A 563008-nucleotide genomic window follows, 5' to 3' on the forward strand; every position below is an offset into this window, starting at 1 on the left:
CTGGGGTGTGGGCAGCCAAAAATTTTTTTGCTTGGGGCAGCAAAAAACCTAGAGCCGGCCCTGCACAGAGACCACTTAAAGAGAAATTAATAAGCCTGTTCTATAGCCTTAGCTAAGTGCCATATGGCTTTTAGCTCCAAAGGTCCCCGGTTCGATCCTGCCCACCGACGACCAGGGTCTGTTGGTGAAAGTACTTTCATTGTAAGTAAACAGAATTGTACTAGAGATACCTGGCTATTATCAATTTCTTCTTCTAATGGAAACAATCCCAGCAGGGCACTGAATGTTGGCTAACCTTTTGGGTGAAGGGACAACACTATCATCGGTCATCCAGTGTTGACTGTATTATTTAGGGATTACTTGAAGTAGATCAGCTGAAAATGCATATCAAAACATTGCAGAAATGTTATTCCCTTTACTAGGCAGTTAAGTGGCAAATTTAAATATGGACATATTTATTGTTGTGCCATATTTGTTGTTAACTTTACAAAATAGCCTAACAAAATGAGAGCATGCTACAGAACAGTACAGAAGGGGGGATATTTACTTAGGGTGATGATTGCATTCCACCAAGGAGTCTACAAATATATTGCTAAATGTACAGCCAATTTATTGCTACATTTGCAGTTTATTATTAAGAATGTTTAACAGACCAATTAATCAAGCTTAGCCATATTTCTTGGCTGAAGACAAAGCAGCACAACACAGAAAGGAAAGTTTCAGAGTAACAGCCGTGTTAGTCTGTATCCGCAAAAAGAAGAACAGGAGTACTTGTGGCACCTTAGAGACTAACTAATTTATTAGAGCATAAGCTTTCATGGACTACAGCCCACAGTTATGCATCCGAAGAAGTGGGCTGTAGTCCACGAAAGCTTATGCTCTAATAAATTAGTTAGTCTCTAAGGTGCCACAAGTACTCCTGTTCTTCTTTTTACAGAAAGGAAAGAGTTAATACATTGTCAATCCTTCTGGAAAGCAGTTCTCTCAGCATTCAGTCCACCTAGCCCAGGAGGTGTGTTCACCAATATGCATTCAAACCCACCCATGTTTAAAGAAGTTTATGAGCTTAAAGCATTTTATATGTCACCCAAGATCAAAATTCACCAATCAGCTTTTTATCTTGTTTCGCTGGTACCATTGTGAACCTTTCTTTAGCTCTGTTTTGGATACTACATTCCAAACCAGTTGCCCATTAAGTTCTCCTTGTGGTGGGTATCCAGGGCTGTGGGGCACCTTGCTACCACCTGCCCTTAGCATGAGAGACCCTTGCCTGTGCCTGCCATGTGTCTACTCCCCAACTCCATCAGCCACGGGAAACACCAGCATTCCCCTCTAGACCTCACAGGCCCCACTCTCCCTCTGCAAGTTAGCAATTGGCACATTCCTACCCTGGAGCCTTCTAAGCATTTCCCTAGAGTGCCCAGCTCCTGCTCCACTGGACACTTGCCATATTCACAGATCCGCTGCTTCCAAAGAAATGGTACACCCAGTTTATCAGTTCCACCTCAGATCAATGCCCCACTTAACACACAGCACTTACATATGTTTATAGTGAAATCGAGTATAAATTTATGTAACAAACCCTAAGGATTCAAGTAGTAGCAAGTAGAAGTATTGGAACTAAATGGTTAAATAAAAAATAAAATCATAACATGCATTCTAGAGCCTAGACTTAATTAACAAGATATTCTCATGTCTTGTAGAGTAATGCTCACCCAAAATCCATGCAGCGCTTTACAGCCAGGCTGGCTGGGGCCCTCCTTTCATGATATAGGCACGCTGTCAGTTAGCCTCCTAGGTGAAGGATTCAGTGTCTCTCTTTGCACTCCAAGATATACCAGACCCATCATTTGTCTTTATTCATAAACAGGACAACCCCCCTCACTGGTTGTTTATTCCTGTAGATTTCCTCTCTTGTAGATATTGCAGTCTCTCAGTCCGCACCTAACTCTAGATGCAAATAGGATATATTGTGGGGTGTACAATACACACATAGCAAGATAGGGAGATAAGTATCAGTTATGTCCTGCCTGAAAGGAACATTTCTGAGGTTTGTCACCTGTTGACCTGCCCTAATTCCAAGACCTTAAGAACATAATTTTTAGTATCGATACATAGCTCCTTAAATATTATTTGTAAGTACATTTTGCAATGATTATGATGACCAGTGCTCTCGGTACTGGCTCTCACTACAAACTTCACATTCCATCCTTTGGTGACCTATTATGCAGCTCTTCGACACAGGAGATCCCTGTAGAACCCTATGTACCCTCTGTGTCCTCTGCCAGTTGGCCTCTAGGGTCCCTGGGTTGCAATACTTCCAAGCTTTACCAGGGCAGAACATTCATGTTTCTTGTCTGTAACTATAGCACCCTCATGGCCAAGATGGAATCCACTCTGCAGGCAGTTCCGACCAAGAAATGGCGCATGCAGGAACGCAGCAGGGAAACTCCCTTCAACCCTAGGGTCCCCTGTTCCAACTCCCCCACAGAGTAAACACACACACACATGGGAATAGTACAATGGATATAGAAGGACTGACAGGCCCAATAGTCCCACAATATGAAAGGGTCCACACTGAGCAATGCGTCTAGACCAGGGGTCGGCAACCTTTCAGAAGTGGTGTGCCGAGTCTTCATTTATTCACTCTAATTTAAGGTTTCATGTACCAGTAATACATTTTAATGTTTTTAGAAGGTCTCTTTCTATAAGTCTATAATATATAACTAAACTATTGTTGTATGTAAAGTAAATAAGGTTTTTAAAATGTTTAAGAAGCTTCATTTAAAATTAAATTAAAATGCAGAGCCCCCCGGACCGGTGGCCAGGACCTGGGCAGCGGGAGTGCCACTGAAAATCATTTTGTGTGCCTCCTTCGGCACGCGTGCCATAGGTTGCCTACCCCTGGTCTAGACTCAGAGTTCAGGAAACCTGGACAGAGTTCCACTTCGGCAGTGAGTCTTAGGTGCATCCTGGTCATCTTCGGCACCAGTGAATTTTCCCCAAAAAATGCCTCTGCTGCCCTCTTCTGCTGTTCTCTGCAAACCCACACAGAGTGAAACCTCCCCACTTAACTAGCTAACAGCTTCCCTCCATATTCCCAATGCAAATTCACAAGCCCCAGGATTCACAGTCCCAGACAGCTCTGGGTGACAGTGATACTGGGTCCAATGCCAGTTTGTCCTTCTCAGATAATTCCTCCCAGCAGGTGCTCCTCCTGGCTCCTGTCCTGGGATGTACCCGGTCGGCCACTCTGTCTAGGGTGACCATATTTCCCAAAGGGAAAATGGAACACTGGGTGTAGCTAGCCTGAGCCCCAACCCCCGTCCCCACCTGGGGCTGGCCCGAACTGCTCGCCTGAGCCTCCCTCCCCACGCGGGGCTGGCAGAGGGCCGCCCAGAGCGGGGGGGCAAGTGGGACAATTTGCCCCAGGCCCCACAGGGACCCCCATGAGAATGTCAGAGGCTCCCCCCCGCCTCCGCCTTTCCCCATCCCCTGGCACCTCAGCATGCCATGTCCAGAGGCGTGGCTCGGGCAGGGCCTGAGCTCCTCCCGCTCGGAGCCGCGTGGTAAGGGGGTGGGGCTACGAGCTCCGGCGGGCCGAGGGGCAGTTCCTGGACGTGGCTCACTGAGGCTCTGGGAGAGGGGGTAAGCAGCATGGTAAGCCCCTCTGAGCCGGGCACTCCCCGACCCCATTCCCCCCCAGCCCTGACCCCCAGCTCCGAGCCCAGCCCCTCTGAGCTGGGCGCCCCCCCCAGCCCTGACCCCCAGCTCTGAGCCCAGCCCCTCTGAGCTGGGCACCCTCGACCCCATCCCCCCCAGCCCTGACCCCCAGCTCCGAGCCCAGCCCCTCTGAAATGGGCACTCCCGACCCCATCCCCCCCAGCCCTGACCCCCACCCTGACCCCCAGCTCCGAGCCCAGCCCCTCTGAGCCGGACATCCCTGTCCCCATCCCCCCACCAGCCCTGACCCCCAGCTCCGAGCCCAGCCCCTCTGAGCTGGGCATCTCCCGACCCAGAGCCCAGCTCCCCACCCAGCCCTAGGCAACAGTAGCGCCACACTCAGGCAGCGACAGCCCATTGGCACCAACCATCACCATCACCCAGTGACAGCCCATTATGAAATGGCAAATGTAAATGTATACATACCATTAAAGCATTTAATGTTTTTAAATAATGTATTTCATGTATTTTCAAATTATTAAAAATTAGTTTTTGAATGTATTTCACTGGTTATTTTTTACATTTCCAAATACATGTTACGACAGTATTGTAACTTTTTTTTAATGGAAGGGGCCCCCGAAATTGTTTTGCCCCAGGCCCCCTGAATCTTCTGCGCGGCCCTGGGCTGGCATCGCTGCTCACCCAAGCCCTGCCTGCCACCACCCGTGCAAGGCTGGGGCTACTGTTGCTGCTTGCTTGAGCGCGGCCTGCCCCCTGCCAGAGCCCTGCCTCCTCCTGGTGAGGAGACACAGACTCCCTTTCACTTTCTCCTTCCCCTATCCTGGAACAATCAGCACTTCCTCTGCCTCAGGACAAGGTTTTAAAGGGGCCATGTTCTCTTAATCCCCAAGAGGGTTATATGTCTTTGACAGGTTTTGTATTTTCCCATGACTTCAGCTTTGCTGAGTGTTAAGGTTATTGGATACTTAGCATGGCTGAACAGAACTATGGGAAGAGCATAATACATTCAGTAAACATAACTTCCCAACATCTTGACATAATGTATTAATACTGCACACCTAATACTTATGAATGTAGGGGAGGGGGAAAGGGGTTGTGCGCACCATGTGTGTAGGCTAACATGTACCAGTAGGGGAAAATGGGCTAAAACAAAAGTCACATTAAAATTCCAAGAACTGGGAGAGCAAGAAATGTGTGCATGTTATACATCGTGGCCCACCTTCTAATTTCCACTACATGCACACAACTGTGGCTAAGTTATTTGCTTGCAGTTTTCTGGACAAATTTGAAAGCCTAGATCTTCAAGTAAAAATGTATTCAGCCGACTAAATCTAATTCAAATTCAGACCTGATGGAAACGTTGGTTAAGGTGGAGTGTGATTGACTGGAACTTATGTACTAAGGAGGCAGAAGGGAAAGCTGTAGCAGGAAAAGCGACCAACCGGAGAGTGTAAAATACACTGGATAGGTGCTGCTTTATCTTATTCTTCCTGTTACTTGCTTTTCGTTAGAGAAGGTAAAAAAAATGGGAACAATTTTTCACAAAGGAACTGTTAGTGGGTCATTAAACTTTCAAAATTTGAAATACTTTCCTGCTGTGACCCTGACTTCAGGCCTATTCAGTATGAAAAGGATTTTCAGCATAGAAAACCAGATGTTTGGCCCTTCTTGCTTTACACTGCTCAAGAGTCAGGCTACCAGGAAAGGAGAGCTCAGGAAACATTACAGAGGGCCAGGTGTTCTCTGGGGAGACACTAGGCTCACAAGACAAGAGCCCAATTTCCTAGTGAAGCTCAAGAATCTTTAGAACAAATCCAGTGGAGAAAATACTACAGCAATTCCACAACGTTCTTCTTGTGGGGTGTTTTGAGCAGTTCCCCCCCCCCCCCTCCCCCTGCAGCTCATTACCTGGTATGATGCAGTCATAACAAATGAACCATTAATTGCACAGTGTATCAAAGAATGCATCATTCTGCCATCTCCCCTTAAGTATTGGTCTGGAGAATATGAACAAGTCTTTCCTTATTTCCCACCATTATATATAGTCTTGTGTTTCTGGGGCTCAGTTCAGCTCTTAGATATGTGTATGCAAATCAGCAGTTATCCTGGGAATACAGCTACTTAGTTTGTGTATGCCTATGCAATAGCTGATTCTGGGAGATACATGGCAATGCATTTCCACATATTGGAGAGAGAGATGAGTTCAAAATGTCTCTCCATTCTCCCGATTAAAGTGTATTTTCTGCTTAGACATTATGAATCACATTCAGCTCTGATGAAACATGTGTACTTCCAGTAAAAAGTGGGAATTGTATCCACTTACACCAACCCTGAATTTGGCGTTAATGTCACTGACTTATTACACATTTCTAACTCACAATTGTCTCAAAGTCTGCCTTTCAGGAAATTTAGCAACGTTTTCTCCTTCTCCCCGATTTCCCTGTATGTTTCTCTATTTTTGGTCCCATTTTTGTGGCACTTCTCCCCTTTATTTCTAGTTTACAAAACACTGGTAGCTTCTTACAGAATGTATTCAGCTGACTACGTGAATTATTGTTTTGTGTGTTGCCAGTTCACTAATCCCTTAAAGGCAAACCAAGAACCACAGTCAAAGACGTTACATTGATTCTCCCACAGAACGGGAGTCCAGCAACGTATTGTTCATTATTGTACTTATTCAGCAGGAGCATACAGCCAGCACTTTGAGTCCTTTAGGAGGTTAATGTAGGATACCATGTGACCTGGCTCTGTTTGACAACTTGTCATCAAAACAAATTGCTGCAAATACCCCCAAACCATTTCCTATATAAAAGCGTTTGAACAGATTTGTATCCAGGCAACAATTGTAAGCTTCTAGATAAATTGCTCATTGCTCCTAAATTAGTTGCAGCTAATTTCCCTGAGCAAATGCAGCCTGCAAAGCCCTGATAAAGCAAACTGGTGAAAGCAAGTTTTAGGAAGACTGCCAATGTTGTCTGACTACATTTAGCCAGTTCTTTTTCCGTGGATTTCAAATCTGAGGAAGTCACTAACTGGATCATCGGCAATGCATAATACACACAAACTCTGACTATAACATAGCCATTGACTGAGCAAAGTATTTCTCTTTTCCTCTTGTGTGAATGTTGCCAATTTGCATTACTATAGCATTTTAATGATAACAAAACAAAATAGATAAAAGACAGCTGCAAGCACAATTTACCACAGTGTGTAACAGGATTAACTCAAGATCTCAGAGCTACCCTGACCACAATGGGACTGTCCCAGGTGACTTCAATTCATATAGCTGGCTACACACTGGATATTCCTTTTAGGCTGGGACTGGAGGTAAAGGGAAGGGATGGTGAAGTTTATGCTTTTGTCATAGATAGACCATTACTTTCTCTGTTTGAGGTCAGGACCTGGTTTGCTGGTGTGTGCTCTCAGAGGCTAATGGAACCCCCTGAGTTTCAGAGAGCTCTGAGGAAAGGTACTGTTTTGCTAACTGGGTCACTCTGTTAATGGCCTGGTGGTACTTTATAATGCTTTTGTTTTCTTCAGCCATTGACCCAGTGGTTCCTAAAGGCAGGCTTCCCAGTTTAATACTATCAGGTCAGCACAATATTCAAATGGCCTGTGACTGAGATAAAGAAGGTAAAAGGCTAAGGCACCTTTACCAAAAGTCCTGTTGTGAGTCTCACCACTTGTGATACAGAGTTTTGAAATCCTTGGCTGTAACTAACCAGGAGGCAGTGAAAGGTTCCCAGGCCAATTCATCAGAACTTTGCGAGTAGTAAACAACCTGGATAACCCAGGCTGTTTACATCAGGTGACAGTCAAATTTTCCTTCCGTGTGAAATTGTCAAAGTATTTTGCTGGTGAGATCACTGAGATACTGCACTGTTTCCATTGTAGCAGAGCTTTACCAAATTGGGAGAAATGCAGTCTCTTCCCTGGTCAAGCTTCAGACAGTGTCTGTCACTCACTGAGGTGCTGGCAGGTGCACAGGATATGATATGTGCATTAGACTCAGGGTCCCCTTGGTTGGCAAAGGCCAGTGGGAAGGTATTGGGCCCATTACTAGAGTTTGGAATAAAATAATTGTCTTATTGGATGAAACCAGTTGGTTCATGTAGATCAGTATCCTGTCTCTGGGAGTACCAGAGTGTTTAGAGGAAGGTGCAAGAAGCCACGCCATAAGCACCTACTTCCACTCAAAAGCCTTTTTGTCTTGATCTCACATATACGTGAGACTCTATTTTCATCACAAGGAGCACTTTAGTGTGCGTGTTTGTATATTGTATCTATTTATCCTTTTTTCCTTTTGTACTTAGATACTTTTACTTTTGAACTATAATCATGCTAGATGGCTGTATTTTTACATATAGGAAAGAAAGAAGACCTATTCATTAGACTTTGATAACAAATCTGATTCCATCCACATTGCCAGTTTCAGGGTAACTGCACCTGTATTCCCCCCTCTGCAGTCCACTCCACAATTACCTAATCAGGTCTCCAGCCATCACCTGTCTCTGGGCATGGATCCCCATCTCACTGCTTTCTGACTGGGGTTTTTTAAGGCTGTACAGCTCCATGCCTTACTCTGTGATATCCCCAGTTGCACTGGCCTCTTGGCAGACTCAGTGCATTGCTCACTTTGTCTCTGAGAGTTATATCTAGTATATTGCCAACAGTTGCATGTTATCACACAGCTCTTTCTAAGAAAGTACATTTATTCTTAAGGTAAAAGCATTACAGAACAAAACATATAAAAATAAAAGTACCCATACACATGCTAAAAGCTTACCAAAGATCACCCATCAGTCTTATGGGGCCCTAGTAGGTCAAAGTCTTTCTAATCTTTCTGTCCATTTGCTGGATCAGAACAAAGGCCCTGAGCCAGTTTAAACCCAGGCTTTTTATATCAAAAGTTATTTCTCTGTCTGTTGGTTTCTGGAAAACCCAGACCAGTATGTGCAGACATCCAAGGGGTGGTATTTCTCTGGAGGTGTTCACAATCTAAGTGATTCACTTTAACCTCATTCCAGTTTAGTTCCTGGTGGAGCTGTGGGAACCCCTCACATACAGTGAAACAAACCATTCACAAATTTAATACAATATGGTCCCCCAAAATATTGCATGCAGTTGCAATTTCTGTCACACATTACTATAGAAGTGTGATGAGTAATAAAAAATAATATAAGTATCAAGTATCAGGGGGTAGCCGTGTTAGTCTGTATCTACAAAAACAACAAGGAGTCTGGTGGTACCTTAAAGACTAAGAGATTTATTTGGGCATAAGCTTTCATAGGTAAAAACCTCATCCGAAGAAGTGAGGTTTTTACCCACGAAAGCTTATGCCCAAATAAATCTGTTAGTCTTTAAGGTGCCACCAGACTCCTTGTTATTTTAATATAAGTATGAAACTGTGAATCTTCTGTATTTTCATATTTTTCCCTTCTCTCAATTTCTCCCAGCATTTCTCCATTTCACTCATTCAGGCATAAATCATTATTAATGCAAATGAATCAATATATAAACCTAAACCAATATTCACAGCCAAAACATCTATGCTAAAAATGGAGTTACGGTTGAGAGTACATATTAATATTATACAGTGACGTACATAACATGGATGTTTAATTATCCCCAAACCAAGCTTTATAAACCAAGGAAATGCAGAGTTAAGGGTAAATTTAAAAGGAATCCAAACTCATTAAGGTATGTAAATGTACAATTAAGGTACCCAAAACAATCTTAGTTCTTCCCAGTACTGATGCCATGCAACGGATATGTGATTATGACATTTTAATGTTTGTTGTCCCAGTTTAAATTAACCGGATTTCTAAAGAGATTTGATTTTTTTCTTTCACTCTTCCTGTTTCTCTATCCACTGTTAGTACGTACAAGGTCATGTTATAGAAAATGTCTTCTTTCTATATAAAAGAGATAAGGTGGGTGATGCAATTTCTTTTATTGAACCAACTTCTGCTGGTGAAAGAGACAAGCTTTCAAGCTCCACAGGATCTGAAGAAGAGCGCTGTGTAGCTTGAAAGCTTGTCTCTTTCACCAGAAGATGTTGGTTCAATAACAGTTACCTCACCTACCTTGCCCCTCTCATATCCTGTGACCAACACAGCTACAACAACACATCTTTGTATACAGCATTATTGCCAGTTAAAACATACACAGGAGCTTATTCTTGAATATGGTAGGTATATATGATTTTACAGTATAATCTCATGAAGTTATGCAATAGGGGCCTGATCTAAAATCCATTGAAGTCAATGGGAATCTTTCCATTGACTTCAGTGGGTTTTGGATCAGGCTTAAAGTGAGAAAATAGTTTATACAGAATACCTAGTTCTACCTCATTTCTAGACATTTCTTGGCCTTTCATTCTGACTCAATGAATAAATGTGTAACAGGACCAAACCACATGTCTCTTAGCTTACTATTGTTTGTTAATAAGAACAAAGAACTCACTAGACTAATGCTGAAGTGGCATTAGATTTTGACTTAAATGGGGTCAGAATTCCTTCCATTGTGCCTCTGAGTTTGTATTGGGGCAGAGGCCACTACAGACTCCCGTTTTAAGGGTACAACTGAATATTTTGCCAAGTGGTTCTGAAAGACTAGAAATAACACCTTTAATGTTACTTGCTATATCATGAATAATCTTCTGCAACCAGCAAAATTCAGATTGCTGCTATGGACAATCAATACATAAATAGGGGCTATTTTACAAGTAAAATTGACTCTGGTTTACAGCTTATCAGCTGTTACCACTTGCCATGAAAGCATTTCACCCTGTTAGCGTATCAGCCTTGAAGGCTAGATTTGCCAAATGAGGTGGCCATGAAAAAATAGTCACTTTAAATAAGGCCCATTGTGCTTTGGGGAAAAATATACTTCTTGTGGTCACAGTAATAAATTCCATTCCTTTAGATCCTTTTCTATTAATCTAGTTTTCTTTCTTTGGTCTGGATTATTTCTGTTGATATTACTAGTTTGTCTTTAAGATCTATCATTATATTTGTAGGGCTTCAACCGCAGTTGTGAAGCCACTTTAGAAAATCCCCACTTGTAAGCCTTCTGCAGACGTGTGTGTCATTTCTGGAAATTCCACCCCTCTCCCATAATTTTGTTCTAGGACAGAGACAAACATTTTCAGCTTTATTCTGTGGTACAAATGTGTCAAGCAAACGGGTAGATTAAGTACCTCAATACTAAGCCAAAACTCTGTTTCCTATTAAGAGGCAGTTGTCCAAGTTAAGAAATATAGAGTTTGTAGTGGATTGTCTCTGGGAGTGGCCTGAGGAAAGCTGGAGAGGGAGGGAAAAAGCAATCAAAACCCCATACAGCATCCAACTAACTGTGCAAAGATATATGAGGGGTGGATTGGGAGAGAAGGGACCAGAGAGGGAGGTTACTTCTTGAACCTTGAGCTCACCTTAAGGCCCCGAAGAATGAGATTTAGACTGACTCAATGCTACAGATACTGTAGCTACAATCTAAAAGCTAGAGTGCATCCAGAAACAGCCTAGAATTTGTTTCTGCCTGTGAAAGTGATAGTTTTGCCCACCAGACACTCATATTTGACTATCAAGTGAGGAAGGCAGAGAGGAAGGAGTAGAGGAGGGATTACAGGTATGAGATATAGGTACCAAATTGCTTATCTGAATATTTAGAGGCAATTATTGGCTCTGGTTGCTCCAGAAATGAATTGGTAATAGATTCATTCCTACCCACTTCAAAAGAGACCAAAGAATGTGTTTGGGGAAGGAGACACAAGAAACATCAGGCAGTCTGAACTCAGATACTTGGGGGCTTCCACTAGCAAATGAATGAGACGAGCATCCAGTAATGTGCAAGAGGGGACTGTTAAAAATCTGTTATCAAACTGGAGGGAGGGTTGGGTGACTCTCAATCATTCTTTTCTGGATGCTGCTAGGTCTGGACCAAGAGGCTTTATCTCTGGGACACAAGAATTCCTCTGAGGAACAAACTGTTGGCTTCTGAAATGGGTCAAGTTGCACCAAATGGCAGTAATTAGAAAAAAAAATCCAAGGGCAGGATCCCCAGAAATCCCATTCCAAGGTTTACTCATACTCACACACACACACACACACTTTGGTTTTATGTAAGATGACTATTTTGATAGACTAGCCATGTTTCAGGAATAAATAAGCAGAAGCATTTTTTTGCAAAGGGCAGGTTGGTGTAAGTTTGTTTCCCAGATGGCATTGCTTCGTTCCTTGGCTGCGTTTAAGAGAAAGCATTTCTGTTAAATTGCTAAACTGTGCCCTGCCTTCCAAACATATACATGCTTACAATCAGCTGAATTTAATAAGAGTAACAGTCTTCCCAACTCTTACAATTTTATTGTGATGTTTGTTTGATGTTCTACATAAAAGCCCCAGCTTCTGGAATAAAGAGATTGCAAGAGAATCTCAGCTTTCAAGTAAGGTTCTCATCCTCATAGTGACAGAAAAAAGAAAAATGTGATCCAAGTGCACCCTGAAGGCTCAAAACAAAGGAGAAAAACAAAAATCAGCAGGTCCAGATAAACTGAATCCAAGAATTTTAGAGGAGCTGGCTGAGGAGGTTACTGAGCTATTAATGTTGATTTTCAATGTCTTGGAGCACTGGGGAAGTTCCAGAACAAAGCTAATGTTGTGCCAAAATTTTAAAAGGATAAAAGGTGATTTGAAGCTTGTCAATCTGACATCGATCCTGGGTCAATTAATGGAGCAGCTGATACAAGGCCTGATTAATAAGAATTAAAGGAGGGTTATATAATTAATGCCAATAAACATGGATTTATGGAAAATAGATCCTATCCAAGTAATTTGATTTTTAATGGCATTACAAGTTTAGATGATAAAGATAATAATGTTGTGTAATATACTTAGACTTCTGTAAGGAGTTTGAGTTAGTACCACACAACATTTTGATTAAAAAACTAGAATATTACACACATTAAATGAATTAGAAGCTGGCTAATTGATAGGTCTCAAGATGTAATTGTAAACAGGACCTCATCATCGGGCAGGTGTGTTTGTAGTGAAGTCCTGCAGGGACTGGTTCTTAGCCCTATGCAGTTTAACATTTTTATCAATGACCTGGAAGAACGCAAAATCACTCTCTGATGCTGAGCCAGTGAGGGTGAAGTGGTTGACCTGAAAGCAGCCCCTAGGGAAATATTAGAAGAGTATTGAATGGTAAACAGGGCCATTCCTTGTTAGTTATCAAAGCCATGTTAAGTACTAAAATCCTTGACATGTAGACCTGTATCATTAGGGGGTCAATAAAAGATACTAAGTGTATTTGTTTGTTTTTATTTATGTCTTGTATAAGTTAAACAATGTGATCTAATTAGTTTGTAGATGCTAAACTTCTGTTCCTGTCTATAAGGTGTCATTACTGTATTCTATTGATTCAGAGATCAAAAGGGGATATTACCATTTAGATAGGACTTGTGGTGTAATATTATTGTCTTCATTTCTCTTTGAAATTTGTGACTCCACATAGTAAAACTACCTGTGAAATGTCTGAAAGGTTGATTGCCCGATGCTAATGAATGCAACTAGTTACTGGTGTAAGTCTAGGAAATAGGGATTAGCTTCAAAGCAACAATGTACATTACCTGTTCTTCATCCAAGGAAGGCCTGCTGTGATCATTTGCTGTCAAGAGATTTATCTGCTGAGCTTTAAGCTATAAAGGAAGTTTCAGGTCTGATCCTTGCAGTGACTCTGAAAGAGATTTGGGTGTCATGGTGGCTAATCAGCTGAACATGAGCTCCCAGTATGATGCTGTGGCCAAGAGGGCTAATGGAATCTTTGGATGCATAAACGTGGGAATCTTGAGTAGGAGTAGAGAGGTTATTTTACCTCTGTTATTTGGCAGTGGTGTGACTGCTGCTGGAATATTGTCAGCAAATTAGTTAAGCATAACCTCCACTGACTGAATCTACACAGGCCACTGTTAATCAGCCTGCAGTTGTCCTCCCAAGCAGGGCAGTCCTGCAGTCAGAGCAATTGCCTTTCTTCAAGCCTAACAGTATTTTAAACTATTACATGTTTAATGATAACCAGAAAAGGGCAGAGACTGTTAACTCTAGTAGGATTTTGCTTAAATTATGCCTCTGATGCTTCTTTCCAGCCTTCAGGACTCTTCCAAACACACAAAACTCACATATTAATAAAGGTTCCAAGTTTTCCTGGCTTACTTCCTTGATAACAAATTATCTCATCAACTCTACACTACTTGCCATCTCTTTCTCTCCCTTGAGAAAATCGATATATTTCTGAATGGGGGCGGGGAGAGAAACCATCTTCAGATTCTCCCCCTATACTAAATATACAGGTAACTAACATTTTATATTGTATATTTATACAGGTAACTAACAGCAACAGGTGGTAGTTGTATTGGAAATGTCTCTCTCTTATCCATTGTAGCTATAATCAGCACACACACAGAGATGCACATTAGCAGATGCCCACTTGTGGAACCTTTAACCACAAGGGGTGAGCATTTTAGCAAGTAGTTCCACTGACTTCAGTGCAGCAGCTTGCATGAGTCAGTGCTCACCTGTTCTACATCAAGCCCTGTGTAATGATCAGGGCTTGCTTCTACAACTGTCAGTCACACATAGTACCACCTTATACTGGAAGTATTCTCATAATTTTCTTTTTACATTTAATTCTGCAGGACCTAGACCATTAGCCACAATGAGCCCCCTCTGCAAATATAGAGGGTGCATACAGCTGTCCTATGTAAGGAGCTGAAGATTGCCCTGGCATGAGAGTATCCACAGATGGCATAGAGCCAAGTATGACATTCTCTTCCACTCATTCCCCAGCGTGTGAGGTGTAATAGCCCATAGGGGGCTATTACAAACTGGCACAATTTAGAGATGATCTTGGGGATGCTTTAAATTGTGCCAGGGTCTGAACTGGCTTCCGGGGGACCATGGGAATCAGGGCAAGGAAAAATGGCTTTTACCCTCTAACTGGTAAGCTGTGTGCTGCTCTAGCCCACATTGCAGTAGCTTTATGCAGCTCGGAAAAACAAACTGGACAATGACATTTCAGTGATTCCTGCTGACACTCACAGAGTGCAGTAATAACTGTCAGATGGCAGGATTTTGATCCTCCTGTGACAGTTCACTAGATCATTTACTCCAGCCATCTTCCTATACATATCTCTCATGTTCTGTGATTTGTTTTATGTTGTCTGAATTGAAATGCATTTGCCATAGGAAAAATTAGTTCTATCTAGCCATTTCAAATGATGACAGCATTTTCAGATAATAGTATACATCAACTGTTGGACACTAACAGCCCTATTTGGGAGACAGTTACTGTCAGACTGTCACTAAAAGTTAGCAAGAATTGAAGCAAATGCAAGAGCAGAAATGTACATAGTTCCATTGTTCTGTTGGGGGTTGGGTGAAACCTCCTTGAAACTGGTAGGCATAACAATTGCTTTTTATATTTATTCTGAATGAAAGGCAATTAAGTTCCTGTGTGGAATCGATAGCTGAAACAAAAGAAACCACCAAGTAAAAGACACGGGCCACATGCAAGGCTGGTTAGGAATCTGAGCATGTGGGTAGAGGGATTTCACTGGGGGCTTCATAAAATGCAAAGGGATGGGTATTGTTTGATGAAATTGTGAGTGTGACAGAGAGAGAAGCAGAAGAAACACCAGAGGCAGCAAGGAAGCACAAGAGACTGCCAGAGAAGCACTTGTAGTGTGACCCTGAGGGGGGGAAAAAGCTAAGAGAAATAAATAGCCAGCAAGTTTAAAACAAATCAAAGGAAGTATTTCTTCACACAACAGTCAACCTGTGGAACTTGTTGCCAGAAGATGTTGTGAAGGCAAAAACTATACCTGGATTCAGATAAGAATTAGATAAATTCATGGACAGTAAGTCCATCAATGGCTATTAGCCAAGATGGTCAGGGATGCAACACCATGCTTTGGGTGTCCCTAACCTCTGACTGCCAGAAACTGGGACTGGACAGGGGACAGATCACCCGATAATTGCCCTGTTCTGTTAATTCCCTCTGAAACACCTAGCATTGGCCATTTACATTAAAGAGCACTTTGGGGCAGAGTGCTGGATAGAAAGGGGTTTGGAAATGTGAGCAAAGAAGCTGTCTCCTGTTTGATACCTACTGTGTTCAAGGAAATAGGACTTTGTGTACACACCGTATCAGAGAAATAGCTGACTCCATCATCAATTCCTCTTCCTAACAGAAACAACCTGAAAGACCTTGGATATTGGCTAACCACTCAGGTCAAAAATATTAGCAGCACGTTGGAAAACTCCTTTGGTCTCTGCATACAAAACAGCATCTCATTGATATAACCTAAAGGTGTTTCATCCCAAAGATAACTACTGACTGTAACATTTAGAGTATGTCTACACCAGAGCAGGAAAGTGTAATTTCCAGCTCTGGAAGATATACCCAAACTAGCTGTGATTGATCTAGCATGCTAAAAATACACGGGTAACCACAGCAGTAGAGGGGCTAGCCACCCAAGTACATACCTAGGGTCTTAGATGGAATTGTACTCAGGACAGCTAGCCCACACTGCAGCAGCTACCCTTCTATTTTCAGCACACGAGCTTAATCAGGTATGTCTACTTGATCTGGAAATTACCTTCCAGCTCCAGTGTAGACATGCCCTTACTTAGGCCCAGTCTAGACCTAAATATTAGGCTGACTTAACAACGTCACCCAGGGCTGTATAAAATTTTGCACCCTCTGCAACGTAGTTAGGTTGACATAATCCCCAATGCAGACACAGCTAGATTGACGGAAGAATCCTTCCATCAACCAATGGCAAAAACCATTCCATCATCACAGTAAGTGTCTGCTCTACGACACTACAGTGACGGAGCTACAGTGCTGCAGCTGGGCCACTGGAGCTTCGTAGTGTAGCTATGCCCTTAATATGTATATCAGGCTCCCACAATGTGAAAACAAAACGCTACAGAGCAGCTGTGGGCTGGTCTACTCACAGCTTTTGTTCTGCTTTCACTCTATGGGTTTCTAAACCAATAGATACTTAATGTAGTACAAACCACTAGTATGGATGCAGTTATATCAATGCTTATATGGGTATAGCAGGTCAGCCCTCTGAAGACACCATCACCTTAAGTGCCCCCACACAGGTATACAGAGACTCAGCAATTTCAATATAAACTCACTTTTACTGAGACAGCAACTGCTCAGCCTAGTATCCTTTCATTATCAGTGTTTGTCAGATGGGGAAGCAAAGGGAAAGATAGATTTCCGGTTTGCTGTGTTTTTCTAAGCCTGCCTCCATACCTGGCAAAGACCCTCTGGCCCTTTTATTTTATATCAGCTTCTGTGATCCAGAGCCCTTTAGGACAGCAACCAAATTGGCTTTGACAGCTAGTCCACAAAAGGCAGCAAAATACAGCATATGTGCATATGTCCCTCAATTAGAATGGTTTCAGCATTTGTTTCAGGTCAGCTTTAGAACTGGAAAGGAGGGTCTTGCCAATGACGGATCCCTGAAAAATCATTATCCAATAAAAATGTTGCTAACAAGACTGCCAGCTAACCAACTAATCAAGCTATGTTATTATACCTTGTTGTAGAGCGATGAGGGGGGTAAGAGATTACATTCCCTTTTTCTCAATGGTACAAAGCTCTCTTAAGAGCTGGGCAGCACTACAAAGGAGCTCACTACCAGTTCTTCCCACTGGCTATCTTATTTTTGTCTACCTTGTATGTCACATGCTGACTAGATACAGCCCAGTAACTAAACACAAGGCATATTTATTCCTCCCTTTACAGTTTGTGCGCATCCCTACTGACGGTGGGAAGGTTTTTCAGTCATCTGTGCTTTCTTATGGGTAATGACTAGCAGTTTAGCTGTATTCATCATTTAAGAGGCTATTTTGCATTTGTTACCAACAGCTCACACACTATGGCCTCACCTTTCCTAAAAATACTTCACATATTAGACATTTCCCCTCCTCTAGAGGGAAGGGCAAAGAAAAGTGGTATTCTGCTTCTCAATCCAGCTCCACTAGACACACCCTCTTTAAACCATATAGAAATCTCCCACACTTAAAGGGTGAAATTCACCCCTCTGCAGAGAGCCCTCCAAAGGCCTATAGATCACTTAATTCCTCAAAATAGACTCAACAGAAACGACGAAGAAATTGCACATTTCCTGTCAACAGATCTGCTCCCTCTTTGTATGTAGCTTTGGAGTTTAGTGACAAAAAAACCAAGCTTGCATTACTTTTACTCCTGTTAGCACTGCAAAGTAGACACAGCTATGGGAGAGTGATCTGGATTCTATTCTGGTTCATCCCTGCCCATCCTGGCTAATAGCTATTGATAGTTCCTGCTAGCCTCTGATACCTTATTAGCAATGTATTTTTAGTAGAGAGTTTGTAAGAAACCACCCACTTGCAAATAAAACTGCAGGAATTGTATGAGCAGTGGAAGAACTATCTCTTCCCATGCAGAGTCCAACATGATCCTTAGTCATTTCTTTTAAACATAAAATGTCTGAAACTTGTTAACTAATTTCCCTTCATACTGTGTTTTGGCCTTCATCTCTACTTGTGCTTTACCACAAAAGCTGAAACAAAACCTCAAAGAAAGTGATTACTAGAGCTGCCAGAAACAGGAACACTGGAAATAAATTGAATTTCATGGGTTTTTTTGAGTGCTTCCAAAGGTGCTACCATCAAAAACAACCTTCCAAAGCAGTCAGCATGATAATTAATCCAACAATAACCTCAGTAACTCTCCAGTGTAAGTTTACATTAAAAAACCTTCTGTTACTCAGGCTGTAGAACAAAAAAGACATAAAATATCAACTATCACCCTTACTGCATATCCCTTAACAGGTAATCATCACGTGATCCATTCCCTGTCACTCATTCCTATTCTGAATAACAGAGGCTAGGGGCACCATCCCTGCCCATCCTGGCTAATAGCTATTGATAGACCTATCCTCTATGAATTTATCTAGTTCTTTTTTTAACCCTGTTATACTCTTGGTCTTCACAACATCCTCTGGCAAAGAGTTCCACAGGTTAACTGTGCGTTGTGTGAAGAAATACTTCCTTTTGTTTGTTTTAAACCTGCTGCCTATTAATTTCATTTTGGTGACCCCTAGTTCTTATGTTATGAGAAGGAGTAAATAACACTTCCTTATTTACTTTCTTCTTGCCAGTCATGATTTTATAGACCGCAATCATATCCCCCCTTAGTCGTCTCTTTTCCAAGCTGAAAAGTCCCATTCTTATTAATCTCTCCTCATACAGAAGCCGTTCCATACCTAATAATTTTGGTTGCCCTTTTCTGAACCTTTTCCAATTCCAAGTCCAGTTGAGCTTCATCTCTAGTTAATCCTCCTTGCTCCCTGGTTGCTCCTCCTGGGTAACCCATCACAGCCCTTTTTTTTACTTCTTTACGATATACACAGAGGGCTGGAGAGGGACTTTTTTATGTGCCCAAAAAAGGTTTTTCTTGCCTGTTCTTTGAATTGGAAATATTGGGAATGTCGAGTCTGTTTTTCTGTACTTTTGCATGTTGGGAGTTTCAGGTGTTAAGGGGTTTGTTGATCAGTGGTTTGAGCATTGGCCTGCTAAACCCAGGGTTGTGAGTTCAGTCCTTGAGGGGGCCATTTAGGGAACTGGGGTAAAAATCTGTCTGGGGATTGGTCCTGCTTTGAGCAGGGGATTGGACTAGATGACCTCCTGAGGTCCCTTCCAATCTTGATATTCTATGATTCTATATATCAATAAAGCAGTAAAACAGAGCACATACACCTGATCTACATTAAGAGCTGCTCACTTAAACTTCAAGTTTACTTGTTTTTGCTTCTCGGATATTGTAGAACATAGATTTTAACTTTTGGGGGCAAGAATAACATATTTGCTATATTATACAGCACTAAGTAACACTCAGTAATAATGCACAATAATAATCTTAAAGCTTATTTCCAACAAACACAGAGAGCAAATCAGGAGGGCTGAATGAATTGCCTTTGAGCTCACATATTTTTAAAAAGTTGAAACTTTTTTTGTATAGACTGAAGATATGAATTACTTTAAAAATAGACATGACTGCCTTGATTTATTTAGATGCACAGAGCAGGTTGACAGATCCATAATTTAACAGCCCCCCCAAAAAATTACATTTTAACTTAGGTAGTGTAAATAAAATGTGCCCATGCACACAGCATAAGGTTCTCTGCCTTTCCAAAATGAAGGCAGCAGCTGTGATTAAAAGCCTGATTCTGCTCCCACTAAAGGCAATGGGAGTTTTTTCCACTGCCATCCTTGGAAGCAGTACTGGGCCCAAACCACTGCTGTTCAGAAAGAAGCAAATCAGCAGGATGGGTTTGTGAGCAAAAACATATGTGTGCACTTTGTGCTGTCACGCCATTCCCCTCCATGGCTCAGTTGACAATGTTACAAGCTGGCAGTGCATTGGAATTGACATTAAAGTTGCTTTGAGAGAAGGAATCTTGCCAATTTCAGTCTCCTGTTGTCTCTCATAGCTAGATCTATTAAAGAGAGTAAAGGGACAGCGTGAAAGTCACATGTGCATTTGCAGTAGCTTCAACATATTGTACTACAGTAGTTTGCAGCTGATGACTCAGTGATGCATGGAAAGGCTGGTCACTTTGACTGTAGGATATGTATAGACAGAGGAGCAAATTAAGAGAGGTGAAAATGTAGGTGCCTATTAACTTTGAGTGTCATTTTCACAAAAAAAGTTGTAACAGTAACTACCATGGTCAGAGGATACTGCCCAATATCATGCAACAGGGATATTTGCATTCAAAACCCTGACCCAGGTCACGTGACTGGGGCTAATAAAAGCCCAAATGAACAATCAGCATATTTAGCAATATCTATAAATATAGGGTTAATAAGCCAAAAGAGAATTTCTCTCTACCACTAAATCTTTGCAGCCGTCTTGGCTATCAGCAATAGCTTGCTGCATACCAGGCAAAAGTTCATCTTAAGATGAACTCACTAGTCCATTGTGTTTGCTCCCTTCCTGGGACATTTCCCCTCAGTGACTGATATGTTTTAAAAACCATTCCAAGTGATCATTATTTTTATTCCACGGTCACCAAAATGTCTGTAGGAGGTGTTTTAGCTTACAAAGCAAACATACTCTCCAAGAATAAGAGCACCATCTTAATGGAGAACATTCTACCCAGGCTGAGTAGTACTGTTAAATGCCCAGTAAGGTTTGTTAACACTTAACTTGATGTTTAAACATTGATTCCCAAGTGCTGGTGCTATTCCTTTTCCATTTGAAATGGTAAATTTCCTTTCCATTTCAATCCTTATCTAAATTGTACTATTATTTTAACAAAATTTTTAAGGAATCAAGGCAATATTTTATAATAAATGAATTTTTAAAGAAGGATAACTATAGAACAATAGAATCCAGTTCCTCAGAGCACCATTCAACTGACTTAGCAACCTAAGATTAGAAGGGACCTCCTCAGTCATGAATTCCAGTCCCCTGCTATCTCAGGTAACTCTGTCCTATAATCCCATTATAAATGTATAAAGTGCCATCTTAAAACAAGTTACATTACTTACTCCCATTACTCTTACTGGAAAGCTGTTCCTGAATGACAGAACAGGAAGTGCAGCTGCCCAAAGACTGTGAAAAAGGTCTGTATTGGTTTGTATGCACCACAGTTGCAAAATGGACTATTTCCTGCCAAACTGTTAGTGAGAGACAAATTACAAAGATGATTTCCTGGAATCACTAAAGAGTGGCCTGGTAGTGAGTTATATCTACAATAATGCTCAGACATTACATACAGCAGAAGCCTTACTTTTCATCTGATTGCCTATATCCTCATTTGACAATTAAATTAGTAATCCATATGGATTCAATATGCATGAAGCATATGTGGAAAACAGTCTGATTTGTTTCAATATATAGGCTGTGAGATATCTTCCTTGTTGATGTGAGATTCTACTGGAATTAACTCATGGCATTCTACTATCCTAAAATGACCGTTCCTGCTGCTATTAATGATTGATCATGGCATTCTGATTATGTTGTAATTATATATTTTGTTATTTCTCTACCTGTGATTCTTGATCATGGTATGTCATCAATACCTTCCTGCAGAATAATATAAATTGTGTACATGTAATAAACTGGGAGAGGCTTATTTTTTACTTGGGTTTAGAGACACTAAAACCTTTCTAAAAATGTTTTGGCTGACCCAGGGATTGGATGAACATCATAGCAGTTATCATCTGGTGATTATTCAGCAAATACCTGTTTTGTAAAAAGTGTTGATATTAACTGATGCTTTTAAAGAGCTACAAATGATCTACAGATTAAGTTATTTGGCATGTTGTACTAGTAATAGCTTTTAGTGTTGTACTACATTTTGTGCATTTCTAAACTTATATTTATTATGGTTTCATTACAAAAAATATGATTATTCTCTTCAACATCTATCCAACCGGAAATATTTTGAAGGTGTAACACTGAGTTGCCTTCTGATTAGCTTCTGACAAATTTGTTCTGTAAACATGTGTGTGTCCACTAAAAGTCAATTGTGCTATTATGAGTATTCAAAGACTGTCAGATATCTATGCAGAATACCTATCCACTCTGTGATCAAAATATTATACTAACTTTATGGATACATTAGAAGGTTTTGTGAATAACTAAGCAACTTGCAGTTGCAAACTAATGGTTTGCTAAATATTAATGTTATGATTATCGAGACCAACAATTTCCTAAGGAAAAGATAACATTAGAATTATTACTTTAGTCATTCTTACAAGTAGAGGTAGATGAAAATTGAAATGAAGTTTCATGAAAACTTTGTTCTGTTAATTACAATTTCAAGTTTTGATGGAAAAACTTCAAGTTTTTAAATATTTCTATCAACTTGATTTACAAATTTGTTTCTAATTTAAAAAAAAAATACATATGAGCAGTAACAGATACTATATAAGAACATGTTACTCCTTACTGAAGTCGTTCACAGCAGGAAAAGTCTTAGACAGCACAGTACTGCGAAAAGTTCCAAATTTGGATGCAGAATTATAATACATTATTCAGCAATGCATGTGGACATATTTTTGAAGAAACCTACTTGTTACAGATGTTTTAATGAAAAGTTCTAATAATTAAATGAATAGAGAATAAGTAGTTTGGTTGTGTTATCTAATAGATGAGGAAGTTTAGCCTCTGGCCTTCTCTGAGCGCTATGGCACAAGGTCATTAGTAGATTTATGGTCCCTCCTGTCTTGAGATACTAGTGGAATGGTCTGCATTCATGTTTATATAGCACACTGTATATGGCTACGCTGATGACATTACAAGAGACAAGGTGGATGAGATAATATCTTTTATTGGACCAATTTCTGCTGGTGAGAAAGACAAGCTTTCAAACTACACAGAGCTTTTCCTCAGATCTGGGGAAGGTAGTCAGTGTCACAGCTAAATACAAAGTAGAACAGATAGTTTAGCATAAGTAAAAAGAAGAACAGGAGTACTTGTGGCACCTTAGAGACTAACAAATTTATTAGAGCATAAGCTTTCGTGGACTACAGCCCACATAAGTAGTTAGCACATATTCTAAGGGACCCTCAAGGTGAAGTGGGTACCTTTCCCAGACCTGACAAAGAGCTCCGTGTAGTTTGAAAGCTTGTGTCTCTCATCAAGAGAAGTTGGTCCAATAAAATATATTACCTCACTCATCTTACCTCTCTAATATCCAGCACTGACATGGCAACAGTAACACTGCATTATGAGGGACTGTACTTTTGCATCCCTATTTCACAGATCCCAATTTGTTGAGCAAAGTCCCATTCAGTACTTTACTAAGAAAACCTTGCTCATAAGGGTTAGATCTGCTGATTTGCTGTAGCCCATGCCACACATCTCTGAGGCCCTGGGTTTAAAACACAACCAGCAATAACTATTTTTATTATTATTATTATTTGCATTTCAATAAAGCCTAATGCTCGACCTGAAATCAGGCCCCAATATACTAGACATTGTACTTACATACAGTAAGAGATGCTCCCCATCCCTAAATAGACAAGACAGATAAAGGCAGGGCAAAGGGAAGTTTTAGTCTCCCCATTTCACAAAGGGGGAACTGAGGCACAGAGAGATTAAAGCTAAAATTTTCAAAACCACCCAAGGGATCTGGATGCCCAGTTTCCCTAATTTTAAGAAAAGTTGGGTATCCAAAGCCATTAAACGGCTTTACAAATCTTAGCTGAAGTGGCTTGCCCAAAGTCTCAGATGAAGTTGGCAAACCTTTTGGTTTCTGGTGTTTCAACATGTGCAATTAAATTAGCACAGCTGTGTGTGTGCACACGCGCACTCTACCTTTTAAAATGCAGTCAACTCAGCTTATTATCTTTGTCTGAGCTGATTTTATTTGTACTGCCCCTTAGAACATCACACTATCCAGTTTGTGAGTCATTGTGTAAACGCTTTGAGGAAGATAAAGTGCTGAGCAATTTATTTGTACCCAGCCATCCATATCTCGACACCTCCGTAAGCTGCGCTGCTTGTTTCGCTACTTGGGTTTCTTTAACTTTTGAGGTCAGAGTTGTTTTATACAGTATTGCCAACCTCAAGAGATCAAAAATCATGAGACTAGCCCCCAAAAAAAATCCATGAGGTTTTTTTAAAAGGTTATATTGATTTTTCAGCCTGTCTCTTGATTTTTGAACTCCCCTGTCCACTCCCAGAGTGTGTGTGCGTGAGTGAGAGAGAGAGAGACACAGACAGACAGACAATTAGTGTTGCCCACTCTCCCAAATTTACTGGGTGAGGCAATTTTGGTTCCTGCTGCAGGAGCTCTCACCCCCATATCTTCCTGTTCCTTGCCCAGCAATTCTGTCCCCCAGTTTCTAAATTAATCCTGTGCCCACCCAGCCACATCAGTCCCCACCTCACAGTTCAGCCTCCAGCTTCACCTCTGCTCCTTCTGGGTTTTTCAACCCTCTCTCCTAGGGCTGGGGTGGCTACAGCAGGGTCCCCTTTCCCAGATGGGGTGGAGGCAACTCCAAGAACTCATCAGTACCTTCTTAGTCTGGGTGCTATAGGGGAAGGAACAGAGGTGTCATCCTCCCATATCACAGGAGGGGAGGAAACAGAGCAGAGTTCTGCTGGGCTGCTAGGCTCTTTGCTCCCTCTTCCCCACTCCCCCCACCTGTGAGAACAGCGAGCGGAGACAAGGGACTTTGCTGGCTACCAGCAGGGCTGAACTTTGCAAGGGGGCTGGAGCTGCTCACATCCGCAAAAGACAAGCTCCGGCATTCTCTGAAATCTTGTCACTCATTAAAAAAAAAATCACAAGACTTGGCAATACTGTCTATGTCATAGTGACACTGAGCCAGAAAGGGTTAAGCAACTAGCAGGCTAAATGACCCAAATTCTACCTTTAAAGACATATTAGAAAAGTATGTGAATGGTAATTAGGGCCATTCCTTATTAATAGCCAACAAAGCCATGTTAGATAGACTAGGACTTTGAAATGTAGACTTGTATTGTTAGAGAATTGGAAGAAGATAATGATTGTAGTGGTCTATGTTTACTTATATCTTGTTAGAGGTTAACAATGTAACCAAATGATTCCTGTCTGTTACTATATTCTATTGATTTAGAGATCAAAAAGAGGACATTAAAATTTAGATGAAACCTGAATGTAATAATATCATTGTCTATATTTCTCTTTGAAGTTTGTAGTAATCTGTCTATAAACTTCTTAATGTTATCTTATGCTGATGAATGCAACTAGTTACCTGCGTATACATAGGAAATAAGAGGTTTCACTTCAAAGCCACAATCATAGAATATCAGGGTTGGAAGGGACCTCAGGAGGTTATCTAGTCCAACCCCCTGCTCAAAGCAGGACCAATCCCCAACTAAATCATCCCAGTCAGGGCTTTGTCAAGCCTGACCTTAAAAACCTCTAAGGAAGGAGATTCCACCACCTCCCTAGGTAACCCATTCCAGTGCTTCACCACACTCCTAGTGAAAAAGATTTTCCTAATATCCAACCTAAACCTCCCCCACTGCAACTTGAGACCATTACTCCTTGTTATGTCATCTGGTACCACTGAGAACAGTCTAGATCCATCCTCTTTTGAACCCCCTTTCACGTAGTTGAAAGCAGCTATCAAATCCTCCCTCATTCTTCTCTTCTGCAGATTAAACAATCCCAGTTCCCTCAGCCTCTCCTCATAAATCATGTGCTCCGGCCCCCTAATAATTTTTGTTGCCCTCCGCTGGACTCTTTCCAATTTTTCCACATCCTTCTTATAGTGTGGGGCCCAAAACAGGACACAATACTCCAGATGAGGCCTCACCAATGTCGATTAGAGGGGAATGATCACGTCCCTCGATCTGCTGGCAATGCCCCTACTTATACAGCCCAAAATGCCATTAGTCTTCTTGGCAACAAGGGCCCACTGTCGACTCATAACCAGCTTCTCATCCACTGTAACCCCTAAGTCCTTTTCTGCAGAACTGCTGCCTAGCCATTCAGTCCCTAGTCTGTAGCAATGCATGGGATTCTTCCATCCTAAGTGCAGGGCTCTGCACTTGTCCTTGCTGAACCTCAATGCTTTACCCAAGGAATACTTGCTGTCAAGAGGCTATCGATGACTTGCCAAAGATCTATAAATGAACTCTAGTGCCCCAATTCTGTATTTCAGATCTGTTTAAGCTTCATCAGGGCAGGGCCGGCTCTAGCTTTTTTGCTGCCCCAAGCGGCAAAAAAAAGCGCTGCCCCCGAGCTCCCTCGCCGAGCGCCGCGCCACCCTCCCCCGCTGGAGCCCGCCCCCCCCCACGCCGAGTGCCACCGGACCCCCCCCGAGCGCCGAGCCCCACGCCGCCCCCCCCCAGCGCCGCACCGCACCGCCGGAGCCCGCCCCGCCCCCTGCCGAGCGCCGCCTGAACTCCACTCCAGTGCCGCGCCCGCGCCGCACCCCCACCGAGCGCCACGCGCCGGAACCCCCCCGAGCCCCACGCTGCCACCCCGCCAAGCGCCGCCGGAGCCCCCCTCCAGCGCTGCACCCGCGCCGCCCCCTCACCGAGCCCCGCGCAACCGGAGCCCGCCCCCCCAGTGCTGCGCCATGCCGCCGGAGCGCCCCCCCCGCGGAATGCCACGCCGTGCTCCCCCCGCTGCCCCTTACCAGGTGCCGCCCCAAGCATGTGCTTGGGTGCCTGATGCCTAGAGCCGGCCCTGCATCAGGGGAAGTTTGATTCACAAGACTAAGGTCTCCCGCTCCAGTCTGCATCACCCTGATATTGGGCCATAACCTCTGGAACTAATTCTGAAACAGCTCTTTGCAACTCTAAAGCTCACCATCTCTTCTATGAAACTGACCTAAAAACTCTATTCATGTCTCTGTGTATAATGACCTTTTAACCTATACTCTTTTCTTTTTAATAAATTTTAGTTTAGTTAATAACAGTTGGCTGTAAGCATGTATTTGGGTGAGATCTGGAATATTCATTGCTCTGGTGGGTAATGTGTCTGATCATTTGGGATTGGTAGAACTTTGTATATAATGAATAAGATTTTCAGTAATCTTCATCGTATTTGACATGGCTGTCTGGGTGGGAGCCCAAGGCTGGATTGTTTTAAGGGAGCTGTGTTTTTGGCTTTTGGGTAATTAGTAAGGTATTGTAGAAGTGGTTTTGTTGCTGGATTGGTTAATCTAAATATTAGAATAAACCACTAGTTGTGGGGACTGTCTGCCCCATTCTTCGCAGTTTGCCCTGATTGAGCAATCTCAATGTGGCCCCCCGGGACGCTGGTCAGTCATGACAGGGCATTGTGGGGAATTTTGCCATACTACTGTTTGTGACACAGATTAATAAAGAAGTTAATTCTTTAGGGCTGACAATACAGCTCAATACACATACCAGAATCAGACATCTAGCTTTCTTGATCATTTAGTTGTTTATTCCTAAAATATGAGAACAATGGTGACACTTTATTTCCATGGTTTTATTGTCAGCTCTTAGATATCATGGTGGCAAGCCCTTTAGAAATACCATAGATATGAAGAGAAGTAGAACAAATGATTGTTGCTGATTTAGTGTCAACAAATCTAAAAGACTCCAGAATGTTTTGTTAACTAAACACCCCATAAAGTTACAGCCTTTTTTTAATTTCTTCAGTGCTCTAGAAAAGAGGAACAGACTAAAAGGGTAGGTACCTTTTAGCATATAAATCACCAATCCTGTTAATATTTAATATTTTAATAAAAGAAAGGTTTAAAATATTTATCTCCCTTCCTTTGTTCACAAATCTACCTCAAAGGAACCCCGAGGACAAGAAACAATCTCTCAGTTCTGTCGTTAGCTGTTCAGCGGCTTCCTCCATTTGTAACCATCTAGTCTATGTGACAGATGTGCATCCAGTGAGAAATGATGCAACTTTTTAAAGCTGTCTTTCCCACCATTACAGACTTGTCCTAATCTCTCCTCTTCCATTGAAAATTTCAGGTTTACCCAAACAATAAGTTCCTGCTGTCTAAATAGAAGAGGGTTTTATTACCTAGCTAGGTGCCTCATTTCCTTATACCTGTTAGCCCCCACTCCACCATGCGGTAATGTTGATTCTTTTGCAGATTTTGGAGACAATACTTCTCTTTTGGAAATGATATCTGTGTGTGTGAGAGGGTAGGAGGTTCAGACATATAGGTAAAAGAGTTCCTGGCGGGGGGGAGGGGGGGGGGGGAGATGGTTGTAGGGGTTAATTTCTTTTTATTGACACAGCTCTCAATTTTAGTAATGTATTAAGTGACAACTTAATACTAAAGAATAACTAGATATTATAATGCATATTAAACAATCTACAAATCTTGCTTGAATCTAGCCTGTCAACTCCACCACCACCCCGCAAATCAAAACAAACCCCAAGTTCTGACTTCTGATTTTCACATCCACAGCAGCACAAGGTAAAATAACCAATGCGTCTGAGCAGTTCACAGTAGCTTTTGCACTAAACTGTTGGGGTATTGTGGCCTTCCTAAAATATATTTAAAATAATTATAGTTCAGATACACAAGTACAGCTTAAATTCACTAGAAGATTATATAAATGAAATATGAAAAACCCCAAATGTGGGAATCTTTAGCTTATTTCCTAGATATTTGTACATGCCTGTCTGAAAGTAGCATACCAGGAGCATATTTCATAAACACAATATACAAGTACTATATAACTGCTGGGATAAACAACACATCAGCCACCTCAGATGCATAGTCAACCAAACATGTGTTTTCATGTGACTTGGGGGGGTTTTTCCCCCCACCACACAAGACTTTGGGACATCACACTAATAATTATAATCTGTATAGCACACCAATAATTTAGATAGTCTTTTTCATGTAATTAATCCAAATATAATTCAATACAAATTATTACATTTGGTTTAAAATACTCCCAATGAGAGAACAAACCCAAATGCAACTCTCGGATACAAAATCGGAGAGAAAATAATTGCATTTAGTAGCACGTGACTTGCCTCTCGGTTCATTAAAATGCATATCACAGTCTGGTGTTTCAAATGAAGCATTCCAAATCCTAGGTGGCATTTCACATGTGAAAACTTGACGCGTGCTTTTTTTTTTTTTCCCCATTTCACTGAGAAGCACGCCATATGCTAGGAAATGCTATAACCCTAACAGCAAAATCCTGGGGGCTATTATGGTCAGCTATAGTAAGTGTTAAATTAGAGTCTAGATGTGGTATACAATGGAATAGTCAGGAACGGGAAGTGAAAATGGGTCAAATATATATCTTTCCTGCTCATTCATTCAGATGTGGGTCCAAGCAGTTTTAGCCAATGATTATGTTTCATATAATGCTGGTCTTGTCCGCTGTTCTGGTGTATACTGCACCTAGCAAAGATATGGCTCAGAAGCCCGTTCTGGGCTGATTCACAAAACGTATAAACACATTATAGGGGGCATAAGTTAACACAGACCATGTTTACCTGCAGCACAGACCTAGAACAACGGGTATATGGTGTGAGTTGTGTGCTGCTTAGAGGTAAGTACTGTACGGGTTCCAAGCACTAGGCTCTGGGCTTGGGTGGATTGCCATAAATTCTGATGAAGTAACAAAGGATTCCTTTACTAGGATTGCTAGAAATGGAAAGTGCAAATACCCTGGGCTCTAGGTCAGCCCTGAGAAGCAGCCCAGTACAGAAGTATGGAGGTAGGGTGTGCCCAGAATACTCACTCCACCCCACCCATCTCCCCAATGCAACCATGCACTGACTTACAGATCCCCCAGCCAGAGTGCAGTCCTTTTGTCCTGTTTGGTCCCATCTGCATGGTACCCATCTGCAGGCCACTCCTTACTATCAGCCTGTTGCAGCTATTGCTGGTGTCTTGCCAGCAGAAGACTATTTCTCAGCCCAGCTCTCGGCCTTTCAGTCCCTTTCAAGTTGCTTGCCCTTCTCTCCACAGCCAGCTCCCAGGCTGCCGCCCCCAGCCAACTGCTTCAGCTCCCACACCTCCTCTTGCTCACTCATGCCACCCTTTGATTTCTGGTTGTACTTCCCATTCCTGTTTGGAGCCCTCAGCTGGTTGGATGTTGAACTGGGGCTTAATATATTGCCTGGTAATAACAAGCAGGCTCACAACAGCTCCACTCTTCCCACTTGTTCACTTTTTGCAAACAAAGGTTAGAGTCAAGCCCTTAATATATAGTTGGATTCTTATTAGTCTGAGGAACCATTATTTATTTTTATTGACATTGAACAAGATGGCTATCACATATTTAACATTAATGAAAATACAGAACACATCAGCATTTAATTATTTAATGCCTAATTAGCTTGCTGTAGGCTAGTTTGTGAGGAAATGGAAATTAGAAATGGGAGAATCTTACAAGCTTATAGATTTTAAGATTATTAATTTTAGATTCTTAAAAGTTCTAATAGTTCCTGAAATATTTTGGAAGTCTTTAGGAAATAATTTGTATGGTTTCATTATGAGGAATTTCTCAGAATAACTCATAACATGCCTTTCTAAATAGAGCATGTTATAAGTATATCTTTTAAATGAAGTTAATTTGTAGAGGTCATATTCAGGGCTGCTAAGCGAGGTCAATCTCTTGCATAGGGTTCCTGTAATCAGGCATGGACTCACCCCTGCAGCACCTCCTGCTGGTTGTCTCAGGAATTAGCTCACCCAGCATCCAGAGCACCCTCTCCAGGCCAGGTGTCCCACCTGTCATTGGCCCCCATGTCCCTCCCAGACCACAGTGCCCTTGGCTTGGGTGCTGCCCCCTCAGGCAGTACCCCACTCTCTCTATATATCTCCCCACCCAGGGAAACTCCCATCCCTTATCCCAATGTCACCTCAGTCATGGCTACTGCCAGTCACCATCTAGCCCCCCACCCTGGGGCAGACTGCAGTCTATCAGCCAATCATCACAGGCAACAAGGGGTTTGGACTGGCTGCCTTTATCCACCCTCAGGCTGCCCCTCTGCAACCCCAATACCTATATGGGCCTACAACCAGGCCCTGCAGCCTGGGGAGTTGCTGACCTAGGGCTTTCCAGCCCCCAAGGCCTTTCCCCAGCCCTGCCTCCCTCTAGGACCCCAGTAAGCTCCCTGCAGCCAAGCCTGTTTCTTCCTCCAGTCAGAGTGAAACTCCTGAGTGTCTAGCTACCCTAGCCTTCTTATAAGGCCTAATTGCTCTGTTTGGGGCGTGGCCCTAGCTGCAGCCACTTCCCCAATCAGCCGGGGTTTTGCTCCTTTACACAGCCCCAGCCCTCTGCAGGGCTGGAGCGGGTGTTCACCCCGCAACAATTCCCCATCACTATTTTCTTTTCTTCCAGATCATTAAGTTCACTTCTTTCTTTCAAACTGCCCTTTAAGCCTTGCTTCCTCTCCTTCTCTATCCAACCTTACTCCTTACTCTCTCAGCCCCAACTATGGTTGCAATTCCACAAGGGAAAAGCACACGACCATAAGCACATGAGTAGTACCACTGACTTGTATTTAAAGTTATATATGTGCTTAACTACCTTGCTGAATCATGACTTACAGCAGCAGACAAAGAGACAGTGCAAAGTGGTTAGCCCTAGGGCTGGCATCACTCACATGTCCTGCTGGGGAACACCAGTGTGTCAGTTATTATCTTCCTCATCAGTTATCATCATTGTTGTCACCATCATCACCACTGGATATCTTCCTGCCATCGTCCCAGGCACACAAGCTGGGATACAGCTTTTATAATGTGTTACGCTGATGCCCACTGGGGATTATATATATTTATGAAGGTGGTTACAACCTACTTTTCCTTATCTGTATTTTCACACCACACTAAATTTTGGATGCCCCATTTTTCATAGGCCAGTTTGTCAGTTCCCCTAATATTCATTAACATTTACATCCCTCAGTCACCATAACAACTTGTGGTTAGCACATTCCTTACACCCTATGTCTGCAGAAATCCCCAAAATGTTACAACCAGCCTTAACTGGCATCTTTTAACTGGTATGTTACAATACATTTTTTTCCCAAACATCAGCACTTAATACATCCGTTTACTGTAACAGCACAATTTACAAGGTTATTTGTCGGTCAACTAATCATGTCAATGTAGTTCTCAGCCTGAGGCCTTGTTTAGCTACGCTAAATATCTTATAGACCAGTAGGTGCTATATTACAACATTAATGAATAAGTATATTTCACCTCTATATCCTAAATCAATCTGAGCTCTTATCCTTGGCTACAAATCATTTTGTAGGTGTTTTTAAATTCTTCATACCTGTTAGCATATTCAAAATCATGTGAACCAGCAAAATGGTCAGGTTACATTGTCAGTGAATTGTAACTCTCTTCCTGTCACCAGCAGTCCCAAGGCCCAACCTAAAGTATGTTCCTTCAGGGGCATGAAGTATTTAAGTCCAATCAGAGCAGAGGAAGAAGAGGGTAATTGTGATTAAGGAACAGGACTGGGACACAGAGGTCTATTCCGATTTCTGCCCCACATTCCCTGTCTGACCTTGTGCAAGTCACTCAACTTCTCTGTGCTTCATTTTTACCAGTTGTAAAATACTTCCCTGGCCCTCACCTGGAATAAATTCATTAATGTTGTAAGGCACTGAAATGCTAAGGTGATGAGCACTATACAAAAGTCTATAGATTAAAAACAGTAAGTGGCTGGTCATTCAGCTCCTGGGTAGTAGAGAATTTTTCCAGCCAGCTAAATGTTCCCAGAAAACAAGTAAACTGAGATTTTCAGTTTTCATTATAAGTAAAAGTATAGACATAGGAGGGGGAAAACAAATGCAGAAGCCTGTGTCACTGTGTCACACTGAGAAATTCTCTTTTATGACAGTTTGATGTTCCTCAAAATGTAAATGGTATCCTATAATTCTCTGCACATTCATGTATGCCACTTGTGTGTGCTAGTGTCCCTGCCATCTGCTCACCAGCATTAGCTCATGTCAGATCGCTCTCTTTTTGGAACTGAACAGACTGCAGCTTTCATAAATTTTATCTTGAAAGAAAAAAGATATCCTGTGCAAATAGCTACTTTTTGGTATACATGCGTCAGGAGTAAAATTCTAAGCTCCTGGGATATACAGTGAGTATATTTTTAGCATCCATGATTGCGTGTGTAAGCTGCATGCAAGCTATTTCTTTGTTAATAGGCCCAAGAGATGAAGTTTCTTTTCCACTTAAGCCTTTCATGCTGGGAGTGGGATTTTCCCAATGCTACACTTGAAAAGGGATAATACCACGCATCATTTGCAGGACCTCCTAAGGCCTGATACCAACTTACGACATGAAGCATTTGAAAATGACAATTGATTTTTTTAAACTTCAATTTCTTATCTTTTTCAGAATAGAATGAGTGCCTGAAATTCCTTAGAGATATCTCAGCTCCATAAGAACGACCCTACTGGGTCAGAACAATGGTCCATCTAGTCCAGTATCCCATCTTCCAACAGTGGCCTTCAGATGCTTCAGAAGGAGTGAACAGAATAGGGCAATTTGTCAAGTGTTCCATCCTCTGTCATCCAGTCCCAGCTTCTAGCAGTTAGACGTTTAGAGACACCTAGAGCATGGGTTTGTGACCCTGACCATCTTGGCTAATAGCCATTGTTGGACCTATCCTCCATGAACGTATTCAATTCTTTTTTTAACCCAATTATACTTTTTGGCCTTCACAACATCCCCTGGCAACAAATTTCACAGGTTGACTTTGAGCTTTGTCAAGAAATACTTCCTTACATTTGTTTTAAACCTGCAGTCTACTAATTTCATTGGGTGACCCGTCAATAGTGTGTTATATGAAGGGGTAGATAATATTTCCTTATTCACTTTCTCCATACTATTCATGATTTTATAGACCTCTATCAGATCCCCCCTTATTTGTCTCTTTTCTAAACTGAAAAGACCCAGTCTTTTTAATTTCTCCTCATATGGAAGCTGTTCCAGACGCCTAATTATTTTTGTTGCCCTTCTCTGAACCTTTTCCATTTCTAATATATCTTTTATGAGATGGATTACCAGAACTGTATGCAATATTCAAGGTGTGTGTGAACCATGGATTTAGATAGTGTTATTTTCTCTCTTATTATTTATCCCTTCTTAACGGTTCCTAACATTCTGTTAGCTTTTTTGACTGCTGCTGCACATTGAGCAGAGATGTTTTCAGAGAACTATCCACAGTGACTCCACAATCTCTTTCTGGAGTGGTAAGAGCTAATGTAGACCCCATAATTTTGTGTGTATAAATGGGATTATGTGTTCCAATGTGAATTACTTTGTATTTATCAACATTCCATTTCCTCTGCCATTTTGGTGCCTAGTTACCAGTTCAGTAAGCTCCCTTTGTAACTCTTCGCACTCAGCTTTAGATTTAACTATTTTGAGTAATTTTGCTTCGTCTGCAAACTTTGCCACCCCGCTGTTTACCCCTTTTTCCAGATCATTTATGAATATGTTTCTTCCATGTCAAAATGAACTGCATATGGAGGGCCAGATCCTGCACAAATCTGTGTGCTGTATAAGACAGTGCATAGTGGTTTTGCAACCTACATATCATATGTGAACAGGCTTTTGCAGGGTGTAGTGAGTCGGTGTGGCTCCCCTCCTGCCCAGAAGAGGGAGCCCACGTGCCGGCACCAGAGTGGGTGGGACCACCACCGCCTGTCCCCGCCCCCCGGAAGTCAAGGGGCGGGACAGGAAGTATAAAGGCCGGCCGCCAGAGCTCAGTTGGCGGCCAGCCACCACAGGGAGCAGACGTGCGGCCGGGAGCTCCCGGCCAGGAGACCGTCGGAGACCCTAGCTGGCCTGAGCTACCCCGGGCCCGCTACGAGGAGGAGCCGCCGGAGCCCGTTCATGCCCGCCACTGGGAGAACCCCTGGGAACCGAACCCCGCTAACCCTGAGGGTGAGACTGGACCCGAACCCCTCAGCCCCTGCTGCTATCCAGAGGAGCCGCCTGAGGACCATTGGCCGGACTTCCCGGCAGAGCTACCAGACTTGCCGCCGAGCCCGGGCAGAGAGGAGCCCATGCAGGTGGACTGGCCCGATCCCGGCGCAACGACCGAGGTAGGCTGTGAGGGGGATCACGGAAGTAGCCCGGGGGTAGCCGACCCCGGTCCGGCTGCAACTGAGTGTGAGCCTATGTCAGTGTGTTGCGGTCTGGATACCCCACTGACCAGCAGCGGCAGCAACCGCTGTTAGGGCCCCGGGCTGGAACGCAGTGGAGTGGGTGGGCCTGCGTTCCCCCCTGCCACCCTCCGTACGGGTGGCAGGCTTCCCCCTCACCCAACGCTCGGCTACAGAAGCCTGGGCCTTGAACTATTTGCCTGCTCAGCCCCTGCAACAAGGGCCTGAGCCTAACTGTGTTTGCCCCGCCCTGATCCAGGGCCTGGCCTCTGAACTATTTGCTCGCTCAGCCCCTGCAACAAGGGCCTGAGCTAACTGTGTTTGCCCCGCCCTGATCCAGGGCCTGGGCTCTGAACTATTTGCTCGCTCAGCTCCCTGCAACAAGGGCCTGAGCTAACTGTGTTTGCCCCGCCCTGATCCAGGGCCTGGGCTCTGAACTATTTGCTCGCTCAGCTCCCTGCAACAAGGGCCTGAGCTTAACTGTGTTTGCCCCGCCCTGATCCAGGGCCTGGCCTCTGAACTATTTGCTTGCTCAGCCCCTGCAAACAAGGGCCTGAGCTTAACTGTGTTTGCCCCGCCCTGATCCAGGGCCTGGGCTTTGAACTGTTTGCTCGCTCAGCCCCTGCAACAAGGGCCTGAGCCTAACAGTGTTTGCCCTGCCCTGATCCAGGGCCTGGGCTTGGAACTATTTGCTCGCTCAGCCCCTGCAACCAGGGCCTGAGCTAACTGTGTTTGCCCCGCCCTGATCCAGGGCCCGGGCTTTGAACTATTCACTCGCTCAGCTCCCTGCAAACAAGGGCCTGAGCTAACTGTGTTTGCCCCGCCCTGATCCAGGGCCTGGGCTCTGAACTGTCTGCTCGCTCAGCCCCTGCAACCAAGGGCCTGAGCCTAACTGTGTTTGCCCCGCCCTGATCCAGGGCCTGGGCTTTGAACTCTTTGCTCGCTCAGCCCCTGCAAACAAGGGCCTGAGCCTAACTGTGTTTGCCCCGCCCTGATCCAGGGCCTGGGCTCTGAACTATTTGCTCGCTCAGCCCCTGCAGTAAAGGGCCTGAACTTTAACTGTGGTTGCTCCGACTCTGCACTAAAGAGCCGGAGTTCCGGGACTAACTGACTACTTGTTCCCACAGTAGTGAGTCGGTGTGGCTCCCCTCCTGTCCGGAAGGGTCGAGCCCCGGCTAGGACCTACTACACAGGGACATAGCTTCTATCACAATATGCTCCAGCTTATCCCCTATATAACTTGCCATTGCTTCTCACCACATACAAACATAAAGAGAGAGTGTTGTGACCAGGTAACAGTGTTGGTGATTCACATCCTTGTCAACAATCTAAGTGGTGTGACAACCATTATCAAACAGAAGCAGTTAACAAAACTGCTGTCTTAGAGGCAGGAGAATGAGGAGCCAGAGCAGACATGTGGAGTAGACCAATGGACCCAGACAGCAGTGTGCCATTGCAAGCAATAAGGCTGCAGGAACCTAACTGTAAGACAGTTATTGCTCTGTTAGCAACAGATGTCATGTGTCTGAAAGACAAGGACCTATGTCATCAATGCAAGATGCCATGTGTCACCAGGCCAATGATGCATACAGTATGTGGGCACCAAACAGAAGCAGCCTCACCACACAGTCCCAGAAAGTCAGAGGGATGAACAGACATGGAAAATGGTCACGCCAACAGTCCCATTGAGGTAGGTCAAAGTGGTGGAAGAGAACAGAAGTTGCCAATAACCACCAGCCCCCCGACCTCCTCCACACACACATACACACACACACATGCACACTATCTACAAGCCATTAACATACAGGGAACATGGACCTTGACAGACAGACACAACCAACAACTCTTGTGCTTGCCTACTGCTTGGGAAGGATAATAGAGAGAATCATCCTCCCCCATCCCCTTCACACTCCCACACTTCTATGGCACAAAGCAGCTGGAAAATCAGAATAAACAGCTACATTGGGGTTTCCCTAGCATAAGAGCTGGCTGTATATCTCTCATTCCTCCTGACCTCCAACAGAGGGGCTGTGGCCAGCATGCTGCTCCAGTCTGGCAGTCCCAGCTCCTAGAACAGCCCCTTGGGAATAGTTGCAACTGGGTGCATCTCAGAGCAGCCCTGAGGCTGTTTTACATTGTCCTGGGGCCTGAACCAGCCACCAGCTTGTTGGGGTGAAAGGGCTCCCAAAAAGCAGAACAGAGACACCTTTGCATCATCTCACCCCTGTGTTGCACGGGGCACCTCATAAATGTGTTTGAGAATATGGACCTTTCCATACAATTTAATTTCAGAGCTGGAATTCACAAACTTGAGAAAAAGCAAGGCTGATAAACAAAATGTTGCCAAGCCCTTAGTTACAGCAGCACAGTCAAATACACACCAGACTAATTTTAAAAAAGCAAAAAAGTCCTTTTAGAGGTTTTAGAGCTGAATTCTCCCCACGCCAAGGAACAAATGAGAAACTCAGATGGTTGTTTAATAGTCTATTCATGCTCACAGCAGGGTAGAGCAAAGTTATTTAGCACAAGTGCTTCTCTAATTGTGCAATACAATTGGGGAAACATCAACCTTGTTCAATGGCCCTCAAACTGCTCGAAAACCATCCAAAGCAATGCGGACCGACGCATGTTCATTTTCACTATCTGAGTCAGATGCCACCAGCAGAAGGTTGATTTTCTTTTTTGGTGGTTCGGGTTCTGTAGTTTCCACATCAGAGTGTTGCTCCTTTAAGACTTCTGAAAGCATGCTCCACACCTCGTCCCTCTCAGATTTTGGAAGGCACTTCAGATGCTTAAATCTTGGGTCAAGTGCTGTAGCTATCTTTAGAAATCTCATATTGGTACTTTCTTTGCGTTTTGTCAAATCTGCAGTGAAAGTGTTCTTAAAATGAACAACATGTGCTGGGTTATCATCCAAGACTGCTATAACATGAAATATATGGCAGAATGTGGGTAAAACAGAGCAGAGGACATAAAATTCTCCCCCAAGGAGTTCAGTCACAAATGTAATTAATGCATTATTTTTTTAATGAGTGTCATCAAAGCATGAAGAACCATATGAATGTTTAGCATATCTGGCATGTAAATACCTGGCTACGAAAGTGCCATGCAAATGCCTGTTCTCACTTTCTGGTGACATTGTAAATAAGAAGAGGGCAACACTATCTCCTGTAAATGTAAACAAACTTGTTTGTCTTAGCAATTGGCTGAACAAGAAGTGGGACTGAGCAGAATTGTAGCCTCTGAAGTTTTACCTTGTTCTGGTTTTGAGTGCAGTTATGTAACAAAAAAAATCTACATTTGTAAATTGCACTTTCAGGACAAAAATTGCACTGCAGTACTTGTATAAGGTGAATTGAAAAATACTATTCCTTCTGTTTATCATTTTTACAGTGCAAATATTTGTAATCAAAATATACACTTTGATTTCAATTACAACACAGAATACAAGATATATATGAAAATGTAGAAAAACATCCAAAATATTTAATACATTTCAATTGGTAGTCTCTTATTTAACAATGCAATTAAAACTGTGATTAATCACAATTAAGTTTTTTAATTGAGATTAATTTTTTGAGTTAATTGTGTGATTTAACTGCGATTAATTGACAGCCCTGCCTGAAGCACATTTGTGCATGTGTTAAGGTGGTTGACAATAATAGTGTAAAAGCTACATAAACAGATATACTCCTATTCTCCACAAAGACTGTGAAGAGAATGAAAGATATCATGGGTTTTCAAGAGATACAGTAAGTATTGTGAATATTTGGGCTTGCAAGGGCTCCTTTCAAACAGGGGTGATATGAATTGATCTAATATTTATGGGAGTGTCATCTGATTGGCTAACAATTATTTTTTCACCATGCTTTGGGGCTAGAGACATGGAGTGTGGACTCCTCTAAACTGGCTTGTAGAAAAGGCACAAAAAACCTCATTTACCCAAAGTGCCTGTACAAACCCTGTGCTTTACTTTTCAAGAAAATAAATTATAACTATATGGGGGTTGATTCTGCCCACTTGGCTCAAGTAGGTAATCCCACTGATTCAGATTGGACTACTTGTGCGAGTACAGCAAACGGGATTAGCACCTTAGAGTAAATAATGTGATGAGCTGGGTAAAATCTTGTTATGAATCTAGTTAAAACCCCATTGAGATTGATGTGTAATTGAAGGGTGAGTTCACATCCAGTTGTGACCATAAGCCGTCTTCTAAGACTCCCCCCAAGTCTCAGAATGTAGCTGTGGGAGTTGAGGCTGGAAAAGTTGCTGCAGAGGTGAATCCCCCTGTTACAGATTCTCATCGCCGGGGTGCAGTCTGGGAGCCATGGGAACCACTGCACCCCTCTAAGACACACTGGGAGCTGCGGGCGACCGTGCCTGTGGACAGTCAATGTAAACAAACTGTCTCGCAGCCCACCAGCGGATTACCCTGACGGGCTGCGTGAAGCCAGCGGGCCACAGATTGCCCACCACTGGTTTGGAGACACAGCCAGCCTCACCAGGCCCTGTTATCACCCAACACAACAGCAGGTGGTGCCACACACCCAAACTGAACTACCTAAGTACTGTACCAAAGCCACTCAAGGACAAACAGCCAACTTCCCAACTCCCCCCGCCTTGCACCCCTGCGAGGCTATAAACCCAGAATTATACTGTTTTATACTGGACAGGGATCTGTACAAGGTATGCACATTAATAAAGTTTGCCATCCCCTCGATGTGGAAGGATATGCAAATTCTGTGTTATCCAAGCTGAGATTTTTCCTTAGGCACTTCATTCAAAGGCACACTGGTTTAGATAAAGCAAAAAAAAAAATGTCTTTAACTATAAGATAGATTTTAAGTGATTATAAGTGATAGCAAACAAATCAAAGCATATTACCTAGCAAATAAACAAAACACAAACTAAGCCTAACATACTAGATAGATTGGATATGAATTAGCAATTTCTCATCCTGGCTGGAGATACAAGCAGTCCACCAGGTTTCCATACACAGGCTTTTAGCCTGGGACCAGCACTTCCCCCAGTTCAGTCTTTGTTCCTCAGGTTTTTCCAGGAGTTCTCTTGTGTGGGGCGTGAGGCCCCCAGATGATGTCACACCCCTCCTTATATAGCTTTACCATATGGCGGGAACCCTTTGTTCCAAATCCAGACCAGGTTTGTGGAAAAATACAGGTATCAAAATGGAGTTCAGTGTCATGCGGTCTGGTCACATGCCCTTTCATGCCCTGCTGAGTCATAGCAACCATTACTTACAGGCTGGCTGGAGCATTCTCAGGAAGGCTAAGCTCTTCCATGGTCCATTGTCTTTGCTAATGGGCCATCAGCACTGTCTAGCTTCTTCATTGTTGTGGTGTTTTCCAGAGTAAGCTCATTTGAAATACAGGTACATAGTCAATATTCATACCTTCAGATACAAAAATGATACATGCATACAACTAGGATAATCATAATAAGCAAATCATAACTTTTCCAATGACACCTTACATGACCCATCTTCCACAAAATGCATCATAATTATGACATAATCATATCATAATAATACCACTATGATGAATATGGGGTGTAATGTCACACCCCCATTTGAACAGAATGGGCAGGGCCTGTTTAGGCATCAAATTCCACAGAAAGAATAGGCGTTCCTCAGGGGCCAACTGAAAGGGGCCCTTCGCTGATGGCTGAAAGGCAATCTAGAGAGAGAAACCCAAAAGAGATTTGGGAAGGAATAATGGTTCTACGTTGGCGATGTGAAACTATCTTGACAGAGACAATGTAAATAGTTATATTGTATCACTTGTAATTTGTTAAATTCTTCCTTTAGTTTTTGTTTGGGATGATTTGGGTTTCCACATTTTAGGTCTCATCAGGATGACCATTGAAACTGAAGTGGGGAGTATTATTAAGTATTAGGTGAAATATTGTGATGGGTTAAGTTAAACCCATTCCAATTGAGATTGGTAGGTGGGGGCTTATGCTTACAGTTATGTTAACTGAATGATGAGTTCACGCTTAATTTTTGTCAACAGCAGAAATTTGTGTCTCACAAGTCTTTAAACTTCCACATTCCCACTATCAAAAGCAAAAATTCTAAAGTGATGATAATACAGAAGCATATAATTCTAAAAACAAGCTTTAGAAAGTGGGGGTGGGGGAACAGTCCTATCCTATTACATTGTGATCTCTTATTATAGTCACTTAACATTTTTAATAAAAGACATTTTACTAAATAGAATATTTATTACATGTGATAACTTCAGAGCGCAATGTTAATTAATAGGGATGGTCAGAAGATTTTAAAATTTCTGGGAAAAAATGGGGAAGAGGCATTTGGGAAAACATTCTCAAATTTTGCTTTCAATTTTCAACCATTAGTGTTGATTGGAATAAAGGTGCCTCTTCCATTATTTCATTGTCAGAGTCAAGAACATGGTGAAACATTTGAAATTAGTTTAATAACCACTTTGACAGCTGCATCAACTACACCCTGATAATTATCTAAGTATTTTTGTAATTTCAGTGCATATCGCATCTATATATTTTCAGCTGGTTGCATACTTAACCCATGGAAAGTAGGTACTTCATCTCCAGAGATATCCATTAATTAACATACTCCAGTAGGCTAAAAAAGTGCAAGTTGTGCAAACTGTACCAACTCACAAAATTAAATTCAACAAAGAAACACAAAATCAACATTTATTCATGATAAATATGTAATGTTTCATTATAAAATGGACTTAAATACTGAGGAACAAATCAATTTGTAGTGTAACAGCATTCTTAGGGCAGCCTTTTTTGCCCCCTAATATTTTATAGAAAACACACAGCTAAAATACTGTTTTTTCTTTTGATCTACATCTCAAGTGAATTCCTTATTCACACCAGTGAATTCTTTTTTAATTAAGAGTGTCATCACAGTTTTGAGTTCAATAGAATTAGCCTAATTTTGCATTTATGATATTCCACTTGACTCCTTTGATTTAAAGAAAAAAACCTTTATTAACTGAGAAACTGAACCATATGAATTAAAATATAAATCAGCTATTCATTCTAATTGGCTTCTACTTTATTTTGCATTCTACTGAGTGATAAAGATTTGAGGAGAATAATGTAACTTTTATGGTATCCTAAATTAACTAAAAACAAAATTCAGCTTATAGTCAAATCTGGTTTAAGTTACAAGTGAAAGAGTTTATTTGTCTCACTCTTAACCTATCATAATCCTTAGCATATGTCCAACAGAATCATCAGATAATGTGGTCCAGGTCTCAGTCTCTACTAGAATGAAACCAACTCAAATGGTATACAGGTGTGGGAGGTCAGAAGTGAAGGTCATTTGCACAACTATGTTCCATGGATCTTAGGTCTGCACAAACTATTTCTAATTATTAACCTCTGACTTGTGTATGTATCAGAAGTCCCAAAAAGCTAGGAGTTGGTTTGGTGCCTTTGTGGCTGCCAACTCCCCCCACCAGTGATTCATCCCGTCCGCTGGCAGCCCCACCAATCAACTCCTACCCCTACCTCCCAGCGCCTCCCACCCATCACAATCAGCTGTTCCGCAGCGTACAGGAGGCGCTTGGGGGGAGGAACAAGAGCCAGGCATGCTCAGGGGAAGCGGTGGAACTGAGCAGGAAGAGGTGGGGCGGGGATGGAGTGGGGGCAGAAAGAGATAGTGCGGGGGTGTGGGCTTGGGAGGTGGGTGGGGGTGGAGCAGTGGTGGGAAGAGGCGGGTCGGGAGTGGGGATTTGGGGGAAAGGGGTGGGTGGGGGCGGGGCCTGGGGCGGAGCAGGGTGTTGACCACCCCTGGGACTCAAAGGAAGCCAGCGCCTCTGCCTGTAGTTCAGTATCCGGTACTGATATCCTTCTCTATTGGGCATGTCTAGGGAAGGAAGTGTTGCATATTACCTAAAAATGCTTCTATTTGATTAAAGACCAGAAGCATCAATGGGCTCTGAAAGGAGTAATATACAGGTGGAGCTGGTAGCACTGCCTGTACTTAAGGTTGCTATTTTAAGTGTAAAATTTCCCATTTCCTATTATAAGACCCTGTTGTCAGTTGCTTATAGCTTCACTAAGCTTTAATCATTTGGGCTGAAATTTTCCATGCTGAATAGCTGATTCAGGCTGAATTTTTTCTGGGAAAGTTTCAGCAAAAATGGTTCAGCCATTTCTGATAAAGAGATTGGAGAAAAAATACTTTGTTTTGCTATGTTAAATACATTGTTGCAGTTCCTTCAGCAAGAAGCTCTAGGGCCACCATGTTTTAAAAGAAAAACTTGAAATTTGGCAGGAGTACTGCCCGGGTCTCAGGGCCTTTGCTGTTCAAGTAAAAAAATTTGGCCAGGTTATAAATCTTTAAAAAAAATTGCAGTTCACATATGTTCAGTAGAGACTTGTTAGAATTTGGCAGATAAATTCTCCAAAGATTCCCTGTGAACGGCGCATGCTCCATCCTGAAGCTGCAGGGGCTGAATGGCACTTTCTCACCAATAGCTGATCCCAGTTGCCGTAGGCCACATATAATTAAAATCTGTATCCTAATGCATATGCATAAAGGTGCTGAATTAAGGTTGCACAGGAAATCTTAACTCTGGCATTTCCTAACTTTCGAGTGCTTGACTTTGTAACTGTAAATCTCTGTTACAAGTGATCTATGTGTAATTACTATATGAATCTATATAGTCTGTGTGTAAACATAAGAACCAAAATACCACAATGGAGTTTCTAATCCCCTTTTCTGCAGCAAATGCATCACGCCTCCAGCTACAGTGACACATGGAAGAAAATCAGGACTCCTTACTTTTTTTTGCTAGCATATTTTTGTAAAACAGATAGTTCAGCTTCATTATTGCTGAGCACATGCCAGCTCAAAAGCTGATGCTGAATCCTTCTTCTAAATAGAAGACCAAGAATCACATCACCACCAGATTGAAAGTTGGACAGAATGCATCAATAAGTCATGTGTCCAGATTATGACTGTACTCATGGGTGGTGGGTATAATAGGCCAAGAGAAGCTAAGCCTCCCCTAACCCAGCCCATGGCCCCACGCATGCTCCACCCCAAGGCTCCATCCTCATTCCCCCTCTCTCCCAAAGCCAGTGAGGGCTAAGCTCAGACAGGCAGCCTGGATCTCGGGGCTTAGCCGGATGGTGGCTCAAGCAAGTCTGGTGGCCTGGGGTGGCTCAGGCCAGCCCAGGGGTCAGGGCAGGCAATAGCCCAAGGGTCAGTCCTAGGGCCAGCCGTCTGGTGGACCGGGGCTCAGGGCAGCTGGGGCAGGCAGTTCAGTGCTCCAGGTGGTTCAGCCAGGGCTCCTTCGGCCATGAGGGGCGGGGGCTCAGGGCTCCAGCAGGCGAGGGGGATAGAAGGGGTGGGTTGGGGTGGGGCTTCAGGTGGAAGAGGTGGAGCTGGGGGTCTAGCCTCCCCAACGTGGGGGTTCATGCGCTGCCCATGACTATACTTGCCAGAAGATTTGTACTTCTCTGTGATAAAGTGCAGTTTTTGCCTAGGGTAAGGCCTTGTCACCACTACATAGTTTTGTTGACAAAAGTCAGCTTTTATTGACAAAACAATGTAGGTGTACATACTACAATGCTCCTCCTGCTGATTCAATGCTCCTGCTATGCCGACAAAATAAAACCACCTCAGTGAGAGGTGTAGAGCTTTTTGCGACAAAGTTTGATGCAGTGTCAGTGTAGACCCTGTGCTTGGTTATGTTGCTGTAAATGGCCTCCAGGAGGTGTCCCATAATGCCCATCATGAGTGCTCTGGTCAGCAGTTCAAACTCTGCTGCCCTGCACCCAAGTACACCAACATCCACCCCTTCCCCTTTAAAGCCCCGAGAATCTTTGAAATTCCACTTTCCATTTGCTCGGTGTGGAGAGCTCACATCATATCTTCCCAGCCGACCATGGTGGCTCCACCCGCTCTGAAGCCGCATGCATGCAGGAGATGCACCCTTGCATCCTTGTTTACACTCAGGAGTGAGATATTGGCTTCAATTACCCCTGCCTGTGGAAAATGGTGGCATAATTTATAATAGCATCCCTCATCATTTGCAGCGATCCCCTTAAAAAACTACCTAGACTCTTTGCCCCATCTTGGACCTTCCTCACCCACCACGTTTAGGGCGCTCACTGAGCTGTGTGCTTGTCAAGGGAGAGTGAGAAAGAGGTGTATTCAACTATGGTGATTCAATGCTGTGAGTGCTCTCACAATACTGCTTCTGTTTATTGTTTCTTGTGGTTCTGCAGAAGTGCCTTTGAGGGGAACCCCTACACACTAGTACAGTGCCTCTGTCAGATATGGAGGTGACACAGGAGGAGTAAGGAGGACATGTTTAGGGAGGTCTCTAATCATCTCGCACTGTAGATCATGATCACAGGGCCTGGAGAAAGATAATTAACAAAAAATTGAAAATAGCATGGAGAGGAAGAAGGGCCAGGAGCGTATTTTAGTGGGCCAGGAGTAAATGATAAAACAGATGGACAACCAAACAGAGATGCTGAAGACCCTGATTGTGCTGCAGTCAGAATACATGCATGCACGTGTCCCCCTGCAGCCTATACAGAACTGTGTGCCATGCCCTCCCCAAACTCCCACCAAACATTCATTGCATGTTCCCGGCCCGTAGCAGTACCCCTTTCACTCCACCCCTTCGGACAGTTTCCCTAATGACGGCTGGACTTACATACAGCTATGAGAGCCTCCATTAAGAGAGTACTCCTCAATGTCCTGCCCTTGCAATAAATGAATTCTGTGTATTGGTTACTGCTGTTTAATAAAAAATGTACTCATAAAATAAAATGAATCTTTATTTTTCTCCTACACACGATCATTGCTGCTGGAATTCATACACAGTGGGAACTGGCACATTTGCAGACTACAAATTACTCTCAGGAAGCAATCATCACAAGGGTCATTCCATGTGGCAAGTAAACAAAGCCTGGCTGAATGCATTACAGAAAGACATATTATTGGGACTCATTGTCAAAATGCTGCTTCAAAGCCTTCCTGATTCAAACTCCAAACTGATTCACGACTGACTTGTAGCAGTCTGGAGTTGCCAGCTTCTACACAATGATCACCGCACAATCTTCCACCAAGAGGGCAGCTCTCATTCTGGTGTCCTTTCACCACAGGGCAGGGACAAGCTCCGCACACAGTTCCAGGACGGTGGCTTTGTGCATCTGAAAGTTTCACAGCCACTGCTTGTCATTCCCTACCTGCATAACAATCAGGGCCGGCATTTCTGCCGCCCCAAGCAAAAACAAAAAAAGGCGCGATCGCCATCGGCAGCAGCAATTGGGGGTAAAAAAAAAAAAAGCCACGATCGGCGGCGGCGGCAGTTCAGCGGCAGGTCCTTCGCTCCTAGAGGGAGTGAGGGACCTGCCGCCCCCGAATTGCCGCAGGTGCCGCCCCTCTCCCTTGGCCGCCCCAAGCACCTGCTTGTTAAGCTGGTGCCTGGAGCCGGCCCTGATAACAATGCGATCCCACCACTCATTGCCTCATTACTCATATGTAGCTGCTCTATGAATGCCAGAAGTAATGTGGAATTGTTTCTTTCCATAGCAAACAGCAGGGCAGACACCATGGATTCACAGCTTCATGAAATACTGCATGATCAGCCACGTTCTGTTCAGTGATTTTCCTCTATTCAACACTTGCAAGACCATAAATCACTATATAGTTTGGGGCACCACAGTGCTATAAAAATACAATGACAAATTCAAGAGAATCAGAGGAGAGAAACCAAAATAGGAAAGTCTTGGAAATACAACCCATGAGGACAGGCTAAGAAAGTTTGAATAAAGATAAGGAAACTAGGTGGAATGAAATGAGTTTCAAACCTGGAATGTAAAGGGATGTTATAATTGGCTGGGGATCAGTTAGTCTCATTAACCAAGGGCAGAACAACAATTAAGTGGTTCAAATTGCAGTAGGGAATATCGATATACACTATTAGAAAACTTTGTACAGTAACTATGTAGTTACTTAGACAATCTAAACACAAAATAAAATGTAGTATTATAGTAAATGCAGGAGAATGGATTGAAATATAAACTTCCATTTTGAACTCGCAGAAAGCTTGTGACTTGTGATGTAATAGTGTTCAGCAAGATACAATAGAACTTGGAATTATTCTCATGACATCGCCAAGGCAACACAGGGTGGAAATTCCAGACACCTTTTGGGTGGAGTCTCATTCCTTCTGCAGTCTGGAGCTGGAAGCTGGATTAACATGGTGTTTTGTTTGCTGTGATTTACTGGAAGAAGAAAATATTTAGTTGCTTTGTTTTACTGAGTGGTGGTCAGAGAGAATGGGAAAGGAAAATGGTGATATCCTGCATAGCTTCATTCAGAGCTGGAGTCCACAGCAAATCCTCTCTTTCCTTCCTAAGGTGGGAAGCATTGGAAATCTGAGTCACATTCACAGAATTCTTGAAAAAATATCTGGAGGCTGTCTTCTGGGTCAACTGAGACATGGTAAGGCCTCTTGTAGCAATAGTTGAGCCAGCAGATAAAATTTAAGGTGGTTTGGGTTTAATATAATTTATGTTTTTTCCCCTATGAGACACAAAATGTTTTCAATCCTGTTTTACTGTGTGTATAGTTCATCTTTTTATAATAATATAAGTTTCTTGTACATACTGATGGCCAACTCCTAATCCTGGAGAAGAGAACAGAACAAGATTTTGGCTGTATCCCATGATACTTGTTAGACTTAGGAACTGGCTTGTTTATCATCATCCATCACCTTTGTCTGCTGCTCATAACTCTAAGGAATGGTAATGAAATTGGCAGGAAAGAACTTTAACCTTCAACATAATTTCAAAGAAACATTAGCAACGATCATTAGCACTGTGGAATTATGCACATAAAATAGAGGCTTAGAGGTGACAGCAGTGATCCACTTAAAATGTTCCCTTTAAAAATAAAACAAATTCCTATGTTATGATCAGCTTTAAGGTCTGTGGTTGCCAGCTAGGACAGTCCCTATCGACTGACAATCCTGATTTCAAAAGTGCTTAATTGTGTGTGTGTATGTGTGGAGAAGGGACCTGGCTGTAATATGCAGCAGCAGTGTGGAACTCTTGCTGCAGTCCTTGCATAGGCCAGGCAGCCATTGATTTTAAGGGAGTCTGTAACCAGGTTGCCTAGGTGGCATCCCTTTGGGGCCCTTCGGGGCACAATTCAGCCAGCTGCAATCTCAGTTGGTATGTCTCTGTCAGGTCCAAGGTAGCAGTGCTTCCCCCGGCCAGCCAGGGCACACTTCAATTCTACCTTTTCCAGGGTATTAAGGTCCAAAAGAAATCAGGAACAAACTCCCCCCCCCCAGCCTCCCCAATTAAAGCCAACAAACTTTTAGTGCAACCCCACCCTTCTGTTCAGGGTTTGTCTCCTAACAATCCCTACTTCCCCCAGGCTCTGGTTGTTCCTTCTAGCAGGGGCTTATCCAACTGGCAAGCTAGCTCAGGCTCTCTGCCATAAAGAAAAGAAAAGAAAAGAAAAGCTCTCCCTCCTAGTCAACACTCAACTAGCCTAGATCTCTTCCTTTTACCTCCCCTCTCCAGGCCTGACATTTGCTGCAGGTATAGTAGGGTGGGGTCAATTGGGCCCACAGGTTCTCCTTAGCGCTCTTACAGCCAGTGTGGGATCTGTCTGCCCCATCACAGAATTATTTTAGAGTAGGTCAGAAAATTGGGAATTTTTTCTGTGGAAAATTTATACTTTGGTGAAAAATCAAAAGCCAAACATTTTTTAGCTAAAAACTTCAATCTGAAAGCTAAAATTTTGGAACTGAATATGCTGCTGCCATGCCGCATGGGAGTTGTAGTTCAGGTATCTCGTACCCTACGAGAGAGGTACGTACACAAAGTGCAGCCTGGCTTTGGCTTCACTCCCGCCCCCACTCCTAGCCTCCGCCCCTGTCCACAGTCCCGCTCCCTGCGGTGATTTCCCATATTAACATTAATAATTTAAATTATTAATAATTCCAACAGGGGTGGAACAGTTTTTGAAGAAAAATGGACATTTTCTACCCAAAGCAGACACTTTTCATGAAAAAAAATGTTTTGGTGAAAATCCAAATTTCCATTGAAAAACAGTCTTAATTAAATATTTTCAACCAGCCTTAAATTGTTTACATATATGGGCTCATACATCTGATAAGTGTATCTGCCAGGATGGGAAACAAAGTATCAGAGGTGAGACAGCACCTGATCAGGTCTGAAGATGATTGAACAGTGCTTTCACACAGTTTTCCTCTGTATACATCCGAAGAAGTGGGCTGTAGTCCACGAAAGCTTATGCTCTAATAAATTTCTTAGTCTCTAAGGTGCCACAAGTACTCCTGTTCTTTTCACACAGTAGGTAGAGCTTTGAAGCAACAGTATACTAGGTTTGGCCCCACAAAATCAGAGGTACATCTTGAAGTCCAGGGGATTAGATGAGGGGTTATAGCAGGTTCCTGGTCAAAAATTAGGTGAGTGATCACATGAATAGTGAACGAATGGCATGGAGAAGTCCCTTCAGCATGAGGGTTCAGGGCCACAACCTTTTCATCAGCAAACAGAGTTAATGCCAGTACTTGAGGTAAGATAATGAGGCAGAATGGAGACTGCAGTCCAATCAGATTCCCTAGGAAAAGAGCAGACAACTCTATAAAGCAGCTGCTTAGGAAACAGAAGTGGGAGTAATTATAGTTGTAATCTTGACACTTCAGTACTGATGGAATAACCCAGCTTGTTGTTTTTTGTTTTGTTCATTTTGTTTTTTCTGGCAGTGGAAAAAATAGATTGTTGTTGGATTTTTTTCATTTTGTTTTTCTGTTATTTTAGAGATGACATTGATTCTCAGGAAATAAAAACATTGAGGAAAAACACTGATGGACTATTTTGTTGTACACATTACAAACACTGAATCTTTGTTACCTGCTGTAGCACTGGGCCAGCAAAGGTTATACAGTCAGCAAGCTGGTTGACCTGTAAGCAACCCTTAAGGACATATCAAAAGGGTATTGCAATGGTGAACAAGGCCATTCCTTGTGGATAGTTATCAAAGCCATGTTAAGTAGATTAGAATATTTAACTTGTTTGTCTGTATTGTTAGAGAATCAAAGAGTAAGTGCTAAATATGTCTATGTTTACCTGCATCCTATTAGAAATCTAACAATGTGATCTAATTAGCTTATAGATGCTAAATCCTGTTCCTGTCTTATAATGTTTCGTTACTCTATTGAGTGAGGGAACATTGGTGCACTCGTTATTCTATTGACTCGGAGATCAAAAGGGGATGTTATATTTAGGTGGGACTTGTGGTATAATAATAATATTGTCTTAATCTCTCCTGGAAGTTTGCAATTCCAAAGAGCAAACAACCTGTGAACTGCATTGATAATTTGAATAGCTATTGCTAAAGGCATTGTTTGAGAAAGTACCTATTGAATAGAGATCACAAACTGTTGGCTCACTTTCATCAAAGCCCACTGTGGTGGAGTTTCCTGTCAGCACCCACCCTACCTCAACTATAAAAGAAAGCTTCTGGCCTGATCCTTTTATCTCAGGTCTGCTCAAACTTTAACAGGGAAGGTTTAAGCCATAGGATTGAGGCCTCCAGGAGGATACCTGGATTATCCTGGAACTCTGATGGAGAAATTCTAACAGACTGTAAACCTGAACTGTCTATTGGACGATAACCCATTGAATTGATTCCAGAGAGACTTTTACACGCCAGCAGCTACAACATCACTGCTGTGATCCTGATCTATGAACATTGAAAGTCATTTGTATATATATTGATCTTTTAACCATTTTAACTCTCTTCTTTCTTTTTCCTTTTCTTAATAAATCTTAGATTTAGTTATTAAGGACTGGCTGTAAGCATATATTTGGGTATGATCTGAAATATTCATTGGCCTGGGGAGTAATGTGTTTGATATTTTGGGATTGGTGATTTATGGTGAATAGGATTTTAATAACCTTTCACTATATTAGAGTTGGTGGTCTAGACAGGAGCCAAGGCTGGAATGCATAAAGGGAACTGTTTAGCTTCTTGTAAAGCAGTGTGGCAACATAGGAACACAGTTTTGATACTGGTTGGTGAATCTAATTGTAGTATAATCTGCCAGTTTTGGGGAGCATCTGCCCTGATTGTTACATTCTCAGTGTGTCCCACCCAGGCACCGGGGTCACCTCTGCTCTTAATAAGTTGTGGCAAATTCATTGCCTTTGGGTGATCAGAACATCTGAAATATAAAAAGTTAATATTGCTCCCAAATGGAGGGATAAAAAGGAAGTTTCTTCGGCAGGACTCATTGAGTTACTGTAGCCTGGAAAATCTGGTTCCACAAGTTTATTTGTAAATCCGGTTAAGAATATATGAAATATATAGTAAAGCAGCCATTCTTTTAAATACTGCAGGCTAGGTCCTCAGCTGGTGCAAACTGGCATTGCTCCACTGAATGTAATATAACTTACAAAAGTTTTGTAATATAACTTACAAAAACAAAAACTTGAGACTTTCAAAGAGGTATGTAGCATTTTCAACATAGGTTCATAGATTCCAAGGACAGAAAGACCATTTTGATCATCTAATCTGACCTCCTGTATAACACAGGCCAGAGAACTCCCCCAAAACAATTCTTAGAGCAGATCTTTTAGAAAAATATCCAATTGTGATTTAAAAATTGTCAGTGATGGAGAATCCACCACAACTCTTGGTAAATTGTTCCAATGGTTAATTACTCTCACCATTGAAAATTATGCCTTATTTCCAGTTTGAAATTGTCTAGCTTCATCTTCTAGCCATTGGGTCATGTTATACCTTTCTCTGCTAGATTGAAAAGCCCATTATTAAATTTTTTTAAAGTGGAGATATCCTATCTCCTAGAACTGGAAGGGACCTTGAAAGGTCATTGAGTCCACCCTGCTGCCTTCACTAGCAGGACCAAGTACTGATTTTGCCCCAGATCCCTAGGTGGCCCCCTCAAGGATTGAACTCACAACCCTGGGTTTGGTAAGCCAATGCTCAAACCACTGAGCTATCCCTCGCCTCCCTTATTTGTTCCCCATGTGGATACGTATAGACCATAATCAAGTCACACCGTAAACTTCTCTTTGTTAAACTAAATAGACTCATGGAGTTCAATCAATCATGTTTTCTAATCCTTTAATCATTCTCATGGTTCTTCTCAGAACCCTCTCCAATTTATCAACCTCCTTCCTGTATTGTGGGCACCAGAAATGGACACAGTACTCTAGCAGCGATCACACCAGTGCCAAATATAGATGTAAAATAATCTCTCTACTCCTATTCAAGATTCCCCTGTTTATGCAGCCAAGGATCACATTATCCCAGTGGTGGGCAACCGGCCCACCAGGGTAATCTGATTGTAGGCCGTGAGACATTTTGCTGATGTTGACCGTCTGCAAGCACAGCCCCCCGCAGCTCCCAGTGGTCGCAGTTCACCATTCCTGCCAATGGGAGCTGTGGGAAGCAAATCATCTCGTGGTCCGCAATCAGATTGCCCTGATGTGCTGCATGTGGCCCGCAGGCCACAGGTTGCCCACCACTGCATTAGCCCTTTTGGCCACAGCATCACATTGGAAGCTCATGTTCAGCTGATTATCCATGACAATTCCCAAACCTTTTTCAGAGTCACTGCTTCCCATGATAGAGTCCCCCATCCTTTAAGTATGGCCTACACTCTTTGTCCCTAGATGTATACATTTCTATTTAACTATATTGAAATGCATAATGTTTCTTGTGCCCAATTTACCAGTTGATCCAAATTGCTCTATATCAGTGACCTGTCCTCTTCATTATGTACCACTCCCCCAATTTTTGTGTCATCTGCAAACTTTTTTAGTGCTATTTCTTCCTGGGCATTGATAAAAATGTTAAATATGATACAGCCAAGAACTGATTCCTGCGGAACCCCACTGGATACACACACTCACTTGATGATGGTACCCTGTTTACAGTTACATTTTGAGACCTATCAATTAGCTAGTTTTTAATCTATTTAATGTATACTAGGTTAATTTTATATTGTTCTCGTTTTTTAATCAAAATGTCATCCAGTACCAAGTCAAACGCCTTACAAAAATCTAAGTATATTACATTAACACTATTATCTTTATCAACCTGTAATCTCATAAAAAAAAATCAAGTTAGTTTGACAAGATCTCTTTTCCATGAACCCATGTTGATTTGCATTAATTACATTATCCTCCTTTCATTCTTTATTGAGTCCCATAATAGCTGCTCCATTATCTTGCTCAGAATTGATGTCAGGCTGACAGGCCTATAATTACCCAGGTCATCCCATTTATTCCATTTACCCTTTTAAAAATTGGCACAACAGTAGTTTTATTCCAGTCTTCTGGAACTTCGTCACTGCTCAAAGATGTATTGTAAAGCAACATTGATGCTCCCTCCAGTGATCTGCTAAGCCAGCTCTTATAAAACTCTTGGATACAAGTTATCTAGAACTTCTGATTGAAAAATGTCTAACTTTAGTACTTTTGTTTAACATCCTCCAGAGAAATGGAAAGAGTTTGATCATCACTATATGATGAGATTACATAATCTTTTTCCCCCAAATACAGAATGGAAACATTTATTTGACATGTCTGTCTTTTCTGCATTATTATTGATAATTCTATCATTTCCATCTAGTATTGGGCCAATACCATTGTCAGGATTATTTTGGTTCCTAATACTTTTAAAAAACTCCTTATTGTCTTTAACACTGTTGATCATAGATTGCTCTTTGTGTCCTTGTGCTTCCCTTATCAATTTTCTACAATTCCTAATTTCTGATTTATATTCATTACTGTCATCTTCCCCTTTCTTCCATTTGTTTTTGTTTTTTTTTAATTATTTGTATAGCTTCCTTCACTTCTCCTCTAAACCGGGTATTCTTTTAACCAGTACAATCTTCTTCCTTAATTGTGGGATTGTGGCTTTTGGGGCATCTAGTGAGGTGTTTTTTAAATGATTTCCAATTATCATTCCCATTTTTTCTTAATAAATTGTTTATCCTTGTCCCTGAGTTGCAAAAACAAACAAAAAGTCAACAAACAAATAAAAACAACCAAATGACATTTAGGAATAGATTTTTCAATATTAATATTTCAGATTATTATGTGCAGATTATCTATAGTTAATTTAAACTGACTGAATATGATACATGTTTTGCTGAAAATCCAATTGACAAAGCTAGTTACAGAAATATTTGTAATATATATTTTGAATATTTTGCTGTTATATGAAATTTAACAAGCTAAAATAAAACCAAATAGAAAGGACAGAAACATACAACCAAAGGGTTAAATCATCATGAGAGATCCTCACTGGGAGCTGATTTTATTGAGAGTTGTAGACATTCAGTGGCTGCATAGATAGAAACCCAGTCATCTGTGGGGTCTGAATCCTGGACCTTCACTGCAAAAGACTGGCATCTGCAATTTGAGATAAATGAGAACACCACTAATTATAAGTAGTACATTGCTATTGTCACTGAGGCCAGTCACTAATGGGAAATACAATCAATACCCCACACATCAATCCAGTGTACAACAGCTCACTGTATATCAGCACTTGTCAGGATTTGGTCCAAGTGTTTGGTACATTTTCTGCTTAAAATACCCACTAGCTCTTATGATGATTGTGTAATACAGAGTATTTCTCTCTTTATGTCTTAGAATATTAAAAGAGCAGATGTCAAGTACACTTTTATAGGCTTTTTTCCTGAACATTTAAGAATGTTAGCACTCATGAAAATGAAGAATAGCACTGATTTGGGCTAGACATAATATAGGCAGATGATGTGCAAACATCCCCAGAGATCCTTTGCCAATGCATCTCTGTCTTAGCCTGTGACAGACCTACTAATATTCCAGTCCACGCTCTCTTGAATAGACTGCAGACATTGAAAAAGGGAAGAAATACCTATCTGCATAGGGTATCCACATTTCAGCCAGCAAATAGCAATCTAGATAAAGATACTGCAGATCTTGGGTAAGTGACTACTTTCTACCATGAAGGTGAAATATTAATTTTTCTCTGCAACTAAGCCCATAGAGTGCTATATGGTTCAGAAATTACCTGTCAAGCTGCCTATCCTAGATGCACATTCAGTGCTAGCAGATGGGTGCTAGGAGACCAGACAGGTCTGAATGCACTCTGCACAAATATATGCAGAATTCAAAAATGGCTCAAAGTCACCCACTGTGTCTGTTTAGATAGGGTGCAAATTCACTGCAAACCTGTCTTTGCACCAGGCGACTTGATAGAGAATCTAGTCCTATGTGGTTCTTTTGTATTATATATAAATGGGAACTACAATGAGGCCACCATTCTCCTTATACTGGAACATTACCATAGTGCCTGAGCACTTGTGACCCAAGATGTCCAGAGTTGCAAGAGCAATGTATAAAGACTCTGTGACATTTAACTCCCCAGGGCAGACACATTTTTATAAAGTGTTTAATTAAAGCTGACAGAGGGTTTTAGTGACTTTCTGATGCCTTCTCAAGGTTTCTCAAATATTTCCCCCAAATTTTTCCTGAACTATTCATGCTTCTATTTCCACATCACACATTCAAATCTAATGATAGGATTCTCCTTTTCAACAATATCACAGTTTGTCATCACTCTTGTAGAAATCTTTTGGCAATCCAAAATTAGAGAACAGAAAGCAGTTTTTGTAGACAGAAATGAAGTATATAAAATAGCTCTACATATCTTTGCCAATAGTTATATGAATTCATTTGAATGTTATAGTGCAATGCAACTGTTAAAAGTCAGGCTTACACAACACTGGAATTCTTGCAATGCAGTGCATGCTACAATATTTAAGAAAAATATATTTATACAGTGAAGGACAATTTTTCAACTCACTCCATTCCTCAGATAACAAAAGATAGAGATAAAATATTCACATAAAAGTTGAATGTAATTAATGTATCAAAGCAACAAAAAGAAGTTTATATTTATACACAAGTTAGGTTTTCTTCTGGTTCCCTGTCTACCAAATTAATGCTTCCTGTGATCACAGATTCTTCCTGAGCTGAGATGTTTTTTGACTGCTTTTTGGCACAATATGGAATGTGGCCACAAAAATACATGTAAATCCACGGATTGGCACAACTATTCAAATTCCCCAGGAGCATGATGATGGTAAATGCTGCACCTGGAATGAAAGAATTGGAGAAATACCATGTAAATAAGACATGCCAGAAAGTGGTAATGTTCTTATGAATTGATGCTCTTTGATGTACATGTTCTTAAATTAATTAACGTAACTATTGTAGGATCAGTTTAGCATTTTGCAATAGAGAAAAAGTTAAAATAACATTAGGAGATTTCAGTTTATTCAATGGTTATAAAAAATGTAATTCTGTAGCTATCTACAGTATATAATACATTGTAGCTGCATATGCATAAGATGTATTTCAGAAATAGATATTTTTGCATAACTCTTCTTACCCCATATAAATCTAAATGTTAATGTGGTTGCTTGTTACCTTAATCTATGTAAATACTGTACCATCTCAGAAATGCATACCTCTAGAAAGAACTTTTAAAACAAAGATCATAACGTGAGATCTTTTCAGAAGACAAGATTATAGTCTAATTTTAAAAATTTATAGTATAATTTTGTCTGATTTATATCCGTATTTTATCTTTCAACAGCTAAACTTTAGAAATGAAGTTGATAGGGAGTCCGTTTTTAACAAAAGAGTAGCAATATAATTTTGAAAATATTAATATTGTGTACAGCATTTTATTCTTTTATATTTTAGCTTTGTTTTCATTACAAATATCAACCCTTACACAATTTGTAATTGTTCCATAGTTCACTGAAGATATTTCACAGCTAAGAACATTTCAATATTCAAAAACATTTCAGAGGTTTTATAGTGTTGCTGTTATAAATAGTAAACCAGAAATATTTATTTTATTAATTTGAATAATTATTTTATTAATTAGTTAAAGCTAAAATGCTATATTGCCTTTAATTTCCCTAATATACAAAAAAGTAATTCCATAATCTCTAAATGTATATATTGATCTCTTGCTAGTACAAATAAAACTTATAACATTTTCACTGTGTTGTTTACTAATAATTAAATGCTAATTAATCTTGGTTAGCCTTCCCAGCAGAAAAAAAGCCTTATTGAAAGCATATGTTTGTACATGTGTACACACACATTAAGTAACCCCCAAGATGATTTTTGATTATGCAGTGTAATATGTTACCAGCTATTGTACATCATTATTCATGGCCATGAAAAACGTCTCACGGACTGTGAAATTTGGTCTACCCCATGAAATCTGGTCTTGTGTGTGCTTTTACCCTATACTATACAGCTTTCATGAGGAGAGACCAGCGTTCTCAAACTGGGTGTCCTGACCCAAAAGGTGGTTGCGGGGGACAGGTTGTAAGCTTATTTTAGGGGGGCTGTGGTATTGCCACCCTTACTTCTGCACTGCCTTCAGAGCTGGGCGGCAGGAGAGCGGCAGCTGCTGTGAAGGCAGCAGCACAGAAATAAGGGTGGCAATACCATGCCGTCCTTACTTCTGTGCTGCTGCTGGCAGTGGTGCTACCTTCAGAGCTGGGCTCACGGCCAGCAGCCGCCGCTCTCCAGCCACCAAGCTCTGAAGGAAGCACTGCCACCAGCAGCAGCGCAGATGTAAGGGTAGCAGTACTGCAACCCCCCTTCAATAACCTTGTGACCCCCCCTCACACACACACACACAACTCCTTTTTCGGTCAGGACCTAAGTTCCCTGTAAGCTGCGTGGCTGTGCAGCAGCTTATTTAGTGCTGCACAGGCACTCAGGGAACCCATGCAGCCGACCTGCCACAGCCGGGGGAGGGGTGTGCCATAGGCGCCGACTTCCCCTCTAGCATGGGGCGGTGCTCGACCCTGCCCAGGCCCCGCCCCCACTCCATCCCTACCCCCAATCCCCGCCCATTCCTCCAGCCCAAATATTGCTACAAGGAGAGAGCTGGGGGGAGTCCTCTCTCTCCCCGTCATAGCCTCCTGCACCCCAAGCCCCTCATCCCCAGCCCCACCCCAGAGCCCACACCCCCAGATGGAGCTCTCACACCTCTGCACCACAACCCTCTGCCCCAGCCCTGATCTCCCTCCCACACTCCGAACCCCTCCACCCCACCCACACCACATGAATTTTGTTATGTGCACCAATATGGAGGTGATGTGTGACGCATCACCTCCATATTGGTGCACATAACAAAATTCATTCCGCACATCTGTGGAAAAAATTAGAGGGAACACTGGTCAGGACCCCTAAAATTACAAAACCATGAAATTTCAAATTTAAATATCTGAAACCATGAAATTTATTATTTTTAAAATCCTATGGCTGTGAAATTGACCAAAATGGACCCTGAATTTGGTAGAGCCCTATACATCATTAATACAGTATGCAAACAAACTAGTCCTTCAAATTTAATCATACATAAAATGATTACACATCGTTGAACCTAAATAATATGTATATATAAAGAGGAAATGTAGCAATGTGGTAGTCTACTATAGTTATTGATAAGAAAAAGGGGTATCTTACCTTCAGTAATGCCACTGGGGTACCATACAGACCACAACTGTACAATGAAGAAAGGTGCCCAACAAAGGACATATGCAATAACTGTCACCACTGTCATTTTTACAGTCTTGATCATAGCCTTTGAAATACAGTTAATACTGCTTGCTTGGAATGGCAGGACTTGCTTCTGATTTATTGCTTCAGATTCATTCCTTTTTTTCACATATATGTTCATTAGTATTATTTTGCAGATCTTAACCTGGCATATGGTAAGGATAGCTGTGGGAATGAAGAAAATAGCTACAAAAATCCAAGTCACATATGCCTTTAAGCCCCAAGGTTGGATGAACTCACCCCAGCATTCAAAAATATCTGGAGATATTTCAGTCTTGGAAAAGATAAATACTTGTGGAAGACTAAAAAGCAGTGATATAGACCAGCTGGTGCAAATGGCAGCATTCCAAAGAGCCCTTTTCTTTTGGAAAGTGACCATGGGATAGCATACTGCTTGATATCTGTCCACTGTCATGACCACTATCATATAAGTAGAGGCAAACATGCCCAACAACTGCAAATATTTGATAGTTCTGCATAATGCATCTGGCCCTATGAAAATGTCTGTAATATCCCATATTAGTTGGGGAAGTACTTGAAAAAATGCTACCACTAAGTCTGCTATGCTCAGGTGAAGCATGAATACATACATCCTAGATAACTTCTTTCTTCTCCTCCACAGTACCAATATGAGAATAAAATTGCCCACAGATGCTGTCATAAATATTACTCCCAACACAGCAATCTCTAACTGAGCTAATTGCTCATCTCTTTCTTGTCTTCCAACTGGATCTGACTTATTTGTCAGATTCAGGATAAGCTGAGGAAAAAGACTTTCAGACTGATATTCATTAGCTTGCACAGGAACTGAAAAATTCTTCATAGCGCACAGAAGCTACTTACAGTAGCTGTTACTCACGACTCAGGTTGATAGCTCTGAAGTATGGGCTAGTAAATATATCAGCACTGGTTCAGGTTTCAGTGTGTCTTGAAACAAATCTCCATGCATGAATGAACCTGAAACAGCAAACCTGCATCTTGATAGACTTCTCTCTCTTGCTAGAGTGAAAAAAAGGCTTTATATAGTCTTCAAATAGAGTCTTATGTAACTTCATAATCATTTGGTAGGCTGTAGTTGTCTTAGCCAATAGGAAAACAACTAATATAATTGGGATATATATATAAATAAAATGAGAACCACAGAGGCTTGAAATAATCAAATCACTTATTTCAGTGCGGCCAAAATCATACTTACATATTTTTACCCATGAGAGCTTTTCCAAATATAAATGTTATGTAAATCAAAACTGTATTCCTCAGTATAATAACTAGGACTTTAGTCATAAATATTTACATGTGGATGGAAAACTTAGGTCCCTGAGTCTGGCTGCATGGTCACTCTAACTCTCTTAGATCCCTGAGACAAAGACCATATCTTAAAAGCTGCGAACACAAAGAGAGAGAGAGATTTTTTCCATTGATTTTTCTGTTTTCAGATGTCAGTCAGCTGATCTAGAAAATAAGAGACTTAAATGGTTTAAAATAATCTTTTATTGCAAGAATTCTGGATTCTTTTCTAAGCAAAAAGAAAAATAACACATGGAATACATTACATCTATTGCGACTGCAAGCCTGCTGATGTTTTAATGACAGGGAGTGGGAGGGAGCGCAGGAACATTCTGTGGGAAATCCAACCACTGAAGAGACATGAATGATATAGCAGTCTATAAGACCACTTCTAAACACCAGTCCTACAACCTGTACAGTTGTTTAAAGGTTTTAAAATAAACTGTCTAATATTTTTCTTTTCTCTATGTGGAGTAAATTATTTTGATGATTTGAGGAATCTTGTCTAAGTATAGCTTATGAATTCTGTTTTATATGGGGGACTCTGTGTATCTGTATCAGATTGCAAACTCCATTTTGAAAGTGGGGCTTGCTGCCTTTTTTGTTGCCTTTATGCCTCTATCTTGGACTAAATTCTAAGGGGTGGTGGCACATGGCTAACAAAGGCTTAATCTACACTAGCAACTTATATTGGTATAACTATGTTGCTCAGGGGTATGGATTTTCTACACCCCTGAGTGACACAGTTATATCGACCTATCTCCTGGTGTTGCCAGTGCTATGTTGATGGGAGGGCTTCTCCCGTCGGCATAGTTACTATCTCTCAGCGAAGTGGAGTACCTACACCAATGGGAGAAGCCCTCCTGTCAGCGTAGCTAGCATCTGTGATGGGTTGGATCACAGAAACCCTCTTGGGAACTGCCAACTGATGTGCCAAGACCACCTCTGCCCCTGTTTTCCCTGCCAACCTGGGTCTCCAGCACCCTGTCTTGTTGAGCCAGACATGCCAGTCTGGTCCAACACCGACCCAGGGTCTGAACCATGTGCCGCAAAGCTGCAGACTTAACTGAAAGTAGCTTGCAGAATTGTTCCAGTCTTTAACACTCATATGCCCAACTCCCAATGGGGTCTAAACCCCAAATAAATCTGTTTTACTCATAAATTGTTCGCCCTCTATAACACTGATAGAGAGATATCACAGCTGTTTGCTCCCCCCCCCCCAAGGTATTAATACATTCTCTGGGTTAATTAATAAGTAAACAGTGATTTTATTAAATACAGAAAGTAGGATTTAAGTGGTTCCAAGTAATAGCAGACAGAACAAAGTGAATTACCAAGTAAAATAAAATAAAACACGCATGTCTGAGTCTAATACATAAGAAAACTGAGTACAGATAAAAACCTCACCCTTAGAGAAATTCCAGGAAGCTTCCTTTTACAGACTAGTCTCCTTCTAGTCTGGGTCCAGCAATCACTCACACCCCCTGTAGTTATTGTCCTTTGTTCCAGTTTCTTTCAGGTATCCTTGGGGGTGGAAAGGCTATGTCTTTAGCCAGCTGAAGACAAAATGGAGGGGTCTTCCACAGGCTTAAATAGACTTTCTCTTGTGGTTGGAGACCCCCTCCTCTCTCCTATGCAAAGTCCAGCTCCAAGATGGAGTTTTGGAGTCAAGTGGGCAAGTCACATGTCCATGCATGACTGAGTTTCTTACCAGCCAAGCCACATTCTTGGAAAAGCTCCGATGTGGATTGGCATATTCGAGTTCATTGTTGGCTTAAGTGGTTCTTGATTGGGCACTTAATTTGCACATTCCTTTCTCAAGAAGCTGACCAAATGCTTACTAAGGCTACTTAGAAATCAAGCACGTATACAGCCAATATTCCTAACTTCAAATACAAAAATGAAACATGCATAAAATAGGAGGAATGTATTCAGTAGATCATAACCTTTACATAGATATGTTACATGGCATATGTAGCATAAAACATATTTCAGTTATATCATATATACATTCATAAGCATATTCCCATGAAGCCCTATGGGGTACACCGTCACAGCATATACCAAAGTGCTACAGTAAGGCAGCTGCATCAGTGCAGCTGCTCCCGCTGCAACCCTTTTAAGTGTAGACAATCGGAATAGGGTGACCAGATGTCACCGATTTTATAGGGACAGTCTTGATATTTGGAGCTTTTTCTTACAATAGGCACCTATTACCCCCCCACCCCTCTCCTGATTTTTCACACTTGCTATCTGGTCACCTAAGCGCAAAGGCAAGTTGTTAAATGTTGATTGGTGATTTAAATGGAGCAGATGGACCTTGCACAAAGAGATGGATACTGCCCAGGGGAAACCAGTTTTTGAAGTATGAACTCTAGAGGGTTTGGCAACTAAGAGTTTGTTTTCACGTACAACTCTACAGCAGCACAATTGCACTGGGGTAGCTGTGCCCCTGTAGCATTTTAGTGAAGATGTTACTATGTTGACGAAAGAGCTTCTCCCACTGGTGTATTTAATCCACCTCCCCGAGAGATGGTAGCTATCTCTATGGGAAAAGCTCTCCCATGAATGTAGTGCTGTCTACACAGGGGGTTAGGTCGGTATCACTATGTCACTCAAGGGTGTAGAATTTTCACACCTCTGAGCAATGTAGATTACCTGTGACGGGATCCCCGGGGTACAACCTGGAACTGTGAAACCACTATGACCCCCTTAACTCTCCAGCCTGGGCTGCCTTTCACGATGGTTTGCTAGTGACAAGCAGCAAACCTTCTCTTGAACAATGTAAGCTCATTAATTAGTTCACCATTTCATCAAAGGATAGTGGACATGAACCAGCCTTTGTAAGCTGAGCAAATTCCCTAAGCTAGTCAAACTCACTGGTAAGGATAAAATATTAAAATAAGTTTATTAACTACAGAAAGATAGATTTTAAGTGATTATAAGTGGTAGGCATAAAGGTCAAAGATAGTTACCTTAAGAAGATAAAAAGTAAACACACATTCTAAATCCTAAACTTTTAGACTAAGCAAGAGCTGAATCAAACAGCTTTCCTCACCCTAATAGATGTTACAGGCAGCTTACAGTTCTTAATACACAGGATAAATTTCCTCCTCAGCCTGGGTCCAATCTCCTCAGTTTTCAAAGTCTTTGTCTTCCCAGCAATCTTGTTGCCTTCAGTGTAGGTGAAGGAGGAGAGAGGTGATCTCCTGGTGCCCCTGCCCCTTATTTTACACTCTTAATTCATGTCCCTGGAAAAGTACTGGCCCAGACATGCCCTGGTGGGCCTTGCTGAGTCACAGAGTTGAGCAATCCCCATTATGTGGTGCTTGCGCAACTGGGTCATACAGTTGAGCAATCCTCATTGTGGTGCTTGCGCAACTGTCTCTTACAGAATTGTAAATCTCTTGTTTACAGTTCTCCTGCTTGTCATTGGCTCATGATGGTTGCTTAATGCCCATTTGGTCATCACCTTTGTTGTCACTGGAGAGCTAACTGTGGGCATGTCCCAGACACACAACATATTTCAAAAACAACCATATAGCAAAATCTCATAATTTCATACACCATAATGATATACGTATTTTGACAGAACAATGAGTTTCAGCAGATCATGACCATTCATTTGGTACTTTACAAGGTATGCTTTGTATGAAACATCACAACCATCTACAAATGAGGAATGTGGGGTTTACAGGATGCTATTTTGAGATAAAGCATGTCACAATACCAATATAGGCCTGTAGTGTAGACCTGGTCTAACCAACAGATCACCTATTAAGGCTGATCAGTGAATCACCTGACAAAGTGGGGCTGAAAATTAAAAAAGAGAGTCTCTCACTGGCCACTTTGGAGAGAGCGGGAGAAGAGACCAGAGAGACTCCATGTTCTTGAGGAGAAGTCATAGGCAGGACGACAGGAAGTATCCTGAATTACTTAGTGACCTAAACCCAAAGAAAGCTCAGAGTGGTGCAGAAACAGAGGTAGAGAAATGCATACAGGTGTGTTTATTATTCTCTTTAGATGTTATATTTCTTGTGCTAGCTAATGTAAAGAGTGATTGGTTTTGAGACCCCTTAAAAAGTCTGTGTATTTATTTGCTTTCAACTATAATGTGTCTCTAAAGAAGTGAACTGTAAATCTAGAGTGCCTAAAAGGTTGGAGCTCTGAGAAAGGTCACGATTAAGTTCTGAGGGTGCCAGGAGGGTCAGTACTGCACCTGGAGGCCCAGGGCTGATATACTGTGGGGATCCATTTCTGTGAAGGAGTAACAGAGAGAGCCTGTGTCCAGGCAGTGCGCCAGAGAGGTAAATTAGAAAGAGTTTTGCAGTTTGTGGAGACCAAGGGAAGTTTAAGAGCATGCAGGCTCAGCTTGTGAGGCCCAAATGCAGCAGCCTGATGAGTCTCCAGCCATGGAGAGCTCTGCCAGGGCTTTGTGTGACAGCAGTAGTAAGACTGTGATATTTTCCCCCAGTTTCTCTATTTGGTATGAATTTTGCATATAGTTATTGACAAAAGGGGATAATAATAGATTTATTATCATCTCATCTTCCCCCTCAGTCCCAAAAGACATATGTGGATTTACAAGAAAACTAAACATGAATTGAAACATATATCTTGCCCTGGGGTTAGGGTATGCATGTTCTTGTGACTGGAGTATGGGACTGGGAGTCAGGAGTCCTTGTGGAGAAGTACCTGACAAGGGGACACAGGTGTGACTGAGCCCACCTCTCTTAAAGGCCCAGCTTATTATGTGACAGACAGACTCTGCTACCTTTGCCTGACTCTGAAAGTTGTCCTACTGATATAAAGTTTTACTTCACCTTAGGTATAATTTATTTCAGTACACTTTATTTGTATTTCCTTATGTGATGTGTGTCAATTAACCTCTGAAGTCTTTTACCCAATGCACAGGAGGAGTTAAGATGAATTAACTAAAGATGAGATGTTAAAGTACATTACATTTCTGTGTGGACTCGCTCAATCAGAAGTAAAGTGGTTTTACTTCATTTTAGCTTCTTCCTGTTTACTTCTGAATTAAAATGTCCACATAGGGGTTTTATGCACTTTAACTTATGTGTATTAACTTCACACCCTTAGTTAATTGGCCTTAACTTTCTTGAGTGACCTCATGTAGACAAATCTTCTCTCTATCCTGCTCCAATGGAATCTACATTCTTGTCATAACTGCATTGGGGTACTCTTCTGAAATTATAGGTTCAGTCTTTGGGGATAACTTTGAAAATTTCTCTCTCTTTGTCATTCCTTAGATGATTCTTATGAATAAACTTGAGCTTGGTTCTGGACCCTGACTGTATCATATGCACCACTTCATTTATTAAGCACAATACAGGGCCTGTCCAGTATTCAGTACAGGCTTTCTACCTTCATTATGCTGGGTTTGCAGTGTTAAAGCAGGTCATGGTTTTTAAAAGTCTTAGTCATATAGTTTCCTCAGTGTATAAGAAGACCTTTTCAAATGTTCCCTGGAGACATATCACACACCGGGGTGTAGGTGGTGCGACATAGTGGTCAGAACAGGAGTGGGAACAGGCGAAGGTTGGAGCAAGGGCTGGTACAGGAAGCAGGTCTGGCACAGTTGGGGGAGTAGAATGCATTGAGAAGCTACTGTGCTGCTGTTGCTACCAAGCTTAAATGATGATCTGCTGGCTCTTCTGTCCAGTCACTTAGTGAGAGCTTATTGGGCCCAGCCGAGCTCATTGGATTGCCAGGCCACTGTGCCCGGAGCCATCTCCTCTTAAAGGCCATTAGCACTGGCTTGTCAGTGTATCTTTGGTGAAATTCCTACAGGAAGTTGGGAGCATGAACATTTTCTTCTGGTTCCTGAAATCACTCCTCTGGCCCATACATCTTCCTGGCTACCAGATACTGCAGCTTCCCCCGAACCTGTTGGGAGTCAAGGACCTGATGGACTTTATGTTCCTCCTGCCTCTGGACTTTTATTGATGCTGGAGGAGAGTCAACCCCATCAGGGAAGGGGTTGTCAATGAACAGCTTGAGGAGGGAATCATACAAGATGGGGTAACTCTTAGAGATTCTAGGAGTTGAACCTTGAAGGACACTGAGTTTATTTGTTTGATGATCTGAAAAGGATTCAGGTATTGGTGGTTGAGCTTGGCAGTCTGTTCTCAAGTCCTACCAGACTTTATCTCCGACAGCAAGTCAGGAGTGGCTTGCTACATTTAGTTAGCATAATGCTTATAAATAAAAATTAAGAATAGTTTAAATTAGAACATACAATAATGGCAGCTATAGGGTTATGTAATGTAATGGGAAATTGTATAGGAATGTATGAGAGCCCATAAAAAATAATAGAGATGATGCAATCAAGGCAAGGTATTGATTCAGCAAAATCCCATAGAAATAGAAATTGTAGTCCAAGAGGGACTTCCAGTCAGGAAGTAGCTAGGGTTCATCTAAAGGTCAGCTGAAAAACTCCATAGGAATACATTGAGCCCATAGAAGTCTATGGGAGGAGGAGCTTTCTGTACACTTGACTAATTAGCATACGCTAATCTCTGAATGCTGATTGGCTAAACTTGAGTGTCACATTGGAACATGTGACATAAATTAGCATATGCAAATCCCCAAAAGCTGATTTGTTGAATTATGATAATAAATTAATGACTAATGAGCTGGAATCATATTTAAAGGCAACAACCAGCAGGCTAAAACCTTGTAGGAACAGGGACCTGAAGGAGAACGAAACGCTGCAGGACACCAGGAATGAATAAGACGTTCACAGAGCTGCAGCAACCACACCAACAGAACGCTGCTGGGTAAGAAAGCTAACTATTGCCTTACAGCAGCAGAAGGAGCTAGCTACCCATGATCACAAGCATCGATAGCGCTCACTAGCAGCCAGCACTCTCAAAGCAGATACTGTGGAAGCAACATCACAAGCCACAAGTAATGGTTTTCATAAGTAGCTAACGGCCCTTCTACCCTAGCAGCTTTAGCAGCACCGCAGCCCTCTCTCGCTATTATCGTTCTTAAGCAGCTCTTACAGCAACAGCAGCAATCCCCACAGGGTTCTGAGGTTGCCCTGGCAATGGCCGTTTCTGCCACTCCACCAGCAGGAAGCCACGACAGCAGCTACCACAGCAGCTACCAACGGCTTCCGTATCTGTCATCTGAGGAGAAACTTTACCTCAGCAGGAGCAAGCAGCCACCCAACGCAGCCACTATCACTTGCGATCCACCACCTATGAACTGTGATCTCTAGCTACTGACATAGCAGAAGGACTCTTGTAAGACGACTTGGAAGCACTTTTTAATAAGGCTTCTGTAAGTTTAATTGTCTTTTATCTTAACATGGCTTATGGGTGCGACGTGTAAATCAAGCTGGATGTTCGTGGTCTGAGTGACATCTTCCCTCTACCCATCTAATAATTGCCTGATCAGCATTTGTTGGATGGTTAGTGTTAAGTGTTAGTGTTAAGTCTTTAGTATCAAATGTTTAACTGATATAATGTCACATGTTTAATTGGTATATTGTCATAAGGCATAGAGTGTTAAGTAAATGATTATATTGTTATGTGCCATAGAATTAAACTGAAATTGTTAATGCAGGGTTGTTTTTATTTGCCGTGCCACTTCATTCCCTTTTAAACTGTAACCCTGTCTTATCTATCTCTACTCTTTGACTGTAACCACTCACTTCTAAATAAATACTATTTTTGTTTTTGAAAGATTTACTGCTTGACTGTCTATTCTTAAATCGGAAAGCTGTATCCATGTCCTTTCAAGGGAAAGTTAGCTAGTCGCGGCTTTCCCTGGAACCTCTTTTAGGACGGGCCACAACCTTAATTACCAGAATAAATACATTTAAAAATAAAGATTTTTAATTAAAAACAGCATTTGTAGGCAATATCACTGGCTTAGTACAACTGGTTTCAAATCTTCCGGTAGCAAGCTTTCTGGTAGGCCTGGATTAAACTAGGGGTGAAAATTGAAATGGAATCTTCTGAGTTGAAGTGTGGGTCAAGTTGTTTTACACAAACTTGGCCAACACACTTTTCAGTTGGGTTTTTTCTGCAGCTCTAAGCAAATTTTTTTGGAGGGAGGGGGCCCAGGGGGTTGCACTTATTTCTTAACATAGTACATTTTGCATATAATGCTGTACTCACTAAATACAGTCCTGGAATGATGGCTTCTTTTTACTTTGGAATTATACAAATATCAGACTAGTGCTTGCGAGTGGAGAACCAGTGTCTATCAAGGATACCCAGGGGAGGTAATTTAGTTTTCCCAGGTTTTTTGAGTGAGGGCTTGAGCCATGATATCTGTTAATTATTGAAGACCCTAGATGTTTCAGTCCAGGCCTTTTAGCTGCTAAATCATCCTGGCAGAAGGTTTACATATTCGCTCCAGCAACTGTACATCAGAGTCATTTTTGGACTTGATTCTGAACAACAGGGAGGAATTAGTTATGAATCTGAAGCTGGAAAGCAATTTGGGTGAAAGTGATCATGAAATGATAGATTTCATGATACTAAGGAAAGGCAGGGAGGGACAGCAACAGAATAAGGACAATGGATTTCAAAAAAGCAGACTTTAACAAACTCAGAACTCGTAGACAAGGTACCGTAGGAAGAAAATTGAAGGGATAAAGGAGTTCAGGAGAGCTGGCATTTTCTGAAGGAGACAATATTAAAGGCACAACTGCAAACTATCCCTATGCGAAGGAAAGATAGTAAGAGGCCAATATGCGCCATCAAGAGCTCTTTAATGACTGAAAATAAAAATCTTACAGATAGTGGAAACATGGATGAATTGCTAAGGAGGAGTACAAAAGACTTGCACAAGCATGTAGGCACAAAATCAGAAAGGCTAAGGCATAATATGAGTGTAAGCAGAGTCTGAATGAGCTCTCCCCTGACATCTAATGGTAAGCTGTGGAAAAGGACTTCAGGAGCTGATCTCGTTTGCATTGGCACACCTACCCTGCCTAGATGCTCATCATGATGGGATAGCTTGCCCAAATGATCACTTGTGGCTGGTGTTGGATCCCCAATCTCCTTGTTATTGGGGCAGGAGCAATAAAGGGTTGTTATCCTTGTTGTGTGAATCAAGGGCAGCAGAACTGTACCTGGCATACCCCAATGGAGGGACTCACCCTCAACTGAATGTCACTCGGAAGGCATGGGACATGGGTTCCGAATCCCAATGAGTTGAGAGGGTGGGAACAGGTACTTGTACCTGGTAGTGCAGGCCCCGTTTAAGGCTCCTAGACACTACTTGACCCTTCCTTTCTCCACAGTATAATAAAAAAGCTAATTTAGACTCAAATAAGAGTCTTGTTACATGCTGCAGAGCTGAAATCACTGATACCTAGGTCTAAGTATTAGACCTATTCTGGGATAACATCTCTCTTGCAAGAGACTGCTCAGTGTGCACCAACAGTGAGGCTTCCCCACTAACAGCTGAAATCACTGAGAGCTGTGTTAAGTGGTGGGCCCTGAAGACCTCTTGGTAAGTGGCTAGCCAGGTTGGCTGGCAGAGAGACACGGTGAGTGGGCAGCTGGTGGAGAAGTGCAGTGAGTGGCCAGCCATGCGGCTGGCGGAGAGGCGCAGCCAGCACAGCGGCTGGCAGAGAGGCACAGCGAGCGGCCAGCAGGGTGGCTGGTGGAGAGGGCCAGAGCAGAGCCCCACAGAGTGCGGCAATTGGCTGGCAGAGTGGCAAGTGGGTGCCCAAGCATCAGAGCATGTAAGGTGCTTCCTTACCCCTGCTTCCATCCAGGGTGGGAGGTGAACTCTGCGGATGACCCTCTGAACTCTTGTCATGTATAGCAACTGTGAGTGGGGTGCAAAGAAAGGACAGGCACGTTAAAGGACTTTTTTGGTTGCTGGACTTAAGAACTTGAGGGGAAAAGAACACTGCCCAACTTACTTGGGGTGGGTCTTTTGTTCATGGTTTAGGTTTATGAACCCTAGTTGCAGTGTTTTCCCAAATTAATGCTGAATTAATTCCCTTCTTTTATTAAAAGTTTTTGCTACACTCAGACTCTGGGCTTGCAAGAGGGGAAGTATTGCCTCTTAGAGGTGCCCAGAGGGTGGTGGGTAATTGTCCCAGGTCACTAGGTGGGGGCTCGAGACGGTTTTGTGTTGTATTGGTGAAAAAGGAACCCCTAGATCAGTGGTTCTCAAACTTTTTTACTGGTGACCCCTTTCACATAGCAAGCCTCTGAGTGTGACCACTCTCACAAACACTTATTTGTATATTTAACACCATTATAAATGCTGGAGTCAAAGCGGGGCTTGGGGTGGAGGCTGACAGCTCACGACCCCCCCATGTAATAACCTCACGACCCCCAGTTTGAGAACCCCTGTCCTAGATACTGAACCCACCCTTTGTTGTTTCTGGCTCCATCTGCCAGAAGAGTTACATGAGTTACACCTAGCAAGGGACATAAAGGCAATAAGAGGTTCTTTAAATACATTGGGAGCAAGAGAAAGACAAAGGCAAGTGTAGGTCCTTTCCTTAGCAGGGAAGGAGAGCTAATAACAGATGATATCTAGAAGGCTGAGGTGTTTAATGTTTATTTTGCTTCAGTCTTCGCTACAAAGGCCAATTGTGATCAAACACTCAACATAATATTAACAAGGGAGAAGGAATGCCAGACAAAATAGGGAAAGAAAAGGTTAAAGAATATTTAGATAAGGAGATGTATTAAAGTAAAATATTCAGGTAAAATTTACCATAGAATACTTACAGAACTAGTTGAAGCAATCGCAGAACCATTAGTGATTATCTTTGCGAACTCATGGAGGATGGGTGAGGTGCCAGAGGACTGAAAAAGGGAAAACATAGTACCTCTCTCTCAAAAAGGGCCGGGGGGAAGAACCAAGGAATTATAGAACTGTCAGCCTCACTTTGATACCTGGAAAGATACTGGAACAAATTGTCAAAAAATTAGTTTGTATCAGGGGGTAGCCATGTTAGTCTGTATCCACAAAAACAACAAGGAGTCTGGTGGCACCTTAAAAGACTAACAGATTTATTTGGGCATAAGCTTTCATGGGTAAACAACCACTTCTTCAGATGCATGGAGTGAAAATTACAGATGCAGGCATTATATAATGACACATAAAGAGACGGGAGCTACCTCACAAGTGGAGCACCAGTGTTGACAGGGCCAATTCAATCAGGGTGGATGTAGTCCACTCCCAATAATAGATGAGGAGGTGTCAATTCCAGGAGAGGCAAAGCTGCTTTTGTAATGAGCCAGCCACTCCCAGTCCCTAATCAAGCCCAAATTAATGGTGTTAAATTTGCAAATGAATTTTAGTTCTTCTGTTTCTCTTTGAAATCTGTTTCTGAAGTTTTTTTGTTCAAGTATAGCCACTTCTAAATCTGTTATAGAATGTCCAGGAAGATTGAAGTGTTCTTCTACTGGCTTTTGTATGTTACCATTCCTGATGTCCGATTTGTGTCCATTTATTCTTTTACGTAGGGACTGTCCGGTTTGGCCAATGTACATGGCAGAGGGGCATTGCTGGCACATGGCGGCATATATAACATTAGTAGATGTGCAGGTGAATGAGCCTTTGATGGCGTGGCTGATGTGGTTGGGTCCTCTGATGGTGTTGCTAGAGTAGATATGGGGACAGAGTAGGCAACGAGGTTTGCTACAGGGATTGGTGTTTCCATGGTGTGGTGTGTAGTTGCTGGTGAGTATTTGCTTCAGGTTGAGGAGTTGTCTGTAAGCGAGGATTGTCCTGCCTCCCAAGGTCTGTGAGAGTGAGGGATGGTTTTCCAAGATAGGTTGTAGATCGCTGATAATGTGCTGGAGAGGTTTTAGCTGGGGGCCGTACATGATAGCCAGTGGTGTTCTGTTATTTTCTTTGTTGGGCCTGTCCTGTAGTAGGTGATTTCTGGGTACCCGTCTCGCTCTGTCAATCTGTTTCTTCACTTCCCCAGGTGGGTATTGTAGTTTTAAGAATGCTTGATAAAGATCCTGGGTTAGTGTTTCTGTGGTGTGGTGTGGTGTGTAGTTGCTGGTGAGTATTTGCTTCAGGTTGGGGGTCTGTGAGACCTTGGGAGGCAGGCCAGTCCTCACTTACAGACAGCCCCCCAACCTGAAGCAAATAGAGAGAGGCAGAACACATGACATATCTTGACTTCAGTAAGGCTTTTGAACACAGTCCCACATGACATTCTCATAAGCAAACCAGGGAAATGTGGTCTAGATTATATTACTAAAAGGGGGGTGCACAACTGGTTGAAAGATAGCACTCAGAATAGTTATCATTGGTTTGCAGTCACTGGGAGGACATATCTAGTGGGGCCCTGCAAGGGTCAGTCCTGGGTCTCATACTAGTAAATATTTTTATATAATGGAGTGGAACATATGCTTATAAAATTTATGGATGACACCAATCTTGGAGGGGTTGCAAGCACATTGAAAGATAGGATTTGAATTCAAAATGACCTTGACAAATTGGAGAATTACACTTGTTTTTACCAAATTTCATCTGATTTCAGATTGAAGTCCTTCATTTGGGAAGGAAAAATCAAATACACAGCTACAAAATGGGGAATAACTTGTGAGGTGGTAGTACTGCTGAAAAGGATCTAGGAATTATAGTGGATCACAAATTGAATGAGAGTCAACAATGTAATGCTGCAAAACAGGCTAATATTCTGGTGTGTATTAACAAGAGTGTTGTATGTAAAGCATGGAAGATAATTGTCCCACTCCAGTAGGCACTGGTGAGGACACTGGTGTGTCCAATTCTGGGTGCCACATTTAGGAAAGATGTGGACAAACTAGAGAGAATCCAGAGGAAAACAACAAAAAATGATAAAAGCTTAACAAAGGTTAGCAAAACTGGGCATGTTTAGTCTTGAGAAAAGAAGACTGAGGGGGGACCTTAGAAAGAGGACTGTGATCAATTGTTCTCCATGTCCACTGAAGGTAGGACAAGAAGTCATATCCTTAATCTACAGTAAGGGACGTTTAGGTTAGATATTAGGAAAACCTTTCTAATTATAAGGGCAGTTAAATTCTGGAACAGGCTTCCAAGGGAGGTTGTGAAGTGCCCACCATTGGAGAGTTTAAAAGCAAGTTGAATGAACACCTGTCAGGGATGATCTAGGGTTACTTGGCCCGGCTCCAACACAGGGGGCTGGACTTGAGGGCCTCTCAAGGTCCCTGTCAGACCTACATTTCTATGATTCTATCATTAAGGGATGAATGTGTCCTTATGTTGTTATTGTTCCTTTAAGGCCTCTGACTTGTCTGATACAAGAATTCCTCAAAACCACTTTTTAAGTATGTGCAGTTGGATTTAGGACAGAGAGGGAAGTGTGTAACTGCTCAGAAAGTTTCTCCTGTCCCTTAAATGGATTGATTTCTGTAATGTCTACAACAAGTCCCAGTTTGTAACTTTCTATCAACTTGAACTGCCTTTTCTACAACTATGTCATTTTAGTCTTTTCTTCATGCAAATTGGGGTTCACTTATAAATTAATATCACATCAAGTCTCCATCTTGTAAGATGCTGAGCACCCTTTATTTTCCATTAAGCTAATGAGAGCTGAAGACACTCAGTGTATCACAGAATCAGGTTTTGCACTGTTTGTTTTCAGAAGCTACTAGGAACAAGCACAGCCATGGGGATCATTGTTAATAAAAGTCTTCTCAGTAGGCTTACTATGTATCTGGCTCAGTTGTTTAAGCCTAAAATTAAAATATTTTGATTATTCCCTAAAGAGGGTGGAAAATACTGTAGGGATGTGGCTGGTGGGGGGGAAAGCAATGAGAGAGCCTAACTATAACACAGAAAATGTTCTAGTCAATTAACAGCATCCATGCCAGAAACCACAGTATGACTGAAAGGAGCTCAAAGCATCTAATGTGATAAGATCATAACTTTTACACCCATCCAGTATTCTCCATTCTTAATATTCTGAGAACTTTCAGTGTATAAAATCAAATTGTCAATTAATCCTTACATGACAGTTTTGAAAGAAAGGGGCTTTTTGCCACTTTTGGCTGCCATCTAGTGTTAGGATGCAGAATATATCTATTCTGTATTTAATTTTTTTTTAATGAAGAATACTATAAAGCTTCTGACTACTGTTAAACTATGTTAATGTGAAAAACACAGTATTTTCCCCAAAGATGAATTTGAGACATTGGAGTCAAGCAGACTGGCAATATCTAGCAATATCCTGGACAAACCTTATGGAATGAAGATAAACTTTAATGAATTAAATTAAACCTTATTGAATTAGGTTAAATACTTTTGGGGTCCACTATATTAAAAATGCAATTGTGTGTGTGTTATTGTATGTACCTTTTCTACTACGAGGGTGAGATGATAATGTAATTCCTCTATCATCAGACCTTTGAAGCCACCCCCTGGAGTGGTATGCATATACTAGTTCAAACTAGATTCTCCAGGGATCAACAGACAAAAATGGATTTTTGGATAAATAGCCTGGTTTTAAACTGGCTCAGGGCAAACTGATCCAGCAAACAGACAGGACCTCTGGTCCACAGAGAGCCCCAATCCTTAGAGATGGATTGGAAGGACTTGGTCTATTGAGGCCCATAAGACTGGGTGCTAGCTCTGAGCAGAGACTGTTATGCATTTGTGACTGTAGAAGAGACTCCTTTGTGGGGTTTTGAAGGACTGTTCCTGCTAGAGCTTGTTATGGTTCGGGTGATCTCTTGCAAGCTTGTTAATGTGTATAGGTTCTTTTATTGTTTTTAATGTGTCCTCTGTAGCACTTTTACCTTAAGATTAAAACAAGTTTGCATAAAAAGAGCTGTGTGGTATCTGTAACTGTGGGCAGTCACTCTGCTAGCCATCTCTGAAGAGACAGCAAGCAGGTGTGCTTGGGCAGCCTGTCTCTGCTGGAAATAACATAGTGAAGGCAGCAAACTGTGCAGCCTGGAAATACCCTGGTCAGAAGAGAGGGAGACCCAGGTCTCCATCCCAAAAAGGCAACAGCTGGGGAACTGGAAGCCTAAGAGAAGGTGCCCTTACTGGACCATTGAAGGGAAATACAGATGCTGTTGCCCTGAACTGTGACAAATGTCAACCAACTTTCACCATTAACTTCATCTGGGAACAGACTCATGCTGTTAGGGACTGTCGGACACAGACTACTAGGTATAGAATCTAATAGGACTCTTCATGATGCTAAGCAGTATGGTCCAGACCACAAAAGACACTTGTGTTGTGCACTGAGTGTTGCGGCGCCTAACTTTTAGGTGCCTAGAAAATCATAGGAACAGCATTGTGATCCATAAATCCTGAGTTAGGTGCCTAGAAATTTGATATAATTGTTTCCGAGGATCCTTTAAGGGGAGATGGGGCCAGCCACACCTGTGCAATAATTATTTAGCTGCTTCCCAGTCTGAGGGGGCAGGACTAAGGAAGATCAGGTGATAGTTAATGGGCCCCTGTGACTTATAAAAGTGCTGAGTGAGCTCAGTCTGAGAGTTGTTAATGAGGGTTATTAGGAGGCTGGGATGGGAGGAGTACTGGAGCCAGGACTGGCTGTGGGCTGCCATGGAAGATTGTCTGACCCCCCACAAAAAAGGTAACTCCAGAAAATTAAGAAGAGCTTAGTAGAGAGGGTGAATGGATACAAAGTAGAAAAAACAGTAGCAGACTCAAATGATGGTGACATAGTTGAAAAAGCAAAGCTGAGAAAATAAATAAACCAAAATGTTATAACTAAGGCCACTACCAAAGAAAACAAGGGTACGTCTTCACTTACCGGAGAGTCCGGCGGCAGGCAATCGATGTTCTGGGATTGATTTATCGCGTCTGGTTAAGACGCGATAAATTGATCCTGGATCGATCCCAGAAGTGCTCGCCGTCGACGCCGGTACTCCAGCTCGCCGAGAGGAGTACGCGGCATCGACGGGGGAGCCTTCCTGCCGCGTCTGGACCCGCGGTAAGTTCGGACTAAGGTACTTCGAATTCAGCTACGTTATTAACGTAGCTGAATTTGCGTACCTTAGTCCGAAGTGGGGGCTTAGTGGGGACCAGGCCCAAGAATGGGTGATTTTAACACTGTGCAACTAGCTATGACTGGTTTTAAGAAAGCATAGGGGATATAGTAAAAGGCAGAAAAATGCAAATAGGGATTTTTTAGCTGCATGTAAATACAAAGAGTAGGCTGATAAATGCCTAACAAACTAAAACTGTAGGGAAAGTTAAAATAAGTTGCCATCTACCAAAATGTTTGACTGAAATGAAGGGGATAATATACGGGGTACCACTGGAACTGACCAATGAGATAACAAAAAGCCTAGAAGATAGTGTTAAAAGTAAGCAGCTAACTAGGCCAAGTCTACAATACAAACTTTGATTGATGCAAATTATGTCAGCATAAAGTTGTTGTAATTAGTATATGGCTTGTGTATTGTTCGCAGTGCAGGTACTCAACAGGATTATTTGTATAGATACAGTGCAGTGCTCCAGGGGTAGGCATCCCAGTGTGCAACCATTCAGCACTTTCTCCTTTGGGAAGTTTTGGCAATGCATGGTGGGGCAGAAACAAGTTGCACAGGGGTGACTGGGATCAAAGTGGGCAACTGTCTCCATCCCATAATTTTCATGTGTTGTTTTTTTTTCAAAATCCCACAAACCCACATGTCCCTCCTCACTGTCCACCATCTCTTATAAAAGCACGGAGTCTGGACAGCTCTGCACTACTGTCATGAGTTTTGGAAGCACAGGACACACAATCCTCCAGTATTTGTAGAGCTGCAAGAACTGAATCATTGGGAAACATGATGTTTTCTCTGCCAAGTATGGCATGTAGTTCTTTGTAAAAGCAGCAGGTCTGCAGCTTGGTACTGGATTGACTGTTGGCCTCTCTGGTATGCCTGCCACAGTTCCTTCGCTTTCACATGGCACTGCTGCTGGTCCCTGTTGTACTCCTTTTCCTGCATCTCCAGTTTGCTCGTAGATGTCTACAGTTCTATGGCTGGTCCATAGCTGTGCTTGCACAGACTCTTCTCCCCTTAGGCCAGAAGATCCAATATCTTCTGTCTACTCCAAGCTGGAGCACATTTGGAGTGAGTAGCTGGCATGGTCAGTGAGACAGTTGCACAATGGAGAGCTGTTAAGTATGCTCACCAACCTGGACAATCAGGAAAAGACACTTCAAAAATTTGTGGGGCTTTAAAGGGACCTGGGGCCTTCCAGTCTGCCTGACTTCTGGGCAGTGGAGGTCAAAATTATGACCAGAGCGGTCAGTGTTGGGCATTGTGGGACAGCTGTTGGAGGACTGTTAGGATCAGCATAGAGAACGCAGTGTCTATACTTGCACGACCTCAGTACATCAACCATGGCTCAATGCCGCTCAGGGAGGTGGTGGCAGCATAATGGGGAGCTTCTGTTGGTGGGAGACAAATTTAAGTGTAGACATATACACAACTAGGTCGATGCAAAGCGGCTTACTTCAGCCTAATTTTATAGCATAGATCAGGCCTTAGTAAAAGAGGAGAAAAAAAGCCATCAAAAGCTGTACTGATTACATTTAAGGAAGAGACTCTACCTGATAAAATAATACTAGGGCATCAGATCTTTAGAACCAAGCCTTATATCCTCCTCCCCTAAGGTAAGCAGGGCTTTGGAGCTGAGCTCCAGCTCTGTTCCAGCTCCAGGCAAAAACCTGCAGCTCCACTGCTCCGGAGCTGCTCAGCGCTCCAGCTCCAGGCTCCACTCCAAACCCCTGATTATAAGTGTCCCAATATGGACATGTGACATGTTTGGTAAAGGGAAAACAAGATGTGGTAAATGTGGGGATGAACACTCCTATGAAAATTGTGTAGATGGGGAGGTCAAGTGTAGTAATTGCATTGGGAATTACAGTCCAGCATATAGAGGATGTATTGTGGCAAAACAAACTAAAGAGATGCAAAAATTGTTAATAATATATCTTATGCAAAAGCTCTAAGGAGACTCTCAAAACATTCGGCGGAGAAGGAAGAGAAAATCATCACAGGAAAAGAGGAACTGAAGATACAGTCTCATTCTATAAAGAATATGATAAATTCTGAAGAAGGAATCAGCAATGATATATTGGTAGTGGAAAAAGAGGTTTATTGCATTTGTGATAAGTGAGAAATTGCACATTACAAATGGGAAAAATGAAAATTATACCAAGGGCTGTGGGAAAATACTTGTATGTTAGCAATATGTCAATGGATCATATTTGTGCAATCTTAAATGAGGGTGATGATGAAATATGACCAGTATAGGAATTATGATATTTTGTTGTGATGCACACAGTTTGATCGCACATGATCAAGAAGTAAAAGAAAATATACTTGAAATGAGAACTGAACCAGATATCACTTGTATCCAAGAAACATGGTTGGTTGAAAAGATTGCTTTTAAAATTCTAGGGTATATTGCCTTTAGGTAAGACTGAAAACTAGGTAGAGGAGGCATTTGTACTTTCATAAGGGAAAGATTAAACTACATAGAAGCATTACCGCCGTCCCTTGTGTTCGGTGGAAGAGAACATCCTGGCTTTGGGTGACCTCAAGCCCTTTGGAAGTGGTGTAATGCTGTGAAGGAAAACCTCAGAAACAACTTCACTGACCATTTGCTGCAGAGCTCTGCTGAGTACCCCATTAATGCACACTGCCTGCCCTCCTGCATGTGTGGATGCTTCCTTTCAGTCATTTCCCTTCCTCAGTCCATGAGGCTGCCCTGGGTTATGCCTTGGGTTATTAAACACACCACCCTGGGCATTAGCAGCCCCCGTACTTGTGAACCCCCCTTGCCCCTGCTGCAATACTGTCTGCCTTGGGTCCCCTTCTAGCCCTTGGTCTGCATTGGGACTGCCCTGCACTACCCCTGCTGCCTCTGCTTGCACCCTTTTAAGCAAAGGTACAAACACCTGAGCAGCAACCTGAGCCCGAAAGAATTGCAGCCTGATACATCCACTTGCAGCACGGCTGGTACATGAAACAATTAAATTTCCTTGCCTTCCTCTCCCTTCCCCTCTCCTACCCCCCAACCAAAGCACGTTGATTGTTTCAGACACTGACTAGCCTCCCTCACTTGCAAATTCACCCTCCCCGATTGCAGCTTCCAGCCTGCCTGTGGGTGGAAGTTCCTGGGGCAGGAGGATGCTAGTTCCCCTTCTTTCCACTGTCCCTTTTCTGTGTAATTTGCCTCTGCCTGCCCTTCCCTGTCTCTCGGGTTAGGGGGGTAACAGTCCCGTTTTCCCAAGCTCACCCTTCTCCGTGCCCCTGGAGCTATCAGGGCCGGCTCTACCATTTTTGCTGCCCCAAGCAAAAAAAAAAAAAAAAAAAAAGCTGCTCGGACTGCCACCCGAACTGCCAAAGCAAAAAAATAAAATAAAAAAGCCGTCCGTACTGTGCCGCCCCAAGAATGGACGGAATGCCGCCCCTTAGCATGTGCTGCCCCAGGCACGTGCTTCCTCCACTGGTGCCTGGGAGCCAGCTGTTTCATGCTGTTTCACATGCTGGCTTCCACGTGGTCCTGCAGCAAGCCATGCACGGGAGCCTCCTTGCCTGCTGCCCAGCCTGTTCTGAGTAAAGAAGCTGACCTTTTTAAGCCCCTCATTCCTAGGTGGTGAGTCATCCACCACACTGACTGCTCTTCCAGCAACTTTACATCTTTCCTCCTCCCCCAAGCCAGAAAGCATTGCCTTCTTCTCTCAGCCTGACAGACAAACTGCTCCCTGCTTGAATGCACAGTGGTGATTATCATGAAAGTTGAATTTACAAATGTAGGATTATGTACAAAAATACTGAATTCAAAAATAAAACAATGTAAAATTTTAAAGCCTGCAAGTCTACTTAGTCCTACTTCTTGTTCAGCCAATTGCTCAGACAAACAAGTTTATTTACATTTGCAGGAGATAATGCTGCCCGCTTCTTGTTTACAATGTCACCTGAAAGTAAGAACAGGTGTTCTCATGGCACTGTTGTAGATGGCATCGCAAGATATTTACGTACCAGATGCGCTAAAGATTAATATGTCCCTTCATGCTTCAACCAGCATTCCAGAGGACATGTGTCCATGCTGATAACGGGTTCTGCTCAATAACAGTCCAAAGCAATGTGGACCGACACATGTTCATTTTAATTATCTGAGTCACATGTCACCAACAGAAGGTTGATTTTCTTTTTTGGTGGTTTGGGTCCTGTAGTTTTCGCATCGGAGTGTTGCTCTTTTAAGACTTCTGAAAGCGTCTTCCACACCTCGTCCCTCTCAGATTTTGGGAGGAACTTAGATTCTTAAACCTTGGGTCAGGTACTATAGCTATCTTTAGAAATCTCACATTGGTACCTTCTTTGCGTTTTGTCAAATCTGCAGTGAAAGTGTTCTTAAAATGAACAACATGTGCTGGGTCATCATCCGAGACTGCTATAACATGATATATATGGCATAATGTGGGTAAAACAGAGTAGGGGACCTACAATTCTCCCCCAAGGAGCTCAGTCACAAATTTAATTACGCTTTTTTTTTAATGAGCATCATCAGCATGGAATCATGTCCTCTGGAATGGTAGCCAAAGCATGAAAGGATATACACATGTTTAGCATCTCTGGCACATAAATACCTTGCAATGCCATCTACAAAAGTGCCATGCAAATGCCTGTTCTCACTTTCAAGTGACATTGTAAATAAGAAGCAGGCAGCATTATCTCCTGAAATGTAAACAAACTTCTTTGAACGACTGGCTGAACAAGAAGCAGGACTCAGTGGACTTGTAGGCTCTGAAGTTTTACATTGTTTTGTTTTTGAGTGCAGTTATGTAACAAAAAAAAATCTACATCTGTAAATTGCACTTTCATGAGAAAGAGATTGCACTACAGTACTGTACTTGTATAAGGTGAATTAAAAATACTATTTCTTTTGTTTATCACTGTACAGTGCAAATATTTGTAATAAAAATACTATACACCGATTTCACCTAAATTTTATTTCAATAAATAAGACTTTGCTCTCCCGTCAACTTATTGCGTCTTCACCAGATCCGCTAAATTGATGCCACTGCATCAATAGGAACAACGCCAATTTAGCAGGCCAGTGTAGACAAGCCCTGGGTGAAATAGTCATTACAAATTTATTCAACAAATATATCCTTTTTTTGTTTTGTTTGAGAACTATTGGTGAAAAGACTTTGATTTTCCTTTCTCTTTAGTTTTAAATGCTAAAAAAGATCCAGATTTCTACAACAAATCTATGGGCTACCGAGAAAAAGAGGAACACTACCACCAACCACCATCACCTCCTTGGTATTTGTTGAGAAAGAGCTTAAGCGCCTGTCTCCAGAAGAAGGTTCATAGCTATGAATCTTACATTGAGATCTGCACCTCCCTCTGGTGTGGATTTAGGTACTTAAGTCCCTTTGAAGTACAGAGGTTTAGCCCTCATCATGCCTTCCCTCCATGCCACCCTTCAGCATTTGATATTGACTAGGTTAGGTGACTCTCTGCTTAACATGCTTGCTTTTGTAGAGTTCATTCAGAGGTGCTTAACTTTTCCCCACTGTAGGAGCCTGGGCACCTAAGTCAGTGCTATGAGTGCCTAACATTTAAGTCCCCTTTGAGTTCACAGCTGAAGGAGGCAGTGCCATCTGATCCATGAAAAAAATCATCCACATTTTCATCATGTGTAGATCAGGCCTGCGCAAGTCAATTTATCTATGACTGAGCACGATCATCATGTGGAAGCTGCATCTGGCACTACATGCAAAGTGGACCTAGATAAGAAAACCTGACACACACGGCTCTCACCTGCCCATATCCAGTGCCTCAATAGATCCACAGACTCCCCAATGGTCTCCAGCCTGAACTACAACCTTGGTTCTAATCTATAAAGCCTTTTCAGAGATGAGGCACCTCAGAGGCAAATTGGATGAAACTGTAGTAAAAACCAGTGTGACATTGCACTCTATATGATTTTATGAAAATATGCTAATAAGTGTGAATATAATGTAACTGGAATATGCTTCATGCAAAAGGTCTCTTGTAAGGTATCATTACAAAATTTATAATCTACTGTGTTCATCCTATTTGTATGAATGTATCATTCTTGTATCTGAAACTAGAAATATGAAATATAACTCTGAGGTCCTATTGTAATTATGCAAAGTGTGGGCCATTAATGGTGGTTTGGAATCTTGATGGCTCCCATTGACTGTAGGTGGCGCTGTTTACTTGCAAGCCATCTGGAATCCATCTTAAACCTGGGGCTTTTCCATTTAGAAGGAGTGGTGGGGACCCAGAGAGACAAAAGATTCCCGTCTTGTGCCAAAGCTATAGAAGGGGATGGAACAGAACAAAGGAGGCTGCAGTCATGAAAAATCCCCTAGCTACCACCTGAGCTGGAACAAGGACTGTACCGGGGAAAGGATTGGGCCCAGACTAGGAAGGGGTCTAGTCTTTGAAAGAAGCTTTCTGGAACATCTCTGAGGGTGAGATTTACCTGTATTCAGTTTCTTAATGTATTAGCCTTAGACCTAGGGGGAGGGATAGTTCAGTGGTTTGAGCATTGGCCTGCTAAACCCATGGTTGTAAGTTTAATCCTTGAGGGGACCACTTAGGGGTCTGGGGCAAAATCAGTACATGGTCCTGCTTGAGAAGGCAGGGGGCTGGACTCGATGATCTTTCAAGGTCCCTTTCAGTTCTAGGAGATAGAATATCTCCATTAATTTTTTTTATTTATTTACTTGCATGTTTTTGTTTTATTTTGCTTGGTAACTTACTTGATTCTGTCTGTTATTACTTGGAACCACTTAAATCCTACTTTTTATACTTAATAAAATCACTTTTTGCTTATTAATTGATCCAGAGCAAGTAATTAGTTCCTTGGAGAGCAAACAGCTGTGCATATCTCTCTATCAGTGTTAGAGAGGTTGGACAATTTATGAGTTTACCCTGTATCAGCTTTATATAGAGTAAAACAGATTTATTTTGGGTTTGGCTCCCATTGGGAACTGGGTGCTAGAGACAGAGCACTTGTTAAGCTGTTTTCAGTTAAGTCTGCAGCTTGTGGGGGATATGGTTCAGACCTGGGTCTGTGTTTGTAGCAGACTAGCATGACTGACTCAATAAGACAGGGTACTGAAGTCCCAAGCTGCCAGGGAAAACGGGCTCAAAGGTAGTCTCAGCACATCAGGTGGCAGTCCCAAGGGGGTCTCTGTGACCCAACCCATCACAGTGAATTATCAGACATACAGATGAACACGGTTTGTTGAAGAAGAGTCAACACGACTTTTGTAGAGGGAAAACATGCCTCACTAATCTATTAGAATTGTTTGAGGGTGTCAACAAACACATGGACAATGGTGATCCAGTGGATATAGTGTATTTAGACTTTCAGAAAGCCTTTGACAAGCTCCATCAGCAAAGGCTCTTAAGCATAATAAGAAGTCATGGGAGAAGAGGGAAGGTCCTCTCATGGATCACTAACTGGTTAGAAGACAGGAAACAAAGGGTAGGAATAAATGGTCAGTTTTCAGAATAGAGAGAAGTAAATAGTGATGTCCTCCAGGGATCAGTACTGGAACCAGTGCTGTTCAATATATTCATAAATGATGTGGTAAAAGGGCTAAGCAGCAAGGTGGTATAATTTGCAGATAATACAAAATTATTTCAGATAGTTAAGTCCAAAATTGACCACAAAGAGGTACACGGGGATCTTACTAAACTAGATGAGTGGCAACAAAATGACAGATGAAATTTAATGTTGATAAATGCAAAGTAATGAACACTGGAAAACATAATCTCAATTATACATACAAAATGATGGGATCTAAATTAGCTGTTACCGCTCAAGAAAGATCTTAGCGTCGTTGTGGATAGCTCTCTGAAAACATCTGCTCAATGTGCAGCAGCAGTCAAAAAAGCGAGCAAAATGTTAGGAACTATTAGAAAAGTGACAGATAAGACATCACAAAATATCATAATGCCACTATGTAAATCCATGGTACCTTGAATTCTGTGTGCAGTTTTAGTCACCCTATCACAAAAAAGATATATTAGAATTGGAAAAGGTACAGAGAAGGGCGACAAAAATTCATGGCTGGAAAAACATGTCACAGACCATGAAATCTGATCTATTCCATGGGAAGGGCAGGGCTGGGGGAGCCCCAGCCGGGAAGAAGTTCCATATGAGCGGGATTAATAAAACTGAAACTTTTCAGCTTGGAAAAGAGATGACTAAGGGGGGATAAGATAGAGGTCTATAGAAAGTGAATAAGGAAGTGTTATTTACTCCTTCACATAACACAACACCGAAGGATCACCCAACAAAATAAATAGGCACAGGTTTAAAACAAACCAAAGGAAGTACTTTTTCAGATAACGCACAGTCAACCATGGAACTTGTTGACACAGGATATTGTAAAAAGCAACAGAGGGTCCTGTGGCACCTTTGAGACTAACAGAAGTACTGGGAGCATAAGCTTTCGTGGGTAAGAACCTCACTTCTTCAGATGCAACTGAAGAAGTGAGGTTCTTACCCACGAAAGCTTATGCTCCCAGTACTTCTGTTAGTCTCAAAGGTGCCACAGGACCCTCTGTTGCTTTTTACAGATTCAGACTAACATGGCTACCCCTCTGATACTTGACAGGATATTGTGAAGACCAAAACTGTAGCTGGGTTAAAAAAACAATTGAGATAAGGTCCATCAATGGGTATTAGCCAAGATGGTCAGGGATACAACCCCACATTGTGAGTGCCAGAAGCTAGGGCTGGGGGTCAGGGAATAGGGCACCGGACAAATTGCCCTGGTCATTCCCTCTAAAACACCGGCCATTGGCCACTGTTAGCAGACAGGATACTGGACTAGATGTACCATCCGGCTGACCTAGCACAGCGAGTCTTGTGTAATAGAGCCACTCGGGGCTGCCAGGCGGGCCCAGCCTGCCCAGAGCCCCGGGCTTTGATCTGCGGGTAGCGAGGCTGGGGTGGTGCGCTGGGAGACAGGCTCAGCGGAGGGCAGGAGCGGGCGCAGAGCTGGGTGCGGGGCGGGTCTCTCACGCAGCTGGTTCCGGGGTCCGGCGCATGCGCGCTGGCGTGCCTCCGGTTCCTGCCTGTCGCTGTGTTGTTGTTTTGAGCCGGTCTCCAGGCCCCGCCGCTGTGAGGGACCCGCTGCGGCCCGCGCGCCAGGAGCGACGGGGATCGGCGCCGGCGCTGCCCCGTCTGAGAGGGGGGCGGCAGGTCGCGGGGCCTCCTCGGGGTCTTGCCATCGCCCAAGAGGTGCCACCCCGCGCCGGCCTGGGGCCGGGTCCCCCGGGGTAAGTGTCAGCGGGCTCCGCTCAGCGCGGCCGGGCCGGGCCGGGTCTGCGCCGCGCTCGGCACATGCCTGACCGGCTCCCCGGGCGTGTGTCCGGGCACTTGGGCTGTGCGCGTCTCGGGGCGGGCGAGAGACTGTGTCAGGCCCGTCTGGGGACGGGAGGGTGAACAAGCGAGACTGTGGCAAGCCTGTCTCGGGGTGAGTGTATCTACGTGTGTGACACTGGGTGTGTATCCCTGGGTGTGCCCTGTCCCCACCCCGCATGGTGTGTATCCCTGGGTGTGCCCTGCCCCCCAACCCCGCATGTCACACTGGGTGTGTATCCCTGGGTGTGTCCTCCCCTTGGCCCCATGTGTCACACTACTTGTTTATACTGTATATGGCACTGTGTCTATGTGCAGGTGTCCCGTGTCATTGGGTGCCTATCACTTTGTCCTGCCTTTGTGTGTATCACAGCCTTTGGACCATGTTTATCTTGTGTGTGTGATGTCACTGTGTTTATATTGCATATTTGTGTCCTGTATGTGCATATGCCATGTATCTTGTCTGCCGTATATCATGTATATATTTCTCTGTGCTTATACAGTGTGTGTGCCCTGTTTGTGTGTTATGGTGCTTATACCAGCAGTGAAAACAACGAGGAGTACTTGTGGTTAGAGATTAACACATTTATTTGGGCATAAGCTTTTGTGGGCTAAAACCCACTTCATTAGATGAATGGAGTGGAAAATGCAGTAGCAAAAATATATACACAGTACATGAAAATATAGGAGTTGCCTTACCAAGTGGGGGGTCAGTGCTAATGGGACAATTTAGTTCTTAACAGTAGAATATCAAGGGAGGAAAAATCACTTTTGTAGTGGTAATGAGGGTGGCCCATTTCAAACAGTTGACAAGAAGGTGTGAGTAACAGTAGGGAGAAATTAGTTTTTCTAATGATCCATCCACTCACAGTCTTTATTCAGATCTAATTTGATGGTGTCCAGTTTGCAAATTAATTCCAGTTCTGCAGTTGCTTATTGGAGTCTGTTTTTGAAGCTTTTTTGTTGAAGAATTGCCATTTTTAAGTCTGTTATTGAGTGTCCAGGGAGATTGAAGTGTTCTCTGACTAATTTTTGAATGTTATAATTCTTGACGTCTGATTTGTGTCCATTTATTCTTTTGCATAGAGATTGGTCAAACCAGATAATGTACATGGCAGAGGGGCATTGCTGGCACATGATGGCATATATCACATTGCTAGATATGCAGGTGAACAAGCCACTGATAGTGTGGCTGATATGGTTAGGTCCTATGATGATGTCCCTTGAATAGATATGCGGACAGAGTTGGCAACGAAGTTTGTTGCTGGGATAGGTTCCTGGGTTAATGTTTCTGTTGTGTGGTGTGTAGTTGCTGGTGAGTATTTGCTTCCGGTTGGGGGCTGACTGTAAGCGAGGACTGGCCTGTCTCCCAAGGTCTGTGAGAGTGAGGGATCATCCTTCAGGATAGGTTGTAGATCCTTGATGATGCGCTGGAGAGGTTTTAGTTGGGGGCTCTAGGTGTCGGCTAGTGGAGTTCTGTTACTTTCTTTGTTGGGCCTGTCCTGTAGTAGGTGATTTCTGGGTATCCTTCTGGCTCTGTCAATCTATTTCTTCACTTCACCAGGTGGGCATTGTAGTTTTAAGAACGCTTGATAGAGATCCTGTAAGTGTTTCTCTGTCTGAGGGGTTGGAGCAAATGCAGTTGTATCTTAGCACTAGTGAGTGTCTTGTGTTCTTTTCTGTGTTTGTAGAATGTATTGGGTATGTGATAGCTAAGTATCCTACCTATGTGTACCTGTCACTATGTTTATACTGTGTATGAATGTGTGTGCATGTATACCATATCTGTGTATTCTGTGTATACATAGTCTATGTATTTGTGCGCTGTGCATGTACATCACTTACCTGTCTGCAGCCATGCATCTCAAAATATGGCTTCCTCAGCTTTTGCAAACTGTGTCCTGACTACTTATGGCAGTACTCACAAGAACAGAGGTGTTAAATCTGATGTTTGGCCAAATTCTAGTTGGAGTAATAATCTGCTTGCCTGAATTCTTCCTACACTTTCAGCTGGTGCAGCAGCTATTGTATAGTATTTGCATTTCACTCCAGAAGTGGCGGTTCTTCAATGGCGTGTTAAATCTCGGTGTATAGGTTGTATGAGATTTATAAGATTCAGGATGAAAGGTATTCAAGATATTATTTTTATTGGTGGAATGTACTGGATTTGCAGTCCTAAAGTGTAAAGTCAACTATTTATTCACAGAACACATACAACGCCTTGACTGGAAAAATCATTTTTAGGGATGACATTTCCATGTTACCCTTGGTCTCTGCTCACCTGTCTATTAGAAACTGTATGGGGGCTACCTTCTGATTTCCCATGAGCAAACACATATTTTGAGTGACTTTGGTTGCTGCTTATTGCCTTGGGGTGCATTTAAACTAATAACTTAAAGTGGGAAGGTTCTGCATGTCATTACCAAATACTCTGGGCAATACAGTACCCCTGAGAATTTCTCATTTGAATATGTTTGTTCCCTATTTAAGTAGAAAGAGATCTAAATTGTATTCATTTGTAAACTACTTCTAATCTTTATTTTAACTAATGTTTTTCCATTTCAGATAACATCATGAAGTGTGACTTTTTTTGAGATAAGCTTTCTGGTGTGAAGTAAAGAAGCAACATATGAAAGACATAAATATTTATAAGTAATGTCAGTTAATTTGCCTTTAAATGAATATTTGTGTCTCCTGATTAACACAAGAAGCCTTTGGGGGAAGCAGAGAAACAAGCAGCTGTACTACTTGTGTAGACCTAAACTTTATTGGAGGATTAGTCATGGTATTCCACTTAGAGTTTTTCATACAAGCAAAACTCAATGTAAATGGACCAGAAGCAAAACACTAGAGTGTAGTAGTAAACACAATTATAGCCATGACTTTTTGTATTATAGAGTTTCTAAACATAGCACTTCTTCTCCTAAGGGACTAACAAAAGTGAATAATCGTATGTCACGAATTAAGAACACTTTTGAATCTGTTTCAAAGGCTGTTTCTGGCACCCACAGTGAACTGGTTGCACGAATAGCTCGATTCAAGCCCCACTCTGGCATATTGGGGAAAGCATTTGAAAATAATGTTCAGGAAAACAATCTCCAGGTAAACCTAGAAAATGATAAACGAACTACATGTGCTGGAGCTCAGGGAGATTACAACAGTAGTCAAATTGTAAAGAACTTTGTTCACACAGATGAAAACTCAGAGTCTACATTGATAAGTAGAAGTGGCACTAATCAAGATACTTTAAAAGATTCTGTAGATATTAAAAACAACCTTTTTCATGTAAGCTACTTCACTACAAATTTTGGAGAGACTTACAACTTTTTAGCAAATCATATCAACTGGTACTTTGGCATTAATACTGTTATGGATCAAGAGAAAAAAGGAAATGCTTTTATACAAGACTCTAAGAACGAACTCAGAAATAAACTCGATTCACCAGAAAGTGACATAATGAGTAATGAAAATAGGATGAGTTCAGCATCCACTTTAATTTCTGCTGCTGAGATTCAAGATGCTGAAAAGACAAATATTGCTCTTCCAACTTCCACTAAAAAGAGCATTGCAAGCTTCCTTTCATACCCTAGTAACAGTGTACAAGCTTTTGTAGACAGTTATGTAGGCAGTCTGGTCCCCAAGTTGAGATTTGAGACAAAAGCCGTCTCAGAAGATAAATCACAAGAACGCAAAGAGTCTTTGAAAGATGAAGAGGATGGCGGCAAAGAGATCAAAACTGCAGAAGGGAAAGAAAAGCGTTTGTCTCTTCAGAGAGAAAAGGCAAGTATTTGCTTAGTATTTACGAATACTGAGTTTTTTAGCTACTGTAGTTGTCAGAGGCATGTTATAATGTTATCATTTCAAAGCTACATTGAAATCTCATCTGCATAGGTGAAAAATTGAACCAAGTTATTTGAAGGACTGTCACTGTGAGCCAGATTTATAATAGGCTCTTCTAGCTTACGTAAATGAAGAACCAGAGATCAGTTCAGTAAAAAAAACCCAAACAAACAAACATAAAACCACCTTCCTTGAAGCCTATAGTAGTATTCCACTATAAGCCATTCATCTCTTCTTGGAGTAATCTAAGAAAACAAAAATTCTGAAAAAGTCTTGTCAAGTTTTGTATATATCTTCTCGGAGCAGTTTCATATTCTTAATATACATATCTGTTTATCTTTAGATTATTGCAAGAGTGAGTATTGATAACAGAACACGGGCTTTAGTTCAGGCCTTACGAAGATCTTCTAACCGAAGAGTCTCTATCAACAGGATTGAAGAATTGACTTACCACCTTCTGGAATTTCCAGAAACCAGAGGAGTTGCTATTAAGGTACAAATCACTTTCACGCTCAACCTATCAACTACAGATAGATAATAAGTTCTTATGTAATGACAGATGTTTTATCATAAAATAGATAAATGTGTAATCTATTGCTTTGTTTTTTCTTCTTAAACTGTTGTATCTTATACTTGTACTATGTGAGTATCTTCAAATTTTTTTATTGCTAATGTATTACCTCCAAGAGATTCATATGGAAGCCATCATCATTGACAGTTAATGTCTGCTTTGGAGAAAACCTTAGACTTTTAATTCTCCTATACGTTAATTGTTAAGGAATTCTTTAGTTCTCAAAGCAATACTGTGTACATTGCCATAACAGAACCCGTATCCTAATTGAGGTCCTTTGTGTGCTCCTGTAATACAAATAATGAATAGCAGTAATAAACCTAATAGACTGTTCAGTATGACAGAACAGAAACTTTTCTTCATACAACTAAAAGGATTTGAAGGCTTTTCCTGTCCGAGAGAGCTTTATTTTGTCTTAATAAACACCTTAGATTTTGGCATTGTAGTTCATAACAAACTATGAATACCATATCTGTTCAAAACAAAAGGAAGAATTTAGGCAGAATGGTCCAGATCCAGAAATGGCCCAGATCCCGGATTTAGGCATTACTGTGATGCACAAAACTCCTACTTACCCTTCCCCTAACCCTGTAGGCATCTAAATTCAGTAGGTACCTAAATTTCTTGTCTTTGGGCATGTGTACCACTGCATCAGGCAGGCTTCCAGATGCCTAATCTCACACCTAAACCCCAGCACAATTCTCAAACCAGGTGGAGACAGGTGTTCCGCTGCCTCTTGTCTGCAGGGGCCTGATCCAGAAGGTGTGCTCATAGCATCCTTAACGCCACACAAAATGGCATGGGGGAGAAGGAGGCTACCCTTATAACTAGGACCCTACAAAATTCATGGGCCATTTTGGTCAATTTCATGGTCATAGGACTTTTTAAATAGCCAGTTTCAGATGTTTACATCTGAAATTTCATGATGTTGTAACCATGGAAGTCCCGACCCAAAAGAGGGTTATGGGGGGGGTCACAGAGTAAGGGGGGGTTGCCACTTTTTTGGGGACAGGGCTTGCCTTATGGGTGGGTGACCGCTCAAGGTCAGTGGGACACCATGGTCCATCCCGCCTCCTCCCTACAGCCAACACAAGGCCCCTTGAACTCCTGAGCCCAGAGATGGGGAGGGGCAAGGCGGGGTCTCATACTGTGCGCCAGTCTTCAGCTGCTAATCCCGGCAGGGCTGTGGAGGGACAGGACTACCTCTTCCCTTGCATGGGCCGCTCTTGGAGAAGCCAGGCCGGTGCTTAGATCCACCTACAGGAACCTCCCCTGGCTGCACTAGGGGAAGGGCAGGGGCCCCTGCAGGGGAAGGGGAAGTCCCATTCTGCCATAGCCTGGCTGGGACTAGCAGCTGGAGCATGTTGCACATTAGGAGACCCCAAATGGGTCGTCCCCGGTCCTGCCCCTCCCCTACAAGAGCTCTGCGTCTGTGTTTCCTTCAGTGTCCAGCTCACCAGAGCCCAGAGGTGGGTCTGACCGGCCCCAGGAGCTGCCCTTCCAGGTAATGAGGAAGTCCTATCCCTCCCCAACCCAGCTGGGACTAGCAACTGGAGCCCAGCACATGGTGGGAGTCCCCAGCTGGGGTACCCCAGCCCTGCCCCTCCCATACAATAGCTAGGTATCATGGGGGGGATCAGATTTCACAGTCTGTTGTGCGTTATTCAAGGCCATGAATTTGGTAGGGTCATACTTATAACCCTTAGTACAATGTATAGGGTACTCACACCGGATGTGGGAAACCCCAGTTCACTTCCTCCCTCTGCTTGAAGAGAACGGGATTTAAACAGGGGATTCCTGCTTCTTAGACGAGTGCCTTAGCCACTGAACTACAGTCGTTCTGTCTCTCTAGCCTAATGCGTATTTAATTGTTTATCTAAGGTGGAACAGCTTCAACAGGAGACCCACATCAGAATAGCCCTGATAGATGAGAAACCCCTGTTCCAATCCCTTTTTTGATCCAGGCCAAGGTCTCCCACATCCTGCAATGAGTACCCTGACCACTGAGCTAAAGGTTCTAAGGGGGGACGACTCCTCTTTCACTTCCCACCCTGACCCACTGGCTGTTTTGTGTGGAGTTAGACAGGGGCCGCTGCTGTTCTTTCAAGAAATGGCTTATACACCTAAGATACCCGATTCTAGCAGAGGGTTCCCAGGTGTGCATTCCAAGCAGCTATAGGTATGTAGGCAGTGGGTATAATAGGTGTGTGTATGAAAAGCTCAGCGTTCTTCCGATGGGCAGCTGGGGGAGGTGCACTGCCTTTCCCATTCTCCAGCTGGTGTGGCTTGGGTCGGCCCTGAGTTTGGAGCTGCTGGGGCTGGCCTGTGGCTGATGCAGCTTGGGCTAATGCAGCAGGGGCTGGCCCAGGGCTCGTGTCAGTTGGCCAGCACACCTCAGGCCAGCCTGACGCTGCTTGGGGTGCTGGGGCTGCTCGGGTTGGCACAGCTGGAGCTGGCCTGGGACTTAGGTCAGTTTCCTGGTGTGGTTGGGGTTCGAGTCGGTCAGCCAGTGTGGCTCTGGATGGCTCAGGGGTGCTTGGGTTGCCGGCGTGGCTGGGCTGGGGCCGGCACAGCCAGGCCGGTGCTCAAGTAGGCCTGCTGGCACAGCTGGGACCGGTCCGGGGCTCCTCCAGTGGCGGGGGAAAAGGGGTTTGGGTTTCCGATGGGCCCGGGGCTTTTCTGGCTGTGGGAGGCAGGGCAGGGAGTGCCTGAGGGGTGGGGTGGGGTCTCGTGTGGATGGGGCAGAGCCAGGAGGCTAGCCTCCCTGAATGTGTCCACCCACTGCCCGGGGTAGGTACCTCCCTCCAGCCCAGAGATAGGCTCCTATGTCCCTGAGGGGGCAGGGCCTAGGGTGTTCCCCTCTCCTCAGTGTCTGATATGGGCTAGCTTACACATCTGCTCACTGAGCATGCTGGTTTTTGTGCATCCCATTTTCAGGCACCTCTCTCTCTCTCCATGCATTGTATAGGGAGCCTAGGCGCAGGGTTTGCCGATTCCAGTGTGTGGCTATGTGACTAGAATTCATTGCTATGCTTAAGTTCCTTTTTGGATCTGGGCTAATGTAATTACCTGAGTTGCTATTTGGCTAGTACGCCAAAATTAACATCCTTACTCTAAAACCCCCGTAGCTGTAGTTGTAATAGATATTAGACGTCTTTAACTGTTTCACCCTTGATTTTTGCATTATGATATAAAGTTTCTCGTGAATACACAAGACACATGATGTTAGACTTTTTCCTCCCCTTCCCGTCCTGAGATTGTAAATTTCCTAAAAAAAAAAAAAGCTATTTTTTATTTTAAGTTAAACTTTGCATTTAAATTTAAATTTTAAACTAGTAAATTAAAGGTCGAAGTTTTTTGGTATTAACACTTAGTCTAAATACAACTTTTTTCATTTCAACTATAGGAAAAAATAATTCCATGCTTACTACAGCTGAAACAAGGAACTGATGAAACTCTTCATGCTGCCGTTATGGAGGCTTTGGCTATAATTGGATATACAGATCCTGTGAAAGCCTGGGGAATTCGAATTCTCACTATTGATGGAGGAGGAACAAGGTATGACAGAAACTCTTTATCCCTTTGTAAACTGCAAATGTAGGTAAAATTGCAGTCAAACTCTAACCTCTAGAACCTGATCCTACAAACATTTGTGTGTGTGCTTAACTTTACATGCGTGCTTGGTCCTGTTGATCCCCTAAGATAACTCACCTGTGTGAAGTAAACTATGTACATAAGTGTTTGTGGGAATCGATCCCTAGTTTGTTTATGGAGGCAAGTAAAGGAAACAAATGTAAGATTCTTTTTGTAAAAAGTCTTTCTATTGTTAATTTATGATTGATCTTAATACTTCTGGTACCTGAGATTAGACATTCTAAAAAAATTAATTTAATTTTTTTAATCTTAAAGGGTTCCATTGTGCATTATGCTGGTTAGAGTGCAAAGTTGCTAATTGGTTGGAAGAATCAGCTTACAAAACTTCATAATTGGTATAAAAATGAAAAATAAATGTATTTGCTTACGGTAATAAACTCGCAGTAAGACAAACAAATACACATGTAGTTCCTGGAGCAAGGATAACACAAAAGCACACTACTCTCTCACATTGGGTATAGCAAGTAGCAGCTTTTCAGGTATTCTGTTTTAGCAGCTCCGCTGGTATTGTCATCTATAGAAGAATAAATGGTGTGGTGAAGAAAGCAATATTTAAAGGCCTACTGATTCATGCATCCTCTTCCACCGCCAGTCACTGATCCTTTTTTTTTTTTTTTTTTTTTTTTTCCCCTCCCTCTTCCTAACTTACTTGATGACTAGAGTTCCAATCCTGGAAACACTTATGCACATGCTTAACTTTGCATATGTGAGTGGTGTCATTGAACTCCGTGAAACTACTAATATGTATGAACTGAAGCATGTGCATAAGTGTTTGCAGGTTTGGGTCCTAAATTTTTCAAAAAGAACAAGTGCTTTCAAACATGTTCAAAAAATGTGGGTTACAGATAATCCCCAATGGAAAGTGAAATATTGGCCAGTAGCTTATAGGTATAGCTGCACAGTATTTCTTACTCTGGGGGGAATTCTGCGCCACTGCGCATGCACAGAATTTATGTCCCCCGCAGATTTCTTTGCTTCCCTGCAGAAAAATGACTTTGTGATGGGAAGTAAAGGGAAGCCACAAGAATGGTCATGTGACCGCCCGAGCAGTATGTTTCTGGTGTCCAGGGCAGCCGGCAGAGAAGTAAATCACTGTGGGGCATGGGCAGGACTTGGGGAAGACCCGGCCAATGGCTCCGACCCTGTGCTGGGCTGGGGAGGGCAGGACTTCCTCTTCCCCTGCACGGCATCCGGGGCCGTGTCAGATCCACCCCCAGATTTCTCCCCCGGCTGTAGGAAGCTCTGCAAACTCTTCCTATCCTCCTTCCCCTGCACTTCCTGCACCCATCGCTTCTCAGCTGCGCGGGGAGGGATCACTGTATAGGGAGCTGCTCCCCCATCTACCCAATCCTGTGTATCCAGACCCCCTCATACTCAGACCCTCCCACCGAGCCTCACTTCCCTCCCTCCCCTCCCCCCCCCCGCACCCAGAACCCTTCTGATGAGCCCCACTCCCCCTGCACCTGGACTATCCTGACGAGCCACCCAACCCAAATCCCCACCCTGCCGAGCCCCACTCCCCCTGCACCTGGACTATCCTGACGAGCCACCCACACCCAAATCCCCACCCTGCTGAGCCCCAGCCACCTGCACATGGATCCCCACCCCACTGAACCCCACTACCCCAGCATCTGGACCCCTCACTCATCCACCCCGACACCCAGACTCACCTGACGAGCTCTATCCCCTCATACCTAGACCCCCATGCTGAGCCCCAACCACCTTCACCTAGCCACCCCCTTCAGAGTCCCATTTCCATTGCACACACAACAAGCCCCTATGCATCCAAATCACCCTGCACCTGGATCCACCACTGAGCCACCCACACCCAGATTGCCCCACACAGAACCCTCTCAATGCACACCTGGATCCCTCCACACTAAGCCCCTTCACACTTGGATCCTGCCTTGCTGGGCCTGCCTGCTCACAGTGATCTCCCACCTCTGTGCAGCCTGTGGCCTGTGTTCCCCAATGCCATGCTGGAGCTTCCACATTTACACCTCTACCGCGATATAACGCTGTCCTTGGGAGCCAAAAAATCTTACTGCATTATAGGTGAAACCGCGTTATATCGAACTTGCTTTGATCCACTGGAGTGTGCAGCCCCGCCGCCCCCCCCCCCCCCCCCCCCCCGGAGCGCTGCTTTACTGTGTTATATTGGGTCGCGTTATATCGGGGTCGAGGTGTATTCGTCAAATAAAATTTGCAGACTTTTTCAGAATTTTAAAATGTGTGCAGATTTTTTTTTTTTTTTTGGCGCAGAATGCCCTCAGGAGTAAAATTTCTTCATTCACTTCAAAGGCAGTTATTTAGGACTAAGTCCATGACAAGTTTTAAGTTCCAAAACTATACTGTTTTGGTTACTTGAGTATGGAAATAATTTTTTTTTTCTTTTTTAATGGATATGCCTTGTCACCCCTTTAGCATAACTCCAAAGCTACTCAGCTGACTTTTGTTAATGTTTTCCTAAAGAAAATCACCATTCCACTTAGAGCATGAAAACTTCAACGCAAAAGGAAAAGCCTTGAGACAGTTGACATGGTGAAAATAGATTTATATAATGCAATGGCTCTTTTCAGTCCTATATTTAATTTATCTAGCACTGATAGTATGCTCTAAACTGGACAGACATGTTTGATGACAGGGTTCATTCTACAAGGAGATTACATTCTAAGGACTGTTACTTCAGCCCTTTCTAGCATGAATAAGACTTGCGGAGTCCAGCTTAATTCAGACAATTGTAGGTTGCTGTGATGCTTTGGCAGAGGATCCATGAAGCCTGCAGCTCGGGGTCTCAAGATCATAAAAAGTTAGCAATAGGCTCAGTCTTCATTAAAAATGTAAATACCAGTGTAGTTTTAATAAAAGGCACTCGCTTTTCTGCTTTGCAATTATACAAATATTTGAATATTTGCATGGTTTTATTATTTACAAAGAGGCCAGATTAACTACATTAGATACGGAAGTCTTTTATGTATCCATAGAATAGATATACATGCAGTGGGTGTGTGTATTTTTTCATGACATCGTGCCACGTTACTTTAATTCTGCTCTAGAGGGATAATCTTCAGGCTGAAAAGTTGTTTCTTCCTATTTATTCTTTAGACTCAGTGGTCAGAGTGCCAAGGGATGTGCCAGTTGCCTTTTTGGGGGAAATCTGGCTTCCTGGCCACTAGGACCTGAATTTATTTTGACAGCCAACAGCATAAAAATTATAAAGCTTCCTTCAAGGATTAGTTTCTTTTAATCACTATCATCTTGTCTGGTTTTGTAACAATGAGCTATAAAGGTGAATGACAACAGATTGTTTCCCATTTTATGAGACATTAATCCTACCCAAATAAAATATTCTAGTTTTTGTACTTGGTTTTAATTTTTCGACGGCTTTACGTTTTCACTATGCAGCCTTGACTTTTTTCCCATGAGTTAGATCTGTGCAGTAGAAACTAAGTTTATGAAAACAGGGGACTAAATTTCTATTGACTTCAGTATAAAATTATTTGTAAATCCTTTAATTTTCAAGGATTTAGATGCTAAAACTTATAGGTCTCTTCATATTGTAATTTTATTTTTTATGGCATGATTTCTAAAGCAAGGGAATAGAAAATTTGCAAACTTAATTTTTTTTGGTGTCTTAAGGCAAATCTGCAAAATTCTTCAACTTTTAAAGTAAAATTTAAATGCATTTTCTTATGTAATCAAAATGTAAAATCAGTTTTATGGTACCCATTTGTGTTTCATCCACTGATATCTTATTTCCTGTACTTTGGTTTCCAGATAATAAAAGTTAGAGATGGAGAAGTCATATTAGATTATCTGCAGGATTGCTTCCTACAGGACACTTTCTAGACAGGTTTTAAAAAGTGACTAGTCATTTTGAGTACCTTAATTTGGCTTGATTTTCAGAATGTACTGAGCACCATGGAGCACATGAGTCTCCTTCAAGGGCTCTTAAGTTAGGCACCCAAAATCATTAGTCACTGGTATTTAACGTATATCTTTCCCTTTCTGATTGCATCCTATTATTCCTCATTATAATTGTCAAACTACAAAATTCCTCTTCCTCCTTTGTATTAAAACCTTGTAGACTTATTATGTCCTGTCTTCGTTGTTGCTTATTCAAACTGTATACACGTTTAGCTCTGTGTAAGACGTAACCAAACTACCATTCTCTGTGATGTTGCTTTAATATGTTTCAGGGGTTTAGTAGCACTTCAGACTTTACGTAAACTAGAAGAACTTACTGGAAAGCCTGTTCATGAACTTTTTGACTACGTTTGTGGTGTAAGCACAGGTAATTAGTATTCACATTATGGATTTTTATATGATAAACTTAATAAAAGTAAAAATAAGAAAATCTTGTTTTTGAAAAATCGTTTTTTCCCCCAGGAAAACAACTCCATCTTTATAAATGCAAGCCAGTTCTTTTGTTAGGGAATATGTTATTTTTTGCTTCTGTATTTACAGCATAATTTAAGACCTAGGTTACTTGGCTATAATTTTTTGCCAAGTAGAATTGTAGGTGACAGAAAGAATGCTCATTTATTACCACGTGATTTCAATCTAATTTTATGTTGAGCCATCAAACTATGAAAGGAATTCATTTGTGAAGAAATTGCTCTTTAACACCTACCTATCAAGATGTTTGGTGTCCCATAAATACTGATGAGGAGTATTGCAGGTTTTGAGCAATACCACAAAGGGTCTACAAACAAATGTAACAGATGCAATAATAATATGTTATGTTAAGTACACCTTCTTTTCCTTGATATTTAGGAGGTTTCCTGGGTCTTGCTGTCTTGGGAGGGGGATTGAAATCCACTATCTCTTTGGCATCACATTCCAAGATGCTTAATAGACACACAATTTTATTGAGGTGGTTCATAATTGTTATAAGGTTTGAGTGACTAAAAATGTGCACCTCAGTATAGAAGACAGTGCTTGTTGATCTGATTCTACATAGTACACACTAAAAATATCTAGGAAACTCAATTATGCTTAATAGAAATTATAATTTTTTTAAATAAAGGGGATACTTTTTGCACACAAAAATTATAAAGGATCTGTAAGTTGTGCACAATAACTGAATGATTGTGAGAGAAGTGGTAAGGCTTGTCATGAATATATTAATATGTCAGCACTGTATGTATTATGATCGTGTGTACATATTATTACCATGGCTGGATGTTCTTTTTAAACATGCTATTTCTTTAAAAAGTGAGTGTCATGGTAAATATACTTGTAATCTTGGTCTTTTTTTAAAATAGTGTTTTAATTTGAGTCGTTTGCCTCCCCGTGTCCAGGGAAAAGCCTTGCTACTTGCTGAGATTCTTTCCTGTATATCAGCAGGAGTTGGACTCTAGGCAGCAGATGTCAATGTGCCTGAAGAGACAAGGCTGAAGATGTGCAGTGAATTTGGGGCCAGGGAAGAGGAAGCAGTTGTGCTCCTCTTCTGAGTTCTGGCAGCTTGTGGGAGGGGGCAGATAAGCAGTTTCCTCTGCAAAAGAGAGAACCATCACATGGTGAACAACAATTACAGAGAGGTGCTGAGCTCCTATTCTTCCTCTTGTCCCATGCCAATCTGCTATCCTGGCCTGCTTGTCGCTACTCTTCTGGCAACCATCTGATCTGCCACTCACTTGAAGAGGATACAGCACCTATGTCTCCCTCCACCCTTTGTCTTCTCTTCCCTCATAGAATTGGTTTTCTGTCAACCAGCCTTTTGATCTCCCCTTTAGTGTGGTCTCCACTCTAATCATCTCATTCTTGGGAGGTGATATTTCTCACCCAAGCTGCCATATTATGTTAGGGTGGGCACCAAAGCTTCTTTGCTCATCCATGCTGTACATCTTAAGCTACTGTTCAAACAGCGGTGTGTTATTTTCAGGAGCTCCTGCTACTACCCCATGTGTTGTTTTAGAAAACAACCTCAAGAGGGGGGCTGATGCTTCTCCCTAGAAAAGAAGAAAGGTTCCAAAACCATCTTAGTAGAACAGTTTTTTTTAAAGGTCAAAACTGACCAATTAATCACCCTGGTGTTCACTTTTCAAAAAGTGATGTCAAGTCAGTAACAATGTAATATTATTAAGGCTGATGTAAGTGGTATATGATAGGTTACAACACAATACAGCTTAGGTACAAAACAGTATACTTCACTTTAGAAATTTAAGTACCTCATTTCTCCTGTTCTATATATCTCATCCAGTGTAATCTGTTCCCAGAATATGTTAGCAGGCATCATGACTTGAAATATTGCAGTTTGATTTTCCATGAGGAAGTACTGAGTTGAATCATAAATATTAGAAAGAACTTCCAGATCTAATAGGCAGTTTCAAGTAAAGGCTATTTATTCATGTTTGAATACTAGTGACATCATAGCATAATTTTTGGAAGCCTTCTTAATCCATCCCTAATTTCACACTCAGCTCACCTCCCGTTTACAAAATGAGAGAGGAAGGCTCCAATCATTTAGTCATTATAAATACCATCTTCACCCAACATCCTAGACATTTTATATACATGGAGATCAGCTGACTGCACAACAAAGAACCAAACAGATATCAGGACATGGGAGATCGAGCGTCCAATGGACAAAGACTTTCCCGAGTGCACCAAAACTCTTATCTTCTTGTTTTTACATTATTTGATGCTAACAATTTGATGGTCTGACCTGCAGTCTGCACTTGGGAAAGTCTTTGTCCATGGGATACTCAATCTCCCAATATTATTTGATAGTCTGTTTGGTTCTTTGTTGTACCATCAGCTAACCTCCATGTATATAAATGTTTAGGATGTTGGGTGAAGATGGTGTTTGTAATGACCAGATGATTGGAGCCTTCCTCTCTCATTTTGTAAACAAAGACTATTGTTCCCATTACTTCTTTATGACCGCATATAGCTCCAGTTTTTGCTTTTAAGTTCCCAGTTACAAGGGTGATGTCTTTGCTTGGTGTTGAATGAGTGTCTCTTCAAACCATGTGTAGAATCTATGTATTGTGTCATCAGATGCTGCTGTTGGGTCGTAAACCTGTATGATCGACATATTAACTGGCTTAGTTCAAAGGCAAATTATAATGAGTCAATTGTTGATGGGTTCTATCAAAGCGCACACTTGGATATCTCCTTAGATAAGATAAATATAATTCCATATTCTGTTGCTTTCTTGGATCCTGAATAGTATGTGAAATGACCTCTACCATTTATCATCATGAAATGACCTCTACAATTCCATCATAGCTTTGAGATTCCACATACAGCTATCTTACATCTTTCCAATTCTTCGGTCACAATAGCGATCCTCTGGTCATATATACTTTACTCTGATGATTAGTTTATGAAAATCAGGTTATTCCTTACCTTCAAGCAAATATCAGGCACTGTATTTCCTGAAGCATTTGGTACAGCACCATAACTGCCATCAGTACTCTTATATGGTCAGAACCTCTTCCCCAGTGTAATTTATCATGCCTTCTGGCCTGTGTGGGGGGGAGGTATTCCTCACCATTCAGCACCACACATGGATCATGTTACCTTTGTTCTCCCATGTTAGTTCTTGTGAGAGAAAATATAAAAGGTGGTTTGCCATTACCTTACCTCAGGTTTGTGGCTGCATTGGTTAAATCATAATTGAATCCTCCAGCCTTTAGATGCCATTACCTCCATCGGCTGTCGCACTACACTCCCCACATGTTCGTCCGTCCAAAGCCATTGGTGCTTCCTGAGACTTTGGCCAGTCGCAGGTGGTACCATCTACTGCCATTATGATAGCAGGCTACGATACAGCCTAACCTGACCAGGCAGTATAGATAATATTAATGTGTGAATGCAGGATTTTTCCCTATTACATATTTTCTTTTATTCTGAGAAGTCTAGTTTTTAAATGACTCGAGCAATGGAGCTTTGGCTGCTTCCTTTGGGGAGATTATTCTACTAATTAGACATTTCCTAATAACTATCTCAGTTTTATATCTAGGACTCTCTTTTTTGGGGGGATATTGAGCCTAAATTTTCTTTTACCTAATTTAATCTAATTACTCCTAATTTATACCTTTTTGCCTCTCCTTAACAATTTTTCTCCCTCACCAGCATTGAAACTCTTCAGATATTACTAAATTCTCTCCCCACTATCTTAATTGTCTACTAGTCAAATTAAAATCTGTCTCATAATTTTTTTATAAAGGGAAATTATTAACACCCTTTCCCTGATACTATACCTCTACATATGAGCCCCCAATGGCCTTGTTGTGGGTTTTTGTGGAGGCATGGGAGGGGGGGAGAGGTTCAGTCATAATATCACATTGCCAGTCCATATCTAATCTGTGGTCCTGCTGTTCTTTATATGTATGTATGCATTTTTTGACATTACTTCTGTCCAAATATTCTCCCCCCCCCTTTTTAAAAAATCTGTAGTTCCTGAACTGCACTAATTTGAATCCAATTTTATTTTATACCCAGATTCCTAATGTCTATACAGTATATAGATTATTTGTGTCCTTGCCCACATTTGCAGTGTCGTCTGGTTTACTGTAGTATAAACTCTGCATCTGACTAGAGCTCAGGTTCACTTCAATACATCTATGCTTTTCTTTTGTGCTAGCTGCAGAGTGACTCTAGATTGCAGTGCAAGTAACATTTCTTAGTAATGATAAGGAATGCTCCCTCAGTGTATTTGTGTTAACACAGTAGAACAAAAATTCCATGCTGTCATAGATGCTGGCCCTCCCCTTAAAGCCACTGCTGTGATGCACTTGTCAGCATTGTCTCAAGTCCATTCTGTGGTATTCTGCAAGCATACTCTTCAAATATCATTGAACCTTTTTTCTCAGCAGTTCAGGGTCAGGCTATTTTGATACACGCTACATGGCACTATGAATGAATGGCTAACTACAAATCAGTTGCAAAGAAATACTGTGTATTACAAAGCACTCTAAGCTTTTAATTTTTCAGAGCTTTCCTGGAATCTTTATATCTTTATTTAATATCTTTACTGAACTGATGAGTTTGTTAGACATTCTGTATGTAAAGGGTGAAAAATAAACAGCATGATTTGATTTTAGGTTGTTACATATAGCCTAGACTTCACATACTAGGTTGCCGTCTCAAATAAAAAAAGAAACTTAACTTGATATTTATATCGTAACTTTTTGCAATAATAAATCAAAGTATATTTTATTGTTTCTTTGACAAAACTTTCTGTAATTTTATTGCTGAAAGTAAAAGCTGTTTCTATCAATTATGTCCCTCCAAACAGATTGATATAATCTTTGAACAAAAAAATGAGCCTGTGACACAAATGTCAATTGATCATACCTTTTAAAGGAAAATATTATAATATGTGAATTATCAATGCTTCTGAAACGTATTATATTAAAATAAATAATACAGCATCATAGTGTCATCCCAAGTTACATTTAAAATTTTATTTTATTTTTTTCAGGTGCTATATTAGCATTTATGTTGGGGTTATTCCATATCCCTCTGGATGAATGTGAGGAACTGTATCACAAATTAGGATCAGATGTGTTTAAGCAGAATGTCATTGTTGGGACAATGAAAATGGGTTGGAACCATGCATTTTATGACAGTGATATCTGGGAAAAGATGCTCAAGTAAGTTAAAATGGATTTTAAATCATTTCTGAAAATCTGTGATCTCGTTGCTGCTTTAATTGTAAGCAAAAGTTTAAAAACACAGTTCTAAAAGGGCAGGTACACTATACCAATATCTTTTGAAAAGCTGATTGTTTTCATTTAGCCAAAGTATCTGAAAGCCTTTAATGCAATCATTCTTCTGTTTCCAGGGAATAAAATGAGCTGTGATATACAGCTTTCTGATTTTATGCCCATATACTTTCCAACTTTGCTCATTCTGACTCATTACATGTCTGCTACAAATATTGCTTGCCACATGCTGTGCATTTTCCCTACAGGAAAAATGCTAAAAGTGAAATAATAGGCTGTGTCAAGCACCCTGCCTCCCATTTTAAATGCTACAGTATGAATCTTCCTACCCATTGCCTTTTTCTTTAAAAAGAAAATAAAAACCACAAAAATATATTGTGATGAAAAGATGTACCTGTTGCTGTGTAAAATCGGTCTATAAAGTGAGGAGCAGTTGGTTTTCTGTGTGTGTAATAACAGATAACAAATTAGGAAATCATTTGTTGAAGAAATGTATTTAGTGTTAATGTTGGGGTTTTTTGTTTTTGTTTTGTTTTTGTTTTTTTATTAAATTGCTTCACATTCATATTTAAAATAGTTTTAGTATTCATAATTCATTATATATTTAAAGTGGCTTGATTTTTGGAAATAGTAAAGTTAAGAAAACCATGTAAACATTATGGAGGAAAATTGTTTACATTTTAAACTTTTGGGCTCTTAAAAATGAGAGATAAATAACATTGATTATCTATCAAACAGTAATGACAAGCTTCCATATGTAGACTTGCCAATACATTTTAATACTGATTTTTCAGTACCCATTCTGTTTTGTTCCTTGCCTCTTTTGAGTAGCTTTTATGTCAGCACCCAAGATTGGGTATTACAATATTATCTTCAGGTATTTACTGGTGAAAGCAATGAGTATTTGTTTAGAGGACATTCTAAAGCTGAGATGGACTAGAACTCCCTATTCATTACCAGAAAGGATCACTTTAGCTGGGTGCTAACTCTCTCCCTCGATGATAACACTTCCTTGTAGAAAACACAGCATTACATCTGTGTTAAGACAGTTGAGTATTTGTGAGTCAAGTTTGTCTCAAGCAGCCATCTGTAGATGGTAGAGTAAGGTTGGCTGACACATTTGCTTACCTCAAAAAATTGATGTTCTGGACCATATCTGCGCTACCAAATAGTATCTACTGACGGCAAGTTTGCAACTGTACATAAAGTAGAAGCAACTTGTTACCCAAACAGTAGTATAATGAAGAACTTGCCATATCGTGCTATTCCGGGAAGTCTGTCTTCTGCACTGTTGCTTTGAAAGCCACACAATATTGAAGGTCGCGTCTATTGGTAGAAAATTATACCTGAATTGCTTCACTATCCGGAAGAAGATTGGGGACATAGTTTAATCCTTGAAAACAAATGCTGGTTTAACGCCACATTCAGTATTTTAAAGAGATGAAAATGTGGAGCAAACACTTTACAATAACTTCTTTCTTCTCCAGCCTCTGGCTGAAGTAGAAAATATATGCATCTTCAGGGTTGGCCTTGGATTGGCATAAAATGCCTATTTTGAGTGACAAAGTGTTACAGGTCCAGTCTCTCACCAGCTTGTGATTTTCTGTGGTTTTAGTGGTCCAACTCCTGCATATTTTCAGGTTTAGACAAGATGGAGTCAAGTGACTTGTCCCACCTTGGGTTGGGGTATAGGATCACTGCAAGAGCTGCATTGTGGCACATTCTGCATGGAAAGATATCACTTAAATAAGAGCTTTTAGTGATTGCCTATGTGCATTCCACTCTTAGTGTACACACACAGTTGCCGGAAGTTTTCCCTCGGTGGTACCCACTGGGGTGGCCTGAGCCCCCAGTGCTGCTACATACTGCTGACATTGGTATAAAGAGCCGAGCCAACCTTAATCCCTCTCAGTTCCTTCTTACCACCTGTGATGGTCACTGGAACTGTTCTTCTTGCATTTGCAAGTTCTCTCAGTGGACTTGCTCTCTTGTATTATAAATAGATAGTTATTAAGGTTATTAGTATTTAGTTAGATTTCTTTTTTTTACGATCTCAGGGTTTCCATCATGGTGGTATCTGCTGCCAATGAGAGGGAAAGGCAGGGACATCAGAGCACAACCCCCCAAAATCAGAAGACTCAAAGAAGTTAGATTTGTTTGATAGGAAAGTTCATTCTACTGGCCGGTTGCAGCTCAGGCTTGAAAACCGGCATGCACTTTTGGGCAGGTATGACTTTAATTTATGGGACTCCATGCTGAAATTTAAAGACATGCTCCCAGAAGATGCTAGGCAGGAGTTCTCCTTGCTAGTGGATGAGGGAAAATTGGTGGTAAGGGCCTCACTGCAAGCTGCTGTAGACATGGTTGACTTGGGCACCTGGTCCATGGCTTCAACAATGGCGTGCATTGGAGCTCCTGAGTGCAGTCCGTTGGGCTCCCATGGGAAGTCCAACAAGCTATGCAGGACCTGTCCTTCAAAGGATCCTCGCTCTTTTTGGAGCAAACTGATGTTAAGCTCCATGGATTAAAGGACTTGAGGGCAACTGTAAAGTCCCTTGGGTTATATACCCCAGCCCTTCCAGAAAGCACTTCAGGCCTTAGCAACTCCTCTGGTGTTCTATTCCAGTTGTCCGAAAGGACCTGCAGAGAAAGAAGATTATAGGCCTAGACCACCTTTTCCTCCGACCTCTGCTTCAATGCCTGTCCCACCTACACATCCAAGGGGTTCTAAGCAGGTGTTGGGATGGCATGCTTGAGGATGCCATACCAGTTCCCAGGATGCCAAACCCCATTTTTCCTTTGTTTCCCATTTTCTCAATGCTTGTTCCCATATCACCATGGGCTGTTGGATGTTCAGTGCTATAAAAGTGCTCCGGTTTGTTTCTTCTACTCCCTCCCTGTCCCTCTTTCTCTCACGAAGAACTTCTGGTCCAGGATGTTTAATCTTTCCTTCAGGTGGAAGCCATAGAGGAGATTCCTCAGAATTTAAGAGGGAAGGGTTTCTACTTCCATTATTTCTAATCCCAAAAGCCAAGGGAGATCTCAGGTCTGTTTTAGATCTGCATCATCTCAATAGCTATCTCAAAAAGATAAAGTTTTACATGGTCATCCTGGCATCCATTATTCCCTCTCTGGAGACTGGTACACTGACCTTGGTTTAAGAGATGCCTCCTTTCACAAAAAGTTCCTCAGAGTCATAGTGAAGCACTTGCATTACCTGATCACAATGCTTCAGTTTGGCTTACCTGCAGCTCCTCAGGTGTTGGCAGAATGTATGACCATTGTAGCATCGTTCCTCAAGAGACAAGGAGTGCCGATCTACTCTTACTTGGACAACTGACTAGTCAAGGGCTAGTCCAAAACTCAGATTATATCCAGTGATCGTTTTATTCAGTCAGCCTTCAAGGCCTTAGGACTACTGATCAATGGAGCTAAGTCTATCATTTGCTTGGTACAAAGGATAGAGTTTGTAGGGGCTATGTTGGACACTACCCAGGTTAGAGCTTTTCTGCCAGAGTCCATATTCCAAGCTATTTGATCTCTCATGACCAACCTCAAGACTCATCCAACCACAATAGTCTGAAACTGTGAGACTTGTAGGGCACATGGACTTGTGCACATATGTAGTACAACATACGAGGCTGCATGTTAGACCCCTTCAGACGTGGCTGGACTCGGTGTACTCACCAAGTCATCTACACTTGGACACTGGGCTGACGGTACCTTTGCAGGTTCTAATTTTGCCGAATTGGTGGTTGAATCCAGCAATGAATCAGCGTTTGTGTGGGTGTTCCCTTCCTCTGCCCTCAGCCATCAATTACTCTGGTTTTAGATATTTCGGCTCCAGCGTGGGAAGCTCACCTAGGGCCCCTCTGAACTCAGGATCTTTTGTCCTCAATAGAACTTGCTCTTCATGTCAATGTCAGAGAGCTCAGGGTGATTCATCTTTCCTGTCAGGGTTTCCTACCTCTCATTGCAGGGAGAAACCTGTTTGTCTTTATAGATAACATGGCAGCAATGTTTTACTCAACAGGAAGGGAGGAGCTCAATCATCCCTTCTGTGTCAGAAAGAAATTCACTTGTGGGAATTTTATCTAGCCCATTCTATCAACCTCGAGGCCTCATACCTTCCGGGGGCGCAGAACCAGGGTGGATAAAAATCAATGATTTAAAAAAAAAAAAATAAAAAAATCAGATTTTTTTTTTATTTAAATCGGATTATTTTGATAAAATGCTTTTTGAGGAAAAAATCTATCCAACGATAGTTTTAATTAAGATACATTATAGCTCAAAGATATCTCATCATGGATTATAAATTCTAATTCTATATTATGAGACAATATATTAATGATGTGTTTAAGAAAAGTTTTGTAAATGAGTTCCAATAGTTCATGGATTAGGGACCCAATCTTATAGGATTCCAGGGACTTCTGTATAGATTATTTAGGTTAATCTTTCTATCTACCCAGTGAGACTCAGTGCTCAGTCTAGAAGATGCCATCAGAGATGCTTAGTTTTGCAGTTCTCAAACTGTCATTTTGTGTCTCTGGAGATAACATGCTTGTTAACAGCAAAAATGTTTTTAAATAAATAATATATAGAGGTGATAAATAACAGACCTCAACCCTATTTGTGTACACAGAATCAATCCCTTACCTCTCTCTAAAAATGCAAAGATTCAAAAAGTTGAATGAATTGAGTTGAAAGATTGTTGGGGGCGGAATAGATCTGGACAAGGAGAAGAAGTCTGGAAAACAGTGTGAGAAGGGAGGGACAGGCAGTAGAAACAAAGGGGAAACTGTTTGAGCAGCATATTCCAGAAGTCTTGAGGTCTTTTTGAGTGTAGCCTTCATTGATTTGAGATCTACCACACCATTCTCTCACTAGAAGGGAAAACCAATAATGGCAGCAGGCCATAAAAGAGACTCAGTTTGGGAATATTTTAATGAAGTTCCTCTACCTATGGGCAAGACAGGCATGCATGCAAAATGCAAACAGAGCAACAAAGAAATGCAAGGCCTGGTTGCCCAAATGAAACAAATCACTGTTTAAAAATGTATAGTGTGTACCTTCTAAAAATGAAACCTATATCTATCTCTGAAGTTGTGAAGAATATGTATTAAGGTTATAACAACCAACAAGAATGCATTTATGTAGAAATCCATGATTAAATTGAGTCTTCCTGACTAGTGATTTAAATCCATTTGATTTAAATCAAATCCACCCTGCGCAGAACGAACTAGCAGATCACCTGAGCCAGTCTTTCTCCAGTCACCGTGAGTGGTCTCTTCATCCAGATGTAGCCAGATACATTTTCCAGCAGTGGGGTACTCCCCAAATTTACCTAATTACGAATAAGTACAACAAAAAATGTCACCAGTTCTGTTCCCTACCAGGCCACAGGACAGATTCCATCTCAGATGCCTTCCTGCTACCCTAGATGGGAAAGCTTTATTTTGCTTTTCCCCCAATCCTACTCCCACATAGAGCACTACTAAAAATCAAGTGGGACCACTCCTGGGTAGTAATAGCCACAGCATAACCCTGCTAACACTGGCTCTCTATTCTACTGGATCTCTCAGTGGAGACTCCAATCTCACTCCTGTTGCACCCAGATTTGATCTCTCAGGACCACTGTTGGCTGCTGCACGTGAACCTGCAATCCCTTCATTTGATGTCTTGGAAGTTCCATGGCTAAATCCCAAAGAGCAGGCTTGCTTGGAGCAAGTCCACCAGGTCTTCCTAGATATCAGAAATCCTTCCACCAGAGCCATCTACCTGTCAAAATGAAAGCAGTTCTACATCTGGACTTGTCAAACAAGTCCTCACTGGTACATTCATCCATCAAGGAAAAACTCAACTATCTGCTGCACCTGAAACAGTACAAACTTAGCAATTTTCCTGTATCAGTGTTCACGTGGCAGCAATATCAGCTTTCTGGATAACTGTTTTGTTTTTTTTCTAATGACATGACAATTAGACTCCTTAAAGGCAGGGAAAGATTGTACCCTCAACTAAGGGAGCCCATTTCCCCTTGGGATTTGAACTTAGTTTTGTCTAAACGTATGGGATCCTCTAACGGAGTGCTCCTTATTATACCTTTCCTGGAATGTGGTTTTCCTAATTGCTATCACTTCTGCCAGAAGGGTCTCCAAACTGCACATCCTCACATCCAAACCACTGTACACAGTCTTCTTTAAAGATAAGGTGTATTTACAGACTCTTTCGAGGTTTCTCTTTAAGGTAGTTTCAGATTTTCATATCAATAAATTTACTTGCCTGTATTTTACCCCAAACCATATGCAAATAGGGATGAGCAATGGCTCCGCACACTGGATGTTAAACAAACAGGATATTTGGATGCATAAGAACTAGATTGGATAATAAAGAAAATATTATGATTCCATTATGTGAATCAATGGTGCAGCCTTAGTGACGAAACTGTATGCAGTACAAGTCACCTCATTTCAGAAATGATAGAAGAGTTAGAGGAGGCTTAGAAAAGGGTGACCTATTATTTGTGTCATGGAAAAACTCTTAAAGGAAGAGAGATTGAAAAGATTGGGATTGTTTCCTTTTGAAAGGAGGCAAGGGGGCATGACAAAAGTATATAAAATAATGAATAGTATAGAGAAGGTAACCCAAAAACAAGAGGATACTCAATGAAATTTAAAAAATAGGCTAATTCAAAACTAGTAACAGACTATGACTTGTACCATTGGATGAAAATTAGACTGTGGAACTCATTGCCATGGGATGGTGTTGAGGCGGTATGCTTAGCAAGATTCAAAAATTAATTGGACACTTATGTGAATGTTAAGAATATCCAGAGTTATAATAAAAATGCTAACAAATTTGTAGTGGTTGCTGGTGCAACAGTAAACTTTCTCTGCCTGAGTTGGTCTTGAAAAATTACCCAACGTCTACTATCCCAAAGGCTAAGCCTACTTTTTGGGGTGAAATACACCAGTGGTCCAAGCCACACTTCCCAAGAGCAGTTCCATATCCCAAGTCTCACCCAAGCCATGCACCCCTTTTACTTGGTATTCCACTGGTCCTCTACTTCGATCCGCACAATCTAGTCTCTGTAAACAAATCAATGAATGCCAACCCCAATAAACAGTCAACTCCCCAGCTCCACTGCCCATGGGCAACACAAGCACTCCCCTCTAAGCATTGTGGTTTCTCTACAGGTTAGCAATTGGTACACTCCAGCCCTTGAGCATTTTCCTGGCATGTCCAGTTCCTGGTCCACTGGACACTCAAGGTATTCAGATCTGCTGCTTTCAAAAAATAGGACATCTAAGCTTACCAGTTCTATCTTAGATCAGTGCCCCACTTAACACACAGCACTTAGGTATGTTTATAGTGAAATCAAGTATTTAAAGAGTTTCAAGTAGTAGCAAGTACAAGTATTGGAAAAAAGTGGTTAAATATAAAATAAAATCATAACATTCATTCTAGAACATAGACTGAAATACTGTCATGTATAGTAGAGTAATGCTCCCCCAAAATCATTGCAGTGCTTTACAGCCAGGTTTGGCTGTGATCCATCTCTTCATGAGATACAAATGCTGTCCACTTCCCTCCTAGGTGAAGGACTCCAGTGTTTCTTTGCTTCCCAAACTATACTAGTCCCATACTGTGTCTTTTATTCATCCACATGACCACTCCCCATGGTGTTTTTTTTGTCTTGTAGATTTCCTTTCTTGTAGATTTTCACAATCTCTCATTGTATTCTTTCATGCAAATAGGCATACAGTACACAATGGCCAGATAGGGAGTTAGGTGTCTACTAGCTCTTGTATGAAAGGAACATGTCTGAATATGTCACCTCCTTGTGACCTGCTTTAATGTCAAGACCTTAAGAACATAATTTTTGGTATAGATATGTAACTCCTTCAATATTATCCGTACATATATTTCTCAATGATTATAACAATCAGTGGGATACCAGCTCTCAGTACAGACCTTACATGCCACCCTTTGATGAACTATTATGTGTATATCTGACCCAGAGGATCCCTGTAAATACCTATGCACTCCCTGTGCCCTCTGCCAGTTGGCACCAAGCGTTGGCTGGGTCACAGAACCACCTTAACTAGTGACTGTGGCAGCACTGGAACTGTCTTTGCAGACTTAGGAAGACAGCACCCAATTGGTTTAAACTTGGGCTGTGTTCAGAAAGTTTTTTTGATTATCAGGAGGGCTAGAATATTTTTATGTAAATGAAATCTTGTATTCTGCAGAAGCTGAGGGAATTTGGCTTGGGCAAGAGCCTACTGTCCGTAACGTGTAGATTTTTCAAGCTGTCCCACCAGAATGTCTATTTTAAGGTGTAAATGAATTTTGTTAGCTGAGACGGAAGATCAGAGGTATCTTCTGATACAAGGCCCTTGGCACAGTGCTGCTTCCATGCTTCTACCCAAACCAGTCTTGGATCATGTAATGAGGTCATCTTCTGACTCAGATGCTGCAGCACTAACCCTAAAGTTGTGATGATGGATTCAGCTTTGGATGATTCACATGGTTTCTCCTTAACAGTTGGAAGAGTTGTAAAGAATCTATGCAGAATGAAGAATAGATATTTTAACTTCTGTTTTCTTGCTGCATGCTTAAATTCTAAAAAAAATTGTAATAGTGATGGGTTTTTTCTTTTTTCAAGAAAGATGTTTTTATTTCTTGTTTGATAATGGTCAACACCTCAGCAAGAATGACTTTCATTAAAGTAAAACCACTACATTTAAGAATTTCCTTTTCAAGTCCCACGTTCCTAACTTTAATTACCAGTCCCATTGATTTAAAATTAAGTACATGCTTAAATACTTTGTTGTACTGAGGCCTCATTCATTCTTTTCAAATCATTTGAATAATGAATTCATCGTTTCCAACTGCTGAGAAAATACAGTGCATGAAATCTGGGGTCTGTTGAAGTCATGGCAAAACTCCCATATACTTCAGTGCAGCCAGGATTTCACCTTGTGTATTTTAAATAGAAAATACCAGAAGTAAAAGTGGGCATAAATGACTAGTTTTGATTATGCAGTGGTGGGGTAGCCGTGTCGGTCCCAAGATATTAGAGAGACATGGTGGGAGAGATAACAGGCCACTTCACCTTGAACGGTCCCTTGAAATATGTTTTAACTATTTATGCTACACAATCTGTTCCATCTTGTGTTTAGCTGTGACACACTGAGTAAGTTTCCCAAACCTGAAGAAGAGCTCTGTGTAAGCTCAAAAACTTCTCTCTCACCAACAGAAGTTAGTATAATAAAATATTACCTCACCCTACTTGTCTCTTTTGACTAATTTATTGTTCTGATGATGCCAAACTGGTGATGTGTTTTCATTTTTTTACCTGTTATATAGAGATAGAATGGGATCGGATCTCATGATTGAAACTGCAAGAAATCCCAGATGTCCTAAGGTAAGTGAAGATTTTTAAGAACTAATATTGTACTTAAAAAAAATGTATTAGGAACATATAGCTTTGGGTGACAGTGCCATCACTTGACAAATGTTATTTGTACAAATTGCATGATTTTTGTAACCTATACTCTGAAAAGTATCTATAAAAACAATCCCCATTTAAAAATTAAAATTCCACAAGATATCTTAAATATTTGCCAACCCTGCTGTAGTAGTCTTGTACTTCTTAGCTGATAGGTGTCCTGATTTTAGATACATTAATTCCCATGAGATGATGTTTGTGAACCGACTACTAATACATACTTCTCAACTACCCTCACTTTTATATCACATCTTGGATTCTACAGAGATTTGCTATTTTGTCCTAGAATCCTTTCAGTGTTTCCTTGCAGTCCTGTGATGTTGGCTGTTAACTTTCTTCCTGTGGGTGGTGTGAGAGAGCTAGTAGTCTCTCCCCATTTGATCATCAGGTTTCCTCTTGTCCCTTTGGTAGGTAGTGATCTGTTTGCCTATAGTATATGAAGGGCACTAATTAATTGAAGGAGTTATATATAGCACAGCACAAGAGAGAAAAATGAGAAAGGAGAGGGTATTTTGTTTTTGTTAGGAAGGAAAAGAAATAAAATAGTACATTTTAGTACAAATAGTAAAGGGAAATCGTGTCTTACTAATCTATTAGAGTTCTTTGAAGGGGTCAACAAACATGTAGACAAGGGGGATCCAGTGGACATAGTATACTTAGATTTCCAGAAAGCCTTTGACAAGGTCCCTCACCAAAGGCTTACATAAATTAAGTTATCATGGGATAAAAGGGAAGGTGCTTTCATGGATTGAGAACTGGTTAAAGGACAGGGAACAAAGGATAGGAATAAATGGTAAATTCTCAGAATGGAGAGGGGTAACTAGTGGTGTTCCCCAAGGGTCAGTCCTAGGACCAGTCCTATTAAACTTATTCATAAATGATCTGGAGAAAGGGGTAAAAAGTGAGGTGGCAAAGTTTACAGACGATACTAAACTGCTCAAGATAATTAAGACCAAAGCAGACTGTGAAGAACTTCAAAAAGATCTCAGAAAACTAAGTGATTGGGCAACAAAATGGCAAATGAAATTTAATGTGGATAAATGAAAAGAAATGGAAAAAATAACCCCAACTATACATACAATATGATGGGGGCTAATTTAGCTACAACGAATCAGAAAAAAGATCTTGGAGTCATCGTGGCTAGTTCTCTGAAGATGTCCACGCAGTGTGCAGAGGCGGTCAAAAAAGCAAGCAGGATGTTAGGAATCATTAAAAAGCGGATAGAGAATAAGACAGAGACTATATTATTGCCCTTATATAAATCGATGGCATGCCCACATCATGAATACCGGGCACAGATGTGGTCTCCTCATCTCAAAAAAGATATCCTGGCACTAGAAAAGGTTCAGAGAAGGGCAACTAAAATGATTAGGGGTTTGGAACGGGTCCCATATGAGGAGAGATTAAAGAGGCTAGGACTTTTCAGCTTGGAAGAGAGGAGACTAAGGGGGGATATGATAGAGGTATATAAAATCATGAGTGAGGTAGAGAAAGTAGATAAGGAAAAGTTATTTACTTATTCCCATAATACAAGAACTAAGGGCCACCAAATGAAATTAATGGGCAGTAGGTTTAAAACAAGTAAAAGGAAGTTCTTCTTCACACAGCGCACAGTCAACTTGTGGAGCTCCTTGCCTGGGGAGGTTGTGAAGGCTACGACTATAACAGCATTTAAAAGAGAACTGGATAAATTCATGGAGGTTAAGTCCATTAATGGCTATTAGCCAGGATGGGTAAGGAATGGTGTCCCTAGCCTCTGTGTGTCAGAGGGTGGAGATGGATGTCAGGAGAGAGATCACTTGATCATTACCTGTTAGGTTCACTCCCTGTGGGGCACCTGGCATTGGCCACTTACGGTAGACAGGATACTGGGCTAGATGGATCTTTGGTCTGGACCAGTACGGCCATTCTTACGTTCTTATGTACATGGTTAAGAACAATTTGGTAATTAAAGGTGCCTTAGTGTCATTATAGTACTATATTCAATGTTTTATAATTAAACGGTAAAGGTTCAGATTCTTCTGAAAATAGACATGAGCTCAACTGACTCTCCTTATGCTCTGTGTGTAAAAGGAGGACATGGAAAAAGCTGGAATGACATATTACTTTTTGAGGGAGATGTCCTGTACTGACTTAATTTGAAAGTTATCTTTGAACTGAGATCTTGCCTTTCTAAGTTCCTGAGTAATAAAATGAGTATATAAATAGATATGAAACTGTTAGTTATTCAAAGTAACCACTTTAGTGGTGACAGGGCTATAGTATTATCCAAATAAAACATGCAACCGTACAAGGTTGCTCTCAACTCCTATTGAATTCAGTAAGAGTTGGATGCTTAGTGCCTTGCAGGAAGCATTTAGTACTTCGCAGATTAGGATTATATCCTGAAGTGAAAAATGTGTAGGTGTTAAAAAACCAAATATGAGTTTTTCAGTGTGATCCTATTCCCATTGAAGACAATGAAAGTTTTGCCGTTGGCTTCAATGGGAGCAGAAGACGACCCTTTTGGGGTGAACAGAAAATTGTACTTCATCATTTGTACCTTAATCATTGTCATATAGAAGTTTTACACATATATTGTTTTTTTTCCTGGTGAAGCTATATTTTCTGTGAATATAGTGATTTACTTGTAATTGTGCAACTGAGAGATGGGAGTTAATACGCTGATATCATAACTTCAGCTTCAAGTGCTGATGAGTAATACTTTCACAAAAACAAAGACTACTTTGTAAACTAGTATGCAAATAGTATCACCCACCCACTAATTTGCCAAGAGGCATTGTTTTAGACAATGCCAGCCATGAGCTATGCATCATCAGTTAAAGATCTTGCAAATTCTTACCATCATATGGTAAGCATTTAGTAAATAGCGAATATAATTATGGGTAAGCATCTCCCTAAAACATTCTGATCATTGCTTCCAGACCTTTCTTTCTGGGAAGGACTACTTTCTCTCTCCCACTTGGAATGACATGCACAATTCTTTTGTCCATGATATTTTAGTATCTTTATGGAAAATTCCAGAACTATAAAATGTAGGAGAATTTCATACTACTTATGACCCTAGTTATTTTAGTTACATTGTAATTTGATTATTTTTTGTTGAAATATAGTGAATCTTTTGTTTTCCTGAGATAAGGAAGCATGCCACAAGTGTAATACAAAGGTGCACTTTATACATGAATTATTAAGATATGAGCCTCTGTGCTAGACTGGAGAATCTAGTTACTTCTGTTGAGGCTTGTAACATTAGGTACGTGTTGCGCATCATTTTTACTTGGATACTGCTATTTTCTGACTTTTTGAATGCTCCTCTTTGCAGCCTTGACCACCCTTTAATGTAGTTCTTTGTGTTGATTACAAATAACTATTTTATAGTTGCTCCAAGAAGCTGGAAATAACATCCACATAAGTTAAAAATAATAAAACACTTGTTAGACATAGAGACTTGTCTTTAAACAATATTTTTTTTCTCCAACATTTGCCTTTGCCTATAACTTACTAAAAAACAGCAACATCATTTTATGTCAGGCATGTGACTATTTTCTGTAAAATTTTAGTTGATAGAACTTGTGAAAAACAGAATAGCAAATAGTGATAATCTCATTATTTCTCACTGAAAATAACAAGGTCAAGAAAAGATATTTCACTGATTTACAAACTTTCTTAGTTAATACAGAGACCTATTTTCTCTTGACTGTTGTAGCATACGGTACTGGTAACTCATGATGCCTGTTTGGAAGAGGAATAGGGAATTAAAAGTCTGTATGTTCTTTCTACTACCACCTCCAATTCAAAAACAAACAAACAAAACTTTTCCCTCTGTGCTTTCTTTCCATTAAGTTCTGTCGTCTTCTTTTTAAAGATAAAAATAATACAGGATGCTGTCTTTACCTCAGAGTTTGAGTTTCTCTAGCTTTTACGGGTGAGCAGAATCTTGGGGATGAGGTATCTCAATTCTGCGGCTGTGACTCTGGTTGACATGGGAGAAGCGTTGGTGAGCTCCACGGGGAGCAATGTCCATATTTCACAACCAGAAGGGCAATAGAACATGACATAGGATAGAAACAAAGAAGAAAATTTCTTGACTATACCCAATAAAAAAAAAAATTGGTTTATGAGGGTTGTAAATTACAAGGGATTAATTTTTGTTCAAGCTAGTCATGTGAATTTTATTTTCCTGTTTTACTTTAATGGTTGTATTGTCAGGTGTACTTGTACCCACAGCATGATGTACAAAGCTAATGTTTAAATCTTGTAGCTGTGGGAGATATAGTGTAGGTATCTGAAATTATCTTTATTTTTCTAACCTACTAGGTAGCTGCAGTAAGCACTATTGTAAACAGAGGAACACCACTGAAAGCATTTGTGTTTAGAAACTATAACCACCTTCCAGGTGTCAAGTCTCACTACATTGGAGGTTGTCAGTATAAATTATGGCAAGCCATTAGAGCATCATCTGCTGCACCAGGTTACTTTCAGGAGTATGCGTTGGGTAATGATCTTCATCAGGTAAGTTGACATCTGCATAAATAAATATCCTGTTACATTATATTTGGAGATGAATATGTAAGAACTATTATCATGTTTAATTCTAATCTTAGTAATTATTAGGAAGTGGAAGCAGAGAGAAAATCCAGGAAGGTTAGGGGAAGGAAAGGAAACTCTTAGTTTCCTTATCAATTACAGAAGAGTTTAAAAAGCATGAAGAGAGAGAATGTCTGTGTCTCTCTCACTCACCAACCCTCTCCGCGCACACATACTCCACTCTCGCCTTCAAATTCTTCTGCTTCTGGGAGGAAACTATACAAGAGTTGCAAATTGCTTCTAAGTTCCTATTTACAACTGGTAATTCATTAAGCATTATTTCACTAAGCAGATGTTATAACTAATATTAAAGAATAGCATAAAGCGTGAAAAATATAAATTAGTACTATTCAGTGTTCCCTACACTAGTGAAGTTTATAATTTATTATTTCAATTCCCCTCATTGACAGTCATAACTCCTAAGAGAATTTCCCTTGCAGTCCAAGACCACATGGTATGTTATGAGAATAGGCCTGCTGTCACAGCATCTCTTTTGGCAGCACCCACTTTTAACTAGTTCAGCAGAAATGTATAGTTATTAAAACTTGAATAAGCAAATGTCTTATGTCAACAGCCTGTTCCATTTTAAGGTACTGTTACCTTTTAACTGATTTGTGAGAAAGTAGAAAGAGACGCATACATTTCTTTAATAGTTCTCTTCAGTCTTTCTGTGTTGTTTCCTTCCTCCAATGCGCTCTTTACTGCCAGTCCTGCAGGTCTTCTGATTTTCAAAGGTCTTTTTTATAGCATACAGTTACCTGATACAGGTAGAATGCACTTAAAACTTTTGTTGCAGACAGATATTTTTCTGGCTGTCAGAAAGAGTCATCAGTGGAGATTGAACCTGAGATATTCAGCGCCAAAAGCACAGGCTTCTACTGCATGAGTTAAAGGAGAAGTTCCATTATGTTGTAACTTTAGTACCCTCGATCACTGCATGAGGGTCACAGCACATTTTAGCCAACAAGTTGTCCTCTGAATTTCCTAGTGAGTCATATTTGTGTCTGTTCTTAGGGCCTGATCCTGAAAACTTCTGTGCATAGGCCCATCAGCTAATCTTCCTCACAGTGAGAGATCACTAAGGAATTTGGCAGTGGGAGTAGTCTTCCAAAGAAAGTGGTGGAAGACACTCTCTGGGCATATTTTAAAACTAAATTGAATGAAACACAAGACTTCAGTGGAGCTATGTCCAGAAATAAAGATGTGCCTGGTAACTGTTTGCAGGCTTGGCCTCTTAAAAATTATAAGCTCCTCAGAACACTGACTGCTTTTTTTTTTTTTTTTTTTTTAATTTGTGCCATTTGCAGCACCAAGCACATAATTAGCACTTACATAACATAACATAACATAGTAGGAATATTCTGGATGTCTAATTCAGAGAGTCAGCGCTATTGAAGGAATGGATCTTAGCCTGATGCTTAAGAGTAGCCCCATGGTACTCCGTAATATCTTGTTTTGTTTGGAATAAAATAGGAATTGAGGGTATCAAATTATGTCAATAGAGTTTTTGAAATGCTGACTTTCTGTTTTAAAAAATCATATTTGCATTAGTGTATCTGTTGTATGGAGTAAGTTTTTTAAGGTATATTCAGAGGAAAAACTTATTAGGTGACCCAGCACATCGTCCTACAAGAGAGGGATTATTCCTTACTGTGCACTTTGTGTTTTTTTTCAGTCTTTTAATTTTAAATGTGTCAGGTAACATGTCTTAGTTCATATGTTTCTAGCATGAAATGTGTCTAGTAGTTGGGAAAACAATATATTAAATCCTAATAAATTATGGAATGTTTAAAAATAGTGACTTTATAATTTAAGTAGTATTTGAGTATGAACATTTGCCACTTCAGTCAGATCCCGAGAATCCTTCCATTTTCTTAATATGTTTGTTTGTTTTGAGGCTGTTTCTTTTTGGGGGTGATATATGTGACTATAACCAGGTAAACACTTTTCACCAGTGCTGACTGAGGTTATTATTTTGTAATAGTTGTATTTTTAAAAGAAAAATGGACACATACATCACATTTATTATGAAGCTGAGCGCTGCTTGAGACCTAGCAGTATGTGCATCTCCCATCTGGTCAAGAAGGACTGGAAAGGGGGCTGCCTTTGCTTTTGGAGGCCTTCCAAGCTGCTCCATAACTGCTTGTTGGGTCACTGTTAAGCTATGTGAAGCACTTTTCTTCCTCTTCTCACCTTTCCTGCCCCTTTCCTTGGGCTGAGAGCACTGTTCACATCAAAGTCTATTTCTATATGAAAAATGGTTAAAAAAGTAGAATGATTTTTCTCTCAATAGAATATTTTGATGGTCATTGTTACAATATGATAGGGCACCATGGCCACTTTACACCACCCAGGCAGTGTAAAGGGCCTTAAAGATGATGTTATACTCACTGCATGCTTTTACTATGGTGTTGATATCATGGTGATATCTACCTTAGAAATCCCTCAGTTGTACACTGAAATCTGGAACATTAAGTACTCATATTTTCATTACCTACATCTCATTGACCAAAATACTGCAGAAAAGATTTTTTCCTTTTGATTTTTAATAGAGAGGAATCATTCCATTTTGTCACCTGGTATTACTTTTTTTACATTACATCTGTTCATTTATCAATTTGATGGGGAAAATTGTGGCTATATTTTAGGAGCTTTGAATACCGTGTACTCTTAAAGACTCGTCTGGAAATGAAATGCATACTAAAAAAATTTTGTTTTTTTTTTTACAGAAATTATATAGAATGCTTATATCAAATAAATGATATAGATATATGTTTGCAATGGGTCTCAGAACCAGGAGGCATTACTTCAATTGGAAGTAATGGCCTGCATCAAAGGCTTTAATATTTGTAGTGTTATGTCAGAATGATGACACTTTTCTTTTAAAAATGAGTTTTTCAAATGGCTTGGAAAATGTCCTCTCACCACTCAGAATAGCTCATCATTGTGTTGTCTTTTTTCAACAATACTAATTCTCTGTTCACATGAATAGTATATGGAGACATGGTTACAATTTTTACAGTTTAAAAAAAATTCTGTAGAGGTCCTTGGAGACCCAGTCAAGGTGTCAAAATGGTTGTTAAAATGTCAGTGAAAGTTGTATTATAACTGAAACATTATCATGTATGGCTTTTGGCCTTTCAGTTTTTGATAAGGGATTACTTAGGGACAAAATGTTGCATCAGTTTGTCGGTTGTTTGCATCCTTCAATTCTGCTTGCAAAAAAAGACCTGACTCTGGGGTATCAGGATGAATACCCCAGAAATATATTTATTCGGACATTCCAAATTTTTTTGTAGATTTTTATAGGTAGTCGGCCTTTCTGTTTCCCCCACTAATGTTGTCTGATATTTGTTGAAACTGGAGTCCTAGCTGGAACTGTATAAAGTAGTTGGATGACTGAAGCAAGGCCAGGATTGAGATGCATTGGCAGAGCGGCATAGGGAATGTTGAACAATGCATTCCTGAACTGTGTCTGAATCTAACCATGGCTATCGGTTTCTCATTAAAAAAAAATTTTTTTCTCTCTCTCTCTCTCTCTCACACACACACACACACACACACACACACACACACACACACACACACACACACACACACAAAATCTATTTCTAGGCAAACACGTACAACATGGCTCACTGAACTGGTTGCGGTCAAATTTTGGAAAGGCTCAGAAATTTATTATGCTCATTATTTCTTAAATTTAATTCTTTCATTACATATATCGACAGAGTATGGGATTGCTACATCTCACAGGCATCAGATGCCTACATATTTTTCCTATTTGTTGGATGGAGATCGGCTGCTATAAAGTTTATATAGTTTATATTGCCAAAAACAACTATCAATGTTTGTATTTGCCCAATTGTACAGTGCTATCATGTTACGCCCTAGCAAGTAGGAAAAACAGTGCAGCTGTTGGTAGATGAGAGGAGGATTAATGCTCTTTGTGGTTCAAAAGAGGAACACATTAAACATTCAAAGGGATTTTATCCCTCTAGCATGCTTCAGCAGTAACCATGAAAGTCTAGGGATACCCAGTCATGATGTCAAGATATGGAGTTATACTACTATCTATATATAAAAAGAAATCTGATATTAAACTGTAGACATAAAACACCCATGATCTGTTAGCATCTCTGTCTTCTTGCTACCATTGAAAGTTTTTTGTTTTTTTTTCCCCTTCACTTCCCCCCGAAGGGAAAGCAGTTTCTTATATCTTCTTTTTTCTTCAGTATGAAAAACATTCACTGTTTGGGATACTCAGTAATGTCATTTGAGTGGGCAGCATGGTATGTTAAGCAAATTGTCAGTTAAATAATAGAGCAGGCTAAGATTTAACCAGAATTATTATGTACATTTCACTTGTTTGATTTCACAGGAAAAATTAAACTTGTACCATAGAATAATTAAAAAATAAAGATTTAAAACAGAAATACGTCTTCTTTCTTAAGACAAAATATACTCATTAACACTAAGGGCTCCCCTTCACTAGCAAATTTCTTCAGACTTCCCATGATTGCTCTAATATATTACAACTCTGCTTGAGGGAGCACTAGTGTAGGCAAGCCACTAATGATTTAACCACCATGTCATCTAGACCTGTTCTGGGTAGGGTTAGATAATATGGTAGTTAAATTGCTGTCAACTAGTATACATTAGTACTGCAAATACTGGAATTTCACCTGTGAACATGGAATAATGGGAAATATGAAGAAGGCGGCTAGTAAAGATGCAACCTAAAAAATAATGGAAATATCTTCTGTAATATAGAAACATATTTTTAAATGTTAAAGTAATATACTGAAGTGCCTAGAACTTCAAGCAGGCTCTTGATAAAATGAAAGAGAAAACAATATAATTCCCAGTTATTTTCCAGACTTTTTTTCTCCTAGTAGCTAAAGGCAACAAACCTGCAGAGATACTCAACATTTGCACCAAATAAAGAGGCCCTCAAAAGTGACTTGCTCAGTGAATCCCTACCCCAACTGGTTTTAAACTTGCAGCTTTCAAAATTAAACTCCAGACTACCTCCCATCTTCTAAGGAGACGACTTAGAATGTAGGTCATCTCGGGATGTGGGGCTTCTGCCCTGACTTCCCCCCACCTCTCCCGCTGGGCTAAAGCCCATAGTCTTATCACCCCGTTGCAGGGCAAAAGCCCCTAGTCCTACCACCCCGTTAGAGAGCAGAAGCCCTGAGCTCCACCCTGCCCGGTCTTGTAGGCAGATTGGGGGAGGGGGGTAGATGGGGGACTCTCTGAGCCACACTTTAAGAGTAAAAGAGCCACATGTGGCTCACGAGCCACAGTTTGGCCATGCCTGGGATATACTATGGTGATGGATGTGCAATAAAGGGTTAGATAGGATGCAGCGTAATAGGTATGTCTTCTCACAATTTTATAAAATTAAACTAAATTAATTTTGAAACTAAGAACTCCAAATATTTATTTTTATCTCTTGTCTCAGTGCAGTTGTTGTCACATGCACTTTCCTCTAGTCCTACTAGAAATTTTCTTTACTGTTTAGGAGAGGAGGAATTTACCTTTATGCGCCAAGTATATGGACATGTGTAAATTTCTGTTTGTTAAGGCTTCTGGGGAGGTTTGAGAGTATAGGGTGTTTGGGCAAAGTGGAGAGGAAGTATGTCTTGCTGCTATGTTATTGGTGGTTTGTTAATTTTTATTTATTGTGCAGTTGGATGATACCTTTTGGAGTTGTGAATTTAATTATTGGAGCATTTATAGCTGGTTTATGGTAACTTTTTTGGTATTGTTAGATGAAAATATTTTGTTTAGATTTGTGAATTTGTAGAACTTTATTGATGCAGCTCATCCAGCTAGTTATTCAATACAACGCAAATCTACACAAAGCAGAAGAGGGTGGTATAATGAAGAACTAAATCTGAATCCATTCAGTTGCATCATAAGGGGTTTGTATGATATCCATGCCATTGCGGAACGGGAGAGTAAAGAGTCATGTTCCTTTTCCACCAGGACTTCCACAAAATATCAGCCTTCAGTACTGGTTCAGTTAGTGAGCCATCTAACCAGTCTAGACAACTGTACAGTTCCACACTTAAATGCTACATGCTATAAGAATGCTAAAAGAATGAAGTGTATCGGAGACAGTCTCTATCAAACCAGCTGGAGATAAAAGGTGAAAAACACTTCACCTTTCCAAACAGAATTTAAGCTAGTGTTTCTAACAGAGGTACTGGAAGCACAGAAGGAAGCATATGATGTGGACTTGTGGTTTTCATTGCTAGTAAAAGCCAGAGGAGAATACTTAGAGCCACTGTTGACAGCTGTTCCCTCAAGGAAGGTTTATTTCCATCATCTCTATAACATGCATCAATCTGTCTCATGGTCAAGAAACAATCATTTAATTCCACCAAGCATGTCAACTACTCTTCAGTCACTAATCTTTCTCCCTCTTGTGGTAAATTCATTTAAGTTGGTGGCTAGCAAACTCTAGCAGCTCATCACTACCACCAACATTCTAGACACCTTCTAGTCTGTTTCAGGTCTTCATTTAGCAAGGACAGCCCTAGTTGCACTGTCAAGTGATCTCAGTACTATGGACAGAGACTATTAGTGAATGGGAGAGTTTTCTAGTTGGGTTCTGTTGGGATTGATACTAGTCCCAACACTTTTCAACATTTTTATTAATGATCTGGAAGTAAATATAATATCGCTGCTGATAAAATTTGCAGATGACATAAAGATAGTAGTAAATAATGATAGGGCAGCCATACAGAGTAATCTGGACCCCTTGGTCAGTTGGACCAATTCAAACAAAATGTGTTTTGATACTGCCAAATTCAAAGTTATACATCTAGAAAGAAGGAATGCAGACCCTGCCTATAGAATGGGGTTTTGGATTCTGGAAAGCACTGATGCTGAAAAGGATCTTTCCTGTGTATACAGCATTTATTAGACTGATACTGGACTACTGTGACCAGTTCTGTTGTCCACATTTTAAAAAGTATGTTGAAAAATCCCCCAAAGAGCCACAAAATTTATTCAAGGGCTGGGAAAATGCCTTAATGCGAGACTTACAAAATTCAGTCTGATTACTTTATCAAAAAGAAGATTGAGAGGTGACTTGATCACAGTGTATAAGTATCTTTATGTGGAGAAAATATTGGGTACTAAATTGGTTGTTGAGTTTTAAATCTAGAGGAGAAAGGCTTACCAAGAACCAATGACTGGAAGCTGAAGCCAGACACATTCAAATTAGAAATTGGGCACAGATTTTTTAACAGAGAGGGTGATTAACCACTGAAACAAATTTCAAAAAGGAAGTGGTGGATTGACCATGTCTTGAAGTTTTTAAATCAAGACTGCATGCCTTTCTGAAAGATCTGTTTTAGCCAAACACAATTTATAGGGCTTTAAACAAATGAAAAGTAGGTGGAAATTTTATGTCCTGTGATATATAGGAGATTGCACCAGGTGATCTAGTAGTCCCATCTCTTCTTAAACTCTATAAATGTAAGGTCAAGCATTTTTATAAGAATTGAACCCTTACAACATCCCGATGAAGCAGGGAAGTTGTATGTTGTATATCATAGAACAGTAGAACTCCCCAATTCTGCGCACACTGATTTTATGAACAGCCAGTTACATGAACTATTTTTACCCAACAAGAAGAAAAACCCATATCCCTCATCTGTGTTCACATATATGTTCTTGGGCAGTGAGCAGAGGTCACCCACACTCTGTGTTGGGTATATTTACCTTCCCACGCTCGGGTGAAAGCACCTTGGTATCAGATGACTCCTGCTTTGAAAAGGTAGTGTGTGAGCATCACTGTGTTCTTCAGTGTTCTCTTTCATGATGGCTAAGAAACACTGTACATTTTGTTACCCTTTTTTATGTGCATTATCATTGAATGATTCATAAGTTAACTTATGCACAGTAGTAACTAATTTTGAGATATAACATTTTATAAACTTTTCATTTTAATGAACTCAATCTCCAATTAGTTCATAAAATAGGAGTTGTATTGTGTATTGTTTGGTGATGTGTGCTCCTGGTTCATTAAATGGTGTACAGACTTCAATTTATGATATATATACTATGTTTTATATGAAACAGCTAACAGTATATTTTATGATCAATCATTGTTCTTTAATATGCTAGTCAATATTTAGCAAATGTGCATCAGTAAGATATCTGAGTATTTTCTCAATATTTAGTATGCAGCCACTAATTCAGCAGTAACTACCAACCAGCTGACCATTTCTTGTTGATTAATGAGTGGCTGAGAGGAGTTGCTAGCTCAAGATAATCAGCCCATTAACCCCAGCATATCATTAATCCCAAAGAAATGCCCTGAACAAACATTGCTATTTGAAAAACTTTTTTTTAATGTTTAACTTCTAAAAGCAATAGCATTCATATGCCTAGTTAAGAATTTGTAGAGTGACATTTGTGAGTGACATCCATAGATGTTTGTTCATTTGTGTGTTACAGTATCAGCCAGTATTCATGAGAAAATGGTTTTCAAGACAGGATTTATTATATGGGACAGTATATCATTTTAGTAAGAGAACCAATTTTTATCTGAATAGAATTCTTTACATTTTTAATTTCAATATAACAGTTATCCTACGTATAAGTGTGTACATGAAAGGACTTTCAAGCTTTAGTTATATAGTGTTAATTCATATTCATAAGACCTCTTATTTGTATTTTTGAGTGCAATATTGATTAATCATACTTTCCTTAAATACACAGTATGTACTATGTGAAATTTCAAGAGTTTCAGAAATTCTGTTAATGCTATACTGTGAAACTTAGTCAGTTTACTTTTCTATACATTGTTACTGTCTGCCGAGTTTTCTTCTCAATCGAAGGCAAAATTAAGAGGAGACATTATCTAATCCAGCATAAAGTAATCCTGTCTTTGATCATAATGCAGCTTGTGTGCCATTTACATCCATTTTGTATGATATTTAAAAGTCAGACTAGATAGCAAAGGAGGCTTTTTATACCAGAATTATTTTTGCAATAAGATAAATACATGGAGAGGGAAAAAAATTCCTATTTACGTTTTATTTAATTTGTAATATGGTTTTACTTACCATATACAAAGAATTTTTTTTTAAATAGTTCCTTTAGCCAGTTCTAGTGGCACTAATGTGTTCCATTAAGCAGCCAGATTACAGCAATCACTTCTCAAAGCTCTATTTAGCATTTTTTTTCTGGTATTAAACTTTTAAAAATAATAAACTGAATGAAAATCATAGTTTGGTTAATATTATGATGAGTCTTTTACTTATCAATTTACACGGCTACATTTGAGAGCAATTTGAAGGAGGGTCTTTGTCTTTCTGGATGGTAAAAGAATAGGTTTATTCTTAAAATGATGGATGCATTTGGTCCGTGGAAGGAAAGTATGTGTTATCCATCATGAATTAATTCCCTATTTTAGAATACAGTAACACACAGCATACATTATAAATGAATCTGGTGACCTGAAGGCATCTCTATTGTTTAGCAAAAGTGTGTATTCTTTTCAAATAAACTGTGAATGAAATACTTTATTCATATGATAAGGGTTACCTTTAGGCCACTAGATCAATTTGCTATAAAACATACATTTTATTAAGATTAAAAACTACTTTTCCCCCTTCCCCTCTCCAACTGTAACTTTTAAAATGGAACAGTCCTAGCATTAAAATGAAACTATAAGTAGTTAGTTCCAGAGCCTCATGAAAATTTGTATGTCAAGTTTCTGGTTTTAAGATAAAAATATCACCACCCCTGGCCGCCCACCACCATCAAAGCAAAAGTGAGGCAATTCTAGCCATCCATTATTTAGTGTGTGTAATTTCCATTTTCCCTACTTTTGAAAATAGCTTATGGAGGGGACTGACAGTCCCTAAGGATTTCATGTGCCCGCTGGGGAGCTCATATTCAGTAGCACTTCCAAAGTGGTTAAGCTTTGCTATTTTTTTATTAAAGAAAACATTTTTAAAACTGATTTTTATTCTTCTAGAGCATAGTTCACCTAAAATTATACGCCACAAATTAGAAGTTCTTCACACACACATTCAGAAGGAATAGGTAAGAATAATCAGCCTGATGACAATTGGATTGTTTAATGCACTTACATCAGAAGTATGTCCCTATTGGGGGTAATTCAGGGATTAGTTTATGGTATTATTGGATTTGGTTTGTTAGACTCCTTTTATATGTAAAAGAAAAATCTTGAATTCGAGCATATCTTTGAAAAAAATAGGATTTAGCAGACCAGTAATAATTTCCTGAACAAATGTAAGGGCTAGATTGACAAAGAGATTTAAGCACCTAACTGGCTTTCTAGGTAACTCAATCCAACATTTAGGCACCACTGACATTCACAAATCCACACCCAGCTGCTGCCTAACTCTGTAGGCAGCTAAATTTCCCCTGGTGGGCATGTCAAAAATGCCTAAATCCCAATACCACTGAGATATTCAGCACACTACTTCACACCTCAGCCCTAGCAGCATTCTCAAACTGGGCATTTTCTCTGTCTGTGTCACCTGTGGGACCCAATCCATTAAACATGCTCAGATTATGCCTAATCTGCACAAAAGATAGCCAAGGGAGGCAAGTGTGTCCTAACCACAAGGCTATTGGGAGTTCAGGGGTTGGGTCTCTCTCTCAATCTCTTCTGTTGGAGCTGTTCCAATTTGTAAAAATAATATTTCTTGGAGTAGGGACATGAATCTGCCTCTCCCACCTGCGAGGTGAATGCTGTAACCTCTGGGCTGTAGAGTCGGTCTCTCACTTTCTCTGTCTCTCTCCCCAAACCAGAAATATTGCACATAGTAAAAGGTGCTGCATAAATTTGGTCTCTAGGCTTGGTCCTGTCTTCTGGTCTGAGGATGTCCACTGCCACTTACGCAAGCACATTAACTGAATTTACAATATACTTGGCAGTGCACACTCACTTATTGGAAACTAGGATAGAGTTTTTAATCTATTTAATTTTTTTAGAAAGTAGCCCTTTAACAATGTAGAAGCTTTTCATATGCCTCAACCCAAGAATAAGCCTTAACTTTAATCTCTGTTAATTATGTTGATTTTAGGTTTAGACTTGAAAAATACTTTTGAGAAGTCCTTTCAAAATCTTGCCTTTGCCTGCAATAGTCTTGTATTAGTTCTGTCTCCACGTTTTCACAAATATAATGAAGGAAAACAGAGCAAGTCTGTAAAAGTAAACTAGAAATTCAAAGCATGTCTGCACAAGCAGTGAAATGAAATGGTTACTATGGAGCCAACAGACTCAGCTCCCAAATATCAGACTTGGCTGTACCAAGACATATATAATGGTAAATTATTTTTTTCACAGAGCTTAATAGCATTATAGTGAATCTGTGCAGTATACAGGATGCCATAGAAAATTTCAAGGCACAAACTGAGTTTGACAAATTTAAGAAATATAATGACTGGCTATGAACATACAAACAAACAGCTGGCTGCCAACAGTGAAGTATGACACAATTAAACTGTAATTAAGTTTCTATTGTTTAGTACAATATGTAATATTGTAATGTATTTTGATTTGATCCTTACTGATTATTTATATACTCTAAGACCAGGATTATTCAAGTGCAGTTTGTGACCTGCAAGGGAAGAGAAGACCTCCCATGAGGTCAACAGTACTTGTTCTGTGCTCTTGAGTTTCTAATGGGGGGGCATAAGATTGCTGTGAATGGGGGGGGGTGGAAGGATAGGAGGGGGAGCAAGGGGATCTATGGGGGGGTTAGCAGAGAGAGCAGCCATCTCCACCCTGGAAAGGGGCATCCCAGCAATTCCTATTGCCATTCCTATGGCAGTTCCTTGGCAGCTGGTGCCCTGTGGTGGCTGGCATCCTGTGCTGTGATGCCCCACTGCCTGGGTGGCCTGTCCTCCACCCCAACAGCTGGCACATGTGCTTCTGCCCCTCCCCTGGGCTAGGTGCCTCTGCTGTGACTAGTGGTGGCTAGAAGGCAGAGAGCGGAGAGCTGTTCCTAGTGACCAGCCCAATCCTCGTGCACTGTGGTGGCTGCTCCAGTCTATCCTCTGTGAGATATTGTGGTGGTGGAAAACACTGGGGGGCAGGGAACATCCATCAGCTGCCACCCTCCAGTATTTCCATTGTGGGGACGCTAGCCTTCTTCCCACCTCATTCCTGTTCCACTGCTTCTGGTTTCTAGCATGTGTGAGATTTCCCTATGACTTTAGAAGTCTGTCTGCCTCCTTTATAATACTTACCCATCCTTGCCACAGTTGACTTTCATATCATAATTTTAATTCTTTACCTTTGAAACGGATAGTAGTTGGCTGGCTAGGGTTGTTTTTTTGGGGGGTGAGGGGGAAAATTGGTTTTCGTCAATTTGGTTTTGTTTGGTTTTTACCTTAATCCAAAGGATATGGCCACAAAAAATACCTATTCTTACTGCTGCAAACTAGGATCTTGCAGGCTGGTCACAAGAAATCATTTCCTAGGCTACTATGCAGTTACAAGAAAATCTGTTGGTTTTTTTTGTTTTGTTTTTTTAAAAAGCTCTGCAAGAGTCTGAGCCCCCTCAAATCTGCACCAGTAAAACTGAAGAGAGGAATGTCCCACAACTATTAGTGAATCTGTTTTGTAACATGGAGAGAAGGTGTGAATTTTTTGGGGAGGGGCAGAATGGGTTTAAGAGATTTGAGAACCACTGCTCTAAAGGCCTGGTCCTGAGAAAGACAGGGTGCATGCAAACCCCATCAACTTCAAATATTTAAATTTGACATGTACAAATCAACCAGAAATGCCTAAAATTACCCCTTGTGTGTTGGACTTCAATGGGACTCAGTATCTTTCAGGATCTGTATATGTTGAATTGTGTATATTTTCTTCTCACTTTATATAAAAGCTTGTACATTTATGTGTATACTGTAAATTTTGGAGGAGCTTTTAAAAACTTGACCATCTCCTTCCAAAAGAATAAATAGGGCAAAACTACAAATGGCTGCATTTAGAATCTCATCCATTTAATTTCCCACACCCTATTTATTGCATCGTATTTGCTTTTTCGTTGTAACTGGCACATACCAGTTCCTTTGGCAATATCAAGCTGTAACTGTGAGTTCTAGTGCTTTAGAAGTAAAATTCTTATCTTTCCCCCAGACTTGAAATTACTATTCTAATCAAGAGCACACATTCAAAACTTCAAGGAAAAAAATCATACATTGTAATGTTTGTTGTTGAATTTTCATGTCACACTAAATAACATTAGATCTATGAATATATTATTAAAAATTAAAAGATAATACTGAATTACTTTTGTAAAAGGCTCTGGTAAAATTTGTCACTGTATGAAAAATTGTATATTGTCCAGTATGAAACTAGTTGATTTGCTGTTGAGCAAGGGATGTTAACTGAACACCTATTGGAAAATCTTTGTCAGTGCTCATTTACATACTCTTTCCCTGCTGTACCACTTCATTATGCTCAGTGTTCTGGCAGCAAAGCTGACTTACATCTGGACAGGGGTTACAAAAATCATAATGTTAATAAGTCTGACTTATTCGCTATCTCACTGACTGCAGCAGCATGACAGGATAGAGCATGCTAAGAATGGAGAAGCACCAAAGGGCAGGGATGACTCCTATGTTTGGTTAAGAGAAGAGGGGGACTTGCAGCTGTTGTGAGTGTAAACAAAGGGAAGAGATGTCAAAATGTAGGGCAAGGAAAGACAACATAAGAACCAGAGAGAATAAAGGGAATGAGCCACTTGTCAGCTCTGGCCAATTGCCCAGTAGTCTGATAGAAACCTGGACATTTGCACATACTTTATATGGATGCTTGTTAACCAAATAGTCATTTGAAGAGTGGCAGTAAATTGTAGTCACCCTTTTCATCATGGATTCCAACGTACCAATCCCTATGGGTATGGTCATTTCATTTATATTAGGACATGTGATTTAGGCTGACACTAAAGTTCAGCTTCTGAAAATACAATTTTTTAAACAAATGTTCACTTTAAATCTAAACTAACTGATTATATATGCTTCCATGATGTACACAGTATTCTGTATAAATAAAAACATGAGGCTTTATACTGGAATGTGTTCTGTACATTCTGAAAGGAGCTGATCCACCCCTCACCTCCTGAATTTTACAGGAGTTGAGAAGGCTCAGGCCCACACATGAGGTGCTTGTGAGCTTGGACAATTATACCTTAAATTGGTAATTTTGTTTGGGATATAATTTAATCTTGATGAAAACATTTTCAGTCTGGTAAAGCAAGAACAGGTTTGTTTGAGTTGTTTCTTGATCTTTCCTTAGGATAAGCTGAAAGTTGAGGGAGGCTTTGAGACAGTAGAATGCATGTATGCACAGTGGGTCCATGAAATGTGTGTTATAAGTGTAGATCACTATTTTGAAAACATAAAGAGAGAAATGAATATTTGATCTTAAAGGTAGAGATGTCAGAATGCATGTTAAAGTCTACTGTACATGCTTCTTCTGATACATTCCATACTTCTTGTTGATGCCTTGCATTCACTAATTGTTATACCTGGGAGTATTCAAAAGTTCATCATGGTTTAAGTGCAGCTGATTATACATGTAGATGAAAAACAAGCTAGTCTATAGGTTAGAAAATGCAGCTTGTCACCACAGCTGCTAGACTCTTGTACATAGTTCCCACATTCTTTTCACTGATGGCCACTCCACTGTATAATTGTATTGTACTTACCAAGGTGTTTCATAGCCTCATTCCGTTACTTGATTTCACACAATCATGAACTTGTATTGCTCCATCTCTTCAAGCAAGAGTCAAACATCAATAGCTTGGGTAAGTCTTTTCACATACCAGTATACTACCTTTGGCCTGTCATTGGTGTTCTTTGCTGCAGAAGAATGCTGGGAATGGTGATAATTTCACCTCCAATATTCAAATAGATGAAATGCTTCAGAAAGGTGATTGATAAAGGGTTCAAAAAGGCAGAGACAGTGGAAACTGGGTCTTTAAATCAAACTGACAAACTTGACATAATTTCTTTTTAAAATAAAGGCAAGAAGTCAAGAGCAAATCTTCAGATTTTGGCCCACAAATATAATCCTTGCACCCAGGGATTGGTCAAGTTTATCCTATTTACTCATCAACTCCTCGTTAATGTAGAACTTTGGCATTTTTACTTGACATTGTTTTAGTACCTCTGCATTTTCTTTAATTTTAGTCTATCTGATATTCCATAGCACTGAAAGGACATGAGCCAAACTGAATGATTAGCCTACCTTTTGGTTTGTGTCTATTATACTAATGCCTGACTTTTAGAAGCTAAGAATGCTTACAACCATGGAAAAAAAGCACTTAAAATAGTAACCAATACGGAACATGCTCAGCAAATGAAGAAAGAAACTAAATGAATATTAGCAGATACCCAAATCAAATTGACAATAAAAATAGAAGGGTAGCCATGTTAGTCTGAATCTGTAAAAAGCAACAGAGGGTCCTGTGGCACATTTAAGACTAACAGAAGTATTGGAGCATAAGTTTTCGTGGGTGAATGCCCACTTCTTCAGACGCAAGTAATGGAAATTTCCAGAGGCAGGTATAAATCAGTATGGAGATAACGAGGTTAGTTCAATCAGGGAGGGTGAGGTGCTCTGCTAGCAGTTGAGGTGTGAACACCAAGGGAGGAGAAACTGCTTCTGTAGTTGGATAGCCATTCACAGTCTTTGTTTAATCCTGATCTGATGGTGTCAAATTTGCAAATGAACTGGAGCTCAACAGTTTCTCTTTGGAGTCTGGTCCTGAAGTTCTTTTGCTGTAAGATGGCTACCTTTAGATCTGCTATTGTGTGGCCAGGGAGGTTGAAGTGTTCTCCTGCAGGTTTTTGTATATTGTCATTCCTGATATCTGACTTGTGTCCATTTATCCTCTTGTGTAGTGACTGTCCAGTTTGGCCAATGTACATAGCAGAGGGGCATTGCTGGCACATGATGGCATATATAACATTGGTGGACATGCAGGTGAATGAGCCGGTGATGATGTAGCTGATCTGGTTAGGTCCTGTGATGGTGTTGCTGGTGTAGATATGTGGGCAGAGTTGGCATCGAGGTTTGTTGCATGGGTTGGTTCCTGAGTTAGAGTTGTTATGGTGCGGTGCGTGGTTGCTGGTGAGAATATGCTTAAGGTTGGCGGGTTGTCTGTGGGCGAGGACTGGCCTGCCTCCCAAGGTCTGTGAAAGTGAGGGATCATTGTCCAAGATGAGTTGTAGATCACTGATGCGTTGTAGAGGTTTAAGCTGAGGACTGTAGGTGATGGCCAGTGGAGTTCTGTTGGTTTCTTTTTTGGGCCTGTCTTGTAGCAGGAGGCTTCTGGGTACACGTCTGGCTCTGTTGATTTGTTTCTTTATTTCCTTGTGTGGGTATCGTAGTTTTGAGAATACTTGGTGAAGATCTTGTAGGTGTTGGTCTCTGTCTGAGGGGTTGGAGCAGATGCGGTTGTACCTCAGCGCTTGGCTGTAGATGATGGATCGTGTGGTGTGTCCGGGGTGGAAGCTGGAGGCATGAAGGTAGATGTAGCGGTCGGTGGGTTTTCGGTATAGGGTGGTGTTAACATGGCCATCGCTTATTTGTACTGTGGTGTCTAGAAAGTGGACCTCCCGTGTAGATTGGTCCAGGCTGAGGTTGATGGTGGGGTGGAAGCTGTTGAAATCGTGGTGGAATTCTTCCAGGGTCTCCTTCCCATGGGTCCACAGATGTCATCAGTGTAGCGTAGGTAGAGAAGGGGCGTGAGTGGACGAGAGCTGAGGAAGCATTGTTCCAGGTCAGCCATAAAAATGTTGGCATATTGTGGGGCCATGCAAGAGCCCATGGCGGTGCCACTGGTCTGGAGGTATATATTGTCACCAAATTTGGAATAATTGTGCGTGAGGATAAAGTCACAGAGCTCAGCAACAAGTTGTGCTGTGTCATCATCAGGGATACTGTTCCTGACAGCTTGTATTCCATCTGTGTGTGGGATGTTTGTGTAGAGAGACTCTACATCTATGGTGGCTAGCATGGTGTTTTCTGGGAGGTCACCAATGCATTGTAGTTTTCTCAGGAAATCTGTGGTGTCACGGAGATAGCTGGGAGTGCTGGTGGCTTAGGGTCTGAGTAGGGAGTCCACATATCCAGACAGTCCTTCGGTGAGAGTGCCAATGCCCAAGATGATGGGGCGTCCAGGATTTCCAGGTTTGTGGATATTGGGTAGTAGATAGAATAACCCCGGTTGGGGCTCTAAGGGTATGTTGATTTGTTCCTGTGTTAGTGTAGGGAGTGTCCTGAGTAGATGGTGCAGTTTCTTAGTGTATTCCTCAGTGGGATCTGAGGAAAGTGGCCTGTAGAATTTGGTATTGGAGAGTTGTCTGGCAGCCTCCTTCTGGTAGTCGGACCTGTTCATGATGACAACAGCACCTCCTTTATCAGTCTCTTTAATGATAATGTCAGGGTGTTTTCTGAGGCTGTGGATGGCATTGCGTTCTGCACGACTTAGGTTATGAGGCAAGCGATGTTGTTTCTCCACAATTTCTGCCTGTGCTCGTCGGCGGAAGCATTCTATGTATAGGTCCAGACTGTCATTTCGACCCTCAGGAGGAGTCCATGTGGAGTTCTTCTTCCTGTGTTGTTGGTGGGAGGGTATCTGTGTATCAGTGTGCTGTTCAGTATTATCTTGAAAGTATTCTTTGAGTCGGAGGCGGCGAAAGTAGGCTTCCAGATCACCGCAGAACTGTATCATGTTCGTGGGGGTGCTGGGGCAAAAAGAGAGTCCCTGAGATAGAACAGACACTTCTGCTGGATTTAGTGTGTAGCTGGGTAAATTGATGATATTGCTGGGTGAGTTAGGGGTACCCCTGTTTTGGCCCCATGTGGCAGGTAGGATTTTAGACAGCTTACGGTCCTTTTTCCTTTGTAGAGAGGTGAAGTGTGTAATGTAGGTCTCCTGTCTTATTTTAGTAAAGTCCATTTGTGTGGAGGTTTGGTTATTTATGAAAGTCTCCAGGTTGGAGAGCTCTTTCTTGATGTTTTTCTGTTTGCTGTATGGGATGCTGATCAGGTGGTTCCTCTGTTTCTTTGATAGTGTATGCCATAATCTCTCACTGTGGTCTGTGCAGTATGTAGATAGCAATGGATTTTTCAACTTCAGTCCATTTGGTATGATGTCCATCCGTTTGCATTTGGAAAGGAAGATATCTGTCTGTATTTGTGCAAGTTTCTTCATGAGGTTGATAGATTTCCATTCCATACTGCTAAAAGCAGGATTAAACAAAGACTATGAATGGCTATCCAACTACAGAAGCAGTTTCTCCTCCCTTGGTGTTCACACCTCAACTGCTAGCAGAGCACCTCACCCTCCCTGATTGAACCTCGTTATCTCCATACTAATTTATACTTGCCTCTGGAAATTTCTATTACTTGTATCTGATGAAGTGGGCATTCACCCACGAAAGCTTATGCTCCAATACTTCCGTTAGTCTTAAAGGTGCCATAGGATCCTCTGTTGCTTAATAAAAATAGATACTCTCAAACTCCAGCCAAGGATTAGTATGTTGTAAAGAAGATTGTGATAATCTCAGTGTTTTATGAATACAATTGAATGAGGAATTATTTTTGCAGTGTCGTGTAGAGTCTCAGACAAACATGAAAAGCTCATCATGATCCCATGAAGTGATCCACTTTATGCAATATTTAGGTCAGTCATTCAGGACTTATGTATTGACTATTTAAAGATGTTTTGTTTCAATGAAAACATTTTAGTTTCCAATCTTCACCAATATGAAGTGAGGAAACAAATTAAATGAACTTTCAGATTCTAAATACTTGATTTAAGTGTTTATTATATGAAGACATTTGGAAATCCTTCATTGTAACTGCATTGTCTATAGCTAATGCCCTGTATACAATGTATATACATGGCTGAAGATCATTGCAGATCATTATTTAAGTGCTGCATAACAGTGCTCCACAATCTAGGATTTGTTTTTTGTTTTTTAAGTATATAACCCTAACAGTTACAAAGAAAAGTCTCACAATGTGAACCAAATGTAAATTGATATGGTAATGTCTTCCTGAGTCTGCAGAAGGCCTGAAACAATAGCTATGGTAAGTCCGAACATACCTCACTAATGTCAATAAGATGTTGATTCTGAAGCCAAATGATGACATTAACTGTCAACATTTACTCTTTCACCAGTGTTCATTTTAACAGAAACAGCTTTCTATTATGTTTTTGTCTTTGTTTAAATTAGTAGCAGATTGGGAACAGGATGCAGTCATGTAACTAGTTCAAGGGGGGGAGAAAGAACCAAACCTTCATACACACACCCCCAATTTGTTTCCTCTGCCCTGGCCCAAAAGGGGGAGGGAAAGAGGAAATACATTGCTCTCCCCACTACCAACATCCATACTTGCTCCAAGATCTCCAAAACTTCCCGTGACTCACTCTCAACTGTCTGTATTCAGCGATTAACTTCCAGTTCCTCCTCCCCTTCCCCAACTTCTATAACTCATTTATTAATTGTCGATACAAAAATTCACAATTTAAAATCGGGGCAACATAAAATCATTGAATTTTTATTAGAATAAACAGCTAGTAGGAATAAGTCTCGTGCCACATAGGATGTGCAACCTTGTTGGTAGTCATGATTACTTTGCCAATTACTTTGATTAGACACAAATAAATGAAATGATTGTTTATAGAATTTCCCTGTTAGTTATTTCCTCTTCAAGTATTGTAACTCCCATTATTTTTAATAGACAATAATTTAGGCTGTTTTAAATCTTACCCTGTTATATAATCACTAGTATTTAAAAAGTATGCATTTTCAGATAAGGTGGCATTACATCCTACTTTTGATATCAGCGCCCTACCTTTCTTCACTATAGGAGGGATTTTAAAATTTATGTTGAAATCCCGGCCCCATTGAAGTAAACACCCATTGACTTCAATAGTGTCAAGATTTCATCTTTAATATCTCAAATATATATGAGGTAATTTGGGATCTTTGTGTGTGCTCTAATTTTAACTATTCTTTTGGGAAGAGACCCATCGACTAAGCTAAATTTTGGAGAGAATCTTTTTTTGTAAAACTCCCTTTTTCTTCCTTTAGAGCTGCTGGCACCCATATTTGGGCAGCACTTCTCTTGAACCTCAGTCCATAGCCCACTCATGCCTTCAACTTTAAAAATCTGAATTGGAAGCTGTGCACAATTTCTAACTTTGTTTGTATGCAGCTGAAATTGGCTTCCCCTTTTTATAGAATACAAATGTAATCTTTACTCTGTGTGTTCTCAATGCCAGGATCTTTGTAATACAAGTTTTTAGGGGGGGGAAAGTGGGTGGGGAAGGAAGGAGTGTGTAAGTATACATATATACACACACACACACACACACACTTTTAAAACTCTTTGCATAGGTCTGTTATCCCTGAAAGATACTTCAGGTGCATATTGTGCTGGGAACATTCCAGTGGTTGTGTACATTGCATACTCCTTTGGCCTTGGTCATGGCTACACACCCAGACTTAGTAATATCACAACATGAAGTTCACTTTAGCATTATTGCTTTAATGGATTTGCCTACTTTACAGGTGATTATAATTCCATTCAGTTTTTGGCAACAAGTCACATATTCTTCTCTACAGCACATGGGGGAGGGTTGTGTGTGTGTGAAAATCAGAACTGTAATGAAATGTAAATGAAATTCACTAGAATGAGTAGATGTGATTCAGTTAACATACTCTATTCTAAGATTAAGAAAATAAGCAGGGAAAATACAAATATTGAAGTTTTAGATTAAAGTCTGTGAAGTAGCTAATTATTCATAGGACAATACTATACTTTGGTTTTGGGTTGGGATTTTTTTGTATAGAACACAGATTAACAATAAATGAGGATAGGGTGTACCAAAACGAGACACTTCGCTTCAGCTGTGTTTTGAGCAAAATGTGCAAACCAGTCCAACAACAGTTCAAAGAGTTTTTGTAGATCCAAATGAAAGCTTAATAAAAAAAAACCTCATCAAGCCAATAATCCTGTTTTCACAGCACTTATTTATCCATTGCAGCTGTAGTTTAAAAAAAAAAAAAAGTTTCTGTTGAACGTGAATCTACTCTAAATTATTTATTATTCCAAACTACGCTAGAGTATGAATGCATCTTTGGTTATTCTTGTGATTTGATGGGCCAGTGTTAAGAGCTGATATGTTTTTATTTTACATTGTACTGTAACTATAATCTCTATTTACATTATTTAAATATTATTGGACATGATTTTGTTAGGTTTTATTATTGTAGTTTAAATCCAATCCCAGGCCCTAGACGGCTCTCTCATCAGTTAAAAGTGCAGTCCTTATCCACTAAAATCAACTCCAACAAAACACCAGCTAAACCTCATACAGACAAGCGCTAATATGCACAAATAAAATTTCTCCTCAGATTCCAAAAAAAAGCTCCATTTCCTTAATCTTTTCCAGTGCCTGCTCAGAACAATGGGCTTGTACCATGCCTAGAAGGAAAGCAGATTTGGGCTGTTTTGAACAAGGGGGAAGTGAATTCCAAATGTGAGGGGCTTTAGGAAAGCACTTGAGCACATTCCTGAGTTGGGAAAAAGGTCCCATAACTCATCACAGCAGCACATTGAAGAAAGATTGTAGATTCATAGCGGTGTAATGTTGACACACACGCATTATTGGACTGCATCTCTGCAGTAAGAAGAGGTTGTAAGCTACCCTCCTCTGGTATCTGTTTTCACTCTATTAATCAAGCGACTGAGGCTTTGTATACACTAGTCCTTTTGTCGGTAAAACTTTTGTTGGTCAGGGATGTGAAAAACACACACACACAACCGACAAAAGCATCGGTGTGGAGATGCTCTCCTGCTGACATAGCATAGAGTGGCTACACAGGAGACCTTACAGCAGAGCTGCTGCAGTGGTACAGCTGTGCCGCTGTAAGGTCTGTAGTTTAGACAAAGCTGTGGTATCTGATCCTGCCCCCACTATAGTCTAATTCATTTTAGTGGAAGCAGAATCAGGCCCTTAAACAGGTCACAATTTGACGGAGCTATTAACGTGCTTTGAGTAATGGTTAGTTGGGCCAGACACAAATAGAGCTACAATCACAGGAAAAAAAGACTACTTGCCTCGTATCAAAATTCAGCTTTCAGAACTAGGAGGTCCACTTTCATTAAAATAATCTGCCTTCCAACAGGAGAGTTTATTGGGGTTTTAAACCATTGGTGTGAGTCTTAGCTGTGATATAAATCCAACATTCACACCAGAGTAAAAGGTGTTATTCCAAGATGAGTGTCTATCACAGTTATAACATATCTCTGAGCTTCAAGGGTGAAATAAATGTACAATAATTGATATGTACTTGCAATAAGAAAATAACTGGTTGAAAAAAAGTATCAAAATTAGTGGCAAATTGGTCTGTTTTCTCCAGAGATAACTCAGTTTTACATAGCCAGTGAGAATGTTATTATTTGGAACTTTTAAATATATCATTAAATGCAGAAATATTAAAAAACATGCTTCTACCCAAAAGAAACCTAAAGGTGAAATTTTAAACTGTACATTTACAAGGAATTCAAATTCAACTGCTGCTTGTTGAACTTGATTATGTTTTCCATTTTGACTGGACTACTTCAGACTTTCACAGTATTTTTATTTTTGTGATGTTTTTCCCCATGTATGAAGTCCTTTTCAGCATTTGGATTTTATATCAAATTCTTTTGGTTGGTTTGAAAGATGAAAAATATGTTTGAGTATGTGTCACTGTTATTGTAAGGGCTAATTGCTTAGTAAAGGATAATGTGACATCAGCTCCAGTGAAGTAGTTTTCCAAGTGCATAAGTGTTTAGTGACTCACTAGTCTTGGTAAACTTTTAAAGGTCATTTTACAGTTAGTAGAACACATTTTGATTCCAGAAAATATTTAGTTCCTTTTTTAAAAAATATTGAAACATTTGAAATTGCATGTGAAGTAGCTTTGTAGAACAAGCCAATTTCAGGCAATCAGACTATTTTCTGCAAAAAATCTGATTTGATTGTATGAAATTGTAGCAAGGCTTTTATTTGACCACTATCTGGAAAAGGGCTTGCATTTTTGTATTGTTTCTTAAATGTTTTTGACATAAAATTTAATTATGTCACTGAAATATACATATTAACACACACAATCCTGTTAAGAAAAGCACCACTGTGGTTGCTGCAAAAATTGCATTGGTTATATGTGTAATCATATTAGCACTTGAAGAACAACCTTTGGGGCACCTGAAAGTGAAAGGTGTCTATATCTTGTCTGCTTTTTGAGGACTAAAATGGCTTCAGACATTTTCTGCAGTATATATATTTTATTATAGTATTTTTACAGACAGGACTTTGGTAGGACTCAAGTGAGTTAATCCTCTTCTCTGAATGCATAAAATATAATTGTCATAAGACATCAGCCATCATATTTTTCTCTATTTATAAATTTTTTTAGATCTCTACAGTCTATAAATGCATCTAGAAGTTATAGTGCCATAATAAATATTTATAGCCTTGTAACTACAGTCTATTAATACACCTTGTAGTTCTAGTGCCATTATATGTATTTATAGTCTTGTAATTCATTTTTCCAACTTTGATTTTGCATAATTTGATTTTTCTATTATTTAAATAAAAAGGAAAATGCCCCTTTTGCTTCTGCAGTTCTCCATACAGCTCCCCTTATCCCTTTGTTCTCCTTCAAACTTCCTCCCTTTCTCTCTCACTTCTTCCAGAGCTGCACAGCTTTTAACATTCGTCTTTTCTTTAACAAACAAAAACTTGGAAGACATATCATGATCCCTATTTAAAATGCAATGGTTAAGGGTTAGAGACTTGAACAGAATAATATTGGAAGCCAGAGCAGCAATGCATAATATGTGGTAAATCTTTATTACATCCTTTGGTGTTCATCGTAATAATGATCACAGTGAATTGTTCTGATTTTACTGTAACTGTAATAAGTAACTCTGTTGCTATTTAACATTATTTGATGTCCACTTATTAGAAAGTGGTGTGGGTCCTGAAATAGGAAAGCATCCCAACTCAGGACAGGCACTTAAGCACATGCTTAAATGCCATTAGAATCAATGGGATTTTTAAGTACATGCTTAAAATAATAATGTAATCTTTGAACAGGGTTATGTTAATGCAAAATAGGAGCCTTTTAGTTCATGCCTGCAGTGGCACAGTACTTAAACAGCTTAATTTGTATGTTACCAAATATCGTACATTTCACAGTATAGCCAATACAATTGTGCAATTACACAACATTACAACTTGTCAAAGCTGCAAGATCAAACAATATTACACAGGGATAAAATCATAGAACGAGAGTACCAATTTAAAAAACTCATATGGTACACCCACATCTTGAATACTGCGTGTGGATGTGGTCGCCCCATCTCAAAAAGATATATTGGAATTGGAAAAGGGCAACAAAAATTATTAGGGGTATCAGACAGCTTCCATATGAGGAGAGATTAATAAGACTGGGACTTTTCAGCTTGGAAAAGAGATGACTGGAGGTGATATGATTGAGAGCTATAAAATCATGACTGGTGTGGAGAAAGTAAATAAGGAAGTGTTATTTACTCCTTCTCAAAGCACAAGAACTAGGGGGTCACCAAATGAAATTAATAGGCAGCAGGTTTAAAACAAACAAAAGGAAGTATTTCTTCACACAACACAGTCAAACTGTGGAACTCTTTGCCAGAGGATGTTGTGAAGGCCAAGATTATAACAGTGTTCAAAAAAGAACTAGATAAATTCATGGGGGATAGGTCCATCAATGGCTATTAGCTAGGATGGGCAGGGATGGTTTCCCTAGCCTCTGTTTGCCAGAAGCTGGGAATGGGCGACACAGAATGGATCACTTGATGATTACCTGTTCTGTTCATTCCCTCTGGAGTTCCTGGCATTGGCCACTGTCGGAAGACAGAATACTGGGCTAGATGGACCTTTGGTCTGACCCAGTATGGCCACTCTTATGTAAATTGGCAAAAAAGGGAATGAGAAAGGTTGTCCCTTAGAAAATACAATCTTAATTTCTCAATTACTGAGGGACAGTTTTTGCTCAGTACTATATTTGCTTTCCACAACCAAATCTCTGTATAATTTTTCATGAGTGATATATCTGAATATTTGGATACTAATATCTAAACTGTATCTTTTAGATTTATTAATCTAAATTCGGGTTATTGCTGATTATGTACTATATGTATTGTATGACTTCTAAATGAACCGTTGTACTTTTGGATAATCTAAGCACCAGATGTACAGCACCAGATGTACAGACACTCTTTCTTTAACCTGTGTATTATATAATTTTAACAGTGGCTTTAATAGAATTCCCCTGTGGTGGATGCAACACTTCTTGAGTTAGGAACTTGTCATCTATAATTTTTAGAAATCCCAGGGATGTTTTAGTATAGGCAGCATGAGATCTCCATGGTGATCCAGTTTTTTCCCCCTACATGTTAAAGATACATGCTTAAGGAACCCGTCATCCTTCTTCTCTAGTGTGATTTTGGTGGTCTGTAGCAGGCCCCAATTGGTAACAACTCATCTTGTGTGTTATCTATTAGGACAATGATCCATAAGCATTCAGGAAAATTTTGTTTCAGAGTTGTCAGTGACTCAAACAGGTAATGCCATTTTTGACATAGAGTGCCAGTGCCTCTCCCTCTCCCTGGTTTCTGCTCTCTCTAATTCCTTTGTTACCACTTCCTTTTCTTTCCTTGAATCTGGGATGGTGATGCTTCCTGAATCTGGCTGTCCAAGCGCTCTTCAGCTTTGATCATGCTCTGCAGAGTCAGTATTTGTTCTTCCCAACCACAAATCTTGTCTTCCAGCACAGCCACCAACTTGCACTTCATACAGAGTGTCACAGTTAAAAGCTAACTGCACCTCTGTTCCCTTCCTGGTTTCTCTGAATATAACCCTTTATGTGTCGGGGCTCGGGCCTTTACCTATCCTGGGATGGAATTCCACTATTCTCCCACTCTTAGACTGTGTCCTGGACTATGGTACCCTATGTATAAATCATGCTTACCCAGTTCTCCCACTACAGAGTCTGTGACCAATAGTATATAGCATCTGTCATGATCAAATGACCTTATTAAAACCCAAGTATTGTTTATTTTAACAGTAGGGAAAAGGCATTTAGAGAAAGGGATTTTGAAACCATCTACAGATGTCTGTCTTACCTTAAAGGTTTTCCATCCCCTTAAGGTAAACTAGCAGGCCCAGTTTCTTCAGACACCACAGCAGGTGCCTATTTCTCATCCTGGTTTCCCCAAACAACTTCCCTCCCTCCCTCCCTCCCTCCCTCCCTCTAGTCCCCTTTTTTTAAACTGCTGGTCCTTTTGATCTTTTATGCTCCCCAGTTTTTTCCTGGCATTGTCTCTTAACAATCCTCAACTGTTTGCTGAGAAGTGGTTTAACTTGAGCCATTCTCTCATTTCCTGCTTGTTTTCATTACAGACCTCTATTAAGCTAAACCACTATATTCATACAGTAAACATCCCGATAATAGATTGATGTACAATATTTGTGAATTATTACACAATATCTCCAATTTCTTCACATGGAGGAAGTCCCTTTTGGCTTCAGGCGGGAAAGCAAGTATGGCATAGCCCTTGCAGGTCACTGTCTCCTCCTTGCCATTGCATTATTGAACTTAGACCTGTACCTAGAGCACCTCTTGCATTCCCTTCAAAACTGCCATTTGCCCTTCCTGTATGCCTGTTTAGCAACTGACTTCTGTACTAAGCCTCACTGCTTGAATCCACCCCCTCAAAAAGAGGGAGGGATTAACCACACAAAGACTTCAAACGCAGGGGGGCAGGGGCTGATCACAGATGCAAGGTTCCAGCCACATGGTCCTCGCAGAGATACAAATCAATCCTGTCTCACCTGTCCTATTCAAGTCCCAGAAGCCAAACCACAATGACCCTCATGGAGACCAAACCACAGACCAATCAGAACACTCACCAAGTTCCCATTTGTTTTGTTTCATTAATTTGTCATGTTTCAGTTTTGCAGTGTTAATTTATAATGAAAATGCAAGCAGCTTAATATAATATTAATTTGTAGGATGGAGGCCTGCTTCTGAATAATCCCACTGCTTTGGCTGTCCATGAGAGCAAATGCCTTTGGCCAAATGTCCCACTGCAGTGCGTAATATCGTTGGGCACTGGTAGATATGAAAGCGAGAGGAAGAACAGCATCACATACACAAGTTTGAAAACCAAACTTACAAATGTTATCAGCAGCGCAACTGACACAGAAGGTTAGTATCTAATGATTTGTTGTCTTGTCTCTAATTGTTTTTAACTATTTATGGTTCTCAGGATGTCACTTGTTATCATTAGAAATACAGTACATCAGAAAACATATAATACCATGAAAATATATGCAATAAAGAAAATGTAAATGTGTTTTGTGCACTTTTAGTCCAGGGAAAACTTCATAACCTTTTTTCAAATTGGGATTACATTGTTAATCTCTTTGCCTGCCATATGCAGTTGGATTTCAGGTTTAGTGTAGATGAACAGTTTAGACCAAAGCAGGAAAATGGAGATGTAAAGAATAATTTTTTTCAGTAATCTGTTTTCACCATACGTCATAAATATTTCCACTTTCTTGCTATATTTTAAATGTATCATTTTCCCTCTCTTTATTACCTCTGATATTGGCTTTTTATTTTTAGTTATTATTATGGATGTACTGGGTAATTATAGAGCTTGTGAAATATGCATTTAAATTATCTCTCTGAGTCTGCACCTTGAGTATGCTATTACTAAGCTGTCTTTAATTGATGAATACATCACATCTCAACAATGTAACCATAATGCTGATGAGGCATTAGGAATACAAAACTACATCAAGAAAGGTTACAAACCCTAGAAATCAGAATAAGAATTTGGCTGAGAATTATAGTAATCAAACAGTGTTTGTTTGTTTGTTTTAACTTGGCCTTCAGAAGAAGAGCAATCCTGGAAATCATTTCAGGAGTAAAGGAAATGGGGGACACTTTCTGTGTATATAGTTTCAGCTGTTCGCAGAGAAATATTAAAGCAATTGATCCAGAACATTCATTTGTCTTCTGAAACTTGTGACACTTTTAAAAACGCCCTCTTCACTCTAAGGACCAAGTTCTGTCTGTCAATGAGTGTGTCTTTGATGTCAATGGGAGCCATTCACACACATCTGAGGGCAAAATCTCACCCAGGCATGGGAGCACAATAGAATTACATAATTAGATGGTCGTACCTTTCTCCATTTTATAAGCTGCAGAAATGTGGATTCTGAAAGAATGTTTTGTCCGTATCAACACTTATTGGAAACCCAGGCTCAGAGTGAACTGATACACAGTGATTTAAAAAGTACCCACACGTCTTTATAGTTCTCCTGCTGCTTAGTTCCATGTATGAGCAGAGCAACAATGTGAGACTACTCAGTAAGGCAAGCCGGATTTGGTCTCTTATTAATTTTACTTTGCCTCTCATCAGTGTAAAATGGTGAAGTGGAGAGGTAGCTGAGTTGTTCTCCTAGTGTAGAAGTAGGAAGGAAGAGAAGCTTATCTAAGCAATTTGGTGATACCCTGTTTCCCCGAAAATAAGACATCCTCCGAAAATAAGGCCTACTTACAGTTTTGCCTCTCGTTGTAATATAAGGCATCCCCCCGATAATAAGACCTCCCCGATAATAAGGCATCCACCGATAATAAGGCATTTTTCATTTCTGAAAAATAAGACATCCCCTGAAAATAAGACCTAGCGCATCTTTGGGAGCAAAAATTAATATAAGACACTGTCTTATTTTCGGGGAAACAGGGTATGAGAGCTACTATGGCTAAGAAACAGTGGAGAGGGAGGAGAGATTGAAGGAGGTGATTGGTGGGGGTGAAGCTGCTGTGAAGTTAATTAGTCTGCAAAAGCAAGCCGAATTTGTAGGACTGCTTTTCCCTTGATTTGTCAGAAACTTAATTAGGATTTAACATTTTACTATCTTTGTTTTAAACCAGAAGTCCATACTATGCTGGATGGCCTGTTACCTCCAGACACCTATTTCAGATTTAATCCTCTGATGAATGAAGACATACCTCTGGATGAAAATCGGAAGGAAAAACTCAATCAGTTGCGGACAGATGGAATACGGTATTTAGAACGAAATGAAGAAAAAATTAAAAAAGCTGCCAAAATCCTAACACAAGAAAAAACAGTTTTGCAGAAATTGAATGAATGGATAAGGTTAAAAGCCTATATGTGTGAAGGACTTCCATTTTTTTCCAAACTGTGAATATATAATTAACGAAAACTCATATATACCGTTCCAGAGAATCCAGCCAATTCTATAAGGGATCTGTGCATACATCGTTACTGTATAATTCTGGATAGCTGTCAAAGTCCAGGGAATGCTGGAGAAAGCACTTCTCAGTCAAGCACTGGTATAGTGCTGCCTGCTTTGTACACACATCCTTGGAATAAGGTTTCGTGGTGTTCCTTTTTTGAGATTTAGAAACATTACTGTTGTACTGGTTAATTTTAGTGAAATACTGGTGGTTTTTTTGGCTGTTCATGCAGGCCTATTTTAGATTCATTACACCTAGCTCACTTTGTGCCACCTAAGATTAACAATTATGAAAAACAAATGTGCTATACATTTTTGTAAATATACCATAATCATGTTGACAGTAACACATTGTTTATTTACCTATTACTGAATTTAAAATAAAAACAAAAATCAAACTGATTTCTATAAGTATATTGTAGTCTCTGCAATATATACTACAAGCTGTTTTACTGCCAGTGAAGGTAATATCCTTTCAGTTTATGAAAACCTAAAGCTGGGCCCACGTAAATGCACTTTTCCATTTCAAAGATAATGTTAAAATAATTTGTTTTTAATATGCATTTTTTGTGTGTAACAGTTAACTTTGTCCAGTAAGATGTTTGCTGATTATAAAAAGGTATAAAATACTCAAAATCAACCAGTATTTTTTCTGTAATTTTAAGATGTGCTGTGCATTAACTTTTATAGGTTCAACTCCAGAATAAATTATTCGTTGTTTGAAAATAACTCTCAAACCTCATCCCAGCAAATATTCTTGTCACATAATAAAGGAAATAAACTCTTGAAATAATCCACTTCTCATGCTGCAGTAGTGACTTTCTTAACATATTGAAATCTCAGAATCGGATAGCACCAAACTTTAGAAATCAGTGTATATACTTTTCCTGTAAAGATGATGCATGTGTTAGGTAAAAAAGCAAGTCCTCACTCACCTCTCCAGCACCCGAGTTCGTGCGGAGTTGGTATGGGCTCACAATCTGTCAGAAACCAGACACCAATTCGTTGATCAACGGGCTCACACTATCCTTAGCTTGAAAGGCTTCAGAGTAAGTGTGGCAAATTTATTAGGGGTGAGCATCAATATTTATACACAGAAGTAAACAAAGTGATTAACAGATCATAATGGTCATGCATAATCAAACAAGATTTTACAGGATAAAACAGGTTAAAATGTATATTCAAAAAGATAAGGGGAGATGGCTACTTAAGGGGAGGGGGGGGGTGTCATGAGTAGTTCGCAGGTCAGAGCTTCAGTTAAAAGTTCAGACAGAGACATCAAGTCTGGGTTAAGTTTAAGCTCATCAAAAGTTCAGACTCAACATTCCTCCATTTGTAGCTTTGGGATAACTATTTACCAAAAGCTACACCCCATTTAAAGGAGCCAAGGGCCGCTTGGCAATTTCAGCCTGGGCCAACTCGAAGAGAGTAAGGCCCTTGGCTGAAGTAGGAAAAGAATAAACTGACCTACATGAGTTTGAGGGAGGGGACACACTGAATACAGCAACACAGTATTATAAGGATTACTATGGCCCCAACAATACCCACCAAGAGTTTTTTAACCCACCCAAATCCAGGCAGCCAATTCCATAAGGCTCCCCACCAATCATAAGGTGGCTGGCCAGAGGAGTAGTTCTTAGCTATTTCCCTTAGATGTTTGGTACGTTGAAAAGTGTCAGAGTAGGTGTCATTTACAAAAACACAGCATTCTTCATTTATGAGGGCGCAAGTTCCTCCCTGGGCTGCTAACATTATGTCTAAAGCCATTCGGTTTTGCAAAGCTAACTGGCGCAGCTGGGACATTTCCCCGGCCTGATTCTCAAATAGGGTCGCAGTTTCATTGGTTAAAGATTCTAGTAGTCCCTGTAGACGGATGACACCACCCCTCAAGCTAATGAGACCAGCCCACCGCTGCCACGACAAACCATCACGGATATTAATATCTCTGAAGGTTTCACGGATGTTACGAACGTGGGGAAAATGAGGGGGAGTGAGGGAGATGCGAGAAGGCGGTGTTAGCCATGCCAAATAACATGACCCTGCCCAATCAGGGGAGAGAAAGTAATAAGCTTTGGGCCCGCACACCCAGTATGTTCCATACAATGCGTTTCGGGTATTCCATTTCTCAAAGTAGGAGGTAACCCACCACCCGTTGGACCACTGTTCCCCTGGTAACGCAGAGGGGTCGTTGTGCGAACTGCAGAGGCACAATTTGGTAGTGGTGTTTTCAAAGGGCAGGGTAGTACTGCTTGAGCAGTTGTAGAAGGCAATCGTACGTCCCTTAGCAATTAGTTGGACACCCTTGTGATCTGAGCAGGGCTTCTTAAAAGCTGACTCTGAAGGCCTGCCCACCCATGAAAAAGTTGGATTGGGGTGAGGGAGCCACATGTCGGATAAGTGGGATGCGCAAGGCTTGAAGCCAAGATTTTTACTAAAAGCGGTGCCATTAAAATACATGTTGCATTTACTTGTTCCCACAAAAGTTCACCCCTTTTCTTTAACAAAACACAGTGATCCTGTCTGATTGGTTACCCTGAGATATCTGTTAATTGGCACTCCTGTTTTGTCCCATGTAAGATTGTGTTGGACTGGATCTTTTACTTTAGCCGGTGGCATCCAAGTCATATTAGCAGTGGTCAGGGGAATGGGTGTGAAGGGGAGTCCTTGTTCTACATTTACTGGAAATTGAGTACATACCCAGCAATTACTTCTATTTCCTAAAATACGAATTTTAACCTCGTGGGAATATCTAATAAAAGCATTATCTTCATAAGCAGAAAATAAACGAAAAAGGCACAATAAAAAACATACAGTTGTCAGAATAAAAGGTCCTCTCATTTTTTCCGAGTCAATTTAAGTCTGATGTCTGAAAGAGGTAAGCTGGTCCACTGGTCGGAGGCAGTGTCCTCAGTGGTGGCAAGAGCTGCTGGTCCGTCACTGTGGTCCACTACGGCTGGCTTGACGTGGGAGTGGTGGATCCAGGATTTGCGTCCTTCCAGGAACACTGCAGTCTGGGTTGTTAAAAGAACCTGGTGGGGTCCAGTAAACCTCGGCTGGAGGGTGTCGCCACGAATGAACTTTTTGGCCCAGACGAAGTCCCCTGGTTGGAACGGGTGGATCTGTTCTTCCAGCGGCACGGTCTGGGGAAACTGCGAGGCTTTCCAAAGGGTACGGAGGCGAGCCTGTAGGGAGAGAAACTGGCACGCGGTCATATGCTCCCCTCCCAATAGTGAAACATCAGCACGTGGTAGCGCCCCGCCTTTGAAAGGGGGGTGTCCATAGAGTAGTTCAAAGGGGGATAATCCCAATACACGGGTTGGGCGAGTACGAAGGTGAAACAGGACCAAGGGAAGTACCTGAGGCCACTTTAATCCTGTTTCCTGACAGTATTTAGCCAATGTAAACTTAAGCTCCCTATTCATACGCTCAACTTTCCCGCTAGACTGAGGGTGGTAGGGTGTATGAAAGGAGTGTGAAATGCCCAGTCCTTGTTCTAAACAGCCAAGGACATGACCAGTAAAGTGAGGTCCGCGGTCTGAGTCAAGCACGAGAGGGATGCCAAAACGGGGTACAATGTCTCTAAGGAGAATCTTCGCCACTGTGGCAGCAGTACAATTAGCAGTAGGAAAAGCTTCGACCCAGGAAGTCAGAGGGCAAACCAAAACAAGGAGGTGCTTTTTTCCAAAAGCCTTTGGCATATCTGCAAAGTCAATTTGAAGATGTTGAAATGGAGCAGCAGGCGGAGGTCTTCCACCCTTAATTTTTTTAAGAGGCGGAGCAGGTCCATTACGCTGACATGTGCTGCATGCTTTCACTATTGACAGGCAGTAGGGTTGAATGCCTGGAGCATACCAAAAGCGAGCGATGGTGTCCACAAGGGCGTGCGTGCCGTAGTGACCCCCCTTATCATGGTGCCAGCGAACTGCCACGGGGTATGTGGAGCGAGGGAGGCAGGCTCGGCCATCCGGCATAAGCCAGGTCCCTTTGACCAGAGTGGCTCCGAGGCTCTCCCACGACTGTAGTTCAGCAGCGGGTACTGGTACGGGGTACGGTGGAGTAAAGGAGGAGGCTGCAATAGCCAACATGGGCATGGCTAAGGGTAAGACAGCAGCTGTCTTGGCGGAGGCGTCAGCCAGGGCATTCCCACGGGTGACGGGGCTATCATCTTTAGTATGGGCCCGGCAGTGAACTACAGCCAGGACCGAGGGTTCTTGGAGGGCGTCCAAAAGCTTGTGGATGAGGGGGAGGTGCTGAATGGGTTTACCGGCAGCTGTCTGGAAACCTCGAAACTTCCAGAGGTGGATGTGACAATGCACAACTCCAAAAGCATACTTGCTATCAGTAAAAATGGTAACGGTCTTACCAGCGGCCAACTGGCAAGCTCGGGCCAGGGCATAGAGTTCGGCGGCTTGGGCTCCCCAGTTGCCTGGCAGTGAGGCGGTCTCTTGAATGTTCCATTCAGAGGTGACTGCATAACCGGTGAAACGCTTGCCATCAACATAGAAGGAGCTTCCGTCCGAGAAGAGGATGCAATCAGGGTTGTCCAGTGGCACGTCAAACAGGTTGTCCCTTATCTGTAAGATGCTATAAACTACTTCCACACAGTCGTGCTGATCCTGGAGGACTGGCAGGTCAGGAAGCAAGGTAGCTGGATTAAGGGGCCCACACCTTTCAAAAATTAGGTTAGTGTCTTCTAAGAGTTCGGCCTCTAGCTGTTGCTGACGATGGGCCGAAAAGACTTGGGTTGTGCCCCTACGCAGAAGGGCTGACAAGGCATGAGAGGTCCAAACCGTGGTAAAATGACCCAGGGTCAGGCTCTTTGCCTTTGTGATCAGCAGGGCAGCTGCTGCCAGAGTCCGGGTGCAGGATGGGGTTCCCTGAGCGACAGGGTCGATCTGCTGAGAGTAAAAAGCAAGCGGGAAATGGTGGGGCCCGCTCAGCTGGGTAAGGACGCCACTAGCAATTCCGCCCCTCTCGTGGACAAAAAGGTGAAAGGGTTTGCTATAATTGGGGGGGCGGAGAGACATGGAGGAGGCCACACTGTCCTTGAGTAACTGAAAGGCTTGGATTGTGTCCGGGGACCACTGCAAAGGGTCAGGAGCAAGGTTAGCAGTGAGTCGGTGGAGCGGTTTGCTTAACTCCCCGCAGGACAGTAACCAGGGGCGACAGAAGCCAATTAATCCTAAGAAACCTCGAAGTTGTTTCTTGGTGTTTGGCAGAGGGCAGTTTTGGATAGTCTTTATGCGGACTGGGTCCATTTGTCTTCCCTCTGGGGTTAACAGGAAGCCCAGATATCGGACCTTCTGTGAGACCCACTGAATCTTGTTAGGGTCTACCTTGTGGCCTCTGGTGTGTAGGTATAATAAAAGTGCCTTACCATCGATGCGGAGGGCAGCTTCTTCGCGGTTACCTAATAGGATGTCATCTACGTATAGGACTAACGTGGATCCTTGCGGATTGGTGAAGCCTTCCAAGTCGTGGCGGAGGCATTGGCTGAAAATCGTGGGGCTGTCTCTGTAGCCTTGAGGAAGTCGTTGCCAGACATAACTTTGTCCCTCCCAGGTGAAACCAAAGAGATACTGAGAGTCTGGGTGCACAGGAATGCTGAAAAAAGCTGATTTTAAATCAATAACAGTGAACCACTCAGCATCCCAGGGGATTTGGCTGATGATAGTAGCTGGATCAGGAACTACTGCATGAAGAGGGACCACATACTGATTAACAACCCGTAGATCCTGTACAAAGCGCCAACGAATAGGGTCTCCGTCCTTTTTAGGAGGCTTTTTGACAGGCAGTATAGGGGTGTTACAGGGGGTGCGCTGAGGGCGGACTAGCTTTTGTGCAATGAATCCCTCGATAATGGGGCGGATGCCCTCCCGGGCTTCCAACGACAGGGGGTATTGAGGGACTGAAGGGGGGGTTAAGGAGGGCTTCACTTGAATCCTTACTGGCTCTGCTGAAAGGAGCAGGCCAACATCAGTGTCAGAAATTCCCCAGAGGGTTAAAGGCAAGTCAGTGAGGTCAGGGGAGAGAGAGGGGGGGGTTTCCCAATTACCCTGAGTTGGGGCCGAATCTCCTAACACTGTCATCAATAATCCTACCCCTTCAGGAGTGCAGGTTAAAGTAGCCTCAAGCTTACAGAGTAAATCCCGGCCCATCAAAGGGATCGGACAAGCTGGGGAAAAAAGAAAACGGTGAGAAAAACATTTATCAGCATAAATAACATTTAGAGGCAAAGTGAGTCCCAGAGACTGTGGGTTGCCCTCCACCCCAGTTGCAGTTTTAACCTCAGAGGATAGCCAGGGAGAGGGGGCATGATTTAAAAGAGAGAAAGTAGCTCCAGTATCAATGAGGAAGGAGACAGGCAGTCCCTGGACTGAAAGGGTTAGACGAGGCTCTTTGCTGGGAGGGGAGAAAGTGAGGAAGGAGCCGGCTAAAGACATTAAGGAAATAAGACCATCACATTGTTTGCCTTCGCCCCCGGGGTACCGTCATTGAGGAGGCTGAGTTAGCTGCAGCTGCTGCTGTTGCCCGTAGTTGATCCAGGCCTGGGGAACGGGCTGAGCTGGTGGTGCAGGGGTGTATTCGTCCCTGGTGTAAGTATCTGCGGATGCAACCGGACCCTCTGGGCGTCCCCAGGGGCATTCACGTTTAAAGTGACCGGGCTGTCCGCACTGAAAACAATTTCCTGGTGGCTGGGGTTGCCAGGACCCTCTTCCCCGAGCACCCTGAAATCCCCTGCCACGGCCACGGCCTCTGCCTCGAACACCGCCGTGAAAAGCTAAAGCCATCAACTTATATTCTTCCTTTTTCTCTTTCTTTTTACTACTTTCTCTTTCTTTCTCCCATGCAAAATCAGCTACGTCCAACACTGAAGTGACTGACTCACCTCCCCAACCAGGGCGAAACTTTAAGAAATAATCCCTTACAGGGGGCACTGACTGATTCACAAAAAACGAAATAAGAGTAGGGTGGTCTGCTTCTCTCTCAGGATCCATCTGAGTGAACATTCGGGCCCCCTCCAATAGCCTCGACCAGAACTTTCTGGGTGGCTCATCAGATTCCTGCCGAATCTGCATGAACTTAGCCTGATTAGGCGAACGGCGAGCCATTTCTTTGAGTCTCTCTAACAATCGCTCTCGATCTATTCGCAGCTGAGTCAGCCTTTGCTGACTCCAGTCTAGGGGATTCCAGCCAGCAGCTTGATCCCACCTATCCATCCAAGTAATATTAACCACATCGTTATCCCCCCATGTCCTTTCTGCCATCCACAATCTACTACGTTCCTCTCCGGTCAAAACTCTACTTAACAACTGATCTACATCCATATAAGTAGGATTATGACTTGAAAACAATCTTTCTAAAAGTTCTGTGATCTTTCGGGGATTTTCCCCAAAGGACCCTGACAACCATCCCCACTCTTTCAAGTCCCATTCTAGCCATCCTTTATATTCCACAATATTAGTATGTTGTAACTGGCCATCATTGCCCACAAAAGGTTGGTCGTGCACCTGTAAAGGCATTACTCTACTTTCACCTTTATCACTCACAAAAGGTTTGGCAGAGGCAGCCTCTGGGCTATTCTCAGGGGAGGGGTATGCAGCCTGCTGCATCTGCTTGGTCATTTGCCTAGTAATTATTCCTCCCGAGGTGTGCCCTTCCATTTCCCCCTTATCCCTCTGCAAAGATTCCGACCTGGAGTCCTGCAGATTCCCCTCTGCACCCTGGAGAGAGTCCCCCTGTGGAGGAATAGGGGCAGGTGCAGTGGGGACCAACTGACGAGTCAAAACACGCCGTGGTTTACACCCTTCATCGAAATAACATGGAGGGGGTTCACTCTCGGGAGAATACCTGACTGCCATAATTTTTAAAGATCTCCACAGCTCTGCTGCTGTGTCCCAACAAAACCAGTAACATAACTGTCCCGGATGGTCTTTTTCGATCTGGCTCCTTACTCCTCTTAAGGCAGCCTGTTCGAAAGAGCCATACGAAGGCCACCTCATCTCCGGGTTGGCCAATATCGCGGTATACCCAGTCCAATTCCTTACACACAGTGTGTACAACTTTCTCCCAGACATTCCTGTCTGTACTGGGAGTTTCCCTTCGTTCCATAACTTATTTACAATCCCCAACGGACTCTCAAGAGGCACACTAGTCCCTTGACCCATGGTGTCTGACAGGAGCCCTCCAACTGGCGTTTACCCTGCTGTCCAGTACACGACCCCTCAATATTGAATTGGCTGGGAGAAATCTCCCGTGGCGCCTGCCAATTCGTATATGAGAGGTCTGACCACTGGACAGAGGCACCGCACCAGAAGGAAATCCCGGACGAGCCCCCAAATTGTTAGGTAAAAAAGCAAGTCCTCACTCACCTCTCCAGCACCCGAGTTCGTGCGGAGTTGGTATGGGCTCACAATCTGTCAGAAACCAGACACCAATTCGTTGATCAACGGGCTCACACTATCCTTAGCTTGAAAGGCTTCAGAGTAAGTGTGGCAAATTTATTAGGGGTGAGCATCAATATTTATACACAGAAGTAAACAAAGTGATTAACAGATCATAATGGTCATGCATAATCAAACAAGATTTTACAGGATAAAACAGGTTAAAATGTATATTCAAAAAGAGATAAGGGGAGATGGCTACTTAAGGGGAGGGGGGGTGTCATGAGTAGTTCGCAGGTCAGAGCTTCGGTTAAAAGTTCAGACAGAGACATCAAGTCTGGGTTAAGTTTAAGCTCATCAAAAGTTCAGACTCAACACATGGAGTAAATAAGTTCAAATAAAATGTATTTTCTTTTATGCCTTGAAATCCATGTGTGCATTCCCCCAGTATTCAGTTGACACTAGTGTTCTGTGTTTATATGTAGCTTAAAAGATTGCTTTTGGAAAAAATATTTTGTTTTAATTTTATTATACCCATCTTTGTGGCCCATTCCACTAGCCTTATTTATATGATTTCTGTGAGAATATGTTAAAGAAAATGACAAGTATAATTGGACCCCTAGAAACGGTGTAGCTGTGTGAAGATTTGGGGAATCTGTCTATGTACAATTTATGAATTCCAGTTTGAGATTATAAACTCGTTATCAAACTACAAACTTCATTTTGGAAGTGGAGCTAGCATGCCTTCTCTGTTGTCTTTTTTTCCTCCATGTTATACTGAAATTCCAAGGGGTAGTTCACAGGGCTAACGATGGAGGATCATTAAACTTTGATGGTCCTCTAGTCTCATAGACGCACCCTGGCACAGAGAGTTAGTTTCTGTCCAAAAGAACCAGTCTGCCCAGACAGAGCAGGGGGTCACCTGACAAAGGGTACTGGCAGTTATTATATTAAAAACAAAAAAAAAAGGTCTTTTGCAGGGCATTTTAGAGAGGGAGAAGAGACCAGAAGCAAAAGGCCGGCTGCCAGAGTAAGAGGAGACTCCATATTCCAGGGGAGAAGCCATGTGCAAGATGAAAGTAGGAGAGGAAGGATCCATTCCTAGGCTCCTTAAGAGACGGGCCGAAGCCCAAAGAACACTTGAAGTGAAGAAACAGAGGCAGGGAATAGCAGATAGGTGTTTTAGTATTTTGTTTAAATCTGTATATATTTATGCTATATAAAGTAACAGTAATTGTGTTAAAACTTTGCAAAGCCCTGTGTGTTGTGTGCTTCAACTATTGTGTTTCTGGAGTGGTAAGTAGTAAACCAGAATGCCCACAAGGTTGAAGCTCTGGAAAAAGGTGTGCTTAAGCTACTGGGGAGTTTGAGGGAGGCAGCAGTAGTCTTAGGACAAAGGCAGTGGGGCCTCAGCTCTCAGAAGGGGGTGCTTGACAGAGAATCTGTACTCCTCAGAGTGTGCCCAAAAACCCAGAGGCAGTGCTTGCCCACAGTTTAGTCTCAGGAAGCCTAAAACCCATGAATCAGGCGCAATGGGAGCCAAACACAGCAGTGTTGTGAGTGTCCAGCCCAGAGAAATTTACCAGGGCTGTGACCAGCTGCAATGGCACTTTTTTCTTTTTTAAACCCACCATGTGAATATGGTGTTACTGGAAATCTAGGAACTTCTAGGTGCCTAAATACCTTTAAAAATCTAGCCTTCAGTCTTGCATCTTTTTGTTCACTTGAGTAGCCCTAATGACTCTAGTGGGACAATTTGTGTCAGTAAAAGTTGCAGGATCCGTCCCTGGGTCAGGCTTGTCTGATGGGTCCTTTAAACATGGATAAAATATTGAACTTCAAAGTGTTAGTATGTCAAGAAGCAAAACCTCATTGGAGGCCTTTCAAAAGCCCGTCTTCCATTTTGCCTTTTAGGAGTGGATAGCGGAGTAACCAAAGTCTAGATCTTCTGTTACATAATTCAGTTACCCAGAATGACTCACTTCCTTTGATTGCCTACTGCTGTGTATGTCTTTTTAAATCATAGGTAGCTGCATTAGCCTGTCTCTAATAACCCTTTTGAGGGAGTGGCTCTAAGAGGGATTCAGAGCAGGAAGAGGAAGCTACTACTGAGATCGTGCATTCCTCTCAGCAGGGTGCCACATATCTCATGGTGTGATTAGGGGAAAACAAAATCTAGGCTTTCAAATTTCACATGAGAGACTCTTGTCACCTCTCTGCCCCACCTGTTCTTCCTTCCTCAACCTTTATAAGACCCTCCACGATTTCCAGGTTTCTTTTTGTCTTTGAAGCTAGTAAATTCTGTTAAAGACCACGTGTAACCCTGGGCTAAAGTGTTTTAATGATCGCCATGATACGAATAAATTTCAGATTCCTGAAGGCCAAAGAAGCCTTTGTAATTTGTGGCACCAGAGGATGGGAGTGAGGTTGGGTTTTTCCTTGATCTGGGTAAAGATTAGAAAAATAAAATGCCACAGTAATTGGGTGAAAGAATGAAGTATATTGGTCATTTGTCATTTTTTATTATGAACACTCCTCATGCACCAGAAAGGGTTCCCAGAACAAAGACTAACGTTAACTACTTAAAAAGAACATTTCTATAGTCTTTGCTATAGCCTGGTTTGCCCTTTAAGGCAAGCTGGGCTCAGCCTTGCTGTGACCAGACAGCTATCCCCCAGCTGAGGCTGATGGACTTAATTATATGACTGACCCAGCTTGAAGAGATCAGAGAGGGGGGTTACTTAAACAGAGCTGTGAACACAGGCAAAGGAAGTGATCAAGAGAGAGGAGCAAGGGGTGTTTCTTCTCTGGAAAGAGTCTGGGAAATTCATGCTGGAAGAGCCCCTCAGGAAGCATGTTAGGTTCTTGCGAAGGAGGCGGTGAGAGATTGCCTACAGGTAGTAGAGAAAGCCCTGAAGAAAACTGCCATAATCTCTGGGGAAGGACTGGGAAGACTCAGACAGCAACAGGCCATTGTGGGGCCAAGGAAGTGGTCATTAGGGGTCACTAGAGGCTAATTCCCCTGCAATGCCATGACCGGACACCAAGGAGTGCTACAGAGGTAAGTGCAACCTATAGGGCCTTGGTGGGGCAAAGAATTGTACAGTTCCCATCCTCTCTTCAGGATCTTCACCCTTAAGTATCCTTAAAGCCAAAGGAATGGCAAGAATCTGTTTAGTTCACTGGCAGTCTTTCCTGTGATCTGTGGAGTAAGTAAGGGGAGGTTTAAAAAAAAAAAAAAAAAAACCTATACACCACTGAAGGAGGCACAGGAGGTGTTTGATGAAAAGACAAGCCATTCTGTCAATGTACTTTGGCAAAATGGACATTTTAGGATAAAGTATGGCACAGTGCCTACCTCACTTTTCTCCCCTCCCTGTGGGTTAGATGGCTCTCAACCTTTATTTGTAACACTTGCAAATTCACTTTGCTCCCAAAGGAGTTCTGCTTTTGCTTCAGTTGGAGCTGGAACTGGATTTTATTCTATTAAATCTTTTCTGCTGCTAGCCTGTATCTGGTCTTTTTTGTAACAATTTTTCTTCTATTCTTTATAGTGTAATAACATTATTTACTGTAGCTCTATTTCTCTCGTTAGGTGTACTTATAAATTATACATAAAAGTGAGCTGAGCTGCAGAGTAGAATTAATTCTGACTCTTTCACACCATTACACACAGGCATTCCTAAGACAAATGTACAAAATCCTTTCATAGTAAACACCTTGATCCTCAGGACAAAATGCACTGTACAAGCATGAATTAGGAGCATGATTTCCCCTTTGGGCCAAGTGAAAATATACAGGGGCCATACATTTGTGATTGCCTATTTAGTTACTTCAAGAAAAACGGTAACAGTTTATTGGAATCTCATCTGCTCTGGACATGTTCCCACAACCTTACACATAAATTAAGATTGTATATTCATGTGGAGCTCTGGTGCACTTTGGTATGCTCACAGAGGTGCTAGAAAAAAGTGGGTTAGAGGGCTCTCAACCTTTCCAGACTACTGTACCCCTTTCAGGAGTTTGATTTGTCTTGCGTACCCCCAAGTTTCACCTCTTCACTTGCTTACAAAATCAGACATAAATATACAAAAGTGTATATTTTTTGTATACTATTACTGAAAAATTGCTTACTTTCTTATTTTTACCATATAATTATAAAATAAATCAATTAGAATATAAATATTTGTACTTGCGTTTCAGTATGTCGTCTATAGAGCAGTATACACAAGTCACTGTATGAAATTTTAGTTTATACGGACTATGCTAGTGCTTTTTATGTAGCAGAGTTGCTGTACCCCCGGGAAGACCTCTGCGTACCCCAGGGGTACACATACCCCTGGTTGAGAACCACTGGGTTAGATAGAATTGCAGGAAAATTATAATGACTTGGAGGATGGCCTGGAGAATGTCTTAATTAACTGCATAGGTTGCATTGAGCTGTGAGGGATCACAAATACTTTGAACAATGGGATTTAAATGCCTTATGATTTTGTTAAATTGAAGAAATTGACTAAAACCAATAAAATGAGACTCTAACAAGAACAAATGTAATTTTGATCATGGGGGAAGAATAATGCAAAAGCACAAGCTGGAGGCCCACAGCTTGGTGCAGCACCACAGCGAAAACTCTGGGAGATATCATGGTTAACAAATTGAAAAAGAATCAACAAAATGACACTGCTGAGGGAAAAATAAACCTCTCGTATCATATCATAGGGTTGTATGAATAGGAATATGTAGATGGAAGAAAAATATTTTAATCTTGCTATGCTTAGCATGTAAGCCCTCAAACAGCATATTGTAATAGGTTTTGTTACCATATTTCTTTAAAAAACGACAAACTGGAGAGAATAACAAAGGGTGGGAAAACAAGAAAGACTGAATCAGAAAAGGCAGAGAGGTACTGAAATTTTCAAGCTAGAGAAAAGATGGCAATGCCCAATTTTAGACAGTGGACAAAAACAGATGTCAAATTTAAAGGTGAATTAAAATGCTTTAAAAGAAAGAGTGATATCCTTACCATTGATTTCACTGCAGCCAGGATTTCACCTTGTGTGTAGTACAAACTATGGGACTACTTCTGGAGTAAGGTACTAATCAGAATTAGGGTTGTCAATTAATCGCAGTTATCTCACGTGATTAACTCAAAAAAATTAATCACGATTAATTGCAGTTTTAATTGCACTGTTAAACAATAGAATACCAATTGAAATTTATTAAATATTTTGGATGTTTTCTACATTTCCATATATATTCTATTCTGCGTTATAATTGAAATCAAAAAGTATACAAAAACAACAATGTAAAACTTCAGAGCCTACAAGTCCACTCAGTCCTCCTTGTTCAGCCAGTCACTAAAGACAAACAAGTTTGTTTACATTTACAGGAAATAATGCTGCCCTCTTTCTAGAATCACAGAAAATTAAGGTTGGAAGAGACCTCAGGAGATCATCTAGTCCAATCCCCTGCTCAAAGCAGGGCCAATCCCAACTAAATCATCCCAGCTGGGGCTTTGTCAAGCCTGGCCTTAAAAATCTCTAAGGATGGAGATTCCACCACCTCCTTAGGTAACCCATTTCAGTTCTTCACCACCCTCTTAGGGAAATAGTGTTTCCTAATATCCAACCTATACCTCCCCCACTGCAAGTTGAGACCATTGCTCCTTGTTTTGTCATCTGCCACCACTGAGAACAGCAGAGCTTCATCTTCCTTGGAATCCCCCTTCATGTAGTTGAAAGCTGCTATCAAATCCCCCCTCACTCTTCTCTTCTGCAGACTAAATAAGCCCGGTTCCCTCAGCCTCTCCTCATAAGTCATGTGCTCCAGCCCACTAATCATTTTTGTTGCCCTCTGCTGGACTCTCTCCAATTTGTCCTCATCCTTTTTGTAGTGGGGGGCCCAAAACTGGATACAATACTCCAGTGCTAAAAATTTCTTTGCCCCTTTGTGCTTTGGCCACCATTCCAGGGGACATGCTTCCATGCTGATGACGCTTGTTAAAAAAAAATAATGTATTAAATTTGTGACTGAACTCCTTGGGGGAGAATTGTATGTCCCCTGCTCTGTTTTACCTACATTCTGCCATATATTTCATGTTATAGCAGTCTCAGTTGACCCACCAAATGTGGTTCATTTTAAGAACACTTTCACTGCAGATCTGACAAAATGCAAAGAAGGTACCAATGTGAGATTTCTAAAGATCGCTACAGATAGGGTGACCAGATGTCCTGATAAAATCGGGACTGTCCCGATTTTTCAGTGTTTGTCCCGATATTTCGCTCTGCAGGCAGCACTCGGCTTTTTTTTTTGCTCCGCCGGTGGACTTCCCCCTCCCCCGGAGTCCTGATATTTTGTTCCTCTCATCTGGTCACCCTAGCTACAGTACTCGACCCAAGGTTTAAGAATATCAAGTGCCTTCCAAAATCTGATTGGGACGGGGTGTGCAGCATGCTTTCAGAAGCCTTAAAAGAGCAACACTCCAGTGCGAAAACTACAGAACCCGAACCACCAAAAAAGAAAATCAATCTTCTGCTGGTGGCATCTGACTCAGATAATGAAAATGAACATGTGTCGGTCCACGCTACTTTGGATTGTTATTGAGTAGAAGCCATCATCAGCATGGACGCACGTACCCTGGAATGGTAGTTGAAGCATGAAGGGACATATGAATCTTTAGCACATCTGGCACGTAAATATATTGCGATGCCAGCTACAACAGTACTATGAGAATGCCTGTTCTCACTTTCAGATGACATTGTAAACAAAAAACGGGCAGCATTATCTCCTGCAAATGTAAACATACTTGATTGGCTGAACGAGAAGTAGGACTGAGTGGACTTGCAGCCTCTAAAATTTTATAGTGTTTTATTTTTGAATGCAGTTTATTTTGTACATAATTCTTCATTTGTAAGTTCAACTTTCATGATAAAGAGATTGCACTATAGTACTTGTATTAGGTGAATTGCAAAATACTATTTCTTTTGTTTTTTTTACAGTGCAAATACTTGTAATTAAAAATAAATATTAAGTGAGCACTGTGCACTTTGTATTCTGTGTTGTAATTGAAATCAATATATTTGAGAATGTAGAAAACATCCAAAAATATTTAAATAAATGGTATTATATTATTGTTTAACAGTGCGATTAATCGCAATTAATTTTTTAAATCATTTGACAGCCCTAATCAGACTGAATAAAGGTAGCAAAATCTGTCCCTAAAATAATACAATTTACACTGTACAATGAATGTGTAAACTTAACATTTACAAATACTTTTGAAAAGTAGAGTGAAAGGAATTTTACCTGCCAGAAGTGTGTTCAGAATTGGTTGTGTCTTGTGCAAAAATAATCAATAATGGCACGGGTGGGGGGAAGTGTAACGGGTGAAGTTCCCTGCTTAAATTTAGATGAAGATGGTATCAGGTCTTTTGCAGAAGTGACACAGAACTCATAGACTCATAGACATTAAGGTCAGAAGGGACCATTATGATCATCTGGTCTGACCCCCTGCATGCTGCAGGCCGCAAGACCCTTCCCTGGACTCTACCGTTGAAGTCCCCAATCCTGTGTTTTAGTGACTTCAATCGGCTGAGACCCTCCTGCTAGTGATCCCTGCCCCATGCTGCGGAGGAAGGCGAAAAACCTCCAGAGGCTCAGCCAATCTACCCTGGAGGAAAATTCCTTCCCGACCCCAAATATGGCGATCAGTAATACCCCGAGCATATAGGCAAGAGTCTCTAGCCTGACCCTTGTTGGCCATTATGCTGTTCATGTACCATTGCTTGGTTTTCCTTGGCTACTATGTTTTATCATTAAACCATTCCCTCCATAAACTTATCCAACTTAATCTTAAAACCAGACAGGTCCGTCGCCCCCACCGTTTCCCTCGGAAGGCCGTTCCAATATTTCACCCCTCTGATGGTCAGAAACCTTCGTCTAATTTCAAGTCTAAACTTCCCCCCGGCCAGTTTGTATCCATTCGTTCTCGTGTCCACATTAGTACTAAACTGGAATAATTCCTCTCCCTCCCTTGTATTAACCCCTCTGATATATTTAAAGATAGCAATCATATCCCCCCTCAGCCTTCGCTTTGTCAGACTAAACAACCCAAGCTCCTCTAATCTCTTTTCATACGACAGGTTTTCCATTCCTCTGATCATCTTAGTCGCCCTTCTCTGCACCCGTTCCAGTTTGAGTTCATCTTTTTTAAACATTGGAGACCAGAACTGCACACAGTACCAGAACTGCACACATCATATCTCATCATGAGAGGCAATAGGAAGGAAAAGCTCAAACAAAGGAAGAAACAGGTATAGATATCTTGTTTATCATTCTTAAGCCTACCCATTTAACCACTAAGCTCCTTGGATCTCAAAGTCTTTTAAAATCAATAAATATAAATATAACAGGATTTCCTAAGTCTCTGGGGTAGCATAAAGTTAAAGGAAGTCCACAGGTCATCTGTAACTCTTCAATAACATGAGTGGAAGGGAATGCGGGGACAGTTTCACCTGCCAGGGGAGAGAAATAAAGTTTGTCATTTGTTTTTGTTTTTTAAGGTCCTATGTTTGAAGCCTCCTTTATTGTCCTCAGAACATAAGCAAATCAGGCAGGAGATCCCTATTCAAATCCTTTCTTCTCCTCTAGCAAGGAGGGGAGAATTGAACCTGACTCTCCTACATGCTAAGTGAGTGCTCTAACCACTAGACTAGGAGTTATAAGGTGAGCATCATTTCTTCCAGCTGGATGTTGAATGGGACCTGATCCACTAGATGTGCACAGAGGCTGCCTACCAGATCAGGCCCCACACAAAGTAGAGTGGCCCAAGTAGCTAGCCAAGTTTAGGGCCCTGCAAGATTGTTTCCAGTAAGATGAGAACCTCAGTTATACGAGTCAGGTGTTCTTGATGTAATATTGTTTCTTTACCAAAAAAGAAGTCCTGTTTTCCCGAACACAGTAGAAATAAGCAACAGCAGGCAGTTTCCTTGCTCAGAAACCCTCAATTGTGACTTTTTTGATCTCTGTGCCTAAGAAACTCTGTTGCTATGTTTCCTCTGGAGATCATGCTCACAAATCCTCCAGCCTCCTTCTGCTCTACTACACACAGGCTGTAACCCAATCTCCTAGTCCATGCCTTTGCAACCAGGTTTCTGGCATGCCACACAGCCTAGTCCTTGGGTGGTAGCCTCAATTATTTGCAGTTGTCTTTACTATATAAAGGGGCTTGATCGTTCTTCCTGCTGAACTTGAAGGAGAGTGATTGACACATCTACTGGCTTTAATATGATTTCTGATTATCTTGGGATCCAACACTCTGCTGATAGCAGCCATTGGCATCTTTCAGCACAACAACATATCAAACCATGAGTTTAAATGTTCTTGTAATCACTGGGAGCAAAGTATATTTAAAAATATTCTTTGGTATATACAGTTTGTCTTTTGAATTGTAATTTAATTTAATACAGTTTCTTATAAGAATATTTTATAATTATAGCTTAATTTCAGTTCAAGCATTCTAAAAAGGAAACCAAATACAGTATCATATAACTGTAGTAGCCTAAGAAACATCATAATTGAAATGGAATTTGAAAGCCCTCAATTTTGAGGAGGAAAGACCATACCATTGTTTGTTTTGATTTTTCTCAAATAACACCATTGAGGATAGCTAGAGATACAGCAGCTGGCAAGCCAATAAAGTAACATGCTGATCTTAGTAAATCTACAATTTAGGTTTTAAGATTCTCTAAGTTGTGAGGGGGGAGAAAGGCTTGGATCATGCCTGTATCTATTAACATAAAGCTAAAATAACCTTATTTAGATAACTCCTTCAGCATCTCCAGATTTTCTCAGAGTTTTGCTAGTAAAGTACTAAGTGTGACGTTGTCTGATTAAAATATAATTATGCAAGCCATTATTTCTAACACCGTTCTATACTTGCAACGAATCTTATATAAAGGGTAACTCATGATCAGGAGGGTTAAACAGTTTGCAGGTTAAATGACCCAAAGCTGACCTTTAAAGACATATTAGAAATGATAATTGGGGCCATTCTATGGCTAGGTAAGCTAGAACTTTGAAATGCAAACCTATATTGTTAGATGTTAGAAGTGATACTAATTGTGTGTATCTTTAATGCTAGCATAGAATCATAGAACTGGAAGGGACCTCGAGAGGTCATCTAGTCCAGGCCCCTGCACTCAAGGCAGAACTAAGTATTATCTAAACTGTCCCTGACAGGTGTTTGTCCAACCTGCTCTTAAAAATCCCCAGTGATGGAGATTCCACAACCTCCCTTGGCAATTTATTCCAGTGCTTAACCACTCTGACAGTTAGGAATTTTTTCCTAATGTCCAAACTAAACTGTCCTTGCTGCAATTTAAGTCCATTGCTTCTTGTCCTATCCTCAGAGGTTAAGAAGAACAATTTTTCTCCCTTCTCCTTGTAACAACCTTTTATGTACTTGAAAACTGTTATCATGACCCAACTCAGTCTTCTCTTCTCCAGACTAAACAAACCCATTTTTTTTCAATCTTCCCTCATAGGTCATGTTTTCTAGAGCTTCAATAATTTTTGTTGCTCTTCTCTGGACTTTCTTGAACAGAATCGGACCAAGAACGAATCCCTGCAGGACCCCACTTGTTATGCCCTTCCAGCATGACTATGAACCACTGATAACTACTCTCTGGGAATGATTTTCCAACCAGTTATGCACCCACCTTATAGTAGCTCCATCTAGGTTGTAGTTCCCTAGTTTGTTTATGAGAAGGTCATGCAAGACAGTATCAAAAGCCTTACTCAAGTCAAGATATATCATATTTACTGCTTCCCCCCTGTCTACAAGGCTTGTTACCCTGTCAAAGAACGGTATCAGGTTGGTTTGACACAATTTGTTCTTGACAAATCCATGACGACTGTTGTTTATCACCTCATTATCTTCTAGGTGTTTGTAAATTGATTGCTTAATTATTTGATCTATTATCTTTCCGGGTACAGAAGTTAAGCTGACTGGTCTGTAAGTCCCTGGGTTGTCCTTATTTCCCTTTTTATAGATGGGCACTATATTTGCCCTTTTCCAGTCTTCTGGAATTTCTCCGTCTTCCATGACTTTTCAAAGATAATTGCTAATGGCTCCGATATCTCTTCAGTCAGCTCCTTGAGTATTCTAGGATGCATTTCATCAGACCTTGGTGATTTGAAGACATCTAAATTGTCTAAGTAATTTTTGACTTGTTCTATCCCTATTTTAGATTCTGATCTAGCCTCATTTTCACTGGCATTCACTATGTTAGACATCCAATCGCCACCAACCTTCTTGGTGAAAACCGAAACAAAGAAGTCATTAAGTACCTCTGCCATATCCACATTTTCTGTTATTGTCTTTCCCCCTTGTTGAGTACTCTGTCCTTGGTCTTCCTCTTGCTTCTAATGTATCTGTAGAATGTTTTCTTATTTCCTTTTATGTCCCTAGCTAGTTTGATCTTGTTTTGTGCCTTGGCTTTTCTAATTTTGTCCCTACATACTTGTGTTTATTTGTTTATATTCATCCTCTGTAATTTGACCAAGTTTCCACTTTTTGTAGGACTTTTTTTTTTTTTTTTTTTTTTTTTTTTTTTTTTTTTTGAGTTTTAGATCATTGAAGATCTCCTGGTTAAGCCAGGGTGGTCTCTTGCCATACTTCCTATCTTTCCTACACAGTGGTATAGTTTGCTCTTGTGCCCTTCATAATGTCTCTTTGAAAAACTGCCAACTGTCTTCCATTGTTTTTCCCCTTAGACTTGCTTCCCATGGGATTTTACCTACTAACTCCCTGAGTTTGCTAAAGCCTGCCTTCTTGAAATCCATTGTCTTTATAGCATGTCTTTATAGAATGTAAACAGACAGTTCCTTTCTGTCACTATAACTATTAATTCAGAGATCAAAAGGGAATATTAACATTTAGATGAATCTTGGGTAAAATAATGTCATTGTCTATATGCCTCTTTGAAGATTGTAATAGACTGCCTAATGCATAAATTACCCTATGTTAATTTGTGTAACTAATTACTGGTGGTGTTTAGAAAGCACCAAAAGCCTATTGTTTAACCAGGACTGTGTGATCAAGTGGATGCCAGAACACTGTATAAAAAGACGCTTGGGTCCTGATCCTGTTCATTTCAGATCTGCTCGAGGTTTCATGCAGGGGCAGCCTAAGCCACAAGGACTGAAATCCCAGTTCCAGCTGGATCACCCTGAAATATAAACATTGGACTATAACTTATGGACTGTTTCTGAAAAAACTCTTTGCAACTACAAAGCTCACCATCTCTGCTATGAATCTGAATATTAAGAATTGAACTTATGTCTGTATGTATATTGATCTTTTAACCATACACTATCTCTCTTTTGGTTTTTAATAAATTTTAGTTTAATTAATAAGAATTTGCTGTAGTGTGTATTTGGGTAAGATCTGGAATATTCAATAACCTGGGAGGTAATGTGTCCGATCCTTTGGGATTGGTAGAACCGTTTATTTTATATGCTGAAATAATATTTTCAGAAATCATCATATTTGGCTTAGGTACCTAGATGGAGTCCTGAGGCTGGATCACTTTAAGGCAGTGGTTCTCAAACTTTTGTATTGGTGACCCCTTTCACATAGCAAGCCTCTGAGTGCGACCCCCCCCCCTTATTAATTAAATAATTATTTATATTTAACACCATTATAAATGCTGGCTGCAAAGCAGGGTTTGGGTTGGAGGCTGAGAGCTCGTGACCCCCCATGTAATAACCTCAGGACCCCCTGAGGGGTCCCGACCCCCCAATTTGAGAACCCCTGCTTTAAGGGAACTGTGTTGTTTGGACTTCTGAGTAACCAGTAAGATAATAAAGAAGCTGTCTTATGCCGGCTTGGTAAATCTAAGTTTTGGAATATCCACCAGCTTTTGGGGGATTTTCTGCCCCATTCTTTGCAGTTCACCATAATTGAGTGACCATAGCTGGCCCCCACTGGGACCCCGGTCACACTAAGGTAATTGCTTTATAACCTGATAAGAATATATCTCAAGTATATGGTCTTTTTTTTTTTTTTTCAGCAAAACTGATGGATTGGTTCCTGTTCAGTGGATTAATGTGACTGCTCAGCTGGAACCAGGAACTCGGTCTTGTCAGTTCAGAGCTGTTTTGTAGACTGTGTCTGGCTTCTTTTTCAGCTATGTCAGGCACTGGGAAATAGGGAGGTAGAAGAGAGAAAGACAGATAAGACAAACAATCATACAGTCCAATAAACAAGGAGTCAGTAGTCACAAGTGTTGCAGAAAAAAATAGTTTAGGAAGGTTTGAGAGTTTGAAAGTTATATTAGAACTAATTTTTATCCTTCTACCTGGAAAATCATGTAGCTCTGTTACCATGAGGTAAGTTTAGGAATAAGAGGGAAAGTAAACTTGAAACCTCTGAAAATGACTTAACATAATTTTGCTATGGATAGCCTTGTCACAACTTTAAAATCTGAGAACTTAACTGGAAGCAAGTGCTATTGTGGCCCATTGATGCCGAAGGGGGGTGAATGTTATAGAGTTTTCCATTATAGCTGTACAAGTTAGCTAGATATTAGACTTAAACCTGTCAGGGGGCAGTGCTGAATAATGCCTGGCTTTGGGCTATTGCAGATTTGTGTGAATTGCACACATTGGGATGGGAGGGAAAGGAAACATTTCCCTAGGAGGTTGAATTTTAAAAATAGCGGATGTTTGCAGCTGGCTTGTAATGTTGTAAATCCCTGGCAAAGGGGTTTAGTGTAGAGAGTGCAGGTAAGGCAGTCCAGGAGGAAGTGTATTTATCCACATGGATAAAAAATACAATATAAAGTGTTGTGTTTATGCCACTAGTTATAATCAAAAATCTTCTTCTTTTGTAGGGCTTGGGTAGGTAGCAATGACTACAAATTTACATCTAGATTAGATAGCCAGCACATTGCCGCAGCAGTGAGCTGGTATATGTCCTTCAGGCCCCCGGCGAAAGAACGAAGGGGACACTCAGATATGATGTGCTCCATTGTTTGTTCCTGGTGACCACCGTCACATACAGGTGTTTGCCCCATTTTCCATTTAAAAAGAGTATGTCCACATCTCCCGTGAGATGTCCCGATGCGATTCAATCTGCACCAGTCTCTCCAACATAAATCAAAACCCAATGGTTTCTCTGAATGGTCAATGGTGAGCTGTTTGTTTTGAGTGGTCAAAACGCTTCATGTGGCTCTCCATTGAACCTCAGCGTCAAAGTTGAGTGTAAGGGTCTTGATGCGGTTCCATAGAGGGTTACAGGATTTTAATCTTGTGTTTGGCAGGTTCTGAAGTCATCGTTGAACAGGACCCTTGAGTTTGCACTGACATGGTTGAGAAAGCGAGATGTCTGGGCAGCTCTTCAAATCTGTGGAGGCTGGATGTGCGATAGCACTGGGAGCCAGTGAACTGGAGTCAATTTGAGCATCCTTTGACACCATGCGCATGGTATTATTCAGATGAGTATCAAGGAGTTTAGTGTGACTGCTGTGAGACCACGCTGGCGCACAGTATTCACTAAAATCAACATCCCTGCCCCATTTTGAACTGGATTCCCAGTTCCTGATCATCCAATGTATTTTGTGTCTTCCCTGTATTATCCATCTACTTCAGACTGTAAGATCTTTGGGGAAGGAACGGTCTTTTCCTCTATACTGACTAAGCACATTGCAGACTGTCAAAAAAATGTCTTTTCTCCCCAGTTCAGTACAGCTGCTATAGGCTTACATTAAGATGACTCAGAGTAAGTAGGAATTATTCACATAAAACCAAATATTAAAAGAAAAGCAGAATACTGGTTCAAGAATTCAGAATATATCCAGAATTTATTAGTTGAAATCATGTAGCATTGCTACAGCCTTATACTATTCCAGACCTTTGCTGTGTCACTCCTATAGAGCAGAATTACTCACATTCCATTTCTGTCGACTGCTTAGTCATTAAATCACTACGGCTAGGCTGGCTGGTGCCTAACAGCAGCCATATTCAGGAAGTGGCCAACTGCATAACAGATCTGCTCCTCCTGAATTAAGGCTACTCTACATAAGTTACCACTCAGTTATCCAGTTAGTCCTTTTACAGGAAAAGGGGTTAAAAAAACATTCTTTTGTTCTGGAGCAGATTAGAAAGACAGATATTGCAATGATCTAGAAGGATGGTTGGACTAGTCATACACTATTTGTGTCTCTTCTTGCTCAGAGAAAGCAAGTAAAAAGATTCCCAATGCAGAGGAGAAACCAAAAATTAAGTGGGACATGACCAGGGTTGGATAGGGCAACAAATAGAACTCTTAATCCCTTAATCTCCCATTTAGGAGTGTGACTCTCAGGGCTCCCTAAATATATGTATTTTATTTGCCGTGACAATTCCTGGACAGCTTTTCCTCCCCAGACACCTAAAAAGAAACAAAAAAGGTAGGTCACCATGTCAGGTTATTTTTTTCAAAAGCCAAACACATTGCTCCTTGTAAATCTCATCACCTCAAACAGTAACACAGCAGGTTTTATATTTTCTAATCTGATGCAGATATACTTGAATAGCTTTACAGTAATATCAGATTGCAAGCCTTCATTTAATTTGAATTAAACAATACCCTTTATGGCTATTTTATATGGTAATGTTAACCTCTTGTCTGTAGTCACCTTACCTCATAGGTAGGGGATGACATTACAGCAGCTTCAATGTTAGTGTTTTACATCTTTTTTGGCCTTTATTCTGTTAAATATACTACTTATGTGTACTGGTAGGTATCTGTGTCAGAAAAATATAGCTCTAATCTCTACTTAAATGTCTCTATTGTTACTAAACAGGCTGCATTGGTAGTTGCTGGCGAGCAGTCAACTGCTCTCAGATGCATCTGATCCCTCTCATCTCAGCGAAGATGTCTAGGATTGCATTAGATCTGCTCAGACAAGTCATCTTGCCTTGTTGTAGGTCCAGTCTCATCTTACGATCAAAGTCTAGGACAACATCTGGTGAAAATCAGGGTCTAGGTTTATTTCCCTAGGAATGGAAGGTATGTTAGTGTTCCTGTCTGAGTTCAGACATGACTTTCTCTGTTACTTTAGGTTCTTCATTATCCCTTTCCCAGAGAAACTCAGCACTTTCCATGCATTAGCTCCAATTTCTGACAAACTCTCACTTAGCTCTGTCTTACAGGCTAATTTTGTGTGGTTTGTATTCTAACTTTGACTCCCTTCCTCCACCCCATCTTCTAGCACTCTTGTTCATTTTAAAATGTCAGTGCATGAATGCCTACTTTTGAAAGTTAATGCTGCTGTAGCTATTAATTGCTAAAAGATTACAGTAATAATCTTTGTCCTCAACTATTTTCCTGTTTATTCATGGACAAAGTTATACATGGGTAAGGTAATTCTCATAGTTACTTTTTGAGTTTGAGTTTGTGTCACTGAACAAAAAATAACACAAAGTGCTATAATAAAACAAGAAATAACCTTGTCTCTCATGTTCAAAAATGACAATGTTAGGGTATTTCTAAAAGGCTGAGTTGAGCACAAATGTTTCTTGCTTATCTCTTGGAAGATACTTTAAGACATTCAGCAAATAACTGAAACAGTAATATAGCTTTCTCTTTTTCAGTGAGAGATGACTGAAGAGCGAAGAGAGAGCTCCTTTTTTTAATCATGTAGCTAAAATAAAGGAAGATAAGTAGTGTTGGAGAATTGGTCAGAAAGGGGGGGTTGTTTTTGGAGAGTTAGGGAAGGCCCTTGTAAAATAAAAATATAACTTCGGAGAAGTTGGGGCAGGTACCAAACCAGTGGCAAAGGGGTTGGAGGTAATTTAGCAAGCATATGGGAGACAGACCTAGATGATACAGGAGAGGAGGAAGTAGTTTCCTTAGAAGGTGGACTGACATTAAGAATGTGCTGAGGATAAAAGATAGGGGAACAAAGAAAGTAGAAGAAAAGGGAATTATCAGTGGAGAGAGGAAAATACTATAATTAAATGGTGCTATCGTAGATTGAAAGAAATAAAGGAATTCTTTGTAATTCACTAAGGAATGGGAGTGGGTGGAATATAAGCTAATATTATAGATGTTTGAACTTGAGTGTATGTAGCTAGTATGCATACCAGGGGATCTTATTCTCTGTCCCCAAGGCTACAATACTTGTTCATGCACTAAACTGGGGGACTAATATCTTTAGACTCCAACTGGAACGCTGGATGTGGATTTCCAGAGGTCTCATGGTGGTGGAGCTAGCTTTGGGACTTGTTCAATTTTTGTCTGGTCAATATGTGACAATCCTATTCTCAATATTTTTTTTTCTCGTAACACTGCTTGCTGTAAAACAGCATGAATAGCAGCTGGCACTAATACTACATTTTGCTCTGAAAAGCAAACTAAGTTCATTTAGCATAGATGTGTTGTAAAGAAGAACTTTATGCATATAAAAAGTGTAGAATTGAACAGCTTGGATAAGTGGCCTGAATGGGGAGGACTGCTAGTGTAGAGTAAGGAGATTTGAAGAAATCAGCGTAGGGTTGCCAGTTTTGGTTGGATATATTCCTGGAGGTTTCATCATATACATATTCTTTAATGAAAGGTTAATCTTTAATTCCTGGGGACTCCAGGACAATCTTGGAGGGTTGGCAACACACAATCACTCTCTCATTCTGACTGAGCTTTCAGAGGACCTGTTGTGATTGGCACCCTACTGCTTCCCCTGGGATCAGAATCCCAGCACCCCGGCCATGTTTCATGCCCTCACTTATTTGCCAGAGCTTTCCACTAATTTCAATGGGAAGTTCTGCTTGAAAGTCGATAGCACAATATGGTCCATAGACAGGAGAGGTCTGACATAATGAGGATTGCTGTAGGCTGGGTCCTCCAGTGGAGAGTAGTGAAACAGAGAGACACCAGACCTCACTACCAGCATTTTCAATAGCAGGTACCCCCCTTTATTTCACTCTGAAGAAGGAATCAAAGAGGGCTTCTGGTCAGCAGGGCCGGTGCAAGGAAGTTTCGCGCCCTAGGTGAAACTTCCACCTTGCGCCCCCACACCAACCTGGCAGCAGCTGCCCCCCCACGGGGAACCGTGCGGCAGCTCCCCACCCTAGCTCACCTCTGCTCCGCCTCCTCCCCGAGCACGCCGTCCCTGCTCTAATTCTCCTCCTCTCCCGGGCTTGCGGTGCCGAACAGCTGATTGGCACTGCAAGCCTGGGAGGTGGGAGAAGTGGAGCGGCGACCGCTCGGGGAGTAGGAACACTGTAAAAAAAAAATTGAGGGCACTGCTTTTTGGCGCCCTCAAATCTTGACACCCTCGGCAACCGCCTAGTTTGCCTAAATGGTAGCACCGGCCCTGGCCAGATGATAAGAGTGGAAAGACAAAATAGTTTTGTGGCATAATGCAAAAGGACTGAGTGGGGCTGAGGGTGCAGCCAGAAAGGAGGTGAGACTAACCAGGGGAGAAAAGAGAGAAAATGGTGGCAAAAGAGAGACAGATTGTTAAAGAATGTGAAGTGGGAGATTGGAAGAAGGGGTTCAAGAGAGGAGAGAAGAAAATCAAAGTTAAGGATTGAAAATATATGCAGTAAGTAATAGGAATAGAGAAATGAAGGATAAAAAATATCTTTTAGGGCGCTGAAAAAGAGAGAGCTGTCTTTAAGTTGGATGAGAAAAAGTATGGAGGGCGCCAAAGCAACTGGACATTTTAAGCTTTTGGAGCCTTTTTGTTCTGTGTTTATACAGTGCCTAGCACAAGGAGGTTCCTCAGACATAAATGGGGCCTCTAGGCTCTACGATAATACAAATTATAAGATTTTCAAAAGTGTGAAAATAATAGTAAAATTAGTCTAAGGAAAAAATGGACACAGAAGGATTGAGGAAAAGATGCAACTACATAGGGGCAAGAACAGGGAAAGAATGAAGATTTTATCTTCTAGTATTTGCTGACAAACGTTACCATGTGTTAATACATGCAGTTTGGCTAATCAGTCTACATATTTTACCTATGTTTGCATTATGATGTGTGGACACTAATACTGAATATGTGAGGACAGTAGAATTTGAACCCAACACTGTCTGTCTCCTTTGGGAGAAAATGAAAAACTCTCTCTATTCCCAACTTGATCAGCTTCAAAACGTTCCAATTCCTCTTCCCCCAGACATGCAAGTCTGAAGTACAATGTGGGCCTTATATAGGACTTTGCACATGGCCACACAGAACCTAAAGCAGAAATCAATGGTAATTTTGAGTGTGTAATTTTGCAGGATGGGCTCTGTTGCTAACTAAATGAACTATGTACTAAAGCAGCGGTAGGCAACCTATGGCATGCGTGCCAAAGGCAGCACGCAAGCTGATTTTCAGTGGCACTCACACTGCCTGGGTCCTGGCCACCGGTCCGGGGGGCTCAGCATTTTAATTTAATTTTAAATGAAGCTTCTTAAACATTTTAAAAACCTTATTTACTTTACATACAACAATAGTTTAGTTATATATTATAGACTTATAGAAAGAGACCTTCTAAAAACATTATAATGTATTACAGGCACACAAAACCTTAAATTAGAGTGAATAAATGAAGACTTGGCACACAACTTCTGAAAGGTTGCCGACCCCTGTACTAAAGCAAAGAGACTGATTCAATTTACTGTTGATTTATTCATGTTGTGTATCTACTTTTAGTGAGGAGAAATATAATTTAAGTTTGGAAATCTAGAGAAGTGTTTCTTTTCACTGAGGGTAAGAATTACTGGATGATTTTTACCCCCTTTCCCCTGCCTTAATAAACAAACAAACCCTTTATTTCTGTGTTGGGAACCAATACACACACTAATATAATCTGGCCTATCTATGTGAGGATAGTGTATTAGTCAAGTATAGATGTAAAGTTTAGTGGGGGGGGGAGGGATAGCTCAGTGGTTTGAGCACAGGCCTGTTAAACCCAGGGTTGTGAGTTCAATCCTTGAGGGGGGGCCACTTAGGGGTCTGGGGTAACAACCAGTACTTGGTTCTGCTAGTGAAGGCAGGGGACTGGACCAGACTGAACTCAATGATCTTCCAGTCCTAGGAGATAGGATATTTCCATTAATTTATTTATTTAATTTTAGATCCCAAATTTAGGTTTTAAAAACATGTTGTTATAAAATGTAACTATTTGTCATTTTTTTATTGTTGAATATTTTAAATGGAATTGAATGTACTCCTCTGTTGTGCCAAAAACCTAAACACACCAATCACACATTAGTATATGAGAAACTGAAAATGACATTCCAGTGTCCAGTATCCAAGCAGAATTAAATGCAAAAATAAGAACAGTTGCTGTCCCTGGGCCCAGCAGGACCCGCCAGACCACTTTGGGGATGGTGGTGATAGGTAGGGATGATGAAACCTACAAAAATCCTATACCTAGCAAGACATGTGCCAAACATCACCTCAGTCTCTTGTCTGTAATCCTACAGACACTTAAGTGTGTGCTTAATTTTAGGCATCTGAGTAGACCCAATTGTCTTCCATGACACTGCTTACATGCATGAAATTAAGCCTATGCTTAAGTGTTTGCAGGATCAGGAATTTGGCTTGTATGTTGCTTTTCCCCATGCCCTCTGTGTTTTGTCTATATGGACTGTATGCTTGTGGGGGCAAGGATCTCTCTTGCATTCTTGTGAATAACAATAATAATGTTGAAAAGTAAAGTCAAATAGGAAAATTTTCACTTTTTAATAGTTTCAGGCATTACTAATAACATAGGTAAGGAAACTTGTAAAGTATAATTCTTTATCTTGATGCTATCCTGTTAACAGATTCTAGGGAAAATGTTTAGTTGCTTAGCAAAAGAAACTAAATAATGGTGATTAATCTGCGAATAAAGGCTCCATCCAATTAAACTGAAGTCAATGGAAATACTCATACTTCGCTCAATCGGAGTTGGATTGGGCCCTAATTGTGCAGCTCTCAAAAATGAAGTGCATTAGTTTAAGAATTAGAAATCAAAAATGATTTTTTAAATGTAATTTGATCTAATTTCAGTATAGAGATAAGGCGGATGAGGTAATATCCTAGGACCCACATGGCTACAACATTAATTTCATTAGCATTATTCAAATCATTATAATGGTTGACTAAAACCTGAAATGAATCATTTACTTAAAAAAAAAAAAAAAGGCCATCAAACTAAAATTCAAAGACTATCTTCCTCAGGGGATCATAACAGACCCTACAAATTTATCCAGAGATTTTCTCACTTAAACTGCTTCAAATTATCAAAACGTGTATATATATATATATATATATATATATATATATATATATACCTTTAGGGCAACAGCCTGTATGAGATCCAATGGCATCTCCTTTTTGGAAGCTCCAAAGGATTTAGAATAAAGAGTATCTCAGGAAATCAAACTACCGAAGTTCTTTAGGGCATCATTCTGGTTAAAGTCCCCCGGCATCACTTCCATCTGACTTTTTTTATATGGTGCAATTTTTTAACAACGTTTCCTCCTATTACCTCAATATAACACGACCCGATATAACACAAATTCGGATATAACTTGGTAAAGCAGTGCTCCGGGGGAGGGTAGGGGGGACTGCGCACTCCGGTGGATCAAAGGAAGTTCAATATAACGCGGTTTCACCTATAATGCAGTAAGATATTTTGGCTCCCGAGGACAGCGGTATATCGAGGTAGAGGTGTACTTAAACACACAATTAACTTTACACACTGGGTAGTCTCACTGAAGTCAATAAGTTTACTGGCCATATGTAAGGCTAAAGGGATGCATAAATCTTTGCTGGATCAGGACATACGGAGTAATGCAAAACTGTTTCACTCACAAAAATTAGTTCACACACTAATCAAAATTGACAGCCTTAAAAGGAGAGTTGCCCCCATGCTCACTTTCTGTTTTGTAAAACTCCAGAGATTATATGATTAACCTGTGAAGTGTTTTAGATAAATCTCTCAAGGTTAAGCCTGACTTTAGGCTTCCTATTTTTAAGAACTTTTGAGTGAGATGTTTTTTACAACAGAGAAAGGTGAATGATGCAGTCATGCACACAAGAAATATTTAGAGTTTGCAGACTACATAACATCTGCCCCTGTACACTCTCGATAAAGTCCTGGCTCCAGTGAAGTTAATGCCAAAACTCCCATTGACTTCAATGGAGATAAATTTTCACCCAGTTGGATACAAATATAATAAATAAATATAGAGTAGGCAATATTCTTTTGATCTCAATGAGCATAATTTTGACATCAATAAAAACAACTAGTTTGCCATGGAGTATCTGCCATGGAGTATTCTGTGGCATACCCTTCAGTTTAATTAAAAAAAAAAAAGAATTATCAACTGAGCCCATTAAAATAGTTTGTGGACAATGAAATTGATATTTATTATGCACTGAAGCTGTAAATTAGATATTAATTATTTTCAAGAACCAAGTTCTTCATAACACAGCACAACATGTGCATTCTCTCTTTTTCATCTTCAGTGTGATTATTTTCCAGACAAGTTCTCTACATCTTACATCAGAAGAATATATCCTAGGTGGCATGCTGTGAAACGTAACCTTGTTACTGTATACCAAACAGTGCAGCTTTTACATTAGACCTTTAGCACTAGAGCTTTTGATCTTGTCTTTTTCTGCTTTGCATTATTTAGTTTTCCTATATTTATATCACAGTTTATCTGATGCCTAGAAATACTAGTTTTCTATATGCATTAGTACAACAAGCCAGAAATTTCCATTAAGGAAAGTGAATATACTATATTAGCAGACCCTCTGAGAGAAATAAGTAATAATAAAACATTAGTTAGATGAAAATATACCAAGTTATAAATATAAAACAGTTTGCTAAATCAGTTTGTTGTGTGGCTTATTGTAAAAGAAGAGGTCAGGGGAACACTTGAACTGGCGACTCCCACCTTAAAAGGTGCCCAGGATATGGCAGGGATGGTGCCTGAGTCACTTAGGAGCCTAAGACCCGTATACTTTCAATATAACTCAATAAGTCACTCAGGGGCTTTTGACATTTTTATCTCTTACCTTCACCGCATTCTGCTCCATACATCAGCATGAGGGACATCAAAGCAACTGGTGTTGTAGAACTTGAACTAACTCACATTACTGTCAGTGGGAGTCTTTCCATTTTCTTTAATGAGAGTTGGAGCAAGAGCAAAATGTTTAAAATTTTTTTTCAGCTGATACCATCCTCCACCCTATATCAGCACTCAGCAAATGTTAGCTGGTAGCTTCTTCCTACCCATGCTTCACAGGAGTCCATGCCATGTCTGATATCCATAATGGACTCTATGCCTATATACATAGTATATTTCCCTACGCTATAGCACAGGTACTTATAAGAAAGCCTTCTATATGTCAAATATATGAGTGTCATATGCCATTTTATATCACCTGACTGGTGTTTAAGTGACCAAAAATTGACAAATATCAAAGAGTTAATAAATGTAGTATTTAATGCAGTATGTAAAATGGAAAAAGATAGTGTTAATGCAGCACAAGACTAAGGGATGGATTTTCAACTGCCTGGCAGCTTGTGCAGTCACTTACACTCAGCAAAGTGAGAGTAAAACATTACAAAACCAGAATGGTAGTAAAATGACTTCATAGAATGCAAAGCTACAGAGAATCACTCTGAAAACTTAGATGAAGAAAAGTGAAGGTTCCCTCAGAAGCTTAAACTCCGCACATCATAAATAGTTGGTATTCTAGATTATTGTTTATGCTACTGAATGTCTACATTAGAAAGTTGTGTGTGTAATATATATTCTATCTCACACACAACTTTCGGAGCTTAAATTACTGTGGAAACCATGACTTTGAATGTTGTGACTTTGTGTGATTGTATCCTTAATATTGTACTAAGATCTGTTATATGCACACGAAAGGGTGTAAAAGAGCAGAAGCTGTAATACGTGCTCTCTCGCCTTCAAAGTCTGTAGACGCTCATTGCTGCAGCTCTGCAAGGTCACTCTCAGAATCTGGTGGGAACGCAAGCAGACATCTTTCTGGATGTTAATGCTGCTCTCAGCATTTCGTGCCTGAACTTCCTCACTCTGGGAGACAACACATCTCTTAAGAGAACTGTGTCCAATGGGAAGGGTAAGTTAGGCAGCACCATGGCGTTCTAGGCCCCCTGGCTTCCTCTTGTAGGTTGTTGGGTTTTTAAATTGTATTTTTACTACATGCATGATAAACAAAAATAAGTTAGATGAGAATCAGAGAATGCTATATCCGAAGGCTGTGTAAGTGCAGAAGTAGAAGTAAATTACATCATGGTGTACGATGTGAGTGCTTACTGTTTCTTTTTTTTAAATGTTAACACTGTTAATTAGTCTAGATAGACTTTCCCTCATCCATCTAATCTTGGACAACAAACTGATAATATCCAATATCTTGCACAACATTGATTGACTTGAACTTAGTATCTATGGAATCTAAAGTGGAGATCAATTTAGTAAAATCCTAGAACTTGTGCTGCATCATTTATAGAACCTGTCATTTATCCACTGTGTTTTCAGTAGTACAGCTTTAACATTGCCACAGTTGTAATGATGACTTTGTTGGTACAGTCAGTAGATTTAGGATAAGCTTTTTGCACACTGCAAACATTGTGTTCTGCACTATTAAGTTAGTGTCATAGAATTCATCTTGTGGGTTGATTAATCTTTAGTAACTATGTCTAGGAAGTATCCAACTTCCAATGATTGGAATGTTAATGTGGATGGGTACAGCTTGCTCAGGAAGGATAGACAGGGGGAAAAGGGAGGAGGTGTTGCCTTATATATTAAAAATGTACACACTTGGACAGAGGTGGAGATGGACATAGGAGATGGAAATGTTGAGAGTCTCTGGGTTAGGCTAAAAGGGGTAAAAAACATGGGTGATGTCATGCTAGGATTCAGAGTAGCAGCCGTGTTAGTCTGTATCCGCAAAAAGAACAGGAGTACTTGTGGCACCTTAGAGACTAACAAATTTAAATAAATTTGTTAGTCTCTAAGGTGCCACAAGTATTCCTGTTTGTCATGCTAGGAGTCTACTACAGGCCACCTAACCAGGTGGAAGAGGTGGATGAGGCTTTTTTTAAACAACTAACAAAATCATCCAAAGCCCAAGCTTTGGTGGTGATGGGGGACTTCAACTATACAGATATATGTTTGGAAAATAACACAGCGGGGCACAGACTATCCAATAAGTTCTTGGACTGCATTGCAGACAACTTTTTATTTCAGAAGTTTGAAAAAGCTACTGGGGGGAAGCTGTTCTAGACTTGATTTTAACAAATAGGGAGGAACTAATTGAGAATTTGAAAGTAGAAGGCAGCTTGGGTGAAAGTGATCATGAAATCATAGAGTTTGCAATTCTAAGGAAGGGTAGAAGGGAGAACAGCAAAATAGAGACAATGGATTTCAGGAAGGCGGATTTTGGTAAGCTCAGAGAGCTGATAGGTAAGGTCCCATGGGAATCAAGACTGAGGGGAAAAACGACTGAGGAAAGTTGGCAATTTTTCAAAGGGACACTATTAAGGGCCCAAAAGCAAGCTATTCTGCTGGTTAGGAAAGATAGAAAATGTGGCAAAAGACCACCTTGGCTTAACCACAAGATCTTGCATGATCTAAAAAATAAAAAGGAGTCATATAAAAAATGGAAACTAGGACAGATTACAAAGGATGAATATAGGCAAACAACACAGGAATTCAGGGGCAAGATTAGAAAGGCAAAGGCACAAAATCAGCTCAAACTAGCTACGGGAATAAAGGGAAAGAAGAAGATTTTTTATCAATACATTAGAAGCAAGAGGAAGACCAAAGACAGGGTAGGCCCACTGCTCAAAGAAGAGAGAGAAACAGTAACAGGAAACTTGGAAATGGCAGAGATGCTTAATGACTACTTGTTTCGGTCTTCACTGAGAAGTCTGAAGGAATGCCTAACATAGTGAATGCTAATGGGAAGGGGGTAGGTTTAGCAGATAAAATAAAAAAAGAACAAGTTAAAAATCATTTAGAAAAGTTAGATGCCTGCAAGTCACCAGAGCCTGATGAAATGCATCCTAGAATACTCAAGGAGCTAATAGAGGAGGTATCTAAGCCTCTAGCTATTATCTTTGGAAAATCATGGGAGACGGGAGAGATTCCAGAAGACTAGAAAAGGGCAAATATAGTGCCCATCTATAAAAAGGGAAATAAAAACAACCCAGGAAACTACAGACTAGTTAGTTTAACTTCTGTGCCAGGGAAGATAATGGAGCAAGTTATTAAGGAAATCATCTGCAAACACTTGGAAGGTGGTAAGGTAATAGGGAATAGCCAGCATGGATTTGTAAAGAACAAATCGTGTCAAACCAATCTGATAGCTTTCTTTGATAGGATAATGAGTCTTGTGGATAAGGGAGAAACTGTGGATGTGGTATACCTAGACTTTAGTAAATCATTTGATACAGTCTTGCATGATATTCTTATCGATAAACTAGGCAAATACAATTTAGATGAAGCTACTATAAGGTGGGTGCATAACTGGCTGGATACCGTACTCAGAAAGCTGTTATTAATGGTTCCCAATCCTGCTGGAAAGGCATAACAAGTGGGGTTCCACAGGGATCTGTTTTGGGACCGGCTCTGTTCAATATCTTCATTAATGACTTAGATATTGGCATAGAAAGTACGCTTATTAAGTTTGCGGATGATACCAAACTGGGAGGGATTGCAACTGCTTTGGAGGACAGGGTCATAATTCAAAATGATCTGGACAAATTGGAGAAATGGTCTGAGGTAAACAGGATGAAGTTTAATAAAGACAAATGCACAGTGCTCCACTTAGGAAGGAAAAATCAGTTTCACACATACAGAATGCGAAGAGACTGTCTAGGAAGGAGTACAGCAGAAAGGGATCTAAGGGTTATAGTGGACCACAAGCTAAATATGAGTCAACAGTGTGATGCCGTTGCAAAAAAAGCGAACATGATTCTGGGATGTATTAACAGGTGTGTTGTGAGCAAGACATGAGAAGTCATTCTTCCGCTCTACTCTGCGCTGGTTAGGCCTCAACTGGAGTATTGTGTCCAGTTCTGGGCACCATATTTCAAGAAAGATGTGGAGAAATTGGAGAGGGTCCAGAGAAGAGCAACAAGAATGATTAAAGGTCTTGAGAACATGACCTACGAAGGAAGGCTGAAATAATTGGGTTTGTTTAGTTTGAAAAAGAGACGACTGAGAGGGGACATGATAACAGTTTTCAGGTATCTAAAAGGGTGTCATAAGGAGGAGAGAGAAAACTTGTTCACCTTAGTCTCTAAGGATAGAACAAGAAGCAATGGGCTTAAACTGCAGCAAGGGAGGTTTAGGTTGGACATTAGGAAAAAGTTCCTGTCAGGGTGGTTAAACACTGGAATAAATTGCCTAGGGAGGTTGTGGAATCTCCATCTCTGGAGATATTTAAGAGTAGGTTAGATAAATGTCTATCAGGGATGGTCTAGACAGTATTTGGTCCTGCCAGGAGGGCAGGGGACTGGACTCGATGACCTCTCAAGGTCCCTTCCATTCCTAGAATCTATGAATCTAAACTTTCTAGAGCTATGGAAGTATTGAGAATGTAGATTAAATTTACTTGTGAATGGTTTGAAATTTAGTATAGAATTTGGATAGGCTATTGGCTGTTCTAGACTCTAGTCTGGTCCTTGGAGCCCTTTCAGATAGTCCTCAGGACAGTTGGAATAAAGAATGAAGTGGAGAAATCAAGGGATTGGTATCAAGAGAGGGATGTGAAGGTGGCCTGCAGAATGAGAATGAAAAACCTTCTAGTCACAGCCTGTAGGAAGGAGCTGTAATGGCTCATCATCATTTTACAGGAAATACAGCATTTCCCAGAATGTGGCCCATATTAAGCTTCAGTTGCACGAGTTTGGTATTTTAAAAATGATTTTATTTATTGCATTGTTGTACAGTGCCAGAGCAAAAGTATTGGCTCCAATCCTGCAAACACTTGTGTTCAACTATATGCAGGTGAGTAGGGCAATTGAGTTCAATGGGACTATTTTTGTGAAAAGTTAAGCATATGTAAATATTTCGTGATCAGGACTGTTAATAAGTAATGACTATATTAACTCTGAAAGTCAGCTTCCGGATGTAAAATAGCACTACTTAAATTGCAAGCAATTGCAATTGATGCACCTAGCACGACAGGGTCATGTACAATGACTAGAGTTCCTAGGTGCTATTGTAATACACTTAATAAATACCAATAATAATCCCTAGCTCCAGCTAGGAACTACTCTAAATTATCCATTTAAAGGTTAAAAATACCGTGTATTTAAAACAATGTCTTTGAATTGGACTTCGAATTGGGTGTAAGGTCTGTTTGTGCTGGTCCCTTTGCGGAATCGGGACCTCTGTTCCTATTAACAACGCCCGACTGTTACTGCGGGAAGAGCATCCACCCCCTCTCTTCCTTTTGTGGTACTCATGGCCGTGGTCGGCGTTTTGCATCTTTCTCCCGGGCGAGGGTGCAAACAGACTAGTCTCTGGTTTGCTGTTCATAGCCAGTTTCATAAAGACTAAGAAAAGGCGAGTTGGTTTATTCTTTACCAAACACTACGGGAGAGATTAGTCTGTTTAGAAAAATATGTTTCAGGTGGAATAGCCCCGCCCCCCAATTTTGGAAATCCTTGTATCAGCTGTAGATGTCTAGGAACACCTTTCTTTAGGGCACCCGCCTGTGATGCGAGTGGCTGTTCTTCCGTCTGGCCAGGCTGAGGCTGGGACAAGTTGCAGGGGCAATTGTATTCATGCATCCATGCGGCACAAGGTCCTGAGCCGGGGCGCGCGCAGCGTGGCATTAACGAGTCCAGGCGGCCGAGGCCCGCCGCCTCCCACCCTGTCAGGTGTTCGGGGGAGAGCAGCTCGCCGCCGGCCGGCCGGCTCCCCGGCGTGCACGCTCGCGCGCGCCCCCAGCCTGCCCAGCTCCCTCCAGGCGGGCGCGCGCGCGCCCCGCGGAACTGTCGGGGGCGGTGGGGATAGGCTCGGGAGCGCGCCTGCCGGAGCGCTTTGCTCCAGCCTGCCGAGCGGGGAGCAGGGCCAGGGGCTCGCCGCGGGAGGTGCGCGCCGTACCACCATCCCGAGCCGGGCAGCGGGGCCGCAGCCACCCGTGAGTAGCCTCCGCTGGGGGAGCCTGGGGAGAAGCCACCGCCTCGCCGTGCCCTGCGGCAGCGGGGAGAGGCGGCGCCGCTGCAGCGCCGGGCATGGGGAACCCGCGCCCCTCCGCCCCCCGGTGTCCCGCGCCGGCCGGCTGCCCCCAAATGCCCAGGTAGCCCGGCGGGCGCACGCCCAGCCCCGCCAGCTGGACTGTCCCCGCCGGGCTCCTGGGGCTGTGCAGGGCGGGGCTGGCGGGCACGGAGGGGTGCGCGGTGCGGTCAGCGGCCGGGGAGCCTTGCTCCGGGGCGGCTGGCGAGCGAGACCGGCGTCCCGTCCCCCGGGGGTTGTGTGCGCGTGAGCGTCGTGGCCACGGGCTGTATGTAGCTATTTATACACCCCCATCTCCAGGGACGTGCGCACAGGCGTGTGTGTGTTTCCCGAGCTCCCCGCCCCGCGGCGTGGGTGCCTGTGCGGCTCCCGGGCATGGCCCGAGCCCTGGCAGCGCTACAGGTGCGGTGCGGGCCGCCTGGTGCCGGGGCACGGCCTGCGAGCGGCAGGTGGCAGGAGCTGCGCGGGGCCTGGGTGGGTGCATGGGGCGCGGGGGACGGGACTGACTGTGCCGACGCCCGCACTGATGCTGGGGCTGGGAGCGTCTCTCCCATCCCTGCTGCCTCCGCCTGGCCATGGCCGGAGACGCTGCGCGCGTCGCGCTCCTTCTCCGCTGACCGGGATCCAGCCCCGCCGGGCTGGCCTCGCCCGCGGCGCGCTCCGCTGAGCCGGCCTGGGAGGTCGCCATTTCACGCGCACAGAAGGGGGCAACAGGCTGCCTGCTTTGCGGGGCGCCCTCTTCCCCTGCCTCCCGCAGGCCGCCTTTTCTCACCCTTGCACGTAAGCGCATTGCAAATGCGCAGCGGCGAAGGAAAGGAGCTGCCTCCCTTGGCTCAGGCAGGCCGCTGTAGCTGGTGCCCTCTCCTCCCACCCACTCCGCCCCCTGCTCCCGTCTCCCTAACAATATACGGAGGGAAGGAGCTGTCTATGCTGAAGTAGCAAACCGCCTAGGATTAGGATTGAAGAGCCCCATGCACGCTGCTAAACGCCTTTCCTGGCTGTAGAGCAGTTTTCTGATGAGTACTGAGCATATTGCTGGGGGATCATTCACTGCTACTAAAGCAATAGTGAATTATCATTCGTTAGTGCTATTTTTTCTTCTTAGCTGTATCCTATTATATAGATGGACATTAGAACTAGACCAGCACAATCTAGCTTAATTTGAAACCTGTCAAATATATCGTTGTAGTTTTACTGAATACACTGTATACTCTCAAACCATTTATTTTTAACCCAAAGATTCCCTGCAGCTCCATCACTAACTGCCTTTCTGCATTTTCCTTGTGGTTAAATTTATATGCACATACTGGTAAATACTCTATACCCTATAATTGGTTGCAGCAGCTTAATGTACATAGATACTGAAGTGTTCATCTGCACGGTTTCTCTGCTTCTTCCCTTTTAATGGTAACTGGCAGAAAACGAACATAAAGTCTGGCAAATGTATTTACCTTTTAGTTAAAAAATAATAATTAACCTGACCTTGATCTCTTACTATACCATTGAGCACAAAAGGTTATTTTTGAAGTGTTAAATGTGTTTCAATCTAGGCCTTGGAGTTCAATAGTAAATTATATCTGATTATCCAAAAAAAAAATCACAAGATTTCCAAGCTCTTAAAAATTTAAGACAATATTGTGCTTCAGTTAGATCTCCAGTGCTGCTTCATATTGGCCATCTGATTAAGAAAGGTAGTGCAAAACATTTCTTTGGTGTTTGTATTGTCTTGTAAAGGACATATAAATGGTGTGAGACTGTAGTATGGGAGTCTAATGCTATCAAGGATGTGAATTTTTCTGTTTAAGTAGGGTCCAATTTGCACTCATTACTCATACAAAACCTTTTGAGTGAGGCAGCGAAGATTAGCTCTTTCTTTATGGTGTTCCCATTCTTCAGCCTAGTAGTATTTTCTTCTCTGTTTTGCTGTTTAGACTCAAATTAAAAATGTGTTTAGTATATAGTGTGGAACAGTGGATAAAACTTTAAAACCCAATCCTGCACTCATTGAAGTCAATGGTAAAACTTCCATTAATTCCAGTAGCTGTATGATCAACTTCTTCATCTTGTCCAGTTGTTTTACATAATTAACATTACACTTTAAAACGGAAATCGATAGGCTAGGCACAGAGCTGGGCACTGCTCAGTGTCAGTAGGCCTCTGACCCTCATTTTAGATTTCAGTTCTCTATATGTGCTGAGAGAAAAGTCTCAAATTTTGGTCAACAAATTATCTATAAATGTGAGCTGAAAAATGGAAGAAGTTGTTTAGATGGTACAATACTGATGCAAGAATTTATTTGAAAACCAATTTGCAGGGGCAACAGACATCCTATTTTTAATTCAAACTATTTTATCTCTTATTATCATGTATTTGAGGTGGGTTATAATATAAGCATTTCAGGGAAATCTATATGCAATTGGTTGATGGCTGTACTCCTTTTAAAATGTTTAATTACCGAGCAAATGACTTATTGTTAAACAAGTGAATATTTTAATACAAATTACAACACAAACAAATATTTCAGGTCAGAAATATCTGTGAAAATGATAACTAATCTGTGATGTAAAATTAATGTAAATATAGGATTTTTTTTTTATATTGAGGCCATTAAAATTAAATATTACCCTATATATTCTCCCAACTGGTAAGAGTCTGATGCCCTTACTATGCAATTAGTCTCACTGACCTCAGTGGAAATACTGGCAAAATAAGAGAACACTCATCCTTAGTAAGGGCATCAGAATCTGACCGTTAATTAGCATGCTTTATCTCCAGTGTGGAAAAGATTGTCTAATTGATATTAATTCTGTGGTTGTTAGAGAGAAGGCTTGTAAGTGAGAAAAGGATAATGGTGTAAACATTCAGGTGGATGTTTACTACTTTGCTGGTGCTGCTAGCTAGGTCCTGCTGTGTTGGGGTATTGCCTTCTAATGTGAACTCTGCAAAGATGACAGCATAAGCTTTAGCTACAAGATCATAATTGTTCAGCAGAATTAATGGGAGAGCGGCAGCATCACCCTAATTTACTTGTTTTATTGGTGTGTAGGATTCAAATTTCAAGTAGTCAAAGGTGATTTTTTTTTTTTAAAGCCAGAGACGTGAATCTCTACAGTTACTATTTGAATATAAGAAATACTGAGTCCTAAATAGGCTAATTGGCCTATTACATAGATTAAACTACAGAATAAATATCAAAAAGCAACGTTAAATAAATCTGTTTTGCATATCTGTAGCTCTATAATTTCCCCAATTGCCCCAAATCACCTTGAATTGAGATATTATTTACCCTATGTTTTTCTTGACTGTCAGATAACAAAGCCAAACACAGTCCAAGCAGACATTGTTATTAAGTTGCATTAAGACAGGCTGGTAATAGTTCTTATTGCATGTATGTTTACATTCTGTTTTATGTAGAGAGCAGGAAAGAAATAGAAAGCAATATTGAAATATATATATCCCAGGAGTGTAAATTGAGGGAATGAAGTAGCAGGTCATCTGCTCTGCAATATGCAATGGATTTGATATTGCCTTCTTCAGTGGGCTGATAGTATGTAAAAAATTGAATCTATTTTCTTTATAGTAGTGATTGCTGAATTTTAAGATAGGAAGCAAATAGAGCCTATTGTGTGTCATATTAAAGATATTGTCAGTTTATGTATACGTTTGATTAATATTGTAGATTGTACTATTCCTACTATCATTTAAAAGATGTTCTAAGCTTCAGTACATTGTTCTTTAAGATTGAAATGATGCTCCTTAAGTTTCATCATACTGTTTGTTGCTTAGTAAAGCATAGTTGCAAGCTAGCTATATTTCATTCTTCTGAGCCACTGAAGGCTGGCTGAGCTTTTCAGTTATTTACCTCAATAGAAAACTGAGAGGGGAAAAAAAAAGTGAACAAAGGAGGTCTGTTTTGCCTGTCCCACTTGCTGGGTTGTTGTCTTTGCCCTTTTCAGTGAAGGAGGGGGTACAGCTGGGTCAGAGTTGAAGAACACTAAAAAAGGAATTCAGCTCTCATGTCGAAATTTGAATGATAGCTTAGTTTGAGTGCTGAGTGAGTTTGTTTGAATTGAAAAATTTTGTATTTATGGAAGCTATAAGTGACAGATGGTGATGGACCAACAGAGAGCGCGCTAATAGTATAGCTAGAAATGTGTTCAGTCCTTGATTAAAATGCTCAGTAAACATCGAGTTATCTGATGAGATTTTTAAGATTGTTGGTAGTGATGCTAGACACTGTGCAACACTAGACATTTGATTGTGTGAATTAAGGGCAAGCCCTTGCAGCTGGCATACATTCAGATTTACTTGTCTAGCCTAATTGCATTGCAAATACTCGTCTTGACCACTCTTCAGCCTTCCTCTTGTTGTGCTTGTTGAATACATACAGAAATGTTCATCTGGATCTTCTATTACTTCCTGCATTTGTTTCAGTTTTGAAATGGTTCAATTCATAATGTGATTACAGCTTTCTCCTTGTTAACTTTTAGTATGAAGCATAACAGCTTGAATTATAAAATGTTCCTGTAAGAGCTCACAGTACCCCTTTTCTGCTTTAAGCAACTATACTTAGTATTTGATCCAAAATCTCTCAGATGTGTGCAAAAAAAAGTCAAATGAGGAAAAAGAACAGTTCAGAAATAAAGACGTGATAATTTTAAAAAACAGCTGCATTAGAAAAGAGTTAGCCTTAATTGTGTCTTGTTTAATTGACAATTTGAAAGGCAAACTTGGCTTCTCGTCTGTTGTTTTTTTTATAAGTCTAATCATAAGATCTCAGAATTTTGGTGAGGCATAAGGAAGAATAAGTTAGCCCTAATTATGTGGTGTTTGCCCGCACTATTAAAATATATTGAGACATTTTTATTTCAGCTGTTTCTAAATATAGTTATTTCTGTAGTTGTTTAATATTTTTCCTTAGAATAAATAGAATTGATTTGTAACTTAATTGCTGGATAAATTAATATCACTGATCTGTATTCAGGTCCTTGTTTTAGACAATATCCCCAAATATGAATATATTAATTTTAAAACATAATTATCCCAGAAAGGGGTTACCAAGATGCTTATAAAAATTAGAGTAGCATGATCTTTCACTGTTATAGCCATTGTTTCTCATTTCCCTCTCCCCCTCAATATCTCGCCATTCCCGTTTGTTGTCATCCGTGCTGTTTGTTTAATTTAGATTGTAAAATACTCTGGGAATGGACTTTAAAAAAAAAAAGTGGTCAGTAAGATGCCATTTACACCAATATAAAGATCAGCAAAACATTTTTTAGCAAAAACACCAATAAAGAGACATTTAATAGCTTAAATGCATCAGATTGATTGATGGACAAATCAAAATTTGCGACAGGGTTTGGACAGATTAAGGTACACTATATGACCAGCAGATGCACAAATTAACTTCACACAACGTTTTGTGACCGAAAACTCAATGGTAGTGTGTTAGCTCACCTGTAAGGATGAATCATTTTAACAAAAGGCACTGAGTGATGACAACCTCTTCTCCTGCTATTGTTACTGGGGAAAATACTGTGGCCTAGTCTTCACTTACCGACTGGTCCGGAGGCACGCCATCGATGTTCTGGGATCGATTTATCGCGTCTGGTTAAGACGCGATAAATCGATCCCGGATCGATCCCGGAAGTGCTCACAATCGACGCCGGTACTCCAGCTCGCCGAGAGGAGTACGCGGCGTCGACGGGGGGAGACTTCCGGCCGCGTCTGGACCGCGGTAAGTCCGGAGTAAGGTACTTCGAATTCAGCTACGTTATTAACGTAGCTGAATTTGCGTACCTTAGTCCGAAGTCCGGACTAAGTGTAGACCAGCCCTGTGATATGGAAAGTGTGGTATATGTGGAAAGGAAAGGCTGTAGAAGTTGGTGGGTAGAGAACAAAATCTATTATCTGAAAAGCAATCATGTAAATGAAAGGGTCAAGGGCAAAAAGTACTGGAGGCTTGAATAGAAAGTAGCAATGAAAGTGAGAGACTTGAGAATAAAATACTTAAGAGATTTGAGGAGAAAGGACAATAGTTTTTGATGGAGCATTGAGAGTTGAATGGATTGAAGAAAAACGTACACCTTCGGGAACCAATTGGGATGTAAGATTGTGGTATGAATTGGAGAAACAGTGGAAAAGATAGCTAATAGAGGTGAAAGTGAAAAATAAAATAGATCAGAAGGGAAGGCAGAATCCCCAGAAAGAAGTTCAGAAGCAGAAAAGATTAGTTACTTGGAGAAGAACAGTAGAAGGAATAGAAAGTAGGGGCTCTGCACACTAGCCCTGCCCCAGGCACCAGCTTCATACTCCCGTTGGCTGGTTCCTGGCTAATGGGAGCTGAGGGTGGGGGACAGTGCCTGCAGGCGAGAGCTGTGCGGAGCGGCTTCTGCCTAGGAGCTGGACCTGCTGCTGGCTGCTTCTGGGGTGCAGTGTGGTCTGCGGTGCAAGGACAGGCAGGAAGACTGCCTTAGCACCCCCTCTGCACCACTGATCAGGAGCCGCCCAAGGTAACCCTGCGCCCCAACCCCGCACCCCAATCTCTTGCCCCAGCCCTGAACCCCCAAAACCCAGAGTCCCTTCCTGCACCCCAAACCTCTCATCCCCAGCCCCACCCCAGAGCCTGCACTCCCAGCCCAGAGGCCTAACCCCCTCCTGCACCCCAAACCCCTCAGCCCCATCCCCAGCCCAGAGCCCTGACCCCCTCCCGCACCCCAACCCTGTGCCCCAGCTCAGAGACCCCCCACACCCTGAACCCCTCATTCCCAATACCAACCCTCTGTCCTAGCCCTGAGCCTCTCCCACACCCTAGACCCCTCATCCCCAGCTCCGTTGGGTGGCGGACATCAACAATTTTCTTCAATTGGGTCACCAGAAAAAAAGTTTGAAAACCACTTGTGACCTTGCAGTCTATATGAGCCCCTGATGAGATGCTGACAGTAGACAAAGGCCAGAAAGAGAGGTTAGAAAGGAATATAGTTGAGTTTTATCTATGGTACAAAACAAATTGATATGTTTAACACATTCTGGGTAACTTCCATTAAATGGCGTGTTTAAAACCACCATTTATATATATTGTGGTTATATACTGTATATTTTTAGAACATTTAAAATAATTGGAAATATTTCTTTAGGGTTTCACAAAACCTAAACCCCTGTGATCTTCTGTTTCAAGTGCTTTATGTTTAAAAAGCAAGCATGAAAGTAATGGGAACCTACAAGAGGGACATGAATATTAATGTTGGATTTTTTTTCTTAGTTGAATTGAAAGATGAGCTAGAAGCATTTTGATGTTCAAAATAGCAAGCTTGCTCTAGGCCAAGGAAGAGTTCAGAGGAACTTTCATAGGGTGGAACGTATAACCTGGTTTTATCGTCCCTTCTTGACTAGGGTTACCATATTTTGTGCCTCCAAATGGAGGACACTCCACGGCCCACGGCCCCGCCCCCAGCCCCGCCCATGCCCCTCCCCAACTCCGCCCCCTCCCCAAAGTTTCCGCCCCCTCCCCTGCTTCCCGCGAACATTTAATTTGCGGGAAGCCTGAAGCAGGTAAGGGGGGGGGATGGGGGGAGGAGGTGCGTCCCAGGCTGGCCCCCCCGGCGGCACCAGCCTGGGTCGGCTCGGGCCCGGGGGTGCCGGCCCCGGCCGACCACCCCCGGCCCGCCCAGCACTGCCGGCCGGCGCACCCCCCGGCCCCGCGACCCCGGACCGGCTCCCGGACCGGCCCCCTGGCCCGGCGCACCCCGCGGCTCCCGGCCCGGCGCACCCCCCGGCCCGGCGCACCCCCGCGGCTCCGCGACCCCGGACCGGCTCCCGGACCGGCCCCCGCGGCTCGGTGCACCCCCGCGGCTCCGCGACCCCGGACCGGTCCCCCGGCCCGGCGCACCCCCCCCCCCCCGGCCCCAGACCGGCTCCCGGACCGGCCCCCCGGCTCAGCGCACCCCTGCGGCCCGGCGCACCCCCCCGGCCCCGCGACCCCGGACCAGCTCCCGGACCGGCCCCCCGGCCCGGCGCACCCCCGCGGCTCCCGGCCCGGCGCACCCCCGCAGCTCCGCGGCCCGGCGCACCCCCGCGGCTCCGCAACCCCGGACCGGCTCCCGGACCGACCCCCCGGCCCAGCGCACCCCCGCGGCCCCAGACCGGCTCCCGGACCGGCCCCGCGGCCCGGCGCACCCCTGCGGCCCGGTGGCCCGGCCCCCTGCTCCCCGCCCGGCCCCGCGCCCAGCCCGGCCCGGCACTGCGACCCCGGCCCAGCCCCGCACCGGCCCCGGCCAAAGAGGCCCCGGCCGAGCCCTCCCTCCCTCCCGATTTTCCCGGACATGCCCGGCTTTTGGGGATTTCCCCCCGGACAGGGATTTGAGCCCCCAAAAGCCGGACATGTCCGGGAAAATCCGGACGTATGGTAACCCTATTCTTGACTGTATCTATTGTAATCCAAGGCCAAATGGAAACATAAAAAAAAAAAGTGGAGATTCCTTGTTGTAAAACAGAAGTTGAATAAAGGAATACTTGTATACAGTAAATTATATAAAAAGTAAATGCAACTAAATAGAAATATTAAATATTCCAAAACTTGTATGTGATGGATAAAACCTGGACCCTTTTAGAGTAGGAATTACAAGCTCATAGGAATGTATGCAGTTTAAAATACCAGTCTTATTTACATAGTCAGCAGCAAACCATGTAAACACACAATGCTTCCAAAAATACAAAATGCAAAACTATGATTTCTTGTAAAAACATCAAAGCACTGTTTTTATGAATGGCACAATTAACTGCCAGTCAGAACTTATCTGGACTGCCACACAGAGCAAGTTGGTGCAAGATCTCACTGTAGCAGAATAGTACAAGTTCTACTAAATTTCTTAAAAAGCATTTATTTATTTAAAATATAACTTAATCACACATCTGTTGTTCTCTGCAGGTCAGTTAACATAAACTGGCCATTGACTAGTTAGTTTCTTGATCCAGATTGTCATGGTTATGCATCAAATCCATCTTGGGGCTAAGTTTTTGAATAAAGAACATTGATTTATGGAGAGGTAAAAACGGCTGTGTAAGAGTAGTGAGGGAGAGCAATTGTTTAGAGTGATCCAAAATGGTATAACTAGGAGAAACTAGATGAAATTAAGCAAAGGAAAGCTTGCTCTGAACATCAAAAAAATCCCTAATATTTGTATTGGACTGTAGAATAGTTTCCCAAGGCAAATAATGGAAGTTCTGCCACTTGAGTCATTTACAAATGGCCAGGACAAAACACTAGGAAACCAGTCTACACAGATAGGGAGATTGAGAAACTTAATACCAACTACATTTTTGTTTTTTCCCTCTCTCATTTCTGTAATTCTGTGATGATTGAAATGTGTAACACATGTGCAAGCCTGTGATAGCAAAAGGAGTTGTGAGTGGATGCACTTAGTTTGCCATCAGACCTTTACTCTAACTTGTTCTGTCCTGGCTTCTTGCCTCTGCAGCTTATTCAGTTTGGGAATCTTATACCTACTTACTGATTTAAAATATATTGTGTATATTTTGAGTTTGCTGTTTTCAAGTTTTCTTTTTCCTTGGATCCAGATGGGGCTTGGAGCACACAACACAATATTATTTTGATCCATATCTCCAAATCTTTTTTGAACATATCAGAAAGCAGTTTGGTTATTTGTATCCTTATTATTCTATCTGAGGCTTACTCTTGCATCTTGTATGATAGTACTGTGACATTACCAGGAAACTATCTGGACTGATGGACACCTGTGTCCTCTCAATTCTCCAACCTGGGGTGCCTTTCTCTCTGATTCACTGTGAGAGCAACTACTCCTGAACTGCCCCCACACAGCCTCCAGTATGTAAATCACTCCCAGTTATATTGTACGAGTGCTATAGCCAGCCACTCATGAATTCATTGCAGAGCAATACCAGCAAATTCCCAGTTCCAGACTTGCCCCCAGAAATGTGCATCTTACTACTACTGCCCAGCACTCTCATGAACAATACAAGCTCATATAAAGCCTGTCATTTAATTAACAAAAATGATATGCACAAACCCTGTTACCTCAAATCGAGTGTCCCAAACACTGGTTAAGACAAAACAATAAAACAAGTTTATTAACTACAGGAAGAAAATTTTAAAGTGATTTCAAGTAATGAGGCATAAAAGTAAGACTTGGTTACAAGAAAATAAAAGGTAAAAAACAACTAAAGTCTAACTTAACAAGCTAAATGAATTCAAAGCAAAGGGTCTCTCTCACCACATGCTTTAGCAGTCTTGCTGGCTGGAATCTTTTCAGCCAGGACTCCTCCCCCACTTCAGTGTTACTTTCCTTGTCCTTCAGGTGGTGGTGATGCCATGCACAGAGAGAAAGGGAAGAGTATTTTGGGTCATCTGTTCCCCTTGTAGTTCGTTTTTTTTTTTTTTTTCTTTTGAAAATCATCTCCAGCTGGGGTTCAGGAGACAGAAAGTCAATGCGGAGGGGAACCTCCAGCTGTTCCTTTGCCAAGATTTAAATTTCTTGCTCACACCCTTTTCCCTGCCAAAGGATGGCTGGTTAACCAGGTGATTGTCAATTTGATTTTGTTGACACCTGGCTGAGGTGTCAGTTTGCTTTTTGTCTCTGAGGAACTGGTTTGTGTCTGCTTTTCTAAACTTGGAACATGTCTCAGTAATATCATAGAGTAGAATTTTATAGCTTTACGTGCAGTGTTGCCACAGATATTTTACCAGGACAATAATGATCAGCAAATTGAGTTTTCAAATGATGCCTCACGAGTCATACTTTGTACAACATTTATCATCGTCTTGTAAAAGGGATGAATGTAGGAATACAGATTGTCATAAATACCATCTTGATCTATAACCGTTTGTGATGTAGAATGTAAATTAGAGGAAGATTCAATGCAGTTAAGTTAGGATAGTGCGTATACATGGGGAGTTGGGCCAACATTTTCTGGAATATATCAGTGACTCTATTGGTCAGACCGTCTGATCCTACGTGAATTCTGGGTTATCTCAGGTTTGTCCTTTACCTAGTGTATTTCAGTGTTTAGATTCACAGGGGTAGACAACCTATGGCAGGCGTGCCGAAGGTGGCACGCGAACTGATTTTCAGTAGCACTCACACTGCCCAGGTCCTGGCCACTGGTCCGGGGGGCTCTGCATTTTAATTTAATTTTAAATGAAGCTTCTTAAACATTTTAAAAACCTTATTTACTATACATACGATAGTTTAATTATAGATTATAGACTTGGTACATCTACACTACAGCGGGGAGTCGATTTAAGATACGCAAATTCAGCTACATGAATAGCGTAGCTGAATTCGACGTATTGCAGCCGACTTACCCCGTTGTGAGGACGGCGGCAAAATCGACTTCTGCGGCTTTTTGTCGGCGGCGCTTACTACCACCTCCGCTGGTGGAGTTAGAGCGCCGATTCGGGGATCGATTGTCGCGTCCCGACGGGACGCGATAAATCGATCCCCGAGAGGTCGATTTCTACCCGCCGATTCAGGCGGGTAGTATAGACCAGACCTTAGAGAAAGAGACCTTCTAAAAACATTAATGTATTGCCGGCACGCGAAACCTTAAATTCGAGTGGATAAATGAAGTCGGCACACCACTTCTGAAAGGTTGCCGACCCCTGGTTTAGAAGCTAATTTTGACATAGTGGAGTGAACTATTAGAGGTACTGAGTTGGCTTTGTTGAACTGTGGTAAGTTCTTTGAGAAAATGTGAGAAGAAAAGGAAAGAAGGAGTTATTGCCTTGGAAGATACGCAGTGTTTGCAGTTTTTTTTTTTTTTTTACAATGGTACACTGTATATTTGGTGGAAGGGATTTAGGGAGTCTGCTTAGTTGAAGCAGAGAACCTTTAGCCAAGAACATATGAGTAGTGTACTTCAGATAATCATAGTTAGTACTGTAAATGTTAATGGCGCTCTGCAGGGGAAATAATAGAACCAACATCCTTTGACCAAAAGAATTTACAACATAGACCAGCTAAAGTAGGATATAACAGTTGAGGTAAGGGAGGGGTTGGGGAAATCATTGATGAGGGAGCCAACATAGGCAGGAATAATGGGAAAAGAGTCAGACGACAGTAATGGGTGCAGTATAAAAACCTAAATAGAATACAGTAAAATGTTAAGATAAATTTGAAAGAGGAGAAAATAGCAGGTCAAGGGGCTGCATAAAAGTAGGTGTGAAGCTAAGAATGCGTGAATGTGTGGCCCAAATGGTGTCTATGCTGGACTGTTTTTATCTGGAGTTCATTGATTGTCAGTTAGGCTTAGGCTAGGGTAACACACAATTTTATCCTGGAACAAATACTTTGTAGATGCTTGTTGTAGACACGCTCACCAAACATGTTAGCGTTTGTAGGAGAAAATGAAAGCACTGTGAACACTGATTATTTGCAAGGGCATTACAGATCTCGAAAATCCTCTTGCAACATGATCTGCAGCATCAGATTGAAGGAATAGATAGAGGATTTGAAATTAGACTCTATAGCCTAGTTATGCACAGAAATCTTCAAATGAACATCCATGAGAGGGGACCCTGCCTTTTAATAACTAGCTAGAATGTTATGTGACTCTTCTTATGTTTTTGGTAAATGTTAAAAACCTCTAAAGGAGTCAGTCTTGCTTAAATAATAGACTGCAGAGGCTCTCCAGTGCTTTAATGGTTAGAGTATTTGAAATGACACTGCAGTTTAGCAGAGGAACATGTGCAGTAGTGTAATGCTGATACTAGGTTTATATGTCTAACATCTTCTAAATGATGAAAGGTGGAGATCACAATTAATTTTATAAAACATACCTAAATTATTTCAATATATGCTTTTATCAATTGCAGGTTTTGTCTGTGGTTATGTGACTTAATCTTCAGTATAACCATTGTAGACTGTATCTAAACAATTATCCAATTCTGATGGGTAGAGTATGCAATAAGCTAAATTTTTAACCTGACCTTAAATGTATATGTGCTTTTTCATTTTGATATATAGTAGTAGTAGTTGGAACCCATTTGATGCTGTGGGTGCTCATACACTGAATTACAATTCGCAATACCAAATGCAGTTAGTATATTTAAATAGTCTGCCTTGCAACACTAAACATTACATGCCAAAAATCAAAGGATCATAGAACCTCTCAGTCGTTTCTTGAACCACCTATAAGCCCTAAATGTTTGTGAAAACAGACGGGCAATACGTTTTCTGACTGACCAGGGTTCTTGTGGTTTTGTTTTTAATAATATTTTTGACTTCAAAATAACCCACTGTTTTTCTGAAAGGCAAAAATAAAAACTCTGAAAGTATCTGTTGGGAGTGGGGTTGACAAAAATGAACCACCAAACCCAAATTGTGATTAACTTTGAGCATTTTCCTTACGCAAAAGGACAGGTTGTTCAAAATGAAAAAATTTGCAATTGTAAGTAAAATCCAGGAACATAGACCTTACTAGTTAATAGACTGAGGATTTAGTTGCTGCCATTATTTAGTGTTTGCCCTTATTCTCCGAGCATGCATCACTAGTGGCAGAACAGGAGCTTCAGAACAGCATGTGACTGCTTTGGCTTTCCTTCTCCCATAAGCAGAAGGATTAGCACCCCATCATAAGCACATTCTGAGGCTCTTCTTCTGGTCTTTCCCTGGAGGCCTTTGCTTCTCCAATCCTATGCTGGCATTTAAAGCAGGTATAAGGAAGTAGTTAGACATCTAAATTTTATCTTGTATGCCTGTAATTCAGTGATCTCTAACCTTTTTAATGCCCAAGATCACTTTTTGAATCTAAGGGCAACCTGGCATCTACCCCACCCCACTCTCTCCATCCCCGTCCTCCCCCGTCGCTTACTCTCTCCCACCCTCATTCACTTTCACTGGGCTGGGGCATGGGTTTGGGAGGAGATGCGGGCTCTGGGCTGGGGCCAAGGGGTTTGCAGTGTGGAAGGAGGATCTGGGCTGAGTCTGGGGCAGGGGGTTGGGATTCAGGAGGGGGTAAGGGGTGCAAGCTCTAGGAGGGAGTTTGGGTGCAGGAGTTGGCTCCGGGCTGTGGCAGAGTGTTGGGGTGCAGGAGGGGGTAAAGAGTGCTGGCTCTTGAAGGGCAATCAGGGCAGGGGCTTTGGGTGCAGGAGGGGGCTTGGGGTGCTGGCTCTGGGAAGGGGGTCAGGGCTGGGGCTTGGGATGCAGGATGGGGTTCAGGGTTCAGGAGGGGCTATGGGGTGCTGGCTCGGTTGGGGACTCAGGGATGGGGGTTGGGGTGTGGCCTCTCACCGGGCAGCACTTACCTCCGGCAGCTCCCAGTTGGCATGGTGAGGCTAAGGCAGGTTCCCTGCCTACCCCGGACCCACACCGCTCCAGGAAGGGGCCAACACGCCCCTGTGGCCCCTGGGGAGAGAGTGGGGGGGGGGGACACATGGCTCTGCACGCAGCCCCTCTCTGCAAGCACCGCCCCTGCAGCTCTCCTGGCCAATGGGAGCTGTGGGGGCGGTGCTTGCAGCCAGGAGCAACCGGAGGGAGACCCCTGCCTGCCCCTGGGACTGTGCTGGCTGCTTCTGGGAGTGGCGTGGGGCCAGGGTAGGCAGGGGGTCTGCCTTAGCAGCAGCCACACTGCACCACCAGAGATCACGATCAACTGGGAAATCCTCTAGGATCGACCAGTCGATCGCAATGACTAGTTGGTGACCACTGCATCATTGCAGATGCAAGGTTTAAAAGCCTTCTTTAAAACTTTCTCTATTTTTTTAAGACTGTGACTACTTTAGGAACTCCCCCAGAACAAATATTCTTAAAAAATATTTGCTGCAAAGAGATGTTTCTGTATGAAAACATGAAAATGTTCATATAAACTAGTAATTGCAAATTATTAAACAACTAATTGCAGTTTAAAAAAAAATAAAGTAGGACCTGCCAAATATTCACATCAGGCATAATAAATATCCTGTTCTTCTATTGTTCAGCAGATCTTAAATTTTTTAAATGCAACATGAAAGAACATGTATTGTTTAAAGTACTTCTTTCCTCAGAAGAACTTTATCATACCTTGCTTGTCAGAAAAGTTTCTTTTATTTTAAAAAAGCAGGATTTGTATCTGTTAATATTATTCACTCTTGAGAAAATGAAGGCTTGGATTTTTACCCAGATAGTTTAATTTTTGACTAGAGCTTCAGTGTGCAGGGACTAAGAACTATACACTTCAGTGTGCAGGGACTAAGAACTATACATTTACAAGAAGATAAAATGTCCAGCAGCTGGCTTTGTGAGACAGCACCACTATCCAGCTTGAAGGACCAGAACAGCCATCTTCTCTTAACTAACTTAATCAACAGTCTGAATAAATGATACAAGCTATTGTAAATCTAATTATCCAGTAGCTTATTTACAAGTATAAAATTTGGCTCAGGGATTAAGTGAATGCTGGGATTTAATTCTGTGAAGTTTTGAAGTATCCAAAGTAAAAGAGCTTTCTGTGCAAATCTGCTTTTAATGATATTTTAACATAAAATTATTGGAGATTTATGATGATACAAGAAGCATAAAACTTTACTTCAGCTTAGAGAAGGTCACCAGATTTGAAGTATTTTGGACAAAGGGAGGGGAGCGGATTCCAAATTCATAGGGCTTTCTTAGAAGGAACGTAGCCAGCATCCTCTTCTCAATTATATAAGCAGTGCTTGAGCTCAGGTTCCTCTGCTGATCTCAACTTTGGTGTTATGGCACAGGGTGATAGATAGATCCTAAATAGCCTAAACCTCTAAAAGCTAAGGCCAACACCTTAAACACCACCCAGAAATACACAGGCAGCCCGGTGCAGGTCATGGAGTACAGGTTCACTTTGTTTCAAATGGGATATCCGCTTACTAAACCGCCACTGTGCATCAGGCTTAGCTTCCACATCCTTTTAAAGGTGTACTCTATGTAGAGTTCATTGCAGTTGTTTAATCTTGAAGCAACAAAGAGATCTGTCTCTGAAAGAAGCTGTACATAAATGATAAGAAGCTGACCTGGCTGCAGCTGCTACCTGATCTTCTATGAGCAGTTGACAATTCAATGAGACTCTTAACCTGCAAACCTGTACAACAAATGACAGGTGCACACCCTCATTTGAATATTTGATATTCTCGCTGTATCCTCCAGCTGCATATGTGAAGACCCAAGTAATTTAGATAGTACACATTCACTTCTGTGAACAGTACCCTCCCCCCCCCCCCCCAATGTTTAACTATCAAAGTGCATAAACATGGACACTGTCTGTTTGATTCCATAGTATGTAGGCATATGTGAAGTTATTTCTAAGTCACTTTAGACTAGAGATCTGTTACTGATCTGGCACCAGCGAAAACTGAGATTAACAGTGAAGTCAATGTTGAATCAAGCCTTTGATCTCTTGTTCTTTCATTCATTTATAGTTTGCTACTACTTTAAAGTATATGGAATATTTATAGTGTCAAAGTATTATCCCAAGATGTATTCAGAATGTAGTCTGAAGAATAGAAAATAGATTTATGCATTAAACATTAGTGAAGCAACACCAAAGCAGATTAATTCAACTGATTGTGCCAGTTGACTTGTTTTGAGGAATAATTTAAATTAACGTTTCCCAAAAGGGGAGAATATAGCTCTTTGTCTCTCCAGACAAAATTTTAAGCAGACAGTGTTCTGTCAAACTGTGGTCTAAAAGTTCTCTCCTTATCTTGTTTTTCCTAATGGACAAAGTTGAAAACATTTGTGGGAAAGTGTAGGGACGCTATTTTACATTTTTATGTGATGACATTTTGTATCTTAATTGCAACCTTATATTGTATTAATAATTATCACTGATTTTGTATGCAGTAAATGGCAATAATAGATGCACTGTTTTAAATAAGGCAACCCTCCAGTTCCTGAATGCAGAGACTAAAAAGTCGGAAGTCATTATCCTGATGACAGAACCAGAAATCCTAAGTAAAATGGTATAATAGTGCCGATATCCCTTTTAATATGGTAAACATTTTTTTTAAGTGCGTAGAAAGCAGAAGACAGTGAAGCAAGAGTTGAATAGTGCAGAAGTGAATTCAAAGCTTGGAAGCAGCCATATTTTGCAAATTTAAAGAGGACACATTTGATTTGAAAATGAATGGAAGACATTTTGCTAGTGGCTTGAAATTTGTTGGGGCTTTTTCCTGTCCTTTTCCCCATTTTTAGGTTGTGTTAACATTTTACTTTAGAGTGTTTCACAGAAGATGTGCGCGCGCACACACACACGCTGTGTTTATATAGAGGAAGAGGTGTGTGATGTGGGCTAAAGGTTTAATTTAATTCAGAATGACCACAATACTAATGAGTGGCAAAACATTGGTTGAGTTGTACATGTCATTTCAAAAAGTGTGAGTAAAACCTTTAGATCACACCACTATGTATTCTTTATAAGCCACATATGTTGTAAAAAACCCCAAACCCTGTTCTAGGAATGCTTTACAGAGGACTTAAAAGTACTATTGGGATATTTTTTTGATCTTCTTTAGTTACCATCAGTCCAAATGTATAGAGTTCAGAGGAAGCCACAAAAACTGTTAAAATGACATAAAATAGCTTTTCTAAACCGAAAATCACTCTGGACCCCAAGAGCTAGAAGCAAGTGCTGTTTGTTTCTTTGGAAAGCTGGGAAATCTCCTCTTGTCAACAGTATAAAGCTCGTATTCTAGCTTTGCAGTGTCATGAGATACTGTATCTTAAACCTCTCAAGAATCCAGGAATTAATATCACCTAGGCTTTGGGACAGGGTCACTTTTGGAAGGCAAAGAGCTATTCCACATTTGGAAAGAACTGAGGGTGAAAAAAAAATCGCCAGATTATTTTAAAAATTTGCAGTTGTTTGAAGGTGCTCAGTGGTTTATATGTTAAAAATAGTCATGGAGCAGATGGACAAAGGGCAGATATTGTGGTCAAAGACCAAATTGCATAATCATGTGATTTTTAAAAACATCACTTTAATTAAAAATTTCACATTTATAGCAGAATATTCCCACCACTAATGTGATGTGTGTGGCTGCATTTCTGTCAGATGTATTTCCAAGTATAAAAAAGCATATCCTGATCTCTAGATGCCTTGGACTTAATTTTAAAAACACAGTGACATAAAAACCCAGCAGCAAATATACTGTATGAGTGCAATTCAAGGATTGGATAGAACAGAAGTGAATTTAATAATCAAATAGATCTGATGTTATAAGTATTTTTAACAGGATTATGGGATGCAAATGGCTTTATGTAAGATGGATTACCCGTGCTTTTAATATTTGATCATTTTAGGGGTAGATGCCTGCATTTTATATGCAATCCAGTACAGTGGGTCTGGAAAGTGGTGCTCTGCTGATTAGAATCCTAGATAATATTTTTAGTTCATTTCTCTTTTCACAGTTTAAAGTGTTGAATTTAAAACCAGTGAGCAATTATTTTAAGTTTTCAAAATGGATAGCCTCTTTGGGTATGTCTACTTGCCAGTCCTGGGTTTTTAAATTGTCTTGTGCCAACTGACTTGGGCTTGTGGGTCTCAGGCTAAGGGAATATTTAATTGCAGTGTAGATGGAGCCTGGTCTCTAGAACCATGCGAGGTGGGAGGGTCCCAGAGCTCAGACTGCAGCCCAAGTTAGATCGTCCACACTGCAATTAAACATCCCCTTAGCCTGAGCCCGGTAAGCCCGTGTCAGCTGGCACAGGCCAGTGGCGGGTGTCTGTCTAACTGCAGTATGAATGTACCCTTACCTATTGAAGCGAGGCTCAAAAGCTATCAGACTATCAGCCTTATAACTATCGCTTTGTGTACTTTTCCTAAGGCAAAGAATGTACATGGCCATTCTACATAGTTGTCAAAACAGCACCACAAAACACCTAATGTGTGCTATATACAGGAGAAATTTTTGGGACAAAATGTCATACAATAAACAAGATCAGTGAAATGTTAGTTTGGGGCTGAAGTACGTGGAAAATGTCATGAGCAATTAAACTCCAAAGAATGTCTGAAAAGTCTCATACTTCCAGTACTGCAAGTTCTTGACCTTTTGATAAATGAAATTTCAGGAAGCTTGCAGCTGGCACGGAAGGATCGCTTCATGTGACTGTGCATTGTTGGTGGTGCTTTATTCTGTGAATGCTTATAATATGCCACTCCATATTAGAGGAACAGGAGAGTGACTCTTCTTTTAAGGTAACATGACTCCCTTTGGAAAGCTGAAGTCTTTGAAATCCATGGAGGAATAATTTTTTATTAACAAATTTAACTGGAAAGGTGTCAAATAGTTGACATTTTTGGCTTTTATGCTAGTTTGAACTGGTTATTTTGTCTCTAAATTATCAACATTTATATGGAGATAACTATGATCAGAGGAGGACTGTGATTCTACTGCCTAGTGCTAACATCATGGTCCCTACCAAGCCTGCTATTTATGCTGCTGTGCTCCTGTGGAGGAACACTTAGCAGTAGCTTCTACTGCACTGCAGTGTGTACCCTTTAGATATAGGCTGACAGGAGGAGGCAGCATAGGGGCTATACAGGAGGTAATGACTTTGACCACTGGGAGCACTTAATAGATATTTATGTAATATTGCATATCAGAAGTGTGCAAGAAAACTATAATTTCAGCTGGTTTTAATTAAAGGGAATCAATACCATTATCTATCTTTTCCCTTTTTCTTTCAACTGCTAGTAATGCTTCTCATAAGAGATGTGAGCACAAGTTGCAGATTATAATTAATTGCAGTTGGCCTGATGGCTGAAGGGCAGAACAGAATTCTGTTTCACTTGGATCAAAATATGGGTCCAGTGCCCTCAACCAGGAGATGAATTGTTATGATGACAGCATAGACTGCCTCTACAGAAGGGAGTGCCTTGCGTTGCGCTCAATCTACCCTCTCTGGCTGAAGTTCAGATTGTTAGTTATTGAAGGACTGCACAGGGAGCAACACTAAAACCTGCAAGACCAGAGGAGGAGGGGATGCTGTGAGTAGGCTCATTGACAGGTGGTGAAAGTAACAAATGGAAACATCTTAGAAAACTCCCTTAAAACGACTAAGTATGGAATTTACACTTTGAAAATCCAGCGTGGTGGGGGGTACCCTGGGTTCCTTAAGTGGACCCCAAATCCCAAACCACGTGCCTGAGAACCCTTACCCTTTCCTCCCCCTAGGACCAGATCCCTTCAATCCTTGAGGAAAGAGGAATTAACCCCAGAAACAGATGGTACACTGAGTTATCAAACAACACTTTTATCTGGTTAGTGACAAACCCTTGATTAGTACAAGAGAGCATGGGCAGGGGGAAGGAGGTCAGTTGTGGGGAGTCTTATATACCTCCAGCCCAAGCAATAGCACAGTGTACTGAGTCCCCAGTGCCTAGATGTAGAGGAATGCTCTCTAACCTGCTAGAGGCCTCTAGCCTTAGTCTCTTAGTCCTAAACAGGGTGCCTTCCACGCCATGCACTGGTGCTTGAGTACCATGTGAGCTCAGAGGGTAAATCCCAGTCTCTGCTGCATTGCTTGGTGTCTGTCCCCATGATTGCTGTGCTGATCAGGACTCCCATGCTAAGTACAGGCTGGTCATTCATCCTGGCTACGCCTGTGCCCCTAGCCTGTTTCCTGAGCCAGTCCTATAGCCCTGTATTCAGGCTGTTTGGGCCTGCTTCCCCTAGTGGCAGCAGCCACATGTGCTCAGGCCTGAGCATATTTCCTTTCTCTGGGCCTACCCCTGTGTCTGCTGGTATTCCTATAGCCAGTCAATTGGCCTGAAGCCAGTTCACGTCCCTGCTTGGGCCGGCTGCAATCCCACTTTGAAATGGGGAATTTCTCCCTTCCAATGTGGAAGTGGGCTGGCAGCAGGACATCAGGATGGGCTTTCCTCCCAGTCCTCTGTCTACTAACAGTGCTCCAAGGCCAGCTCCCGCCTCTACTTACCCCTTAGGGCTTGTGGGAGCAGGGCTGCTTCTTTCGCACGGCTGCTGATCTGTTGAGTGAGTGCTTCACGCCAGGTAAACTGCCAAACCTTCCCAAATCGTAATCTGAGATAATTACCCTGTAACATAGCCGCTCTATGGTAAAGTCCTTACAAAATTTTACATTAAAAATTAAATATAGCTAGCAATTTACATGTGAAGTTAGAAGTCAGTCCCACCAAATTTAGTCAAGTGTCTGCAGAACTTTGCCTACAGGAAAGCATATATGTAATATAAGTAATCCCATTTAAGGCAGTGAGACTACCTGCAGTGATTAATTAAGCATTTGTGTGTGTTCGTTTGGTTTTTTTTTTTTTTTAAATAATTCTCTTCTGAATTGTTTAAAGGAAACATTTGTTTTTTCCCCTACACATAAAATACTGTCTAAGAGTATTTAAACAAATAAAATGTTCTTGGGTTATTTTACATATACTGTTAACAAAATGGATACTTAGATTTGAACATTTTCATGAAAAATATTAAAGTTTTTAAAATCTCTCCAATGCTCATATGGTACAGACTAAATTGGCTCTGTGTCCTCATCTCATCTTATATACCATTTTAGGCCTGAATTCTTACTAATGTCCCATGAACTTCTGTGTTATGGAAGCCCAAGAAGGTCATAAACCTTGGCTCCTTGGCAAGTCCAGTCTGTTCATTTTCTTAATTCACTTGGATCTAGGCAATGGAGTATATTTTAATATATTTTATAAAACACTTTATTGCCTTAAAGAGAATTTTTGGTATTGGGGAAATTAACTCCAGTGTACAAGCCAAGAACTTCATGTGTTGAAGCTTGAATTGCCCACTCCTGTGGTAAAACTCATGGGAGAGGGCAAAGTGGGAGAAAATCTCTGCAAGGTGTTTCTCCCAGCGTTCTCCCTGGTGGTTCTGTCGATGAAGAGGGAAATTTTGCCAGCTTGTTGCAAGGCTCACATCCACAGTGTTGACCCCAATGGATATAGGAGATAAGGCCATCCATGCAGAGGGCCTGTGCTGGTTCTGTACCCTTGTATACTCTTACATGGAAGAATCTGGCTACCCATTTTGTGTACCTCAAGTCTGTGCAATCTGGCCCTGAGTTACTAGGGCTCTATGGAGAATGTGAAAATCTTTGTAATGTTTTCATGAAAAGGCTGTGTAACTTACTTTCTCTGCTCACTTTGAATTGCTACCCACTAGGTGTGAAAGAGTTAATTTCTTCTTTGAGTAGTGTCTCTATGGATGCTCCACTTCAAATGTACAGTCGCCTCTTGGGCCCTTGATCAGAGATTTCTACAGTAATAACAACAAAGAGTCTGGTGGCACCTTGAAGACTAACAGATTTATTTGGGCTTTAAGGTGTCACAAAAACAAGGAGTCTGGTGGATACAGACTAACACGGCTACCCATGATACTAGCCAGCAATGTTTTTTTGGCACATGCATGCACCCTCCACCTCCTTGGTTATATAGGGGTTGCAGTGGAGGTGGAGGGATGAGGGCTCCAGCTGGGGGTGCGGGCTCCGGGGTGCAGGAGGATGGGACCGAGGGGTTCAGAGGGCAGGAGTGGGATCAGGGCTGCTCCCAGAAGCAGCAGCATGTCCCCCCTCTGGCTCCTACACAGAGGCACAGCCAGGTTGCTCTGTGCACTGCCCCATCTGCAGGGGCAGTGCTTGGGGCAGTGTGCAGAGCCCCCTGTCTGCGGACCCATTGCACACATGGATCGGGGCAAGCCCCAGACCCCACTCCCTAGCAGGAGCTCGAGGGCCGGATTGAAATGTCTGAAGGGCCGGATGCTGCCCCCGGGATGGAACACTGTCTGTCTAGAGTGCAGTCAGCCTTTTCTTTTCCTTTCCTTTATGCAGTTAGGTAGTCTATAGTTGTAGTTAATGTTTAGTGTAGTTAGTTTTAGATGAGAGGATTGAGAATGTTTTTCCTCTTTTCCTTCTGGGAGACTCGTCTTCTCCTGGCAGGGCATGCCTGGCTTTCCAGGCTTCAAGCTCTGCTTTCTTTCCAAGAGGCTATACTGGTAAGCAATGGGCAGTCCAAGTGTGTCCATTGCCTTGGGGAGTCCCACATGTCCCTGAAGTGTTCCGTCTGTTTGGCCCCAATGTCCAGCGCTAGGAACTACAGGGAGACAAAGCTCAGACTGCTAGCCATGGAAAGCTCCCTGAAACCACCCTCTGAGCCAGGTCAGGGGAGTGCAGACTCTCACTCTAAGGAGCTAGTTCCAAAAAAGACCAGGTCCCTGTTGAGGTCCTCCATCTCCTAGGATACAGTTTGGGCCAAGGACTCTTCTTCCCAGAAAGCCCCAGAGCTGCAAGAACAGGAAGCACATCTCCAGTAGGGCACCATACCAGTAAGGAGGATAAGCAAGCATGGGTGCCTAACATCTACAATGATTGCTTTATGTCTGTACTTGTAGGTACCATCAGCTTCAGCTATGGTGACTCTGGTTACAGTGTTGGTGCTGGGGTTCTTTCTGGTACCACAGGAATTTCAATACTCGAGGGACCTCTCAATGTCGGATGAACCAGAGTCCCTGTTGTTGATGGGTACTGAGCATCTTTTGGTACTGAGACTTTGGTCTCTGAATGGTCATTCCACGGGACAGGACTCTCCTCTGTCCTTAATGGCTGCCCCCTGCACCCATCGGAGGATGTGGAGGAAGAGGTCTCCCAATTGGTCTCCTTGACTTTTGGTGAGAATTCTTCTACATACCTCTTCAGAAATCTGCCTTTGCACAGGGAGGACCTTGCAGGTTATGAAGGATGGTGAAATCAGCCATGCCAGTCACCCCCCTACAATGGCCATATTGAGACCTGAGGGCTGCCTATTTGCAGCAATTTCACAAAGCACTGGTAAGCCCAGGATTTCACATACTCCAAATACTCATCCATGACAGGCAGGGACATTTGAAAAGCAGAAGATGAGGAAGTCAATCCTGAGACTCCCATTTCATCATTGTCACTGGATATGGCCTCCACCACATTCCACGCATACAACTTCAGGCAGTTTCAGGACCTCATTAGAAGGATAGCAAACACCCTGCAGATCCCTGAATCTGCCTGCTCCTCTGAATTTATAGCTGTGCGCTTTAGCCCATCTCCCTCCTTTTGGAGACAGTCTTATCCACTTCCACCAGGCTTGAGAGCAGATCACCACAGACAATGGGTTTTTGGAGGTCATAACCTCAGGCTACATCATCCAGTTCATGACACACTCTCCCTTCCACCCCCCTTTCTTGTCCCTCTTCATGAGCATTTTTATGAGATGGACTCTTTCCTCTGACTAGGAAAAATAGAATCAGTCCCTTCCCCTCACGGGGCAGGGGGTTCTACTCAAAATATTTCTTAGTGCCAAAGAAAGATCTATAATGCTTAAACAAGTTTGTGAAGCCTCAAAAGTTCAGGATAGTGACTCTGGCAACCATAATTCCTTTACTGGAAGACGGGGATTGGTTTTCATTCCTCGACCTGCAAGATGCTTACTTCCATATAACTATTCACCCATTGCACAGAAAATACCTATAATTCACCATAGGCCAAGATCATTTCCAGTATCAAGTGCTCCCCTTCAGCCTATCCTTGACCCAAATGATGATTTCGAAAGTTCTAGTGGTAATGGTGGCTTGTCTTTCGCTGGAAGCATTCCTGCTGGTCTTGTACCTTGATGACCGGCTACTCAATGGCTGCTTCTTTGAGGTGGTGTTCTCATTCACCCAGAAAGCCCACACTCTGTTTCAAGAGTTGGGCCTACTGCTGAACGTAAAGAAATCCATGCTGGTACCAGTACAAAGGATACAGTTCATAGGGGCGTACTTAGGTTCATTGATGGCCAGAGCATACCTCCCTTTAGACAGATTTGTGAGGTCTAGTAGGGACAATTCAGGGAAGCCCTTAGACCACAATAAAGAACTGTCTTCAACTCTTGAGTCATATGGCAACTTGGACCTTTGTGATCAATCGTGTAAGGCTATGCCTCTACTGCTTCCAGGGATGGCTCAAAATTACATATTATCTGAACTGGGCCACCTTGGACAGGCAAGTGATGGTCCTCTTGCTCATAAAGAGCTCCCTAGACTAGTGGAGGAGCAACTCATCTGTGTAGGCATCCTTTTCTGTTGCCTAACCTCATCAGTGATGCAGTTAGGATGGAGAGCCCACTGCAATACTGTCATGATTCAGATCAGATGGACAGCCCACAAAACCAGTCTCCACATGAACTTGTCAGAGCTCGGGGGGAGACAGGAATGCTTGCTCCCATTTCCTGGCAAAGCAGTCTGGGTCATGTCAGACATGTCCTGCAAGTTTTACATCAACAAAGCAGAGAAGAGCAAGATTTCCCCTCCTTGTACACCAAAGCCATAAAGCTATCTATCTATCTATCTATCTAGAGCCCACCATACCCAGATTTCAGCAGTCTGCCTCCCAGGCAACCAGAACACCGCAGACACTTCTCCCACTACTACAGATGGGAGCTGGACACTCAAGTTCTCCACAGCATATTCCAGAAATGGGGATTGCCAGAGATCGATCTTTTCAGCACTTCTGAGAACAAGAAGTTCCCCCTTTTCTGTTCAAGGGGAGCTCTGGGTCACTACTCTCTGGAGTAGGCCTTCCTTCTACCATGCCACAAGAGTTTGTTCTATGCTTTTTCCCCAAACATCCATGTTTCTAAGAGTGCTAAACAAGATCAGGCAGGACAAGGCCAGAGCTATCCTCATAATATCTACCTGGCCAAGACAAGCTTGGTACTCTTACCTGCTTCAACTCTATGTCTAAGCTCTGGATCATTCCTTATCTCTTGTCTCAGGATGTGGGTCATGCGCTTCACACCAACCTAGTGGTTCTGTGCCTCAGGGCATGGCTCCTGGATGGTTCTCAGGAGCAGAGGCTTCCTATGCCATGGGTATGCAGCAGACGCTATTAATCAGTAGGAAGACCTCAGCCTGCATTATTTACCTGCAGAAATGGAAGACATTTGTCCATTAGTGCCGATGGCACTATCTCATACCTGAATAGGTTTTCCCTTTCCTCACCCTAGCTTACCTGTTGTATCTGAAGTCTTCCAGGTTATCCATCAGTTTGATCAAGGGACACCTGTCTGTCAATTCATCCCCTGTTAAAGGGATTCTCCATTTTTGCTCACCCGGTATCATCCAGTTTTATTAAGCATCTGGGTAACCTTTTCCTCCACATTAGACTCCCCATCCCGTCGACCTGGTTCTCAGTCACCTCACGAGACCCCCATTTGAACCATTGGTGACCCGCTCCCTACTTAATATATCCATGAAGACGGCTTTCTTAGTTACCATCATGTTGGCTTATACAATTAGGGGGATTGGAGCCTCGCTGGTAGATCACACATTTACAATGCTCTTTAACGATAAAGTCTCTTTACGTCCATATCCTAGGTTCCTACCAAAGATTACATTGGATTTTCATCTTAACCAGTCTATTCGTTTACCAGTATTTTTTTTCCTGAAACCTCATAGTTCTCCAGAGGATCCTATTTCTATAGCATGGGCATTAGAAGGGCCTTGGCCTTCTCTCTGGATAGCACTAAGCAGTTTAGGAGATCACCTAGATTCTTTGTATCCTTCACATATGACTATAAGGAGACACCTGTCTCTACTCAGACTTTCTAAATGGATATTGGGTTTTATCTCCACCTGTTATGAGTCTGCAAGTGCTCAGCTCCCAGGGTCAAAGCACAGTCAACAAGATCACAGGTAAAATCTACTGCATTTTTGAAGAATGCTCTGTGTATGAGATGTAGAGCTGCTACCTGGGTCCTTGGTCCCATTTTCAAAGCATTACTCTGCTCCATGCTGGCAGATACGATACAGCCCTTGGCTTTGCAGTACTGTCTTCAGTTCTGGAACCAGTATCGAAGCTCCCTCCTCCCTTTAGGGATACTGCTCGGATGTCACCTGAAGTGAAGCAACCATAGGGACACTTCTTGAAGAAGGAAATGTTACTCATCCTGTGTCGTAACTATAGTTCTTTGAAATGTGTACCCCTATGGGTGCTCCACTATCTGCCCTCCTTCCCCTCTGCTTTGGTTCTTCCCTTGGGGATGCCTGGGTAGAGAAAGAACTGAGGGCAGTTTGCCCTCACACCCCCTATATAGCCTTGGTGTCTGCCATAAGGAGGCATAGGGTGCATGTGCGGTCTGAAGGGACACTGCTGGCTAGAAACCTCCGATGGAGGCTTCAGGAGGCACATGCGCACCTGAAGTGGAACACCCATAGGGGAATACATCTGGAAAAAATAGTTATTGCACAGAGTGAGTAACATTTCCTTCTCCCCTGGGACAGGGGAATAAGTGATGGGGTGTTGATGTCATGTAGGCTTTCTAGGTTGGTTTGAATTAACTATCAGGAACTGTCCACATATGAATGAAGTTGCCTTGACAAACAATTGGACATTAACTTTTAATGAATTGGAGCCAAGGGAAGCAGAATGTGTGAACACAGTGTGGCAGTAATTGGAGACAAAGGAGTAATGTGAAAGCACACTGTGATATAAGACTTTGTGCTGGCAGGACAGAGGGGGAGAGAAGATGGAGATGAAGTCCCTGGAGGTTTTGGACTAGAATGGCAAGTAATAGTGCCAACATGGATTCTCATTTAAGCATTGCTTTTCCGTTTAAACCTAACCTCATCATTCTAACCTGAATGCTGTACTCCTGTTGACTAACTCATGCTGGCTTGTTTTGAAGAGGCTGACCTGCTTTGCTGCAAATACCTGCTAGTTGCATCACTCCCTAAAGGAGTAAGGTTTCTAACGGGTCTAAACTCATTTGAATCTGCTGGAGAGCTGTAGTGAAAACCGGGTGCTGAAGCCAGAGGGCTCAGTTTTGAAGTAGTGGAGCCATGGGTTTTGCCCTCGCTTTGCAAAAAGTGGCACGGTAAGGCCTAGCCCAGTAAAGGGAACACTTGCAGGGAGACTATATAAAAGCTGGAGGCATGGTACATCCTGTAAATCTGTGGCAGATTTAAAACCCCACTGTCCTGACAATTCACACACACACACAATCCTCCTTGTGGGGAGAATCTCCATGCCTGTGATCTCTGAGATAGACAAAACATAAATGTATTATAGTTTTCATAAGTAAGGACAGTATGAAATTGAAAGTACCATATAAATGTCATAAGAGATGTAGATAGAAAATATTTTTCCTACTCATGGTATAAATTTAATTTTTCAAAGTTATCTTAAAGTTGGGAAAGAAGCTTCAGAATGGTATGCATTTGGCTTCAGACTGTTTAGTGGGCCAGGCTGCTGTTGTGATATTGGACCCCACATTTAAATACCATATAAGATAGTAACATGAGGTTGATTTATTAATTCTAAGTATTAGGACTACTGTGTGAATGATTACTCACAAGTAAAATCTTGTTGCGTGTTTAGGAGGTAGCCGTGAAATACTTTCCTTGCTGTTTTAAATGGTATTTTAGCACAACAATACAGGGTTTAGGAATATCTAGCAGCCAAAGGTTGGTAGTGTGCATTGATTTTGTTTCTCTAGCTCACTGTGCATATATTACCATTTCTTCCCTTCAGCTTCATCAATATTTTGTAGGTTCTGTTTCAATTAATATTACAAAACCAAATCAGGAGCTGTTAAATGGTCTCAGGATTTTTTTATAAGGTGAAAGTAACATTTTCAGAGTGGTGCTGCCCCATATGGGATATCTTAGTAACTCTCTCCTCTTTGCTACAATTGGGGCCTTGTGTTTCTGTCACTTAACAAAACTATATTGAGAAATGTTGACGTTGAACTGAAGGTATTCTAGTTGATTTTGGGTATGAGGGGCAAGAAAAATATGCTTGATCTCCCCCCTCCCATCTCTGCCAGGAAATAAAATGCAAATCATTCCCCCTCTACTCATCCACCCCCAGACACAAACACATTTGTACAGTGTGAATGTTGATGATGTAAATATAAGTCCAGCAATCCAAAAGTTACAGTTCTCTATGGACGGCACATTGCATGGAGTGGGAAAGGCTGTGCCTCCCTGAACAGCCTGGCATGGCCCCACCCACACTCCTCCCCGAAGCCTTGCTTGCCCGGCAGGCTGGTCCTCTTCAGAGACGCGTGCTACTGGGGCTGGAACGAGGGCAGCCGGAACTTAGGGTGGCTGGGACCACCCATGCAGTTCTCCTGGCAGTATCATATTCATTGCACATACTATAATCTTATTATGAAATGTTTCTGCTTTTCCTGTTTTTTGATAGGTGGATTGAGGTTTAGGTTTGTGACTTAAAAGTTGCATAAGTACACTGTTCTTCACTTTATTATTTGAGGTATTTTAATAATAATATTGGCTCATTACTGGGTACATTCTAGTGGAGGGCACCATCACAGAGTTCATCATCAAGCCAGCAGAGGGCTCCATAATTACCTGAGTACAGGAAAAGAAAGTACAGTAATATTTTGAAGTCAGAGGGAACTGGACACTGGAGGAAGCCATAGGCAGTGTGTGCAGGAGCACCAAACAGGAGGTCGCCTGAGAGCTCGGACTAGACGGCTGAGAGCTGATCAGAAACTTGCTGCTGTTAGCAGGGGGACAAAAGTAGCTGCATCAGGAGGATGCTGGGCAGTGGTCTGCAGAATGGTGTGGAAAGATTACACTGAAACTCTTAAGGCTTGTGTACACCTTAAAGTTAATTTGGATTAAGGTAGTCTGTGAATTTAATAGCATAATAGCTATTCCTGAGTAAGTCCATGTGTTTATAAGCCCTCACTTTTTATACCTTTGTATTGGGGTTAGACAGTTTTCACTTGGCAGGTCCAGATAACTTGCATCCAAGCATTTTAAAACGGCTAGTTGAGTAGGGTTGCCAACTTTCTATTTGCAGAAAACCAACCATCCTTGCCCCACCCCCTGTCCTGCCCCTCCCCGTAGGGCACACCTCTGCCCCACCCCAGGGATGAGAGGTTTGGGGTGCAGAAGGGCTCTGAGGTGGGGGTGGGGCTGAGGGGTTCAGGGTGCGGGAGGGGGCTCTGGGCTGGGGCAGGTGGTTGGGGTGTGGGAGAAGGTATGGGCTCTGGGGTGGGGCCATGTATGAGGGGATTGGAGTGCAGGAGGGGGCTCCAGGCTGGGGCAGGGAATTGGGGTACGGGAGGGGGTGCGGACTCTGGGTGACGCTGACTTCAGTCGGGTCTTGGAAGCGGCGGCATGTCTATCCTCCAGCTCCTAGACGCAGGGGCAACCAGGTGGCTCTGCGCGCTGCTGCTGCCTGCAGGCACCACCCCTGCAGCTCCCATTGGCCGCAGTTCCTGGCCACTGGGAGCTGCAGAGCCAGCACTTGGGGTGGGGGCAGCGTGTGGAGTCCCTAGGCTGCCCTTATGCCTAAGAGCCAAAGGGACATGCTGGCCGCTTCCAGGAGCTGCACGGAGCCGGGACTTTTAAGTGGATTTTAACGGCCCAGTCAGTGGTGCTGATCGGAGCCGCCAGGGTGAAAATCCTGATGCCTGGCAACCCTATAGTTGAGCAGCTCACTGGATTATTAATGCTTATTTTCAGCAAGTCTTGGACATTGGGAAAGTTCCAGTTTTCTTGAAGAAAGTAAAAGTTGTGCCAATATTTAAAGAGTAAACGGAATTACCTGGTAACTATGGGCCTGTCAATCCAGGCAAGACAGTGGGAGAAGCTGAAACAGGACTGGATTAATAAAGAATTAGAGGAGGATAGTAGACCTTATTGTATTAACTTGATGTATCATTTTAGGCCAGGGATTGTGTGTAATTGAATGGGAGAAGGTGACAACAGCTCCTACAGGAGCAAACAGTGGAGGGTGATTAACCAAGTTCACTCAGGTTGTAATACCTCCAGAGAAGTACCTGGAGAGGCTTGCATGTACTAATTCAAACTAGTTTCTCCAGAGACCAACAGGCAAAGAAAGTATTTTTGGATAAATACCTTGAGTTTAAACTGACTTAGGGTCTTCTTTCTGATCCAGCAAACTGCCAGATCCTTCTGTCTCAGGAGGCCCCCAAGCTTCCTGGGAAGGATTGGAAAGACGTTGGCTTACTGAGACCCCCCATAAGACTGAGGGGTGACCTCTGGTAATCTTTTAGCATGCAAATAAAAACAATAAAAGTTCCTATATATTTTCTCTGTAAGGCTTCACCTTAATAAATGTGCTTGGCTATAAAGAGCTGTGTGACAGCTCAGAACTGCTGGCAATTACGTTGTTCATTAACCTTTGAAGAGAAAGCAATGTGCAAATGCTGGCCTGTTTAGACAATCTGGCTTGCTGGAAATATCAGTGTAGTCAGGGAACAGGGAGCGAAAGTCAGGTCTCTGCCCAAGAAAGATGATGACTGAGGAGTTGGGACCCTAGAGTGCATGCCATCAGGGGACCACACAAGGGGAAATACAGGATGCAGTTGCCCTGATCTGTGGCAGGGCACAGCCAGGTAATATAATTAATGACAATTCATATGGGGTTTGGAAAATAGATCCTGTCAAACTAACTTGATATCATGTTTTCTTATGCAATTGTAGATTTGGTTGATAAAGGTAATAGTACTGATATACTATACTTAGAGCTCTGTAAGGCATTTGACGTGATACCACACCAATGTTTTGATTAAAAAACTAGAATGTGACAAAATTAATATGACATGCATTCAATTGATTAAAAACTGTCTGTTTGGTCTCAAAATGTAGTTGTAAAAGGGGAATCATCTAGCAGTTATGTTTCTAATTGAGTCCCACAGAGAACAGTTCTTGGCCATAAACTATTAAACATATTTTAATCAGTGACTGAGAGAACATAAAATCATCTCTGATAGAGTTTGCAGACGACCCAAGAATTGAGGGCGTGGTAAATAATGAAGAGGACAGCTCACTGATTCAGAGTGATCTGGATTGCTTTGTAAATTGGGTACAAGCAAACAATATGCATTTTAATATGGCTAAATGTGTACATCTAGGATCAAAGAATGTAGGCCATACTTACACAGCGTGGGACTCTGTCCTGGGAAGCAGTGACTCTGAAAAAGATTTGGGATTGTGCTGGATAATCATCTAAACATGAGCTTCCAGTGTGGAGCTGTGGCCAAAAGGGCTTATTTGATCCTTAGATACATAAGTAGGGGGGAACCTCAAGTAGGAATAGAGAGATGATTTTATCTCTGTATTTGGCACTGGTGCGACTGCTATTGGAATAAGCAACAGAGGGTCCTGTGGCACCTTTGAGACTAACAGAAGTGTTGGGAGCATAAGCTTTCGTGGGTAAGAACCTCACTTCTTCAGATCCAAGAAGTGAGGTTCTTACCCACGAAAGCTTATGCTCCCAACACTTCTGTTAGTCTTAAAGGTGCCACAGGACCTTCTGTTGCTTTTTACAGATTCAGACTAACACGGCTACCCCTCTGATGCTATTGGAATAGTGTGCCCAATTCTGGTGTCCACAGTTCAAGAAGGAAGTTGATAAATTGGAGAGGGTTCAGGGAATGATTAAAGGATTAGAAACCATGGGTTACAGTGATAGACTCAAGGAGCTCAATCTATTTAGCTTAAACAAGAGAAGGTTAAGGGATGACTTGATTACAATCTATAGGAACCTATATGGTTACAAATATTTGATAATGGGCTTTTCAGTCCAACAGAGAAAGGTATAATGCAATCAAATGGCTAGAAGACAGAGCTAGAGAAATTGACTGGAAATAAGGTGTAAACTTTTAACAGTGAGGGTAGTTAACAATTGGAACAGTTTACCAAGAGTCATAGTAGATTCTCCATCACCAGTAATTTTTAAAATCAAGATAGTACAGTGGAACCTCAGAGTTACGAACGCCTCTGGAATGGAGGTTGCTCGTAACTCTGAACAAAATGTTACGGTTCTCTCAAAAGTTTACAACGGAACATTTTCTTAATACAGCTTTGAAACTTTACTATACAGAAGAAAAATGGTTAAAAGCCGCAGCTTAATTTAAATGAAACAAGCACAGAAATAGTTTCCTTACCTTGTCAAATCTTTTTTTAAACTTTCCCTTTATTTTTTTAATAATTTACGTTTAATACAGTATAGTACTGTATTTGCTTTTCTTTTTTGGTCTCTGATGCTGTCTGTTTACGTATTTCTGGTGCCAAATGATGTGTGTGGTTGACTGGTCAGTTTGTAACTCTGGTGTTCATAACTCTGAAGTTCTACTGTATGTTTTTTCTAAAAGATCTGCTCTGGGAATTATTTTGGGAAAGTTCTATGGCCTGTGTTGTAGAGGAGCTCTGACTAGATGATCACAGTGGTTCTTCCTGGCTTAGGAACCTATGAGTCTAGGCGGTGGGCTAGCAACTGTTGGTTTGATCGTTGTTGTAATTATTAAAGCAATTGTGTCTAAGGTATGTGAACATTTTTAGTTTTTGGCAGTCCTAGTGAACATTTATGGGAGCCTTCAGAGAGCTAGGGCCTGAAGAACTAGTACTTGGAGTGCCTATAATGCTTGTGTCCGAGCTTGTGGTATACCCAGCATGCAGCCACATATCTAGAGGGACTGATACATCAGAACACTCAGCAGTACCCTACAATGAAGTTAGTAAAAATATGGAAATAGAATAGTGCCCATATATAGTGAAATTGCCAATAGTGATGTGGAGTGCAAGTTTTTCAATGTAGTGCATCGAACAGACTTTTTTGCTCCACTTTTAAGAACAGATCCAGGACCCCAGTGTGTAGCCTGAATTTCTCTCCCATCCTCAGGTTTCAAAATGTCAGCAGTGTTACCCGGCAACTGATACTGCAGTTGAAGACCTGTGGTAATCCTTCATGCTTTGTACTAAACTCTAACGGGTAGAGTGGCTGGTGGATTTTTGTAGTGATGGATCCATTGGACCTGCGCCAGCTTCTTTCCCCCAAACACTTTGTATGCTAAGGCAGAGGGAGCCCCCTACAGAGCTGACATCTGTGATAGACAGCAATGCTGCTGGGTCAAGGCCCTCTTTTCCTGGGAAGGAAGGGGCAGGATTTGGCTCTAGTGAATTTCCATTCTACTATTAGAGGGTTTTACTGTACAGATCCCCCTTGGAATGCTGAAGTTAATTGCTGCATTCAATAGGATAACCTCATGGCAAAACATAGGAAGAGGGTGAGTAGAAGTTGTCACTCTCTCATAGGCCAGGGATTAAAAAATTAATACTTGACTCCCAGTCCTGCTATAATTACTGCTAGTAAGGAGTAGGAAAAGCTGGGTCAGACTTGGTACATGTGTTCCATGCTGGGACTCTGAAAGTGAAGATGTGGCTTTTCATTGTGCCCTTGTGCCCAATGCCCTCTGCAGTTAGGAGTGAAGAAAGTCTGTCAGCCAGGTAGACCCTTTTATTATCGGAGGGGGGAGGGGAAAGTGTTGCTACTGAAGCTTTTTTGCCCTTTGAAATACATTGGAAGACATTCCAAATGATCCCAAACCATACTTCAAACTCTCAGTGTAAACAAATCTATTACTGGCCACTGAAATGGAGTCTCAGTTGCCACTAGGGTGGAATGTAATAAACAGCTGTTTAATGATGCTGAGCATCGCTATACAATAGTTTTTCATACAGAAAAGAAAAGTAAATGCATCCAGTTGAAACTGCAGGAAGAATGTAGTTATACAGAATGCAATTAAGAATGAAAATGCCTCCATATTCACTGACTTATGTCTGTATTTCTAGTGCATATAGCCATGGTTCAAAATGTATTCTAGATCAGTGATTTTGTTGATTCAGTGGTTATGTCATCTGAAATAATGCCGATTCCTCTTAATCGGCTGGTCTACTTCTAGCTCTGAAGCGTCAGTGCAGATTCCTGACTTTGATTACTATTTAATGTAAAATACAAAGCAGACTGTGTGTTATGTTGGTTTGTGCAATTTTTAAAGACCCTTATATATAGACTAGTAAGGCTTACCATTCTCATGTAACCAAATATATATTTTTTTCATGTGTTATGCCAGTGGTTCTCAAACTTTTGTACTGGTGACCCCTTTCACATAGCAAGCTTCTGAGTGCAACCCCCCACCCCCCTTATAAATTAAAAACACTTTTTTTATATATATTTTACACCATTATAAATGCTGGAGGCAAAGCTGGGTTTGGGGAGGAGGCTGACAGCTCGCAACCCCCCCATGTAATAACCTTGCGACCCCCTGAGGGGTCCTGACCCCCAGTTTGAGAACCCCTGTAATATGCCCATTTAGGGATGTTACAGTGAATGAAGGCCCAACATGAAGCAGTTCTGTGCAGATTAATCTTACAGGTTTATGTGGCTTTCTAGAAAAATATTTCTATTTGGTTTACTGTGATGTAAAGTTCAACATACTTTCATCATTGCTTTATGTATCTTTGTGTACATTGTCCATTACTTTATAACATTATACACAATTTTAAAAAGCTGTTGATCTGTCATTTTCCAAAAAATAAATGTTTTAATAATTACTTCTATTTAGAGAAGTGTATGTTCTTCTGTAATATTTCCTCCTCTACATTTTCAGTTTTAAAAGTGCATCTATCTCCAGATAGTCTAAGAATTTTGACCATATTTTATAATATGACATTTAAAAATCACTGTCTGTGTAGATGGTGAAAATATTGAGTCCAACATCAAGTTCTGAAATTGGAAAATATGTATGCATGCATGCATTTTATTATATACGCATAATCCACAATATGGAGTTTTGCTATGAGTAAAGCTAATGCTACAAATGATTTTTGTTTCTGAATTAATTGTTTCTAGGGAGTTTAATACACCACGTTCTTATGTAATCTGTATTTTTTAACAATATCTGATAACACATCATCTTTGTTCAGTAATCACGTGTGTGCAAACGTTACTTTAGATGCATAAAAGTTTGGTTGTCATGTGGTTCAGAACTAAAATTTGTTTATATTAATTTTGGATTATGAGATTGTGTAGGAACTTGAATTTGGGGGAGGGATAGCTCAGTGGTTTGAGCATTGGCCTGCTATACCCAGGGTTGTGAGTTCAATCCTTGAGGGGGCCATTTAGGGATCTGGGGCAAAATCAGTAGTTGGTCCTGCTAGTGAAGGCAGGGGGCTGGACTCGATGACCTTTCAAGGTCCCTTCCAGTTCTAGGAGAGAGGATATCTCCATTTATTTATTTATTTATTTATTTATTTTTAATCTCACAACGCTGAAAACAGTGTTTAGCACTTACAAATATTTTTACCATCCATGCATATGGCTTGACATTCTTCATCTTTTTGATTTGACTTCTCACATCCCTTTTCCATTTGACATTTATTGGTAAACTTATTTCATCCTTAGGTTTGATTTGTCATGTCATACCTGATGTAACACAAACTTTGGGTTCTTAAAAAAAAATGTGGATTTAGTTCCCCTGCAGCCATGATGAATGAAGCCCTCTGTTTTTGTACAGGACATGCTTCCCACCAGCATGACAGAACCCTGATTTGGGGAGGAATTTCCTCCAGGGGATAGTTCAGTCTTCCAGACTTATGAAATTCTTGGACTCTTGGCTGTGTCCGCTAATTAGTGCAAAGCATAATGGTGTGTGTAAGATAAAGAAGCTGGAACTGAGACCCACCAAACTCCCGTCATTTAAGGGCCACCACACATCCATTAGGTGGGAACAACTTTAAATTCCTACTCCATTGGTCTGGATTCAGACTGGTGGCTTGCAGGCAAAAGGCTCTGAAGCTTGATAGCAGTGGCCGGAGGCTTCCAGTCCCCCACTCCCCATACAAGACCTAATTTCACACCTTTAAGATATGTTTATTAAATCAGGTTATGTTCTTGTTGGACCTTACACAGATAGGATCTTCCACTCTCAGCGCACACACAAGCACCATCTCCCAATCACTGGTCAGTCTTCATAAAATGAACCCCTATAATATGTGCCCCAACCCTGTTCTTAAAACAACTCCCATTAATCAAAATATTAAAATTCAGCAATAGCATATGAACACAACAAAGGCAGAGTGATGGAGGGGATGAGCCTCTGTCATGTTAGCAACGGGGATTCTATTTCCCAACTCTCCCTGCAGCGACCTTGTTCGCTTCTCGCCCATTTTACAGTAAAGATAATGGAACGATGGATATCTCCCATAAGGCAAGCTCTGAGGCCTTGAATAATAAGGGCTGTGAAATGAACAGAAATATTAAGAGCTGCGACTAGAACTCATGAGTTTTTGGCCTGTACTCAGGGCATTTTCCTCTAGTCTATAGGGTATTGTCAGAGTCTCTCTTATTCCGTATATGTGACAGATGGAGCTGCAAAATACACGAATGCCACGTGAGATGCAAAACCCTTGGCAGGTCTGCTGGGAGGGAGACTGAGACTTCCCCAAATTCCACTGATCTAGAGAGGGTGTAAAATTATAGATGTAACTGTGATAGGTATGGTTGTAACTACAGTGCTAGTCATGTTGCGTTGGGTGCGGGATAAAGGCTCTGCCCACTCCCCATCTCTTTCTGCCCACCTGTAAGGGAGCAGGGAATATAGGCTCTGTGGAGTCTGCTTCCCTCTCTGAATGGGAACAGTGGAGGGGGTGCCTTACAGCCCTTCTGCTTCCTTGTACAGGATGAGCCATGATTTGATCCTAAGCTGTCTTCAATTCAGAGCTAGTAAGACAGGGGGAAAACATGTAAGATGTTCCCTCTCCTCTCCCACCCACTTATATGTATCTGCAACTCTAGGGTTACCATTCGTCCGGATTTACCCGGACATGTCCTCCTTTTCGCGCTAAAAATAGCGTCCGGGGGGAATTTGTAAAGCACTCACAATGTCCGGGATTTCCCCCTCCCCCGGCAGAGCGAGCGGCGGGGAGGGCTGCAGAAAAATCCCGGGCTGGACTCCTGAGCAGCTGTAGAGGAGCCGGAGCCGCCCTGCATTCTGAGTTGGCCTCTCCTGCAACCCGGTCCGGCAGCACTGTGCAGGGCCAGGGACCGGGTTTTGTTGTGCAGGGCCAGGGACCGGGTTTTGTTGTGCTGGGGAACGCAGCCACGTGTCCGGCTCGGCTCGCACAGAGCCCAACACCCTGTTCTGAGCAGCAGGGTAAGGGGGACCGGGGGCAGGAAGGTTCTGGAGGTGGCAGTCAAGAAACGGGGGGGGCTTTTGGGGGGGGGGTGGAGAAAGTTTTGGGCAGTCAGGGTACAGGTAGGGGGTAGGGTCCTGGGGGGCAGTTGGGGGGGGTCTTAGGAGGGGGCAGTTAGGGGACAAGGAACAGGGAGGCTTAGGGGTGGGGTTCTGGAGGGCAGTTAGGAGCAGGGGTCCCAGGAAGGGGCAGTCAGGGGACAAGGAGCAGGGGGGTGGGGAGCTGGGAGTTCTGGGGGGGGCTGTCAGGGGGCAGGAGTGGGGAGAGGGATCGGAGCAGTCAGGGGACAGGGAGCAGAGAGGTTTAGATGGGTTGGGAGTTCTGGGGGGGGCTGTCAGGGGGCAGGAGTGCGGAGAGGGATTGGAGCAGTCAGGGGACAGGGAGCAGAGGGGTTTAGATGGGTTGGGAGTTCGGGGGGGGGCTGTCAGGGGGTGGGGAGTGGTTGGATGGGGCGTGGGAGTCCCAGGGGTCTGTCTGGGGGTGGGGGTGTGGATAAGGGTTGGGGCAGTCAGGGGACAAGAGGCAGGGAGGCTTAGATAGGGAGTGGAGTCCTGGGGGGCAGTTAGGGGCAGGGGTCCCAGGAGGGGGCAGTCAGGGGACAAGGAACGGGGGGAGGGTTGGGGGTTCTGGGGGGGCGGGAAGTGGGAGGGGCAGGGGCGGGGCTAGGGCGGGGCTCCTCCCGTCCTCTTTTTTGCTTGCTGAAATATGGTAACCCTATGCAACTCGAGAACTGGGCTTTATGCTGTGGAAGATGCGGGTGGGTACCACAGTTCTGAGGAGATGGTCTTGGCATTCTGACAGCTTTTAAAAGGCCAGGTATTGAGAGAATGCAGTCTTCCTGTACTTCCCCCTGACCACAGAAAAGGGCTAATAGGGCTCTGTCTGCCCAAATAAGGTTAATAGGAAAATCTGATTGATTTTACCTCATTTGTGTGTGTGTGTGTGTGTGTGTGTGTGTGTGTGTGAGATAATATTTTAGCCTTGTATACCTTCTCAACTTGCATGAAACCAGTAAATTATGGTTTACTCAGCCAGTTTTGAGGACCCAAACAATTGGCTATAGATAATATCCGCATAATTCTATTTTGAAATAGAGGTTGTCTATATGGCACAGCAACGCACACTAGAGGATTGTGAATTCTAAAGCACACCAGCATGCGCACTCAGTGGCTCATGTAGACCCGGTAGTCATGCACTGGGAAAGTTTCCCTAGTGCGCATTAACATAGTGTTGTTAATGTGCAGCAGGGAACTTTTAGTGCATGCCAGCAGGGTCTGCATGGGCTGGTAAATGTGCAGCCTGGTGTACTTTAGAATTCACAGGTGCCACCAGACTCTTTGTTGTTTTTGTAGATACAGACTAACACGGCTACCCCCTGATACTTGACAACCCTCTAATGTGTGTTGCTTTGCTGTATCAACAAGCCCTAAGAGAGTGGATGGTGGTAAACTCTAGTGACAAAAGCTGTTTTGCTTAGGATAACATAAATGTGTCCCAATCCAGTGAGTAGAGGGCCCTTTACTGGTGCCACAGGTCTTTGTTTTCTTTTCTGACAGACTGCATATCCTTTTATTCAAGTGATTAGTAGAAGTACTGCAGTTGTCAGTTGGAAATGCCAAATGCATGCCTGGCTGACTTAATTCTCTTTATTGCCCACAGGAAGCCTCTACACAAGCACATTGGACTGTTTTTTACTATCCATGGTATCCTAGTGGACAGTAATATGTTGTTAGAAGTTGATCTAGAGGTCAGTGCATATACTGCAGCCCTATAGAGAAAATTTAGCAGCAAAATATATTCAGAGGCAAGACGGCTACTTTGCTGTAAATGTTTTGCAGAAGCAAATGCCAATTTAGTTGTTTAATCCTGTTATCTAGTGCATCTTGATGAATAAATAACAGTACTTCAAACTCATAGTGATGCATGTCTAGTTTTGTTTAGAATTGGTCCTGCTAAGCCTTTTTCCTCTACCGGTGTGTTTCTCTAATTTCTGATATTAGAGGATAGAGTATATCTTTTTGAAAAAGACAACTACAGTACATGAAGAAAGACCAGATAAGCTGAATTTTGTACCACTGGAATTTGTTTTCTCTTGAAGACTTACCGTCCTAAATAATACACATTTTATATACTAATATTCCCATTTAAAGGTAGTAAATTTAATGTATTAATTAATACTATGAAAACCTTCATTTATAAATTATTAGTTATCTTCAGCATATCCTTCACAGGGATTTGATTATATTTAAGTCACGGAACAATTGAAAATATATTCATATAGTTTTATTTTTTTGTAAATGAATGTAAAGGTTTGTTTAATGGCATTGTCGCAGAATATGCACACCCCATCCTATTTCAGGGTACGATGGAATTGTGATATCACAGCAACTATTGTCTATCATGATCCTTAGGATTCATGGCTCAGTGGTCAGGATCAAGATGACTGCCCTCAGGTGAAGGGCCAGGCGACCTAGTGGCCAGAGTTTGCACGGCTGCCCTTGAGTTTGGGGCTGCACGGCCTAGTGGCTGGAGTCATGGAAGTGGGCTGCCACCTAGGGGTTGGGTGGTGGCTGTGGTAAGGGGACCTGGGCCCTGTTCCTTCACCAGGTCCCAGCCCAAGGCCCTGTCAGTAGTGAGTGTGGTCACCACCCAGTCAGCAGGGATCCTGCCGCAACACGCTGACTTTCCTTGGGTGGGAGATACCATTCACCCCACCTCCCTGGGATACTTCCTGTCGTGAGTACTGAAGCTGGAGTCCGTTTGTAGTCTACGTCTCCAAGCGCTCTGGCGCAGGTAGCTTGTTGAGACTCTGACTCCTGTCAGCTGGCTGTGGGCAACCAGTTTCCTGGCTGGGCCTCAGGGTCTCTGGTTCCTGCAGTCAGGGGCTGAAGCGGCTCCTAGGCTGGAGCCTCCACCGAGCATCCTTCTTCCCTGGCGGTCAGCCCAGAATGAGCTGGGCTGCTCCCTTTTATACTGCGGCAGCAGTTGGAGCATGCCCAGCATGGTCTGAGGGACTTCTGCTGCCCATAATGTGGAGTTAATGCTATCTCTCCTTGCGTGGGATATGCTCACCTTGTCAGAGGCATATAATAGAAAAATACTGTTTTGATATTGTCCACGTTCCATTCCATGCTCTAGACCTTATATTTGTGATTCTTCAAAAAGCCCCTTAAGTGGTAGGTTAGACAGAGGTTCTCTTTTCATCAAGTTTCTCTAGGGTGACCAGACATCCTGATAAAATCAAGACTGTTCCAATATTTAACTTTGTCCCATGTCCCCACTGATGTACCAATGGGACACCATTTGTTCCAATTTTTTAAGGTTGCCAGGTGTCCAGCTTCCTACCCAGCTCCACGCAGCTCCCCAGAAGTGGCGACATCTCCCTTTGGGTCCTAGGCACAGGGACGGCCAGGGGGGCTCCGAGTGCTGCCCTTGCCATGAGTGCCTGCTCTGTAGCTCCCATTGGCCGTGGTGGGAGCGCACTTGAGGGCAAGGCAGCGTGCAAAGCTGCCTGGCTGCACCTCCACCTAGGACCCAGAGGGAGAGGTCGCCACTTCTAGGGAGCCGCCTGAGGTAAGCGCTGCCTGGGGCCTGCATCCTCTCCTGCACTCCAACCTCCAGCCCCCTCCTGCACCTAAACTCCCTTCCAGAGTCAGCACCCCGAACCTCCTCCTGTTCCCCAACCCTCTGTCCAGCCCTGAGACCTCCCTTTGCACCAGGGGCCAGAGCTGGGGCAATAAGTCCCCGACTGACCTGTGGCTTGCAGCGGGGGCTGGAGCTGGAGATGTGCACCCTCAGCCCATCCTTGGCTTGTGGTGGGGGCCGAAGCCAGGGACGTGCGCCTCCGACCAACCCGCAGCTTGTGGCGGGGCTGCGGACGGGAGCTGCTGTTGGAGCCCTTCACCCCTGGCTTGCGGCTGGGGCCATGTGCCCCGACCCACAGCTTCTTAGGACTGTGCGCCCTCCTCCCCCATGGCTCCGGTGGGCCTGTGAGCCTGTGGCTGCCCCCCCATGTGGCCTGATATTTTATTCTTGTGATCTGGTCACCCTAAGCTTTTTCGATCTCATTCTGATTGACAGCAGTAGTAGAACTGCAATTCTGTTCTAATGATCAAGTCTTTGACTTAAAAATAGGTGGCCACAAAGTCCATTTTGGCATGATCCTTGCTAATTTAATATTAAAAATAATCAAAGGGGTTGCAGCTCACATTTACATGAAAGGGACACAGTCACGTTGTGTCCAGAATTTTTATTCACTCTTTTTGCAAATAGCCCCTTAAAATGTGCTCACCACAACTGAATGTGATGAGTCTTTGGTTGGCAAGTAAAAGGGCTCCTTTAAGGGTCTCTACTGCATTTCGGTATTGAGGAAGGGGAAATTAGTTAATTTTTCTTATTGTTTTCACACAACAGCAGGGAAAGAAAAATATTTTAAAATTGGAAAAATGTGACTATAAAATCACACTAATTGGCAGAGGGACCTAGATGCAGTGCAGCACCTGAAACTAATGTTATCTTTTTAAAAAATCTGACCAAATATCAACTTACTTTTCTCTTTTAACAATGAAATTATTTGAACTGGTGCTTTTCTTTTAGTTTTTCCCAGCCTAGCAATGCTGTTGCCAAAACATTTCATTCTGATATGCAGCCATCCCAAATGGATCCTTACCTGCAGATGTGCTGAATTCCAGCAAACTAGGCATAGGAGGGCAGTCTTGCTTTTAAGCTGTTTTTTTACTCCAAGCAAATGCAAATAGTTCACATACTCATTGCATATAGCTCCAAAATAAACTCTACAGTAAATTAATTTAAAAAAGACTCAAAAACCCAGTTAAACAGAAATCCAAAAGTATCAGAGAAAATCAACACGACTGAAAAAATATTCAGTTTGAATTCTATAATAAGAGGATATACATTCAAATGTGAATTGTCATGTCATATGAATGTATAATTATGATTTCATGAGTTTTGCAATATCTGACTTTGATTTCTCTAACTCAGCTGTCATAGCAGAATGGTTCGCCTTACTGCATGGGATAGGCTCCCAAAAGAGCATCGGCAAAGAAGTACTGTATAAAGTGCCTAGGAAATAAAAATTACACTTGTCTGAAATTCAGAAATTATTTTCAGATTAACTTCTGGACCAGTGACAAAGAAAACACTATTAGGTCTGAAGGGCCAGTGACAGATTTAAGATCAAATTTCTTGCAAATTTATAGTCTAAAAATAAATGTTGTTTTGTATAACTGAAATGTTGGGTTCTTGATTTCTGGATCTGGCAGGTATGGAAAAAAAGATTTTAATGGTTATTGTGCCTTCTTTTTTTCCTCCTGTTTCATTTCCAGTCTGTGTGTTAACAGCAGCAGTTAGTGGTATTTCACTAGTATTGGAGATTAATGAAGTTGTGATTCCACCCTCTTGGTGTAACATGGTGGCTTTCTAGCTCTTCTGTTCTAGAGTTACAGGCCACCAAAATTTGATTAGAATTGAAGGGGGAGGAGAGGGAGGAGTAGATGGAAGAATGACATGATTAAAGTTTACTATCTCATGACTTACTAGAAATACTTTGGAGGAACTGAACAAATTCTTACAGGACCAGTACAAGTTTTCCGTATTTCTGTTCCATGCATTTGTATTTATGTAAACAGCAAAAGAATAAATGAAAGCTTGATTTTTGAACTTCCATCGTTCTTCATGATGGCAGGACATCTACATAACTGGACAGCAATTAACCTTTATGTAACATAACCACAGAGATACACATTTCTAAACAGACTGACATATAAAACTATTACTATTAATGATATTTTTGAATGTTGCAATAATTAATATGACCCAGTATTTGTGAGGAAAAGAAAAGTCGTCTAACAAGAGCCACATGGCATATTTAATTCTGCATGTCTCCAATTTTACAGAAATGTATTCTGCTTTAGTCATGTGAGGGTCTTGCAATTAACTTGTGTTGACAGTAGTTAAATGATACTGAATATCATTTAACTAAACACTCATCTGTGGTGTTTTCTTGGATTCATTAAATTGAAAAAAAAAATGCTCCATGGGCATTGATGATAGCATTTGAGTTGGTGCCAAACTACACAGCCCTGTACACCTGCTTTGAAGCACTGCCTTTCTCCACGGGCCTTACCGCCACAGTTGTGATCAGCACAAGTGCTGAAGCTGGAATTTCTTTGGTGTGCCTCCTGACATGTAAGAGAGGGTACTACTGGGTTGAATGTTTTCCATGAAGGTGCTTCAACTTTGGAATTCACTTTGGATCCCACATGGTGGGGTAACGTGCTCTATAGGGGTATGACTTGTGAAGTGCACTAATATTGTGCATTAATTTGTCTGCGTAGATCTTGCTGGTGTGCTTTCATGCAGTACCATTTCAAACAGCACTATGTTGAAGCACATTCAGGAGCCTTGAGTGTGCACCAGTGGGGTCTACACAGACCTATTAATGTGCAACACATTAGTGAACTTTAGAAATCACATTCCTGTAGTGTGTATTTCCTTACCATGTAAACAAGCCCTTAGTTTGAAATAGACTCTACTCAGGATTTTTAGGGCAGGCTGTAAAGCCCATCTTTCCATGCAGTTGTTTGGGGTATATGTTTTATTGTGGTGACTGGAGGGATGGAGACTTTTTTGGTTTAGTAATGTTTCCTGACTATCGTATTCTGGGTGGGGTCGTCTGCTGTTGGGATTGTGCTTTTAATCGATGGCAGGGCATCAAGAACTTGAGATGTCTTTGTTCTTTTTTAATTAAAATAAATACATATATTGAGCTGCACAGAACAGTAAGGAAAAATATAACTGGAGAAGATCAGAAATAAAATCTGCACAGAACTCTCCAGGGAAATTAACTTTTGTCATCTTCCTGTTACCATTTGTCTCTTATCATGTAGCTATCTTTCAAGGAGGGTTATGTGAAAGAAGCAAAAGATTAAATGGGTTCTGTTGTATAAGAGAATAAATTTGTGTAAAAACTAAAAACCAATGAAGAAAAGAGAGCCACATATGATGACTCTCAATCCTGTTCTCACAAGGACAAAGTGAATCCATTAAAGAGAAAACAAGAAAATATATTAGTAGTTTAGTGTTTATATTCTCAATATTTTCTTTGATATTTATTTTCCCACATAATAATAGAATGGAGTTTACAGACCAGACTTGAGAACAGGATGTTTTGTGTTTCAAGATTCTCTACAATTTCTCCCTTTCACTTGATCAATGAATTACTGGATGTGCAAACAATTATCACTTTCCATGTATGTAATCAAGAAACCAATGCAATAGATGTAACAGATTAAATAAATGCTGTAAATGTCAACAAGCCATTAGACATCAGAAAAAGCCTAACAAGTAAACAAAGCCAGGCCTAGAGTGAGTTCCAAAGACTAGTTAGTATAGAATTAAGATAGATTTTGTTAGCTAGAATATGTATCACTGAATGTATTAAGTAGATGCGAATGAGCTATCAGATAACCATTGTAAGCTGGTGAACCCTAAATCTCTGTTTTTCAGTAAGTAATCAGGAAAATTTCCCCAATACCTTATGAGCCAAATTCACCTTGCCCTACGTACACAAATAGTCCCACTGTTTTCTGTAAGACTGTTCTTTGTGGGTGGGGCATGTAGGATTTCACCCATATTAGGATTTTTAAATGACTTTGGATAAAAGATGCTCAGAGATAATTTATAAATGTCATTTTCTCTTACTGAGGCTCTTATAATAACTAAAAACAAACATTAAATTGTTCCTGTTCCTTTCCCTTTCTAGATGATGATCAGAGATATGTAAAAATGTCACCCTAATGTATATTTGATGCACGCACAGTCTCATCCCCACATTTATTAATAGTTTTTTTAAATGAAGAGATGGACATTTTTCTGTGATTGGTTATTATCAACCATCATAACAAAGACTAATTAATTACTCAAATAATACAAAATTCATTTCAATTGTAATTACTAAGTAAAAAATTAAGAGGTAACAAACATTAAACAAAAGTAAATATTTTCTTGTCAAACTATTTATGTGAGAAATTCATTAGAATTAAATTTTAGGTATCTCAATAAGATTGATACAGTTTACTATGCTGAGAAGAACTCCTCAGGGAAAAAAACCAGGGAACAGACTCATTCTCAGCAGCACACCCACGCTATCTTGATCTGTCAGGTCTATCCTTTATTATCATGTCTATGATCAGAAAGATGGTGCTCTGATGTGTACTGCATTTTTCATGATTCTGGGCCAGAAGGAAAATATTTAAGGATTTTCCTTCATTTTATGTTTAATTGCGTACTACTTTGGTAAGAAACAGAGAACTTGTTAACCAGCTAGGTTAAAGCCCTAGGGGCAAAGTGGAGACTTTAAATTCCGTTTCAAAGCATGTAAGATTCAGGTTAATGGAACTTGGAGACGTGAAAGCATAGCAAATCAGAATGAAACCAAAGAGGGGAAACAACAACAAAAAGAGATTGAATACAATTTTACATCATTGTGAATAATTTAGTATAATTCTTATACTAATCTCCCTTTATAATGAGCCACATTTTCTCAGACCTCATTCCAAGTCTATTTTATATCAACCTCATGCTGACATTAAATAGAATTAATAATAATTCTGAAGTACAGGAAATAATAGGTGTGCTTTACACTGTCCCTTTTCACTTAGTTTATAATCAAATATAATTTATTTAAAAAGCCTTCCCTGCCAACATACAATGTAATAAATTAAAAGTACTCCTAAAAACACCTCCATAAAATTAAAAAAAGATAAAATTGAACAAATGGTTCAAACAGAAAAAGAAGGGACGAGGTTCTGGGAAGATAATAAATGCAGAGCTGATAATGTTGCTAATAATAAAAAAAAAAGTTAAAAAAATTATTACCTAAAATGGATGTTCGTGGGCAGAGAATGGAGGAGGGGAATTTTATTTAAAAATTAATGCTCTTGGGGAGACAAGCATTGTATTTTATTAAAAAATAAACAGTTACTAAAACTGGAATTCTTAGGCGCCAGTTCTGTCAGAAAATGGAAATTCTGTTTCTGGAATTGAAGGCAAGCTAGGAAATAGAGAAGTAGAAAAGTAATTGGTTATGAATGTGTAGCTCCAAGAAGTTACAAAACATACTTTAGGCCTCACAGTTCTGTGGGGAAAAAAAAAAGAAAGTGAAGGATGGGGGAAAACTGAAAAGAATTTTTACAGCACTGTCTTCTCCAATTGCACACATGACAGGATCAGCTTATTCAACACAGGCCCTTCCATGATTGCAACATTGTAAAAATTTTGCCAGGGACAATTATCCAAATAAGACATAGGCTTGTGGGCTGCTATACTTCCAGCCACTGGAGAGTTGTACATGAAGGTTGGGGATCTATAGAGGTCCCTCATGATCCTCCATCCCCTGCAAACTTCTACCCCACCCACAGACATACCTTACCTGTGAATGTCTTCTTGTGAGGAGGACAACAGATCTTTTCTTTTAGTGGTATCTTACTGGAAGAATGGCAGACCTTCTTTCTTCTCCTCCATGTCTTATTCCTGAGGAGTTCTGCACCAAAATATTAAAAATTTTGCACCAAAAAAATTAAAATTCTGTGCACAATATTTTAAAAAGCTGCAAAATTCTGCATATTTTATTTGTCAAAATAATGCAATATAATCACACCAATTACAATTATATTGGTAATTTATTTTAACTGCAATAAAATGGATGGAGAATGGGAGTTGGGAGCATTGGAGGAAATTACCAACTCCTCTTTGTCTAATAGTATCCTAGCTAGGTTTGACCCTTTATTTCTAGTTATTAGTCAACAAATGTATGCAGCCATATGTTCAGTGTTACGTTATAGGCAAGTGAAGAGCAAGTGAGGGCTGTGGAATCAAATTCACAATTTATATTGACTACTGACCATCTCCAGAAAGGTCAATACCAAACAGTTCATGGAGCACATGTTGATAGGAATTTTTTTCAGTCCAAAAATTTAGACTAGTTCTTATCACTAAAACACCATAAGCATTTATAAAGCCATACTGTCCTTTATACCACTCTGGCAATGTAAAGGAGCCTTACAACTTTTACATCTGTTTTATATTCCTGGGGGAGTTTACAAAGGCAATGAGAACAATTCACTAAGCTGGCAGGCTGCTACATTCTGAGGAGAGAGGTGTGGGACAGAGCAGAAATAACCCAAAACCCGTCTCTTCACACCCCAGGTATGCTGCAATAGCGAGCAAGAGGGACAGTCTCTCTCTCTCTCTCTCTCTCTCTGATGCATGACTGCCCAGTGGGGCCTCTCCCCTCCCAACGGTGATTTACGTCTCTACCAGCTGCTCCGGGCACCCAAACCAACCTGCCTGTGCTGCCAGGGAGGAGCATATGACCGAAAATGCACTCTTGTGGGCTTTTCTTTGCTCGCTTTCTCTTGCTTTCTCTTTCTTTGGTTCCCCATCAGAAGTCATTTTTTTCTGTGGGGAAGCAAATAAATCTGGGGGGGACATGAATTCTGCGCATGTGTAGTGACGCAGAATTCCCCCAGGAGTAACCTCTCAGGGTAGTGGACAGGAAGTAGGTTGCAGGACTTCTCCCCTCTCCGAGGACTTTCTTCTGAGTGATATGGGGCTTTTCCTCCTTTCCCACTGTCTCCTAGGAAAAACATAGGGCTTTTCCAAAAAAAAAAAAAAAAAGTCCCCATTTTCTCTTCTACTTTTGAGCTTTCCCATTTCTCCTGCTCTGAAGATCTTACTTATCTCTCTTCTTTCAATGTCCACTTTCTTCTGTGAATGTTTTCTTTCTGTCTCTCTCCTTCCTTTTCCTTCCTATTAGGAACCCACTTCATGTAGCTGATGCTACTGTTGTTGAGGTGTCAGCATTTACACATTAAGCCTAAAATTTCAGGAGTTTATATCTAGGCAGTAGAATTCGCTTGGCACACATTTGACATTTCTGCCAAAATTGGAAACTCGGATAATTAAAAAAAAATTCTGGGCTGTCATGTACCAATCTATGCACTTATATGACTCAAAAAAGGCTTTGTTTTCTAACTGAAATGTTGTGGGTGAATTGTCTAATGTGCAGCTCATATGTTTTGTTTTAGGGGGATAAAAGAAAACAAAACAGACAAAAAATTAGTGTAGAAACATGGTTATTTTGTGCATGTATGATCATTGCCCTTTCATCATTTTCATAAGGATTTTTAGCATGTAGCTTAAGGGCACATGACCTGCAGCTTCTCGATTAACAGAACAGACCATTATGGCTTCAAATGAGTGTTGAGTCAATCAATTAAGTAAAAAAGATTTAAAAAAAAAAATTAATGGAGATATCCTATCTCCTAGAACTGGAAGGGACCTTGAAAGGTCATCAAGTCCAGCCCCCTGCCTTCACTAGCAGGACCAAGTACTGATTTTGCCCCAGATCCCTAAGTGGCCCCTTCAAGGATTGAACTCACAACACTGGGTTTAAGCAGGCCACTGCTCAAACCACTGAGCTATCCCTCCCCCCTGAGCGACTATAGTCAATGGGGTCAATAATCCAATTTATAAAACATGGATGGACAATAGCAGATTTATGGTGCTCAGACAGCGGTAGTGAGCCAAAGGATGTTTCTGTTTTTCTTGTACATGAGACCCGTTATGTGTTCAAAAGCTCAAAGTAGGTATCAGGCACCATTAGGTATAATTTCACAATTTTATTGCATCAGTAATAAATACTACTACTACAGAAGAGAATTGACAACGTATTCATTCATCCTTCTTAAAATAAAGAGGCAGAATACAAGAAATTCAGTATGTTGTATATAAATAAATATAACTCAGCAGACCACAATTATATTAAACATTTTTTTTGTAAAACTATGTAAAAATGTTCATCTGTATTGAGACGTCTTCTCTTTGTCAGAAGTAGCTCAATTTCAAAATACAGAACAACAATGATAAATTGGTACTCTTGCACCAAATGTAGATATTATTGATTAACTAAATGTGCATGCCTATACATGAAAAGGCTTATATTGTGCAATTAATTTGTGAAAAATCAGTATGTGTCTAAGAATGGGATAGTATGGGACATGCGGCCAAGAAATACATGTCTTGGTAATCAGAGGGACACTTGTAGAATAGGTCCCTCCTCATCCTTTCTGCTCTCTCACAAAGGCACCTGTAGCCATCAGAAATTGGATTGCCATGATTATAAGTGCTAATATAAGAACCTCGATGGACAGGTAGACACCAAGGGAAGATTGTTAAGGTGGTATAAGCCTTATAATGTAATGGGATGAAACTAAGCAAAAGAAAATGTTGGTTAAATGTAGGTTTGGCAGAATATGATTTTTATTTTTTTATAGTTTTGACTGATAATATCAATGTTTATTTTAAGCATTTTTAAAGACTTGTCTATTTAAATTTTGTGGGGTCAATTATGAAATGGACAGTAGATGTTGAGATTCAAAAAGTTAAATGTTCAAAGCACTTAAAATACAAAATTGTCAACATCACATGTCAAAATATACAAAGTAGCCTTAAATCAACAACAAATCATACCTGTTTTTAGCAAGCAAGTCTAACTCAAATGTCTAAATCACTTGATTTTGACACTAGTAAGGTCCTAGGCAGCATTTTTCTTACTTTGCCTCTTTGTAAATTTTGATTATCATCTATAGAAATACTTCCTGTCTGTTTGCATGTGTACAGTGAAATTGACATCTATTAGTAAAAATCGAATCCTTCCAAGCCCAGCTAAATGTAAGGAAATTGTTCCTAGACCAGAGGTCTCTTATACTGTGCAGAGCCTGCTGAGGTAAGTGGTGGTAGCCATATTGCTGTAATCACGGGAGCTAGATTCTGTAAAGCACTTGAGAATATTCTGCAAGGAGCAATACTACTTTGTCGCAAGAGTGATCAAAATGCTACAATAGGACTTTTTCCATCTGCCTTTCTGACATCTATGATTATGTTAGGGAGATGGTAATGTGTTCTATTTAGCTGGCATTTGTAATAAATTTCTTGGGGAAAATATTCAGTATGGTACATAGGGATTTATATGTCTAATGCAATATTTTGTATGGATCATCATAATAGTTGAGTATTTAAATAAATTGAAATAGTGTAGGTATGCTTTTGTAGAACACTCAGAAATTATACTGTGTACTGTGGGGTGTAGTGAAGCTAAGATTGGTGTAGTAGGACATTATAAAATTTACACAGATTTCTTTTAATTGAGGGTTTGAGTCAGCTCCCATTTCAGTCAGCAAAAGAAATTCCCTTGATGGTGATGGAAGGTGAAACTGACCCTTTCTGCTTTAGACAATAGAAACACGAAGATCTATATATTGCTGAACCTAATTCTGTGGGTTGTGTTCATTATTAGCATTTTTAATATTATCAAACAGGGTTTTCATTAAATATCATCCACTGTTATTATTGAGAGAACATTGGGCATAATTCCTACTGCCACATAGTTCTCTCATGCTTGAAATGTCAAGAACAATAATAATCTCATTAGTTCCTTGTCATACTCTTAAAATATATCAAATGTAAGGATTGGCAAATTGGGTCATATTCATTTTTCTAGCAGAAATATTTAAAATAAAGATCATTTGTGATTTAATTGTTAATTAAAAATTTTAAAACATGCATGTAAGATAGGGGAAACTGTATACGAGAGAACACACATTTTTACTAGTTTCCAATTTCATCTGTGTGTTGAGTTTGCTGTTTAAATGAACAAGTATATGAGCACACTTACAACAGCTAGGGAATATATATATTTTCCAATAGGGCTAGATTCTGACAGCTTACTCAAGCTGAACAACACCTTACTGCATGAGTAGCCTCATTGACTGCAGTGAAATTACTGGTGAAATAAGATAACACTCAACATGAGAAAGAATCGGCATATAGTCCATAGATTGTTTTGATATGTGATGGTTTTGCTTGATATTTAAATATACAAATACAATAAGGATGTCATTTTGGAAACTAGTAAGAATTCAAGTTAATATGATCAATTAGGCAAGATGTGTATAATTCAAGTTTTGTGGTTTATATTCATCTCCTATTCAATGAGCTTTTCAAAATAAAATAGAATATAATGGTACGTCATTCATTCATTTACTCTAGGAAAAATGCAATAGGGATCAGATCTTGCAAACACCTACTACTGGGTATAGGGCCTGCGAGTGAGAGTAATTCCATGCCATGCTTGCTACTGAGAGTATCCTTTTGGAATATTCCCGCCAGCAAGCATTGTGCATGGTAGTAGATGTTAGCAAGATCAAGCCCAAAGTATTTTATTTTTTGTCTGTGATTCACAAGCAAAAATTCCTCACCAGCCTGTATCTCTGATTTTGTTTCTTACCAGGTTTTCACTGGCCCCCTCCATTCTAATAACTGTACCAGCTTCAATGTTCCATTTGATTCCTTTGCCTACTCTCATTTCTGGACTTTTTTCTACGCTGTCGCCTTATGTGGAATGCAATTCTGATCTTGGTCTTGTTATGTGATCTCATAATCTTTATTGGTGGGACAGCACAGTCACAATCAGCAAAATGATAGCTGGTAAAAATTCATTATACAAAACCATAGTCCCTTCTGATCTTAAAAATCTTTGACTATTATTATCACATAGTCATACTCAGGCCCTAGAATTTCACCTAGTGATTCCTCTAGTTCGATAATTTGAGATTGAACTAGAACATATGTTTTAGAATCTGTTTAATGCAGGAAGAGAGTACCCAGGCAGCTCACTTGCTCCTAGTGTTACTGTTACCTTCATGCTGTAACCGATGCCTCTGCAGGGTGTCCCTGTGAGTGTTATGGTAAAGCAGTCTCTTGGGTGTCTGGTAGCTTATTGAGAGTATCCTATGCTATGAAGCAAGTGCTGTAGATTCTACAAGCATGAGGCTCTTCAGGTTCTAGCCTTCAGTGGTTCCCCAAATAATCACAGATTCTGGGTAAGTATGGTGGGTCTTGCTGACATGCTCAGGGTCCAATTGATCACCATATGGGGGGCCAGGAAGGATTTTTTCCCTGGGTCATATTGGCAGAGACCCTGGGGGGTTTGCCTTCCTCTGCAGCATGGGTCACAGGTCACCTGCAGGTTTAAAATAGAGTAAATGGTGGATTCTCTGTGGATCATGATTTAAGAATTTCAGTAATTCAGCTAGAGGTTCAGGGTCTATTACAGGAGTGGGTGAGGTTCTGTGGCCTGCAACCTGCAGGAGGTCAGATGAGATGGTCACTATGGTCCCTTCTGGCCTTAAGTCTGTGAGTCTATGTGAACTGCTTTATTGTGTCTTTCAGAAATAAACTGTGCAAATGTTCCAGGCACAAACTGACATAAGCACAACACTTTTCAATTTAGCCCCTAGGGGCAGTCCAGGCCAGGGCAGTCCAGGCTAGGGCATAAAAATAACTGAGTCCTAGTGTAATCTCTTCACACTGTCCTGTCTACCTGCAGGTCGCAACCTCGTGTTCTCCTGATGTGGCTACTGCCAGTCCGAGAGAGCAGAGTGTTGCGCTCTGTCCAGCTATCCACCCCTACAGCCACTGCACTGCCTGCTTGTCCTGCTCTCTCTCAGCCTCTGGCTTCTTCCTTCTGAACGCTGATTGTACTTTCCTTTCCACTGGAGATTATGGAGCCCTCTGCTGGGTGGTTGTTGAACTCTCCCCAGTAATAAACCAACAAATTCATTACAATACTTTGTCCTTAAAGATTGGAAAACAAACACATTCCTGATTTCATCTCAGATTTCTTCTTGAGCTAAGGGTCTTCCCTGTATCAGAGGGTCCATAGCCTTGTAAAAGTGGTTGGTTGGGTGTGTGCCAAGAAACACTCACCAAATCGGCACCATAGCTCTGTTACAGTAGGCCATTCTCCTAATCTTCTCCTCATTTAAATCCCTCCTATTCCACACACAGTAATTTGTCAAACGCCATCTTCAACCCTCCATGGTCATTCACCCCAAGAACCTTACAGGGATGCAGGAATTGCCATTCTGGGTCAGACTGTTGCTCCATTTAGTCCAGTATCCTCTTGCCAACAGTGGCCAGCACCAGATGCTTGAGAGGAAGGTGCAAAACCCCTGAATGACTGTGCACCATGGGGAAATTGTTTTCCTAACCCCACTTTTCCTGTTCCACTTTTTGACATTTTTAAACCATAAATGTGAAATAGTATTCACAGCCAAAGATGAAAACAAAGATTTCTTTTTGCCAAACATACAATATCCCAGAGGCTACTTTGAGCTAAAAGCTCTTTCTGGATAGAGGATTAAATTTTCAACATCTGGTAGAAAAATTAGAAATACTCATATATGGCTCCTTTTTAACAATTAAACTCTTCAGAATTAAGAGAATAAAAGTGTTTAGTGAAGGTGTGAAAAATATATTTTCCCCAGGGAAAATGGTTACTAATAATGAATGAAAAATGTGGGGGGAGGGGCGCAAGGCCGGCTCCAGGCACCAGCCCACCAAGCTTGTGCTTGGGGTGGCACCTGGAGGGGGGCGGCACGGTGTTCCGGCCACCGGGGAGAGCGGGGCCCCGGGCGGGCTCGCCGCCCTCCCCCCGGCGCTCTGGCTGCCGGGGAGAGCGGAGCTGCGGCAGGCTCGCCGCCGGGGAGAGCAGAGCCCCGACCGGGACTCGCCACCCTCCCCCCGGGGCTCCGGCTGCCCTCCCCTGCTGCGCGCGGGCGGCCGGAGGCTTTTTTGCCTGGGGCGGCAAAAAAGCCAGAGCCAGCCCTGGAGGGACGGCAAGGAGAAGGAAGGGCAGAGCTTAATGCCATGCTCAACCGTGATTGTTACAACTGTTCCTTTCATGTTTTACCATGTTTGTGCTTTGTGAAGGTTGGGGTTCAAAAGGTGGAGGAAACAAGACACCCAGACAGATTGTGTTTCTCTACAATGATCTGTATCATTGCGATGTGGGGCCTCAGGCAAATGATGACACCATTCTCTGCCATGTTGTTACTGTGTATTAGTGTGGAGTTATTTCACACTTGTACTATTGCTTCCTGCCTTAAAATTCCATTATATCATTTATAATAAATGGTGGTGGTGTTTTTAACATCCCTGCCTCCCTTAGATATTGCTCATGTGCTTTACTGAACATGGTGAAAAATAGACATCTCCTTTGCCTGTGTTTGAATTTTTATGTGCATCTGTGCCTTTCCTAACACCCAGCAAAACAGCCTGTCTCGCTTCCAGTGCAACCTCAGTGTTTTGGGCTTTGATTTATATGCCTGATAAGCATACTGATTTCTTCATTAAATAGCCATGACTAAATCACAAAATACTCCCCCCCCCCCCCTTTTTTTTTTTTTTTCCTGATGCAGGCTGTTTTCAGCCTGGAAGATAATTCAGATATCTTGAGATATCAATACTTCAGATTAACAATGCATTTCTGTACACTGCTTGTCAGAGGAACAAAGATGACTTTTGCAGTTTCCATCCTGTAGTGACAAATAATTGTTAAAACTGACTATTAAATCATAGTCAGAAATACAAGATCATAATCTTTTCAGTGGTCCAGATCAGCTCATTTTGGCAAGGCTTCTCTTTTTCCCCATTGCTTCAAAGAAACATCTGCATTCATTTGAAATGTGTTTATTAAGATATTCTGACAATGAAGTTCAAGATGATTTATAGAAAACTGCAGGGGCTCTCTTAGTTATTGAAGCGGTCTTTGTAATCCCCAGGATGGCATATCACTGTAGGATAGCCACTGTGCTGTAAATTGCTGGGGTGCATATAGTGTGATTCACATGTACTGAAAGAGGGCAGTGTCAAAATAGGCTTCTCTTGATTTACTTTCAGAATATATGGGAACTTTCTTTTTCACAGATATGAACACTGTTCTGGGAACATGACAAACCCTCATTGTTCATGTACTTTCAGTTTAATGTATTGACCCAGCTTGAAACAGTTCTTGAGACTGTCTGCCACCTTCCCATCTGATGGTAAATGCCTTGCCTCATTTAAGGAGATTAGTCTCTGGCACTAAATCACAGAAACCTTACAAATAAGGATTTTTCCGTACCGTAAGGCAAATGGTGCACTGAGCACATACAACTTCAGAACTGTAACCTTTTAATAGAGTCTCTGTTAAAACCTGAACTTTAAGGTTGACATATTGAACTGGCAGGGTTTCAATAGGTTTGCAACACAGTTTGAACTGTAGTGTGTTATCTTTTGCCCTTATGCTGCTTATGAGTTTACAAAAGTGACGTAATCTGAAATGCTTCAGTAGGCTTTTTGATGCAGATTAAATCTACCCATAGAGTCTGAGCACTGGTGTCAGTAGTTTGTGTGTAGGGGACAATAATGACAATAGGCTTCTATTGAGATAATGGTGTTAAGTTCATTATCAATAGTAAAAATGTTCTGTATTAGAATTATGTTTTCATTGTCTTGTTGATTTGATAGTTATTAGATTGGACTGGATATGTTTGTGATAAAGTATAATTAGCTTTTTTGAACCCTATTATTGGGTAAATGTCTTATGTCAGAATCAGAACAGCACCTGATGAATTTACTTATGCCTCAGTTTATAAAATAATTTAAATAATGTAATATGAATTAATGATTGTCTTCACAAATGTTCAACAATATTAGGTAGAAATTCTGTTGCCTCTGGGTCTTGGTTTCAAATTGGTATTTTTATAAACTATTCACAGTGGACTCGGACCTTCAAGCTTGCTTTTTTCCAAAGCATTATTGTATAAATAATGTATGAACAAAACCAATCTTGATCTTAAACCTAAAAACACTGGGCACTGAACACACATACAACAAAAAGATGGTCCATGCCTCTAAAGACCTCACAATCCAAATCTACTTTGAGACATTAGGGTGAATACAACAGACAGACAAGGGAGCCCAAGGTAATATCATGAAGTTTATGATTAGCATAGTGAGCAGGGGTCACAGCACACCAGGTCTTTAGACATGATCAAGTGCTTTGTAGGAATCATGACAGAAACAAGTGTTAAGAATGAATGTGAAGGAGGAATATATAGTAGGTTTGTGGGTTTTCACAGGGAGCTTCTTCCATGCATAAGGAGGGATGCAGGAGAAAGCACAAATGTGGTAGGGGGAAAATTGGTCTGACAGGTGGTGATGACTGGCAGAGTGAAGGTGGTGATTGAGGGCTTGAGAGAGGGGCTGAGTTTTCAAGGGACAAAAATAATATTCTGTATTGCAATAAAATGGAGATGCTGGATATAGTCAATAGCAATATTTTTCTAATGCTACTCTGTATCCTAAATCTTTATTTTAAATTGTTGCATGGAGTTTTCCCATGCCTTTTGCTCTGTGGTATTGCTGGGGCTGGTTGCATCCTATAGGTGTACTATCAGCCTCAGTGTTTTGGGAGAGTATAACTCATTTAGTATTATTGCCTCACATTCTGTGGCAGAGAGAGATTTCTACCAGAGATTGTGCTGGAGTCACAGCTTTGCAGTGAGAGATAATATTGAGACAAGGAATCTGAGTGAGTGAAAATTAGTCCGTATGAGGCAAACCTGCCAAGTCTACGGCCTTTCCCAATACACTACTGTACTTAGGCCCTTTTTAGAGGTCTACTAAAAAATGCAACAAGTGTAATATCTCTTTCACTGCTGGCTCTAAGCTCACTGCAGGGGACTTCATGTGAAATTGGAGTGTGATTTGTGTGGTACTAACCTGTTTAAAACTTTGTCTGTTTCCCTGCCATCTTTAAATTATCTAATACGGATTTCCATTGGACTGTGGTAACTCAGTCTTAAACAAGTATTTTTCATTTTCATCTTCACATTTCTCTGAATTCTCATTTTGTCAATTTCAACTTGAAAGTTTGTTGTTAAAACATTTTGGGGACTATCTTGGAATTGTTAAGGTGAGAGAGAAGTATTTTGCAGAGGAAAAAAATGGAAATGGATTTTTTTTATTCTTCCCTTTCCAATGTATAGCCTTAAACTGTCATTACCATCTCAGAGTTGTTGACAATATCTAGAGATTTCCTTTTGAAATTTTTGGAATTAAGTTTGGGGGTAGCGCTAACTAGTAGTAGTTCTCCCCATCTCAAATTCTTAGCAAAACATATGTAGAGCAGGATATGGTCAAAACATGAAATATGTTTGGGAAATAATTGTGATTATCTCCCACATTGGCTTTTGTTACAATATGCCTTTAAAATTAGAAGTCATATGCTTGTAATGGTTTCTGCCTGATTTATGCAAATCTATGAAAATCAATGCAAAATTCAATCAACTTGTGTTTTTTTGTTAGAGGCTGTTAGCCAAGCATGTTGAAGGCACCTGTGGTATGCAGTTGCCATAATTGATTGGTGACCAGGAAAACTGCTGAGATTCAAGAAACCCACAAAAATGTTTGTAGTAGGTCAGTGAACGGTTAGGTTTATTTTGATGGACTCAGGAAAAAGTTTGTTAGCCCTGAGTGTAAACGATTTTCATAGCATGCTTGCACTTGCATGCTCTCTCTCTCTCTCTCTCTCTCTCTCTCGCTCTCATTACAATAATGTAAAAATACTGGAAAAAACTTCATACATTAAAATGCTTTGGGTGGGGGTAGAAAATGTTGTCTGTTTTATGAAAAACATATGACTTTCGGTTTGCACTTGCTTTACATACAAACCAGATGTGACAGAAGGGGGGAGGGATAGCTTAGTGGTTTGAGCATTGGCCTGCTAAACCCAGGGTTGTGAGTTCAATCCACTTAGGGATCTGGGGCAAAATCAGTACTTGGTCCTGCTAGTGAAGGCAGGGGGCTGGACTCAATGACCTTTCAAGGTCCCTTCGAGTTCTAGGAGATAGGATATCTCCATTAATTATATTATATAATTATTGCCTTTTATGTCCCTTGCTATGTGCAGCCCATTTTGTAGTTTAGTCTTTCTGATTTTGCCCCTACGTGCTTATGTTTTTCCTCTTTACTCTTCCTTAACATTTTGTCCATGTTTACACTTCTTGTAGGATTCCTTTTTGATTTTTATGTCATTAAAGAGCTCTTGATGGAACCATGTTCTTGATGGAACCATGCTCTTACTGTTCTTCCTAGTTGTACCTTTAATATTCTCTCCTTGAGAAATGCCTGCTCTTTGAACTCGTTTTTTCCTTAGATTTTCTTCCCATGGGACCTTACCTAGCCGTTCTGAGTTAGTCTGATTTTTTTTTAAGCCCATTGTCCTTATTCTGCTGCTCTCACTCTTTCCTTTCCTTAGACTGAAATCTTTCATTTCTTGATCACTTTCACCCAGATTGCCTTCAACCTTCAGATACTCAACCAATTCCTCCCTGTTAATCAGAATCAAGTCTAAAATGGCTGTGCCTCTGGTTACTTCCTCCACTTTCTGAAACAAAAGGTTGTTCCTAATACATTCCAAGAATTTATTGGAAGTTTTGTGTTTTGCCATATTATTTTTCCAATACATGTCTGGGTAGGTAAAGACCTCCATTACTACTAGCTCTTGTGTTTTGGGTATTTCTGTTATTCAAGAATGGCTTATCCACCTCCTCTTCTTGATTTGGTGGTCTATAGAAAAATGCTGCCATGATGTCAGCCCTATTTTTAATCTCTTTACTCAGAGGCTTTCAACTGTTCTGCTTCTCCTTTGGAACCAGTGTATATATTATTGGTGTATAATGCAACACCTCCTCCCTTTTTATCTTGCCGATCCTTCCTGAACAAGTTGTACTCCTCTATACCAAGATACATCTTGGCCCAGTTCCACATCCAGGTGGCTGACTTTCACTTTGATTTCCTTCTGGAGCTCAATTTTTATCTCCTTCAATCCTTGCTGCAACTCATCTCAGTTAGCAAGTTCTAAACTGGCCAAAGCCTGCTTGGACTCTATTATTTTGATGAAAAACTTCTAATGTACAGCAGTCAGGTTACTGGGGTCACCTCATTAATTCATTTTATTTTTCCAGTTTGGGAATGTTACAGCTAGGTTTCCCAAACTATCTGGGCACTTTGTAGTTGTTGCTTCAACAGATCTTAGGAACAAGTCATCTCTGAGCCCTTTCTAGGAAAATTCTAGCCCTGACTTTAGGGCTTCAGCTTCTATTCTAGGTCTTGTTTCAAGTCATTTTGGCCATCTTTGAGTTCTGTGAGCACTGCCGTTATTTGTTCCATATTGATTCAACAGCAATACCAACTCACAATTTCTTTCCTTGGAAACTGGATCCTCTGACTGACAACAGTGTTCGCTCTTTGACCCATGCAGCCAGTCAAAGAGCTGGGGTTGTGGGTTGTTCCAGTTGGGAGGAGAAATTAAAGATGAAGTCTGATACCTTTGATGCAATCTTATTTATTTACAAAGAATGTACAAAGTCCAGTTTCCCGTAACAGGAAACTGCACCAAAACGTCTTTCAACCATCACACACACACACACACTCTCTCTCTCTCTCTCTTTCCCTATATGGTTTTTTTCCAGGTTTCTCCTACCAGCTTCTTGTTCAGACTCTCTCTCTCTCTCTCTCTTCCTCTTTCTCTCTCAATAACAGCCCCCAATACACCCTTACCCAAAGTCAAATACTATCCTGTGGAGCCTTCTGCCCACACGGTCAAAATTACTGTGTGGGCTCGCATACCCCCCTTGTTTCAGGTGGAATTCCTTAGCTGTCTCTTACAGATATCTTAAATGAGGAGTGGAGCTCACAGCTGTTTAAACAAGGTTTATCCTAACCCACAACAATCCTGCAGCATCTGTCTTGTAACTACTGATTCTTTCATCACGTATTTTAAATTAAAAAAAAAGAAAAAAATCAATATTAATACTTATCAGCATCTGGTTTGACACTTTGAGTTATATGGGCTGATAAATAAGTAATTTATGTTTTAAGCATTTTCTTAATAGCCATTTCTAAATATACAGTAACAACCCTAAAAAGCTGTTACAGTTTAAGGCCAATTAGATCAGTAATAAGAAACTTTAATAAAGACTCCCTAAGTACATTTTTGCCTAATGAATATGGACTTTGAAGGAACTGTTTGGCTCCATGATGTCACTTATATGAATTTTTAACTGTCTTCTGTTGCAAACGCTTCCACCCAGCACACCCCGGTCTTTTAATCTGTAACATGTTAGGCTGCCAGCAGTCATGGCCTTACACTCATTTGAACATAGTAGTTTTTTGAATCCACTAAAAGGTTTTATAGCATCTCTTTCATTGAGGGAAACAGCAAGTTACCACACAATATTTCAGAAAAGAGTGTGACCAAATGCTTAAATTAATGAGTTCTAAGTGCACAGTTTATTAATACAAATGTAATAACAAACTAAAATTATTTTTAGACACTTCTAACCAACAAATTCTTAAAATTTGAGAGTTGAAAACTCTCACACTTCTAGGTTGTTCCAAAACTTAAGACATAGGCTATTTTAAAAGAGTGATATTATGAGTGATATTACAATTTTTTTAAAATTGTGAACGCTGTTAGTATTGATAATTTCTGATTTATATCTGTGTTCATTGTTTAAATTATCAAATTAATTGGTCATTACAATGTATTTTATAATCATTTTAGAGAAAAAATATTATTTATTTATTTGTTATTTGATGGAGAATGTGTTGCATAATTTATTTCATCAGTATAAACTGTCTATGGTAGGCTGTTGGAGAAAGCATTATTTGTTAAAGGACTGCCTTACAGCTTAGAGATTGATCTAAACACCATTGAAATCAGTGGAAGGACACTGATTAACTTCAGTGCCCTTTGGATCCAGTCCTTTACAGTATGAACACTGGACAGGGTGTTGGGCAAGACTGTGGACAGGAGCAGAAGACACCTACTTAGGACTCAAAGGGTATGTCTATCTGCAATGTAAGACCAGGCTCAAGCTTAACTCCCCTTGTGTATACATTACAGTTGTGCTAACCCAGGGTTCCAGGACCCTGCAGGGCTGAAGGGTCCAAGCCTTAGTGCTTTGTAGTGTAGATGCAGCCTTGCTTGACCTTGGTCCCAGTAGTCAGGCAGAAGTATCCCTAAATTCCATGGGACAACTTTTTTAGTCCTCTGTATCCCAACAATCTGAAATCCATTCAGTTGAAAACAGAGGAACCCCGCTTTTTGAATAGCAGCTGCTCAGTGAGTCAGTGTTAACCCATTCTCTTCTGATGACTGATCTGCAAGCCCACTATTAGAGAGCCTCCTGGGTTTGCAATGGAGAGCAAACTAATCAAGGCTTTTGCAAAGTGAGCTGCTTCCTGGTCATGGGAGCGCAGACAGATTTTGGTGAATCTCTGGCACGAGGCCAATAAAACCGTGGACTTCAGCCCAGGAATAACCATGCATACCAGTAGATTTGGCAGCTCTGCAGATTTTCTGGACAGATGATCAGTGCAGGGAGCGTATTAAGAGGCTGAAGAATGAGTGCTGGAAGATCAGGGTCAAGATCTGCACTTTGGGCAACTCTCCAGTGACATGCCCATTTTATAATGATTTTGACCGAGTCTTGGGCATTGTGCCCAGGACAAAGCCAACCAGCCTTCATGATGACCTGGTCAGCTGGGATAGTGCCCTGCTGGCCTCTGAATCCAGCCTGGGGACTAGTGGGAGCCAACAGCAGGCTCCCAGTCAGGAACATGAAGTGACTTTTTTAATGAAACCAGTCCCAAAGAACAGTGTGGATCAGGATCAATAGCAAATTCTCTGTCCCTATGCAAGTATCAGGGGGTAGCCGTGTTAGTCTGTATCCACAAAAACAACAAGGAGTCTGGTGGCACTTTAAAGACTAACAGATTTATTTGGGCATAAACTTTCGTGGGTCAAGTTTTTTAACTGTTAAGTCACAGAGGTTTGCCAGGGTCATTCTTTTTTTCCTTTCAGTAATTAGGAATTTGCCACTCTGTAACCACTCCCCCTGGGTCTACACAGCTGCCTGTAAACAGTGAAGTGTGTGTGTTTGGGAAACAGGAGTCTGTTTCTAAATCTAGTCCATTTCAGTTAGAGGTAATCTGTGCAGTCTGCGGGTCACAAAATAATTTTCCCAAAGAATGAGTGAGGTGTCAGTTTTTTCCCAGAACTGTGCAGGGTCGAGTAAAGCTGCAGATTTCAGCGAGTTTGCATGCAGCAATAACAGGGTAAGCCATGTGTGAGCTAACACAGCATCATGTTAATTCTCCGGTAGATTCTGACCCAGTCCTGGCTGGTGATAGCTGCAAACTTTTCCTGAACTAGGAATTCCAAATAGTTAGTTACATTGTGGGGAAGGGCATATTTTTCCAGGCCCCCCCATATAGCTGATTAGTCTGCTCCACTCTCAAATGTACTGTTTGATCATTATTCGTTTGAATATTTCAGCTGCGTATACTGTAGGTTTCCTTCCAGCAGTTTGAAGTAATATCTTCCTTTGCCAATAGGGCATCACAAAGACAGTTATGTTTCCAAAATATGAAAGGCTGACATGACAGAAAAAGCTTTTTGCAGTGAGAGCACTATACACATCCGTCACCCCTCCATGTGGCAACTAGTTATGAAATTTTTATGAAATAGAATAAAGCTTATAATTTTTAACTTACAGAAGTGCAGAAACAATGGTAACTGTGGTGAACAAGGCTGTGTCCAGAGGCAGGATGAGGACTGAAGCATCCCCTCCACAATAGATGTTGGTTCACTTTAGAACTGTTACATTTTATGTCCCTGAGATTCCACAATAATTAATTCCATGCTCTTCTGCGTTAGGCAGGAGGAAAGGTTGAGGCTTGCCACCCTGGTGGAGGACTGTAGGAAGAGAGTTCGAGAGAGAGAGATCTGTTTCAGCAGTTCCTGTCTATAATGGCTGCAAGAGCACCAGCTCCTGCTGCCTCCCCCATGCAACAGTATGAACACCCTGTACCATACCCTCACTCCAGCAGTAGCATGGACAACTCTGTGTCAGGGCTGACCAGGCATTCAGGACTTATGAGCAGCTGGGCAGGGCAACTAAACTTCGTGCAGCCTTCCTTCTTCCACCTCTCTTCCTGCCCCTTATCCCCTGCCACCAAGTGAGGGGAAAATGTGTAAAGATGGGAGAACATGGGGCCAGGGGACATGTAGTGGTATGCATAGTGTGTCAAGCATGAACTATTTCCTGCCCTTTCTTTTTGGGTGTGTGCTTTTGTAATGGCAGCTGTCCTGCTCTAGACCGTGTGAGTTGTTTACTGTATTAAGGCATGTTTACAAATAAAGCATGTTATATTTTCAATAAAGTTTATTGCTATCAGTGCATCACATCATCCAATCACGATTTGAGATGATAAAGCTAAAAACAAGTTAGGAGCAAATAAGCATTAGTAAGCAAATGGTATTCCTCTCTTTAGCTAGATACTGGGGGAAAGCTGACAGGTGCGGAGGAGCATGGGGTTTGGACAGAAACATTCCTTAGGGAGGATCTATTAATTGGGAGTCTCTATGTCCTAGTAAGAAGGAAAGGATGGAAGATGATAAAATACGGGTAGGATCTGATGAGAAATAGTCAAATGAAAGAGAGTCCCATTTAATTACATCATGTAATGGCAGACAGCTAAAAAGTGTCAACTGTTTGAAGTGCTATTATACAAATGCTGAATAATAAGATGGGTGAACTAGAGTGCCTCATATTAAATGAGGATATTGATATAATAGGCATCACAGAAACTTGGTGGAATGAGGATAATCAATGGGACACAGTAATACCAGGGTACAGAATATATCAGAAGGATAGAACAGGGGCCACCGAATGATTGAGGTGCCAAAGGAACTCAAGGACGATAAGGCCATTGCGGAGAAACTAAATGAATTCTTTGCATCGGTCTTTATGGCTGAGGATGTGAAGGAGATTCCCAAACCTGAGCCATTCTTTTTAGGTGACAAATCTGAGGAACTGTCCCAGATTGAGGTGTGATTAGAGGAGGTTTTGGAACAAATTGGTAAACTAAACAGTAATAAATCACTAGGACCAGATGGTATTCGCCCAAGAGTTCTGAAGGAACTCAAATGTGAAATTGCAGGTTAGAAACCACAGTTAGTAGTTCTATCATTTAAGTCAGCTTCTGTACCAAATGACTTGAGGATAGCTAATGTGATGCCAATTTTTAAAAAGGGCTCCAGAGGTGATCCCAACAATTACAGGCCGGTAAGTCTGACTTCAGTACTGGTCGCAACTATAGTAAAGAACAAAATTGTCAGACACATAGATGAACATAATTTGTTGGGGAAGAGTCAACATGGTTTTAGTAAAGGGAAATCATGCCTCACCAATCTACTAGAATTCTTTGAGGGGGTCAACAAGCATGTGGACAAGGGGAATCCAGTGGATATAGTGTTTTTAGATTTTCAGAAAGTCTTTGACAAGGTCCCTCAACAAAAGCTCTTAAGCAAAGTAAGTAGTCATGGGATAAGAGAGAAGGTCCTATCATGGATCGGTAACTGGTTAAAAGATAGGAAACAAATGGCAGGGATAAATGGTCAGTTTTCAGAATGGAGAGAGGTATATAGGGGTGTCCCCCAGGGGTCTGTACTGGGACCAGTCCTATTTAATATATTCATAAATGATCTGGAAAAAGGGGTAAACAGTGAGGTGGCAAAATTTGCAGCTGATGCAAAACTAGTTAAGATAGTGAAGTCCCAAGCAGACTGGGAAGAGCTACAAAAAGATCTCACAAAACTGGGTGACTGGGCAACAAAATGGCAGATGAAATTCACTGTTGATAAATGCAAAGTAATGCACATTGGAAAATATAATCCCAACTACACATATAAAATGATGGGGTCTAAGTTAGCTGTTACCACTCAAGAAAGAGATCTTGGAGTCAGTGTGGATAGGTCTCTGAAAGCATCCACTCAATGTGTAGGGGCAGTCAAAAATGCAAACAGAATGTTGGGAATCACTAAGAAAGGGATAGATAATAAGACAGAAAATATCATATTGCCTCTATATAAATCCATGGTACGTCCATATCTTGAATACTGGAAAAGGTTCAGAAAAAGGCAACAAAAATGATTAGGGGGAACGGCTGCCATATGAGGAGGGATTTTTCAGCTTGGAAAAGAGATGACTGTGGGGAATATGATAGAGGTCTATGAAATCATGACAGGTGTGGAGAAAGTAACTAAGGAAGTGTTACTTACTCCTTCTCATAACACAAGAACTAGGGGTCACCAAATGAAATTAATAGGCAACAGGTTTAAAACAAAGTATTTTTTTCACACAACACAGACAATCTGTGGAACTCCTTGCTAGAGGATGTTGTGAAGGCCAAGACTATAACAGGGTTCAAAACCGAACTAGATAAAGTCATGGAGGATAGGTCCATCAATGGCTATTAGTCAGGATTGGCAGGGATGGTGTCCTTGACCTCTATTTTCCAGAAGCTGGGAATGGGTAACAGGGATGGATTACTTGATGATTATCTGTTCTGTTCATTCCCTCTGGGACACCTGGCATTGGTCACTGTGGGAAGACAGAATGCTGGGCTAGAAGGACCTTTGGTCTGATCCAGTAGGGCCGTTGTTATGTTCTTATGTACAGCAATTCACATTTCCAAAAATTCCATCTGTACAGCCATGGGGACTCCCGCCCTTCCCCACAACCAAATTCATTATTTATCATGACATTCAGACTTACATTGCATGGCAATCAAGCCCACCCTCCTCTCAAGCGCTGCCCCCCCAAATAAATGAGACAGTTTCCCCCCACAAGAACATTTATACGGGTACTATTCCCCCTTCCATTGGGCCATGCAATTTCGTAATGTGAGAACACAAATCATCCCTGACTTCTGCTGCCTGGGTGCAACCAGCTCCTGCAGTGGTAGCTGCACTTCCTGGCTGAAAGTCCAGATCCAGTGTCCCCTTGCTGTCACAGGTCCATTTAGGGGGAAATGGCTCATGTGTGGCTTCAAAAAGGTTGTGAGGAGCACATTAATGCAGACAGCATTGATGACACTGGCATTCAAATGGGTCTGTAGACACCTTCAACATGATTTTAATCTACCAAAAAGCATATTCAACAGTTATTCTATACCTGTTAAGAGTGTAATTAAAGTCCCCCCCCCCCCGGGCCCCTGAAATAAGGATACAGTTTCATAAACCAAGGTAAAAGGGAGTACATGGGGTCCCCTGAATAATGGTGGGAACAGTAACATTGCTTATGTCAATGCCATTTGGTGGGAATAGTGTCCCAGCCTGTCCATGAATGTAGACTGCTGAGCGGTGAAAAACTCTGGCATTATGAACTTTTCCTGTACAGTCCACATCGACATTCATAAATCTGCCTCGGTGATCCACTAGTGCCTGCATAACAATGGGGTAGTGCCCTTTGTGGTTTATGTACTTGTGCTTCTTGAGGAGGGCAAACTATGGGCATGTGAGTCCCATCTAGCCCTACCACAGTTTGGACAACCCGTTCTCTTAAAACCAGCAATTACCTCCAAAGTATCTTTAATGCCTGCTGCCTTGGGTAACCACATGCTTGATTGCCTCAGAAACCTCTGCCACCACTTTACCCACAGTCAGCTTTCCAGCTCCAAACTGGTTGGCAGTGGACCTGTAACAGTCTGGATTAGGCAGCTTCCAGATGATTGGCAATTTCATTTAATAATGAGTACATGCGTGAAGTGCTGTATGTCTGCATTTCAGGAACATTATGAATAGTTTTGTTCACTAGCGTATATTATATAGTTATTTAAAAAAAACAGTTTAAATACATAGTTGAAGTTTGTTTTTGTTAAGGGAAAACACTTCTAGTGTTTAAACAATTTTGAATTCTCTGTCTGGTGTATGGTATGGGGTGATGCTATGATTATAATTGTGCTTAAAATGTAGGATTGGAAAGTTTGGCCTTTTCATTTTAGTGTGAAGAAAATAACATGAGCAATCTGAAATATACTTTAGCGATGCTTTTTGATTGGGAATAGTATATTATCAGGAGAGGAGATGTTGTTTGTTTTTTGTATGTGTTGGTATAACATACCCCACCCACTTTTAGTTTCTCCAGATACTGGACTAAGATTTTATCTTGTTGCTTTCTCTGGTAAAACTAGGAATCTTCAAATGCTGAAATATCATACAGGTGTTCCGGGCATGTAGAGGCAGGGCCATTTGGGATTCACTGCAAGCCAGATTCCCAATCTGGTCCTGTCTCACCAGCAATCTTTTCTCCTTTTAGCAGCATCAGGACACTGACCATTCCTTAACATGTCCAGCACCTCAGGTAGAGATGTAGAAATTAATGGAACAGACACAAATAATAGTGCAGATGGAAAAATGGATCTTGAGCTGAATGTGTTAAGGGAATCATCAGTTAGTTGAAGGCGCAGTGGATACGGCTTGGTTTTTGAGAGAGGATGCCCTTACCAATCTGGCGCTGATGTCATCTGATTTTAAAAGCTAAATAGGATGAGCCTACTTAGTACATGAATGAGTGATCCCATGCACTGCCGAAACCTAGAGCTGAAAGGCTTGTTACTTCTCCTTTTGTGTGGTGCTCTGAACTCCTGCTGTTTTTATTGTGCTCTTTGCTCTATTTCTTTTAGTGGTCAACAGATTTTTTTGGGGCTAAGTTGACTCTCAGCCCTGAGTATGGGGAGACGTTTAGATTTGCCATCCCAGGAGGAGCTCTGGAACGGAATTGTGACTCTGAAACATGCCTTTGAGTCACACTTTCCCATGAACGCCTGTATTGCACACAAGGAGGAATGTATGCTATTATTCCATTACTAAATGCAGCATACTCTTCTCCCCAGCACTCTACCCAGCTATCTGTGCTGGCTTGGCCCGTGGGTGGGGAGTGTGTGTGGGGGAGAGCTCTGGCCCAGCCTTGTTCCCATTTGCACCCTCCCTGGCGTCTCCCAACCCACTTGCTCATGGAGTATTGGATATTTAGCACCTGCCTTCCCCCTTGCACAGATTCAAGATCTGGGTCGCTTCTATTCTGGCCATGGGCTAAGGGCTTGTCTATACTTACGCGCTGGTTCGGCGGCAGGCAATCGAACTTCTGGGTTCGATTTATCGCGTCTTGTCTGGACGCGATAAATCGAACTCAGAAGTGCTCCCCGTCGACTCCGGTAATCCTGCTTGCCGCGAGGAGTACGCGGAGTTGACGGGGGAGCCTGCCTGCCGGCCGGGTCTGGACCACGGTAAGTTCGAACTAAGGTACGTCGACTTCAGCTACGTTATTCACGTAGCTGAAGTTGCGTACCTTAGTTCGATTTGGGGGTTTAGTGTAGACCAAGCCTAAGAGTGGGCTCTTATGACCCTGGCATGACCATGTAGAGCTGAATCCCAGTCCAGCTCTTTGAGATAAACTGCTTTTAAATTCAAAGCTGTCTTTGCAATGGGACTATTACTGACAGGCAAAGACATTCTTCCTTAGTGCAACAAGGGCCCAATCCACAAGGTGCTGTGTACTTCTTTCAAGGCTCTGAGCATCATTTTCTTTAATTTCAGTCAGTAGGAGCTGAGAGATCTCAGCACCTTGCAGGATTAGCCTTCGGTAACCCAGTTGCTTTCGATACCTAGATCTCCAGTTCAGTCCTCTGGTGGAAAGATTCTTTGTACACAAGGATAATCCTTCGTTTGATGTTTATTTCCTTGGTTGCCTTCCTGAATTACATAATACCCATATCAGGATTTTTAACTTGTAAACACTTTTGGAGACCCTTGGATGAAAGTTGCTATTTATAAGTTCAAAGTATTAATTATTCTTGCCAGAATGTAGGTCTACACCAGCAGTTTTGTTGTCAATGTGTCTGCTACTACACATAAACTGTTGTGTGGTTGGATACTGAACAGTGCTGCTGTTGGGCAAAAACAGTGATAAGTTAAACATTAAGTTCCATAGATCATCTGATACTGTAGTATATTAAATCATCTCTTCTTCCATCCTTTTATAAAAAAAATCAAACAATACTTCCACACTTTCAGCTTTCATACATTTTAAAATTTTATTAAAGAAAATTATATGTGAAGAAACGTATGTAATGCTAAGTTTAAAAGTGGAATCCCTTCCAAATCAGAAAATTTTAACTTTAACTTTGCCTTATTGCATGTTTAAATTAGGGTTGAATAGTTCATTATGGGATCATACAGAACTCAGCCGGTTGGGGTTGTAGTGGGCCACAAACGGAATTTGAATAGTCAATGTGATGCAGCTGTAAAAAAAAAAAAAAGGATAATATGATTCTGGGGTGTATTAACTGGGAGTGTTGTATGTAAGACACAGGAGATAATGGTCCTGCTCTTCTCAGCACTGGTAAGGCCCGAGCTGGAGTGTCCAATTCTGTGTCCAATTCTGGACACCACAATTTACTCACTTATAGCACAAATTGAATATATGTATCATCATTTTGTATTGGTAGAGGTGGGGCTGGTGGCACTGCCTAATATTAAGGTTGCTCGGCACTTTCCATGATAAGACCCTGTTTTCAGTTGCTTGTAATTTTGCAAAACTTTAGCTGTTTGGACTGAAATTGTACACGCCGGGTGTCTGCTTTGGGCTGAACTTCTCTGGAAAATTCCAGTCAAAACAGTTCAGCTGTTTCCAGGAATGAAGTTAGATAAAAGTACATTGTTTTACCCATGTTAAAAAATTCTGACCACCTTTCTTGGAGAAACTAGAGCATACCTATGCTTTGGAGCCTGAACTCAAAACTTGGCAGGGATGTGCCTTTTGCCACCCAGGGGAAAATCTGGCCAAATTTGGCTGAGGTAAAAGCTTTTGAGAAATCATAGTTAGCACGTGCTCAGTAGAGACTTCTTAGAGCTTTGCAGCTACATTTCCCAAAGATTCTGTCTGCCCCGACTGTGGTCCAGATCAGTGCTGCAGGGGACTGAGTAGGTCTTTTTCTGCAATTGCAGGTCTGTGCTGCTGCAGGCTGGGACAGGCACTGGAACTGAAAGCAAGGAAACGCTCTTCTGTGCTCTGTGTCCCTCTGCTGATGCCCAGGCAATGTGAAGGAGGAAACTGGCTGATTCAAATGCACAGGGTACAAGAGCTGGACCTGGAAGGGGCAACAGAAGGAGTAGATTGCAATAAAGAGCAGGGCACTGGCTTGATAAGGAGACTGGGATGGGTGTGGGAACCCTGGGCCTGGCCAGGAAAGGTGAATGCGAGTCAGCGGGGGAGGGAAGGGAGGAGAGACTGAGATCAGACAGAGAGCTCTGAGGGTGAATAGACTGGGGCTGAGATCAGAAGCCTGGGGATTTGGTAGGGTTACCATACGTCCGGATTTTCCCGGACATGTCCGGCTTTTGGGGGCTCAAATCCCCGTCCGGGGGGAAATCCCCAAAAGCCGGGCATGTCCGGGAAAATCGGGAGGGCTGGGTGGTGCTCGGCCGGGGCCGGCGGTGCGGGGCCGGGGGCATGGTGCCGGGCCGGGAACCAGGGGCGCAGTGCAGGGCCGGGCGCGGGGCCGGACGGGGAGCTGGGGGCGCGGTGCCGGGCCGGGGTCCGGGCTGGGAGCCGGGTCGGCCGGGCCCGCGGGGAGCCGGGCCGGCAGGGAGCCGGGCCGGCGGGGAGCCGGGCCCGCGGGGCCGGCGGGGAGCCGGGTCGGCCGGGCCCGCGGGGAGCCGGGCCGGCGGGGAGCCGGGTCGGCCGGGCCGGCGGGGAGCCGGGCCGGCGGGGAGCCGGGCCGGGGGTGTGCCGGGCCGCCGGGGGCCGGCAGTGCTGGGCGGGCCGGGGGTGGTGGGCCGGGGCCGGCACCCCAGGGCCCGAGCCGACCCAGGCTGGAGCCGCCGGGGGGGCTAGCCTGGGCTGCGCCTCCTCCCCCCCACACCCCCCTTACCTGCTTCAGGCTTCCCGCGAATCAAATGTTCGCGGGAAGCAGGGGAGGGGGCGGGGTTGGGGAGGGGGTATGGGCGGGGCTGGGGGCGGGGCCGGGGGCCGTGGAGTGTACTCCATTTGGAGGTACAGAATATGGTAACCCTAGATTTGGTATTGGACAAGGAGCCACAGGTGGGGAAGAGACATGACTGGGACATAGAAAGATAGGAGGGAACAAGCTTTTGGGAAATGCACAAGAATCTCTGCCCCCTAGAAACACTCCAAGCCCCCTCCCCGCAAGCCTGGGGTGGAACACAAGATTTCTGAGTCTCATCATTCCTCTGCTGTCAGCAAACCTCCATGAAACGCACTGTGAAGTGCATCTCATCCCTGTTTAGTGCTGAACTACATAGTGGATGACAACCTACTACAGCTATCTGTTACTCCATTAGCTCAACTTGCAGAGGTCTGTGCAGTGGATCTAAAGCAGTGGTCCCCAAACTTTTCAGGATCGTGACCTCCCTTACCCCTGTCCACACACCCCAGGAGCCAGGGTGGGAGTGGGGCTGTGGCTCCCAGCGCAGAGGGAGGACACATACAGGGATAAGGGGGCTGAGGCTGGGCCAAGACTGAGGGTTGAGCTGGTAGCAGAGCTGTGGCTAGGGGAGAAGTGGGGCTGGGTGGCACTCTCTCCCTGCCCCACCCGTGGGGGATGGCCTGCACCCCACTGTGCCCCCTGCTCTAAAGACAGTATTAATTTAAGTAATGGGTTTTTCTATGGTGCTCATCATCATAGTAGCTGAGCGCATCAGAAACATTAATTCAGTTTATTGTCACAATATTCTCATGAGATGATAGGCTAATATTGCCATTGTATAGCTGGGGAACTGAGGCACAAAGATTTAGGTCCAAAGTATCCACTAATTTGAGATGCCTTGGACCTGATTTTTCAGAGTACTTAGCATTATGTAGCGCTTTATATGGTCAAAGCACAAATGCCAGTTCCAGCTATGGGCGCTCAGCACTTTTGCAAATCAGACCCCAGGTTCAAGTGTCAGCTAGAAAATGAGGAACACACAATTAGTTACCATTTGTAAATAATTTGATTTAAGGGACTTCTGACTAGCCCAGTGTCACATAGGAACTCTGTGGCAGAGGTAGGGTAGAATTCAGTTTTTCCTGGGCCGCATTCAACTCTCTTAATCATGAGACTATCCTTTCTCTTCCTGCCTCATTCACTCTGCAGCTTCCAATTCTTCAGCAAATGATGGAGGCAGCTAACAGACAACAGCTTTTTTACTACAACTCTAATCCATCCACTGAGCTGGTCTATCCTGTGCACTGAATGAGGCAGGAATCTGGTGGAAAAATAGTATGTGATCACGTGATTAAAGACTGTCTCATAATGTATATGCTCAAGGGCACTGTATTAAGTTTCCATAGGCCACCTTAATTCTGGCATTTCCTAACTTTTACATGCTTGACTTCGCAACCTTAATATTCTTGTAATGTAACTTTTTCTGTATGTACATGTATTGTATGATGGGTAACAGAAGATCTTATTGTAATATATAGGGAACAAGATTAATCTTGCTATGGGAAACTTAGTCAGATACTAAGTTCTATGTGATAAAGATGAACTTTAAGATTGTTTTTCACATATGTAATGTGTAGAAGGTGTGTGCAGTTGGTATACAAACTGAAATGTAAACCCAAGCCTTGAGAAATCAAAATCTGTCTGAGAAACATGTTATAGAAACGCATTTCTCAGGCTCAAAATCTCCCTGATCTCAGCATGAAACATTTCATTTTTCTATTTTAAAGTGTCCTACTGATAGTTTTATAGGGTTATTTTTTTCCCTCCACTGTCAGCCCTCCAGCATGAAGGGTTCTGCAGCATTGTTAAAATCCCAGCTCTTCGTCTTGGTGACACAACCCTTTCATTGTTAAGATTGCGAATGCCCTGTCAGCTCTTTTCCTGTAAATCAGTAGGGGATTGAAATTGACAAAAATTCTCCTCTCTGAAGTTTCATAGAACAAGAATCTTGTCACTTTTAATAACCTGCCAACTCACAAGAACTTCTTTTTGGGTTTTCCAGCCTTGTAGCCAGGATTAGCTTCTTGAAGAGCTAATTTTTTTCACTAGGTGGGGGACACTTTAGTTCAGGGGTTCTCAAACTGGGGGTCGTGGGGTTATTACATTGGGAGTCGCGAGCTCTCACCCTCCACCCCAAACCCCACTTTGCAGTCAGCATTTATAATGGTGTTAAATATATTTAAAAGTGTTTTTAATTTATAAAGGGGGGTCGCACTCAGAGGCTTGCTATGTGAAAGGGGTCACCACTACAAAAGTTTGAGAACCCCTGCTTTAGTGATATGTTTAATATATTCTATTTTTATATAAATAATTTACATAAAAATTGGGGGATAAGGAGACTAATATACATTTTTGACTTGTCACCCTGTCCCATGTTTCTTATGGTAGCAGCCAGGTGGCCTTCGGATTACTCTCCATATCAAGTGGTGAAAATTAATTTCATACCCTGCAGCTTTTGTGGATGTCATCTTTTTGTATCATGCTGCAAACATAGACACTTGCAAATGCAAACATGTGGCTGATTGTTACTGTTCTATTGTCATTTTATACACACTAGTGAGGAGTGAAATGTTACTATTTATAAAGTGGGCATTGTGAGTGGAAGCATCTGATTAACTAGAAAAGGTTCTGGCTCTCCAGATATCTGATATAATTACTTAGGTTGAGATACATTAGCCACTTGCCTTTCAGCATCATTCCACAAAATTAAAGGGAAAGAATATTAGGGGATGTATCCTCCTTCTCTGGATTTCAAATTTTTATTATTGATGTTAAGCTCATACAATCTGAAAGAGCATTTCCAGACCTTTGCTGATAGTCAGCAGGTGAACTCTTCAAGTGACAAGTCTGACAGTCAGCTGCTATTTCCCCGTTTAAATAGAAATTTGTTCAAAAGGAAGTTAGAAGGGCAAAAATTAAAGTTGAAAGGTAAAAGGAAGGTTGGAATTCTTCTTTACCTTATTTTTTTTTGCCAATTCCTATTTCCACCCAAACGGAACAGGGAATCTGAAACTAAGTCAGTGCTCCTGACTTCTGAACTGTCTAATAATTAAAATTCTGGGGGAAAATATTAATTAAGAATTGTTTTGGTTTTAAGGGTCTTCATGGTTTTGTAAAATGGAAACAAAGACAGTGAAAAAAATATACAGACAAGAATATGTTAAAACCCATTTATCATGTTTCAGATACAATAACATTTTTAATAAGTATCAGAGGGGTAGCCGTGTTAGTCTGAATCTGTAAAAAGCAACAGAGGGTCCTGTGGCACCTTTGAGACTAACAGAAGTATTGGGAGCATAAGCTTTCGTGGGTAAGAACCTCACTTCTTCAGATGCAAGTAAGTTTTTAATAAGAATAGAAACATACTTGACGCAATGGTACTACTTCCAGGTGAAATAAATGAGAGAGCTCCCATTGACTTCAGTAGAGAGAGAGAGTCTCAAGAATTGTAAACTCTTTTTTGGGGTAGGTATTGTTTTTTTTGCTACACCACCTGACACAGTAGGGCTCCAATCGTGGCTGAGATCTCTAGGCACCACTGTAAGTAATAATTATTTAATATCTAGTTGCCTAAGTACAGGACTGGGAGCTCAGAACTTTGGCGACCTAATCCCATCTTGAACTTTTACTCCCTCCTAGCCTTTAAATGATTTAAACTGTCAGCCTCATCTGTAAAATGAGAATAACACCTTGTGACTAAGGTATCTCAAAAGGTGTTTGTTGTGAGGAAGTTAGTGAAGTGAAAAGTGCCACATCAGTGCTAAGTATTCAGTTATCCTTTTAACTCTCACTTCCCAGGTAAATGAAGGTACTTGGAATTCAGGTTTTTGTCTCATATCCATATGCCTCAAGTGTGTTATCTCACATGCAGTCCCACTGGAGGGATGAGGGGAAACGTGCACCCCTTCCTTCCCACAGGACTTTCCTCTACTGCATGATATTGCCCCCATCATTGCAATTTCAGTGGTAGTTCTATGGTTAAATTCAGACGGACCGGACCTGTAGCAGGGATAGAGCAAAAAAGTGAGAGAGAGGTTTTAATATGTCACTCTCTCCAGGTTGGCGTTTTATAACACTGGTTTTGATTTAGCCCCATTTCAGGGCCCTAATCTATCCAAAATCTCACCTAATTTCATTATTGTTTTGCAAAAATTGACTTCAAAAGAAATTTTAATGCGCATCTTTTCTGAAGTCAGCTTTAATAAATTGTACGGGATATTCTTTGAATAGATTGTGTCAGCTATATGGTAAATATATGGAAAGTAATTTTGTACCAAAAATTTTTTGAGGTTTTATTTCTAAATGATGTGAGATTATTTTATGCATTTCAGTTGACCTATTGTAACTATGAAACAAAAAGTGTCTTGAAGGCAGAGTTCCTCGAATATTTTCAAGGATCTGGAAGATGAAAGTTTTGGACTTAATACATTAAATTTGAGTATGTGCTAAAAGGAAAGTTCAAATGCTCTTTGATGTCACAGTTACTCATACCTTGTGTCACATATTTTGATGAAATAGACATCTTGTCCTTTTTTAAGACAAAGTGACGTTCAATATTTTTAATAGAAGCACAATTTCAATATACCATTTCATGTTTTAAGCCTAAAAAGCCATCTGATTAGTTCAAACTGAACTGGTTACTGCTTCTTCAAATAACTTGAGTGGAGCACCTGTAAATGATCTGATTTCTTGAGCAATCCATGCTGACTCTTTCCTGTAATTTTTGTGCATGACAACGTACATATAGCTTTTCCTGTAATTCTTGTATATTCTTGATGAAACCAAATCTATTTAATCTGTTTCACTTTTTAAGTGTAAATAGTTTTCAATTACATTGCTTCTCATGGTATTTGTTAGAGTATTGCTTTTTTATGATAGAGAGTACACATGGCAACACTCTATGTAGATGAACTCCCCAGCATCACAGATTATAAAACCATGGAAACAGGAAAAGAAACCTAATTTTAATGTAGGCAAGGATTCCATAGCAACAGTTGGATGAAATCATAGATCATAGACTTTAAGGTCAGAAGGGACCATTATGATCATCTAGTCTGACCTCCTGCACAACGTAGGCCACAGAATCTCACCCACGCACTCCTGTATCAAACCCCTAACCTTTGTCTGAGCTATTGAAGTCCTCAAATCATGGTTTAAAGACTTCAAGGTTCAGAGAATCCTCCAGCAAGTGACCCTTACCCCAAGCTGCAGAGGAAGGCGAAAAATCCCCAGGGCCTCTGCCAGTCTGTCCTGAAGGAAAATTTCTTCCCGACTCCAAATAATGGTGATCAGCTTAAACCCTGAGCATGTGGGCAAAGACTCACCAGCCAGACACCCAGGAAAGAATTCTCTGTAGTAACTCAGATCCCACCCCATCTAACATCCCATCACAGGCCATTGGGCATATTTACCACTAATAGTCAAAGATCAATTAGCTGCCAAAATTAGGCTATCCCATTATACCATCCCCTCCATAAACTTATCAAGCTTAGTCTTGAAGCCAGATACGTCTTTTGCCCCTCTGCTCCCTTTGGAAGGCTGTTCGAGAACTTCACTCCTCTGAGGGTTCGAAACCTTTGTCTAATTTCAAGTCTAAATTTTCTGATGGCCAGTTTATATCCATTTGTTTGGCATAGACCTTGTGTTTGGCATAGAATATCAGGGTTGGAAGGGACCTCAAGAGGTCATCTAGTCCAACCGCCTCCTCAAAGCAGGACCAATCCCCAGACAGATTTTTGCCCCAGATCCCTAAATGGCCCTCTCAAGAATTGAAAATCACAACCCTGGGTTTAGCAGGCCAATGCTCAAACCAGGCACGCTCACACACACTCACCCCAGTGATTCCAGGTTACCACACACTCCACATTGCTCTGTTCTGGAGCAGTCCTCATTATATTGAAACTGATATCTGCAAACTTGACCAACAATGATTTTATATTTTCTTCTAAATCGTTGGTAATGATAGTACATAACATTGACCCAGGAACAGATTCCTGCGATATCCAAACAGGAACATCTCTATTGGATAACAATTCCCCAATTTAAATTTATTATTCGCTTCATGATTTTGCAGATATATATTTTCAGACAGTCATGAGTACTAAGGCATTTGACTTACAGAAGTCTAAATACATGGTGTTAACAATTATCTTTATAAACTTGGTTGATAATCTCAAATTTTATCAAGTTTGTCTGATAAGACATTTTCCATAAAGCCATGTTGATTGGTATTAACTATACTACCGTCCTTCAAGTCTTTACTGAATGCACCCCAGATCAGCTGTTCCATTATATGGGAGCAATGTCAGGCTAAGTGGCCTGAAGTTACTCAAGTTATCCTTTTAAAATATAGGCAGAAAGAAGAACATTGTGCCAATCTTGTAGAACTTCCAGAGTGTTCCAATATTTAACTATCAGCATCAATGGCTCAGAGAGTTCTTCCACCAACTCTTTCAGGACCCATGGGTGCAAGATATCTGTAAATGTTTAATTTTAGCAGTTGCTATTTAACACCCTGTTTAGTTACTGTCAGAGTAGTAGGTTTTCCATCACCATGGTAGGATGTAAAGTCATCCAGCTTCTTTATCAGGCAAATATTTATTGAACACTTCTGCTTTTCTGCATAATTGTTGGCATCACAAGCTAAATGAGTAAAGAGTGTAACACTGTTGCAAAAAAGTAAAGATCATTCTGGCATGACTTAGCAGGAATGTTGTAAGCAAGACACGAGAAGTAATTATTCCGCTCTATGCTGCGCTGATTAGGCCTCAACTGGAGTATCGTGTCGAGTTCTGGGCGCCACATTTCAGGAAAGATGTGGATAAATTGGAGAAAGTCCAGAGAAGAGCAACAGAGATGATTAAAGGTCTAGAAAGCATGCCCTATGAGGGAAGATTGAAGAAATTGGGTTTGTTTAGTCTGGAGAAGAGAAGACTGAGGGGGCATATGATAACAGTTTTCGAGTCCATAAAAGGTTGTTATAAGGCAGAGGGAGAAAATGACATTAGAAAATGTCAGAGTGGTTAAGCACTTGGATAAATTATCTAAGGTGGTTGTGGAATCTCCATCATTGGACATTTTTAAGAGCAGGTTAGACAAACCTGTCAGGGATGGTCTAGATAATACTTATGAGTGCAGGGGACTGGACTAGATGACCTCTTGAGGCCCCTCCCTGTGATATATTTATAGAGAGCAATCATATCTCCCCTCAGCCTTCTTTTGGTTAGGCTAAACAAGCCGAGCTCTTTGAGTCTCCTTTCATAAGGCAAGTTTTCCATTCTTCAGATCATCCTAGTAGCCCTTCTCTGTACCTGTTCCAGTTTGAATTCATCCTTCTTAAACATGGGAGACCAGAACTGCACACAGTATTCCAGATGAGGTCTCACCAGTGCCTTGTATAATGGTACTAACACCTCCTTGTCTCTACTGGAAATACTTCACCTGATGCATCCTAAGACCACATTAGCTTTTTTTCATGGCCATATCACATTGTCGGCTCATAGTCATCCTGTGATCAACCAATACTCCGAGGTCCTTCTCCTCCTCTGTTACTTCCAACTGATGCGTCCCCAGCTTATAACAAAAATTCTTGTTATTAATCCCTAAATGCATCACCTTGCACTTTTCACTATTAAATTTCATCCTGTTACTATTACTCCAGTTTACCAGGTCATCCAGATCTTCCTGTATGATATTCCAGTCCTTCTCTGTATTGGCAATACCTCCCAGCTTTGTGTCATCCGCAAACTTTATTAGCACATTCCCACTTTTTATGCCAAGGTCAGTAATAAAAAGATTAAATAAGATTGGTCCCAAAACCGATCCCTGAGGAACTCCACTAGTAACCTCCCTTCAGCCTGACAGTTCACCTTTCAGTATGACCCGTTGTAGTCTCCCCTTTAACCAGTTCCTTATCCACATTTCACTCTTCATATTGATCCCCATCTTTTCCAATTTAGCTAATAATTCCCCATGTGGAACCGTATCAAATGCCTTACTGAAATTGAGGTAAATTAGATCCACTGCATTTCCTTTGTCTAAAAGATTTGTTACCTTTTCAAAGAAGGAGATCAGGTTGATTTGGCACGATCTACCTTTTGTAAAACCATGTTGTATTTTGTCCCAATTACCATTGACCTCAGTGTCCTTAACTACTTTCTCCTTCAACATTTTTTCCAAGACCTTACATACTACAGATGTCAAACTAACAGGCCTGTAGTTACCCAGATCACTTTTTTTCCTTTCTTAAAAATAGGAACTATGTTAGTAATTCTCCAGTCATATGATACAACCCCTGAGTTTACAGATTCATTAAAAATTCTTGCTAATGGGCTTGCAATTTCATGTGCCAGTTCCTTTAATATTTTTGGATGAAGATTATCTGGGCCCCCCAATTTAGTCTCATTAAGCTGTTTGAGTTTGGCTTCTACCTTGGATGTGGTAATATCTACCTTCATATCCTCATTTCCATTTGTCATCCTACCATTATCCCTAAGCTCCTCATTAGCCTCATTAAAGATTGAGGCAAAGTATTTGTTTAGATATTGGGCCATGCCTAGATTATCCTTAACCTCCACTCCATCCTCAGGGTTTAGCGGTCCCACTTCTTCTTTCTTTGTTTTCTTCTTATTTATAGACCTTTTACTATTGGTTTTAATTCCCTTTGCAAGGTCTAACTCTACATGGCTTTTGGCCTTTCTTACTTTATCCCTACATGTTCTGACCTCAATAAGGTAGCTTTCCTTGCTGATCCCACTCATCTTCCTTGTAGACTTTCTGCTTTTTCTTAATCACCTCTCTGAGATGCTTGCTCATCCAGCTTGGTCTACAACTCCTGCCTATGAATTTTTTCCCCTTTCTTGGGATGCAGGCTTCTGATAGTTTCTGCAACTTTGACTTGAAGTAATTCTAGGCTTCCTCCGCCTTTAGATCCACAAGTTCTTCAGTCCAATCCACTTCCCTAACTAATTTCCTTAATTTTTTAAAGTTAGCCCTTTTGAAATAAAAAAATGTAAGTTTGGCAATATTTACTGGGCAGCTATAGTATAGAGTTAAAGTGCTAGACCTGCCATGTATATAAAAACTCCCTGCATGTTCACTACTCATGTTTTCTTTAATCTTGATCATAAGTTTTTCCTCCTTTAAAAACACAGTTAAAAGAAAATTAGCCCAACTTTAAAAGCCATATCAATCAGAAATTTTAAAAAAACTTAGAAACTTTTAACTAAATAGGAAAAGCAAACTATGATTTGTCAAGGTGAAGAGGGAGGATTTATTTCTACATTTTATTTGTTGAACTTTGAAACTGAAAAGAAAAAAAAGCTGTCCTCAGAGTTATGACACAAACGTTCATCAAAAGTTGAGTAGATACATGCCTGATTTATGCCTGATTTTAGGCTGCCTAACAGTATTAATAGCCTGTGACAGTGTACCCCATAAGGCTTTATGGGGGTGGAGGTGTGCTTATAAATGTATGTATGACATAACTGGAATATGTTTTGTGCTGCCGGTGCCATGTAAAGGTTATGGTCTACTATATCTGTTCGTCCTATCTGTACACATATATCATTTTCTACTTGAAGTTAAGAATATGGGCTGTATACTTGCTTGGTTTCTAAGTAAGCTTTATGAGGCATTTGATCAGTTTCTTTAGGAAGGAATTTGCAAGGTTAAGTACCTGATCAGAAAGCACTTGGGGAACAATGCATCTTGGAATGCTCCAATCCACATAAGAAGTCTTCCTGGAGACATACAAGATACCATGTGGACAATGGCTTCGGCCTGCGAAGACTGAGTCATGCAGGGACATGTGACTTGCCCAGGTGACTCCAAAACTCCATCTTGAAGCTGGATTTTGCCTAGGAGGGAGGAGGGGGGTCTCCACCCACAAGAGAAAGTCTATTTAAACCTGTGGGAGACCCCTCCATTTTGTCTTCAGCTGGCTAAAGAAGGAACCTCTCCATCCCCCCAGGATACTTGAAGGAAACTAGAACAAAGGACAGTAACTACAGGGGGTGTGAGTGATTGCTGGACCCAGGCTAAAAGGAGATTAGCCTGTAAAAGGGAAAATTCTGGAATTAGTGAGGAACTTATCTGTATTTAGTTTGAGTAGACATAGATTTGCGCATTTTATTTTATTTTGCTTGGTGACTTACTTTGTTCTGTCTGTTACTACTTGGAACCACTTAAATCCTATTTTCTGTATGTAATAAAATCACTTTTTTTCCTTATTAATTAATTCAGAGTATGTATTAATACCTGGGGGAGCAAACAACTGTGCATATCTCTTTATCAGTGTTACAGAGGGCGAACAATTTATGAGTTTGCCCTGCATAAGCTTTATGCAGGGTAAAACAGATTTATTTGGGTTTAGACCCCATTGGGAGTTGGGCATCTGAGTGCTAAAGACAAGCACACTTTTGTGAGCTGTTTTCAGGTAAACTTGCAGCTCTGGGACAAGTGATTCAGACCCTGGGTCCGTGTTGGAGCAGACGGGAGTGTCTGGCTCAGCAAGACAGGGTGCTGGACTCCTGAGCTGTCAGGGAAAATAGGAGCAGGGGTAGTCTTTGCACGTCGGTTAGCAGCTCCCAAGGGCGTTTCTGTGAGCCAACCCGTCACATAGCCCACAAAGCTGTAAATACTATTTAGATTTGTAAGTTTTTCATCTTTGAGATGGAATAGGTGCTGTTTGCAGAGAAGTCTGCAGGAATCCCATAGGCTGCTTTGTATTTGGATGATACATGCCTAATGCCAATGAATGAGTGTTTCTGCTATTTTCCCCCCTCACTGAGGTGCAATGATTTGTCAGTACATAGCAGATTTTAGGGATCTTATGTGGACACAAGCACTCTCTTTGGTGTATACCCTGCAGCTCCCTTACTAGAATTTAGTCCACTGAGGACAGATTCTAGAACTTACGCTATTATGAAAATACCCATAGTGGCAATTGTAGCCCTGTTTCCATTGTAGGCTACTCTTTCTCCCTTTCCTGTGGCTGTCTAACTCTGTCCCTGCTAATCTGTATGTCCTGACACTGCACTGAGTTCACATTCAGTATGTGAAGTGTTTGGTCAGTCAACGAGAGGAAGCGCTGAGTGTGGCAGATAGTACATGTATCAGTGTGCCACAACGGGAACTATAATCTTATGCCAGCACTGGACAGCAGTGGGAATTAAACACTTTTTTTTGCTGTTCTTTCCCAATGGACATAATTAAGGGGACCATACTAGATCTATCCAAATGCAAGGGAAACCCAGCAGATGTTCTGAAGGATCCTGGATTAGATTTTTTTCTGAGAAGGGGGCGGCTATGGGAGAAGGTTTGAGAGGTCAGTAAAGCGTATGTGCAAAAACAAAAAGGATTTTAGTAGCACCTTAAAGACTAGCAGATTTATTTGGGCTTACGCTTTCATGGGTAAAAACCCCACTTCTTCAGATGCATGGAGTGAAAATTTGCAAATACAGGCATAAATATATATTGGCACATGAAGAGAAGGGAGTTACCTTACAAGTTGCGAACCAGTGTTGAAGGCCAATTCAGTCAAGGTGGATGTGGTCCACACCCAATAATTGATGAGAAGGTGTCAATACCAAGAGAGGGAAAATTTCTTTTGTAGTGAGCCAGCCACTCCCAGTCCCCATTCAAGCCCAAATTAATGGTGTTAAGTTTGCAAATGAATTGTAGCTCTGCAATTTCTCTTTGAAGTCTGTTTTTGAATTTTTGTTGTTGAAGGATGGCTACTTTAAAATCTGTTATTGAATGTCCAGGGAGATTGAAGTGTTCTCCTACTGGCTTTTGTATGTTACCATTCCTGATGTCTGGTTTGTGTCCATTTATCCTTTTACGTAGAGACTCTCCGCAGGGCCGGCTTTATGAACTGTGGGGCCCGATTTGAATATCCGGCGGTGGTCCGGGGCTTCGGCAGCACTTTGGCGGCGGGGGGTCCGCTCCGGGTCTTCCACAGTACTGAAGGACGTCCCGCCGCCAAAATGCCGCGGAAGACCCAGAGCGGACCCCCTGCTGCCGAAGTGCCGCCGAAGACCTGGAGCGGACCGCCGCTGGGTGAGTAAAAAAAATTTAAAAGGCACCTAAGGCGCAGGGCTCGATTCCAGGGAATCGGCCTAAAGCCGGCCCTGACTGTCCGGTTTGGCCAATGTACAAAGTATATGTGGAGAGTCAGATCAAGTCTGGGAGCAGGAGCCACAGAGGAAGCAGGGGGAAGCTAAATCTCTGGTTGAGCCTGAGATCCAACATAGAAATGAAAGAGGCTTTCTGATCCAGTCTCTATTTCCTGACTAAATTCAGTTAAAGTTACATGCTGTGGCAATGGAACTGTGTCAGTTTCCTCTTTGATGCTGCTTTGGACACCTGTTCTGATCCTGCATATTTCATAGTCAAATGCCTTAAACTACCTCTCTTTCCTCCTATACCTTCCTGTTGTATAATGCCAGGTTAAACCATTGCTAGAAATTAACTTAATATATAATAGTGATCTTCCTTTTTACTCCTAGCTACAGATTCCTCTCACTGTGGTTTCATCTCAGTTCTCCTAAATACTTTCTTTTAATAAAAGTTTGCAGATTTAAAAAGTCAGTCTTTGCCAGTCTATGAGAACTGAATGCTCCTGTCATAAATTTCAGCTGACTGTTTAGGACCAGGAACTAAGTCAGGATAATATACCAATGAGAAGCATTTGGACAAAAAAAGTCAAACTGGTCTGAAGACTCACCTTGCTCTCTCAATCTAGCAGTCCGTAGTGAGCTTGCAAGGGCTTTCATAGAAGAGGCAGAACCTTGGGCAAGCAATGTGAGCACCGTCTGAAATAAACATACACGCATCCCTTGATAACACAGATACTTGTGATTCCTAAAGAAGGTTAATGCAGATCATTCCATTCAGGAACATGTCAGCTCTCACTCAAGTCAGTGGGAAAATTCTCATTGACTTCAGTGCTGCAGGACCAGGACCCTATCTTTGCTCCTCTGCCCCCCTGAGAATCTCAGAATGAGTTAATGATGATGACCATTAGAGTTTATCCAAAGAAATAAAAAGTAGGAATATTTCACTGTGCCAGACATCTATTGTCTTCAAATAACTACAAGCAACCTGCACTCAGTGCTATTTGATGATGAACCAGCCTGTCATTTGATATGCTTTCAGGAGAGGCCAGAATGAAATGTATTCACACCCACCTGCTGCAGCTGGAAAATGACGTAAATAGCCTAAATAATTGCTTGCACTGCTCAAATTTCCAGAGGCTGCTTTGTCAGTAAGGATATAAAATTTAAAAAATGTCCAGTCCAACAGACAGCATGCAATGTGTTGTGTGGGACAAAGGGGGAGAGATCCCATATATAATTTAATTGAAACAGGAGTTTCCTTTATTAATGAGAAAAGGGGGTTCAGTGCAAAAGATGGAGGAAGATTGAAGAAGATTGATTTTAAAAAACAATGAACACAGTTTGCCAAAGTTTTGATGAGGTTTTTAAAAACATTTTTTGGCAATATAATGTAATTTTCTCCTTTGTTTCTTTATCCTTAATTTCCTAACTATATGCAAATGGAAGTAGAATAAAAACAAAACAGCTGATGCTGAAAATAATTTGGAAGAATGGGAGATGTGTGGGTATAAAAGCTGGACAGAATTTTGATAAGTTCTGTGTATGTCCCAATTTTATGGCTGTTGTGACAAAACAGTGATTGATACTAGTTTATTGAATAAAGCCAAATATCAATTCTAGTCAGGCCTTTAGATAAATTCCTCAAAGGCAAAAAGTCCATTCTAAGACCAGAATTGATTACTATGTGTATGTGTTTTATAAACTCATCTAACTTGAGCCCTGAGGTTGCTTTAGTATGTAAACACATTGTCTACATTTCTGCAGGGTGTAATCATTTCCCTTGCTGAGGCAGATATTTATTGAAATCATACAGATTTCTGGGTTATAATCATTTAGGACCTAATCCTGCAAGCCCTTTACAAAAAACAACAAAACACTCATGGGCTTTGTAGAGGGTTTGATGAATCTGGTTCTTCTGTGTTTTAGAAACTGGCCATTTATAAAATTCAGTTTTGCGTTTTCTCACAATTCTTTCCCGACAAAAATGATTGGCTGGGCTGGAGCCTAGTCTTACAATGACATAGGAAACTCCAACCTCCCGTAGTGAATTTGAGCCTTCTGATTGGTTGTCTGCCCTAGTTGTCCACCTCCTGGGGCAGAATAACCAATCAGGGTTGCTACAGAGAGAGCTCTCTTCTCCCTCCCCTCCTCTCAGCAACCTGAAGCTATTACAGGAGGGAAGTGGGGAGGATGGAGTTAAGGAGCCCAGCCTCTCAGGACAGTGCTGCTCCCTCTTACCCCTTCTGTCCTATGATCACCAGAATGGGATAGCATGCTGCCTCTGCTCCTCTTCCAACCCTCTTGCAGCACCCAGACTGGGAAAGAACAGAAGGGGGTGAAGAATCCTTGGAGCCCCCACTGCAAGTCTGTAAAGGGAGAAAGGATCCCACTGCAGCTTCCACCAGGCCGGGGGGGGGAGAGAGGGGTGAAGATTCTGAGTAGGAGCAGGTGTGAGGTGTGTGTGGGGTGGTTTACTGTAGTGGGGGACTGAACTGATGAGGAGCCTGATGGGGAGAGCTGGGGGAGCAGAATTGATGTAGAGACTGGAGGAGAAGGATTGATTTGGAGGTTGGGGGCAGAATTAATTGCTGGGCAGGGAAGGGGCAAATGTGGGAGTGAGAGCTCCAGCAGTGGAGGCCAAAATCACCTTACTCAAATTTGGGAGAGTGGGCAATACTAATTGCCTCCACACACACCCACTTTGGGGTGAGCAGAGGTGGGAGGGGGGTTCCAAAAATCAAAACATAATTTAAAAAAATCTCATGACTTTTGGGGTATGTCTTGTGATTTTTGATCTCTTGATTCCATGAACAAAATTGTCTTTATATTTTCTTTGATTCCCCATCCCACCACCAACAGAAAACCAGAAAGCTGACAAATTATGAGACACCTCTTAACCATACCCTGATGTCCACATAGCATGTCTCCATTGATACTAACAGATTCTGCATTGTTTCTTCCTTCAAGAACTTCCTTCTGCTTCAGAACTATATGCAGTGTATTACTCTCCCTCACTGTACATCACAAAATCTCAGTTATGACCTCCCCGAGAACACAGCACACTTCACACTTAACTTGTGCATGTATGTGAAACCTGAACATAGTGTTGCTAGTGTTGTTATTGAGGATGTATTTAAAATGTTGTGTTATACTCAGAGGGAGATTCATGTGTTGAATGTATGTGTTTCTATATTAGTTGGAGACAGAAGGAAGTTCCTTGTGACAGTGCAGATTCCATGATCATCAGTAGGAATGTGCTGTGTGAACATTAGGGTACCATTATGAAGTGTTCCAGAACTTGGCACTTTCATGCTTTATTATTATTTATTATTTATTAGTGTCTCTCTGTAGTACCTCACTCATGAATCAGGGCTCTATTATGCTAGGTGCTATCCAAGCCCATAACAAAATGATAGTCCTTATCTGAGACGTCCTTACCTATACTTCCAGCTGGAAGGTGTGAATTCCAGCTTGAGGAGATATACCTGCACCAGCTCTATTAGCATCTTGGATGGATACCTATTTGTGGCTGCTGGCCCTTCCTGCCATTTGTGCGGCTGTTGCTACAACTCTATATTTAGCATGCTACCTTGATCAGAGTTAGCGTGGATATATCTCCTTGAGCTGGAATTTAAACCTCCAACTGGAAGTATAGATATACCCTAAGAATAAGAAGAGAGAGTAGTGGATGCAACAAAGAGACTGGGCACAAAGTAACAGTGAGATGATTATCAATAGTGTGATAATCATCCATCATCAGCTGCCTAAATATTATCATGGTTTTTCTTAGGAATCACATCAGAGATGAGTTTTAAGGAGACATTTGAAAGAGGACAATGTGGTAGCTTTGTGGATTTTTATGGAGAGCAATTTCCATGCATAAATGGTGTCATGGGAGAGTGCATGAAGTGGTGTGTGTTTGTAAAATTTAACAAATACGCCATCTAGGGTGACCAGACAGCAAGTGTAAAAAATCGGGACGAGGGTGGGGGGTAATAGGAGCCTATATAAGAAAAAGCCCCAAATATCGGGACTGTCCCTATAAAATCGGGACATCTGGTCACCCTAACGCCATCAAGTCTGGCATTGATGGTGGAATAGAGGCGGGAGTCAACACCTCAGTTGCATAAAAGAGGTGATAGCTAGGCTGTGGCTTCATTCCCATTGAAAGCAATAGAAATTGAAAGATGGAGGCCACCTTTATTTGATGCAATGACCCACTAGGGCAGTAGAGGCTCTTTTTCCTGAAGGCACAAGCAGCTTGTGTCCCAATGGGTATCTTCAGTCCCACTGTATATTTTAGAAATAAGGAAAAATTGTAAATATTGGTCAGACAGGAAAAACCATCATTAATAATTTTGCTTTATTACAACCTAATTTCTTTAAAGATAGCTGGTAATACAATTTAACTGCATGGAAAGCTTGAAGTATAATAACACACAACATTTTTTAGCCAGATTTTTTTGAAAAAGTCAGAGATTCGAGAAAAATGTCTTTAAATGTAACTCATAAATTAAGTAACAGATTTAATTGACAATCACCAGAAAATTCAATCTTTACCCACGAATTTAAGTTTGGTGAAGATACACAATTCTTCATACAAAGCAAAGAGATTGAATCCCAGCTTTAAGTGAAAAACTGTAGCCAAACTTACTTAATTATGATTATATACCCAGTACTATGATTCTGTACCCAAACTTACTTAATTATGATTATATCTCAAGACAAGACTTTTAAGCACGTAAGCTGATACATTGTGAAATCACATATGCTTTAATAATAATAAAAAAAAGCATTTTTGGTCAGAGTCAGTGGTGGTAGATTTTCACCTTTTTAATTTCCTCTTGCTAACTGTTGGCTCCCTTCTTTTGGGCTGTGCATTGTGGTGATGCATAAAGTACAACTGCCATGTATGCCAACCTTACATTTCAACAATCGTGTGCACTAGTATTAGAATTGTATGGAGATTTCTACAAGAATCTCATTAAAATTTGTTTATCTGAAAGTAAGAGAAAAGAGAGAAAAGAGGCATTATGAAAAAATAAGGTGACTGACTTTGGTTTAGGTTTTGGAAATAATAATTAAATCTTTTTGGATATTTCTGATGCCTTTGTTTTATTTTATTTTATTTTATGTATTTGATTTACAGAAAAAAATAAGGCCCCAGTCCTACATTCCTTTGTGCACCAAAACTCAAATCCAACGAGCGTTTTGGGTGTGAGAGGAATGCAGATTTGTATACAAAGAGTGAAATGAAATTTCCTGTAAAAGTTCCACATTAAATAGTTGAATAGTGACTGCATTTCTTCATGAATCAAACCGTTCTTTTCCCTCTGCTTTTGTATGCCCATACAAATCCTACAGCTTTTTCCCCTCCTCTTATATTTCCAAACTTAATTTGCTTGGTGGAAAAGATTTTGCAATGTGTACGGTTTAATTCTTTTTAATCCTCTTTTTCATTATCTATGCTTCCAAATTGCCTTTGCTGTCTTAATGCTGCTGGCAATATATATATTTTATCTGTTGCCGCAGAGATGAGCAAGATTGTATGCATGTGGTTACGTTTTATTGCTCCTTTAGAGAATATTACATGAATGAAACGTTTCCTCTGCATTCAAGTAATGTAAATATGGAAGAGTAAGTTGGAACAACAAAGGTCTGCTTGCTATTATGGCAGCCCACAAAACATGGATAAAGTGTACTTTATATGCAGAAGCTGCTGCTAATGTTATTGAATGGGGAAAAATGGTCTTGCTGTTGCCACCAATGTCAGCTGATGATGGAATGAGTATGAATATCAAATGTCACCTTTCCTTTGGTATTAATTATTAAGATACATTTAAAATAATAAGACTCTGGGGGGGGGGTGTATGGCTTAGGGATTTGATAATGGAATGTGGAGCCTTTCGTCTCCAGCTCTACAGTTCTAATCCAGTGTCATAGTTCAGGGACAACTGCACATTATTCCCTTTGTGGTCCAGTAAGCTCCTCAGCTGTTACCTCTCTTGGGTGGAGAGCAGAGTCTCTCTCCCTCCTGACTGGGTATTTTCAGACTGCAAAGCTCCCTGCCTATACTGTGAACTCCTTGTCTCCTCAGAGATGGCAAACAGGGTACTTGATACAGTTAAGTTATCATACAGCTTTCTAAACAGGCACATCTATTCTTAAGGTAAAAGCATTACAGAGGCAACATGTTAAAAACAATAAAAGAATCTACATGCATACTAATAAGCTTACCAGAGATCCCCTCCTCACTTCCAAAAGGGCTGTGGTTGATGATTAGTCCTTCAAACTCCACACAGGGGATTTTCCTGTGGTCACAAGTTCAGGTTCAGCTCAGAACAAGCACCCTCATGAGTCAGTCAGCTACTTCATTATACAGGTTGTCTTTGAACTGTGTTCATGTAACAGGTCATCAGAACAAAAGGTTCCCCTGCTCAGGGAGAAGCTTCAGAGACTGAGTCAGGAAGTACAAGTTTGCAATTCTTTCCTCCTAAGTACTTTCTAGGAATTTCACCTCATATGTACTGTCCCAAAAGAGTTGTTTGCGCTACATTGTTCAACATAACATTTTGAAGCTCACAGTACTTCCCAGAGATTGCATTAATCCTGTCTTGTTCCAAAAGATGTTTTATACAATCCCACAATAGTACATAAACATTTCCATTTTCAATACAATGAACTTCTAAAATAGAATAATAGAATCATAGAATATCAGGGTTGGAAGGGACCTCAGGAGTTCATCTAGTCCAACCAGGGCCGGCTTTAGCAAGAGCGGGGCCCGATTCTTGGGGGCGGGGCTTGCTGCAAGCCCCGCCCCCAGGACCCAAGCCGCACCGCGGGGGGGGGGACACGGGGGGACCCGAGCTGCGCCGCGGGGGGGGAAGACGGGGGGGGGGGACCCGAGCCGTGGGGACGGGGGGACCCGAGCCACCCCCAGGACCCGAGCTGCGCCGCAGGGGGGGGGGACGGGACGGGGGTACCCGAGCCGCGCCGCGGGGACGGGGGACGGACCCGACCTGAGCCGCGGGGACGGGGGGGGACCCGCGGGGACGGGGGGGGACCCGAGCCGCGCCGCGGGGGGACGGGGGAGACTCGCGCCGCGGGGACGGGGGACGGGGGGGGACCCGAGCCGCGCCGCGGGGGGGACCCGAGCTGCGCCGCGCCGCGCTGCGGGCTGGAGCCAAGCCGGTCCAGAGCCACTGGGGCCTGCAGGAACGGGCCGCGCCTCCCTGGAGCCCTTCTCCCGCCCCCACCCCCACCCCCACCCCAGCTTACCTCGTGCTGCTGGCCCGCTCCTGCTTCCTCTCAGACTTCCCGCGAATCTCTGATTCGCGGGAAGCAGGGGAGGGGGCGGGGCGTGCAGGGGAGGGGAGGAGGTGGAAGTGAGCTGGGGGCGGGGCGGACAGCTGCAGCGCGGGGCCCTCTTGGCGCGGGGCCCAATTCAGCCGATTCAGCTGAATTGGCCTAAAGCCGGCCCTGAGTCCAACCCCCTGCTCAAAGCAGGACCAATTCCCATCTAAATCATCCCAGCCAGGGCTTTGTCACGCCTGACCTTAAAAACCTCTAAGGAAGGAGATTCCACCACTTCCCTAGGTAACCCATTCCAGTGCTTCACCACCCTCCTAGTGAAATAGTTTTTCCTGATATCCAACCTAAACCTCCCCAACTGCAACTTGAGACCATTACTCCTTGTTCTGTCATCAGGTACTATTGAGAACAGTCTAGATCCATCCTCTTTGGAACCCCCTTTCAGGTAGTTGAAAGCAGTTATGAAATACCCCCTCATTCTTCTCTTCTGCAGACTAAACAATCCCAGTTCCCTCAGCCCCTCCTCATAAGTCATGTGCTCCAGCCCCCTAATAATTTTTGTTGCCCTCCGCTGGACTCTTTCCAATTTTTCCACATCCTTCTTGTAGTATGGGGCCCAAAACTGGACACAGTACACCAGATGAGGCCTCACCAATGTCAAATAGAGGGGAACAATCACGTCCCTCGATCTGCTGGCAATGCCCCTACTTATACAGCCCAGAATGCCGTTAGCCTTCTTGACAACAAGGGCACACTGTTGACTCATATCCAGCTTCTCGTCCACTGTAACCCCTAGGTCCTTTTCTGCAGAACTGCTTCCTAGCCATTCGGTCCCTAGTCTGTAGCAGTGCATGGGATTCTTCTGTCCTAAGTGCAGGACTCTGCACTTGTCCTTGTTGAACCTCATCAGATTTCTTTTATTACTTAAATGTAATCCAATAAGGTTTAACTTAATTCAGTAAGGTTTGTCCAGGATATTGCAGGAAATTGCCATGATTGTTACATCCAGCTGAGGCCTCATTTAACATTGTAGTTATGCTCCTGAGAAATGCTACTTTAAGCAAAATGATGTTAAGGGAATCCAATTTCCCCATAAGAATTAATGTAAATGCGGGGGGTTAGGTTCCAGGGAAATTTACTGTACACAGAAATGATGATTGTGAAGGTTGGTTGAGTGGTGAAGTTAGAGGGTGGAAGAGGGAGGGATATTTCCCAGGGAATGCCTTATTGCTAAGTGATGAACTAACACTCAGCTGAGCCCTCAAGGGTTAACACGTTGTTAATGTAGCCTCACACTCTACAAGACAGCACGAATGGAGGGAGGAGACAAAGCATGGCAGAGAGAGACAGAGACACACTGTGTGTGTGTGTGTGTGTGTGTGTGTGTGAGAGAGAGAGAGAGAGAGAGAGAGCAAGAGAGAGATGTGCATTGCCCCTTTAAGTATGCTGACCCCACTCTAAGTACACTGCATTTTTAAGTAGATCAGGAAGTTGAGACAGCAGCAGCTATCAGTAAGCCCCCTCCATCATGACTCTGTCATGTGCCTCCTCCCCTCAGTTTTGTGGAGATGGGTTACAGGAGCAGGGAGAAGGGGACACCCTGACATTAGCACCCCTCTTCCCCCTCCCCTCTGCACAGCAAGCAGGAGGCTCCCAGCAGCAGCTCCAAGGCAGAGGGCAGGAGCAGCATACAGCAGTGGGAAGAGGGACACTTGAACTGCCCGCAATTGATAGCCTGCTGGGTGGCTGCCCCACAGGGAACTTAGGGGAGCTGATATGGAGGCTGCCGGTCCACCCTGGTTCCAAGCACCCACCAGCTAGCTCCGATGGGCTGCTCTTCCTGCAAGCAGTGAACAAAGCAGGCGGCTGCCAAACAATGTTATAAGGGAGCATTGCACAACTTTAAAGGAGCATGTTCTCTAATTGAGCAGCAATGTAACAACGTTAACCTTGACTATGTTAAATGAGGAGTTACTGTAGTGGCTGGAATTCATTTCTGTGATGTGAATAATGGTCTCAGACCAGTTCCTGATGATGTACAAGTTTCTGCATCATAGGTGCCATTAACTGGCACTCTTGGTGATGGTCTCAGAATTAGCATGGAGTCTGACTTATACTTTCACCTCTAGACTTTGGTCCCTTGAGAACAGGAGGAAGGCATATTGATGGTGGCCTAGAGAAGCTTGCGCTGCTGCGGTTGTGCTGTATTTGGTTGAGTGCTTCAGTCCAGCACCTTTCAAAAGCATTGAATAAACTCAAAAATCACCCTTGGATGTTGTTTGATGACACAGCCCCTGTTCAGGAATATTCTTTTGAAATATGCGTTGAGTATGGCAACTTCAGGGGGCTTGTCTATGCTGAGAAAATGAACCAGGATAAGAAACACAATGCTAAATACAAATTATCACCTAGTGCAGACAGGGGTATTCATATTTTAAAATGGTTGTGGTTCACCCTAGACATGTACCAGGTATGTGAGGCAGCACCAGAAGTGCTTTGCTTTTATAAATTCTCATTATCCTCACATCAGTCATTTGTAAAGATGCCAGTTTCTACCCTCGGAACTTTGAGGTCCATCAACCCTCTATCTCGCAAATTTTAATGTTGAAATACCATACTGTATGTTGTACAACCAGGCAGCTGAGATGCCTATATTACCAGCGAACAGCAGGCTGAATTGAAGGTGGAGTGTCAACCTCAGCTTTCAGTGTCCTTGTGTGTATTGGTTCATGCTGCAACCTTATTGTTACTTAGTAGTTCAGTTAATTTTTTTATTTAATAAAAGGAGATATTCTTTACAAGCAAGTTTCCTTAGATTTTTTTTAACACATCCACATCTTTTATGCTAGCGGTTTGCAAACTTTTTGAGCGGAGTCCCTGTTTTGAGTTACAATTTTTGGTTGTGCTCCCCCTCCCCACTCAGACAAAAATAGACACATGCAAAAGTAAGCTTGATAGCCTACTCATAAGCCTAACAGAGACCTTATCACAACTGTAATTACCTTACCTACACCTATAAGTTTCAAATACACAGATTCTTATCAATGGCACAGCCAATGCTTCCTCAGGAGTGGGCTGCTTCTACCTTGCAGCCAGCTGCATGGCTAGGGCAGGGCCAATACCTGCCCCTCTGCCCCTGCCCCCTTGAGTTTTCAGGGTGGGGTTGGCACGTGCGATGGTCTCTGGGGGCAGAAATCGGTGCAGACATAGTGGATGTAGACATTGATCCACAGGCTGGATGGCCCGTTGAGTTGAGTCAGGGGGTGGAGGTGGCCATCTCTCCCCAGTCCCATGTAGGGGCTGGTCTGGGGTTGTGCGGGACTGGCACGAGCTGCCTGACATCACCACTCGCCCCCCTGAATGTTTCTCCACACACCCCTAGGGGGGCGTGCCACACAGTTTGAAAACCTCTGTTTTCTACTATATTGTGTGACTCATGTTATAAGTCCCTTATATTAACTGCTGTACAAATCACCTGGAGTCGGGTGCTATGGCAACGCAAGCCCAACCATATTAGTAGGGGCTCTGCAGCTACTTGTTATAAAGAGAGAGGGCTGCTGACAGGGCAGCTGTTCTCTATGGGTACATCTACAAAGCCTGCAGCAGCAAGCCTCCCAGACTGGGCCAACTGCATAGATATTGTGGCTTGGGCTGAAGCCCAGGCTGTGAAGCCTAGGGAAGGGGATGTGCTTTGGAGCCTGAGGTCCAGCACAAACTGCAGTTTCAAAGTACTATCTACAGAGCTATTTTTAAATCACTAGTGCGAGCCTGAATCTATCAGTCTGGGCTAGGAGGCTTTCTGACATGGGCTATGTAGACATATCCTGTGATGGCTTGGGGACTCTGGAACTTTCTCTTGTGTTTGGTCCATAATAGCCTGAATTGGTGACCTTCCAGGCATGTATAAAAGAAATCTGCTTAAAAGGGTTTTCAGAAGGGACTGAGGGATGCTTCCCAGAACAATGAAAGAGTGCAAAGGCGTTTTTGGTAGGTAGCTGGCAAGCAGAGTTCCTGTTTGAAACTGTTCTTTTAATGCTGCTGGGATTTTATTATATTACTTATTACTTGTTAGGGTGTGTAGGGCCTTATTTAGGCATTTTTTTTATTTAGAAATAAAATAAATAACAAATTCTCTTCACTGCCTCTTCAAGATCTGGAGAGTAGATGTTCAAATCCACATCTAAATTAAGGGTTGTTTGTTTTTTTGTTTCTTGGTATATCTGCAACTCTGATGTGGTTGTGTGAAAGGTTGCAGGACTTAAACATTTCTTCCTTCTCCTCCACGAACAAATTCAAATTCTAACCAATTGTAGAAGCAGCCCTCAAACAGACTGACATTGAAACTGGAAAATAAGCTTTATTGTATCACCTGCTTTCTGGCTGGCATCACTCTCCCACAGTGAGCAGGAGTATGAATAAACTGCTTGGGTTTCCTCTCCAAGGGTAAGTTTTGTTTTCTAATATACTTTAATTTTGTCTTAGTTTTGAGTCCTATACCTCAATGAGTACCTTGTCAGTACTCCACAAATAATTCATATTAATAATTGGGGGTGGAGGGGTTAGAATGTGTAATTGCCATTGTTAGGCCAGGGATTATACATGCAAAAGTGTGTGGACCAAACCTTCTGATCCTGGCCTCCCAACCAGAATGTCCCTGTGTCTCCTGCCACCAACAGCCTGTGGAACAGCTTCCCAGCAGATGTTTGGGAAGCCGGAAGGGGATATAAAACATCCATGTTTACATTTCCCCTGCAGGTGTCTGGGGTGTACTCGTGTACAGGTGGAAGCTGGGATTTGGTCCTAGGGATGATTTGATACCTTTGAAGATACCTAAACATGTTGGTGCTCCCCCAAGACCTCTTTCATTCGGTGCTCCAAGAGCTCAGTTCAACTTCAGTCTTGTTGCTTAGGTTCCTTTACTTGGCATACATCATGAGTTGATCAGACTCAAGTGTAGGAGTGGGTATAGGACATACCACACATCCAAAGTTACACAAGAAATCTCTTCCTTTATATACATTTACACATTACACTGCATTCACTATACATTGCATCACACATTTTGGAATTGACTTGGTGACTTTGTAGGAACTAATCTCTGTACAATATGCACTGTCTGTGCACAACTTACTCTTTACCTCATTTTATGTTCTAGGCTTATTTTACCCATTGTTATCTTGTCCATTGTAAATGGTTCCCTGGGTTTTCCCCTTTATTTTAACTAGTATAGACATTCTGTTTCCAGCCTGCTGATCCATTTACCTTCCTAATCCTGTCTCCCAATAAATGAGACCTAATCCGTGTCCAATTATTCATGTTAAGCGAGGGCTACAAAATGTTTTGATTCTTGTATGTCCTTCTGTCCCTGTTTGGCCAACTGTCCCCTACTCTGTAGGACTGGTCAGAGCACCTCTATGCTCAAAGATAATGAAAACAGGGTCAAGTTTGCGTGTAAGTGAAAGATTTTAGCTTTGTCCTATTTACTTTCATTTTTCTATCTGAAACTAGCATATTTTGGGCACATTTCATGAGCATGATATATTACTAGAATAAATGATGCCACTAAGACCCCTTAGATGTGTAGTCAGTAGGGAGCCATCATGTTACATGCAGTAATTTTCACATCTTTGAGCTAAATCACAGATCCAAATGGAAAACCCATCAGTCAGGGACATCTTAGGAGTTTGTACATACACGGGGGACATTTGGGTCATAAACCAAAGAATGGATTACACTCACCCATATGTTGTTGTTTTTAATCTTCGACAGGTACAATATGGATAATCTTCATTAAGTGAGTAATCCAAGTATAATTCAATAAAGATTATTTATCGATTTGTTGTGGCACCTGGGTGCTTTGCAACAGTTGAATTATCACCACATTTAGACAACATATAGATTTTTCATCTTAAATTACTCATGTTGAAAAATATTCTTTATTTTAGACCTGATCCTATTTCCCATTTCAGTCCAATGGGAGTTTTGACATTGACTTCAGTGTCTTCAATTACTTTACTTTTTTTGCAATGTTTCCCTATGGGAGAACACACAACCAGATGGAATGACTTATCTAAATGTGGCAGGGGATGGGAGCATTTTGTGATATCTGGCCCACCTCTCAGATAAGTGAAAGGAAAAGCATGATACACTTGCAGGTTAATATATACCTTTCACTTTGCTAAGGGGCATGATACAAGTAACGATTTCTCTGCAACCCCAAGTGCACTACGTAGTGGGCAGGCGTACATTTTAGCTAACTGCAGTACTGAGTGTATAATTGCAACAGTCATGAACAGGATATGAGACAGGGATGAATAGCATAGATATGTATGTTTACATGTGGATAGTTTATTTTTATATCATAACACACATACTCTAGCTTGTTCTTTAAAGCCTACGGTTTCAGTAGAGGATTGATTGTTTATCTTCAGACTGTTGTAGATGAGTTGCTATGTTGGTCTTCGTTATGGCCTGTAAATAAATAGCTAGGAAGTCTGTTACAGATTACGTAGCCAAAATACGGCACATAGTAGACTAAATTGCCCAACAAGACCTGTATGTAGTCAGAGGTAGAGCTAGCAGAAATATTCCTTATAACATCTTTTCCAGTGAGTGAGCCTTTCTGAGTTAGTGAAATGGAATTTTACAAAATTTCAAGGTAAATATATTTTGTGCTGTAGATGCATAAAACATTTCAAAGCTGCTATATAGTATGAAAATTCAAAAGTGTATTGTGAAAAGTCAAAAAAACTACATAGCCTAGTGGACTGAGCACAAAGTAGTGAGCCAGGAGTTTGAGTTTTGTTGTCACCACTGCTACTTAATTTATAAATGCTCTAATAATTCTTTACATTATTTACATGCTTTAATTATTGTTAATGCTTAACAATATTTAGTAGGTACATTATTTTGTTTTACAGATGAGGCTCAGAAAAGTGATTTGCTAAAGTTCCTGTGATGTGTCATTATTAGAACCGGTGTCTCGTACCTTACTGTTTTAGCCTTAATCTACTACATCACAGAGCCATCAGGCAAGAAAATTACTACTCAGTCACTTTTCCCTATCTGTAGAATGGAGATAGGATATTTACCCAATTAAATGTATATTTAATCCTGAATATTTTCATTGTTGCTTATGGTAAATATTACTATTCCCATTTTGCAGAGCAGAAAATTGAGGCTCATGACTCAAGGGCTCAGCACTAGGGCTTGGTCTACACTACCCCCCCCAATTCGAACTAAGGTATGCAACTTCAGCTACGTGAATAACGTAGCTGAAGTCGAAGTACCTTAGTTCGAACTTACCTTGGTCCACACGCGGCAGGCAGGCTCCCCCGTCGACTCCGCGGTACTCCTCTCGCCGAGCTGGAGTACCGCAGTCGACGGCGAGCAGTTCCGGGTTCGACTTATCGCGTCCAGACTAGACGCGATAAGTCGAACCCAGAGCTTCGATTTCCAGCCGTCGAACTACCTGGTAAGTGTAGCCAAGGCCTAAGTCTCAGACCCACAGCCAGCATAGCTTTCAGCAACAGTGAGGCAGGAGTTTTTCCTTGGCTATAAATAGGGCCCTACTAAATTTACGGTCCATTTTGCTCAATTTTATGATCAGGGTTTTTTTAAATTAGTCATTTCACATTTTCAGATACTTACATATGAAATTTCAAAGTGTAGTTGCCTTGGGGATCCTGACCCAAAAGGTTGTCAGGGTAAGGGTAGGAGTTGCAAGGCTATTGTAGGCGGGTCTTGGGATTGCCACCCTTCTGCCCTGCTGCTGGAAGGGACACAGCCTTCAGAGCTGGACAACCAGAGAGGAAGGCTGCTGGCCGGGCGCCCAGCTCTAAAGCCAGCAGCAGTGCAGAAGTGAGGGTCGCAGGGTCTGGGGCGGGGGTGGGTTACCATATGTCTGGTTTTCCCAGCAGTCTCCCACCCGCTGCGGGGGGGTGACAGCTGGAGCCATGGAGTTTTCTGCAGCTAGGGGAGTCCTACCCTGGGAGTGGCCCCTGCAGGAGAAGAGGAAGTCTCATCCCTCCCCATTCCCAGCCGGGACTAGCAGCTGTAGCCCTGCAGAAGGTAGGAGCCCCTGGCTGAGTGCCAGATTTCCCCGGGGAGATCAGATTTCACGGTCCATGACTTGCTTTTCATGGCTGTGAATTTGGTGGGACCCTAGCTATAAAGCATAGGAATGTGCAGATTTTGGTGAACTGGCTCTTTCTTGTTCATCCCAGATGACCTTTACTGTATATGTACTATTGGTGTGGTCTCTATCCCCTAAAAAACTAAAGGTAGCAGCACTGTTCCTTCTAGAAAATCCCTGAAAGAAGAGGCAACCAAAAGATGTGAACAAGCGGAGGAGGTATGCAAGTTGTTGGGCAGCCCCTTCTGCCCCCTCCCCCCCAGGTCTGTGATAGGAAGGGATTTCTTGAGGAATATTAAGCTTTAAGGTACTAATATATGGAAATCTGAATATTTTCCTGATATTAGTTTTATTATGAATTTAAATGTTAGTCTTCAAGTGTATCCCTACTATATGTTGTTTAATAATTTACTTTTATTACCAAGAAGAATTGTCATAAAATAAATAATTTTGTTACCTTTCCTAAATAATACCGCTGCGAAAAATGTATAATTCCTGCCTTCCAATTTACCCAGCACCTAAACTAGTCTCCTGGTGCACAGTTTATCATATCCCTTCCCATCAGAAAAATAAACACAAAACCCCTTAAACAACTCAGCAGTCTCAAAAGAGTCCTACACATCATAAATAAGAACACCGTTCTCTTCAACCCACGCTCCCCGGTGAAAAAATACATCTGGGCTATTCCTGAATCAGGGGTTCAGTTTGAGATAGCAATAGCCTCCTTTTTCTCTGCTGACACAAATGGATTCCTTCTCAAATGGCTCCCTCTAACACACATGAGGCACACAGTTTACTCCTGCGGGAATTCTGCGTGCAGTATTTTAAAATTCTGCAAAATTCTGCATATTTTATTTGTCAAAACAATGCGATATAATCACATCATTTTCAATTATTTTGGTAATTTATTTGAAAATACCTGTCAGCAAGAATGTCTGTAACAATACAGACAACAAAAAAGATTTAGGAAATGTTTTTTGACAAATAGTTTCCTTACTAGGTATATTAGCACATCTGTATGGCTCCACAGAGCAGATGGCAATACTAATATTTCCAAGGATGTCAAGCACAGAAGATTTTAAGGGTATGTCTACATAGCAAAGAAACACTAGTGGCTGGCCTGCGCCAGCCGACTTGGGCAGAGCTCAGACTGTGGGGCTGTTTCATTGCTATGCAGACTTCTGGGTTCGGACTAGAGCCAGAGCTCTGGGACCCTTCCATCGTACAGGCTCCTAGAGCCCAGGCTCCAGCAATGAAACAGAAAGACCCCAGGGCCCTGTTCCTCTGCACCAAGGGCACCGCGATAGTGACCAAGAAGGACAGAATCTTGCATGCATGCCTAGACCTGTCCCCCAATCCAGGTGATTGGGGCTCAGTACAGGGGTCTATGTATGGGAAGAATGGGGCTCAGCATGGAGTGTCTGAGTGCAGGGGGGCTCAGCAGAGGTGGGTCTGGGTGCTGGGGAAGTGGAGCTTCGTGGGATGGAGTAGGGGTTCAGGTGCAGCTGGTTGGAGCTCAGTGGGGCAGGGGCTTCGACAGGGTGGTCCAGGTGCAGGGGGGGTGGGGCTTGGTGGCGTGGGGGTTTGAGTGTGGCAGGGCTCTGCATGCGGTGGTCTGAGTGCGGGGCATCCAAATGCGGGAGGGTGTGGGTCGGTGGACGGGGGTCTGTGTCTGTGGTGTGAGTCTCTCTACCTCACTTGCATGCATGTCCCCCCAGCCTAGTCCCTCATCCCAATTTACGTCTCTGCTGGCTGCTCCGCGCACTCAAACCGGTGCGCCCGCACTGCTGAGGAGGAGTTAATGACCACTCTTGCAGCCTTCCTTTGCTTTCCAGTCAGACGTCATTTTTCTGTGGGGAAGCAAAGAAATCTGCGGGGGAAATGAATTCTGCGTGCGTGTAGTGGCGCAGAATTCCACCAGGAGTACCAGTTGGGCTATGCACTGGGGAAGTTCTGCAGCAGTTGTGGGAGATAATGTCTCCCCTTCTCTCTGGCTGTAGAGAAGTTCTGCTGCTGGGGAACCTCCACATACAAAGAGGAATAGATGATGGGTTTCACAGTAGCAGAACCACTATTGCACCGCACACAGGGCACACTTTTGGCTCCATGTATGCTGTACCTCCATACATTGTGCAGTGAAACTGTTCTAGGTACTGCAGTCAGGACCCACCACACACAAGGAGGAAGAGCAAAGGATTTGCCCCTTTGTGAAAAGCGGAAGAAAGAGAATAGCATTGAAGGAAATAAACAGTATATTGGAAGCTGATCATGAGAGTCTTAGCATGTACTACCCACTTTAAAAAGTAATATGAAAGCAAAAGAGAAAACATAGTTCTATCCATTTATAGTAGCACTAAGCTATCTGCTTCAGCTGATAAAAAAGTGATAAATACAGAGGAGTTTGAAGAGAGTACTATTCACTCCAGCATCCTGGAGTCAATCTGAGAATATGTAACTATCCTTAGAGACTCCTCTGTGTGATAAACAGCTTAAGCACCTTAGATGTAGGAACAAAGTCTCTGCCTCTGAAAGAATGAGTGAAATCAAAGTAGTAAGTCTGCACTCCTAGAGCATTCTAAAAATGATTTTCAGCTACTGGCAAGCAGCCAGCTTCTCTTGGCCATCTCAATGGATGTTAGAAAACACACAGGAGAGAGTAGAGTCCAGGCATCATAATCACTGCATATATACAGCAATGAGTGTGGAGAGACAGAATTTAGTTATTCAGATATAATTTCCATAGTGTCGAGATGTTTGGAAAGAAGGAGAATCCGCGCCCTAATTCAGGCACCATAAAATGCACTGTAGAAGCAAGCAATATATCCTAACTGTGCATTTGCTCATTGCTCTGAGACTGTTGTTATATACTAGCGATATGCTGATTGACTTGCATGTTGTTAGACCTGTTGGGGAAAAATGGGATAAAAATCACATTTTTCTCTATATTTTGTCACTTTGAAATTATATGATCAACTTTACTTATTATAGACTGTTGACATGGGATAAAAACTAAAATAATACCAGATTAATACCTGCATTTACACTTTTAACGTGCAAAACTATAGAAGAAAAAGCTAGGAGCAAATATAAATCTACAAACTGAAGACAGTGGGTTTAGTCAAAAATAGGTCCATGGGGTCGGGGGGTTCAATTATGACAGCTATTATTAATTCAACAAAAGCAACTCCATGCTTCATAACTGTTCTTGTGCTTCACTTATATTAAAGTAATTATGTTATCATCTATGGCATCCTATTGTGCATATCTTTATTTTCATAACCTCCGGACATCTCTACTACTTGATCATTCCATATGAATTGTCCTATTTTGCAATTTATTTACAAGATAGAAAAACATCTTTTCATTTTTTAAACCTAAATTAATTTTTAAAAATATTTTTAAAATAGCCAGTTTCCTATTAATGTATTTTTCATTTGTCACAATGTTTTATATTCAACATATAGTATCTTTCTAATGTATTATTAATCCTGAGAGGAGGTAATACAGAAGACACAACATACACTTTCCCCCAAGTTACATTTTCCAGTAAATCCAGATTTTTACATTTTTAACATCATGTAGGCTCATAGACTTTGTCAGAAGAGACCATTATGATCATCTAGTCTGACTTCCTGCACAATGCAGGCCACAAAATCTCATCCACCCACACCTGTAACAAACCCCTAACCTATGTCTGAGCTATTGAAGTCCTCAAATCGTGGTTTAAAGACCTCAAGGTGCAGAGAATCCTCCAGCAAGTGACCCTTGCCCCAAGCTGCAGAGGAAGGCGAAAAACCTCCAGAGCCTCTGCCAATCTGCCCTGGAGGAAAATTCCTTCCTGACCCCAAATATGGCGATCAGTTAAACCCTGAGCATGTGGGCAAGACTCACCAGCCAGCACCCAGGAAAGAATTCTCTGTAGTAACTCAGATCCCACCCCATCTAACATCCCATCACAGGCCATTGGGCATATTTACCTGATAATAATCAAAGATCAATTAATTGCCAAAATTACGCTATCCCATCATCCCATCCCCTCCATAAACTTATCAAGCTTAGTCTTGAAGCCAGATATGTCTTTTGCCCCCACTACTCCTCTTGGAAGGCTGTGAGCAACATGGGATAATCGCATTTGAAATAAGTTAATATTTATTAATCAAGCCTTATGATCCAAATCCAGTATCCGATCCAAGTAGCTGTGCTGGACACTCAGGAGCCAAATATGCACAAGAAAAGGGAAATGGCTCTGGAATGGCTCTGGGCTACAATAATAGCCCTAATATGGTCCTTACTCTAGTGAAAGGGAGAGTTGGATCTGAGTAGCAGAAATACACCCAAGCCTACCTTTGTACCACCTAACTCCCTGTGTTCTGATGTTCTGGAGGCTACTGCAGAGCTGAGCTCTGCACTCACAGCAAGTGTACATCTCCTCTCCTTCCAATCCTGCATTGCTCCTTATGCTGGTTTCATGGCCAGAAACCCTCCTAAGACAAGGGAGGATAAAGGGTGCAACTGTCTGTGACAGCTCAGCTAAAACAAATTCTAACATAAGGCATATAAATAAGTTGAAGCATATATTTTAATTGCTTAAATGTTAGGTAAAATGTGCTACCTAGATAATTTTTATCATACTCAATCCTTTTTTCACTCACCCTTAAATGTATCATGCATTATAAGCCCAAGTATTCATAGATGATGTAATGCTATTTCCCAATCTGTCTTTAATATCAACAGTTAATTTGCTGATTAACCATAATCTTATAGTTTAATATACTCTTAGGTTATTTTAACCAAATGTTAAAAATTGCAAAATTCATTGATTCAAAGTGTTGTTTTAATATCTAAGATGCCTATAATTTAAAGTAGTATCATAGGAACCTTAATTGCCTTTTGCATACATGCTTTTTTTCTTTTTAAATATATTGTTGCATTTTGGACACCATTACTTATTGAAAGCAGTCATCCATGTTCACATAAAGCCAGACTCTGCCATCCTTCCTTACAGTGAATAGAACCTTACTCTACAAATTGCCACACTGAGAGTAATGAGAATAAAGATGGTGGAATGTGGCCTATATTGTAGAGAATTTTCAGCATCTCAGTAGTCTTAAACATTTAGTAATTTAAAATGATCTAGAGGGGAATTTTGTAAGTGAAACACACGTACATATTATGTAATATTGTGTACACACACACACACACACTACGTTAAAATAACATTATTAATGTTGCAAAGCCAAGCACTAAAAAAATTAGGAAATGCCAGTATTAAAGTTGCCCATGCAATCTTAATTCAACCCTCTTATTTATATGCATTAAGATACAGTCTTTAATTGCATATCCACATACTATTTTTTTCCACAGGACTCCTCTTTCAGTGCACAGAATGGATAGTGTTCAGTTAATATGTGGCCCCATGCCTTACTTACTGCACGCAATTCAAACCATGCTCTGACAACAGAATTATTGCTCTACTCAAGGGCTTTTTTGTGGTACTCATCCCTATAGTATCCAAGTGCTTCACAAACCATTTATTTTCACAACACACTTGTGAGATGGGATATTATTATCCCCATTTTACAGATGGGGAAATGAAAAATAGAGAGATTAAGGTCCAGAATGTCCACTTATTCTGGGTGCTGAATTTGGGACAGTTAGGACCTGATGATTCAGAGTACACAGCATTACGTAGCACTTTATATTTTCAAATCACAGCTCCCATTGACTTCAGTTGCAGCTGTGAGTGCTTAGCATGTCTGAAAATTAAATCTGAGGTCTTACGTCAGACATCAAGAAAATGAGGAACACACAATTGGTGACCATTTGTAAAAAGTTTGATTTCCCAGTGACTTGCCCTGCATCACATAGGAACTCTGCATTAAGGTTGCACAGACAGCCTTAATTCTGGCATTTCCTAACTTTTGAGTGCTTGACTTTGCAATCTTAATAATGTTCTTTCAACATAGTTCTGTGTACATGTGTGTGCACATACACGATTTACTAAGTTTTTAATAAAGCTAATTGCAAAAAAAAACCCAGCAATCACATCGCCACCCAGGAATGGGTCATCAACAGGGTTGGGACCTTTAGATCTACTACATAGACCTCTGTCACTTGAGCTAATGGAGTAACGAATAGCAGTAGAAGATTGTCATCTTCCCTGTGGACGTATGTGAAGCTATTTCAAGACAGCAGAGGAATGGTGAAATAGGAATTTTTTGTTCCATTTCAAGCTCTGGAGGGGTATGTGCTCTGTGGGCATAAACTCTTCCGCTCATTGTCCCCGCTCTACAGCTTTACCCTTTTTGCCTCATCCCCTCCAAACTGTAACCCCAACTTCCAGTCCTGGGCTTCACAGTCAGTCCCAGTCTCATTCTTATTGCACAACCAGTCTCAGTTCCCTCCATCCTGGCTCATTGGCTGTTCTTTCTCTCCTCCCCTAAACCCCATCTCTAATTGTCTGCCCCTCCTTTCTACCTACTTTCCCTGTCAGCTCTGGCTCACAGTCATAGTCTCCCTCCTTGGCTCCTCAAGAGATCCTTCTATCCTCTCACCCACCTCCTTTCCCCAATTCTAATGTTTCCCAGTTCTGGTCTTCTATGCTAACTCCTCAATTGGTCTTTCTTTCCCCCACACAATGCCCCCCCCCCCCCAAAAAGTTTTTTCCCAGTCTGTATCAGATAGTTGTATTAAATGCATCTTATCTAAATCCCATACAACTGTGAACACCCATATTTTGTTTGAAAGTGCACCTCAAATCTTATTTCCCATATCTATAAAATCCAGGCTTATACTGATCTGCAAGATACTTGGTTTCTTGGTTTTACAGAATCATAGATCTGCAGTGTGACACAACTAGAAATTTTTAAACTCTGGAGTCATTGAGCATTACAGTTTGGTAGAAAAATCTTTTTGTTTGAATGTTATTCCTAGTAGTAAAAAGCATGACTGATAACATTTTAGTGTAGCTATGGGCATACATACATACATACATACATATATATATATATATATACACACACACACACACACTATTTAAAGCAAAGAGAATGAATAAAATATTTTAATAAACTGAAAAATTGTACAATGTGTGCAAGTTCTGTTGATCAGCTATATTAGAATTATTCTAAATAATTCATTATATGAAATAATTGCTAAGTACGGTAGCATTACTGGTATGTATGCAATGAAATAGGGCATTTCTAATGGCCATATCAGCTACTAAAAATTCCCAGGCTGCAAAGATTTGTAAAATAGGAGGCCACAGAGGATGTTCTGATGACTTAAAAATAAGCATATCACAATGAACATTTTCAGAGATATACATAGAGTGCTTTGGTTGAAGAAGTAATAGATGTCATGACTAAAAACCTTTTCCTAATAAAAATGTATTGCAAGGTAAGAGAATTAGTTCAAAGGACTCTTTTGTAACTCTCCGTCACAAAGAATCTGTTTTATTATGATAGCTGCCATCCTGGCAATCAAGTGACAGATTTTACTGTGGGTTTTCAAATGTCTGTTAAATATAGCGCCTCCATTTTTTGAATGTTTTGAGTAGCCCACTGTGTAGCTACTGTTTGAAAAGTAACGTGTCACAGTGGGAGGTTGGAAGGGAATGGGCCTCCAGAAGCATTTAGTGCTTAATGGGTCTACTGCTGTAGTGAAGCAGTGTGCAGAAATAATTCTGATTAGGCTTGGTCAATCAAGCTACAAAATCAGACCTGTCCCTTTTCCATTCAGCTCTAAAATACAGAAAACAATCATTGTTTAAAATACAATTTTTAAAAGTCCTTGCACTTTTAGTTAAAATACCATTTATTTCTTAACGTCACATGACTGATTCTTATACCTCTGGATACTATCAAATGTAGAGGGAATCAAATGGTTAAATTTGGAGAGGAGATTAGTTCTTTCATTTGGGATTTCACTTTAAAAGGAATGAGTAAAGCTATGAAAATAATAATTTTGAGAATTGAGTTTTGCAGGTATTAAATGATACTAAATGTGAATAATGGAATAATGTTGTACCACATTTGTAGTGTAATAGATTGCTAATTATTTACAGTTTCATGTCAGAAAGTACCATTAAAACTCTCACACAGCCACATACGTTTAATTAAAAAGGAATAACTTTGAATGATAGGATTTTTGCATAATCATCATGTTGTTTTAAAGATAAGTATTTGGATAAAAGACAGACAAAACTTGGCTGTTAACTTTTAATTTCCATTTTTAAAATGTTTTATATTTTTCAGCTAAATAAGTCATAGCTTTAGTACTAGTGCAACATATGTGCAGAGGGGGCACAGCTAAGATACTCTGACTCTGTTAAGTTTAAGAGGTCATGTGACTGTGGTTACTGTTGAACCACACTGACAATATACTTTGAAGTAGATTATATTACATGTTAGTTGTGCTTTTGTGAAGAAAAGCATTATTCTAAACAGGTCTTGAGAGCTAAATGGGTTTCAGGGGAATTGATAAATAGTTATTGGTGCAAACAAACACTTTAACTAATGTTGACAGGATTTTTATACTTTTACTTGTAAAATAATAGCAAAAGCCATGATGTTTTTAACTGAAATTCTCTGCAGCTTGCATTGTGTATTGTTTCAGAAAACAGATGAATGGTATTTAAACCAACATCTCAGATGTTTCATGTTTCTAAGGAATTATAAAGCTTGAGAAAGAATCGCTGTTCTGTACCTACGTTTCCTCAAGGTAATTGCTTAAAAAGCAAAGGTGATTCAGGGATTCATGAGAAGTGACAAACCATGGCTGCCAACACTACGTATGGTGCAGTCAGCTTTTCTGAACTTTCTTAGTTTATTTTTCAGTATGGATAAATTTGCTTTCTGGCACTGGAATCCCATGTGTCATAAATAGAAGGCTTTGCAAGGATCCACATCTTAGGCATGGTGAACAGAAAATTGAGAGCTACTCCATTTGGTAATTCATACAGCAGAATGCAAGGGCAAAGTGAAAGCAGGTCTCTGAGTTAAGAGAAGCAAATCACCATCAGTTGCTTAGGGGAAAATACTGGATGGGGGAAGATCTGGATGGAAATGCTTGTTGACTTAACTGGTTTTAGTATTTATGTACTGTGTAAAAGCAGGAGGAGCTAGAGAGATTCTATTTTTTTAGATAGAAAGTCAGTTACTGTTTAACCTTCCCTCCACCCGCCCCGAAGCAATGCACATCATTTTACATCATTTTAAAGGTTCAAGCAACTAAGCAGATTTTTGCTTGCTTTTAAATAAATACAGGGAAATGTTTAACCCCTATTGTATTGACACAAAGCCTGTGCTGATCACACAGTGAAGCCTGGGAGGTCCAAACACAATGTGATTGGCTGTTTAAAACTGTCCTCTTTTTATACATGTTTCTGCACACAGTCCAGCAACAGCAGGGTTCAGCAGCACACAGTTTTGTCAGCAGGATTACAACGTGAGAGGGAGAGTTTTACCGACTTACCTTTTTTAATAAGAAAATGTAAAGAGGCAAATAATTACATCTGTAAGGTAATATTCTACAGCTACCTTTTGTACACAATTTTGTTCCTCTTTGATGTTCAATTTATTAAGATAGATTTGTGCATCTAATTACTGTATCAGTTAGTTTGGTTTATTAAAATATGAGAAATGTGAGGAAGCTGAATTTATAGCTCTGAGGATGAGGTTCAAAATCTCTTTTGTGCAATTAATTTTATATATTTGATTAGCTTGGTTAAATGTTCTAGAATTTGAAATCAGCGCCACTCTAACTTTGTTAAATTGTGTAGAAGGGCTTGAACTGGTAGCATAGTGAAGCCCAGATGTAATTAAATGCGGTGTGCTGGAAAGTCTTAGATTGATTTTGATGCTGATTTCTGGGAAAATAGATTCATTATTTTAACGCTTATATCATGTGGCATAGAACTGTTTCTGAAATATCATAAACTTGTTTAATTTTCATAAAGGATTTTACAGTAATGAAAGTTTATTTTCATGAAAAAAGGACATTTTTTCCCAGTTATAAATTTATCATATTGGTTTTAAATTAGTTTTGAGGTATTCCCTGGTTGTTATTATTCCAGAATGAATATTTGAGGAGGATCTAAGTAACAGAGTACTATATGTACACAAGAAGAAAAAGTGTTACCACTCACTGATTCTTCTGCTTCTGTTTCATTAAACAGAGAGGAGCATGTTCATTCCTCTCTAAACATTGACCTGTGATAGTTCTGTGATAAAAATCCCTATAATGACTGTTAGATTTTTGCATATGACCCTGTTTAGAAAATGCTTGGGAAAAAATTCCTATCAGAAAGTGAATTTAGGTTTTTGAAATCTCAGAGACCACAATGCTGTATCTAGCCTAAGCAATCCTGCTGTATAAATATACCTCTACCCCGATATAACGTGACCCGATATAACACGAATTCTGATATAACGCGGTAAAGCAATGCTCCGGGAGGGGCGGGGCTGCACACTCCGGCGGAACAAAGCAAGTTCGATATAATGTGGTTTCACCTATAAAGCGGTAAGATTTTTTTGGCTCCCGAGGACAGCATTATATCGAGGTAGAGGTGTATCTGTACTAGTATATCCCAGAGAAGTGTGATTACTCCCACACTCCAAAGCAGAGCAAAATATCTTTTAAAAACCAAATTAACAATTTTAGTCTGGCTCATGTTTACGATACATTCAGATCCAGATAAGCAAAGCTGAATGTCATATTTTAAGACCTTTTCTCCACTGATTGTATCTGCTTTTTTCACATGCACTTAAATCAGCTGAGATCTTTGATTTTTTTTTCTTGCTCTGTATTTTAGAACTTTAATAAAAGTTTGAGCTTTTGTGTGTGTGTGGGGGGAGGGGGAGTTGAAAAGGAATTGAAATAGATATACTGTGTTGTATCTTAGCATTGTAGATCAAATTGCTATCAGCTGATACTAAAATAACTACGAAATGTCATTCAGTTTAACTGGAGTGCTGTATTCTCTGTCAGTTTCATTACAATCTAATTTATATAATAAAACCCCACTGTAAATGGGTGGCAATCTATTTTTGAATCGCACTAAGTGTTTAGGAAGTCTTTTGGTCAGCTCATCATATATATTTCACTTAAGTAAAAGCTACCCTTTATAACAGACTTTCATTTGTCGTAACAGTTTACCGTCTGGATCCTCTGCTTGATCATAGTATGCCTACCTTTAAAGTGTGTTATGTACCAAGAACCAAAAGGATTGATTTGGTTATTATGTTAATGCATTATTTGCAAATAGACCACTGAAACTTTGAAAACATTTATATTTAAAAAGTCATCAACATCACAAACATAATAAAGTAGTATTAAACTCTGCTGTCACACTCCATTGTTGTTCCATTTAATTGAATGGGGAGTATACTCTTTGGTATCTGAGTGCCTTGAAAGTCCAAGATACACACCTTAACATACTTAAAACCACCTTCACCAAACAAGGACACTCGTTGTTTCCACCAGAGAAGTAGATCGCATCATGGAATGGGCCACCCAAATACCCCGAGAAAACCAGCTTCAATTCAGAAATAAAACCGCACACCCATATGGGGTATCATGAAACAAATACAGCCCATACTTGATGGGGACCCCATCCTGAAAGAAAGATTTCCTGAATTCCCATTTCTGGCCTTCAAACAACCCCCAACCTCTCCAAGCTCAACAGCAGACGCAAACTGCTCTCAGAGTAGGACACACCAATTCATAGAAGCACCAGACCCTGTACAAACTACAAACTGCAGACACATCTCCACTGCTACAGTGGTCAACCCCCTCCACAACACACCTTTCAAGATCCATGGGTCTTACACAAGCCTATCACAACATATGGTATACCTCATCCAGTATGCTAAATGCCCCAACAATAACTATCTGGATGAAACCAGAGAATCATTATGCTCTTGAATGAACTCACACAGGGAAATAATAGAAGACAAAAACACCGTGTAGGACCTAACACCTGTGTGTGAACACTTTTTACAAAGCTATCCCTCTATATCTGACCTACCAGTCCTCATTCTCAAAAGAAACCTGCACAATGCTTTCAAAAGATGAACCTGGGAGCTTAAATTCATAACTCTGCTAAACATTAAAAATCATGGACTGAACAGAGACACCGGATTTACAATTTGTAACCCACTAACCCCCTCTATTTGTCCTAACTGAAGAGGTGTAAATGAACTACTTACCGTAAATGATCCCTTACAGTATGTGCTAATTGCTTATCCTAAACAATCTGTCCCACCTTGTATTTTGCTGTGACTCTGGAAGTACCTTTCTCAGATCTGAAGAAGAGCTCTGTGAGGTGTGAAAGCTGGTCTCACCAACAGAAGTTGGTCCAATAAAAGAGATTACCTCACCCCTCTTGTCTATCTTAAACAAAAGTGATATTTGAGCTTTAGAATCTAGAGAGCCGCTTTATTATTAAACTAAATTGTAGGGAGTTATAAACTAATTATGATTTGACATCCAGCTCCTAACATCATGTTGTAAGATGCTTATCTGGCCCTTTTGTGGAAGAGTATTTATTCCTTGAAAGACTCCTTAAGAATTACATGTTCAGAATTTGTGACTTTATATTAAACAGAAGAAAGTTTAACTGTAGCGTAGACAGCAAATTCTGTGCGTAGGCTGTATGAGTCAGAGGCTAGCTCCTGTTTAAAGTCATGTATCTTGGAGAGTCATGCTTGGTGATCACGGATATAAGTAGCTGGGGCTTTAAGGGAAAATTAATAAATTCGGCGTGCCAGCTATGTTACTGTGAACATTAATGACAGTGAGTCTGAAGATGAAGGAGACTTGGAGAAGCAGAAAAAATAACTAATATGCAATGTTACTCCCTGTCATTTTCATTCATTTCTAAGTACCACCAGAACTGGATTAAGGCAGGGGCTTTAGGGGCTGCAGCCCAGAGTCCCGGCTCAAAGGGGGGCCCTGCAAAAATAAATCACAGGCAGCAATCCCCAATTCTGGGCCGCTAAAAGTCCCGTGGCACAGTGGGACGCTCAGGTAGGCTGCTTGCATGCCATGGCCCCACACCGCTCTTGGAAGTGGCTGGGTGCTAGCACGTCTCTGCGGTCCCTGGCTGTCCCTCTGCTCCCAGGAGCTGCAGAGATGTGCTAGCAGGCAGCCGCTTCCAGGAGCAGTGTGGGGCTATGGCAGGTAGGCAACATGCCTGAGCCCTGTTGTGCCGCTGGCCAGGAGCAGCCTGTGGTAAGCGCCTCCCGGCCAGAGCCTACACCTCGCACCCCCTCCTCCACCCCAATCTCCTGCCCCAGATCAGAATCCCCCTCCTGCACCCAAACTCCTTCCCAGACCCCGCACCCTCTCCTGCACTCCAATCCCCTGCCCAAGCCCCCTCTGCACCAAACTCCCTCCCAGGAAAAAGACTTGTATACAGGGGCCCCACAAAATCTAATAGCCCTGGGCCCACAGGAGAGTTAATCCAGTCCTGAGTACCACAATAACAACAATTTTAAAAATTAAATATCTTAATAGAACGAACATTAGCTGTAGGCCTCAGGAAATTAAATTATATTACTTTTTGATATTGTATGTTTTTCTTTATTATTAATGGAATAGTTGTACCAGGCTAGAGCATGTGCTGGTTAGTTATAGTATTTATTTATCTGCCTTATGTCATCATGAATTAACCAATTTACACAAAACACATCAAGAAGATGCCATACAAAATGAAGCGATGCTGTTCTACATTGAGATAAAAACAAACTATAGCGGACAAACCTATTGAAGTATCAACTATTACCTCAACCTGTTCTGAATTTGGACTAAAAAGAGAAGGTTTGATCCAACAGACCTCTTCTGGAAGGTCTTTCATCATCCTGGCATGGGTGAAAAAGAAAGCTCAATAGAGGCAAAAAAGTTTCTCACTCTTAAGGTGGAATAACTTTCTACTTCAGATGTGGAATCGTTAGGCTAATGGACTGAAATAAATAGATCTGCCCATGTACCGGATTTGGTGATGATTACTTGAGAAGCTTAGCTTATTTCTCAAAAACACAATAATATTTTAGATAAACTTCTGAGGATATCAGTTCCATAAAAAATGTTAGCATCTTGGAACAAATGAAATCCTGATATCTTAGTATTCATTACTGGTTTTATTTACTGTTTATATTGTGAAAACACTCAAAGACCCCAGTTAGAATTAGGGTCTGTTGTGCTCAGTATTGTTCTAAACAAAAAGAAAGACACAAACAGTTCTTGCCCCAAAGAGCTTACAATCTAAAATGAGAGGGAGGGTAGAGGATTTAATACTTCTATCTATCCCTCCCTCTCACCTTTCTCCCATTGAAATCAATGGGTGTTAGGCACCTGGATGCTTTTGAAAATACTACTGCGCACTTACAAATGTTTAGGTGTCCGAATACCTGTACAAATCTTTCCCTTAGACACTTTTGACTCCCATTTAAAAATAATAAATTGTGGAATGTGGGGTAGTTACAGGAGACGGTGAGTAAGTAGGATTGAGGGAGAGCAAGAAGGGAAAGAACACAGGGACACAGATTGGATGGGGAATGGAGAGAGGAAAGAGATATGAGAGGAGGAGGTGGAGGGCAGGAAGCGTGAAACCAGCACAGGAGGAACTGAGATGAGGAGAAATAGGAGGATGTTGCAGCAAGCAACCAAGCAACAGATCAAAAATCATATCCAGAGTGCAAACTGCAAAAAGCAGCCTTCTGGGAGATGGTAAGAGGCCACAGATCTGAATCTCTCCACTGCTGTTGTTACTGCTTTCAACTCCAGCTGTTGCTTGAAAAGTTTCTGCTACTGCTGAGGACTGGCTCTCCCCTGGGAGGTTCTGCTGTACTTTCACCAGCCCATGTAAGTGAGTAAAGTGAGGAGAATGAAGTTATCCCAGAGGGAGGAGTTCCCACACTGAATTCCGAGTCAGAGGATGAGTTAACACACAAACCATGCTTTTTTTTTTAAAGGTCTAACACATACATTTCAGCAATAGTGGCAGGTGTAGGACCCAATCCTTAGGTATTTGACTATTCTTTCTGAAGTCAATAGGACTATGTGCATTAGTAAATATATGCACTTGCATATATATTGTAGAATTACCGCCTTTGTACACTGAATTGCCCACATACTTGCCGAGTACTTTTCTTTTGCCTTCTTCAGAAGCATCTGGTGTTGGCCACTGACAGAGACATGATACTGAACTAGGCAGGCCAGTGGTCTGATCGGATGTGGCAGTTCTTCTTCTAGTGCTGGTCCCTATGTGTAATTCCACTGTGGGTATGCATATACTCCATGGAGCTGAGACTGGAGATTTCTAGCAAGTAGTGTCCATTAGTCTGCACCCGCATAGTTCTCCTTATGTTCCACGCTGAAGGTATAAGAGGTGATGGAGATCAGTCCCTCTCCAGATCCTTCTTACTGCTCCATGGCGCTGACTGCTGAGTTATAGTCCTCCAGTGTCTGGAACTGATCCTCTTCAAAATATTGTCCTGTAAATATTTATAAGTTTTATATTGTTATCATTAGATATATCGTTAAAATCCCCATGCTGGGGAATTTTCCAGTCCTTTGGCATGAGTCTGAGATTATGGCCAGACTCCCAGGCTTTAAAAATTGTGTCTCCTCCTCATCTTCCTTTCTGGTCAGCAGTGACCACCAGCACTGCTCGGAAAAACTCCTATCTCCGCTAAGTGCAGTATATGTAGCTCTTTTCCCAACTGAATGCAGTAGGTATAGACCTCTGGCTTTGGAAGCACCTAATGGAATGTGCCATGAGGTCTCAGTTGGATCCAGGCCAGGGAGACCTCCCCTCTCCCCCAGTACACCTGCTTCCACTTCCTGCTCCTGCTCTGCTCAAGTCCCTGTTCCCCTCTACCTTCTGGCTTTGATCCTAGCTGCATTGCTTTGGAACTGACAGAGCTTCTACCTTCTGGCTTTGATCCTCTGGCTTACAACTTGGGTTGACCCTCTGATTCTGATATTTGGCTTCTGACTCTCCAGTTTCACACATACAGAATGGGAAGAGACTGTCTAGGCAGGAGTACGGCAGAAAGGGATCTAGGGGTTATAGTGGACCACAAGCTAAATATGAGTCAACAGTGTGATGCTGTTGCAGAAAAAGCAAACAGGATTCTGGGATGTATTAACAGGTGTGTTGTGAGCAAGACACGAGAAGTCATTCTTCCGCTCTGCTCTGCGCTGGTTAGGCCTCAACTGGAGTATTGTGTGCAGTTCTGGGCACCGCATTTCAAGAAAGATGTGGAGAAATTGGAGAGGGTCCAGAGAAGAGCAACAAGAATGATTAAAGGGCTTGAGAAAATGACCTATGAAGGAAGGCTGAAAGAATTGGGTTTGTTTAGTTTGGAAAAGAGAAGACTGAGAAGGGGACATGATAGCATGGATAGCATGATAGCAGTTGGAGTCTGTTTTTGAAGCTTTTCTGTTGTAAAATAGCCGCCCGCAGGTCTGTCATTGAATGACCAGACAGGTTAAAGTGTTCTCCCACTGGTTTTTGAGTATTATGATTCCTGATGTCAGATTTGTGTCCATTAATTCTTTTGTGTAGCGGTTTGGCCAATGTACGTGGCAGAGGGGCATTGCTGGCACATGATGGCATATATCACATTGGTAGATGTGCAGGTGAACGAGCCCCTGATGGTATGGCTGATATGATTAGGTCCTATGATGATGTCACTTGAATAGATATGTGGACAGAGTTGGCATCGGGCTTTCTTGCAAGGATAGGTTCCTGGATCAGTGTTTTTGTTCAGTGATGTGTGGTTGCTGGTGAGTATTTGCTTCAGGTTAGGGGGTTGTCTGTAAGGGAGGACAGGTCTGTCTCCCAAGATCTGTGAGAGTGAGGGATCATCTTTCAGGATAGGTTGTAGATCTTTGATGATGCGCTGGAGAGGTTTTAGTTGGGGGCTGAAGGTGACAGCTAGTGGTGTTCTGTTATTTTCTTTGTTGGGCCTGTCTTGTAGGAGGTGACTTCTGGGTACTCGTCTGGCTCTGTCAATCTGTTTTTTCACTTCAGCAGGTGGGTATTGTAGTTTTAAGAATGCTTGATAGAGATCTTGTAGGTGCTTCTCTCTGTCTGAGGGATTGGAGCAAATGCAGTTGTATCTTAGAGCTTGGCTGTAGACAATGGATCGTGTGGTGTGTCCTGGATGGAAGCTGGAGGCATGTAGGTAAGTATAGTGGTCAGTAGGTTTCCAGTATAGGGTGGTATTTATGTGACCATCGCTTATTAGCACAGTAGTGTCCAGGAAATGGACCGCTTGTGTGGATTGATCTAGGCTGAGGTTGATGGTGGGATGGAAATTATTGAAATCATGGTGGAATTCCTCAAGGGCTTCTTTTCCATGGGTCCAGATGATGAAGATGCCATCAGTGTAGCGCAAGTAGAGTAGGGGCGTTAGGGGACGAGAGCTAAGGAAACGTTGTTCTGAGTCAGCCATACCCACAGTGGAATACACATAGGGACCAGCACTCAAGGAGGAAAGGGAAGTTACTTACCCTGTGTAAGCGGAGTTCTTTGAGATGTGTGATACTTATCTGTATTCTACTACCTGCCCTCCTTCACCTCTGCTTTGGATTCTCTCTCATTCATAGTAAGAGGAGGAAATGGAGAGGCATTGGTCTACATTGCCCCATATACCCTTGGTACAGAGCACAAGGGGAGCAGCTGCTCAGGCACAGACCAATGGACACTACTTGCTAGAAATCTCTGGTTTCAGGTGCATGGAGTACATGCATACCCACAGTGGAGCACACATAGGGAACACACATCTTGAAGAACTCCAGTTCTTCCTCGATTGCTTTCACATGTCCATTCCAATGTAGGTGTGTGCCTGCCTCGAGCATAATTGCCAGAATGTTTTCCCTTAGTGGTATCTGTTGGGTCGGCTCTAGTGCCCCCTGGTGCTACGCGCTCATAGCGCTAGTACAGGGGCCCCCGCCGAGACTGCACGCCTTCAGTTCTGAAAGCAGCGCAGGAGTAAAGGTGGCAATATCTTGACCCCCATAGAATAACCTTGCGACCACTCGATGACCCGCTTTTGTGTTGAGACCCCCAGTTTGAGAAACTCTGGTTTCTCCTGTGAAATCTGTATAGTATAGGGTAAAAGTTACACAAAAGACCAGATTTCACTGGGGAGACCAGATTTCATGGTTCATGGCACTTTTTTATGGCTATGAATTTGATAGGGCCCTATTCATGGCTGAATCCTGAAGAGCAAGCTTGCTTGGAGCAGGTTCATAGAGTCCTATTGGGCAGTAGAAAACCCTCCACAAGGGCAACTTACCTGGCAAAGTGGAAACGATTCTTCCTCTGGTATTCCCAACACGGGGTTGCACTTACACTGTCTTCAGTGAAAATTTTGGCGTACCTTCTGCTCTTGAAACAGCAAGACCTGACCCTTTCTTCAGTCAAGGTCCACCTGGCAGCCATTTCAGCTTTCTATCCGAAGGTCGACAACAGTTTGGTCTTCTTGCATGAAATGGTAATCTGTTTTCTCAAAGGCCTGGAGAGGGTGTTCACTCAAGTAAAGGAACCAATCATCCTTGGGACCTAAACCTTGTCCTGTCAAAGCTGGGCCCACCCTTCGAGCTGCTAGCGACATTCTCACTGTTGCACCTCACCTGGAAAGTGGTCTTTTTAGTGGCCATCACTTCAGCCAGGAAAGTTTTGGAGATCCAAGCCCTCACGTCAGAGCCTGTATATAATATTCTTCAAAGATAAAGTACAGCTGCGCCTGCATCCAAAGTTCCTCCCGAAAGTGGTTTCACAATTCCAGTGTAGCCAAGCAATTTTTCTACCGGGGCAGATTGGCTTCCCCTGGCAGCAATTTAAAGGGCCTGGGGTTCCCAGCAGTGGCTGGAGCCCTGGGCCCTTTAAATCGCCATCCAAGCCCTGCCACTGGAGCCCTGGGGTAGCGGCGGCGGGGCTCTGGCAGTGATTTAAAGGGCCAGGTGCTCCTGGCTGCCACTACTGCAGTGGAGCCCTGGGCCCTTTAAAGCTCCGCTAGAGGCCGGGGCCCCCCTCCGATGGTGATTTAAAGTGCCCGGGGGCTCTGCTGTGGTAGCAACAGCTGGAGCCCCGGGCCCTTTAAATCACCCCCGGGAGCTCCCAGCTGCTGCTACCACAGCCCCAGGGCTTTAAATCCTGATTTAAAGTGCCTGGAGATTTAGAGGCCCCGCCTCCTCTTAAGGACTCCGGAGTACTGGTAAGTCCTTTAAGTTACTTTCACCCTGACAGTGACACAGGGCTTGATCTTGCAGACATTGCCAGGAATAGTCCTAGCAAGTGGGACTGCTCAGAGTTGCAAGCCCAGTTGTGTTTGCAATCTGTAAAATCACATTTCAAAACTCACTGCACTCACAGTGAGAGGTAGGTAAGCTCATTTCTCATAGTTTCGAACATAATAGTTTTGAAACTTCAACTCAGCTTGTATTTGGTTTGATTTCTAGTGAAGAGAGACTGTGGAAAAACAGCAGAAAGAAAACAAATCCGGTCACAGTAGCACCCCTACTTTATGATCCAGTTAGGAATTGAGAAGGGCATACAATAGAGAAGTTCATAAAACTGAACATCTCAGAATTACTGTAGGTACAGTGCATAAGTTGCAGCATGGTGCATTGTATCACTTTCTTCTTGACTTTCAAACCCACTGCGCAGTGATTTCCAATGCACTGAGCTCATCAGAATGTGAAGTGATGTTGTCTTGTTCTTCATCCACATCACTTTCCTTATGTGATTTCCCCCTCCCCCCCAAATTGGGAAGAATTCATGTAACTAGTTATTCATAAGATTGCTGTTCATATAATCAAGGTTCTGCAGTAAATTATAGGTTTAAAATATTGGCGAGCAGGTGGAGTGAAAAAATAATACAGAAAGGATCAGAAAGAAGTAACTGAATTAAAAAAAAATACTGAACTGGGCTTGCTTTACTCCTGTGACTGAGCGCTCAACAGGACAGGCTGGGGAGACCGTCAGGGTGCTGATTACAGCCGCCTCATTCTTGGGGCCAGCCAGGGTCCTGACAAGAGGTAGCAGCTTTGTCTTCCACTGATGAAGGGTAAACACCTGTAAAGCACAGGCGTGGAAGTATAGAGCTCTAACACAACTGCACCCCATCCTGCCTACTGGTGACATGCCCCCTCTTATCCTTCCTGCCTCCTATGTTGGGAGAGGTTGAAGAGCAATACACTTGCATCAGAAATAACTTTCCCTCTAACAGGGGAGTTCTCTGCTGGCCAGTTGCAGCTACTTTCCAGCCCATCTAAACTTCCAAAGTGACACGAAGAAGCTGAATCTCATTATGGAATCCTGTGTGTGTGTATGGCACCCATTTTTGCCAGAGTAACTTTTAAAAAAGTTGTTCTAGCCCAGGCACAGGCATCTCTTTAACTTTAAAAAGTTTGTTTTTCAATTTGGATTGTCATTGGAAGGAGGAGGAAATGGATTTAAATTATGGGGAGAAATGGGTGAATAATTCTAGTTTTAAACATTCGGAATAATTGAGTGATTTGTAAAAACCCCAAATCTCCCCCCTGTGCCCTCATGCCTAATCACAATCCACATAGCATTGCTGCAAGTTTTCACTGTTGAGCCAAAAAGTAACTCTCAGAGAACAGATGTAATTATGAGGTTTTTGATCTATTAATTGAAGTCTTTGAGACAGTATCATTAGTGAGGTTAAACTTTTTAGAAAGTTTTCTCTGTATTTTACATACTTCACTAGGTAGAGAAAAGATTTTAATCAGGAAAATGCTTTGCAATTATATGCAGAAATTGTCCCTCTCCAAAACTCCATTTATTGAAGCATTTTACTAATCTACTTTATTACTAAAGACAGCTGTACTTCCCTTCCCCCCCACCCCAAATCTGGGATTTCTAGGAAATTATGTATAAATAGTTGAATTCCTGAATTTTAAATTATTTAATTATAGCCTTGTGTGTATCAGAGCTTTCAGTGCAGATGTTAGACTTTCTTTATTACAGACATTTTGAAAGTAAAGAAGAATTTTTGTATTTCTTTGTATCAAAATGCTATCTGCTATCCAAAAATGCCAGAGTTTAAAAAAAGAACAAAAATGAATAATGTTATTTTGGTGTTAAGGTACAGAGTTGAGACGTTATTTATATAGTTCCTAAAGTTTGCTGTTTGCTTTACAAGGTAGTAAAACAGACACAGTCCCTGTCCTGAAGTGCTTACAACCTAACTGTATTCGTGACACAAGAGAAAGGAACAAACACCTGGGTATAGGTTTGATGTGGGGGGAGAAATAGAAAGAGTGTATGCAGTTGATAATAATAAGATCACATGGTTATTCAGGTAACAGGTATACATGTCTTATTGGTCTCACAATATGTATATCGACACATTTCCCGCTTCAGTGCTTTTAGATCAGTCATTTTCCTGCCAAGATCTTAAATTTTGCCTGATTTTTCTTTATTTTCTTTATTATTCATTATATTTATCTCTTTATAGCAGAACCTAATTCCTCAACCCTTGCTGCAGAGCCACTGTTTTTGTTAAACATATTACATTGCTCATCCTAGATAAAGTGCTGCCTTACCTTCAACCAGCCTCATCCTTATTCCACCATGCAACTCTCCTCTTCCCTCCACTTCAGGTGGTGACCACAGTTTCTCTTTCAAGGCCCTCTCCCAACCCACTTTCCCTTCTCTCATCTCAAGTCTTTCTCCCATTCATAATGAGCCAGTAATGCAAGAAATCACAGGGCTGTAGGGAGGCTACTGAAGCTCTAACAAGTTGCTGCTTTATATTACTGATGAAGCAGTCTCTTCCTCTTGCAGTCTAAATCCTCACCTGCGACATAGAGGGTGCGCTTCTGCCCCACGTAGTTGCAAGTGACAATTGGGACTCAGTGCTCCTGTATGAAGGGGAAGAGAAAATCAATAGAAATATTGTTAATTCAGTTCTTACTAAAACACAGTTTTGAATATAATTTCAATCCAGCTACCATGAACTTATTGTGGCAGGTATGTCAAGATATATCTCTGACAGCTCTGTCTACTTCTGTGCTACAATTTTAATTTCTATTTTGTAGTAGGTTATTATTTAACATGATTCAGTGTGAAGGGATATTTACCTATTTAAATGTCTCGTTCTCCAATTTTTTTTCCAGACCAAGCAGTAACATAAAGAAGTCCCAAGAGATAAGAAGGAAAGAAAAACAGAGATACAGATCATCGTGCTCTGAAAATATTTGTACAAAGGTAGGACAGTTTTTATTTTCTTCCTAAACATTTATCTTCCTTTACCAATTAACACTAAGTGAAATCGGATCTCATGGCATATGATACCATGATTGTGTTGTGTTCATAAAATGATACATCACATTCTGTATTTAGTTGCATTTTCAAGCTTGATAGCATAAACAGCTTGTGATGAGTAGAAATTAAAAAATGTCAGTTTTTCTAGTTGTTAAAGAGCTCAGATCAAATGGATTAAAAATGAAAAGCAGACAAACAGCATCCCATGGAATCTCATGCTTAAGAAATTACACTTAATAAATGGTGATGTTCATAGCTGGGCAAAACAGGGAACAAACTTCAGAACAAGTCATGCCAGGAAACAAATGCTCCTCTGAAAATATTGAAGTTCAAAGATTCTTGTTATGCGATTAAATACAATTTTTTTCCTCTTCCACACTCCCTTACAGTTTTTATTATGGAGCCATCCACTCACGGGTTCTTCAGTCCCACGGTTTCGGTCACACAAGAGTAAAAAGCCTGTTTTGGAAGTTTTGAAGTTACTTTGATTCTCCTTTCTGTCCTTTTTGTATTTGCTCTGCACAGGCTTTTCACCACTAAAAAGAGATATCGTTGCTAGAATTCAGCAGTGGCTGCTGAATAGACATCTGTATTTTAATATATGACTTTTGTGAAATAAAAATCTTATTTTGGGATCTTGAATACAATACTGTGTACTGTCTATCAGCACAGATGCTGTCTATGTTGTGCATTTCATAGGAGTGGGTGGCTGCACAGGCATTTTGCTCTTATTTATCAGATTTTTTTCCCAACATGAGGAAATGTATAGTAGACTTAAAACAAAGAAAGAAAAGTGATAGGTAACAAAAAGCATTGACATGTGAGACAAATGGTGCTGCTGTTCCTAAGAGTCAGCATTCACTGCATCTTTTCTCTCTAAAGGTTTTATTTTGTATAAGGTTCAAGTTCAAGAATCTTGTCCAAAATGGTACCAAGTCATTCATGAGCTAAATGTAGTTCCATAAAAGTGGACTGTTACCGTCATTTTTTGAAGCGAGATTGCTGTCTGAAAAAACACTATTAAAGATGCTGAAAAGCTCATTTTGATGGTAACCAAATGTTGTTCTCTAGGAAGCCTTCAGGTCCTCTGGCTTTGCTGAAGGCTGCTTTGGTTTACTAGGGTCTTGAGTTCCTATCACAGTGCCCTTGCTCCCCAGTCAAGACCCTGTTCTCCTGCTGGGCAATGCTGCCATGCAGCAGATTCCCTGGGGCCATATGGCTGAGTGACAGCTAGCCAGACCTAAGCTGACAGCCATTTGAATATTGAATTGGCTCATGCACAGGTGCCTGCTCCCCAGCAGTGAGATGGCCTGCCTTATTCTGTGACTCCTACTCTCCCTGTGCCTCGCTAGTTGCTCCTATAGTTTGTGCGCTTAAATCTTGATGCGCCTTAGAAACAACTTAGATAGAGAGGGATAATGCATTATCTTCTTTTGGCAGGGACCAGTACTGGCCTTACACTTGGACTTGTGACTGTAAAATGGATAGTAGCATGAAGACTTGGGAGAAGGGTCAGAATCTGGAGGGAGCATGGGCTGTTATAGCAGAAATAAGGGAGAGACAAGACAGAATGGGGGGGTCAAATCAATATCTGAGATGTCTGTATACTAATGTGAGAACTATGGGGAATAATCAGGAAGAACTCGAAATGCTAGTAAATAAACATGACATCGTTGGCATCATGGAGACTTGGTGGGATAATACACATGACTGGAATATTGGTATAGAAGGATACAGCTTGCTCAGGAAGAACAGACAGGGCAAAAAGGGAGAAGGTGTTGCCTTAAAAATGTACACTTCTACCCTGATATAACACAATCCGATATAACACAAATTCTGATATAATGCGGTAAAGCAGTGCTCCGGGGAGGGCGGGGCTGCGCACTCCGGCGGATCAAAGCAAGTTCGATATAACACAGTAAGATTTTTTGACTCCCAAGGACAGCGTTATATCGAGGTAGAGGTCTATATATTAAAAATGTATACACTTGGACTGAAGTTGACATAGAAATAAGAGACAGACTTGTTGAAAGTCTCTGGGAAAGGATAAAAGGGGTAAAAAACAAGGGTGATATCATAGTAGGGGTCTACTACAGACCACCAAACCAGGAAGAAGAGGTGGATGAGGCATTTTTTTAAACAACTAACAAAATCATCCAAATCACAGGACTTGGTGGTGATGGGGGACTTTTCAACTACCCAGACATCTGTTGGGAAAATAACACAGCAGGGCACAGATTATCCAACAAGTTATTGGAATGTATTGGAGACCATTTTTTATTTCAGAAGGTGGAGAAAGCTAATGGGGGGAGGCTGTTCTAGATTTGATTTTGACAAATAGGGAGGAACTGGTTGAGAATTTGAAAGTGGAAGGCAACTGGGGGGGAAAGTGATCATGAAATGGTAGAGTTCATGATTCTAAGGAATGGTAGGAGGGAGAGCGGCTCAATAAAGACAATGGATTTCAAGAAGGCAGACTTCAGCAAACTCGGAGTCGGTAGATAAAATCCCACGGGAAGCAAGTCTAAGGGGAAAAACAATGGAAGACAGTTGGCAGTTTTTCAAAGAGACATTATGAAGGGCACAAGTGCAAACTATCCCACTGTGTAGGAAAGATAGGAAGTATGGCAAGAGACCACCTTGGCTTAACCAGAAGATCTTCAATGATCTAAAACTCAAAAAAAAAAAAAAAAAAAAAAAAAAAAAGAGTTCTACAAAAAGTGGAAATTTGGTCAAATTACAGCAGATGAATATAAACAAATAACACAAGTATGTAGGGACAAAATTAGAAAAGCCAAGACACACAATGAGATCAAAGTAGCTAGGGACATAAAAGGAAACAAGAAAGCATTCTACAAATACATTAGAAGCAAGAGGAAGACCAAGGACAGAGTAGGCCTGTTACTCAGAGGGGTGAAAGATAATAGAAGAAAATATGGAAATGGCAGAAGTGCTTAATGACTTCTTTGTTTCGGTTTTCACCAAGAAGGTTGGTGGCAATTGGATGTCTAACATAGTGAATGCCATTAAAAATGAGGTAGAATCAGTGTCTAAAATAAGGAAAGAACAAGTCAAAAATTACTTATATAAGTTAGATGTCTTCAAATCACCAGGGCCTGATGAAATGCATCCTAGAATACTCAAGGAACTGACTGAGGAGATATCTGAGCCATTAGCGATTATCTTTGAAAAGTCATGAAAGACGGGAAACATTCCAGAAGACTGGAAAAGGGCAAATATAGCGCCCATCTATAAAAAGGGAAATGAGGACAACCCGGGGAATTACAAACCAGTCAGCTTAATAATAAGAGCAAATAATTAAGCAATCAGTTTGCAAACACCTAGAAGATAATAAGGTGATAAATAACAGTCAGCATGGATTTGTCAAGAACAAATCATGTCAAACCAACCTGATAGCGTTCTTTGACAGAGTAACAAGCCTTGTAGATGGTGGGAAGCAGTATGTGTGGTATATCTTGACTTTAGTAAGGCTTTTGATACTGTCTCGCATGCCCTTCTCATAAACAAACTAGGGCAGGGATTGGCAACCTTTGGCATGCAGCCCATCAGGGAAATCCGCTGGCGGGCCGGGATGGTTTGTTTACCTGCAGCATCCATAGGTTTGGCCAATCGCAGCTCCACTGGCCGCGATTCACCGTTCCAGGCCAATGGGGGCTGCGGGAAGCGGCGGCCAGCACATCCCTCGGCCCACACCGCTTCCCGCAGTTCCCATTGGCCTAGAATGGCGAACCGCGGCCAGTGGGAGCTGTAATCGGCCGAACCTGCGGACGCTGCAGTTAAACAAACCGTCCTGGCCCACCAGCCGATTTCCCTGACGGGGTGCATGCCAAAGGTTGCCGATCCCTGAACCAGGGAAATACAACCTAGATGGAGCTAATATAAGGTGGGTGCATAACTGATTGGAAAATCGTTCCCAGAGAGTAGTTATCAGTGGTTCACAGTCATTCTGGAAGGGCATAACGAGTGGCGTCCTGCAGGGCTCGGTTCTGGTCCGGTTCTGTTCAGTATCTTCATTAATGATTAGTAAGGGCATGGAGAGTACACTTATATAAAGTTTGCAGACGATACCAATCTGGGAGGTGTTGCAAGTGCTTTGGAGGACAGGATTAAAATTCAAAATGATCTGAACAAACTGGAGAAATGGTCTGAAGTAAATAGGATGAAATTCAATAAGGACAAATGCAAAGTACTCCACTGAGGAAGGAACAATCAGTTGCACACATACAAAATGGGAAATGACTGCCTAGGAGTACTACGGAAAGGGATCTGGAGGTCATAGTGGATCACAAGTTAAATATGAGTCAACTGTGTAACGCTGTTGCAAAAAAAGCAAACATCATTCTGGGATGTATTAACAGGTGTGTTGTGAGCAAGACATGAGAAATAATTCTTCTGCTGTACTCCGCGCTGATTAGGCCTCAACTGGAGTATTGTGTCCAGTTCTGGATGCCACATTTCAGGAAAGATGTGGACGCATTGGAGAAAGTCCAGAGAAGAGCAACAAAAATTATTAAATGACCTATGAGGGAAGATTGAAAAAATTGGGTTTGTTTAGTCTGGAGAAGAGAAGACTAGGAGGGGACATGATAACAGTTTTCAAGTACATAAAAGGTTTGGTACAAGGAGGAGGGAGAAAAAAATTTCTGGGGATAGGACAAGAAGCAATGGGCTTAAATTGCAGCAAGGGCGGTTTAGGTTGGACATTAGGAAAAAATTCCTAACTGTCAGAGTGGTTAAGCACTGGAATAAATTGTCTAGGGAGGTTGTGGAATCTCCATCATTGGGAATTTTTAAGAGCAGTTTGGACAAACACCTGTCAGGGATGGTCTAGATAATATGTAGTCCTGCCTTGAGTGCAGGGGACTGAACTAGATGTCCCCTTGAGGTCCCTTCCAGTTCTATGATTCTATGACATAGATATATGATGACATGACTACACAATGAGATGGTTTGATCAGTGTAAACAAAGCTACAATGGATGCAGCACTGTAGCTGCCTATTAGGTACTGAAACACGTGGCATTAGTAATGGCTAGACATCAAGAAATAGAACCTTGGGCATCACTATGTACATGGGAGAGGTGGGTATTGATTTCAGTGGAGCTGCAAGACAAAACTATCCTACGAGCTTTAAACAGCTTGACTTTATGCACTGGGATCCAGTCACAGGCAATGGAGAAGGCAGGGGGATCAGTGTTTAGCCCTTTTTCCTCCTCAGCCATAGCAGCCTGCCTTGTGGCCTTTTCCTCTAGCTGGTCTATCCTAATCTGCCTCTTCAAAGGGTGTCTCAGCCAGACATACGCCCACTTCTTCTGTCACATTGAATCCTGCTGGCAGTATCCATCTGCCTCTGTGAAGGAAATGTTTCTCCATTCAGCATTTATTTAAAGGGACACTATCAGCTTTTTTCAATTGGCTAATTGTAATAAGGCATTTGTCTGGAAGAGCACCTTTTAAATAGGATTCATTAAAAATAATCATTTTAAATAATTCTTTAAATACTGTTAAATAGGTTTTTATACTCCCTTATTTATATTTAGAAGGGTCTTTTGAATGGGTCTAAAATGAGCATATACTCAGACCTATTCCCAGCCCCCTTTCTCTTTTTGCATAATGTTGCTTGCTGCTGTTGCCCACTTTCATTTTCAGCTATGCTGCTACTATTACTGGTAAACACCTACTTTCAGGGCCTAGAAAGTTCATGTACCATCAGCAAAACAGTAAAACTAACTAAACATAGAGTGGTGACAAAACCACAAAGCAAACAAACTAAAATAAGAGAGGGAAAAATATTTCTCTAATCTATTTAATTAATAGAAATCTTAATGGTTAACTTGTAACAATAGTAGGTACAAATAGAAATGTGATTTTCAAATTGACAGTATTCCTTTAAAAAAATATTTTGAAAATGATTTCTTATTCTAACAAAACTGGCTCATGACAAACCCTCTAGCTAATTTTCAAAAACCTGACAGCAAAAATTCTTTTTTAAAAGTTGTGTATGCATTTTTCAACACTTCTGTAGCAGTGAAAAGTACAGTAGCTCTTAAATTTCAGCAACAAAAATGGTGAAATGATGCTTTGTGAATCACAAAAAATCTCACTAAGGCACTGTCAGCATTGTGAAAATGAGAGAAATTGACTGAGGAATGATGATTTTTTTTTAAAGAAAAAATAAATCTGAGCTGCCCATTTATCCTTTCTGAAAGCAAAAGTTTATAGACTTCATTACAAATACCTCATTAAACTTTAATTTATTAAGTAATAAAATATATTACAGGGAAAGATGTATCTGAAATTAAAATATTTTTTTTAAAATAAAAGTACTTGTAGGTTCTGATTTATTTGAAAATCTTGGGTACTGACATTCTAATGAGCAAAGCCTGACTGATTCTAATGAGCAGAGACTGACCAGTTCTTGGGACCACTTGAGTGTGTGTGAGGGATTTCGAATTGATTGGCTTTTTTTTACCTCAAGTGCCTGGAAGCATGAAAGCACTGGAATCAGAGACTGTAAAAATAAATTAAATTCACTGGACCGCGTCCCTCAGCTACTTGCTTGGTAGTTCTATTGTAACACATTTCTTCAAGATGGTATATGCTGAGGGAGGAATAAAAGGAATATATGTGGAATGGCTGATACAGTTTTCATAAGTGAGAGGCAGTGAATTAGAATTAACACAATTTTATGCCACAATGCTGCCAACCCAAACATTCGAAAAACATGAGTTAACCCCCCATCATGTAAGCGGTGCAAAAATCTTGAGATTATTTTTTGAAGTTTAAATCATGTTTTTTGATCTGTCTGCAGATTTTTGAACTCCCTATGCACTCCCCCACTAGGTGTGCGATAGGTACAGCATTGACATCTCTCCCAAAATTATTGTGAGTGATGCGATTTTGGCCCCTGTGGCAGGAGCTCTCACTAGAAGTCCCATTCAAGATCAGGATTCTGTTGTACAAATACAAAGAGCCAGTTCCTGCTCTGAAGAACTTACAGTGCTAAGCATAGTGATGGTTGTGTGACATGGGAGCAGGAACTGGGACTTGCCAACCTCCTCCTCTTATAGGGACCAACAAATATTTCATAGAAGGGAATGACTTTTAATCCTTGCTGAGCTGGGAACGGCAATGTTGTCATTTTTTGTGATATTTTTGTGAGTGCTGGAGCTAGCACCAGTTTCCTGGTGATGCAAGATGCTCCAGGCATGTAGCAAATTTGAGCCCTCAGATTGGCTGCCTGCCCCACTTTCACACCTCCTGGGACAGAATAATCAATTAGAGATGCTGTAGGCAGAGCTCCCTCCCTCTCACTGCAGCAACCCAAAGCTGTTCTCACAGGAGGGGAGCAGGGAGCAAAGAGCCAGGCTGCTCCACTGCTGCCTCCCCTCCTGTTTGCCCTGGAGACAAGACAGTGCCTCTGCTCCTCCCCGCAGGCTCCTCCCTTCCTGCAGCATCCAACCTATGAAGGGGCAGAAAGAACGTGAAAAGCCCCTGGAGTTGTAATCATGTTTTTACCCTACATCAGTGGGACTTAAAGATATATTTAAAGTTGAGCACCTGCTTAACTGTCTGCTTATGCCGAATCACAGCCACAGTATCTAACAAACTTGCCTGACTTGATGTGTAAAGATATTTAAATCAATATTAGTAAAAACACCTTACTACATAAATCCCAGGTAGTCTCTATATTTTGACTTCTTTTCCTTTTCCTGTAACAAACATCCTCCTACCCTTTCCTCCCCAAGCTTTTTTTACTTCTCGGACTCCCACTGAAATAAATGACTTTTGCTGTTAACTTCAGTGGGGCCAGGATTTTGGCTTGCTGGCTTAGTATGTGAAAAGAATGCAGGCAGGTGCAGCAGGTAGCTCCTGATTGCATAATTTTAGTACTGCTACCTTGCCTGTGGGGGAAGCAATGAGAACTGAAGAGAGACTGGGGAAAGAAATGTAGATCAGAAGGGTAGCAGGAAAGAAAGGGTGACCAGACAAAGGAAAGGTGAAACACAGGGCAAAGCATAAGATATAGACTGTCTACAACAGCGGAGGTTGTAAACACAGGACAGATGGAACAAAACATGTGGGAGTGAGGATTAGAGAAGGAGGGAAAACTGCCCTACTCTCTCTCTCCCTTTACATTCAGGAGGGTGGAGGGCACACTTCATATAGAATTTGAAATGCACATTTACTGTGGGATCCAACACCCTCAATTTTGGTTTTTAAGATACTGAATTTTAAAAAAAAATGGTATATTAATCCCTGTTTAAAGAAGTAGAGCTGCCATTCAGGAACATTTCTAGAGAGGCATTATTGCTCTTTTCTTCTTCATTTCACTCTCTCCTTTTTTTTTTAGTTTCTTGTAAATTTTTGAATGGCAGATATTTGTATTGCTGAAATTGCTGCAAGCTTGAATGAATTCTTTGCATCATAAATATCTGAAAGAAGCAGGAGATTGTATACTAGACATAGAGTTAATTTTGCCTAGAGGGGAGGGATTGGAGTAAAATATTTTATAGTTATGCTTGAAATGTGGGAGGAAAAAAAAGATAATTAGGTGATAAACTTCTAGACTACGGTGAATTATATCCTAGAATTCCAATGAAGTACCATATTAAAAACAAACAAACACCATAATAGGTAGGATTATTTTACCATAGCATCGCAGCCCAGAGACAGGCAGGCATCCAAATAGAGGTTTTTTGTCATTCAGTTTTGGCCAGACATATATTCAATGGAATCTCTTCTCCCTGAGGCACAGAGTCCTATATAACATTAATCCAAATGTCTCTTTGAGCTGCCAGGCAGAAGGCAGGGCTGCCCCTCCCCCACCATCCTATTTCAGTGATCCTAATGGATCCTCTGTGACCGCTGGTCCTTGTAGCATAGTAAAACCTTAGTGCCCATAGGGATTGGGTGGTTCATAAAGATGTAGATATAGTTAATACCTAGACCTTTGGTAGAGGAAGCTCTGTAAATAGATTTGGGCCTATCATACAGAAGATTTGGAAATGCTGAATTTGTTAGAATAGTCTGCATACGTGAAATCTCATGCATGAGTTTCCTGAAGTGGCAAACAAAAGAGAATCGGTGAACATAATTAATCCAAATTTCAGAAAAGCTTTTGATACTATACTACACAAAAGATCAGTTTACAAGGTTAGTTAGAGAGGGACCCCTGGAATGGATTATAGCAGCATACAAAAGACGAAGGACAGCAGTTCAAGGTGGAGAGAGAGATGAGCTGGTTTCTGCAAGTGTCTCTTTTTTTATTATTTTGTTTGTAAACGGGCAAAAAAGGATGCAGTTTCTCAAAGGCTACATTTCCTGTTACAGAATTGTAGAAAAGTTAGCAAATATAAATGAAAAGACATGTTAAACTCAGATGATCTGGACTGATTTATAGTGCTCGAGGTTCATGCAATATAGCATAGAGTAATGTTGGATAATGAGCTAAAGACTACAAAGAATTTAGTATTTTGAGTGTCCCATCAGCATTCAAAGCTGATGTCTTTTTGCATAGAATATAGCTAAACCTTTAACAGCAGGAACATTTTAACAAACTTGTATCGAGTGTATGTCTAAATGGGTAGGGAGAATAATACAATACAATATATTAATTTTAATTTTGAATTAATCTTTTAAGCAAATTTTATCCCAAATTGTTTATGCCTGCAAAAGACAGTTGTGCATTGTAAACTACTGAGCATAGATGGGCTAAAGGGCTGATATTTGTAGTGAAACAAGACTTTTCTTTAAAAAGCTATTGCTCACAAAATTGACAGTTCAGGTTTAGATCCCTAAGCCTAAGTGTACACTGGCAATTGAACGACAAAACTTTTGTCTTTCAGAGGTGTTAAATACCCTCCCCTTCCTCTGAAAGACAAAAATGTTGCTGCGACAAGTGCCAGTGTGAACAGCGCATTGTCAGCAGAAGCGCTCCCCCGCCAACAACTGAAATGCCCCTCGTTGGGTGTACACTGCACTGCATGACTTTTAGCACAGCTGTGGCAACACATCCATGTCGCTAAAAGCTATGTAGTGTAGACATAGCCTAAGTCACACTTTGAGGTGGCTCCACTATGATTCACAAACTCCCGTCAAACCCTGGAGGCACCTAAACTCACCCAGTGCCTAAATTTTCAATGTAAAAGTTCCCTTGGCACCTAAGTTTCTGCCTGTGCATTTGTGCTTTGCTGGCTCACTAGCTTTCCAGGTAGCTCTCTCCTACCTAAGCTCCAGAGCAATTCATGAACCAGGGAAGATAGGCAGGGGAACACCTAAATCTCATGGAGGGTCCGATCTGGTAATTGTGCTTAGAGGCTGCCTACCAGATTGGGTCCTATTCAAAATGTAGTGGGAGGTGGAGGTGGTCACGGTGATGGTGCTGACCTTTTAACTTTTAGCACAGTGGTTAGAGCACTCCCCTGGGAGGTGGGAAACCAGTGCTTGATTTGTAATGAAAGAGGTGCAGGGGCTCAAGCAATTAGGTGCCAGGGCTCAAGTAATTTATTTTACATTCATAACTGATGCAGCAAACCCAGAGGTGCCGGGGCTATGAACTGCCAAGCCTAGGGGCAGGGGCTCAGCCCTAGCAAGCTATGACACAAATTAAGCACTGTGGGAGACCCAAGTTTAATTTCTCCCTTGTGCCTGGTGGGGAGAAAGAGTTTGAATAAGAGTCTACCACCTCTCAGGAGTGTGGGCTAACCAATGAGAAATAGGTTATTAGGATGTGGGTTCCCTTAGTCTCTCCTGTTGGAACTGTTCCATTGTGGGTAAATCATTAAAAAGTCATTGGAGCAGGGGGATTGGACCCTCGGTCTCTCACCTACCAGATGGGTGCCCTAACCACTGCATGACAGAATTGTTCTCTGTAGACCAGAAGCTCTCTTAATTATGTATCCACAGTGCAACAGCTTCACCAGGAGAAGCTGAGGAAGCCCCACATCGGAATATCCCCTAGCCCAGTGGTTAGAATACAGGCTGGAGAGGTGGAATACCCCTGTTCAAATCCTTTCTCCCCTTCTGCCGGGGGGGGGAGGCGGAATTGAACTGTGGTCTCCCACAATCCAAGTGAGTGATCTAACAACTGGGCTAAAAGTTGTAAAGTTGGGTGATGGGGGTACTGCCACCAGCTGTTATGTGTGGAGTTAGGTGCCTGCTTAAGGTATTCTCACAAGAAACACCTTAGGTGTCTAAGCTGCCTGACTCCAGGAGACAGGTTCCTGGTTGTGAATTGCAAGCAGCAATAATCAGCTCCCCGCAGCATGGCCTTAGACGCCTATCTCTGAGAAAGTGGTGGGGCTTAGCACACTTTAGTATGCACACCCTGCTCACGAGCATCTCCCATGGCCTAGCTTAGGTGGCTCCCCACAAAGTGTGCTGGCTTTTTGGTAGATCACATTCAAAGGTACCTGTCTCTCCCCATTCATTGGATAGGTTTTGTGAATCACAGTGTTGTTCCTGCGATTTAATAGGTGCCTAAAAGTAACTCCCTTTGTGAATCTAGCCCTTTATCACACAGGGTATGTCTACACTGAAGTCAAAAACCCGCAGCTGGCCTTTGCCAGCTGACTCAGACTCACAGAGCTTGGGCTAAGGGGCTGTTTTAATTATGGTGTAGATGTTTAGGCTTGGGTCCTCACAGCACCTTGTGAGTTGGGAGGGTCCCAGAGCTTGGGCTGCAGATCGAGCTCCAACATCTACACCACAGTTAAACAGCCCTTTAACCCGAGCCCAATGAGCCCAAGTCAGCTGGCATGGGCCAGCTGCAGGTGTCTAATTGCAGTGGAGACATATCCTTAGTATCTCTGTGCCTCAGTTCCCCAGGGTGTCTTGAGGATAACTATTACAAAAGATATCTTTATACCTGGTGCAGTGTACCTCCCCCAGCATGTGTATCTACACTATATACTGGCCAAAGTTCTACTTCCCACCCATCCCCTCCTCTTGCATTGGGGTGGGAAGGACAGCAGCTTCTACCTATGGTATGGGTAGTCAGTCCAAGGAGTAGGGTGTGGCCCCTTTGTCATTGTGCAAGATGGGCTGTAATCTGGCCCCAGAGCAGCAAATAAGTGAATCTGCAGGTGTGGGGGAGAAAAAGCATCTTTCACTCCCTCTCTGGGGAGCAGAGGAAGCACTGCTGATGTGTTCTTTGTAGGAGAAGCCTCCTCATTCGTTCCTTTCTTCCACCCCCTGCACCTTTGGAACTGCGACTAGCCATGCTGGCCTGACCTATTTGCAGTGGAAACACTTAAAAAGTAGTCCGATCTCAGGGATATTGCCAATTCCAGCAGTATTCCACACAATATTGTGCTCTCTCTTAATGTGGTTTAGGAACCTTGATCTGAGCATGATGAGAGACATAGTACTTCTCCCCTCCCAGTAGTATACCCAGGGGTTCTGTGAGGATTGCAGCTTGGGCTGGTATCAATGTTCAGTTCTCTAGTAAAGGCAGCTAGGCAGCTCAGCCAGCTATTACTTTCCCTTTGTTTGTCCTGCAAAGCCTGGGAAGGCTGCCCCTGAATACCTCACAAACTGCTCCAGTGTTGTAACCTTCTCTAGTGGACAGTGCAAGTAGGGGTTGCCCCCTTTCTCCCTTCATCACTGCGCCAGCTGGGCTACCCTCCAGATCTCCATTTTCTTTTGGTTGGTGGAGGTTCTTTTCTCTCTCCCCATCCCAAAGTTTGCCAGATGCCTGGGTAGGCAGTACTGGTGCTTCTCGTTCTTCTTCCTACAAACTCTGGCTGACCTTCCTCTGCTGTAGGGCATAGCAGCTGTCGGAAAAAAACAGAGTTCTCACTATTTGTTTAGGTATAGCAAGTCAGATGCTTTATTAACTTTTACAATTGCGCAGAGGGAGAGAGCTAAGGAGGTCTCTTAACAGGTAAACAATTACAGCAAGCATTTATACTTTTTGTTACAGACAATAATGAGCAACAGTTGCATTTTGTTTATACATAGGCCATTTTGATATTTTATTTTTTTTACTTGTTTTGACTTTTGCTAACATACAATATTTTTTATACTTTATTTACACAAGGTTTTTTATACTTTATTTATACTAGGTCATAATGACTTTTTATACAGTTTTTTTTTACTCGCTTCACACAATTCTTGCTTTTACAAATTTTGCGTTATTAGGGTTACAGTTAGCTTGACTTTTGCTAACGAACTGTCATGTATTGCATCCCCTTCCTGTCAGTTCTTTCTCTGCTTCCACAACCCCCTCTTTTGTACTACTAGTACAACAAACATTTTTAAATTTTTATTTGCATTAAATTTTGGAATTTAGATTTTACATTAGATGCTTTAACTTTAGGGGTTTTGATTGGATGTAATGACAATGCATGATGAGCATGGACATGAAAGGTATTACTATTATTACGTTTTTTACAACAACAATAACATACTTTTGCACAACACAAGCAATAACATTTTTATAGCGATAATATGATGGGGTTGTTGTACAATTTTAGTTATATAACACAATACATTATACTTAATGTAGACCAGGGGGAGGGATAGCTCAGTGGTTTGAGCATTGGCCTGCTAAACCCAGAGTTGTGAGTTCAATCCTTGAGGGGGCCACTTAGAGATCTGGGGCAAAATCAGTACTTAGTCCTGCTAGTGAAGGCAGGAGGCTAGACTAGATGACCATCCCTGGGGGGGAGGGATAGCTCAGTGGTTTGAGCACTGGCCTGCTAAACCCAGGGTTGTGAGTTCAATCCTTGAGGGGGCCACTTGGGGATCTGGGGCAAAATCAGTACTTGGTCCTGCTAATGAAGGCAGGGGGCTGGACTCGATGACCTTTCAAGGTCCCTTCCAGTTCTAGGAGATGGGATATCTCCATTAATTTAGTACATAAGGTGGATACTTTATAAGCTGTTTGAAAGGCATACTTTTTAACTTGATACATATTTTGAAGCATGTGAATTTGCTCTTGTACTTTAGAGATTTTTTGAACTTTTGGTAACAGTGAAAGCAAATTTTGAAATTGATCAGGTACTAAACTTGTTTAATTAAAGGGTATTTGGAACTTAAGGACTACTTGCAAAATTTTATCTGCAGGCTAGTAAATAATATGATTGCCTGCAGTGGTAATGAGATTAAAATGTATGTTTTGCAATGTGGTGGCTTTAACATACACACAGCTATTATTAGCTTAAAAAATAAGTGTCTTGTCAGGGTAGTTTTTTGTTTTTTACTTTTTTAGCAAACGTAGTTATGAAGAGTAACAACTTTTTTTGGCTTCAGCTTACGGATACACTGAAGCTGTGGGGGTTGTAACGGTCAGGCAGCTACTGTTACTTCCCCCTGCTGTTGCTGTATGAAACTAATTGAGCACAGGGACAGGATGATTACTGGATACAGGAGAAAGTGAGGACAATTAGTTGCAGGAGCCAAATAACTTAGTGTTAAAGTTTAAAAATAAAACTGCAGTCAATCAACTGGCCATGTGTTCATCATGGCCCTCATATTTTTTAATATGCTAGAGCCTGTTTTTTTTTTTTTTTTAAAGAATCCATTATTTTCTTTTTAAAGGTTTCAGAGTAACAGCCGTGTTAGTCTGTATCCGCAAAAAGAAGAACAGGAGTACTTGTGGCACCTTAGAGACTAACAAATTTATTAGAGCATAAGCTTTCGTGGACTACAGCCCACTTCTTCGGATGCATATAGAATGGAACATATATTGAGGAGATATATATACACACATACAGAGAGCATAAACAGGTGGGAGTTGTCTTACCAACTCTGAGAGGCCAATTAATTAAGAGAAAAAAAACTTTTGAAGTGATAATCAAGCTAGCCCAGTACAGACAGTTTGATAAGTGTGAGAGTACTTACAAGGGGAGATAGAGTCAATGTTTGTAATGGCTCAGCCATTCCCAGTCCTTATTCAAACCGGAGTTGATTGTGTCTAGTTTGCATATCAATTCTAGCTCAGCAGTCTCTCTTTGGAGTCTGTTTTTGAAGTTTTTCTCTTGTAATATAGCCACCCGCAGGTCTGTCACTGAATGACCAGACAGGTTAAAGTGTTCTCCCACTGGTTTTTGAGTATTTTGATTCCTGATGTCAGATTTGTGTCCATTAATTCTTTTGCGTAGAGACTGTCCGGTTTGGCCAATGTACATGGCAGAGGGGCAAAACTAGACACAATCAACTCCGGTTTGAATAAGGACTGGGAATGGCTGAGCCATTACAAACATTGACTCTATAGAATCATAGAATCATAGAATATCAGAGTTGGAAGGGACCTCAAGAGGTCATCTAGTCCAACCCCCTGCTCAAAGCAGGACCAATTCCCAGCTAAATCATCCCAGCCAGGGCTTTGTCAAGCCGGGCCTTAAAAACCTCCAAGGAAGGAGACTCCACCACCTCCCTAGGTAACGCATTCCAGTGTTTCACCACCCTCCTAGTGAAATAGTTTTTCCTGATATCCAACCTGGACCTCCCCCACTGCAACTTGAGACCATTGCTCCTTGTTCTGTCATCTGCCACCACTGAGAACAGCCGAGCTCCATCCTCTTTGGAACCCCCCTTCAGGTAGTTGAAGGCTGCTATCAAATCCCCCCTCATTCTTCTCTTCTGGAGACTAAACAATCCCAGTTCTCTCAGCCTCTCCTCATAAGTCATGTGCTCCAGACCCCTAATCATTTTTGTTGCCCTCCGCTGGACTCTTTCCAATTTTTCCACATCCTTCTTGTAGTGTGGGGACCAAAACTGGACACAGTATTCCAGATGAGGCCTCACCAATGTCGAATAAAGGGGAACGATCACGTTCCTCGATCTGCTGGCAATGCCCCTACTTATACAGCCCAAAATGCCGTTAGCCTTCTTGGCAACAAGAGCACACTGTTGACTCATATCCAGCTTCTCGTCCACTGTGACCCCTAGGTCCTTTTCAGCAGAACTGCTACCTAGCCATTCGGTCCCTAGTCTGTAGCAGTGCATGGGATTCTTCCGTCCTAAGTGCAGGACTCTGCACTTGTCCTTGTTGAACCTCATCAGGTTTTTTTCTGCCCAATCCTCTAATTTGTCTAGGTCCCTCTGTATCCGATCCCTACCCTCTAGTGTATCTACCACGCCTCCTAGTTTAGTGTCATCTGCAAACTTGCTGAGAGTGCAGTCCACACCATCCTCCAGATCATTAATAAAGATATTAAACAAAACCGGCCCCAGGACCGACCCTTGGGGCACTCCACTTGAAACCGGCTGCCAACTAGACATGGAGCCATTGATCACTACCCGTTGAGCCCGACGATCTAGCCAGCTTTCTATCCACCTTACAGTCCATTCATCCAGCCCATACTTCTTTAACTTGGTGGCAAGAATACTGTGGGAGACAGTATCAAAAGCTTTGCTAAAGTCAAGAAATAACACATCTACTGCTTTCCCCTCATCCACAGAGCCAGTTATCTCATCATAGAAGGCAATTAGGTTAGTCAGGCACGACTTCCCCTTCGTGAATCCATGCTGACTGTTCCTGATCACTTTCCTCTCCTCTAAATGTTTCAGAATTGATTCCTTGAGGACCAGCTCCATGATTTTTCCAGGGACTGAGGTGAGGCTGACTGGCCTGTAGTTCCCCGGATCCTCCTTCTTCCCTTTTTTAAAGATGGGCACTACATTAGCCTTTTTCCAGTCATCTGGGACCTCCCCCGATCGCCATGAGTTTTCAAAAATAATGGCTAATGGCTCTGCAATCTCACCCGCCAACTCCTTTAGCACCCTCGGATGCAGCGCATCCGGCCCCATGGACTTGTGCACGTCCAGTTTTTCTAAATAGTCCCGCACCACTTCTTTCTCCACAGAGGGTTGGCCACCTTCTCCCCATGCTGTACTGCCCAGTGCAGCAATCTGGGAGCTGACCTTGTGCGTGAAGACAGAGGCAAAAAAATCATTGAGTACATTAGCTTTTTCCACATCCTCGGTCACTAGGTTGCCTCCCTCATTCAGTAAGGGGCCCACACTTTCCTTGATTTTCTTCTTGTTGCTAACATACCTGAAGAAACCCTTCTTGTTACTCTTAACATCTCTTGCTAACTGCAACTCCAAGTGTGATTTGGCCTTCCTGATTTCACTCCTGCACGCCTGAGCAATATTTTTATACTCCTCCCTGGTCATTTGTCCAATCTTCCACTCCTTATAAGCCTCTTTTTTGCGTTTAAGATCAGCAAGGATTACACTGTTTAGCCAAGCTGGTCGCCTGCCATATTTACTATTCTTTCTACACATCGGGATGGTTTGTTCCTGCAACCTCAATAAGGATTCTTTAAAATACAGCCAGCTCTCCTGGACCCCTTTGCCCTTCATGTTATTCTCCCAGGGGATCCTGCCCATCTGTTCCCTGAGGGAGTCAAAGTCTGCTTTTCTGAAGTCCAAGGTCCGTATTCTGCTGCTCTCCTTTCTTCCTTGTGTCAGGATCCTGAACTCGACCATCTCATGGTCACTGCCTCCCAGGTTCCCATCCACTTTTGCTTCCCCTACTAGTTCTTCCCTGTTTGTGAGCAGCAGGTCAAGAAAAGCTTTGCCCCTAGTTGGTTCCTCCAGCACTTGCACCAGGAAATTGTCCCCTACGCTTTCCAAAAATTTCCTGGATTGCCTGTGCACCGCTGTATTGCTCTCCCAGCAGATATCAGAGTGATTAAAGTCTCCCCTTGTAAGTACTCTCACACTTATTATCAAACTGTCTGTACTGGGCTAGCTTGATTATCACTTCAAAAGTTTTTTTTCTCTTAATTAATTGGCCTCTCAGAGTTGGTAAGACAACTCCCACCTGTTTATGCTCTCTGTATGTGTGTATATATATCTCCTCAATATATGTTCCATTCTATATGCATCCGAAGAAGTGGGCTGTAGTCCACGAAAGCTTATGCTCTAATAAATTTGTTAGTCTCTAAGGTGCCACAAGTACTCCTGTTTTTCTTTTTAAAAGAGCCACTCAAATTCCGAGAATTATTTTAATAATAAAAAAAAGCTAATTTAAGAAACAGCTTATTTTAGTAAGTTGTGTATTTTATTCAATGCCCTTCTCTAGAAAACTCAATAGCCTGCGTTAAAAGGTTGGGGTTTTGTTTGCTTGCTTGGTTGATTCCATTCAAGGTGATGGAAGATTCTTTTTGGGGTACCTGTAAGCCTGCAAAAAGAGTGGGTATGCAGTCTCAGGAGTTCCAAGAGGTTTCTCTGAAAGGAAAATTGTTTATTGAATCTCTACTCTTTGAGCAACACGGGTCTTACATTATATGTGTATGAGAGTGGCAGAGAGAGAGATTGTATAAAGATGTATCAGGAGGTAGCCGTGTTAGTCTGTATCCACACAACAAGAAGGAGCCCAGTGGCACCTTAAAGACTAACAGATTTATTTGGGCATAAGCTTTTATGGGTAAAAAACCTCACTTCTACAGATGCATGGAGTGAAAATTAGATACAGACATAAATATATATTGGCACATGAAGAGAAGGGAGTCACCTTACAAGTGGAGAACCAATGTAGTATGACAGCTATCTTAAGAAAGAAGGGTGTTACTCACTCATCCAGGCCAAGTCCTGGCATGATGGTTTCCAGGTGATCTTAATCTGTCTACAGCTGTTTATCTCTCTCATAGTTTCTTCAAGTTCTGGAACATCCTTAATAAAGCTCAGAGGAAGGGTTACGAAATGAGCCTAATTACTCCTGCATGACCATGAGAGCCTGGTTTACTGGCCTACTGCAACTCTTAGAAAACCACTCCCAGACAAACCAAGATACACCTTCACCAAGGGCCTGTCCTCCATTTTGTATTCATATGGATTGGCTCAGTACAACAATATAGCTCATTACAGAACATGGGATATCTTCTCATCATGATATGGTTCTCGCTGGACTTCAGCTCTCTCACACATTATAGAGTTAAATATCAGAGGGGTAGCCATGTTAGTCTGTATCCACAAAAACAATGAGGAGTCCAGTGGCACCTTAAAGACTAACAGATTTATTTGGACATAAGCTTTTGTGGGTAAAAAACCCCACAGGGTTTTGCCCAAATAAATCTATTAGTCTTTAAGGTGCCACCGGACTTCTCATTGTTATTATAGAGTTAACATCTTGGGGTTGGCTTGTAATTCCTCCCAACCTCATATTTCATTGGAAAACTAGTGTTGTTCACTTGTCATAGGTTCCTTACCAATATAGTCCCTCCTTTTGACATTAATCAGGAAATTTCTAGCTCCAACTTCAAGACCTGGGAAGAAGTCCTCTGGCACTTCCTAGACAGCCATGGTCTACTTGGTTTCAGAAAGCCCAATTTCTCCTTTCTTCTTTTTGGAAGTGCCTGCAAGAAGCTTAAAGTCCCTTTAATTCCCTGTAGCCATTCACGGACTTCCTGTATTCCAATTCAACTGTGCCTCAACAAGCATCCATCACTCACTGCACTTTAAAGCCCACTGTGTCAGAGCCATGGCTATGGCCTATGACACAGATACCATAGAAGAGGAACCACTCACTATTACAGTGACCTGTCAAGCAACAGAAAACCAGTTGGCTGGTAAGAAAAAATGTTACTCTGTTATTTCTACCAGCTCTTTGCGAAATAGGAACTGCAGTAATTGAAAGAAAAGGTCAGGGATTGACATTAAGGAAGGAACTAGCATACTTTCAATCCAGACAGAATTTCTTTACACAAAGAATTGTTTGATTTTTAGAACAAATAGCCAAGGGCAACCATCAGAGAATATAATATATATCATTCCAAGAAGGAACTGCAAATGTTTCTGGACCAGGAAAAAAATCAAAGTATAACTCCAGAACAGGAGCTGAAACCTTAGAGTCAGAAGTTGTTTTGTTTTTACTGTGGGAAACAATAAGAGGCACATCTGAAAACAAACCATAAAAATCAGAATCCCAGGATTAAATGAAGATATGCCCTAACAGACCATATGATGGTCTATCTGTTACATATTTCTATGATCCTCACAATACCATCTTTTTTTTTTTTTTTTTTTTTTTGGATACAAGAGCAGGTGGATATTTATCTCTACAGCTAATACTGAGGTTAATCACAATTCCAAGAAGTGTTACCCAAAAGTGGTGTCTTTGGTGCAGACCATATCCTATTACTTATGCGTAGACTGTTCTTTATATAAGGCAGTGATTTAAAGGAGTCCAGTGGGATGAATTAAGTCTAAATGTCCTTATTAATCTCCACCCCCCTTCTCAAACCTACATATGTACATATATTCTTCTAGTATTTCCAAAATTAAGGAGGAGTACAGAGCCAAAAAATCTGTAGAAGCTACTCACTGAAGCATGCAGGCTCAAAGCTTCCAAATTATTTTTTATTTCAGTAAATTCTCCTAAATTATTTTAACACATTTGCAATTCAACCTCTTTTTACTTTAAAAAGAATATTTATCTTTTATTCTGTAACATATGCCACTTCATTCTTTTTTTCTGTTCTTTTTCTAAAACAGCAACTCTGTTGCTTGTGCATATGAAATTAAATGTAAGAGTTTCAAAGAGAAAGTGATTTAGTAACTGAGCAATGAGTAGAGCACTAAATTCAAATATTTTTTCTTTCAAAAACCGTACACAGATACTAATATATAACTTGAGAAAACTAGAATTTGAGCTATTCCTATTCCAGTGGCAGCTTTGTCCTTAATGTTGGTAAAGCATAACTTTTCTTTGCAAAAATGCAATGCCTCCATTTGAAAAAATAAAATACTTTCTTTACATTTCTCCTGGGGGAATTCTGTGCCACTGGGGGCATGCATAATTAATGAGCCATGCATATTTTTATTTTTTTGTTGAAAAAAAAAAAAAAGCTTCTGCTGGAAAGTTGCTGCAGTTCTGCCTTTTGCCCATCAGAGGGCACTATGGTGCGAGAGCAGAGCAGCCTCAGCAGAAAATAACTTTGACTGGAAAGTTGCTGCAGTTCCACCTTTTGCCCATCAGAGGGCACTGTGGCAATAGCACAAAGCAGCAGCTCCTGGCCAGCTAGGGAAGAGAAAGAGCCTGTCACAGCGCCTGTCGGGCCAGGTCAGGAGACAGAGGATATGGGGAGACAGCATGGGGCTGCTGGGAGTTCAGACAGGGGCTCATAAGGGCTAGTGGGGGACGACACTGGGGCAGGGGCTGAATGGGAGTGGAGGCGCAGGGCCACAAGAGGGAGGGAGGTGCAGGGACACATGGGATGGCTGAGTGGGGGCACAGAGACACTTGGGGATGGGGGGTGGGTGTCTGAGTGGGGATGGAGGGACACGTGGACAAGGGGTGCAAGGACACATGGGGGTGCAGAGACTCATGGGGACAGGGGCAGATGTGCCTGACTGAATGGGGGAGGCTAGGGGTCAGTCAGGGTCTGCATGGGGGATGGTCCCGAATAATCCCTTCCCGTCCTTCCCCACCAAAAAAAAAAACACGTTCCATACTTTTCCCACCCATACCCAATACCCTCCAAGTTCACACCCAGGCTCCATCCCAGCAATTACTTCCCTCTCCTCCAGCTCCTCCATTACCCCTGACTCCCACAAGCCTTTGTACTGCTTCTGAGGGGTGCGGGAAATATGTTTCTGTATTGTAGTTTAAATGAATTATTACTCAGAGTTCTCTATTAATATGCCTAGTAAGGAATCTATTTGTCAAAAAAAAAAAAAATTTCCTGAATCTTTTTTGTTGTCTGTATAATTACATACATACTTGCTGACAGGTATTTTGAAATAAATGACCAAAAATAATTTAAACTGGTGTGATTATAGTGTGTTATTTTGACAAATAAAATATGCAGAATTTTGCAGAATTTTAAAATGTGGGCAGAATTTTTAATTTTTTCGTACATAATTTTTAATTTTTTGGCACAGAATTCCCTCTGGATTATTACATGTTTGTCATTTATAGCAAATATGTTCCAGAAGCTTTCACTTAGTCTGAGTTCACTGGTTGTTTATTCACCAGTGTTTTGCTGAACCCAGCATTTCAAAGACTCATTCAATATACATTAGTAATAAACTGTATCATCAGTGATTAACATTCTGTATTGTAGTAAGAACAAAGTACGTTTGCTCTGTAAAGCAATTATTTCCAAACTAAAAAGATTACAGGGATGTTTGTCTTGTCAGGGAATGTTTACAATCCGATTTTGTTACAATTTAAGTTTATATTCTGTAACTTTTTTTCCTGACATATTAGTTATGCTTTTGAATTAGCCAAGCTGCATTTTTTTTATAAAGTCTTGCACAATTGTCTCAGTATTTTGTGAGGAACTTTAACTTGATCTTTTACCGCTTTCTGCCTTTTTTTCCTTAGTTCTGTAGAGTATATCTCTCAAATAAATCTTGAAAGACCTTGCTCATTTTCATTCCCAAGTTACTTGCATACCTTGGTTACATAAATTTGAAGTCTCTTCACTTTCATTGTGGCAAACTATTTACATCAGAAAGAATGATGTAGCTGAGGGGAAAGAATATTCCAGAGGAAAAATAATGTTCATATAAGAGCTTTGGCCAAAATTTTCAAACTTTTAGTCCTTTACAGTTAGGCACGTAAATCTATATTCAGTCACCTAAATACAGGGGAAAAGAACAGGAGTACTTGTGGCACCTTAGAGACAAACAAATTTATTTGAGCATAAGCTTTCGTGGGCTACAGCTCACTTCTTCAGATGCATAGAATGGAACATACAATAAGAAGATATTTATACGTACAGAGAACACGAAAAGGTGGAAGTAGCCATACCAACTGTAAGAGGCTAATTAATTAAGGGAAGCTCTTAACAGAAAGGGAGGAAAACTTTTGAAGTGATAATCAAGATGGCCCATTTCGGACAGTTGACATGAAGGTGTGAGGATACTTTAACATGGGGAAATAGATTCAATTAATGTAATGAGCCATTCCCAGTCTCTGTTCAAACCTAAGTTAATTGTATCTAGGTCCTGTAGTAAGTGACTTCTGGGTACTCTTCCGGCTCTGTCAATCTGTTTTTTCACTTCAGCAGGTGGGTATTGTAGTTTTAAGAATGCTTGATAGAGATCTTGTAGGTGTTTGTCTCTGTCTGAGGGATTGGAACAAATGCAGTTGTATCTTAGAGCTTGGCTGTAGACAATGGATCGTGTGGTGTGTCCTGGGTGGAAGCTGAAGACATGTTGGTAAGTATAGTGGTCAGTAGGATTCCGATATAGGGTGGTGTTTATGTGACCATTGCTTATTAGCACAGTAGTGTCTAGGAAATGGACCGTTTGTGTGGACTGGTCTAGGCTGAGGTTGATGGTGGGATGGAAATTGTTGAAATCATGGTGGAATTCCTCAAGGGCTTCTTTTCCATGGGTCCAGATGCTGAAGATGTCATCAATGTAGCACAAGTAGAGTAGGGGCGTTAGGGGATGAACAGAAGCCCTTGAGGAAGAGTACCCTGAAATCACCTACTACAGGACAGGCCCAACAAAGAAAAGAACAGAACGCCACTAGCCGTCACCTTCAGCCCCCAACTAAAACCTCTCCAGCGCATCATCAAAGATCTACAACCTATCCTGAAAGATGATCCCTCACTCTCACAGATCTTGGGAGACAGACCTGTCCTCACTTACAGACAGCCCCCCAACCTGAACCAAATACTCATCAGCAGCCACACACCATACAACAAAAACACTAACCCAGGAACCTACCCTTGCAACAAACCCTGCTGCCAACTCTGTCCACATATCTATTCAAGTGACACCATCATAGGACCTAATCACATCAGCCACACCATCAGGGGCTCGTTCACCTGCACATCTACCAATGTGATATATGCCATCATGTGCCAGCAATGCCCCTCTGCCATGTACATTGGCCAAACCAGACAGTCTCTTCGCAAAAGAATAAACGGACACAAATCTGACATCAGGAATCATAACATTCAAAAACTAGTAGGAGAACACTTCAACCACTCTAATCACTCAGAGACAGACATTAAGGTGGCAATTTTGCAACAAAAAAGCTTCAAAAACAGACTCCAACGAGAAGCTTGAATTAATATGCAAACTAGATACCATTAACTTAGGTTTGAACAGAGACTGGAAATGGCTCAGTCATTACACTTATTGAATCTATTTCCCCATGTTAAAGTATCCTCACACCTTCGAGTCAACTGTCAGAAATGGGCCACAAGACTAACACGGCTGCTACTCTGAAACCTAAATACAGGGCTGGCTCTAGCGTTTTTGCCGCCCCCAAGCAGCAAAAAAATAAAAAAATGTGATCACAAGCGGCAGCAGCTCTACTGCCGCTTCATTCTACGGCGGCAATTCGGCGGCAGGTCCTTCGCTCCGAGAGGGAGTGACAGCCTTGCTGCTGAACGGCCAGACATGCCACCCCCCTCTTCATTAGCCGCCCCAAGCACCTGCTTGCTACGCTGGTGCCTGGAGCTGGCTCTGCCTAAATAAGTGGCCTGATTCTCAGAAGTGCTGACCAGTTGCACCTCCAAATTGTCTTCTGTAAGAGTTCCTCCCCTTTAATCCAGGCCTGAGTTTAGTTTAGTGTCCCAGTTTAATCAAAATTAGACTCCATCATTGGTGGCCCACAGAGCCTCTCTGCCCACCTTACTGACTGTGAAAGATGAATTAAATTTTATTAAGTACTATGAATTGAAGTACTATGAAAGATGAATTAAGTACTATTCTCCCTGGTGTCTACTTGAAAGTTTTACTGGGCTGTTAGATTCTCAAGAAGTACTTCAAAGGAACTAGAGACAAATGAGGGGTACAAATAGGCAGGCAGGACTGGATCTTATCCAGCCAGAGAAAAGAAAGAAAGATGTATGAAGATAACTTACTTGCACAAGTTCACTTCCTCCAAGTAATTGTACAGTTTGCAGATGCTCAACTGCGTTTTGGACATGGGGGCATGATAATATACCACAAGCAAACTGTTCATCCGAGTCTGCTTGCTAGAGCTAGCACCTGGTCTTACAGGGTATGCACAGCTCAGGAGGATGCAGACAGTTATCATGAAAGATAAATGAATTTAATTAAGAATAATAATAATTTAGCATTTTTCCTAGATTCATCACCATTCTTTTTAATATGTAATAGGGTCAACATAGCACAATATTTACTAGTGAAGCCACAAGGGGTAGTGGATAGTATTTTGTTCTCTTTAGTGTTTCTTACCATGTTCAGCTACATTTTTTCTTAAATATTTTCTATCTCACTCTCACATAGGTGGGTCAGTGTGTTACAGATCTGTTACTGTCTTGAGTTTGGGATGATTGAATTATTCATGAGGTGCAAAGTTGTGAAAGAGTTAAGTAGGTCATTCATGGAGAGCTGATGAAAACTGTTTACCATCATATTTTGGTTACATGGTACACATGTAAATGACTCAGGAAGTCATTTTAGAGTTTTGTTAGTGTGTTTTAAATGCTTTTGTGTGTGTGTGTGTGTTTTCTCATTTCCATTCTTTGAGAGTTTACTCCAGTTAAAATTTCACCATATTGAAAACAAAAGACTAAAATAAAAAAAACGTAACACAAAAGGTGCACTGTAGTATACTCTTCCCCTGATGCATATGCATGGATTACATACATTAGAAGGAGTTATCTTTAAGTATTTTGGGTAACACTCAAATCTCTTTCATACATACTTATTTAGTTTATTATAAATCTAATAAGATGTCGTTGGGGTGTTAATGTGCCCATTTAGAAATGAAGTCAGAATCCTGGGTTATGATTTTAGGACCCTATTCAGCAAGGTACTTATGCATGTGTGACTTTAAGCATATGAGTATGCCTATTTACTTCAGTAGGCATAGTCACATTATTAGGTAACTTAACAGTTGAAGCCTTAATGATCAGTCAGGATTGAAACATTGTTACATTGTTAAGTTTATTTTTTGTTGATTAAAGTTAGAGTTGTATAAGATTAAATCAAATGAATGAGAAGATCCATGAGGCTAGGTAAGTGTAAAGAAATTCTGTGTAACACCTTGGATTGTGATCAGTGACACATTTATGAATTCTGTTCATTCACAAAAACTGCTGGTAGGAAGAAAAGGCTCTTCAGCTTGGTGATGTGAAAAGTGGAGGTGGGGTATAAAGGAAAGCCATGCATGAATTCTTTTTCTGAGTAAACAATTACGTTTTGTTCCCTTCTCCCACATAACTCCCCCAAAACAATATCTAGTGTGAAGCACAGATGCTGTTCACAAAACCTTCACAAAGTGTGCTTCTTATCAGCTTTTTAATTTATGACCTTGTGAAATGACTCTACTCACTACAAAAATATGCTTTGTTTAGTGAGTTGAAAATTAATCACAAGTTTACATAGGCTGATTTTGTTTTTGACTGATTTCCGGCACTGATGCAAATGTGACTGGAAACTATGCTTAAAACTGCAAGGAAACTGTATCAACTTCACATATGTTGAAGCCAAAGCATGCCCCTGGATATATCTGATATTTGCTCACTGCTCTCTCAGAATTAAATTGTTAGAAATACAGAGCCTGATTCTGCAAACTGCTGCTCACATGAATAGTCTTTAATCGTGCAAGTAGCCCCAGTGAAGTTGATGAGATACATAAGTAAGTACTGCTAAATAGGATTTGGCCCATACATTCCATGGATTAGACAGAAACTATCAAAATCATTTTAAAAGCCCACCACAAAGAATTTTATTATATTTAGTGAAAAAGTTGATGCTACCCTTGCAATTACCATTTCCCCTCTATTGATGCAATATTTAAATAGTGCACTATGAAACAGGAATGGATTCATTTGGTCATTTAAAGCATTATCTTTTGAAGAACTGGTTTAGGGGAGGATGGTGTAGAGAGAAGATTTTATGCAATTATATTTTTATACATCAATGCCTGGAGGTACTTTAAAGGGAAAAGAAACACAAAAAGCTTCTGTAAGCAATGTTATTAATAATCTTTATAGTGCTACATGGAATTAAATATAAGTTTGTTGTTAATAATCATTAGGGTTACTAGGAAGTTTCAGGAAGAACATTTACAACATCATCTTAAAAAAAGTAGTAGTAGTAAATGGGCCAAATTTTGAGAACTCCATGCAAACCTGTCAACTTCCATGGGATAGAAATGAAAGGTCAATATAATGGAGTAACTACACACACACACACACACACTCTAGATTTTAGAGGGTAGTGTAGTGTAATTGTGGTTATGCTGTAGTTTATAATCAGTCAGCAGAAATAGTGATGCAAATCATTAAGTGGGTACAAAGTAGTTGAACCAGGTGTGCAAGTAGATGAAAAACTGCAAGAGCATCGATGAGAGATTCTGGAGGTTAAATTAGATATTGAGGTGGTGGGAAAAGAGAATCTAGTTGCAAACTCTATATCGCCAGTCCAAAATGGGGTATTGCCTTTTAAATTATTCAGTACAGAAGCAGTAAAAGAGTAGCCACACACAACTAAAAGTATGTTGCAGATTGAAGCAGTACTGCCACTACTTCAAAATGCTCTCTTCCCCCATTAATCCTTTTGATGAAACACAGCACTTACACAATTCTTTATCTCCTCACACTAGCAATCACTGTTGGTGCTATAATGCTACGTTCCCACAAACAGATCTAACACATTAAAAATGCTTGAGGAGAAGGGGTACGGCATGGTCAAGTGAGCTTGCTGTGGTGACATGTACACTGGCATAGGACAGAGCCATTCTGTAAGGGCATCATATGGCATGTGCATTTGCACCTTGACAGATGTCTGCATTGATCTCTGTAGTCGTGTGTCGTGCAGTTGCCCAAATTGTCTGTTCAGTGCAGGAACTGCCTCTGACATCTGCTGAGTTTGACAGTATTTTCCCTGGGGGAGTTTGAGATATAGCCTGCATCAGACCTTGCCTGTCAGTTATACTACTGTGCCCTACCCTGACTTTGCACCCATCGCTATGATAGCATTATTTTACACCCCATGTTCACTGCAGTACTTTTTTGTAGTTTAGCATACCACTATCCCTGTTTACATCCTGTGGGTTCATTTTGCATTCACTTTGCAGAATTTGTCCTGGTAATGGCTGTAGCTAATTAAACATTTGGATTGAGGCAGATATACATTCCCCTGTACAATTGGTGGAAAACACTGGGTGAAATGCTGGCCCCGTTGAAGTCAGTTGCAAAATTTCCTTGATCAAGCCATGCAGGTGAATGAAGATAGACACAGGGATGGATTTAAGTAGCAGGCTTTAACTTTATTAATTTAGCACCCATCCACAGTGTAATCTGCTCCATCTCCCTGACTCTTGCATACCAGGCATTTAAAGTGGGTCAGTTTTCTGGGTTACAAGGCTTTACCATCTAACTCAGAACAGGCTCTGCTCCACTTGCCCATAGGATTCAGTTCACTCTTCTGAATCCTCCTTCCCTCACGGGGGATGGAGATTACCAAAGAGGGACCTTGGTCTGCAATGACTTCAGGTCTCTCCTTCCCCCATAGCCATGACTACACCACTCCTAGGTCTCTTTTAGATCTGGGAGCTGGACCTTTTAGCCTTTATCCACACTGGACACTGTTCACAAGTTGCGACAACTAAACATTCCTACAAATTACTAATATTAATTTCTGAGTCCTGCTCTTGTTTAGCCTAACTCCATGAAGCTCTGGAGAAAGCAAAAAAAAAAAACCTACCAGGCCACTGCCAATTTAGCCCCACTGGGAAAAATTCCTTCCTGATCCTTAAAACAGGCAATCAGCGAGACCTGCAGCATTTTAAAAAAACATGCTACAACTATGGGGAAGGAGAGTGGGACAGCTACAGGAAGTCTATAAAAGACCCAGGCAAAGGTTTATATTAATGAGGGGGAAGGAGGAGTGAGGGACCAATCAGCTCTCATGTCCTTTTGTCTGGCCAATGGCAAGTGAAGAGTCCCTGTGTTAGAATAATAGAATCACAGGGTTAGAGGGGACCTCAAGGGCCATCTAGTCTAATCCCTGCATGATTTGTTGTGTCTAAGCCATCCAAGACAGATGGCTATTCAGCCTCCTTTTGAAAACCTCCAGTGGAGGAGCTCCACAACCTCCCTAGGCAATTTGTTCCATTGTCCTGCTGTTCTTACAGTTAGGAAGTTTTTCCTGAGTTTTAATCTAAATCTGCAATGCTGTAGTTTGAACCCATTGCCTCTTGTCCTGCCTGTCCTCTGTGGAAAGAGAGAACCACTTTTCTCCATCTTTTTTATGGCAGCCTTTCAAGTATTGGAAGATCATTATCATGTCTCCCCTTAAATTCCTCTTTTCCCAAACTAAATATACCCAGTTCCTTCAGCCTTTTCTTGCATTCCATCTCTTTGATCATCTTTGTCACTCACCTCTGGATCCTTTCCAGTTTCTCTACATCCTTTCTATACATTGGTGACCAAAACTGGAGACAGTACTCCAGCTATGGTCTAACCAGTGCTGTGTAGAGTGATACCTCCTGTGATTTGCATGCTATGCCTCTGTTAATGAAACCTAAAATTGCATTTGCTTTTTTTGCAACAGCATCACATTGTTGACTCATGTTGAAGCTGTGATCCACCACAACTCCCAGGCGCTTCTCAGCAGTGCTGCTGCCAAGCCAGTTAACCCCCATTCTGTATTTGTGCATTTGGTTTTTCTTCCTGAAGTGTAGCACCTAACATTTGTCTGTGTTGAATTTCACTTTGTTGTCTATAGCAGTGATGCACAAACTTTTCCAGTTGTGCCTCCCTACCAGTAACTGACTCTTCCCCTCCCCCCCCCCCCCACAAATTACTACACAGCCAAGGCTTCCTCAGCAGCAGAGCTTGGGCTGAAGGTGGGGCTGGGGGCGGAACTGAAGATGGATCAGGAGCTGGGGCTAGATGCGGAGCTGGTCTGGGGGCAGAGAGGGAATGAGGGCAGAGCTGGGTGAGGATGGAGCAGGGGGCAGAGTGGAACTGGGGCTTGGGGCATAGCGGGGTTGTGGTGGAGCTGGGCTGGAGGCAGAACAGAACTGGGGGCTGAACAGGGTTGGGGGAGCAGCAAGACTGGGGGAGGAGCTGCTCTGGGGTGGAGCAGGGCTGTAAGCATGGCACTCCCTCCACAACCCCTGTGGGGGCTGTCCTGGGCCCCACCGCAAGGGGGTGGCATGAGACACCTGGTGTTGCTGCTTGCATCCCCTAGGTGTACCACTGGTCTATAGCCCAGTTCTACAGTTTATCAAGAGCCCTCTGAATTTTTGCATGATTTGTTCTTAGTAAATTCTGCTGGCTGCTAATGATTACCCCTTCGTCCCCCAGGTATTCGCAAATGGAATGTTTCATACATTGCTCTAGTAGCTTCCTAAGTATCAAGGTCAGGCTGACTGGTTTGTAGTTCCTGGCTCTTCCTTTTTCCCCTTTTTGAAGATGGGCACTAGGTTAACCCTTCTCCAGTCTTCTGGGACCTCTCCTGTCATCCATGGGTTTTCAAAACTTGTTGCTAGTGGCTGCGAGATTTCTTCAGATAATTCCTTCAGTAACCTGGGGTGAATAGCATCAGGCCCCACTGATTTGAATTCATTCAAATTGGTCAGAAGATGTCCAGTATGAACTCCTTTCCTCCATATCTTTTCTTGGTCTGTCCACCACACACAGCTGGTCCAATCGATATCCCACCTGGTGAGATGAGTGGGTGGCAGTTGACTGCAGTTGCACCAGGGTTTCATGCTATATCTTTTGTGATAAAATCAGAATGACTAGGGAGGTATGAAATTAGAACAGATAGCATGAACATCAGTTACGTGAATTTTCTTTTCCTGTTATCTTTTTATTTTCATCAGTCATTTTGATTTGTAACCGGCCAATATAAGGAAGATTACACACAAGCCTGTCTTCATTCGTTGAAACTTAGTTAATTTGAAATGAGAATGACAACTGTGCCATACACAATGGGGGAATTCTCTCAGGAGAGATACCTGGCCCCTCTCTGAATACTGTGGTTGCCGTTAAACAGTCAGCAGTCACCAGACTGTTGTTTTTGAGATCCCAGTTATTCAGATATACCAATAATAGGAAATAACTGTGGTGTGGTGACTACTGCCTTTCCAGTGATGACCTTTGTACTACGGTAGTTTCCTTCTCTTGTACACAGAGCATTGGTGTATAGGCCCTGGAATCCAGGAGTGGTTTAAAACCTAGTGACCCCAGCTGTATTTTATGGATCCCAGTCCGGCATGTCTGATTCTGAGAGACCCAAGTCTTGTCAACAAACTCGCCAGGCAGGCCAGCTAGCTTCAGCTTACACTACAAAGTTGATTAAAAGACTTTATAAACGACTCTCACTAGTGAGTAAAGGAGAGAAACACTATGGGTATGGGCTAGAGAGGCTGGTGTTAAAAGAACAGGAAAATTATTTTTTTAATTATACTGTTTGTGCCTTCAGTTGGACTCAGTGTTAGAATATAAAACACAGCAGATGATTTCAGACTAAAATGCTGTTAATTGGTTACCTAAGGCTGCAAATCCTGGCTGTTCCACAGTGACTAAAACTAACTTTCTGTGATTCTGTCCAAAATTCTCTGCTTATGCGAAAGCTACCTAAGCACTTAGTAAAATAGAACAAGCGGTGGTAAACTACTGAAGCACCCAAGGGGTGCTGCGTTCTGTACGGGAATTCAAAGCAAAAAAATTTAAATGATGTATCTTGGCATATAAGTATTCTAGTTTTTACTGAACAGTGACTTTTGTTCAGGAATTCACAAGCTCTTATGGATTTTCTAAAATTAAGCAGATGTGTGTACTGTAACTGTTCAATAATGTCATCAGGCATCGGGAACCCTATTTTGCAGTAGCTAAGTGTCTTTTCATATTTGACATGGTCCAGTAATGTTGCAGAGCTTTGCTGCTTCACTAGATAGTTGATTACTATCAGCAGTTTCTAAAGCCTTTTAATACTGCTGAAAGAATAGATAATGAGTCTACAATGCACAGTGCTAGAATGACAAAACAAAGAATGGATATTTAAATGTTGATGCCATTTAGTTTCCAAAATAATTACAATTCATATGGTTTTATTGGCTTTTACAAGTTTGGAATATAATTCTTTATTTTTCAACTTGTATAAAGTGTCATTCAGCATGAACACATTTCAGCATGAAATCTATCGAATGTTTTTAACCACAAAAAGTGAAAACACACGTTGCTTTGAATATTGTCATCCATTCATTTGTCAACAGACTTGTTGGTTTATGAAATATTATCAGAAGGATCTAAACTAAACAGTTCAAATATTTTGAAAGAGAACATACATTTCTGGTGTTTAAGTTTGCACTTGAAATGTTTTTAAAGTTTTGCAAATAAAAATAAATTATTAACATACTATAGTGGCAAAATGAATCAATAAACTACTTATTGTGTTTGGCAAAAATAATGTAAAAAGTTACATATAAACAAGCACTGGAGATTAGCAATGCAAAATAATAATATTTTTCTATGTATTTTCTTTGAAAGAATACATGTTTTAAAAATAGGAAACAATATGAATTTTGTTTGTTTATTTTTCATTGAATTCTGTACTAAGTAAAGCTGAGTGTGAACATAAATTTGAGATTTTCATAATGAAACATTGAGAAAAGAATAACTTAAAAATATAGATCACAATAGCTTTTGCAGACAAATTTCTTTTGTGTGTGTGTGTAAATATATATATAATCTCTCTTTGTTGGTATCATAAATTGTTAATGCACTGTAGTATCTACATCTTAAACAGAAACAACAGCTGATTGACTTTAAAGTATTTCTTCTACAAAGAAAATAATAATTTACTGTAGCTTTGTTGTGATCAATCAGTGCTTCAGAGAAAAAAATTATTTTCTGTTTCAAATAAGGTATATCAAGAGGTGAAATGGAGTTTTCGGTCACAACTATCTCTGATAAACATTTGTTCTCATGTCAAAACTTGTACATATTTTGTCAGAATCAGTGCAATTGATTACCAGCAGGAAAAGGCTGCTGACAGTGACAGTACAGGTTATGGCTGAGATGCTTGGACTAGTTCTTTCTCATTTCATCACTTTCTAAACAGAATCTTTTAGTAATTCATAAGCAGTTCTATTCATTTCTTCTCCTCATCTAGAACCTCCTCTTCATCACTGCTGCAAATGTGATTTGCTATTTTCCCTTTTAGTAACTGTTTTAAATTTTGGATCACTCCATGGTTTTCAGGCTATTTGTACCTTAATGTGTAAGCTGAACAGTTCTAGAGTTCCAGACATGGTGAATGCTCTGGGATACAACTAAATGAGGAAGCCAGGAGTGCTAGAAAATTTATTTTTAAAGGAGCAATAATAGGACCCGGCAGACAAGTCACCAGACCTACAGGACTCTGCTTACAAATCTTTCAAATATGGAGTGTCGTGGCACATTGCATGCCAGGGGCCTGGATGGCAGATGACTTATTTACCAAACTGATTTAGATGTGAAAAGAGGTCATTCCTTTATATTGGTATAAGGGAATGGTCAAAGTTTTAGGATTTTTTTTTTATATTAGAAGAATTGATTTTCACATCTTTGGTTAAAACATTATTTTTCCTCATGACTTAATCTATGGTGTATAGTCTTTCTGCACAGCATCCTAATACATGTGTCTAAAGGTCAATAAAATAAATTATAGCATATTTACAGAATTATGTGGGGGGAAATTATGCATAATGCTTGCCTGAATCCAGATGAGCTGTAGAAGATACCATGCCTTTATGAGCATTGCATGTCTCAAATATTTTAGAAATACTAACTGAAAACATCTAGGAATTATGCTCTTGAATGATGCAACAGTTTGAAAAAATCAAATCATTTATTCAAGCTGCTTAGAGTGAATAAGTGCAACAAATAAATGAATTATTAGGCATCTTTCTGAATGAAATATTTTTGAACTAAAGTTAATTCTTGCATTATTTTGTTTTACTAAAATATTTTATTTCTTTTTGACATTCACTTTATACAGGTTGTCTTAGGTTACTCTTATAACTTATTATAGAAATAGATATTTAGTATTTTATAAGATTGGATAAGGATGCACTTTTTTATTAGATATACATTACTGTGTATAAACTTTGTTGCACATATCTTTTTTATTAACACTAAAATGTAAAAGGAGAATAAAATAATTTGGTAACAAGGTTGTCTTTTCATGTTTTTATAAAAAGGGTATCTGTTGTTTTTTTAAATTATATTGTTAGTGACTTATCCTACCAATTTTTGTTCTTGAACATAAAAAAAAGAATGTGTAAGCAAACTCTCTATAGGAAATCCATTGAAGGGTTGAGATTCCTTCTTGCATGATTTATTGTGAATGGAGAATATATTCTATCTTCCTCAGGTGCTGTTTTTATGCATCGTCTCGCTCTTGATGGAAATACAAGTTGTGCTGCAACTCTTGTGAGGAAATATGGAGAAAATGTGTTTTGAATTATAAAGATCGTTTTAAAAAAGAGAAGCTAATAATGGAGTTCTTAAGAGTATAATGAAATTTAAGAATACACATCCTCTGATTGTATACAGGAAGTTATAAGAAAAGAATGAATGTGGAGTTTACATTTTGCTGTGCTGTTTCAGAATGGTTGCAGCATAGTTAAAAATGAAGACTATGGACTTGAGCCTACTCCCACTTTTTCAGTATACATTAGGAAAAATTCCACTGAAGTGAATGGAGTTATACCCATATAAGACTGGTGTAAATAAAGATAGAATTGGACCTAACATTTGAAGCTATAGTTCTAACTATTGTGTACAGAAGAGGGCATTCCTAGAAACTGACTTGTCATTTTGCCTATGACAAGCAGAAGGGAAGGACAAGTCACATATATTTATGCATATAATTGTTTACATTCCTAAGGCTCTGATCCTGCAAATATTCACGTACATACTTAATTTTAAACATGAGAGGACCCCTTTGAAATCACTGGCAATAGTCATGCTGAAAGTTAAGCATGTGTGTAAATGTTTTGCAAGATGAGGTCTAAGTAACTGCAAGATAATACTATATTGCAAGCCTGTCTTTCTCCCCTTCCCCCCATTCATACATACTTGTTTATTACCTTTCCTTGTTGTTCCATGTTGAATTTACATTATGCACTTTTAGGGGCAGTAGCCTTGTCTTTGTGAGGCACCTAGATCATCCTTTGGCAATTGAGAAACTATTAATAATAATGTGTGGAATTCTCACTATGCATTCCTTCAAATGCTCCTCTCCAGCTGAGTGGTGGGGAAGCATGGTCAGAGTGGCAGCAGGGTGGTCAATTCTTGGGGGGCCAGGGAATGAAAAGTGCTTGATCCCAAATATGCTAGAGCTTAGCCCTTCTTTGGTCTCAAGTGCACAGGGATATTTGCCTTGAGGAGTGGGAGGGGTTTCTCTGGCTCCTATTGACCAGCCAGGGGAGCTGGGGGAGCCAAAAGGCTCTCATTGGGGCCCCCTTCTTAATTTAAAGCCCTCTTGGGTATTCATGGGACATTTTGCCACTATTGCTGCCTTGTTTCATTCCCCCGTAGTTGAGGTATGCTGAGCTGTGTTTCCAGGATGCTGTGGGTCTCACTCATTGCCTGCTTTTTTAATAAGATAAGAATTTTTTCTTATGAACCAAATTGGCAGATGTCCAGAGGAAAGCTTTTCTTGTACCATTATGAAGGCAAATTTAAGTAAGAATGGGAATTTTAATGGTGGAGGAGTATAAGAATGTTTAGTTCATTACAACTTACAGCCAGTGTCCAGTGCAGATAAAGGCTGAAAGGGCCAACTCTGAGAGGTAAATGAGACCTGGAATGTGGCTGGGGAGTCTTTTTACCTGTAAAGAGAAGGGGAGACATGAAGTTGTTCATGGACTGAGATAACCATTGTTACCGTTTTCCCCATCGCAAGGGTAGAGCAAGAGGATTCAGAGGTGGTTTGAGTCCTTGGATTAAGCTGAAGAGGTTCAGCTCTGAAATACTGGTTTTATGGTGTGAGGCCATTTAACCTTGCACTGGAACCAGTTAAATGCTCACTATGGGAGTGAAGGGGATGGACGGCACGGCTCAGATTTGCAGCCCACAGCTTAAAATCCATCCCTCATCTGCGTCTTATTCCCCTGTGTATCCTGAGAAATAGAAATGTGAAAGGAGGTTAAATTCAGCTTGAACTCTGTATGCTATGAAGTTGCTGAATACAGAATAGGAATCCAGCAGAAGTTACATAAAAGTGATGAGACATAGTTCTGTGAAAGCAGGTGTCATAGCCATCAGGTGGTTGAGCTGAATAGACTGCCAGAATGAAAGATGATATAATGCACAGTATGCGTTAAAATTTTGTGTGTCACAGTTATATCACAGTGAGAAAAGTGGAGAAATTGTGCCCCAATTGAAAGGAATGAAAAAGAATGACCATACTGTGTAATTATTTGATTAGCATGAATACAAGTGCATAGCACAATGAAATGAGGAAAAGATTCAGTAGCAGTGTGATGGAATTCTGTGGGAGATGCAGCAAGTGTGGACTTTTGGTAAGCAACTTTATTTTCCCTACAATAAAAACAAAGCTGGGGGAGGAAATCTATTCTGATGGCATCTCTTAGTAAGGCTCTTTAACTCTTAAACCTTTTGAATACTGAATAAATTTTGAAGATTGCTGTACCATTGTTTGCTGTTGATGCCCTAGCCATTCCTGTGTGTGAATCAAAAGCAGTGAAGGGGAACAAAAATACTAAGAAGTTTATTTGGTTAATTTTATTGTATTTAAAGAACTTTTTTCTGCCTAAATATATACAGCCAAATGTTCCCCTCTACAGCACAGACCCCTTGTTTCCCATCCTTGCAGAAGACCCTTCAGAGGTACTCCAGAGGATTGGGCTCTCGTAGGAGGGAGGAGCAGAATTAGAGTTAGTATCATGGGAATGACTTTTCATTGTGCCATTGCCCCTACCTGGTGCCATGAGAATTCTCAGACTGAGTTGAACTACATATTGACTATGGCAGTACTAATTTATAGTAGTTTCTTCACTGAAGAGTGAAATGCATATACCTCCAAAGGGTTAGAGAGAACTGTAAGGATCATAAACACATTGCCAACGTGGCTCCTGCAGGAATCTTGCTGTGGGGGAGGCTGCAGGCAGAGGGCACATGACATTTGCTCAGATGGCCCTGACCTCCAGCAGTTTCCCTGAGGCCATTTGGTTGGAGAGGAGGTGCAGGGGGCAAACATTGGTAGATGCCATTCTCATCTACTGAAAAGTGATGATTATGGAGTGGATGACGTTTAGGATGTATGAGGCAGATGTCTCATCTTTCACAAACAGGAGGAAATTCAGTTCAATTATTGTGTGGTCTCTTTTTTTGTGTCTGCAGTTATTTGCAGACACAATGCAGGTAACTTGGTAGTTCAAATATCTGACTGCACCTTCAGATCAGGTGCTTTGATTACCAATTGACAGTAATTACAGACAAGAGAAAAGCCGTCCAGCTTTTGAAATTCTGGCCCTTAATATCATTAAAACAGTGAAAGGAAATTGAATAGCTCTGTATGGATAGTTAGAGTTAGTTAGGGTTTAATTATATTTGTCATCATAATCCACACTTCACTAGGTGCTGTTTTTTGTACAAATCCCATGACCCAGATACACTGAATGGTTCCTTTTAAAACAGTATTTTAATCATCCTTTTTTAATCCTTGTGTTGTCTCTCTCTTTTTCCCTATGGCATTCAATATCTTGGTTAGTCCAGTGCCAGTGGGTGTTCAGTGGCTTGGGTAAACTCTTGCTGATTAAACATTTGGGAAAACATATGTTTGAAGTTCAGAGAGTCTCAGTGATACCTCTTATTAGCTTTGTAGTCAGAAATTCTGCTTCATGATATTGAACATCAGATTTGTTGCAGTTCCCCCCAACGAACATTGTAGATATTAACTTATTGCATTTTTAATATTTCAAGACCTATTAGAAGAGAACCATAAGATTAGCAGAGACCAAGGTGTTTCTTGTATGCCCTACTACTGATATGAGGATTCTAAATGTGTTATTTCCTGCCCAAAAATAAGTCTGTTCCTTATGGACTTGGCAAAAATGGTTTTCCAGTGTTATAGTATCTGTTTATTAATCTTAAAAATGGAAATTATTCCCATGGATTTAGAAACTTAAATGGTTTTAAAATCCTTTTCTAATGCACATTTAATTCAGTTGGTGAATGAGAATTTAGCACTTTACATGATCTGGTAGGAGTATGTATTGAGCTGAACTTGATTCTGAAGCATTACTCTGAAATAATTAGTAGTTTATGTCAGAAAATGTATAACACGCCATTGGCAAAACACCAGAACCCCAACCCAAAGAGAAAGGGCTAAGAAATCTTTGTAGTGGTACAGCTTAGACCAAGTTCATGCCAAAGAGAGACTGGGTCGTGGGGGCACTATGCTTAATTTCACCATGTGATATCACCATGCTTTCTCAAACTGTGGAGCCAGACCCCATGGTTGCAGACTAGCCTATGTATGGGTGGGTCTTAAACGCTTGTCTTAATATTGTATTTACAAACTTGACAATAAGAAAATGCAAATCTCTGCATGAGATGTCCTTTTAGATTTCTTGTGCTCTTGTTCCAACTCCCTTATCCAGGATTTCCCCTGTAATGACTGTGTTTGCAGGAAGCTGCTGTAGCACTGGCATTGAGAATATCTCTTCCTCCACTCTCAACATTCTCACTGCTGGTGTCCAGCCAGCCTGGAGCGGCTGGGAAAGAGAGAGTTAGTTGGAGGAAGAGACAGCAGATGGCAGGGAGGGAAGGTGTCATGAAATGCTAAACTGTATTACACTGTTCAGCTGCTAGGTAGCACAGTCGGTAAAGTACCTTACCAGAGCTGGTAATGGCTAGAGGGAGCAGTGTATTAAAGATTTCTAATGGGAACACATCTGGTGCATCTCTGGGATGGAAGCTGTGTAACCAGTCCATATCTGGCACATGTCATGGTGTCAGAAGTGAAGGTAGTCAAACTGATGCCAGAGGAGAACAGAAACAGAAAGAAAGCCACACCAAACGTTGCAAGCAGAAAAAAAACCCAACAAAGTTGATGCCATTTTTCAGTGCCCCAGAGAAAATCAGCTTTGGCAGACCTTCAGAATAGACAGATTGGAAGCAACATTTTGCAAGATTTTGTATTGCGACTAAATTCCACCAGTAAACTGAAAACATTTAGGTATGCTCTTTAATGTTCTTTAATGTATGCTATGGGGATGGAATTCAGGCAGACAGCATCTTTAAATCCTTTCCTTCACTGAAGATAGTCAGAAAGATGACTATGACAGAGTTCTGGCTATGTTTGAGTTATACTTTACATCTCAAAAAAAGTGGAGAATTCAACAACCAGGGGAATCTATGGCATCTTTTATTAGAGCTTTATATGCATTGGCTGACAACTGTGGTTTTGGGCCTATAAAAGGTGAAAACATTAGAAATAAATTAGTTATTGTCCTTGCAGATGATAGTCTTTCATAGCAGCTACAATTAAAAACAGATTTAACCCTGTATACAGCTATTCAAATAGCAAGACAGTCCAAACTTGTGAAGCAGCAAAACAAACTTTCCAAACCAGAAACTAATTTAGAAGAAGTAAACAGACACAGCACGAGTGCTAAAAGTAATTATCATAAAAACCTTGAGGCAAAGAGGTAGAACTCCCTGGCTAATTACAAAGCCTGCCAGATCAACTGCACAAGATGTGGGAAAATTCATAGCCCAAGAGATGTACATCCAGCCAAAGGCACAAGATATAATAAACGCACAAAATGTGGACATTTTGCAATTGTTTGCTGACCCATATTACAGACAATCCAGAACAGTAGAGGGGAGGATAACAAGCTCTTATGGGCTCAGCCAGAACTAACCAGGCACGCCTCTAAGGCTTGCTCTGCCTGGAGGGAGGAAGCTCAAAATGGGAATCCTGCCACAGGATGGGGCGGTGACTAGGGTAAGACTGATGTGCCTCAGAGACTGATGGCTTCAGGGTTAGAACAAATAAGAAAATGTTCACAGATCCTGCCACACCCGAGAATATATGGACCAAGTATAAAGCTGGGGTTACCAAAAGAAGGGGCTGGAGGCAGACCCTAACCTTGATCAAGGACACTAGAGCTTGCAGATAAGCCAAACCCCAAAGGGGTAGCCAAAAGAGTGCCTAAAAGATTGAGCACCTTTGTCTTTTTCTTTTACTCTGATTCTCCCTCTCCCAGGGGATGGAGAGGGAAAGGCATCTTTTGTTTGGAGAATCCCTTGTATGCCACAAGTCTGGAGAAGAAACCAGCCCAAATTGTGGTCTGGTGGGGACATGAGGGGGTCTCACCCACCACAGCCTACCTTATTATACTTTTACACTTGACTTCCCAGAGCTTATGTTCCGTTCTCTTTTCCTCACTAGGATTTGACTTCCAATTTTTAAAAGATGCCTTTTTGTCTCTAATCACCTCTTTTACAGTGCTGTTTAGCCATGATGACATTTTTTGGTCCTCTTACTGTTCTTTTTTATTTCTATTATTTGGGGTAAACATTTAGTTTTGAGTCTATTATGGTATTTTTAAATAGTCTCCATGCAGTTTGCAGGCAATTAACCCTTTTTATAGCCATTTAACTAGCTTCCTCATTTTTGTGTACTTCCCCTTTTTGAAGTTAAATGCTACTGTGGTGGCCTGCTTTAGCATTTACCTCCCCTACAAGTATGTTAAATTTAATTACATTATAATCACTATTATAGAGCTGTTCAAGAACTATTGTTTCTGGAATATATCACATTTGATGACACAGCCTTCCTGGAGAGTGAAACGAAATATGCACGGAAAGACTGTTTACTTAAAATGGACTTATCAGCAGAAGAGAAAGTCCTATCATTTTCAACCCCTCCAAGAGCTGAAATCACTTGACTAGCCCTGAATATATTCTGAACTGCATGGGCCAGTTGACCACAGAAACAACTTACAAAGACAAATAACCTTAAGAAGCAATGCTGAACCATATGGAATAAAAATACTGCTATCAGACAGACATTAGAAGAAACTAGCTGCTGATTTATGCAGATTCAGAGGGACTGAACAGAACAGGGCAATTATCTAGCAATCCATCCCTGGTTGTCCAATCCCAGTTTCTGGCAGTTGGAAGTTTAGGGACACCCAGAGCACGGATTGCATCTCTGACCATTTTGACTAATAGCCATTGATAGACCTATCCTCTATGAACTTATCTAATTCTTTTTTGAACCCAGTTATACTTTTGGCCATCACAACTTCCCCTGGGAATGAGTTCCACAGTTTGACTGTGCGTTCTGTGAAAAAATACTTCGTTTCTTTTAAACCTGCTGCCTATTAATTTCATTGGGTGACCCCTAGTTCTTGTGTTTGGGAAGGAACGTAAGAACGGCCATACTGGGTCAGACCAAAGGTCCATCTAGCGCAGTATCCTGTCTTCCGACAGTGGCCAGTGCCAGATGCCCCAGAAGGAATGAATATAACAGGTAATCATCAAGTGATCCATTCCCTGTCGCTCATTCCCAGCTTCTGGCAAACACAGGCTAGGAACACCATCCCTGCCCATCCTGGCTAATTACCATTGCTGGACCTATCCTCCATGAATTTATCTAGTTCTGTGGATGAGGGGTTTTGGGTGTGGGAGGGACTCAGGCAGAAGGTTGGGGTACAGGGGGTGAGGGCTCTGGGGTGGGGCTGGGGATGAGGGGTTTGGGGTGTGGGAGGGGCTCAGGCAGATGGCAGAGGGTTGGGGTACAGGGGGTGAGGGCTCTGGGGTGCGGCTGGGGATGAGGGGTTTGGGGTGCAGACAGGCTGCCTCGGGGCAAGGGCCAGAGAGGAGGATTTACCCCCAGCCCTCTCCGCACAGGCAGCAGCGAGCTCCAGGGGAGGCTCCCCCCTGCACCACACTCACCTCGCATCACTGTCACTGCATGTGCTCCTAGGGCCCCTCTCAGGTACAGGAAGCCCCCTTGTCTCTCCTGCGGTAGGTGCTGGAGGGGGGCGGGGGGCTGCCATCACATGTGCGCCTCCTCCCCTGTTGCTGCCCCTCACTGTAGCCTCACTGGGGGTGGGGGTTGGGGCTGCCCCTAGTCCAGCGTGGGGCAGGAGCGGTGACTACGGGTGGGGGGCCCCTCTGTGCTGGTGGAGGGTCTCATTGGAAAATGAAAGGGTCTGAGGGGGAAGGGCAGGCTCAGGGTCAGTCTGCCCTGGCAGTAGTGGATGGGGGGCACTAGGACCCTGCGGCGGCAGTTGATGTAGGGAGGCAGCATGGAGCTGCAGGGGAGAGACAGGGACCCTCCGGACCCGGAAGGCGAGCAGGGGCAAGTGGGGCTGGGGGACACTCGGGGGAGGAGTGTGGGGGCGGCAGGCGGGGCCGGGGGAGAGACCCGGCCCCAAACATTGATGGAGCCCGGGCACCATGAATATTGCTGGAGCCCGGGCACCATGAGCCGATATAACTCACCGCCTATGTCCTTTTCACATTATTTTCTTTGGATTCAGTACTTACTATGCATTTTGTGAGAATCTATAGTATATGCTTGGCATATGTTTTATATGATGTGGAAGCAAGTATTTTATAGTAGAAAAGCCCTTTCCCATCTATTTGATGGAAAAATATACTCATCTTCATTTCAATAACCAAAAAACAGACAGCAATAAATTCTGTATGTACGCATAGCCTTGTAGAATAAAATTGAAACATACCCTTCTTGTTCAAGAGCTTGTTTTACAAGGACAAAATAGGAGTTCTCATCAAAACTATAATGTATGCAGAAAATATCCTGAGGAAAATAGCAGTCAAGCAAATTAGCATTAAACAAATATGTTTAGTGGAATTGTGGATCAGTATATCTGTGAATTGGAAGTTCATGTTTGCATCTTTTAAATTATTCCGTCAAAGTGTAATGTTTACCCAGGGCTGGATTTAGGGGCAGGAAACCTATGTGACCACCTAGGGTGCCAGGTTTGGGGGCTGCCAGCTCGTGGTTCTGTTTTTGTTGTTAGCAACAAAAGGAAAAATAAAATGTTTGAAGTAACATGTTTCAGGTATTCCATATGTGGATTCATTTTTCACTAGCCTCCTAGAATGTTCTGGACCTTTGTAGAATCTCATCGAACCTTCCAGACTTTCTGAAAACTATAATCAGCCTCATGTGATGACAGAAACAGCAGTGAGAAAAATTGCATACCACAAATTGATCCTAAACTCTGCCGATATTGATCGTACAATTTTGAATAGGCCTGGGCAAAACTGAGTATATGATGTTTCCAGAAAATGAGCAGATGTGACACTTCTCAAAGTCATACTGTGAAAGAGTGCTTACGAATGGTGAGAAACTGAATCAGCATTGACTAGTTTACTCTAAATCAACTGACAAAATGTTCTATTTTTGTTGCAAAATTTTTGACAAAAATGCCAAATCATTACTTGCACTTTCCAGGTACAATTACTGGCATAACTTAGCTGATGCTCTGACGCAACACGAAAAGTGACCCAGCCATTTGGCCGACAAGACACTGAGGTCGCTCGCTATTCTATCACTTGAAAATGCCATTGGCCAGTCTTTGGATCTTTCTGACACTGTGTTTTAGTTTGAGACTGAACTAAAGGACTAGGGTTAACATTCTAAGGCTGTCACCTACTGTAACACTAGTCCACCCACTGTTGGTGCACAGTTCAATTTCTTGATGTTAATACATTTCAGTTATTCTTAAAATTAAAAAGTTTCTATAAGCTTAGAGGAAATGAATTTTCTTATTTGCTTATATATGGCATGAATAGATACAGATGTACAGATCCTAGCATGCAAATTTATCCTCCTATATGATAGGGATAAATCATGCATACAAATTGTGCATCAAAATTGTGAAAATGGTGATTAATACAATGAAAAATAAGGTATTCAAAAGTTTAACAAATAAAGGGGGGATGCCAAAGACGTTCCTCATTGGGGCACATTTGGTCTAGGGCCAGCCCTGTGCTTACCTAGATAATATTTATATACTTCTGGATAAGTATGGATAATTTATTTTTGTCTAAGTAAAGTACAGCATTTGCTTCTTCACCCCCCCTTCCCTCCCCCCCCCCACACCCCGTGGGAAAAGTAAGTTAGAGAACAGAGTGGATTTACCCAGGGCCGATGCAACCACTAGGTGAACTAGGCGGTCGCCTAGGGCGCCAAGTGGTTGGGGGGGTCCGAGATTTTTCATCCCTCCCTTCCCTTCCCCTCACACAGAGTGCAGCGTGGCTGATTGGGCGGCTGGACCTGATTTAGCCACTCCCATTGGCCTCCAGCAGGCAGAGTCCCTCCCCCGCTCCCCCCTCCTCTTGCCTCAACGTCGTGTCGCCAGCACGCTGAGCGGGAGGGGCTGTGGGCTCCGCAGCCTGTTTGTTTTGGCTCCACGTGGAGCCAGCAGCTGGAGTGGCATGGTGGTACGGGGAGTCCCAGGGGGACTGTCAGGGGGCAGGGAGAGGGTTGGATGGGTTGGGAGTTCCGGGAGGGGGCTGTCAGGGGGCGGGGGAGGGTTGGATGGGTCAGGAGTTCTGGGAGGGGGGGGCCTATTAGGAGGTGGGGGTGTGGAGAGGGATTGGACCAGTCAGGGGACAGGGAGCAGGGGGAGGGTTGGATGGATCAGGGTTCTGGGGGGCTGTCAGGGGGCGGGGGGAGGCTTGGATTGGTCAGGAGTTTGCGGGGGGATTTCAGGAGGCAGGGAGTGGTTGGATGGGGCGTGGGAGTCCTGGGGGTCTGTCTGGGGGCGTGGGTGTGGATAAGGGTTGGGGCAGCCAGGGGACAGGTAGGGGGTAAGGTCCTAGGGGGGCAGATAGGGTGGGGGGGGTCTCAGGAGGGGGCAGTCAGGGGACAAGGAGTAGGGAGGCTTAGGTAGGGGGTGGGATCCTGGGGGGCAGCCAGGGGACAAGGAGCGGGGGGGTGTTGGGCGTTCTGAGGGGGGTGGGAAGTGGGAGGGAGTGGATGTGGGTGGGGCTCTCCCCCCCGTCCTCTTTTTTGATTGTTGAAATATGGTAACCCTAAAAAAGTGGTGCCCTGGCTTGACAGGGAGGAGCCGCTTTCCGGAGGCACCGGAGAGCCAGAGCGTCGGCTTGCGGGGGTGGCGAGCCCCAGCCATGGAGGAGCTGGCATGGCACCGGGGGGCAGCAGCCCTGCAAAGGCGGTGGCACCGCTAGCGGGGAGCAGCTGCGCCTCCTGCCCAGGCTGTGGCCGGCGCCCCCCCCGGGGGGGGGCTCCTGCAGGCTGCAGCAGTTGCATGTGGTTGGCGGCCCCCGTGCCCCCCCGGTTCCCTCCTCGCTATGCTAGGGCTCTGCGGCTCCCAGGCATGTGAGCTACCGCGGCGCAGAGCCTTGAACCTACTCTGGCAGGGGCAGCGCATGGTAGTGGCGGCTCACACTCCCAGGAGCCGCAGAGCCCGAGCATGGGAAGGGGGAGCCGGGAGGCACATGGGGGCTGCCGTCCGCATGCATCCACTGCAGGAGCCGCCGGGGGGGGCACCAGGTAGGTTGCAGCCCGGGCAGGCGTACCCCCAGCTTACCCCTCACCGCGCTCAGGTTCTGCGGCTCCCGGACGTGTGAACCGCCACTGCCCCTCCCAGAGCAGGCTCAGGGCCCTGCGCCCCAGTGGCGGCTCACATGCCCGGGAGCCGCAGAACCCGAGCAGGGCAAGGGGGCAGCCGGGGGGGGACATGGGGGACCTGCATCCGCTGCAGCCTGTAAGAGCCCCCGGGGGAGGGGGGGTGCCCGGCCACAGCCTGGGCAGGAGGGACGGGGGGCGTGGCTGCTCCCCGCTAGCTGCGCCACCCCTTTTGCAGGGCTGCTGCCCCCCTGCGCCGCCCCGGCTCCTCCATGGCTGGGGCTCACCGCCCCCGCAAGCCGATGCTCTGGCTCTCCGGTGCCTCCAGAAGGCGGCTCCTCCCTGCCGAACTGCTGCAGCGGCCCAAGCCCGGCAAAGCCATTGAGTGGAATCAGGGCAGGGACCGTCAGGGTGGGGTGGGGAGGGCTCATGGGGGGGCTGTGCACCCTCCAGGGGGCGGAGAGGGGTGAATCTGGTCTGGGGAGCAGCCCCTGGGCACGGCTGGCTCCTGGAGTCTGTAAAGGCTCGTTGGGATTTGTCCCTCAATGAACCGATGTGCGGGGGATGGGGGGGGGAGCGCAAGGTGGAAGTTTCACCTAGGGCGCAAAATAATTGCACCGGCCCTGGATTTACCTCTTGATAAATAAATGAATTCTTTTTTACCCTAAAGATTTGAATTAATGACTTGTGGAAAAAGGCTCACTCAGACAGATCATAGTAATTGGCATTGTCCTAGTGATGAACTGCTTGATGATGTTGCACCTAAAACTGTATCATTCTAATGGTTTTAAATGACCTTCTCTGATTTTTGAAAACCGAAAATACCATAGAAACTAAGTTTACAATAAGCTTTAATTGAAAGGGAAGCACATTGGGAAAGGATGTTAGCATTTTCTCATTTAGAAGGATTAGTTTGTGATAATGATATTTTAAAAATTCCATTAGATGTGCAAGATTAACATGTCAGAGAATTAAGCTTTGGTTTTATTGTTGATATGTTAAAATATAGGCCTGTTAATCCTTTCAAATTGCTCAAGTCAGAGAAAATATCCACATTTACCTGGGTTTGAAACACGTATAAAAATAAACTCATTCATATTTTGGAATTTTTTATATCTTTTATAATGTAGATTCAAATAAATGACTGGGAGGAGGGAATTAAGGGGTGAAACCAATTTTGTTATTTTGATGCAAGTTTGTATGTTGACCTTTCCTTAGACTGTAAGTTCTTTGGGGCAGGCACTGTCACTTACCATATGTTTGCACAGTGCATAATACAATATTGCTGTGACCTGTTTGTAAACCTGTAGGTACTAATGTGATATCCATGCTTAATATTAACAACATTCTTTTATCATCTAATCCTGTTGCTTCTTCCTGTACAATATCTCCATTATCCATCTTTTTCTTTCTAGTCCTAGAGCTAAAATCTAAGTCAAAGTATTAGTCATCTATCATCTAAACTATTGCAACTTGTTCATTGTGGATCTCCCAGATTCTGTCCTTGTTCCTCTCTGGTCTGTCAAGAACATTGCTGCAAATACCATTTTTCTGTCCACAGCTCTGATCACATTGCTTCTTTCTTTGAATCTCTCTATTAACTCCCTCTCATTTTCCACATCAAGTTTTAGCTTATACTCTCCACTGTTAAGGCTCTAAACATCTCTACAACGCCTCTTTCTTCTGTTCTGCCCTCACCCCTGTAACTCATAAAAGATACCATTCCCTTTATATTTTCTCCCCCTCTCATCTCCATCTTTTCATCCAAGCTGTCCCCTACACCTAGAATAGTCTATCCATCCTGCTGTTGGAACTATGCACTCTTTCCTCTATCAGGGCCAATCTGCCACCTAATGAAGGGCTGCTAATTATTATTTTTTTATTTTATTTTATTTTAAACACCACACAAAGCATATAGACCACTCTGTGCTCTATCCACTCCAGGGAGCAAGGAGAAAATCTGGCAGTTCAGCAAGGAGGAGGTTGCTCTGTGTTTGAATTATTGTCTGTTTGGTTCCTTTGTAAGCTCCTCACGGCAGGCAGGCTCTTCTACGTTCTCTAGTGCCAAGTAGATAGTCAGTACTCAACACAATAATATGAATGGGCAATGAAGTGCCTTTGTTGTTAGCAGTTCATTGTTCTGAGACAAATATGTTTATATTGTTTTCAGCTTTCTGTCTGCATTTGCACCATTTGTGCTCTCTCTTTGCCCGGTTGCACATGCTGAATGTTTTTCTCTGTCTAGATTTGCAGAAATCTGGAAGACTTTACTTTGCACTTTATGATTTAAAAAACTGAAAGAATTAACAGTAATTCCCCCACCTCCAGTGTCCTTTTCTATGCAGTACATGAGACCACCAAAAGCAGACAATCCCCATTGAGGCATACAGCAAGTAAACCATTCTTTCTTACACCCACCCTTTTACCTTCTCATCACTCATTGCTCCACTGCCAATTATGTACAGAAGGTGTTCATGTTTATCACCATAGTGTAAGCTTTCCTTCAAGCAAAGGTACAACAGTTAGTTATAAAGTTCCAGAGACCTATTGTGGTGTCACAGGTTACTGGACATCCTTGAAAACATGCATCTACATGCTTCTCAGGAGCGCAGCCTGACTTGGGGTCTAGTTAGTGAACCCATCATGGCTGGGATATCTGTTCACAAGTATTTCTCCTCATATCTTTCCTAACTGTGCAGTGGCAGTATGACTAGTCTCATTTGTTAAAGTAGAGATGGGCTTGATTTACAAGCTTGCTCACTCTGCATTGTAACCAATATTAGAATGAAATGTTGGGAATCCCTGTTCAAAGGCACTTGTCTCTCCCCATTCATATTGCAGGAACCTAGGCATTTAATTCAGGTTTTGGTGATCACAGTGTTCCTATGATTTTCTAAGCACCTGAAAGTTAGTTACCATGATGTTCAGCATCATCTTTGTGAATCTGGGCTTAAGGTAAGTAGGTACTTTTGAAAATGTTACCCCAGTCCAAAAAATTACTGAAACAGTGGTATCATGGGGCTGCCTGTGTATTATATCTCAATGACTTTTAGAACAAGCATGCTTAGTTTACAAGTAAAAATATTATTTTCCTAACTACCAGTCTTGCAAACTCCCACTCCATCTTGAGAGTCAAGCTGTGTTCTTTCCTCCTTCCCCAGCTGTAAGAAATGCTAAATTGTGTCTCACTTACACATGTGCAAGTTGTGTTCTCAGTGTCACCAATGCATTGTCATTGCCTTCTATAGATTTGTATTGGTGGAATCAACTGAAACTTTGTAAGCAATTCTTTGACACACAAGAAGGAGCATACTTTCTTGAGTTGTACAGACTCTGCAGAACTAACCAAAGTAAAAAGCAGTATTATTTTTATCACAAAAGTCAGCACAGATGACCGAATATACAGATAGGTGAGAGAGCGTAAAGCTGGTGAGTAAAAAGGTGCCATTTTTACATAGTCACTTTTCAGAGTAGACCTGCAGAGACTCTTGGGAGGTCAGGAAAAACAAACAAACTAAAAGCTTTTGGCTCTTGACACCACTTGTCCCTGATCTGCCAGTGTGGAGCAGCCCGAAGTAGAGGAACTGACATCCTTTTTTTATTTTTAAACCAAAGGCCCAATTGCTTCCCCTGGTCTCCAACTCCACGCAGAAACACCCGGAGGAGAGAGGATCTTTTGAAAATTCTGCAAAAGCCACCTTGTGGAGTTTCCTCAGTCTTGCCTTGAAACCATACCAACAGTTACACATGTGCAACCTAATCCTGTAATTAACTCCAGGCAGGTGGAATCCCGGCACCTATGTAGACAGAGCTCCATTGAGTTTAGTCTGTATTGGTCCAGAGTACTCAGCCTATTGCAGGAGTGAGTCCATGGAGAAGAGAGTAAATTACAGAAAAAGCTATGTTATCCGGCACTTTACAAACAGAAAAGAGATAAACCGGCATTTCGGGAGAGGGTGTGGGGCATGGGCTCTGGGAGGGAGTTTGGGTGTGGGAGGGGGCTTGGGGCAGGGAATTGGGGTGCGGGAGGGGTTTCAGGGTGCCAGATTCAGGCAGTGCTCACCTTGGACAGCTCCCCTCAAATGACAATATGTACGGAGAAGCGCAGCCAGGTGGCTCTGCACACTGCCTCTGCCTGCAGGCGCCGCTCCCGCAGCTCCCACTGGTTGTGGTCAATTCTCCTAGGTGGAGGAATGGTCACAGGGGCTCCGTGTGCTGCCCCTGTCCCAAGCGTTGGCTCCGCAGCTCCCATTGGCCAGGGACCATGTCCCGCACCCCCTCCTGTGCCTCAACCCTCAGCCCTGAGCCCCTTCCCACACCCAAACTCCCTCCCTCTTAATTAACCAAAATTTTTGACTTACCGGCACCTCCTATTCCCTCAACATGCCTGATAACAAAGCTTTTACTGTATGTTTTTGCAATCAGTCTTGTCAGTTACAACAGAATGATACAGAACACGAACAGAATGGGCATATAGATAATTAAACTGGTTTATTTTTATTATTATTTTACCCTGATATTATGGTAGCCCCTAGAAGCAGTCAGATCAGGGTCCATTGTGCTGGGGGCTGTACAAATCTATAGTAAATGACAGTTCCTGCCTCAAAGAACTTGCACTCTAAAGGAAAATAATGTTTTCATCATTGCTGTGAAGGAAGTGGTAAGTGAAATGTTTATGTATATTTTTGTGACTTGTTCATTATGAATAGGGCTATTTTCTTGAGACTTCAACACAGAGATGTACAGCTTGCAATGGTTTTTAAATTGTATGATATTTTGTGAATTTTTTTTATTCTGTTAATGCTAATTGTATGGTTTTAACTGCAATGAGAAAGACAATGTAACTATTGTTCATACCGAAAATGCATAATTTGGAGGAAGCACAATAGTTCTAGAAACACGTCAATATTTGTATGACTCATAGTAAGTTATGCAGTTTATATCTTATACATTTATTATAATGTACGTGTTTTACAGTAACATTTAAGAGGCCCCAACTAAGACTGGGTCTTGACTGTGCTAGGTATTGTATAAAAACAAGTGGGTGACAGTTCCTGCCTGGAGTGCATATATCTAAACTGAAAAGGCCGACAAAAGGTGGGATGGCCCAGAGGCCCAGGGAGGTGAAGTGGGTTGCCCAAAGTCATTCACTGAGTTACTGGCAGGACTCCTGAATCCCAATCTAGTGGTATCCATGCTGTCTTCCATAAAAATATATATGTTGTCTAAATGCCATGAATATTACTATTAATATTCTGTCAATAATGGCTTAAATAGTCATCAGATTGAGTTAGCTGGTTCTATTTGCTTGTAAGATTTTGCATTACAGTAATTGTTTCTAACTGGAATTTTTTATTTTAGCTTTATTATTTCAATACTAGGTAATATTAAATGCTGCATTTCTTTAAGATATAAACTTATTTTTAAAAAAGCTCATATGTCATAAAAAGTATATTTCCTATTAAAAATTCTGATGGTTTCATAATCATTGTGTAAAACACAGAAAGAAACCCTGCAAAGATCTGGACTTGACTGATAAGGGAGTTGCTATAATCACAAAAGAGAATATTTTGATTAAACTTTTTTCCCCCCAGAAAATACTATGTGTGATATATAATGAATATTTATAATGTATAAGCTTTTTATGTACAAATCATTGAATGCTTCTATTTATTAACTCCCTTTTCCCTCATGTGGAAATGTTTTTCTTCATTGTTTCCCTGGGAACCTATATACTGCTGCTCAAAACAGATGAATTTCCCTGAAAAAGCTTCTTTATCCTCTATACTAAAATATTCATCTATTTGTCTACATGAAGAATCCAGATATTAGACTGAGGAGGGAAGGGAAAAGTTTCATACTCTACCAGTTTACTTGTAATTTTGCTTGGATTTATAGTGTCTGAGCCTGATCTCCAGTATTCATAAGTATATGTAATAGATTGCACATTTTCCTAAAACCCATTAATTTTTTTTATTATTCCTTTCTTGCAGTGTCATAGTCTTTCCACACGTCTAACTTTACTTTTGACTCTAATGTGAATACTCTAGAACAGGGTGGGCAAACGTTTTGGCCTGAGGGCCACATCGGGGTTCTGAAACTGTAGGAGGGCTGGGTAGGGAAGGCTGTGCCTCCCCAAACAGCCTGGCCCCCGCCCCCTGGCCCCCCATCCTGCTCCCTTTCCCCTGACTGCCCCGACCCCTATCCATACCCCCGCCCCCTGACAGGCCCCCCGGGACTCCCATGCCTATCCAACCGCCTCCTGCTCCCTGTCCCTTGCCTGCCCCCTGGAACTCCCTGCCCCTTATCCAACCCCCCCGGCCCCTTACCATGCCGCTCAGAACACCAGGACTGGCAGCCACGCTGCCCGGCCAGAGCCAGCCTCGCCGCCATGCAGTCTAGAGCTTCAGGGCAGGCCGGCGGCTCTTGCAGCCCCACCACCCAGAGTGCTGGTGGCACAGTGAGCTGAGGCTGTGGGGAACGGGGGGCAGCAGGGGAGGGGCCAGAGGCTAGCCTCCCCGGCCGAGATCTCAAGTGCCGGGAAGGAAGTTTGCCCACCTCTGCTCTAGAATGATGTAAACAGATGGGGCTGTATGTGTGATGTTATGTGCATATTTGTACATCAAAACTGTATTGGCCAGCCAGCAATGTATGGCACACACCAGACGTTCTCCTAAAGAGATGGCACAGCAGCTGCATTTCCTGGGAGATCAGGGGTGCATTGTGCCTATTCAGCACAGGACTACATTGGAGGTGGTGTGTGGCTGCCCCACCCCAATAGCATCTATGGGAGGCATTGAGTCTCTTTGGTTCGACGGGGTCTTGTTCCATTGAACATTGAGGTGTCCTCCAGATTTTACCTCCCAGTTTACCCCTTCCTTATATGTGCTAATCCTCCCAGCCCCCACCCCTCTTTTCAAAGGGATTATTTGCTTTCTTCTTTTCTTTTCCCAGGTGAAGCAACCCAGACACTTGAAGCCTTGTGAGCAGGTGGCTAGCTGGGAACCATCACTGTGTGCTGTGCCAATACCCAGTGCTCTGCTCCTGAGTCATTGGTGCGTCCAGATCCCTTACTCTAGTCCTGTTCTCCAAATTTAATTATGTCTTACTTTAAAAGGAACAGTCATTTCCCCCCCAATTTTAAAGATTATTCTTTTTTTCTAAGCATACTTTAAAAAAAACTTTCAGGCTCTAAAATTGTATTTTGCTAGCTTGCGTATGTCTCCCTTAACCCATGTTTAACATGGAGTTTGAGCTCACTCACAATTAACACGTCAGCAAGAAATACAGGAAATGCCACCATAAAGTAGTTTTAGTGGTATATATAAAATCTTTTGTATAATCTGAAAATCTATTGAATGGCTCCTGAAGCAGCTGTTCCTGCCAAATTTTACTATGAAAGATTGTTTTCATGTGTTTTCTTGTGAAAAATCTAGGTTGGAGACACTGGTTTATGAGATATTTGATAAAAAGGTTAAGGGAAAAGGCAATTTGTTGTACAAAAACTGGCGATCTGAAATTGAACCATTTATACAGATCTGTATAAGGGCATGTCTTATTTTGTAGTGGCTGACATTATGACATAATATAACAACATTCAGTAGCTGTTGTATTCATATAATATTAAATTATAGCAAATTGCATTTTGAATATGTTGAACAAGAACATCAAGTTGTGCTGTCAAACTTACAGGAGTAATTAGTTAAATACGTTCTACCATAAACCATTTGGGCATTTTCTCTCTATAAAATACGACACTTAATAACATAAAGAGTGCAAATTCAGCATTAACTTTCCCAATGCCGCTTAATCCCCATAGTATACCAGAGAATGTCAGCATTCTATATTGTATTAAATCATTGCAGTAATAAAGATAGAAGACCTGAGGTATTTTTGCATGATGCCAATTTCACACTAGTTTTAATGGTATTTACAGTCTAGGGGCCTCATTCTCCACTGCCTGATGCCATGTGGAGTCATTTACATGTGTTCAATGTGAGTGCAATGTAGGTGTAAAATGCTATCAAATCAATGCACTAGTGTGTTACACTCACTTTGCACAGGAATAAATAAACCATAAAATGCCATGCAGTGAAGAATCATGCGCTGGGCATTTCCCTGAAGGGAAAGTGATGTTAGCTAGGCTATCTGGGTGGAAGCTTTGTGGGGAGTGGAATCACTGAAGGCTAAAGCTCGTCTGGGGTGTGGTCCCATAGCGCTGAGAGCTTTGTCTAAATCAAGGATTTCAAACTCAAATCACCACCACCCCTTCCATGAGGTCCTGCCCCACCTCTTCCCACCCCTTCTCCGCCTCCTCCCTGCCCCTATTCCAACCCCTTCCCCAAATCCCCACCCCTGCCCCACCTCTTCTCTGCCTCCTCCCCTGAGCATGCAGCTCCCCTCCATCCTGGAAAGTGCTAAGCGCCGCCAAACAGCTTTTTGGCCACGGGAAGCGCCTGGAGGTAGGCAGAGGAGCAGGGATGCGGCGCACTGGAGGGAAAGGGGGTGGCGGGTGAGGGGAGCTTGGCAGCTGCAGAAAACAACTCCGGGGGGGACGGGAGTTTGGCAGGCTGCGGAAATAACTCGGCTTGCGGGCCACGTGTTTGAGACCCCTGGTCTAAATCATGGATGTCAAAGTCATTGTGTGAGGAGGGCCAAATTCCACTTCTGGTTGTGGTTTGGGATATAAATTTCAGTTCACAACAGACTTCACACTGACGTCAAGGGAAGCTAGAACAAAGATCAAGGGTAGAGTATGCAGGTCTGGATTAATGCACAGGCAAACTAAGCATATGCCTAGGGCCCAAATGCATTGGTGGGGTGGGGGCTGGTGCCCAACAAACAGCCATACACTCTGCTCACCATAGCCGGGCTGGCCATGCTGCGGGACCAGCTGTTCATCCTGCTGCTGCTTGGGGCGCTCACCTGCCCTGACAACAGGCCAAATTTGAGTGAGTGGAACTGCGATCACTTATGATACGCAGTCCCCTGAACAACAGGAACATGAACAAATGGTCCAGCAGATCCACAGCGTGGCCAGCCCAACTTCGGAGAGTGTACTGAATGACTGTTTATTGTTATTAATGAGATGGTAGGGGCCAAAAAGTGTATTTTACCTCTGGTGGGTTAATCTGGGCCTGAGAATACAGCCCTGTGTAATAACTTAAAATGTAGTTATTTGTCATTTAATCAATTATCCTTGTGCAAGTGATAAAGCAATTATAATTATCATCTAATATTTTTATTGCAGTAACACTTGTGGGCCCTGATCCTGAAAGAGGCCTCCTTGTGCTAAGTGCTGTACAAATATTTAGGGATGTACTTTCCAGTTTCATCAGAAACCCTAATAGGATGCAAACAAAGAAAAGTATTTTCCTTATTTTCCACCACTGTGTAAAAAGTTCACTGCAGTCAGGAGTCCTTGTGAGCTGTTTTGCCCAAAAAGGCAAGTCCAAGAAATTCTCCCAGGAGGAGCTAGTTTTAGGCAGATGATGTTTTTATAGTTATACAAGATCCCGTATCCCATCTTATTTTATGTAATCTCAGCTAGTTGCTCTTTGTAAGGTAGTTGCTATCTTGCTACCTTTGCTCCAAACACATTTATCTAAAAAAACAAACATTTCCAAGAGATTTTCCTCTCTTTGAGGGTTAATGTTATTTTCTGTGTATGTGTAATGCTTCCCAGGGTTGTGAGGCACCCTGCTACCACTTGCCCTTAGCATGAGGAAGTCTTGTCTGTGGGTCAGATCCCCAACAGCACCAGCCTCTGGAAACACAAGCACTGACTTTCAGGACTATGTAGGCCCCACTCTCTCTTTACAGTTTAACGGCAGGCACATTCCAATTCCTGAGTCCTCTGAGCATCTCCCTGGAATGTCCAGGCCCTGATCCACTGGACACTTACAGAATTCATAGATCCTCTGTTCCTGTCAGGGCCAGGCCATGGACGGCCTGTGTACACCAGTCAGGAGATGAGTAGCAAAGTCAGAGTTGAGCTGGGTCCGGATACCAGGGAGTCACAGTCAGGCACCAGGTTAAGAACAGCAGGCTAGTAGCAGAGTTGGAGACGAATGAGGGTCAGCAGCTGGAGTCTAGTGTCCACAGAAAAGCACAGTCTGGAGCGGAAGCAAGAAGGTGGTTTGTCTCACTTCTCAGACAGCTCCCCATGATGGGTTCCTGGTTTATATACTAACTTGAGCCAATCAGTGGGCGGTGGTGGCCCACCACTCAGACCCTGCTGGATGATACTTCTGGCAGTGTCTAGCTTCACTTGGTCCTCCAGCAGAAACACAGGCTAAGCTTCCAATGGTGATGTGTAAGTGTCAGCTGCCCAGAACCACTATGGTCCCAGGTTCTAGTCCTCCAGGTTCTTATACCATCGCTCCCCGTTCTGGGCCCTCTTTGGGGTGATGCCACCCCAGGATTGTTGTGGTGAGTTTTCAAGAGTAGAATGCACATGTGTACAAAACTAATTAGGGTCTGAGCCTCTGTGAGGGTACTGCCCTGAGGCCATGTTGGATGCATCCGCTTCCGCTATAAATGGGCAAGTCAGGTCAGTGTGTGCCAGAATTGGGGCTATGGTGAAAGTGATCTTACGCTGGTCAAAAGCAAGCTGGGCTTCAGTTGACTAAATGAACTGAACGGCTTTATGAAGGAGGGAATTCAGGAGGGCTTTTTGTTCAGAAAAGTTGGTGATGAATTGCCTATAAAAATTCGTGAGCCCGAGAAGCACTGAAGTTCTTGGCAAGTCTGGGATGCTGTCCAGTTGTGGATGGCTTTCTCCTTCAGCGGGTCCGTCTGAATGCCCTCCAGGGAGATGATGTAACCTAAAAATTCAATGGTGGCCTCGTCAAAGATGCACTTCTCTAGTTTGGCGTGCAAATCATGCTTCTGTAATCTCTCCAAGACAGACTGGACATAATGGCAGTGCTGCTCAGGGGTCTCAGAATACACCAGCATATCATATCAGTGGCATAAACGTAGCCTTAATCATGAGCTAAGTTTTCCTTGCAGCTTTTAGGTCTGCTTTGATGAGTGGCTTAAATTTCTCTAAGGCCAAAAGATTGGGCACTGTTCTTAGTCCTAAGTATAATATATGAACTAATTCTCTACTGATGAAATATCTCTGTAGTATTGTTACATCATTATTCTCTTATTCTTCTCTTCCAGCTTCCTTGGTTACATTTACATAATTATTCCAAAATCTAGTTTGGTAAGAAGAAAAGAAAGTTGGTCTTGTTTGGCTGAGTGGGAGTTAACTAATCCATCTTAAAATAATGATGACAAAAAAGAGCATATCTGCAAGCAGAGCTTCCCTGATTCTCTTTCTGTGCCAGATGATTACTGCGTTGGAAGTACCTCTTGATCGTAAGTATTAACTTGTGAAATAAGCGTGTTTTAATGGAAGATAATGAGACCATCTAAAACCAAACACTGAGAATGTATTAGCAAATGATGGAGAATCTATGTATCAAAACACTTTAATCATTAAGTGTTTACTTTCAATTTATAATGTTTTAAAAGAACTGTACAAATAAAATGGCCTACATTATTAACCTGATGATGGCTGATGGAAGATTTCCATAATTATGCCAAATTTCTAAAAGTATCTATTATAGGCTGGGCTGGTATTGTTAAGGTGGCCCAACACTTCCCATTATAAGACCCTGTCTTCAGTAGTTTAATACTTTGCTGAACTTTGATCATTTTGGCTGAAATTTTCCATTCCATGTTCAATGCCTGGTGTCTGCCTTCGGTTGGATTTTTTTGGAAAATTTCAACCTAAACAGTTCAGTCATTTTCAGGAACAGGCTAGAGAAATATACATTGTTTCTCCCATGGGTCATTCCAGGAAGGAGGTCCTGGCCCAGGACTGGCAAAGGTAATTAAGAGCCGTAGGCGGCATAGGGGGACAGCTTCCCCAGGGCCAATCCTCCCCTTCACCCTGTTTGCAGGTGGGGGGGTCGGGGTGCAACAAGGGAGGGCCTGGGGGCTCAGATCTCCTCCCTTTGGCCAAAGACAGAGAGGTGTGGAAATCCGGCAGGAGGAGGTCCTAGTTTCTTCAGGGAGCTGGGAGGGAGATGAGAGGGTAGTGGGGGAGAAAGAGCTGCAAGCAACCTCCTTAATTCCTACCTATTTTTTTCATAAATATCCTAAGGTTAGCATCTCTGCCCCAGGCTACCTGGCACCCCAGGGAGCAGGTCACCCTGTTAGAGTGGCATTTCCTAAATTTGGAATGCTTGACTTTGCGACCTTAATAATGTTCTTTTAACAAAGGTGTGTGTGTGTGTGTGTGTGTGTGTGTGTGTAAAATACTAAAAATAAACTACATAACAGTAAAAGTATCAATTCAGTAAAGAGATCTAAGTGTTATGGTAGATATCTCAATGAAGGTCTCTGCTCAATGTGCAGATGCAGTCAAAAGAGCAAACAAGATGGTACAATATATAAAGAATAGGATGGAGAATAATACATAAAATATTATAATGCCATTGTAGAAATCAGTGGTGCAGCTTCATCCACAGTACTGTGCAGTACTATTCATGCCATCTCACATGCGTATTTCAGAATTATAGAGGGTTCAGAAATAGGTAATGAAAATGGTTAGGGACATGAGAACCTTCTTACATGTTGAGATATTGAAAAGGCTGGGATTGTTTACCTTAGAAAGAAAACAAATAAGAAGGGGCATAATACAACTATATAAAATAATGAATGATACAAAGAAAGTAGATCTGGAGCTTCTGTTCTCCCTGTCTCCTAACATGCACAAGGAGATGTTCAATTAAATTAAAAAATGTCAAATTCAAAAGTGATAAAAGAAAATAGTGTTTTCTCCTGGGTCATTCTGTGCCAAAAAATTGAAAATTCTTCACGCAATATTTCAAAATTCTGCAAATTCTATTTGTCAAAATAACACTACATAATCACACCAGTGTCAGTTATTTTGGTAATTTATTTCAAAATACCTGTCAGAAAGTATGTCTGTAACAATACAGACACACACTAAAATTCCCCCAGGAGTAGAGAGTTAAAGAAATCCCTATGAAAACCCAGTTCCTGTTTCTCTGCCCCCTTTCCTCCCCCCCAGAGCCCAGCCATGGTACCCCTCTAGCCAATATACCCAAACCTCTCCCTTGCAGAGCCCAGCCGCAGGGCCGACCCTTGCCCAGATACCCCCAGAGCCCAGACATCCACCCTCTCTCGCCCCCAGAGCCAAGCCGTGGCTCCCCCAGCCCAAATACCCACCCCAGAGCCCAGGGATCCAGAGGGCGAAACAGCCTGATGCTTGGTCCCAGGCTTGCATGGAACTTCCTGCGTGCTGCCGTCTCCTTCCCTGAGGATGTGCTGATAACTGCAGCTGCCAGGAACCCTCTAGCTTCCTCCCCCTCCCGCCAGCAGTGTCTTCTATGTGTGAGCTGGGCTCTGTCTGGTCTAGTGGCCCCTGGTGGTGGCCCACAGCACTGAAGCCCATTTCTGTGGGGGAAAGGAAATTCTGTATGCACAATGTTAATTTCTGCAAAATTCTGCATTGTGCAATGGCACAGAATTCCCCCAGGAGTAACTGTTCCACATATGTAATTAAACTGTGGAACTCACTGCTGCAGGAAGTTGCTAAGGCTAAGAACTTAACAAGATTTAAAAAGGAATTGGATCGTTATATGGATAAGAATAATATCCAGAAGTTGTTGTAGGTAACACTAATGACAGTTTTGGAAGGTGTATGAAAACTCCGTGTTTCTGGGTTTACGACAATCTCTAATTATTACAGACTGGGATGAGACCTAATGTGGGGGTGCAGATTACCCTACATCTATCTACTGTGGAGTTCTTACACCTTCATCTAAAACATCTGGTGCGGGCCATTGTTAGAGACAGGACATTGGACTAGATGGACCATCACTCTGGTCCAGTGCAGCAATTGCTATGTTCCTGTATTGAACACTTCCGTTGATTATAACCACATAGAACAAAGAAACCCAGTTTAAATCTAGTCATATTTAACGGAAAATTTAACAGATGTTAATTTTAAGACAGGGAAACTCAAACTTTGCTACACCAAGGGTTATATGGGCAATTTGCTGGGAGTCTGAGGTAGATTCCTAATTGGTGTAAAACAGCTCCCTTCATCTTCGAGCTAGTGGTGTAGCCTGCAGGGACTAAAAGGCAAAAAGGTAGTTCTGCAACTTTATTCAGGGCATTCAAGGCATCTGGCTGCACTTCCATTTTGAAGATCAGTATGGTCATGGGCCATGTTTCAGAATTCTGAGCCACAAGTTCCTCCTTAGGTGCTATGCCTGTCTTAAACCAATTGTCTGAAAGGACAATTCAGGACCAATGATAACAGGGATTAATATGTGAGCAAATTCATTGATGTCTCTAATCTGCATGGTTTCCTTTACCGCAGTGTTGTCTGTAATAAACAATTATCTGCTGTAATGATCTTGGGGTTCATTAAGCAACAAACCAATGAATGAGAAAGGAATAAAATTTTTAATAAAACAAACTAGAGAGATTCTGTGGTGAACTGCTGTACACAGCTACATAATGTTCTCAGTGCCAGCTTCCAGCGTACATCTCTAAATTCTTATATTCATAATACTGTCCCTTATGAGGGAGCGTCTCTAAATTATAATCTTCCACAAACATATGTCTACATCCACTACTGTAAATGCTTGTTTTTCTTTAATAACAAGTACACCTAAATTGCAAGCATTTCATGTTTTTTCCTACACATTTCCCAAATATTTCTAACTAATGACCTTCATTTCTATAACAAAATCAATATATCTAAATGAGACTGGACTTGTAAATGCCCTTACAGCACTACATTACTAAACTGCCGTTCAGTGATTTTTAAAGCATGAGGTACAAATACCTGTGTTTTCTAAGTAGAATTTGTTTCCCTGGCTCTTTAATTTTACACAATAAAAAGAAAAGTAATTCAATCCCCTTCTTAGGTTTGAAATGTATATAGTTTATTTGAATGATTTTAATGTGCCCATCACAGTGATATCTGGGCACATGAAAGACAGTAAAAGCAATGCTTTAGATTAGATTAACCTGCCTTCAATAGACAGCACAAATGGACCTCTTACCTATACCATGCCAGCTCTTAACAAGAAAGAAGTATGCCCTCCTACCTTGACCTCAGTAATTCTGTCTGAGTATATAATATAGAGGCAGAGATTTTTCAGCTGATACAGATAAATATCTATTAACGAAGAAAACAAAGAATCTGAACAAATGTCTGTAGCTAAATTATTGTTTTTATAAATAATGGTAAAAAGAATCAGAAAATTCTTAATTATCTCAGTGTGACCAAGGGATGATCAACAGTATAGATAATGAAAGGTAGTTTTAGTCTTTTCATTCTCTGAAATATTATTGAAGATGGGACCATATGCAAAGTAACTGGTATAAGGATGAGATCATATAGTATAGCATGTGACAGGGAAGATTAATTGTACTTTTCAGTTATTTTTCAAATTGAAATTAATTGCATGTCTGTGGAATAGAGTTAGATGCTTTTGTGTTTGTAAGAGTTATTTTAGCTTTAAGCATTTCCTTTGTATTTCCATATGGTCATATGGGTAGATTGATTTTGGCTGCAGCATGAGGGCAATGCACTCTATTAATTCTGATTTCCTGTCTCCTCAATACTTCTAAATCAATATTCTATGTCCTTTTTAGGTCAGTGCCACATACCATGGTTGCCATTAAAAAGTGAGCATTTCAGAGCAGTTTCCTATACAGTGGAATCTGAGCTACTGTAGTATTTCCTGACACAGTGGGAAATGTTTTTAGTATTTCAGATATTACGGTGTGGTAAAATGTTCTCTTTATAAATGACCACGTATATATCAGAGATACTTACCTTCCCTCTCTAAGATGCTACGTTTCTTCTTACTAACAAATGATTCTCTTTAATCTTTGTTTGCCCATTCACCTGCTGATTCTGATGGGGGGAAAAGCAATACTTCTCAAAGAATGTAAGTTTCTGTCCACAAAAAAATAGATAGTGAAAAATAAAATGTGTGCTGCTTAAAATTAATACTTATTTTGTTGAGCTTAAGTGTAAAGTCCAAATAATGTGGATCTGGTATTTATTCACAGTTGTGTTTGCTGTGGCTAAATGTTTTGTGCATGCAGTGTTAAGAAAACACTATTGTATACATGTCAGCTTGAAGGTATTTTTATAAAATAAATCATTCAAACACAATTTGATTTTACTTTACCTGAACAGTAAGCGTTTACAATTTTTTTTTTAAAGCAATTTGCTATTGCTACTTTCAGGAGTAAAAACATGTGATGAAACTGAATTCATTGAGAGGTGTGCATGCATAAGGCAGGGACAATATGACCCACTCATTTTTTTATGCCTCTGAAGGTGGAGAAATTTTTATTTCTTTTTAAACAGTGGATACAGTAAATAAACTAGGTCCAGTCTTCCTTCAGGATGCACTAACACGGACATTGTGCCCATCTTGAGTCCAGTGAGTTCAAGTACAATGGGACTCCACATAGGTTTGAATGTTTTCAGGTCTTGATGCTGGATTGAGGTCTTATTGTGCATCAGATGCTATCAATATACTGTATTACAAAAGTGCTCAGATTGTACCCCTTTTCAGACAGCACTTTTGTCATCTTAGAACACTGGGTGTACTGGCCCTGAGAACTGTTCCTCAGAGGGAAAAGAACTAGCCTCTGACTGCTTCTATATAGTAACATGTGAAGAGTCATCCTCCTGGGAAGAAAACCTCCCAATCACTTTCCTGTATGCAGTGAGGGAGGAAAGGAGATGCTAACCCTGAAGGACCTGTTCTGTTCTATATAGGGTATTATACTATGCCATGTTACCATGGTATTTGAACATATCCACCTTGCATTTCCAGAAAATGGGGATGTTCAACTCCCACTACAGCGCACTGGGAAGTATATCCTGGAATGGTTGGCCCCTTGTGAAACCATTTCTCTTTCTCTTTTCAAGATATGTATTAACTAGTCAAATAGAGAAATATGCTTTTGCAATGAGTTAATGAAAACTGTCCAAAATTTGTAAAAAAGATTGGCTCTCAGAATTTCAGTACCTTCCTGTTAGTGTGACAGTTAGGGCCCAGTACTGTGAGGCACTTGAACACCTCCTGTGAGATGCTGTGCACTCTCAACTTCCATTGTTAGGATCAGGATCCTTGTTACTAAGACTTCTTCTAATTTTGAGGTACTAACCAACTTCTAGCTGGAAAATCATGCGTAGTTGTTTTATGACTCCTGTGCAGCATGTTTAGCGCAATCTTAAGGTCCCAGTGCTACAATCCTTACACACACAAGTGTCCAAGGGAACTTTATGGTGAATATTTTTCTCAGTGAACATTTTTTTACCTATGTAAGGGTTTCAGGATGATACCCTTACAGATCAGTTCAGATAATTCAGTGGTTAAGTGTATACTGGGGTGTACATGCTTACATGCACAATAATTTACATTTGTTTTCAGAGGAATTTACTCTGGAAAAAAGCAGAATATGTGAGGAAGTCATAGGCCAAGGGATTTCATTGACTTTATTTATTTAAAGCTGAACATATTCAGGGATAGAACTCTGAACTACTGTAATGATACCCTGGCAGCCACTGTAGTGTAAAACAGATTGAGAGTGAGATATGCAGTAAGACATTGATTGTCACTGTCTGCAACTCCTTTTTTTGTCATGAAATTTTGCATTCCTTTCTGTGCAAAGAGAGGTGCAGTCAGTGGTAAATGATTGCAAATTACTTTACATAGATTGGCACCAACTCCTTCACCAGGGGAATGAGTTTCAAACCATGCCAATCATTCTTGAGCACTTGACTGACCCTGACATCTCTTGTTCATCCTTGGGCAATTCAGCAAAATGGATATTCCTTATTATTTTATAGAAAAGGAAGAAAATGCAAAATCCATTTTAGGTTTGTTCAGTACTAGGAGAATAAAATGGAAAAATTCTGCAAGTGCTATTTTTGATACAGAATTCCCAAATGTGTCAGTATCTGGATATACTTATTTTTCTAAACACTTAAGCTATAGTCAAACTTTCAGGTACAAATTTATGCAAAAATTCTTTTACTCCTGAAATGTAGTTTTCCTTAAATCATACCTCAAGTGTGAATTGGTCATGTTACCACTGAAATTTAGTGCAAACTGGACTCCTACTTGGAGTGTTTGAAACACATCCAGTGTTTATAAACTGAAAACAATGTACATCACTTTTGATTGGTTTGTGTACACTGAAGAGAGCTCTTTTCAAGTGTAAATTGAGGCTCTTGTTTGTTTGTTTGTTTTGAAATATTTGTTGGCTTTAAGGATTCAGGTGTCCTTTGACTTCACAAATATTGAATGAGTATATCTGTAGTATATTAAACAAGGAACATCCATGAAACCTCTTGGGAAGGGTCTTCAGTTGTGGTAAATCAGTACAGCTTCATTGAAGTGAATAGAGCTAACCTGATTTACAACAGTAGAGCATCTTGCCTTTTGAATGCAAAGGATACTTTAATACCAGTTTTTTGTTGCTAATTTTGTCTTTTCTGCCTATAAAACTGATGTGTTGGTACCTTGAAAATATCATTGTTTCTTAATGTTTCTTAATTATGTTCTGCAATAAAGTATCACAGCCTCCAACAATAACTCAGCAATCTCCAAAAGACTACATTGTTGACCCTCGAGAGAATATTGTAATACAGTGTGAAGCAAAAGGAAAGCCACCTCCTAGGTTAGTACTACTTCTATTGTTTTTGCTGTTACAGAAATAATGTAGAAAATCTAGAATAACAAATATGAAAACTAAGAGGAAATGAAGTAATTTTCTAATCTAAACTAATCTAAACTAAACTAGTAACATCAAATCAGTGTGAAGTCTTATGTTTACCATCCTTGTTATTTTTATAATAGTATAGTAATAATATCTGCATTAAGTGAGCCCTTCTCATAAAAGTGCTGAGGACATTGAACTAAACAACAGTACCATAGAAACATTCTAAAAATGTATTGCGTTACCATTTTGAAACATCCTCTTAAAGTTTTCACTAGGAAAATCAGTAAGGGGATCATTACAGTAAGAGGAGTAGTCAGCTGTACATGGGGGGCACTACAAAGCATATCATAGCACTGGTCTGATCACCTTCCATCCCTGGATATCCTGGTGGAATTTCTAAAATGCGGTGGTGTATGAGCACACATAACTGCTATAACAAGGCTGAAAGTGGAGGTCTCAAATTCATCCATGGTCTGCACCATTATTTCCTTGATTGATGTATTCCATGATTTCTAAATTGTACAATTTTGTGAGCAAAATGCAATGAGCTAAGGAATGTGTGTCAGCTTAAACTTGAGTGTCCTTGATTTTCTAGGTTTATTTTATAGCTTTCATATCACTCACAGTATATTAGAGGCAGAGGTGGTGGTGCTGCCTATAGTTAAGGCTCTCTATAATTCCATTATAAGACCCTCTTTTCAGTTGCTTATAATTTTACCAATTTTTAATAATTCTGGCTGAAATTTTCTATGCTACATGTCTGCATGTTAGGCTGAATTGTTTGCAAAGTTTCAGCAGAAAGCGTTCAGCTGTTTTCTAGAATGAGGGTAAGCAAATATATATTGTTTTGCCAATGTTAAAAAAAAAATCTTACAACTTTTGTTGAGAAGCTCTAATTCCCTCCAGTTTTTAGAGTGGGGTCTTGAAAATATTCAGGGATGTGACTATGAGATCAAAGAGAGGTTCTTTTTGGTGTCCTCACGAAAATCCACCTGAATTTATTCAATTTATAAACATCTGAAAATTACCATTTCTATATGTTCAGTAGAGGTTTGATAGAGGCTGGAAGTAAAGTTCACCAAACATTTTGGGCTGGTCCACACTGACCCCCCACTTTGAACTAAGATACGCAACTTCAGCTACATTATTCACGTAGCTGAAGTCGAACTATCTTAGTTCGAAATTACCGCGGGTCCACACACAGCAGGCAGGCTCCCCCGTCGACTCCGCGTACTCCTCTCGCCGAGCAGGAGTACCGGCGTCGACGGCGAGCACTTCCGGGATCGATCCCAGAAGATCGATTGCTTACGGCCAGACCCGGAGGTACGTATAGACGTACCCTTTGTGTATTGAGCATGCTCCACTCACACAGTGCTCTATGCAAACTACACTAAGCATTCTTCACCCCACAGAGTTCATAGACATACTCCAACCCAGGGCTGAGCAGGACTTCTCATGTAATTGTTCCTTCTGGCATCTGGGGGCAGTTGTGATGCTGGACACCAGACCCGAGAGCAGGGAGACTTTCTCTCCTGTGCTCTGAATGTTTTTATTGTAAGATGTTTTTAATGTCACATGTCTGTTATAGAGTGCGGTAGCATCTCTAGAGTTAATGCAGCACCAGGATTTCTATTCTAACTGAGGTAATGACATTCTCTAAAAACTCTCTGTGTTGAGTGAGATGATGAATTTATGATGCTTACTGTAGTTTGTGAAGTGCTTGAATTTTCTAGTGCATTTTCCAAAGGAAAGCGGGGGAAGAAGGGAGGGAAGAAGTGATGAGATGGGGACAACCTGAGTTTAGTTATGCCTATTTTCATAGGCACTATGTGACCAAATATGTTTTTTGATTGAGCTAATTGACTTGATCCAATAGGTCAAGCAGTAGAGGCTCATCTTTTAGACCAAGTGGCTCTGGGTTAGATCCCTGCAGACACAAGTGGGAATTAGCATGGCTATGGAACTCTGAAGTTTGCTAGGGAGAGGGTTAATGCAATGTACCTCTTTGTCCACTGCTATTGAATAAACCAGGGATTCTCAAACTGTGGGTCAGTACCCCAAAGTGGGCTGCAAGACTTGCTGGAGCCTGGGACCAAAGCCTGAGCCCCACTGCCTGGGGCCAAATCCCAACAGCTTCAGCTCTGAGTGGTGGGGGTCAGGTTACAGGCCCCCCGCCTGGGGCTGAAGCCCTTGGGCTTTGTTCCCCCCGCCATCCAGGGTGACGGGGCTCAAGCTTTGGCCCTCACCACCAGCGCAGCAGGGCTTGGATTTTGCCCAGCCCCACCCTCCGGGCCCAGTGGAGCTCAGGTGGGCTCAGGCTTTGGTCCCCTCTCTGAGGTCGTGTAGTAATTTTTGTTGTCAAAAGGGGGTCGCAGTGCAATGAAGTTTGAAAACCCCTGGACTAAACCATAGATTGAGGCTTCTGAGTGTGCTACTGCTTCTAGCTAACAAGCTGTCTTTTTAGCTCAAGCAATGGAAACTCATGCTTTTAATCTTGGTGTTCCAAGTTCAGGCTCCTACATTGCCTATTCCACATCTATCTATCTGAAGCTAAAATTGAACCCCATCTACCTTCCACTCGTGGTGCTCATGGATTACAGAAATCTCCTGCACTGTTCAACTATAGGAGGACATACCACAGTTTAAGCTGTGTGAACCCTGCTGAGTTGGTTGAATTTCACTTGTACTACATGTATTTAGATTTATATGTAAAAATCTCACTAGTAATCAAATATAAATGTGCAATGTATGGCCGACTTTTGTATGTTTAAGGGTCTGATCCTGAGAGGTAATGAGTATCAGCAGCACCCACTGACTACACTTGGGGTTGTATGTGCTCAGCACTTAATGAGGTGAAGCCATATAATCACGATCCTAGCATTGTATCAATGTATTTTTGGAAGTAAGAGAATATATATTATGAATGCATTTTTAGAGCAGTAGGAGTGGCATACTATGGATCTATTTCTTTTCCTGAAAAGAAATCTTTATGAATTGTAATACTGTACGTTCTCAGCAGCTACTTTACAAAACATCAGTTGTTTTAGGTAACACCAAAAGTAACAGATTGGTTATGGCCTACGCAAATGCAAAACTTAATGTATAGAATCACAACTGTTTGCATTAGAGTAGTGAAAAGCAATCAAATCCACAATATTACCTTTTTATTCACTCTGGTAACTTAAAAAATGGACAAACCAATTAAGAGACATGATCTCCTGCTGAGACCTTATATGACACATTTCAGCCCAGAGCAAATTCTTACAGGCCAGTTATAAACCCTTTGAATAATGGAGTTTATAATGGAAATGCTAATGCAGCTTTAACAATATCAATTCTAGCAGATTTCACTGTATCATCTTTAGTGGAAAAAGAAAGCATTTTTTCTCTGTGATTAGCTTATCAATCTTTCTGTGTAATTTTATAATATACATATTATAAATAATTTATAATTTGTCATTTTAAATAATATAAATAATATATAGCAAAACTGCTGACCTTAAAATGTGTAGCCAAGTGTAGCCAAGTCTTTTATCTGAAAGCATGTGTGTTTATTACTCATTTCCCAATTAAATAATTCAAATATATTGTTCTTAAGCCACATTTTTATGCCACACACAAAAATCTCTATGGTATTAAGAGATTTTCTGAAGTTATTTTTCTTGTTTTTTTCCAAATCTTTAGTAATTAGTTTCCTATTCTTGTATTTATGATTCTAGTTTCTCATGGACCCGTAATGGAACTCATTTTGATATAGATAAAGATGCACGGGTAACAGTGAAGCCAAACTCAGGAACCCTTGTAATAAACATTATGAATGGTGGAAAGACAGAAGCATATGAAGGAGTATATCAGTGTACAGCAAGGAATGAACGTGGAGCAGCAATTTCCAATAACATTGTTATACGCCCATCCAGTAAGCGTAACTCTAAAATTCATCAAACCTGAAACATTTGTACTTATTTGTTTTATTGTGAACTTTTTGGTTTAATTATTTTCTTTTTTCCTTTCCTTTAAAAAAAAAGACATCTTTTTAATCATCAAAGCGATCTTGTTAGAAGGTAATTGTACAGTTTCTGATATTCTGGTTTAGTGCTATACTGCATGAAAAGCTGCCAATTTTCTCCAAAGTTCCTTAGTAAGTTAAACACCCAATATGTTTTCCTGGTTTTCAGTATGTCTGACTCATTTGTCATGTTTAAAATTGGACGGTGTATAAAACATTACAATTAGAAAAAAAGAATTGTAAATCTTTAACATATTTCTTTGATGTGGAGTACTTTTAAAAAAAAAAAACTGTTCTTGCAAAGTAATTACTTTTTTTTTTTTTAATTAAACAAACACCTAACATGGAGTATATTGAGACAAACACACACATCCCTCCTGTCCCCAAATCTTAAAATTTATTGTGGTATTATATTGTTGTACTTTTCAAACATCACAGCTCTTCAGCGCAAATGTATTTTCTTGAGCTCCTCTTATTTTTACCATAGTCTTTGTTAAATCTCTCCACATGTAATGCCATTTTAGAACAGTCTGACTTTGTTTTTTCTAATTGTATACATTGCTTTTCTACATTATCCAGAATCAAACTTGTTAAATGTTAGTGATTACCCAGAAGAATCCCTTTCTGTTTGATTATTTAGAATAAAGCAATGATTCTCTAAAACGTATAAATAACAATATAATGAAACCTTTCTTTTTTCCAAAGACAACACAACTACTCAGAAGTAGAAGTTATAATCCGTGTACAGTAAATGTCAGAAGACCATTCCTTTTAAATTATGTTACATATATCGTTCTTTCGTGGGGTTCTGGAACTTTATCAATCCAGAGTGTTTATGAATGTGAAAATTATCTTCTACAGGATCCCCCTTGTGGACTAAAGAAAAAGTAGAACCAAAACATGTCAGAGAAGGTGATCCTCTAGTACTTCACTGCAGCCCTCCAGTTGGCTTACCACCACCTATAATATTTTGGATGGATAATTGTAAGTTTATATTAAATCTGCATAAATAACATATTTCTTGACCATTTTTATTACTGTTCTAAGTAATTTGTAATTACTTATGAAAAATTGCAGCAGACAGTGTAGTTACTCAGTGAGGATAAAATCCAGTCTCTCCTCGTCACAGTTCCACAGAACAGGAAGGGCCATGCCAGCAGAGAGGCTGCTCATGAGCAGTATGTGCAAAGAGGGTTGGGGCTGTCTGCATGTGTCTTGTGGTTTTATATTTGCTGACGTATTTTTGAGGGGAGATAAGGAAGCAGCTGAGAGCACTTACAAAGAGATGAGACATTACAAAAGGCAGAAGGTAGGTCACATCTGGGGTCCACAGATCACTAATGTATTTCTTTATGTATTACAATGAAAATAAATGTGTCCTTGTTTTTACTTAGCTTTCCAAAGGCTGCCTCAAAATGAAAGAGTTTCCCAAGGTCTAAATGGAGACCTTTATTTTTCTAATGTAAAACCAGAGGACACTCGTGAGGACTATATTTGTTATGCGAGATTTAATCACACTCAGACTATACAGCAGAAGCAACCTATTTCTGTGAAGGTGTTTTCAAGTAAGTATTATTTTTCTTAATTATACATTTATATTGTATTTATCTAGATTTTTCACTTGCTGGCCTACAATTAAGTAGTTGTATGTGACAGAGAAATTGTAATCTTCATCACAATAAATAAGAAATAATTCTATACAACTTTAAAATATTAATATCCAGTTTTCTTTATAAATACTTCGCAAAAACATGAGCTGTCCTAAATAATACATGCTGTTTTATTTTCCATGTTCACCTTTGAAGTTTTACGTTAAATACTGCATTTTTCCTTTTCAATAATATCTCACTCAGATCACCTATATTTTGTAACATTTTACTTATTTAAAAATTATAGTATGATAAATACTGAATTTGAATTGGCAATCCTATGTGTGTACACCAGTTCATAATGATCATGACTGTTCAAATGAATTAATCAGCAGACAGCTGCAATAACATATTGCTTTCTGCTTGTATTGTTAAATCGACTTGGCCATAGAGATTCACGTTTGATGCCCAGTGATCTGATTTACCCCACTTGTATGCATTCTTCATGATATTCTGTTTATTTCAGTGGATTCATTGAATGAAACTATATCTGCTAATTTGAGTGACACTGATTTTTATGGTGGTGAGTTATGGTGATCCCCACTGGTATTCCCTCTTTCATAGTAGAATTTAGTTAACTAACTTCACCTCCATGGCTACTTACCTTTGACTCCCCTTTCCAATTTCTAATAAGTATATCCATTAGTACTGGTGATAATATACACTTTATAAAGGGACGGCACAGTGTGATCCTTTAAAAATACTTAAATAATTTTGATGTAATGTCAAAAATATGACACACAACAAAAATCTCAGCTTTTACAGCAAATGAATCCAGTCACACTGGCAGATTTTACAGATTATTTGTCTAATTGCTTCTGTATTATGCTGTTCATTTATGTTTTTCCTCTAATTTAATTGGTAAGTGGAAACGTTCATTATCACTGGGACTAGTCAATATTACATGCTATATCATAAGCATTAATAGTAGCTTTAAATATTTTAACAGATGCTCTTAATATTTAATAATTTACTTAATATACCATTCATTTTTAATCTGTTTCATAAATGTAAAACTAGACTGAACTAAAGTCTAATACTTTTAAATGTATTTGTAAAATTAACTTAAGAGAAACAAAATTCTGGATATTTTTGTTTTAATTAACTTTAATTCAGTCTGTGTTGAATGGTCTGTTTTTCTACATTGTGGGCCATATCCTCAACTGGTATAAATCTGCTTAGCTCAGTTGACTTTGATGGAGGTACACAAATTTACATCAGCTGAGGATCTGGCCCCACAATTTTACATTCTATGTGATGGATAGAAAATAGGTAAAAATATATTATTATTTTATTGTATTTATCTTGAGGCCTTTTCCATAACTGAGGTTCTATAGACACTAATCCTCAATTACTGAAAACTAAAATATCTCAGGAGCATGACAACTTTTAATTGTCTACATAAAATTTAAATTTAGTTAGAGAGCAAACCATAAGGGTGGGATTTATGCAATAGGGTAATAATGACCTGCAAATAGAATGACATATCGAGTACAGTCATTAAAAATCCATTCAATGACACAAGGCTGCAGAAGTCAATTTGCCAGGATTTTTCACAGCCTTGAGTGGGTTTTTGCAGTGCTTGAAATGGGCAGATTGTTTATTGTAGAGTGGCCTTTTTCTATGTTCCCCTTTCTCTGTCTCTTTTCCTTCTGAAGAGGCACATTTCATATAGCAGCATTTGAGATGCTCTATGTACATCCTAAAATTATGTTAATGTGTTCTTTATGACTTAATTTAGCAATAAATCCTATGTCCAGATAAACAAGGCATATACATCTTTATATTGCTGCCCATATAAAAAAAATACCACAGCAGACTACCGTGTTTTAAGCTATTATAGTAGAATACTGGAGTATTTTTATAATGTTTATTTCGAGAAAACAGTCTGATCCGATTTCTGTATCATTAATATTTTTAAATGGAGTTATGAAATACTGTAATAGACTTTGAATTAAATCAAGAAGTTCCAAAGATTTTAGAACAGATATAGTAATCTGTGTATAAATTTGGGTTTAGATTTATGTCTATATATTGGCCATGTTATTTAATTTTTATTATTGTGGAGAAAACACTTGATCATATAGTTCAGGTTTGCCGAAACATTCAAATTAAAATTATGTCTTAAAGGGACAAGACATGGCTGAGGTTTATGAGAAAAGTCCTTTGTGGACTGGAAGATTCTGAGCAAAGCATATTTTAAACTGCAATATATCTTGTCACTCTCATTATGTTTTTGAATACAACAGGTTTAATTTGATTCAGTTTTTTTCTGTGTCTTATTTGTGGTGTTAGTGGAAGTACAGAAAACATCAGATGTTGAATATGATTCCTGCACCTATGCAGAACCTGCAATATGATTCTTGCACCTTTGCAAAGCCTAATTGAAGTGTGTGGGGCTCTGCACAGATGTAAGGGTCCGTATGAACCCATCACATTGCAGAATCAGGGCCTATGCAAGTACAATATCAAACAGGTTGGCTCTTTTTAATGTATGTGTCCAACATTACAATGTTTCTTATGTCCAGATAGGATTCTAGTATGCTGAGTAGAACCCTAACCCTTTGTAGCTCTGCAAATTCTTACAAAAGGATTTTTGAATTAAATGAACAATACACAGAAAAACTCCTGTGCTAAATTCTGGAATGCCCATATGCATGAAACTGAGCCCTCATTTTAATATTAATGTATATGCTATCATCATACCTGACTATAAATATATTTACTGTCAGTATTCATATGTTTTGGAAGCAGATGGATTTTTGCTGGGTTGGGAAATATGTTTGAAAAATATCTTTCTGATGGTTTTCATTATTCTAATTTTTTTTTAATCAGCCAAGCCATTGACAGAGAGACGACCAACTCTTTTAACTCCGTTGGGGAGTACAAGTAATAAAGTGGAACTAAGGGGAAATGTACTTTTGCTGGAGTGCATTGCAGAAGGATTGTGAGTTGCTTTTTCAATCAAAATGTTCTTTAAATACAAAGGTAGAAATACTGAGAAATATTTCAGAAAGAACATCAGTGCCGTAGAAAGTACTCATAGCATAATGCTAGATGTCATAATGATAGATGTTGTTAGATGCACAGAGACAAGCAGATAGAAACTAAAAACCGAGGTGTTTGTTTTCAAAACATGACACATATATTTGGATACTTATAGATTAAAAACATGTTTAGGACATAAATGAAACAACCCTTATTATGCTGGCCAATCTTTACACATCACAAAACTGCGGCACAAACTCAGTAGTATTGATTGTTTATGTACAAGAGAGGCCAGATAGTAGAATAGCATGGGTGCTTCAGGCTACACTTGGGATGCATCTGCAGAGGTGTAGGGAAGAGTTTATGTTCCCTCTGCATGCCTGAATCAAGCCAATGCTCGTGTTCCCTCACATTTATGAGAACTAAACTCTCCGAAACTACAGAGACAAGTAAGAACCTGCTGACTTGATCTTCATCTACTGACAATAGCTGGCAAATCACTTATGTGGGAAACCTTAGGACCACATTCTATTCCTATCTCTGGCTTTTCTTTGTAAATTAATTTGTTAATTGGTATGTATTTATGCTTCTTTAATATAGTGTTTGGTGGCCCCCACTGGTACCTGTGTGCATAGTAAATCACAAAATAATACTTTTATCAATGAGTCTACCAATTTGATAAATGAATTTTACCTAACACATCTGCTTTTAACTCTTAATAAGCAATTGGCAGAGAAGGGTACATAACTGATTTGGTGCAGAACTAGAAACAGTCTATCACTTGTTGAGACTTCTGTGGTTCCCCAAGATCAAAAAACGGTCAGTGGCCCATGTTAGCGTAAAGTACATGCATCAAAATGGGGTAAAATTTTGAAATATTAACCAAGTACATTGTGTCATCATGCATTTTTCTCTCTTGTCTAATTTCATGGTGTTTTTTTATTAGTAGATAACAGTGCATGTGGAGCCAAATTCTGCTCTGTTAAGCTGTTGTAAATTAGGTTCTTCTAGTTAACACATCATTACTGAGAGCACATCTTACTGTATATAATTTTGGATACTAGATTTCTAAATTGATATCTGCCTTGAATTATTTATATTTGAGATGTGACATTCTACTGGAGAAACAAATATAATTTTTTACATTTAAACATTTTTAAATATATTTCCATAACTTTGGTCAGCTCAGATGTGGTGTTAAAACAAACAATTTGCTATTAGCATTTCAAAATCTCAATACACTACAGATCATCTGATATTTTAGACTTGGGCCCAGAACTTCAACTGCACTGAGTGCATCTGAAAAGAAGGGGTGGTTGGCCTCCCCGAATACAGGGGCTGCTCTGCGATGGGTTCAGCCCAAGCACATTTAGGCCTGGTCTACACTACGAAGTTAGGTCAACGTAAGTCACCTTGTGTCAACCTATTTGTTCATGTAACTATGCTCAAATTTATTTCTGGATAATGTAAGTGTTCTGCTACAGTGAAGAAGTAAAACTACCTCCCTGAACAGTAGGGAGCCCTAGTTGACCTACTGAGGTTGACAGTGTGAGTGTAAACCAGGGGTCAGCAACCTTTCAGAAGTGGTATGCCAAGTCTTCATTTATTCGCTGTAATTTAAGGTTTCGCATGCCAGTAATACATTTTACATTTACAGTGGCCAGCAGATGGAACCCGAGACTGGCAGTGGGCTGAGCAGGGCCGGCAGCTGGGACCCGAGCCTATAAAGCGGGACCCGCTCAGCCCGCTGCCGGTCTGGGGTTCTGTCCGCCGGCCCCTGCCAGCCGGGGTCCCAGCCACCAGCCCCGCTCAACCTGCTGCCGGCCTGGGGTTCCGTCCATCCAGGCTGACAGCAGGCTGAGCAGGGCTGGCGGCCAGGACCCCAGTCCGGAAGCAGCGTGCCATGGTAAATGAGCTTGCATGCCACCTTTGGCACACATGCAATAGGTTGCCGACCTCTGGTGTAGACAATGTGTGACCTGTGTCAACCCTAACAGACCTCCAGCAGCTGTCCCACAATGCCCCATTCCATGTGGCAGTGACTGGTCTGGTTACAGTTGTAAACTCTACTGCCCAGGGGTCACAGAGATGGCAAGCCACTCCCCTACCCCTCCTTTAAAACTCTCTGGATGTTTTTTGAAATGTCTCTTCCTGATTGCCCACCTTTGCAATACACCTATCAGCTCATCCTTGTTGTATCCAAGTTACTGTGTTGGCTCCATGCACTGTTACCTGGAGTGGGCAGGAGGTATTGAATCTCCTGGCCCTGTGGGGAGAAGAGGCTGTGCAAGCACAGCTATGGACCAGCCGTAGAAACATGGACATCTACAAACAGATTACTTGCCACTAACTGGAAGGCTTTCCATGCTGTCTTTTCCTTGCCACGCAGTGCATGGTCAAATGCATCATCTCGAAGAAGTTCACGAATCTGAGGACCAACAAAGACACCTTCCTTTATCTTAGCTTCACTTAACCTTGGAAATTTTCCACGGAGGTACTTGAAAGCTGCTTGTGTTTTGTCAATGGCCTTGACAAAGTTCTTCATCAGACCCAGCTTGATGTGTAAGGGTGGTAACAAAATCTTCCTTGATTCAACAAGTGGTGGATGCTGAACGCTTTTCCTCCCAGGCTCCAATGACTGTCGGAGTGGCCAATCTTTCTTGATGTAGTGGGAATCTCTTGCATGACTATCCCATTCGCAGAGAAAACAGCAGTACTTTGTGTATCCAGTCTGCAGACCAAGCAAGAGAGCAACAACCTTCAAATCGCCACAAAGCTGCCACTGATGTTGGTCATAGTTTATGCACCTCAAAAGTTGTTTCATGTTGTCATAGGTTTCCTTCATATGGACTGCATGACCAACGGGAATTGATGGCAAAACATTGCCATTATGCAGTAAAACAGCTTTAAGACTCGTCTTCGATGAATCAATAAACAGTCTCCACTCATCTGGATCGTGAATGATGTTGAGGGCTGCCATCACACCATGGATGTTGTTGCAGGCTACAAGATCACCTTCCATGAAGAAGAATGGGACAAGATCCTTTTGACGGTCACGAAACATGGAAACCCTAACATCACCTGCCAGGAGATTCCACTGCTGTAGTCTGGAGCCCAACAGCTCTGCCTTACTCTTGGGTAGTTCCAAATCCCTGACAAGGTCATTCAGTTCGCCTTGTGTTATGAGGTGTGGTTCAGAGGTGGGGGATGGGAGAAAATGTGGGTCCTGTGACATTGATGGTTCAGGACCAGAAGTTTCATCCTCTTCCTCTTCCTCGTGTGAGAATGATTCTGGTGCATCAGGAACCGGCAGTCCTCCTCCGTGGGGTACTGGGCGTATAGCTGATGGAATGTTTGGATAATGCACAGTCCACTTTTTCTTCTTTGACACACTTTTCCCAACTGGAGGCACCATGCAGAAGTAACAAGTAACAATTGCTGGTATGATCTGTTGGCTCTCTCCAAATCATTGGCACTGCAAAAGGCATAGATTTCCTTTTCCTGTTCAACCACTGGCGAAGATTTGTTGCACAAGTGTTGCAGCATATGTGTGGGGGCCACCTCTTGTCCTGATCTCCAATTTTGCAGCCAAAATAAAGGTGATAGGCTTTCTTAACCATAGTGATTATACTGCGCTTTTGTGATGCAAAAGTCACTTCGCCACAAACATAGCAGAAGTTATCTGCACTGTTCACACAAGTACGAGGCATCTCTGCTCACTTTGGCTAAACAGAAATGTGTCCCTTTGCCATATCAAACACTGACAAATAAGAGAGCATGATACTGTGTGATTTCTAGAGCTGATATAGGGCAATTTGTTCAGCAGAGTGATGTAAGCTTCGTTATGATTGCCTCATCCATGACTTCTAGGAATAACATGACGCAATTCATATCATGTATGACGCAATACCAGCTTCAGATTGCATCATTCATTGTTTTGCCTATAAAGCAAGTACGGTCCAAACCCAGTCATAGATTTATTCATAGATCCAGTCAAAGATGTATTTTAGTCATTTCTGGTTTAAATTGAGATCCCTTCCCTTTATAACTCACTTATCCTCCGCCATTCCCAAATCAAGGGTCGTATATATTGACCCAATATCTTGAAAACTAGAGCCAGTCAACAATTTTAAGCATCATTTTCGTTCTGAGTGACCCAGAATTAGTAAAGTTTGACTACATTTATTTCAGAAGCATTTTGGCTGTAGAGCAGTGATATTCAGTGCCATTGCCCTGTACTCAGTACCCATGGAATAGGGACTGAAATGTTATTGCTTCAAGTATCAGAAAATCCTTCCCCCTGGCAGGCCATATTCACCATGGCTGGGGCTGTGCCAAGGCGCTCTAAAGCTGAAGTGTCAATATGCATTTCTTATTAAAATTGTTTATGGGATTGAGGAAAGGGAATTTAGAAACTTATCTTTCCCTTTCTTTTGTGACTGTAAATCCATTGGTACATCTCAGTTTTTATCAGCAGCTTCTGCTATGATTGCTTTGAGGGGTGCCCCCTCCACATCCCCAGAATGCTTGACCCCGAGGAGGAGGAGAAAGAAGACATGTTCAGAGAGATCCTACGAACCAGTGCTGCATCAGACTATGAACAAAGGGCTTGGAGGGCCAGTATGACTGACAGCATGGAGACGGAAAGAGGACAGGGGAAAGGCCCAGGAATCCCAGCAGGACAAGGAAAGGGAAATGTATCAGGACATAATGTCCAATAAGTATAATTGTATGATGGGAGGCAGGGTTCTACAGTCCTGGGGTTCATTTCCAATTTATCTCTTAAGTTCCTAAAGCTCATGCTTCAGGGTTCAGACAGCCACCAGCAGGGGTCTGGAAGATCCCCCTATCCAACATATTCAAGGAGGGTTTTTTTTAATCTTCTTCCTCTAAAGCATCAGGGATGGCCATGGCTGGAGATGGGGCATTGAGTAGGGTAGGGCAGGGCTCTGAAGTGGCACAGTGCATTCTCTCTCTCTCAGGTGCTTTGCTGGCTTATTCTTGCTCACATGCTCAGGGTCTCGCTGACCGCCATATGTGGTGTAGAGAATGAATTTTCCCTCAGGTCAGTTTAACAGTGACCTTGTGGGGTTTTCGTCTCCCTCTACAGCATGTGGGTGTGGGTCACTTGCCAGGATTGTCTGGGTATATCGCATTTAACCATTTCCTTGCCATTGTGGGGCCTCAAGTACTGGTGCCCCTTGGTCCCTCCTATTCTCTGCCTGTGGCTCATAGTAGTCTAGTCTCCTGTGGGTTGTAATACTTTGGTCTCATTTTGAATGTTGGGTTTGGAGTGTGGGTACTAAGTGATGTTGGTGGCCTGTGATAGACATGAGCTCAATTAGATGATCTAGTGGTCTCTTCTGGCTCTCAACTCTATGACTCTAAGTTTTAGGAATGTACTGGCGACAAGTTTTTGTTTCAGAAAGTGGAGGAACTGGTTGTGCTCCTGAAGGATTCTAAGGAAAGGGGAGCAAGATCAGCAGAGTAAGGACAATGGACTTCAAAAAAGCAGTTTAACAAACTTAGAGAACTAGTAGGTAAGGTTCCTGGGGAAGAAAAGCTAAAGGATAAAGGAATTCAGGACAGCTGGCAATTTCTCAAGGAAACAGTATTAAAGGCACAACTGCCAATTACAGTATTCCAATGTGAAAGATAGGGAGAATAGTAAGAAGCCATAATGGCTCGATCAGGAGCTCTTTAATGACATGAAAATCAAAAGGGAATCTTACAAAAAGTGAAAACGTGGATGAATAAGAAGGAGTACAAAATAATAGCACAAGCATATAGGGACAAAATCAGAAAAGCTAAGGCACAAAATGAGTTACATCCAGCAAGGGACATAAAAGGCAGTAAGAAGAGGTTTTTTAAATATATTAGGAACAAGAAAAAGATAAAGGAAAGTGTAGATCCTCTACTTAGCAGGGAAGGAGAGCTAATAACTGATAACATCAGGGGCTGTGGTGTTTTATGCCTATTTTACTTCAGTCTTCACTAAAAGATTAATGGTGACCAGATACTCAACACAATTGATATTAACAAGAAGAGAGAAGGAACACAACCCAAAATAGAGAAAAGAACACGATAAAGAATATTTAGATAAGTTAGATGGTTTCAAGTCAACAGGGCCTGATGAAATTCATCCTAGGGTATTTAAGGAATTAGCTGAAGCAACCTCAGAACTATTAATTGTTATCTTCAAGACCTCTTGGAGGACAGATCAGGTCCCAGAGGACTAGAGAAGGGCAAACATAATACTTCTCTTTAAAAAAGGGGAACAAAATGGACCCCGGGAACTGTGGACCAGTCAGCCTAACTTCAATCCCTGGAAAGATACTGGAACAAATGATTAAACAATCAGTTTGTAAGCACCTAGAGTATAATAGGAATAGCTAGTATGGATTGGTCAAGAAAAAATGAATGCCAAACCAACCTAATTTCCTTCTTTGAGAGGGTTACTGGCCTTTTGGATAGAAGAAAAGCAGTAAATATATCTTGATTAAAATAAGGCTTTTGACACAATCCCACATTATATTATCATAAGCAAACTAGGGAAATGTTGTCTAGTTGAAATAACTATAAGGCAAATGCAGAACTCGTTGAAAAACTGTATTCAAACAGTAGTTATCAATGGTTCAAAGTGAAATTGGCAGGGCATATTTATTTAGTGGGGTCCCGCAGACTTTAGTCCTGGGTCCACTACTGTTTTTAATTAATGCCTTGGATAATGGAGTGAAAAGTATGCTTATTAAATTTGCAGATGACACCAAGATGGGTGGAGTTGCAAGCACTGTGGAGGACAGGGTTAGCATTCAAAACAACCTTGACAAATTGGAGAATTGGTCTGAAATCAACAAGATGAAATTCAATAAAGATAAGTGCAAAGTACTTCCATTACAAAGGAAAAATCAAATGTACAGCTACAAAATGGGGAATAACTGGCTTAGGTGGTAGTATTCCAGAAAAGGATCTAGGGGCTATATTGGATCACAAATTGAATATGAGTCAACTGTGTGATGCAGTTGCAAAAAGGACTAATATCAGTCTGGAGTATATCAACAGGAGTGTATGAAATGGAGGTAATTGTCCTGCTCTACTCATCACGGGTGAGGCCTCAGCTGGAGTAATGTGTCCAAGACTGGGCAACACACTTTAGGAAAGATGTGAACAAATTGGAAAGATTCCAGAGAAGAACAACCAAAATGATTAAAGGTTTAAAAAACTTGATCTCTGAGGAAAGGTTAACAAAACTGGGCATGTTTAGTCTTGAGAAAAGAACACTGAAGGGGACCTAATAACAATCTTCAAATACATTAAGGGCTGTTATAAAGAGGTCAGTGATCAATTGTTCTCCTTGTCCACTTAAGTTAAGGACAAGACGTAATGGCCTTAATCTAGAGCAAGGGAGATTTAAGTTAGATACTAGGAAAAACTCTCTAACTATAAGGATAGTTAAGCTCTAGAATAGGCTTCCAAGGGTGGTTGTAGAATTCCCGTCATTGGAGGTTTTTAAGAACAGGTTGGACAAACTCCTGTCAGGGATGTTCTAGGTTTACTTGAGCCTTCCTTAGCACAAGGGGCTGCACTAGATGACCTCTCCAGGTCCCTTCCAGTCCTGCATTTCTGTGATTCTATGATGGGTCTTCTCAGGCAGCAAACCCAAATGCTACAGTCCCTGGCTGACCTACAGGTCCAAAAATCCAAGATTTCCCACCCTGGGTAGTCCTTGGAGAACTCTATAGTCACTACTCCCTGCACCCCCCACATGGCATTCTGGGCCACATCTCTACCCCTACCACTAAGCTGGGGAACAACAACAAAAATCAGGAACAGTGTCACATACATTGACCCGTGAGAACCAGGGTTGGTGTGTGTAGCCACAACAGACTGCATGTGTGCACTCAAATGGACAGAAATGTTACCTCCCTTTCCAGTGTTAAAGTTCCACCCCTTTAATTTATGTTAAACATTTGTGTTACATTGTCTAGGGGTTTTTCCCCCCAAATTGTTTTTCTGCACTGTTTTTCCCACTCAATAAAGTTCTATTTTTGGATAATACAATTATCTTTATTAGTTCACAACACATATTGCAGAATTCATACACAAAGTAATCAGTACTTGTAGATTTACAGCATGTACCATTTAATTCATAGCTTCAGGAAAACATCCGGTCATACTTATAAATGTACAGCTAGCACTACACAATCCTTAGCAGCACCCAAAGCTCTAGGACCAGAGGACACTTCAGCACAGTTAAAGTTAAGTGCTCTTTCAAATCCTTCCTCAACTGTATAGCTCCACAATGGGCTCATGTAAAGGCCCTTGTGTCTGGCTGTTCAAACTCAGCAGATAGCCACTCAACCTCCATCTTCTACCCTGGCACTGGTTTTCCCCCTTTGCCTCACAGATATTATGCAGGACACATTGGGATGTTTTCCTCACTGAGACCCAATCTTGTGAGTAAACACCACCAGGGTCCCTTCAGTCTACCAAAAGCACATTCAATTGTCATTCTGCACCTGCTGAGCCAGCAGTTGAATCCTTGGTGCTGTCAGGGTAGCCAGTGTGCAGCTTCGTGAACCAGGAGAGCAAGGAGTAGGCTGGGCCCCCAGAATCGCTGTTGGCATTTCAGTATCACCAATGATAATCTGCCGGTCAAGAAAAAAAAAAGTCCCTGCTTGCAGTGCTCTGAATAGTTCTGTGTTTTTAAAGATGCAAGCGTCAGGCACCTTCTCTGACCAGCCCACACTGATATCAGTGAAGCTTCCCTGATGATCCACCAGTGCTCGCATAACCATAGAAAAGTAGCCCCTTCTGTTGTACATTGTGGCAAGGTGGGCTGCTACCAAAATTGGGGCAGGCATGCTGTCTATTGCCCCATTGCAGTCAGGAACCTCATTGCTGCAGTGGTGGGAACTTGATCCGTCTCCCAGAGATGCCTGAGCAAGTCATTTCTATCCCACAACATGATGCAAAAATTTCCTAAAAGGTTTGTGCTGGATAGCGGCATGTGGCACACTAGTATACCTACTCACGGAGCACCACGCTTTGCATTGACACAAGTATTCCTGGTGAGTATGTGCAATAACCGACATAAGCAGCCAAGTATGCATTCGCCCAAGTGATATACAAACTTCAGCAGCTATATGCAATGTAACTTGTATTGACCAAAGTTTGTAGTGTAGACATGGCCTTGGTGAGGCACAGGAATGGCTTGCTATGTCTCCTTTGCTCTGTCCATTTCCTTTAAACCAGCTTTCGAGGAGTGGATGATATCAAAACTAATACTGTGGCTCTGTTCTACTCGAAGATCCTCCCTCTATTGATGAAGGTGAGCCAGATCTGTCTGGTAGGGTTGCCATGGGCACAAAATGTCTGGAGTACAGCCAAGAATTGGCGCTATGGTCCTTATCCAGAGTAATGCCGGTTGTGATCTGATCAGCTCTCACAAACTAAGCAAGAATGATCTGGCCTGGTCAGTGCTCAGATGGGAGACTTACAAGAAATAAGTATCACTCTTCCTTCTGAGTCAGCTGTGACTCAGTGCCCGTTAATGGTGTTAGGTGATATAGTTGTGCTACAGTTGTGGTCTGTAGGATGAGACTTAAAACTGAAGCCCTCCCCGGTTAAAATTATGTGACACTTTTTACAGAAGATGCGGGTGTTAATATTTCTTTTTGGCCAGGCCAAATTTAGGGTTAGGTAACTTCATTTGGCCTAACTAAATTCTTCCTGCACTTTCAGTAAGATACAATATTCCTGGTAAAACAGATATTTGCAGTGTGCTGCTAGGTCTACTACTAACAACTCCTGTTGAAGTCAATGATGGTTTTGCCAAACAGTTCCTATGGGGTTGGGTCATTAAACAGCTGTCACAAACCACTCCAGAGGTGCCTTAATTTCAGTATCAGTGAAGTGATTCCTGGGTATACACAGTAGTTGAATTTTTTTCCTCCGAAAAATATAGTTTTGTCAAAATAGACATTTTTTACAGGAAAATATAAATTCAGATGAAAAATTTCTACCTTCCTATGGGAAATGTCAAAAAGAACATATTTTGTTTTGAATTGACATTTATGACATGATTTTTTTTTGTTTTAACTTAAAATGGCATTTCATTTTTGCTATTTGGCTTAAAAACACATAAAATTACATTTTAAGTCAAAATGAAATGAAAATTTTCAAAGATTTTCATTTTGGAAATTTCTTATGTGAAAAATTTAAGGTTTCTGGCCTGCTATAGTATAATTTATAAAGTACAACAAATATTATGGGTTTGCTTAATATAAGGTGACCAGATGACAAGTGTGAAAAATCGGGTTGGGGGTAATAGGCTTCTGTATAAGAAAAAGCTCCAAGTATCAGGACTGTTCCTATAAAATCGGGACATCTGGTCACCCTAGTTTAAGAAGACAGATGCTGCATATATGTGATATTATTGGAAGCTATCTTTTTCTTTGAGTAGTGTCCCTATGGGTGCTCCACTGCATCTGGCTTGCATCCCTGCACTACTGACCGGAGACCTTTGGTAGCAGTGTCTGTTAGGCCCGCACATGTCCTGTGTCCTGTCTCTCCTCTTGCCCCACCATGAGGCTACCCCCCTGCCCCAGTTCCTTCTCAACAGTCCCTGGCAAGAAATGGTGCCATTTGCAGCCCATTTGCTATCATTAATTTCTTTAGCATTCCTAGTAGTCTCCTTAGTCTTAGCCGTAGCCTTTCTTTTTGTTTTCTATACCCCAGTCAAAAAAGGAGACTTTATTTTCCCCCTTTTTCATTGGGGACCCTTTTCCCCAATGGGATATGCCTGATTCACCAGGCTTCAAGAAGTGACCTCCTGCAAAGAGACTATCTCAGTGGCAGGCAAGCACTCTCATGTCATACCATGCCTTGGGGAAGGCCACATCCCACAGAAGTGTGGTCTCTGCCAGTAACTTAGACCCAGGTCTCAAAAGGACAGAGAGTTGATATAGAAAATGATCTTCATGAAAGCAGCCTTCCAATCTTCGGACCTGTGCCGAGAGTCACCTGGCAGACATGCCCGCCACACAACCCTCAACATCAAATGACTGTGTATTGAAGTGTTCAACCAGGGACCCCTCTCGTAAGTCATCATAAAAGAGAGCAGTGAGTCCCCAGAGTAAGCCCCAAGCTATCTGCAAAAGATCTCCGACACATATGGCATCGTTGACACCGAGACAATTCCAGCCCAATATCCATGGCTCATGAAGATCTGGAGCAGCAGATATCGTTGACTTGCCTAAGAACCTGATGGGCACAGGCACCGAGTCAACAGTAATGACTGACAAAGATAGGAGCAAACTACACTCCAGTAAAAAGACGCTGCCGGTATGCAGTGTACCTTCAGCACCATCATCAATGCCCCATCTGGCACTAGAACAGTGGATATAAGCAAGATCCCCGATGCCCTCTGTACTACCAATGGTACCAGGTCAGTCAGCAGCACCGGTATTTAGGCACTCAAGAGACCTCCAGGTATCTGACGTATCAGACTCTTCTCTTCTTGGCACCGGGACTTCAGACTGAGTCTCCTATTGAGGCAGGAGTATTCTCTGGTACCCTGCCATGTACCCCCACTTTCAAGTGAGGAGTCAGACAGCGAGCCAGAGGAGACTGTTTCCCACTATTCCTCCTATGCTCCCTAAGAGCCCACTACCAAGAGGCTCCTTAAGTATAGCCTTGGTATGGCCAGCCTTGGGCACCCCCACCAGGCTCTGTTCCACTACCCCAGTGGCCGTACTCCAAATACTGTCCAGTTTTGGGCCCCACAGTACAAGAAGGATGTGGGGAAAATTGGAAAGAGTCCAGCGGAGGGCAACAAAAATTATTAGGGGGCTGGAGCACATGACTTATGAGGAGAGGCTGAGGGAACTGGAATTATTTAATCTGCAGAAGAGAAGAATGAGGGGGGATTTGATAGCTGCTTTCAACTATCTGAAAGGGGGTTCCGAAGAGGATGGATCTAGACTGTTCTCAGTGGTAGCAGATAACAGAACAAGGAGTAATGGTCGCAAGTTGCAGTCGGGGAGATTTAGGTTGGATATTAGGAAAAAAAATTTCGCTAAGAGGGTGGTGAAGCACTAGAATGGGTTACCTAGGGAGGTGGTGGAATCTCCTTCTTAGAGGTTTTTAAGGTCAGTCTGGGATGATTTATTTGGGGATTGGTCCTACTCTAAGCAGGGGGTTGGACTAGATGACCTCCTGAGGTCCCCACTACACTCCTACTGTCGAAAGTTCTGTTAAAAAGGGAAGGAGACAGACTTGGTACCCTTATGTAATGGGATCAGGACTCCCCACCACAGAGCCTCCTGCTGGTTGCTCCGGGAATTAACTCCTTCCAGCCTTGGAGCGTCTCCTGCTGACTGGTGTCTTGCCCGTTGTCTGCTCTGATGTGTTGTCTCCACCACCAGGACATGCGTTGCTATCTGGACACAGCCCTCTTCAGGACACGGCCCTCCGGCAGTGCCCACCACTCCATTCTCCCCCCTTCCGGGGGCATATCAGTAGTCCTAGACCACACCTGTCTTCATGGCCACCTGCCACCCCAAAATCTAGTCCCTTACCTCAAGGACAAGGTGCAGTCCATGGGCCATGCTCCCACGTGGCAAGGTGCGGTGTAAGGGGGGAGGAGGGGACCCAGGACCACCCACTACTCTGGGCCCCAGCCCAGGGACCCTTGATCAGCAGCTGCTTGCTGCCTTCCTCCACTCCCCGTCACTGCCTGCTTTCCCTGGGCCACTTCCCCGTAGCCATAGCACCCATTCAGCCCTTGTTTGAAAGCTTGTAGTCTGGCAGAGTCAGCCAGAGCTCCTGCTGCCCTGCTACCCTGCCCAGCAGTGCTCTGAAGTGCTCAGCAGGGTGCCGCTCCTTCTACGAGGAGCCAGTCCTCCTCCCTTGCTGGTTAGGGGGAGACTGATCTCCCTCTGTGCTGCAGCCTTTATATAGGTCCTGATTGACTGCCCACAGGCCCTTTCTTATTGACTGCCCATCTGCGCAGCCTCTCTGGCCTTCTTTAACCCATTTTTTCCTGGAGTGGGGCAGCCTCCCCACTACACCTTACCTGTCACAACTCATGACATGCCCACCAGTCTCTCTCCGATACACTCTATACCTCCTCTCACAGAATGAAGGATGCACTCTACATCCCAACCTGGAGATTCTTTGCCTCAAAGCTTGGCTGCTTCATGGTTTCAACACACAGAGGACTCCTATTCGATGGAGATACAAGAGGCATTACTACACAGTAGAAAGTCCTCAACACACCATACTTACCTGCAGAAGTGGTCCAGGTTTCGGATTTGGTACAATTCCCAACAAATCTCCCCAACATACATGACCTTTCCAAACATCTTACATTATGTACTGACTCTTTAAAAAAAAAAAAAAAAAAAAAAAAAAGTAAATATCTCTGCTCAGGGTCCTCCTAGTGGCTATAGCAGTTTTCCACCAACAAACAAGTAGAAGGGTACTCAGTGCTATCACACCACCCACTAAACGATTCCTCAAGGGCATAGTTAACCTTTTTCCACAACCCCGACATTCTGCACCTACATAGGACCTAAACCTCATATTGAAAGGCCTGATTAGACTTCCCTTCGAACTCAGGACCACCTGTTCGCTTACATGCCTGTCAGTGAAGATGACCTTCCTGATAGCAATCACTTTGGCTAGGAGGATAAGAGAAATAGCGGCTCAGATGGCACATTCCCCCTACACGATATTCTTTCAGGATGAAGTTACACTCAGGCCACACCCAAAATTCATCCTTAAGGTAACTTCCCCATTCCATGTGAACCAAATGATTCACCTCCCGACTTTTTACTCTAAGCCTCATTGTGACAATAGGAAGGCTATATTACACACACTAGATGTCAGGAGGGCCCTAGCCTTTTACCTGGATAGAACAAAGTCTTTTGTGAAGCCCCCGAAGTTGTTCCTCTCTATTGCAGAAATCTCCAAGGCTCAGCAATATCAGCCTAGAGACTCTCTAAGTCGGTCTCAGGCTGCATTAGACAAAGATTTGCAACATGACATCTCCAGATACTATTTGTGCGTACGCCATGAGGTCGATCTCTTCATTCGTCACCTTCTTCAAGAATGTCCCTATCTCAGAGATCTGTAGAGCAGTGATGTGGCCGTCAGTTTATTTTCACAGAACACTATGCAATCACTGGGGATTCTGTCCTCCGATACCATCTTCGGCTCCACAGTACTGTCATCTGTAACTGACCCGACTCCGAAGCCCCAACCCTCCAGCAGGAATACTGCTCAGGTGTCACTTACAGTGGCGTACCCATAGGGACACCACTCAAAGAAGAAGAACAACAGTGCAGTAATGATGGTTCTTCGAGATGTGTGTCCCTATGGGTGCTCCACAACCCATCCTCCTCCCCTCTACTTTGGAGTTCTTGTCAATGACTCTGCAGTAGAGAAGGAACTGAGGTGGGTTAGCCCGTGTGCACTGGTTAGCCTCAAGGCAGGGCATGAGGGGAGACCGTGCATGTGCGGACCTAATGGAGACTGCTGCCAAAGTTCTCTGATCAGCAGTGCAGGGACGTGAGCACACCCCCTGTGGAGCACCCATAGGGAGACACATCTTGAAGAACCATCATTACAAGGTGAGTAAATTCTTCTTCTAAAGTAATATGAACATCAAATTGCCACCACAAATAAATAATCATAGCTTAGATAAAGAACATTCACATATGTATTTGAATCTTTTATTAGAGTCATTAAGGATTGTAAATTGCAATTGATTAAAAAAATGTATTCTGTAATTATTAAATCAAGGAAGTTTGTTGATGTTAATGACTCTACGATTTACTGGAAATGACAGAGTAACATTGGAACATTTTCCAGATTTGTTGGATATCCCCAAAAACCCAGGTCAAAGTTCTCAGGACAATAATTATCTTTACAATACAAACAAGAAAAATTAATGGATTGAACTCTTAACCTCGCTTTTTCCCCAGCTCTTTAATCTCCTCCGTGTTTTTCTTTCTCCAGACCCACACCAGTTATCCGCTGGATTAAAGAAGGTGGAGAACTGCCCATCAACAGAACATTTTTTGAAAATTTTAAGAAAACTCTCAAAATCATAGAGGTTTCTGAAGCTGATTCTGGAAAATACAAATGTGTAGCAAGAAATCCATTAGGTTCCACTCACCATACCATTACAGTAACTGTCAAAGGTAATGCTAAAATAATCCCAAATTTTGCAATGTCAGCATCCCAATGCAAGGTTATATAGTAATGTATTTTATCAGGAAAATATATTACAGTAAATATCTACAAGGATGAATACGTGTAAAAGAAACTGAGTAAAAATAGTCATTAAATTGACTGAGGTTTCCCACAAGACAGACTTTACCATGTCTAGTCTTTAATTTTTATGATGGCCTCATGTTAGTGATGGTGGTTTTTTGCCAAACAGCTCTGTGGTGCTAAATTGAAGCTATCTCTTAGAACAGTGGTTCTCAAACTTTTGTACTGGTGACCCCTTTCAAATAGCAAGCCTCTCAGTGTGACCCCCCCCTTATAAATTAAAAACACTTTTTTATATATTTAACACCATTATAAATGCTGGATGCAAAGCAGGGTTTGGGGTGGAGGCTGACCCCTGGGGGTCATGACCCCCAGTTTGAGAACTCCTGCCTTAGAAAGAATTCCATTAATACAATACTAACTGGTACCTGTGGTAAATTTAGTCTAGGCTTTCTTTCAGCATCATAAGAGACTGCTCCCCCACTTCCTCTACTGCTCCTTTCCCTTCTCCTACTCCTCGTCCTTCTCTCTTCATTTCTCTTTTCCTTCTCTTCATCCTCCTCTGCCTCCCATCCCCATTCTCCTTCTCTTTTCCCTTTTCTCCCCTTCCCATCTTCTCTTTCTTTTTTCATAGCCCCTTCTTCTGGTTCTACCAAGCTAATTTTTACTAAGTTTTATCTGTCCAGTGGTATTACAGCCCTCGGATTAAAGACACTTCAAATATGTTAGTATTTGAAGTGTGCCTGAGGGCTTTTGTTTGAATTAGCTAATGAGAGTTGATTATTCCTCAGTGGCAAATCAGTCACTTCTTTTAAGTAAGCTGCTAGTGTTTGTGCACAACTCTTGACACCAGTTTACATTGATGTTGACTTTGTTTGGTTCATGATGGTTCTATGGATATCATCCACTTCCTTTTTAAAAATAAAAAGATAAATTCTCCATGTCTCTGTGTCCACTAATACAAATGCATTATTTATTTATTTATTTTTATACAAAATGTGACAAATATGCTTTTTGCATAGACTTACTGCAAAGAATCTGCTGATAGGCATATAGAAGTTATTTTTCTTATAAGGAAATCATCTCTTGTCCATTTTGTCTCTCTCTTTCTCTGTGTTTGTCAGCCAACCAGGATTCAATTTTGACCCCGTTAAAATCACTGGGAGTTTTTGCATTGATTCAGTGGAGCCAGGTTTTCACCCTAAATCTGTTTCTCCTCCCCCACCCGCCTGAGTCGCTCGCACTTTTCTCTTCACCTATTATCAGTCCCTCTCTTCCTCTTCTATGGGTGGCCTGAGGACCAGAGACGCCTCAAAACTTATTAGAAAGGCTACCGTACTAATCCTTTTACAGAAGCCAGAGTCTGTTATCTTTTGCTGTCTTTAGAAATACACATTAGGATTAAATCCACTGATGTGTATTAATTGAATTTACTTCCATTCAGTTAAGAATCACATTTTGTTTACTTGAAAATTTTAACGTAGATAGCTATGCATTCTTTATGATTTATTGTCCATCTATTTAACAACCTAATGGCTTGTATCACTTGTAACCTGAGCTAATCAAAACATGATATTACCAGTAAATTATTCAGATATAAAAATCAGCATTTTTTCCAGTTATAGCTACTGTACTGACCTTCTGAATGGAGACTTGTAACATTGATGATTGTTGTGTTTTCTTTCCTGACCAAAGCTGCTCCATACTGGATCACAGCACCTAGAAACCTTGTGTTGTCTCCTGGAGAGGACGGAACCCTGATCTGCAGAGCTAATGGCAACCCCAAACCTAATATTAGCTGGCTAACAAATGGTGTGCCCATAGCAAGTAAGATTTTTAATCATCTTAATGGAGGATGAAAAAAAACCACAATAAAGATTAGGGACACATAAGGGATATGAAACTTGTTCACATACGAATAATTATTCCATATTTAAGGATGTTTTGCCTGATGTTGAATAATAAATGTGTATGACGTGAAAGAAAAATGCTACTGTGCATGAAGATGAAACAGCAGAAATTACCTCCAATGTGCTGAAACTTCCAAATATTACTGTTTTGAAGTGGACAACTCATTATCCTGTTCTGCTGTCTGCTAGTGTAATACTCATGGAGATAAGGTCTTAGTAACAAGGCTGTGATGTGTTCCACTGACTGGAGATATCAGAGGGATAGAACGTCTAATCATATTGCCATTGCAATATATATTAGATCTCTTAAGATTCATATCTATTCAGTTGCATCCCCACTGGAAAGTTGGTTCTGTGTAAGAACTGAAAAGGGGGTACGAGGTCAAAAGTAAACCTCTGTGGTTGTATTAAGCACCTCTATAGGGGTTAGAATTTGGAATATTTTCTAGCCTTCCAGCTCTCAGCAATCAAAGGGTGTAGTAAGGCTGTCTGAATGAATCAGCAGCTGTCTGGAAATCAGCTTGTGGCAAGTAGGTGTCAGAGGAGATGAACCCCTAAGGCAATGAAACAACTGATTCTATGAATGTGGATAATAAAAGCAGCTGTGAATTGATGCCCCAGTCACTCATTTGTTAGCAGTGTTATGACTGGCAGCACAATATAAGGGATGCAAGACAACTACTATCTATAGCACATCTGTACTTGAGGAAAACTTACACTAGGGTTACCATACGTCCGGATTTTCCCGGACATGTCCGGCTTTTGGGGGCTCAAATCCCCGTCCGGGGGGAAATCCCCCAAAGCCGGGCATGTCCGGGAAAATCGGGAGGCTCGGCCGGGGCCTCTTTGTGCGGGGCCGGGGGCATGGTGCCCGGCCGGGAGCCGGGCTGGGGGCCAGGCCGGGCCAGGGTCGCAGTGCTGGGCCGGTCTGGGCCCGCGGGGCCGGGGAGCCGGGCCGGGCCCGCGGGGCTGGGAGCCGAGCCGCGGGGCTGGGAGCCGGGGGCCGGGCCGGGCCCGCGGGGCTGGGAGCCGGGGGCCGGGCCAGGCCCGCGGGGCTGGGAGCCGGGCCCGCGGGGCCGGGAGCCGGGGGCTGGGGGCCGGGCCGGGCCCGCGGGGCTGGGGGCCGGGCCGGGGTCGGGGAGCCGGGAGCCGGGCCCGCGGGGCCGGGAGCCGGGGGCCGGGAGCCGGGGGCCGGGCCGGGCCCGCGGGGCTGGGAGCCAGGCCGGGGTCGGGGAGCCGGGAGCCGGGCCCGCGGGGCCGGGAGCCGGGTCGGGGAGCCGGGAGCCGGCCCGCGGGGCTGGGAGCCGGGGGGTGCGCCGGGGGTGGTCGGCCAGGGCCCGAGCCGACCCAGGCTGGAGCCGCCGGGGGCCAGCCTGGGCCGCGCCTCCTCCCCCCCCCACTCCCCGTTACCTGCTTCAGGCTTCAAGCAGGGGAGGGGGCGGAGACTTTGGGAGGGGGCGGAGTTGGGGCGTGGGCGTGGGCAGGGCTGGGGGCGGGGCCGGGGCCCCCGGGAGTGTCCTCCATTAGGAGGCACAAAATATGGTAACCCTAACTTACACACTGATATTGCAATATGCTGTCTCACTTAATGCTGTAGTTATGTTCCTGAAAAATGCGACTTTAAGCAAAATGATGTTAAGCGAATCCAATTTCCCCATAAGAATTAATGTAAATGGGGGGGTTAGGTTCCAGGGAAATTTTTTTCAATACTGGTACACAGTGATGATGATTGTGAAGCTTGGTTGAGGTGGAGGAGTTAAAGGGTGGGATATTTTCCAGGGAATGCCTCACTGCTAAATGAACTAGCAATTGACTGAGCCCTAAGGGTTAACTCTCACACTCTATGAGGCAGTAGGAAAGGAGGGAGGGCAGACACACACCCTATGTGTGAGAGAAAAAAATGCACATTTCTCCTTTAAGTAGCTGTCCCCAGGTTTAAGTACACTGCCCTGTTAAATCAGCTTGCTGAGACTTCCTGAGACCACAGCTACTGCCTAGAAGCTCCCTCCATAGAGTGTGTTGTCCGTCCCCCCCCCCCCCGCTCTATGGAAGATGGGTTAAGCAGGGTGCAGGAGCAGAAGGGAGGGGGAGACACCCTAACATTAGCCCTCCTCTTCTCCCCTCCCCCCATGCAGCAAGCAGGAGTCTTGGGGAGCAGCTCCAAGGCAGAGGGCAGGAGCAGCACATGGCAGTGGGGGGAGGGACACAGCTGAACTGCAGGCAGCTGCTGCACAGGGAACTTAGGGGAGGAGGGAGCTGATAGGGGGGCTGCTGGTCCACCCTGGTTCCAAGCCCCCACGAGCTAGCTGCAACTGGCTGCTCTTCCTGCAAGCAGTGGACAAAACAGGCAGCTGCCAAACGACATTAGAAGGGAGCATTTCACAACTTTAAACGAGCATGTTCCCTAATTGATCAGCAACTTAACATTGAAACAACATTAAGGGGGACGACTTTAAGTGAGGAGTTACTGTATTCAGCTTATATTATATCATATAATCACTGCTGGTCCTTCACCTTATCCCTCATCTTTCCCAACGTAAAACTTAAGACAAAGGGGGGAGGGATAGCTCAGTGGTTTGAGCATTGGCCTGCTAAACCCAGGGTTGTGAGTTTAATCTTTGAGGGGGCCACTTAGGGATCTGGGGCAAAAATCAGTACTTGGTCCTGCTAGTGAAGGCGGGGGCTGGACTCAATGACCTTTAGGGGTCCCCTCCAGTTCTATGAGATAGGTATATTTCCATATATATTTTTTAAAAGCCAGACAACCTAACCAGCTGCTTTGTCAGAAATGATGATAGTATTCTAAACTTCTGCCATTTTGTGCTGGCACTTTAACGATTTGAATGTGTAGTATGAAAGGGAAATTGCTAAAGAAGTTAAAAAAAAGTAAGAAGTGGTTCAAGTAAAAGATCAGTTAAAGAGACAGCAGGACTTCCAGGAGTCAGCGTCCATCCCAGGAAGTTGCAAAAGAGAGAAGTAAAACCTTACCTGATAGGTGTAAAACCTCTTGGAAAATGAAGACAGACAGCAGGTATGGGGAAACAGCTAATAATGTGACTTAAAAGGAGAATATCAGGAGAAGTTGAGGGATAATGCTGTAAGCCAGACATCTTCAGGGGAGAAGATAGAAGCACTCACCAGGGAAGGTGAGTGATAAATATGATTTGATTAAGATTGTAACATAGGTTTTAAAATGCTGGGTCACGATGGCTAACTCAGTCACATAGCCTTGAGGTTAAATAGTAAATCTCAAAGCATTCATAAGTGTGCTGGATACACTCAAATAGGTTAATAGCTAATAAAATAACAAATAAATTTTTATACCCTTTTCATAATTTTCTTTCTTTACTTTCTCCTGCTGTTTCGTTTCCTTTCCTGCCCTATTTTTATGTAGATGTTTTTGTCCTGTCAGCTCTTATAGTTCATCTAGCCCCTCCCACTGCAGACTCCACTCTCTGTTCAACTCTCTCTTCTATCCTTCTTGATTATTCCAGCCTTCCTCCTCTGGTAATCAGAATCCACCTCTCACCTCTATTGCATACTGATGAGTCACTGATATCTTTGGAAGTTCCAGATCTCTCTCACTCCTTAGCAGGGTTCTGTCCCCCCCTCCACCATTCTTCTTCCCTTAGCAGTTGCAAATATTTAACTGGGAGTTTAGCTGACTACTGCAGTGCAAAGTGTAACTAATGACAGGGCATCCGAGGGAGTGCAGGAGATAAATGGAGCCAAGTGACAGAGTGCTATACTTACGAATTCTGCAGCTTCTAAAAGGAAAATGTTCCAGTTTAAAATAGCTGAAGCCAGTCTGTGGGATTTGCCAATGCAGCATGCCCTCTTTTTCACGTGGCATAGAAAATACTTATGTGGGCGGGGCCCCACTTGCTTCCGGTTGAATTTTTAATGTATCATTGTAAAATGATTAAACTAAAGCAGCTGGTTGGGCTGCAGGGCAGTGCTAGGAGAGCTACACCAGTGGCACCATTTCAAAGCAAAACTGCTATATTTGAATTTCAAAGACCTTCTGTCACCATAGATCCCACAATGCACCTCCTGTGGCCCAGTCATCTGTTTGCAGTACTTTAGTTTTCTATTGGAAAATACAACTGGGAGATGCTTAATGCTTCCTGCTTTGTTTTCCTATTATAGTCAGACAAGGGATGGGGCAGTGTTGAAGAGAGAGCCTCTCACCCGTGTTTCAGTTAAAGGAAAGGTCCTAACATCAAGGAGTGAGATGAGGGAGAGGGAGAAAGCAACATCATGCAAAAAAGGGGGAAAATAGTGGGCACTTAAAAAAATTAATTAAAAAAGAGTAGTGGCTAAAATAATTGCCTCCGCCCACCCTTAGAGTCTGTTACCTGGTGTAAACATCTTTTTTAAAAGAAATAAATTTTAGTTCATTTTTAGTTAATGATCACATTTTTAAGAAGAAAACAATTTTATAATTACAGTAATTTGCTGGAATGATAAGGGCCTAATCTTGCAATGCTTACTCACATGAGTAATCTTTATATGAGTGGTCTAGCTGAGGTCAAGTACAATAACTCGCATGAGTAAGGGCGTCCAGTTCAGACCCTGACTGCTTTGTCTTGTGCTTCAGTTAACACTTGAGTTCTGGACTATTCATACTTCTGCACAATCTTTACTGTTTTATGGTTTAAATATTTAACATGGGTTTACAAAAGGGAAATCCTGCATAAAGTGCCTCAACTTTTAAGAAAGTAACTATCCAAATGAATTGGAAGGGGAACCACTGACATAATTGGACTTCAGAAAGGTACTTGCAATACTGCACAAAAGACTAATTTATTGGTTCAGTGGTTTATAGTACAGGCTGAGCTATTAAATATTAAACACACACATTTCAAAATTAGAGGACGTTGTGTACTGAAAGAAACTGATTATCTTCACTTGATATGTTCTTTACATGCTTGTATCATTTTTCACATTAAAATGATATTTTTATTCAGTCTCTCTTTGTAATCACATAATACATTGAATTGAAGACAGAAAATGATAACCCTTTGATCTTTGTTCATGAGAATGTTTCATAATCCTTGGTTAGGAAAATTCTTAGTTCTTATTATTTTCCCTGAATTTTTACACATGCACATGCACTCTGCTGGTCCCAACCACATGAGTGTGGGATGGAGACTACTGGGCTCTGATATTCGGTAGGAGACCAGTCCCACAGGAGAATGAGATGGGCTGTCAGTGCCAGCATGCACTCACCACTCCAGCCATCATTCCTGCTGGAGTTGTGCAGATGGGCCAGGATCTGAGCTAATGAATATAGAATGGATGAAATTCATTGAAACTGGATTTTATTTACTGCATACAGTGTACAGTGTACCTAATAGACAGTGGTTGCTGGTGCCCAAAATACATGGTGGGGCTGCAGGTAACAATCTGTCACCCTATAGCCTCCACTTCCTACCATCCCCTGTAGGTTGATACTGTTTTCAGAGTGAGAACCTGGGGTTTCAATTAGGAGGTCTCAGGGAACTGTTTTTCAGGCGAATAAGGAAGGGTTGGTGGGGGAAGAAAGAAGATAAAAGGGCACTCTCTTCCATCTTCTGTCCTCTCTCTCTTGTAGAATGAAAAATTGTGCTGGCTTACAGTAAAGGGCAAGATGAGAGAAAACAGTATTTATTCTTCTTAACATTGTGTCCCCTTGTTGTTCTTTCCCAGTCCCAACTTCTGCCCCTCCAATCTAGCTCATAACAAATCACCTCTCAGCTACTGTCTTCACCACCATGCACACCAACTACTAGTTCAACCACACCCTCATTCGCCAAGTGACTTCTTTACTCCCTGCTCTCAATCCTGCAAACCTGGCCCTTCCACTGCCCAGCTCAGAACTTCTCCAAGTCCTGCTTAACTACCTTCAACACTTCTCCTACTCCTCCAAAGCACACAATCCAACTACAGGCCAAGAGTCCCAGCTTTTCTGTCCTAATTTCCCCACAGAACATATGCAATTAAAACAACACCTGGACGAAACCCTCCAAAAATACTCTCATCCCATAATATAGTCTAAATACATAATGTGACATTTAGCCACTTTGATCAAAGGTCTGAGAAAGTAGATCTACACAAAGCCCTAAGGAGCTACAGATTTTGGTTACAATGGGAACATTTGTGGCTCTCAACCATCAGCCCGTAGACATTTAAATCTAGGCACTATTACTCAGAATCATCAGTCTTATCCTCGGGATAGCATGTAGGAAAGAGGCAGCCTTTCAAGTTTCCAGGCCCAAACTATGTAGAGTGAATTATACATTGTCACAAGGTCCACTCCTGGCAGGTGGCACCTCCCCCTGGTGGCTTTGGGGATTAGCTCCTTCCAGGTGCTGCACCTTTTGCCTTGGAGGACTTTCATACCCTGGAAGGGGAGGACCAGAGTGACCTGGCCGGAGGGCAAGCAACGAAGAGGAAGCTGCAGCTCCTGGAGTGAGATTGTCCTCTCTCACCCTGTTCTCCCCATAGGTTGGACTCTTTGTGGCTTCCTTCCTTCCTTCCCCATACAGGGGCACTCTCTTTTCAGGTGTCCCCTTCACCTGCAGGCATAACACTCCTTTGGCCTCTGCCCTCCTGGCCCTGATACCTCTTTTCCACTCTCTGCAGCCTCCTCTAATTTCTTCCTGCATGAGCTTAAATAAATACAGTGTTGTTCAGCCAGCTGTGTCAAATAGTTTTGCAGGTACCAATGTGCCTCCCACTGTCTCTGCTCATTCTCCAGCAGCTGCCTCAGCAGGATCTGGATCCGTTCTGGCTGTTTGTCGGTCCTCATCTGCAGGGACGAAGACTCTGGAGTCCAGGCTGGGAGGGTATAAGTGCCTTCATCAAAAAAGGCTTCCACATACTGTGACTCCATTTTCTCGTTCCTTTTTTTCTGTTATTGCCTCCCTCTGTTATTGCTTCCCCTTGTATCAGGGGTAACCGCCTTATACTGTCCTTCATGGTCCACCACGATCTCTTACACAATCTCTTTTATAAGGGGTAATGGCCTGTCCGCATTCTCCACCAAACTGCGGAGGGGCCACGCATTGCAGGTGACACCGCCTCCTGGCAGCTCTGGGGATTAGCTCCTTCCAGGTGCTGCACCCTCCTCCGTCAGTCTCTTCACCCATCATTATCTCCCACCCTCTCTCACTCCAGGGGTTGCAGCTTCCTCTTAGTGACTCAGCCCTCTGGCCAAATCACTGAGGTCCTCCCCTTCTGGGGTATCAAAGTCTTCCAAGGCAAACTGTCTCAGGCAGTCCACTCTCTGCTGTCTGGTCCACGCCACTTCCCCAGTGGCTGGTAGGGGAACCCGGGCCTTCGCTGTACTCCAGGTTCCAGCTCAGGGGCACTTTCATCAGCAGCCAGGATCTGCCCTATCCCATACCTTGTTGCATTTCCCTTGAGCCTTTCCAGTCTTTCTGGCTCTCCCACCTCTCTGGTTTACCAGCCCAAACTCCTTCCAACACCTTCCAAGGGAGTAACTGTAGGCTTCCGATCTCCGTAGCCCCAAACACACCTCTCTTCTCCCAGAAAGTGATTGCAGACTATCTCCCTGCCATCCCTTTGTGCATCCTGGGCTTTATACATGTCCCTCCTCTTCCTGTCCAGCTGAATGTCATGTCTAATTAATCCCATCTCCCTGGCTTCTCCAGGTGCAGCCTAGGTAGCTAATTGGCCTACCTGGCCACCTTGACCCTTTCAGGCCTTATGTGGGTGGATACCCCATCATACACCTGTGTCGTGTCTTGAATTGCACGTACAGTCTTTACATAATATAAATGTAACGTTCATTGCATCTACAACCTATATGCAGGAGAACAGCCACATCCAGCACTAACTGTAGCTTTTGGGTGGTCTTCAAAGTTAGTTTCAGGTAGAGCATGTGAGAAACTTGGAGGTCACAAAGATATGGATTACTCTGGTTATGATGCTGATGCCATCTTGATTCAGCCAGTTACCAACAGAATTTACTTAAATCTAATAAGCACTAGGACATTCTTCTCTTATGCTGTACTTTATTTGATATTTACTGTCTTGTCCCCATTCTGTCCTTGCAAATATAGCTAATAAAAGGCATAGTGTCACCACAATTATGCAAATAATTAACTATGATCCTATTTGACTGTTATGGTTTCAACCTCCTTCAGCAATACTGGATCATACATTTATAACCTTAACTAGGGAAATGACTGACAAGTAATGGATATGATTGCAACTTTTACATATTGGTTATGAATGTGATCCTCTGGAGGAAGAGGCATGTAGGATGACATAAATAACATTACTTTTAGCATTAATGACTATAAGACAGATGATATTTTGATCGTTCTAAAACCTGCAAAGCTTACATGAGGACCAACAGCATTTTGTATGAAGGCTAGACAGGGGCCAAGTATTTCAATTCAAGTCAATAAGAAAGACTGCTTATCATTATCATATTATCTCAGCAGAAACAACAACAGGGACTACTGTGTCTTCAGAATATTGCTCATGTGTTAGTTATCTCTGGTTGGTCTTCAGCACCATCTGCTAGGGATCACGTTTATAAGACCCATGATTGATATGCGCCATAGTGTTTACATTCACTGCAAAATGTGCATAAGCTATGAGAAATATTTTTGACAATCTGGGCTCTACAGTAATGATGAAATATGTTCAGTGTCAACATTCATATCAAGTATTTGTTTCTTTGAATGATTAATTTTCTACCCTGATGCAAAATTATACCACATTAAGACTCAGTTCAAAAGTTAACTTGTGTGAGGAGGGTGTGGTGTGGTGGGGTGGGGGGAGGGGGAGTGTTAAAATTCCATTCAGATGTGTTTGAGATGTCAGTGTGTGGAAAGATCAGTCAAATCGCACTGTTTTTTGCAGTCCTATCTAAAAGCTGGCTACTTTTTAGAACTTCAGTAAATCTATGGACTTAAGCCCCAATCCTGCAATCTGATCCATGTGGACAGACCCCTGACCTCAAGCAGAGCCCAACTGACTGTGCATAAGGGACTTGCCCATGTAGATGATCAGAGTGCAGAATCATGACTTTTGGTCACAGACATAACATGGACTATTGGCATATTAGCCAAAAACTGAGGTAGAAACATTGACAGCAAAAGCAGCAGGAAGCTGCACATTGTTTAAATACAGTGTGCAACTTTCTGCTAAAGGAATGGTCAGGCCTTGCTCAAGGAATTGTGTTGCTCTAGACAAACTCGTAAATATCTGTCCCTGTCAAGCCCACATTTGCTCCCACAAGGTTACTGAAACACTAATCCTGCAAATACTTACACACATGATTACATATTTGCAGGACTGAGACCTGAATGCTTTCCCACTCCCAATATTTGCAGTACCCTTAGATGCATATTTGCTTTGTGTATGTTGAACCAGCTTTCTATGTGCTTCTCCAAATATGCAAATAAATACAGCACGTTCAAATACAAAGAAAGCTATATATTATGTCCAACACTCTCTTCATCTTAACTAGTCATTCCACACCATAAGTCTCCCCTATGGTGATCTGAATCTATCATCATTATTAGACTGCACATCCAGTTCTAGTTTTGCATGATATCCCCCATCTCCTAAATAGCTCTGGAAATTTCTTACAATAATATGTTTATTTGATTGGACTTAGTAGCACCATTCTATTTTCTTTTTAAAAAGGTAAATGCAACATTATAGATACATTAAAAGCAACTTTATGGTTAGAGTTGGGTGAAAAATGGAAAAAAAATTCCACAGAATTGTTTTTGCCATTTCTCATTGAAATTTCTAATTTCTGATGAGGTGTATTTACTCTTTAGAATGTATATGTACAAAATTCAGGAACTTCAAATTTATGATTCTCAGAGCAACAGTTAGTTGAGTACATTGCATGTCCAGTGCATATAAACGTAGATAACTAGCAGTCAAAAGAAGAAAATTTTACCAATTACCAAGAAAAAAATCCCTGACAATAAAATATTAGGGCCTGATCTTTCCACACACTGACATCTCAAACACATCTGAATGGAATTTTAACACTCCCCCTCCCCCCACCCCACCCCACCACACCACACCCTCCTCACACAAGTTAACTTTTGAACTGAGTCTTAATGTGACAAATTTCATCCCAAAAAGTAATTTGTGGGGAAAGTTATAAGCAACAGAAAATGGCACATATATTAAAAGTGGCTTTTCAATGCTACCTATAGCATCATTGTCATAAAAGTGTAAAAATGAGCTCATTTTTAGTTGCTTCCTTCCACAATGGTGAACGTAATTTACAAATTATCAAATAATGTAACAAAACTGGTCTTAGAAGGCAAATCCTTCTTCTTGCTTGCAAAAAATAGTCCATTTCCAAAAATAATGTCATCTCTTTTATGTGCTACTGGTACATCTTTGTCTGAGGTAATTGCCCAAAGACAGTTAACTGTTTGTTGGGTTTTTTTTTGCTTTTACATGTTGATGAACGCAGTAAAAGAATCATAAGTTTCATGAATATTAAAGAAGTTCCTAAATTATATGCCAGTAGAATCAATCTTTGATTAAATGAATTCCTAAATTAATCACACAGAATATACATATTCCATATAAAGAAGATTTTTTTTAAGTATGCAGGTATGTAAACTGATGTGGTTTTGCCAGACAACTCAAAGTACTTCATCCTGTAAAAGGGATCTACACTGGCAGAAAGTTCTTTTGCAGGATCAGGGCCTAGCACAGTAAATATGCCCTCGGAGATTATATTGAGACCTTGTTTAAGCATTTAATGTCAGGGGATGGGAGGATTTGTTTCACTTTGTGAGTTTGAAATTTCCTCATAAAATTAAGATCTTTGACATAGCATGTGAACATGTGAAATAGCATGGCTCCTTCACATTTTTAGTAGGGCCAGTATTGGCAACCACAGTTGCCAACTTTCACGTGGTAAATAAGCACCCCGATGTTCACAATAAGCCAAAAATCAAGCTAATCCTATTTCAAAACAAGGCCAAAACAAGCCAATCGCTAACAACCACAACACTTTATTTGACTAGATCGCCCCGCATGCAGTCTGGGACTGTGGTGGGCCTGCTGTGCACCCTGACTGTCTCCCCCCTTTGCCCCTGCTTGCCAAGAGCCGATCAAAAAAAAGAAGCAACAAGCTACAAGACAAACGAGTAACAAGCTATAAGACAAAAACTAGCCAACAAGCAACTCACAAGCCAATTAAGCTACATTTCTGCATTTTTTTCACGGGTTTGGCATGTCTGTTGGCAACATGTTTTGAACCAGGAGTAGTACTTAGTAGTAAAGAGAGTAGGATTCTCTGAGGTACAGGCAAATGTTGATGTTGTGAACAACCAAGCAGCCAGGTAGTTAAGTCAGTTGAAATATAGGTGATGGGCAGAATTAAGGTAAAAGGGGTCTTGAAATAGAATATGAGAAGACAGGGAGCTTTTGGTACAAAAGGAAGCAAAGCAAAGGCGATTACCCCCAACAATAGAGTGATGGTGGCCCAGATTTAGGAATGGAGGTGAACTGGGCTTCAGAAGGAAACCATTCTTGAGCCTGGAATTGGATAGGAAAAATGTATTTAGAAAATGATTTAGTTAAATTGGTGCAATTTCTTTGTGTAAACTAAGCCTTGGAATCAGAGTGAGATGAGAGCCATTTGAGCAGAGGAAAGGGGATCATAATGAGAAACAGAACCAGAGATATTTCTAGTCTACTATCTTGTCTGTCGCAGTTGTCAGTACCAGATGTTTTAGTATACGGTGCAAGGAAAACAACCCATAATAGGCAGTTGTGAAATAAACTATATGGGGAATTAATTCCTAATCCCTCTCAGTTAGAAGTTAAGTTATGCCCTGAAGCATGAAGATTTATATCATTTAAAAAAATCCTTGCTAATTTAACAGTGCATGTTCTTATAATCCATATAAATGGATTCTTTTTTTTACTTCTCTTCAGCTCTTGGTCTGAATTATATCTTTGGCAATGCATTCTGCAGGCTTAATTATGCTCTCGAATTCACAGATAATATCAGGGGATGTAGACCCGGGAGATACCGCCAAAAATGTGGTGTCTGCAAGTACATTAAAACTGTAATTTTGTGTATTTATTTATATGCAACAAAATTTGACAGTCTAGATTCTATTTTCAGTTTCACCTATGCAACCCCACCCAATTTATTGTGGTTGTGCAGGGATAACTGAGCAATATTTGGTCCAGTAACTGTAATAATATGTCTGTCTTTTACTCTGCATTATATATTTCATCCCAAAGCGTCCCAGGCCACTTCTAGAACTCAGCAGCTGTTTAATACCATGCAGCAGCACTACAGAACAGTTTAGAACTGGCAGTGGTTCAGTACTCATTCAGGGGAAAGAGTGCCACCTACTGAATCACTAACACCACTTCCATAAATGCTCCTAGCATGTTCACAACGAACTCCTACCCAGTAATGCATCTGACCTATTATAGTTTAATTTGAGGTAATTTTCATGTGGGGAAAGCTATTTTTTATTTTATGTTTTTAGACATATTTATGTTTAAGAATAGCAGAACATGTGAACAGTTGGAGTTCCTAGAGTATTCTAAATTTCCCCCATCTTTATAAATTAATTTTCTTTTGGCATTAAGAAGAATGTTTTTTCTTATCCCAATCATTACATATCTGTGTCTGTATCTTTGTTTGCCTGAATCGTAAATACATCAGTATATTTTTGTATGTTTTCCTCTCCAAATTACATGGATCATATGCCTTTGACGTTAATCATAAAAGAACAGTGGACAGTATAAGTATAGAATAAGGATAGAATCTGGATAACCTTCTAAATCGCGTCATGATATAACGGTGAACCACTGAAGGGAAGTCTGGGAAGATGAAATCAAGAAATACTTCTGTCTTTCATAATATTTTATTCCCTTTACAAACATAGTACTCATCATCTTAATAACAATTTAAGAAAGAATAAATACACTTTTTTTAACCCATATAGTTGCCCCAGAAGATCCTAGCAGAAAAGTAGATGGTGATACTATTATTTTCTCTGATGTGCAAGAAAGATCAAGTGCTGTTTATCAATGCAATGCCTCTAATGAATATGGATACTTGCTGGCAAATGCATTTGTGAATGTTTTGGGTAAGATCAATCTTTCATTTTTCATCTGTAACTTAATTAAGAGTTGTTGATTAATAAATTTTCCTGATATTGTTTAATTTAATCCAGACTTTCTGCAATGGTAAGTAACAGAAAAATATTGCTGATTAAGTCAACATAAATGTTAATAAAATAAATGTTTTATATTGCAAGTGATTATGAATACTAATCAAACCCCTATAGTACACAATTCTTTCTTCTCCTTCATATATGGTCTCCACAGAGCCCCACTGTAGGGGTTGCATGCCCTGCCATACAGCTACAGAACTTTTTTGAGTAGAGTGTGAGCATATCTCCTGAGCCCTCACTCTATAGATGAAGAGCATAGATACCCCACTCTCTCTAACTTCCTCTCTCCACTCTGCTGAAGGAGGCATGAAAGCATCTTGTCCCCTTTCTCTGTTAAATCAGGCAAACAAATATAGCTGTAAAGAGTTAATTAGTACTAGGTTTAAAAAAATTAAAATGAAACATTAATGTAATGTTCCGTTAAAAAAATATGTTATCTTGATCCACATAAAAACCGGGACTTCAGATAGTCTTGAAAAAGGTAAAGTACACTCAGCTAAAGCCTGCAACACCTTTAAGATCTTCTCAAAAAGGATCCAAAAGGATTTTAAGACGCTGCTTCAGATGCTGCTCTTGCAAGATGATCTGATTATGCTTGAGTCAGGAAGACCTTCTCCTAAGAAAGTGTCTCCAGCCATGAGTAGTATGGCTTTCAGTGCCTCCCTGTGAGCTTAAGCCTGTTGTAAAAACTGAGTTGGAAAGAGGTCACCTTGTAAAGCCTCACCATGAGGAAACAACAGAATCAGTTCCAAAGATCAGAGTTCAGCAGATGAAGCCAAGGAAAGACCCTCTTTCATTGCAAGATGCCTCAGAGGAAAGGAAAGGTGCTTCACCAAAGAGTTTAACCCCAGATCCTGGTGTGTGCAGCTTCCCTGCACCCAGGGGTTGTAGAACATCCTAGTAATTGTGGGTTCAAATCAGTTATCTGCATTGGGGCAATGATATTTGGCCCAATAGACCTTGCTTCCTTTTTTTGAGCATTTTCTGATTTAATTCTTCCAGTGAAGTCACATGCTTCGGTGCCTATCACTATTGCTCACTGAAAAACAAGAAGGAAGTATTTACTTGTAACAGGGAGATTACCCTGTATTACAGCTTTTACAGACTACCAGCAGCAGAGCTAGATAGAGCCCCTAAGTCACCTCAGAGGGAGTTGTAAATGTGTAATTTTATAGGCTACTCCTGATCTTCGTAATCAAATATGCCTTATATATAGATAAATAAAATAAAATATGTTGTGTTGTCTTTTTAGCTGAGCCACCAAGAATTCTGACTCCTGCTAATAAATTATATCAAGTCATTGCAAACAATCCTGCGTTGCTAGATTGTGCTTTTTTTGGTTCACCTGTGCCTGAAATTGAATGGTAAGTCATTGTGTATCGGTACTTCTGAAGAGGCATACACTTTCCTTGAAAGCAATCATTTAAATGTTTTTTGTTATTCTATATTTCTTTTTTTTTAAATAAAGTAGGGCGCTCTTTTTTTTAACATGCACTGATTACAATATTGATACATTTAATTAAATTACTGATAGTTTCCATTTTAAATTTCACTACATGGATTTACTTGACATCTGTATTTTCTTATCCAGTACTCTAAAATTTGCTTTTCTCACACTAGATATGATTGAATTAGTGCATGATATTGGATAATGATACAATTTTTAATATAAAGGTTTAAGGGAGTAAAAGGGAGCATCCTGCGCGGAGATCTTTATGTTTTCCATGACAATGGAACTCTGGAAATTCCTGTGGCACAAAAGGATAGTACTGGCACATACACCTGTGTAGCAAGGAATAAATTAGGAAAGGTACAAAATGAGGTTCATCTAGAAGTCAAAGGTAAGAAACCAATCATTGTTGTAAACCATTTTAATCACAGTTTAACCCAGAATTTCAAACAATTTAAATGTCTAATAGTAACTCTAAATTTCAGATCCAACAATGATTATTAAACAGCCTGAATACAAAATCATTCAAAGGGGTGGCCAGGTTTCCTTTGAGTGTACTATAAAGCACGATCCTACCTTAATACCAACTATTATGTGGTTGAAGGATAATGGTGAACTGCCAGATGATGAAAGGTACAGATAAATTATTTATTTTGTTTTTTGTACTTGTATTTTTAAATTCATTTTTGTTCATGTTTCTCCTGTTCATCTGAAATGTACAAGCCAACATATGTTGAGAAACTTCCACAAGAAGACTAATTAATAACAACATCAGACCCATGTTTGTCTTTGCCTAAAAGCCCATCCTAGTACAGTGGCAAAGTGAAGGCAGCAATTAGAAATGCAAAAGCAATATTTAACCAATGGAAAAAATGGAAAATAGCAATCAAAATAAATTAGAAGTCTGAATAGTAGAAATTTGATAAGGGAAGCTAAAGACATCAGGGACAAATCCATGGTTGGTGCTAAGAACAACAAGAAAGAGTTTTTAAAAGTATATTAGGAGCAAAAGAATTCATAGCAATGGTATATGCCCATTAATAGATAGAGATGATAAAATTGTTTGTGATGCAGGCAAGGCAGAAGTGGTCGATAAATATTTCTGATTCTGTATCTGGAAAGAAGCAGAATGATGTACTTGTATCACATCAGGATGATGAAGTAATTTCTAGTCCATTAATAACTAAGGACGTCATTAAACAACATCTGCTAGAAATAAACATTTTAAACTGAATGGAAAAGTTGCACCCAGGAATCTTGAAAGTGCTGTGTGAGGAGATCTCTGGCCTGCTAATATTCATTTTATAAATCTTGAAATACAAGGGAAATTTCAGAAGACTGGAAGAGTGTTAATATTGTGCTGATATTCAAAACAAGCAAACAGGATGACCCAAATAACTATAGGCCAGTAAGCCTGACTTCAATCCTGGGGGAAATAATGGAAGAGCTGATAGAGGATTCAATTGATAAAAAATAGGAATATATAATTAATGCCAGTCAACATGGTTTTATGGAAAATGGATTATGTCAAACAAACTTGATTTCATTCTTGAATGAGATTACAATTTTGACTGATAAAATTAACTGTGTAGATGTAATAAACTTTTGTAAGACATTTGATTTAGTACATGACATTCTGAGTAAAAAAATAGCAGTATACAATATCAAGACAGCACATATTGAATGGGTTAAGAAAGGGCTAGCTGACAGATTTTTAAAAGTAGTTGTACATGGGGAGTCATCATCATGGTGGTGTTTCTAATGGGGTTTCTCAAGGATCACTTTTAGGTTTCATTCTATTTAACATTTTCATCAATAATCTGGAAGTAAATATAAAAACACTGCTAATGAAATTTACAGATGACACAAAGATTGGTGAGATGATAAAAGGACAGACAGGACAGTCATACAGAGTGATCTGGATTGCTTGGTAATCTTCAAACAAGATGTGTTTTAATATAGTCAAATGCTAAATTATACATCTAAGAACAAGGAATGCAGACCAAATCTAGGGAGTGGGGGACTTTATGCTGGAAAGCAGTGACTCTGAAAAATATCTTGGGGTCATAATGGACCCTCAGTTGAACATGAGCTTCCAGTGTGCTACTGTGGCAAAAAGGGCTAATGCAATCCTTGAATGTATAACCAGGGGAGTGGTGAGTAGGAGCAGGGAAGTGATTTGACTTCTGTATATGAGTTGGTGAGACTGGTACTGGAATACTGTATACAGTTCTGATGTCCGCATTTTAATAAGTATGTTGAAAAATTGGAAAGGGTGTAGAAAAGAGCCACAAAAAATGTTTGCGGGCAGGAGAAAATGTCTCATAGTGTGTGACTGAGATCTGAATCTGTTTAGGTTTTCAAAAATAAGATTGAGAGATCCTTTGATTACAATGTATAAGTACTTTAACAGGTACTATAAGTACTTTTAAAAATACCTGGTACTATAAGGCTCTTTAATTTAGAAGAGAATGGAATCCCAAGAACCAATGGCTGGAAGCTGATGCCCAACAAATTCCAATTACAAATAAGACACAAATTTTTAACAGTGGTAGTGATTAACTATTGGAACGAACCAAGGGAAATGAAGGATTCTCCTTCTCTTGGTGGCTTCCATTGAAGATTGGATGCCTTTCTGGAATATGTGCTTTGGCCAAACAAAGGTTATTGGGTTCAATACAGAGGTAACTGGATGAAATGTAAAGGCCTGTGGTATACAGGAGGTCATATTAGGTGAAGTTATGGTTCCTTCTGCTTGAAATTCTAAATCACCACAGAGATTAATTTTTCTGTTCTTGATCCAGAAAACACTAGAGCTTTGTAATCATGTGGCTGACTTTAACAACTTGTATGAGAATGGAGGACTTTTCTGTTGAGAGCATCCTAGGCTAAAACTCTACATTTAACTGCAAGATAACTACTGTTAAATCATACTGGCAGATGGGTGGGAGAAGGAGCTTGGGAGCTAGGAGAGAGGAGGTCCTGTAGGGAAGCCCTAGCAACAGTCAAGCTTGGGTAGTGTCCTTAGGCTGAAGTTTATATTATGCTAATGTTAACCTGCCAATACAGACAAATTCCACAAAGTAAGTTCTTTGTTCCAAAAGTGAAAAGCATATCTTTGTATGGATTTGGTTGTGGTGGGGTCTGCCGATTAATGTTTCTAGCAGATTCTGTCAGTGTTTACCCTACATTCATGACCATGCATGGGTGAATCATTTCTAGGATCCCAAACGTGATTTGGGCAGAAACATTGAAAGGTTTTATTTTAAAAAGTTAAGGCAAATAGTATATGCAAATATTCCACAATTAGGCATATTACACAAGTACACGTAAGACTTTGCAATTCACTTTCTATGAACTTTTATTCCAGTAAAACTGGATCAAACAAGTGTTTGAAGAAAGCAGCTACAAAAGATTAGCAAACTCAGAATAAGTGAATTCATTATAAATCTGATCAGATGTTCACAGCTCTAGTTGTGTGTTTGTGATGTGTCCTGTCTTGTTTTTTGGAGGACATCAGTATCCTGTTGCAATGACAGTTAGGATTGAAGGCTTCTGCTAGCTTCTGAGTGGAAAAGCAACACTTTTTGGTGCTACACATTTGCAGATCAGAGGTCCGAATCAACTGCTAAGAGAGGTGTCATTCAGAAAAGAAAACACATTTGAATACTGATGTTACCTATTAGTGAAAATGTAGTTGTAGTGCAAATGTTGAAGATACATTAAGCCATGGAGATGTTGCTAGTACCCACAAAAATATTAAGCCATCATTAGGATTTGGTAATGTTTATACAAAACTTTATTATAACAATGAAAAATCCACGATTGACTGTATTGTTTACAGGTTTATTATTCATAAAGATAGTTTGGCCATTATGAATGTAACTGATAAGGATGATGGAACCTATACATGTGTAGCAAATACTACCCTGGACAGCGTTTCTGCAAGTGCCGTACTCACTGTTGTTGGTAAGATTGCTTTTAAAACGTTGTAAGGGCAAAGCTGTGTTTGTGTTGTATAAATTGTTAAAGCAGTATTAGATTTGATATGATGGACACTAATAGAGTTTGATAAAATAAAAACACCCCAATTCATATATGCTCTTTGGGCATTCAGTTCAATTTTAAGATAAAAAATAAATGATATTCAATCTTGCCTATATTGTCTGATATTTTTTAAGGTAGTGTATGAAGCAGAAGGTCAAATGTGAACCAGCCGTTCTGTTTTTTTTAACAGAAAGTAGTGTCTCCAATGGGACAAGGTCAATCTCATAGTAGGTGGGATTTTACCTACGTTGCAGTTGACCAATGACTCTGCAGAGTATTTCAGCACCAACACCGATTGTCTTGAGGTTCTTGTCAGCTTCTGCAGTTGTATTCTGCTTCAAACAAGTTGAACAATATGCTTGTTTAACTTTCACTCTTGCTTCCAGGATTTTTGTTAGACTACTTTTCTTTCAGTTTAGCTAGGCTTCCTGTAATTAAGAAATAGCTATGAAGTCCACCAGCCAGGAACTGCTGGAGTGCAGTGTACTGTGGATATTCCTCCAGCGCATGCCTTCTGCTGACTGGGGACACCAATTGTGGGGGGAATCAATACCACATAAGGAGATCCTGCTGCTTACCAGCACTCTTGTTCAGCTCAGGATCAGTCCCCAGGAGTTTAAATTCTTCTATTAGATATTGGCTCTGCTCACTGAGTGTTTGAGAAGGCAGCCCTACTTCCTTTATTTCTCTAACCAGCTTTACTTCAGTCCAGTATCTCTCCTCTCCCTCCTTGTAAGTATCTTTTCAATATATAGTCTGTGATTCTTAGCTAGAGAAGCTAGCAGGAGTCTCAAACCAAAATCTACGGGTGCTCTAACATTCTACAGTGGTTTTCATAACTGTTCAAGGGTGAGAGAAGCAAAATGCCAGTTTTAGTTGTTATTGACCTTGTCCATATGAAAAATAAGGGTAAAAACATTTGTCTAGTTTGTGTACGAGTCTTTTACTATATTTATTTTCTTGATTTAATTTTTCATGTGAAAAAAATTGGTTACTTTATCTTTCTTGCAAAAAAATAAAAAATTATCAATGCATGATTTAAAATTGACCATTTCTTGTAGCAAAAATAACTTTACTTTATTATCTCTAACAAATGTAATCTTTAACTATGTGTAAAATCATGTTTCTTTGGCTACTAATTTTGATTAAATCCTTTATATTAATGTCCTTTTCAGCTGCTACCCCAACTCCAGCTATCATTTACGGTAAACTAATACAAAATCTGTCTGCATCATCTACCAAACATATTTCACACTTTTGCCTCTTGCAAATTGTGTCCTCTTTGTTTTTGTTTTTTCCGTTTCATGCCTTTTTACCAACTTTTTTTTTAAAGCAGAAGAGAATTCTGTGCAATCATACCATTTTCTTATTAGCTATTTGTTAAAACTGTTTCATTACTATAGTATTAGCCTTTGGAATTTTACACGAAGGCTATTTTAAATTATTTGGGAGTATACAATTTATAGAAAATGAAGTTTTTAAACAATTTTTTAAATTTATTGTTTACAGTATCATTAACTTTCTTCATACTAAGTACAGTAATGCAATATATTTTCTGTAATAATTTGTAATACAGAACAAATACTGGAAAAACAAAGTTCACCAGTGTCCTGAAAGCCCACATCAAAAACAAGTATAGGTTTGATCTTGCATCATTTAAATTAGAGGGAGTTTTGCTGTTGACTTCATTGAGGGAAGCATCAAGGCCTTTAATTCTAGCTTCCACAGTGCAGAAGCGGAAGCTAACGAACCCTGAAAATCTAATTGTAGCAGTTTACATGGCCCTAGATAGGTATTTGCAATGTCAAAAGGCATCCTGTTTTCTCAGTGGAAAGGCGTCCTTAAAAGTGGCCAAAGAATTGATCTCATAAATGTCTTGATTTTATTCCATGCTGGAAATGAAATCAGACTTTATTACCAAGGTTCTTTTCTGCTTCTCATTAACATTTTACATGAATTTTAATGTTATGGCATAAGAGTGCCTAGATTTTAATCTTTTACAATATCCTGAATAAGGTGTTTAGTTTACTATCATATTCTTTGAATTTGCGATGCAAGGCAAAATATGGTACTATGGACCAGATACTGCAAACACTTAAAAATGTGAGTAACTTTATTCACTTTAATGAGTCCCATTGACCTCAATGGAACTACTCCGGTCTTTCATTCCAAATGGTTATTAATATAATGAATGATTGTCAGCAATTTTGGATGAACAATTTCATAATTATGCATTCAGAGTATTGTATATTAACAGTTTAGTTTATATTTTCAGGCTTCTTAAAATGTGTAGGTTAAAAGTAAAATGTCTTTGTTTTTCTTATTGCAGAGCATCTTTCTTAAATTGACGCATGAAATATTTGTAGTAATTCTGAAACAGTTTCTTTTTAATATCTGCGCTTCTTTATTTTCCATGACTAAAGATTTTATTTCATATATAATAGTTAGCTTCTCATAGTCATTAGTCATTAACTGAACGTGATGCTGAACCATGCATTTCATATTTCTTTGCTTTTCGTTACGGTAGTTTTATATTGCAAAACAATCAAGCATAGAGTTTCCATCAGTAGTATTTGCTTGTTACAAATGTATTTAGAAAGTTCCCAGCAACATCAGTTCTTATCCATTCCATTCCAATTGCATGCAAATGGCCACTAAATCATATCTGCATAATGAAAGTAGATCTCTTTATTGTGCTTTTGGAAAAGTTTTGGTTGAAATGTGAGAATTGTTGCCAGGAAGAAACTCTTTAATCTGTTTTATTTAGTGACTACTGTATGTATTTATTTGACTTACAGATCGTCCAAATCCACCCTTTGATTTAGAATTAACAGATCAGCTAGAAAGAAGCATACAGCTGTCCTGGATACCAGGCTATGACAATAACAGCCCCATTACAAGTATGTTTGGTTATATTTACTGGAACAAAAATTCATTGTTTTAATTTTTCAGATTCCAAAGAGTTTTGAAATATAACTTTGTGTAGTAAGATTAGCAAATACATTCTTTCATTGTTATTATTATTTACCAGTATTACAGTGGTGCCCAAAACATGTTGCATGCTGTTCAAACATATGGAAGGACACATTCCCTGCCCCAGAGAGTTCAGTCAAAAGCCCCTAATCCTGCAGTCCCAACCAGTAGCACAGACGCTTGCATCCATGTGAAACCCCTTTTAAGGGCTCAGTCCTGCAAATACATACAGGAGTAAATTTTTAATCACCCATTGTAATAAAGTTACTCCCATACATTTTTTGAAGGTATGTGCCCTTAAAATCTTAAACTAACCTGACTGTGCGACAGTTGAATTTGAAAGCTCATTGGCAGCAATATCTTTGTGTTATTAATCTTTGTTGATAGAAAGGCTTTAACTTCCTCAAAATTATAAACCAGATGGTTTTTCTGATCTTTTCAAAGCCAGACTTTTGACAGAAATAAACATATTTTGGGTCCCGGAAGCAGTTCATTCAGGCCTAGTGCTTGGGGTGTGCTCTCCAGTCCAGTCTCTATTCCAGCAAACAGGAGCTTGCAGGTTTCCAGGCCAGGCTCTGTTTGTGTCTCTCATTGGGGCCCTTCTGCACTGGCTCCCTCCCCAGCCAAAGCTGCTCCCCCATAAGTCCCACACAGTTTGCACTCAGCTGTAACTCCAGCAGTCACAGCCTGTTCCTCACATGGAGCTGTGTTCAGTTCCCACAGTTTCCTCTCCGCATCCGATTTCACTGCCGCTCCTGGCTTGGCAAGCAGCCACTGCTTCCCAGTTGAGCCTGGCCACTTCCTCATTCAGGACCCTTTCCCTTACCTGGCCAGGAGAAAGGGGATATGCAGTGGGGAGTGCTGACGGGAGTTATAATCCCTGCTTAGCAGGTCCATCACACTACATACACAATTTCAAATGTTTTCTCTCAGTGCTTATTTCTGTGCTGAAACTTCATCTATTGTTTCTTTCTCTCAGTATGGTGTTTCTAAGGCTCCTGTTTTGGCAGTATCCAAGCAGCTAAGACAGTTACAATAGAATTATGCTTACTTACAGTTAGAATGCCAAAGAGTAATGTTTCCATTACATTTCTTGCTAAGGACTGCTTGTTCAGTTTGTTCTCTAACTTATTTATTATAATTTCAACTTTATTTTAAAAATATTTAGTGTAGATTGGATTGCTGACTTATGATTATTTCATTCATAAATGACTGTGCTAGTCTCTGATGCCTAGGAATGTTATAGTTCTGACGTATAATTGAACTCAATTTTTGTTGACAGATTTTGTCATTGAATATGAAGATGGAATGCATGAACCAGGGGTATGGCATTACCAGGCAGAAGTCCGTGGGACTCAGACAACTGTACAGTTAAAGCTGTCTCCATATGTTAACTATTCATTCCGTGTAATAGCTGTCAATGAGATTGGTAGAAGTCAGCCAAGTGAAGCATCTGAACAATACCTAACAAAAGCTGCAAGTAAATAAACATTACCATTTACCAGTAATCAATTTACTCTTTAGATGCCATTGAATGATTTAGAACTCAAAGAACAGTCGGGCCTTACTCAATTATAAATATTTAACTTTTAGAGCCAGATGAAAATCCTTCCGGTGTTCAAGGGATAGGATCAGAACCCGATAATTTGGTGATTATATGGGAGGTAAGTTTTTTAGCCTATAAGTAACATTTTCTAGAAAATAAAAATATCAACTTTAAACAAATTAATAGATGTTATAGTTGGTGCTTGAGACAAAATAAAAATCCACTAATTTGTCTGAACCTTTCCCCTTTCTTAAATAGGGGGGGAAATGTAAATAAATACAGTGAGAAACATACTTTCAGAGGACTGTTTCCTCCTTGGTTAATTAGTGGTTTCTCCATCTTCCTGACAAACTCATTAATTTAGGATAACTTGAAGAGTTTTCATGCATTAAGATTAAAATATATACATAGTATCTTAGATCAGTTAGCTTCATAATTTTAGAATGGATTCAGATTTAAATCCTAACTCTTCACTAAGCTTTATTATAAACTAAATTATCATTATACCTTCCTACTTCAAGCTCTTTGTGGATGCATTGTACTGACACTTACAAGGCAAGAATTCTGATTCTGTTTCTAAACACAGATTCCCAACTACCCATTATTGCAAAGTCATCTTCCCATTACAGCTTTGAAAAGGTTCCAGCTCTCTGGGAAATATATTTTATAATAACTTCTTTTAGCTCTTTCATAGTAGCTCTCTTCCACGACTGAAGAAAACTGACAACAAGACTATATTTACATCAGTTAGCTTGCATGATTACACCAGCATAAAAATGAAACAGCATAATACAGAAGTTTCAATAGCATTACACTGGTAGAAAACTGGGGGAACCACATGGTGAATCAGGCTCATTTTTACACCATGGTTCTTCTTTAGAAGCCTATGATTTTGTTATTATCCTGGATTGCTCTTCTTTACAAATGTTATAAAATAATGTTAATGCATTCATTTCTCTTTTTTTCATTTTAGCCTTTAAAAGGTTTTCAGTCCAATGGACCAGGTCTTCAATACAAAGTCAGTTGGCGTCAGAAAGATGTTGGTGATGAGTGGACTTCTGTTATAGTTGCAAATGTTTCAAAATATATTGTATCTGGTACACCAACCTTTGTTCCATATGAGATAAAAGTACAGGCTTTAAATGACTTAGGATATGCACCAGAACCTGCAGAGGTGATTGGACATTCTGGGGAAGACTGTAAGTTTCTCAGACTGACTGACTTGTGCTAATTAAAAATATCCAAATACAAAGTCACAGATGGATTAAAAAAAGGCCATTGAAAATTTGTGGGAGGGAATTTTTCTCTCATGTAATAAATGAAAATTGTAAACTTCAAATCTTTGGAGGATAGTCAGAGGCTTCATAAACCTCAGCGTTATGAATATTGAGGCTCACTTTCGACAAACAGTTTTAAATGAGCCAACAGTGTGACCCATTCCTTTATGAGTGTATTATCTGTTCATATAGTCTCTGATTATAATCTGGGATTCGTTGCATCTCTCTCCCACACAGTACCAATGGTTGCTCCAGGCAATGTGCAGGTGCACATTGTTAACAGCACATTAGCCAAGGTGCACTGGGACCCCGTTCCACTAAAAACTGTCCGAGGACACCTTCAAGGATACAGGGTAAGTAACGGTAGAAGCTTTTATATCCTCTTCTATCAAAATAAAATTCTCTTAATGTGTATATGTGTTTGGGAGGGAGGTAACTGCAATTTAAAATGAGTATTTTAGGTTTTTTATTATACCACAATTTTGGTTGATAATTTGTTGACATAATATACTTAAGACAAATATGTAAGGCAATTAACTTATTCCTGCATGGAATTTTGGTTAAAAATAATTATCACTGTGCAAAATCAATATAGCCCATATTACAAGGATTAAAATCTGATTATCTAAGTGTAGCGCCCTTCTCTACCTGGTTACCTCCTTTAATGCCAACCCGTTTACAGGTTTTGATGGACAGGTCTGTGTTCTTTTGGATCCCGCCACCCACTCAGCAAGGTGTATCTTCTTTCATTTTTTCCTATGAAATTATTTGACGGTGCCTCCACCCTCCTCACTCCTTCCTGGCAGGGTCACCAGGGCAGAGTGGGAGGAAATTTCTAACAACAGAGTAATCCCCACTTACTTGCCAGATAGTTGGAGACTTCCAAGAAATAACACAAACACATGAAAATATATTCAACACAATAATTATATTAAACAGGAGACAAATACAACATAACAGGGTGAAACACTATTTTTAGGGTCACTGGTGCCCACACAGAAAATACCCGTGACTTGATGTAGCAAATGTAAAATTAGTGTCCCGTTGGTATGCGTACTTTGCTGGGGCCCTTGATGACCTATAACCACAAAATTCTTCTCTGCGGTGGTTTAGCAGTGTGGCTGACTGAGTTCAGTACAGCCCAAAGGACTCACAGGTGGGAGGAGGTGGTAAATCCCTTCACAGGTGTAATATGCAGCAGGTTATAAAATCCTCAAACCCTGACTCCCTGGCTTGAGGACACAATTGAGGGAGTAGGGGGTCCCCAAAACAAATTCCCTGACTAACTAACTAAAAGATGGTGCACTCACAAACTCCATGAATGATCTTCGAAGGTTCGAAGATGACACTGGACCCCTCAGTCACTGCAGAGAGGCTGCTGTCTGCTGGCAGGGATCCTCCTCAGGCAGGAATCAGGCTGCGTCCGTCCCAGGATTTCCCCTCACCACAAAGGGGTGCAGGGCTCAAGGTGTAGGTTATACAACTACACTAACATCCACACTGTAGCCACCTAGCCCAGCCTCCAGTCACACACTCAGCAGGCAGCTTCCCTGGACTAACATAGGGTTACCATATTCAAACATTTAAAAAAGAGGACACTCCACGGGGCCCCGGTCCTGCCCCCGGCCCTGCCCCAACTCCGCCCCTTCCCCGGCCCCACCCCAACCCCACCCCTTCTCTGCCCCCATTCCAACCCCTTCCCCAAAGTCCCTGCCCCAACTCTGCCCCCTCCTCTGAGCACCCCGCATTCCCCCTCCTCCCTCCCGCTCTGATCTTGGTTGGGGGTTGCTAAGTGTTTCCCTGCTCCCCACTCGCCCCGCAGCCTCTATGCCCTTGCTTGCCTGCCCTGCTCCTCCTCACCCTGCAGCCTCTGCAACCCCCTACCCTGCAGCCTCTGTGCCCCCAGCTCCCTACTCGCCCTGCAGCCTCTGCACCCCCCCGCCCCTGCAGCCTCTGTGCCCCCTGCTCCCCACTCGCCCTGCAGCCTCTGCACCCCCCCGCCCCTGCAGCCTCTGTGCCCCCTGCTCCCCACTCGCCCTGCAGCCTCTACACACACCCCCTGCAGCCTCTACACACACACACACACCCGCCGCCGCCACCTGCCCTGCTCCCCCCGCTCACCCGGCAGAGGGAGAGCTGCGGGCTCCACGTGGACTAAACACTTCCGCGCTGCTCTGTGGGGGAGGAGGGAGCGGGGGAGGGGGAGGGACTCTGGCTGCTAGAGGCCCTAGTGGCTGCGAGCGGCTTTCAATCAGGCCAGGCGTCCAATTAGCTGCGCCGCACTCCGCAGGAGGGGAAATCCTGGACATTTCTACTTCATTAGAAATCCCCCCCGGATGGCCATTTAAGGCTGAAAAAGCCGGACATGTCCGGGGAAAGCCGGACATGTCCGGGGAAAGCCGGACATGTCCGGGGAAAGCCGGACGGATGGTAACCCTAGACTAACAGACAGAGCAGAGCTGACCATGTGGTGACTGGTCTCACCTAGGGAGCCTGGCTGGGGAAATTTCCCAGCAAACGCTGCAAATTGGGAATCATCAGTGGGGAAAGAAAAGCCCAGCTGAGGGATCTGCTGTCAGGTCCCTAGAGGCCTGTTCTCAGGGGGAACCCTGCATGCAGGCCTGGGTCTCACCAGCCAGTCCAGCCCTTTTCCTGGTTGGCTCCAGACTGACTACAAAATGGCTTCTCCCTGGGAGGGCCTGTCACTCCCTATTGGTTGCTGGGCAGACTCTGAATCTGCCTTGGCTTCCCCTCCCTACCAGGGACAGTGTGCCTCTCCCTGAGCTGCCAGCAGACAGAGTCCCAGGAATCTAGGTAATCTCCTTGGGGGTTACAGGTTTCAGAGTGGTAGCTGTGTTAGTCTGTCAGCAAAAAACAATGAGGAGTCCTTGTGGCACTTTAGAGACTAACAAATGTATTTAGGCATAAGCTTTCGTGGGCTAGAACCCACTTCATCGGATGCATGGAGTGGAAAATACAGAAGGTGGTATAAATACATGAAAGGATGAGAGTTGCCTTACCAAGTGTGATATATGACATCATGTGCCAGCAATGCCTCTCTGCCATGTATATTGGCCAAACCAGACAATCTCGACGCAAAAGAATAAATGGACACAAATCTGACATCAGGAATCATAACATTCAAAACCAGTAGGAGAACACTTCAATCTCTCTGGTTACTCAATAACAGACCTAAAAGTGGCAATTCTTCAACAAAATAACTTCTAAAACAGACTCCAACATGAAACTGCAGAACTGGAATTAATTTACAAACTGGACACCATCAGATTAGGCCTGAATAAAGACTGGGAGTGGTTGGGTCATTACAAAACCTAAACTTAATTTCCCCAATTACTAATTTCCCCCTACTGTTACTCACACCTTCTTGTCAACTGTCTGAAATGAGCCACTCTCATTACCAATTGAAAAGTTATTTTTCTTTCTTTGTTGTCCTGCTGTTGTTTGAATTGTCTCGTTCAACTGACCTCACACTTGGTAAGGCAACTCCCATCCTTTCATGTATTTGTCATCTGCGGCTCAGTAAAGGCTCAGTTTAAAAAGGGGGAATACAGGGAGTGGGGCGGAGGGGCTCCTGTGATAGTAGGCCTTGGAGCAGGGTGATGGTATGGAGGAGAACTGAAGAGGATCTGCGGGGAGCAGGGGAACTTCGGGTAGAGAGACACCAGGTTGCAGAAGGACACCAGGGAAATAGGCCCTGGATGGATCTTACATCTACTTGGCACTCTCAAAAGAGCGGGAAAAGCCTGAGCAAAGTCCAGGAGGGTTGAAGAGTGTTAGCTAGAGAGGACAGACCCTAAGAGGAAGGGCTATCACCAGCTAAAGACTGGGTCAGAAGACTCTCTGGTTTTTATGTGGGTTTTTTTGGACCTATGTACTGCAGAAGGAGTCAGACTGTTACATGAATCAGTGGGAGGGTTAAGTCACTCCAAGAATTGCACAGTGTTGGAAGCTGTGTGGCACGTTGAAGACCCAGGATAGAAAACTGAAGCAGGGTGTCTCCAGCAGCGTTCCATAAGGGGTATTCTCAAAGACTGCATTCTGCAACAATCTGGAAGAAAATACAAAATCATTACTGGTAAAATTTGCAGATGGCACAAAATAAATGGAGTCAGGAGTAAGACTTTTGGATAACACTGCATTGCATGGTAATACTTCCCAATAGGCCTAGTCCAACTCCCATTGAAATCAATGGAAAGCCTCACGCTGACTTCAGTGGGGGTTGGAGCAGGCCCAATCTGAATAACTACTTCACAAAAACAATGCACTTCAAATGTCATAGTTATTTGTATGGTTTACAAAGCAGTCAGTTACCTTTCGTGAGACAACAGCAAAGTCCTAAAGCCAAATTCAGGCCTTTCTGGAAAACAAAATGACTTCTATATTAGGATTACTGCATGTATTTACTGGAACTGATTTCAAACCTTTTGGTCACTGGATGTGTAGCATTACATTAGGAACGCGTACACGGCTCAATGGAGAAGGTGTGCCCAGCTGTCACATAACTGAGAGCCAGCCAGGGAATAGAAGGTCATGTGGGTAGCTGCAGTATGAAGCAGGTTACATCCAGCTCACCCGTGCACATTTGCAAAATAGCAAGTAGATCAGGCCCCTAGTTAATACCATTGAGTGCAGTGAATCATTCTGATTAAATACAAACACACACATTGTTTTAAGTGGTGCTGCTCCCCTTCTCCCTATTACTTTAATTCATTTTTCTGGCTGAACTATAAATTATGTGAATAATACACTTCTATCCCGATATAACGCGACCCGATATAACACAAATTCGGATATAACGCGGTAAAGCAGCGCTCTGGGGGGGCGGGGCTGCGCACTCCGGTGGATCAAAGCAAGTTCAATATAACGTGGTTTCACCTATAACGTGGTAAGATTTTTTGGCTCCCGAGGACAGCGTTATATCGAGGTAGAGGTGTATAACATATTCTCTTTGAACTTCGCATTCCCCTACCAAATCACCTTTTCTTCACCGATCAGAGCTCTGGCACCTTGTATTGCAGAGCCAGCACTGGGATTGTATTGCAGAGCCAGCACAGTTTCCAGATGAATAGACCACCTATTTGATCTGTTCTTAGTAAGGTTGTTTTGCATCACCTGGTAGAATGTCCTCCAAGTTCATTTCAGTCAGAGATAATTTTCAGCCTGACTGCTGACATTCCCATACTAAAGTGCTTTCAGAAAAGTTTGTGACTTCAAAATTTCTGAAAATTAACATGTCATGACTCAGCCCTGGTTTAGCTTTGATTCTACTACTACCAGCAGGAGTTCAAGCTAAACTGGTCAGGAGGGTGAAAATTACCAGCATTTTTCAACACTGAACCTGTGTGAAAGGCTCATGTGAACCAAAATATTAGTGTATCCTTGTTTGGGGTTTTTTTCTTCTTTTTACTCTAAATATTTTTATTTCATATCTTCCTCATAGCAGATTTTATAACACTTGTAACTCTCCTTCTCTTGACCAATCTTTTTAGGTCACATTTGCCACATATTCTACATGCCATTGGCTCTCATTTCTTTCCTTTTCTGTTACCTAATAAACTTTGGATTTGTAAAAATGCTGCCAAGCTGTTCAGAACAGATGAAAAATCCAAACTGATTACAACCTCGCCATAGGCTAAACACTGATTGATTTACTCATTCTGATCATAATACTTTTGTAGGAGTACTACAGAACGGAAGAAGTTTCAAGGTGTTTCAAGAAATGCTGTTGCATGAATCTGGTCAACCAGGGTTCAGTTTGTTGTTTTCCTACCTCAAATTCTGCCAACTACGTCTGTTCAAAACTGAAGGGCATAACGTTATCCTTTCTATTGAAAACCAATAGAACCAATCTCTTTCCTTCAGAAGGAAGTCTCTTGCTCTTTTTATATTCTTAAGTCTTCCCACAGTACCTTTTGCTGGAATAACAATATTATTACCTGCAAAGTAATAAAAACAAGTAATCCTGTTATTACTATAATTGAAATCATTTACAGTTGATGTAATTGAAACTAAGATCAAGCTTAGCTTGATAAACTTAAAATCCTGATAGCAATATATATAACCCGATCCCTGACAGGATAGCATGACACTAGCACCTTTAAGTTGACCCCCTAAGTAATCTAAAACTAAAACAAATTAGAAGTCACAATGACAAGAATAAGATTCTTAACCAAAGGCACCTGGTATTGCATAACAGATTTCTTTGTCTAAATGGGCTTTCCAGGACTAACAAAGTCCATCATTTCATATTTTTAATGGGTAAAATCCTGGCTCCATTAAATTCAATGGGAATCTTGCCATTGACGTCACTGGAGCTAGGATTTTACCCCATAGACCTTATTCTAGTAATTTTAGTGTGGGATCACACTCACAGCCTAACAGTGGCCCTGCAAAATAAATGTTGATATATTTGAGGGTGATGTTCCTAGGAGTAACACAAAATTTTAAGGGGGTAAATTTTAACACTCTCTGGAGATTGTTTTAAGGAGACTGAAAGGTAAAGTAAAAGGTGCCAAGGAGAATCTCAGTAATTATGCCAGGGAAGCTCACCTTCATTCTGGGAAAGTCTGAAGCCTCTTATCAAGAGAAGAGTGACACAGCACTAAAACAACTATACTCTGAGGGGGATTAAATCATCACATTTATTAAGTCTGAAAGAACACCATTAGGTTAACTGAAATTTTTTGAGTAGTACTTAGCAGACACTAAAGAGTGTGCGTTGCTAGAGACACCCCCCATACAGTGAAAATCTTGACCTTTTGCTGAGTAAATGAATAGAGGTGAATTTCCAGCTCTGTCAATCCAGTTCCTATCATGAGCACCCAGGAAAAACATGACAAGAATAAGAAAGGAGAAGCGCTTGAAGGAATTGGGGCTGAGGTATTCAAAACTGGGTTCATATTCACCAGAAAAGGACAGGGTAAGAGACTGAATTTGCTCAGCACCTCACCAGGTCAGTTTCAAGAGAGCACAATAGTTATTTGCCATGTGTAACATTCTAAAATTTTGAAGGTGGATGTCAGAAATGCCCTCCCCAGCAGTCAGCTGTGAAAGAAGGGGGGAGGGATAGCTCAGTGGTTTGAGCATTGGCCTGCTAACCCAGGGTTATGAGTTCAATCCTTGAGGGGGCCACTTAGGAGTTTGGGGCAAAAATCAGTACTTGGTCCTACTAGTGAAGGCAGGGGGCTGGATTCGATGATCTTTCAGGGTCCCAGTTCTAGGAGATAGGTATATCTCCATATTAAACTTCAAAAACAGACTCCAACGAGAGACTGCTGAGCTGGAATTGATATGCAAACTAGATACAATCAATTCAGGGTTGAATAAGGACTGGGAATGGCTGAGCCATTACAAACATTGAATCTATCTCCCCTTGTAAGTATTCTCACACTTCTTATCAAACTGTCTGTACTGGGCTAGCTTGATTATCACTTCAAAAGTTTTTTTCTCTTACTTAATTGGCCTCTCAGAGTTGGTAAGACAACTCCCACCTGTTCATGCTCTCTGTATGTGTGTATATATATCTCCTCAATATATGTTCCACTCTATATGCATCCGAAGAAGTGGGCTGTAGCCCACGAAAGCTTATGCTCTAATAAATTTGTTAGTCTCTAAGGTGCCACAAGTACTCCTGTTCTTTTTATGAGGAAAAAGTCCTTGTTTGACCATCTCTTAGATGGTATTAAAGATTATAATAACTGTCCTTTTGGGAATAAAAGAAGTTTTGGGGAAAAAGGAGCTGAGCTGGAGCTTTTGTTATTGCTGCTATTGTTAAAGTCCAATTCTGTTTCATAGAAGCAACCCAAGACAAACACACAGTGATGGGGCAAGGCCAGATGGCTATAGAAAAGTAGTGGGAGATAGATATATTAGCCCCAGGTTAAACAAATCCCTGGTACCAGGATAAGTAAATGGCAGCTGCTCCAGGTCAATTAAGACACCTGGGGCCAATTAAGAGCATTCCAGAAGGCAGGGAAGACAGCTAGGTTGATTGGGACACCTGAAGCCAATCAGGGGCTGGCTGAAACTAGTTAAAAGCCTCCCAGTTAGTCAGGTGGGCATGCATGTCAGGAGCTGTAGGAGGAAGTTGTGCTGTTAGAGAGACTGAGCAGTACATACCATATCAGGCACAAGGAAGGCCATGAGGTGAGGGTGAAGTGGAACTTGAGGAAGTGGGGACTGCTGTGGGGAAGTAGCCCAGGGAATTGAACATGTCCTGTTCCTAAAAGGTCAGCTACCATAACTGATACTATTAGGTCCCTGGGCTGAGACTGGGAGACAACAGAGACTGTGCAAGGGAGGACAGCTTCTCCTCACTTCCCTCACTGGCTTATGATGAAAATGGCTCAGTAGACTATGACCCTTGTCTCTAGAGAGAGAAGGGTTAAGTGGAGGGTCACAGTGAACCTCTGAGGCTAGCGAAATCCATCAGGAAACGCAGGACCCACGGAGACAAGGACAACACACAATAGGGAAGAGAAAAGAACAGCAAAGATAGAATATGCAGCTTATGTCTCTCGTGTTGACTCTCATTTGCATCCTCTTTGCTGGAGAACACAGGCACAATATGTGGTGTAACCAGCCACTCTGAGACCTGACAAACTTGTATCAGCATTGGGCTGTTTAGGCATTGCTTTTAGCTGTCTTTCTGGTCACAAGCTTACAGCAGTGTTGCAAAATATAGTCTTTGCTGGCTAAGAGACTCCCGTTAGACAAAAAGCAATAGGAGAAGGATAGGAAAGAGAAGAAATAAGGTAGGGAAGTAAAAGGACAAACAAGGGACGAAGTAACAGTCTCACATCCCAGGTGGGTTCAGGATTCAGCCAAAACCAGTGGAGGTGGTGATGTCATCTGGGTCTCTCTCTCCAGCCTGGGCTGGTCAGAACATCTTTCAGGATCAGGATGACAAAGGCCCAAAAGTGTAACAGTAGATCCCAGGTCTCCCAGGATCTGTAGGAGTGGCAGCCATGATGGTGAAGCTTACTCCTTTCCTTTTTTCATTCAGTAATTGTTGCATTTGCTTTGATTTTTCTCCCCTAAGTCTTTTTAAGGACACCAAAAGAGAGTGATGAGCAGACTAGCCTGTCCCCTCATTATTTTGTCCAGCAATTAAAGGTAGTTTCTGACATACCAATTTTGGTTATTTTTCAAGTAAATGCAGACGTATTCCAACTACGAGTGTGCGCGCCCCGTGTCTACTGGCCACCAATGTCTTACTGATACCATAGCCCCCTTGGGCTCAGTGGGAAGCTCCTTTGTCCAAGTCAAAACCAAGATTGCCTACTCGTGTGACTTTGGGGCTGCAGATCAGCCACAAGTCCAGATGCCTATGGTTCCCTTTCCTGTGGAGCCACCAGAGTTTCCCCATCTGGAGATGCTACCTCAGGAGCGACACATCTGTGGCTCAGCCAACAGCCTCGTCCTTGTCCCCAGACAATGCGGTGCTGCCTGGTTCATCCTCTGCTTCCCTCCTGGAGGGCTTCAAGGCATACCAGTACCTTTTACGCCGTGTGGCTGCATTCCTTGGTATTCAAGCAGAGTTTCTCCAGGAGAATACCCATAAACTCATGGACATTTTCCAGCCCTCTGTCCCTGGAAGGGTGGCCCTTCCAATTAACAAGGCGGTCTTCGAGCCTGCGAGAGCTTTTTGGGGTACACTGACCTCAGTACTGCCAGTGGCCAAGCGTTTGGAGAAGTGCTGTTTTATGCCTGTTCAGGGATGCATGTGGTTCTGTTCCCATCTGGCCTAGAACTCCCTGGTGGTCATGGCGATGAATGACAGCCCAGCAGGGCAGATTCAAGTCCACTCCCAAGAACAGAGACTCTAAGCGCCTGGACCTTTTGGGAAGAAAGATATAGATCTCTTCTTCACTATAGATGAGGATCACAAACAAGCAAGCTTTGCTGGCTGAATATTACTTTCTTAATTAGTCAGCTATGGCCAAATTTGAGGAGCATTTGTCTTTGAGGGCTGCTTGGTGGCCAAAACATCTCTGCAATCCACCCTTGATGTTGCAGACATTTCAGCCAGGGGCAATAACTATGAAGAGGGCTTCCTGGCTCCAAAACTTGGGGATCGCTCTGGATATCCAGTAAGCGATTGAGGTCTTGCCTTTTGATGGCTGAACCTTGTTTTCAGACAAGACTGATGAAACCCTGCATTCCTTTAAGGATTGGAGGACTACTTTAAGGTATTTGGGGGTGTATGTGCCACCCTCACAGAGACTCCACTGAGGGACACATCATCAACAGCTGTACAGGCTGCAGCACCCGTTTGTGCAGCCCTTCCCCCTCGAAACAGCAAGATTACACCAGGAAGAGGGACAAGTCTTATAAGAGGAAGCACTCGGTCTTGAGTGCCCACCTTTGGTGTATGCTAAGTAGACATTTTGACTTGTTGGACCAGAGCACTGTTCCAGTTGTTCTTCCTCCCTTGTCATCCCCCCATTCCTTTGAGGACATGCTGGCCCATTTTTACAATGCCTGGGTCTTGATTACCTCTGACAGCGGGGTCCTAGACACTGTCAGATCTGGCTGTGCCATCCAGTTCTTCTCCAAGCCCACTCGCCCCCCGCTTCCCCATCCTTCTTCGGGGACCCCCTCTCATGAGACACTGCTCTTTGAGCAGGTCAGCTCTCTGCTAGCATTGGGAGTGGTGGAGGAGGTATCCTCCCTGCTTTGTCTCAGAACAATTGGTTCACTGCTCTGGACCTTCAAGATGCTTACTTTCATGTGACCATTCTGCCGAATCACAAGAAGTTTCTTCACTTCATGGTAGAAGACTGACAGTTTCAGTACACAGTGCTTCCATTTGGCCTCTCTTCTCCACCCCCCCCCCCAAGTCTTAACAAAATGCATGGCCATAGTCATGGAAGAAAATCCATATCTTCCCCTACCTCAATGACTGGCTGCTGAAGGATGGCTCCAGAAGGGAGGTTCTTGCCCATATTGATACCATGCTATATCTACTCAACCTCTTTGGACTCATTTAAAACACTGTGAAGTCAGCCTTGGCTCCCGCTCAGCAAACAGAGTTCATTGGGCCCTGCTAGATTCCACGAGGTTAAGGACATTTCTGCTGACCAGCCACTTCCAGGCAATTCGACAGATGTGTCTTGATCTGCAATCACAACCGTTTACAACAGTCGGCATGTGTCTGAGCATGTTGGGCCAGGTGGTACAACTCACCAGGTTGTGTGTTTGCCCTCGTCAGATGTGGCTCAGGATGCTTTACTGCCCTGCCCTGCATTCTCTGGACAGGTTGGTTCACCTTCCTCCATCATTCCTGGAGTCCCTGTGCTGGTGGGAGTCCCCATGCCATGTGTGCAAGGCATCCCCTTCACTTAGCCCTCTCCGACCAAGTCACCGGCTACCAACGCATCCCTTCTGGGTTGGGGGAGCATCTGGACTTGTTGAGGGTGCAGCCTCTGGTTGGGACAGGAGGTCTTGCTCCACATCAATGTGCTGGAGCTTTGGGCCATCCACAATATATGTCGTGCCTTCTGGGACCATATCAGATGTTCAGTGGTTCACATACTCACCGATGATACCACCACAACTTACTGTGTGAACAAACAAGGGGGAGCTCGCTCCAGATCACTCTGCCTGGAGGTGATCAACCTGTGCCAGTTCTACATTGAAGAAGAAATCACCCCAATAGATGTCTACTTACCAGGGATCCAGAACCACCTTGCATATCATCTCAGCAGGTTTTTCTCCCCGAGCTACAAATGGTCCCTGAAGGCGGAGGCCCTTTGGATGGTTTTCACAATGTGGGGCATCGCCACGATCAACCTCTTTGCAGTGAGGGAAAACAGGAAGTGTCACCTATTCGCTCTTGAAGGGGCTCAGCCTGGGCTCCCTCTCTGATGCTTTGCACTACAGCTGGCAGTCAACGCTGCTGTACTCATTCCCCAGGTCATTGCCAAGCTCAAGGTGGATCGAGGCAGGCTCATCCTGATCGCCCCATCATGGCTGAGACAGTGCTGATTTTGGGACCTCCTCACTCTGTCAGTTCAGCATCCCATGCCATTTCCTTTCTTTCCCAACCTCCTCACACAGGACTGCAGCTGCACCTTGCATCCAGCGATCAGCCTCTTGCACCTTATGGTGTAGCTGCTGCATGACTGAACAAGGAGGAAAAATGTTGCTCGGAGGTTGTCTAACAGGTCCTACTTAACAGTGTAAGCCTTCCACTAGAATAGTTTACTTTGTGAAGTGGAAGAGGTTTTCCATGTGGTCTTTGGCCCGTGGAGCCATCCAGCAGAGACTTCCATCCAGGACATATTGGAGTACCTGCTACACCGTCAGGAATCTGGTTTAGCACTCAGTTCTCTAAGAGTGCACTTGGCAGCAATATTGGCATTTCATCCACCTCTCCAAGGAAAATTGATTTTCTCCAATGCCATGGTGATGAGATTTCTGAAAGGACTTCTCCACCTGCATCATCCAGTACTAAAGCCAGTTGTGGGACCTGAACACAGTTTTAGCAGCTCTACTGGGGCCTCCATTCAAGCCCCTTGCTTCCTAGCCACTGCCTTTCCTGTCTCAGAAAACAGCATTCTTGATGGCCATTACCTCTGCCAGGAGGGTGGGTGAGTTACTGGCCCTAATGGCAGGGTCTCCTTACATGCAATTCTCCAAGGATAAGGTTATGCTCTGTCCACATCCCAAGTTTGTGTGCCAGGTGGTCTCTCAGTTTCAATTGAACCAGGCGGTATATTTGCCTGTATTTTTCCCCAAGCTGCATTCCTCCCCTGAGGAGCAATGCCTCCATACGTGAGATGTTAGATGCTGTCTAGCCTTTTATCTGACCAGGACCGAACAATTTTGTGCTTTGCCTGGCCTGTTTTGTATCCTATGTGGACTGCATGAAGGGACAAGCAATCTCTTTGCAGACCATCTCTAGATGGGTAATGTCTTGTATCAAGACTGCATATGAGATAGCATCAGCTACACCTCCTCAACAGATATGGGCATGTTCGACGAGAGCACAGGCAATGTCAGTAGCATTACTCAATGACATTTCCATATTGGACATTTGTAGGGTGGCTTCAGGGGCGTCCATACATACACTTACGGATCATTACGCGATCACTGCTTCTTCCAGAGCAGACACTAATGTCAGAAGAGCGGTCCTGTGATCCTTACTCAGATAGACTCAGAGCCCCACCTCCAGGTGGGGGTACTGCTCACTGGTCACCTAGTTGAAATACACGTCTACATCTACTCGAAGAATAATAATTGGTTACTTACTGTAATTGGGTTCTTTGAGATGGGATGCAGATGTATATTCCACAACCCACCCTCCGTCCCCTGTGCTTCAGAGTCTTCCCTGGATGTTCAGTGTGAAGGAACTGAGAGCGATTGAGGCAGTGCTGCCTTATATAGGGGAGGGACTGCGGATGCAAGGCGTGAGCACCGCCCCTTTACGGTTACTGGTAGGCAAAAGTCTCCAGCTCTGGCACATGGGGTGCGCACACCTATTTGGAATACACATCTCCATCACATCTCAAAGAACCACAATTACAGACCCAGTAAGTAGTCATTTTTCATTGATTTCTGGTCCCACACGTCTCTTGTTTATCGGACATGATCTTAACAAAGTCTTGAATAATATCAACAAGCCTTTTTGTTAAGGCTAATTCAGTCTTTCTTTCTCCTTTTTGCACCCGTTCCCATCAACATTTATTGTCATATGTGATTGGAACCATTTGTAAACTTTTGTCAGTGTTCCCACAGTTGGTTCACAATAAGGGTATATTTGTCGGGTGATTTATTACAACTGGGGGCTACCTTCTGCCACATCTGCTGCCTTTCCATTGGCTGGACATGGGGGAATGGACTCACTGGTTAATTGTTATACTTAGTACAATATTAGTGCTGTTATTTAGGAAGCTGCAGTCTGACTAATTGCCCAGTTTGTGATCAGGAAGGAATTTTTTCCCATTGGACCAAATTGGTAAGAGGGTCTGGTCTGGTGGGTTTCTTTGCCTTCCTTGCAACATCATGGAGGCTATAGCATTAAGACTTTAAAAGGCTTAACATTAGGAAAGTAAGACTGCTTAGCTTGCCTTATGGCTGGTTTCCAATTTGGATAAGGATAAAAGGGACCAGATCCCAGGGGTAAATGAGACCTGGGATTGTGGTGGTGGACCTTTCGCCGATTGGAAAAAGGGGAGACCTGAAGTCCTTCCTTGGGAGCCTCTTACCCCTCCATGTTGGGGAGGTGGAGAGGTTTCAAAAATGAGCTGAGTCCTAGGGATGAGCCTAGTTATTAGTTCTGTGGTGGGAGTTCTGAACACCACAATGTTAAATGCTTGGTATGAGTGCACGGGAGGCAGGGCACATAATGCCCCTCATCACTGTTAAATAAAATGGCTGTCTGCTTAAAATTCATCCCAAGTGTCTGTTCATTCTCTTTCATGTATCTATCCCTTATTAAAGAGGGTTAAGCATTCAGAAGCAAGAGAACATGAATTGATGTGAAGAAAGAACAGCCTCTACAAGAGCTCAGGGGGAAAGTTCCTTTTAAAAAAATTTTTTATGTAAAATGAACTGCAAAAGAAGCTTCATTGGTTATCCTCAGCCTGTCTCAGACTGAGACCCAGATCCTGCAGTGAGCTGAAGGCAGGCAGACTCCTGCACCTGTGTGGATTTCGTTGCAGGACTGGATTGTAGGTCTCCTTTGATGATTTGCCTATCACTCCAGACTAGGACAATCCCTTGTCCTTCACACACAAACATGTCTGCAAGATTCTGAAAGTCACAGTCCTGATCCTTGGTCTGCTTCTGGGACAGTGCAACTATGCACTGCCCCTTACATGGAGCTTGCTGAAAAGCCACTCTCTAGTCCTAAGTAACCACCTTTTAAAATGTAGTTAGGTATTCATGAAAAGAACCATAGCTACCAGTTTGCAAAACTGGAACACCAAAATACTCACTACAGATTTTTTTTTTTTTAATGCATAGATTTACTACTGGAAAGTACAGAGTTTATCTAAAAGAAGGCGGCGGCATGTGGAGAAAAAGATTCTGACATTCAGTGGAAACAAGACACATGGAATGTTGCCAGGACTGGAGCCTTATAGTTCTTACAAGCTGAATGTTAGAGTTGTTAATGGTAAAGGGGAAGGACCAGCAAGCCCTGACAAATTATTTAAGACTCCTGAAGGAGGTATGAAATGAGGAAATTAAGGTATAAAACTAAGCTTAGTAAGTTCAAAAATAGCATGTTGTAAGATTGTTCTTAAATTTTAAACTTTCTTGGATAGTTGAAAGAAATAAAATTGAGGGCTTATATTAGGCACGATATTAAACATTATGTTTGTATGTACAAAAGTGAAAGCAAATGTAAGGGTGATACAGAAGTTATGCCATAGTATTTTATAAGACATTCTAGTGCCATATACTTAGCATTTACCATATATTCTTCTTACAAGTTCCTAGCGCACCTTCCTTTTTGAAGATTACTAATCCAACACTGGACTCTCTCACTTTGGAATGGGGTCCACCTACTCACCCAAATGGTGTTTTGATAGCGTATACACTAAAGTTTCAACCAAGTAAGTAAATAATGGTAAAATCAAAAACCTGTCTCACACCACCTGCCTGCTGAATACTAATTTATATCCTTAATTCAGTAGTTTTTTCACAATTTACAACAACTATGCGGTATACCTTCTATAAATTAAAAATAAATCATACCGAATCTTATATTTGTTAAAATATGGTAAAGGTTGATCTACATTGACAATGGTTGCAATTGGAAGAGTTCATCCTCTGGGCTACAACTGTGGGATTTTTTATTTTTTATTTATTTGTACTTCTCTACAGTGAATTGATCCATGCTTCATCCCAAAATGCAAGTAAAAGATGATGTGTAATTGTCAGCTAAACAATAAACAAGTCATGGAATACCCTCTCAATCTAGACTGGAAAGCCACTAACCTGTCCTCCTTCAGATCCCCACTTCTACCATGATGTCTACAGTAAATAGCCAACTGATAATGGTTAGGCAGGTAGCTGGTGTTATCAAGATTTTGGTTTTATTTACATCTTAGAACTAAACCCCTCAAAACTCCAAAAACTTTTGAATGAATCAAATCCAACTAATTGTCCTCCCTCCTGCATTCCTTCCATTTATTTGTCTCATCTACTTCAAATGTTTCTATCTTAAATTAGATGTTAAGTTCTTTGTGGCAGGAACCATTTCTTTATATGTACAATATGTCCTTGACCCTGACTTGGGCTCCTGGAAGCAATGTAATTCTTAGAAATGATAGCGGAAATACAGTATTGTTACTCTAATAAATACAGTTGAGCTCTCTGCTATGATCATGATAAATATCTGACATGTAGCATATATCATACACTTGGATCCTTTTATAAAACTTACTAACTGATTTTACATCGAATATATAGTAATCACTTCATCCACCACTGGAGATCAGAGAGCTCTGTGATAAAATGTAACAACAATGGTTCAACAGAACACAGTATCATTACACAACACTTCTGGGATAGAAAGTACTCTCCCCAGTGGACATGTGTGGGGAATGTAGGTAGGCAGAATATAATTTTGCAAAAATTGTCAGATTTATCATGACTACAAATGGTCTGGAATTGTTTCAGATATTTTCTGAAAGACTGAGTCCCTAAGAGTCATCTTGTTTGTCTTTCAAGTACAGTTGAAAAGTAACGACCACTTTTACCATGTGCGTACAAACCAGATGGGACAGCATGGCCGGCATCTGTGACTTGAGGCGGAGTGCCGGGAGAGCATGCCCGCAATGATCTGACTGTGGCACTGGCTACTGCGGAGAGGCAAGGGAGCCTTGGCCCTGAGAGGGAAGAGCGGGAGCTGGGTGCCCTCCTCAGGCAAAGCAGCCCGCGGTGCCTTTGCATAAAAATATAGTTCTATGAGTGGCCACCTCTGCTTGGCAAGAGATAAATAGGAGAGTAGAGGGAGAAACCTATACAGCAGGGGCAGCACCCATGACCCCACCCTACCCTGGGGCAGGAGGCAGATCCCAGGAGAGGGGCACCTTGATGATGATCCAGTGCTCCCCTGAGCAAGCAGGGGGCATGGTTAGGAGCCAGGGGTGGGAAAGGCTGACCTATTCAAACTGGTGGCAGGAGCAACGAGCTCCTCAGTGAGGGCCTGCAGGTTGTGACTGGCCAGGACTTCTGGTGCAGGGCAGGCTGTTCTGGGCAAGCCAAGTGATTTCAGGCTCTGATTAAGGGGGAACTGGAAGGGGCTGAGGCCAGGGCTGGTGCTTCCACTGGGTGACCCTAGGCAGTTGCCTAGGGCAGCAAGATTTGGGGGGCAGCATTTTGCCGCCCTCGGCGGAAATTCGGCGGCGGGGGGTCCTTCTGCTCCGGGTCTTCGGTGGAAATTCGGCGGCGGGTCCTTCACTCGCTCTGGGACCCGCCGCCAAAGTGCCCCGAAGACGCGGAGCAGAAGGACCCCCACCACCGAATGCTCAGAGGAGGAGCGCTGCCGCTTAGGGCGGCAAAAACCATGGCGCCGCTCCTGGCTGAGGCAGTGCCGCTGGGAGGCAGTGGTGTCCTGCCCCCCTCATGAACTGTCAATGGAGGGAGACTGGGGGCTCCCACGGCTGGGATTGTGCCACGGATCACCCCACATGGCTGCATGAGGCGCCGGCAGCAAGAGAGGATGGTCAGTTCTACCGTTGGAGCTGTGAGACTATGATGGAGGGGCCCTGACCTCCCTACTTTCCAAGCATGGAGATCAGAAGGAGGGCCTGGCGAGAGGTGGTGGGGGTTACAGCAACTGGCGTAAGTTCTTCTTGTGCCCGCGCTTGGTCTGCAGGGCAGCCCACGTGGCCATCTCAAACACCTTGTGCACCCCATCCTTCCTACTGGCTGAGTACTCCAGGTGGCCGAAGGTGTATTTAATTCATTATCAATGTGAAGGGAAGACTTCCACCTGCTGCATCACAAACACTCCTTCATGTAGAGCTGGAGTTTTCTTTGCTGGTATCTCCTAGAACAACTGCCTACGCCTAATCTTGCATAGCTGGTGTAATATGAAAAGATGTCTGTATTGAGGGGCTCTAGCTGCAGGTTCATCTGAGTGGTTTTTTTATTGTTTAGTTGATAATTGCACATACATACCTTTTTATTATATTTTGAAAGGAAGCATGGATCATTTTGCCAAAAAATAAAAAACCTGTTGGACCATATATAATATGCACATATGTGCATATATTTACAGTTTATGAATGTTCAAGTCAACACTGTGAATATAAAAAAAACCTAGTGGCAACATGATGCTTGTCCTATTTGGAATGTTTTATTCACTGCATATGGGGTTCATTTGACTGTGGAGTGTGTGTGTGTGTGTGTGTGTGTGTGTGTGTGTGATTAGAAATGTGTGTTGTATGACAGCACAGTACTGTACAGTAATGACAGTAATGAGGACCTTTAATCACGTAATCATCTACTGATATCAGAAAGTATCTTAATTTTAATTCATCTCCAAGATGGCTTCTCACTCAGCCCTGCCCTTGGGATGCACTTGTCTCCGGCTATGCACCTAGAACCATTTGGAGCCATAAGTGCCTCCCACATAAAAAACTCCCAGCTGCCTCAATTTCTGTTCAACTGCTGCAATAGCTTGGCACCAGTTAGCAATCATTTGACTATTTTTGTCCCAACATTTAGTGTGTTTTATTCTTAGGTAGGTAGTTTAGCACATTCATTAGGTTTTAGCAGCTTTTTAGGATAAATTTTTCAAAAGCACATAAGTCCCATTTTCAAAAATGACACAGGTGTCCCAGTTTCATAAGTGACTTTCAAAGTGACTTACACTCCTAAGTGCCTGAACGTCAGATTATTCAAAGGCATTTAGGTACCTAACCTATGTAGACACTTTTGAAAATCCCACTAGAGAACTATCTTCATCCTTAGGCCCTTAAATACCTTTGAAAATCTGTCAAAAAGTCATTTTTCAAAATGGGGCTTAGGCTCCTAAGTCACTTAGGTGCTTTTGGAAATGTTGCCCTTAGTCTTTTTACTGGTAAAAATATCTCCCTGTCTCCCTGACATTCTCAGGAGTGAGTAAACTGCACCTTATGCCCCCTACACAGCCACACAAGCCTAGCCTCTATCCAGCATGTAGCTGATTTATCAAGTCAGATAGCAGAAGTTACAGTATTTATCATTTCTGGAATCAGAAAATGAACAGCACTGTAGAGAAATTTGAAAAGAAAGGCAGTACCTGGTATAAAATGTTTTAATTAACACAACTGTAATATAGATTGTGTTCCTAATTAGATATTCAAAGATAAACCATCTAACTCTTTATGCTTTTCTCACAATGACAGTTAACAGCACTCATGAATTAGGCCCCTTGGTAGAGATCAGAATTCCTGCAAACGAGACCAGCTTGATATTAAGTAATTTAAATTACAGCACACGATACAAGTTTTACTTTTATGCACAAACATCAGTTGGAGCTGGAAGTCAAATAACTGAGGAAGCAGTAACAATTATGGATGAAGGTAAGATGGGTATGTATAAAGAAAGTCCATTCAAGTTTAAAGAATCCTACCTGTTTTATTAAAAATGTTAGTACTTTTTCCTTGTTGAAGCACTCTTTATTAAAAATTATCTAGCGAATACCTAGTTTAGTGTGCACTAATATAAACTATTTAGAACAGATTTTAAAGAAAAGATGTGCAAACATTTTCTACCACAACTGATGCTTAAAAAAATTGGTGTAAAAAGCCACCTCCGTATATCACTTTCTTTAAAAGACCTAAGCTACTTGCTTTTCAGGGCTAGGCCATGCCTTTCAAAGTTTTATCCAACTTTACATACTCTTAAGTGCCTTTCCCAGTCATCTATACTATATCTATATTATTCTGCTTCCATGACTGCTTCTGGTCACAGGTACAATGTTCTGGTTATTATCCTTCGTCCAGTGATAAAGTCATGAAATGCTGCCTGCTACGGTTTGGGTAGTAGAAAATCTATAAAGTCTAAAACGATACAAATCTCTAAATCACAATAACTTATACATAGTCTAAATGTTTTCTCATGGGCCTAGTAGGAACATGGGTGTACTGTAAATGTAGTACCACAGCTAGGACCAAGACCAGTCCAGGATATGGTCACCAGTTGAAAAGTCTGGGACAGCCACATGTTAATTTAGGACTAAGAGTATTGCTTTACAAGCTTACGTTGTTTTAGGCATTTTAGATTTAGGATCTGGGACAAAGTTCTTCTGTTGGGAGTGCTATCCTTTAAAATATTATGGAAATTCAATTTAAATAATTAAAATCACTGTGGAAATTTTGTGATGCGGCCTTTGATAATTTTGCACACCTCTAATATTAAATTCTGTTTTATTGCAAGCTTTAGATTTACTTGTTTCATACTTGGTAAGCTTATTGTTTGTTGGAACTGGTTGGTATGAAACCCAGTAGATCTAATAGGTGTATTCTTGTTATATCATAAAATGTAACTTTTTTAAAAAAGTGAATGTTAACAAGCATGAACAGTAGAGATTAATAAATGCATGTATATTAACTTTAGAATAATCAATCAATGTTCAACATAAGTATGTATTTAATTTCTTACTCCCTTGATCTAATATATTTCACTTAGAGCATGCTTTTATGACAATTTATATTTATATATATATGTTCCCTCTGGTGTTGTATCTAATTATATAGTGTCCTATTTTTATTTTCCCCCATTAAAGCTGGTATTCTCCCTCCTGCTGTAGGTGCAGGCAAAGGTAAAATAAAACTCTGCATGATTTTGTAAGTGTGTGGATTTTTGCAGTGTTATAAATGGGGTAATTTCTGCTGGTAAGGAGAGAAAACACTGGCCTATATTTTGTTGTATTAACTTTTACTTGATATTGGGGGAGCTGTTTATTTAATAGGCTGCTTTGCTGATAAAGATGCGCCCTACATATTTTTCTACAAAGTTCCAGAGGAATTTGTTAGCTTTACTTCAGCAAACTCTAATTCTTTCTCTGCATTATGAAGTTGTATAGCACTCTCCTGTACATTCAGGGTCTAGGCGCAGTACTACCCTCTTGCCAGCATGGGGTAAACAGGCATTCTTTCACACAAGCTCATCTATCTTATACAGGTTAGCCTTTATAGGTACGTCTGTACAGCCCACAGCAGTCAGTCTCTGAGCCCAGATCGACAGACTCAGGCTTGTGGGGCTCATGCTACAGTGCTAAAAAAAGCTGTGTTTTCATTTGTGGAGGGCTGGAACCAAGCCCCAACCCTCTGCCTAAGCTTCAGAGCCTGAACTCCAGCCCAAGCACCTACACAGCTATTTTTACGCAAGCCTGAGTCTCTCAGCCTGGGCTCTGGGACTCAGTGCTGCTTGCTGTGTAGATGTATCCAACAACTGATATTGAAAGGACTCTGCCGAGCATAGGTGCACAAACTAGGGGTGCCGGGGATGCTCTTGCACCCCCTGTTTTGAAGTTATGAAGTTCCATCAGATACAGGGTTTACAGTTTGGTTCAATGGCTTTCAGCATCTCCACTATAAAAATTGTTCCAGCACCTATGCTGCCAAGTATATGTTATCTGGGAAGAGGAACATCCTTTACTCCTGGGGGAATTCTGCACCACTGTGCATGCGCAGCATTTATGCCCCCTACCGATTTTTTTGCTTCCCCGCAGAAAAATGACTTTCTGACTGGGAAGCAAAGGGAAATCACAAGAGTTGTCATGTGACTCTCCCCAGCAGTATGTTCTGGGTGCCCAGAGAAGCCGGCGGAGAGAGAAATCACTGTGTGGCAGGAGGCGGGACTGGGGAAGACCCAGCTGATGGCCCCTACCCTGTGCCAGGCTCAGCTGCTGGTTCCGGCTGGGCTTGGGAGGACGGGACTTCTTCTTCCCCAGCACAGCACCCCCAGATTTCTCCCCTGGTAGCAGGAAGCTCTGCAAACTCCCCCACCCTACCCCACTTCCTGCATGCAACACTCCTCAGCTGCAGGGGGAGGGATCCTGGTACAGGGAGCTGCTTCCCAAGCTGCCCAACCCCTGTGCATCCAGACCCCCTCATACCCAGACCCTCCTGCCGAGCCTCCCCACCCCCACACTCAGAACCCCCCCCCCTCCATGAGCCCCACCTCCCCTGCACCTAGACTACTCCGATGAGTCACCCACACCTAGATCCTCACCCTACCAAGCCCCAAGCAACTGCACCTGGATCCCCCACTCCCTCAGAATCTAGACCTCCCCCACTGAGCCCCCAACACCCAGACCCCTTTGCTGAGCTCTATCCCCCCCAACACCAAGACCCAACCACAATCACCTGGACACCTCTGCAGAGTCCGATTACAGTTGCACCCAGAGCCCCCCAACAATCCCCTGTGCATCCAGATCCCCCCTGCACCCAAATCCACTACTGATCTGCCCACACCTAGATTGCCCCACACAGGACCCTTTCAACCCACACCTGCATTCCCCCCACTAAAGCCCTCCACACTTGGATCCTGCCTTGCTGAGCCTGCCAGCCCACATAGAGGGACAGTGCCCTGGGGTGTTTCTGGAACAGGCCTGGTCCTTGCGCTGTGTCAGGCTTGGGTGCAGCCTCACCGTTGAGTCCACGTCTTGGGGGGGGAGGGAAGGGAGAGGAGCTCCATAGTGATCTCCCACCTCTATGGAGCCAGTGGCCTGTGCTCCCCAATGCCATGTTGGAGCCTCCACATTTATTTGACAAATAAAATTGGCAGAATTTTAAAATATTACGCACAGAATTTTTATTTTTTGGCGCAGAATGCCCTCAGGAGTAACCCTTGTTCTGAACCATGGTCACTGTTATCCATTTGGTCAACTTTCCTTCACTTACAAATTAAATATGGATAGGAGTTAGATTACTGACAGCACCTTAGGTGAATTTCTCTTCTGCTATATGTCTCTTCACAGAAAGAGGGCATAGAGGAGGTATCAGGTTGAACATATAGGCAACAATTTTCTTTGTCTCCTTTTTCTTCTCTTTCTCAGTCTCACAAATCTTATGACTGAGCACTCAGGGCTATTTCCTTCAATAGTTGATCTACTGCTTGAGGCACATGTTCATCTTTGGCTTTAGATTCAGCGCTATTTATTCCTTTGTGAGGTAGCTGGTCCCTTTGTCAGACACAGAATTGCCTTTGTGCAGAGTTCTTGAAGATAATACCTTCCTATTCTATGCATTTTCACACGTATAGTTCTTGTAATAGCTTTGGAAAAGGGAAGCAGTTGAGACAGTAGATAAGAGCAGAGCCCATTATGTGCATTTTCAATATGCAGCTCTAAACATTTTAATGTAGTTATGAGTTGTAAAGATGTCTATGCATTTGAGTGATTTAACTATACAGTTTACTGTGAAGACATAATTAATCCTGATGAAACATCCCTGTTTCCTAAGGAAAAGTAAGTAGATTATCAGAATCATAAATAAATACCTATGTGTGCGGTATCCTATCAAACATTTTTATACATTTGACAATATAAAAACATTGTCCAGTGGAAAATATATCTAAAGCAGTCAGATATGTTTAATGATATCAGTCAGTGAAGAATGTACTTCAATTCTAATCCAGTATCAGGTGACTCAGACAAATTTAATTTAAAGTGTTTATACTTTGAAATCGGATTTATAAAAATGGTATCTTCTTACAACAGATGTGTTTCTGTTGTGTATACAGCTTACTTTAACAGCAGTTTCTTTTTAGTGCTTTTTTACTCCATTTATCACTGAAAGGTCAACACAGCTGGGATCAAGGAAATTGGATTCTTGTTCTTCTTGGTCATCATAAACTAAGTCCCAATGAGTTCCAACCGAACAAACCCACAGAAGAAAAATAAGATTCCACATGTATAACTGAGGGTCTAATTTCAACCTTACATAAAAAAAAGTCTCTAGTTCTTATGATTTCAAAGAAAACTTTGAAAACATGAATCAAATGTAACAGAAGCCAAGACATCCAAGTAAGTTCTCAGACAACCTGAAATGACAGCTGTGAAATGTGAGCTTCCTCTTTCATCTCAATGGGAGGTAACTCAGATAGTAATAATGATAATTGATATGTCAACATGGTTTCCACAGCTGAGACAGCAACACTTGTTTTTTTCCTCCCATCAAGGAGGAGCTAACCCCAAGAAGTCCAGCAATGCATTGAACCCCACTGATGGAGAGCCAAGCCCCAAAAGCCCAGTAGAGCATGTGATCCAGTTTTCAGCATCTGCACAGTCTTTTGAAAACACCATCTCATTTTCTCATCTCAAGTGGGTGGAGCTTATTTGCCGAGCAGAGCTTGGAAGAGTACAACTATTCTTTGTTTTTCCTACTTGACCCCCTGAAGACAAGCACATGTGTGGTGCAAGTCAATGAGATAAGTCCCATGATGCCATATTCACAGAGTAGAACCACACCTTAAAATACAGGATCAAGCAAAGCTATAATAAACTATGGATCTTTATTATTCCTCACAATTTTTACCATAGTCTCAAAATAAATCTTCTACCTTCTGAGCCAATACTTCTCTTACTGTCTCTCCAAGTGGAAGTGAACTCTGAAATGGACTGTATACTACTGTTTCTAATCTTTTAAACAACCATAGTATCCTTGTTTTCTCAGTTTCTCTTAGCTGTTGATTGCTAAACTTGAGATTCTTTAAATTACCTCTAGCTGGATTGGTCAGATCTGAATGGTAGTGCTTGTCAGGGGAAGATAACTGCTTCAGGCATCCCAGAATTTTTTAAATCAAAACGAAGAGAAGTAATTTCTCTGCAATTTTCACGTAATGTAAAATAGATATTTTAAATAGGAAAAAGAAAAAAGAAGGGTTGGGGGAAGAGATGGTTCTTCGCCCTACTGTGAGAAGTTAGAAAGACAGAATATTGCAGCAATTTAGAGAAAGTAAAAGGGAAAAAGAATTGTTCAGACTTAATACCCTGTACATATGAACCCCCATAAACAGATTCTCAGGGCTGGCTAGACTATTACATCAAGTAGGAAAATCCCTGGGGCCTTGGCAGAGCATAAAGAATTGAGCTCCCGTTTCCTTCAATATTTCCACTCTCAAGAATCCTTAAACAAAAATCAAACAAAACAAGGGAGATGCAGGAGATTCAACACCCCCTTTGTCATGCAAATCTGCCTTTCCCCAAACCTGCCCAGGTCACTAAAGAGGGAAACACAGTCTTCACTTAACTGGATAAATGACCCTGTCACATTCTGTTTACTTTCCAATTTAAACTTACATGATCTTTGTCTTTCCTAACCCTAAAAAACAACAAGAAGTCCAGTGGCACCTTAAAGACTAACAGATTTATTTGGGCATAAGCTTTTGTGGATAAAAAACCTCACTTCTTCAGATGCATGGAAGGTGCCACCAGACTCCTTATTGTTTTTGTGGATACAGACTGACACGGCTACCTCCTGATACTTTCCTAACCCTGTTCTGTTTGACCTTCTCCATCACTTCTGTTTACTCAGAATATGCAGCTCCTTATAAAGGTGATTTTTTTTAGCAACAGCTGGTTAAAATGCATGAATCTAAAAACTGCATATATAAAACACATTTACCACATCAAATATTGGCACTTAGAAGGTAGATAACTACATAAATGTGTATTGATGCTTCTTTTGCAATCCATCAACTGGCTGGACTTGAGGCTACTGAAATAAAAGAGAAGATTATTGACTAAGAAGCTGGATGCATATACATTATTGAAGCAACTGGAAATACATCATTGTAATGACTTGACTTCAGTCCCACCTAGCACCTTCTATCATCAGGTCTTATAAATAGGTCATTAAGGAAGGGAGAGAGAATGAGATTTGTGGAACCAGCAAGATAAATACCACCAGAGCATATGGGATGCACTCACAGAGAGGCACAATTATTTGCATAATCTTCAGCACCATTAGCGCTAAAATAACTAACACTTCTAATCAACCAAATACATTAGGATAGTATCTTATTCTCTGTATTAATCCCATATGATGATAATCATTAAAAATATTACTTTCGTTGTTGCAAAAAGATAAGGTGGGCACTGAGTTTGAAACTATCCCTTTTTAATTGTATCACTTGCATATACAATATGTAGCTGTTTGCTGTGGACTAAAAATCATTCTCAGCAACATTCCTGTCTCCTAGTTTCAGCTAGACTGTTGGTTATCTCAGTAGAAACATCAGCAAATTTGTGCTTGCAGGAGGAGATGAGACCACTTATTAAGGATGGTCCTGTTGTTAGGGCACTTGCTTCAGGAGACCCAAGTATGATTCCCTGCTTTCCCACAGGCTTCCTGCCTGACACTTGGCAAGACACTTAGTTTCTCTGTGCCTCAGTTCCCCCATTTGAAAAAAAAATGGGGCTAATGGTATCTGAGAGAGTTCTTATGAGGAGACAATACACTAAAAATTGTGCAGTGCTCAGGTACTAGGATAAGTATTTAAGATAGATTTCCTGCACACTCAGCCTTTTCTCCAATATGACTTGCTCTTGCTAGTTGTTTTCGCCTCAGACCCCAAATCAGGAGGTATTTAGTGTACAGAGAAGAGCACCAGTCCAGCCCAGAAAAAAAGCCATTCAAGAGCCCTTAGCTCACATGTGGAGTACAGTAGTGGAATTGCCTTTACAGGAGCTTGTGAAACCATAAAAGAATGACTGTTTTGTCAGACAGTTTGGCTTGTAAAATTAGTTATGCTTTAACTACTTTGTATTTCCTTCAGCTAAAACTCTGTATTCAGACGCTTACCATCTCCTGTCTTGATTATTGTAGCATCCTCCTTCTCTTTGGCTTCCCTAACACCATTGTAGTCTACCTCCTTTATTCCATATAAAATGCTGCAGCTAAGATCATGTTTCCTGCTCCCTCTTTCAGTCCCTTCAGGGGGCTCCCCCTCCTTTGCTATACCAAATGCAAGCTTCTTGTCCTTGCCTTCAAGGCTCTACATAACTCTGTCATAGTATCTTTTTGTATTACTCCCTGTCCACTGGTTCCATCAATGAGGCCAGATTTAATGCACCGTGTGTCCACTTTCTTATGAAATGTCTCCATGCTTTCCTCCATCCAGTCCCTACGTCTTGAACACCCATCAGGAGCTGGTCAACAAGGCCACTTCCTTCTCCTTACTCAAATCCCCCTTGAATACTCATAATAATTGGGAGAGTAGACTAGAGAAGATAGTAATGACTTCTTGGTAATAGCATACAATCATTGCTTCCTTGCCGTAACTTTTCATGGTTCAGAAATCAGACAAATTTCATATGAAACTAGTTAGATGTGTAACAGGAAGGTGACTTTCCTGCGGCACTCTACTAGTAGACTATCATCTCAGCAACTCACATAACATGAGAGTAGCTTAATACTTGCATCTCCTAATTCTAAAAAAGCAATGCACTCTTTAGTTTCATTGTGCAATAGCTGTCTTTTAACAAAAATTCATTTTTAAACAATTCTTTGTTTGCCCTGTCAATTCATGGCAGAATCTGCTACCTGATGTATTTTCTTGTTTTATATTCTTGAGGCTATTCCTCATCTACCTATAATTTTTCAATAGTGCTTCATAAAAGGCAGGTCTTATCAACAGGGCAATACACAGAAATAGTATGATGCAGTTGTATAGATATATTCAACATAATTTCACTGTACAGAAGTCTAGAGATGTATGTTTCCTTCTCAACCCACCACTTTCTTCATGGAGTAGTAGTGTACTATTGCAGGACTTAGGGATTTCAGGATCCATATAAAGTCATGTTTGATGGTGAGTTTGTCACATGATTGGATCATTACGGAGGGAATTTAATTAGCTATTCAGTCGAAATAAATAATGAAAAAAATATCCGCCTCAGTTTTAGAACTTTGTTGTATCTCATTCCTCATCTTACTGATTGTGTAGCTATGTGTAGCTTAGCTTAGTTATCTAGAGGAACAGTGTTAGTGAATGCCTGGAAGGTTATACATGGCTATACAGATTAATTAAAAACAGGGGTTGTCATTGATTTTAAAAAGAGATTATGATTAGTTAGGTCCTGGTCCTCTGATCCTACAATTAGATCCAGGCAGGAGAATGTTTGTACCCAAGAGAGTTCCATTGAAACTAGTGGGGCTCCAGACAGTGCTTTCCATTGCAGGATTGGAGCCATGGTCACTGATTGATGCCAGCTATATTTTAGCATCATATCACTGCTACAGAGTGGTTAACAGAGATTAATTTGTTGGAGGTAGCTGAACAATAATCAATCAGCCTGTGTAAACTGGTTCGCTTCATAGTAATCTAGTTTCTTCTTTGTGGAGCGAATGTACTATCAAATTACTGCTTGTACAGCACTATTGTATAGTTGCAGGGGCACAGAATTTAATGCACATTTACTCTTTCTTACTGAATAGGCATTTCTTCACAACAGTACTAAGCTTTTTTTTTTTTTTTAACCAGTTGGCACCGGTACAGTTTCAGAGCTCCTGCCAATTGATTTTTATGCATTCGTGATGAGTGCTGAGAAACCTCTGTTTTCAGAGCCAAAGGTTAATTGCCATTAGAGGTGTGCTGACCCAGAAAGCAAGAATTTGGATAGATTTATGACAGGCTCTGGGTGTTCAACCACACAGACTCCTGGCTTTCATCACCTCAGGCTGCAGAAATCGTATTGTATTATGTAACATGCAGTATCATACAGCATAAGAACATGGTGCATGAGACAGACTTTAAAAAACAAACAAATCTCCCCAATTTTTCTAAAACTTATGGAAAATATGTCAATTAATTAAAAAAGGACAGGTATAAAATTAATGATGCCGTGTAACTGAACTCTTTATTCAAAGTACTGTCTTCAGTGAGAAAAACCTAGAAAAGAAATCTGAACAATTAGTAAGTAAGGAAGACCCTATAAAAATAACCCTATAAAAATAACCAAGAATCAGATGAGAGGATATGTTGAGAATTTGAACATAAATCAGACAGTTGGGTTGATGTTGAACCTAAAGTACAAAGAGATTGAAGAACAGAGCCATTGTCTACAATTACATATACAAGGAGAATTTACCGATGCCAGAGGGACTTTAATCTAGCAGTTCTAGCAGTCTAATTAGATCAAAAGCTCTCAACTGAAGTTGGAGAAGTTCAAAAAGGGAGTAAGATGCAAATTTTTAACAAGGAATGTAATTAGCGATTGGAATAGTCTGCCAAGAGATATAGTAGATTCTTTATCATTTGGAGTCTTTAAATCAAGATTATAAATCTCTAAAAGACATGGTCTAGTTCAGCCACAAGTTATAAAACCTGATCAAGGGTTTATTGGGTGAAATTCTGTGGCCTGCATATGCAGGAAGTCAAAGTAGTTGACCATTATCAACACTTCTGGCCTTAAAACCTATGAAAAAACTTACTGTTCCTTTGACACTTATTTTTAAAAAATCATTGACAACTTTGGAGAGACCAGAATATTGCAGGGAAAACAAGAGGTACCAATTTACCCGCACCCCCCGCCAAAGAGTGCCATACTGACAATCAGGGCCGCCCAGTGGGGGAGGGAGGGTAAGTGGGGCAGTTTGCCCCGGGCCCCTTAGGGGCCCCCACGAGAATATAGTATTCTATGGTATTGCAACTTTTTTTATGGAAGGGGCCCTCAAAATTGCTTTGCCCCAGGCCCCCTGAATCCTCTGGGTGGCCCTGCTGACAATTGCCATCCTATAAGTCTTTTATCCCAGTATATGAATGAAACAAATACTAAGGACCAGATTGTGGCTGACCCCTGTTTGAGTGCGCAAATGAGTAAGGACCATTATGTCTCTTTCATTCTGCCTGCCAGGGCCAGGCATAATCCCAGTCGCTGCATTCTCCCAAGTTCAAAGACTGCTCAGTATTAGTTCACTATATGCTCATTATATGCTCTAGCTACCTCAAAGTGAGTATGGAGGAGTCAGGACTGCAGCTTAATGCCTTTACTTATATACATCATGATAGTATGTGATCATGTAATTAAAAATGGTTTTCCCCAGGCAACTATAAATCTGGCATTTGCTAACTTTTGAGTACTTGATTTTGAAATCTAAATTCCTTTTTTTAATGTAGATTTTTTGGGCCAGGGTTTGGTTTGGGATGTAATATATACAATATAGTTTGGCTGAGAGATGATTGGGGAAGGCATGATCAAAGTTGACCAAAACGTTAATGAGGAAACAAGAAGTATGGGAGGAAGGAGAGTAATGATGTGGTTTGATAGCGTGCTGAGGGATTTAACTAGAAATAGTTGGGTGAAATAAAGAAAATAAAACAGTAATATAAATATCAGAAAAAAATTCCTTTCATGGAAATGATTAGGCTGTGGAATAATCTTAAGAGAAAATGAGAGTAAACCCCTCACTAGACTGGATTTAACAGCTGTAAATGAATTGCAAGGAACTTTCCTGCATTGGGAAGTAGGGGGATTGGCTCATCTTTTATCACAAGAATCTTTCTATCTCTTCAATACTTTTATGATTAAAAGGATCTTGCCAAAAGAGTGGCTTAAAGAAAAAGACTATTTTAAACCACTGTTCTAATTACTGTAAAAATATTTTTTATCATTTAGTTACTTTGTACATCTTTGAGAGATTTACAGAAAGAATGATCCCAAAGGAGTTTGTATGTAATTTTCTCTCTCCACTTGCAGCTAGAAGTACTGTATGAAATGGGTATTTCAGATTTCAAGCCCCTCTAATTTAAAAATGGTGCCATCTGTTTAACAGCCTGACTTGATACCCATGGAAGTCAATGGGATTCTTTCCATTGACTTCAGTGGTCATTGGATCAAGTCCTAAATTAGTTCATCTGTTATTGCAGAGTTATGGTGCAGCAGCTAATTATAAGTTCTTGCAGTAGCTATTCAGGTATTTATTTCACATAGTGAATTAAGTGTTATACTAAAGTGATATTTCAGGAGATACTGCAGGTGCTACTTCTGCTCTGAACTGAATAAATGTATGGTCTTGGTTTACTGGAAGTAATTTTTGTCCGTTTATGAATAGGTGTAAGATGTGAATTTCAGTTAGGAATCCTGTGTTGTCAGCTCTTTCTTATTCCTTTGTATACTTTTATGATGCAAACAAGGATCTGTAATAATAGCTTCTTGTGTTTTTTGGAGATACTAAGATGTGGAAAGGACATAGAAGGGTAAAAATATTAGCCCAGTAAACAAAGAACAAAGAAACAGCAAGAAGATATAGATGATACTTTTTAATCGACTAAATTAAACTCAGATTGGCCAGCCATTAAGAACCACACTAACTTCTGCAGACAGTCCTAGAATCTATGAATCTATGACACTGGAAAATAAGAGATATAGTTTTAGGGTGTAATTGAAACCTTACAATGAAACTGCATGAGAGAGTGAAACAAAGGGGAGTTGCTTTTTTATTCTGTTTGGTTTTTAATTATTTTGGTGGGTGGGGGCGGAAGGAGTGCTTAAATATATATTAAAGACTGGACCTCAGATCATGTTTTCCTGGGATTATGTGCACAAGTCAGATGAACAGGACTTTGCTGCAGGGTTGGGTGTGGAATGCCAGTGTGCTACATGTGATCCTGTATTTTCAATAATGAGCTTTAAAAATATTAATAGCTTTTCAGAGAAAATAATAATGTAAGTGTTCTGTGCCTTAAAGGATGGTAACATTTTCTAATCAGTTTCATTATTATTTTTCACTCTGAACAGATCACCGACAAACATATTCCTCATAAGTGTATTGCTGGAATGAGGGATTTTCTCTTTAGATTTAATTTGGAGAATTAATTTCACAAACTAAGAGAGAAAACTTAAAATGAAATTTTCACACACGTCTTTAATATTAGCCAATTTTAAAAAATATTCATATCTGCAGCACATTTTGAATTAATTGCATTATTCTTCAAGATGTTGAAAGCAAATCCATAAATATTTGATCCTCTGAGTTAACAGAGTTACGAACATGGGAAAAGAATAAACTTGGCAGGATTTTAAAAAATGTGTGATAGCACCTGCGAATTGCACCATGAAGATCCTGTGGCCTGTTGGCAAAACAAATTTCAGACATATTTTCATTTACAATGTAATAATATTAATTTGGCAAGGATTGAGTACTCTCCTATTTGTGAATCTAATTTGTAGAGTATTAGTCTGTCTGGTTCCACATGAGGGGTGAAATCCTGGCCCCACTGAAGTCAATGGGAGTTTTTCTATTGACTTTACTTGAGCTAGGATTTCACCTGTGGTACTTTTTTGGCCTTTGAGAAGTATTCTTGGTATTATATCTGAGAGAGAGAAAGTGCCTTTTTACTAGAAGTGGAAACCTCAGTGACAAATAATACTACAATAGCAGAATATCTGCACAGAAAAACAATTTCATGCATTGATCTCTGAAGGAAAACCACTTAGTGAATGCATTGGTCTGGATTTCTATTTAGATGGATTTCAGGATGATATATGTTGTGAAAAAGAACCTATTTACTTAATAGCATTGAGCAAACAAGAATACTGAAACCAGTTTCTATTTATGAATAGCCCAATTGAAGAACTATAAAGTAAATATATTTATTTAAAAGAAGTAAGCCAAAATATAGCTATTTAAGGATCCACAAGAAACTGGTCCCACTCATTGTAGTCAAATGCCTTCTCCTCATCCAGGGAAAGCACCACATGTTGAAGGGAATGTCTTTTTGGCAGTGTTTATAAGGTAATTCCATAAAATCTATAATTCTTTCCAATGAATCTTTCTTGAGTATGCAAAATATTGATTTCTACCCTTCACACCAGAACATTTTGGTAGTGGGTACACCAATATGTGGTTCTTGCTGTTTTTTTCAAGTAGTACAATCATTTTCATACAATAGTGAGCTTTTGAAGTTTTGGGCCTCTGTTTCTCTTTTTTGTTTAGCCACCCACTTTATATTGTTCAAAAACAGAAAAAAAAACCATCCACTTTCGACTGGGTCCAGATTTACTATAGTTAACTAGCTGAATTTCTGTTTTTGACTAAGGTCTGAATTAACAGCCTGGATGCTGTAACCTACAGTTTCAAAAGTGTCCACTTATTTTGGGTACCTCAATTTTAGGGTTACCAACTTGAAACATGAAGGGCCTGATTTTCTGAGGTGCTCAGCACTGCAGCTTCCACTGAAGTCAGTTGGAGTTGTGGATGCTAAGTGCTTCAAAAATCAAGTCTCTAGGTATTTTGAGGCTGGACACCAAAAATTGTGCTATCCAAAATAAATTGGAAAATGTAGGTCTCCACCTCCTAAATCATAGAAATTAGAGAGAGAAAAGGATAATATCTCCCAAAGAGTCTCAAGGAGTGTGAAGGATTGTCCTACCTCATTCAGTTTTCCAGAACCAGAAAATAAAAGTATATGGCTCTTGGTTTTTTCCCTTGACGTTAGTGTCTGCATACTGATTACTTGCTTTTCAAGAATGGATTAGAATTAAGACACATTAACTAGAATCTAAAAATAGTTAATTGCTTTTTTGGTGGGGGAGAGTTACTATTGATGGCTAAATTGTCAATAGAGTATTTAAAATAAAAGTCTGAAATGTTAATTAATATTATTTGAGAAATGCTCTTCTATAAATGTTAGGGTTTAGCACATCTGTAATCTGGCTTGCTTTCAGAGTAATTTACATTACCCTGTCTTTTTCATATTTTATCAAGTAAAATTATTTATAAAGAAACCTGCATGAACTTAGAGTATGCATGTGTTGGTTCACTTAACAGGTAAGATTCTGTTGTCTGCTGTGTTGTTTAAACATTCTTTTCCTATGTAAAACTGTTTTTACTCTTTTTATGTTTCTTCTTTTCTACTATCTCTGGTGATGAAGGATACTCAGAAACCCTTTTTGCAACCTCCCCTGTCATACATACTGTCCATCTAACATTCTATAAGGGTATTGTGATCCTTTTTATCATTATAAATTCAGTAGAGATAGTTGAAAAGCAAAATTCTATACAGGGCCTGCAGTGAGGAATTTTCAAAGTCTGTGAAATACCACATGGAATTAAGGAAATTGTGTACATGCATTACAATACATCCTCTCCTACAGTTCCCAGTACTGAGTGACCTGTAGAATGCTCTTCACTTTTCAGCTGTCTGCATTGTACTTCAAGAGATTTAAACGATAGTATTTTCCAGGGCTTTGGCAATTTGGTATTTTAAAGTGTTTGGCAATTTTAGTGGTCTAGGCCATGCCAGTAGAGTTCATAGATTTAGTTCTCTTTCTAATTTAATAGTGTAGTGACTACCTGCTGTTCAACTACTGCATGTGCTAATGCTGTAATTTAGTCACTAATTTTCAATAATGGAAACAATGAGTATGTATGAACCGTACATTCCATATATGTGGTCCAAATTAGCATAGTGGTTTCTTAAGATAGATTTTATTATATGCATGGAGCCACAATTTCATATTTTGCTTTGTTTTTCTATTGTGTATTCAGTGCGACCAGTTTATCCAAGGATCAGAAATTTTACTGCATCTGCTGCTGAGACCTATGCCAATATCAGTTGGGAGTATGAGGGACCAGATCATGTGAACTTTTATGTTGAATATGGTGTAGCAGGCAGTAAGAAGTCATTTCATTTAATTATTCTAAGTGCTGAGATATATTTTAAAATATTTGAATAACTGAATTTGGCATATATGGATCTAGCTTTATTGATAGTTTTTTAAATGTCTAGAAAAATATCTTTTAATTTGATCTAGCAAACTGAGTCATATTAATATAGTAATAAAAATTCCTGCTCTTCAGGATACATGATGCTTAGAAAATAAGCCTTTGTTCCCTTGTGTTACTTTATCAACTCTTGTGAACAAGAACCATTACTACCTTTAACTGCCTGAAGCTGTTTATCATGCAGTGATTACAATCCTGCTGTGAAAATAAAAAATAAATTGTGGTGGTTCTATTAAATGTCCTAAGAAAATTACAGTGACAAAAATACATATATCAAAATAAAAAAGAATCAAACAAAAGCAAATCTTGTTAAGTTATCCCTTAAAATAGCAGCAGCCAAATAGCATATTAGGAACAGCAAACGTCTACCCACATATTAGCATGTAGTTAATATCAAAAATAAAGCTCTAATCCTCTGTAAGAGCAGTTTGATTTAGTTCTCTTTATGCATTAACATTAAGATGCTGAGTTGATAAAATGGAGATACTTCCAGTACACTGTCCTTATTAAATGGTGAATAAATGCCAAAGACAGTGTACAGTAGAACCTCAGAGATACAAACACCAGAGTTATGAACTGACCAGTCAACCACACAGCTCATCGAGAACCAGAGGTATGCAATCAGGCAGCAGCAGAGACAAAACAAAAACAAAAAACAAATACAGTACAGTACTCTGTTAAATTTAAACTACTAAAAAAAAGAGATTGTTTAAAAAAAGATTTGTGAGGTTTCCTAACTGTTTCTGTGCTTGTTTCATTTAAATTAAGATGGTTAAAAGTAGCATTTTTCTTCTGCATAGTAAAGTTTCAAGGCTATATTAAGTCAATGTTCAGTTGTAAACTTTTGAAAGAACAGCCATAACATTTTGTTCAGAGTTATGAACATTTCAGAGTAATGAACAACCTCCATCCTCAAGGTGTTTGTAACTCTGAGGTTCGACTATAATTGTAAGTCTTTTTATGAAAAGGTATAAATTTTGTTCTGAACTTTGCACAGAATCACTTGAGATGATTTTAGAAAAAAACATTCAGAACAATCAGGAACTATTTCCACATCATCTTCAGCATTTAAAGAGAATTTCTCAACAAAAGTAAATGCTGATTAAAAGTGCAAGCAGTATTATCAAATTCAGTAAATACATATTTTCTTTATATAATTTATAATTGAAAATTCAAACACATTTCTTTAAATAGATGCAAAATAATTATCTGTAATGCAGTGGAACAAAAGTACAAAATAAGCATTCTTATTTAGATAGTTGTTTTTCTTGATATTGCATGCAGTATAGTACTGACAATCATTATTTTGCCTAAAATTATATTCTTTTTGGAGAAAGCAGTTATTTGTTCAGCAAATCCAAGTTTAGCCAACTGACTATAGAAAGTGTTCTGACTATAACTTAGAGTAGCAGATAGTAACTTAAAATATTCCAACTTGTTGTTTTCCTAAAATTTTTATAGGCAAAGAAGATTGGAAAAAAGAAATTGTAAATGGTTCTCGGAGCTTCTTTGTGTTAAAGGGTTTAACACCAGGAACGTCATATAAAGTCCGGGTTGGTGCTGAGGGTCTGTCTGGTTTTGTGAGTTCAGAGGATGTGTTTGAGACAGGTCCAGGTGAGGCACACCATACCAATTCTGTCTCACATTCAGAATTGTGATATGCCAAGTGCTGAAACATTGAATTGCTGCTAGTGGGGAGATATTGTAGCTAAAACATATTGACATCGTTTCCTTCAGTAGTGCTAAACTACTTTGTAAACTTCTAGACATGCCAGCCTATCTACTTTGTAGACTATGAATGTTTTCCTCCTTTCAGTTCACTTTGTTTCCCTGCCATTTATGTTATGGGAAAGAACACTTACTGTTCACGTTCATTCTGAATTCTGTGCACTTAAGCTGAAATTGTTTCTAATTCATCTTTGAATTGAATTAGAACCTATTGTGCAATATTTAAATAACATGGTGTACTGTAACACAGCAGAATATCTATTTTTAAAACTAACAATCTCAATATCAGCAGTTTAGTTTCCAGAAGCATGATGTAAAGTTGTTATGAGTTATCAGGAGTCTAGGTATCTGATTTAAGTAAATATTTCATGTAATCCTTGAATATATCATATGCCAGTAGGATGAATGATAAATAAGAAGATCTCTAGTAATAAATGTTTCTTTTTCCATCAAATATTGGCTTCCAAATGATGTTTATATCACTTAAACTACAAAATACCATAATTAATAAGACAGCTTTAAGTATTTGAAGTGTTCCATACATATTTTCCATAGAAAAATAATAGATTTTAGTGCAAGAAAGTTTGCAGCAGTTGTGTCTTTATATGAGAATAAATGATGACTGTTCATTTAACTCAGAGAAAGGTTTTTATTGGAAATGTATTGATGTCATGATTAATATGGTGTTGCAATATCAGCATGTTCTTGATAAAATGTTATTGTTTGGTCTGTGTTTGCTAGGCACTCTTGCTCATTCCAAGCAATGTGGGCTATGGACAGTTATCTAGTAGATCTTACTTTGGTCTCACCTACTACACAAACATTATGATTTAAGAAAATAGATTGCTAATATGTAAAATAGTTTGCGCAATATGAAATAATGATCCCACGGATAACAAAGCAAGTGATTAACATGCCAGTTTGAAAGAGCGTTCACTTTCTAAAATCATAATGTTTTTCTTTTGTTTCATGTTTATAGTACATTAATGCTCATAGTGTTACAATGTTGCTATAGGAAAGCTTTTGAAACATAATGCTAAATAGCAGTGCCCCACAAACATTTGCAGTTTCAGTAAAAAGGTTTTTATTAGTAACCTTTTAGCCAGAAGAGGCTAGTGATACCAGAAAACGGGTATGCAAAATTATATATGTAGGTGTGTTCAGAACCAGTAAGCACCAGAGCGCAAAGATTGTATTGTAACTCACTCAAAGCGGCGGGGGAGGGGAAGTCCAAAACCTTCCCAGTCAACATTCCGCTTAACAATAAAACTTCAGTAGATCAAAAAGTCAAGACTCCTGTATGTATCTGTGAGTAAGTTAAACACCTTGGCTCCATTCCTTGAGTCTTTCAAGGCTGGGAACACTAGGGGCAATGTTCTCTCTTCCTGGCAAAGTTCAATATAAAGCATTGCTTTTGAGTCCCCCATCAGATGAGTTGTACAGCAAAATTCTTTCTAAAAGAATCTAGCTATGTCACTTTCTGAAATCTGGGCTAATGCTGCTAAACATTGGGGAGGGGGACAAAAGAGCAAGATACCCTTTTAGAGTACTCCTTGGCAAGGAAGGAAAACCCTAGACTGGGTATGTGAGGCCTCTACCAGAAAATATCTGTTTGTTCTAGCAAGCATTCCTATAGAGCATCTTCATAATGTGTGATTTTTCTCTTCTTGAGTATGTCCAGTATAGTGGGTTATGGTTTTTTTTCTCACATATTAGCAGCTTCTGTGTTCATCAGGAGTAAATATCTTTCTGCCAGAAGCAGATAATTAGTTTAGAGTAAACAGAAAATTTTATTCCATTTTTTAAAGTTATACTGGGCTTTAGAAACCCCTCCCTATTGGATATACAATAAGTCAAAGAATACAAGAAGCTGCATAAGTAAGTTTTCATCTGTACTCTTATCATCTCTCTTGCATGTTTTTATGCATGGATTGTTTTGTTTGATACTATTTTCTTACTACATTTGAATGTTAAATGTGCTTGTGTGTTTTGCTATATTTGCTACTAAAATTTTAATGCCTCATTATATATGCATGTTTACAAAAAGCAAAATCGCTCTAACGTAAATGTAGACAAGAAAAGAAAACTACTGGTATAGGTTAATTTATAATTCAGAGCGAGATCACCTTTCTGCTTCTATTTGTTTTTTCTTGTAAATATTATCCTGACATTTCTATATATTTAAGTTTTAGGTTTTTAACCTCCACTTTATATAAAAAAAGAGAGAAAATGGGTTTGTTTTATTTTGTCATGTGTATTAGTGGAAGTGTTGGGATCAATTCTGTAAGAAATGTTATTCAGCTTCTAAAAATCAGAATACAGATGCCCCACCAAAGGCTGTGAAAGATGCAAAAATCAATCCCACACCAACCAGGCTCATCCAATGATCAAGAAATCAAGTGAAGGGCAAATCATACCCTCCCCCAGTAAAACCATTAGGAGGGTACTAAGAAACAGGCAAACTCATCCCCAGAACTTCTGATGGGAATAGGATTTGCCCTCTCGGTGGAATGAGCAGCAGGTCCTGCCTCCAAACTTCAGATACCCTAAGTTTGCCTACAGATCCTGGGGAATCCAGGATCTGGAGAGGGAGACTATGCCATGGAGGTGGCTGATCCCATTTCATACAGAGGCAGAGCAAGGGAGACTCATGTGTGGATCTTAAGACATAAACTACTTTTATGTAGAGTTTCTACTGAGATTGGATGTGAGATGCCACTGATCTCAATAGAAATTTTGGGTAACATCCCTGACACATGAGCTCACGTGAAATGGAGCAGAGGAATCTAGAAATTCTGGACAAAAATCTCCCATCATCTGTGCAGAGAGGGGAATTTGGGCCTGGGCTTTCCCCATCCTTGTGGATTTGTTGTCTCTACCAACCCCTACAGACCCAAATCTCCTGGACTGCTCTTCACAGTCCAGGGGTTCTATGAGTGAGGAGCGGCAGGGAGCAGACAGGCTGGTGGCAGGTGGATGCACCCCTCCTTTTCTTCTCTCAACTGACTTCTCCTCTACAGGGTTCCCTCTCCCTTTAAGGGGAGTCCTCAGGGCAGCTGGCTCCACAATTTTCACTTGTGAGAGTGGGAAAACACTGCGTTCACTAGGAAAACTCGTCCTGTGTAACAGAGGATAGGAAGCAGTGGGCACAGCACCCAAACCACACAGATTTCTGGGATGCACTGGAAATGAAAGCTCCAATCCTGCACAGAGGCCCTCAGTGTCTGCTCTATAATTGATGTCTCTTCTGAATGTCACTTTTCAAAGTCATGGTAGACAGTCAGAGGAAACTCACTCAGAGAGAGACCCTGCGAGGAGCTGCCCAGTCACATGCCACTTAGTCCTTCAGAAGCTAAAAAGGGTTGTTAAATCATAGCAATTGAGATGGACTGTCTGATAATATTTGGCTTGGAAGAGAGCAGAATCTGCTTTACATGGTGCTCAAATGCTGATTTTTTGTTCTAATTGAATGATGGGGTCTTGAATGACCTACCTTCTCCCTTGTTTCAGTGAAATTGGCCTCCGCTAGCCAAAGAGTATTTGCTTTTTTTAGAATGTAACCCAGATGTTTTATAAATTATAAAACACAATTCCTTTTTTTACTTGTATCAATGTAAGTTTCAGAACAATTTTAACATTTGTAAAAAGTGTAAATGTGTAGGAAATGTACATGTTTTACAGTTAATTGTTAAACTTAAATGATAAATTAAATTAGTAAAATACAGGAATATTAGACATATTCAAGAGTCAGTTCTAAGCTTTTTTACTCGTAAACCTACACTTTTTAATTTAAACATCTACAAACTACAGTGCTGCTATATCCCTCATGATTGCTAATTGCCACTTGTTATTATTGCTGCATTCATAAATTATACATTATTTATGCAAATAATAATATAATACACATTTAAATGTGTATCAGATAATCTAATATTTTTTTCCCTTTCATTCTTCAGCAATGGCAAGCCGGCAGGTTGACATTGCTACTCAAGGATGGTTCATTGGTCTTATGTGTGCTGTTGCTCTTCTTATCTTGATTTTGCTGATTGTTTGCTTCATAAGGAGGAATAAGGGTGGCAAATATCCAGGTAGGATATACATCAATGTAAACTAAAATAATAACATGCAGGAGAAGTCACACCTGTTTATCAGCTAGTCATAGTGGACATTGACTGCATAACATCATGTGCTAATAGCCAGTTAGAAAGCTTTCTTTGTGCCAATTGTTCTAAAGCTATTTCAGAATAAGTTGTACTCAATGCATTACTTAGCCACAGATGTTTCTGGATAGTCACTATGGCGTAGTTTTGTAAGTATAATTCCATAAATAAACTGAGATATACATAGCACACAATTACTAACTATATTGGTTGTTTTGATTTTAGCATGTCATGTTGAGCTGGCTTGTGGTAAAAGGAATCCATTATTTCAATATGTAGCTATAAGAGCCGGAAGTCACTACTCAAGAAGACATGCATTATCATAATTTTACCATCTGAAAATACTACCAAAGATGATTCACATCATCTTGTATAATAGAATATAAACTAAATATGTACCAACTATGAAAATTGTTACTTGCATAAAAATTTGATACTATAAACCATATACCCATAACTACTATATCAGGATAACATACCAGAATAATAACTAGCAAAACAGTAATGAAAAGACACAAACAATATTTTTTTAAAAAACTTGTACGATTCATAATATAATTTCCCATGGTTTATTGGCATATGTACTATATTCACAATTTATTGGCAGTACTACAGTAACTCCCTGCTTAACGTTGTAGTTATATTCCTGAAAAATGCTACTTTAAGCGAAATGATGTTAAGAAAATCCAATTTCCTCATAAGAATTAATGTAAATGGGGGGGGGGGGTTAGGTTCCAGGGAATTTTTTTCACCAGACAAAAGACTATATATATACACACACACACACACACACACATATACACAGTATAAGATTTAAACAAACAATTTAATACTGTACACAGCAATGATGATTGTGAAGCTTGGTTGAGGTGGTGAAGTCAGAGGGTGGGATATGTCCCAGGGAATGCCTTACTGCTAAATGATGAATTAGCACTCGGCTGAGCCCTCAAGGGTTAACACATTGTTGTTAATGTAGTCTCACACTCTACAAGGCAGCACGAATGGAGGGAGGGGAGACAACATGGCAGAGAGAGACAGAGACACACACCATGTGTGAGAGAGAGACCCCCCTCTAAGTACATTGCCTTTTTAAGTAGATTAGCAAATTGAGATAGCAGCTGCTGCCAGCAAGCCCCTTCCATCCTGAGCCCTGTCGTGTCCCTCCCCCCTGCTCTGTGGATACAGTAGGGGGAGGGGGACACCCTGACATTAGCACCCCTCTTCCCCCCACCTCTGCACAGCAAGCAGGAGGCTCCCAGGAGGAGCTCCAAGGCAGTGGGGGGAGGGACAGCTGAACTGCCCAGCAATTGATAGCCTGCTGGGCCGCTGCTGCACAGGGAACTTAGGGGAGCGGGGAGCTGATAGGGGGCTGCCAGTCCACCCTGGTTTCAAGCCCCCACCAGCTAGCTCTGATGGGCTGCTCTTCCTGCAAGCAGTGAACAAAGCAGGCGGCTGCCAATCTACGTTATAAGGGAGCATTGCACAAGTTTAAATGAGCATGTTCCCTAATTGATCAGCAACATAACAACGAAACAACGTTAACTGGGATGACTTTAAGGGAGGAGTTATTGTATTTAAATATCTATTTTCTATGTTAGTTATTCCTAGGCTTCTGTCACCTTGGTATCAAAGGCCCGAATATTGCAAATATATGTTAATATCTTTACATGAGTTAAATAGCACTAGTCACATGCATAAAGTTAGTTAAATCTCTAAGTGCTTCCAGGATTGGGGCCTCAGTTTACAAAGGAGATGTATTTCATTGAAAATAGTATTTTTAGGGAAAATATTTTGAAAAATACAGTTAACTTTAAGAGAGACAAGATTATGTCAAATTTATCCCCAAATATAGGGGATTTTTCTGCTTGGTTTTGGTTAGTTTAAAAAAAAATAAAGTTACAACAAAAATTCTTCCAATAATTAAAAAACTCCAATGGAAACAATTTTTAAAATAAAAATAAACATTCCCTGTGTATTGTTTGTAACCCAGGCATTGCTGCAATTGTGCTAGTGGATAAGAAAGTGAAAACAAATTTGCTAGAAACTGGCTATAATCAAAAATGAAATGAACTAATCATTTTTATTTATTAGTATGAGAGAAATGCAGTCAACTGACAGCATAAATAAATAACAGTAATTTATTTAAATTTTAATAATCTAATTTTTTATTAACCTAGAAAATGAACGCATTTTTAAAATTGGATTTTAAATCTGAAAGTGGCGCTTTTTAAAGACACCATAATAGAGGCCCAACTTCAATGTATACCCCAAATTAAGAAACACGATAAAAGAACTAAAAAAGAGCCACCATGGCTTAACAACGATGTAAAAAAAGCAGTGAGAGATAAAAAGACTTCCTTTAAAAAGTGGAAGTCAAATCCTAGTGAGGCAAATAGAAAGGAGCATAAATGCTGCCAAATTAAGTGCAAAAATGTAATAAGAAAAGCCAAAGAGGAGTTTGAAGAACGGCTAGCCAAAAACTCCAAAGGTAATAACAACATGTTTTTTAAGTACATCAGAAGCAGGAAGCCTGCTAAACAACCAGTGGGGCCCTTTGATGATCGAGATACAAAAGGAGCACTTAAAGACGATAAAGTCATTGCAGAGAAACTAAATGGATTCTTTGCTTCAGTCTTCATGGCTGAGGATGTTAGGGAGATTCCCAAACCTGAGCTGGCTTTTGTAGGTAACATCTGAGGAACTCTCACAGATTGAAGTGTCACTAGAGGAGGTTTAAACTTAACATTAACAAGTCACCGGGACCAGATGGCATTCACCCAAGAATTCTGAAAGAACTCAAATGTAAAGTTGCGGAACTATTAACTAAGGTTTGTAACCTGTCCTTTAAATCGGCTTCTGTACCCAATGACTGGAAGTTAGCTAATGTAATGCCAATATTTAAAAAGGGCTCTAGAGGTGATCCCGGCAATTACAGTCCGGTAAGTCTAACGTCGGTACTGGGCAAATTAGTTGAAACAATAGTTAAGAATAAAATTGTCAGACACATAGAAAACATAAACTGTTGAGCAATAGTCAGCATGGTTTCTGTAAAGGGAAATCGTGTCTTACTGATCTATTAGAGTTCTTTGAAGAGGTCAACAAATATGTGGACAAGGGGGATCCAGTGGACATAGTGTATTTAGATTTCCAGAAAGCCTTTGACAAGGTCCCTTATCAAAGGCTCTTACGTAAATTAAGCTGTCGTGGGATAAAAGGGAAGATCCTTTCATGGACTGAGAACTGGTTAATAGACCGGGAACAAAGAGTAGGAATTAATGGTAAATTCTCAGAATGGAGAGGGGTAACTAGTGGTGTTCCACAAGAGTCAGTCCTCGGACCAATCCTATTCAACTTATTTATAAATGATCTGGAGAAAGGGGTAAACAGTGAGGTGGCAAAGTTTGCAGATGATACTAAACTGCTCAAGATAGTTAAGACCAAAGTAGACTGTGACGAACTTCAAAAAGATCTCACAAAACTAAGTGACTGGGCAACAAAATGGCAAATAAAATTGAATGTGGATAAATGTAAAGTAATGCACATTGGAAAAAATAACCCCAACTAAACATACAATCTGATGGGGGCTAATTTAGCTACAACAAGTCAGGAAAAAGATCTTGGAGTCATCATGGATAGTTCTCTGAAGATGTCCACACAGTGTGCAGAGGCGGTCAAAAAAGCAAACAGGATGTTAGGGATCATTAAAAAGGGCATAGAGAATAAGACTGAGAATATATTATTGCCCTTATATAAATCGATGGTACGCCCACATCTCGAATAGTGCTTACAGATGTGGTCTCCTCATCTCAAAAAAGATATACTGGCACTAGAAAAGGTTCAGAAAAGGGCAACTAAAATGATTAGGGGTTTGGAACAGGTCCCATATGAGGAGAGATAAAAGAGGGAAGGACTCTTCAGCTTGGAAAAGAGGAGACTAAGAGGGGATCTGATAGAGGTATATAAAATCATGAGTGATGTGGAGAAAGTGGATAAGGAAAAGTTATTTACTTATTCCCATAATACAAGAACTAGGGGATCACCAAATGAAATTAATAGGCAGCAGGTTTAAAACAAATACAAGAAAGTTCTTCTTCATGCAGCGCACAGTCAACTTATGGAACTCCTTACCTGAGGAGGTTGTGAAGGCTAGGACTATAACAGCATTTAAAAGAGAACTGGATAAATTCATGGTGGTTAAGTCCATTAATGGCTATTAGCCAGGATGGGTAAGGAATGGTGTCCCTAGCCTCTGTTTGTCAGAGGATGGAGATGGATGGCAGGAGAGAGATCACTTGATCATTGCCTGTTAGGTCCACTCCCTCTGGGGCACCTGGCATTGGCCACTGTCGGTAGACAGGATACAGGGCTAGATGGACCTTTGGTCTGACCCGGTACGGCCGTTCTTATGTTCTTATGTTCTAAAGTGTCCCTTTTAAATCATGTTCAAAAATGGCTGCAACAAAGGACTTTCACTACTGCCAAATGATGTACAGTATCTTGTCCTTCAGTAAAGATATTTTTAAACTACCACATATGTATTTTATTTAGAAGTAACAATCTAAGCCCCCAGATCCTGCCAAATCCATATTACTCATATCCACATAGGTCATTTTGCAGGATCAGGGCCTTAAATATTTAGTCCTAAAATTTAATGATAAAAATCCCAATTTCAAATATTGTAGTGAAGGAAAAGGAAGATGCACATGCTGATCCAGAAATACAGCCTATGAAAGAAGATGATGGAACATTTGGTGAATACAGGTAAGCAGCTGACACACAGTTTTCCTTATGTTTCCTGCTTTTGTTACTTTTTGGATTTAGGAATAAAATATAGGAGATGACACTTATTTTATGAAAATGAAATTACAACTCTTTGTAATGGTGCAAATTACTTTGCATTTAATGTTTTACAGAATTAATTATAAATATGTCTTTAATGAGACTGGTAGAAAAATGTAAAACATCAAGAATTATGATTTGCAGTATTATGCTAATTTTATCATATATTTTAGTGATGGGCCATCACTGTAACATTCAGATCCAAATTTGAATTTTGATGTCTCAAAATTAAGGGCATTTCCATACAGAGTTTAGTCTCTCTGGCCCATCTTTAATATATTGAAAAGATCGAATACTTGGCAGCACTTTTGCCCTGTCCTGCAGCACATATAAATGGAAATGTGCTTCTCATATAAACATCGACAACAGTAACTTGTATCCCATTCATTGGAATGCAGGTTCTTTTAAAATTGCTGCCAGTACCAATACAGAAACACCAAAAAAATCAGTTAAATGACAGAGAAGAGGGACTATCGCTCAGGAAAAACACACCACTCTAGAGAATTCAGTGCATGAGATGCAGCAAACTGCTTCAGACCATGCCACTGAGCTGACTGTCATTCTTGCATGCCATTTTTGACTGTCATTCTTATAGAAACATGTGAGCTGAATCTCCTTGCAGCACACAAAAAAATGCTCTTTAAAGAAGTCTTTTCATAATATTTACATATGGTGTGTTTTAAAGAGAGCTGTAACATGATATTAAATACATTTTGATTTAGTACAGAAAAGGATTTTATTATTTCTTTCACAGGTCAGTGTTACATTTATTGTTCCATAGGCAATATATTCTTTATAATATATTCCTATGTAAATAACATTTTAAAAGACTTTAATTTTTGTATGTAATCGATTCTAGTGCATGGAAAGTCTGTTCTTTCAAATGGGGTTCACTGGACTGTTGTAACATTTTTTGTGTAGCGGAATGTGCATCTCATCTGGCTGGAATAATTTCTATATTTTTTCACTGTTCTGAATGCCAAAGAGCAGTTTCTCTTTACTCCTGCGGCTATTAAAATTATTCTAATCCCTCATAATATTCGCCAAGTCAGTACAAAAACATTTTAAACTTGGTGTTTGTTTTTAATTTTAAATGCCTATTGGGTTAATTTAGTTGATTTTAGCTGACAAAAATGAGAGACTGAAAGCATTGGCTGGAAACAGGCATAATACAAACAAGTACTAAACAAGCTTCTCTATACAGTCCAGCTACTGTATCTGACTTCTAATTTACAGCCCCTCTGCTTTTCTATTCCTGGACATTTCTTTAGCAGAAACTGACATTGATGCAGAACTGTGCCAAATTATGTGATGGCTTTGTGATTTTGACAAATACTCAGTCAGGTCTAGGATGAGACCAGTGAATTTGCTTTTTATGTGTGACATGTACCAGGGTCTGAATGTATGTATCCATATTTAAATGGCTTGTATGTTAACCAACAGAACCATCTAGTGCTTTGTTAAATGGTTTTATAATGCATTTTAAGAAAGATATTACCAACCCATTGTGTGGTGAATATGGAGAATAACATGTGCAACTTCTATAATTGTTCACAGGAAGGGAGTTGCTCATCTAATTCACCATGCAGAAAACTTCTTTCTAAAATGAATTTCTGAGCCATTAGTCTATGACGGGCTTTCCTCTTTTTCTCCTTAGAGACAGGGCATCTACAGCAACCAGTCAGACTGCAGAAGATGTTTTGGCTCCCTCTCTGCAGCTCAGCATCAGTGCAGCCAATTAGTTCCCAGTTTCCCTCCGCCTCACACAGTTCTGGTCATGGTGCAATGCTTCTTTGAGGAAAGGTGGTTTAGGTTCTTCCTAAAAATTTCTCTAAGAATTTGAGTATTTTGAATTTTTCATCACTTCAGGTCCATGTCTATGTGGACAATAAAGAAATTGGACAAAGACAGGAAGGGAAAAGGTAACTGTGCCACCAAAACTCCTGAAGCAGACCCTGGCTTTACCAAAGCAGCATCTGTGAAATCTGAGCAATCCAACTTGTCCAGAAGATCAGCAGATGAATCATCCAGGACCAGATCAGAAGCCCTCTCCTCCATGACCATGGCTAAGCAGTCTTCAAAGCTCTCAAGGGTTAGTTCCCTTTCCTGTTCCCTCTGCCAGGATGTAAAGAGATCAGATGAGTGGAAATCCAGGGATGGCTCTGGACATCATGTTTCTCAGCAACAGATAATGGGGACAGAGGAGGGGTTAGATTCTCAGGCAGGATGGCATTCCCCCTTTCAGCAAAGGTTCAGCCGGGCCCTGGTTTGCGGGTCACTGGCAGGACAATGTTCCTCACTCCAGCAATGAGTCAGCCATGCCCCAGACCACAGCTCAGATTCAGTGGACAACCACGGGTCCCATCGCAAGATGGTAAGACCTTCTATTACTACTACTACTACTACTACTCATTTCTCTGATTCTGACAAAAGTTCACTAATGAGAGCTGTAATATTGCCTGAGATTACTACCATTTTAAAGGATGCACTTGCCATGGCCAGGCACAGTATTGCTTCTGCTACGCAGGCTGGACCCCTCCAGTAAAGAATTCCAGGGTACCACATACATCAGTTGCACTGGTTTCCCCTGAAGCAGCTGGGCACAAGTCCCAGGTCTTGGTCTCTGAAGGTATGGACAATTTAAACAGGCTAGCATCTTCCAAGAAAGAGGAGTCTAAGGCTAACAGGGCATTTGAGGATGAGTCACCCTCGGAAGGTGGGGAAGTGTCTTCTGCTTGTTCTGTGGAAGAACAAGAGGAGCCTGAACCTGCACGTAAATTTAACATGGAGAATCAATATTACTTATTCAAATATATTAAGAGAGTACTAAAGCTAAAAAAACCCAGTTCTGAAGAGCCTTCAGAAGAATTGCCTATCCTGTCTGAAGAGGACAAGGTGGATAAGGCCCTTTCCATCCATTCAGCAGTGCAAAAACTGGTCTGTAGAACTTGGAGTGATCCTGGGGCAAAACATGTAGCCCCAGCTGTTCTATGTAAGCTATATCCTCTTCCAGCAGATAAAGCTTCTCTGGGTGGGGGCTTACCCAAGGTAGATTAAGCAGTGGTCACTGGTGATACTAAATCTTCTTTGCCTGTTAGTGTGGGTGCTGTCCCCAAAGATCCTACTGATAGAAAGGTTGAGGCTGCGATTAAAAGATCTTTCAATTTAGCTACAGCCCAACTTGGAGCCTCCATCTATTCCACCTGTGCTACTAGAGCCTTACTAGTCTGGCTGGAGGAAGAATTAGCCAGAGATAAAAAGGAAGGGGTCCCAGCCAGCACCATGCCGAGAACACAGTATCTGTGTAGAATTGCAGCTAATTTCATTCACGATACAGCAGAGGATTCTCTTAGACTCACAGTTAAAAATATGGCCTGCCTCACAGTAGCCAGGAGGTCCATCTGGCTACGTCCCTGGTCTTCAGAATTGGTATAAAATATCAGCTGTTATCTTTACCATACAAAGGAGGCATGTTATTTGGAGATTCCTTGGACCAGGCCCTTAAGGGTTTCTCAGAGCACAAGTGTTCCCTCCATCACCTGAAAAAGAAAAGATCCTTTCCCGTCTCTTCACTTCCTTATCCTCGAAAATGTCAGACTCCCTGTTGTTCTCCACCTAAATTTAAAGGGGGGAAGGGAAAGTATGGGGTCTCTCAATCCTTTCGTGCCAACTACATAAACAAGTCTGGTTTTCAAGGAGACAATAGATCCATCAAGAGGAGCCTTCTGACTTTATAGGGCTGTTTCCCAGTCTCCCAAGAGCCAAAATAGATGGAAGAAGTTGACATATTCAGTGACTGGACTATGATACTGGACATGTGGATCCTTTCGATAGCCCTAAATGGGTACAGCACAGAATTTGTAGAAACGCCCTCCCTTCCTACTGAATTCCATCTCTGTTCCACAGGAAAAAGCAGAGTGTTTTATCAACTCTCTCTCATTTGTTATCAGCCAAGGCTGTGATTTCAAGCCCTACTGAACAAAAAAATCTAGGTATCTACTCTCTGAATTTCATAGTCTTCAAATAGAGACCAGTTCTGGACTTCAGGTGACCCAATCTATTTGTAATAAATTAAAAACTGAGTAATCCAGAACTCTCTTCACAGCATTATAGCCAGGAGATATCAGTAAATCCACAAGATGCTTATATACTAGGCACATCACTATAGATCACCAGTATCTCAGTTTTTATTTTATCAATCAGCACCATCTTCAGTATCAGCCCTTCCATTCACTTTGATTTCTGGCCCTACAGTGTTCTCAAAAGTCATGGCTGAAGTGGCTGTAAGAAGGCACAATCCCATATAGAAAGAATTAACTGTCTCAAAGCAAGGTGCAAAGGATTCTACCACAAATTAATACTTTCCAGAAAGGTCACAGATGTCAGATTTAAGAAGATTCATTGTCCCATTCATATTCTAGTCTTCTTAGTATCCTTTACAGATGTGATGTCTTGGACTGTTTTCAGTTTAGACCTCTTCAATTGTGATTTCTCTGTATGAGGGCACACATGAGCTGGTTTAGCCTCTTCAGTTGGTGAATGTATTTCCTGCCAGATGAATCCAATGAAGAGAATGCCACTTCAGGAAACCCAGCAGCACATGCACACCTGCTCTTATGGGGAACATACCTGGACCATCACAAAGTAGAAATGAAATTGAGTCCCTCCAGAAAGCTATTTTATATCAACATACTGTAGTTAAGCGCAGTCAGGAAATCCCTGTGCCTCTTCTGAGTCTTGGAAGAAGATTAGTCTAGGTCAGTATGCTGTGAACAGAAAATGTCTTAGTAGTGACACAAGAATTAAGCAGGAAGTATGAGAAATTAGTGACTGTGTAAAGAGACCTGAAGTCAGAGACTATACAAGGATCTCCTGTTCCCCTCAGTGCAAAAGTACCAAAGAGGTGTCAATCTTGCAGGCGAAGCCAAATTTCTATCCTAGGCAGAATATTCATTACTCCAGGGAAGTGGGAATTTTATCCACATCTGCAAACCTGCTGATTCACAGGTGGGGAAAGGTCATAAGTGCACATTCATCACTCAAGACAATAGAAAACTTCCAAGCTTCTTCAGTCAGTACAACTTGTTTGATTCTTTCTGTTCTCTGGACCCAGAGATTGCTGTACCATATATTTCCACCAATCCCACTTCTGTAAAAGGTGGTCTGGAGATGTATGTCTTAGTGTTCCTCTGCCTGTTTTCCACAACAGCTTGACCCACAAGCAAGTATTTCAACCAGACATCCACACCTGGACTGTGAGAATGGTTGGGAATGGTTGACCCTGAGTGCTTTATTTTATTGGATAAGGCATTGCAATCCTTCTTTATTCTCCAGGATGGTCAGCATTGGGGATATATTTTAAGGCTTACAGTATCATTTTCCTCTGTTGCAGTTTCAGGGTTTTCAACTAAGAAGATGTCTTTTGTATCCTGGATTTCTTGATAAATGGAGTAGCTTTTGACCTTGTAGCTTAAGATGTATTTTATAGAATTCCTAGTGGGGAATTACCTCAGCATTGTCGAATTGGTTTTGGTGAGTCTTGCTTTGTCCCCACTTACACTTACTTTGAGGAATATTAATTTGAATCTTAAATTTCTTCATCACTTTTCTTTTGAATCACTGCTTTTGACTTCTCTGTTAGAAGTCTTTTTTTCCCCTAGTAATCATAGTATCAGGTGGGAGGATCAGTGAATTGTCTGCTATTTCTTGTACATTTCCCTAATATTTTACTTTCACAAAGAAGAATTCTTTCTAAGAATGGTTCCTTGACACTTGTCAAATGTTTCATCTGATCTTGACTTAGAACAAGAGCTTAAACTTCCTATTTTTTTCCTGTTTCTGCCACAGCTGAAAAAAAGCTCTGGTATTGCTGAGATGCTAAGAAAACCTATCTAGACAAAACCATTTGTTTTATTTAGTGAGATTAAGGAAAGGTAGTAAAATCTCTAAAATCTGCATAGGCTTCTGGATTGATTTATACACGTCTAGTGTACAGAGAAGGAGTTCCTTATCCCTTTCATCTTCAGACCCACTTGACTTGGCATCATGAGCAGAAGGGGAGGGGGAGTGTCTGCAGGTCAGGTTTACAGTGAGGCCATACCTCTCTAAGGTATTTATATGGCCTCTTATACCCAATCATTTCAGGCTGTTGATCTGAGGGCACAGAAAAAGGAATTTATTCCCTACAAACTTCATTTTCTGCATCCTCATATCCATCAGCCCGGAATGTCTCCCCTTTCTAATCTGTTTAGCATTACTCTGCATGTAAGAGTTATGCTAGAAGTGAAAGAAGTTGCGTGTTACCAACTGGATGTTGCTAACCATATTTTGAGTTATTTTGCATGTCTATGACTATGGAAGAATCTACTGGGAATTGATTGGCTGCTGAGCTGTACACAGAACACAAAAACCTCTTCTGCATTCTGACTGGTTGCTGCATGTACCTAATTCTAGGGAGGAATGACTAATATTTAGACACAGAAAAGATTTGCAGGTAATACATTCCTTTAAAAAAATTTGATGAACTTGTGAAGCCGTCCTGTGTACTTCACCTTTCTAATGTGTTTTCTTCAAATATTCTTAAATTCACTACAGTGAAGCTCTTCGTTGTCACCTCCCCTCTTTTTCACTCATCTCAACCATCAGCTGCAAGTTTGCTATTTGTTTCATGAAACCAGGAAGAAAAATAAATTAGTTTTTTAATATGATTGTTGCCATTTTATTCAAGATATTTAATTCATGTTTCCAAAATATGCCTTTTAATTTTAAAGAGCAAAGGTTCCTAATATAAGATAATAGGGGAAAATGTCTAGCCATCCATTAGTATCAGTCTTTATTAAACAGCTAGGAACTTAAGGTTTGGTTCTAGCACAACAAATAGCACGCATGTCATTGGACTTACTATGATAGCAACCTCATCTCAGTGCAAAATCCATACATGTTCACACCTATTATTTTGTTCCTGTTAGTTATTGTCTCAATGTTAATTATATGTAGTGTGTGTGCAAAACATTTCAAAATACTGGTTTTAAATTTTTCACTACAAATTTTTTCAGTAAATTTGTAATTTATTTTCATGTTAAAAATTACAATAGGTAAGTATAAGTCAGTGAATAAAATCATTAGTAAAGAAAGAAAGAGAGGATTTTATGATCTGTTATGATTGTATTTTGGAATAGTTTTATGAAGCTCCATAAACAAGAAGAGCAAGCCTCACAAATACTACATCAGAATTTCTGGCTTTAGAAATCTGTTTTTGCAGAGAGTTATTAAGCATTCTAAAGCTGATATTCTATAGCTCTTTGGGCTTCAGAATTCATAATGAGACAATGCAGCTGTTTTGTGCAATATGCTTCTTGGCAACACATTGAAAACTCATTCATCTTCCCCAGAGCACCAGGGTCCCTTCTCTGTTTTGCACCCCCAGGGTTATAAAAGCAGTGTATGAAACATGAGTGTTCTCATGTCCTCTCCGTCTACCCCTCCATCTCTCATTTTCCCTTCTTTCCTTCCCTTTTTCACTCCCTCACCCTCACTTTCTCTCCCTTCCACCAAAAATTTAGTAGTTACTCATCTAAGCACAAGTCTTGACCATAATCCAGGTTGATAAAAATCACATTATTCTAACTTTCCCTCCTCCCAAATGAGGAGTGGAAGGCTCCCTGGGTACCCCAACTGCTTTTTTCACTGCCAGTACTTTGGCAGAACTTCTTACTGTACTTCTGTGGTGCAAAAAGGGAGGGAATCCCCATGCCCAGATTTGATTTTTGCATATGCTGTAACTGTGCATTCACGCCAGCGTCCACCTCCATGCAGGTACACTCCTGTGTAAATCTGCAGTTTTGTTTTGTTTGTTTGTTTTAATTATACAGACAATAGAATCTGCATCCTTACTAGCATATAGAAAAATCACAGACCCAATGCAACCAACTGTGTAAGTATTTTTTCATTATTTAGATTATAAATAAATTTTGTAACCCCGTCCCCAATAAAATTAAACAAATATAAGTTACATAAAGGAACTTATAAGTCAAAAGATCCTGTTTTGTTTTGTAGGAACTACAATAATTGTATGAAGTCAGTGCTGTTACAAATGTTTATGATACAATTTTATAAAGTATTTCTTATTTACTTGTATGCCCTAAAGTAATGAACTGAGCTACCTGTGCTCACGTGTTATTCTGCACAGAGAACTTCTTCAGTTAAGTCCAAATATTTTGTTATCATAGAATTTTAAGTAAAAGGTGTTACAGTGGAATAGGAAGCAATAAATAGTTTCTCCATGAGCTTTCTTTGCTGCTTATTGTACCAGGCTGTGTAAACTTCAGTGCCATAAATACCATCATTGTTGCTCATTGCCAGTTGTCATCCCACAGTGAGTAAATTTAAACAAAAAAAAAAGATTCAAAGACTTTGGCAAAGTATTAAGCTAACTGAAGCACAGCTCACAAAATATTTGGATCTGTAGGTCAGCAAGATTCTTACTAGGTGACAAGTTCGTTATTTGAGCATAAGATTTAAATTGATCATACGCTGTATAGTACAGAACTTTTAAATGATTTACATTCTGAATTCTTGAGAAGAAAATTATCATCTTTTTCTCATTTTTAAATTGGACAGAATTTCTGGAACAACTAAAGACTCTTTTGTGCAGTGCTTATCAGCATTAACAAAACAAAATAGTTATATATGCAGTAACAATTTGGTTACATTTAAAGGTTTGTTGTGTTATATGGATTGTTTTATCCTGAAAATATTGCAGTTGACATGATCATGTAAATGTTGACCAAGATTTTCACAAAAGGGTGCTGAAAGTTAGGATACATGCTGAAAACACTGCTCTACAGCCAAAATGCTTCTGAAATAAATGTAGTCAAACTTTACTAATTCTGGGTCACTGAGAACGAAAATGATGCTTAAAATTGTTGATTGGCTCTAGTTTTCAAGATATGCTATTGGGTCAGTATATACGACCCTTGACTTGGGAATGGCGGAGGATAAGTGAGTTATAAAGGGAAGGGATCTCAATTTAAACCAGAAATGACTAAAATACATCTTTGACTGGATCTATGAATAAATCTATGACTGGGTTTGGACAGTACGTGCTTTTTAGGCAAAACAATGAATGATGCAATCTGAAGCTGGTATTGCGTCATACATTATATGAATTGCATCATGTCATTCCCTAGAAGTCATGGATGATGCAATCATAACGAAGCTTACATCACTCTGCTGAACAAATTGCCCTATATCAGCTCTAGAAATCATACAGTGTCGTGCTCTCTTATTTGTCAGTGTTTGATTTTGCAAAGGGACACGTTTCTGTTTAGCCAAAGTGAGCAGAGATGCCTCGTACTTGTGTGAACAGTGCAGATAACTTCTGCTATGTTTGTGGTGAAGTGACTTTTGCATCACAAAAGCGCAGTATAACCACTATGGTTAAGAAAGCCTATCGCCTTTATTTTGGCTGCAAAATCAGAGATCAGGACAAGAGGTGGCCCCCACACATATGCTGCAACACTTGTGCAACAAATCTTCGCCAGTGGTTGAACAGGAAAAGGAAGTCTATGCCTTTTGCAGTGCCAATGATTTGGAGAGAGCCAACAGATCATACCAGCAATTGTTACTTCTGCATGGTGCCTCCAGTTGGGAAAGGTGTGTCAAAGAAAAAGTGGACTGTGCATTATCCAAACATTCCATCAGCTATACGCCCAGTACCCCACAGAGAAGGACTGCCAGTTCCTGATGCACCAGAATCATTCTCACTTGAGTCAGACGAGGAAGAGGAAGAGGATGAAACTTCTGGTCCTGAACCATCAATGTCACAGGACCCACATTTTCTCCCATCCTTCTCCTCTGAACCACATCTCATAACACAAGGTGAACTGAATGACTTTGTCAGGGATTGGGAACTACCCAAGAGTAAGGCAGAGCTGTTGGGCTTCAGACTACAGCAGTGGAATCTCCTGGCAGGTGATGTTAGGGTTCCCATGTTCCGTGACCATCAAAAGGATCTTGTCCCATTCTTCTTCATGGAAGGTGATCTTGTAGCCTGCAACAACATCGATGGTGTGATGGCAGCCCTCAACATCGTTCATGATCCAGATGAGTGGAGACTGTTCATTGATTCATCGAAGAAGAGTCTTAAAGCTGTTTTACTGCATAATGGCAATGCTTTGCCATCAATTCCAGTTGGTCATGCAGTCCATATGAAGGAAACCTATGACAACATGAAACTTTTGAGGTGCATAAACTATGACCAACATCAGTGGCAGCTTTATGGCGATTTCAAGGTTGTTGCTTTCTTGCTTGGTCTGCAGACTGGATACACAAAGTACTGCTGTTTTCTCTGCGAATGGGATAGACGTGCAAGAGATTCCCACTACATCAAGAAAGACTGGCCACTCCCACAGTCATTGGAGCCTGGGAGGAAAAGTGTTCAGCATCCACCACTTGTTGAATCAAGGAAGATTTTGTTACCACCCATACACATCCAGCTGGGTCTGATGAAGAACTTTGTCAAGGCCATTGACAAAACACAAGCAGTTTCAAGTACCTCCGTGGAAAATTTCCAAGGTTAAGTGAAGCTAAGATAAAGGAAGGTGTCTTTGTTGGTCCTCAGATTCGTGAACTTCTTCGAGATGATGCATTTGACCATGCACTGTGTGGCAAGGAAAAGACGGCATGGAAAGCCTTCCAGTTAGTGGCAATAAATTTTCTCGGAAACAACAAGGCAGACAACTACAGGTTGTTGGTGGAAAACCTCCTCAAGGCATACAAAAGCCTTGATTGCAGCATGTCACTAAAGATACATTTTTTGCACTCTCATCTAGATTTTTTTCCACCGAACTGCGGAGCAGTGAGCGACGAGCACGGCGAGCGATTTCACCAGGACATTGCAACAATGGAGAAACGCTATCAGGGCCAATGGAGCCCATCAACGCTTGCAGACTATTGCTGGACAGTGACAAGAGATGCTTCATTTAATGAATACAAGAGACAAGCCAAGAAGCGACGAGTAGACACTGAATAGGACTAAACTATGTACATAATAGTTTTTTGCCTTTTGTTTCATAATAAATTTTATTTATATAACCCTTTTGCTGATTTTTAAAGTGTTACATAAACAGGACAGGTGAAATATTATCATGTAAAGCAACCATAAACACATGAAAAGACCTAGGTTTACAATTTATGATTAAAACTCTACTATCTACACAATATACATAGACATAAAATGTAAAAACTTAAATATCTTAGAAACAGTAGCCAATCAGTTGTTTTAATTGTCATATTTGAATTCAGCACATTAAAATACATAATAAATAGCACATTTTATCTCTGAAGCAGACGACTTCTCAAAAATTGTAGACCAGTGAAATCAGTCCCCTTTAATATGTCTCAAGCTAAATGCCCAAAATTTGAGAGACCCCCAAATCACCAATCATTTTGGAAAATTTAGGAGCCTGTGTACAAGAGGTGACCTGATTTCTAAAGGAACTGAGGGCCTAGATTCAGTGGGAACTACTGGCTGCTCAGCCACCTTTGAAAATCAAACCACTTATTTAGATGTCTAAATATACATTTGCAAGCCTATCTTCAGGCATCTCTATTTATAAATCTTGGCAATAATTCTTACTCACCCCAATCTTTATTCCGGTGAATTCCCAGTGAAATCAGCATACTGTACCTCACTGTACTCACTGTATTAAATGCACATGTATATGCGAACAGAATATATTTTATTTTGGTGACTCATTAGCTATTTAAAGACATTACAATAAGCAAGTTTGCATGCTTCACTGAGAACCTCACAAAAGCATGTAATATTTTCTGACTGAGTAGCTTGATTTTACATTAGTATAAAATGACTGCTGGCTCTTCTGCTGGTACTATACTATGTATTTTCATTTATATCTTTGTATTTTGTAACAATAACCCTGTTTTTTGCATTGCATCATGTATGTCAAAAGTTTAAATTATATTTACATTTCAGCCAAGATTATCTGAACATTTGGAAACAGATACATTCATAATCTCTGATACTCCCTTCGTTCTTGAACAGGATTTTCATACTAGATATACCACAAAATTATGCAGGATCTCATTTTGCACTTGTAAAATGTCAATCTAGAAATGAATTGAGCTGCCTAATATTTATGGAGCAGTCACTATATGTGACTAACAACTTGTCAGGTCTTAGGCCTGGTCTACCCTGGGAGGCGGAGGGAGGAATCAATCTAAGTTACACAACTTCAGCTATGTGAATAACGTAGCTGAAGTCGACGCACTTAGATCTACTTAGATGCTCTCCCGTCAACTCTGCCTGCACCTCTCACCCTGGTGGAGTACCGGAGTTGACAGGAGAGCGCTCGACGATCGATTTATCACGTCTAGTCTAGACACGATAAATCGACCCCACTGGATCGATCGCTGCCCATCGATCCAGTGGGTAATGTAGACAATGTGGCACAAGAAACTCTTTTTTTTTTTCTGTTTTCACACCACATGTTATGCAGCAAGTGGTGGTTATGGATTTAATGCTTTAGAATTAAACAAGAATTAAACTGGAAGATCACACATGCAGTATTCATTGCTAACTGCAGTTACATAAAGACCATTGCAAACTCCACAACAGTATTTCAGAAAAAAACAGGTTCCTTAAAATTGAAGTGGTGAATGTATCTGTCTCCTAGACAGAAGTTCTAATGCAAACATTTTTGACCAAATTCACAAATGTGAGCTATATGTCATGAGAGAATGGAAAAAGGAGGGTGAAGGGTCTCCCATGTGGATACTCAACAGATTTAAAATATACATATGTTTGTTTCAGCAGATATAGTAATATTACCAGGAGAAATAAGGCTGACTAGAAGATCTAGCCATATAAGGCTTAATTAGGCTGTAGCCTGTCTAACTGTGGATCTGTTGCTTGCATTCAGATATGTGACTGAAATGGAAAAGATGAATACAGTATTATTGCAGCATGATATAGTGCTACTCAGAAGTGCTGTGTTGCATCTTAAGTTGATTCAGAACATACATTTGTAGTGTTTGGTGAAAATGGCTAAATCACATTATTGTTAGCTAGCTAAAAGGATATTCAAGTATAAGATGTGTAAATATACCGTTCCCTCCTCATCCTGACAAATATAATGCCCTGCCAAAATGAGAGATTCAACAAGAAACAACTCAGGATGCTGGCTGTGTATGTAATTACAGGCGTTTGCATGCATGATGTACCATGAGTCCACCACACCCACTGCCGACTCTGTTTTTGTGAGCAGTCCTGCTGTTCAAATTGTAGAGTAGAATTCTTGTCATTGTTAATACCTTGTATGCTCATGACACCAAAGCAGGCAGAAAAAATGGATGATATTATTTGGATCCTCATGCCGTGTATGTCTAGGTAGCCACAAATGAAACTCCTTTGTCACTTGACTTTTTTATTCTAACATTAAATCCTTAAATGCACATATATGATACAATTGCACACCTCTTCTCTGTCTATGTGTACATATAAAAACAAATACAGTGATGTATTTATTTGTAAATATAGGTCTGCATATAGATAACAGATTTTCTTAAGGTGCAGCCATTTGGGATGTTCTGAAGCCTAAATAGAGGAGGTGATAATGTAAAAAGTATCTTGTCTGATAGAAAGTTGGCTTAATGGTTTGTAATGATGGTAAAGTGCATTTCAGCAGAATATTAATCAACAGAATCAATATCTGTGTGCTCTTGTGCATGCTGTACAACAGTACATTCTTGGTTATTATATGATGATATCCCTTCAAATAAGAATGGAAAACAGATATCATGAACAATTAAATAATTTACTAACAGGAATTGTGCAGCTAATTCAAAACATCATTGCTGAATATATGTCCAAAGTTAACAAGCCATTCTGGGTTAGTATGGCACAATGTAAGTTTTGCTTTTCCTAATATCAGTTTATTTTTCACCCCCGTAATTTGTGAATCTGTGAATAAATAAATAAAACACATTTGTTGACCCCTTCTATGCCCTATATGCATATGGGCTTGAGTATTTTATTATATGTTCAAGTTAGATTTTTGCATTTGAATGTGCAGCTTAACCCAATGGTTACTAAGTGGGAGGTCACAGCTTGAACTACTGCTGAAGTCTTCAGCTTCAAGGTCATCCACAGCCTTTTTAATGGTGAGGGAAAGCCAAATCTAAACACAGCCCAGCAAAGTCTGTTGCACTAGATTTGGACCCTATCATATGTAGATTGTATTTGAGTGAGGAGTATAATAGAGAGCTAACCTTCTAAGCAATGAAAACAGACTTTTTCTATTTGCATACAGCCACAGGATGGTGGTAGCAAAGATAAAAGAAACAGGGTAAAGCATTTCTTCCATAACTGCAAAAAAAAAGTTTAAAATATTTCTAAGATCTTTAGCACGCTTTAAACTGCCCTGTGTTATCAGTATTCAACTAAATAGTTTCGATGTCTGAACATATTGAATGCTTTAGCAATTATAAGCTCAAATTCCTATTAAATGAATACTGATCATTATCAGGATATGGACTCTGCTTTTCTTCTTAGGCTATTTTCATTTGTTTCTTCTGCACCCTTTTAATGGAATATATAGGTCTCTTGAAAGGTAAGGTTGAAAATTGCAAGCCTAGCCTGCATAATGTAACAAATTATTGAAATGCAGCACTTTTTTTTTTCTTTTTTACTAGATAAAAATCAATAGATTTCATTTAACCGAATTCATTCTTCATTCATATTCAAGAAATCAGTGAATTACAAAGTTTAACAGACTAACTTCAGAGCACAGCATAAGCTTTTTCTTTGAAGAACAAAGAACTTGCTCTTATAATGTTAACAACCCCCTTTTTAATGCTTGCAGTTCTTTTGCTTCCAAATCAAGAGCAGAATATCTTATCACTGAAAAACCATGCACGATGGAAAAAATGCACTCCCTCTACTGAAGACATTATATGTTTAAACCATTTCTACACCATGTATTTATCATATCAGTTTGTTTCTACAATGTGATTGCAGGATTGTAGGACTGGCACATGCTTTTTAAAAGTCTGCATGCATGGTTTGTTTTGGTTTTGCTTTTGTAAATTATGATATGTCTATTAATTATTTGAATTTCCTGTATTTTTCCAGTGACGCAGAGGATCATAAACCTCTAAAGAAAGGAAGCCGAACACCTTCAGACAGGACTGTGAAAAAGGAGGACAGTGATGATAGTTTAGTTGACTATGGCGAAGGTGTAAATGGTCAGTTCAATGAGGATGGCTCCTTTATTGGACAATACAGTGGTAAAAAAGAGAAAGAACCTGCAGAAGGAAATGAAAGTTCTGAGGCTCCTTCTCCTGTCAATGCCATGAATTCCTTTGTTTAATCAAGAAACTCAATTCCCTTCCTACAATATTTTCCATTGTGTTTAAAGCACTTGTGCATCCTCCTTCTCATGCTAAGAACATACAGGTGACAAAGCTCCTAGCAACAAGATGTTTATACTATGAGAACATATAGGTCAATACAGTTACACACTATAAAAACACAGTAAGTGATATGTTAGTATGAATCAAAGTGCAAAAGTCAAAAATTTTGCTCTGAATTTGAGTATTTTTGCTTTTTTTTTAAAATAAACTGACAAAAATAATATAACATCATCTGATAATGTTATTTCCTGTCGAAAATACAGTATAATGCATGAAAAATGCTACACATTTCACAGATAAACCTGTGTATGCTATTAAAATCTGGTTTGATACTTTGTTATGCAGTCCTCAGCTGAATCCCTGGATATGAATTCCGTTTTCATTGTCAGAGTGTTATAGTAGTGTTATATAGAACTTCAATGTCTTTGTGGACATTGTTGTGAAATTGGTGACTTAATGTCTAGCTATCATATGTCTTTTTGCAAGACAATTAGGAACAGTATGTTTGGTATATAATTGCTAAATGATTTAATTATGACACTTGCATTTGCTGATGCTTACTGAGACCCTGTTATCTGCTCTTTGTTCCTATTACTTTATAGCCTTCCTAATCTATCAAGTATTACAGCACTACAGTGTTCTATTTTTACATCGTGTATATGTTGGATTGATTTTAAGACATAAAACAATATCCGTTGCAATGCATTTTGGAATTTGTACAGTCACTGAAGTGAAATTTTAAAATGAGACAAAATATTCCAGAAGACACAGGGCAAAATACATTCAGTGCCTTTATAGAATATGCATTCCATAATGCACTGTACTACTAAGTTGGTGCAATAAACTGTGATTAGTGAACTACTATCATTGCCAAACAAAGTAACTGGTAAAAAGCAGAGATGTTATGAAACTGTTGAGCTGCAAAATGCAAGGTTTAACATTTTTTAAATTACACAAAGCACAATATGATTTTTTTTCCTTGAAGATAAAATAACAGCTTTTAGACAATTAGAGCACAACATGATTTCATGGCCTTACACAGTTTACACAAAAATGGCTGAATTCAGATATTTTACTAATGCTGCAAAAACCTAAAACTCTCTTGCAAAATATGTTAAAAAATACCATGCCAACAACAGCACATTTTCCTCCGAGTCATTGCTTGACCCATGTGGCAGCTTTTGAAATTATCTACAGCATGAAAGCAGTGTGTAGATTACTGCTCAGAACCACAAAATTCAAGGAATCTGACAAATGCTAACAAGGTTTAGTGGTAAAGGATTACTGTTATCAGTTACAAAAATATTCTCTCACATACTATATCAATCAAACGGTTTACCTCCAAATATGAAATTTTATAACAACCTATGGTTGAAGGAATGCTCAGTTTCATTTGCCAATAAATTGGTTTTTCATAACTTGCATCAAGTTTAATTTTAAGTATGCTTTTTATATGTAGATATTTGTTGAATTTGTAAATACACTTAAAGTGTAGATGCTATATGCTTCTAGGTGTTACAAACAAATAAACAAAACAAAAAAAGCCTATGTTGTACTGTGTAAGAAGTACTATAGCCAATGGAGTGCTTGCTATTTTAAAGCATCTACTTAAATATATATTTTTTGCTGTGAAAATGAAATAGTGAACTGTTCTACTTATTTACTGCAGATTTCTAGATATTATCTTAAGAGCTTGTGTCCGTGGATTCCATTAGACCATAGTACACCTTGCAGCTTTTATGTATGTATTGTAGGTAAAGCACAATTTGAAGTAATCACAAATTGAAGTCAGCCGTACAAGCTTCTTTTGCACCGTTAAGCTTTCCATAATCCATTTTCCTTATGGAAACAAAAACAAAAAATGAACTATATAACACTGATTACAAAGCACAAAGAGAGTTTCTTAATAAGATTTCCCAACGGTATTGATAACAATAAAGTGAAATTTTATTCTTCTTTAATTGTAGATGCTGAATTTATCTGTGCATGTAAGGGTACACATACAGGCTCACTTCTGTAATAGTGCAACAGTTTTTGTACTAAAAATAAATGTGGTTTTAAAATTTCATTGTTTGTTCTGTTCACAAAATATTGATCTGATTTACCTCATATTTAAGAACTTTTAAAGTGAAAAAACATCATAAATGAACTACAGCCAGGTTATTTTCAGAATGTTGCAGCTCATCATTTCTGTAATATCTGTTGAAAAATATTAATGATGGGCCTGATCCTTTCCCACTGAAATCAAGTTCTATTCAAGTTCCTTCACTGTTTTCTTTCCCTAGATACATTATTTGATCAAAACTGAGGGCATGCTGCAAAAGACAAAATTACATCCCCACATTCACCCAAAAAGAGAGACATTCCATACTCATTTGGGCCACTCCTAAATTCAGATTTGGGCTCCAAAATAAAATATCTGATTTTCAAAAGTGCTGAACACCCAGTAGCTCTCATTGACTGTTGAAATCTAGGCAGTCTACAGTCTACAGTAGACAAGATCCATTGCAATGGACACTTCATACCTGGTCTGGACTGGGTGTGAATAGAAACAGATTAGATAGGTGCCTGCCTATGAGTTGTTATGGAGAAAGTAGATAAAGCTGTGGATTTCATGGGTGACAGGAAATAAAGAGAATCTATGATGCTTGGCCAGGCTAATTTGGAAAAATGATTCTGCTGGTGGGCCATAAGTCCCTTTACCAGTCCTCTCCACCAGGTATGTCATTTGATTACCTGTGGATATTCTAGTTTCCAGTATATGTGCACACTCACAATTCTGGCACATACAGGTCAGAACTGAGGTATAGAATTGTGCTCCTTTTTCTGTAAATGGGTCTGTTCTTTTCTCAAGCAAGGGGGGATTTAGGTACACGCAAGATAGCCATTTCTGTTTTGATTTAAGTGTCATTCCTGGAAAGAGCTGTGGATCTTTGAATTGTGGTGTTTGAACAAGAGATCTCTTTTTATGATTTTGTTTTATTTGGATGCTTGCAGAAATTAGTGTTCAAACATAAAGAAAGTTTTAGTATTTTACCTTTTCTTTTTGGCTGTGTTTTTATTGAAATAGTGGTAATTAGGGAGATAATTAGGGAAATTACCCCTAGGTAATTCCTTTTGTTGTAGTCTCCTCTCCTGCTGCCCATCCTAGGGAAAAATATTCAGGACAGATTCTTTTTAGACTCCACCGACCAGAGGAAAAGTGACAAAAGATCTATCAACCAAACTTTCTATATAAGCATCTGGCCTGCCTCAGTCTTTCCAAACAGCAAATTCCCGAGCTAAAGAAAGAAAGCAGTACGAGACATCCTAGACTACAGTAAAAGAGATGAAAGCAGATTGCCCCAGAGAGGGGAGTAGATTATGATGCAGGTTAGAAGAAGAGGAGATTTCAAGAATGTCTGGTGAGTAAATTTCCCTATTTGCATATCTCTCTCTCTTCTTCTGTCCTAGGAAAGAACATTTCAGGTAAATGGCAGATGCAGTGAGCAGTATCAAAGGAGGGAGAGACTTTCCTAAGGGTCAGAGTAGCAGCCATGTTAGTCTGTATCCGCAAAAAGAACAGGAGTACTTGTGGCACCTTAGAGACTAACAAATTTATTTGAGCATCTCTAAGGTACCACAAGTACTCCTGTTCTTTTTACCTAAGTGTGCAGCTCATAGGACTTTGCACTCGGGTGGTAATACTTTATGAATGTGTGTGGGGATGAACATGTTGCCAGCTGCCTTTTATGCCAATGAAATGGAAGCCTTAGCTGTGCTGCCCAGGTGGTGAATATATCCCAATAGGCTTTTGACAAGCTCTAGATATGATCTACCATGATTGTAAACCAAAACAATACAAATGTTGATCCATCTGATCTGGCAACCGCTGGTTTATTGCTGCTTTGCCCTTAGGGCAAGAGAAACCCGCAACTTACTCAAACCCATTTAAATATAATAAACAGAATATCAGAGCATGCTTAATATGTAAAGAATAGAGTCTTCTGTCTCGTGACTCAGGGGGAAGAGTAACAATGGGTTCCTTGTCACAAAATCCAGAGTTTGCCTTTGATATTAATGTTAGGGATAAATGGAATGCTGCCTTATCTGGAAAAAAGCTTAGAGATATGGCAATGAAGAGAAAGCTCAGTTCCCCCTGCTGTCTAGCAAAGGTCATTACAGCTAAGATGATGACCTTGTAGGATCATTTCCCCGGAGAAAGAAGAGACGTCACATGAGGACATACAGTACCAAAGAAAATTCCCAAGGATGGACTACTTGTCTGTAAATGGGTTTTTGCAGTAGAAAAAGTTGAGGAAGTCTTTTAAGTGTTTCTACCTGCAATGGGTCCTCTGATAGCTGACAGTGCCCAAACATAGAGTCTGTCTTTGCCCTCTGTGAAACTTTGGAAGGATAAAGTTGAGGCCATTTTACAAGGAACAGGGTTTGTATTTCTCTACCTGGTTTATTTGAAAAACACCTTCCAAATACAAGAGAAAGACTTGTCAGTAGATGGCCACCTTCTGCTCATCAGGAACTCCATGGGGGGAAGGGATAGCTCAGTGCTTTGAGCATTGGCCTGCTAAACCCAGGATTGTGCGTTCAATCCTTGAGGGAGCCACTTAGGGATCTGGGCAAAATCAGTACTCAGTCCTGCTAGTGAAGGCAGGGGGCTGGACTCAATGACCTTTCAGGGTCCCTTCCAGTTCTATGAGATAGGTATATCTCCATATATATTATTATCATGGGACAATCTCTTTTCCAAGAACTAGTTTCACTCAACTGTTGTCTCTCAACTTGAGGTGTTCAGACTGAGAGAAGAGAACTGTGCCTTCCAATAAAAGATCTTCTTTCGTATTTTGGATATATTCTAAGAGGTGGAAGGAATATCCCAGCTGCTGGCTCCCAATGATACACAAGCATATGTGCGCTCTGGGCTTCGGCTTGACCATCTGGGAGCAGAATCAGGGAAGTTTAGCCAGTCTACTGCTGGTGTCCCCATTCTGCACCTGCTCTATGAAAAATTCTGGGACTGAAACTCCATTATTTAGAAGTGAGCTAACTACAGCTGAGCCAGTCTCTGATAATATTGCTCTTTCTCTGGAAATAGATGTCTTCCACAGAAAAAAAATTAAGACACTGCCCAAAATCCCAGCCCAAGGTCCTCCACCAGGAGTATTTTGCTCTTGGTTTTCTGCATCTATTCCTGTAGGTAGCATCAGTTCTTTTCTTGCATTGAAACAAGTTATATCTGTGAAGAATGAAGGGTTTCCAGGTTTAGAGGACTAAGGAGGTGGCATAGTGGTCTAGAAGTTTGATATTCAGACTCTGTTTGGCTGGAGCCTATATGGGGAACCCAGTCTGAAAGACTGGTATCTTTGGTAATGAAAGAAAAAAGAAGTTTGCTGAAACCTGGAGACACTGGAACCATCAGGAGAAAGAAAGCTAAAGGAGCTGAGAGAGAGATAGGTTTCCTTTGGAGATTGGAGGCAATGCTGTAGGACGGAAGGTCTGAGCAGGATCTCTCTCAAAAATATTTGGATACCAGGACCACTGTGATCTTTGTAAAGACCCCAGAGATGGAAGAGTCCAAAGAGGAGACCAATTAACTGAAAGGACATGGCAAAGGAACAACTGATGACCGTAGTGATTTAGGGCATACAAGTAGCATCCTTGAAGTCAACTGAAAAAAGAAAATCACCCTGGGAGAAACCATACAGGAGAGACCTGAGGGGATGAGAGTTTCCATCTGATATTTGCCCTTCCAGAGATAGCAACTAAATAGACAATGGTTCATAACTGATGGAATCCACCTATGAGTTTACACACCAATACAGTGTGGCAATAAAATCTATTCCCTTCAAGGGATCTGAGAACTGCCTATTTTAGTAGAAGTGCTGAAACCTCAGAGTAGAGGGCCAGGAATTTTAATGTGTGAGAGTATACAGAGAAAGCAAAAGGGGAGAAGGTCCAAAAGAAACCTGACAGATGAATCTGCCTCACCCAAGTGTCCAGAATGAACAAGGCCCAGACTGCTGTGGAGTTGCTGGGCTCCAACAGGAGATAAATAAGAGAGAGGAAGCTGAGCTACATAGATGTCAGGAGGGCCTGTTGGAGGAGAAGGGAGCAGAAGAAGAGAGAAGCCAAAAAGTGGCTCTAAGTGGATATTGAAGGAAGAAGAGGAACCCTGAATTTCAGTGGAATATTGGCAGAAATGGTGATATATACATGTTGAGGATCTGGCCCTCTGTGCCCCATGCTCATGGAAGCAGAGGATACAATATGAGCCTAAGTGTAGAAAATGTAGTAATTCATTTGATGTTGGGAGAGTAAAACAAAATGAGAACTCCCCCAGGACATGATCTCTCTACCTTTGAAACAGAAGTATACAAACTTTGATTTACAACAATGGGCTACCATAGGGCTACCATATATTTTTTCATTAGTGCAATAGAAACATAGTGAGAGTTAAAAAAATCTAATATAAAAGCTGTGGAGGTAAAAAAAAAAAAAAAAAAAAGAAGACAGAATTCTGCCCTTAATAGCAGGTGCCTGGGTTCCCCTTGAAATCAGTAGGAGGCACACATACTCATCCAAGTATAAGTTTTGATCAAAAGTATTCTATAGTTTGTTTAACTATGAACATGAACACAAAAATTATATAAAAATCTGACACTGAGCTTCAACCTTGTGCAACCAAAACTCAGTTTGAAATCAGTGATAGAGTTGTTTTCACAAGAAGTGCAGGATTGGACCCTCATCTTAATGTAAATTTTACTTCAGCAAAACAGTGACTAGTATTTGTCGATATCTTGGGTATAGATTTCTTCCTGGGGTCATGCCTATTAAAATGATTAAGTACAGAATTGCATGTTTGTGTCTGAGAGAGAAAGAGAAATTTAAAAAGAATAAAACTGTCAGGTTGCCCGTAGTCTTTTTCAGGATTGGTACTCTATAGACAATAACACTAGCAGTCTTTTTTCTAACTTGCCTCTTGTTCTTGCCATGATGGTCAATTACAGGAACACCTTACTTTATTTCTCAAATAGCAATTATGACCAGTGTGAACCGTACCTTATCTAGGATCCACAGGGTGCTTAGACAAAAAACAAAACAAAAAAAAAACACCTCTAGCAAACCCAAAGGAGTCCTTGACTGGGTTACCTACCAATAGCAGGAATGTCACTGTTTTTAAAACTGACATGCGCAGCTCTGTGGATCACTTGGAAGTACTTCACAAACTACTAGTGGTCTGCAGACCAATTTGAGAACCACTGGGTTAAATTTCCTTTTGCGAATGAGAGCTGTTCCAACAGATAAATGGCAGAGCATTTTTCTTGGTAAGGTGGTGACATGGTGTGAAGACTTGGGGAATCTGTCTGTGCAATTTATGAATTCTGGTTGACATTGTGAAGTTGTTCTTTTGAAAACTGCTGTATCACAGAACGCCTCTGTGTCTATTCACTATTGCTGACAAGGCTGTAAGCATGTCTCTCCCAGACTAGATGCAATGGAGAGGAGTTAACCTTAATGACTGTACTTTGACTGGTGAAGAGATATGCTAAGGGGTTTGGCTGGAGCTAAGGGAAACCACTTCCTTCATCTTGTCTGGATGGTGCTGAGGTTCAGAGAGTAGAAAACTCACTAGCAGTAGGACAAAGGGGACTCACACTGCTGCACAGGAAGCTTTGGGCAGGAGAGAGGGAAAAATACTGGCAGTCTTTCATAGCAGTGGAGGTTCAGTTTAGCTGCAGGACCAACTAAGGTTAGAGAAAGCAAGCTGACCTAGAGGGAGAAAGAGAGGTTCCATAATTGAGATGACAAGCCATGTGCTGCAAAAGAAGAACTGGATGGCTACAGAGGACCCCAGCCCAAAGAATGCTCGGGAGTGGTGAGAAAACTGACACGGGGAAACATGTAGGGTTTATAATTTTTGTATATGTCTATGTATTTCTTGTGTGATTAAGTAAAGAGCAATGTTGTTAGAATCCTATGGAAAGTCTGTCTACACCAGGGATGGGCAAACTTTTTGGCCTGAGGGCCACATCGGGGTTCCAAAACTGTATGGAGGGCCACGTAGGGAAGGCTGTGCCTCCCCAAACAGCCTGGCCTCAGCCCCCATCCGCCCCCTCCCACTTCCAGCCCCCTGACTGCCCCCCTCAGAACCTCCGACCCATCCAACTTCCCCGGACCCCCCGCCCCTAACTGCCCCCCCAGGACCCTGGCCCCTATCTAACCCCCCCTGCTCCCTGTCCCCTGACTGCCCCGACCCCTATCCACACCCCCACCCCCTGACAGGCCCCCTGGGACTCCCACACCTATCCAACCTCCCCGTTCCCCATCCCCTGACCACCCCCCCCAGAACCTCCGCCCCATCCAACCACCCTGAGATCCTCTGCCCCTTATCCCCTGCTCCCTGCCCCCTTGCCATGCCACTCAGAGCACCAAGATTGGCAGCTGCGTCACCCAGCCAGAGCCAGCCACGCTGCCATGCAGTCTAGAGCACCGGGGCAGGCCGGCGGCTCTCGCAGCCACGCTGTCCAGCAGGAGCTTGCAGCCCTGCCGCCTAGAGTGCTGGCGGCAAGGCGAGCTGAGGTTGCGGGGAGTGGGGTGGCAGCAGGGGAGGGGCCAGGGGCTAGCCTCTCCGACTGGGAGCTCAAGGGCCGGGCAGGACGGTCCCATGGGCCGGATGTGGCTCGCAGACCGTAGTTTGCCCATCTCTGGTCTATACCTATCATATACCCTGGAAGAGTTAACCTGTGGACCCAGGACACCCATACAGTTGAAGTTCCAGGAGAGGGTGTGTTTAAGCTCCAGGGAAGACTGAGGGGTCAACATTGGTGACAGGTTTTGGGTCATTGGACCGTAAGGTCTCTGCTCTCAGGGGAGGATGCTAACATGAGTGTCTGCACCGCAAGAGTGTGCCTAGGGATCCCAAACCATGGACCTAGACTTGGTTCAGGCTCTGGGTGCCTAAAGCACATGCGGACCAGTGAGGTGGGTCCCCTCACCGACATTGGGTGTGTAGCCAACTAGATCTGTGACACCTGGTCCTAGTCCTATCAGCTAATGCCCACTCGTTATTTTGTAGGTACTGTATGTTCATGGGTTACTGGTTGTATGTGTGATAGCTAGCAGCTGTAAGTTTTCTACAAACAAAAATGGTGCCAAGTTCTGGGCTTTTGCCTGTGGCCAATTACCTCATATTTTGTGGTTCACTTGAAGGCCCTAAACTCAAAACATGGTTACAAGTGGGTGATAAATTGTTCCAGACTGAACATGCAAAAATAAAAGTGACGCAGATAAGCTTTTGGCAACCCTAGGATTCAGGCTTGCACTTGTTAGTACATTAGTATAGGTCAGTACTCTGTCTCACCAGCCTATCACACTTCATCTGCCTTAGAATTTGTCCTGTCTATTCATGATATCTGTGTCACAGAAGCCAGGATTAAGGTATAGAAGCATGAAGACTAGCATAGCCTCGCACAATGAATTGGGGTCGAGGTCACTGCTGATGTCATAGCTGTGAAAATGAAGATTGGCTCGCTCTCTCCTCTACCTGCCTCATAAGTATGACATTTATTTTTATAATGCATTGTCAGTCCCTTAAAATGTGATCCAGACAGTTATGATCATTGGCACCTGTGAGTAGCATAGTACTGACAGTTTAAATACTTGTCACAAAGCAACCTCAGGACATACATGCTGAATTTACTGATATCCTGACATCAGGAGGTCCCTTTATATGAAATTAGATGAGGGGACAATGAAATCATTTGCTCTGAACTAATCAAATTGTCAGACAATATTATTGTCAGCATGACTCTGCCTGCACTAACAGTCTAAGGGCAGTAGGACCCTGTTTGTGTGAGGGCAGAGGCTGTGCCCCTTAAGATTAGCATCATGTTGGCTGTGTGACAAGGGATGGGAGGGGAAGACATCCATAGGACATGAACAGCAGGGTAGCAGGGAGACTTGTTACACAGGGAGAGAGAGGCAGCAAAGGGCGGTGGATGTTTAGGGTATGAGAGAATAAAAAGCTTGGAGTAGAGCGTCAAGTTTCTAGAACAATTGTTAAAGCTTTTGGAGAGAGCACAGTGTGAATGTGAGAGTGTGCAGGTGCATTCACACCAAGCAAATATGTACCAACAGATGGGGTTAACGATAGGAACAAACAAGGCTTAATGACTAAAAATGAAGTAAATTTACCAAATTATTGCTCATTTCTAGAGGTTGCGAGAACAGTATTAGATGCTGTTGAAAACAGAAAATTCAGGATCTGCCACGGGATTCTAGTGATAGTCTTTACGGAGATTTGCATCGTGATCTACAGTTTACACCAGTAGTTCTCAACCAGGGGTACGCAGAAGTCTTCCACGGGGTATATCAACTCATCTAGATACTTGGATAGTTTTACAACAGGCTACATCAAAAGCACTAGCAAAGTCAGTACAAACTAAAATTTCATGCAGGCAATGACTTGTTTATACTGCTCTATCTGCTGTATACTTAAATGTAAGTACACTATTTATATTCCAATTGATTTATTTTATAATTATATGGTAAAAATGAGAAACCAAGCCATTTTTCAGTAAAAGTGTGCTGTGACACTTTTGAATTTGTATGTCTTATTTTGTAAGCAAGTAGTTTTTAAGTGCGATATGAAACTGGGGTACACAAGACAAATCAGATTCCTGAGTGGGGTACAGTAGTCTGGAAAGGTTGAGAGCCACTGGTCTGGGCAAACCCATTTTCTGCAGAAGTGTATAATACAGAGTCAAGCGTTTTCCCACTAATGACAGCAGCCTGCAGCAGGGAGCTCTCAGTGACAGCTAGTTTCCATACTGTAAGCAGCAAGATTCCAGTACTCCATTCTTGGTTTTCTGAAACATATGCAAAATTACAACCCATAACCATGTTATCGCAGATATTAAAAGCAAAGTCATGTTTGCTCTGTAGATAATTTTGGTCATGTTCTTAGTGATCAGATGATCACTAAACACAGATATTAACCAAAAGGAAAAGGGATGTTGGAAAACAATATTCCACATTTTTGAGATGCTTGTTTTTGAAGTACAAGTTCTTACGCTATTCTGAGAAGCTAGGGGAGGGGCTTTTGTCCACCATCTCATTTAACTGCTAAATAAAATTCAGTTTGGTGGCTGGGGGTTGTTCCTCCCAAAAGATAAAAGAGGAAACAAGATTACCTTGTCTCTAACCTAAACTGCTGCTTGCAGGTTCCCTGTCATTCCATGCTGCTCTTTAGCTGCACGTCAAGCTGTCCTTTTTCCTAAATCATGGCATTTAAATATCAGTCTTAATTAGATCGTTTGTTAAAAATACTTTGAAGGGTTATCAAGACACAGTAAAACCAAATGAGAATTGAGAATTAACACAATCTAAGCCTAGATTTAGCATAGGATTATAATAGCCAGAGATGAAAAATACATATTGGAGCATCACTGCATCCATATAATGAGCAGCACCTCCCAGCCTACCTGCTTTAGTTACAGCCCTCACAGGTGTGAGAATGGTTGGACATGTGCTGTGGAAGGCTGTAGCGCTCTTTCAAGAACAAGCTTAGGCTCAGGACTCATGGAGGACAGGAACAAGGGCAGCATAAAATGGTGTAGTAGCAGAACTTACTGCTTAACATGCAGGTGATGCAAAATGCCACCCACCTTTCTCAACAGGTAGGGGGAACTTGAGGGAGCCGGCAGCACAGGGTGACAACTCCAGCAGTGAAGCTGACCTGAAAGACGACCTGATTGACTGCACCACCTGATTGGTCAGGAAGGGTAGCTGGCTGTTAAACCCATCAGCAACAATCTAGTTGCTCAATGCCTTCACACCCATAGCTAGGATCCTCCCTGTGTCACCTGCTCCTGTCTTGCTCTAGTCCCGTTCCTGCCTAGTTCCCTCACCTGGCTCCTCGTTCCAGCATCCTCACCCTGACTCTGGCTCTGACCCTTGGCATGTCTACTGGTTCCTGATTCTAGCTCTGACCCTTGGCTTGGCTTAGTTCCTGGTTTTGGCTCTGACTCCTGGTGTGGCTATTGGTTCCTGACTCCAGCCCTGACCCTCAGTTCAGATCTTTTCCCTGGCTCTTTCTCTAGGCCTGACTACCCGTGGCCTGGTCTCTTACATCTGGGGAGGTTTTCACCTTCCTTGCAGCACCTTCAAGCTACAGTAGGTTAAGTAGGAATGCACTTAATACCTAACTGAGGTACTTGCTTAGTTGTTAATTTGTCACAATTTGCAGCTGGTTTCTAGTGCAGTTAAAATGATAAAATGAACGGTTCCCAGGGGTAAAAGCCTTGGATTTTCTGGTGGGCCTTGGGCTCATGGGAGAGGTTCAGATCTTGGCGCCCTTGCAGGCTGAGGTCAGAGCTTATGACCCTCACTTCTGCACCCTCTGACTCCCTTGTGGCGGGCAGATGGTGGAATTCCAAGCAAGCTGATGGGTAGGCTGAGGAGAACCTCTCCTGAGTTATGGGTTATATGGGAGGATTCCTGTAACCCCCACACTGAAACCAATTAAATGGGCAAATAGTGCCCCTGCCCTATGTTTAAGTTTAATAAAGTTGAGACCTGCCATTTAAAATCCATCCATGTATCAGTCCTCATTTCACCGCTATGTCTGGATCGATAATTGGTGACACAGAAACCAGGGAAAAGTCAGTTAAACGTATGGCAGAAAGAACCTAAACAAGTTAGAGGAGCAACACAGGGATCCAGGTGTAAAGGGAATTGTAAAATATCATCTCTCTGCAATCTGTTCTTTATTTTCAATATAAATTTTTCCATGTGACAACTAAAGTGATTCAAAATACATAGATAGCAGGACTGAAAGGCTTATTTTACTGCCCATGAGAAAAAGGAGGGCTTGTGTGTGAAACATGGGGAATGTTACTAGTGGAGTGATAAAAGAGATGTTGAATTGTCAAGGGTTGAACTCTGTTGGGGAGCATTTAATATGAAACCTATAGAAACAGGTGAAAACTCTGTGACTGAACAGATGTGGCCATAACATTGTGCCTCGGGCTGCCTGGCAGCAGAGTCGTGTTTCCTCTTCTCTATGCCTATCCCCCCCTTGCAAAAAAAGTTCTTTTTCTGATGACTTCTGGGCATTACCACATTCTCCACTGAATCAACATCAGGAGGTGCAATATCCCCACAAATGGGAGTTCACAAACATGACACAGAAAGAACAATGGTTATGAGTGAGTAACCTTTCCTTAATAAATGCTATGCCTCAGTGGCATGATAGAACCCATTGGTCAGACAATGATTCTTCCAGCTTCCACTCATGAAATGAAATCACTTAATGAAAAACCAGAAGTGATCATTAATGGACACGTCCCAATTAACTTGGTACATTTAAAGCACTGCACAACCATCTGATGCCTCCATCTTCCCATCTGCAAAATAGGGATTGCAGTACCGAATTTAATAAGGCGTAATGTGCTATGGGTTGTAAAGCACTTTGGAGAGCCCTAGATACAAGGTGCAAGGAAAGTGCAAAGTACTGGTTTGATTGTACCATCCCCCAGGAAAATCAAAGAGGGAGGAAACTCTGTTTCTTCTCAGTTCTTCTGGGTGGACAGAGTTTCCCCACTAGCAGGAAAAAAATGGAGTTTCAGCCCTCAAACTCTCTCCCTCAGAAATACAGGATTATCTGCATTGAAGGCCTATTCCTCCACAGTGGCTGCTCCCTGCACACCTGGCCCTCTGTTGTTCTGCCTCAGCTCCAAAGGTAGATTTTTCAAACAGCTAGAAGCGCCTTTAAAGTGGGGTTTCAATGAAAGCGCCGTCTCAACAAAAACAATACCACTGCTTGCATGCCAGCACAACAGGGAATTCTTAGATACCAGTATTTCATCATTGCCCTTACTGTCCTTTATTTCGATATCTGCAGCTCTGTCACAGTGTATTCCGTGCCAACACTAGACACATGCAGTTGCACACATATATTTGCTTATGTCTAACTAATCCTTACAAACCTGGTATTTTCATGCAGCCCAGCCAATGAGGTGACCTTGTGCTCACGCTAATACGTATATTTGCTCATACCCAACTTATGAGGTATGTAATTATGTGCGCTTCACTTTTGCAATCTTATCGTTAATGCCAATTTCTCTGAAAAGGAATTTGCCCATAGATGATATTTTAAGAAAAGCAAAATAAGCAATGATCACAGGGGTTGTATTACACAAAGAGAGTTTGCAGATGAGTTTAGCAAAATCCTATATGCAGTTAAATTATCATCCTTTTCTGCTTCTTTTATATTGCCATTTATTTTCAGCAACAAACTCTGACAGGGTTTGTGTGTGTCCTGCTAAAGGCTTAAAAAAAAGACACAATAAGCATGCTAAATAGTATGAAATTCAGGAGGGAGAGGTAGGCCAGGAATAGGGTTGCAGAAGGGGATGCAAACCATCCTGCCCTTTGTCCCCTTTGGGTCTCTAGGAGCTGCTAAGACTAAAGAAGTGGAGCTCTGGAGGGCCACAGAACGCCCACCAGCTTTGGGGCCTTTAACCTGCCAGCAAAATCAAGCCCTCTCTGAAATCAGAGTGTGGAGGAATGTCTGTAAGAGATTCCCCATGGAGACTTGCGCTCAAAAATCTTCCACCTGTGGTTTTTCATGTAGTGCAGAATGAGAGGAAACAATCTAGCCCATTATTATTAAGTATAGCTAGAATTTAATTCCTATTGCCACTAAATCAGCTGGACTGAATGAAAATCACTAGGCAATTTATAAAAATGGCCATCTTTCCTGACAGATAAATTATAAAGTTTGTAGCCATGTGACTTCACGTGTTGTTATTTTGGCACGATATTCACTTTTATTGGACACTCAGATGAAGATTGTCTTGTCTGCCTTTTTTGCTTTCTGGTAAATAAGAGAATACCATTCAATGTTCAATTCAGAATGAGTAATGTACACAGAGGAGAACTCTATGAATGTTCTAATCAGCCTTTCTGCTGGCTGTGATAAGAGTGTGAGTGGCACTGCTGTGCTTTTGATTGGCTTTTTTGTTATTTTGTCCTTTTTTGACCTTTGAAAGTTAACGTGATTTTTTTACAGGGGTTCATTTAAACAACTAAAGATTGGCCAGCCTGAGGCCATTCCAAAGCAACTGTGGGATTCATGGCATCACCTCTACATACAGGCATTTAAACAAATTATTGGTGAAGACCTCAGCTAAATGCAACAAGCCAATGCACATGATTCCATTAGTAGCCAGCTGGCCACTTCAGTTTTTGCACAAATGCAGGATTAGAAAAACAGTCAGGTTTCTAAATTACATTAGTCCTTGGACAGAACAGTAGGTACAGGAACCAAGCAAAGTCTTTAATACTGGTAGTGTTTTCAGGGAAATGGATCACAAAAATAATCATGGGCAAGCACTGATGTTTTTTGACACAATATAGGCCACTCACTAAAAATGAGAGGGTGTTTTTGAGCATGCAAATAGAAAAGGCCAAGGTGCACTTGTTAAGCAACTGAAAACAGTAGCATTTATAGCATCAAGTTACTACCACTCCTCCTTCATACAAAGTTATGCTGGTTTTGTATTGAGAAAAAATTATTTGGGATTGGCTGATATTATGGCGATTTTAATTAAGAGATTTAAATGTCATCAATTGATTTGGTTAAGGAGACAGCTCTGTTGCGATAAAACTCCCAGCTTAGATGTGTGTGCAGTGTGCTACGGATGTAAACACCTTAGAGACAAGAAGATGAAAAAAACAATGATGAGATTATTTTATGACGTTAAATTGGCAGTGATTCCTGGAAAGCTGACTCATGAACCATAATATAATTGAAGCAGAGTACCTGGGGTTATTCCATCTGGATGATGCCCCATACTGAAAATTAGTAATGTAGAAACCATTAGCAGTATCAGTATAAGGGCTGGACTGATACGGTTTGAGAGTTTTTGTTAGGAGTGGTTAAAAAAAACAACAGTAGATGTAATCGTACCCCCGAAATGTGTAATACATGGCATATAACTATAGCCAGCCTGTGATGTATCTCTGGGCTGGATTCATTTTGACTTGCTCTATGAAAGAAGCTTAGGCAGGACTGGAGTCTAAGCTTGTTTCCTGCAGTAGGCACAAAATTAGCTTATGTACCATTCAGAGTCTCAAATAGTAGAACAGAAAGTTCCATGTGCCTGTGTTGAAGAGCAGTTTGCAAATGGAAATAATCAAATTGGCATGTTAACGTGTCTGCTGACCAGAATATAAAAGAACCATTGAAGCCACTTGAGGTTGTTGATTGTCCTTGGCACAAGGCTGGAGGATACCTCTCTGAATTAAATAGGAAAGATTACTTTTTACAGGTGGACTACTACTTGATTTTTTTATTTTGGAAGTGAGCTATTGCACAACAGCAATGTAATAATGTATTAACACATTGTAAATCACTGTTTGCTTGCCATGAGCATCAAAATGAGTTAACGGATAATTGCACAAAATGTACAAGTCACTCATTTCAGTGCTTATCTTTGATATATTGTGTCAAGTGTTTACTATGCACAGTAAAATGGATTAGCAGAAAAGTCAGTATGAGTATCAAAGGTCTTGATTTTTAAAAATGCCCTGGTGAGTTCAAAAGATCCATACTTATCATGGTTAAAATATCACAGCACACTTTGCAGTGCTTCATTAGGTCACCAGTTCAGAAACTCATGGACAGGAGGACCAAAACCTTAGTGACAACATTTAACAAGCTCCTCAAACCAAAGATTATTAGTTTTGAATAGTTACAAAAGAACTATGTGTCAGGGGAACGGGAACAGGAAAAAACACCATGACAAGAATGCCATAATTGCAAGTGGAGGAGAATGTTGGCTTTAAAACTAAATGGCTGACAACTTGCCAAGATAACGGCAATGCCATCAGCACCAATGTCAGATATCAGTCCTACAGAAGGAACAAAAGAAACAAATATAGTTTGGAGGTTAATTGTTTCTTTTGGACATGCAGGATGCTTCGACTCTGACAAAAGTTACACATGCTCACCTACTCAGACAATAAATACAGTAACTTGTTTATGGTATGAGGGCTGGAGAGTGATTTGTGTGCATATATCTGTTGTAGATGGAGACTTTAAGACAGTCAGTGAAAAAATTGAGGTTATGTATGTGATCCTAGGCATTCACACCCTACATCCTATTGCAATGATATTTGTACAAAATATGTCTTGGGAGGTATCGTTTGAAAACTAACACCACACTGGTCGTTAATAGAATTGTGAAATGTATGTGGCAGTGCTATACGTGCAGTTATGGGTGTCCTCTGATATCATGTTTTAAAGTCTGTATTGAATAAAGTAAAAAGCAGATCTGCCCAGATCTTGAATACAAATGAAGCAGGGTTATCCAGTGACAATGGGATTGCAATTTACATGTGCGGTAAACACAGCCATCAAAGTTCACAAGGTGGTTGTGGAGTCAGCATGTCTGGATCACAAAAGAAGGATAATACCTAGTCAACTGGCATCTGGAATTGCTAAAGGGACATTTACCTTGTAAAATTGCAGCAGGAAGCATCACTTTGGAACACACACACTGGGGACACCTTAATCAAGATGGAGTCAGCCCCCTGGAGGAGACAGGACACAACCCCAGGGGAACAATTTGATCCTTGAAACAAAGGCAGACTTTGCTATATAAGGACACACAGAAAGACTTTGGGTTATCCTTCACTTGAGTGGGCAAGAAAAGCCAGCACCTTAGACTCTGTGGAGATCCAGCAATGGCTAAAAGCTAGAACTGGAAAAGCAAGATTGATGAAGAAACCATCTTGAACAAGTTAAGTTTTGACTGAGTTAATTTTTAGTCTTAGAAACCTGTTTTACTTTTGTTTATTTTTAACCATTTCCAGCTTTATTCCTTCACCTTGGTATCCCTTAATCTGTGTTCTTTTGTTAATAAATTTGTTTTGTTTTATTTTTACTGAAAAGCAACTCAGTGCTGTGCTTGAAGGAAAGGGCGTGTTAGCCCCAGTTCAGTTCATCAGTTGAAATGTATTCACTCTCTAAAAGAACAGCAAACTTAACTTCTGTGAGTGTTCAGGATGAAGGCTGGACACAGCAGGGACACAGTTTGGGGAAAATTTGGGAGTGGGGGCTTTTGGTGTCACTCTGTGAACAGTAACTGGACGGTGCAAGCCAGGGTATGACCTGCATGCTGGCTATTGGTGTCCAAGGTCTGAGCCACAGCAGCAGAGAATTGAAGGCACCCAGAGTTGCAGGGCAAGCGGTGACACAAATCCTTACTAGGCTGGGTTGAACCCCAAAATGTGACAACTTACCAGCGACTGGAGGTTCTTCAAAGTGTGTAGTCCATATCTGTATTCTACATATGGGTAAGCATTTGCTCTATGCAGATTTCTAGCAAGTTGTGTCTGTTTGTCTGCACCTGTGTAGTTGTGCCGCTCATGCTCTGTGTCGAGAATATAAGGCAATGGCATTCAATAATATTTTCGGGGGGATTGGATAAGGCAATGTCCAAATCTTGGCAGGCCAGAGGGCTCTTCAGGTGTTTGCTCTCTAGTGAAAGCACCTCAGTGTTTCACCTAGCTGACAGGGATTGGCAATGTATAACACACGTGCCAAAGGTGGCATGTTAGCTGATTTTTTGAATAGCATTCACACTACTAGTCCAATCAGGCACATTTTGGGATGCACTTCAGTTAATTTTCCCTCTGTTTTCTGTCATGCTATCTACAGGTAAAGTAGAGCCCCCTCGTTGGCTCTGGCTGCACCCTGGGCCCCCAGCAACCCCAGCCCCTGTCCTCCTCTGCTGTCCCAGCTGCAGCATCCTCATGCTGACTTGCCTCTGATCTTCACCCCTGTGACTGGCACCTGCTGGCTAGGAGGACACTCTACAGCCAGGGAGGGAAAAAAGCCACCTGGCAGGGGAGTGCAGGGTCTGGAGCCACCCTTGAGGATCTTCTATTTGGTCCACCAGGCTTTACCTGTACCATCATGCTGTCTGCTGGGGACCCTACTATCTGACTCCAAATCACCCCAGGCTCCTGGTGGCTCTGGCCCCTGTACTCCCCTGCCAGGCAGTCCCTTTCCCTTCCCAGCTGCAGAGCCAAGCCAAGCTGAGGGGAGGTGGAAGGAGACGCTCATAGACTGGTCACCGTGGGAGTGCTGCACCAGGCCTGGCAGGGAATGCAGGGTTCAGAGCCATCAGGAGCACAGGTTGCAACTGGAGCCGGGTAGCAAGGCCACCCTTACAGTGGAGCCCTGTCATAACTATAAAGGGAAGGGTAACAGCTGTCCTGTGTACAGTACTATAAAATCCCTCCTGGCCAGAGACTCCAAAATCCTTCTCCCTGTAAAGGGTTAAGAAGCTCAGGTAACCTGGCTGGCATCTGACCCAAAGGACCAATAAGGGGACAAGATACTTTCAAATCTTGGCGGGGGGGAGGCTTTTGTTTGTGCTCTTTGTTTGGGAGTTCGTTCGCTCTTGGGACTGAGAGGGACCAGACATCAATCCAGGTTCTCCACCTCTTTCTAAACAAGTCTCTCCTATTTCAAACTTGTAAGTAAATAGCCAGGCAAGGCGTCTTAGTTTTACTTTGTTTTCTCAACTTGTAAATGTACCTTTTACTAGAGTGTTTATCTTGGTTTGCTGTACTTTGAACCTAAGACTAGAGGGGAGTTCTCCGAGCTCTTTAAGTTTGATTACCCTGTAAAGTTATTTTCCATACTGATTTTACAGAGATGATTTTTACCTTTTTTCTTTAATTAAAAGCCTTCTTTTAAGAACCTGATTGATTTTTCCTTGTTTTTAGATCCAAGGGGGTTGGATCTGTATTCACCAGGAGTTGGTGGGAGGAGGGGAATGGTTAATTTCTCCTTGTTTTTAGATCCAAGGGGTTTGGATCTGTATTCACCAGGGAATTGGTGAAAGGTTTCTCAAGGCTTCCCAGGGAAGGGAATTAGCTTGAGATGGAGGCAGCGGACCAGAGCTAAGCTGGTAGTTAAGCTTAGAAGTCTTCATGCAGGCCCCCACATTGTACCCTAAAGTTCGAAGTGGGGATACAGCCTTGACAAGCCCCAAGCAGGGAGCAGGACGGAACAGCTGATGAAAACCACAAACTATGTGCCCTCTCCAGGGAGAGGCTTATTGATGCCAGTGTAACCACAGAGAATTTTATTTTGAATAAAGCTACTCAGAATGGGTGTGTCTCCTTCCTTTTTCTTGGGAAACTATGAAATATGGGGAGTAGAATGTTTTCTCTTGATTTGAAGTGATACTTGGTCTATACTCTGAAGGAGTTTTCCCCATGAAAGTGGTCCCTGAAGAGGGAAGGGGGTTTGTAGGGAGATGGGGAAAGAAACTCAAAAATGTAGGTGGAGTGGAAGATATCTGTACCCACTTGTCATTTGTTATTACCCTTCAGTTGTGGTCACAAAGGGCAAGGAGGCCACCAAAAATTTTTTTTGGGGGGGGCAATAGAACATTGCATCAATAAAGGTACACAGTTCTTGAGTTTCCCATCAAAAAGTAACTCCTTGGTTGGTGGATGGTATTGAGTGGCTGTGGTTGAGGTGAAAAAAGCTGTATACATAGATCTTTCTACTCTCTGATATTTGCATGGCAGTTCATAAGGGTGCTGGTGGTAGAATGGCTGAGGGAGAGGTCTTGGCTTATACACCTTTTTGTGGTATTTTCTCTTCAGGGCTTCAGGGAGCAGAGGGCAAGTGTAAACACTCGTCAGGCTTTTCGTTTAAGAGATTGGACTTGTCAAAGGGCAATTCCTCAATGGTGTTTTGGATTTCCCTAGGGAACACCAAAGAGTTAAACCAAGATTCATGTCTCGTAACTATCACCGTAGCTATAACTTTAGATGCAGTATCGGCCACATCCATTGCAGCTTGAAGAGAGGTCTTAGCTACCAGTTTGCTTTCATCAATGAGGGCTTGGCATTGGGCCCTCTCCTCCTGAGGGAGTTTGTCTTTGAACTCCAAGAATTTGGAGTAATTTGTGAAATCATACTTTGCTAACAGGATCTGGGAGTCAGCAATTCTAAACTGGAGGCTGGTGGATGGAAATACCCCTTTGTCTAGAAAGACAAGGTGTTTAGCACCCTTGTCTGCAGGGGTTGTTTTGGAGTGTGGTAGCCTGGATCTCTCTCTCTCTCTCTGTGGCTGCTTGGGAGTTGGGGGCAGTTGCTGCCCCTTTAGCTGGTACATAATATTGCCTCTCAGCCCTTTTTGGGGTGGGGGCAGAAGAAGCAGGAGTATGCGATGTCCAGGAACCTATGCTATGTATCATGGACTTCTATGAGTGGAATCTGGAAGAACTGATCAGAAACAGTGTTTCCTTCCTCTTTGATTTTCCTGGAGGATGGTACAATCAAATGAGTACTTTGCATTTTCCTTACACCTTGTATCTAGGGCTCTCCAAAGTGATTTACATGCCATAGCACATTAAGTCTTAGCAAATTCGGTACTGCAGTCCCTATTTTGCAGATGGGAAGATGGAGACATAAAATGGTTGTGCAGTGCTTTAAATGTATCAGGTTAACTGGGACATAATGATCACTTCTGGTTTTTCATAACCACAGTCTCTGATTGCATTTCAGTAGGGAATGTACTTTGTTCTCCTGTCAGCAATAATCTACTCCCAGCTAGAACATCACTCTTCTTTTGTTTTTCGCACTTCTCTATGTATTTGCCCAGAGGAAAAAAATACCTCTGAAGGCAGCAGCCTGTAAATCAGATGGCCATTCAAAAGCCTCTATGGCATATGCTATACTGTGACTTTTTAAACCATTGTTTGAGCAAAGGAGGGCATGAGGAACACCACATCTGCACCGCTAAAGAGGAGGCATTCTGCTGGGGGAGCATATGTGGAAGTGGCAAGTTGCTACACCCTTTAACAGGGTACAGTATGTGCTCCACCCAGTACCAGCTGAAAGGCACTGAGCCATGGCAGTTATCCCTGATAAGTCTAGCACCACTACAATGCTTGTATCCTTTTGCTCACAGAACAACAAAATGAAGGATTCTAGCTGCTCCTTAGGCTGGCACAACAGCATGGTGAAAGCAGTGTCCTCTTCCATACTGTCAACTTGCACATCTCTGCCAGGGGAGCAAGATTCTGTCCCTAAACTTAAATGCTAAAGAGCATAGAAGTTCCACAAAGTAGTATTAGAAATATTAGATCATCATTTGAAGAAAACAAGCTTTTCATATACATATAACAGCCCACATTTATGATCCCAAATTTTAATATTCTAGTCCTTAATATGCGCCATTTGATTTGGATAAATCAGCATCTAAGTTTGTGGACATTGTGGCTAAATCCTGTACCTCTCTGAAAATTTAGATGTCACAGTGCAACTAAGTGTATTCACAAAACAAGAATTAGCCAGAGTCCATTTACTCCGCATCATTATTATTTATAAACATATTTAGCATCCTTCACACCTATCAAGTGCTTTTAAAACAAGTAACGGGTAAATGAAATGTGGTTTTCAAGAATAAAAGACAAAACACCCAAAAATGATATTATATAATTAAAACAAGTTTTAAGTTTATTTTTCAAAGAGCTAATATAATCAACTGCACAGCTCTATTGAGAATGGGAATTCCAGCAGAGTATTGCCAAATAAGCAAATGTGTTTTCATTTGGGAAAACAAGTAGCAACAATGGACAAAGATAAACAGAAAGGAGCATATGTAGGTCAGGCAAATATATTGTAGATGTGAATCACAAACTGTGACTACTAAGGGATCAACTTTTGAACAGAATTTAAAGGCAAGGATATAATTTTAAACATGGTTTTCATTTTCAGTGGTAACTGATGTAAAAGCCAAAGACGACGACATGGGAAGAATGAGGCTAATGGCTAATTAGATGAGCAGCTGAACTGAGAAAATCGGCAGTGAGCATGACACGGAAGAGGCAGGGAGACCAATGTGAACAGTTTAAGTAATCAAGCCAAGACTTTCTAAAGTATGAACCTAAGTTTTTAATCATAGATATAGTTTTCTATAGATCTTTGTAAGAGAGACACCTAAAAGGTTTTAAACTGAAGTAATGTGCACAGCAAAGGAAAAACCAATCTAAAAAGGCTTTCTTGCTACTGAAACTGGCATAATGCAGGAACAATTAACCTTGAGGAAACAGAAAATAGAGATGGGTGGCTGATTGCCCAAACTTAAAACCACACTTCCTGCCCATTGCTGCATGTGCATTTCTATGAGGCATTAAAATGTTTTTGTTAGAGGAACAAACTGTTTAGGAGCCAAGTAATCGTCACTCACTTATTGAATGGGAATTAATAAGACAACTGGACAGAATTAGATTGGTTTAAATACTTCATTCCACAGTGTATTCAGAAATCATGTTCTGAGTAAATGAAGAATCAAGTAGATCTCACTTTCACTTAAGGAACTACTTTTAATGCATTGGGCCTAATATTTGAACCAATGAGAGAACCCAGAGAGTAGTGTTGGCCATTGTCTCCAAACTCCTAAGCAGATTTGGCGCCCAACTCCAATTCAAAACCAATGGAAATTGGATGCCTAAATCACTTAGGCACTTTTATAAATCTCACCAGGAATCTGCACCACTGGCTGTCCAAATACCTTTTAAATTTGTCCCAAACTGTCCAAAAAGCCCCAAACCTTCATGCAGAGACCTTATAAGCTTATGCCAGCAGGGAGCATTTTGAAACCTGGATTATAGTGTTCATTACCAGAAATTACAGCTATAACTATATTGTTTTAGAGAAAAATATTTCAAATATGACTTGTGTCTATAGTACATAACTGAGTGTTTGTTCTACTGGAAGCAGTGCGTTTGGTTTGAAGCGTGTCAGAGACAATCCTTGGGATAACAAGCCTGGTACATATCCATTTTTTTGTTAAATTGATGAACTTCTATAAGCTTGCAGGGTCCAGTGGGCATCACTGGACACTGCAAGATGGAGGTTCCTAGGGTTGTGTTTGGGACTGGAGATATTGGCTAGTGTCATTCGGTTGTACAATCCACGGAGCAGCTTACATGCAGAGCTGGGTAAGGCTGGCTCCCAGAGTCAAGGATTGGAGTGACCTAGCAGATCACCAGTCCGGATAACACCAGAGGGGAACGTCACAGTGCGTAGCAATGCTAATCAACTCTGCGGCACTTGAATCTCTTCTGGGTGGCTGCCAAACTGCGCAGCTTATAGGGAACATAACTTGTGACACCCCTGCCCCAAGAAAATCCCTCCTTTTTGGGTCAGAACCCCTACAATTACAACACTGTGAAATTTCAGATTTAAATAGCTGAAATAATGAAATTTACAATTTTTAAAATCCTATGACTGTGAAATTGACCAAAACGGACTGTGAATTTGGTAGGGCCCTAATCATCAGTATTGTGGGGGGACCCTAGAATAAAAGTAATAGTTGAAATAGACTGGACTGGTAAGGCATTGTATTTGAATAGTAGTTTAGTGTTGCATTTGAACTGTTTGTTCTTAGAGGAATTTATTATTAGAGTGGGGCAAAATTTTTCAGACAAATAGTGCATTTGCCAAAAAATGAAGTTTTGGTTGACTTGAAACTATTTGTGAATGCATCATAAATTCAAGGATAGTTAAATATGCATTGGAGCAAGGCCTGGAACCCAAGTGAACACCCTAACCAGCAGGCTACAATCATTCTCACACTCTGGTCCGATGAATATTTAATTTATGCAAAGTGGAACAGCTTCAACAGGAGAGACTGAGACACTGGAGCAGGGATTTGAACTCAGGTCTCCCTACAGCCAAAGTGAGTGCCCTATTCAGTAAGTTATTGGGTACAGGGGTGATGACGGCCACATCACCTGTTTTGTGAAGTATATTCCCTTTGATTTCAATAGAAAAGTAGTTAAAAATGCCTGAAATTGAAATATTTGTTTGACCAAGAAAACTGAAATAAAAATAATTTTGGGTTGATCTGAAATGATTTTTTTCATTTCAGTTCAGCCAGTGAACAAAAAAAACAAAAAACAAAAAAACCCCCACAGTTCTTTGCACAGTTCTGTTTCTTATGTAAGCTTAGAAATGGAAGCTCTCCCTTTAAGAACAAGATGAGTATGTGGCTACCACATGGGCTTGTTGGAGGTTTTGATCAATGTGTGAGACTGGCTGACTGGCATGCAGCTCCCGAGCCCTGAGAACCTAGCTTCTTTCACTTCAAGAAAGCTCAGAGCTGGGTTTAATAAAACATGTTCTTCACAAAAACAAATCACATTCTTGAATAAATGCTAATCCAAAACTAGGTTAAAAACTAATGGTGGGATTTAGGGTTGCATTTTAGCTTAGCTAAGGATCTGTGGGTCATATACCTGAAAACTAAAGCCTCCTTGGGTGAGGAGTTAATAGCATAGTAATAGAACAGGATCTTAAGGCTGAAATCTTGTGCAAAAAAACAGAAGTCAATGGGATTGTACAGGGTGTAAATCGGTGTAGAATTTAGCTCTCGGTACAGATACTTAAGCTGGCATCAGCAAAACTAAGTAATATCAAGTAGGTAAGATAAAAGGGTTAAATGCCTCAAACATAACCAACACTCTTTGTACATCTATCAGATTCTACAGGAAGTCAATGTTATACCCTCAAAGTAGGAGAGACAGACATGGGAATATATTTTAGTCTGTTAAAATCCTGGCAAGAGCAGTTTGAATCAATTGTAGCTGCTGTAGTCCTTCTGTTGGAAGAGCTCCAGAAAAGAGATCATCAATAATTCAGGCAGGAAGTAATAAAAGCAATTCAGCCTCCTTCAGGGAAAGGTAATATCACAACATCATGATGTTCTTGAGATGAACAAACATCAGGCATATTGATGAATAACAGACTGGAGCCCATGATTTCTCCAGGAAGTTTTCTGCCAACTGAAGGAGCATGCACGATAAAACAATCATGGCAATGTAAAAAAGTATGGGCGAAACCAAGGACAGATGATAATGAATTGACCTGTTTCTCTAAGTACTGAGTGGGGTTACTATGATATTATAAAGCTGCAGAAAGGTCTTTTAAAAGTACTGGAAAATATTATTCTGCTTTAATTGCTCTGAGCAGAGCCTTGCATAACCACAAGAGGCCAGACTCAGTGCTGTGATGACAAGACCAAATGGCTATCTGAAATTTTTCATAGTGATACACAATAATTTCCAGAAAGATGGGCCTGCAGCTAAGCCATCAAACCCTATTCCAAAACCTACTGCCAAAGCAGGGAGGTTGGAAATAGGGTTACAGGATGTCAAAGGATTCAGCATTTTTACAGTGTGACTAAGAATAGCATCTAGCTAGGATAAAAGCACAAGGGCTATCAATCAGTCCTCATGCTTCAGGGAATAAGCTGATTTTCAGCTGGGATCAGAAAGAAATTTCCAGCCATGGAATGGCATTGCACAGTTTTGTACGCTACTAGGAGGTAAATGTATGTTAAGATTTAACATCTACAGATTCCATTATGTGCTGCCTACGTGATCCATGGCTGATCATTCTCTGTGAATTTTGTGACATCTGTATATTTGGGGACTACTGCCCAGGGCCACCCAGGGGATTCAGGGGGCCTGAGGCAAAGCGGGGGAGCTGCAGCGCTTGTAATCACCCAGCAGCAGTCCGGGTCTTCGGCAGCATTTCGGCAGTGTGGGGGGCCCTTCAGTCGCTCCACGTCTTCGGCAGCACTGAAGGGCCCCCCACCGCCGAAATGCTGCCAAAGACCTGGAGTGACTGAAGGGCCCCCCACCGCCAAAATGCCGCCGAAGACCTGGACCGCCGCCAGGCCAGGGCTCGCGGGGCCCAGGGCAAATTGCCCCACTTGCCCCCTTCCCCCCCCCCGGGTGGCCCTGCTACAGCCTATGCCCACTGTATGGCTTCACAAAGGATGCCAGGTTCCCTGATGGAATGATGGTATTTTATATGGAAGATCAAGTCAGTATTATATTCATATGGATATCAGGCATCATATTATCACAATTAATACCAATAAAGTCAAGGCATTGTACTTCATTTTAGGGAATATATCATGCTTCCCAATGAAGAATCCCAGAGAAACTCTAACATGACATGCATGGGTTTCTATCTAGTCACTGAGTACCTTATGGTATGATTTTCTAGCTGCCATCCAGACAGAGAGAAGACTGGATCCCTGCTCCAAAATGTTTACATTCTAAATGGCACATGACTCAAAGATGGGGTGAGAAGACACAGGGATGAGGTTGGTGGATGAGAAACACTTCATATTTAAAAATAATAGCTAAGTTTGGTTGACTCACTTCTTATAACCATTACAGTAGAGAGGGGTCTTAAGTTGGGATTTGAGCTGAGGAGGGATGTACACCATGCATCTTGCTTAAAGATGTCGGAGAAATTTGTGACAGATGTTCGTGAGGCTGGCAGAATTAGCAGAATGGAGTTTGGGGCAGCAGAGAGCATGGCACAAGACTAACATAAGTAATTGGAGGCAGCCTTAAACATGAACTTGCTGAAGAGGACAAAAAACTCAAATGACGAGAGAGCCAGGAAAAGGGTTAAAGAGTGGCATGATGTCAGATTGGCAGACAAGGAAGAGAATCTTGGGAGCTGCATTTTGTATGGTATCTGGAAGTCTAGAGAGAAAGAGGCTGCAGTTGTCCAGATGGGAGATGTAGACTCAGAGAAAGGTTTTTGTTCTTTTTCAAGTGCTTGCCCATATATATTACACCCTTGGTGCACATGCACCCCATGCACTGGAGATCTCAGTGTCTGTTGGGGCTGTATATATGCCCTGAGTATCCTTGTTCTGCCGAACAGGGTGGAACTGGCCCAACCCACATTCAGTTCCTTTTCATTGGCCATGGCTGTAAAATGGAGCAGCTCTCTGCCTATATTTCAACACAACCTTTTCACAGTCTTTGTAGATCATTGTCTATATATTAGCAAAAGGTAGGGATAGTTAAGATAGTTGCCTATTGACAATTTGATAGATTTTTTTTTATTGTTTTGAAAGTTCTTCCCTTCCTTATTTTGATTCCTTTTCTTTCTGATCAGATCTTCCTGGTGTTAGGGCTTGGAGATGTACCATCCTAAGTCACCTGGCTTTAAGCATTGCCCCTCTCTCGCAGCAGCAATTGCAATTAAAGATAGACACACCCAATGCCTTTTTTTGTCCTGGGGAAGCCCATCTCCCTGACAAATGTTCAGTGTGCAAATCCTTTCCTAAAAGGACCCTTAAGGCAAGGTAAGCACTCCTTAAAATGTTTTTGTTCACCTACTGCATGCAGCCAGCCTCTGATACAGTGGCAGATTATGGTTTTGTGGGGCCCTGGGCCAGAGCAAGTGGAGACCTTTTGCCATCCCTTCTGCCTGCAGTCCCTCCCTGCCCCTTGCTGGGGAAATGGGGTTGGGGTGCAGGGGCTTCCCCTAAGCCCCGTCAGGAGCACTGGGTGGGTGGGCAGAGAGGGGTAAGCCCCTACACCTCAACCCCACTCCCTGGGCAGGCACAGAGGGTCGAGTGCAGGGATGCCCATTTTTCCAGGTCCCCCCAATTGGCTGGGGCCTCTGGGTAATTCGCCACTGCTCTGATGTAGTCAATACTTACCCCTCTGGACAACTTCCCCCTCAGACCCAAAATGAGTTCCAGATCCCAGTCTCCATCTTTGAAGACCATTCACACTTTTGACTTGGGTAGGACTGTTAAAGCCAAGTCCTCAGAGAAAAGGAGCATTGTTCCTCTGGGAAGAGAAGGAGCAGATCCACAATGGACATTCCAGTAAACCAAAGTCCAGATCACTTCAAATGCCACTGCTCGAAGGAGACTCAAGCTGGGTATCACAAGAGCTCTGAGGGAGCACAGGACTGGTACTCCAGCACCATTTGGGGGATTCCAAGTTTTAGCTGTCTCTGGTACCAAAGCCAGAGCATTGGGGGCTGCCTCAGCACAGAGTACCTCAACTCCAGCTTTACATTATCAGCTCTATCGGTGTCCATCTATTCAATGCTCCTCAAGTGTGTTGGTACTGGGCATCTCAGCCCCATCCCTCCTGGTATCGAGGAATTATGTGGTACCAAGGGATCTTCAGATTTGGGGAGAACCAAAACATCCACTGCTCTCTACAGGGCTGAACAGCCCTGCCACGGTACCAATGCCCTTTATCTCATCAGTACCAAGTACGTCCCCAAGGATGATTATTTATGGACTTACCATGCAACCTAGCAACCTGGTTTCAGCAAGAAACCCTGCCCCTCACACTCTGGAATGCTTTTTTTTCATTTTCCAATTCACGACACAGTGGGGAGGGATCCCTTACTTATTCTCCAAGACCCCCTTCTTTTGAACATTATAAGTCCAAGAGTCGAGGGCTTCTGTCATATCTAGATCTCATACGGAGTGAGGGAGTATGCCTGCATCCTGGTACACTTCTCTTTGGCTCCCAGGCTCTTTTCTTTACAATGTTCCAGTATGGCCCTACTGGAACCCCTGGTGTCTTCACAGTCCAAGATGTCACACTTCTGCGATACCTCCTAGGATGAGACCCTTCTCCCCTACACCATCCCAGGAATGTAGGGTGCCTCAGCTTGCAGCCTATGAATCTGAGCCCCCCGAGGAAGGGCACCCTCAGGCTGAGGCTCAGTCAATACCTCATCCCAAGATGAGGTGGTGATCCCCATATACACCATCTCACCCAGATGACTACAAGAGCTTTCAAGATCTGTTCAGATATATAACCAAGTCACTTAAGATACCAGTGGAAGAGGTACAAGAAACCTCACATAAGTTTTTACCTTGCTTATCATACCATACAAGGCTGGCTAAAGACTGTATATGCGTCAAGCAGACCTATCTTTGCTAATCCCCCATAACATTCTGACATCAATATATTAATGGAAACACCCAAACTCCTAGTCCAAGCAGGTATCTAGAGGAGTATCCTTTTCTCCACCCCTTCCAACCGAGACTTAAGTGACACACATGACCCTTCTGAGGTAGGGAATGCATCTGGACCATCATCAGGCACAAAGTGTATGGACCTGCAAAGAGATTTGTCTACTTATAAGTATATTGCAGCTCAGAGTGGTTCACAAACCCTGTGCAAGGACTGACTATTCAAACTATGACTGATAACACGATGACCATCTTTTATATATGCAGGCAGGGAGGTATTGTTCATCCCTGTTATGTCAAGAAGTGGTTTGGCTATGAAACTGGTGCATTCAGCCCCAAATATCTCATGGTGATACATCTACCAGGTCTACAGAATGCTCTAGCAGACCATGTGAGCAGACATTTTTCATCAGAGAATGAGTGTATGATCAAGGATTCCTTTATCTGTTGCACTTTCCAGGAGTGGGGTCATCCTTCAACTGTCTTATTTTCAAAAAACAAGAACAAGTGTCTCAGGTTTTGTTCCTGAGGGGATCTTAGCTTAGGATCCCAGTTGGACGCATTCCTCATTCTGTGGTTTTCAAGGATAATGTATGCTTACCCTTTAATTCCTTTGATTCCAATGGTGCTCAGGAAGTTCAAAGAAGACAGTGCCATGGTCATCATTATAGCTGCCACTTGGCTGAGGTTGGTTCACAGAGTTGATGCTCATTGATACCTCCATCAAAACCCTTACCTCTTCTATCAGACTTAATATTTCAACACAACGGCAACTTTTTACATCCCAAACCAGCCTCCCGCCACCTCACTGCATGACTGATGGCAGAATGTCAGATGCTGAGAGATCATGTACTTCAGATGTCCTGAACATTTTGATCTAAGTGGAAAGTCCACCAGACTAACTCATGCTGCTAAGTGGAAAAGATTAGGAATTTGATGTGAAGTGTCAGCTACAGCCTGTTGACTGCTAGGTCACTATTATTGTGGATTACTTGCTCTCTCTAAATAGTATGGGACTATACTCTGTTAAAGTGCACCTGGCAGTCATTTCTGGCTTGTACCCTCTCCCCCATTGAAGACTACAAATTTTTTCCATTCCACTATGATGAAATTCCTTATGGTTCTTTTCCATATTTTTCTACCAGTAAGGGAACTTTCCCCCTCCATGGGAAGTGAATGTGGTTCTAGCAGTTTTAATGGGCCTGTCACTTGAACACCTAGCAACCTACTCCCTGTCGCACACAAGCATCCTTTTTAGTGGCAAGTACATCAGCTGGAAAAAATGGAGAAAGACAGGTTCTCATGGTGTGACCTCCCTGTACCATGTACCACAGAGATAGGGATCACCCAGACCCCATCCCAAGTTCTTGCCCAAATTAGCAACACATTTCTATTAGAACCAAATTATTCATTTACCAATATTCTTCCCTGTGTCACATACTAATCGGGGGAGGTGAGGCCGCAAACCTTAGAGGTATGTGTGACGCTGTATGATTGAATATGGCCATTTATATAATTGATATTACCACTGTTATACAATTGCAACAAATCTTGTACAAAGTATGTCAATGGGAAAGTTATGATTTGCTAAGTATGATTATCCTGTTTATATGCATGTATCATCTTTGTATCCAAAGTTATGAATATTGGCTATATACTGGTATCTTACACATGTGTTGTGTTCCTGGGTAACACCTCCCAGATAGAATTCACATTAGGGCCAGACAGCTATGTGTTGATGGCCCATTAAGGACACTCAGTTCACAATGAGCCATAGAAGAAACTCATTCCACCTAGTAAGCCTTTCCTGTGGACACTTCAGAAACCATATTGCCAATGGCTGCCTCTGTGAGTCATCAAAGCATGTAAAAGCATGTGATATGCTCATGTGATCTTAGCTTTCATCTTGGGCCAGTAATTTTCCACGCACCTGGGTTGTGGGCTTTGTTTGGGACAGTAGATTTCCATGCATATGGCTGGGGATATAAAAAGGCACCTGAGACATTTCCACTTTGTCTTCATTTCCTGCTTCATTTCTCTGGACTGGATTTCTAACAAAGAAGCTTTGAACAAGGGACTGATGACACCTCCCTCCCCCCACCCCCCAGTATGTTTGGGTAATTTCAAATAGACTTTTGCAAGCTAGCAGTTTATTCCATCAATGTTTCAAACCTGATATAAGGACTTTGAAATGACTTGTACGTGGCCTAGGTGCGGGCACTCTTATGCCTGTTCCCTGGGCCACTTCCTACCCCAGCTTTGGATCCTCCATCAGTGCCACTGGTCAGTTTCTGGCTCCAGGGGGTCTTCCTCTATCAGCCGTGGCCTGTCATTCCTGGCTTCCATGGAGTGGAGTGGAGTGAAGGGCCTGTTGTGCCTTGGCAGCGGGGCCCGTCTTGGCCACGTAGACCCCAGCAGCTTCGCTGCAGGAGCTTGCAGCACATGACTGCGCCCCCGCTCTGTCAACTCAGACTGAGCTGAGCTGCTCTCTTTTGACCTCTGCCTCCAATACGAGCATGCCCAGCAGGTGCAGCTGGGCGGGGCCTTCTGGGCCCAGAGTTGTTCTTTAACCCTCAGTTCACCAGTGTGGGGCTCATACAACCCATCACAGTAAGTAACTTTCGTTTCTCTGGACACAGGGATATGCTAGACGAAGGATGTGAAAAATTGTTAGAAGAAGGAGCAGGTTGATCCAGAGGCAGATTGAATAGATGGAATCCTTTATTGCGACACTTGTTCCCCTTGGCCCAATTGTCAAGTAAGCACTGGATTAGTTACATCACACTCTTTTTATTTAAATATGTAAATGCCTACATCCACTACAACACCCAAAAACCCCTATTAAGTAATAGAAACTCCCATACTATGATTATACACACCCCTATTGACTGATTACAGCATTACACATATTATACACACATCTTTACCATGAAAATATATTTCTTTGCAGTAATTTATTGCTACAAATGCCCTTAATTTGCAGTTCTCAGTGGAGGGAGGGAGGAAGGGGCCATTACCCAGGGCTTGCTTATGTAGCTGGCAGGGCCGGCTCCAGGCACCAGCGAAGGAAGCAGGTGCTTGGGGCGGCCAATGGAAAGGGGCGGCAAGTCCGGGTCTTCGGCAGCAATTTGGCGGCGGGTCCCTCAGTCCCTCTCTTCCTCTTTGAGCTGCCACTGAAGTGCCGCCGAAGAAGAGGCGAGGGAGCGAAGGACCCGCCGCCAAATTGCCGCAGAAGAATGAAGCTGCCGCTAAAGTGCCACCGATCGGCTTTATCTTTTTCTTTTTTTTTCTGCTTCGCCACTTGGGGCGGCAAAAAAGCTGGAGCTGGCCCTGGTAGCTGGGAAAGGAAGGGAGGAGGAGATAACACTTCTTTACCCAAAAGGTATCCTTTAGATCCCCACATTTCTTATGCAGCTGCAACACTTATCAATTCTTAACAAGGAGAAAGGAGGGGAAGGGGTAACACTGTATCTATTAAGTGAAGGAATAGGGTGTGCCTGTGCCTACTCCCTGATACCATGCCAGCACAGCAGCGGTTTCCATGTCTACTTAACCCTTGCATATTCCAACAAAGATGAAAGAGAGGGAGAAGTAAAAGATGACTCACAGATTATGAAACTCAGTGGTGGGGAGAACAGTGGAGTTTTAAACAGTGCCAAAGAAAGTGGAGCCTGTGGACAGTTTGGGATGAAAGACTATCACATTCCAGGGTGCAGTCCAGACTAGTGAGGGGGTGTGTCGCCACCTGCCCTGCAACCTGGGCTCTTCACAAACAGCCAAACAGCATGCAGGTCACACCCTGAGTGTCTGTGTATAGCTGCAGTCTGCCAGCAACACTGACCCCAGCAGCCTTTATTTAAGCAGTAAAGAAGATGACGTGTAGTCTGGGGTGAAGATGGCCCCATGCTCTTTTTTCTCCCCTGTGTATGCTGAAAAGCAGATTTGCCTTCTCTCCCTTTTGCTGTTTCAAGGACCATGTTTATTACTTATATGTAAATTGAGGCAAACACATTCCTTTGTTTAAGATAGACCTGCTTAACCATTCTCACCTAATTGGGGCTACGTGGGTTTGATCATGTGCTACCAACATACAGGAGAATTCATAATTTTACATATAATGTTGTTACATACGTATCACCATGATATTATTGAGCAGTGAGTTGTTAGTTTTTAAATGATACCTCACAAGGCATATTTTGTACAAAGATTATTACAACAGTGTGTGGGATGTGAATACAGGGGGTGCATTTGGCCACAAAGATGAGGAGTTCAGTTTTGAACCTGGGTAACTCTCAGTTCTTGGTGAGCTCTCAAGAAGAGGTCAGAGGAACTGGTTGAGATGGTTTGGAAGGACCTGCTTTGAGCAGGGGGTTGGACTAGATGACCTCTTGAGGTCCCTTCCAACTCTGATATTCTATGATTCTAAGGACGGAGAGATGACAGGAAAAGAGGTAAAACTGGGAGCTGTCAGCATAGAAATGGTGATTGAATCCATGTAACTAGATGAGATCATCTAAAATGAGCAGAAGAAGAAAAGAGGGGTTGGGACTAGGGGAGAGAGGAGGAAGCTCCACCAAAGGAGACACTGCAGGAGTAATCAAAGAGGAAAACCTGGAGAGAACAGTATCTCAAAAACCCAGGCAGCCCTGCCAAACAAAAGGGTGTGGGCTACTGAGATGAAGCAGCAGGGAGGTCGAATGAGATTGGAGTACAGACCCGGAGTTCTGAGATCAGAGCAGGTACAGCTGAGTGAAGAAGGCAGAAATCAGACTGGGATCAAGAACTGAGTTGGAGCTCAACACAGCACATTTCATAGAACCACTCAATTTGTTAAAGGTAAAGGGAAGATAGAGTAGTAATTGGAGAGGCAGGAGGAGTCAATGGTTGTTTTTTTTTTTCAGGATGGGGAGAACAGATGCCTATAATATCTATATACACAACTCAAAGACCTCCAGTTACTGTAAGGTAAATGTTGAGAGGGGCCGGGGGGGAGAGGGCTGAAGTCCGAACCTGGTAGCACATGTATTAAAATATATAATGAAAATATGTTACAATAGTATATTATACAATGGCATTATTTCATATAGTAGAATAGTTCAATCTCACAGAAAGTGATTTCATTTTGCAAGTATTGGGTGCTGTGAAAGTAACCACATGAGGGTATAGAGGAAGCAGCTATCATATAGAAATAGAAATATTAGAAAGAATATTGTACAGGGAATTATAATTGTGCTTGCCCTGTGTAATTAACAACCACTCATCACCATACTCTAGTCCTAGCAATGATGGTGTTTTCATTAGGCTGAAATGGATATTGATAGCTTCCCATATCCTCAACATCCCCTGGGGCATGGAGAACCCTTTGACAGATGTGTGCATTCAGGACTCTCTGATCAGATGTGCAGAAAGCATGCGTGAGGCCAGTCAGAATAATGATTTTGAAAAACTGAACCTCAGAATTTGAACTGGTTATATAAAATACATTCAGCTTAGGAGGCCAGCAAAATCACACTTTGGCACAATGTGAAGGCAATGTTTTTAGTACACTTCAGGAGGAGTCAGCCTCAGAACTCTAATTAATGTTAATAGTCATAACAAAGCGAACCCTGTGCATTGCTGCCAAAATGTACCAATAAGTATCAGTGTAGATTTTTTTTTCATCCAGAACCCAAGGCACTGTTTAAGGAAACCAATTACTCATCCACCACCAGCTCTTAAATATGGTAGATGTCACAGCTCTAGACGTCATGTGGATTTGACAGCAGAGCAAAACTCAAAGTGAGAAACTCAATAAGTGTCACAAAGATTCAATGCAAAACTATAAATGGGCCAAGCTTTGAGTTTAACAAAACCAGGAGCTGCTGGGGTTTTGCATGTGTTGAAACAAAGAACAAAAGTTCTGCACAGCTTGATGTAGTGTGTTATTATTTCAGAGTAGCAGCCGTGTTAGTCTGTATCCGCAAAAAGAAGAACAGGAGTACTTGTGGCACCTTAGAGACTAACAAATTTATTACAGCATAAGCTTTCGTGGACTACAGCCCACTTCTTCGGGGCTGTAGTCCACGAAAGCTTATGCTCTAATAAATTTGTTAGTCTCTAAGGTGCCACAAGTACTCCTGTTCTTCTTTTTGTGTTATTATTGTGCACTGTTTAATAAATTTAGCCTGCTCCTTTAAAGGCATGTAATTACACCAAGAGACCTCTAGGAACCAGAGTTAGCAGCCTGAGATGTAATCCTTTGGTAGTAGCATAAAAGCAGCTATGAGTGTCTGTGTGATTATTGCTTTCCGGCAGTACATCTGCAAATGAGTATCAGAATTAGAGCTGATGAAATTTTTTCAGCAAATAGTAAATTTGCCAGAAAATGCATTTGGGGAAGGGGCACTGAAACTATTTGCAAATTTGGATCAAACTTGGCAAATAGTTTTGTCTGGGGGAAAAAAAACCCTTGAAAACAAATTTCATAAATGTCAAAACGGTTTGAATAGACACTTTGTTTAAAAAATATCAATCTGAATAGATGTTCAAAATGTTTCACTTGGCCCAACCAATTTTTGTTTTTCCAGCAAGAAAAACTGGTTAGTTAGTTTTGGTTTGAAACTAACTGAATTTTGAGAGGTTTCAGAGTAGCAGCCGTGTTAGTCTGTATCCGCAAAAAGAACAGGAGTACTTGTGGCATTAAATTTGTTAGTCTCTAAGGTGCCACAAGTACTCCTGTTTTTTTTTAATTTTGAGAGGTTTTTTTGGTTTGGTCATGAAACCAAAAATCAATTATTCACTCAGTTCTAATCATAGCATATATCATTTTATGATGTTGCATTACAGTGTTCACTTACTGGCATAATATTTAGTTAATAATTTTCATTTTGTGAATTAATTAATGAGCTCAAATAATACCTACGCTAGTCTATTTGCATAGCATATTTGTTATTATATATCACAATTTCATTGTAGTTGTTTGTATGGTCCAGCAAGCAAACAGAGTTACTGGGCCAAAAATCTTATGAGGTACTCTCATACAAAATTCTCATATCATCTTCTCTTTTCAGGTCATACTGGTTACCTATGGAGTCCCTATACTGTAGTGCATAATGGTAAAATTAATGCCCATACTGGAGATATTCAAAGAGGGAGGCCAGTACCTGGACCAGCAGAGGAACAACACTGCATTACATACACATCATGAAGAGAGAACTATGTATGGGAATGACTTTTTGACTTGTTTTCAGGTTATGTAAATCAGTGCCTTCGGAGAGTGGCTCACTCTCTATAGTAACTAATTCAAAGACTCTAATGTTAATCTCAGGGAACATTTAGACTGACATTTTCAGAACTGCCTCAGTGATTTTGATGCCCAGTTCTTATTAAAGTTAATAGGGATTGTGTGTCCAAATCCCTTGGAAATCCAAGTCTACAGACGGGGAGCATGCGGGGGTCACGTGGCCCCCAAGATTTGCTGCTTGGCTTGTTCTGAGCATGCTCACATGGACTGAGCATGTTCAGTAACACTGCTGAAGCTGGCTGCCCTCACTCTGTGCCCCCATTATCGGCAGGCTTGGGTCATCTCTGCAAGTCTACCTCTCTTCTGGTTCAAGGATAAGTTCTCAGAAGCAGATATACTCCAAAAGATAAGATATACAAATTGCTAGCTATAACCTGAAATGCTGAACTTGGAAAATGTGAGAATACTGAGAGAGTTTCTGCAGGGAGCACAGATCTATGGTTCTCAGCGGACACCTGCATTACAGCACATAAGGTGAAAAAATGCAACACAAATGTAACCAAGTTACATAGGCAGGTTAATAGGCTGCCTGCCTGAATGAATGTTTCTTGGCATACCCACAGCCAGTCCTTAAAGAAGCTGGCTCTTCCAAGATGTGAATGACCTCAGTGTTAGGTAGTAACTGAGAGGAATTTCAGAGGTGTGTCTCTTCTTCCTGCCTCTGGGATAAATAGAAACTGGTAACAGCAACACCAGCAGCAACAGGTGCCTCTGTATCCTTTTCCAGTTACATATAGGCATGCTTTTGTTATTTACTTGAGCTGGTGCCTGTGTCATTATTCCAGGGACTGTATGTGCTCATGTTAACCCATCAATAAGTAAACTACTGCAACTTCTGTTATGTGACCTCATAGTCCACTACCAGTATAAGGCAAATGCAATAACTAAAAAAGGTGTGTCCTCATTTTGGAGAAATCAAAACTCTGCTCTTGGCACAGAGAACAGTTATGTGCATTTTAAACAGAAGAAAGTGAAAGGGAATGGGGAAAGGGGTGGCAATTGGCAAAAGAAGGAGGAGAGAGTATAGTGTTGGCCCTCTGACTGAGCGGTAGCCAAAATCTGAGGCATTGTATGGTGATTTCCATTTGGATGAGAAATTGGTTTGTGGAGTCTGGGTATTTTTTTAAAACAAAATGTATACACATCCTGTTTTCTGTATAGCTGGAGGAACAAAACTGCAGGTATCCAGCTCTCTTCTGCAGAAGCCTTGGACCCAATTATTGTGCTGTTCCCCCAGAATCAGGGCTCTGTCTCTCCTTTTCTCCAGGGACTCACACATACTCCCAAGAAATTGCAGACTCTCTGCTGACTACCCACCCAACAGTTAAGTCACAGCCCTCTCCCCTGGAGTTTGAAACATAGGATGCCCTGTTAGCGCCACGCTGCTCTCTAGATCACATGGTCTTGGTAGGCAGCTCCTATGTCAGCCCCTCCTTTGTCTGCCCCTGTTTTTACTGCACAAATAGGGTGACCAGACAGCAAGTGTGAAAAATTGGGACGGGGGTTGGGGGAAACCCATATAAGACAAAGCCACAAATATCTAGACTGTCCCTATAAAATTGGGACATCTGGTCACCTTATGCACAAATCAGCTTAGGCCCAGTTCCACAAAGTTACTTAGGCATGTAAATACCAGACTGAGCTACCTAAGTCCCAGTTTTGGCTCCTTTGTGATCCACAAAACTTCCTCCGAATCCTATAGGCCCCTAAACTCACTCGGCTCCTATGTTTTCTGGATAAAAATTCCCTCCGTGCCTAAGTTTCTGCCTCTGGGCATGCATGCTGCTGCCTCACTACTGGTGTCCCAAAGCCTGTCACCCCTAAGCCCCAGAGCAATTCACAAATCAGGGGAAATCCTTCAGCTGCCTAAGTCATGTGCCAGGTCTGATCTGGTAGGCATGCTCAGAGGCCATCTACTGGAGAAGGAGTTAGTACCCATTTTATAATTTTTAGCCCAGTGGTTAGAGCACTCACCTGTGAGAGACCCAAGTTCAATTCCTCCCTCTCTGCTAGAAGGGTGGAAAAGATCTGAAACGGGGTCTCCCACTTCTGGGTATTTACAACTTGTTAAGTGCTGAAGGCTGGAATGTCATTGCCTCAGTAACGCTGTTCAGGCTGCTCGGTGCTTCTGTACTGCTAATTCAACAGACCTCGATGTTACTCATAAAGAAAGACCACAGGCACAGTTCGGTGACAAAGGCACTCGGCCAGGTTTATTGCCCGTAAGGCACAGTCCTAGTGCCTTGGCTCTGTGGTTACAGGTACACTAACACGTAAGTGCCCAGTGACAAGGAATGGCTCAGTCAATAGTGGGAGTGTCTGCTGTCGCCTAGGTCACACAAAGGGTTAAGGAGAGGTACCCCAACTTTAATCAATGGAGACAAATATCTGGGGTAAACAACTTATGCACCACCTTATGTGTTTCATGACGTCTGTTTGTTACCTCCCCTTGTTTCTGGTATCTTGGACAAAACACATGTATTCATTATTTTGTCAAACCATCTTATCTGTATTAGCTGGAATATATTTACATAAATATCTAATGCCTAGTACACCAGTACATGAACTTGGCAAAGTTGTTGCTAGACAGTGAACTTGTAAGTACTTTAATACATGGCCTGACTTTGGTTCATGTCCTCTGGTTCAGCCCTCAGATCTTGCACCAGGCTCAGTGCTCCAGGCTCTCTCTCTCTCTCTCTACCATACAACTATTTAAATATTTATCCACAGTGGAATAGTCATTCGGCCAAAGAGAGAAAATAAACAGGAATGGCTCTGTAGATAGTGGTTAGGTCATCCAGCCGGGAGGTGGGACACCCAAGGTCCAGCTCCCCTGTGCTAGTGCCTCTTTAATTATTTAGCCACAATGGGATGGCTTCAGCAGGAGAGACTGAGAGGAATTAAAAACCCATGGCTGGCCTGGGCCAGCTGACTCAGTCTTGTGGGGTTCAGGCTAAGGACCTGTTTACTTGCGGTGTAGATGTCTGGGCTTGGGCTGGAGCCTGGACTCTAGGACCCTATGAGCTGGGAGGTTTCCAGAGCTCAGGCTGCAGCCTGAGCCCAAACATTTACACCACAATTAAACAGCCTCATCATCTGAGCCCCACGAGCCAAAGTCAGCTCCCACAAGTCTGGGGGAAATCCAGCACAATGCTAAAAGAATTGCAGATAAAAGAGGAGAAAGAAGCTGAAATCCAGAAATTAGCACATCAAAGAGTTCTGGAACTCCACTGTGATGGACTTCCCCAGGTGCAACCTGGAACTGGGGTACCACTGAGCCCTTTGGCATACCTGTCTGGCATAGCCCTTTGGGCCCCGTTTCAATCTGTGAGGCTGTGACAAGCCACAATCCTCTCCAGACCTTACTCTTACCCAGCCATAAATAAGCAGGGAAACACCCAGCTGCAGTTACATGAAGGCTTCTCCTAGCCACTCACGAACTAACAATAGAGAGGCTCCAGCCAGCTTCCTCTTCCCCCCTCCCCCCTCACTTCACAGCCAAGGACCTCTGAGCTGTACTGTTTTGCCCTGGTCAAAAGCCTGACCAGTGTAAGTTTACTACCTAGTCCAACCCTCCCTCGATGTAGAGAGGACAATGTGCCAGTTTTTGTTCCTGAGATTACCCAAATGCTTCTAGCAAAACACACTGTTTTAGATAAAAAATATAAAACAAATGTATTAACTACAGAAAGATAGATTTTAAGTGATTATAAGTAATAGCGCACAGATCAAAGTTGGTTACCTAAGAAATAAACAAAATCATAATCTAAAATTTATAAATTAGATGGGATTTGAAATAAGCAGTGTCTCACCCTGATGGTACAAACAGTCCACCAATCTTCCATACACAGGCAGGGCTTCCTTCTTTCCCACCTGGGACACCCTTCCCCAGTTCATCCTTTGTTCTTCAGGTGTTTCCAGCTGTTGTGTTGTAGGGGGAGTAGGGCCGACGAGAGGGCGGGGAAGCTGGTACAAATTACTGGGGCCCGGCGGTCTGGAAGGGGGCCCGGCTTCCCCTCCTCTCATCTGCCCTGTTTAGCTGGTCTGGGGCCCGGCTTCCCCCTCCTCTTGTCGGCCCTGTTTAGCTGGTCCGCCCTTGCTGGGGGGCCTGAAAAAATTTTTTTCACCGGGGTCCGAGCCCGCTCTTGGCGGCCCTGAGGGGGAGTGAGGACCATTGTTGATGTCACTTCCCCCTTTTATAGTATCTTCCATGTGGAGGGAACTTCATTGTCTAAAACAAAGTCCCCGGTACAGTTTGTGGAAAAGTACTAGGACAAGATGGAATCTAATATCACATAATCTAGTCACATGCCCTTGCATGCTTCGATGAGTCATAGCAGCCATTACCCATATATTCGCTGAAGTGTCCACAGGAAAGCTCATCAGGTGAAGATAAGCTTTTCCCACGTCCCATCGTTTTTGTTGATGGGCCATTACCTTGAATAGACCCTTCACAATGTGCTGGATAGACTGGATGGAAACTAACTTGTGGGAGGTACCCAGGAGCAAGCACATTTGAAATACAGATGCATAGTCAATATTCCTAACTTTGGATACAAAAATGATACATGCATACAAATAGGATAATCATTTTCAGCAAACCATAACTTTTCCATTGACATCTCACATGACATATGTCATACAAGATGCACCATAATCAAATCACTATGGTGAATATGGCATGCAGAGCGTCACAGCAGGTTCCCGTTCATGCATCTCTAAACAAAGTTAGGTGTCTCCCTGCAGCCCACACTTAGGTGTGTATCTTTGAGAGAGGGGCAGGGATTAGGACACATCTCTGATGTAAGCATCTCCTAATGGCTAGATTAGGTTACTCCCTGCCTAGCCTTCTGGTTTGTGGCTTTTCAGACACTGAGGGTTTTTTTGGAAGTGTAGCTGTACCTTAAGGCCCTTGTCTCTCCCCATTCATTGTATAGGAGCCTAGGAGCCAAAACTCAGGTGTTGTGCATCACTGTGTTGTTCCTGTGATTTTCTAGGCACCTGAAAATTAGGCACTGTTATGTATCACAATGCTTAAGTCCTTTTGTGGAGCTAGGCCTGAGTGCTTAACATGCTCATTTACTTTAGGGAAGTCTGTGATTGGTTTTGCTTCCAAAGCCACTACTGCAATAATTAACTTTTTCATAACAATACCCTGAAGCAGAATGTATACCCTCCATCCATCTACCTACAATCAAATTAGAAAGGAAAAGAGAAGAAAAAGAAAGACATCCTTTTTGTCTGATAGAGGGTTGTAGTAGCCATGTCAGACCCAGGATATTAGAGATACAAGGTGGGTGAGGTAATATCTTTTATTGGATCAACTTCTGTTTGTGAGAGAGACAAGCTTTTGAGCTTACACAGAGCTCTTCTTCAGGTCTGGGAAACACAGTGTCACAGCTGAATACAAAGAGGATCATATTGTTTAGCATAAGGAGTTAACACATAACAATCTATAACCCACTAACAACCCTCCTTCCTGCCGTTGTCTTTCTCCCCCCTCTTTTGTTCCCCCCCCCATGACTGGAGGGATGTTCACAGTCCACGGACCACTTCACCTTGAACGGTTCCTTGAAATATGTATTAACTACTTATGCTTAACAATCTGTTCCACCTTGCATTTAGCTGTAACACTGTGTGTATGTTTTCCAGACCTGAAGAAGAGCTGTGTGTAAGTTAGAAAGCTTGTTTCTTTCACTAGCAGAAGTTGGTCCAATAAAAGATAGTACCTCACCCATCTTGTGTTTCTGATAGAGGGAGCATTTCAGGCCTCCATCTCTTAGGTTGTTTCTTTCACCTAAGGAGTAACGGGGAGCTCTCTCCTCCTACCTATCCTCTAATAGCAGAACATCTGTGGTCCTTAATATCATTTAGGATGGAGTCACAAGCTTATGTGAGTGAACTGTTGACCCCTTACTGAAACTTAGTTGGGGGGGTTGGTTCACCCTTTCCCAGTACCAAAAGAAAGGGAAGGGCTGATGAGAAATCAAGACCCTGAGACTGACAGTCCCCAGGGCCAATGGGGAGAGTCCAACGCTTTAGATCAGCCTGATTGACAGGTCAGGCAGGCCAATGAGTGAGTCAGGAACTTGGGGTCCCGTCCTCTGTGTGAACTGGAGCTGCATGAGCCAGAGTGGGGCTGAGCTAAGCAGTGAGCAGTAGCCTGAGCTGAGCTGGCAGCAGAACAGCAGCAGCGCTGAGGCAAAGTTGAGCTGTAGCTGGAGGAGTCTGGAGCCAAGTACGGTGAGTACCCGGGAGGACCCTGGTCAGCGAAGGCCCAGCTCAGGAAGAGGCCACCAGACAAGAGGTCTTGCAGGCCGGACACGGAGGGGGATCATAACACTGACGGGAGGGCTGATCCTGGGAAGAAGGGTCCTGCCACCTAGAACCTGAGGACATGTGGCCACCACCAGAGCAAGTGTCCGACCCCCGTTATCACTGCAGCACAGCCATGGCCTGGGAAGGGGGTCTGGGACATGTGAGGAACAGATTGTGAACTTTCCTTATACTCCAGAGATTGCTGTTTGTGGTGCCCTGTGCCCACAGAGCTGGGTTACTTTTCTCCTTTAACCTTTCCCATATTTTCCTTATTTTTTTAGTTGTTGTTTAATAAATTGTATTTGCTTTGAACGATATGTAATGATCAGCGGGTCAGGGAAGCATCTGGTGTGAAGAGAGTACCCTGTAGTGGGGACACCCTAGCCTCTGTCCTAATTGACCATGACAAGCTTGGGGGTTAAGCCTCCCAGGAATCCTGGGCCCAGCCTTGTCAGGATTACAGGGACTCTGCCACACGAGAGGGTGGAAGGGGAGCCTCGAAGTCAGGCAGGCCTCTAGGTAAAGGGAATTGGAGTGAGGACTCAGATCCTTTCGCTAGCCAATTCCACCATGGTAGTGAATAAGCCAGGAAAATTCCCCACAATAGTGGGACTAATCCACCACTTACATATAGAGTGTGGAATGGGAAAAAGCTAAGTTGTTTGTAGCGTTTTCCTCGCTAGAAAGCATCTGTAGGTGACACGTTATCACAACCACCCTGGGCTTGGTTCAAGGTAGACCTCAGAGTCTTTGAAAAGCTGTGTATCTTTGACTGGTAGTAGGGAGTTCTGTGCTGCTGCCCTCAGTTGTCTGCAGCCAGAAGTAGTCCACTCTTCCAATTCTGTCTCCATGCAAAAAAGTGCAAGGAGAAGAGGCATCAGGGAGATTAGAGAAAAGCCAGCTTCCCAATTCTGAAATGCATGCTGGCAGGTTGCCTGGTGAGTGCTGGATGTATGGTGTAGAAATGAGGGAGAAGAATGCTGGGTCAGGTTGTTGTGCTGCAAAACACAGGTAAGCTGCTGGGATCAGGTGGGCATTTATTGCTCTTTGAGCTGAAACCAACTTGAGACTCTATCATGTTATTCTACTAGCCTAATTGCTAGGGGTTTTGGGTGGGGCAAGGGAGGTTATAATCAGCTTTTTGCCTTGATATATTTTAAGATCTTCTAACATGCAGAAATTTGCACCGTGTACTTAAAAAGAGGCCAGGAGGAGGAGGGGTCTAGACTCCCTTGGTTTCTTTTCTTTCTACAGCCTTCCAACTTTATCTTGGAACTAGTTTGTAGAGAAGTATTCTGGGTGTAGTGGAAGTAGAGCCAGCACAGCTGATTAAGGGGATTCTGCTTGATTCAGGTGCCTGACTGTGATATCTGTAGCGTGGAATCTGACCCTCTCTATCCAGCACTGTCTTCCGGACTCCCATACAATGTAAGCTGGAGGAATTTCAACAGATGGGGAGAACACTAGGAAATCTTTCACCTAGAGACTTGTGTGTGTTTGTGAAAGGGTTTAGGGGAATAATGGATGGAGTGTTTCTGTAAATCTGGAAAAGGAGGAATATGTGGTGTACCCCAGCCAAGACTGTGATAAAGGGTCAGACATCCTGATTTTCTCCAGGGTGAGGTGTATATAGGTTAGTATCACTGCAGAGCTCTGTCAGCACAGAGCAGTTTATATCAGTGTAAAATAATTTTTTTTTTTTAAATGGAGATATCCCATCTCCTAGAACTGCAAGGGACCTTGAAAGGTCATCAAGTCCAGCCCCCTGCCTTCACTAGCAAGACCAAGTACTGATTTTGCCCCAGATCCCTAAGTGGCCCCCTCAAGGATTGAACTCACAACCCTGGGTTTAGCAGGCCAATGCTCAAACCACTGAGCTATCCCTAGTTGTTATTATTATTATAAGAATACTGAATGCCCACAAGTTTGTTTCTAGAAACACATTCCAGAAATTAAGTTTTGTAAGGTAAGGCTGCATGGGGAAAAGACATAATATAAAATGACTCCTTTTTATTTAGCATTTAACTTATTGTATTTATTATTAATCTTATAACTAATCCTCACCAATAGTCATTAGGAATGCAGTCTTCTTAAATATGTGGCATGCATGATGCATTAACCCCTATCTTGGCTAACCACTAATGCACTGAGAATGCGGCCACAGTTTATGTGAAATTCTAATTGTAGATGTGAACATGGAATTCTTTCTTCCATGGGGGAAAAATTATACTGCCTGACACCTATCAAGTGGTATATGCACCTGGGTGTTGTGCTGTATTCAACTGCTGCACAAACTGATGTTTGCCCACTGAGGGGATAGGCTGCATCCTGATAAACATGTTCAGACACTTCCAAAAAGAAAAAGAAAAGAGATGCATTGTCAGGAGATGGTGCTATTGTCTAATAGCGATGTTTATCCTTAGCCTAGTGGTGGGACTGCCATTTCTTCAGCATTTCTGACTGTAAGAGAGATGGAAAAGCATGTGGGGCGATGGTGAACCTATACTGAGTTGTGTGCCTGTGAGATAAGGGGACAGATTTTATTAGTAGGGAAGAATCTGGTTTTATCTCATGACATGTGCATGGATAATCCATTTTTTATGGAATTGGGCTTTTGCATTTGAAGATCCTGAAGTAATTACTGAATGCCAGATGTGACAAAAATGTAATCATCCTGAGTTTAGACCCTGTTTTTAATCTGGTGTGTTAGCTTTTTATTTTAAAGATACTTGTGATTGATTTCAAAGGTACTGTATAACACTACTGCTACAGAACATATGCATGTTATATCTTCAATCCTTAAAACTGAAATATGAGCCTCTGATTAATAATTAACATTTAAATGCAAGCTCTGTACCATTGCATTAAAAAGCCTGCATCATTCTGCCTCAATCCCTATGTCTTATTTATTATCTGTATGTCTCCCATATGTTTCCATTATTAAGTAAAAATTAAGTAAATATATTAATTAGTTCATAGCACATCTGATTTAATTCTTAGAACATTAGAATGCATAATCTCTATTGTATCTGTTGCACTAGTTGCACATCTCATCTTTCTGAGCAGAAATGAGAAGCAGTGTTGAAGGGCATTCTCCATGTCACCCTTGTGCATAAAATCAGCAATGGCTCTCTGAGCACTGAAGTTGCATAGATTCTGATAGGTAGTCCAATGCAACAGTCCAAACAACCTCTCTCAAGACAGTCACTTTAAAATAACCTCATAGAATCAATGGGCCCATTATTCTACCAGCACATCAGGCTGTTTGTCAATTTTCTCTAATCTATCTGGTGTAGAGTATAATAAAGTCTCTAATGCCATTTGTATTGGACTACTGTCAAATGATAGCAGAGGGTACCTTTGTAATTGATTCCAGAAATGAGAACCATGTCTTAGTCAACACTCCATTTGTTAATTCTTGAGGCCATTCTATGGTTCATTCCTATAGCAGTAACTAATACAAATAAAATATGGTTTTGCACAAACAAAATTGTAAATATCCAGCTCTAGATGAAGGATGTTCTATGATGATATTTTTATTTGAAACAAACAAATGATTCAAGTTGCTTAAATGCAAACTGAATTATTTGTAGATTATAAGCATTAAGAGCTGGATCTCATGCCCACTGAAGTTGATGGAAGTCCTTGAATTACACTGGATCAGGCCCCTAATTGTTTAACTTGGAATATGTCATTACTAAGCAGCTCACATTTTTTATTTAAATTCTCCATCTCTAGCACCTGAATGGCAAAAAATATTTCCATGACATTTATGGACCCTGTCCAATCCCAGAAGGCCATGAGAACCAGTTCCACACAAGACCAGCCTATTCAGAGGAGAGACTGAAAAAGTTATCTTGGGAGTTGAAGAACTGTTTTAGAGAAGGGGTGTGTATATATATATATATATATATATATATATATATATATATATATATATATATACCCCTTCTCTAAAACATATATATTATATATATATGTGTGTGTGTATATATATTTATATATATATAAACTCACACAAAAACTACATTAAGAAAATATTATTCAGGTTGCAAAGTGAAGCACTCAGAAGTTAAGAAATGACACAATGAAGCAACCCTTAATTCAACCTTTTGTGCATATACATAAATACACAGTCTTTACTTACAGGACCACATACTATTTTTCCCACAGCACCCCTGCATCCTTCTTTGGGCAGCCTTTTTGAACGACAGGTACATCATATACAAAGGGTAAATTATTCCACTGGGAACCACACCAATGGTCAGTGCTATGGTGACACTTCTGACTGAGGAAAATTGTCGTGATGCATCAAAATGTCTCTAATTTAATTTTTCTTAAAAGATGATTTACAGGTTCAACACGAAGGAAAAATGGAAAAATCTATGTATTTTGGTGCTCTAGATCTATTGGTACTGTGTATTTTAATTAAAGTTCCTGGATGGGACTGAAGATCCAATGGGAGAAGATGAATTTTGATCTCAAGATGAATAAAATGACCCTTGAACACAGCAAATGGCCACTCTGGCCCTGATCCTTGCCTGCTTTAGGAACATTTGCATTATTCCATCGCAGCCAACCACAGGTGGCTCATCCCTCTGCCACACACACCTGTTCTCAGTGCAGAGTGGCAGGGCCAGGGAAATAGGGGCATGGCTGGGCCACAGCAATGTCTGGCATCACACCCTTTGGGTCATAGAGAATAGGCATAAAAACAGCTTTCAGGCTGTTCTAATTTGTGTCAGAGGATTGGCCAGGCAAACAGACAGCCCATGATCAGTGAAGTGCACAGGCAGCTTACAGTCACCTTTGCATCCCATTCTGAGTTGGGCTGTGCATTCCTCAGCTGCAGCCTGGATGGACTCCTTCTCTCTAGTTCTTGCTTTCTTTTTTTTCATTAGTACTGAATGTCTTCCCTGGTAGAAGTATTCAGGAACTCTTACTGTTACAGTACTGTCTGTTGTAGCACTTATTTGTTATTTATAGTTAAGGAACTACAGTAAAAGCTTTGTTATCTGGCATGTTGGGGGAATGGGGGGTGCCTGGTAAGTCAAAAATTCTGGTTAACTAAGAGGGAGGGAGTTTGGGTGCATGAAGAGGTTCAGGGCTGGGGGCTGGGCCCAGAAGAGGGTGCACTGCCTCCGCCCACAGGTGCCACACCCGCAGCTCCCATTGGCTGCAGTCCCCAGACAATGGGAGCTGTGGAGCTAGCACACGGGGCAGGGGCAGCACATGGAAGCCCCCATGGCTGTTTCTCCCCCTAGGGGCATTGACCTCGGCCAATGGGAGCTGCGGGGGTGGCGCCTGCGGGTGAAGGAAGCACACAGAACCACCTCTCTGGACATATTGCCCCTTGTGGGGAGCCGCCCAAGGTGAGCGCCGCCTGGATCTGGCACCCTGAAACACCTACTGGGCTCCAACCCCCTGCCCTGAGCCCCTTCCTGCATCCGAACTCCCCCCGAGAGTCTGCGCCCCGCACCCCCTCCCAAAAGGCCAGTTTATAGAGCTTTCCGGTTTGTAAAGTGCCAGATAACATAGCTTCATTCTGTATACATAGTTGGGATTGTGTTTTCCAATATGCATTACTTAGCATTTATCAACATTGTATTTCATCTGCCATTTTGTTGCCCAGACACCCAGTTTTGTGAGATCCCTTCATAACTCTTTGCAATCTGCTTTGGACTTAACTGTCTCTCACAGGTGAGTGTATGTGTGTCTGTGATGGTCTGTACTCTCCCCGGGGGTGGAGCGGTAGGGTATTGCACTGGCCCTGGACACCACGTGACATTGGGGTGGGGGAGATGTAGGGAGGTGCCGGAATGTGATTCACTATGGGCTGCAGGGGTAGGTGAGCACAGATCTGTTGAGTCTGAAGGTCAACCAGAGACCACAGCATGTCTGTTTGCTCCCTGAGAAGTGCTATCATCTCTTGCTGCCTGTTTCTCCTCTCCATTTTGTCCTTTAGCGTCATTCACCAAGCCCTCTGCTCAGTATCCGAAGCACCAGAGGCTTGCAGGATCTCCTGGAACACGTCTTCCCTTGTTCTCTTCTTTCTCCTCCTTATTTCACTGAGCCGCTCTGCCGGTGTGCATGGAGAGACCCTCAAGGCCGCATTGCAGCTGCAAAAGACAGAGGACAGAGGTACTATTGTGAGTGGATTCACTCCCCTTGATCCACACAAGTTACAAGCACTACATTCTTGCTTCTGCTTGGGATTCATAGAGCACAACAGCAATCCCTGCTATGGTGAGTGCTCAGAGTGGTGGGCAGCTCAGATAGTAAGTTGGGGGAAGCTCACAGTCATGAATATATGCAGATATGACAAAGGAACTTAATACTGGCACTGTTTTCCACAGGCAGTAGTGACTTTAGCTAATATATCACTCTTGAGGATAGTGGAGGCTGAAAGGGAACAGCTCCTGCACACATCTGGCTGCAGACCAGGTACATATACTGCTACCTTTCTCTGCAATGATGCCTGCTGAAGTAATTGCTGAGGATCACGGGATAATGTCATACTGTCCTGTCTTTCAAGTGTGTGCCTGGATGTTTTTATCTGGGAAATCATTGTGTTTTGCTTTCCAGTAGTTCTTCCTACAGCCCCTTATTAAGCTAGATCACTGCAATCACAAAGTCTTATAACCCAATAGACAATCACTTCACTTCGCTGACCAGCTCACAGAGAGTGTTCATAAAGTGTACATCTCCATATTCTTAGATTATTACATAGTTGCTCTATGTCTGCAACACTAAATCTTTAGGTACTCTAATGAAATCCTAGCCCGATGGAAGTTAATGGAAATGAAGTCAGGTTTTCACTGTCTATCTAGTTAAACTTTACCTTTTTTTAAAAAAATTGGAATTTGTGGTTAGCCTAACTGTGATCTTCCATTAATATGCTACATTTTACCAGTTACTGTACACATAACAGGAATCAAGGAGATTGTCCTTTTGCACAGAACCATGAATAATGAATACCAGTTCAGTGAGGAGTTGGATGTTGAGAGAAAAATCAAATAATTAATAATCCTGTTAGGAGAATACCAGACTTGTTATGGTTGAATTCAACTAGGGAAGGCAGCCATTATATGCCCCCTAAATATCTTAGTGTATTATCCTTTATTGGTTTTCTATTGCAGTGCTATTGAAACTGCAGTTTCTAGTTTTGTTGCTAAAGTTCCCCATTCTGCGGCTGATCCTGTAGTCTTTATTTAGGAAAATCTCCCATTGAAGTCAATGGGATTTGCACACATATAGATGGATTGTGGATCTAGCCGTTATTTGTTATACTCGCATTCTTGAAGACTATCCCGTCCGGTGGCTACATAGCTTCTCTCCATTCTAGAATTGTTTGAGCCATTTAGGTATCAGGGTGCTGATAAAGGTAAAACAGTCTTTTAAATAATGAATATTATAATGAACAATTAGCATGTTAGAATTCAGTGATAATGCTGTTTGCTTGATGTACATATCATTAGTCTTACTTATGTGTGTAACCACATTTTACCTGAGTATCTTTGATAAATTAAGGAAGAATTGGAAGTAAGTGCCTATCACTTGCTTCTGCCTAAGTATAAAAGCATGGAAAAACTTGGGATTAGTAAAATACCATGAATATTTCGTGGATTGGATTCAAATTCCTCTTGCTAAACTATCCTTTCTAGCTGAAAACTCTATAGACTGTAGTGTGGTGATGCCGTTTGCTGTGAAGAATATAAAATGCTTTATATTGGAGAGGCATTAATTGTAAACTTTAATTTTGTCTGTTTGTTTTCTAAGTAAAGCATCTATAACTTGCAAAAGAATCTGGAGTTAGAAATTCTAACTTAATTGCTTTTATACATTTGTTGACAGGGTGCCCATATTTAAACCACAGACATCTATCCAAGTTTTGTATAAATTATAAATATTTTTCTTACACTTTTTATATCTGGCTTTTTTCATGGGTCCTTGTCAATCAAGAAGAGGGTAAGAAGCAGTTTAGGAAATTAATTTTTATCCTTGGACTATTTGGTAGACGTCTGGACTGTAAATCTAGATTGGATCAACAAAAGATAATAAAATTAGCTGCAAGCAGGAGTGTGTTGCCCCTACACTGCATTTTGGAAATCTAATCAGGAAATGACTGAACAAATATAAAAAAGATTAGATAAATTAATCGATTTAACTTATTCTCAGCTCCATAGTTGTTCTACAACCCATTCTATAAGAACATAAGAACGGCTATTCTGGGTCAGACCAATGGTCAATCTAGCCCATTATCCTGTCTTCCAACAGTGGCCAATGTCAGATACTTCAGAGAGAATGAACAGAGCAAGGTAATTATTGAATGATCCATCCCCTGTCATCCATTCCCAGCTTCTGGCAGTCAGAGGTTTAAGGACACCCAGAGCATAGGATTGCATCCCTGAGAATCTTGGATAATAGCCTTGGATGGATCTATCCTCCATGAACTTATCTCGTTCTTTTTTGAACCCAGGTATACTTTTGCCCTTCACAACATTCCATGGCAATGAGTTCCACGGGTGGACTATGCATTGTGTGAAGTACTTCCTTTTGTTTGTTTTAAACCTGCTGATTTAAGTAATAGGACACATACCACAGTTAGTAGTTCTGCAATTTCATATTTGAGTTCCTTCGGGACTTGGGTGAATGCTATCTGGTCCTGATGACTGATTACTGATTAATTTATCAATTTGTTCCAAAACGTCTTCTATGGACTCCTCAGTGTGGGGCAGTTCCTCAGACATGTCACCTAAAAGGAATGGCTCAGGAGTGGGAATCTCCTTCATATCCTCTGCAGTGAAGACTGATGCAAAGAATTCACATAGTTTTTCTGCAATGGCCTTGGCTTCCTCGAGTGCTCCTTTAGCACCTTGATTCTCCATTGACCACACTGATTGCTTGGCAGGTTTCATGCTTCTGATGTACTTCAATTTTTTTTTGCTGTTAGTTTTTGCATCTTTTTCTAGTTGCTTTCCAAATTCTTGTTTGACCTGCCTAAATATACTTTTACACTTGACTTACCAGAGTTTGTGCTCCTTTCTATTTTCCTCAGTAGGATTTGACTTCCAATTTTTAAAGGATACTTTTTTGCCTTTAACCACTTCTTTTCCTCTTTGTTTAACCATGGTAGCATTTTTTTTGGTCCTCTTACTATTTTTTTGTAATTTGGGGTCTACATTTAATTTGAGTCTCTATTGTGTAGACTGCGTAGACTGTCGGTCCTTCATCAGATCACAATTCGTCTTCCAGTCGTCTCTCGCTCTGGCCATCCTTCGCCATGCTTGTCCATATCTCCTTGTTAGGAAATCATCCCACCTCTTTGGAGGCCGACCGCGTGGCCGTTTCAGTTCTCGTGGATACCACTCAGATATAGCTGCAGTCCATCTGTTGTCACTGAGTCGGGCCACATGTCCCGCCCACCGCATTTTGCTGAGCCTGCTTTCGACAACAACATCTCGGACTCCAGGCTGCTGCCTAATTATTTAATTGGGGATGTGATCACGGAGCGAAATGCCCAAAAATGTTCGTTCCATTGCCCTCTGTGTGACAGACAGTTGATGTTCTTCAGTCTTCATCAGCGACCATGTTTCTCTGCCATATAGCATCGCTGGAAGCACGATCAAGTTAAAAACATTCACATGAGTTGTTTTGCTGATCTTTCCTTGGAGGATGTCCCTGATGTCGTTGAATGCGCACCATCCAGCTTTTTTTCTGCATGACAGTTCGCCTTTCTGATCATGGTACATGTTGACTTCCTGGCCCAAATAAACGTATTTGTCGACCTCTTGGGTCTGCTCTCCTCCAAGAGTTATTTGGGTTCTTGGCAGAACATCCGATCTCATATATTTCATTTTCGACTGGTTTATTTTTAATCTGACTTGACTACTTTTCACGTTCAGTTCTTTAAGCATTCTCTCAAGCTGGACTGCATTTTCATCTATCAGCACTATATCATCTGCGAACCTGAGATGTTTTAGCTGCTCACCGTTGATATTAATCCCACCTTTCAGGTCTGCTCATTGAAAGACCAATTCAAGACAGGCTGTGAATAATTTTGGTGAAACTGTATCTCCTTGTTTCACACCTTTCTCGATGGGGATTCGGAGGGGAGTGTCGAACAGCGATATATCCATGCTGCAGCCAGAATTCGCTTCCTTTAATAATGTGATATATTTTGCGCTGATGCCCTGTTCTGAAAGAGCTTCAAGAATGGCATTAGTCTCCACGCTATCAAACGCCTTCTCGTAGTCCACAAAGGCAATGCACAAAGGGAACTTGTATTCCCTTCAACGCTCTAGTAGTTGGTTTAGAATGAAGATGTGGTCTATTGTGCTGTAATTTTTTTGAAAACTGGCCTGCTCTCTAGGTTGCTGTCATCCAGGTTTCGCGACAGTTGATTTGTTATTATTTTGGTGAACAACTTATAGACATGCGAAAGCAGGCAGATTGGGCAATAGTTCTTTAGATTTTTCTCAATCGCCTTTCTTATGCAAGATGATATTGGACTCTTTCCAACTGGACGGTATCTTCTGGATTTCCAGGTAATGGCTGAACCTTTGGACGAGAGATTTCCAGAGTTCCTGACCTCCCGCCTTAAGCACTTCTGCTGTCAGACCTTCCTTGCCTGGAGCCTTCCCCTCTTTCATTTGATGGACTGCGTGACGGACTTCACTGATGAGAACCGGGAGTAGGTGTTCATCGGTTTGTTGAAGTGATGGCATTGGGACATCTATACGGGATGCAAAGAGCTGGGTATAGAAATTCCTGCAGATTGCCTCCATCTCTGTTCGATCGGTTACTGATTCTCCATCCTAGTTCTTCAAAGCCGTTAATGATGACCTGTACAATGCCAGTTGCCGTTTGTATTTTTTAAGACTTTTACGATCTTCAGCAGCCTTTAGGAGCTTTTCGGTTTGAAATTTCTCAGTCTTCCTTCAGCTTCATTCGTATGAGCTTGCAGAGAAGGGAGTACTCAAGCCTGTCACTGCCATTTCTTTTCATTTTCCTCCTCTTCTCCAATAAGGTCTTTGTATTCTCCGAGATTCTTCTGCTAGCTCTTTTTGGTCTTTCACGCTCAGCTGATTTCACGCACCATTCCAGTCACTTGCTGAAGTTCTCATAATTGTCGCAGTCATCCAGGAGGCTCCAGTCTTCCCTGGAAATGTTTTCCTTCAGGATTTCCTCATTGAAAGCTACTGGTTGGTGCCTTCTGTTCGCCATACATAGCGCCTTTTTCACCACCTTCACAATGAACATGAGTCTGGCTCTCAGTAGGCGACGATCACTACCGATGTTAAATGATGGCACTACTGAAATATCCTGCACAATGCGTTGTCTATCGATCAGAAAGTAATCGATTTCATTCTTTGTCTTCATGTTCGGTGTGATCCAAGTCCATCTCCTGTTGGCCTTCTTTCGGAACCAGGTGTTACCAATGAACATTCTCCTTGTCTCTGCCAATATAGCTAGTCATTCTCCTCACGCGTTTCATTCTCCGATACTGTACCTTCCTATGAACTTTTTGCCTTCTCTCCCTCTTCCAACCTTGGCATTAAAATCTCCGATCGCAATCGTATATGTGGAATTCTGAGTGAGGGTTTCCTCCAGCTCCTGATCGAATCCTTCCACATCATCATCTTCGCATGCACTTGTGGGAGCTTAGATCTGGATGATTTTGAGGGTGCTGTTTCAGTTCAATCTGAGGTAAAGCACCCCGATATGTGATGACTTCAAATGGCATGAGATGATTTTCGAAGACCATTCCTTGTTTATGATGAATCCGACTCCTCCAACTGTCCTCGTGCTTCTCCTTTCCCTAGAATGACAGTGCTTCCATCCCTCCAGCTGACCTCCATCTCCTTCTTTCGTCGCGTTTCGCAAACACACAGCACATCACAGGCTGTTTTTGCCTTTTCCTCCATGAGATGATTTATCAATTTCCCCCTCATCAGTGTTCTGCAGTTGTAAGTGCACACTGGGAGAGCCGTCCGGTTTCCTTTTGTCAACCTGGCACCTGAGATTCTTTTCAGCCTCTCGTCGATCGAATGCCTCACTGCCTCTGGAGTGGGGATCGAGGGATGTGCAGAGAACTGAGACTTGGTTTTCCGTGTTGTTTTAGCCATTATTTTAAGCCACCCGCTGGCTGGCCTGTCAGTGGCGCATTTACCTCCTCAACTTAGCTAGCTTACAGTCTCAGAAAGAGGGATTATACGCCCCTCCGCAGAGGAAGCAACCCTCTCGCTGGGCTGACAGTCCGACACCTTGATAGCATGGTTAGACCTGCCAGAGAATACACTCCGCTACCATCGCTGCCGAACAGCCAGGGTCACTGCTGTGCCACATTGAGGCATCGAGGTAGGATTTGCAGCAGGAGTCTCTAGTATGGTGCTTTTAAAAAGTTTCCACACAGCTTGCATTCATTTCATTCTTGTGACTGTACCTTTTAATTTCTGTTTAACTAGCCTCCTCATTTTTGCTACTGTGGTGGGCTTTGATATACCCTCTCCCCCCACAAGGATGCTAAATTACATTATGGTCACTATTACCAGGGGTTCAGCTATATTCACCTCTTGGACCAGATCCTGTGCTCTACTTAGGACTCAGTCAAGAGTTGTCTCTCCCCTTGTGGATTCCAGGGCTAGCTGCTCCAAGAAGCAGTCACTAATGATGTCTAGAAATTTTATCTCTGCATCCTGTCTTGAGGTGATATGTACCCAGGCAATATGGGGGTAGTTGAAATTCCCCATTATCATTGAGTTTTCTGGTTTTGTGGCTTCTCTAGTCTCCCTGAGCATTTCACAGTTACCATCACTATCCTAGTCAGGTGGTTGGTAATATATTTTGACTGCTATACATATATTATTCAAGCATAAAATTTCTATCCATAGAGATTCTATGGCAGGGGTTCTCAACCTGTTCTTTCTGCCTGTAGTCCCACACCACAGGACACCCTGCAAAGCTGAGTTGCTTGGGCTTTGGCTTCAGCCCTACACAGCTAGGGCTTCAGTTTTCTGCCCAGGGAGTCTAACGCTGGCTCTGCTCTCCGGTTTATTTTGGAGGACCCCCTGAAACCTGCTTGCGACCCCGCAGAGGGTCCCAGACCCCTAATTGAGAACTGCTGTTCTGTGGTACAGTTTGATTCATTTAAGACTTTTCCTGTATTTGACTGGATGATTTCTGACCTACTCTGTCATTCCTTTATATTTTGTATTCTGATATTACTGTGACTCATTGATTATCATTGTTCCACGAAGTCTCTGTGATGCCTATTATATCAATATCCTCATTTAATTCCAGGCATGTAAGTTTACCCATCTTAGTATTTAGATTTCTAGCATTTGTATACAAGCAAAAAAAAAAAAAGTTGCAACTTTTTGGATGCCTGCTTCAATATGTATTCCCTATGAAAGAGGGGGTGGGGGGAATTGCCTTAGGTCCTAGCATCAGACAAACTCAACCTTAGGTAGTGATTAAATCACAGTTTATAAGCCAAGTAGATTGAACCAAGCTAAACCCAAGTACTGCACAAAATGGTCCTGGTGATTAAGTATATGGCACTCTTCCTTTTCAGTCAGTACTAACCCAATCCCCCAGCACAGTGCTTGGGGCAGAGATGCCTTTTGGACAAAATGAAAAACCAGAGATCATTAAAGAGCAGGTGTGTCATCTTTGGAGTCCTTATCAAATTCCAGTTTAGGCAGAATTTATTTTGCCATCTAAAATCTTAAACATTCACTCCCACCATGTATGCTAAATCATATGTGAGGGTAACAAAGTTATACCTCATCTCCCTATTGGAACCTTCAGGTGTGTTTAATCCATATTGAGTAACCATGTTATCCCATTATTGTCACCCTCATTTAAACTGTATTCTCTTCAGGGAAGAGACCATGTTTTTGTTTGGTTTTGTGAGGTATCTGTCATATTTTGGGTACTCAAAAAGTAATTCATAATAATATAATATTCCTTTTGGGGAATTTATTTTTTACAACTCCTCCTAAAATTCATTGTGTGGTGCTTTGGGTTCAGAATTGCTGCCAAAGACAAATTTCACTTAAGATGCAGATGTGTTTTGGCTAAGTGATCCCTACTGTAAAGATACTCAGATACCAGTGTGGTGATTGCAATAAAATTACCTAAGCAGATAAATAAAGTTGCCAATCCTGCAAACACTTATGCATGTGTTTAGACCACTTTCACATCCATGGTCCTTCTGAATGAAAGATAGTGATATAAGCAGTATCAAGTTATTATTTTTCCTGTAGTGCACATTACATGATTGTATACATATATACACACACACACATGCGTGTGCTTGCATACACCCTCCCATACATATGAATATGACAAAGACTGTGCATATGTGTATATGGCATATATAGCAGGGGTCTGACCTTACAAATCACACAGAAAACTGTCATTGAGTAAATAGAAGTTCTGCAGGTAGAGACATAGCAGGATTTTGCTCTCTATATTGTGAAAGTTTTGCTTTTACAATATTAACATTTGTTTGCAGGAAAATATCCCTATAAATCATTACAAATTAAATTACAAATCAAACAAGCATTATCAATCTCTTTGCCACCTAATGAGCACATGCCTATTACTGGTTTGGCATACTGCAAAGAATAATTTAAATGGTTTAAATTTAAATAAATTTAAATTTTGTAAAAGCACTTTTAAATTACTATTAAAGCAGTTAGATTTTAATGCCTAAGGTAGTATCTCCCTGCTTTAAGTATAGTTCAAAAGTTAGTATGCTAGGTATTATAGCTACAACTGCTGCAAATAAGAATCACGAAAGTTTTGTTTTCTAACACAGCACATGGGCAAATAGTATTTTAATAAGGTCCCAGTGGTGTTAGCTGTGAATGTTTAGAACTACCACAAGGGCATAGAACAAGAAGGTAAGGATCTGTGGAAAAAGGAAATAAAGTCAGTTTTGCATTCACCAGAAACATAGTGTACTGGTTCTCTGTAATCTTTACACTCCCTAACTTGAAAACATGTATCTGGAATATGGTACACAGAACATATTGCAGTTTTCAAAACATAAATGACTTCATTTGTTAGTGTACATTAGGTTTTCATATGGTCGAAGATTTAACATGGTTTATTGCAACATTTTTCTCCAAGATAATTTACTTAAATTCACAGTTAACACTTCATTTAGGATAAAAAGTAGGTAAGTCTTATATAGATGTATATTTGTACTGTGGATGTGTATAAAGTTAATTTAAAGCTACAATCACCAATACCAGCATTTCATATACCAATGTAATGCTCTTTAGTAAACTTAATTTTATTCATTGATTTCTCTTGGATTATGATTAACACCACCACCACTTTTTTCTTCCTAAAAATCTATCTTCTGATCTCTGTAATCTGAAATTCAGCATGTCTGGCTAAGGCATTTTTAATGCTTCCATGAGCGGTCAGATAATGAAATTTTGTGAATAATGTCATAAGAAAAACTACATTTAATGTGGGTCATTAAGTTCCTCATGGCCTTGATGACATCCTAACCTTCTTGTTGTCTTTAATATTACAAAAGGCTATTTTATCCTCCATAAACAGATGGGGGATAACAGCAATAAAATCCCATTAGTAATAGTAACCAGTAAACTGTGTTCCATTGAAACAGATCTCACAATTGCTCTTGTATTTATTGCATATTATTAGTAATATACCTTAAGGGAACATGAAATGCATACCCTCTTCCCCAGGAGTTGCAAGAAATGCATTAGGCCTGTTGATAAGAAATATCCTTGGGGTTTCTTCATGTGTATTCCCTATACACAGCTGAAGTTAGGGAAAGCCATAAAATAGGGTGTATTCTCTACCGACTCCAGGGACTTCATATTACTGGGATATGTAATGGGACATTTATGCATTCCAGGTATACATCTGTATGACAAGAAGACATTTCCCCCTAGTCCAGGCAGGTTGATTCAATATATTTAGAGATAAATTCTGTTTTCATGAGAACAACTTACTTGATCTTGTGAAATATACAAATATTATATTATGCTTAAGCCAATGACTAAATGACTGGGGTTAGAAAGAAATTTCCCATGGGCATGTCAGTCTATTACTGGGTTCAAGCCCCTTCTAAACATCTGGTACTAGTGAATCTCTGAGACAGGATATTAGGTTGGATAGATTAGTAATCTGATCTAAATTCCTATTTAAAAAAAAATCCCAGTGTAATAAGTTCAATTTCATAAACATATAAAATCAAACTCACCGTAAGTGAGTAGTATCACTCTTCTCATCTCATACATTGGAAAGAAGAGTATTCCATATGTTTCTTTTTATTATTAAAATAAAACCATGCTGCTCCCCGTTCCCCCCAAATATACTGCTGGAATCCATTGCTGGAAAACTGGGCTCCTGCATGTGGCTGAATGGGCTACCTTGAAGCAGCCCCTGGTTCTTACATGTGGACAGGAAATATTTCATTATCGTCATTGCTGCCTTTAAAGGGGAAGCCAGCCAGTGTAGCTGTGGAGGAGGGCTCCAATGCTCAGTATTTCAGACAGAGGGATATACTTGCTAACATAGATGCAGCTGTGCAACAAGAGGTCATTCTTATCAGAATGCATATGGCATCACTTATGACCAAGAGAGCCACCCCCTAGGAAGGTTATTTCTTCAGAAAAAATCGAAATGCCTTATCGAAAGGCTCTTAATTTTCTTCAGCTAACTGTTGCTGTCTCCACAGATGCTGCATAGATATACTAGCAGTGATAGACCTGAGCACTTGAAGGATTGTTTCAGGGATTCCTTGATCTTCTTATTGAATGACCTGATCCTTCACGGTTGCTCCTCTGCTCACCAAGTTGTTGCTTTCTCTACAATAGCCAAGGTTATCCTTGCTTTTTCTGTGTCTCTGCATCTCTCAGGGGGAGGAGACCTTGATCTTGATGCTAGGCACAGCTTTTGTACCAGGGATGTATCATTCATATGGTCATTTCTTTAACCTGAGAATGCATGGGCAAAGCTTGAGGTGGTCTGTAAAATGAAAGACAGCAAGTGATCCTGTTGCAACAGTTTTGGAAGGTCTCTTATTGGAATTATAGCATGGCATGTCAAATATACAAGCAGTCCTCCTATGTGTGATTCTCATCTCTCTCTTGTGCTTGGGGTCTGTGTAAGAGTAGCCAGCCACTAGAGTCAGTGGCTCTGTAATATCACAGGAATATTGACCATTTGTAATTCAATTATAAAATTGAACCATAGAGAATTTAAGTGACTTATCTAGGGTCACCCACCTGTGCTGTCCTGTCCCTTTAAATGTTTGTTCACTCCCACTGTCCCCAGTGCCCTGCCTCATGTTTGTGTTAGTTGCAGTTTGGCTGCAAGAACTATAAAGCTACCACCACAGCAGCTAGCCGTGTGTTTTCATCAACTCCCTCTGTGACTATCTATTTCCTCCTCTGCTGGGTTCAAATACAGTAGAACCTTGAAGATACAAACACCAGAGTTATGAACTGACCAGTCAACCCCACGCCTCATTTGGAACTGGAAGTACACAATCAGGCAGCAGCAGAGACAAAACACACAAGCAAATACTGTATGACTAGGTAAAATGCCAAGCAGTGGGAAGCACAAACATGTCACACTTTCAATTTACACAATGCTAAAAATATTTTAAAAAACTCGACAAAGGTGTTAGCCTCAGCAACATAGCAGAAGAATATGGTACCAGGAAATCAATCGTCACTGATATTTGGAAAAGTCAGGAAAAAATAAAGCAATTTGCAAAAGAAGCCAAAGATAGCGGAGCAGCAAAAAGCAGAGTATTGTATGCAAAGCTGCTGCTGCTGATTTTGATAGGCAATGCATATGTGATTTCCACAAGGGAGCTCAAAAGGCAGTCCTATAAGTGGTAAGATGCTTACAGAAAAGGCAAAGTTACTCTACCGAGAAACATATCCAGACAAAAATGAGGACCATTTTAAAGCAAGCACCGGGTGGATTTGTCAGTTCAAAAATCGGCATGGAATACGGCAGTTAGGAATGCAAGGAGAGTCTCTGACAGCTGACTTAAATGCTGCTTTTGAATTTAAAAACACTTTCAAATCATATATTGAACAGCCCAAATTAACCTGGGACCAACTGTTTAATTTTGAGATGGGCCTCTACTGGCACCTGCTTCCAAACTCTGGCAGACAGTTCAGAAAAGCAGGTGAAGAATTTCAAATCCAGAAAAGATTGGGTCACGCTTATGGCGACTGCTAAAGCAAGTGGGGATTTCCTTAGAATCATAGAATATGAGGGTTGGAAAGGACCTCAGGAGATCATCTAGTCCAACCCAAAGCAGGATCAATCCCCAACTAAATCATACCAGCCAGGGCTTTGTCAAGCCTGACCTTAAAAACCTCTAAGGAAGGAGATTCCACCACCTCCCTAGGTAACCCATTCCAGTGCTTCACCACCCTCCTAGTGAAAAAGGTTTTCCTAATATTTACCTAAACCTAAACCTCCCACACTGCAACTTGAGACTATTACTCCTTGTTCTGTCATCTGCTACCACTGAGAACAGTCTAGATCCATCCTCTTTGGAACCCCCTTTCAGGTAGTTGAAAGCAGCTATCAAATCCCCCCTCATTCTTCTCTTCTGCAGACTAAATAATCGCAGTTCCCTAAGCTTCTCCTCATAAGTCATGTGCTCCAGCCCCCTAATCATTTTTGTTGTCCTTCGCTGGACTCTTTGCAATTTTTCCACATCCTCTTGTAGTGTGGGGCCCAAAACTGGACACAGTACTTCAGATGAGGCCTCACCAATGCCGAATAGAGGGGAACGATCACGTCCCACAATCTGCTGGCAATGCTTCTACTTATACAGCCCATGCCGTAGCCTTCTTGGCAATGAGAGCACACTGTTGGCTCGTATCCAGCTTCTCATCCACTGTAACCCCTAGGTCCTTTTCTGCAGAACTGCTGCCTAGCCACTCGGTCCCTAGTCTGTAGGAGTGCATGGGATTCTTCTGTCCTAGGTGCAGGACTCTGCACTTGTCCTTGTTGAACCTCATCAGGTTTCTTTTGGCCCAATCCTCTAATTTGTGTAGGTCTCTCTGTATCTTATCCCTATCCTCTAGTGTATCTACCACTCTTCCCAGTTTAGTGCCATCAGCAAACTTGCTGAGGGTGCAATCCACGCCATCCTCCAGACCATTAATGAAGATATTGAACAAAACAAGCCCCAGGACTGACCCTTGGGGCACTCTGCTTGATACCAGCTGCCAACTAGACATGGAGCCATTGATCACCAGCCCAGTGATCTAGCCAGCTTTCTCTCCACCTTACAGTCCATTCTTCCAGCCCATACTACTTTAACTTGTCGGCAAGAATACTGTTGGAAAACCTATCAAAAGCTTTGCTAAAGTCAAGGAATAACACGTCCACTGCCTTCCCCTCATTCACAGAGCCAGTTATCTCACCATAGACAGCAATTAGGTTAGTAAGGCATGACTTGCCCTAGGTGAATCCATGCTAACTGGTCCTGATCAGTTTCCTCTCCTCTAAGTGCTTCAAAATTGATTCCTTGAGGACCTGCTCCATGATTTTTCCAGGGACTGAGGTGAGGCTGACTGGCCTGTAGTTTCCCAGATCCTCCTCCTTCCCTTTTTTAAAGATGGTCACTACATTAGCCTTTTTCCAGTCACCTGGGACCTCCCCCGATCGCCATGAGTTTTCAATGATAATGGCCAATGGCTCTGCAATCACATCCGCCAACTCCTTTAGCACCCATGGACTTGTGCTCGTCCAGTTTTTCTAAATAGTCCTGAACCACTTCGTTCTCCACAGAGGGCTGGTCACTTCCTCCTCATGCTGTGCTGTCCAGTGCAGTAGTCTGGGAGCTGACCTTGTTCGTGAAGACAGAGGCAAAAAAAAATATTGAGTACATTAGCTTTTTCCACATCCTCTGTCACTAGTTTGCCTCCCCCATTCAGTAAGGGGCCCACACTTTCCCTGACCTTCTTCTTGTTGCTAACATACCTGTAGAAACCCTTCTTGTTACTTTTAACATCCCTTGCTAGCTGCAACTCCAAGTGTGATTTGGCCTTCCTGATTTCATTCCTGCATGCCTGAGCAATATTTTTATACTCCTCCCTGGTCATTTGTCCAGTCTTCCACTTCTTATAAGCTTCTCCCATGAATGGGGTTCATTCACAAAAGTGTGAAACTTTGCTGCTTTGCAAATGTCATTATGTCAGCTCTACCTCTCCTTTACTACAGCCACTCCAGTGCTTGGATGGATAAAGGCATTTTCTCTGACTGGTTTTTTTAAACACTTTGTTCCACTTATGAAAGACCACTTTACATCAAAATATTTACCTACCTATCTGAGTTGTGCTACTGATGGATAATGCTGCATCTCACCCGGCTATTGAAAAATCTATTGATGGAAGATGTAAGCAGTCAGTGTTTGTTTTTGCCACCAAACATCACAAGCCTCGTTCAGGCAATGGACCTAGCTGCTCTGGAAAACATGAAACATTGATACAAGTTACACATCTTACGGTGATTATTACTGGGATAAATCCAGTTTGAATCTTACATGGATTTTTGTAAGCTGCTGGCAATCAAAGACGCTATCTACATGTGTCCTGAGTCCTGGAGTGAGATTGGCTCTGAGTCTTTGAGATGTTTGTGGAATAAACTTTGGCTAGATATTGAAAACACTGAACCAGTAAATTTGGAAAACAATGATCAGATGGAAATAAATCAACTCCAATTTTTCTGAAGAGCTACAGCTTTTGGATATCACCACAGAGAAACAGGAGGAATGGCTAAATATGGCTAAACATGAGAACAGACACCCTGAGATAATTGAATTGGTATGCGAAGTGGCACAACTGAACAGTGACATTGACAAGAAGGAGGGGGAGAATGCCACACATGCAAGAAGAAGAGCGCTTTGCTACCTGTCTTCAGTGGCTTGAACAACAACCTGAAGTCACACTGATTTACCTAATGATACTTCAAGAGCTATGCACCTTAGCAGCAAAAAAGTGTGTTAGCAACCTCAAGCAGAGTACCATTAAAGATTTTTTCAAGTCTACATAGTTTATCCTTAAGCAGGAAAGTTAAGTTTGGATACTAAAAAATTGTCATTATAAAGACATTTTGCTGCAGCATTTCTCCCACCCCCCCACCCCCATGCTATTTAAGTGGACATTTAAATTGGTGGGCTTTTGTGTTGGCATTTTTTTCATGGATAGTGAATACTAAAAAAGAAGCAAAGGAAATTACTTAAAATTGAAATATGGTGTTAAATATAAACTACTAAAAATAAAGGGAAAGTTTAAAAAACATTTGACAAGGTAAGGAAACTGTTTCTGTGCTTGTTTCATTTAAAGTAAGATGGTTAAAAGTAGCATTTTTCTTCTGCATAGAACAGTTTCAAAGCTGTATTAAGTCAATGTTGAATTGTAAACTTTTGAAAGAACAACCATAACGTTTTGTTCAGCGTTACAAACAGTTCAGAGTTACGAACAATCTCCATTCCTGAGATGTTCGTAACTTTGAGGTTCTACTTATAACATTGATGATGAAGGATTTCTATCCCATGGGTGTCCAGTGCTGCCTCTTCCAGAAGAAGAAGAAACAGTAAGCAAATAATATTATAAAAAGAGGGAAAGTTCAGATAGAGGCACAAAGTGACAAACTGCTGCTGGGACACCGTGAACCACCCAGCTAGTCAGGGGGAATTGGCAATTAAAAAGAGAACAAAGAAATAGGCTTCTGCCCAGAACTACTGCAGACAAAAAGCAGTGAGGATTTTTCTGCCATTGCTGCCTAGCTGCTACAGAAACAAAGCAGTGAGGGAGAAGTAAGAAGCCTTATTGACTGACCACATGCAAGCAGGCAGGCAAACAGCTTAGCCTGCACTGAGGGTCTATAGTCAGTAGAGGGATCCCAGTACAGTCAAAGGAAAAATTTTGCAGTTTGCAGTGTTGCTCCACAGCCAGAAGAGGCAGATCAAGCACAAGACCGCTTCCATATGGCAGAAAAGGAATGCAGGAGGTGTGAAGTCCCATAGGAGGGCAGAGAAATGGCAACTTTTGTGGGCAATATTGGTGAATTTGACAACAACCATGAATTGTGGGTGGTGTACCTTGAACATTTTGAGCAATTTGTGACCTGCAATAACATTTCAAATAAACAACGAGTTTGAATCTTGCTGACAATGATGGGTCGAAGGCATACAGACTACTGCATGACCTGTTGTCTCCTACTGTGCCTGGAACTACCACATATGCTACAATTACTGCAGGAATGTGGGGAAATTTCTCTCCTACCTCACTAATGATAGCAGAATGATATTTGTTCCATCAGCGATATCAAGGAAGTGGAGAGACGGTAGCACGGTTTGTTGCTGCTCTAAGGAGGTTGTCAGAACACTGTCAGTTTTGACAATCATTAAGTAATGCATGACCAGATAGTCTATGGATTACCCAGTGAGCAGGTCCAAAAGAAGTTATTAACTGTATCAGCACTTATATTCAAGAAGGCTGTTGAAGTAGCAATTGCCATGAAGATTGCAGAGAAGGATACTCTGGAATTTAGTGTGAAATGAGAAGTTCATCCCTTGAATTAGTGAGACAAAGAACTATGGGAACATAATGAATTTCAATGTGGCAGTTGTGCACAAACTATGCATGCTGAAAAGTATTGCTGGGCATGTCAGGTTATTTGCAGAAAGGGCCAGAAGAAAGGACACATTGCATGACCTGTCACACAGTTCAATGACCAACAACACAGAATAACTATTCATCTAAGAAGACACATATGAAGACTGAACCTAAGAAAGGACAGAAGATGGGAATTCATAAAGAGGAAAAAGCCAAGAGTTCTAGTGACACTAATCAAGACCTAACACTACACATGTTATCAGAAGCTGGAATTAGAGATGATATCTCGGTCACACCCGTGACTGAAGAGGTTCCTACAAGAATAGAGCTTGATACTGGAGCTGCTGTTTCACTGATTTATGCATTTATCTGTCATCAGACTTTGTCACAAGTTCCTCTGAAAGAAATAGCCACAGTGTTGAAAAATTATACTGAAGAAGAGTTAGTCCTAAAAGGGATACTCCAGGTGAAAGTTCAGGTAGATGGACAATCTGTTATTTCACTCTTGTATGTGATTGAAGGAAAGTATCCACCATTATCTGGTAGAGCTTGGCTTGAGAAGTTCAAGGTTAATTTGACTGAGGTCAAGGCAATCAGGAAAGCACCTTGAAATCTTCAAGAAATACTGGACAGACACTCCCATGTTTTTGAAAAAGAGCTTGGACAGATGAGCAACATGTCAGCAAAGCTCAATGTTAAGTCTGATAGCTAGTCAAAATATTGCAAGCCCAAAGTTCTGCCTTATGCTCTGAAATCTCTGGTGGAAGCTGATTTGGAGCATTTAGTGAACATCAGAGTCTTGCCACCAGTTTCACACAGTGAGTGGGCTACACCTATTTTGATCAGGAAAGATGGTTTAGTCCAGGGGTCTCAAACACGCGGCACACGGGGTTATTTTCTGCGGCCCGTGAGCTCCTCACAGCCCCCACCCTCCCCTAGCATTTACCTAGAGCGTCTCCGGCCCGACACACACCGGGGGCAGGGCAGGCTCCCTGCCTGCCTGCCCTGCCCCCGCGCCGCTCCGGGAAGCGGCCGGAACCTGGGGGAGGAGGGGCACAAGGGTCTGTGTGTCGCTGTTGCTTCAGGCACCACCCCCAGCAGCTCCCTTTGGCTGGGAATGGGGAACCGCGGCCAATGGGAGCTGCTGGGGGTGGTACCTGAAGCAATAGCTACACACAGACCCTTGTGCCCCTCCTCCCCCAGGTTCCGGCCGCTTCCCGGAGTGGCGCAGGGGCAGGGCAGGCAGGCAGGGAGCCTGCCCTGCTCCCGGTGCACGCCAGGCCAGAGCCCACCCCCCGAACCCTCCTGCAGCTGAACCCCCAGCCCTGAGCCCCCTGCCACACCCTGCACCCTGACCCCCTGCCGCACCCCGCACCTCTCCTGCACCCGACCTCCTGCCCTGAACCCCCCTGGCCTCATGTGGCCCTCGTGGTCATTTGAGTTTGAGACCCCTGGTTTAGTCCAAATTTGTGGCACTTCAAAATGACACTGAATCCAGTTTTATGTACCTCGTATTGAAGATTTGTTTGCCACTCTTAGTGGATGACAGTGTTTCAGTACATTTGGAATTTCTCAGTGCATACCTAAAAATGGATATTGATCTGGCATCTTGCAAATATCTCATAATAAACATATAAGAAAATAAGGTTTTTTTATATAACGGGTTGCCTTTTAGTATCACATCGGCGCCTGTCTTGTTTCAGAAAGCCTTGGATGAGATTCTGAATGAAGTTCAGTTCTATTTGGATTACAGGAAAGAATCAAGAGGCTCATCTACAAAATTTGGATGCTGTCTTGCAAGGTTTTGAAGACCAGGGACTGAAAGTACATTGAGATAAATGTGAGTTTTTCAAACCTTCAGTTGAATACCATGGACATGTAATTGATGCCATGGGCTTAAGAAAATTACCAGAGAAAGAGAAGGTGGTTCTTGTGATATAAGAGGCTTTTAGCTGCATTATCCTGTGAGAAAAGCAGCAGCACCAAGGAGAGCACTCAGCCACACAGCTGGAAGCAGGCAGAGAGGGAAAAAAAACATGGTAAATTTCACCTGCCCCAATTAGCATAACAAAAGTGGTGGACAGTGTCATAATGTTTAGACATGTATAACAATGTAGTTAGTTATAGACTTAAGGCTTTTTATAAATATTAAATAGTGATTGTTTAAAGCAGGATTAGCTAGAAATCCAAAATGGCGGCCGCAATAATTTTACCTTATGAAATCAAAATAGTGGTCTCAGGCTGAATTGACCAATAGCAGACAGGTAACTGGAATGAAGTAAAGTCCACTAGGGTGAGATTAAGTTCACCCAAATACCTGAAGGGAGGGGTCAGTCAGGTCAGAGGCAGGTTCTCAAACAGGTCCATCTTGATTGACAGGTAAACCTGATTGGCCAAACAGGTATGCTAATAGCTGGCATTGAGAGAGCAACCAATCAGAAAGGGTCAACATTTGTATACAAGGCAGAGGGCTGACAGGCTTCAGTGTGGGTGTGCGGTGATAGAAGAAGGTGGAGAAGAGTTAGAGGTGCAGCAGAAGAGAGTGGAAAACAGAGAAGCTGATGGAGAAGCAGGTGGAAGGCATCAAAGAAGAACAGCTGAAAACTACCTGACAGAGCAGAGGACCTGAGACGAGTCAGATTCTGAGAAGAATAGGAGTAAGTATAATTATGTTAAATTATAAAGAATGCATGGGTATGGTTGTAAATAAAGCTGGATGCCTGCATCTGAATGGATTCTTCCCCCCCACATTCTTTGATTGCCTGATCACCACTCATAGAATTTTATTACTTATTAATGCCATTTAATGTGTAGTATTGTAAGGTTGTTTAAGTCTTTATATATGTGTCTATGTGTTACATTGTGGTAAAATTAAGTACTATATTATGCAACATTGTATTCCATTATGTAGTATGTTGTTCCATGTTATTGTATGCAATGTAACATTGTATTATGTTATGTAGCTAGTGTTATGTGTTACACTGTATTCTTTTTTGATTATTTAGTGTACTGGAATTGAATATCATGTTTAAATAAACGTTATTCTGTTTTTGAAGAATTACTGCTTGAGTGTCAATCGTTTGAGAGGAGGGCTGTATCTGTATCATCCCATGGGTAAACTGTTCTTGGGAGTTCTCTGGGGGTCAGAGGAAAAACTCCCTGGTAAAACCTGGGTAATTCCTCTAGGGCAGGCCACCTCCTATTACCCATTTAGATGGGTCAAATTGACAATTGGTTTTCAGTTATAGGCAGGCCATTATTAGGGTGCTTTGGGTCCAAATTTTTGGGGTAACAACTTGTCCCTGGGTGAGCCCATGGTGTTATTTGAAATATATGGGAAGGTACGGTGCCTCCTGGTGGATAGGAGGATGATTGACACCAAGCAGTAAAATTATTATTTTTGTTTATTTTAATGGATTGTCTTGAAAACCAGTTTTATAAAGCTCACTAAGGGTAAGTAGCCCAAGGTAAGTGAGAGCTTTGTTATACAATTAAAAAAGGTATTTGTTAGGAATTATTGTTATTTGTAGTGATGCCAGAGCTGATTACCATAATAAAATCAGGGAGCCTAGAAGAATAAGGAGGGCTGATAAAAGGGTCAGATTAAAGGGAGCAAGGAAGCCCAAAACCAAGTAAAAGGGCAAGGAGGCTCAATTAATGAAAATAATAATAATAAATAATAATAATAAAGGTGAGGAAGCCTACTTAATTGGGTGAGGAGGCCCGAAAATAGGAAAAAGAGACAGGTGAGGAGGCTGGTAGGAAACAGAATAAGGAATTAAGAGTGAGGAGACCCTAGGAAACAAAATTAGTTTTAAGAAAAATTATAGGAACTTTTGAACAGAAGTGCTTCTGAAAAGATAATAGTACAGATTGCAGATGTAAATCAAGGATCGCAACCTACATTTCCACTTAACAAAAGTAGTTTAAATAGAATTTAATATGACAGCAATAGGGAAACTGAGGCATAATAGCACTTTAGAAATAATGTTGGGAGATAAATTAGAAGAGTTTGTTTAAAAGATAGAATGCGATCCTTGGAAGGAACATTCATTGGGCCTGATGCTTACTAGCTACTATGTAAGCAATGGGAACAATGCGTTCAACCTAAGAAAAAAGGAATTTTCTCAGGAAAACCCAGTAAAAAGGAGAAGAAGCAAGCTGCTTTACAAGGGCTACAAATTGTAGCAAGTACCTTGGATTCAGAACCAGATAAATTAATGAGAGAAGTAGAAGAGTTAAGAAAAGAAAAAGAGACAGAGGATAAAAAAGTAGCTAGCTTAAAAGCAGAAGCAGATACATTAAGAGCAACTAGGTTAACTCAGACGGTTCAGATTATTGATTCGCAAAACAAACTAAATGAAAGAAAGAGCAGGAAACATTGGTTCAGGTAATTGAGGAATGGAAACAAAAAGCAAAAGATAGGCAAGCTGCAATGAGAGTTGTACTCTGATGCAGGTGAAAAAGAAGGAAATAAATCATGCAGCCTGCAAAAAGGAAATATGTGCACTGCAGGGGTAATAGTAGCAATAAAATCTGGGAATGGTGAAGGAAGAGTCAGATGAGGAGGATTTGGACCCTCCTTTTTGTTATGATTATTCCAATGACCTTATCATTCATTAAGCGAGGAACTATAAGAACTACAAAGACCTCCTCTTCTAGCTCCAATCATTACAACCACAGTGGTTAAAACCACTGCACATGGTAATGAGGGAGGACAAGAAGAGTGAACAAAAGAAAAACATTATACTCCAGCACAAATTAGGATTTTGGGATAGTCTATTGGTCCCCTAACTAGAAGTACAGTAGTTGGATGTTTAGCTAAGGGTTAACAAGTAGTGACTTCTCAGCTCTAATAAAGGAATGTATAAGTTCAGAAGATTTTGCTGGACTTCTGTACAAAATACAGGGTGGAGGACAAAGAGATAAAATCATCATAGAGGAAGAAATCTTGAAATTTTTCTTCCTTAATGAAGATCCGGTTCTATGGTTCCATAGGGAAAAACAACAACCAGGAGAAAGGCCAGAGCCATATAGAGCCAGGAATAAATTATTACATAAACATTCTAGGATTATCCCAGCAGATAGAGTAATAATATATGATTTAGTACAATTTAGAAGAGCTTTATTGTTGGGGTTTAATTCAGTATTAAGAATGGCTATGGTTCTGACCATCCAGAAATCACTGCATTAAAGGAAATAGTTTGTTGGCATCCTTTCGTCTGCGAGAGATGGTGGGAATTGCAACCTCTGATGTAGATGGTTTGCAATGTCTCATGTGACTGAATAGGCCAATCCGAGATTTGCATGGTCTTTGGCAGTGATTGCAAATGTATGTCTCTTTGTTGGGAGCTGCTTGCTTCCTCAGGCTCTTTTCTCTTCAAGCTGTAGGAGCCAGCTCCTGTCATGGACTTTGATACCCTGATGGAGACGATGGCTCCACTTGTTACGATCACTTGCCAAGATTTCCTATTGGTCAGGATCAATTCCAAATTACTTCATATCTCGCTTGCATGTGTCTTTATAGCAAAGCTTGGGATGTCCTGTTGTTCTTGTTCCCTCAGATAGTTCCCTTATAGCATGTCCTTGGGTATGCATCTATCTTCCAACCTATTCAGATGGCCCAGCCAGCGCAGTCATCTTTTCTTGAGCAGGGCTGTCACAGTTGATAAATTTGCCTTTTGAAGAACCTCTGTGTTCGTGACTTTATCTTGCCATTTGGTGTTGAGTATGCGGTGTAAACAACGTAGGTAGAAACTGTTCAGCCTTGTCTCCTGATAAGCATAAGTTGTCCATGTTTCCCCACAATACATGAGAGTGCTGAGGATGCAAGCTTTGTACACTAGCATTTTGGTCTTGATGGTAAGCTTTGAGTTGTTCCATGCTCTTTTAGTTAGTCTGCTAAAGGTGGCGGCAGTCTTTCCAATGCGAACATTTAGTTCTTCATCCAGTGAGAGAATGGAGAGAGCAAATGCCTGACAGGTACTTGAAAGGCAGTCCATGAGTTCTTGTAATAGATCTTCATTTTGGGCTATGAGGGCAGCATCATCAGTGAATAGAAGTTCCCTGATTAGCACCTTTTTGACTTTGGTCTTGGACTAAAGTCGGGACACGTTGAAGAGTTTCCCTATCTGATCTTATGTGGAGATACACTCCATCTTTCATGTCCTTAAGCACACAGTTCAAGAGTATTGAGAAGAAGATTCCAAAGAGTGTGGGGGCAAGAACACATCCTTGCTTCACTCCGCTTTTCATCTCAAAGCTGTCTGAAGTGGACCCATCAAACTGGATAGTTGCTCTCATGTTGTTGTGGAATGAATGTATAAGACTTAACAGGGTTAGTGGACATTCTATCTTTTCTAGTATTGCAAATAGACCTGCTCTGCTGACTGTATTGAATTGTTTGGTTAGGTCCACAAAGTTGATGTACAATGATTGGTTTTGCTTTCTGCACTTCTCTTGGAGTTGACACAGAGAAAATATCATGTCTATAGTTGATCTTTGAGCCCTAAAGCCGCACTGTGAGTCAGGGTAGACACAATTCGCCAGCTGTTGTAGGTGCACTAAGATGACTTTTGTGAAAGCTTTTCCTGCTACACTTAGTAGTGAGATACCCCTGTAGTTGTTACAGTCACCCTTTTCACCTTTATTTTTATACAAGGTGATGATGTTTGTGTTGCACATCTCTTGTGGTACCTCACACTCTTTCCAGCATTTAAGTAGCAGCTGATGAAGATATGGTAATAGGCCTTCTTTCCAGCACTTGAGGATTTCTGCTGGGATGCCATCTTTTCCAGGATCCTTGCCACTTGATAGCAAATCAATGGCCTTACTTAGCTCTTCTACAGCGGGCTCCACATCTAGCTCTGGCATGACCTGTAGAGTTGGTATTTGGTCTAGTGATTCACTGATGATGTTTCTTGTGTGTATGGCTCTGAATAGTGCTCAACCCAACGAGACAAGTGCTTGCTTTTATCTGTAATGGTTTCACCGCTGTACGATTTGAAAGGGGCAACCTTGTTGATAGTGGGACCTAAAGCTTTCTTCAGGCTGTCATACATGACTTTGAGATTTCCTGTGTCTGAAGCTGTCTGTATCATTTTGCAGAGCTTGATCCAGTAATGATTTGCAGTGTCTACTTGTTCGCTGTACTGTGGTTTTTGCATGTCGAAGTCTCACTTTGGTGCTCTCTGTTGGCTTCTTGTTGTGTTCCAGATAGGCTGTGTTCTTAATGTTGATGAGAGGTAATAGTTCTGCTTTATTTTCTTCAAACCAGTCATTTTTTGATGGTCTCTTTCCCCCAAATGTAGCTAAAGCTGTTTCATGGATTGTTGTTCCGTGACTTCCAGAGACCACCATGAGATTTTCTGCCTGGGGCCAGAGCTGTCTGCAAGCCAATCCACAGCTCTCAGCCGCTGCTTGCAGTGGTCCCCCAGCAGCTCCCAGCTGCCAGGCAGCAGGGTGACTCCGGAGGTCCCAGCCCCCACAGGTGGTGGGGGTCCCTCGGAGTGTCCCACCCCTGTAGGCCGTGGGAGCACCCCACAGCTGCCAGCCGCCAAGGGGAGCAGGTGAAACCAGAGCTTCAACTCGCCCTGGGCAGTGGGGCTTCCCACAGCTGCCCAGCCGCAGTGGCTGGCAAGGGGCCGTTAGCAGCCCAGCAGCAGCAGGCATGCAGAAGCAGGTAGTGAGGGGAACACCTGCAGCAGCCTGGGTGTGGCAAGGAGACCCCCCACATCAGCCCAGCTGTGGTGGGGGACCCCACAGCTGCTTAGCCGTAGCGGGTGGTGGGGGGACCCCACAGTATTTCAGCTGCTCTGGGCAACAAACCCCCCCCATAGCTGCCCAGTCACAGCTGCACAACCACTGCAGCCATGGGGGGGACCCTGCAGCTGCACAACTGCTGCAGCTATGGGGGGGGACCCTAGAACCCTCAGCCGCTGTGGGTGCTGGACTCTCCTCCCTCCCCATTATGTCAGGGATATTTTTAGTAAAGGTCACAGACAGATCATGGGCAATAAACAAAAATTCATGGAAGCCTGTGACCTGTCCCTGATTTTTACTAAAAATATCCCTGACAAAATCTGAGCCTTAATCATATGCATGAGATAAAGATGTGGGATAATTTGCCCAATAAAGATAACATTATATTGTATGTAGATTATATCCTTATTAGTACAAAAACTAAGGAAGAAGAGATATTAGATCAGGTTCTACAGAAAGATAAAAATACAGGGTTCAAAATTAGCCTAGGAAAGGCTGAAATATGTCAGCAACAAGTAAATTATTTAGGAGTAATATTAGGGCAAGAGGGATGGTCAGCAGACAAATAGAAAATAGAATTATTGCAAACAATACCAGCCTACAGAGATATATCAATGTTAAGATTCTTTTTGGGAATGACCAGTTTCTCAAGGGATTTTAGAGAGAAATACATGGAAAAAGTCAGTCCACTATATAAGTTATTAAAGAAAGCTAATAAGGTGGAATGGGGACTGGAACAGCAGAAAGCTTTAATTCAGCTCAAGCAAACATTGGCAAAAGCCTCAGCCCTAGCATACCTGAAAGTAAGACAACCTTTTGTGCTTCAGTTAACTACTACTACTGGAATTAGTGCAGTCCTTAATCAAGACTATGGTACAGGTCTTCAACCAATGGCATATGCCTCTAAAGTTCTAAAAGGAGTAGAACAAAGGTTCACTCCTTGTGAAAAAGTGGTGTTAGCCTTAGTTTGGGCTTTGCCACATCTGGATATTTAGTGGGAGTATCCTCTGTGCTCCTGAAAACATCCCACTCACCTGTAAAATATGTGCTAACAGTAAAAATTAATGATGGACATGTATCTAGTCCTAGCTTAGCGAAATCGATGTTAGCTTTGTTAAATAAAAATGTGACCATGGAAAAGGTCCCAAGTCTATCCCCAGTCCCATATGCCCTCATAATTGAAGGAGAATAGCATGAGTGTCCCTTACTGGAAATTCCTCCTGAAGGACCTACCTTGTTTCAAGGTGGAGCAATACTGAAAGACGTAATAGAAAACATAGATGAGGTTTCAAGTATCAGAGGGGTAGCCGTGTTAGTCTGAATCTGTAAAAAACAACAGAGGGTCCTGTGGCACCTTTAAGACTAACAGAAGTATTGGGAGCATAAGCTTTCGTGGGTAAGAACCTCACTTCTGCATCTGAAGAAGTGAGGTTCTTACCCACGAAAGCTTATGCTCCCAATACTTCTGTTAGTCTTAAAGGTGCCACAGGACCCTCTGTTGCTTTTTATAGATGAGGTTTGGTTCATAGATGGGTCCAGTTATTATGAAGAAGGAAAACCATATACTGGATATGCAGAAGTGAGAATATCCGATGAGAAGGTTTTTAAGAGACAATGCTTACCACATTCAGCACAAGCTTCTGAAATTGTAGCTGTGGTGGTAACACTGGAGAATATGCCAACAGATAAGACCAGGGCTATTTTCACAGACTCTGAATTGGTATTAAGAGCTATAGTGGATTGGATGCTTCAATGGGAAAAGAGGGGAATGAAATCAGCCAATGGTAAACACGTTGCTCATACTAAAAATGATCTTATTTATGAGACTTAGCACAGCAAAGAATACAACCTGTATTAATGGGAAAGGTAAAATAGGAAAAATGCTGAAGGAGCTCAGTGGAACAGCAAGGCAGATGAACAGGCTAAGGAAGGAGCCAAGGAGGGGATAGAATAGGGGATACACTTTCAGTTAGCCCCAATAACTAAAATAGAAGGAGAAAAAGTAGAACAAATTGATTTAGTAGCATTACAGAAAGAAGGATCCTGAAATAAAGAAGTTAGTGTCAAAAGAAAAACACCAGGGATGGAAAATTTGTCAGCATGAAAAAGGATTAGTATTAGCTTATTAGATAATATGTCTGTGTGGGTAGCTCCAACCAAAATCAGATCTGAAATGATAGCTTTAGTTCATGATAATGGACATTTGGGAGTAGATAAAACTCTTAGAAGGCTACAGATGACTGGATGGTGACCAAGTATTAAAGCAGATGTAGAACAATACAGAAACAAATGTTTACCCTGTGCAGCTAACAATGTGGATACTAAAATAGAGAAATTACCATTGGGACACCAATGGATAGAGGGTCCTTGGAACAGATTACAAATTGATTATATTGGTCCACGTGCAAAAACTGAAGAAGGAAATCAATATTGTCTGGTAATAGTAGATCCTTTCACTAAATGAGTGGAGGCAATCCCCACAAGAAATAATACTGCCTTAACCACAGCCAAGGTTTTGGTGGATCATGTAACTACAAGGTGAGGTATTCCTAAGGAAATAGATTCAGATCAAGGGCCACATTTTATAGGGGGATTTACAAAGGTATCAAGCTTTTGGTATCAAAAAAGATTGCATATAGCTGGACCTCTCCAAAGTTCAGGGCAAGTAGAAAGAACTAACAGAACATTGAAAACAGCCCTTGGAAAAGTAGTAAATCAACAGGGTAAAGATTGGGATCAAAAACTTCCTCTAATATTAATGGCTATCCAGAGGAACAATAGCATCACATGGAGAGACTCCATTTAAAGCTATGACTGGGCAAAATATGAGATTGCCAGAACAATGGTGGGTGGTTGGAACACCTCCTGATAGATTGCAACCTCAGGTGCTAACTGATCAACAGATGCAACAATTGCTGAAATCCATCGCTGAAATACATAAACAGGTGGAATCACACTTAATGTGAATATCCACCAAATGGATAAGAAAATGGGACCAATCATACACTCACAGGAATGGCAAATATGTGATATAGTTATGTATAGACAAATTAAAGAAAAAGGTCATCTGCTTAGTCTAATATGGATAGGACCAGTGAGAATAGTAAATAAAGCTAGTACCATGTTATATCAATTAGATATTCAACAAGGAAAAAGAAAAGTATCAAAATGGTTCCATTCCTCACAACTGAAAAGGTGGAAGGGAGAGTCAAAATAGTAACAATACTATCTCTTTTATGGGAAGAGAAAAGAATGGGAAAAAAAAGGGAAAATGAAACAAGAAGGAAGTGTGAGATGAAAGGGAATGGCATGAGTATCCAGAACTCATGGCACAGGACATTAATGATTTCCTTGAGAATCTAGCAGCAATAGAAATGTCTAATCTGAATCCAACAATAGAACAGCTACCACAAGTTATAACACGATTGAGTCAAGTAGTGGCAAAATCACCCCAAATTATAATACCATTATGGAAGGACCGACATGGAAGACCTATAGTGGATACAAGTATAGATAACGAAAAGGTCCACCAATTATGCTACTTAGATACAGGATCCACTTACTTTGTTCCAAAATTCAACAAGCTTTATCCAGAGTGTGTCATAACTATAAAGGGAAGGGCAACAGCCCTCCTGTGTACAATACTATAAAATCCCTCCTGGCCAGAGACTCCAAAATCCTTTTACCTGTAAAGGGTTAAGAAGCTCAGGTAACCTGGCTGACACCTGACCCAAAGAACCAATACTTTCAAATCTTGGTGGGGGGGAAGGCTTTTGTTTGTGCTCTTTGTTTTGGTGGGAGTTCACTCTTGGGACTAAGAGGGACCAGACATCAATCCAGGCTCTCCAAATCTTTCTGAACAAGTCTGTCATATTTCAAACTTGTAAGTACAGCCAGGCAAAGCGTGTTGGTTTTATCTTTGTTTTCTCAACTTGTAAATGTACCTTTTGCTAGGGTGTTTACCTCTGTTTGCTATAACTTTGAACCTAAGGCTAGAGGGGGGTCCTCTGGGCTCCTTAAGTTTGATTACCCTGTAAAGTTATTTTCCATCCTGATTTTACAGAGATGATTTTTACCTCTTTCTTTAATTAAAAGCCTTCTTTTTAAGAACCTGATTGATTTTTCCTTGTTTTTAGATCCAAGGGGGTTGGATCTTGATCCACCAGGAGTTGGTGGGAGAAAGGAGGGGGAATGGTTAATTTCTCCTTGTTTTAAGATCCAAGGGGTTTGGATCTGTATTCACCAGGGAATTGGTGAAGAGTTTCTCAAGACTACCCAGGAAAGGGAATTAGCACATTGGGAGTGGTGGCAGCAGACTAGATCTAAGCTGATAGTTAAGCTTAGAAGTTTTCATACAGGCCCCCACATCTGTACCCTGAAGTTCAGAGTGGGGAAGGAGCCTTGACAGTATGTTTCTTTGGAAACAGCAGAGATTCAGGGAGTACAAGAGATAAGAAATGAAATACCACTAAGCATTCCACTAGAAGTCAGTATAGGAAAGAAAAGGGTGGAAAATGTGCATTTTGGGTTCAAGAAACGGAGATAAGTAGATATGCTTAAAGTATTACGGTGCTCAATAGATCTTGTGAAGAATGTTCTGTGGGCATTAGAGTAAGTTTTAAAAAATGTAAAATAGTAATAGCGATAATAATTAATATAATATGTAGTAATACCTTTTTATATGATTAATTTAATAGGGACAGTAAAAAAAGAGAAAGGAGAGTAGATGAAAGGTGGCAGAATGGTTTCAAGAAATTCCTCAGGGGGACTGAGTCATCTATCTGCCGCCCAGACCAGGAAAACTGAGCGGTCTGCTGCTTGCCAGGAGCTAGGATTCACAATGTGACGGAGAGACTGCCGAGACTCATCAAGCCCTTGGATAACTACCCCTTCCTGCTTCTCCATGTGGGCACCAATGATACTGCCAAGAATTACCTTGAGCGGATCACTGCAGACTATGTAGGTTCTGGGAAGAAGGATAAAGGAGTTTGAGGCGCAAGTGGTGTTCTCGTCCATCCTCCCTGTGCAGGGAAAAGGCCTGGGTAGAGACTGTCCAATTGTGGAAGTCAACTAATGGCTGTACAGGTGGTGTCAGAGAGAAGGCTTTGTATTCTTTGACCATGGGATGGTGTTCCAAGAAGGAGGAGTGCTAGGCAGAGACGGGTTCCACCTAATGAAGACAGGGAAGAGCATTTTCACAAGCAGGCTGGCTAACCTAATGAGGAGGGTTTTAAACTAGGTTCATAGGGGGGAAAGAGACCAAAGCCCTGAGGTAAGTGGGGAAATGGGATACTGGGAGGAAGCACGAGCAGGAGAGCGCAAGAGGGGAGGACTCCTGTCTCATACTGAAAAGTGGGACGATCAGCGAGTTCTCTTAAGTGCCTATGCACAAATGCAAGAAGCCTGGGAAACAAGCAGGGAGAACTGGAAGTGGACTGCACTCTCAGCAAGTTTGCAGATGATACTAAACTGGGAGGAGTGGGAGATACACTAGAGGGTAGGGATAGGATACAGAGGGACCTGGACAAATTAGAGGATTGGGCCAAAAGAAATCTGATGAGGTTCAACAAGGTCAAGTGCAGAGTCCTGCACTTAGGATGGAAGAATCCCATGCACTGCTACAGACTAGAGATCGAATGGCTAGGCAGCAGTTCTGCAGAAAAGGACCTATGGGTTACAGTGGACAAGAAGCTGGATATGAGTCAACAGTGTACCCTTGTTGCCAAGAAGGCTAACGGCATTTTGGGCTGTATAAGTAGGGGCATTGCCAGCAGATTGGGAGACGTGATCATTCCCCTCTATTCGACATTGGTGAGGCCTCATCTGGAGTACTGTGTCCAGTTTTGGGCCCCACACTAGAAGAAGGATGTGGAAAAATTGGAAAGAGTCCAGCGGAAGGCAACAAAAATGATTAGGGGCCTGGAACACATGACTTATGAGGAGAGGCTGAGGGAACTGGGATTGTTTAGTCTGAAGAAGAGAAGAATAAGGAGGGATTTGATAGCTGCTTTTAACTACCTGAAAGGGCGTTCCAAAGAGGATCGATCTAGACTGTTCTCAGTGGTAGCAGATGACAGAAAAAGGAGTAATAGTCTCAAATTGCAGTGTGGGAGGTTTTGGTTGGATATTAGGAAAAGCTTTTTCTCTAGGAGGGTGGTGAAGCACTGGAATGGGTTACCTAGGGAGGTGGTGGAATCTCCTTCCTTAGAGGTTTTTAAGGTCAGGCTTGACAAAGCCCTGGCTGGGATGATTTAGTTGGGAATTGGTCCTGCTTTGAGCAGGGGTTTGGACTAGATGACCTCCTGAGGTCCCTTCCAACCCTGATATTCTATGATTCTATGATTGTATGAGGAAGAGATGGGAGAGTTGTTGGATTTAGACTTTCCATTAAACAAGTTAATGATATTAGTGGCAGCAGAAGAGGAAGTGGACAGCGGGACAGAGGAGTCCGAGGAAGAGGAAATACCACCAATGATAGTGTCCCAATTATCAATAGACCAGTTCTGAAGGCCCCTGGTCCAAGTTGAATCAACATGGCAGAAATTGAGATGCTATGTTATGCAGACACCGGCTCCACAATTTCAATGTTAAATACTGCAATGGACTTTGATCTTTTGCAATATATGTCAGAAAACATATATTTGATCACTGGAATGCTAGGAAACCAAGTATTAATTCCTTTAAATGTGCCATTGTCTATAAATGTGGGGCTAAGGCAACTGAACAATATACAATTTGGTATGATGAACTTTGGAAATGATGGGTATGGAATCATTGGGGTGGATGTTATTTTACCATTAAATTGTGTAATAGACATAAACAATAGAATGTTGTGGGATATGGCGTAAAAGTTGAAAAAGAGAGGAGGAAAAAAGGTACAAGTAAATAGGTATATATGTAATAATAGGTAGAATTTTAAAAAAAGAAAATAATAATAATTAGAATATAAGCTAAAGATACTATAGATAGTATAAAGTAGAATTAGGATATAAAATAAATAGGATAAATAATATAAAAAGAGCTAAGAGGAAAAAAACCATATACCCGATACAAATGTTATTTTCAATCACTTTTTATAAAAAGTGTTACTTAAATAAAACATATATTTACATACTTTTAAAGGAGAAAGGGTCTTTCATTATTCTTATTTTTCAGAAAAAGCCAGATGGTGGAAGATACAGTTCTATTCATCCAGACTCTTCTGGGTATTTGTGGCTATTGGATTCTGCTATAGTGGTGCAAATTTGGATGCAGAGAAATCAATAATGACGATTCAATGGACCAAGTCCAATCAACAGCTATTGCCAAAATTAATGTG

General features: G+C 41.5%; 3 protein-coding genes across 11 annotated transcripts; 2 read left to right on the forward strand and 1 right to left on the reverse strand.

Moving 5' to 3' along the window:
• Window positions 1-54819: 54819 nt before the first annotated feature.
• On the reverse strand, window positions 54820-59883 carry LOC128830390 (arg8-vasotocin receptor-like). The gene is made up of 2 exons (XM_054016207.1): window positions 58964-59883; window positions 54820-56559 (listed from the first exon to the last, which is right to left on the reverse strand). Exons 1-2 carry the CDS (start codon window positions 59877-59879, stop codon window positions 56360-56362), a joined length of 1116 nt encoding a protein of 371 aa, XP_053872182.1. The 5' UTR covers window positions 59880-59883; the 3' UTR covers window positions 54820-56359.
• A 25524-nt stretch (window positions 59884-85407) lies between these two features.
• On the forward strand, window positions 85408-147750 carry PNPLA8 (patatin like phospholipase domain containing 8). The gene is made up of 10 exons (XM_054024322.1): window positions 85408-85629; window positions 88277-89491; window positions 89895-90044; window positions 93529-93680; window positions 97976-98070; window positions 103213-103384; window positions 112826-112883; window positions 117285-117479; window positions 144695-144890; window positions 146628-147750. Exons 2-10 carry the CDS (start codon window positions 88367-88369, stop codon window positions 146900-146902), a joined length of 2418 nt encoding a protein of 805 aa, XP_053880297.1. The 5' UTR covers window positions 85408-85629; window positions 88277-88366; the 3' UTR covers window positions 146903-147750.
• Window positions 147751-184411: 36661 nt separating this feature from the next.
• On the forward strand, window positions 184412-483888 carry NRCAM (neuronal cell adhesion molecule). Of its 9 annotated transcripts, XM_054024334.1 has the most exons (34): window positions 184412-184499; window positions 306162-306252; window positions 358791-358891; window positions 363006-363203; window positions 367811-367828; window positions 370478-370583; window positions 374345-374541; window positions 375493-375615; window positions 376026-376196; window positions 376747-376803; window positions 379116-379227; window positions 394293-394477; window positions 396246-396377; window positions 409435-409578; window positions 410918-411029; window positions 411340-411506; window positions 411601-411748; window positions 414960-415084; window positions 416338-416367; window positions 417961-418062; window positions 419418-419615; window positions 419729-419799; window positions 420655-420880; window positions 421196-421311; window positions 435950-436154; window positions 436420-436542; window positions 440329-440505; window positions 441711-441746; window positions 454809-454874; window positions 455425-455550; window positions 457123-457275; window positions 461346-461477; window positions 466232-466310; window positions 481540-483888. In XM_054024334.1, exons 4-34 carry the CDS (start codon window positions 363113-363115, stop codon window positions 481775-481777), a joined length of 3966 nt encoding a protein of 1321 aa, XP_053880309.1. In that variant the 5' UTR covers window positions 184412-184499; window positions 306162-306252; window positions 358791-358891; window positions 363006-363112; the 3' UTR covers window positions 481778-483888. The 9 variants fall into 9 exon arrangements, with proteins under 9 accessions (XP_053880309.1, XP_053880317.1, XP_053880325.1 ...); XM_054024342.1 differs by lacking the exons at window positions 441711-441746; window positions 454809-454874 and having other exon boundaries at window positions 440329-440514; XM_054024350.1 differs by lacking the exons at window positions 441711-441746; window positions 454809-454874.
• The last annotated feature ends 79120 nt before the right edge of the window (window positions 483889-563008 follow it).

This window comes from Malaclemys terrapin, chromosome 1 (genome assembly GCF_027887155.1).
Source record: "Malaclemys terrapin pileata isolate rMalTer1 chromosome 1, rMalTer1.hap1, whole genome shotgun sequence".
In the NCBI taxonomy this organism is placed as follows: Eukaryota; Metazoa; Chordata; order Testudines; family Emydidae; genus Malaclemys; species Malaclemys terrapin.

Excerpts from the sequence above, each read along its gene's own strand:
- NRCAM (XM_054024334.1), top strand. The coding sequence starts at position 363,113 with ATGATGACAAAAAAGAGCATATCTGCAAGCAGAGCTTCCCTGATTCTC. Across the intron at positions 376,804-379,115 it reads TGACACTGATTTTTATGGTG|CCAAGCCATTGACAGAGAGA; the intron begins GTGAGTTATGGT and ends TTTTTTAATCAG. Across the intron at positions 418,063-419,417 it reads CAATAACAGCCCCATTACAA|ATTTTGTCATTGAATATGAA; the intron begins GTATGTTTGGTT and ends TTTTGTTGACAG.
- PNPLA8 (XM_054024322.1), top strand. The coding sequence starts at position 88,367 with ATGTCAGTTAATTTGCCTTTAAATGAATATTTGTGTCTCCTGATTAAC. Across the intron at positions 98,071-103,212 it reads CGTTTGTGGTGTAAGCACAG|GTGCTATATTAGCATTTATG; the intron begins GTAATTAGTATT and ends TATTTTTTTCAG. Across the intron at positions 117,480-144,694 it reads TGGGTAATGATCTTCATCAG|GATGGAGGCCTGCTTCTGAA; the intron begins GTAAGTTGACAT and ends ATTAATTTGTAG.
- LOC128830390 (XM_054016207.1), bottom strand. The coding sequence starts at position 59,879 with ATGAAGAATTTTTCAGTTCCTGTGCAAGCTAATGAATATCAGTCTGAA. Across the intron at positions 56,560-58,963 it reads CCCCAGTGGCATTACTGAAG|GTGCAGCATTTACCATCATC; the intron begins GTAAGATACCCC and ends CTTTCATTCCAG.